Source organism: Spermophilus citellus, assembly GCF_964194105.1.
Source record: "Spermophilus citellus genome assembly, chromosome: 16".
Lineage (NCBI taxonomy): Eukaryota > Metazoa > Chordata > Mammalia > Rodentia > Sciuridae > Spermophilus > Spermophilus citellus.
In genome coordinates this window covers 80,840,110-81,396,985 of record NC_138196.1, presented here as the reverse complement: position 1 = coordinate 81,396,985, position 556,876 = coordinate 80,840,110, and the positions used below count along the sequence as shown (strand labels likewise).

The window sequence follows — 556,876 nt, the reverse complement described above, 5'->3', positions numbered from 1 at the left end:
CCAGAACCCTGGGGGACAAACCATAGCAGACTCAGACTGGAAGTGAAATCATTCACTCTCTTGGTCCTCAGGCCACAGGCCCACGATGAACTGAGCCACTGGTTCTCCCGAGTCTCCAGCTTGCACACCTTGGGACTTAAACTCCACAACTGGGTGAGCCAATTCGATATGATCTCTCATTCTCCAGAGAAGCCTGCCTAGTACAAATGTGCTTGACATCCATGGGAAACTCAGCTTGAGTTCCAAAATCCCTGGATGCTCAAGTGCCTTACATAAACCGGTAGTGTTTGCATACAACCTAGATATGCCCTTTAAATCTTCTCTAGATTACTTATGATACCTAGTGCAATGTAAATGTCATGCAAATAGTCATTGTACCACATTGTTTAGGAAATAATGACGGGGGGGAAATGTCTCTATTCATTGAGTAAAGACATTAATTTTTTTTCAAATATTTTCAATCCCTGGTTGGTAGAATCCACAGACATGGAAACCTCTGTTATGGAGAATTCAGAAGGATTTTGCTAGGGGTACCAGAACCAATCCCCCATGAACACTGAGGGATGACTATAATTAAGACGAAGTCATTAGGGTAGGACCTAATAGAGTAAGACTGAAGAATAGAAACATTTGGACACAGAAACACCCAGCGGCTCTTCCCACATGAAAACAGGGCAGAGTTCAGAACAATGCTTCTGCAAACTGAGGAGTACCAAAGATAGAGCCAGCAAGTCATCAGAAGCTGGACAAGAAGCATTGTCTTGAGTACTGTGGCTTCACTGTAAATCTTGAAGTTGAGTAGGTATAGTCCTGACTTAGTTCTTCATTATTATATTGGCTATAATGGATTTAACTTATTATAAATGTTAGAATGTTTATCAATATCCACAAAATAACTTGAGATTCTTTATTTTTTACCGTTGAGTCTGAATCAAGTTGGGAAAATCTGATATCTTACCAATATTCACTCTTCCTATCCAAGAACATAGACTATCTCCTCATTTATGTAGTTCCTTGATTTCTTTCAGGTTTTTTTAGTTTCCTTCATGAATATTTTGTACACATTTTGTTAGATTTATGCTAAAATATTTTATTTGGGGAGTTCTAATGTAAATGATATTGCTGTTAACTTTAAATTTCAATTGTTCATTGCTGGTATATTACCATTTTTTTGTGTATTAACCTTGTGTCCTTGTAACCCTGCTCTAATTGCTTAGTAGTTACAGTTGTTTATTCTTTCAGACTTTCTACAGAGGCAATCCAATAATCTGTGAACAAAAACAACTTTACTTCTTCCTTCCAATCTGTATACGTTTTACTTTCTGATCTTGATGCTGAAAGGAGTGACAAGAAAGGACAAGTTTGCCTTGTTCCTGATTAGTAGACAAGTTCCTAATTACCATTAAGTAGCATAGTTTTATGATATTGTTCATCATGTTGAGAAGTTCCACTCTAAGTTTACTGACAGTTTTTATCGTGAAGGGTTGTTGGACTTTATAGAATGTTTTCTTCACTCATTGATACAGTCATATGATTTTCCTTCCTAAGTCTGTTGATATGATGGATTACATTATTAATTTTCAAATATCAAACTTGTATATTGCATATTGAGGTATCTATTTGTTCCCACTCCACCACTCCCTATCTTTTGATTCAAAATTTCAGTCCATTTATATTTAAAGTAATTGCTGATGGTGAAGAACTTCCTTCTGCCATGTTGTTTTCTATACATTTGGTAACTTTCTCATCCTTCATTTTCTCTATTACTACTGTCTTGTTTTTAGTTGATTTTTTATACTGACAACTTTTCATTCCCTGCACAATTCCTTTTATTTTCTGATTACAATGAGCATTACATGTGTAACCTAAAGTTATAAGGATCTATTTTGAGTTGATACTTAAGTAGCACAGAAAAACTCTGTCCTCCACCTTTGCCATTAAATCCCCAAATGCACATTTGGATGCCCAATAATATATATTTTATGCTTTTGTCACTTAATATTTATAATAAAAAAATGGAGTTACAAACCAAAATTACAATAATTCTGATATTTATATTTGCCTTTGCATATACCTTAATTAAAGATTACCTTCATACAGGTTCAAGCATCCTTTCTTTATACCTACAGAACTCCCTTTAGCATTTCTATAGGGGAATATCTACTAGTAACAAGCTCCCTAAGTTTGTTTGTTTGTCTTTTAATCTAGGAATATTTAAATTTCTCCCTCATTTTTTAGAGGACAGTTTTGTAATTCACAGTTGACAGATTTTTTTTTCTTCTTCTAACATTTAAAATATATAATGCTATTGCCTTCTAGGTGCCATGAATTCCAATGAGAAATCAGCTGAAAATCTTATTGAGGATCCCTTAGTGATTAGTTGATTTTATTCTTGTCACTTTCACGATTCTTTCTTTGTGACTTTCAATAGTTTCAGTATAATGGGTCTTGGCATGGAGTCTATTTTGAGTTTATGCTATTGGAGGTCATGAAGCTCTTAGGATTTTTAGATTCATGTCTTTCATCAAATTTGGAAAGCTTTCAGTCCTTTCTTTAAACAATCTTTCTGCCCTCTTTCTGGGATTCCCATTATCTATATATTAGTGTACACTGATGGTGTCCCAAAGGACTTAGGTCTATGCACTTTTCATCATCCCTTTTCTTTCTATTCTTCAGATTGTTTGAATTTTCTCCAAGCTTACTGGTCCTTTCTTCTGCTTGATCAAATATTCTGTTGAACATTTCTAATGAGTTTTTCATCTCATTTGCTTTTCAGCTGCAAGATTTATTTGGGTCTTTTCTATAATTGTTTTTGTTGCTATTTTCATTTTGTTGAAACATTATTGAGTTTGTTTAGTTCTCTGTCCATGCTTTCCTTAACTATTCAAGCATATGCAAGAAAGCTTTTTGTCAAATAAGTTCAATGTCTGGGCTTCCTGAAGGATAGTTATTTTTTATTTTTGTACCTTTGAATGAGCCATACTTTCCTATTTTTTTGTGTGTGCATGCCTTATTTTTTGTTGAAAATTGGACATTTGACTATTACTATGGTAACTCTGGAAATTAGATTTTTCACCTTTTCCCGTGTTTGTCGGTTTTTTTTTTTAAGGTTGTGGTTTACTATGTTTACTTTCAAATAATAATTATTATTACTATTGAAGGCTGCAGTAGTCCATGTTTACTTTTCCAAACTATTTTTTTGCAAATACTGTATTCCATGTTATATGTGGTCACACAAATCTCTGTTCCTTCAGTTTATGTGCATGTTTCAGATTTCTTTGCATTCTAGGATCTTAAAACACACACACACACTCACACCTCTTCTAATCTTTGTAGCAGTTCTATAGTAGGGTCCTCCTTCAACACTTAACCAGGCTTGCACTATACTTAAAGATCACCCCTAAGCAAAAGCTTAAGGTCTTCTCAGTGCTTTTGTGAGCATGTATTTCCCTGGGTAATGTACATGGCCTTCTAAACTTCCCTGAATATATGAGTTGTTTTGAATGTCTTAATTTGCCAAGGAATTTCCCCTAGCTTTCTCTCTCAGGCCCAAGATAGTCTATTATGTGTCTTGACTATATTTGCCACAGGTCCACAGGTGTTTGCAGGATTTTTGGTTTTTTCCTTCCAATATTTTTGAGCAATACTGAAAATGCACCTTTCCAATCTGAGTTTTGAGTTAGGAGATTCAGAAATGAGCTATTTGTATCAGTCCTTCAGGTAGTCCTTAGACAAATTAACAGACATTAGCAATAATTTGTGAATAAAAAATATGCTCTGATCCCTTTGGAACCAGACACCAGGCTGCCACAATGGAAACACTGGCTGGTGCTGCTTCAAGACTATCACTGTGTTAAAGAGGGAGTGGAAGCAAGTACAAGGAAAATGCCAAGAAGCTTTCCTCTCAAGTAGTGTTTTTGATTAAGTATTTGCTTGTTGTTATAAACTTTTGACTATTTTCCAGAGTTCTGACAAACTGGGTTCTAACCATTTCTGCTTGTTTTTGTTTTCTGTTGAGACGAGAGGTTGGATCTGCTACTCTTCCATTTTGCTGATGTCACTCACCCCTTTTTTAAATGGGTCTAACATTCTTAAAATGTTTTACTTTTTTTTTCAGAACAGGAAAATAGATGAAAAATATTTTTAAGCTGAAAAGTAAAGTTATATTAAAATATGCAACATCTGGGCTGGGGATGTGGCTCAAGCGGTAGCGCGCTCGCCTGGCATGCGTGCGGCCCGGGTTCGATCCTCAGCACCACATACCAACAAAGATGTTGTGTCCGCCGAGAACTAAAAAATAAATATTAAAAAAAAATTCTCTCTCTCTCTCTCCTCTCTTTAAAAAAAATATGCAACATCTATTTTTAAATTTTGAAAATTAAAATCATGGTTAAAAAGCACAAAACATACCACCTTAACAATTTTTAAGTGTACTGTTCAGTATTGTTAGTAATATTCATATTATGGTGCAAAAGATTTCTAGAATGGTTACATCTTGCAAAACTGATGCTGCACATACTGAATAAATTATTCCCCCTCCCTAAAGCCCATGGCAACCACCATTTTGTTATGTCTCTGAGTCTGACTACTTTAGATACCTCATGTAAGTGGAATGAAACAGCATTTCCCTTTTGTGACTGGCCTGTTTGAGTATAATATTCTACAGCTTTATCCATGTGAGAGCACATGATAGAATTCCCTTCCTTTTAAAGACTGAGCAATATTCTATTGTGTGTACATGCCGTATTTTCTTTACCCACTGATGGCATTTGTGTTGTCTTTCATCTCTTGGCTATTATGAACAGTGCTACAATAAACATGGTGTGCAAATATTTCCTTAAGACTCTGCTTTCAAGTTTTTCAGATATAAACCTAGAAGCAGGATTGCTGAATCCTATGCTATTTTTTAAAATTTTTTAGGAACTACCATACTATTTTCCACAGCTGTTGTACTAGTTTACATTCCTACCACAGGATATGAGATTTCCAATTTCTCTACATTTTCATCAACAACTTGTTATCTTAATAGGTTTGTGGTGACATTTCATTGATTCTGACTTACATTGATTAGCGACTTACAATGATTAGTGATGGTATACTTTCACACTTGTTGATTCATATACATCATCCCTTCATCTCTAGAAACATGTCTTCTCAAGTCCCTTGCCCATTTTAAAATCAGGTTTTGTTGCTGTTGCTCAGTTGTAGAAGAAACATTCTTATAATCTCGATTATAACTCTTTAACAGATACAATTTGTAAACGTTTCCCTACATTTTAAACATTGCCTTCTCACTGCTGTTTCTTTGGATGTGCAGGAGTTTCAAATGGTTGACATAGTCATATTTTTGATTTTGCTTCTTGTCCTTTGGTGTCACATCCAAGACACGGTCAAATCCAATTGTAATCGGGTTATGCTTAGGGTTAGGATTTAGATTTTCCCATATCCTCTTCTTAGCTTCTCATTCATTTAGATCTTTACTCCATTCTGAGTCAATTTTCATATGTGGTATAAGGTAAGGCTCCAACTTCATTCTTTTGCATGTGGATAGCCAGTTTTCCCAACATTTGAAGAGACTATCATATTTTCCCATTGTGTGGTCTTGAAATCCTTGTCATAGATCATCTTTGACATCTCTCAACACTCTATTCTGTTCCATTAACCCACATATCTGTTTATGAGAGTACCACAGTTTTGATTACTGTAACTGTGTTGTATATTAAACTGATTGGTACACCATCCCTTTGTTCTAAAAATCTCTGTCACTTTCTCTCTTGCATATGACACAGAATTTGGTTTGGATTGATAAGCCAACCTGATGACTTTTTCTTTTTTGCTGTACTGAGGACTAAACCTTGTATTCTGCCATTGGGCTACCTCCCCAGCCCTGACAATCTTTAAATAGATGAATCAAACCCGTTCACATTTAAACTGCATAATATTGCTAACTCTGTAACTTTCATGAATACAAACAATAATGCTTGCATAGTCTTTAACCTTATTAGAGACATATATAATAAAGATTACTGGAGTAATTCTTTAGACCTCTTCTTCATCAGAGAGCAACACTGCACCCACTCCCAGGCGTTATCTTCAAAAATCTGTGTACATGAGTATTTTTCTAATTTCCCATCCTCCCTCACTGGAACCTGCTAGATTGGCCATGCTGTTCACCGCAGTTGGTGGCCTGAACAGATCCACAGGGTTACTATTTCTATCTCAGATGAGGAGATCCTCCTTTTTGGCATGTGCCCTGTTAGCCAAGAAAAAGCTTCAAAGCAAGGAGGTGTGGGGTGGGCATTCAGAGTTGGGTGTAAAACATGGCATTTACAGGATCCAAAGAGAAGGATCATCGTGTGTCTATCCTTATAGACTGCTTAAGAAAGGAGGTAGTACTGTTAGAAAAGCACGGTTGTTGTGGTTTTAAAACTTTATTACTGAAACAACTGTGAGCAATGCAGCCAAATTAGCAGGTTCCTGTGAGAGATGATGAGAGATTAGAAAAATAAAGACTCACATATGCAGATTTTGAGGATAACAGCTGGGATTGGGTGGAAAGCTGCTCTCTGATGGAGAAGCAGGTCTAAATTACGCCAGCAATCTTTGTTATATATCTCTCTAATCAGATTAAAGACTATGCAAGCATTATCCTTTATATTCATGAAAGAGAGTTAGCAACATTATGCAGTTTATTCCTCAATTACATACTACAGTTGCAATGTGCAATGTTAGGAGTTTTGTGTAGCTCTCAAGAAAATCCACTGTTTAAAGTTACTGTTATGTGGCACCAAGCATGCCACAGCCATGACGTCATCAGGGACCCAAATTTCAGACACTGCTCTCCTATTCACTGTCACCACTTTCCACACAAAACCTTTAGCTCATACCCTAGGGGCAGGCATTTCTCAAAAATGGTGATATCCTTATCATCTTACTTTGCATGCAACTGAGCACTCTAATGGTGATCTGATTTAAAGTCTTTCTTGGTCAAAGACCCTAAAGACTTTTTTCTTCCTCATACTTAAATCTAATGGTTTTACCAGAATATGTTTTTGGAACTGGCCAATGTAGATCCAATTTCAAATTTTTATGTCTGGGAATTCTGTTCAAATGTTATTCTTCATTGGGCACTCCAATTCTTCCTAAGTTAGCACTACTGTTTACTTCATCTTTCACTCTCCTGGCTTTCATGCTCTTCAGTTCCATTTAATAATTTTCAGTTGAAGCTGTTCTCCACTGGGCACTTTTCAATTTCATCTTCATCTTTAAGATGACTTTGTCTTTATCCGTCAACTCTTTGTTTTCCCTCTTCCTCCTCCTCCTTGGTTTATTTCTGTTCTGAATTTTGCAATTTTCATTTGAGAATTTTTTTCTTATTTGATGGTTTTGTTTAAAGGTATTTGGAATATGAGAGTTTTCTTCTGCTTGATGTTTCACTTGTTGGGGGAGATATTTATTAGCAGCTGAAATGTTTTGACTCTCATTTTGCTTTATTTTAAACACTTTGTATGATATCAGCCGGTATGTTCAGTTTGGGCTTTGATTAGAAACAATTTCAAACTTGTAAAAAGTTTATCAGTTTTCTTTTCTTCCATAAGCTTGACTTTTTTTTCTTTTTCAAGAATGCAGACCACACATTTTGTTCTTACATTTGCCTCTCATAGGTTGTGTTTTTTTCCCTCCAAAAATTATGCTGTGTTCTCAGTTGTTCAGAATTCAGATAATGTCGGTGTGTCTCACTACTGGTAATGTTAGCTTTTGCTTGGATAAGGTGCTCTCCTATTCTGTTCTCTACAAACTTGCAACTGCTAGTTTCCATTCATTGATGGTACTGCTTAAATCAATTATTACCATGATGATTACCAAACAGTGACTTTCTAATTTCATCACTATTTCTACATTTAATAATTGGCAGTTTATGTTAAGGAAAGGTTTCCATTTCCTCTAATTAATTTATTTATATTAATACACACTAAGTCAATACTATGTACGATATATACTACTAATTCTTGGGAAATACCTGTGAAGTATTTAGAAGGGTAAATAGTAGTAAAACACACACACAAAGAGTGTTGAAGAAATGTCAATATCAACCATTCAATCTAGGTGAACAGTATATGGGAGATCACTGTGTACTATTTTATAACTTTTTTGCAGATTTCAATTATTTCAAAACATGATCAAAAATAGTTATTTTAACTGAAACACTGTCAAGACCCTCACAAATATATCCAAAAATTAAAATCAGCCTACGAATTTAATTTATCAGCTTTTGAACATATACAGATTTTATTACTATTGTCTATAGAAATTTAACACCAGCATCTGCGCAACACTCCTCTCGGGCAGAGGGAGAACACCACAGACAAATATTACAGACTGAGAACAGTGCCACACTGACAAGACTGTTTCTTGATTCAGTAAACCAAGCCTGACAAACCAACCAACTCAAGGTGACTGATTCCAGTTCAAGGACATACTTGAACTTACTACTTGGTGAACATGACAAATAATATCAAAGTGTTACACAGACTTACAGAAGTTCAGGATTTTCCCCTCAGACTAGACAGAGACAGGTTCACAACATGAAACCTGTACGTTACAGCACTTTGAGGTTTTATCAAAGCAAACTTTATAAACACATTCGCCATACAGTGCAATTTTATTGTGTAAGACATGAATAATAGTGCACTTAAATCCAAGAGTCACATTCAAATATATCAAGAGTACAATCCAAATACCCGGCTATTGTTAGAAATACATTTTTTTTAATAAACTAAGTTGTGCAAGTACAATATTTTTAGTGTAGATGGTAATAGATCTATATGGGTTCTAAACCACGGGAATCGGGGTGTATCTGTGCAGAATTTACTTCTCTAAAAAGATGTGCACTTTCAGAGTGAAGCAAATGTCTTGGCCCGACAGACACAGGCAGTGTTGCAAAACTCAGTCTTATTACACATAAAATCCTTAGATTTGCAGATGGTTGAACAGAATGGCTCTAAAAGTCAGTCAGCTCTCATCAAGACAATGTAGTGTCTACAGTGAGCTATGTTCTCTTCCATTAAAGTAAGCTCAAACTACTGTTCTCAGTGTGGTTCATGAGTAAGGGCATTAGGTTTCTTAAAAGAGAATTTAGGTAAAGGTTCAGAAATTTTAAAACCTAGGGCTAGAATTTCGGAGGATCTCCTCCGGGACTATCAGTATCATGGAAGAAGATGCTGTGGAGAGTGGATTATAAAGCCTGAGCGTAGGTGGAAGTAGTCTTATTAAAAAAAATAAAAATTATAAATCAAATATAATAAATTTAGCATTTTATATCATCTAAGAATAAATATAAATGGAGAAATCAATCTTTCAATGTTTTTTGTTAAGATGGTGAAAAACATAAAAATACTACCTGGTAATAACTTACAATACCAGCTCTGGAGAGGCAGTTTGTCTTCTTGTTAAACAATGAGAAGTAACTGACTTATATCTTGAGGTGTGGCACAAACCTGTACCAATGTGGTAATGCCATCCTTCCCTGGTGACGGTCTAAGTTTCCAGAACAGGAGGGCAGCTATTCTAAAAATTACCCACTCCCTATCCAGGAAATACTTTTCTAACAAAGAATGTCCACAGTGTCCTTGTGTAGTTCTCATCCAGTAAATTGGAAGTGGACAAATGTTAAAACCTTTGCTTCAGATTAAGTCTGATGATAACTGAACCTGATGACCTTCTGAAGACTGACAAGTACAACAGCTATTCCTGAAGCCAGAAAACTACCAGAGTTCTGTCTTTAATCAGATCTTTCAAAGGCAGCAAAATGTTTTCACTTTAAGAAACTGTTAAATCTTTTCCATGATATTGACTTTATTTAACATAAGCCAATTACTGACTAAATCAAAGACTAAATAAAATCCCACTAAACTTCATCTTTAAAATGAAAGGCAATGAGATCCTACCTCTAATCAGGCCTCGGAGGTCAAAGAAAAGTTTTTAAATCCTCTATATAGAATTTTCAATGAATCTATCATTATCTTTGCAAGTTTGCTCAAAAATCATTTAAAATTCTACTTTGACAGCCTAATTTTTCTAAGAAATAAATATATTTATAAGTTGTTTAAAAGCTAATGGATTCTATTATTTTGCTTTTCTTTCCATTTAATGTTAAAACAAAAATTTTAATCAATCCAATTACTAAAAAGTTTCAGGTTTCTTATATAATCAAGTAAATATATTCTTCTGATTTTCAAAAAATCATTAGCTTACATCTCAGGATCCTTGGTGTTACTGAAGAAGGACTGTAGTCCTTTGTATTTCTGAAGATGATCTTTGGGGATCTACTCTATGAAACATTTCCCGCTGTCAACCAACCTCTCTACAGAAGAAGAGTGACAACTAACGTACGTGGACTGATCACCTCACACTTGATTATATCTGGCTCATACAGGGCATCTGCTTGCTTACTAATTCTGTCACCAATTCTTTTCATTCAAGTTTTTAAAGCCATATTCACCAAAGGCAACTCTCCAGACCTAATGCTTAACAAGAATTTTTTCATGAGCGTGTCCATTGTAATTTATCCTCCTCACCCAAGGGCGGTAACTTCATAGTATTGCTAGAAACCCTCTTCAAATTATAGTGATGATGCACTTGTTCTTGACAGGGTTCTTGAGTTTGGGGAAACTGTAATATTTACATTATTAAGTGACCTTTTTAAAAGTGCACTTATAGCAAAATGTATTTTTAAAACTTGCAAACAGATCTGAGGTTTGGTTAATCCCTATTTATGTTAACTTTAAAATACAAACTTATCCTGTCTCAACAGGAGAAAGAAAAAGAAACTGAAATACTAGGCTATTACTGTCTCTGGCTCACACATCAAGTGTTCATCAGGAAGACAGGTGTAAACTGATGGCTTAAGAGTTTCCCATGACCAAGCCCAACAACAATTCCCTTCCAAGTTGCTACCCATGGAAGCCCTGCAGCTGATCAGCATAAGCAGTGGAAGTTGCTTCTAAAAAAATCACTAAGGAAATCTCCAGATGGTTCTCCTTGTCAGTCCATTAGTTGAAAAGAAAAGGGCTCTTTTTTCATATGTGGCCTTGAGACAAAAATAAGAGAAGACAAAAAGATCAGCTGCACAAACCAACAAAAGGAATTTTGAGGATCCATAAAAAAGTGAGGCTGTTTCTTCTTTTTCGAAACTCAGACATTTCATAGAACACGGAGATATGGGCAGCAAGAACACCTCTAAAGCTCCTTCCCTTAGTCTTTTGTGACGGTGTCAATGCCCCAGGAATCATGACTACAGTCAAGAAAATAGGCCAAGAATAAAACTGAGCTTAGAGAAGAAGGCAGGCAAACTTACCTAGACCATTTGACTGTTGATTGTTATCCAGCCTTTTGTACAAGTCTGAGAAAGGCAAAAAAGAGGAAGTTTGGGAATTTGAAGACAGAAAGCATCTGCCATTTTCTAAGGCTCCTGAATGTGGCCATAAATTTTGCAAGAGTATATTTTTGAAAGTTGTATTCTTACCTCAATATCTAACTCTGCAGCAGGGTCCAATGCCATGTTACTACTGAAATCATATGCACAGATGGTGTGGAAACGGTATTACTCTCCAAATATTCTCTTAAAGGAAAACTAGAACGGATGGTATTGTTACCATGAGCAGTGCCATTAGTTAGAAACACATCTGGACAGTACTGAACCACAAACATTCAGAGCTGCGGTTATAACCAAGATGCAGAGCAGGAGCACAGCCACTGCTGTTCTGTAACACTGAGACGCTGCAGAACTGCTTCTGAGGTTTAAACAGAGCTGCATCGTATTAAAAAAAATCTCCTCCTTCAGTTAAATTATGTTTGCCTAACACATATTGGGAAAATTAGTGGAGTCAAGATAAACTTGCGAATGGCTCTAGCCAACAAGAAAGTTTTAACAACCATAGTCCCAGTAAATACTTAAAATACTTAAAAATAAAATAAACGCACACATACACATATAAAACAGTGCAATTAGAACTTCTGACAAGGGCAGTGCATCTCTGGTTTAAGGAAACCATATTTGTAGCTTAATCTTAACAAATTAACCTTATTCTAAATGATGATTTAATTTTATATCCAGTATTTTGATACACATTTTATATGCATGGTCAGAGACCTGAAAAACAAATTCAATAGTAACAGTTCTCTCTTAATAACAAATTCCTACTTGAATTCTGTATTGCACATACTTTTAGTGTCTGCTCTTCAAATAAATTTAATTCTTCTTAATGCAAAAATCAAATGACCATACCTGTTGCCCTTACAGAAAGAAGGTACCTTGAACAAGTATTCCAATTTTCCTTTCTTGACAATCCAGAATGAGAATGAATTCAAATTTTTTTAGTCTAAAATTGTAAGAGAATGGTCATTTTTATGTTGCAAAGATAATGGAAATGGCATAGTAAACAATTTTTTTTGTTTATTAACCACTTCAGTTTTAAAAAACATTTCTATACCAAGAGTGCTAAAAAGCTTGACTCTTATTAATCCACCAAATATCCCCTAAAGAGATTTCATCATACCCTCAACTGGTCTGGAGTACTGTTTGGAAACAGGACGAGGAGGAGAGTTTTGGTAAAATGATGTGTGACACAAATGCCATTAAACAGGTCACCGATCCCATGTAAAATGGGACCTCCTTCCTGTTTCCAAAGCAATGTGATCATAGTGGGTGTGGTTTCTACAGTGCTGAGAGAGCATGACATCAGAGGGGTCCCCTGTCCAAAGCCTTAAGTTGAAGGCTATCAAGTACAAGTGAACTGCAGAAAGAGAGGGGAAGAGGAGGACTCGGCCCTGAAGGTCCTTAGGATGGTGGGGGTCTTTCAGGGACTCTCCCTCAGTCCATCCTCTGTTTCCAGTTCTGCCAACTGCCTCCTCAGGATGTTGACCTTTGCTTGTAATTCCCTGTTGTACTCAATGATGTTCACCATTTCCTCATATGCTTCATCCACATACTTGGAGGATCGGTTCCAACGTAGGAAAATTCCTATTGAAAATTCCACATGAGTGGAAAAACAGAAGGGAAAAAAATAATGGATCAACACCATGTTAGTGGATAATAGATAATTCCCTGTATTATACTGCACATTTTTTCTTCAACACATATTGTTTTGTTTATTTTTTAACAAGATCTAATTTGGTTTTTGTTGTTGTTGTTGTGGTGGTGGTGGTGGTGGTAGATGAACAGAATACCTTTATTTTATTTTATTTATTTATATGTGGTGCTGAGGATTAAATCCAGTGGCTCACATGTGCTAGGCAAGCTCTGAGCTACAACCCCAGCACATGTTTATTATATTCTAAAACATACAGGCATCTTGAGGTACTGAAAGAATCCAATTAAATATAATAGCTAATAATTCACTATTTTTATGTACATGCTAATTCTTCCGAAAAATTTCACAAAATTCTCAAAGAGCAAAATAGTGTTCTGTGATATATTCAAGAAAAGAAGCTGATAACAATGCCACAAACTTCCCAGTTTCACGATGCAAATCATTTATTTTTACACTCACAGGGTTTACTCTGGCCCGATTTCCTACATGTGTGAAACCTCTTTCACTGGAAAAGTGACAGTGATGGCAAAAGCAGAGCCCACATGGGTTGCTGCCTCAACTTCAGCACAGTGTGTGCTCTTCTCCTCTCATTCCCCCAGTATTTGAGAGGCATAATTGCTTCCCTTCTCAAATAATAATTACCCTTTTACTACAGACTAAAAGGATTTATAGTCCTCAGTATCAGCAGGGTAACTGGTTCTAGACATCCTCTTCCCTTGGATACTAAAATCCTCGGATGCTCAAGTCCCTTATGTAAATGACATAATATGTGCACACCCTTCATATGTTTTAATCTTCTCTAGATTACCTATAATACCTAATACAATGTGAATGCTATGTAAATAGTTGTTATAGGGAATAACAACAAGGAAAAACTTTACATGTTCAGTACAGATGCAATTTTTTTCCAACTATTTTCAACCTATGGTTGGTTACCTCTGTGCATGTGCAACCATAGATAAAGAAAGCCAACGCTTAAAGATTAACTGACCTACACTGTTTCTTCTGTCACACAATTATTCTAAACCTATCATAAGATCTAACCTAATACAGCATTTATTTCTTCCAGCCCTGAGTTGAGGAAGCACTAAACACATACTGGGACTGTTCTTAATGGAGTAGCAGGAATTCATCCATGTAACAACAAAATTTTCCTTCTACCACTAAACTCTTAAATCCCAATGAGGCTTGGTTAAAACTAGTTAAAGAACACTTCAGGACATCCAACTCACAAAGTTGGCTTTTCTCCCCAAAAGCTAGCTTCTTCGGTGATTAAACATGACAGTGGCTTTTAGATAAATTGTCCTAAAGTCTTTAAACAGGAACTAAAGCTGTAATCTTTCACTTAAGGGATCACTTATTCTATTCCTGTGACTGTCCACAAAAAAATAGGCAAAGAAGTTCTTTTCCTAGCAGCCAAAAGGCCTTCCCAAAATCAGTGCCTGAAATCCTAGCCTCAGAGAGCTTGGAGACTACATGAAGCCATCTCCCCAACTCCCAGCCAGGGACGCCTGGACAGGAGGGATTAGAGGCACATGCTGAGATGGCTGACCCACAAGGAGAGGACACAGCGCTGACATTCAGAAGAGGTAGAAACTGACCAAGAAGGCAAACCATCTAAGACCTTCTGTATAAGGGCAAACAGCTCTCCACATGCAAAGTGCCCTCAAGATACAACACATTAGAATATGGTATAATCACTGACATTTATGGTAATTTAGTCTGATTCACCAAATAGCTGCTATTCTTGTATCTTAAGCTTTATCACTCTTAATATGTACATGAATAAAGATGTGCTTACTGTCTTCAAATGATTACAAAGAAATTAAATGGTATTTTATAGCCTTTGTTTCATGAACAGCTAATATATTTTAGATAGCTTTTGGTAATTTTTTCAGAATAAGCTTTGCTATTTAAGGGGATGAGCTTCAGTATCAGAAAAATTAGTATATGTAAATAACCTACTTTAGAATACATGTAAAAACTGAGCATGGATTATTGTTCTATATGAACAATGAGATGTCTGCAATTCTGCAATGATGGTATTGTGTCTATTTATAGGACATTACTGGAATGAATGAAAACTTAACCATTTGATAGCATTTACACAGGAACCTACCATAATAACAGCATAAAAAGGAAAACAGCTTATAATTTATTCATATCCAACTACCTACTTAACCTCTGTTATGCAAAAGCAATGCATTTTCCTATCTGGGGAAAACAGAACAAGAAATAAATACAGCAGTGTATCATCACTCTCAATTTCTCCAATGGGGACTAGAAAAAATGTGATAAGATGACTAATCAGAGACCACTTAGTAACAATGACAAACAGGCCTGAAGACCACATCCAGGCACAGCAGCACAAGCTCTTGGGCGCCAGGAGAGCATCTGGGAGTGGTTAGTCAGCAAAGGGAATGGTTTACCTTCCCACAGCTGGAGACTCTGTGGAGCAACCGAAGGCCAGATGACCAGGTTGTTGGCTTCGAAGAGAGGATTGGCAAACTTACTCAGCTCACTGGGCCGATTGACCCAGGACCACAGAGACATCGTTTTCTGCTGGAGCTTCAATTTACATCTGATCAAGAAAGAAAATCACGAAACAATCACTATGAAATGTTCCTCTTAATAGGACAATTTGTCTGCTCTGTACAATAGAAGGCAGAACACAAGTCCTTTAGTAGGAAATAAAATACTGTAAAATAAAAATATTTGTCATAAAATTCCATCAGCATTATAACTCTCAACAAAACAAAGTCTGTTTTACAGGCCTCCAAGAAACGGGCAAAAGACAAAACCAGAATCGGGTTATGTTGGGTTTGCCAATAAAGCTTAATCCAGAGTCCTTTATTATATCTGGGATTCACTGTATCTATGTATCTATGTATGTGTATGTATATATTCAAGTACTAGGAACTGAGCCCAGGAACACTTTACTACTGAGCTATACCCCCAGTCCTTTTTAATTTTTCATTTTGAGACTGAGCCTTGTTAAGTTGCTGAAGCTGGCATAAAACTTGTGATCCTGGGGGCTGGGGATGTGGCTCAAGCGGTAGCGCGCTCGCCTGGCATGCGTGCGGCCCGGGTTCGATCCTCAGCACCACATACCAACAAAGATGTTGTGTCCGCCGAGAACTAAAAAAAAAGAATAAATATTAAAAATTAAAAAAAAAAAAGAAAAACTTGTGATCCTTCTCCCTTAGTCTCCAAAGTCTCTGGAATTTACAAGCATGTGCCACTATGCCTGGCTCTGGAACTATATTTAAATTTAAAATAGCTAAATATAAAAAAAAAAAAAAAACTTCCTATTTTCTTTGTTTCTGAGAAGCCTAGTATATAAAGACACAAAAATTTATACATATTAAAAAGGAGGTTGAATCAAATCTCAAAATGTAAAAATTTTTTAGATAATTATTTAGCTTTTTGGAAAACTAACACATACATAAAACATAAATTGTCAAAGATTTAAAATGAACATGAATCTTGATGTAAAGCAGACTTAATCTACATCCATACCCAATGAACAATCTTTGTAATAATCCTCATATTAAACTCTTTGACACTATCATGGAATAAACTATTTGGAAGGAAAATGGACTGCTACATTTTAGGAAAATGTAAATTTAACAAAGATTGAAAGCCTGTGGTAAACTTGTATTAACCAAAAAGATAATACATTCAATTTTCACAGGACTCACTGCTCAAGCTGAAGTTTTATTATAAAGTCAGGTTTGCCCTGAAACCACTAGATTGTTTACAAAGCTGTAAACAAGTTAATTATGTGTGTTTTTTGTATGCAATACATGTTTTCCACCTAATCACAAAATCTGTATGGCACTGGACTTTAACTGTTAGTACAGTGTGTCCCACACTATGTTCCCAGGAACCAGGGATGGCAAGGACAAGACATCACTGCACCCAGGGGCCACAGCCCCATGCTTCCTGCCCATGGCTAGCCAATCCCTGAACTTTATTCAGCAGAGCCCAACAGAGCTTCAGAATCCTCCTCACTCAGCACTACCAGAACTCTACAACTGGGGAGCAGAACATGAATCTACCTGGGATTCCTTTGTCAGAGGTTAGTTCTGAGGGATATTAGGTGTAACACCAAACAGAAATTCGTAGTCACCAAACATATTTCCTTAAATGCTGAACTAGTCATATATGTCACTTTGCTGAAGGGTGTTTTAAAGCCTTTAATGATTGTTTATGACTCTGTAAGAAGTTATATGGCTAGAAAGATGCACAATGTAGATTTGAACATAAATTTGAACATAAATCTTCTAATTTCAAATCTTGAACTTTTTCAATTAAAGGATACTGGAAAGTATGTAAAGGAGGCGAAGACACTGCAGCACAAATGTACCCAATGTACTCCAAAGCAAAATTTAGAAGTATGCACAATTCTAAAGGCATGAGGCTTCTGAATTTCTTTTTTTTTTTTTTTTTTTTTTTTTTGGCAGTCCTGGGGATCAAACCCAGAGCCTTGTGCATGCTGGGCAAGTACTATACCAATGAACTGCATCCTCAACCCTGGTACCCTACTCTTTGAGAAACTCCAAATCTGCTCCTCCTCCCTCTGGTGGCTGTAATGCTCCTGGTTTTCAGTGATACTGCAAATTGGAGCAAAGGAGTTGTAGCTAGGCAAAGTTCAAGTGCCCAAACCCTGCTGTTCTTATCAAGGGTTAGCAGTTTTTCTTGAATGAATGCTTTTCAGATTGTTGCAAGCCTTTATTTAATTTCCAGAATTCTAAATAGTTGTTTTTTAAATATTTTTGCAAGTATTTTCATTGTTATTTGGAGGAGTCAATATTCAGAGGCCTTTCTTTTACTTTGTCATTCCAAAAGCCCTGTGCCTTGCCTAAGTGCACAATTCTAAATTTTGCTTTAAAATACATTAGTACATTCACGCTATAGTGTCTTTGCCTCCTTTCCATACTTTCCAGTATCCTTTAATTGAAAAAGTTAAGATGAGAAAACCATGATGACAGAGAACTTTCTACAGCACTCATATAGTCCTCATTTTTATTTCTTCTGAAGTCAAAAATCTATAAGAAACTCAAATGTTGAAACATTTGCCAATTCAGCTCTAAATAAAACATGCATTGCTTTGTTCTCCTCAGACTTTTATTTTGCTTTGGTACTGGGGATTGAACCCAGGGGTACTTAACCACTGAGCCACATCCCAAGCCCCTTTTTATTTTTATTTTGAGACAAGGCCTCACCAAGTTGCTGAGGCTGGCCTTGAACTTGTGATTTTCTTGTTTCAGCCTCCCAAGTCACTAGAATTTCAGGAAATTAGGAAAGATAGAACAATTCCATTCATTTGTTTACATTTACTATTCAACTACATGGTGTTGGCATCCAGCAACAAGGCAAATCCTGCCCCTAGCCAGAGGAAGCCTGGTGATTGTAACTAAAGGAAAGATTACCAGCTATGCACCTCTAAGAACGTTCTGATACAAATCTTCTAATAAACCGGTAAACCTAAAGTGCCCAGACTGTGAAGTGAGACTCAGTTGGGACTTGAGGCCAATTTCTAGGTATAACAGCTGGCCAGCTCTGTCAGCAGGAGCATAAGACCTATTTCTAGGCCAGACTTTTGGTGACTAGCCAGCTATGTGTCCCTAGACAAGTCACTTAACCTCTCTGAATCTTCTCTTAATCTATAAAGAAAGCCAAGGGACAGAGTAGGATCATATATCATATTAAGGCTTCTTCTAAATGTAAGATATCATAATCCTATATAAAGAAATTAACATTTAAAATGGTTGCCCAAAATGGCTCAAAGTTTTTACTTAATGTATGAACTTAGTTTAACCTGACAGAACAAAATCTAGGATATCCTCTCCTCCAGCACGTGATTAGCTCTTAGACTACACTTCATGTAACTTAACTGTAGTCTCTACCCTTTTCTGTATAACATTAACAGACCCCCAAACCTTGTCTCTTTTGGGAAGTGACCAAGCAACTAAAAATGAAATGTCCCTTGTGCACTGTACCCACCTTTCACTTTCATTGTTGCCCAGAAATGTTCCAAACTGTGAGGCATATGCATGCTCAAAGAGCATGATGAGGAAATGCTCATTAAACTCAAAAGAGCAAGGGAACTGACGGAGTATCTGCCAAACACAGTCCAAGAAGAGAAGAAATACAGGCGCCTCCCACTTCTGCTTGCTATTGCAATAAGCTGACTGTGCACAGCGCTGTTGGAACGGGTGACCAGCCTATGGGAAAAGGTGGAAATTTAACTGTCACACCTGATGAGATCACATTACAACACATTCTATCAACATTACTGCACATAATTCCAATGAATTTTATATTAATTAAAACATCATAAACCTAGGGTAGCTCCTGCTAGATAATGATTTCTTGGTTCAAAATGAATAATTTTAGCAACTAAGGAAAGGTAGAATTCTAAATCCTTAACAAGGCTGTGTAGTCAAGACATGACCTCAGCAATTGCTACTGTCCTTGGAATATCAAATGAAAAAATAATGAATTTAAGTAACGATAAATTTACAAAATAAACCTAAGTCTATAAAATGTGGAGCAAAGTCAAAGCACATAAGTTCTCAGGTACAAAGCAAGGACAATAATCGCCCTCTATCTGAAAACACTGTATGTTGTGCTGCAAGCTACATAAGCCTCACCACTAAATGGAGACAAACACCAGGACTCTGACAAACCATGTAAGTCTGTATCGGCTCTGATAGTAAGTCTTCAGTTGCATGTGGGCAAAGTTAATGTCTTGAAGAAATCTTAATGAATACTGTACATTGATATTAGAGACAAAGCTGTCTTTTTTTTTTTTAAGAGAGAGAGAGGAGAGAAAAAGAGAGAGAGAAATTTTAATATTTATTTTTTAGTTTTTTGGCAGACACATCTTTGTATGTGGTGCTGAGGATCGAACCCAGCCCGCACGCATTCCAGGCGAGCGCGCTACAGCTTGAGCCACATCCCCAGCCCCCAAAGCTGTCCTTAATAACCCTCTTCTCCTCCAAACACTCCAAGAGCCTGCCCAAAGTACCCTGAAGAATAATCGGCCCTCCTGCCCAGAATACAAGCATTGATTTCATTACAAATCACTCTACTATTTCAGAGTCCTGCTTTGTCTTTGGATCTGTGTACTACTGTATCTGACAGAGAGAATACCATGGAAACTTCCCATGGTTAATCCATCTGGGTACCCAAAAATGAAAGCATGTGAATTAACCAAGCACATTTATTGGTTTGTCTACTATGCAGCATGAGGGAGGTGGCTGAACTGATTTCACCAACCAGGGAAGGCAAATATAATATAGGGAAGGTCTGACTTAAAACAGAGAACAGGGCATACATCACAAGAGTAACACACAGTACATTTGCAGGCTGGGCATGTAGCTTAGTGGTAGAGCACTTGTCTAAGCAGGCATAAGGCCCTGGGTTCCATGCTCAAAACTGCAAAGAAATATACACATATACATGTAATGCATCTGCATTGTAACTGGAAAAGCCAGAAATTCTTTGCATCTAAGATATGTCCTCTTTCAACATATATCTGAGCAATTATTTTCAATCACAATTATTTATCAAATTACAAAGTTAAAATAGATTCTTAAATTAATCTCTGACTTGGAGGATTTCAGCTGATGCCATGAGAACTTTATTTTAATAGTCACTCGACATTATATGACAGCAGTGTACTATGTCCTAGGGATAAACAGATAAATAGGTCATGGTTTCCTGACCTCAAAGAAGTCACTTTTGGGGGATAGTTCAGAAAACAGGACATGAAGGGAAAGAACCAAATTTATCTGTAAATAAGGAGATAGGTCTCAAAGACTTCATGAAAGCAGTGACATTCAAAAGATGGATCTCAAAAGATGAAAAGGATTTCACCTGGTTAAGGAAGAGGGTACAAAGCCACAAGGCAAAAGCAGGAAGTGCTACAATAATGCCTTCCCTGTTTATCACTATCAATACTCAGCTTCTAGGAGACTAGGCTGTTTTACATTCTTTGTAATTCCACCATATATAACCAAGTACGGGCTGAGTATTCCTTATTAAAATGTGTGGGATTTCAAATTTTTTCATGTTTTGGAAAATGTGCATATATATAAGGAGATATCTTGGGATAGAACCCAAGCCTAAATACAAAATTCATTTATGTCTCATGTACACCTTTTACCTATGACCTGAAGGTAATTTAGTACCCTTTTTAATTATTGTTTTACATGACAGTAGAGTATGTTTTGAAATATTATACATACATGTGATTGTACATGATGTGGAATTACATTGGTCGTGTATTTATATGAGGATAGAAAGATATGTCCAATTCATTCCACTGTCTTTCCTATAACTACCCCCCCCTCCTTTCCCTTCATTCCCCTCGTCTTGTCCAATGAACTTCTAATCTTCTCCTCCCTTGTTGTGGGTTAGCATCCACATATTAGAAAGAACATCCTGCCTTTGGTTTTTTGAGTACCCCTATGTTTTGACATAAGTCAAGTGTTAGCACTCAAAAGTTTCAGATTTTGGATTAGTGATGCTCAACCAGCACAGCTAACAAGTCTTTTAAGTGGATGAAGTAATAAGTGAGCAATATAGTCAAAGAGACATCTAGAAATTGAGAGGGGTAAAGATCATAAACATTTACTAGGAGGAAGATAGATTAATAGACCCACAGAAAATTAAACACACAATTTAAAAATGTTAACCAATCAAAATTTCACACACGATGTCAGCTACCCCATTTCAGGATGGCAACACCTCATAGATGGCTATTCTCACCTGAAGCCACTCTCTTTCTATAAGGGCCTCGAAACCTCGGACGGTCCGGCTCCGTGGTTCCAAAATGATCTGAGCCAGGGAGGCAGCCTGCAGGGTGGAGTCAGTTCCTTCTGCTCCGTGAATCAGAACCGATGCTCCTTCCCTGGTGGAAAACCCAGACACACATGGGACACTCCCGACACTGCCAATGAACTGCTAACAATAAACACTGAGTCGATATTTTAAACTTATGCACTATTCTCTGTCCTACTCTCTCTTATTGGATAGACAAAGACATTATCCAGCTCCCTCATGCTAAATAAAGCACTGGATAGATAAAGGGTTTCTAGAGAGAAAAAGGACTAAGATGAGTCCCAAATTTCACATGGCCAGATTCCCATTAAATTATAACAAATTTCACGGCACTTTTCAGCTAAATTTTCTGTCCCTTTACAAAACTGAAAAGTGGTCCTTTTAGAAGGCTCTTACCTTTCTGCATTTTATAATTGAGTAAAGCCTTTTCTCATCACACCTATGAACATACATTAAAATTACTTTCTGACTATGATTTCCATCTGCTTCACACCACCAGCTAACTATAAGGGCACCTTCAAAAAATATAATGGATCAGGGAAATCACATTCTGAGAATCATGGAAATAGAAAAAAAAAAAAAAAAAAACATTAAAACTGCCAACCTAGAAAGTCGGTGGCAACGGTACCACTGTCCCATGAGACTTACGTGGTGATTGGGATCCCACCGTTCTCAAGAGAAGGGAAGGAAACAACAAAACCAAATTAACTACATCCCTCCTGCCTTTTTTCACCCGTTTTATTGACACAATAATGAAGAAAACTTTGGAGAAAGGAAATTTCAAGTTTGGTAACAACTGGCAATTTTTTTCCACGGACATATATACTTTACAGAGTAATAACAAAAGGCAATTTCCTATTATTTTCATTACAAGTCCTTCCCCCACGTTTCTCTGGCCTCTTTAGGACCTTTGTATTAATGGCTGTATAACATTCTATTATGTGATGAAGTATAACTTACTTAATCCTACAGTAAGGAGGTTGTTAATTTGAAAATAACAGACTGCCTGAAGTTCATGCATGGTAGGTCAAGAATCCCATTCTTAGAATAAAATCTAATGACAAGGCTAAAGAGTATGAGCAAACACTTTTAAGGCTTCTAAATATACTGAATATATATTGTAATTATGTGTGGTTTATTCTAAACAATTCAATTAACTTAAGGTCTATTTTTATATTTTGAGCAATTAATTATAAGAACAAATTTTTATGGAGGTGTAAATAGTAATTTAATAATTTGACAAAAGGGAACACAAACATGGCAAAAATCAACCTGACCCCTCATGAGAGTTTGGAGATCCCTGCTCATGGAAGGTGGCCAGCCCAAACTGAACACACTTGGACCTAAGGCTGCCTGGTCAGCATCATCTCATTATTGTGGCTGAAAAGGCAGACAATGTGGTAATAAATGTTCATTAAGATTTGTGTTTCAGGGGGCTGGGATTGTAGCTCACTGGTAGAGTGCTTGCCTAGCATGGTAAGGCACTGGATTCACCTCAGCACCACATATAAATAAATAAAAAATAAAGGTCCATCGACAACTAAAATATATAGTTAAGAAAAAAGATTTGTGTTTCACAAGAAAATAGAGGCTTCTGTACTCACACTATGAGGAGAAACCTGGTAAACTCAAGTTGAAAAGAAAGAAACCCTTTGATATTAACCTGGCTCATTCTGTATTACTGATTTCTCTACCACAGAATCTTGATCTTCAATTTATGTATTTTCCTGGCTAAAAGGGCTTCACCTAACCCCAAAAGAAAGAACAATGACAACCTGGCAATCCCAACTCTTAGGTGCTGCCACTAACTTACCACAAGATCTTAAGCAACCCACTCCATTATCAATTTTTTTAAATAATGAAAAATTATATACATATTTCCCTAATTTGGAAGCATTAATAAAACAATTAAAGTCTCAAAGAAAAGTGCCACCCAACTGTGTGGTGACAAAACATACCTACCCATGGTTTCAGTGGGAATCCCCTTCTTACAAAGGGCATTCTAAGCTTCTGCAACAATTATACCAATCCTTCTGCCTCTGTTCAATCTTCTGCCTTAAGTCTCAAGGGTTAGCAACCTTCAACTGAGTGAATAGACTATAATCACTTCACTATAACCAGGCTTTCCCAACTTGAGATCCAGATATAACCACACGCCAAGTGGTTTACAATAAGGTATCAGAGATTAGAAAGAATCATCTCACTGTATCACAGAATAACTCTCCTTTCATTGATATTGCAAAAGTAAAGAGGTAAATTTGGCCCCATGAGAAGAAATAAGAAAATTACTTCCATTTCTCTTTTATAGTGTAATAAAAATAAAATTGGGAAATTGAAAATTTAAGGATTTTATTTTTAAAAAAAAGGTTTAGTACTTAAACTATGTCACAGAAGACATGTGTATGTACATGGTTCATTCATTCAACAAATATTAATTATCTACTAAAAGCCACACTCTCTGCATATCCCTCCTTGATAACTGAATGTACTGACTCTCTTATACAACAATTTATAAAATCATCCAGATATAAGATATGGAATAGGCACAAACTTCCACAGACACTATGAACACATGTCTAGGTAAAAACAAGTCTAGTTCTCAGTGTGTGTCCCATTCAGGAAGAATAAAATGCAGTTTACCTGTCAATACACTGAGCTGCCAGGCAGGCAGTGGTCAGAATCTCTTTGACATGAGTCAGCCAGTTGGAGGCCTCCAACTTACTGAGCCATCGGTCCATGTTATGCGTTTGGTCATTACAAGCTTCCACAAGTTTGATTAAGCTGTCCTGAAGAATGTGATACCTTTTAAAAGTAAAAGAGTAAGAAAGAAAACATGAAATAGAATGATAAAGGAAGAAGCTAAACTAAAAACTCTGCCTCTGATATATCCTAGGGCAAAAATAATCAAATTATTATGTTGGTATACATTAATGTGAGGATGAAAGGTAAAATATAAATATTTAAACACAAAGACGCTTCAAATGTCTGTCATGGTAAACCGTCCTGCATCTGAACAGTGAACTCAGCTCACACAGCTGGGTTACCAGATTAGTAGAGAGGGCCAAAGTACTGCATTTGCAACCTACAATCACAATCCTATTCCCACTTAGCACTACACACTGGACACTCAAAATAGAATCATCAGTATGATCCAGCAGTTCCATTTCTGGGATTAACCAGAAGAAATAGAATCAGGATCTCAAAGAGATCTATATCCCCATAGGCTCTACACTATTGGCAACAGTTAAGATATGGAATCAACCTAATATCTATCAACAGATGAATGAGGATAAAGAATTTGTGGGACTATATACGCAATGGAATACTATTCAGCCTTAATGAAGGAGGAAATTCTGTCACTTACAACAACATGGATGAAACTGGAAGACAACATGCTAACCAAAATAAGACAGAAACAGACAAACACTGCATGGTCTCACAGGTAGAATCTAAAAAAGACAAACTCATAGAAGCAGTGTAGAATAGTAGATCTGAGTATGGGGGGAAAGCAAGGAGGTGGGGAAATGTTGGTCAAAGGATACAAAGTTTCAGTCAGACAACTGTATAGCATGACTGTACAGCATGATGATGATGGTTAATAATAATATACTGTATGCTTGTAAATTACTAAAAAAATAGACCTTAAATGTTTCACCACAGAAAAATAAATACATGAGGTGATGGATATGTAAAGTTTGATGTAATCACTTCATGATGTAGAAGTATATCAAAATAGCATATTGTTGCTGGGCATGGTGGCACACGTCTATAATCCCAGCAGCTCCAGAAACCGAGGCAGGAGGATCGAGAGTTCAAAGCCCGCCTCAGCAACTTAGCAAGGCCCTAAGCAACTTAATGAGACCCTGTCTCTAAATAAAATATTTAAAAAGGGCTGGGGATATGGCTCAGTGGTTCAGAGCTCCTGGGTTCAATCCCCTATACAAAAACAAAAACAAAAACTAAAACATACTGTATACCACAAATACATGCAATTTTACTTGTGAAACTTAGTCAATTGCTGACCTAAATTATTATGCAGGTTTAAAATTAATGCAGGTTTCATTTGAGCCCTTGTGATTTTTAAATAGCTAATGACTCATTTGCTCCAGTTAGCTTCCAATCAGAGTCCTCCCCATCTCCAGAACCTTTTACCTCTCAATGGACTTATGGATTCGCCTCCACTGGGGATAATGGGCTTCTTGTTCAAAGCCACCTCCTTTGGCTCTAGCTTGCTGAGCCACATTTAGACTTCGAGTGTCAATGATGTAGCCGCGCTTTCCTGCTCTGAGGGTAGCGTTTATCAGCTTCTCGTCTTCCTTGCACCTTCTCCCATTAGTGCCAGTGAGTGGCTGACCACTTCGCATAATTACCTAGAAGCACAATATGCTGACAATCAATAGGACAGCTTTTAAAGTTTCTGAAAACAGAAAGGAAATAGCTGGATTAAGAGTACTGTCTGGAAAACAATCACAAAGCATTTTGGAGATGATTTGATCAAAAAACAAAGAAATATTTCCATGTACAAACAATAGTAATGACATAAAACAAAGGCAAAACTTATACTTTAAAACAAAATTTTTCCTATTATCTCAAAATATTTTCACATACTAAATTGTATCATCTCCTCAAGATCAAATATTTCAATTCATTAAATCCATGAATTCAACAACTAACAGACCTGGCCCAGTAACAAAGACAATAATGGTCTTTGAGCCAATAAACCTTGAGTTTGGAGGGGAGTAAAATACCACAACTCCAAATTAACTGCAGACCTCTGTTAACACAGAAATGGCTCTGAAAAGCTGTCCTTCTGTAAAATGAAGTTGACGTCTGCCTACAGTGACAATCAGAAGCTTTTCTCTCTGATGTCCCCAGGCCTCTTTCTGCCTAGAAGGGATCTTTCCCCTGGAAGAAGAGATGGGGGTCTGAAACCTGGTGCAGACAAAGATGAGCACAGCAGTTATCAGTTAGACTGATCTCCCTAACAAGTCAGCCCTGGTTGACTTGGTACACAGCCTGGCTTGCTGTGTACACCTTCCCTAAGAAGCTGAGTCCCTCTCTCTGCTACATTCTACCAGGTTCAGCCACCTTACTGCTCTTTGAGCCTCATACTCCAAAGCTTAGGCACGTGACAAAATCTGTATGTTCTTTTTCCTTTCATCTGTCTATAGTGTGAACTGAAGTTTTCTAAAGAAGACACACCTACACTGAAAATCCTGCAGTGTCTGGCCGACTAGAACATCATGACTGCAGAGGTGAAATGCTGCAGACAGAGTGCCAGGATTATTTTGAACTATCTTTAGTCTCTCTTAATAGCCACTTACTTCCAACCTCTGTATCTTATTTAACATTTTACTGTAATCCCAGTGACTCAGGAGGCTGAGGCAGGAGGATGGCAAGTTCCAGGCCAGCCTCAGCAACTTAGTGAGATCCTGTCTCAAAGTAAATAATAAAGAGGAGTGGGGAGGTAGCTCAGAGGTAAAGCACATCTGGGTTCAATTTCTAGTACCACAATATAAATAAATAAACAATAGCAAATCTTAAAAATTCTGTTTACACTAAATATCCATTTTTAGACATTTGGCAGGGGGGGTGGAAAATAGCTATAATCATCTACTAATTTACTATTGGTTTCAAAGTGAGAAGCAGAGTTTATCAGCTGAGAGAAAAAAAGAAGTGAGAAAGTAATTTGTAAACTAATATTTGGAAAATATCCAGCAAGTTCTTGCCTATTAAATTCCTGATTTCCAGGGTTTCTTTTTTTTTTTTTTGGTACTGGGAAATAAGCCCAAAGGCACTTTACCACAAGCTACATCCCCAGTCCCTTTTTATTTTGCTAAGTTGCTGTGGGTCTCACTAAGTTGTTGAGGCTGGTCTCAAACTTACCATCCTCCTGCCTCAGCCTCTAGAGTTACAGAGGGATTACAGAGTGTGCCACAGCACCTAACCTGACTTCCATGTTTTACAAAGTATGAATAATTACGGATCACTCCTCTCTCTTCTGAAAACAAAAACATCTGTTCAAGTCACCTTCCACATGGAAATTTGGTGAGAATGTTGCTGCGAGCATCATATAAACACTAGTTTCCTTTACACTCTGTCCTGAAGACATGTCTATTTTGACTTTTCTAAGGGTGAAGCATGATGGAAAGAATTCAATCATAGCCTCATCAGAGAAGCAAACTGCTCCTGGTTTCCTAGAGTTTATGTGAAGGAAGTCCTAGTGAAAGCTACCTGGCCAGTTGCTTCCATGAACACAGAAAAATCAACCTCCCTAGGAAAAGATCCCCAGGCCAAGGCTTTCTGCAGATCAAGCAGCAGTTCTGTACCACTTACCATTCCATTTTTTTTATGATAATAGCTGAGTACTGGAAAGCGCCCTCCATGTCGAAATGTAGCTACCTTCCGAAGAGCTTCATCATCAATGGATTTGGGCACTATGACAATTGGTGGGTAAGAAGGACAGACGGCAAATTCCTTATTGACATAGCTTAGCCTCCATTCACTGGTCTGAAAAACACAAAACATTGCAAAGCTAAGCAAATATCTCAACATTACAAGAGAACATGAAAAAGTTTAAAGGACTTCAGAGGTCCATTTTCACTGATGAAGAAGCAATTTCTTGGGAATTTACTAGAAGGATACCTAGCCTACACTTAAAATACCTCCAGAGCAAAGGTGCTCCACTCATCAGGGCCAGCCTCCTGCACTGCTATGTATTACTAGTTCCTAGAAAGGTCTTGCTTACATTGAACAAAACCTGTTGCTCTATAACTTCCTCTACCGTTTTTACCATGATTTCAGACAACACAGCATAAGTTCTGTATTTCACATGATATCCTCTCAAATATTTACAGTCATTTCTCCCTTAGTCGCCTCTTCTCCAAGTTAAATGTATTAAATACATAATGATCATAAAGGCCAGTAGAACCCCATTCCTCCTTTCTGGGGACCATCCAGTTTACCAGTGGTCCTCTTAAAGCACAGCACCACTTAAGACTATAAAATTCCAGAACACTACCTAGCCAGAACTGATGGAACAAAACTACTACCTACATCAAAACCTTTGTTCCTTTCTGCTATTTAGAAAAGAAGAAAACAAAGATTGGTAACATCTTCCTTAAGAATGATAAAACTCACTCCTAGCCAGGCGCAATAGTGCAGGAGGCTGAAGCAGGAAGATCACAAGTTCAAGGACAGCCTTGGCAATCTAGTGAGGGCCTAACCAATTTAGTGAGACCCTGCCTTAAAATTAGAAAACTTTTTTTTAAAAAAAAAGGACTGAAGATGTAGCCCAGTGGTAAAGTACCTCTGGGTTCAATCCCTAATACTAAAACAAAAAAACTAGCTACTTGGACTAGACACTTAAAAGTCAATGAAATAATCTGACTCAGTAGACTAAGGACTCAAAACATACCACATAAAACTATCAAATACCTGTGTACAACCAGAGATATGAAAAATTGTGCTCTATATGTATAATATGAATTGTAATACATTCTGTTGTCATATGTAACAAATTAGAATAAAAATAATAATAATAAATCTATCAAATGCCTTATTTCAAACAGCAGAAATGAAAACTGCTTGAAGACAATAAAAGGCTTTTTATAGTAAAAAGAAATTCAAATTTCCCATAATCCAGGTTGGCCTAATATACTAACCATAAACTTCACTGGTAGGAAGATGAAGCTAAAAAGTGTGTTTGATGTACTGTAACATGCAGCTGGTTTTTTCATTTGTTTGTTTGTTTGTTTTGTTTTTTGCATTGCTAGGGAATTGAACCCAGGGTCTCAGGCAAAAACTGGTATATTAAAAACTTTCACAAAATTCAACATCAATTTTTAATTACTTTGTTTTTCTACTTTTCAAAGAAGGAGAAGGAGTAGTAGCAGTAGCAGTAGTAGTAGCAGTAGTAATTTCTAAAAGATTCATTACCAAAAAAAAAATAGTTACCCATTTCCTGGGCACCTGGGCACCCATCCCGATTCCATTTCTCCAAAGTCAATTATTTTCAAGATTATTTTCTATGTGAGTGTTTACCTCCAAATTTCTAAATAGAATGCTGAGGCTTTTATTCCTTGAGTTTCTACTATTACATAATTATTTTCTGACTTCCTACTCTAAAGAATGATATGGTCCTTCATTTGATTTGCAATGCCACTCTGATAATAAAAGTTTTTGAGAGTACAGGGCAGCTCTCTATTCTATGCCACTGGTCTATCTTAATAATGTCCATAGCTTTTAAAATAAGCTTGATGTCTAGTAGGCTGCATTTGCTCTTCCTTCCATTTTTATCTTTAATAGTAACATGGCTCCTCTTCGTCCTTTGCTCTTCCATGTAACTTTTATCAATTCCATGTACAAATCAATTGGAGTTTCAAAAAGGTGTACTGATTTTATATATCAGTTAAGAGAAATCTCCCTATGTAGGGCATACTATTCTGCTCAGTTAAGCTTTAATTTTTTCCATAAAGCTGTACAATTTTCTCAATAAAAGCCTTATGTAGAGCTGGGGTTCTGGCTCAGCAGTAGAACACTCGCCTCGCACATTCGAGGTCCTGGGTTCGATCCTCAGCACCACATAGATAAATAAAATAAAGATATTGTGTTCAACTACAACTAAAAAAAAAAAAAATAAAGCCTTATATATCTTTACTTAGATACATTCCTAGAGACATGACAAAGTATGTTGCATTTTAACTGCATCTTTGCTTACAATCTCCTGATCCGTTCATCTTCCTACGCAGACAAACATAATCAGCAAATAATAGCAATTTTGCTTTTTTCATTTTATTCCTTTTCCTTGTATTTTCCCCCTTATCTTATTGACCTGAGTAGGAACAGTAATGGTGGCACATTTGCCTCACTCTTGAACTCAGAGAATAGACAAAAAGTGCTTTTTGTATGCTTTTGGGAGTCACCATTAATCATTTTGGTAAGAAGCTTTGGGTTTCTGTTTGTTTTTGTAATGCTGGGGATCAAACTCAGAGCCTCACACATGCTAGGCAAGTGCTTTCCCACTGACACCTACCAGACACCTACCCCCATCTGTGTGTGTGTGGTGGGGCTGTCTCAGATTAAACCAAGGACCTTGCACATGCTAAGCACACACTCCACCAATGAATTAAACCCCCAGAACTGTTAAGAGGTTTTATCATGAATACATAGCTATCAAACTTTATTCTCTTCTATCTAATACCATGTAGGTAGCTTGTCTTCCTTCTTGCTAATTGTGTAATATTCGCTTTGCTTTACTGTTCAGGGACTGGACGACATGTCTCAGATTTCTTTTTGATCACCCTACGTGCTGTTTGCTGGGACACCTTAACCTCTTTAGGTTCAATTACTTTTACTGAGTCTAAAGAATTCTCAATTATTGTCTATTTAAATACTACCTTTCTTTCACTTTCTGTATTATCTGCTTCTGGAACTCTTATGTGATAAATAAATATTGGATCTTCTTCCTTTACTATGAATGCTCTAACCTCTTTTTTCCCTCAGCTTCCTTGTTTCTCTATTCTGTATTCTGGGTAATTATTTCAAACCTGTTCCAGATTTCTCTTTAGCTCTTTCTAACCAGCTATTTAATCTTTACATTAAATTATTTTCTCTACTTTTTAATCACCTTTAAGACAAAAGGTGAAAAGTAAGTTATACATCTTGACTGCATAATTTCATGGGTCTTGACAGCTGGCACACCTGGTAAATATCCAATGCTAAGAAATCACTAATCTATTTTCCATTGTTTTTGAAGTAACACCTAAATCTGTCTGGGAGTGCAGCTCAGTGGTAGAGTGCATGCAAGGCCCTGGGTTCAAGCCCTAGCGCACATACAACACACACACAAACCTTTTACAACCCAAGGTCATAAAGATTTTTTTCCTGTGCCTTCTTCCAGATGTTTTGGCTGTTTTAGATCTACAATATATTTAGGTCTACCACACATTTTGAGTTGTTTGTGAATGGTCTGAGGTACCCATCTAGATTTTCTCATATGGAGATCAAATTATTCCAAAGGTATTGGCAGAAAAAGTTGTCTTTTCCCTATGGAATCACCTTGCTACCTTTTGCCAAAAATCAACTGCCCATAAAGGGAAAGGTTTCTTTCTGGACCCTATATTCTGCTCATCTGTTTGTCATTATGCCAATATCATTCTTTCTTGATTACTGCCATTTTATATGAAGCTCTAAAATCCGAGCATTTTCAATACTTTATTTTTTTCAAAGGTGTTTTGGCTATTCTAGTCAATTTGCATTTCAATATAAATTTTAGACTCTCTTTCATTTCAACAAAATCACCTGTTGGAATACTGATAAGGGTTGCATTGAATTTATAGATCAATTTGGACAGAACTGCCACCATAGTGAGCCCAATCCAGCCTGTGCCTGTTTCTGTAAATAAAGTTTTATTGGAATCTGGTACACCTATTCATTAGTGTATTATCTATTGCTGTTTTCATGCTAAAACAACAGAGTAGTTACAACAGAGCACATGATCAGTGAAACCTAAAATATTCACTATCTTGTCCTTCCCCAAGTCAACTACTGATCTTAACTATGTTGTTTTGCAATTAATGAACACAGTATATCTCCTTTTATTTAAATTTCCTACAACTTCTGTCAGCAATGTTTTGCATCTTTCAGTATACAGATCCTGAACCAGGTTAAATTTATTCCTAAGTATTTTATTCATGTTAAGAGTGACTGTTGCCAATGCAACTGATCTTTTTATTTCCTTCTTTTTTGGGTACCAGGGATTGAACTCAGGGGCACTCAACCACTGAGCCACATCCCCAGCCCTATTTTGTATTTTAGAGACAGGGTCTCACTGAATTGCTAAGCACCTCGCTGTTGCTGAGGCTGACTTTGAACTCGAGATCCTCCAGGCCTCAGCCTCCCAAACCACTGGGATTATGGGGTGCACGTTCTTCTTTTTCTTTATGACATTGTCTTGAATTTCTCCAACTTCTGGACTCAAGTGATCCTTCCACCTCAGCCTCCCAGTGCTGTGATCATAAGTGCACACCCAACTTTGTATACTGATCTTATATCAAGCAATTTTTCTAAACTTGCTTATTAATTCTAATTATCTTATTGCTTTCTGCCTTTATTTTTACTCTCTCCCTCTTTCTGTTTTTGTCCTCCCTAGCTTCCTAAGTTGGTGTTTAGGTCCATGCTTTTAGACTCATTTTCTTTTCTCATGTGAGAATTATAAGTTGCACACTTATCTCCAAACTCTGCCTTACCTATACTCCACAGATCTTGAGAAATTGCATTCTCATTATTTTTTGTTCACAATATTTTCTAAGTGGTTTCGTATTTGAACCACAGATCATTTATAAATATTCTGTGTAATTTAGAAATATTAGGAGATAGATATTCCTAGATATCTTAGTGTTATTGATTTATAATATATTTGAGGTCAAAGATTATAGTCTATGTGATTTCAATCCTAGTAAATTTATTTAGATTTAGTTAACACCCCAGTTTATGGTCTCTCTTGGGAACATACCATGTGCCTCTTGAAGAGTGCATATTCAGGAGAAGTTAAAGCAGCATTCTATAAATATTAAGCAATGTTCTTCAGACCAGATCTTTTATGTCTCTACTTGTCTTGCTGTTGTTATTTTAGCCTAGTTCTATTAATTGACAAGAGGACCATTTTAATAATATCTTATCCTGACTGTAGAATTGCATATTTCTTCATTTCTATCAACGTGTGCTAATACATACATACATGTTAAATATAAAATGACCTTTTTTATTATTATAAATGTGCCTGTCTTAAAGTCTTTTTATTTTTTAATCTGGAATTAGCAGTTACTCGTGCCTTTTTATGCTTATTATTTGTTCAGTACATCTTTTTTCATCCATTTTCAAACTATCTGTTTCTATTCAAAACACTTCTCTTATACACAGAACACATCTGGATCTTCTATTTTTCTTTAATTCATTCTGACAATTTCTGCCTTTTAATTGGAGTGCCTGACTCACCAATATTAAAATATGTATTGTTATAGCTGGACCTTAGTCAAGCATTTAATTATTTTGTTTGTTCCCTGTTTTTATTGCTGTTTCTTCTTTCTTGCCTTCTTCTGGATTAAATATTTTTTAGAATTCCAGTTTAACTTTTTAAATATATTTCTTTGCATTTTATTAAAGCAATAGCTCCAGGTTACTGGTTTTCAAACAGGGGTGATTTTTGCCCTAAGGGAACATTTGTCCATGTCTGGAATCAACTAGGGAGTGGGAGGGAGAATGCTACTGGCAAATGGTAGTACCCGTGCCTGGGATGCTGCTAAACATACTCTGAGGCACAGGGAAGCTGCCTGCAACAAGAATTTAAGAGCCCAAACGTCAACACTGCCAAGGTTGACTAATCCTGTTCTCAGGATGACATTATACATCTTAAAGATATCTTAAATATCTTTAACATTTATCTTTAATTAAATATTATAATTTACATCTTTAATTTAAATATGATAACACTTCTATTTATTTATATTTACCTTATATATTTATACTTATAAATAAAATTACATTTACTTAAATATTGGCCTACATTATATAAAATGTAAAACACTTGCCAACTCTTTTTTTTTTTTTTAAAGAGAGAGTGAGAGACAGAATTTTTTAATCTTTATTTTTTAGTTCTCGGCGGGCACAACATCTTTGTTTGTATATGGTGCTGAGGATCGAACCCGGGCCGCAAGCATGCCAGGCGAGCGCGCTACCACTTGAGCCACATCCTCAGCCCCTACTTGCCAACTCTTTAGGTGTATGTATCCACTCAGCCATTCCAGACTAAATTCTGACGCTATTGCTTCCAGGTGTAGTCTATCTACACACATGAACAGTACAAAGGCAGTGTTTTAATTTTTGCTTTTGTCTTCTTTTTATTTTAAGCTTACTTTTTCTTACCTTAGTAGTTTCTACAGCTGTTTTAAAATCCTTGTGTAATAATTTGAACTTCTGAGTCATCCTGGGGTCAGTAATTATTGGTCATTTTTTCTCAGGGGGAGTGGGTGACATTATCCTGGTTCAACTTTGGATTGTATCCTAGACATCTGAGGTACACTGAGGAAACATACATGCTCCACATAGGCATCGTATGCGATGCCTTTGGAGAATGTTGAAGTTTTGTTTTAGCAGGCAAATAATTTGGTAAGACTTATCTGCAAACTCTAGCACTGTGATGCAAGGCAGCTCAGCTCTGTGGCCAAACTGCCCCCAAGTCAGCCAGAGACTGGAGGCAGTATGCAGGATCAAGGATCCCCTTCTATGGCCAATTCCTGTCCAGAATTCGGCACTCCTCTCCTGCATCTCTGGCTGCCCTAGGCTCCCTCCCCTGGCTTTTCCCACCAGAGAGAAAGAGGGCTTTCTACTAGAATGTTAGCTGCTTCACATCAATAATGCCACAACCATGCTACCCTCAGGACAAAGCCCGCCCACACATGCAAACACAGGAAACTCACTGTGCCATTCACTTCCTCTAAATATTGACTCCCTTTAAAATATGCTGGTTTTTGTTTACTAACCAGGTAGTTTTAGGTAGATGATTCCACTGTCATTGATATCTGAAGAAGGGCTTGTGAGATAGGAGCTACTCAACCAGAACCAGAAGCAAAACCTAATCATCGCCTTGTGCATACAAAATTTCTAAAGTGCTAGCAGAAGGAATACAGATAAGCTATATGTGTATTTCAGCAAAGAATCTGAAATAATCTTTCTGGATAATTCTTGAATAACAGCATGCTAGAAGTGGAAGAATTCTTGAGATCATTTTGCTCAACACTTTTTCATTCTGCCAACAAGGAAATAAGCTCCTAGCAAGTTAAGCCATCAATAATGTATCTGGGATACAACACAAAGTATCTTTACAGCTATGTTTTTATTCTTTCTTTTCAATACCACATCTTTGGGACTAATGGAACTTAAAAAAAAAAATCCCTGCATGAGAATATAAAATCCCTTTCCTTTCTCACTTGGCTGCTATAGATACCTTTGCTCTTTAAATTCCATGGTTCCTTATCCCTTTGTCTTGGGCCCCTCAATGCTCACTTATAGAGGGTATCATAAAAGTATGAGGAAGAAGAAAGAAGTAAACTAGCCAGAACAGGGGGAAAAAGAACCTAATTTTAGCTACCTGGTCTGACTAACCCATATTAATAAAAGTTAACCCACAGAAACAAATGTGCTAGATGGTTCTTTGGTACTATCTGAAGCACCCAGTGGATTCAATGGGTTCAATACAATTGTGACGATGGCTCAGAACCTTATTACTAGACATGAAGTTGTTTCTAAGGAGGCACGTCCAACAATTAACTCACAATATGCCAGGACTACTTTTATGCACATATTAATGTTTTATCAATGTCATTTTCAAAATTTAAAAAGTAATATTTAGAATACATTAATCTTCTGGAAGAAAAGGCTTTTCAGCTGCAGCAGTGAACAAATCATACAAATCTCTGAATGTCAGAGACTTCGATATGAACAACTAATAGAAACATCTTTTAGGCACAGGTAAGACAACTTCACTTGATCTCTCTTCAAAGGAAAGTGATCATTCTCACAAATGAGACAAAATGCTGCGTTGTTTCTAATTACCCATAATTACCAAACATTAACTCACAGCTGAAGAGTAGAGTTCAAACTCTTGCTCAGGAAGGAAGGAATGCCAGCCATCTTCTATCACCTCAAACATGGGCCGGTAGAAGAAAGGATACATCAGAGTGACAGAGTCCAAGGTAGACAATGCCTAGTGACAGAAAGAAAAAAGAAACATGCCATAACTTCAGCATATTCTAACTGAAGATATGGGAGCAAGCACATGCCTCGCCTAATTATAATACACACCCATTACAGCTCTCTAACTTTTTATTTATAGACATAGTGATAGTCTTACTGAGCCAATTTCCATGTTTCAAGCATCTAATAAAGCACCTGATATACAACATTCATCCAATACATATTATTGAATGAAAAAAAAAAAGAAAAACTTTGCACACAATGGCACAATTTTCTAGGAGAAAATGAAACTACTCTTCATACAATTTAATAAAGTTTAATAAAAAGGCCCAAGAACTTCTAGGGATCAGAGAACAAAGAGTTTTGAGTTATTCAGTGAGGTCTTGGCTAAAATCCAGTTACTTGCTATTTAAACATATGTAAATTATTTATTTGTTTGTTTTGTGTGTAAATTATTTATAATGAGTGCCTTATAGTAAGTGCAAACAAAAACGATAAAGCTCAGTGGCCAAAACTCGGTCAAGAGACAGACCACTGGATTCAGGTTCCAAATCTAGCTGTGCAGTAGCAGGTAAGAAGTGGGCAAGTCCATTTATCTTTACACCTCAATTGCTCAACTGTAACAAGGGAGAAATAACAATACCCAGGGGCCCTGTAAGGTTACCAGCAGCATTAAGAGAGATCACATATGCAACAAGCATACATGCAATGCTCCTGGCACATAAGGAAACAAAATGTAATTTTAGCTATCATATGTGCCTTGTGTGAGGAAATTCAATCAATATTCATTTCCTCCATCTTAGAACAAATATGCCAATTGGTGAGGTATTTTCATATCTTTATGCTACAGTGACCTGGTCTCAAGTTGGGGTAATAACTCTATGGTCCCCAAATGAGACTACATTCATCTGCAGTACTTGAATTTTGGGTAATAAACCAGGAAAACCTGAGCAGATGGAGGGACAGACAGATGGAACATCATTCCTCGCCTGGCAGATACATCTTTTTGACAGGGGGTTACAGAAAAAAGCAATACTATGGCTGGGAAAGAAGGGCACCTAATCAATTAGCATAGTTCAAAGGGCAGTAAACTCACTTGGGGGAGGTTATGACAAGTCTCAGAACCCCACAGCTCTCAGAAAGAAGTTACCTCCCTCTAGGTCACAGTAGGGTCTGGCTCACAAAAGGATATGCCCATGATTTCCAATACTACACTGGATATGTAGTTCAGCAGTTTAACAAAAACCATTCCTGTCCAAAGTTATTTATAAACTTTGTCCAAAGTTATTTGTCTTTGGATGCTAACTGCACCAATAGAAGCACAAAAGCACATGCCCACATCTGTCCTAGGTCAGAGCTGCTTTAGTCAGTTCAACTGTTTTTTTTTTCTTTTCAGTACTGAGGAAAAAATCCTGGGCCTTGCACATGGCAGCTGCTATTTTAAATGTAAATCAACAACCACTCTGTAGGCAATAAGCATTCACATTTCTACTTGTGATTATGTTTTATGTCACTAGAGATAAGTCTTCTCCTTTAAACAAATTAATGCTAAAAGAACTGAAAATATTTCAATTCTAAAAGGCAGCTGAAACTCGGCAGGAAAAAAGCTTCATCATGCTTCTTTCTACAATTTAGAAAACTGAGTACTTGCCAGTTATTCTTCCAATGGAAGTCTATCTGTGGCAGCAGAATATTTTGGGGTAAGCAGACTCTTCTTGATTGTAAAGAACAGGTAGAGGAAGCCTATGCTATTGAGGGAGTCACTTATTACCCCTAAATTAAGATGTATGCAGCATGGAGGATCGGGGTTGGATGCCAGGCAAAGGCTGGTGGCCAGGTCTACTACATGTATTTGCTATGCTATGAAAACATTCAATAGAGCACTCATTTTCAGAGGTCAAATTAGAAAGATAGCTTATTATTTATGACTTTTCAACCCTAAGAGTTTCTACACAATGAGTCAATTTCTAAAGAGTTCTGGGTAATATATACAACCATTTAGGCAACTGATTGGTGTCAGCTGCTATCAAAGCTAAGTGAATGCAATCAATAAGTGGGCAACAAGCTCTGCCCCTTTCTTCACCACTGGCAGCATCTCTAACACCCACCAGCTGGCCATCTCACAGCTCACTAGTCAGAGAGAGAAGAACAAACATGTGGATAGGTCAGTAAAAATCCAACCTCACATTTTCAAACACACCCCCCTCCCCCCACACACACATTCATATTCTCTCCCCTCCACCACCACCCCCCCTCCTTTCCCCACCTTCTCTCTCCCTCTCTCTCAACTGAAGAGAGCTGGTGGCATTCCTCTGCCCAAATAGTGGAACATTATTTCAACTTAATGCTCTGGAAGTTACAATGCTTTCTCACTCATGTTGAAGAATCTGACCAAATCAGTGTCATGTTACTTTCAAATGACAAATGTGTAATACAGTTCACTTCATCTTCTCATTTCCTTAAATAGTTAAAGTTTAGCAAATGCACAAAAAAGGTTACATGCCATTCACTCAGAATGGTTGCTTCTCTATTTCTCTAATCTTATATCAAAAACAAGCAATGTATCCTACTATTTATAGATTTTTAAGAATTTCTCCCTTTTCTTCCTCTATAATTATCAAGAAAACAATATAAACCCAGAGCTAATTAATAAAATTTAGTGGCAATGATTTAGCCTAAAGTAACTTAAAACTTGAGTGCATACCCAATTTGGTTAGGATGAGGTGAAAATAATATAAGCTCTTCAACTGAAATTTAAATTATTCAAGTAAAATTTCTATTACTTGTGATCTGAACCAATGTTCAATATTGTTTAAGTAAATACAAAGCAAACACATCCTGTTGTAAGCAAACACATCCTGTTGTAAGCAAACTGATGAAAATGAATGTAAACAGAAAAGTAAATGGAAATTCATTTACTAAAAAAACAAGACTACAACCACAGGTGATAGTGACTTGCTTTAGTCGTGAGGATCTGTTGCAGTGATGTGGACTTATTATACACAACTGAATGGTACCTGTAGACATGTTTAAGATAGTAAATATTATATGGATATTTTTCCCACAAATTCTTACCATTAAACTTCACTCAGTAAATGACAGAAGGCACTCAAATGGTAGCTATATTCACATATATTATACTAAGCACTCCACAAAAATCAACTAATAACATTCTTACAACCTTAAAAGATAGGAAATATTATTCTCCTTTTACAAAAAAGTAAAAAACTAGTTGTCAGAGAGATTAAAAACTTTGCCCATGGTCATAAGCTACCAAGCAATAAAGTCAAGAATCAAACTGTATTATAACAAGAATCATATTACATTATTAATATTTCTATCCAAAGGTATAGGGTTGCATCTATTACAAAAGATATACCAATATATTAAGAAAAAAATCTTTGTGTAGTTACTTTCCTGGAAGAGAAAAAAGGAAACACTCATTAATGGTTCTCAATGTTTGAGGAAGCCCTCAGAAGGCGAGGGAATGGTGTGAGTCAATGGGGGCTTCTACATCCCCCAATACATACTCACTGTAATGTGATCCAAATCAATTCTAGCTGTTATTTATTTTATTGGCTTAAAATTCCACATATGATGCTATTTGAAAAAAAAAAAACCCTTTGGAGCATCAAAAAAAAAGTTGATCAACTGTCTTTGATTCAGAGAAAAATATTAAGATTTAAATAATAAACATGAAATGTCAAACAAGACTGTAAAGTTTCTCCCAAGAACCCCTTTACTAAATTCTCTAAATTTTCCCCATTAACTACATACTCGTATATACTCAAGTAAAACAATATCTATTATTTGACCACTATGGAAATTCTATAAAGTCCCTGGAATGCAATTCCACAGAAATCTAAGCAGTTCATGGAATAAGGGTTACTCATATAAAATGATTAACATTAAAAACTGCTATATGTCAAAACAGTCCCATGACACTCAAGTAAACAATGAGTCAGGATAAGGCTTTTCCTGTCAGTTTTCAGTATCTGAATCACAAAACATGATAAAACAGCTGAATTCAGTCAGAATGTAACTTTTTTCTTTCTACCAGATTTTGCTTCCAAAATACTTACCTCAATGGAACTGGCTATATTTAAACATTCCTCCATTCCAGGAATATCCAACTGAATAATTCGAAAATCTTTACATTTTATGATGATAGTACCCAGAGATCCCACAAATCTGTAAGAAATTACAAATCATACTTAGGAATACATACATTCCTATTTTAAATATATGATTATTTCTTTGGAAAAAAATGCAGTTGCAATCAACAACTTTATCTAACTTCCCTCCCCACTTAGTCTAATTAAGAATCAAGTTTGCATCACTAAAATGTTAGCCATAAAGTATTTAAAACACATGTACCTAATTTTTTTTCAAATTTGTAAAATAATTCACATTAGGTTAAGTCATTTAATGAAGATTACTTGGAATCTTACTCCAAAGCATAAGAAAAAAGATCTGTAATTAACATCTGTAGTTAAGCATCTGTAGAGAAATGTTCTGCAGCATAGGAAAATTGTTATTTCAGATTGTATCTACTTCTAAGATTAGAGAAGCTCATTAAATATCTCTTTTCAATATTTAAAACTATGCACTTGTAAGAGAGAAGACCCAAATAAACAAAATTAGAGATGAAAAAGAAGATATCACTACAGACACTTCTGTAATCCAAAGGATCATTAAGAACTATTTTGAGGACAGGGGTTGTATGTAGCCCAGTGGCAGAGCGCTTGCCTAGCATGTTGTGAGGCACTAGTGGATCCTTAGCACCACATAAAAATAAACAAATAAATAAAAGCATTCTGTCCATCTACAACTACAAAAACATTTTTTAAAAATGTTTTGGGGGGCTGGGGTTATGGCTTAGCGGTAGAGTGCACGCCTAGCACAAGCAAGGCCCTGGGTTCAATCCTCAGCACCACATAAAAATAAATAAAATAAAGGTATTGCGTCCAACTACAACTAAAATATAAATATTTTTTAAAAGAACAATTTTGAAAATCTATACTCCAATAAACTGGAAAATCTAGAAGATACTGACAAACAATTAGATATATATGACCTGCACATATATTGAATCAGGGAGATATAGAAAACCTAAACAGGCCAATATCAAGTAATGAAATTGAAACAGCAATTAAAAGTCTTCCAACAAAGAAAAGTCTAGAAACATGGATTCTCAGCTGAGTTCTACCAGGTCTTTAAAGAAGAAAACCACACTTTCTCAAATTACTCCATGAAATTGAAAGGGAGAGAACACTTCCAAATATATTCTATGAAGCCAATATAACTCTGATGCCAAAACCAGTAAAAGACACATCAAGGAAAGAAAACCCAGATGAATCTATATTCCTGATGAACTCAGATACAGAAATCCTTAGCAAAATATTAGCCAACAGTATTCAGAAACACACCAAGAAGATAATACACCGTGAACAAGTGGGTTTCATCCCAGGGATGCAAGGTTGGTTCAACACACACAGATCAATAAATGTAATTCACCACCTAAATAGAATTGAGGACAATAATCATATGATCACCTCAACAGATACAGAAAAAGCCTTTGCTAAAATCCAGCACTCATTCATGTTAAAAATGCTAGACACACTAGGGTGAAATAGAACTTACTTCAACATTATAAAAGCTATGTATGACAAATCCAAAGTCAAAATCATACTGAATGGAGAAAAACTGAAAGAACTGCCTTGAAAATCAGGACCAAGACAACTACTATTCAACATAATTCTCAAAACTCTAACCAGAGCAATCAGACAAGAGAAAGAGATTAAAAGGTTACAAATGACATGATCCTTTATGGAAAAGACTCAAAAAAAAACTCCACTATAAGACATCTAGAGCTGATAAATGAATTCAGCAAAGTAGCAGGATATAAGATCAACACTCATAAATAAACAGGCTTCCTATATTCCAACAACAATTATGCAAAAAAAGAAATCAGGAAAGCCCTCCCTTTAAACCTCAAAAAAATAACAAAATAAAATACTTAGGAATTAATCTAATCAAGGAGGTAAAAGATCTATACAATGAAAATAATAGACACTAAAGAAAGAAATTTAAGAAGAACTTAAAAGATAAAAAGAACTCCCATGCTCTTGGATAGGCAGAATTAATATTGTCAAAATGGCCCATACTACCAAAAGCAATATATGGATTCAATGCAATCCTCATGAAACACCTCTGACATTCTTCACAGAACTAGAAAAAAAAAAAAAAAAGAAAGTCCTTAAATTCATTTAAAAGAATAAGAGACTCAAGAATAGCCAAAGCAATTCTAAGAGATAAGAGTAAGGCAGGAGACATGAAGACACCTGATCTCAAGTTATACTACAGAGCTATGGTAACAAAAACAGCCTGGTATTGGCATCCAAATAGACATGAAAACCAATGGAATGGAAGACAGAGACAAACCCACATACATGGCAGCCATCTGACACTTAACAAAGGAACCAAAAATACACACTGAAGAGCCTTTTTAACAAATGGTTTGGGAAAACTGGATAGTTATATGTGGAAAAATGAAATTAGACCCCATCTCTCACTAGCACAAAACTCAAATCAAAAGATCAAAAACTGAGGAATTAGATCAAGAAATTTGCAACTGCTGGAAGAAAACACAGAGTCAACACTTCATCATATAGATGAAGGCACCAGCTTCCTCAACAAGACCCCTAGAGCCCAAGATATAAAACCGTAAATCAATAAGTAGGATGTCATCATATTAAAAAGCTGTATTTGTATTATTTATAGAAATAAATTCTAAAAAGTAAAAAATAAAGATGCAATTCCTCAAAAGACACAAACTACCAAGGCACATTCAAGAAGAAATAGTCTGACTAGTTCTGAATCTATTAAAGAAATTGAAATTTCCTTAAAATCCTCCCCACAAAGAAAACTCCAGCCCCAGATGGCTTCACTGATGAATTCAACAAGACGTTTAATGGAAAAACACTACCAATTCAAGACAAACTCTTCCAGCAAATTGAAGAGAAGGGAATTACTTCTTAAGTTATTCCACAAGACCAGTACTATCCTAATACAAAAAACAGACAGACATTACAAGAAAAGAAAGCTACAAACCAATATCCATCATGAACATAAATGCAAAATTTCTAACCAAAACACTGGTAAATCAAATCCTACAACATACAAAAAGGACAAAAAATCATGACTAATTGGGGTTTATCCCAGGAATGCAATGTTAGTTGAACATTTGAAATCAAGTTATCCATCACACAGACAAACTAAAAAGAGAAAAACCTCATATCTTCTATCTCAACAGATACAGAGAAAGGTGTGACAAAATCTCACATCTGTTCTTGCTTAAAATCAAAACAAACAACAACAACAACAAAAACTTTCAACAAAATAGAAACAGAAGGTAGAAACAACTTTCTCAGCTTGTTAAGAGCAATTACATTAAAAAAAAAATCTAAGCCTAATAGCCCACTTAATGGTGAAACAATGATTTCTTTCTGCAGTAAGATCAGGAATAACACTGAAAGATTCACTCCAACTTCATCTATCCAACATTGCACTGAAAATTATAGCCAGTGCAGGAAGGCCAGAAGAACAAATAAAAGATACCCATGTTAAAAAAGAAGACAATTGTATTCACAGATGATATGACTGTGTATGTAGAAAATCAAATGGGGGCTGAGATTGTGGCTCAGAGGTAGAGTGCTTGGCTACCATGTATGAGGCACTGGGTTCAATTCTCAGCACCACATATAAATAAATAAAAAATAAAGTCCATTGACAACTAAAAATATATATTTTTAAAACAAATCCACATTTCTTGCAAAACATTAGTATTAAAAAAGAAAAGAAAATCCAATGGATTGAAGGTGGAGCTTAGTGGTAGAGCACTTGTGTAGCATGCACAAGTTTAATTCCCATCACCATAAAATGAACTTCACAGAAATCCTCTCATTGAAAAACATGTTCAATGAAAGTACAAAAAAATGGTTCACTACTCACAGTTCCCAAGAGGAGGGGGCACAACATGCCACACCACATAAGGCCACACAGTGTGCTCTAGGTCGGTCAGAAAGAAGGAACAAGGAGAAAGCATGGGGCCAGGGTCTTCACAGTGGTTTCCACAGGAAGGAATGTGTAAGGCAGTGGACAAGCTTAGCAAATTTAGGATTGGACAGTATGACTAATTTTGGTGGGCTCTAGGATATAGGGATGGGCCTTCCTCGTGTGGTATGCGGCCCTATCATTATTGACGCCAGGGGGATAGTGGTCCTGACTCACAGGGGAATGAATATACCTGGATGTGGTTGGTTTGCACATCAAAGGCATCGAGCAGGCAAGTTGTTTGCTATCTCTAGGAATAAGCTAATCCTGGGAGGGGCAGTCAATTCCCACATTTACAAGGCCCTAAGATGTTGAAGTATCATGAAATATACAAAATAAGAAGCATGACTAATGCAAATGAACAAATGGAAATCGAAATTAAAAAATAACAGCACTAGGGTCTGGGGCTATGGCTCAGTAGTAGAGTGCTTGCCTGGCACACGTGAGGCACTGGTTCGATCCTCAGCACCACATAAAAAAATAAAAGTATTGTGTCCACCTACAACTAAAAAAATACATAAAAGTTAATCAATTAAAAAAAATAACAGCACTAGAAGTAATATTAAAATATAAAATATACAGAAGAAAAGCTGACCAAAGAATTTAAAGACCTAAGTGAAAACCACAAACTTGGCTGAAAAAAATATTAAAAGATTTAAAAAAGTAAATGGAAAAATATATTTTGTTCATAGGTTGCCAGACTCAAGATTTTAAGAAGTCAATTCTACCCAAATTAATCTACTGATTTAACATATTCTAATGCAAATCATTGCAGGCCTTTATGTAGAAATTTAAAAGCTGATTCTAAAAACTAAATGAAAATGCAAATAACATCACACAGCCAACCAATTTTGAATAAGAACAAATGTGTAAAACTTTGAGCTGGTTGGTTAATACTACATAGTTTTAAGACTTAATAGAAACCGACAGTAGCTTATAGTGTGATAATGGCATGAAGAGAAACAAATGGATCAATGAAACAGAAAAGTGAGTCCAGAAATAAACCCAGTTTAAAATGGACAAAGATGCAAAGACAATTTACTGAAGAAAGAGCAGAGTTTCAACAAATTATGCTGGAATGATAAAATGTCCACTAAAACAAAAATGGATTCCATACCATGAACTATACACAAAAAGTAACACAAAATGGAATCTTACACCTAAATGTACTACCTAAAACTATAAAAGTGCTAGAAGAAAACATGGAAGAAAAACCTTAGTGACCTTGGGTTTAGCAAGACACAAAAATCTCAATCTATGCAAGAATAAACCCATAAACTAGACTTCTACAAAACCTGAAATGACTATTCTTTGAAAGACATGTTACATATTTACATAGTGTTCCCCCCCTCCCCCTCCCCCTCCCCCTCCCCCCCCCTCTCTCTCTCTCTCTCTCTCTCTCTCTGACTTAATAAGAAAGCAAACAAGCCAATTACAAATGGGTAAAACATCTGAGCAGACCCTTAGTGAAAAAGGCCCTGGATAGCAATAAATACATGAAAATCAGTTCCATGACATTAATCATAAGAAAGATGCAAACTTAAATCACACTCAGATTCACACTTATCAGAAGAGCTAAAATTTAAAAGACAAAAATATCAAGTGGTGGTGAGGATGTGAAGGACCAGAACTCCGATAATGGGCTGGAAGCACTTGGCAGTTTTTTAAAAAGTTAAACATACACCTCTGATCCAACCATTCCACTATGAAGTAAATCCCCCTCCATAATCAACTTTATGTTCATACAAAGACTTGCATAAAAATGTTCACTGTCCCTTTACTCAATAGTCCCAAAATAGAAACAACTCATCTCCATCAGTAGGTTAACAAATTGTGAACTACAACACAATAGAATACTAGTTAGCAACTACTGTTAGTAAAGAGTACTGTATGATTTATGACTAATACAAACTTCTATAAAAAGGAAATTAACCTGTGGATACCTGAGAAAGGGAGGAAAAAAGGATTACAAAATGACACCATTTGGTGATGGTTTCCAAAACATGGACACATAGCAAAACAACAAATTTTACAATTTAATTATGTAGGCTTTGTTGTATATCAACAATACATCAATAAAGCTGTTTTCAAAATCCCTCTCATTCTGCTTGCACTGGAAATAAAATACACACAATAATCAAATTCTGTTTAAAAAAATAGCACTTAAAAGAGACATACATGACTATCCTTTTGTAAATTTCCACATCATCTATTTTTATCAGACCAACTCCTTTTTAAAAATTACTGTTAGTCTGATTGTCTTCATCTAATGTTACAAAGTACAATGGATGGCTGCAGGAGTTAAAAATAATTGTTACTTTTGTAAACAAAAATGCTATGGAGCAGAGCCCCACTGGAGGCTGAAATGGGAAGATCACAAGTTCAAGGCCAGTTTCAGAAATTTAGGGAGGCCCTAAGCAACTTAGCAAGAACCTTTCTCAAAATAAGAAATAGAAAGGGCTACAGATGCAGCTCAATTGCAAACACCCCTGGGTTAAATCCCCAGGACCACAAAAAAAAAAAAAAAAAAAAGCTATGAACAATTATTCTTTAGTCATTCATCTAATGTTTCTACCAGTTACTGCTGAAGACTACTGCGTCAAGAAAATTTTTTTTAAAGTATAAGAGTTCCCCAAAATTCCCTCAATTCACATCAATTGTCAAATTCTATCCTATTTTATTATTTTCTCCTATTGTTCTATTCATGCCCTGTATATATGCCTATCATAGCATTTTAATTACTTCATTACACTTACTAGTTTATTCTTACCTTATAAGAATTAAACATATAAAATAATTCTTTAAGGTAAAAGTCATGTTTGAATAATTTTTCTATAGCCTCTGCCCCATTGCATTTTTGTTTACAAAAGTAACAATTATTTTTAACTCCTGTAGCCATCCATTGTACTTTGTAACATTAGATAAAGCCACTGGTAAAAAGTACGAAAAAGTTTGTGGTCTAGTTAACAATAAAACACCAGGGTCAATATCCTAGTTTTGATATTATACTACATTTATATAAGACGGCCCCATTGGGGGAAGCTGGGCCAAGAACTAACAGACCTGTGTACACTATTTTTGCAACTTCCCTGTGAGCCTGCACTTATTTTAAATAAAATTTTATCTGTCTTTTGTTTTGGTGCTGGGGATCAAATCTAGAACCTTATGCATGCTAAGCAAATGCTCTACCACAGTTATATCACCAGCCTAAAGTAAAGTTTCTTCAAATCCTATGAAAATGGCAAAATCTCAAAAAGTACATGGTCTATTAGATAGGTTCACACAGTTGCCAACCTTTTTAGAAAGAAGAGGAAGCTAAGCACAGTGTCTTACATCTGTAATTCCAGTTACTTGGGAGACAGAGGCAGAAGGATGACCCTAGTGCAGGAATTCCAGATCAATCTGAGCAATACAACAAGACCACAACTCAGAAGAAGAAAAGGAGGAAGGAATAGGAGGAGGAGGAGGAATAGGAGGAAGAGGAGGAGGAGAGAAAGGCGGAAGGAAAAAGAAGAGGAGCAACTAGCACTACTGGATTTTAAGTCATCATAAATCCATAGAAGTAAAAAGAGTATGGTAATGAAAAGATTAACAAGCCAACAGATTAGGGGAGAGCGAGCTCAGAAACAGACACACAATATAAGAACTTCATATATGACTGGTGTTAGAAGACAATGTTAAGAACACTGGCTTGCTTAATGGAGAAAAAGCGTTGAGTTCCTATCACATTTGAAATAAAGGCAGAATTCAAATGAAATACAGACCTACAAGAGATGGGTAAAACTAAGAGGCATTATAAAAAAAAATGTGAAGAACACCGTGGTAACTTTGAGACAGTGAAGGAGTTCTTAAGACTCATGAAGCACACACCATAAAATAAAAAAATTATGAATTTGCATTAAAATTAAGAACTTTGGTTCAACAAAGGACAGACCAGAAAAGTTAACAGTTGAGTGACAAACTAGGAACAGCTGTCTGCAATGACTAACTGGAGAATCAATACCCACAGAGCATACAAGGAACCCCTACAAACTGTCATTTTGAGAGCAAAGTAGCAATGAGATATGTACCCACTTTATGGTCAATTCCATACTAAGCACAATCTCAGAAAAACTCTTGCACGAGAAAAGGATGGGACATGATATTCATCAGGGTTGTGACATCAAGGAGCTGGAAGTTATGGAAAAGGTCTGAAAAGTAAAATGTCTCAGATACTTTGGAATTCAGTGTTAACATCAGAAATGGTGAAGTAGATATACATATAGCAGTATGAAGAGATCCTGAAAAAGGATTCTGAGTTAAAACATTAAGAAACAGAACAAGATCTCTGGTATAATGAGGATTAAGTAAACTACACACCCATGCACAACAGTGCTAGCTACCTTACAGAACACCTAATATGGCTGCCTACAGGAATTGTGCAGGATGGGAGAAATGGGGGTGAAAATAGGGAGGGAGAATAAAATAAAAAACAAAACCTTTACTGAGTCAATCATGAATATGATGAGTCATCAATCCAATAGGATTATCTCAATTTTCTGCATCAGAGGTCCATAAAAGGAAAAGGCCAGCAATGTACATCAAAGTATACTAGAGACTTACAAAGCATTATTCAAATGTAAGTTGCTACCTGATATCAGAGGGCTTATCTTCTTTTTAAGGGACAAAACTGAGGTTCAGAGAAGTGAAGTATCTTGCCCAAGGACACCTACCTAATATGAGGTAAAACCAAAGGAATCATTCTTAATGACTTTCTCTTTCTCACTCCATTTACAGTTCATCAGCAGGGCATGCAGTGCAACCTTCAAAACACCCCAAATCTACCTACCTATTCTAAGTCACCATCATCTTTTATCTCAACTACTCAGTCGTCCCCTAACTGGATCTGCTGCTTCCACCTTTGCTCCTCAATAATGCATTTTCTGAGTCAGGGCCTCACTAATTTGCCAAGATTGGCCTTGAACTTGCAATCCTCCTGCCTCAGATCCCACATTGCTGAGATGACAAGCTATTACAGGCACATGCCACCATGCCGGCTATTGATATATATAATATCTGTTGATTTATGTAATAGTCCATCTCCTCCACTAGAACATAAGCTCCTGTCAGTATCAGTCACCATGGCACCTGCAGAACCCAGATAATGCTCAGCATGTAAAAGATACACAAAAGTAAATATTTCTTGAGAATAACAATTAAACCCTGACCTGGCCATGATCATGCTCTTTCTACTACAGGGAAAGGATCAATATGTCTACAGTTTGTCATTTTCCCATAACAGATTAAAAAGTCCAGCTTTACATACTTCTTCTTTATCACCTGATAAAGCTCAATAAATGCTACTACGGGAAAATAAATGAGTGAAAAGTAACCATAAATAGAAGTCAATCAGAAAAGAGAGTTGATGATCTTGGAGACACTACTAATATGACCATTCAGTGGTCAATCTGACTTCTTATGTGCCTACAGGCCAAGCCATGGTTACAAGTTTTGAAGGAAATAATCAGATGTGAGCCCTGGCTTCAAAAAGCTAATATGTATCTAACTATCAAAATGCAAATATGAATATATGCCTATGAAAAAAGAGATAATTAAGAGACACTGGATTTCAAGGTGAGGGGAACTGCTTTCAATTATGGAATTAACAGAACCTGTGAAGGAGATGGCAGTCAAACTGGTTAAACTGAAACAGATGAAAGCCTATGAACTTCTGAAAGACAAGAACTACAATTCTATTCATCCTGGTGTCTTTAATACCTCACAAAACATTTGGAACCTAAAGGCATTTGATAAATGTCTAACAAATTGGGGAGGGGCAAAGTATTCTTCCAAAGGAAAAGGTAATAAAATACAGAGACAAGAGAATGCAGGATTTATATGAGCCACAAAAAGTCCTGAGGACTGGCTACAAAAAGGGGTCATGAAAGAAAATGCAAACAAGGTTCATGAAAAAGAATAGACAAAACAAAAAAAAAAGTGTAAGGAAAGTGGGGTAGGCCTAGAACATGAACTACAGAAAAAGTTGTTGTCATTCATGTATTCAGTGTAAATCGTGTGCCTTCCCCTCGCAGAATACACAGGAACATCAGGAAGATGGGAAATTTAAGTGTAGATGGAAGTATAACTTTGATTTTCAACAATGCTTTGCAAAGATAAAAAGTAGTGCAAAAGAGAGAGAGAGAGAGATTAATTAGTTCATACTTTTCCTTAATAGCCAACCTTGTTCTTTACAAAGACTGAACCACCGAGTAAATGCATAGGAGACATTATAATCTCCCATTATTAAAATCATGACCCAGAAGAAATAAAATATAAAATGAACATTTTAAGGGGGAAATAAAAGAGTTTGTGGCATGTAGTTACTCAATACTTCATATTCAGTTCTTTAAATTTTCCTCAAGAGTGGTGAAGACTGGGGCTGGGGTGGTGGCTCCGTGGCAGAGCGCCTGCCTAGCATGTGTGAGGCACTGGGTTCGATTCTCAGCACCACATATAAATAAATAAAATAAGGGTCCATTGGCAACTAAAAAATATTTTTTAAAAAAGTGAAGACTTTAATCTAAATCCTATCCAATCACAATTTCATGAACTGACAGTCGACAACGATCCAAGGAATGTGATGGGGCAAGGAGAAAGAAATTTAAAACACTGAAAATCCATCCAAATGATGTTATGTACCAAAAATGATCATCAGGATGACAGCAACCACGTGATCTCTGGAGACCTTCACCAGGTCCAACAGAAACCAGGTCTCACTGGATGGGGCTTTCGGAACCTAGGCCACTGAGGCTCGCTGGGCAGGCGGGCCGGCCGGTGCCAGGAAAGCCCCGCCGCGTTTCCTCGGGCGCCCACCGCAGGACCCCGGCTCCGCGGGGACGGGGCGCGAGGGCCACTCACCGCTTGTCGATGGCGTCGATGTTTGAATGGAGGAGCCACAGCTCCTCCGTGTTGTCCTGCCGCGAGGACAGGATGAGGTGGTGGCCCGTCAGACACAGGGTCCCCTCGACCGCCGGATAGAAGGGCCGGTGCAGCACCACGTTGTCCACCCGCGGAGTCTTAATCAGCTCCGCAAACTCCATGTTGCCCCAGCGGCCGGAGCCGGGCGCCCGCCGAGCCCAGGGCCTGGAGGCGGCTGCCCCGCCGCAGGGCTGGAGAGAAGGACCGGCGTAGGGCTGGCCGGCGGGGCGGGGTCCGGGGCGAGGAGGCCGCGCCCCGCCCCAGGAGCGGTGGGCGCGGCGAGGCCTGCGGGCTCCGCGCTGGCCGCGGAAAGCCCGGGCCGCAGCCAGGCCAGGCCCTCCCGCACTTCTCCGTCACCCAGGCGCGGGGCACGGCCACAGGAAGCGCTGCCGCCACGCAGCCACCCAACTTAGCCGCCGCCGGAGCTGAGGACAGAAAGAGAAGGCCGCTTTGGGACCAGCTTCCTAGCGAGTGCCGCTGGGGACTCCTGGCGGAAGCAGCTACTCGTAGCGGGAGCCTACGGCAACTCCGGGCGGAAGTAGCGGAGGTCAGAACTCGGAAGACTTAGGGGTGAGAACCGGAAAAATGGTCCCCACCTAGGTCCGGTAGAAACGCCTCCGGAAACACAGCCAGACCTGAAGATTTGCGTTCCTACGCGGGAAAAGGTTTTCTTTGCCTTCCTGCCATCCCGTCACGTTCCTCGTCCTCTGTGTGCGTTCCTTATGAGAAGAGGCCTGGGAAGATGGGCCTACGACTAGAAAGGTTCTGTCCCGCTTCCCTCCACGTGCATAGTACCCCCTCAAGGGCTCCTCGGAGCGTTGGGCTGCCGAAGACTGTGACGAAGCCCGTGCATTCGCCGTGAGGGTGTCTAGTGGACGGTCCGGCACCGCCGGGGCCGCGGAGAAGCAGCCGCCGCAGCCCCCGAGCTCCGCGCACGGTGGTGACCGCGAACAAGAAGAGGCATAGAGATAGCTGTGAGAGAGACCTAGGTGTGGGTGCAGACACTCCCTCGCACCCTAGGAGGAAGCTCGGGCCACTTGCCTGAGGCCACCTGGTCATTCTGCGCGGAGCCCCGACTCCCATCTAGAGCTACGAAATGCAAGGCATTGGTCACCACCCATGGCCTCTCCGCTAGGTGCAATCGAGCTGGACACCTAAATCATGCCAGCGAATTAAATTATATAATTTATCCTCGCTTGTTCCTCCCCCCTTTAAACCGACATTGTTATTCTAAAATGGAAAGTATATTTTGAGTCCTGGTCTGCTTTTACTCTATAGCCTTTGACGCCTCACCATGTAGTCCTAGGAACAGTGAGTTGGCCAAAGTCTCAAAGAGTATTCAAAGATAACATGACCTCATCTGCTTACCCAACACCTGTCCCTGCTCTAGTCCTTCCTAAAATGTTCTCAAAGCTAAGCACTGTATAACACAGTTATTCTTGAGTGTCCAATTTAAATTATTTCTCTAAGAAAGAAAAGAACCAACAGAGAAGGGGTGGTGAGGGAAATTATTTAGGAAGCTATTAAAACTTGAATTTTTTTATCGTCTTATTTGGTCCTTCATAACAATTACCAGTTGTGAAAGGGAGAATTTCTGTCAGAATAAAGAATCAGGGAGCCAGGATTGGTGATGCGAGCTGCTAGAGAGACTGAATCAGGAAGATTGCAAGTTTGAGGCCATTCTCAGCAACTTAGTGAGACCCTGTCTCAAAATAAAGAAGGGCTGGGAATGTGGCTCAGAGGTTAGGTGCCCCTGGGTTCAATCACCGATATAATAAATAAATAAATAATAAAAATCAGGGAAAGTTTTACAGAAAGAGTATCATTTGGAAATAAGAACTTGAAGGATGAGTAAAATTGACTCTTTTGAATATGGGCTTTTAGTTTTCCTGAACATAGCTTATGAAAATAGCATGATGCCTTTAAGTTAAAAAATGTTTCAATATTCTATAAAGCCGTAACTCTTTTGTCCATGAGAGAGAATTGTCAATATCTGCTGAGCTGTTACATTAAAATACCAGAAGCTATTAGAAAATCACACCTACCGTCAGTTGAAGCTCAAAGCATGGAAAGCCTTTGAGTGCTGAGGTTAATAGAGGATGAGCAGAGAATGGAGGGCACTTTACCATGTCAACAGCAGATGGCAGTGGACTCAACTGTAATGGAATAGGCCGCATTCTATCAAAATAACACAACCAAACTGTGGTCAAATACTTATCCAAGCTGCCTGGGCACGAGGGTCTTGGAAGATTCTGATAACCCAAAAAATAATATGTCACTTATATTTCACATAAAGAGCTTAATGCCTTATAATCATCACCATTCTGTGAGATATAATGGTATCGATATATAATCATCAAAAAGTAATTTTATCAAATAATCAACTAACATTTATTAAGTGCCCATTAGGGTTACTGCAGGGAATGGAAACAATAGATGTGACACGAACCTTGTCTTTGAGGAGTTACAGGTAATTTGGAAAGACTAAACTCCCAAGAGACAGGGAACAAAAGAAGTGCAAGCACTTCAAGTGCCAATTTACTCTCCTGGCTTTGTGTTTTCCTGCCAGGTCTTGCATAGTTTGTAGAAACTGAGGCCATTTGAAGGTAGTTTAAAGAAAGGTTGACAATTCCCAAGAGTCACAGAAGTCTGAGGTGGGGAAGACACTGCCTGGGTGTTCCATTGATGAGCAGCCATCTTCCGCCTGCTTTGCCGTGTATTGATGGGGGCAGTTGTAACAAACCTGACAAACTCAGGCCAGGTCTTTCTTGTACCCACTCCTACACCTCACAAGAAATTTGGTCACCAAGTGGTTGATTCTGTCTTCTAATATGTCTTGAATTCTTCCCATTCTCTCCAAGTCCAAGGCCACTAGCTTAGTTCAGGCCACCACCATTTCTCACCTCCAAAACCAAGCAGTGAGACAGAACACAAGGGCACTGCTTCTCTAGTCCAAGGCCCAGGCCCTTGCTGACCCACCCGTTTAAATTAGACTTAATTTGCACAGATTCTGCCTGTTAAGATCCTGAACTGTGGGTATTGGGAGAAGATAGCCTTTCTTAACTAAGCAACGCAGGGCTAAAGTGTCATTACCCTCAGCAAAAAGAGGAAAGTTGCAGGGACAAAGATAGGATCCGTGGGTCTGTGTTCAGATACTGCACTTTCACAGCTGCACTCCAATGTCTGGCTCTTGCATTTCAACCACTGAATCACTTCATTTTGTGACACTAAGCAAAAGAATGGTGTCCTGACACCTCAGAAGGAAGTGGCAAAGTGGAAGGAAGAGGAACTGTTGGCGCCACTACATAAAAACACCCCAAATGCAGTTGCTTAAAACAACATCCTAAACTGGCAGAGAGAACTGGAATGGGAGAGGATAGGAACTGGCCAGACATCTCTGTTTCTCCAGTCCCTCTCGCTCCTGTGGGCCTCTCCCTGTGCTCTCATTGGAAGCTGTTTGACATTCCTGCTGATGTGGCAGCCTCAGGACAGTTAGGATGTGTTCATGGCAGAAGAAGGTGTCAAAAGAGTATTCCCCAGAGCAAAGTGGAAGCTGTATTACCTTTCATGACCTAGACTGGGATGTCACATGATGTCCCTTCCACTGTCTTCCATTGATATAAACAGTCTTAAAACCTCACTCAATTTCAAGAGGACATCTCTCAGAGGAGCAGTGTCTAAGAAGTTGTACTGCAGGCCCATCCAGAGGGGAAACAAGCAGGTGAGAGTACAGCTTCCCTGCACACCCTGGGAAGAGGAGCAGGCAGAATGCCGGGAAGTCAGCACACTGTTTCAGCAAAGTGTTTTCTGCTCATGGCCATAATGAAGTAAGAACATGCAATTACATATAATTGGATATAATTAAAATAAAGAGACACGTCTAAAATAAAGGCCTAATTAAGAAGTAGGAAAATTAACTAGGTGGGAATGTCAACAATGCTAATTCAGTGATTACTGTTGGGGTTTATTGTTCTGCCATTGTACCTAAATCAGGATCATCGTCCAATGAAGAGGTAGAGCGACCCCAGTCTTCTCTCAGCTCTCAGTCACGCCTCCCTAGCTTCACACGTCTTCTTTCCCACACCATTTAAGTGAAGCTCTGATATAATTCTGAATGTGACATGTGCGTTTTCCCTCTCCCCTTAAGACTGCCATACCCCTTGCAACTAACCCTCCCTTACTTCCCCTTTGGCTTTTTTCCACTGTCCTTGACTCCCCCCACCCCTTTTCCTGACATGACCACTTTGAGAGGACGGATCTACAAGCACCACCCACAGGTGACTAAGTTATCACAGGAGACAAGACTAAGTTATCCCAGTGGAGGTACCTGGTGGCCTTCACTGCAGTCCAGCGCAGTGAAGCCTAGGCCTTCTGAGCTCCTGAAGTGACACAATGAGGGGGGCACTTCCCCTGGGCGGGGCTCAAGCCCAGACCCTGAACTCAGATCTGAGCACGAGGGCATCATACATACCCATAGAGCGGGGTACTCTCTAGCAGTGGCCTTGGACTCCACCAAGTGTTCAATGTCATGGACAACAAAAACGGCATTTAAAAAGGCAGGGAGCGCTGGGCATGTGGGGTACACCTGGAGTCCTAGCACTGGGAAGGTGAGAGAATCACTGGAGCCCAGGAGTTCGAGGCCAGCTCAGGCAACTTAAGGGGACGATATTTCAAAAAACAACACCCCCCCCCAAAAAAAAATGGCAAAAACAAGGCATGAAACCTGACAACACTTTTGATCTGAAAGAAATGCTACAGGAGACATTTGGGAGGAGTATGAACAGGGACTGCATACCAGGCGATTTCCTTGGGTCAGTGCTGATTTCCTTACACAGGGTAATGATAACATGATTATGTAGGAAAATGTCCTTTTTCTCCTGAGTTACCTGTTGAGATATTTGAAGAGGAACTGTCACCACACGGCTTACTTCTAATTGTTTCTGAAAAAATATGTATACCTGTATTTACTATGTACGTGTGTGAAGTATGTACATATGTGTACACACACATGCACTATATACTCGGTGAAAGAACAAAATAACCGATTATTGACAATTGATGATCCACATAAAGGGTTTAAAATGTTTATTGTACTATTCTTTCAACTTAGTACAACTATTTTTAAGTTAAAAATCTAGAAATCGAAAATCAAAAAAAACTCATACTAAATTTTGACACACTGCAATGTAATGAACATTAGTGAAAGCTCTTCCCATGGAGTTGTGGGTTAGCATCTCACATGGTCTGGAGTGACCAGGACCCGCAATTCCATTTTATAGGGTCCTGACAGGGAAACCACCTGCCCTTTTGAGGATGGTCAGATTCCGAGAAATCACCAAAAGACTTGGCAACAAATAACTCCTGCTATCAACTTTGTATTTTGTTCTTAAGGGGTTACCTGCAGAAGTTCAACTACAAATTGGTCAATCATACACTCATAATTTAAAATCTTGGTGATGTTACCTTGTACCCTGAGCTCTTCTGCATCTGAAGTGTTTAGATCCTAATAATTCTGACCACAAGTTCCCTCTCCTCACCCTCGTCCTCGCTGCCTCTGTCCTGCTCAGGGAAGCTTCAAGTCTCCACCCTCCTTATTCTACGCCCCCCTCCCCTGCCCAGGTCCCGTCCACTGGCCAGTCATCCCATTGCACTCTCTCTAGCGCTCTCCTCTCGTCACCTGTACAAGGATGAGGACAGGGCTGTCAAGTCAACTTGAGCTCGTTGACTGGCACTTAATAAGCATCTTATAAATACATCTGTGTGCAATTGAATTTTCCAATCTAAGTTTCAAAGATGTGAAATTACTTAGCTAAAATCACATGACTAGTTAGTGGCTGGTCAGGAAATAAAATCCGTTGTTGTTTTTTCTTTCACATCATTGCTTTTTCTACCTCTAATTCTTCTTCCCCCCGTTACTTATTCAATCTGGGTTTTTTTTTTTTTGTTGTTTGTTTTGGGATTGATGACGTAGATTCTTTGCTTAGCCAAATTTTAGCGTTTTTTATTTGTTTGTTTGTTTGTTTTGTTTTTGGTACCTTGGATTGAACCCAGGGGTGCTTAACCACTAAGCCACATCCCCAGCCCTGTTTTTTCATGATGATGATTATGATTATTTAGAGACAGGGTCTCCCTAAGTTGCTTAGGGCCTCACTAAGTTGCTGAGCCTAGCTTTGGTCTTGTGATCCTCCTGCTTCAGCCTCCCAAGCTGCTGGGATTACAGGGGTGCAGCACAACACCCAGCTTTGCTATTTCTTTTTTTTTTTTTAATGGTGCTGGGGACTGAACCCAGGGCCCTGCAGTGTTTGGCAAGTGCTCTACCGCTGAGCTACAAATTGTAGTCAGTCTTGGCCAAATCCTAGTCAGGCTCCTGAACCCTCTAGGAGGCCCATCAGTGCACTCCCTTGTAAAACCCCACTGTGGTAAAGAGCCCTCCTAAGTCAGCTCATCCAGAATCCCTCACCTGCTATCTATACCTGATCACTTTAAATACTCATCCTCATCCTCCATCATCTGCCAGGTGATGTCTGACAACCCTGGCCTGTCAATCAAGAATCTTGCCGGTGGGTTCAGGCAGAATCCTTACTGCACCTAAAGTTTCCTCTTAGTAATTTCTCATCAACTGACATCCCCTGTCCTCCTTGGCTGTAAATTCTTCCTGCCTGTGCTACATTTGGATAAACCCATCTCTTATCCCCTCTGCAAGGAGTCTCTTTACCTACCACAGTGGTCTTCATAATGTCTGCCTAACCATGCTTAGAATATTTTTTTCTTGTAAGAGTGGATGAGGAACAGGGAGCGAGTGAAGAATCAGCTTGACTATGAATACCAACTAATTGACTGACACATGTGCCCCAGGGGTTGGCCTCTGGTCTGCTTCCACAACTTCTCATCCCAGGGGAGAAGAGGTGTGCTCAATTAAACCTCAAGAAAAGAGTAGTTCTTGCTCTGCTTGGTTCCTGCTGCCTACAGCTAAAGTTGGTTCCTCCACAGGAAAGTCCTTTCACTTGATTCACTTTCATGCTTTCTCCTCAGTTTGGAAGTGACTTGGGGGGTGGGTGTGAGTGTGTACTCTTTAACAAGCAATGACAATCTGACTCTGATCACTTCAAATTAGAGTACCTCCTAGCCTAAGACTTAAGCAGACACTCTGTCTTCAACGGCAACCAAGATAAACTTGAATCTGTACAGAGGTGACAGCCATAGGAGAGCGGCTGGGGGGCTCAGGAGAGTAGGGAAGTGGACATGACAAGGGCCTGGTAGTGCCACACGATCAGTCCTCTCTGTCGGACAGCAGGGAATTGTCAAAGTTGGGCTCAACTCTTCCACAAGGTTGGGAAATCGTAGGCGAATCCTAGGATCTCATGTTGCCTTTGCCTCCATTTTGAACGTAGGTTGGACTTCCCCTGCATAAGCAGCTCAGTCACCTGTGACGCAGTTTCCAGTTCTATACCCATCTCCTGCCAGGGCCTCAGTGCGGTGGGTCCCAATGTCTGCCACAGACAGCTTCCTCCTGGTGACCACCTCCCTGAGGGAAGCTGCACCCAGCCTACTCAACGCACACCTGCATAGACTGCGCGATCTGCCTCAGTACCCCTCTAGGTCACATCACAGCCTCCTAGAACTCCTGCCTGCTTACTTGAAACCCACCAGCTACAATTCCCCACAGGAGCCCTGTTTGGACAACTTCCTAGACCCGATACGGGTGTTGGCCCCTGAGTCCCTCTTTCTCTTTCTCCACTTGTTCCCTGACCTTCATGGTCACATGCTTGCAAACCTGTGTGTGTGTGTGTGTGTGTGTGTGTGTGTGTGTGTGTGTTGTGTCCTCTTGGTATGCCTTACACCCTGAGCCAGGGGCCTATAAGGAATAAAATCTCTTTCTTGTGTCTCTCGTAATTATGGGAAGAGTGCTCTCCATCTCATAGATGTCAAGTTACAACAGACACAGGCCCTGTCCTTCCTCATGATCATATTTCTAAGGAATGGCTCTCAAGTCATGGAGAAAGACACTCTGAGTTATAGGACTACATATACATCCCATGGAGGCAGAGGAAGAATTCACTATAGCAAGTCCATTTAATAAATACACTAAGAAAAGGAGACCAGGAGCCCATGTCAGGCATTGGCTAGAACAGACAGACAGTAAGTTTATTTAGCAGCCTTCAACTATGTTAGTGTCTTTCAAATCTCCTAATGTGAGTGTGTCTGAAAGGCAGGGGGCTGGCCCTACAGATTGCTTTCAATGCCTGCTCACGAACTGCTTTTTCTTCCTAACTGTCTAATTCCCTTGGGGTTACTATGGCAGTGATAGCAGATTACCGTCTGTAGGCAATAGTTCCTGAACTGTAGGGTGTGAAACATTTGCATTAGAATTTCTTTTTTTTAAAATTTTTTTAAAGAGAGAGAGAGAGAGAATTTTAATATTTATTATTTTTTTTTAGCTTTCGATGGACACAACATCTTTGTTTGTATGTGGTGCTGAGCTTCGAACCTGGGCCGCATGCATGCCAGGCGAGCGCGCTACCGCTTAAGCCACATCCCCAACCCCTCATCAGAATTTCTTTTCTTTTTTTTTTTAAAGAAGAAATGGTCCTTTTGTTTTTTTTTTTTTAATATTTTTTATTTTTTAGTTCTCGGCGGACACAACATCTTTGTTGGTATGTGGTGCTGAGGATCGAACCCAGGCCGCACGCATGCCAGGCGAGCGCGCTACCGCTTGAGCCACATCCCCAGCCCTCATCAGAATTTCTTGAGGAAGCATGGGGACATTCAGATTCCCAGGCCCTGTCCCCAACCTGCTAAGTCAAGACCTCCAGGAACTAAACTTGTTCCATAGGTTCCCCAATTGACTCCGAAGCTTCAGGCGCCATCAGACCTTAACACAGTGAGTGCCTGACAGATAGTGCCTGGGGTGGCCTGTGCTAACAGTGCTGCAGACTTTACTGCGGGCCCAGGCTCCTGCCACACTGTAGAGTTTTCCTACGGCTCTTGTAACTACATATTACAAACTCCTAGCCTAAAATGAGATTCATTTATTCTCTACAATGAAACCAAAGAAAAGATGAATAAAAGTAAATAATTGAATAAAAATTTGACTAAAAATCCAACTCAGATATAACAGAGAAGACTCAAAATATTGAAATCAGAAATAAGAGGGATCATCACTACTGACTTTACAGAAATAAAAAGAACTATAAAAGAGTATTCTGAACAATTATGCCAATAAATAGATGAAAAGGACAGATTCCTAGAAGACATAAACTACTGAAAATGACTCAAGACCAAATATGTAATATGGTAGAATTACAACAAGAGATTAAATTGATAATTAAAAAAAAAAACTTCCCACAAAAGAAAAATTCAGGTCCAGATAAGATTCTCTTCAATTCTACCAAACATTTACAAAAGGAATCAATGCTAATTCTTCACAACTCTTACAAAAATTAGGAGAGAAGGAGGGCTGGGGATATAGCTCAGTTGGTACAGTGCTTGCCTGGCATGCACAAGGCCCTTGGTTTAATCTCCAGCACCACAAAAAAAAAAAAAAAAAAAAAAGATTTGGGGCTGGGGTTGTGGCTCAAGTGGTAGAGTGCTCACTTGGCACCTGTGAGGCACTGGGTTCAATCCTTAGCACCACATAAAAATAAAATAAAGATATTGAATCCACCTAAAACAAAAAAAATATTAAAAAAAAAACAGGAGAGAATGTTTCCCAACTCATTCTATACCAATATTACTCTAAGACCAAAGACAGTCAAAGATATTGCAAGAAAAGAAAACCACAGAGTGATATCTCTTGTGACCACAGACACAAAAATCCTCAAACAGACTGGGCATGGGAGCATGAGTTTATAATCCTAGTTACCTGGGAGGTGGAGGCAGGAGATTTGCAAGTTCAAGGCCGGCCTCAGCTACTTAGCAAGACCCTGTCTCAAAAAGGGCTGGGGCTGTAGCTCAATGGCAGAGCACTTGCCTAGCAGAGAGGCCCTGAGTTCAATCCCCAGCACCCCCCACCAACACACACACACATCCTGCACAAAATAATAGTAAGACAGATCTAGCAACATATGAAACAAATCACATGCTATAACAAAGTGTTAGGATTTATCCCAGGAGTGCAAGTTGGCTTAACGCCTGGAAATCAGTTATTGTAATAATCATATCAACAAAAATCAGAGCAGCATGATGATTTTAGTAGATTCAGATAAAGCACGAGACAAAACTAAACAAACTATAGAAGGGAACTTCCTCAACCTGATAGAAGGCATCTGTGAAAAACTCAAAGCTCATGTGCTTAATGATGAGGGACTGGACAGTTTCCTAAGAGCAGAAATGAGGTAAGAACCACTTGTCCAACAACAACCCCCCCCCCACACACACACAAACATAAACACAAATCAAAGAACACAACAACAAAAACAAAAGAATCACATGTCCACTCATATCACTTCTATTCAACGTTGGACTGGTTCCAGTAGAACAATTAGATGATAAAATAAAATGCAGTCAGATTAGAAAGTGTGAAATCATCTCTATTCACACAAAACACATCATTGTGTATAAAAAGTCCTAAGGAGGGCTGGGGATTTAGCTCAGTTGGTAGAGTGCTTGCCTTGCATGTACAAGGCCCTGGGTTCAATCCTCAGCACCACAAAAACAAACAAAAAAGTCCTAAGGAACTCACTAAAACTTGACTAAATAAACAAGCTCAAAATGTTATAAAATTTATACAGAATTTCAAGGAATGCAAAATATCAAAAACAATGTCAAAAAAGAACCGAGTTGGACAACTCACAATTTCCCAATTTGAAAACTTACGACAAAACAATAGTGATCCAGACAGCGAAGGTAGAAAAATAGATCAGCTGAGAATTGAGATCCCAGAAGCAAACTCTTGCATTAGTGGACAATTGGTTTTCAGCCCGAATGCCAAGACCATTCAGTGGAGAGGAACAGTCTTTCAACAAACAGTACCAGGCCAATTAGACAGCCAGAGTGAACTAATGAAGTTGGACCCCTTTCTCCAACTTCATTTGGAGTTAATTTACAAAAATTAACTCCAAATCAATCTAAGGCCAGAGATAAAGTATAAAATTATTAGGAGAAAACCTAGAGACAAATCTCCATGATCTTGAATTTACTGTTGATTCTTTGATATGACACCCAAATCAAGAGCAATAAACACAATAATAATTTAAACTAAAATTTAAAACTTTTGAGTTTCAAGGAACAGTGTCAAGAAAGTGAAAAGACAATCTACAGAATGGGAAAAAATATTTGCAAATTATGTATCTGATGAGGGACTTGTATCTACAATATATAAAGAATGTCTACTCTAAAATAAAAAGACAAATAACTCAATTTTTAAAATGTACAAAGAATCTGAATAAATATTTCTCCAAAGAAGATACTGATACAGTCAATGAGTACATGAAGACATTGTTTGTCACTAAGAAAATGTAGACAAACCCATAATTACTAGAATTGCTATAATCAGAAAGTCAGATAACAAAACTTGGTGAAAATGTGGAGAAATCAGAACCTTCATATAATTCTGGTGGGAATACAAAATGGTACGTTCACTTTGGGAAACAGGTTGTCCATTCCTCACACACAGAAGCACCATTTGGCAGGTACACCCACTTCTAGGCATAAACCCAAGAGAAATGAAAATGTGTCTGCACAGAAACTTGCACATAAACATTTATAGCAGCTTTATTTACAATAGACAAAAGATGGAAACCCGAAGGTCCACCAACTGATGAATGGACAAAAAAAAAAATGTGGTATATCCATTCACAGAAATTTAATTTGGCCACACGTTTAATTTGGAAAGACGTACTGATATGTGCTCCAACATGGATGAAGTTTGGAAACATCATGTTAAGCCAAAGAAGCCAGTGACAAAATACCATATATCATGTGATCCATTTATGTGAAAAGTTGAGAACAGGCAAATCTATGGGACAGAGGCGTTTGTGGTTGCTTACAGCTGGGTGTCTTGGGGTCAGGGGAGGATAGCTAAAGTTGACTGTGATGGTGGTTGCACCACTCTTTGAATGTACTTTAAAATACTGAGCTATGCACCTCAAGTCAATGAGTTGTATGGTATATGAACAACAGCTCAACAAAGCTATCACCAAGAGGAGGAGGAGGAGGAGGAGGAGGAGGAAGCAGCAGCAGCAACAGCAGCTACTAAGAGCAAACAGATTAACACAAGGCAACACGTAACCTGTGGGAAGCCACATTTAAGAGAATGTGACCTAAACCAGCTTTGCCATCAGTTAGGACTTTAGGGATGCCAATGTGACCTCCATCAGCCACAGTGGGCACTGGACACCTCTACTGTGTGCAGAGGGAATGAGGAACTGAACTTTCAAATCTGGTCACGTTACAGGTTGTTCTGGTTCCAAGAAACAAAATTTTCACCAAAGAAACTCCTGATTTTTATATATCTGTGCATTATGGGAAAGATTCTTGAAACTAACTAGAAAAATGGAAATAGTTAACTCAAACTTGCCGTGGCCTTCACAGGGATAACTTGAAGCGGTGAGTGATACATTTATTTTTGTATAGTTGTAGATGGACACATGCCTTTATTTTGTCTATTTATTTTTTTAATGCAGTGCTGAGGATCAAACCCAGTGCCTCACACATGTGAGGCAAGTGCTCTGCCACTGAGCTACAGCCCCCAACCCATTAGGTGATGCATTTTTAAGAGGCTCTTGAATCTAAGAATGTGAAAATGCCCAAGTCCAGTGGTGGCCCCAAGCCACACAGGGAGCTTCTGGTCCACTACAGCCACACCACAACCCCTACCATGCTGCCAGATGGAACTCCCTCAGCCCGGGTCAGTCACTGCAGACAATCATACTCTGGCCCATGAACTTTCTCCCACGGCTCTTGAGCAGGTGGGTCTCTGGAAACCTCCTTCCCCATGTCAAGTCCACCTTTGGTAAAAGAACACCTGCTACAAAAACTCTGGTTCAGAGCAGAGTAGAGTGCTGTTTTTAAACTAATTGAGAATCTTTCAACTTAAAAAAAAAAAAAAGTTTGTATTAATTTGAGAGACCTCTACCACCACCAGCCAACCCACACGATACCAGATGTGCGGACGATGATATCACTGGTTCCGCTAAAGGCACAGTGCAGGGATGCCAGCAAGAGCAGACAGGCATCCCGTGTCCTGAGGGAACTGGGGAACAGAGCTCAAGGTCTCTCAAGTTCAACACAGCTCCTATTCTGATGGCATTTAGAAGTTCAAAGAACGTTAATGAATAACACAAAGAATCTCAAAGATTCTCAAAACACAATGTTTTCAGTGTTTGTCCCTTTAGGAAGAAAACTTTCTGGTCAAGAGAAATAAAGTGTGAAGTTTGTTTGAATGCACCAAGCTGCAAATTATATACTGTGACCACCTGAATGCAAATTTTACTTTGCTATTTTGTAGTATTGGGGATTGAACCTGATTGATAATTTAAAATAGCAAGGAAATCAGTCTTCTGATGATTGAGACTTCCAAAAACTTCCTTCCTGGTGAAGAAGATTTTCAAATTAGAAGACTTTCAAAAGTTTTATTTAGTTATCAAAGCTCATCAAAAACCTTACACTTTTCAAAAAAATGTGAACGTACTTAACATCTATGACTGTAACCATCTAAGTAAGTAAGTAAAAAGGTACATAATACCTTAGCAAAGCAGAACATCAAGAAGAATCCAAACCGCGTATAAACAGCCAAGTTATTCATAGAAGAGTAACAAATACTGCTTTTTTTCTAATATGAAATTATTTCTCTCTAAAAAGTTTTTCAATCCGAGAAAAGAAAATGTAACTTTAATTACAGAAATTTCTGTTGAATTAGAAGCACCAAAGAATTCCAAAGAATCATCAGTGGATCAACAATTAGTCACATGATGGCTTTGCCAAAACATTTCTGTATCAAATGTTTAAGTAAAATATAAAGGGCTTTATAGTGAAAATAAGTACATGAGAATTATAAAAAAAATCCACATTTTAAGTTCATGTAATACTCCTAATGAATTCTTAATTTGGGTTAAAAAGGTAACAATATGTGGCTGGGGTTGTGGCTCAGGGGTAGAACATTTACCTAGCACATGAGAGGCCCTGGGTTTGATCCTCAGCACCACATAAAAATAAATAAAATAAAAATAAAGGTATTGTGTTCAACTACAACTAAAAATAAATAATAATAAAAAAGATAAATATATATCTGTCCCATTATTGTTGAGTTGTAGTTATTTCTGTATCCTGGATATAATTTACAAATATTTTCTCCCATTCTGTTGGTTGCCTTTTTGGGGGGGGGGGACCAGGGATTGAATTCAGGGGCACTCGGCCACTGAGCCACATCCCCATCCCTATTTTGTATTTCATTTAGAGACAGGGTCTCACTGAGTTGCTTAGTGCCTTGCAGTTGCTGAGGGTGGCTTTGAACTTGTGATCCTCCTGTCTCAGCCTATCTATCGGCTGGGATTACAGGTGTGCACCGCTGAGCCCAGCGTGTTGATTGCCTTTTTTTTTTTCTGTTGAGTGTGTACTTTGATACACGGAAGTTGTACAGTCTTCATTTGGTCCAGTTCTATTTGTTTCCTTTGTTGACTGGCGTTTGGTGGGATAATCAAGAAACGGTTGCCAACCAATGTTATGAAGACATCATTTTCCCCTGTGTGTTTCAAAGAGTTTTATAAGCTTAGGTCTTATGGTGAGGGCTTTGATCCATTCAGAGTCGACTTTTGTATAGTTATAAGAGTCCAACCTCATTCTTCCACTAGTGGACATCACGTTTTCCCACCACCATTTGCTGAAAGACTGCCCTTCCCCACGGAGTGGTCCTGACATGCCTGTCAACATCACCTGACCACACACTCGAGTGTTCGTTCCCGGGATCTGCCATCTATTCCATCAGTCTCCTTGTCTGTCTTTGTGCCAGATCCACACTGTTTTTCGATGCTGTGGCTTTGTAGTTAAGTTTTGAAATTAGGAAACATAAAGTCTCCAACTTTGTCTTCTTTTTCAAGATTGTTTTGACTATTTGGGGGCCTCTTGAGATTCCCTATAAAGTTCAGGATGGATTTTTCTATTTCTAAAAAAGGAGGAGAAGAAGAAGGAAACTTTGTTGAGATTTTCATAGAGATTCCATTGAATCTTCCAATTGCCCTGGGTAGCAGTCATACCTTAGCAACCCTAAGTCTTCTAGTTGTTGAAAAGAGGGTGTCTTTCTACTCGTTTGTATCTTCCTGAATTTCCTTCAGTGCGGTTTTATAGTCTTCAGTGCACACATCCTTACCTCCTTGCTAAGTTTACTCCTATGTTATTCTTCCCAATACTGTTATAAATGGGCCTTTTAAATTTCCTCATTTGATGTCTCATTGTTAGTGAACAGAAATGCAATTGATTGTGGGTGTTGATTTTGTATCCTGCAACTTAACTTTGCTGCATTTATTAGTTCCAACAGGTTTCTTTTTGTTATTGTTGAATCTTTAGGATTTTCTACATTTAAGATCACACAATCTGATCAGGTACCATGGCACATGCCTGTACATTCCAGCAACTTGGGAGGCTGAGACAGGAGGATCACAAGTTTGAAGCCAGTCTCAGCAATTTCCAAGACCCTGTCTCAAAACAAGAAAGAAAGGGGCTGGGGTGTATGAGCTGGGGTTGTGGAGAAGAGCCCTGAGGGGACAGGGCAGGGGGTGCCATGCTCGCCCAGGTGAGGGATAATGGGGTTTGGAGGAAGGTACTGGTCGTGAGCAGGGCAGTGGTGGGATTTATCTGGGTAAAACTCCCAGGAATGCAGAGGAGTCAATGCATTTCCAAGTTCTGTCTGTGCCCGACGGTTGGCAACCTGCAGGGATTGACTGGGAAAAGGCCTCTCGTTCAGTTCCCTCAGGGGAGCTGCTGCTGCCAGGTGCACACGGTAGCCCCAAGCTACAGAGGGCCCCAAGCTACATCTCCAGGGGGCCCAGCCTGCTGTCTCCCAGCCCAAGTTCAGAGACGACGTCCCTCATTGCAGGTGAGCTAGAACCCAGGGATGCACCCAGGGCTGAGGGGGAGGACCTGGAGGAGAGCAGAGGATGGGACCTGGGGGATGGGGTTATTGCTCTAGTCTAAGAGGCTGTGCAGGAAGCCAGGCTTATTCAGGGGTGAGAGGGGTCTGAATGCGGAACCCCCTCTGCCTTTACAAAGATGTAGCTGCAGAGTGCTTCACCTTCCCAGGCCTCGGTCCTTCAGGCCTGCAGACACCTCACAGTACCACTGCGGTCCCCAGCACAGGAGTGGTCAAGTGCGTGGCTCCTGGAGCCAGACCACCGGGCTCTGAACCACAGCCCTGCCTGCCACCAGCTGCAACCAAGCCTCACTGTCCTCATCTGCAGAAGGGGGTGCTGACAATAACAGAATCTGCCTTCCACTTAAGACTAGGGGAGGAGGGCAGGAAAGGTGATGGAATGAGATGGACACCATTACCTTAGGTACATGTATGATTGCACATATGGTGTGATGCTACATCGTGTACCAACACAGAAATGTAAAATTGTGCTGCAATTGTGTACCATGAATCAAAATGCATTCTGCTATCATATATACCTAGTTAAAATTAATTAATTAATTTTTTAAAGACTAGGGGCTGGGGGGTGCAGCTCAGTGGTGGAGTGCTTGCCTGGCATGCAAGGGCGGGGGTGGGGGGAGGAAGGAAGACTTGGAGAGAAGGGGAAGTAGTAAGTGGGGGGTATGGAGTTCTGGTTTTATGAGGGTAAAAAGAGTTCTGGAGATGGGTGTGATGGTCACAGGACAATGTGAGGATACTTAACCCCACAGAATTGTTCATTTAAAATGGTTAAGATGGTAGGTCTTGTGTGATCTTTGTGTCTTTTACCACAATTAAAACTATCTTTTTTGAAAACATTTCAAAATAGACAATTTAAAGGAAGATGTTTCAATATTAATACTACCTAAATCTAGTAGTGTCACCTGTGAATTAACTTTGCACTTTGCCTATAAAAGTATAATATCACATTTTTATAATATCATATTTTACTGTTTAAAATTTTAAGCACAAAAGCTTAGTTTTTTATCACATAGAATGACAAAAGCAAAATAAGGCTTTGGATTCACGTTCACTGGGTTCTCGGGGTTTATTTTGAATCCACCACTCAAACACAACAGGTGGAGTCAATTTGCTCCAGGTGCCAACTCCAAGCTCTGAGTTTACACTGGAATGAAAATGTACATGACACTCCACGTGATAGTAATTTTTGTACAACAAGTTTCCTGAATTAACTTTCAGGTAGAATACAATTTCTTATGTAACCAACTGAAGCTTACATATATCTTAAAATGCAATTGTTGGGGCTGGGGATGTGGCTCAAGTGATAGCGCGCTTACCTGGCATGCGTGGGGCACTGGGTTCAATGCTCAGCACCATATAAAGATAAAATAAAGATGTTGTGTCTGCTGAGAACTAAAAAAAAAAAAAAGAAAAAAGAAAATGCAATTGTAAAATGCAGAAATTACTCAGAACTGTGAACAACATGGCACTTTTTAAGGAGCAGTGTTTCACCACTGACATTATTCAGAATGGCTCACACTGGTGATATCCAACTGACTTTAGCCATTTGTATGATTGTGTTTAAATTCTCCACAAATCATGCATCTGGCTGCCTGCTCCAAGGAAGGCCGGCCCGCAGTTCCATCCTCTCCATGACTGTACATTTGAAGCAATGGGCAATTCCACAAAGATGGCTCTCTAAGCACTTGTAAGAATTGGTTTAATTTAAATGAACAGTCTTGAAGTTGAGCATTTTAATTTTAGCTACAGGACTTCTCAGGTATGAAGGGCCCAAAATTGGAAAGTCGGTTACTTCCTTTTTATTAGATATCAATGCTTATGATTTTGAGAGCATGTTTCATAAAGAGTGTTTGGGGCAGGGGGAGGTGTCCTAGTGTCAATGTCCCAGCGCATGAAGCCAGCAATACAGGGAGAAAGGAAAATACTGCAGCCAAGTTCCAGTCTGGTGTTTAGCGCCCTCTGGTGGAAAGTTTGAAAATATACAAATCAGTGGATAAGTCAGCAATAGCTTACACAGTTCCCTAAGTATGAATTCATCTAAGCCCTTCGTGTATGTGACCTCATCTTTACAACTGCCTATAAATTAGGCATATGAGTACAGATTTACTCATTACTAAAATTGTTTCAGATAGCTCAAGTGAATTAACCACAGCTACTCAGCTAGCAAGTGTCAGAGCCAGAATTCAAATTAAGTTTTGCCCAAGCTCCAAGCTCCAGAGCCCAAACTCTTGGAGAGCCCCAGGGCACTCTATCAACCCATCAGAGCCTGGGGGCTTAAGAGCCTGGGGACTTAACCGCCTCAAACTACCTTCCAGCACTGTAATGGTTTGCACAATGATGACAGTAAGGTCTAAAAACAGGGGTTCTTTTATGTTCACTTAAAAATTGTGATTTGCTCTCAAAAGAATTACCAGTGTGGCCTGGTTGGTCATATTTTCTTCTTGTGCTTATGTTTCTTTTGCACTTTAACTTTTTCTGGTATTCTGAGGATCATCCAGTGTAGTGGCCCATCAATGTGGGCATCCTGAAACTCTTAGGAGGGAGTTTGGGTTGTCATGGTGATAAGAGGGCACCCATGATGGTTAATGCAATGAGTACTGATGTTCTGCAGTGCCCAGGACAGGTCACACAAGAGGCAACTGACCTAGGACCCAAGAAACTTTATGGCATCCTGCCAGTCCCTATAACACAAACACATGCTATAACTTGGGTGGGATTTCAAGACCAGAGAGGTAGCTTCTGTGGTATGTCATTGCCTCCAGGTCCCATGTCATGACGGGGACTTGTTTTGAATACACTGATAAATAAGGCCTGGATTATTTACAAGAATATCTTACTGCCTTATTTTCCTCCACAGTCGATAATGTATGTTGGTATCTTATCCAGCCTCAAATTCAGGGATTTTCCTCCCTCTCCTACCTTATGCAAATCAGTCAGCTCTGTTAATAAACACTAAATAAATACTATTACCCCCAGTCCAGCTGTTCCTCTGCTTTCTTAATCTCTGTCCAGCTAGAGAATAGCTCCTGATTTTCTGTTGTTTTTTTTTTTTAAATCCAAGACTATTCATTAGAAGTAGTTCCAAGAAACCATTTCCTTACAGCCTGCAGTGAAGTTGTGTTTTAAAACATAGTTTATTACTAGAAAATTTGAGGTTGCAGTGAGGTCAGCAGATCAGGAGGTGGATGCCATTAAAAGGTATTTCATTCTCACAGTTCTCAGAGGACGGGGCACACCATGATGTGGGGGTCACACAAGGAGGCAATGGAGTTGGTGTGGAGCATCAGGAGAGGGGGGCTGTAGTCTATAGGAAGAAATGGGAACGTCAGGTGGGCAAGCTCAGGATCAGCTCTGGGGCATAGGAGTTCTCCCCAGTTGTCTGGTCCCTGGCCCTGGGGTGATTGGGGCAAGTGTCTAGTGACAGCAGTGGAAGAGCCCAATCACCAAGGGCTTGGGGTATGGCTGGTTTGCATTTGAAAAGCATGCTGGGCTCCTGGCCAAGCGTGTGTGCTATTTCCTGAACTGACTGACCCTGCAAAGGGCAGCCCCTGCAGGGTCAGGAGGCCCAGAGGTCAAAGCATCAGAATTCAGAAAAGACAAAGCGTAGATAATGGACTTCCTAAGTATTTACATATTGAATTGCATGTTATTTTATTACCATCTATTTTTACTTCAATTTCCCATTTAAGCTGTAGATAGGGCGTCAGAGGAGTCTTTTTTCTTTTACCTTTATTTGCATTATTTTATGCTGAAATTATTCCTGTGACCTAAGTTTTTGTTTCTTTAGTTTCTTCTGGGATATCTTTTTCTTCTGTGCAAACTTCTCTTCTGGTTTAGGAACAATTTGTTCCTTTTCAGTGAGGATCATCTCCATGTGGCAGGGGGAATCCTGGATGGGTTAATCCGACCACAATGAACACTTGTCAACCGGCCAGGTAGTACTTTGTTTTTAAATTCTGTAGTTTCCTTGGCTGGTGCACTGCGAGTACCTCCGGGTTAACTGAGAAGGGAGTGGGAAAGCGAATGTGGCACGTGGTTGGTTTTCCACAGCCTTCTGGAGTGAAGTGAAGGCTTGCTTTGTCTTGTTTTGTGCTGGGGATTCAGCCCAGGGCTTTGGGTGCCTGCTCAGCACATGCTGTACCACTGAGCCACACCTCCAGCCCCTTGATACTGTCTTTATTTCACATTGTATTAAGTATGACTTTTTATTCCAATGCTTTAACATCTGGGGCCATCCTGCCCTGCCCAGGGTTGGCCAATTCCTCCATCTAGCAAACCACTTTCTTCCCAGGCAAGCATGCTTTCCAAATGCAGACTAACTGACTCAGAGCCTATACTCCCACCACCCACTGCTCCCACCCCTGGGCCATAGCCACCTGCACTGAACCTGGGTAGGTACCTAGGGTCAGGTACTAACAACTAGGAACATCCTTATACCCGAGAGCCACTGGAGTTACACAACCAGCCAAGCCCACAGCTGCTCACCCAGCCCCACTAGATGTACTACCTGGGTGTCTGCATGGCAAACAGCCCCAGAACAGAGCAACGGTGTTTCCCTCCACAGCAAAGGGCGAGTGTGTCTGCTGTTTGATATGGTCAGGTGACATTTTCTTCAGGAGCAAAGTTCAGACAAATTTACTCCTTATTATAAAAGACTTGGCCCTCCAAATTCAAGCTTCCTCACCAGGAAATCTACCCACTGTGTCTGGCAGTACCTGGCCTTGTCTCATTGCCCTGCAAGACCTAAGACTAGGGAGAAAGCTCAAATTCTGATACTTGGCTATTTCTATAGTTGTAAGTAATGGAGCCGTTTGTCTCTGACCCTGGAGTCTTGTATCTTCAGCCAGCATCCATAAAAGTGTGTCAGCCTAACATGTTAGCTTGCCAGTAGGGTAAAATTCTGTCCCCTCTCCAACCCTTGACATTCCTAAACCACACCGGTCTCTGGGTCTGCAGGGAAAGGGGCCAGCTCCTGGCTTGCTCCTCCTCTGCCTCTGGTCAGTGAGGATAGACTCCCTGAGGTACTGCTGTGTGTGCACCTCTGGAGGGACAGGCATCAGGAGGAGTCAGAGCCCAGCCGCTGTGTAGAGGGAAAGCTGTTGACAGAGGAGCCACAGGGGCCCATCGTTAACACAGCCAGGGGAGAAAGGGAATTTCCTTTGGGAAAGCCCCTGCATCGGTCTGCTCAGGCCACCCTGACAAAATGCCATGGAGGGGTTTAAACCACAGAAGTTACTCTCCCACACTCTGGAGGTGGAATTCCAAGATCAAGGTGGCAGCAGATTCCGTTCCTTGTGAGGGCTGTCTCCCTGGCTTGCAGATAGCCACGTCCTTGCCTGGTCCTCATGTGGCCTTTCCCTTCCTTGTGCATGGTCAAGCTCTTGGGTCCCTTCTACCTCTCATAAGAACACCAGCCCTATCAGATTAGAGCATCACCCTGACTCAACCCTAACTACTCCCTAAGGATCCTGTGTCCAAATACAGTCACGTGGGGGCTAGGGTCTCAACACATGAATTTGGGGAGGGACATAATTCAGTCTCTGGCAGTCCCCAGGACACCATGAGGTGATTCAACTACATTCACACTCGTCTTACAAACATGATCCGATACCTTCTACCATCCCACCTGGGGGAGTAAAGCGAGAGTCAGGCCCCAGAAAGACAAATGGAGAGAAGCCCTGGAAAATATAGAAGCCCTTTGACTTCGGTGGGTTTCCTATGATTTTCTCTGTGTTTTGTTTTTTTGGTTTTTTTGGCTTGTGAAGTCACCATCTCATGTCACAGTGTCTTCCTACACATAGCTGCTGCTTACTGTGCCTTGGAGAGAGGGTGGGAAAGAACTGGTACACAAGCTCCACCTGCATCATGGTGTGGAGACACAGACCTGTGCTCATTTATTTCATGTCTTTAAATCTTTCTTTTCAGCCAATCTGGGAGAAGACTCAGAGCCCCCTGAGCTGATCCCTCACATCTGAGGTAGCACTGGGCCACAGCTCCTGAGCTTGCTCTAAGGACATCCTCTGTTTCTTCTGGGCTTTCTGGCCAGGTCTGCCCACTTGACCCACCCCCCAACTCCTGCCATTTCCTGCCCCTGTTCTCTCCTGCAAAACCCTCTGCCCCCTCACTTGGCTAATACCACCAAGACTTACCTGGAGCGCCAACTTTTCTAAACTTGAAACTCTGGTAAATTGAAAATAGGGAATTTGTCCCTGGCATGCTCAGTGATATCCTCTTTCTAGGGGTCTCTGCTTCCTAACAAGCCAGACCTGATGGTTTTCAAGGCACTTAATCATTCAAGTGAGGAACAAATCCCAGGATTCACAACCTCATTAGTTGGAATAGATCATGCTTCTCTTTGGTTCTGTAGCACCCGATGTTTACTTTGGGGTAGCATTACTTAGTGTTTGTTATGTGCCAAGGTGGGCTAAGAATTTAACATGGTCATTCTCATCATATCTCCATAAAGTCATTCTACTATTATAGACATGGAAACTGCGGTTTAGAGAGGTTGCAGAACCTGCTAGACACCCAGCTGGAGAGAGCATTGGGGTCTAATTGAGTCCCACTGACTCCAGCACCCTGTCTCTCCATCATGGGCCCTGCGTCTCATTCTGCAAAAATCCCCCGGGACCTTGTCAGCAGGACTGCAGGGCTAGGTAGAGATGGAGCCTGAGAGACACCAGGTAACTGACCAACACCTACGAGAGGGAGCCTGGAAAGAAGGGAATCCAGGATGCAGGATTACCACAAGGGACCACAGGGCTTGTGAAACAGAGAGTGCAAGAAGCCCCACCAGAATCCCTGGTGAGTGGGATCCTTCTTGTTCAGAGGTGACAAAGTCCCCACACCCTGAGAAAAGATGTCAGCAAAGCAAATGCATAAAGCTCTTGCTGCAAACCTGGGATCTTTTCTCCGTGATGGTAGAGGGCAACTGGTGCATACGTGCTTTCCCACATACAGGCAGGACTGTTGGTGCCTCAAAGGGACATCTGTTCAATGCTCTTAAGCACCTTCCAGACAGGAAGCTTTAGATGTGCTTCTTAGATAAGTAGATTTTCTCTCTCTCTCTCTCTCTCTCTCTTTGCAAATCACTGAGTGACACTAGCTCAGATGGTTCCTGGGCCTGCAGTCTCCTGGCGGCGTCACCCTGAAAGCTCCTTCCTAAGGGAAACAGTCTGCTGGGACCTTTTGGACAACACGGTTACATGGGCGCACTTATTCACGTTTTCAAATCTTTCTTTTCAGTTGGGAATGTGTCTTCATCTGAGATAGCGGGTGGACATGTGAGCTGCTCACGGTTCCTGGGTGACGCCAGCACCTGTGCGTGTTTCCTCCTGCTTCTTGTGCTCCTCACCCCCACCCCGCTCACTTTTTCACTTTTGCATCTTTTGCTGGTCCTCAGGAGGAAAATGTAAGAAGGAAACATGGCCTGCATAATCCATCTCTTGCTCACCGCCCCCCTCTCCGTGTTTCCACAGGAGATGGTGGGCAGTCCCGGCTCCCGTACTTCTACTTGCTTCTCTGCCAGTAGGAGCACCCCACTGCTGCCTGCACCCTCTCCCCTTCCCCACGGCTTGGCTGTCTGCCCTTAGCCTCTCCCAACAGGTCCACTGCAATTCCTTCACCTTCTCCAAGGGACCTGTGGCCTTCAGGTTGCTCTAGAATCCATTGTCCACACTGCCACCAGAGGTACCCCTCAACAGCTGCACACTGGGTTAGACCAGCCTCCCAACTCATCCTTCCATGACTCCCTCTTACCTGCCGGACACACCCACCCTCCATGCCATGGCGCTCATCTCTCACCCTTCAGCTCCTCTGCAGTACTCCACTTGGCCTCAAGTCTTTCCCCAGATGGACATGGCTCCTCTGTCTTCCCCAAACGCCTTTTCCTCTCTGTCTACCTGGCACACTGCTAGTCACTCCTCAGAACATGACTCTAGCATTACCTATTCTTGGAAATACCTCAGGCTGCCTGTCTGAGGCTGTTCACCAAAACTGCCGCATGCCCCTGGGTGTCTCTGAGGTTGGACACTCCTTGTTTGTTTGTTTTGTGGGGCTCGGATGGACCCAGGGCCTTGCACATGCACGGCAGGTGCTCTGCCACTGAGCCACACCACAGCCCGCTCCCTGCCTTCTGCCAGTGGAATTGTGTAGTGTGTGTTCATTTGTGTCAGGCTGCTTTTCACCCGACATTGTGCACGTGAGAGTTACCCTTGCTGTGCTGTGTGGCTGGACTCATCCACGCTTATTGTTATACAGTAGTCCTTAAAGTGAAACCACCATTTCTTTTTGTGCCAGTGTTTGACAGCTGTGAAGAGTGCAGTCACAGACTTCCTTACAAATGTCTTTGGGTGAAGATGTGTACATTTTAAGGGAAAGTGTGTGCCCAGGAATGGAAATGCTGGGCCATAGACCCTGCAAGTGCTCAGCTATGGAGACTGTGGAAGGGTTCTTCAAAGTGGTTGTAGCAATACACCAATCAACAGCGCACTGGAGTTCCCGGTCTTCTTGGTATTTTCTGTCTTTTCATTGTCACTGTTCTGGCTGATAGAGGTTGGTCTCATTCAGCGTTTACTTGCATTTCCCTGATGACACCGTTTCATATGCTTGTTGCCCATTTGACTGTCTTCTCCTGGAGGAGGCTGTACGTGTCTTTTGACCATCTTTCCGTTGCACACCTTTTCACATAAAAGGAGTTATATCTTCTGGAGAAAAGATTTTGTTAGTTATACATATCACAAATTGCTTCTCCCATTCTATGGGTCATCTTTGATTCCTTTAGTTCTTTTTTTGTTTGTTGGTTGGTTGGTATTGAAGATTTAACCTAGAGGCACTTAACCACTGAGCCACATCCCCTTCCCTTTTTATTTATTTTTTTTTATTTTGAGACAGAGTCTATTTAAGTTGCTTAGGGGCCTCACTGAGTTGCTGAGGCTGGTCTCCACTTCCAATCCACCTGTCTCAGCTGCCTGAGTTGCTGGTATCACAGACCTTCGCCACCACACCTAGCTGATTCTTTTAATCCTTAATTTTAACGTATTGTATCTAAAATACTTATATTTAGTATTTCCAAAATCGATCGTTTTCCCCTTTAAGCCTACTGCCTTTTATACACATCTTTTAAAACCTCTTTGTCTGCTTCAAGGTAGTGAAAATGTCCTGTCATTTTCTTCCTCTCTGATCTGTATTATTTGACTCTCCATGTTTAGATACACAATCTGTCTGAAGTGGTGGTTTAGTTTGGTGTGAAGTAGGATCATGGATTTTTCCCCATATGGAGATCAATTGCTCCAACACCATCCACTACAAGAACCCCCTGCCCCACAGCATTTCAGCACCCCCTTTACTGTATTGTGTTTGTTGACCATGTATGTGTGAGCCTGCTTCTGGAATCTGTTGGTCCCATTGGTCTGCTTGTCCGTGCACCAGTTCCACACTGACCTCACTGTTACAGATTTCAACAAGTCTTAATACTGGCAACGTAAATCCTCCAACTTGTCTTGAAACTCCCCCCCCCCCCACCAAATCAGGAACAAGGTGAGGCCACTCATGACCATCGCTTCCACTCATATTGTCCTGGTGGCCCCAGGCCACCTAGAAGGGAAGAAGGAAATGCATGAGGAGTGGAGAGAAAGAAAACAACCAGTGTTCACAATGCGATTGCATGATAAATATTTTTAGCAAGGCTGCCAGGCCGAGTCAATATATAAACATCCATTGCATTACTACATACCAACAATAGCAGAAAACAAAAATTTCTAAATGCTACCATTTACATTTAAAACCCTCAACATGCAAGCTTCGACCTGGAACACTACAAAATTTTTTCAAGAAATTATAGAAGACACCTAAAAATGGAAAATCACCCACATTAATGGGGAGAGATTCTATGTTCTTGGATAGAAAGATATAACTTTTACGGGCTGGGGTGTAGCTCAGTGGTAGACCACTTGCCTAGCATGCATGAGGCCCTGGGTTCCATCCCAGCACTGCATAAAAAGAGAAAAAAAAGAAAGAAAAGAAAAGAGAGATGTAACATTACTTGTAGTTCAATCTGAATCCCAACAAAGTGTGTGTGTGGGTGTGCGCGTCTGTGTGTACGTGCATGTGTGCATGCATCAGAACACATAAAGCTCTCCGAACAGTGGGTGAAAAATGAGAGCACATCCCTCCCCACAAAAGAAGAAAAAAATAACACAAAAGAGCTGCTTGCGAGAGCATTCTGTAAGAAGGAAAGACTCGGCACCACATCAGGAGGTAGAATGTGCAGGGGTTCTTCAGGAACTGAGTAACTTGAAGTAGCTGGAGCTTAGGTTGAGCGAGGGTGGTGGCTTGAGAGAGGAGGTAGGAAATGTAGATTGACAGCCCAAGGTCAAGGCTCTGAATGCCATGGAAAATGCAAATTCCAGTATGGGCTTTATTTCTAGTTCTTCAGGTGGCCCGTACAGTGTTTTAAAGCAAGGCAACAACATGGGTGCAGATGTTTTCATAATCCTCATGTTCAGGAGGAAGCAGTATTATTATTACCCCTATTTCACAGACAGGGAATCTTAGGCAAAGGGAGGTCAAGTAACTTGCCCAGCCCAAAGATAACTCCTTGAAGTGGAGACATTAAAATGAGACCTCAGCTAGCATGACTATAGAGTCTATGAATGCTTTTTGTTGCTAAGGTACACTGCATCTCAGCACTAAAGCTTCATTAGAGCCAGGTGTGGTGGCGTACATCTGTAATCCCAGCAGCTCAGGAGACTGAAGCATGAGGATAGCAAGTTTGAGTCCAGTGTCAGTATCTTAGAAAGACCCTCAGCAACTTAGCAAGATCCTGTCTCAAAACAAAAAAATTAAAAGGATGGGGGGTGTAGCTTGGTGGTAAAGGGTTCAATCCCCAGTACCCCCCTGCCAAAAAAAAAAACCCTCACTAGGAAGTTATCTTTGACACCATTGTGTGGGCTGGTCTGAGGCTATGATGGGAGAATGTGGACAGAGAGACTAGTCAGGAGGCAACTGGTGGCAGATTTCTGAAGTTCAATAATGGCAACAGGAGTGCAGAGACATGGACTCAACCAACATCACTGACCAAGATGGCGAACTTGGTCATCCACCAGCTGGACATGGCTGAGAGCGGAGGAGGGAGAATCAGTGGATAAGCCCTGAATAAAGGCTGTAGCTGTTTCCTCACACCGTCCTTTGCTGGGGACAGGACACTTACATAGCATCATGGGTGCAGAAGCCCTGGCTGAGGAGTGGAAAGACCCTGATTTCATGTTGCAAAGATGCAAACTCCTGGAGATCCAGGTGCACTGTTCCCTGAAGGTCTCCAAGTTGTTTCCAACCATGGCTGCAGCCTCTCTGTTCTCTGCTGTGCAGCCTCCATTTCTTCTCATTTTCTTTCTCCCTTATTCGTGCACAACTGTTCTGTGATTCTTGGTGGGGGGATGGGGCTAGGCAAGGCTAATCCACACCCTTAGGATTTCATTCTCTAGCACCAAGAGATTCATCCAAGGCGGTTCATCTCTAAGAGGAACACGGGTGCCAGGTGTGATATCTTCACATCTGTCGCTCCATCACAGATCTAAAGGTCTTTCCTGACGTCACATGTTCAGCTACAGAGGCTCCACTGTCCTGCGGAGCCTCCCTTTGACATCTTTAGCTGTGGTCTGCGGTATTCATGGGTTGACTCTATTTTGAAAACATTGATGTGGTGCTCTTAGTCATTTGCATGGGTGGACCATCCCTTGGGGAGCTAGTTGGGTCCTATGCTTCCCTCCTAAGAGTCCTTTCTGCTGGCTCTGGAGTGAGGCTGAGCTCTCTCCCTTTCGACACCTTTAAATGCTCAGCCCCTGTTGCAGATGGTTTGAAGAAGGTGGTTGTCACACCAGGCTGAGGCAGTGCTGGAGTGGGTGGTGGGAACGCTGTTCTAATCTCCACCTCCAGTGCAGCATGCCCATTTCCAGCCCCTGAGTCACCTGGCCCTGTTACACACCTGACCTGATGTGGTGGTTCGTTTTCCCAGGAGCCCTGGGAAACGGGTGCTGTCATTATCTCAGGCTCACAGGGGAGGACACTGGCTCAGGATGACTGGCTTCTCCAGCTTTCCCAACCAGCACCCAGCCTGTGGTTGACTCACTCCTGCCTTTATGCACCCCATCTGCTGGGCACTATTCTAGGTGCCAGGAGGCGGCAGAGCCAGGACGGGAGCTCAGAACTTTGAGCCCATGCTCAATGACATCATGTCTCCCTAAAACACTGTGGAGATGGGGCTCTGTGGGATGGGGCAGAGGATGTGGGAAGGGAGGGGGACCCATTCTGTGTGTTCAGGGCCACATCAAGACTTGCCGCCCTCCTGGAAGGAACTCTGGCTGTGCTCCGGAGAACCTAGCACACCTGCTCGGCGAGTGCTCAGTCGGCCACTGAGGCCCTTCTCCCTCCTGCCAGGATTACCTCTGCTGGTCTCCATGCCCACCTTGGGCTCCCACCCTGGCATCCATTCTTATTCTCCTCTGCTCTCCACTCACCCTGCTAAGAGCCACAGCCAAGTAATATGATGCATGGCATTTTTGGTTGAAATGTGACGCCAGCAAGCCATTGAGATGATATGATTATGTTAAGACCTGCATTCATATGGATATTAGACCCCTGCTGTCCACCTCAGCCTGCTACAGGACTCCTGGAGAGTTCCCATTGGTTGGGGAAGTGCGTTAGGAGGGAATTCCGGAGGAGGGACTTCCTGTTGGAGGATCCGGGAGAACGCCGCGTGTGTTGGTCGGCATATTCCCCGGAGCGTAAGGGGCATTGGTGGCATTTTCAAAAATAAAGTTTGTTCCTGCTTGAGTGGCTCGTGATTTTGTGCCCAGCCAGACTGTGGCACACCCAGCAGAGAAAACATCCCTCTCCCTGCTCAGCCAGCACCCACTGCACTCCTGCAGGCACCCGTCACCATTGACCTGCCATATCCTCTTTGCCATTGCTCCCCCAGTAGACTTTGAGCTCCCCAAGGACAGGGACGGGCTTGTTAGAGTCCAGAACAATCTTGCAGTGGCGATTCATACATGTGCCTGGATGCTCCCCTTTCTGCCTCATGACTCTCCCTGGCACCCTGGAAAATGCATGCTTGGGTTTGGAGGTTGCTTCGTGGCTCCAGGTGTTGATGACTCACATGGCCCTAACCACACTTCTGAAAAAGCAGCCTCCAGCCATTCTTGTCCCAGTCTCACCAAGACAGTCACCTCTGAGCACCTGCCTCAGTGTTCACTCCTGTCCATCCCAGGGGATGCCACAGCAGAGGTCCCAGAGTGTGTCCCTCAGCTTCTTAGACAGGTGGCAACATTTCCAAGAGCAAGTGTCTCAGCCTAGTGAGCCCTTTTCATCAGTCCAGGTGAACCTGTTATCCCTCTTGTCCTTTGAGAATGAAAATCTCAGCCAAAGGGGCAGGATAAGTGTGCGTGTGCGCGCACGTACATGCGTGCATATGTGCAAAGAAAGTGAGCACCATATATGTAAAGAAAGCCAACACTTTTTCCTGAGCATTTTAAGCAGCACAATAGCAGCAGGCACTATTTTAAACTCTTGGATAATTTGATCTTAATTATATGGTGTGCAGAGGCACTAATAAGTTTACAAATCTGCCAGCAATACTAAACACTTGTGTCTTAGAAAATGCTACCCTTTTCCCCGCTTATTGTAGGACTGGGAACTTGGGTAATTGTGAACAATTAAGAGGGAGTGACCCAACAGGGACTGAGGACGCCTCCAGAGACACCAGCAGAAGCAGCCAATCTGTTGGGTGGGCGAGGGGCCCCTGAAGGCTGGAGAGCCCCAAACTAGCAGCGTTGATCCATCATGGCTGGATGAGTCCAGAGACCCAAGAAGTTTCTCTTTCCTGCCTCAGCTGGCTGCTAGTGAAGGGTTCGAGGGTCTCAGGAGATAGCCACTGTGCAGCAGGCAGGAGCTTCTGCTGTCAATGCCGGGTACCATGGTGGAGTGGAACTGGCGTGGGCCTGGGATCCGACAGTTTGCACAGCTTGCAGCTTGGCTCTGCCACTCAACAGCTAAGTGCCATTGTGCAAGTTACCGTGGGTGTCCCTTGGCTCTTTGCTGCAGAATGTGGGAATCCCTGTCTCATGGGAGTTGTGTTAGCGTTGGTGAGTACACACGAAGCCTCCTCGGCGGGTGTCTCCAACACAGTAGGTCTAGAATTCATACCCATGACCTTCCCTGTCTCTTTTCTTTGCTTTTCAATTATTTCTAATAAAATCATTTGTGATTGGTATGTTTCCTGGCTTATAGGTGAGATTTGATTAATATCTGCTCAGGGAAGGAACAGAAAAACAAACGCTATTTCCTTGAGCACAGAGAGGCTAAATAACTTGGCTGAAGTACAGAGCAGGTAAGTGGGAGGCTGGCTTTCCCAATAGGAAGGCCGGGAAGTCTAAATGCAGCACACCGAAGTCAACCTGATAGAACTGATGACAGTGTGGGGCTGGGCTCTATCCTCTGATCTTTGTCCTGAAGTTGCAATAATTTGCCAGAACATTTGCTTTAAAGAGGATAAAAGAACACCCCAAAAGCTGAGGGAGTGTGAATGTCTGACTACAGGCTTCATTGGATAAAATAGGAGCTTTGCTTCTGTGATATGTGTGTTTAGGCAGATTAAATTCATGTTTGATTACAAACCCCAGGATAAAAGGAAAATAAATATGTTCATGCAGACTAGGGATTCCCAAAGGGAGGAGAAGAAAAAAAATCATCCGTTAATACCCTGGTGGTTGCTGTCCCTAGGAGAGTCCCACGTGGTCCCACCAGGGCATCCTGTGCCGAGACCCTCATGGGGGACTCCAGAACCCCCTGGGATATCCATCTATCCAGCCATGGCACCCAGCGCACTCCTGCTCTGCTGGAATTTTCTGGCCTCTTCAATCCTGCCTTCCCTCACCCAGCAGCCTGCCTGCCTATGCTCGGCTCCCCCTGGGCCTGGCTGCCCCAGGCCTCCCCCGCCCCTTCTTAACCTGCTGGGAAATACTAATCAATCCTCAAAGCCCAATTGAAACATGTAAATCCCCTCTAAGTCCCTTCCCAGCTCCTTGGCAGAAGATGATTGTTTCCCCTGCAGTCCCAAAGCCCTAGGTAGTTTTCTTCTTCCATTCACCAAAAACTGCCTTTTATTAAAATGACATTTATTTGTGAATGTGTCTGACTTCCCCTCTGCATCCCAAACACCCTCTGGGTCTCTCAGCTTCATCACTCTGAACACTAAGTAAGTGTTCAGAGAATGCTAATTATTGGAAACCCATTGAAATGTCCCAAATCAAGCTCCGATGAAGCAGGTCTGGTACAGTCCTGCAGTGGGGTCTCATGCGCTTTGGGGCCGCTCCCCTTTACATCTCCACTCCCCTGGCAAGGCCACTGCTGCTTGCTGGACATTCCACCTGCTCTCACGGATTTCCCTGTCCCTGTGCAATGAGTGACGGGGGCCACATGAGTGCCGTAGCCAGGGAACCTAAGCACCAGCCATTCTGCTGAGACAACGAAAGGGCCCTCACAAAGCTACACTTTCTTCTTTTGCTGTGATGACTGGGCTGACCAAGGGGTGCAGGTGGCGTGTCCACAGAGGGCTGCATCTCCGTCGATGGAGTGTTTGAATGACCGCATGCAGCAGAGGCATGACGGACACGTAGTCAAAGGGAGAACCAAACCCTCCTGTGTTAAGGCACTGGGGTTCTGGTGAGTGACACACGGGACAGGGATATTAGTACCCTTCATCTGCTGCTGCGACAATCCAGGAGGTACAGTGTATATGGCACTGCGTTACAGGGTGCAGGGTATGTGGCAGGTACTTGAGAAATGCTACTTCCTGTCTTCCTTTCTGTTGTCTCATAGCAAATCCAGGTGTGCAGCCATGGGGCAGTTGTGATTGAAAGTCCAGAAAAGGCCCACCACACGGGGTGTAGCTCTAAGTGGGGCCCAGATAGGTTGTTGTGGTGGACACTCTAGGAGGACTGATGCGGATGCAGAAATGGGGAGCCTAGGGCTGCCCCTAGTTTGATAACCTCACTTCCAGCTTGCTTGCCCTCTCTCACATAGTGGTAGCAATCAATCCCTGCCTTGGTGGAGCCAAGGCTGGGAGAGACAGAGAGGAATTTCTGGATGTCTGCCATGACACCAAGGCAAAGGTCTCAGGGGCTGTGTGCAAGGTCAAAAGTTTGTAAAAAGGGGTGAGGTTCAGGAGGCTGGGAAAAAGAAAAGTGTCACATTTAATCCCATTTGTCCTCTGTGAGTTTCCAAAACCAGACAAAGGAAATCGTATCTAACGCTGGGTCTCACACAGACTGTCCGGGGCAGTCTTTATGTTCCTTTTTTAACTCTGTGCACACTTGGCTGCACAGATTTTAAGAAGGACAAAAGTTGTTTTAATAGTGTTAATGGGGGGTGATGGGCGAATCATAATCTTATAACCAAAATGGTTCACTCATTCTTCTGAGCTGTTGAGAACCGAGGCTCTCTGGTAAGTAGAGAAGAAAAGGACTGGAAATTGCCTACCACCCACCTCCTCCACAGGAGCGCTATTTGCATTAATGAAGGAATGCCTTGGCGCTGTGAGCTCCCTGGAGAGGGGTTGCTTTGCCAGTCCCAAAGATTATTGCGACTTGTTAGGCAGAGCTGAAGGAACAATGGGGGTGGAAGGCTGGCTGCTGCCTGTGGTGTTTTTCTTTTGGGTTTCCCAAGCTGCCTCAGAAGCAGAGCTACTGGGAGAAAGACCCAAGGAGATCGGAGCCCTGTTCTGGATTCCCTCTCCTGAGAGTCTAGATATGGCACCTTGTTGTGGCTTCGAGGGTCTCAGTTGCTGACTTGTAAGCCTCTTTGAGGGAGGGCACATAAAGGACTTGCAAATAACGTAAAACCTGTTGGGAAAATAAAACTTAGTAAATACCATTGGAATAATAATATACTGAGGAAGAGCATAAAAATGTTGCATCATCTCTCTTGCAAAACAGCTCAAAATGTTCCCAGGCAAGCCTCTCCATGGTGTGGAGCTCGGCAGAGAACTGCTGGAATGAAGCTGGAGGGTAGAAAAGAATCTCAGTAAGAATAAGAATAGCTCAAATTTGCAAAGCAATTTCAGACCCACGAAGTCCCTTCCGTGAGCTTCTTCTCCTGTGACCCCGCTGCTGAACACAGGTGGGCATATGAACACCCTGCCTGACTCCACTTCATGGGGAACAATGAGGCTCGCTGCAGTGAAGGGACCCAGCTTCCACTTTCGAATCCACTTTTTATTGCACCAGACAAAAACTAGAAACATGCTAGAACAAAGAACAAAACGTGCCAAGAACAATAGCCAAGACATATATACTCAGTGATTTAAAAAAAATGACTTGGGTGTGTGGAGACTGTGCTTTAGGAGGGCTGAGCAGTGGTTTCTAAAGACAGGTTCAGTGTTTTGCTTGAGGACAGCAGAGTATGATTTGAGAGTTGAGGGAGGTTGGTATTTTGTTTTGTTTTTGTTGTTTTTCTTTTTTGCCGTGGAAGCATGGAACACAAGGGGCTCTAGAGATGGGCAGAGATTTAGTGTTTGGCTGAGCCAAAGACACTGTGGACCCTGGGAGGAAGCGAGGCCTTTTAAACCAGTGGAAAACTTCAAAGCCTGTGATTAGCTTTAATTTGACTCAGGAAGCAATTGGAAGTTTCTGAGAAGGGGTGTGGCAGGGGCAAACCACTTGAGAGCTGATGTGGATGCACCTCAAGCCTTGCAGAGGGGGAAATGTGTGGCAATTGGGGAACCCTGCAGAGGAAGAAGTGATGGACTTGGTGACAGGAGGGTCTCCGGGAAGACAGGGCAGCACACTTGCCTTTAGAGCTGCTGTGGTAGGTTAAAGGGTGGGTTCTGACACGGGAATCCATGGAGGATGAACACTAAGACCCTGAGCCAGGAGAGCTTGGCTCTGAACCCGGCTGGAATGTGCGGTGCTGTGGGATAAGGTGGAGGAATGCAGAGAAAGCTCTAGAAGCTCGGGGGAAAGGACTGCTTCATCCTGCACAGACCAGAGTAGACTCATAAAGACGTAGAGATGAGTCATTCTCGATCCTGGCTGTGCGGTCCAAACACCCAATTAAATCCAGCACCCAGGTGGGGTGGCGGCTGGGGAGTGACACTTATAAAAAGCTCCTCAGACAACTCTAATATAACTGGGGCTGAGAATAGCTGTCAGAGATGGAAGGTGACAGGTACCCTGGCCTCTGAAGAAGAAGTAGACATTTTCTAGGCAAAAAAGAGTAATGGAATTGAACAAAGGGCAGAGACGTTGCAGGTTTGGGGAAGGAAGAGCCTAGGGTGGGGACAGCCTTTAGCCACAGCGGGGAGACACCACAAAGAGCAGCAACAGTGATGGCCACGATGATGGTGACAGAAGGAGAGAGTGCAGATCAGCCTGAAGCACTGTGACACAGAAGAGCCAGGGGATAGACTTGTACTTTCTCACAGCTGTGGAGAGGGAGGGAGGAGACATAAAAAGAAACCCAAAGATCTGTAACCTTTGGCTGAACATCTCTGGGCTGCAGCTCCTTGTGCCCATCACACAGGCACGCACCACTGAGTAACACTTCAGTCAGAAACGGATGGTGGTCCCTCAAGAGCAACGTGAAACTGAAAAGTTCCTCTCACTTTCCCTGCACATTTGCTATGTTTAGCTATGTTTAGCTGCGCACTTACCATTCTGTTACAACTGCCTACCTCACTCAAGGAGCAAGCGCCCCCTACAGGTCTGTAGCCAGGTGCACCACACAGCCCAGGTGTGTAGCAGGCTACACTACCCAGATTAGTGTAAGCGTACCTGGTTACGTGTGGCCAGTTGCCCAATGGTGTACTTCTCAGAACATATCCCCGTTGTTAATCAACTGTCGCCATAGGTATCCGTGAGTTGATACGATTGATAGGAAAAGGGATGTTACTTCCCCAGGAGTTGTTTGTTTATTTTAAACAAAATGGAAATTTGTCCGGCCCCACCAAGGTATGGGATCGTGCCACCTCCCCCTGTTGAAGATCAGGAAAAAGAAATGATTTCAAGAATATTATCTAACCCAGCCCACTGGGTGGCACCCGCCTATAATCCCAGTGCACCCAGGTGCTGAGGTGGGAGGATCGCTCGAGCCCCTGTGCAAGACTTGGGCAATACAGCAAGACCCTATTTTGAAAAAAAAAATAATTTAAGAAGAGTATCTATCCAAATCAAGAACAAAACCCATCCCACCTCCTCTCTTTGTAAATGTTTCAAGCTATGTAACTACTTTAAGTGCCAAGGCAGGCATTGGAACAGCAGGTTTAGTACCAGGTAGAACTTTTCCCCTTGGGCTAAGGTGAAGTAGGCTCTTTCCTTCCTTTCCTTTGTCTAGTTCTTGACTTCCTTAAGTGGCCTGAATATTAAATTGAAGTTTATTTTCATTGTTTAGGGTGTTTACTAGATAATGGATGTTATTTCTGCTTTGAAACGAAAAAGTGGATGAATCAAAGTTCACCTTTACCTCTTTTTAAAAACTTTATGTCCGTGGTTTCTTCTTCTCTGTGAATACAAGATATTCACAGATACCTGTGAACACCAACCTAAATGCCTCTTCCAGATGGTGGTAACAGTAATGGCGGTAGGAACCCTGAGGACCTGAGGTTTACAGATGCTTGGCTTTATTTTTAGACTCCATGGGTGGATTTCCTTCCTCAATGTGCCCCTTGGGGCTTCACTGAGTACCCACTATAGACCAGGCCTGGGGCGCAGAGATGACTAAGGCAGTTTCTGAGCCGCTCCTACTCTGCCTGGTAACTTTAAGACAGGATTTTTTAGGGAACCAGGCTATTTTTTTCTATTTTTTATTATAATGAGACTGGGGCCTATAAAGGTTAAAGGATCAACAGGAGTGGATCCAAAAAGATCCTTCTGTCCTTGGAGCGGTGCTCAAATTCAAATCCCTACAGGACATGTTTCAATAACACCTGGGTCACCAAGGAGGCCATGGCCATGATAATTTACATTGCTATGACAAAAAAAAAAATTGACATTTCCATTATGTGCTATTGTTTTGAGCTTTGAAAGCATGGACTGAAAAAAGGTGATGAAACCTGGTGAAGCGGTTATTTAATGCAAGGAATCCAAGATTGCAGCCCGGGCTGCGTCCTGCTAAAAAGACCAAAACACTTTACTAAAATATTCTCATCAATGTTTTAAAAATGTTTCAGTAAAACATTTTCTTTTAAAATTCTCTTATAATTACAGATGTTTAAAAAGTATTCATTGACTGAGATTTATTAAATTCCACATGATTTGGACTTCTAGTTAAGATTTTTAAGTGTGAGTCCTTATAAAAGTGATGATGATTCTATGTTTTCATAACTATCCTAAACTTTGAAGTCCCTCAAAAATACTAAATAGGAAAGCACTAAAATCTTCGACTCTAAGGATTCCTTCTGATGAAGGCCACATTGATATTTTACACCTTAAAATGTGCTCATCACAACCTGCAGACTCACTCTCGAAGTGCATAGAAGAAAAAATAACAAAACTTCTGAGCTATTGAATGGACAGTGAGTAGGTATGTGTTCCCTTTTTATTCATAAATAAATAATTCATGTTATTTATTTCTACATCTATGAACTAAATATTCCTCTTCCAACAAATAGGAGCAATTTCCATAACTTCCTTAATCAAAGTTACTAAAGTGCAATTTCTTAACATACTATTTTATGTTTTTGAAGTTGAAATGTTAATCACAGTGGTACTAAGGATTCCATGCAATTTCCTACGCCAACAGTGACCGATTCTCTGTAATTGTTCTACCTTGACTGGGGGGTATAGCACCACCTTATATTAGGGTGAGCCTGAATTAAAATCCCATTTTCACCACTCTTTGGCTGTGTGACTTGTGAACTTCTCTGCATCCCAGCTTCTTCATGGGCAGAATAAGAATAGTTTCTTATGGTCAGGAGATTGGTCAAAACTGTATAATAGTGAGTGCTGGATTCTTAGCCCAATGCCTAGCACAGAGTGAGTTCTTTACAAGGAGATTGCTCCTTTCTCTGCAGGAGATAAGCAAATAAATAGACAAACAAAAATCTTAGCTGGGGCACAAATCACATTCAAAGTCTCTTCAAACCAAATCAGATACTTTGAAACGTACTTGCTCTGGGAGCTGGCTCATATCTCCATTTTCTAGAAAGAGTGCAACCATTTTAACTCCTCTCTCCTTTGGAAAATACCATCTAAGTCTTTTGGGAATTTGAAATAAACATTTCTCAAGTCAGTTTAGCTGCAATTTTAAGTATATTTAGTGAGTTAACAGTGTATTTTATTATGTTTTTTTATAACAGTTAATGAAAGATGCTCTTATCATCCTATGGGGATAAATGATAAATTTGTTCACTCTAGACTATTATGGGATTTTCTGGCCATCATCCCCCTTGTCTTGGGAACCCAAACTTCCAGGGACTTACCCCAAAATATTCTGACTTCACTCACCCTTCTTCTCAACCATAATTGACTGGCCCAAAAGGGGACACCTAGAAGCCAGACTAATGAGTTTTTTCCTCTAGAATTTTTGACCTCATAGCAAAATAGATCAATTAGCATTTCTCTGGCAGCACAAACAGTAAGATGTGAAGGTTGACACCAAGAGTGGGGATATTTCCCACACCTGGCAAAAGCAGTAGAAATTAATGATGGAGAGGGAATCTTGGAAGTACCAGGTGCCAGTTGCCACACCCTCCCACCTAGGGTCTGCTTTCCTTTTTTCCTAAGAGAAAGTATTTTGATTGTGGAAGTAGGAGAGGGAAAAAGGAGAGAAACTTCCCCTCTCTCCTTAGGAGAATCCTCTCTGGAGGTAGCTGTTTCGAAGTCACTTGATCTACCCATAACAGAACCTAGCAACACCACAGGTAAGTATCTAAAAGTTCACACAACTCGCAATCACCTATGCCCTGGGTCTGTCTTAATGATAATCCATGGCTCCTGCTCTTCAATTAATTGGCCCATGCCACTGATGGTTGGGCAAGGATCAGAACAGAGAGAGAGGAGAGAGTTTCAGAAGATATACACTGCACAGTGTTTCAAAATTAAGGTGAGACAAATAGCTAATACTTCTCATGTGCACTGTCTTTGCATTGTGCAAAGACTCTGGATATGCATTTAATTCTCATAACCTACATTTTTTTTTAAAGAGAGAGTGAGAGAGGAGAGAGAGAGAATTTTTTAATATTTATTTTTTAGTTCTCGGCGGACACAACATCTTTGTTGGTATGTGGTGCTGAGGATCGAACCCGGGCCACACGCATGCCAGGCGAGCACGCTACCGCTTGAGCCACATCCCCAGCCCATAACCTACATTTTGAGAGTTGTCATAGTTCTCATTTCATGCTTGAAGAAACTATAGCACAGAGAGGTTCAATAGCTTGTCCAAGGTCACTCAGGTAGTGTGGGAGTAGAATCAGGATTCAAATGCAGGCAGCCTGGCTCCAGAATCCTTGTTCTTACTGCCCACAGAACAGGGTTGGTCATTTGTTCGGCTGTTTTTTATGGCCAGATACAGAACATGACAATGCTTCTGAGCCCCATTCCATGGCCTCCTTGTGGGGAAAGAAGGTAGTTTTAGGTCTGCATCCATGTCTGCCCTGGTGGCTCAGAAACTAGGATTTGTAGGATCAGCATATTACAATTTGGATCTGAAGTGTCCTCCAAGGATTCCTACGTGAAAGGCTCAGTTCCCAGTGTTCAGAGGTGGGGATTTTAAAGTGATTGGGTCATAAGGGTTCTGACGTCATCAATGGACTAATCCACTGATGGATTTAAAATCTGATGGCATATTGGGAGTTGGTAGAAACTGTCGGAGGTGGGGCCTCATTGGAGGAAGTAGGTCATGAGGCATGTCCTCAAAGGGTCTATCTTACCCCTGGCCCCTTCCCCCCTGTGCACTCTCTCTCTGCTTCCAGGCTGCTTTGAGCTGAGCAGAGTTCCTCCATCACACTTTTCCACCATGATGTTCTACTTCACCTCAGGCCTAGAGCAGTGAAGCTAGCTGACCATGGACTGAAATCTCTGAAACCAGGAGTCAAAATAAATCTTTCTTCTTAAGTTGTTATTCTCAGGCATTCCGTCACAGTGGCAAAAAAAAAAAAAAAAAAAACAACTAATAAGCATCGTTAACTGGGACTCAATGGAACAACTTGGGCTGGGGCATTAGCCAACTCCATTGAAGACATTCTGCAGAATCTAGGGAGAATTTCCTTACACATAATCAACATCTGATACATAATTGATGAATAAACAAATGAGCAGCAAATGGTTATAAAGACTATCTAAATGCATAAATGGGATCTAAAACTTAATGGGCCATGTCTGGTAGTAAGGATATTGATAATTTTCATGTTATGTGTTTCAAGTTTTTAACCAAGAACAAGCATCTCTTTTCTTAAACCAGAAAAACAATTTTTTTTAAAGCAAGGACATTCAATGCAATAAAGATTTTGTGTTGTTTTTGTTTCACTTTTATTTTATATCCCAAGATAAAGATTTTTTTTTTCGCTTTGTATGTCTTTGGTGTAAAGATTAATGTAGCTATGCTATGAATACTTGCTGTTATGACATTTATTAATAATAAATTACATGTTTATAAGACCTATCATTCTTGGTTGAAAAAAAACAACCATACCATTACCAGATACTAAATGGGACTCTTAGAATATTGGAATTAGAAAAGGAGCAAGAATTCATGGTATAAGTTTTAATCACATGTAGCTGAAGAGTAGTCTGAACTCTTTTAAGTTTTTCTGCATTTTTTTGTTTCTTTTAATTTAATTCAAATGGGTGCTTCTTCACCCCAGGGAGGTTTGTTGCAGTCTGGAATCAGGAAGAGTCTATTTGGCCTCTGGGCCTTTCTTTTGAAGGGGCTGATTCATTAGGACTGAGGTAGTGAGGGTCTTCTCAAAACCCTGAAGACAAATGTCCCACTTGGATGACAAATGCAAAGATTGGGGCTGTCAGAATAGCAGAGGCCTCTATCCCTACCCTGGGGTACAGGGTGGTGGTGTGATTGGTGAATCCAATCTTGCAGCTTTAGGTACCTGGGACGTGGGACCATGAGCTAGAGGGTCCCAGCCTTGTGGATGCAGCCTGATACCCTGACACTTCTAGAGAGCAGCAGAGAGCAGAGGGCCTGAAGGAGCTGGGCAACCCAACGCCAGAGATGGGACTCTCATCTCTGTGTTGACGGCAGCCTGATGGTCAGAGGAGTCACCCTCAGCCAGGCTGCTGTGGGCTGTCTCTATTGAAGTCCAAGACCCCAGTGCCTCAGAACAGGATCATATTTGGAGACAGAGCCTTTAAAGAGGGATTAGGGTTAAGTAAGGTCAGCAGGGTGGACCCCAATCCAATACCACTAATGTCCTTGTAAGAAGAGATTAGAACAGGTACAGTGGCACACACTTTTAATCCCAGTGACTTGGGAGGCTGAAGTTGGAGTATCACAAGTTCAAGGCCAACCTCGGCAACTTAGGGAGGACCTAAGCAACTTATTGGGACCCTACCTCAAAATAAAAAATAAAAAGGGCTGGAGAGGGCTGGGGATGTGGCTCAAGTGGTAGCCAACTTGCCTGGCATGCGCGGCGCGCTGGGTTTGATCTCAACACCACATAAAAATAAAATAAACATATTGTGTCCACCTAAAACTAAAAAATAATATTAAAAAAGGGGGCTGGAGATGTATGTCAGTGGTAAAGTGCCCCTGGAGTCTACCAGCAGTACCAACCCCTCCCCCAAAAAAGGAGATTACATAATAGATACCTACAGAAGAAGACCATGAGAAGAAACAGGGAGAAGACAGCTCTCTATAACCAAGAAGAGAGACCTCATGAGAAACCAACCCTGCTGCTACCTGGATCTTGGACTTCCTGCCCTAGAACTGTTGGAAAATAAATCTCTGTTATTTGAATCACCCCGCCTGTGCTGTTGTTCTGGTAGTTCTCACAAACTGACGCACATACATTGACCCTGCTTGAAACCCCAGAGCTTTACCACTGAAGGGGCTGAAGGCTCACCAATCTTGCAGCATTAGGGCTTGGATTAGAAATTCAATTGTTTAATGGAAAATAAGACAGTGCTTTATGTCTTCCACACCTAAACTTGAACTTGAGGATTCAAACTTGTTCCTATGCTACTTTGTTTCATGTTCATTGTGCTGTATTATACTTTTAAGGATACATTTTCATTTCTACTATTTGCCTTTTTCTTCTCTTGTGTCTCTTAGGACTCATTATTTTAGGACCCACCCTGGGATGGTTCAAAATTAACTAATAAATTTCTGTAGGAATTCTTCATAAAGAAGTTCCACAACAGAGAGGAGACTTGGAGAAGGAATTGGAAACCAGATCACCTAGTTTGTAGCTGATTTAGCTGACAGGAGGCAGAACAAACCACCAGCAAACAGTGAAAGCAACGGAAAGGGATTTGAGACTTTTGTGATTTTATCAGCAGATGGCAAGTGTAATTTAATGTAGACAAACTAATAATTAATTGGGGAGCAAGAAGGCCAGTCCAGTGATGTGTCTAGGCAGAGAATAATCCTCTAGCACACAGATCAAGAAAAGGATTTAGGGATTATTCTTGAAAAAGCATTAAAACTATCAGTCTAGTACGTAGTTCTGGGAACAAAGGCAAACACGGTATTAGCAAAGAGAAAGCACTGAAAGCTAGAGGTAGCACCTGCTATTGTGAAAAGAACTTGTTTGATCTGGTCAGAAATGTTGTCATGTTGGCAACTGTTATGAAAATACTGATAGAAGATAAAACCTGAGAATCACATTTACCTATTTATACCAGGAGATGCAAACACCAATGGGCAAGCAGGGGGGTGAATGCATGAGTGTCCTGGTAAGACTTGGGGGTATGGTGGGAACTGTTCAGAACAGAGGATGCCTAAAGGTTCTCTCTCTCTCTCTCTCTCTCTCTCTCTCTCTCTCTCTCTCTCTCTCACACACACACACACACACACACACACACACCTCGTCACATCCACCTGCTCAATCCAGCTCTCTGGTCAGCAGCGTAGTCCACAGCTTAGACAGTGTTGGTTGGTGCCTCTCTTACTCAGTCTTGTGTCCCGCCTGCACTACTTCTAGCAGGTGACCTTGCCCAATCAGTTTTGGTTCACGATGGTGAAACGAAGAAGGAGCTCTGCGTTCCACACAGCAAAACATGTGACTGATGAGGGCTAGGCTTGCTGCTCGGTGGCCACCATGTCTAAAAGAGCTCATGCGTGGGCCCCCAGTGCTAGTCCATGCTGGACTCAGCCTTCCTGCCCCCACTTTGCACGTGGGGTGTGAATCACTGTGTCTCTGTTGTGTACTACTGTGGTTCCCATCGGCTCCTCCCACCACCCTTCCTTTCTCCCTCTCAGGTGTTTCTCCTCTTTGTTTAGCATCCTGGAAAGGAGCGTCTCCATGGGATTTTCCTGTTCTGCCCTGTCCTCTCATCCTGGTTTGTGTCCCTCTCTGCTCTCGACGTCCCATCACACCTGTACTATGAAAGAAAGGCAACAAGGCTGGGGTTGACGCTCAGTGGCAGAGCACTTGCCCAACATGTGTGAGGCACTGTGTTCGATCCTCAGCACCACGTACAAATAAATGAACAAAATAAAGGTCCATCAACATCAAAAAAAATTAAAAAAGAAAGAAAGAAAGAAAGAAAGAAAGGCAACAGCTGCTTCAGTGAGCAACAGCCTCAGGGAGTGGGATGTGCGGGTGGCAGAGCTTGTGTGTGACTGGCGTTCTGCTCCTTCTGTGGCAAAACCTGTTTTTGGTATCCTGATAGTCCTAGAGTAGATGAATAACTAAGAAGTACTTTAGGCTGAACTTAATGTTCACATATTAAATTCTATGCTATTAGATCTATGCAAAAGGATCCACAAAACATTTGTATATGCAAATGATAAAGCACAACATGTGAACCCACCTCCCTCTTAGGAACTAGAACACTAAATGCGCTGCTGTGACACCTGCGACTCAGTGCTCCTTGGAGGCCACCCCGTCTCAGGAGTACCATGAAGAGCATCATCAGGACTGCATAGCTCCACCATGCACCAGGTTTTGCCAGAACATGAAATAAGCCTCTGAGTCGTTTTGTGCATCTGTCACTCCTCCTCTTCCCAGATGCTACCATCATGGTACAGGCCTGAGGAGCTCCTCACAGCCACGACAGTGGCCCCCTCACTTGTTTCTGACTCCAATTTTACCCAAAGTTGAACAGGAGCTGGATGAAGGGGCTGGTCACAGGGCAGCTCTGGGAAGGAGGCAGGGGTTCAGCTCGTAGAGACAAGAAAACACCTGAATCAATTAGAGATGTGTGCCAGTTAGTTCGGTTTTCAAATAACCCCAAATACCCAGCAAGATTGTGAATCAATTCTATTTACATAGTACCCAGGTTTAGTATCCTTATCTGAAATGGTTGGGACTGGAAATGTTTGGGATTTGGAAGTTTTTTGGATTTTGAAATAATTTCAAAGACTTTACCTGTTGAATGTCCCTAATATGAAAATTAAAAATCTGAAATGCTCCAAAATCCAAAACTATTTGAGCAAGACAAAGAAATTTTCAGATTTTTGGAGCATTTCAGCTTTCGGATTTTTATAGTAGGGATGCTGAACCTATATTCATGTTCAGTTGCTCTGCAACAACAAATTACTACAAATTAAGCAACCTAAAACAAAACGCATTTACTATCCCAGAGTGTCTGTGGGGCAGGAGTGGAGGCAGAGCCTGTGTGGCCTCTGCACAGGAGGTCCAGCAGTCACACTGAAGGCTCCGCTGGGGAAGAAGCCACTTCTGAACTCATCATGTTGGCAGAATTCATGTCCATGTGGGTCATATGGCTGCGATTCCTGCTTTCTGCTGGCTATTGGCTGGAGCTGCTCCCTGGCCCTGGGGTTACCAGCAGTTTTCCTTCCTGCCTGGGCTTCTCCAACACGGCTGCTTGCTACGTCAAGCCCACAAGGAAAGCCTCCAGCTCAGTCTGCTAAGATGACATCTTATTGAATGCAACACAAACCACGAGAGTGACAACCCATCACTCCTGCCACATTTGGGGCACAGGTTCTATCCACACTCAAGGGGAGGGATGTTCACAGAGCTGTGAACCCCAGCAAGTGAGTCAGGGGTTCATCTTAGTAGTCGGGCTCTTATCTATGCCTTAGGTGGATAAATTTTGTTGGGGCTTCTTCCCAAAGATTGTGTGTGGATATATTAATGGGAAGTTGGCTTTCTGCTGACATTATAAAACCAAATGATGTGTAGTTCTATTTGGAAGGATGACTTATTTATTTAATTAGGTGCAGGAATTGAACCCAGAGGTATTTAACCACTGAGCCACATCCCCAGCCCTTTATATATGTAAATATATAATACATGTTATATATATATATATATATATATATATATATATATATATATATATATATATATATATATATTAGTTAGAGATAGGGTCTCACTGAGTTGCTTAGGGCCTTGCTAAATTGCTAAGGCTGGCTTTGAACTCACCATCTTCCTGCCTCAGTGTCCTGAGCTGCTGGGATTACAGGCACGTACCACCATGCTCAGCTAGGAGTGACTTATTATCTAAAATTTTAAACCCTAAAATATGCTCCTCTAATGTGTATTAGTTTATAAAATTATGCAATAGAAATTACAAGAGAAAAAGGACTATTAAAAAAGGAACAATTTTGCTAATATTTATTTACAGTTCTGGGGACTGAACCCAGGAGCACTCTACCACAGAGTTACATGCCCAGTCCCTTTTTTTATTTTGAGGCAGGATCTTGCTAAGTTTCTTAGGATAGACTGGAACTTGAGATTCTCCTGTCTCAGCTTCCCGAGTTGTTGGGGTTATTATAGGTACGTGCCACCATACCTGGTTATTTTGCTAATTTTTGAAATGACGATTCTGTTTGGACTAGGGAAAATTAATCCATTCGTGAATAGAATTTTTATGAAAAGAAAATAAGTTCCTCGCTGCCTCTACATTTATTAACGTTGAACCCCCAAATACTGATTATAGAGTCACAACTAATTAGTTGGTCCAGGTCTCACACAGGTTGTCGACTATCACTCCAACTTCTTTACTATCATCAAAGCTCTCTGCCTAAAGCACAATGTCGATTTTGTCACTCCTCTGATAAAAGTCATCTATAGGATCAACTTTAAAGTTTTTAACCTGAATATTCGAAAACTAGCACTGTCTCCCTCTCCTTTTATGTGTTCAGTGCTGCAGACACACTGCCATGCTACCAGCCCCACTGCTGTTTCTTGTCTCTGCCTCTGCATGTGGGGTGCCCTGGACTTGGTATGGCCACCCATCCTCTTTGGAGGTTCCAGACACTTTGCATATAGGCCTTGAGGAGAATGGTGAATACACTTGGTTGGCCATTAGATTTCTTGGGCACAAACCTGACACATTGTAAGTCATCAATAAATATTGCTTGAATACAAGTCTTAAGAGTCATCTTATTTAAGAAATCGGATGAAATGATGGTTCCTTATGGCTCTGACTTATATAAAACCATTACATGAATTAAGAGAATATGAACCAATTCAAATGGGTGGTAGAGATTTCATGTGCTTCAGTCCTTTCAGAGAGAGAAGGCGTCATTCTGTGCTGGAGTGGTCAAGGGGATTTTTGATGAAGGAAGCAGGATATAAAATAGGTGTTGAAAGATGAGAGGAAGTTTAAACCCTTGCTGGCATGACATCTTCTTCTTAGTAGGCCTTCATTAAAAGTTATTGATTTGAATTGAAATGGTAGAGAGGTGAAGAAATAATTCATAATGAATTAAAAATAAGTTCATAAGCTCCAGTGCAGGAAGGTGCCGTGTACATGTGGGCAAGGAGGGCATTTTTCTGATCAAGAGTGGAAACTAATATTGCCACACAGGATGGAATGAGATTATGGAAGCTGGGTTTGGTATGATAGATGATAGTGAGCCATTACATATTCTCACAAGAGGATGATGGTATTTTAGGTTTATTATTCTGATAAAGGTAAACTTCTTGGATGGGAAAAGAAGAGAACACAAGTTGGAGAGATTAGAGAGAGGCCTCAACTTGGATAAAAATAGTTCCTGATATTTTTACACCTTTTTTTTTTTTTCCTGCAGAAAGCACCCGATAAACCTATGAGAGAGGTTCTCACCACAAACCTTGTAGGAAAGTCAGATGAACATTCTAACTTTATACGAGAACTGAGAATACGAATTAATCTATGTTATAGAGCTGGCAAATGTTGGCACTGGAACATAAACCTATTTTTTTCTTGTTTTCTATGATGGTTAATTTTACATATGAACTTGACTGGACTCAAGATGCCCAGAAAGATGTCAAAACATTATTTCTGGTGTTTCTAGAAGAGATTAACATATCAATAGGTCGACTAAGCAAAGGAGATCTGCCCTCACCAAAGCAGGCAGCTACCATCCAATCTCTTGAGGGCGCAAACAGAACACAAGGACAGAAGGGCAAAATTTGCTGTCTTGGAGCTGGGATGTCCATCTTCCCTGCCCTTGGACATTGGTGCCCTTGGCTCTTCAGCCTTCGGATTCAGAGGAGGATTTACATACCACTAGCCCCCAGTTCTCATGACTCAGCTTCAACTAAACCACCAGCTTTCCTGGCTTTTAGAGAACAGATTGTGGAACTTCTTGGTGACCATAATTGTCTGAGTCAATTCCTATCATAAAGCTCTTCAGATATATCTTACGGGTTCTGCCTCTCTGGAGAATTCTGACTAGGACAATTTCTGAGCTCAGTGTTCTTGCCATGTGTACAATGAATCAAATGCATTCTGCTGCCATATATACTTAATTAAAATATATCAAAAAATTGAAAAAAAAAAAAAAGAAACAAAGGATGAGATTTCAGACACTGAAAAGGAATAATCTATGCAACTTCGTAAGGCATGTGAATTACAACGGTATGGAAAGAGTCCTATCCTGAATATCAGGAAATTTAAATTCTAGTCCTTGGGCTAAGGCAACTAGTGTGACCTTAAATAGATAATTGTCTTCTATGGTTAGCTCCTTCTTCTTCATTTGTAACAAGGGCATTGTATGTAAAATGTTAAGTTCATTTTTGTATGCTGCTCTTGGAATTTCTGTGTCATTAGATGACCCTGTGAGATGGGCATTGTGGTGGTAAAAAAGCATTGGAGAACAGAGTTGATTTTAGGGCAAAGGGTGATGAGTTCACATTTATATATCCGGAAAAGGTTAAAGGGAGTGGTAGTTAGAAATTGGCCACATCCTAGTCCCTGAAATCTGTGTCACCTTACGTGGTAAAAGAAATGCCGCAGATGTGACTGAGTTAAGGATTTTGAGTTGGGGAGTTTGTTTATTCAGGATGATCCAGGTGAGTGCTTGTAAAAGAAAGAGGGAAGGGGAGCTCAGAGTTGAAAAGGGAGACATATGACAGAAGCTGAGTGAAGTAACTGCTGGCCTTGAAGATGGAAGGGGACTTGGTGGGGGATTGTGGGAAGAATCGGGAATCCATCAAAGACAGGGAAATCGATTTCCACTCCCACTCCACCAAAGCCTCCAGAAGGGTAAGATAATAAACTTGTGTTGTTTTAAGCAACTAAGTTTGTGATAATTTGTGATAGCAGCCACAGTGGATAAACACAGGGAGTGACTAGGGAGGGAGGACCAGTACCTAGTTAACACCTGCTGTGTACTAGGCATTGATCTCACAAATAGCTTGTGAAGGCAAGGAAAATAAGCCTGAAATTCAAAATTATAAATCATGTGAGGTGAATTTTGTTCTTCCCATATTTATACTTGAGGAACAGAGATTTAAATAAGAAAGTACTTTGCCCAAGATACTATAGAAAGTTAATGGCAGAGTTGGCGATTTAAGTTCAAAAAATGCCTCCTGTGATTAAAAAACCAGACCAAACACTTCTTTAAAGAAAAAGGGGAAGAACTAGAGGAAGGCATAACTTAATCATCACCTAAAAAGGTAGGTTCTCCCAGGTCCCCCAATTTGTACTGGCTCCAAAATTGGTGTCTGACATGTATTAGGCACTTACTACCTGCTGATAATCAAAGATCCCAGATTGCACTCTTTAATCATTAATTGTTCTCTAAGTTTACCTTCACTTCATGACTTATTGATAATGCTAGCTGTAGGTGTCTATTTCCTGTCTTCAATTGGAACTGTGATTTACAATAATTATTTCACATTTCTTTGTCCCAGTGAAAGTTGAGTGTAGAGTGGGTTTTCAACAAACACTTGCTGAATTTAGTTAGACTTAGTGTCTGTCACGTGCTGAAATACTATAACCAGGAGATGTGTCTAAAAGCTGAAGAAGATACCACTGTGGGGGTTCACTTTACTTGGGGTACTCATGGTGATGGTCAGGATTTAAGGCAGCATTAAGCAGAAGAATATGTATGCTTCACATTTTCTTTGCACTGAAGACTCTATCATTTTGCCAAAAGACCAACTCTGCCAACATCAGATCAAATCTTGTATCCTAAATTGAGGACCAGAGAAAGCATGTGGCTTGAATTGGCATGTCATGTTGAAGGATGAACACAAAGATTTAATTCTGGAATCATACTTTTCCTGGTAGAACAATCATATGAGAAACTAAGGAACAGAGGTTTACTGTGGAAATGGCTGATTTCCATTTCCTAACTCACGTTCAACCTGGGGGCAAATGCTTCATGCTCATTTTCTGAAATGGCCTGTATGATTTGATCTGTTGTTACTTGCTCCTCCTTTTCTTTTGGTTGATGTTGAACAGGTGATTTCACATAAGTGTACATATGATTAAGTTACAATGTACTTTTGGGGGAGTGAACTCATAAAGCTCATTATTCTTACTTAGGAGACATAGTGGATAACAACATAAGGAAGCTCCAGAAAGGTTTAAGTCAATTCACAGATGTCAGAGTTAGAACCAATTTTATTTTGCTTGTTTATTTTTCAGTGCTGAGGATCAACCACAGGGCCTCATGCAAGCTAGACGAGCACTCTACCAACTCCAGTCTTAAAAATAGTTCTTAAGAGACAAACACCTTTACAAAATACTCCTCAATGGTGTTACTGCTAGAGAACACAAAGGAATAGCCCCTTAATTCCTACCTATCTCTACATCTCTGCAGGCACATTCATATTACCTGCCCCTCCTTGATACCCACCCCCCCAAATTATCTTTCTCCCATTTTGGTCCCAATTTCTCCACACCATTACCACCACCCTATAGGTAATCACTTTTTTCCTCCTTTGGGTAATTTTTCTAAGTCGCTTTATGCAAATACAAGCAAACAGGAATAGACTTTCTTTTCTCCTTTCTTACAGGCATTGCATGCTCTATTATATTCACCTTGCTCTTTTTTTTACAACAAAGCATCCTGAAAGTCATTACATATTATTAAAAAAGAAAACTATCTTTTTTTTCAGTATCACTACATCATATTCTGCTGTGTGGATACACCATAATTTATTTAACTAGTTCCCTTGGGGGTTGTCATTGAGGTCTTTTTTTCCTTCAATTTTTTCTTAGTATTATAACAAAGGCTACACAAATAATATTGTTACATGAACAGCCATGTATTTCCTGACGTGCACATATTTATTTGTAGGATAACTTCCCATAAGAAGGACTGTTGTTTCAGAGGGTAATTGCATTATAATTTCATTAAACAGTGCCTGGCTCCCCTCTGTAGAGATGGTACTGCTTTGCACCACCAGCAACAATGCATGAGAGTGCTTGCTATTACTTCGATTCTTATCATCAAACACAGACATGTACCTTCTAGGGATAATGGCTTCTATGAGCTTACTCTGCAGCACTCAAGGTAGTCCTATTTCTATAGAAGTCAGTAAGTACAGGGCATGGAATTGATGAGGATGACATCTGCCTACTGTTCAGAAGCTTTACCCAGGATCACAACTTCAGAAGGATGTATGAGGAAGCCCCTTCGACATGCTTTTGTTGAAGCCCACCCTCATATTGGAATTTAAACCTTCTGTCTACTAGATATGTATCAGCACTGATAGAGGCCCTCCTGTGACTAACACAGTAATGCTGGCTTCATTCAGAGATGGCACGACCTGCTTGGGACAGGGCAAGGTAGGTAAGTGGCATGGGCTTTGAAATGAAACCTGCCTTGATTCAATCCACAAACACCCTGCCTCCCTAGGGTGTGACTCAGGGTATGTCATTCAGCAGAACTGAGACCTTTAAAATTGGGAACTAACTCCCATGCCTTTTTGGACTATTGTAAGATTAAAAGGAATAATGTTTGAGGGAGCATTTAATACATAATAGCTTTCAAGACTTTTCCCTTTTGCCTTTCTGAAAAGAGCAAATATTTGGAAAGAAAAACCCTAAAGGCTCCTAAACAGCTAAAATTTGTCACAATTTCCATATGTGAAAGCTATCTTACTATACTAACAGAAGCTCAAAAATGTATTTAGTATTTTTTATATGTAATTGTAACAGGCTTTGTTATTTGGCTTCTTAGCCTATATAGGAGTAGAAGTACAATGGCCAAAGTTGTTAACTGACTCAACTATAGCAAGTAGAGATTTAAAAAAATGGTTAAGAAAAAACCTACCACCACCCACAAAGGTGGTGGGCTTCTAGATAGTCAGAACTCTTAGCATAGGGTGCCTCAAGATCAAGTGGTCAAGAAAAGGTTAACTGGGGATAGGGGTGTGGCTCAGTGGCAGAGTGCATGTACCCAAGATCCTGGGTTCAATCCCCAGAACCTAAATAAATAAAATGTTGACTATCTACCTTTGTGCAGAAAGCAGGCAGGGTGATGAATTTCCTTATATTACTCCCCACCCCTTTAGCTAATGTTTTGAAGTATCTATGTAATACATTAATGGGTTTATTAAGATTCATATCATAAAATATAAAATACATTTTTTGGCATTTGAAAGGTTAAATCTCTTATTCAAAAAATTAATCAGTTATCCAATTTTTATTGAGTGTCCACTATGTGTTCAACACTGTGCTAAGTGCTAGGCTTACTTGGAACACTTAATTGCCCCAAAACTCTAGGGGAAAAAATGTGATTCATAGCAGTCCAAATTTATGTTAACCTTTCCATGAGTCTTCATGATGGCTTTATTATCAATGTAACTGATGTTAATTCTAGAACTTTCTGAGTTTCACAATATGTCCTCTTTCCAAGGAAGATAAAATTGTTAAACACGTAAATATAATGTTGAAATCACTTGGTGGTCTGTGAATCTTATATATCTACTCAAAACTTCAATTGTGATAAACACTTTTGACTCATAATCTCATGTGTCAGCTTTATATAGTGAGTGTAATTTACTTAGCTAATTTCACTAGATTATGTTCTTTCAGAGCACAGAGAAATAGGAATCATAAATATGCCATTACTGGCTGCTTTTGTTTCTCATTTCATAGCCTCACAGCTTAAATAGAGGAAAATATATTTAAAAGCACAATTAGCTTCACCTATTTCCTAGAAGTATTTCAAAATGCTTTCTTTTATTAGAGATACCAAATCTACTAAGAAATTTAAGTAGATATATGTTGGCATTATGCAAGCATAATAATAATAACAAGAGCAATTAGTTTATTTAGTGCCTACTACCTATCAGGTATCATATCGAGAGCTATGAATGAATGGATTGCCACCCAGCAAAAAAAATTTTTTTTGAACCAGGGATTGATCAGGGGTACTTGTCCACTGAACCACATCCCAAGCCCTTACCCAGCAAATATTTAAAGAAAGTACTGATGTTCCCATGATAAAAAGGAGAAAACCAAGGTTTAATGAGGTTATCTTGATCACAGCATTCATTGTTATCATTTTAGTGGAACTGGAATCCAAACTTGATAATTTGTACACTACCACACTTATGCCATTTAAGGTGTTATTCTTCCAAACTCAGAAAAGAAATAGAATCCCATCTGTATGCAGAAATTCTCTTGACCTGTCAGTTCTTGGTTTTACAACCATAGAAATAAGGAAATTAAACCATAGCATGAAATAAGGATACAGTTATGTGATGTGATTCTCAAAGTAGCTTTTGGAATCACTCCCCCCAACCCTCAAAACCAGGGGGTAAAAAATCTCTAAGCATTTTCTCAAAGTCTTTATAGGTTTTATCTTGGCATATATACTCATGAAAAGTTGAGTCTAAAATGCCTTGACACTCTCAAAACTTAAGTAGATACGCTCATGTTAAATGTCATGTACATCAAAGTATCTATTAAAGTTATCAAAGGCAACTTTCCGTCTCCAAATCTCAATGCCATACAAATATGATATACTTGGTCCTCTTAACAGTCTAAAGAAAGTTATTAATACTATTAGATTTTACTGAAAGGAGAAATAGAATCAGAAAAATGTGTTAAAAAATCTTGGGAGATGGATAAAAAAATCCAGGCATTTTCTTTCTTTTTTATTTTTTAGTTTAACTTCAAATGCTCATTTCACCTACTTAGTAACAACCACAAATGTGTAGCTTGCCTGTCTAGCTGAAAATATAGTTTCACTGGAAGATCATTGTAATTCAAATCCATTCAGTGCTGCTTCACTTATGTAATTTGTTAGCTAAGTTCAAGTAGTGTACCTGCACCTATCTTAATGATATAGCACATTAATAACATTTTCACTCATTTAAAGCCATGTTTACTAACATAGCCTTAGCACCAAAAAAAAAAAAAAAAAAAAAAAAAATCCAAATGACAATATTCACACATTCAAGTAGTCTGAACAAGTAATTGATACATACAGGTTAAGTTCTGGCTAGTTTTGAATTTTCCAAATTAAGGTCAGAGAATTTTCAAGCCACACACTTAAAAAAAAAGTTGATAGAGAAATATATTTTGGTATTGCAGAAAATATACTCAAGGTCACAATATGCCCATTATGTCCTTACTCCAACATGCAAGACACAACCAGGCTGATTTCTACCTGGATTTTGCCTGGAGCTTTCTTAAGGGAATGGTGGAAACTTTATTACAAAAGATGGTGAAGTTGTCAGTGACAAGACAATCAGGGGGTCAACAGAGGTAAAAGGGGAGGAGAGATGTCTAAATAGAAGTGAGAATGAGTAAGTTTTTGTGGGAGTCAGTTAAACTGAGTTATGTACCTTTTAGAGCCCCTCAAAATAAGAAAGGAGTAAGTGTGCAATGTAAAAGAAAAAGGAAAACAGCCAGAGAGGTGAGACACAGCCATTTTGGTGTGGGGGGTGTCTAACTACACAATGAGGTCATCCTATCTCCCGGAAGTGACACGTAATCACCTGCTTTGCACTGGCTCCGCCCCTTCCCTCAGAGGCCCCGCCCCTTCGCCAGCAGCTGGGAGGGTGTTAGGGGGCGTTTCTCCAGGAGGAAAGCTGTGAGCTGCGACGCTGAGGAAGGGGACCCCAAAACGTCTGGCACTGCCCCCTCGAGGGATCACTTTGGACCGCCTCACTCGGCCCAGCGGGATTCTGAAACGCCGAGGGGTCAACCTGATGGGTTTCGGGGTCAACGGAAGAGGGGAAGGGGAGCCCTGGCGGGGAGAACCCCCCGGCCCCCCGCCCAGCAGCTGAGGCACTGAAGGGCGGCCATCTTGGCCGGGAGGGTAGGGCCGGGGAGCTGCGGGCACCGTGCGATTGGGGGGCTCGCCCGGAAGTGACGCCAACCACCCGGAAGCGGAGGGGGTTCCCTGGCCCACTCCCCCCTCGTTCGTTTGCTCCCCCGCTTCCTCCCCGCCCCCCTTCCTCTCCATTCGTTTCCCCCCTCCCCGGTCCCAGCCTTCTCCCCCCACCCGTCCCTCCCCCCCAACCTCCGGAGCTGGGAAGAGAGTCAAGATGGCGGCGAAATCCGATGGCGGTGGCGTGGGGGTGGGCTTCGCCCAGCTGCACAACCTGGACGAGGCGGTGGGCAGCGGCGGCGAGGAGGACGGGGAGCCCGGGGGAGGCGGCTGCGGCGGCGGCGGCGACGGCAGCGAGCCCGGCGAGAGCAGCTCGCTGCACATCTGCCACTGCTGCAACACCTCCTCGTGCTACTGGGGCTGCCGCTCCGCCTGCCTGCGCTCCCTCCTGGGCAAGAAGCCGCGCCGCAGCGCCGCCGCCGCCGACGGGGGGGACCAGCCGCTGCAGCCACCCGCGGCCGCCGGCGCCGACCGCCACCCCCCGACGCCCTCGGCCGCGCGTCCGCAGCCGCCGCAGGTGGAGCGGCCGTGGCTCGACTGCCTGTGGATCGTGCTGGCACTGCTGGTCTTCTTCGGGGACGTGGGCACCGACCTGTGGCTGGCCCTCGACTACTACCGCAAGGGGGACTACGGTTACTTCGGGCTGACCCTCTTCTTCGTGCTGGTGCCGTCGCTGCTGGTGCAGAGCCTGAGCTTCCGCTGGTTCGTGCAGGACTACACGGGCGGCGGGCTGGGCGCCGTGGAGGGGCTCAGCAGCCGGGGCCCCCCCATGATGGGGGCCGGCTACGGCCACGGCGCGGCCCGCGGCGGCCCGGGCGCGGGGGGCTCGGCCACGCCGGGGGCGCAGCGCCTGTGCCGCCTCTCCGTGTGGATCTGGCAGTCGGTCATCCACCTGCTGCAGATGGGGCAGGTGTGGAGGTAAGCTCTGCGGGCGTGGGGGCGGGGGCCGGCGGCGGGCTCTCGGACGGGCCGGGGCGGGAGGATGGGTGGCCGCGCACTCCCCGGGCGCCTCGGGACCGTGGTTCGATCCGGATCCTGGCCACGCCTTTTGGCCCAGGGATGCCCAGGTCCCTCTGTCTGCCTGTCTTCATCCCTGGTTCGCACTTGGCGGAGACCCTGCCTCAGCCCTCCCTCCCCTCCTCCTCTGCAGACCTCTGTCTCCTGGTTGTCCCTTTGCACTATATCCCAAGGTAATCAGCCACTGGCGCTCTCTGTCTGCACCCCAACTCGCGTCCTGGTGGTGGGGTCAGGTGGGACGTGGTTTTCCCCAGCCGATTTGCACTCGGTTTGCCCCTTGATGAGACATGTCTCCTCTTACCCCGTTTTCTCTCTGCAGTGGCCAGTGTGGGGCCCTGTGGAAAACCCTTGCTGCTTTTCCTTTTAGAACTCCATTCCACGCTCCCTTCTCCCGCAGTCCCAGCCCCTGTGAATGACTCCAAACCGCTGCCCTCCTTGAAGGAAAAATGACTTTTTTTTTTCTGGTTTAGACGTGCCCTTTTCTTAGTGACAGGTAAAAATTGGATGTATGTGATGGCAGCAAGCGTTTGCTATTAATTCTCACCTCTAGAAATTCAGCTACCCTAGACACATCTTCTGTTTTGGGTGGCCAAGCTAGTGTGTAAGTGATTACTGTTTACACAAGACTCAAGCTGGCTTTGCGGCCCTTGACTCTTAATCTGAATTCTCCATGTGCCAGGTGAATCCCTCAAAACCCACTTGCAGGTGCTCTTTCTCCCTGGAGCCTTATCTGATTACCTTAGTGGCTACACCGAGTAAAGAATCCCACTGAAACCTTAGTCTGTGCCCTCCAACTTCACATGAGCTCGTGTGTACATTCAGGAAACGAATTTTAGTTGAGAGTGTTTGCAAGAGGAAAAAAATCTTACAGAAGACAAATTACATAGGGAAAGGCCCTTCATGTATGTGCTTCTGTGAGAAGGCCTAGACTGCCCCAGCTCCTATATGCCCAGTAGATTGTAGGCCTCAGCATTTCAGGTACCGGAGGTATACTCAGTTTAACACTGAGAAGGTTCATTGTCTTTTGGCTGGTTTGTTCACATATCAGTTCTGAATCTTAAATAAAAATGTTTCAGAAAGCATGGGATTGAATTAAGTCAAAACATGAGAATGAATGCAAGAACTTTGTCTTACACATTTTATATGCAAATTCAGGATTGGGGAAATGAGGGTGGTTCTTGATATTCTTGGTCTTTTCACAGTTGTTTACTGGTGTTCTTGGTTGAACCAAGATCCATTTTTCTAACTGCATTTGTCTGCAGATAATTTGTTTCCTGTGAAGTTTATAAGAATAGGGGAATAAAATAGAAAAACATGATGATTAACTTTTAGCTGCTGTGAGCATAGCTTGAAGTTAAATGAAAATTTGCAATGTTTTGAATTTGACATTTACCCCCCCTCCCACTTTATTCTGAATCAAAGGTTGTGTATGCTATTGATACCTTTTTTCAGTTTCTTGGAGGCTGTTAAGATTCAAACAGTGAATGGGGAAAGAGACAAAAAGTATAGGAAAGGGAGAAACTTTCAAGTACTAGTTGAGTTGAACAACATATATTAATAACTAGGCTTCTATTCAGGTCACCATGGCTTAGACTTCTTATGAATATGAATGGACAATATGAATGTTGATGTTAGGTTAAAATTCCTGAGAGAATCATTTCTAATGTAATCCATTGCGTTTATTAGCAGTAAGCTTTTGGAACATAATGAAGTGGTATTTCCCCTCCCCTATTCAGCTGAATCTTAATTGTATTTTGGCAAAATAGAAGTCTAGATTTTTGGGACAAACAGAAAAGTATATTTTAGGTGTAAATTTAGCTTTTGAATTTGTTTAAATGGCGTGGTTTATTTTCTTATTTTTCTGATCTTCATGTAACTTTGAAGGTCTGCAATGAAATTTGAGTGTGTGTGTGGTGCCTGTGATTTTAGTATGTCTAATTTTTTAAAGATTCAAATATAGCTCTAAATATCCATAGGGTTAAGGTGTTGAAGGATATGCTAGTTCAGCCATGCTGTTTCATCCAGCATAGCTGTATTTCAAAAGAATTTTATTTTTTCAGTAGGCTGATTTTGTTGGAAATGCTCCAGGAACAAGGTCTGCTCCTTAATGCCTGTTAGGCATGTTGCTTGCACCAAAATCATTCATAGGTAAGAGGTTGTGAGAAAGGTTTTTATTCTTTTCTTGTTTTCATCTCTTGGCAAACAGTTGCTTGTCTTTGTGTGTAAACACACATCACCTCAGTTTTTACTGCAGATCTGCTGGGGTTGTAGGTTCCTTAATCATATTTGTGATTTAAATTGCTATTTCATAAGGTCACATGACATAAAGAAAGGTCCAGGAATTCTATCATTTGATTTGGGCTACATTGCTAAGAAAATATGTCAGTGAAGTTGTACATTGTCAAAACTGATTCTATTAAACCATGAATAAACTGTCTCTTCACATAATTTTTCTTTCCCTTTCTAAGCTCTAAAATTATTTGAGTTTTGTTTGGACAGAGCACATTGCCTATTTAAGAACATTTAGTCACTCCTGGTATTGAAGCATACACTTCTTTGTGTGTTGTCTTTCTTATAACGATGGTATATACTTGACATTTCTTTTGCCAAGTGATTTTACAGAATGTAAGAAAGTATTTTGATGGGGTGAGAATTGGAGCATGGAAGAATAGTTGTGTGTAATGATTTGATATCATGAGCCTGTTTCTGTGAGCACTGGTGTGTGGACAAGGTCTATATAATGCATGCTTCACTAGCACTAGTTACTAAACATGTAACTTACTGTGTGGTTTTGTGTGCTCTACTTTTCAGGTGATTTTCCTAGGGATAATGGGCATGTGAGTCACTCTGAACAGAAATCTGAGTCACTCCAGGCTGTACTTCAGTACAGTGTGTTGTCATTATTAGAAAGTGAGATCGTATTCGTGGAGGGTTTGAGGCTGGGAACAGTGATTGAGTTTGCGTCTTGCTTGTCATGTGTAAGTTACTCTTGGCTGTTATCCTTTCTGTGCCTTTGTGTCACCTTTGTGCTTAATGTAGTGGTTGTTCTCTCTGTTAGGGAGCAACAGTTCTTCACCAAATCATTAATCTTACTTAGAGTTTATTTATTTTTATGTGTGTGCTTGCATTCTTCTCCTTGATAGAGTAGAATAAAATGTACTTAATTCTTTATAGTGGTGCCTATTTTTAAAGTGAGGGTCAGCTGTTCTTTATCTTGGGAGATGGGGTGGGCTATAGGGTGGCTTTTAAGGAAGAAAAAAGAAAAAGGCATTTTACATTTTATTACGGCACCTGAACACTCTAAATCTTTGTTTTAGAGTATTTTTTTGTGTTGAGACTAGGTATAATCAGAACACAGCTCTTTAGTCAGTGCTGGATGTGACTGGGCTGCTGCAGATTTTTTTTTTTCCCTTAATTATTCTGTCCCTATCTCATCCCTGTAAGTAGGGAGCATCTAGTATATTTTGGGTCTTTGTTATATTGGATATTTTAGAATAGTGGTTCTCATCTCTGGCTGAGACTAGAACCTACTGCAGCTTTTAGAGAAATAGAAGTGCCTGGGCACTGGACCTTCCAGAGAAGATTCCCACCACAAAATGCAAACATCATAGCTTCCAAAATTCCAAAGCTGATCAGACAGGCAGCCAGGCTTGAGAAGCATATTGAATTGGGTTTCAAGCTTATTCCATTTGGGGATGGGTATTGGATTTGTGTTCTTAATAAAATATGGTGGAACAACTGGGAAAGGAGTGACTTGGTACTATGGAGTTTGGTCCCCAGACAGTGCCATAGCTAAATACCTTTACCTTGGAAACTGAGTGTCTGGAAGTTTCTTGGGGCTGTCTTAAGGGTTTGCACTTAGGTATTTCAGAGTTTCTGTTTAAGTCCAAATATGAATCTCATCCTAAAAAGATTCCTAAATTTGAAATGGTCTGCAAACAAATTGTAGGCCATTTCTTTGCCTGTTGTATAATACAAATAGTACTTTTATGATGCTATTGCATGTAAAAGGTATAATAATTCTGTTGAATTTTGAAATGATTCCTTTAATAGGTTTGAGGAAAACATAACTGGGATTACAAGCAGTGTTGGGATAAGTGATTAGTAATGTTCTTGTAGTTCTTAAGATTTTGTGATTAAAGAATGGAAATGCTACATTACAGATAAGGACATTTCATTTGTCTGGAGCCAGGGTACCAGTCATAGTTACATTAGAAGGTTTTTTGTGTGGGTGGGGGGTGGGTGTAGGAAGCTTTATATATCTGCTTATTACTGGGTAGGAATCTCAGTATTGTAAAATAGTATTTTTAAAATTTTATCTATAAACTTAATGGGATGTAGGGTTAAGAAGATATTGAGCTTTTTTTTTTTTTTTTTTTTTGTGGTGCTGGGGAGTGAACCCAGGGCCTTGTACATGCTAGGCATGTGCTCTACTTCTAATCTACACTTCTGCCCCCTCAGGGAGATTTGTTTGATAAACTTGAGAAAATTGATCTGAGAACTGTAAAAAAACAAGTAGTCCAAAAACAAAAACAAAACAAAAAAAAAGAGGAAATTGTCTTACCCTATCAGAAAGTAGATTTGTTCTATCAATAATTAGACCAATGTGCTGCTGGCAGGGAAATTAAATAGGTAGTGACAGAGAATAAAGAGTCCAGGAATAAATTGATAGCATTTGTGAGAATACAGTACATAGTAAAGGTGACATTTGCAATCAGTGTAGGGAAAAAGAATTATTTATCAATGTGGGCAAGAGAGTGCTTGCCCAGCGTATGTGAGTTCCTGGGTTCCATCCCCAGCACTGCAAAAAACAAACAAACAAATATTTGAAAATAATTAAAGATGAAATATTAAATGTTAAGCTGTAAAAACACTAGAAGAAAATTTAGGATGATACTTAATCTTTTCATGAATAAGACCCTTTTGATACCATCAAGGACAAAGAAACAGATTTAACCACATAAAGTTGCCTCATCTGATTTATTTCCTTTTTCTCCTCACTTGAAAAATCTAGAAATACATGCTTAGCTTCGAGGATACGAGAGTTAAATTTAGACAAAGGTACTTCTTCTGTCTAAAGAATGTATATTTTTGCAGTCATTATAAATTTTTATTCTTAAACTAAAACAATGAATTTATTTTTTAAAGCTGTGTATTTTAGAGGTTTTTTGTCTTTACCAAGATTAGTTTCTTTTTTGGGATAGAACCTCACAGTCAGCTATTGTAATGTATTCTTTCTATGTGTTAAGTGCTTTGGTAAATAATGCTGTTGAGTTTTTTTTTTCCCCCTAAGATTAAGGTGTATTTTCTTTATTGGCTTGAGTTGAATTTTTGGGAAAGATAGGATTTGCTTGGAGGATTCAGCTTTCTATGGTTGTGACAAAATACCTGAGGTAAAGAACTCAAAGGGAGGAAGTGTTTATTTTAGCTTATGGTTTTGTAACACAAGGTCCTGAGAGTGCTGAAGGGTTCTTGTCTCCTGCACTGGAAGATGACAGAGGGGAAAATTCAGTAGCAGATTTATTAGAAGAAAGCAAGGAAAGCTCCTACAGTGTGGGAGGGATTCCCAAAGAGGGTGCTTCCCATGGCTTAAGGGTTTTTATACTGTTTTGATGAAGAACTAACTTTTCATTGGTTATTTCTTATTTCCATTATGGGATGGTTTAATGTGTTTGTTAAGCTGAGTTGTGCTGTACTTGTTCTTAAAAGAATTGCTTGGGTTCAAGACGACAGTTTGGAGTTGACTAGTGTTGGGTGGGCAGTCAGGGAAGCTGGGCAGCAGCAGCAGGTGTCCAGGTGTGGGCGGGGCCTTCTGTTCAGGCAGTCTGAAGCAACAACTAAAACTTTAGCCTAGGGTTTTAACCGGAGGTGGTGGAATCCTCATTCTCTCAGGTCCCCGTTTTTATTTCCTGCCTCAGTTTCAGAGGTTTTGGTTTATGGGCACTTGACTTCTTTGTTTCTGGGCTGCAGTGAGGCTTCAGAACACCATGAAGAGTGTGTGGTGGAGTGAAGCTGCTCACCTCCTGTGGCCAGGAAGTAGAGAGGGAGAAAGGGGCTGGGGACACAATATACTTTTCAAGGGCATGCCCACAGTGGCCTGCTTCCTTCAATGAGGCCATTTCCAAAATGGGTTAATCCATTCATGAGGTCAGAGCCCTCATGGTATGGTCACCTCCCAAAGTACCCCTCCACACACTGCTGCACTGGAGATCAAGCCTTTGACCCATGAGCTTTTTTAGCCACACTTCAGATCCAAACCTTAATAATGAGGATTAGTATTTACTACTTTATCTTGAAACATCAAATAACTTTTTGTCTTAAGTGCAACATTGTTTTCTTTTTGCTTTTTAATGGGGGAAAGTGATTTCCTCGTTATCTTGGTCCTGGATTTACAGAGCATAGACTGCTCCTCACTCCTTTCTAGCACGAAAGTGGGGGATTCAGCTCATGGGATAGTGGACAAGAAAACCTGAGTTTTCCTCACTGCACTTCTGGAAGGGTGTGAAGTTGGTATTCTTGTTGCTATGACCACCTGCTCTTAAGAATCCTAAGTCATAGGTACTGGAGCTTGGATACTTTTTTCTGTCATCATTTTGGTCCCTCCACCCCCATTTTGTTTTAAACACATCGAACAAGAGAGAGGATAGCAAAGATGAAGACAACCCCAAGACTATAGCATGGGAAGCCTGCCAGTAAGAGAGTCTTCTGGGAAGTGCAGAACACAGGCAGGCAGGCCAGACTTTGTCTGTTAAGCTTTTTCTTCAAATGGGGCCCAGAAGCTTCTGTGTTTGGAAACCCCAAAGGGCACGCTGTCATGCAGATTCCCAGCCTTACCATAGACTGAAAGAATTAGAGCCCGGGGGAGTTGGTCTAAGGAAAGTCAGGAAATGGATATTTCCGTTGTCTTTATTATGCAAACATCTAAGCCTGGGGTGGGGGTAGGAGGGAGTGTGGGAAACACCTTCATTCCGAAATTCAGTAATTGTTGAAGAAGTAGCTTTTCTACAGTTTTTTTTTTTTTTTTTTGGTACCAGGTATTGAACTCAGGGGTACTCAATCACTGAGCCACATCCCCAGTACTATTCTGTGTTTTATTTGAAGATAGGGTCTCACTGAGTTGTTTGGCGCCTTGCCACTGCTAAGGCTGGTTTTGAACTCGTGATTCTCCTGCCTCGGCCTCCCCAGCCGCTGGGATGATATATGCTACATACAGAAAAGCCTATATATAATATATATCACACTTATGCACTTCTGAATTCTGCACCTCATATTGGAAATGTTTAGAATAAATCCTCATAGTTAGAATACCACTCATTATCTCACCTAAGGCAATTAACAGTAATTTCATAATTATTCTTTAATTCTATAAAGTCATCTAACAGCTCATATTCAAATTTTCAGTTGTACCCAACAGTGTCTTTTATATTTCCCCCCTCCCCACCAAACAAGAATTTGATCAAAATTTATGTGTCTTTAACTCTGGGATGGTTATCTTGCTTTTTTTTTTTTTTTTTCCTCATTGACTTTTGCAGAGCACAGGCTACACACGTGTGTGTGTGTGTGTGTGTGTGTGTGTGTGTATTTATATATATTTTACTGCTAACTTTTATCTTACTAAAAGTCATGACTGCTAGATTACTCCTTATAAAAATATACTTTCCTCTTTGCAATCAGGAAGTACATTTGTACCCCCACCGCACCTGAGGGTTTTACTTTCCTTGGATTCAGTTTTGTGGACTTCTATAATTCAAAAATATTAAATGGTGTATTCCAGATATTATGAATTTTAAATAACTTTTAATAAGTTTTAAGTATTAAGTAATTTTTAATACTATTTTATTTTTTAAAAATATTTTTTAAGTTGTTGATGGACTTTTATTTATTTATTTTTTATTTATTTGTATGTGGTGCTGAGGATCAAACTCAGTGCCTCACGCATGCTAAGCGAGCGCCCTACCACTGAGCCACTACTCCAGCCCCTCATACTATTTTATTATAGTTTTTTTTATTATTAATCTCTTTGTTGTGCCTAATTTATAAATTAAACTTGTTTGTATATGTATACACACACACACGCACATATAAACAGTGTATATACCTAGGGTTTGGTACTGGTGAAGATTTGAAGTACTCACTGGAGGTGTGGAATTGTGGGTGGAGGAACTACTGAAACTCATCGGGTCAGTCTCCCATTTCCTAAAAAATGATTTTACTTTGTGCTTTAACATCCATTGAGAATTCTTACTTGACTCAGTTAATAAATTGTTGGTAGGGAGGGAGATTTGTGTTTTAAACAAACTCCCCAGTAATTCTAATCTTCTTGAATGCTTGATAGCCACTTGCTGTACTGGAACAAGGCTCTGAGAGTTAAAAAAAAAAAAAAATCTGTTCTCAAGAAGTGAGTCTGAATGTAGGCAGTAGTGGGTTTGGGATGGGTTGTCAGTAAGCAGTTAATGAGTTTAAGCTTTCATGTTAGTCTTAGAGGAACAGGTAAATAAATGTTGCATGGCTCATAGTATCCCAGCTCCTAGTTAGGATTGGAGAGGACCTGTATGTGATACCTGCATTAAACTGAGGACATTAAACATAGGAGAAGATAGAATGTGTTAAGAATGTGTGATGGGATTTAAGAGAGGCTGGAGGGAGGAATAGAAGAGTTACTAAGGAGGACAGAAAATAGATAGAAAATTCTGTTTTTACACATACTGCCTCAAATACTTTTCACATGTTTTTTTGTATGCCTTTTACAGATGAAGAATTGGGCTCTGAATACTTAAGCAATTCATGTCATTGGTAACAGGTGGAAGCAAATTTTGAAGCCATATCGTACTGATGGCAAAAATAAGTCCAATTTTTCATACCAGGAGGTGCTCCATGAAAGTCCTGGACAGCTGAGCTGCAGGCAAACCCAGTTACTTTCCTTTATTTTTGGGACTTTGATGTTCTGGCTTGTTGAAAGTAGAGAGATGGTATCCTAAGGCCCTGAGGCCTTTTGGTGTTCAGTTGAGGTTCTTGGAGACCTCTGACTTTTAGTCTAATGTATTAAGGCCCACAGAGATCTGGGTAGTTGATGATAACTGTTTGTAGTTGATGATAACTGCTAATGTGACCCACTCAGTTGAGTAGTTTCACAGGGGCTGTGTCTTCAGCACATATTTTTAGCACTCTGCCCATGTTTTTTCTCATGGTAGGCACACTTTCCAACATGTTTTTTCCATGTTACAGAAGTGGGTATGTAGGGTTGATGTTACCCTTATGACCCCCCCCCACCCCTGCCCCGCCCCGCCCTGCAGCCTTATCTACACGTGGTACCCATGCTGGTTCTCTGTTGACCTGTTGGAAACACTGAGAGCAGCAGTTCTGTCCTCAAGGTTACAAGACACTCATTTCCAAACTGTGGCTGTGCATTGGAAACACCAGGGGAATCAGGTTTGGGACCACTATAAGAGGTAGAGTCCAGGAGTTCTGGGATGCGTTTTTAGGAAGTTTCTCAAGTAGTGCATAAACAGGGATGAGAACCACAATTCTCAAAGTTTGATTTCTACTAATGTTTACAGAAATAGTTCTCAAGGAGAAGGAGTGCACATTAGAATCACTTGGTATTATTTTTGTAAACAAACTACAGGCAGATTAGGTTTGGAGGGATGCATTGTATAAAAAGAGGCTCTGCAGATGAATTTAATAGAAATTATGTATTTAAATATTCTATAATTAGATCTTATATTTAACTGGAATGGATTGGTGGAAAGTGTGCATTAATCAAATAATTGCTATTGCCTTTTGCTTTGCCTAAAATTTAGAATCATGTAAAGACATTTATGACTTTTAATCATAGAATTGAATATTCCTTTGTTTCTCAACTTCGATGAAAGTTTGAAGTACTTTAAGTCATTATTATGAACATGAATGATCACCTTTGGTGCTTAGAAGTGCCTGATTAGAGATATTTTATTGTGCTGGGAAAATTGATGATTAATTCAGAGTGAATTTCATGTCTCATATTTTCAGAATTGTTATATTTTTAAAAATCTGTGCCAAGAATAGGATTTCTGAACAAGAAACTAGTGAATGCAGTGGGAGAAGTGACCTAATAGATATTAAGTGAGTTTCATCAGAGCTGGGAATGCAGGCGCAGAGAAGAATGTGCCTGGTAGATTCACAGGGAGGATGGCTAGAGGAGGGTGAGGGAGAGTTATACATGCTTGACTGATGGTAAGCTCTTAGTACTGTGGGTCACCAAGCATACCTAGAATCTACACACACCAAAATAGCATCCTCTGAGCTTCATCCAGAAATGTACTAGATGTGGCAGTGCTGAGAAAACCCATGAACCTTATAACCAGAAATCTTTGAGTCAGTGGCTGGCAGAGGTGGGAGCCAGGGTTAATGGGCAAGCACAAGCAGAGTGGGTTGTATGCTCTGCCAGTTTGTGATTCTGGATTGAAATATGTAAAACCCCAAAGTTGGCATTTTGTTTGGTCATAAGGAGTATACTTTCTGGATGGTCATCTAAATAGTTGTGAATAGCCTGGTGTATTTAAGATGTTGCCATTTGCCTTCTATAAAGCAGTTTTTCTCAAGGCTTACCCTGAAAGAAAAGACCATGCCTTCCACTTAAAAAATTTATATACTCAAAATTTAATCATCTCAGTGGTTTTGGTTAGACCTAGTGGGTCCTGGTGTGCCTTTGGAGTAGAAGAGAAACTACAAGGAGGATTCATACCTAGCTTTCAGATTAAACAAAAATTGTCAAAATGAAGCAGAATTTGAGCTAGGCACAGTGGCACACACCTGTAATCCCAGCAGCTCTGGAGGCTGAGGCAAGAGGAGGCAAGGCCAGCCTCAGCAACCTAGCAAGACCCTGCCTCAAAATAAATAAAAAGGACTGGGGGGTGCAGCTCAGTGGTAGAGTGCCCCTGGGTTCAGTCCCCAGTATGGGGAAAGGAAGGGGAGTTAAAAGCAATTACATGATGAAATTTGGAAAACTTGAGAATTAGATTATGTCTGTAGCATTTGTGGACTATATGGGGTTTTCAGTGCTAGAGACCCATAATCTTAGGTAGGTTTCAAGATCTAATGAGTTGATGTGTAACTTATGAGGCCTTTATGACTAAGTGAGATGATACTGTCAGGCATGTTAAGTGATTTTGAAGGGGCCCGGCAGACCAGAGTGTGTCATTTTGTTTATTGCTTGACATTTGTAGCTCACTGTCTCAATTTTATTTTTCATTTTGACAGTCTGGGGATTGAGCCTGTGCTCTTGCTAAGCAAGTACTCTACCATTAAACTACATCTCTGGCCCTTACTGTCTGAATGTTTTTTTTTTTTTTTTTGGACTGGGAACTGAACTCAGGGGTGCTTAATCACTGAGTCACATCCCCAGCCCGTTTTATATTTTATTTTGAGACAAGGTCTCACTCAGTTGCTTAGGGCCTTGCCACGTTGCTGAGGCTGGCCTCGAATTTGGGATCCTCCTGCCTCAGCCTCCCGAGTGCTGGGATTACAGGCGTACACCACCATGCCTGACTTTACTGTCCTGACTTTTGGTGCACTCATATCTGCTGTAAAGTGATACTTGTGTTCCTGAGAAACCTCCCATTCTGCAAAATCATGCACTACATATAACAGTGCTGTGCAGAAAAAGTAGGATTAAGGCCAGATTACTTAATAAACCATGTAATTCGAGCACCAGCAAAAACAATGACAATACACATAAAAATACTAGCAGGGTTAACTTTTCACTGCCATTTGTTCAGCATCATACCCAGATGATTCTAGGCCCTGTTTTATCGTGGGATAGGTAGTTTCTTGTGGGCAGTAGCTGCTTCTGTATACTAACTTCTCTAGATTTAGAGCTCTGCTCATGGGTATAACCCCCACGAGCACTGGCAGCAACACTGGGTAGTGGGAGCACAGCAGGTAATATGCTCCTCAGCCAGCCACCCACTTCTTATACAGAAGGAAGGGCCTCCCATGAGATTACCAGCATTATCATCATCATCATCATCATCATCATCATCATCATTTGTAGTTGTAGATGGACAGCATGCCTTTATTTTATTTGTTTATTTTTATGTGGTGCTAAGGATTGAACCCAGTGCCTCACGCATGCTAGGCAAGCGCTCTGCTTAATGGGTGTTTTTTGTTGTTGTTGTTATCATTATTTTTTTTATTTTTATTTTTTTTTGCTAAGTCTAGCTAAGCACAGTGGCACACACCTGTGAAAAATCTTGCCCTTGATGGCTGGGTGGAATTACCTGTGAACCAAGGCTATGTCCCCTAAATTTTGCTGTTGCCATACCCATTTTGTTGGTCATGTGAAGGAACCATGTAACAGAGCATGCATTGTAGCTTAACTGATGTGCTTTTGAATCAATGATGGTGTCAAGGAGCAGCTCTTGAAAATGTAGGTTCTGTTACTTTGGGAAATTCTAGTTTGAGATATATTCTAGTGTTTCAGGTTAAATGAAATTTGTTACTCTTCTCATGCTTTGTTGATCTTTAGATACAATTAAGAAGTGAACAGAGGCTATTTTAATTCACTTTAAAATTTCTACTTCTGTAACTAGTCATTGGATGGAATGTGATAACATCTTAGTGCCTCATCAGCACTTGAACACCCATGCATATAGCAGAAGTGATTTTAAATTTTGGTTCATTTGAAATGGTGGTTATATTGAGGTTTTAAATTAAAATTAATTTGAGCATACAGTAAACAAAAAAGAGCAACAGTAGCCAGTTGTCAAGGAAAAGACTGATGGGTAGAATAAACAGACGACTTTCTGTAATATAAACAATATAAACAATCTGTTTTTATAATTTTTTCTTTTTCTTTGAAAGATGATTGGGAGAACTTCCAAATCAAGTAGAAGTGAAAAGGGAAAGACAGCAGATCTACATGTTTGTTAGTGATTATTATAGTTTGTTTCCTTAATAACTGTTATAACAAAATGTCAGTGGCTTAACCTGTAGAAATGCCTGGTCTACCGTGGGTGGTCCTGGCGCCTGGTGGCTGTGACATCCCTCTGGAACATGCCCTCAGCATCCAGCCGGAGAGAGACCATAGAGAGAAGGGTAACTACTTCTTCAACCTTCTAGCTTGATGATACACTGTTTCCACTCACATGCCACGGTCAGCAGCTAGCCAAGGTTCAAGAGTGGCTGGCCGGTGCAGTTCCTGCCTGGGCAATAGCTTTACCCATGTAAGTGGGAGCATGCATTTGGTGGGCAGAGACCAAGAAAGAAAGAACTCTGTGCTTGGTACCAAGTACTCTCCAGGCTATGGGGGGCAAATATATTTATACATCCATGTATATATAATGTAAAATGTTGTTATATGTATCATATATAGTAAATAACATGTATGATGCATGATATACTGTGTATCATGTAACACATGTCATATGCTTCATGTATTGTGTATGTAAAAATGCTACTGGTTAAAGAGTATTAGAGGCAGTTGCCTTTTAACAGTTTTGTGTTCTGATTTCATTCAGTGGTCAGTAAATATTCTTGATAAAGAAATATTTTAGGATTTGGGGTAACATGAGACTTCTGTTTCATATTTCCTTTAAAAATGTAAAAATGGGGGCTGGGATTGTGGCTCAGTGGTAGAGCGCTCGCCTAGCATGGGCGGGACCCTGGTTCGATCCTCAGCACCACATAAAAATAAAGGCATTGTGTTGTGTCCATCTACACCTAAAAATAAGTATTAAAAAAAAGATTTAAAAAAATGTAAAAATAATTTTTAATTTGAGGATCATATGAGGACAACAAAGTGCCCCTGATTTCATGGGCCTGGCAAAAGATCATTATTCAAATAAGCTTTAAAACATAATAGCTAAGTTTAGTTATTTGAAGTGTGAGCCATTAAATTAAGATACAGTGATACAACTCTTCTAGAGTATTTTTTAAATTTTGTTTTATGTTTTTAGTGGTGCTGCTGTGGAACTCCTGAGCTTGTGCAGGCCAGGCAAGCAGTTTGAGCTACACTTATAGCCCTGCAAGTAGAGTTCTAAATAATTTTTAAAAAAATTTTTTTTTAGTTATACATGGGCAAAATATCTTTGTTTATTGTTATGTGGTGCTGAGGATCGAATCCAAAGTCTCACACGTGAGAGGCGAGTGCTTTACCGCTGAGCCACAACCCCAGCCCCTCTAAATAATTTTTTTTTAGATGAAATTTTATTGAGGGTGGGAATGGCCTTCTAGACTAAATAAAAAGTATCATGGCTCTGTCCCCAAGACTCATCAGTGTTTCTAGTCTTAAAGTGTAATCCATTTGGTGTAGGCAGTGTTGGGTTGTGACTTGTGACTATAGCTAATGTCATTTGATAAAACTGTGTCACATATATGGTGATGGTGTTGGGTATTTTCCCTCAAGTTCCCTCAAGTGTTTTCCACCTCCAAAAGTGACTGTTTCTCATCTCTTAATTGTATAGATTACACAAATGTGCAAAATTTACCTAAATTTGGAAATTTTCACTAAAACTTTATAACTGAAACATGCTGGATTTTTTTACATTGTTGTGCTAGTAGTCCTTGAGGGTGGATTAAAACCATCTAAAAATTCATAGGGCTGGGGTTGTGGCTCAGCGGTATAGCACTCACCTGGCATGTGCGGGGACCTGGGTTCGATCCTCAGCACCACAAATAGATAGATAGATAGATAGATAGATAGATAGATAAATGCATTGTGTCCAACTCCAAATAAAACATTTAAAAAATCTTCATAAAGGTGTTAAATGGTTAAATATGTCAAGCATAAAACAATTTAAAGTGTCTTCATCAAAACATGTTAATATGTTTTATAAGTTCTTATAGAAATCCAGAAATACTTAAAAATGCAGACCTACCATTCTTGTGTGGACTTCATGTGTTTTGTTGTGCTAGCATCAAACGCAGGCCCCCTTTTCCCCCATGCTAGGCAAGTGCTCACCACTCAGCTATATCCCCAGCCCCTAATATGGATGATTTTAACAGCTGCTTTGAACCCAGTGCCTCACATGTGCCAGGCAAGTACTCTACCACTGAGCCACAACTCCAGCATTAACAGCTGCTTTGAAATAACTGTTATATTAATTCCAAGTATTAGTTAGATTACATTTTCTGGCATTCTTGGCTTTTAAAAATTAGGTTACTACTACATGAAAATAGTAAGTATATGTATTTAGAGGCTATTTAATAATTAGCTGATTACATAGTCCTACCAGTTGAGAATGTGCTGGGGTCTAGGTGAGGATTTTGTTTCTTAAGAAGTCGAAATCTGGGGGCTGGGCTGTGGCTCAGTGGTAGAGTGCTCGCTTAGCAGGTGCGAGGGCCTGGGTTCGATCCTCAGCACCACATAAAAATAAATAAATAAAACAAAGATATTGTGTCCAACTACAACTAAAAAAAATAAATATTTAAAAAAAGAAGTCAAAAATCTTTGTCCTATGTGGCTAATAAATTAGACCTTCTTATACCATGGTACTTGAGAGATTTAACTGAAAATTATAATAAGAATAAAAACTATATGCCGAAACCTTTAGAACAGACTCTGCATGGTGGTACAGGTCAAATATATGCTATGTGTGAGGTAATTTGAGGTCTAGTTGACCTTTATTAATATAGTTTTAATACTTTCCTCTATACCAGCTTATGTGATGCTGGCTTAGTCTTTCCCTCATATCATTCCACCTGTGGTAGCTAGACCACAAACAAAATTGGTTATGAACACATTCCCATGGCCAACGATTTAGCTGAAGGCATGGTTCTTCTGTGTGTTAGTCTAGACTTCCCTGGTAACCATTGTGTTACCTAAAAATAGTTAAAGGTTGATCACTTCCACAACAGTGTGACCGTTGTCAGGTAAAATTAGTTGTAGTGATAGTGCCCCCAGTGATGCCCATAAAGGCAAGTTTACAAAAAAACAAGACCAGTTTCACTAACTCTGCCGACACCCCAGTGAAAAACGTGGTATTTTAGTCAGAAGAATGCTCTTCCAAATTCCCTCTTTATTTCCCACCCAGTAACTAAGGCTTAGGTCCCAGGGAACATGGTTTTCCCTCCTGGACCCCAGTCCCTATCCCAGGCCAGCCCACGTGGGTGAGTTATCTAACCTGGCTGCTCCTCATTCCTCAGTGTGCTCCTGTGTAAGATGACATTTACTTTACATATGATTAGGGATAGCTTTATATGGAAGAACATGCTACTGCCCCATGGGCTGTTTTGAGAACTAAGTTAAAACATGTAAAGCCTCAGAGTAGGCTTGATGCATCTAGTAAGTGCTCACTAATTTGTTAGACATCAGCTGTCTTCTCCATTTGGCCCATAGTATTGAAAATTGGACCCAGACTTCTAACCCTGTATTTCACTGTTTCATTTTAGCTCTGGCATTCATGATACTTTGGTATTACAGTGTTCCCTCAACAAAAGCCCTGTACTATCTTTTTCTATACTTTTGCAAATCTGATTTCATCACCTAGTTCTCAACCAGCAATGATTTTGCCTCTCCCTCACCCCCAGCATATATGGCAGTATTGAGAGACTTTGTGGTTGCCACAGCTGGAGGGGTGCAATTAGCATCCAGTGGGAACAGGCTTAGGATGCTACTAAACATCTGCAGTACCCAGGACAGCCCTGGACCACAAAGAGTTACCTGCTCCAAACACCCCTAGTGCCAAGGTTAGGAAATCCTGACCTAGACAGCACTTTTCATTGCTCTTTGTTTAAATTCCAATCATTCTTTTTTTTTTTTTTTAAAGAGAGAGAGAGAGAGAGAGAGAGAGAGAGAGAGAGAGAGAGAGAGAGAGAGAGAGAGAGAATTTTTTAAATATTTATTTTTTAGTTTTTGGTGGACACAACATCTTTGTTTGTATGTGGTGCTGAGGATCGAACCTGGGCCGCATGCATGCCAGGCGAGTGCGCTACCACTTGAGCCACATCCCCAGCCCTCCAATCATTCTTTATCTCCTCTTTTAACTATTTTTTTTCTATAAAATCTGGTCCTAGCTTTTTCCAGATAATCACTTTTTTTTTTTTTTTTTTTTTTTTATACCAGGGATTGTACCCAGGGGTGCTTAGCCACTGAGCCAAATGAGACAGGGTCTTGCTAAGTTGCTGAGGGTGGCTTTGAACTTGAAATCTTCCTGCCTTAGCCTCTTGAGCTGCTGGGATTATAGACGTGTACCACCATGCCCAGCCAGATAATCACTTTTGACTTAGAACTTCCCCAAGCAAAATACTTTTGATACTTGGTATTTTATTTATTTTTATCTTATTCATAATGTTTTTTCTCTTGCTGAACTCCCTTAAGGTTAGGCTCTATTTCTGATACATCTTTATTTCCTGCCAAGTTATTTGTATATAGTAGGGTTCATTATCTGTTGGAATGAATGAATGAACATATGTGGCATTTTAGCATCACATAGTGTTGGCATAGGGCAGCTAAGCCAGGGAATGGATAGATGATGAATGTGAGGAGTGAAGGGGAGGCCCTGGCAGAGGAAACCTGGGTTGACTTAGAGTGGAAGGTGGGAATTGAAAACCCCCAGGGTTTTGTGGAAGGAGAAAACAGCCATGTCCCGCAAATGGAAGTATAAGTACACATGTATGTGCACGTGCACATGCACACACACACACACACTGGGAAAGCTCTGGATCTGATGGTACCTTGAGAATGGGCTTAATTTATACCAAGTACTCTGAAGTAACACAGCCAGTCTGGGGGGTTTACTGGTGACCCTTTTCTCGGGTCTGTTTGGCTCAGATGGTGGTTTTAATCTCTTGCCATTGAAATTTAAGTGAACTGAATGTATGTAGAAGTTCATTTTAATCTGTTTTCTATGAATGTTGTTGAAGTCCAGTATTACTCAATAGAAAATAGTAAGTTAATCAGTTATTTCCATTTTATAAAGGGATATTTGTCAGTGTGAACACCATCTATCCATCTCAGAGTGGATTTTCTTGAGGGAGGTGCTTACACCTGCAGGACCTCAGTATTGAACTTTGTTGTCCTTGTCACTTCCTCTGTGTTTGTGTCCAAATTTCCTTTTTCTTATAAGGAAACTAGTCATATTGGATTAAGGGCCCAGTCTGTTTCATTATGACCTCATCTTAATTTACTATGTCTGCAATCCAAATGTGTCCCTAAGGTCCTGTTCTGAGGGATTGGGTTGGGGTGGTTAGGATTTCCACATGTCTTTTTGGGAGACACAATTCAGCCTGTAATACCCATGTTCTTTTCTTTAGCATCCCAGTTTGTGAAACTTATATAGTTGACTGAGGGTCAGTCCAACTAAAATACCAAGGCAGCTTGTTTTCTTGAAACTTTGGTGTAAATGAACCTTCAAATAAGGAAAATGTTTATGGACGTGTAGTGTATCCCTGGTTATGAAAGAGGCACATCAACCGCTTCTTGTGGGATAAGCGGGGAGGAGAGTCTGTGGCCTGATGGTGGTGTGTATGGTTACACAACTGCCACGCCTGGCTGTGTATTGTAAGGGTTGGAACATGTGGGGCTTCATTATGCATTGCTTTAACTCTGCAGATCATGTGCCTTCTGTTTCCTTAGTGCCATAGGTTTTGGAACAGGTTTTCCTATCTTTAGAATGGGACCTCTGCCTCCTTGGCAGGATTGTTGCAGTTTGGACAAAACAACAGGCCTCATGTGTGCATGGCATCTGTGTGTGTTGGCTCTGTGGGAGTTGCCTGCCTCCCCTGTCTCCTCTGCATTGGTCACACTGGAAGTGGCTGTCAGCAGACCAGCTGGACTCCACTGCTCTTCCAGCAGGAACATCTTGCTGCCAGGGGTGCCAGACTCTGCCCAGCACTCAACTACTTAAAAATAGTCACCAGGCAGAAGGCCAGAGGAGGTCTCTTGCTGGGATCTGCAGGCTGCATGGGGCTTTCTTTCAGAAAGGTCCTCCAGCTTTTCGAGGATGTCCTCATCACTGGGTCTTGCCAGCCCTGTGGTGTAGTGCTGGGCTCAGGGCAGGGGTGTGGCTGGCAGCCAACGTTTTGCCTTCCTGCCCACGGTGTTGAGAAGTCCTTAGATGTAGTAGTGGAGAGGCTGGGGGGCAGTATCTTAATATTTAGGAAAGTAATTTGATATAAAATCTGACTTAATATAATTTTTATAAAGCATATAAATTTCAAAAATAAAGGGATAGTTTAATTTAAAAAAAAAGTTTACCAGTATATTTGAAACCATTCTTTCTCCTTCCAAGTGTCATGGTTAAGTTTTCTCTTGGGAACTTTTATTCTTGACTTAGTTTAATACAACAGATCTTTATCATATATTTCATGAGACAGGCCACTGATTCTGCAACTTAGAAATGATAATACGCATTTTCCTAATCTTAAAATGACTTTAAGGATCAAAACGAAGTGTTTAGACATACATTAATCATTTGGGTTAGATAATGTTCTAGGTTTATTTCAATTGGGAGATACTTCAATTTTTTTGAAATTGGATAATTTTATAAATGTGCTTTAAAGATGCCAAGTGGAGGGCAATGATAATGGTGTCAGTTTTGGAACATTCAGTACAGAAATTGAGAACCTTGTAAAATAAATTTTACAAGGTCTTTTGTTGACATTCGTAGAATGTCAAACAGAATCTCCTTCTTAGGAGTCAGAGATTGATATTAATTTGTCAGGCTTTAAATGCAAATCAATTTCCCCCTCCTTTCTTTCTTTCTTTTTCTTTTTTTTCTTTTTTGAGAAGGACAAGGTGGCAAACCTATATTCTTGCCCTTGTACATTTACACTGTATTATTAAAAAAAGATAGCTCTTGGGAAGTGCTGTCTGCTTTTTTTTTTTTTTTTTTTTTTAAGAGAGAGTGAGAATTTTTAACATTTATTTTTTAGTTCGCGGCAGACACAACATCTTTGTTGGTATGTGGTGCTGAGGATCGAACCTGGGCCACACACATGCCAGGTGAGCGCGCTACCGCCTGAGCCACATCCCCAGCCCTGCTGTCTGCTTTTGGCAGACAGCTGGACCATGTGTTCTGGAAGGTTTGATGATCACTGGTCTGGTAGGAGAAGGAAGAGTAGTACATGGGAATGAAAAATGAGAGGAGAGAGAGAACCAAGTGTAGATAATGAGAAGTTTAAAAAATTTTAAGTGGTTACCATTGGAGGACTGGATGTTGTGAACAAATCTTTGTTATCTTTTTTCCTGTTGTTGAGGTAAGAGGAAGTTCTAAATAACTTTGGAACTTGGGTTAAATATTGTTATTTAGCCGGTGAACCTGGGACTTGAGGGAAGGTGAGCGTGTCCTTTTGCTGTCCTTTCTCCTTTGCTTCACTGGATAATGTGGAATGAGATCATGAGGAGACTCTCACTGTACTTGCTTGAGACTTCAGGTGAGAGCTGGCAGTGGAAGAGCCAGCCCTCAGGTCAGGGTCTCTGCCCTATAGAGCATGTGACCTCTGAGCAGATTAACAGGCAACCAGAGGAAGGCACTTTGTGTTCTTTGCAACAGTCACAGCCACTTTGTTCCTTGCCTCAAAGGAAAGAACAGAATGCTTAATTATAATAATCCTCTAATAATTACAATATTTTGCATTCATTTTCTTTTAAAAATTTATTTGAGTAACTACTAGCCTTCAAAAGATGTTGGAAAATAGTATTTAGGCAGCAGCTGGCAGCTCCCAGTGCTGAGCCTGGGTAGTGCTTCTCTCGTAGAAGATTTCATTAGTTGGACATACACTTTGATTTCCTTATTGCTGTGCAAGTCTACTCTCTGGAGCAGCTGCTTTGGAAAGGGATGTATGATAAACATTTTTATACTTGTTTTGAATATGTGGGTTTTGTTGGAGTGCCGCTTGCCATCTGGAGGAGACCGTAGTGAGCGCTTACTCCTAGAGAGGAAGTGTTGCAGTCTCCATGTGTATTCCTCATGCAGTTGAGGTCCCCTCTTCATTCTTCATTCACGGAAGGGCGTAATCAACAGCTGTAGACATTTTGCTTTGTCACAGCGTTAGCAAGCTATACGGAACATAGAATATAGAAGTCTGCTTTGAACTACTCCCAGTCAGTGGTAGTTTTTATTTTTAAAGTCAGCATTTTTCATAGTTTTTATTGAAACTTAGTATTTCTTAGACAAAGGAAATACATGGTGAAGTCAAATGAAAATACTGATATGTGTAGAATAAAATGTGAAAGTGCCCTCTTACTTGCACAGAGCACCTGAGGGTGACTGACATCAGCAGTATAGGGCCAGGTTCATTCTCTCTCTCTCTTTTTTTTTTTTGTCTTGTATCCCATCCAATAGCTTACTTGCTGATGATGTTGGAGTGAAATCCTTTGTTCTGGTGACTGTTGGTTGTGTACATAACATTCTCCTGAGGCAGCAGTGGTATTAAAGAACTAGTGGAGGTAGGTTGAGTAGAAGCACATTCTGCTTTCAGGAGACGGCTGTCCAGGAAGGCTGATTGGAATAACAGCAGCCAACTTGAGGATCTCCGGTATACGGATGTGACTTGTTGAATTTATGCAACTGGGAGGGTATTATTGCCCCCACTTCACAGGTTGGAAATCGAAGCACAGAAGTTAGCATCTTGCCCAACATTGTGCAGCTTAGTAAGAAATGCTAGTTGGGCTATAGAATTGTGTTCATACTTTATTTGCCAACACAACTCTGTTCTCTGAAATGTACATTTTACCTTTTGGTTCCCAAGTCAGGTAAATAGAAATTATTGATATGTTAATGACTTAAATAAAAGGTAAGAGACTTTATATGACCGATTAAGTACAAACGACTTGAAATGGCTCCAGTGTTGCCATACTGCTCGCAGGATTTGTCCCCCTTTGAGTTTTGCTTTGTTAAAGTAAATGTTTTCCTGTGAATTTTCTGTAGTGTTGTATTCTTGCTGTCTTTCTTGGGGGCCATCATACTTTCTGGTGTTTGTTCCTGTTAAGTGGGCAAACGCATATGGAGATAACCATGGAGCAAAAGGAGAAGAAAAACTTTTTTTTTTTTATTGGATGTTCACAACATTACAAAGCTCTTGACAAATCATATTTCATACATTAGAATCAAGTGGGTTATGAACTCCCATTTTTACCCCAAATACAGATTGCAGAATCACATCGGTTACACATCACATTTTTACATACTGCCATATTAGTGACTGTTGTATTCTGCTACCTTTCCTATCCTCTACTATCCCCCCTCCCCTCCCCTCCCATCTTCTCTCTCTACCCCATCTACTGTAATTCATTTCCCTCCATGTTTGTTAGAGAAGAAAAACTTTGGAATTTAAAATTGGTTTATGTAGAAGCTTTCTCAGTTGTTTGAAAAAGGAAAATATGTCGGGTGTGGAGCACATGCACCTGATTAAAGCACCAGCAAAACTCTTCATGGCAGTTTTTGTTGCACGGTATCTTCTGTGCAGATTGCTTGTGTGGTTGACCACACTGTAACAGATCCTTTATGAACCCTACCCTGTCCCCCTACCTGACCAGGTAGGTAGCGCTTATGAAAATTAGACTTCAGGAACTTGATAATAATGTGTTACAAATTATTTTCTCAATTTTTTTCATATTTCTTTTTTTAAATATTTATTTTTTAGTTGTAGGTGGACACAAAACCTTTATTTTTTAAATTTTTTTTTAAATTTTTTTTTTTAATATTTATTTATTTTTTTTAGTTCTCGGCGGACACAACATCTTTGTTTGTATGTGGTGCTGAGGATCGAACCCGGGCCGCACGCATGCCAGGCGAGCGTGCTACTGCTTGAGCCACATCCCCAGCCCCCAAAACCTTTATTTTTATGTGGTGCCGATGATCCAACCCAGTGCCTCATGCATGCTAGGTGAGCGCTGTACCACTGAGCCACAACCTCAGCCCCTCTTTTTCATACTTCTAAATTAGAAATTTCTAAACATACTTGGATTCAAGAATTCAGGATTGCTAATCTACATTCTTATGTTGAGTGATAGACTAGAGTATCATTTTTATTTATAGTAGCAAAGGTTAACATACAGTGTTACTATGTAAAAGATTTACGTCCAAGAATAAATTTAACCATGATTTAAATTTCAGACATTGTAAAGACTTAAAGAATACCCTTTGTTCCTTTCCCTACCCTTGGGAACCACTAATTTCTAGCCTGTCTTCTGTAGAGCTGCCTGTTGTGGACATTTATATAAACAAAACATATTTCTCTTAGTTTTGTTGGCTAGGCAAGCAAAGAACGAGTTGCTGGCAGGTTTGTGGCTGCTGAGGGCCTACTTTCTAGTGCATAGACAGGTACCTTATTATTCTGTTTTCACATGGGACAAGCTAGTTCCCTTGGGCCTCTTTTATAAGGGCACTAATCCCATTTGTGAGTGCTCTACCCACATAACCTAATGACATCCCCAAACCCATCTTGTAATACCATCATCACCTTGAGGATTAGGTTTCAGTTTAGGAATTTGGGCTTAAAACACATTCAGATTGTAGTAAGGGACTTTATGAATTTATTTTAATTTTAATTTTTTTTTTTTTTTTTTTTTGAGATGCTAGGGATTGAACCCAGGGCCTTCTACATGTTAGGTAAGCATTGTACTGCTGAGCTATATCCCCAGTCCAGTTTTATTTTAAGACAGGGTCTTACTAAGTTGCTCAGGCTGACCTTGAACTTGTGGTCCTTCTAATTCAGCCTCCGGAAGTTGCTGGGATTACAGGTGTGTGCCATTGTGCACTGCTTTTGATAACATCTTTGTGGTTTTGAAGTTTTCTTCCTTGTAAAAATACATTTCTGAACTGACCCATTACAGTAATAAATCTGGCTTGATTTATATACAACTTTATAGCTAGTTATTTACTGGCAAAAGAGAAGTACAGCTAAAAATTAGTGGATAGTACCTGTTTTAATTTGTTTGCAAATATGGAAAGTTAGAGTCATTTGGCAGAACCTTGAACAGTGACAACTGCACATAACTTTTTCAGAACTATTGCCCTCATACCATAAGATAGTATAAGACAGTATATTCAGGAGAAGACAAATTCTAGCTCTGCATGAGCTAGAAATGACCATGCTATGATTTCAATGTCCTCTCCAAAACTCAAATTGGAATTTAATTGCCACTGTGATGGTATTTCGAGGTAAGACCTTTAAGAGGTAACTAGATCATGGGGTTTTACTTCCTGAATGGATTAATGTCATTTCGAGTGGGCTCATTATAAATATGACTTCCTGTTATTCTTGTGGTTTCTGTCTTGCATGTGTGTTTTCTTGCTTCTGCCTTCCACCATGTCGTGTTGCCGCAAGAACGCCCTTTTCATATACTGGTGCCATGCTCTTGGACTTCCATCCTTCAGAACCGTGAGCCAAATAAACTTTGATTTTTTTTAACTCTCTTAGTATCAAGTATTCTGTTATAGCAACAAAAACTGGAGGAAGAGAGACTATCTGAATAAGAGTTTGAGGGCCTTAGTTCTGCGTGCCTTTTGTTGTTTCTTGGCTACTTTGTCCTTGATGGATCAGACAGGATTGAGATTGGCTGCTAATTTTTAGGAGTATAACCTAAGAGTTAGTGTATTCTGTTTATTCTGAAATCTGAGTTGGCAAAAAACCAAAAATACTTGATAGTAAACTATGATTTCTACTGATTGAAGCTCAGGATGCTGTTGCTCAAGAGTGCATTGCTGCCTTTCCAGCAACCTCATTGCCCCCAGTTTGTTTGTCTCTGTGTAAACCTGTAAACCAGAAACATAACTTTGGTCAAAATTCTCATAGAACCTTGGAAGTTAGTGGACCTGCACTCTTGCTTAAAGTAGTTACAGGCAAGGGAAAGGTTGGATTACTCAGTATTGACGTGTGGCTCCAGAGGATTTTCTTGGATTCAAGGAGTATCTGAACCTTGTTGGTACCTCCTGTTCTTTGGTGCACTCATGCATACATTATCTGCCTTGAGCTTCCTATTAGGGAGGTGAAGTGGGAAGGTAGGTGGCTTCTCCTATTAGTAAACAAAGCTTCAGTGCCTTGTTACTTAAGCAGGTGGTGGTGTTGGTCTAGGGAACAGGGCGCAGGTGTCCAAGGCTGGTGTTTCACGTCTTGACAAGTGAATACTGAGGAATAGTTATGTGTTTATTTACAGAAGAACAGTGTAGTGAGAAATTTGCAGATGGAAAAAGAAAAGTGGGATTCTAAGAATCAAGGCACCTCATCGTTATGACATCGATGTTTGTGTGTGTGTATTTAGGTCTGTAAGTGTATGTTCCTATGTATTTACTATATTTTGGCCATATGCCTTTTAAAACAGTTACTTAAAACAAGAACCTCATTTCATTTTTTCCCTTTTTCCCTTCATATCTTTCATTTTCCCCACAGGAATCCATCAAGGAGAAGACTGAGAATAGTGTGAATGTAGAGGCAGTTACATGGAGGGGAAAGGGCTAACGACAGCATGAAGTGAGTGCTGGGAAAGAGCCTGGACCCCAGGGGTGGAGAAAAAGAGAAGGTCTAGTGAGTACCCAGAGTAATTGACCTCATTCCTAGCATGGCTGCTGTGACACTCAGTTGCAGAGTTTGATACTGCAAAGGATCAGAGAGCTGTGGGCTCTGCTTGAGGCACTTTCAAACCTCACTGCTGCACCAGAATTGAAGCTGAAGCCTGTGGGATGATTTGACTTTCTGCTCCTGAATAGACAGACCCAGTAGGGAAGCAGATAGGAAGGAAGCAGTGCTGACCTGGCCTTGTTTGTCCTTCTTTACTGCAGACAGGGGGACTGTAGCCATGACATCAACTTATTTTCACCTTGTTATTCTGAATCCCATGCGTGTAATTTACCGAGATAGTGGGGCTGAGAATTGGTTGTCGTTTGATGTCTGTTTTTTTTTTTTTCTTTGGTACCAGGGATTCAACCTAGGGGTGCTTCACTACTAAGGCACACTCAGCCCTTTTTATTTTCTGTTTTGATACAGGGTCTTGTTAAGTTGTTTACAACGTCACTAAGTTGTTGAGGCTGCCTCCCAGGCTTCTGAGATTATAGGTGTGTGCCACCATGTCTGGCTTGATGTCTCTTTATGTACATTTTTGTCTTGCTTGCACTTTCAGCAAATGCTGGGGCAAGGGCTACAGAGATTTAGTACAAATTCCAGTTTAGCTGCCTCTAAGTGAAAGATAAAAAACAAACAAACAAAACCCAATAATAGAAAAATCAGGATTTTCCCCCTTCCATAGTTGATCATGACATTCATTGTACTTTAGATTGTGATATTGGTGAACCTAAGTCACCATTTGGGAAAGTAAGGCCACTCTGTGGGTACACTCTTAAGATGCCTCTTCTCTTTTCATTAATGTCATACAGCCTACACAGGTGAAGCAACTTTTCCTCCTTCCTAAACCATCTTATCTTCCTTTTCATCCAGTGCAGGAAGCATACCCTTAAGTTTCTGGAGTGTGTTGTTTCTGCTTGAATGTGTAGACCATTTTGAAGACAGCTCCTTACATTGGTATTAATTCCTACCTTAAATCTTCTTTTCATAGCTTTATCTGGAGCAACCAGAATCTAATTCTTTTGCAGTTGTCCAGCCTTTAATTATTTGAGGACTTCTAAGCCTTATTTTCTCAGTCTACACACATTTCAGGCTTCCCCATGTTATTCTCTCCCATGTTTCATGTACTCTGCATGAATATGAATGTGGACATTAGTGAATGTCCAAATTAAATAGAATGTCCTGTTAAAATATCATTTGTGGGGCTGAGGTTGTAGAGTGCTTGCCTAGTATGTGTGAGACACTGGGTTCGATCCTCTACACCACATTCAAATAAATACAGGCACATGTCCATCTGCAACTAAAGGAAAAAAAAATTTTAAAAATATCATGTGTGATGTTTTTAGCAGGAAAACCAGAGAAACTCTATTCAGCTAGCTTAAACAATAAGGTATTTACTTTTTTTTTTTTACTTTAGATATACATGTTTTTTTCATATTTGAACATTCCTGAAATTGAGACATGTGGTATGTTTAAGTGAATGGCACATCACTTAGATTGGCAGCATCTCTCCCCTTGATGATTCATAGAATAATGATGCATTTTACATTGATGAATCTTATATTTGATGAAGTGTGGTATTATCTCAAGTCTCGTGAGACTCTTAGGTGACGGAGGTCCATGATTACTTATTTTACTAGCTTGGTTAGGTGAGGACCTAGAATGGCAGATGTGCATTTGCCTTGTCCTTGTGGGGATATGAGATGGTTGCTGCAGTTCTTAGCATCAAATCACCAGTTCTCATCATTGGAAAGCCAGGATTAAGATTCCCTCTTTGTATTCACGTGTAAGAGTAAACAGAACATCCAAAGGTTGCACCTCCCTGCTTAGTGACTTCTAAACCAGTTGTTGATAAGCTGTGGAGTCCTCATTGCTAGTTCAGTTATTTTCTTTCTTTTTTTAAAATGTTTATTTTTTTTTAGTTTTTTAAAAATGTTTATTTAAAAAAATGTTTATTTTAGTTTTAGGTGGACATAATATCTTTATTTTATTTTTATGTGGTGCTGAGGATCGAACCCAGTGTCTCACGCATGCCAGGTGAGCACACTACCACTTGAGCCACATCCTGAGCCCCAGTTCAGTGGTTTTCTAACTTGTGTGTACCAGACTGACCTGGAGAAGTTGTTAAAGCTTGGGCTTTACCCCGTGTTTATGCACTAGGGGTTGAGGGTGTGCATTTTGCATAAGTTCTTGGAGGATACTAATGTGCTGGCTTCAAGGTATGGAGATGGGCCCTGGGTCCCTTAGAGCACATGGTCAACTGATAGGCAAGCAAAATTAGGGTGTGGTGGGCCATTGTCTATTTTATTGCAGTCTTTAGATCAATGTTCCTCCTAGATGTTTTATACATTGAAGGGTAGTTATTACCCATGGGTTGTATAGGATGTGTTATTAGCAGTAAACTAAGTTTTGAGAATGACTTACTTAAATCCTATGTAGTAGATGAAGTAGATTGAAGATAATGTTTACTATTCCAATGACATGCTTTCTTGAGGGGGAGAAAAAAACCGTGGTTAGTCTCTGAGGGCCCAGAGAATTGAGTACATGTGTGGTTTTACATAGTGCACATTAGTAATAACTGGCATGTATTAACTCATTTAAATGTCAGATCCTCGAGTCTGGTACTGTTAATATCCATACTTCATGAAGAGGGAAACCAAGGCCCAAAGAAGCTAACTAATTTGCTTGGCACTATGCAGCTAATAAGTTGTGTATGTGGGTTTCACAGTTGTGTAGTTTGGCCTCATGACCCATATTTTTTTAATCAAGTGCCCTGCTGGAAGGGGGAAGCCTAAAAAGGTTTGCTTTATTCTTTTGGCTGGTGTGCTGTAGGGTGGGATTAGTGTTCTGGAACGTATATCCTCCCTCCCTCATTCATCCGTACCTATGTTTGTGCAATTGGTATATATGAACCTAAGTGTAGAACTTACTGTTAGCTGTGTCTGTGTGCCTGTTTTCCCTGTCTTTGTACACATGCCAGGGACAAATAAAATTGTATAAATAGAATTCAGCACAGAGATCTATGCTTAAACATTAATTCTTTTTGTTGTTGAAGTTTATGGTGTGGAGGTGAATTTTCTTCAGGAGAGGTTGTGTTGGTCAGGGTCTTAATGGAAGTAGCAAGTTAAATATAGAAGTTTTTGGTTGCTCCAAAATTTGGGGGACATCAAAAGCAACTTAAGGTCAGGCTTTTAGACATGGCACCCAACTAGATTGTAAAGTTGGGCTGCCCATTTCTTGCATTTCTCTGCTTCATACTTCTAGCAGTAGCTGTCCTGAGTGCCTTGCTATGTTCTCTTACTCAGAGTCTTGTGCTGATCCCGTCTGCACATTTAGTCCTCCTATTTCCTAGGCTAATGCTTCTCATCTTACAGGCCTCATTCTAAACTTTACTTTTACAGTTTTACCAGTCTCTCCATGGTGACATTAGAGGCTCTTGCTCTCTGCCTCCATTGCACCCCGTTCTGTCATGGTACCAGCAGTTGGTCAACATGTGTTGTCTGTTCTTCCCCTCTTTTGTTTCCTGGTGCTTTGCGCATATGAGGTTGGATGGTTTAGATTTGAAAAGTCAAAAATTTCCTATTGAAGTCTTTGTTATCATGAAATAAATGCTAATCATTAACTTCTAAGTTTAATTATAATTTTTGTTACATAATGGAGTTTTGCTTTGGTTTGAGTATAATACCCTTTATAACATATTCATGTGACTTAGTACTACTGGTCTGTTTGCTAATAATTCTTTGAAGTTTGGAAACTGAAAATCTAAGAGTTTTTGTAACTAAATAAAGAGAGACTCTTAAATCTTTTATTTTTGAACAATTTTAGGTCTACAGAAAAGTCATAAAGAGGGCACAGAGTTTCTGTGTACACTTTGCCCAGTTTCTTCTTAACATCTTATGTTATCGTGATATGTTTGTTCAGTCTAAGAAACCAGCATTGCTGCATTACCATTAATTTCAAGACTTTGTCTCTTCTTGCTCCCAAATTAAGTATTTTGATTTACTACTGTGCAGTCACTTTGTAGTATGTTGATGACAGTTTAATAGACACTTAATGGGTGTCTACTGTGTGCCCTATAGTGTGTGTGATTGTGGGGCAGTGATTTGTAACTTGTTCTGGGCCATTTCCTTCTTTGGGGAACTAACTGCTGTAGACTTTTTTCCTCCAGCGGTATTGAGACATACACAATTTTGCACCCAGTTTCAGGGGCTTTCAGATCTTTTACATTTTTATAACTTAAATTAAAACAGTGTCTGTCCTCCATAAATTCAGCTCAAAGAGACAGGCAGGTAAGGAAATAGAATGTGATGGGTCGGATCCCCTCAGGGAACTGCGTAAAGTTCCAGGGGAGCCCAATGAAGAGAATAGTTAATTTTATTTCAGTTGTGAGGATAGGGACAGCAGCAGAGGGGAGATGTCACTGGAGTTTGGCCTTGAATGAAAGGTTATTAAATCAACAGAAGATTGGAGAACATTCTAAGTAGAGGGAACAAAACTAACAAAAACCTATGCAGAAATACACAGCGTAGTTTGTAATTGGTGGAGATTCTGAGCTCCTCACAGTAAAAAGTGAGGTGGGGGATGGGCTAGATAGAAAATTGGAGAGGAGGGAGAATGCTTGGAATGGAAGACTTGGACAAGTTTGTCATTTCATAAATTTTCAGATGTTTAAATAAATGACTAATAATTTTGTACATAAATCATTTCCATCTTTAGTTTTATGATTTGATAAATTCCTATTTGCATGAGTTGAGTAAGTGGTAAAGAAATGTAGTCTTCCATTGTGAAGAAGTTTGAGTATGAAGAGGTTTGGGGAGTAAGGGAGCTGGAAGCCATGGAGATCCTGAACTGTTGGAAGAGACTTGGGTGTCTCTTAATGAAAATAAGGCTGCCATGGGAGAAGGAAAGCTGGGTGATTAGGGGAAGGTAGAAGGGTTGATCTACCAGAGCAGGTAGGTCTTCCTCTGTGCATCAAGAGAGAGTGAGGGGGCTGGGGATGTGGCTCAAGCGGTAGCGCGCTCGCCTGGCATGCGTGCAGCCCGGGTTCGATCCTCAGCACCACATACCAACAAAGATGTTGTGTCTGCCAAAAAATAAAAAAAAAAAAAAAATAAAAGAGAGAGTGAGGAAGGAATGCAGTTTGCACCTGATTGTTGGTGTGTGTGGTTTGTGATGATCCCTCATACTTACATAAGCCCTGGAGGTTACCATATAGGAAGTTCTGCTGTGGCAGAAACTCCCTTTTTCACTATACTCACTTAATTCTTTCTATTGATATATATTAAGCACTTTGCTAAGTTCTGGTGGTAGAAGTAGTAGAAAGTCCATGATCTTGATGAAGGTAGTGAAGGATATAGAACAAATAAACAAAAGGATGAAAGATATTTGTAATGAAAAACCCTGCAGTTCTTTCCCATGCTTCGAGCAGCAGGCCTTGGCCAGAGCAGTCACCTCCATCTGCATGCTTCCCTCAGAATGCTGGGGACTTTGCTGCGCTCTGTGCAAGCCATCTTATCCTAAATAGTTTTCTTATTTAGAAATCAACTCAACTTTCTGTACTTCGTAACCCCTTACTTGACAGTTTTCTTAATTTTAACTGTGTCCTATTAAAAGGACTAATTTTTACATTGACCTCTTTTCTTTCAACTTAGACCATAGTGTTTACCACTAATTTGTAACCCGATAGGTACTATTTATAAAGGAATTGAACCTCTATGAGGAAAGTTTTTCCTACTTTAAAATTTAGCACATTCAAACATAGGTTTGACCCCTTGCTTAACAAAAGAAAGCTTTTGGTCTTGGTTGTAAAGCCCTTTGGGCATGATATTAATTGACTTTGAAAATTAATTTGAAATGAAACTTCATTGGGCAGCCATTATTTCTGCACTTAGATTCTTTCTTTGCTAAATCCTTAGTGAAGACATATTCTCTTACTCAAAATACTTTAACAAAACAACAAAAACTCCTATACACTAAAGTTGTATTGTTGAAAAACTGTCTAGTATTCGAATTATAAACAAACAACTCTCACTTTAAAGAAATATTTCCTTTTGTGTTCTTTTTTTTTTTGTAAAGCGGTATTAACAGAATTACATAATTGGTAGTAATAATAGACTTTGAAACCTTCAGAGTGAGTACATGTTATTTTTCTTGATTCATTCATTCAACACATCTGTGCAGAGCACTGTAATACAGCAGTAAGAAGAACAGCTGAACTGTTGGAAGAGACTTAAAAGTGCAGTGGCACAAGCCTGTAATCCCAGAGGCTTGGGAGGCTGAGGCAGGAGGATCACGAGTTCAAAGCTAGCATCAGCAAAAGCGAGGTGCTAAGCAACTCAGACCCTGTCTCTAAGTAAAATGCAAAATAGGGCTGAGGATGTGGCTCAGTGGTTGAGTGCCCCAGAGTTCAATTCCCAGTACCAAAAAACAAAACAAACAAAGAACACAGAGAGAGAGAAAGACACTCTCCTGTTCAAGTATCTAGCCTAGTGGAGAAGGTGCTAGGCAAGTGCTGAAAGGTTGATGTCAGAAGTGAAAGGGTGTGGGGGTGTCCTCCTTTGTGGGAACCATCAGCAAGAAACTCTCTGGTAAGGTGAGGTCTGTAACCTGAGGGATGAGTACAGTCTGGATAATAGAGAGGCCAAGGGGAGGCAGGGCAGGGAGTCTCAGAGGTTTGACAGAAGCCCTTCTTGATAAAAGATCAGAATTGCATTTTGAGTAAGATCACTCTGACTGTAGTGGTGTGGGGTGGAAAATAGGTAGGTGGGTCCCCAGTTTGAGCAACAGCAGGACGGTTGGTGAGTTTCTGCAGTAGTCCCTGCTTAGTGAGGATGCTGTTAAAAGTCCATCCCGAGAGACGGCTGCAGTGGCCCAGGGGAAACCGTGTCTATATGCAGTAGTCTATGCTCTTTTAAAGAGGTGTAGAACTTTATTTGTGTGTATCTAGTTCTTGACTCCCATTTAGGATATTCCATTAAGGTTCCTTATCTTAAAGATAATGCACAACTATCATGAAAGCTTCATTAAATTATTTTCTCTTGGGAGGGTGTCCTTTATTTTATAAAATTAGATTTTTAAGTATTCAGATTATAAAGTCTTTGGTCATACTGAATCAAGAACAGATTTTTCCTTTTGGTTTTAAACATATCAGATTATCACTTGAATACACAACTGTTAATTAACTAGTAAGGCAGAGAATTCAATCTGCCCAAATGTTAAATAGTGCCATTTAAAAATTGGAAGCCTGAAGCAAGACAGTAAGGCTATGGTGACTGTAACCAAGCCAAGTGGAATCTTTTTGAGTAATAAAATAAGCTGTAAAATGAGCACAGTTCCAGGGAGTAAATAGTGTCAAGACTGGTCAAAGCAGGTGCTAGTGGCTGGGGCTTCAGGATGAAATGTTGGTCCTGGCCATGTGATTGCTGCTTGTATTCAACCCTGATGCAGCTCAGCTAAACACAAGATGGGATTGCTAGAAAACCTTTTGTATTCCTTGGTGGTTCTTTCCTTTCCAGGAGCAGTAGAAACTTGATATAAGAGATTTAGAAGAGTATGATAGAATTTAGAATTCAGATAGGTCTTTAGATTGCTGAGAAGATTTGGAGAGAAGGATGGGGACTGCAAATGGAAAGCAAGGACAGGGAGGGTACTTTTGTCTTCTTTTAAGGAATGGGAGGGCAGACCTGATGTAAGGCAGAGAGATTACATGTGCTCTGGAAAACTTGTTAATTAATTTGAAAGAAAAATAGAAACACACTTGTCAATATCTTCCCAGAGTTAGCCAAGCTGTGATTTTTGAGGGTGTGGTCCCCAGGATTCCCCTCACTTTCACAGCAACTGCAGTTTGCCAGGTGGTGGGGGTTGCGGGGAAGGTCACGTCTCTAAATCTTCTTTGGGTCTGGTAATTTGCTGAAAGGACTCAGAACTTACTGAAAGTTGTTATACTCATGGTTATGGTTTATTAAAAGAAATTTTGTTGCTAAGGATGTAGCTTGGTGATAGAGTGCTTGTCTAGCAAGACTGAGGCCCTAGATTCCATCTCTTATATCATAAAAAGTGGAAAGATTTGATACAGATTAGTCAGCCACAGGAAGATTCATGGGGCAGAGACTAGGGAAGTTCCAATGTGAATCATCTTTTCTGTTCCATGGAGTGAAGCCATGTTGCCCTCCTGGTATTGATATGTGACCCTACACAAGGAATATTGCCAACCAGGAAAGCTCTCCTGAGTTTCAGCATCCAGTTTTCATTGGGGCTTTGTTACATAGTCTTGACTGATTGCCCACAGAGTTGAACTCAGTCTCCAGTTATACTGATGACCGTGACCCTAGGCCACCACCCCAATCATGGGATGGTCTTATGGCATGGCCACCCTCCACCTTAAGATTGATGTGACCAGCCCTCCCCAGAGATTTAGTGTGGCCAGCCTCCATTCTAAACAAGTATACTTTTATTAGATGCAGCACAGATTATCTCCCAGAAGTGAAGGGCAAAGGCCAGCTTCTTTACTGGAAGAACGGCTTTGAATTTCATATTGGGACTAATCTTGAAACTCAGGGATAAAGCAGGAGACCAGTTGGGAAGACTGTTTTGTAGCAGTCCTGAGGGAATGTTGGCCTCACCCCTGTGGTATAGTTGAAGGAGTAATAAGAAGTGCTATTTTGAAGGAAAGGGGAGCAGGATTTGTTGATGTGTGAGAGAAGGAGGAAGAGTCCAAGACACTTCTTGAGGCTTTGGCTTGATTACCTGGAAGGATGGAGATCCCATTACTGAGATATTAGAAATCCAGTCGTCCATAGTAAGAATTAGATGGTACTGCCTCTACTACCAGTGGAGGAGAAACCATAAAAACCAGTCCTGTGCTGTGATTAGATATTGCTTCTCATCAAAAGGAAGTCCTTCCTTGTGTTTTAGGTACTTGAAAAAAATTTATTGTACTTTATAGCTTCCATGTCAGGGCTCCAAGTGAACAAAATACTAAATATTAAGGATTCCTCTCTGGACTGGTCACATATTTCAGCACTTCTTGCTGTGATATGTGCTGCATGCATGTGTTATTGCATTTCTTCATTTCTAATGGGGGCCTTTGTTTCTTTGAGATCTTTATTGACCCAGAAAATTGATTTATTTGGGTTGGTTGAGAATAGTTATCTAAAGGACTGTAAACCTTGCGCTCAGTTGTTCATGGAGCTGTTCTCTATTGTACTTTGGTTATTTTTATACTGACTCAGTTTCTTATTGGCAGTTAGTTATAATTCTCTGGATAATATAGAACAATCTAACTGTATTCTGGTTGTCTTTAAAAAATTAGTAATTAAAATCTTTCAAATAGCAAAATTTTGTTAATATTACTCTGTTGATTCTATTATCATCGTCAGAAGAATACCAATCCATTGCATATCCATCCACGTCAGTGCACATCTTGTCATCTGTGAGAGATCTGTCAGCCTGAATTCAGTCATTTTCAAGCCCCAGTGACTCAGTAATATTTTTGCTTAGTTATAGGCAGTAAAAATGGTTTATTTAGAAAAGTTGTTGGGAATTTTGACTGAATGATTATGTGTGTTTATAAAGGGGTTTGAAAGGAGTACCTGGAAAAGACATTCTGTTCAAAAGCTAGTTGAAGGGCAAATTGTCATTTTTGGCTTTGTGTTACTAACTTAATTCTGTTCTTTTGCTAAACAAAAGCGAACAGATTAGTGAGATAAAGCAGTTAGATGTTATTGAAGGTAAAAGGGGAATGAGTATCTTTGTTCAGAATATATATTACGAAAAAAGTCTAGTAGAATTTCTTTAGTTGCAGGAAATTTCATCCTGGTAGGGACACAGTATTCTTTTTTTTAGGTGTAGATGGACACAATACCTTCTTTCTTATTTTTATGTGGTGCTGAGGATCAAACTCAGTGCATCACACGTTAGGCAAGCACTCTGCCACTGAGCCCTAACCCCAGCCCCATGGACACAGTATTCTTTTTTTAAAAAAACTCTTTTTTTTTGGGGGGGGGGTTGTCACTATTTATTTATTTTTATGTGGTGCTGAGGATTGACTCCAGGGCCTCACGCATGTGAAGCAAGTGCTCTACCACTGAACTACAGCCTCAAGTGTGGGGTGCATTTGCTTCTCCCTTGCTCTCTCGCCTCTGTCCTTCCCAGGATTTATAATGTGATCTAGATTCAAGTCTTAAACAAAAACCCACTAAACATAATATTGGCTTTAAAAATGTGTTCAACTTTGAATGATGTAGATTATCCTAATGGCCAGAAAACATTTCTGAAGATCTTATGTGAATTCTAGCTAGGTGTGGTGGTGCATGCCTGTAATACCAGCAGTTTGGGAGGCAGGAGGATTGCAAGTTCAAGGCTAGCTGGGCAACTTAGCGAGACCCTGTCTCAAAATAAAAAAAAATAAAAAGGACTGGGGCTGTAGCTCAGTGGTAGAGTACCCTTGAGTTTAATCCCCAGTACCAAACAAACAAACAAACAAACAAACAAAGGTCTTATATGAATTCAGTATACGTAAGCAAAACATTATATATGCCCAATGTAAATTGAGAAAAGAGACTTCTTTGTTTTTATAGTAATTTGTTAATAAGTTTGATTACCATTTTCTCCCCTTTTTCCAATGATCTTGATTCAAGTCACATCCAACCTTCAGTTTAGTGTCTCCTTTTGAACAGAGCATATTCATTCCTTCTCATAAAAGGATCCTGTTTGCTTCTTTATAGCCCAGATTGCAATATTAATACAGACTTATCGATCATAATTTCCTTGTCTGATAGGAAACACTAGGAACTTTTAAAGACTGACTTGGCGTTTTTAAAGTTGAGGAAAATGTGAAAAAATGTGAATGGATGTGTTGAGAAAGCTTGAGAAAAACAGAAATAAATACTTATTGGCTGAGAGATTATCAAAAGGATCTTTTAAATTTTTTTGTTTTAATTAGTTATACATGACAGTAAAATGTACTTTTGTAGATTATATATAATGGAGTATATAATTTCTCATTCTTCTGGTTGTACATGATGGAGAATCACAGCAAATGGATCTTAGGGCTTAATTTTGTGACAGGAAAACCTAGGTTGTCTTATCTGACTTCACTTTCACACTGCTCTCTTGTTGATTCTAACAGTGCTTCCTAGTTTACATGAGCTTTTTAGGGAAATGTCACATTGTATTTACCTGGGTAGAATTATATTAGATTCTTCTCACTGAGCATGCACCAAGGTTAAAATCTCCCATTCTCAACTGATGAAATAGTAAAAACTATAGTTTTCTGGGGTTGTGGCTCAGTGGTAGAGCGCTTGCCTAGCATGTGTGAGGCACTGGGTGTGATCCTCAGCACCACATATAAATAAATGAATAAAATAAAGGTCCATCAACATCTAAAAAAAAACTATAGTAAGTTATATTCAAGTTCATTGCTCTTATACAATTATTTGCAGTCTTTTAGCTACTTTTCCAAAATAAATGTGTAAATATTTTGAAATGTAATGACTTTTTTTTTTAAATATACATCTGCCTGTGAAAATGTGGCAATGTTGTGATTATATTTTTATTAGTATTCATCAACTTGGGTTAAAGTTTAGTAAACATTTAAAGTTGGGAAAGAATGGGCTTGGGTGTAACTTAGTGGTGGAGTTCTTGCCTAGTATGTGTAAGGCTTCCATCCCCAGCCCTGAAAAGAAAAAAAGGAGGGGAGGGAAAAAAATTAGGCAGTTACAAGGTTGCTTACTTTTACCAGTAGAGATTTTAGCTTTTGAGTACTGTGGAACAAAATTATTATTTTCCAAATATCCAATGAGTGTTTATATCATTAGAGGGAAAAAAGAGCAACTGGAAGAATATCCTGAAGAGGTTGGTGGCAGGGGCATATTTTATGGGATGCTCACAGAAGAGTCATATAGAAAGCAGTCGAGCTTGAGTTCCAGGAGGAATTCTAACATTGTGTTATAAGTTAAGGAAAGCTAACATAACACTTTGTCCATTGAGTACAGTGAAAAGTTGAAATATATATATATATATGTGTATATATATATATATATACATATATATATATATATATAATGATTGAAGGAGGAAGAAAGAAAAGGGAAGGGAACAAAAAGAAGGTTTCAAGGTTGGAAGGAATTTTAAGAGATCATTCTGCCTGGCTCCTTTTTTTCAGAGTCACTGTAAGTCAAAACCCCAGGTGGAGTGGGCTCTTGTGTAATCACATTTACTTTCTCTTTGTTTTCTACAGATGGTTTATACACATTTTCAAAAAAATTAAAAAACATGGACATTCTTAAAATATTTTCATCTCATTAATTTTAAAAATTTGTTCTAATTAGTTATACATGACAGTAGAATACATTTTGGGACATCACACATAAATGGAGTTTACTTCTCATTCTTCTGGTTGTCGTCTCATTATTTTTTTTTTTTCACCTTACAGAAATTGTGATACAGTATGATTTCAAATGTAGATGCATTCTTAACATGAAGCAAAGATTCCCCATAATTTTACCTGCACAGAAGTAACCACTGCTAAAAGTTTATTGATTATTCCCTTATATTTTTTGTAGGTACCTTTATAGAAATGGGATTCTGCAATATATGTATTACTTTGAAATTTGATTTCTGACTCAACAACTTGCATGTCTTTGTTTCCTCAAATACTTGTGCTAGTATTTAGTAGAATAAATAGTTCTGGACTCAGAATATATGAGATAAGAAATAATCTAAAATAGGTGCAAATCTGTTTCCTTCAAGGAAACATGGTCTTTTAATCTGATATCTAAAATGTGTATATTAATTTGTAGTACTTAATTGAATTTGAATGTCTTTTCTTTTTATGGCCACTTATTTTGATTTTTTTGTATATGTTTTATTCATGTCTTTTGCCCATATTCCATATCACAGAAGAAAACTTTTAGTTCATATGGTATATTTTTTTTTTCTCCCTAACTTTGTCTTATGACCTTTTGAGTGGCTGGGTAGTGGTTGATGTGTCTTTAGCCCTTAAATGAAATTTAAGTTATTGTTGTTTACTTTTATTATTTTCCGGGTTTGGTGTCATGTTTCAAAGATTTCCTTCACAGGTTGACAAAAGAAATTTCACCCATGTTCTTTCTTCTGATACTTTGCTTCATTTTCTGTATTCATTTCTTTGGCCCATATCTGGACTTCGTTTTCATTTTTTAAGAAGTAAAATGCAGAAATTCACTTACAGGGCTACAGAAATAGCTTAGCACTGTTTATTACCATGATTCGAATGCCTGTGCTATGGTTTAGATATAGGTGTCCCCTAGGTGCTTGTGTGTGAGACAAGGCAGAGGTGAATCGATTGGATTATGAAAGTTTTAACCTAATCAGTGCATTAATCCCCTGGTAGGGATTAACTGGGTGGTAACTGTAGGCAGGTAAGGTGTGAGTGTAGGAAGAATGGGCCATTGTGGGTGTACCTTTGGGGTATGTATTTTGTTCCTGGTAAGTGGAGTCTCTCTCTGCCTCCTAATTGTCATATCTTGAGGTGCTTTTCTTATGCACACCCTCCCACCATGATGTTCTGCCTTACCCCCAGGTCCAGAGCGGTGGAGTTGGCTATGTACTGAGACTTCTAAAATTGTGAGTTCCCATATAAATTTTCCTCCTCCAAAATTGTTCTAATCAGGTCTTCTACTCACAGTGATGGAAAAAGCTATCTAAAATACCATACATATAAGATATACACTTAAGTACTTCACTTTATTTGTACTTGTTTCTGAACTCTTACTCTGTTCTGTTTTTCCTGTCTGCTTGTTCTTAGGCCAGCTTCTTTTCATTAAAATGTTTAAAATAAAAATTTTGTATTGAAGTAGAACATAGATGTAGTAAAGTAGAACATATACATGTAAATACATCTCTTTAACCTGGTAAATTTTTAAATTTATTTTTTATTTTTATTTTTGTGACTCTGGGGATTAAACCCAGGGCCTCATTCATGCTAGGCAAGTGCTGTTTGACTGAGACACACCCCAGCCCTAGCCTGGTGTGTTTGGACAAAGTAATCACTCCCTGGTAACCAGCATCTAGATCAAGAGTCCAGAACCACAGAGTGACCCTTTAGGTACTGACATTAATCCTCCTGCCCAGCTAAGGGTGAACACTGTAGGAGAATTTTACCTGGCTGTGAATTTTGTATGAATGTGATCATACAGACTTTGGTATCTGACTTCTTGAGCTTAGTGTTGTTTATCCATCTTGTAGGCTTTTCTTTCTTGTGTGTGTGCTATTGTGTGAATATATAATTTACTTACCTGTTCTACAACGGAGAGGCATTTGGTTTGTCCTAGGTGTGCTGGTTTGTCTGGGTATTAGGAAAAACTCTGACTATACTTGGATTTATCGTTTGATGAACGTATATATGTACTTCTCTTGGGTCTGGTACTAGGAGTAAAATTACTGTTATGTCCTGCTTTAGTTTGATAACTCTTTCATTCACTTTAACAGTTTTATGTTGGTTTATTATTCTGTCCTGTTATTTTCTTTCGTATTTTCTGTTTGGCTTTCTTCTCTCTGCCCCTTATGCATATTGTTTTCTGATCAGCTTTAGTAGATTCCAGCAAACATTTTTTTTTTTTAAGTACTTGTGTCTATTTACACTAGGAGATTACTTCACATCCTTGCTCTCGTTTTTTCTGTTTCATTTTTTTCATTCTGTTGGGCGTATAGAATTCCGTGCTATATTAGCATACCCATATGTTTGATTTCATAGTTTTCTGATTTCAGAATTACCTGGTAAGTCCTGATGTTTATTCATCAAAAGGGGAACTTCTAAGATCGTATTGAAATTTACAAAATAAGTGTGTTGGGATTTTTATTTAGAATTTTGTTGAATTTAATACATTGGTGTGATCTGGTATCTTTGCAATATTGTGCCTTCTGATTGAAAACAAGACTTGCTCCCCTCCATCAGCCCAGTTAATTTAAGGTGCCTTTTGTGTCCCATAGTTATGTGGTTCCTTTATGTAGGTATATTTTTTACTAAGTGGATTTATTATTGTTTTATGCTTTTATAATGTGAATAGGATTCTTCCCTTATATCTTCTAATTGGAATGAAATCCTTGATAAAGTATATTCTTTCATGTGCTGCTACATTCTTTCTGTGGCATATTATTTGAGTATTCATCAGTTTTCATAAATGAGATTGATGTGTCTTTTTGTGTTTTTTGTTTTTCTTTTTCATGTGTTTACTATTCTTTGTAAAAAGGAATTGGCACGTTTTGTTTTTTATCTGCTGATAGGAGCATTTTAGATAGCTTTAGAATGATCTATTCCTTGGCAACATAGAAAGATCATTAGTGAAATCATGTGAACTTAATTTTGAGAAATGTAGTTTTGTGTTTTCTCAGCTCTTCAGTTTGTCAGTTCAGGGAATTAATTATCTTGAAAACTGTATAAATAAAGAATCAAACATTTATCCTGACTTTCCTAAGTATACTGAACAGCCACCTTTTCATATACAATTATCCTATTTAACAAATGAGAACAAAATGACAGACTTAAAATATCATGATCTTGCAACCTGTAATGAATCGTCAGTCTAGGCTTTGAGCATCAATATCTAACATTTTAAGAAGTTGAAAACTGGACCTTAATATGTCTTTTTGGTTAAAAAAGAGACACTACAATATATAACTTTGTAGAAGGGATAAAATAGAAATCTGATCAAATATTTGGATTCATCTGCCCATCTGCAAAAAATCCAAGAGGACAGAGGAAGGTGCTGAATTATAGCAACCGTACAGACTGAGAAAACACCTCCAGAGCAAGAGCCTTTAAAAAAAGAAGTAAAAAAAATTTTGGGTAAAACTAAATTATAGTGTTTAGAATTTCCATATACAGGAGTAATGAAACTATAAAGAAATGGAAAGAAGTAACTACTAGAAAAATCAGAATAATGATTATTTTTGGAGGGAGGAAAAGGTCAGTGATAGGGATGGAACACTGGACGTGTTTCTGATTGCTTGGTGTGGTCTGGCTGCTGGCTACAAGGGCACTTTATATAATTACCTAATTCACTAAGCCAAGGTATTAGTATGTCATGGCTAAAAAAAAAAAAATGCCACTGACTGAGTTTTAAAAACAGACATACTTTCTCACAGTTCTGGAAGCTGGAAGTTTCAAGATCAATAAGAAAGAAAATTACAGACTGTCTAGAATACTGTAGTTTCTTTTTGTTATGTGTCCTTTTTATTTATATCCTGATTTTCTATATAATCTTAATTTCTGAAATAATTTTTTTCCTTGCAAGTTTTTCTTGAATTAAAAAAATCTGACCTCTTTCATGCCTTTTATCATGCCAAGGTGTTTTGACTTACTTTGAAATTATGTATTTTTGGTAAGCATTTATTGTGGGAATATTTGCCATTCATCTAACAACTTTGAATGAGGTATGATCTCAGCACTTTTCTTTGCTGGCATTCAAACCCAGGGCCACGTGTGTGCTAGGCAGGCACTCTACCACTGAGCTATCGCTTGGCTCCTGATCTCAATACTTTTCTGTTGCTCATTTTTATGTGAAGTTAGTTATCATCAACTCTCAGGAGGAGGCTATGTTGTATAGTTTTTGTTTGACTCTTCTAGAACTCTTTCTCTCTTCTTTGGTTTTACTTAGGCAGCTTGCCATCTGAGATTTCCTGTTTCCCCTCTCCCATTTCTCTTTGCCTTTTCTGTTTTGTCTTTATTGTTAACTGTTTTACTCTAGTTTGATTTCCCTTGCAGCTCTTTTCTCCTCACTGTGGGGCCCTAGCCTGGAGAGGGAGCCCTAGAAGTTAGTTTCTAAAGTCTGTGGTCCACACCCTCTGTCCTGCATTTCCAAGATCTGAGAAGTGGGCAGACTCCTTCCCAGTGGCAGCTGCTATGCAGAAAATGGTCCACTGTGCTTTCCAGTGAGTACCTGAGGCTGTTCAGAAGCCATCAGACATCTGGTCCTGCCTCCTTCTGCAGGGTCACTAGCAGCACTGCAGTGGCTATTGGTAGTTTCTTTCTACCTTTTTGTATTTTGTAGTCCTGAGAATTTTTGTTATCAATTTATATCAGAAATGATGACTGCAGGGCTGAGGTTGTGGCTCAGTAGTAGAGTGCTAGTCTCGCATGCATGGGGCACTGGGTTTGATCCTCAGCGCCACATAAATAAAGATATTGTGTCCATCTACAACTAAAAATTAAAAAAAAAACGAATGATGACTTCAAGTGTTTTGATTTTGTTATCTGGTTGTTATATCTTACTTTGAGTAAATTATAATTTTCCATACAGAAAGATTTTGTCCCATTTCATGAGATAGAGTCTACTTTTATAAAATAATATCCCTGACATGGAGGCCAGGAGAGTAAAATTGCCTGTTTAAAGCTTCACAATTTGCATTTAATATTAAAGGTTAATAGTTCTATTGTGAAATTACCATAGAGTGTGTTAGAGAACTAATTACTAATTAAGTACTTTTTAAAAATCACTAACAAGTAACTGAAAATTGTTCAGAATGTACCAACTAGCTGAGTATGATATTAGTATGTTATTGAAAAATCTCATCTTGAGGTCAATTTTCATTACCCGTTAATGAAATGTTCCAGATCTGACAGCATGAAGAAAGGCCTTTGACTTTGGAACATTGGTTGTTATATTTTATATAAGTAAAATTAGCCATTTTGTGAAAATTCAGGAAACTGGGAATCTAGTCATCCTTCCTGCAGTGTCAGTCACCGTCTCCTCATTTTCATCAGCTTGACAACCTCCTGGATTCTAAGAGTATTCTGATTTTTAAAAAAATTTTGATTTGTTATATATGACAACAGAATGCATTACAATTCGTATTACACATACAGAACACAGTTTTTCATATCTCTGGTTGTATACAGAGTAGAGTCACAGGAGTGACTTACATGTACTTAGGGTAATGATGATCATCGCAGTCCACCATCATTGAACCCCCCTACGTCCCCTTCCTTTTCCTCTCTCCCCTTTTCCCCTTTGCCCCATCTAGAGTTCATTTAATCCTCCCATCCCCCATCCCACACAACATATTATGGATCAGCATCCTTAAATCAGAGAAATCATTTGGCATTTGGTTTTTTGGGACATTGGACATAGATTGGCTAATTTCACTTAGCATTATATTCTCCAGCTTCATCCATTTACCTGAAAATTCGGTGATTTTATTTTCTTTCAATGATGAATAATATTCCATTGTGTATATATACACCACATTATCTTTATCCATTCATCTACTGAAGGGCCTCTGGGTTGGTTCTACAGTTAATCGATTGTGGATTGTGCTGCTATAAACATGTGACTGTTTATAGTCCTTTGGGTATAGCCTGAGGAGTGGGATAGCTGGATCAAATGGTAGTTCCATTCCCAGTTTTCCAAGGATTCTCCATACTGCTTTCCATACTGGTTCATTTGGAACCAATGAACCAATATGGAAAAACTGGTTCCATTTTTTGCAATTTGCAGTCCTATCAGCAATGTTATGAGTGTGCCTTTTTCCCCACATCCATACTACCATTTATTGTTGTTTGTATTCTTGATAGCTGCCATTCTGACTGGAGTGAGATGAAATCCTAGAGTAGTTTTGATTTGCATTTCTCTAACTGCTAAAGATGTTGAATATTTTTTCATGTTAATTGGTGTTTTTTTTTTTTGTTTTTTTTTTTTTTTAATTGGCTGCCTCCTTCTTAATGGGACTTCTAAAACTCAGGAAAGAGTTAATAAATGGGATGGCATCAAATTTAAAAGCTTCTGTACATTAAAGAAAGCAACTAAGAATGTGAAGAAAGTCTTTGCTAGCAGCTTTTCTGACAGAGGATTAATATCCAGAATACATAAAGAACTCAAAGCAAACACCACCAAAAAACCTAATAACTCAATAAACGGACAAATGAATTAAAAGGAAACTTCTCCAATGAAGAAATACAAATGTCTAACAAATACATGAAAAAGTGTTCAACATTTTTAGCAATTAGGGAAATGCTAATCAAGACTACACTGAGATTTTTATATCACTTAGGTAAGAATGGCATCCTTCAAGAATGCAAACAACAGTAAATGCTGAAGAGAATATGAAGAAAAAAGGAGCACTTTAAAACTTTTGGTAAGATTGTAGTTTGCCACATGGAAATCAGTAGGGAAGGTTCCTCAGAAGACTAGGAAGGAATGGTGGTCCTGGGATTGTGACGCAGTGGTTGAGTGCTTGCTTAGCACATGTAAGGCCCTGGGTTTGATTCTCAGCACCACATAAAAATAAAAGTGTTGTGTCCATCTGCAACTATAAAATATTAAAAGAAAAAATAGGAATGAAACCACCATATAGTCATGCCACTGCTTAGTGTTTATCCTAAAGAATTAAAGTCAACATATTCTAGCAATACATGCATATCTGTGTTTGTAGCAGCATAATTAATTCACCCAGCTAAATTATGGAAGCAGCCTAGGTATCTGTCAGTGGATAGAAGGATAAAGGTGGTATTTATATATATGTGTGTGTGTGTGTGTGTGTGTGTGTGTGTGAGAGAGAGAGAGAGAGAGAGAGAGAGAGAGAGAGATCCATTCAGCTGTAAAGAAGAATGAAATTATGTCACTTGCAGGAAAATGGATGGAACTTGAGAATTTTAAGTGAAATAAGCCAGTCTCAGAAAGCAAAGGGTTATATGTTTTCTCTTATATGTGGAAGTTACAAAAAAGAGGAAAAACAGTGGTGGTGTTGGTGGTGGTGGGCAGCTCATGAAAATTGAAGGGAGATCAGTAGAGTCGGAGGGAAAGGGGTCAGTGAGAGGAGGAGAGGAGGGGAAAGGTGAAATAACTGGGGAATGATTTTGACCAAATTATATTGTTTTGTCGTGTGCATGTATGAATATGTGACAACAAATCCCACTGTTACACATAATTATTGCACCAAAGGATAAGAAATACCCCTTCAACACCCCCCCCCCCCCCCCCCCCCCCCGCCAGCTTCCACTGTCTAGGTCCCACCCAGTAGTGCATTCAGCCATGCATGGATTAATTCACTGATGAGGTCAGAGCCCTCCTGATTGAATCACTTTGGAAAAGCCCACCTCTGAACACATGAGACCTTGGGGAACATTACAGATCCAAACTATAATGCTTTTCTTCCATTTTAAAAGGAGGCAGGGCTTGCTGACTGCTTCAGGCAGGGCATTACAGAAGATAGGCTTACTGGGTTTACTGTGGGTCAAGGGAGAGTTGTAACAAGAAAAATAGGATTTTGGACTTAAGTCTTACTTTTTAATAAGTTTGTTAATATATCACTCTCTTCCCAGTTATTTCTTATTTGCCTTAATTAAAGATTCTAGAATTCTGGTGCAGTTCAGAATGACTGAAGTTTAAGGGAAGATGGAAAAGAGAAAAGAGACAAGGGGGATTCAGAGCTAACTTGCTTGCTTATTTCTTCATTTAACAGATCCTTAAGCAAAATCTCTGCTACTGGTGCTTCATACATACTTTGTTCACATTATGGGGTGGGGTATTTCCATTCAGTGTCTCCCTAGTTTATTTATTCTAAAAGAGCAGGTATTGGAGAGAATTTTTTCCTGTTCCCTTATTTTTCCAGTAAACTGAGGGTGGTAGAGATATTGTAGCAGTATACCCGACCCTCTCATGTGGTGATCTAGCAGAAACGTAGTTTCCGATAAGACTCTGTTCTTAGAGCCTTAAGACTGAGGAGGAATACCATCTATGTTTGAGAGATGAATTCCTCCTAATAACTCTTCTGGCCAGAATATGCAGATGAAGAAAGATTTCTGCTTTCCTTGGATCCTTTATACTTTAAAATTTTTTTTTCCTTTCTCATGCTTCTCATACTTCTTGTGTATGTACCATGGTTTCAGAAATACCAGAGAAGAAAGTGGGGACTGTCAAGAAAAGAAAGAGTCGTTTTTTTGGGGTGGGGGGTCTGGGGTTGTGGCTCAGCAGTAGAGCGCTTGACTTGCACATGCAGCACCCTGGGTTCGATCCTCAGTACCACATAAAATAAACAAACAAATAAATAAATAAAGGTATTGTGTCAACTACAACTAAAAAATATTAAAAAAAGAGAAAGAAATAGTTGTGTTTTTTTTTATTCTTAAACTTCACTCACATTTATGTCTGCTCTAATGTGGTTCTTTACCATGTTTTCCCTCTTCAGTGAGAACATTTTGTGCTATTCTATTTAAGTGTTAATTTTTTTCTTTTAAAAGAATCCATATGGTTGTTATAAATTTAGACTATTGCAAACATGTAAAAAGAAAGAAAATGATGAGAGCCCTGACCACACTGTGCAGAGGTGTCCCCTGTGGTTGTCTTTGCTGCTTTGGACTGCTATAACAAACACACCATAGGCTGGGTGGCTTAAGCAGCAGGAGTTTATTGTTTTTAGTTCTGAAGTCTGAGAAGTCTTAAGATTAAGGTGATGGCCACCTTGGTTCTTAGTGAAGGGCCCATTCCTGTTTGGCAGAGGGACACCCTCTTGCTGTCTTCCTGTGGTGGAGAGTGAGATTACTTCCTCATCTCTACCCAGGGCACTCAATTTCCAAGAGACTCTACCTTCATGACCACATTACCTCCCAAAGACCCCTTTTCCTGGTGGCATCACATTAGGATTTAAATGTATGAATTTTGGGGAGGGGGCTTAAGCATTCAGTCATAGGCTAAGAAATAATGCAGGAAATCAGCATTTAAGCCCCATACATAAATCTTTTTTTAAATACATATTTTTTAGTTGTCCATGTACACAGTACATTCATTTATTTTTTTAATGGTGCAGAGGATCAAACCCAGTGTCTCACATGTGCTAAGCAAGCGTTGTACCACTGAGCTACAACCCCAGCACAACTCATACATAAATATTTTAGTGATCATCTTCCTTTTAACAAAATGACCCTTTCAGTGGCTCTCAGATATGTTTTATGGTGGAAGATCAGGGTGCTCTGGGTTTTTTGTGATAAGAAAGAAGAAAATTTATAAGGTGCACATATCTAGTCTTGAAAATTGTATCAGTCATATTTCTATATAGTTTTTCTATTTGGGGTTTTAAAATGTACTTTTTTATGTTCATCTAATTAAATAGTTACTTTTTGTTGTTAAAAAGTCTAGTGCAAAATTTTTCTGTGCATATATTGACATGTAGCATCCATCCATCCATCTATCTGTCTATCTATTTGCTGGTACCAGGGATTGAACTCGGGGTCACTCGATCAGGTCCCCAGCCTTATTTTGTATTTTATTTAGAGACAGGGTCTCACTGAGTTGCTTAGTGCCACGCTGTTGCTGAGGCTGGCTTTGAACTCATGATTCTCTGCCCTCAGCCTCCCAAGCTGCTGGGACCACAGGCATGTACCACCATGCCTGGCTAGTTTTTATTTTTTTAAACAAACAAAAATAAAAGTTTGTGGCCAGCATTTTCACTTTAACAGTATAATCAAGGGACCTTTTTCTATTAGTAAATCTCTTTCTATATGATGTTTTCGTGGTTGCGTAGCCTTTTATTGTGGTTGGACAAGTTTAATTAGCTAATTTACTATTGGTCATTGAGAGAGAGTGTGTGCTGGTGGGGTGGGATATGACTTCAAATAGCCTTTGTAAAATGTGGCACAAATTTACATTCTCATAGTAAAAAGAACCATGCAATCCTCCATTTTATTTTATTGGGATTTTTGTTTTCAATCTTCCTTTAAAAAAAAAAAAAGTATAAAAATATTCCAGGAGCAGGTTTTCTATGTTTCAGTTTCCTAGAAATACAGCAAATGAAGCCAGCATTTTATTCCATGCATTCATACCACACTCCCTGTGCCTCGGGTACAGAAACCCATGTCAGTCAGAGGGCATAGAATTGTTTTCACTTGTAATAGTGACTGCCAGATTGTCCAGCAGTGTATGAGGCTACACATTTCTCTACAACTCACATTTCTCTACAGGTTTATTAGTCAGAGGTATTTTCATTCCTGCTAGTGTTGGTCAAAGATACGTAAAACAACAACCTTGTTACGCAGGCCCTTTAGGTATTGGATAGTGTGTGCAAAAGGGAGTGAGCCACACAGACCAGCAGTGCCACACAGGTTCACCAGTGCTGAGACAGCTGTGAGAAAGAAAGGTGCTGGGACAGAGAAGCGAGCCCTGGCGGTGGACCCGGAAGGCAGGGCCAAGAGGAAGGCTTGGCTCCTTTGATTGTTGCTTAGAGTTCTCTGGAAGGCCCGAAGCCAGGGCATGGTGATGGAGAACAGCGGCAGCCAGAGCTGAGGCACAGGGCCTGGGGCCTGACGGGTGCTTCAGAGGAAGGAGAAGCCTCAGAAGGGGAAAAGACCAGATTCTTGATGGCCTCATAGGCAAAGTCATGGGGTTGAACTTTGTGCCACAAGGAAGGGGATGTCATTGCTGGGTTTTAAAGTGGAAGGTCACATGACTGGATTAGGCCTGTGATAGAAAGGAGGGTATAGAATGTTAATTTACGTTTTGGGTTCAGGGTGTTTGTAAAAATGTCTTTGGGAATAACATTGGTCTTTTTTAGATCAGGCTGTTGGGGTACAGGAAGGGTTTTAGTCAGTGTGTTCCAGCTCTACCCTCTTTCCAAAAGAGGAGTTGGCCCTGCCAGCGTGCTTTTCCCAGTGAAAGTTGATCTATTCTTAGTTACCCAGTCTGTTGCCTGAGTCTTAGCCTGTGCTGTGTTAGCATGCATTCCTTTCTGAATCTCCCTGGAGAGGTGTGCTGAGAGAAGCAGCATCCTCTCAGCTCAGGGCCTACCTTGAGAAGTCCCACGCATTCAGGGGGAGGGATTGGATGGGGTCCTCACAACAGCAGGTACTGTTCACACACTTTGGGCCAAGGATCCTACCAGTTCGTTCTAGCATAAGGAGTAATGATTTATTGCCCCAGTGTGCCAAAAACCTGCCTCTCACAAAGGAGGTACCCTGTGGGAAGTGGCACAATATTTTTATTAATTTGTTGCAATGTGATTGTATCTGGTAATACGTAGCAATGACAGTACTTTGGTTCTGATGCCTAAAAGCAATTAAGCTTTTAATAAATGTGCATTTAAATTGCAATTCCTGGTACCCATTTGCACCCTCTCCATTGTGCATTTGTATTTAAAGCCAATTATATTAATATGTTTACTTTGCAGCATAACTCGCAGCCCAGTATTAATCCTCACCATGACATTAGATGTCACATGAATTTCTTTTCCTTATTTTTCTTAAAGAGGTTTTGATCTAAAAAATTTGTAAATTTACTTCCAACTATTTTTAACCCACATCTTTTTAAGTCTGATTCAGGGAATACCTTCTGCCCTTGGGGCATTTATTTCAGGCATTTTAATTGGAAGATTGTTTTTTCCTTTTGCACATCTCAAGAAATATTAAAGGTGAAGTGTTACTAATGAAAGTCTTTCAAGGAAAAAGGGTATAGGAAGGGACAAAACTAGTGTGAAGAGAGTAAAGATTGCAGATTTGGTGGTTACTAGGTGTGCTAGTAGTTCCAGTAAGACCATAGTAGTTTTGATTGAGGGAACTAATGCAGACTGCAAGCTACTCCCTGGTGACTGAAGGGCATTCAGTTTGACTTAGGAACATCCATGTCTATCATCAATTACTTGATTTTACCAAATCAGTGTTTTTCAAGGATGGTACTGGCACCAACAACATTCTCATGGCCCAAGAAAGAATGTGTTATAAATGCAGATTCTCTGGCACGGCTCTTCCTGTAGGATGAGAATCTCCAAGGCCTGGATGCAACAGTGCTGAAGTTTGAGATCCATTGTTTTAAAGCATAGAATGCAGAGAAAAGTGGCTCTTTGGGTCAGTAGCGGGGAAAGTATATATGGCAGATTCCCCACCCCCTTAGCCCTGGTTTGGATTTATGAAATTTCATTTAACCTACAGCCAGCAGTGGTCCAGAATCACTAAATGGAAAAATATAGAAATAAACAATTTGTAAGTTTTAAATTGTGTGTGCCATTCTGAGCAGCATGATGAAATCTTTTATAACATGTTAAATTATATTTTTTATTATTTTGTTGTACGTAACTTATAAATTATACTTTATCATGGGTGTGTGTGTGTGTGTGTGTGTATACACACACACATATATACACAGTATATGTAGGATGTAGGGTTCAGTACTGTCTGTGATTTTAGGCATTACTGGGGCCCTGGAATATACTCCATGGATAATGGAGTATCTAGGGGCTATCAGTTATAAAAGAGAATAGGAAAACTATATTGGCTCCTTCAGGGAGAGAGACATGGTGGTTAGTCGACAAGGATGAAAGGAAAACCTTTTACTGTGTACCTCTGTTTATCTTGGAAGTTTTATGTTATTAAATCATTAAAAAATTTTTTTTTGCCATGCTTAGATATTGAACCTGGGGCTCATGCATGCCAGGCAAGTGCCCTACCACTGAGCCACACCCCAGCCCCCAAAATAATGTTTAAAAATTGACTACATCATGAAATTTAACTATGCTTCTAAGGGATTTCCCCATTCAACATAATAAATTTAAAAGACAGACTCAAGAAAATGATTTCTATCATATCTTCTGTTTTAATTATCACTGTTTATGGTACGTCTCAATTCCAGAATTCATTCCTACTCTAATCCCCACTCCCACATAGAAATTTAAAGAGGCATAGTCCAGATTATAACCTAAAAGAAACAGGGGACAGTTGAATTGTCTGTGTGACAGACCAATGAAGAATAGACTCATTGAGTCAAACCTGAGCATATAAACACTAAATTCAATACAGTGTCAAGTTTTTGGAATTTTTTTTCATTGAGATTATTGCTCTGAGCAAAGATTACCACAGGAAGACAAAAAGTCCCCTTGAGACAGAGTGTCTAAAACAGAGCACTCAAGTATGTAACTACCTTTTGTATTAGATGTACTTTTACCTCTTGTGTGTGATGTCGTGATATCAGTTTCTGGTCTTCCGCTCAAGAGTTCAGGTAGTTGGACTGTAGACTCTCTTGTCACAGTGACTCTCTTGAGCACAGTATTAACATTGCTGCAGTCAAGTGGAATATGTGGAAGGACTGAGGTTCTGACGTGGCAGTGGTTTCAGGACATACTTACACATCTGTGTGGAGAGGCCTCTCCCCCTCTGACTTTGGGGTTGCTTCTCACTTGGTCTGGGCATCCCTTGGTTAGTGATGGAAGGCTCACGATCAGCACCTTAGTCTGAAGGAGGTAGATTTTGTGTTTTACATAGGGATCCCGGTGAGCAACTTTGAGGCAAAGTGCCTAGAGCAGAGTTTGGCTGGAGCAGCTCTGGGATGGCCTTTGATGTAGTCAGTGGTGGAAAATGACAACCAGCTCCAAAGTAGCCAGTAAGAGATTTTTTTTTCTTCTTTATGTATGGTAGAAGAAGCCAAATCTTATTAGCCTCAGTGGGTAAACCTTAACTCCTTAACCCAAGAAAGCCCAAGGAGATCATAGCACTTGGGGTCAGACTTTGAATGGATCTTCCTTTGTCATTTCAGTGCCCTTGCATGATCTCTCTGTATCACATATGTACTGGCTCTTGTCTCTGGTCCTCATGGATCCAAGGAGAGTGAATGGGTGCTAGGAGAAGAGAAGAAAGAAAACCTACATTTCACTTTATTTTTATTTTATTTTTTAAAAAAATATTTATTTTTTTAGGTGTAGGTGGACACAACACAATACCTTTATTTTTATGTGGTGCTGAGGCTTGAACTCAGGCCGCCCCGCCTGTGCTAGGCAAGTGCTGTACCCCTGAGCCACAATCCCAGCCTCTGCATTTCACTTTAAAACCCACAACCCCATTCCATTGCTCTAGTGTGCATCCTGTGAAAAATGCTTATGCTTTGGGAACTTCAAATCTCAAACTTAGATTTTGATTGCTAAGTTAGAAACTGAATTTCAGTTATTTGCTGAAAAGTATGTCACTTTGAAAGTATTAAAAAAAATTAAAATGTAAAGTGAGATCAGTCAAACAACCCAAACATATACAAATAAGTGAAGCCAGCAGCTAGCAGTTTTACTGTTTCTTAAATGCTCAATGCTGTTTCGTTCTAGAACTGAAAAAAGGTTCCTGTTTGTCTTACTAGGAGTGCATGTTTTGGGTATATAATAAGATTACTTTTTCTTGGGCTTTATAGACAATTAATTTTAGTACTTTATTGTAAGACCATTTATGTAAGAAATGTGGTAGTTTCCCATTCATTCTGTAACAGACTTCAGATCAGCACTTGAGCTCTGAACTTCATATATCCGTTTTCCTTCCTCCTGTTATTTATCAAGGAGATGAAGTGCCCCCTACTCCCAAGTATACTTTGAATTGTTTTCACACACTTACTGTGAACTGGCAAAAAACAGAAAGGATTATCCTTGAGAGACAGATAAGTTAGCTGGATAGAAAATACTTTTCTGCCCCATTTCCCTTTCCTTCCCATCTTTATTTAAATTATTAGGTGCAAATGCTAAATCCCCAAATCATAGATTCAGAATGAATAAAAATTTAGATAGAACCAAAGTATTATATCTTACCTGTGTGGCATTTGACACTAACTGTATGTCATCTTTTAAGAAGTGCTTTATCAGTGTGTGGTTCTTCAGATTGTTCATGTTCCATGAGTCTGTTCTTAGTGTTAGTTACTGACTTGAGGTTGGGGCTTGTAGTGATTCCCTGTGCAGGTGGAAAGCAGCTGCATTGTAGGATAGCATGCAGAGTCACAGTGAGCCGCTTACAAAGTGTTTGGGGATAAGATATTTTGAAAATTACCATCAGTAAAACAGTGACTATAGTGATACACCATGAGTATTTTTCCACAGAAATAGAGCCCCCCCCGGCCAACTCGGCATTCAGTGCAGGAGCATTCTACCACTGAGCTGCATCTCCAGCCCAAGTCTTTTGAGGTGAAATTCACATAACATAAAATGAACAACGCATGGCATATAGCACATTGAAAATGTTGAGAAACCGTCACCTCTGCTAGTTCCAAAATGTTTCATCACCCTGTAAACAAACTCCATATCTATTGAGCAAATGTTTCCATTTCCCTTTCTTCCCAGCCCCTGGCAACCACCAGTTTGTATTCTGTCCTACAGGTTTACCTGTTGTGAAAAGTTCATATAAATGTGACCTTTTGTGTTTGGCCTCTTTGACTTGTTTCCAAGGTTTGCCTATCTGGTAGCATGTGTGAGTGCTTCATTCTTTCACGTCCGAACAACAATCCAGTGTATGGCTATATTGCACTTTGCTCACCTAATCATCCATTGAACGTTTGGACCTCTTGCTCCTCTTGGCTACTAAGAATAATGCTGCTGTGGACAAGCAGCTACATTTACCTCCTGTCACACAACAGTTTTGTCCTTGGTATTGACTCAGTAGTACCAGATAGCCACAAAAGCAATGTTTCTAGCAGCTTTAGTCATAACAGATCTAATGACCCTGTGTTGTCTCAGTGCCCTTGCACTGCCTCTGTGTAACGCACACATTCTTGTTCTTTACCCTGATCCTGATGAGTCCAAGAAAGGTGAATTGGTACAGGAAAGGAAGCCTGAATTGCCCTTCACAAACCCACCACCCTACCCCATTGCTACTCCAAAGATAGAAGTGTTATATCTTGATGAGAGTCTTGGTTACATGGTGTCTGTACTCATTGAATTGAAACCCAAGATTTGTTTAATATCATTATTTGCAGATTTTATCACAGTTTAAAAGAGAGAGAAAATTGAGCAAAATGTTATCTTAGTGTTTAAAAAAAAATTCTGGCTGCCTGTTAGACAACTTGGGAGGACAAGGATAGAAGGAAACTAGTTACCAGTACCCAGGGAGTTGGTGAATGGTGGCTCGGCCCAGGTTGTAATGCTGGACATCACAAGAGGCCCTCAGACTCTGGGTGCATCTTGAAGGTGGTGCTGATGTGGTGTGCTGATGGATGTGATGGTTGGCTGATGGATTTGGAGCATGTGAGGGAAAAGGATGATGCTAAGGTTTTTAATGGGGTGGGGTTGTTGTCTAATGAGTTAAGAAAGACTGAGAAGCAAGGTTGTAAAGGGTAAGGAATTTGGTTTTGGATATGCAGAGAAACCTCTTTGACATCTACCGCATGAGAAGAGCCCAGCAAAGCTCAGCTGGCCAGTGAGAGAGAAGGAAGACCAGAATTAGTATAGTTTGCCTATTTCCTGTTTTTAATGATAGGAAGAGCTTAGTGAAACGTTTAGAAACTCTTACTAACTTTTACCTAGTTTCTTATTTGTTGAATTTGTTCTGTGTTAATTAGTAGAGCTTCAAGAATTTCAGTGATTACTTTATATTTTCTCCTCCATGAATAAAATACCATTTTATGTGAACACTGAAATAGAAAGCACAGCCTAATTTTACTGTGACCTATGCATGGAAATAGCCATGTCCTTAGTTAATAGCATTGAAGTTTTAGGATCAAATTAAAAATTTTCAACAAATATGTTTCAGTAAATATGTTACTCAGTGTTGCACAAGGGATTTCATAGATATGACTAAGGTTTTTGTGATATAATGATTATCTGGAGGGGGCCCAGTGTAGACACAAGGGGCCTTATAAGTGACAGATACCTTCTGACCTCCAGAACTGAAGATAATAGATTTGTGTTATCTTAAGCCACTAACATATTTTGTGCTAATTTGTTAACAGCAAAATACTGAACCTAATAACCAAAGTTTAGAAAAGATAAAACTTGTTGAAGTTCACATAATTAGAAAAGAATGTGGTAGAGTGGGGCCTTGAGCTCCACAGATGTGGCTCCAGGCCTGTCCGACAGGATAACTTTCAGGCCAGCTGAATTTGGCCAGGCCTGGTGGAATGCCTTAGGTCTCAGGAAGAAGTGGGGCTGTCAGCAAGGAAGTTGGTTAGTTGCCTCATGTAATTGAGGCAGTTTTTTAAGTGTTTGCCCAAGTGCCTGTTAGACCCTATTTAGTACTCTGTTGTATTTGGGGTCTAATCCTGTTGTAGAATACCTCGATGGCTGTTGAATATATTTTATTTTTTATTAATTTGTTTATTCATTTTTATTTTTATTTTTGGTACTGGTGATTGAACTCAGTTGGACTTACCACGAAGCCATATCCCCAGCCCTTTTTTATATTTTAATTTTGAGACAGGGTCTCACTGTGTTGCCTAGGCCCTCACTAAGTTGCTGAGGCTGGTTTTGAACTTGGGATTTTCCTGCCTCAGCCTCCAGAGCTGCTGTGATTACAGGCATGTGCCACTATGTTTGGCTGTTGAATGTATTTTAGAGAACTACTTGCTTGACTTCCAAGCCCACTAAAAGAACATTTGATTATAATATGGATTCCTTTTTTAGCATGCTTATGTGGAAAGGATGTCCTGAACAAATGACTCCATTCTCTGGTTCCCTGCAATTATATATCTCAATTTCCAACAGGGTTTGTCTGGGGGCTGGGAGGAGATGCTCGTTGGCTTGTGGACCTTGGTTTTTTTTTTTTTTTTTCCTCTGAGTCTCCTCAGCCATTAGAACTTTCATGGAACATTTGTTGAATCTACTTTCCTCTGGTTTTAGTCCATTGGAAGTACTTGAGCCCACAGGTGATTCTGCCCTTCATGGGTTTTGCTGACCCCTGTGAAGAGCAGTTTCTGGATCTTGGAAGCTCAACAAGCGACTGCAGTCTTAGAAGGCCTCCTGCAAGACAAGACGTGTTTTGTTTTTAGGAGACAGGGCCCTGTTCTGCAAAAGCTGAGAAATAAATCTGAATGAGCTTTTCTAAGTTTGAATTTCTATCACTGAAAACCAGGAGAATGGCGGAGACATTAGGTTTTAGAACTAAAGAATTTAAAAATTTTAAGACCTGGATATGTTCGCAAGCTAGGCCAAAATTTTGTAGTGAAGTACAACATAACTAAAAATGCAGAGTTGTGCACTTTTTCCATTAAAAAAAAAAAAGCCAAAATATAGCTTGTAAAAGGTCAGACTCAACAGATACTTTCAAAAAGGATAAATATATAGTTTCCAACAAGTTTATTGTGAGTCTCTAGAGGGATAGTACCATAGAAGCAACATAATGTTAGGTTGTATACTGGAAATATTAGTGTTGTACTTGATACTAAACATTTAAAAAGGTCCTGGACATTCTCTGTGGGTTGTTGGTAAGCCAAGTGAGCTCAGGGTGGTAAAACATGCAGATACAGAGATGTAGAACTACCGTACACAAAAAGACGATATGTGTGCATGTGTGTGTGATACTGGGGATTTAACCCAGGAGTACTCTACCATTGAGTTATATTTTCAGCCCTTTAAAAAATATTAAATTTGGGCTGGGGATATAACTCAGTGGTAGAGTTGCCTAGCATGTGGGAGGCACTGGGTTCAATCCTCAGCACCACATAAAAATAAATAAATAAAGGCATTGTGTCCATCTATGTAAGTAAATAAGTAAACCAGTGAACAAATAAATAAGAACTTTAAGTTTAAGACAGGGTATTGCTAAGTTGCTGAGCCTTGCCTTGAACCTACTATCCTCCTGCCTGAGTAGTTGGACTTGCAGGTCTGGAACTGTACCTGACAGTAAGAGGAATATTTAACAAGGAAAAAAATTAAAAAAAAATATTTAGAGGAAGGAACATGGTAGCTTCATGTACAGAATTTGTAGTACATCAGGGGAATAGGGATTTCTCATTAAATCTAAAGATCAGATCAAGTGTTGTCAGATGGTTGAAAGAAAGAAATTACTGCAAGAAGAGATTTTTATTTCATATACCTGTCACAAATGTTGATCACTTGCTTGTTTGTCCGTCTGCCCCATTCTTCCTCCTGATGGAACCTTGATTTTATCATGTGGCTTCCTAGTATAACTTTGTCTTTCAAGAAAGGCACAATCTTGGTAGTGGTAGGGGAGGTGGGAGAGCAAATTGTGATTGATGCCAACCAATCGGGATAGACCCATTTTCCTTACCCAGCTGTACCTCTGTTCAAGAAGACATTTTCTTAGTCCATTTTCTGTGGTTGCAACAAATTACCTGAGGCTGTATACATGAAAGAGAGAGTTGGAAGAGTTTACTTATTTACTTCCAACTCAGAGTTGGAAGAGCATAGTGCTAGCTTCTGTTAGGATTCTTTTAAGGGTGTCATGCTGCATTGTATTACGGTGGGAAAGCAGAAGGGAGGCGAGTGCAGATGGAAGAGTACATGCCAGAGAGGGGATGGAAGAGACTGACCTGTTTCGCAACCTGACATTCCAGCAAGAACTAATACAGTCTCAGGAAGAAGACATTACACCCTTTATGTGCATGTTGGCTCCACCTTCTTCTTAACAGTCCTACTGCTTCTCAACACCATTACAGTGGGGGCGAAGCCTCAGCATGAGTCTTTTTGGGAATAAGCTATATTCATATTATAGCAGACATGTATTAGAGGTCTTTTTTAAGTAAGTATTGACTTCAATAAAAAGTCTCAAGAAGAAATGATCTCTTTCACTGGACATTGTCATGTCTGAAATGATGGGAGCCATCTTGAAACTGTAAGGATTGCTAAACCACAAGCTGATGACAGAGTGAAACGATCAGCCCAGGCTCTGGGTGGTGATGTTGACTATATTGGTGATGCCTGACTTTGGTATTTCTTATCATTGAAAAGTAGAAAACAAATGAGTGGCCTTCTCATGAAGTCATTAGTGCATTGTGATACTGTTGATTTGTCCTAAATTACATAGTACCATTATGACTTCTAGCAGAGCTACTCTGAAATGGAAAAGATTGTCTTCCAAGGAAGCAATCTTTGTCCTTCAAGCTGTTAATCAAAATTTGGCAGGGCACGGTGGCACATGCCTGTGATCCCAGTGGCTCAGGAGGCTGAGGCAGGAGGATCATAAGTTCAAAGCCAGCTTCAGGAAAAGTGAGGCGCTAAGCAACTCAGACCTTGTTTCTAAATAAAATATAAAATGGGGCTGAGGATGTGGCTCAGTGGTCAAATTTCCTTGGGTTCAATTCCTGGTACCCCTCCCCCCCAATTTTTTTTTTTTTTCACTTAATGAGTTGGGATACCAACATTGGGGAAGTTCTGGAACAAATGACTTAGAGCCTTTGTCACTGGAAGAGTCAGGCTTTTACCATTTTAAAAGAACAATAATGAAGTGATCCATAGTTGAGACTTGAAAGGAGCTAGATGCACGCATCATTCCAGTTATAATCTTCTTTGCTCTCCAAGGACCTTGGCTTCCATTGAGGGGTGGAATTGGAGCTTGACTTCATCACCTGAAGGAGCCCATTTTCCTTTCTCTGGATATTCCATCTCTAGCTTTATCATTTCCAGAGAGGACGAGAGGGGAAATAATAGTTTTGTTATGAATGTTCTTTTCAGTTGTGACAGATGCATTGATTATGGAAAGAAGAAGGTGTCATTGATAGATGTCAGATCTGCCTTATTGCAGATACTTAAATAATCTTTTTGGTTTAGTTTTTCCTTTTGGAAAATGGAGCATTTATTATAGTCTTACTAATAGTGGATGTTTTAGGGACACAATGAAATGATAATATTTTGTAAAATAATAATAGCAGCAGGCATTTTTTACAATTGTTTTGTGCTATTTGATTTCCTGATTTGAGAGTACTTTATTATATTGACGTTAAAATAAGGAGTTTATTATTAAATTGATGTCTCTTTACCCTTTGAATTTCAGGATGAAAATGAGAAGGTAAACAGAGACTGAGTATCCCTTATCAAAATGTTTGGTATCAGAAATGTTTTCAGATTTGGGAGATTTTTTGGATTTTGGGATATTTGCTAGGCTTAACCAGTTGAGCCAGCTGGCTTGCCTCCTCCCATCTTCCCTCCCTCCCTCCCTCCCTCCCTTCCCTCCCTCCCTTCTTTCTTTTTTATTTTTTAGTTGTCACTGGGCCTTTAGTTGCTTAGGGCCTTGATAAGTTGTTGAGGGTTGCTTTGAACTTGCAATTCTCTTGTCTCTTTCCTTCTGAGCCATTGGAATTTCAGGTGTGCACCACTGTACCCGGCAAAAAAATGAGTATTTTTTATTTACTCTGAATTAGCAAAAACATCAAATTGTTTTTCAGGCCTGTGATTTTCATTTAATATCAACAAAAACATAGTACAGAAAGCCCAAAGGCCACCATATAGTGTGATACCTAAAATGTGCAAATATATTTTAAAATGCAGGTTACTGTAGCATTGCAAGGTAGAACTTTGTAGTAATTAAGGAATCTCTTTCATTCTAGCTAACTTAATAACCTTTTTCATATATAGCCAGTGCAGGTATACAAGGCACAACTAGTGATTATTTACTTGATTATTTACTTGAAGATACTAAAATAATGTCATGTTTATATTTTACGATTAAATAGGACGTCATTTCTAAAGCTTTCTTGAAGCATTATCTTGAAAATATATGTGGCCTGAAAAAAAAAAAAGAAAGAAAGAAATATATACGGCCTGGACAAACTGTTCCTTGAGACAGACACACAGACATACAGACACACACACACACCTACCTCCCTAGAAACACAGAGGAAACTTTCCATAATCCAAAGAGAAGCCATTTTCTTATTAGCAAAGTTTCACATTACAGTATGTGACACTTATTTTAAAAATGCATACTTACCACCTGTTTGGTCAGTCTTGCTTCAAAAAGACACTGAAATAGGCAGTTTTCTTCTTTAAGGTAAAGACAATGCCTAATTTAGAAAGTCTTTCTCTTGAGATCACACAGTGAAAGGTATCACTTTTAAATATAAAAGCTTGCTGCCCTTAAAGAAATTAGACCTCCCCAGAAAAAAAATCAGCCTATTACAAACCAATAAGACACTGGCTACAATACAATTCAGAATCTTTCTAAATTAACCACAGTACTCTTGTTGTTTTATTGACCATTCCTGAGAGTAAAGAGACTTATCATTTTAAATTTTTTTAGTACAATAAATAAATTTTACACTAAGGAGAATGTTTAAGATTTTTTTCCCCCAAATGGTAAAGCCTTATTTTGGTAGAAAGAAAATTATAAATGCTCCTTGCAAAAACTATCACTCAAAAATTTTGAAAATATTTGTACATCTATAAATGTTAAATATTCTTTACTGGGTAATTTGTTTTTATGTCAGTCACACATTGCTCATTTCCTTATAACCCATTATATTAAAAATTATTGTCAATTAGAGCATTTACTAGATAATGGAGGAAAATACATTATAAAACTTAAATAAGGGGCTGGGGCTATGGCTCAGCAGTAAGTGCACTCGCCTGGCATGCGTGAGGCTGGGTTTGATTCTCAGCATTGCATGTAAATAAATAAAATAAATAAAGGTCTATCAACAACTTAAAAATATATATATTAAAAAAAAACCTTAAAGGAACTCTGAAGTGAGATGTATAAAAATATTCATGGATGTCCATTCATGTCATTTCAGTGGCTCTGAGATCCAGGACAGTAGGGTTTTAGAGATCATCTGGGATGTTAGAATCAGCTCAGGTGGGTCCACAGGCCTTTTGGAAATGAGAAACTCCACTTCTCTAACTGGTGTACCTACACTGATACCATCATCATACCTCTGAAGTACCACTGGTTTTCTTCCCATGTTCTCAGGAGTCTGCTTCTGTTACGTTGTCCGGAGTGGTGTCTAAGTGCAGTTTAAACTTTGCTGCCCAGGCTGGGCACAGTGACAGAAGACTACCATCCCAGCAACTCCTGTAATCCTAATGACTTGGGAGGTTTAGGCAGCAGGCTCACAAGTTCAAGGCCAGTCTCAGCAATTGAGTGAGGGCCTGAGAAACTTAGACCCTGTCTCAAAGTAAATAAAATTACAGGGGTGGGTGCATACCTCGGTGGTGAAGTGCCTCTGGGTTCAGTCCCCAGTACCCCGCCCCCCAAATCCCCAGAAACGAAACAACAAACAAAAGTATTGCCGCATAGGCATGGTCTTCTAGCAAAGGAATATAAATTTGTTTCTCAAATGTTCAACCAATGGCATAATCTAGAACACAGTGTATATTTGTAGCTCCCAAAACCTATTTTTATCTTAGGTTTGAAGTAGAAATTCTATCTTAATTCTGTGTGCAGCTTCACTTTGACTGAACCACACAGAGGGTCCATTTCATCAGTGAAAATAGTGGAAGTCTTGTCTCTCTGGCAAGTTGGAGTAAGTACTTACAAGTTTTCACTTTCACATAGCCACATAGAAACAAGGTCAGGAGAAGATCTGAACAAAATGTTGAGTTGTTTGCTTCTGTTGCTACAGCTATGACCAAATAACATTTTTCTGTACTAGATGGCCCAAATAATAGGGATCCTTTCCATGGTGCCCATGTAATGATGAGATTTAATAGCAATTTCACAGCCTCTTTGAGTGCTTATTTGGCTCCTTCAAGAGGGCAGCATCACTCCATTTTCATTTGGTTACTTTATATCAGTAACATCTTAAAATGGATTCTGCAGTTTCTTTGTTTCAGGATCACCTGATTCTCCTTCCCCATTCCTGTGATTCATCATCAGCTGGACTTGGTTGTCCATGTTTCACTGTTTTCCTGGTTTTCTGTCTATCCTTCAGATGCTTCTTTAATTGTTCTGCTCTATCAAGAAATTCTGTGCACCCTGCCCTGATACTTTGGTTGGCTTTATACAGCTTTGTCTTCTTTTGCTGCTTTGCTTGCAAAATCTGTTGTTTTCTGGAGGCAGGTTCCAATGAACGCGGTGGTGGAAACCCAAGGAGGGTTCTTAGAGATAGAGGAAGGTTGAAGAAAGCCAATAGCAGTCATGTCTGATGGCACCCAGTTAAAGCCACAAACCTTAGGAGGTTGGTGTCTCTTTTGTACCAAGCAGTGACTTCTGTTTCAGAACTTATAAAATAGCAGTGCGTCACACCAGCTGGGAACCTCCTCCAGACAGACATCAGATTTAAGTCGTTCTTACCGGTAGTGTCTTAATGTTGTCTAGTTTTATGTTAGAAATAAGGCAAGGAAGGTTTAAGTTAAAGTTTCATTCCTAATGTGGCCCAGATGTGCACAGCATGGGAAGCAGGGAATGCTTTCAATGTAGTGTTGTGAAACTTGCTTGGAAACTTCCATATACGTTTTCTTTGTAATAAAGCTTCTTTGGCTTAAGCTCTCAGGAAAATAAATTTAATGTAGGTGATTAAAAACATGGCAGTCTTGGTTGAATATATCACAACATTTCAGAAGTTGGGAGATGAACTCAAAAGTAGACAGATGTGTCATCTGGAATGGTGACATAGCTGGGAATTTTGTAGGCTTCTTTTTTAACTTCCTAGTTTTAAACTTTAACTCTCCCAAGATTCATTCTGTTAGGAAACTTTCTGCTTTCTAACCCCAGACTCCATCTCTTTCCCTGATAATAACCCAGCCTCCCTCCTTCCCTTCTTTCCTTCCTTCTTTCTTTTTAAACAGTGACTAACCCTGAGCAGTTAGTGCATAGGGAAGAATCTGTCTTTGGCATCTCTCTCCTGTCTCTCTTTATGTCAGGCATTTCAGATCTGATGTATAGGGTTCTTGTCATCTTGCTCTCAGGGAGCCATATTGATCTTTCCTGGGTAGTGACAGACTCCAGAACATCTTCATTATGACCCTGCAACAAAACTTATCAATTCCATTTCCTGCCTTAAGTAAGTGCCCATCTGTTCTGGTAATTAATCTTGTACTCAACCACAGAAATGTGTTTTTAAGATCTTAATGCAGTTATCCTTTCCCCTCCCCTTGATTTTAAAGTATATCCTCCTCCAGCTCCCAGGCGAGTCTGAGGACATAGCTGGACATTGCTGGGCCTGGGTGTCCACAGCCTCTGTGAAGGTCTCCTCTACACTTGTGGATGGCTTGATTCTGCATTTCCATTCTTGCTGTGCACTCACACAAGGCCCATGCTGCGTTTAACAGGTTCTTGTTGCCATCTTGAGGTTCATAATCATTTTTAAAAGTGCCCTTCATTTTCATTATGCACTAGGCCCTGGAAATTATGTAGTAGCTATCCTTTCAATGAGCTTTTATTCATGGCCTGCTTTCTCTCTTCCTCTTGTGTTCAGCATCCCCTTGGTGGGCTTCCTGTGCTACCCACATATCCCTGTGTTTTTAGCTTTTTTTTTTTTCATTCATGTTCACCTCAGCCAACCCTAAAGTGTTGTTGCACTCAAAGAGTTTAGTTTTTACAATTGCTTGGTCAGTTGAACAGTCGGTGTAGTTTCTTGAGCTTTGATTTTTATTCTAATTGTGTTGAGGAGCCTCTGTAATAATTATCTTCAGCTTTTGCCTGTGACTCTGTACTTCAAGAAATGAGTGCTTGCTTATAGCCAGTTACATTCTGTGTTTGATTGAAGTATGGCTGTGTTCACACTGAGCTGGCCTTGAAGCTCTGAGTTATATGATCTTGAGAGTCCCTCTGAGATTAAGGGTAGAAACTTAGCTATAGCCAGGTCCTGGCTTACTGTTTAGCAGATGGAGGGTTCAGTTTCCATATTGGTAAAATGAATTCTTCATGTAGAATTGTATTGAAGTTTTTTTTCTCCCCCTTGAATGATACAGTTTTATATGTAAATGTCAAAAAATTAGAATCATTCTAGGAGGGAAGATAGAAAATAAATAAGTCAGAGTACAGTCTTTGGTAGTAAATTGTGCTAGAAAGAAAGCTCACACAGGATAAAGAAGGGGCTACAGATTGGTTGGGGTGGAATCAGTGAGCAGAGCTGTTTTTGTTGGGTGTGTCTGGATGGTCCTCCCTGAGGAAGGATCATCTGAGTAGATACTAAGGTGCTAAGCCATGGACAGCATGAGGGAAGAGGAGTCCCAGAAAAGAGAGGAGAGCATCAGTTCTGGTACTTGGTGGTGGAGACAACTGAAACATGAAGAACTGTCGCAGTGCATTTTTTTCCAGGTAGTATCTGCCAATCAACAAAAAGAAGAATAGGTTGTTGTTTTCTTTTTTCTTTTGGTCCTTTTTTTGGAGGGTAGCGGTGTTGGTGTTATGTTCTTCATGAGGATTCAACCTTTTAAAAAAGCCAAAGTACAGATATTAATATATATGTATGTGTGTGTGTGTGTATATATATATATATATATATATATATATATATATATATTTGTGTATTCAGGACCTTCAGTTCGGTTCTAGGCGATACCAAAATCCTCAAGTCCCTTGTATAAAATAGTGTAGTATATGCATAAAAATTACCCAATCTTCTGAGTGATTCTTTGAATTATTTATAGGTTACTTCAAATACCTAGTACAATGTAAATGTTATATAAATAGTTGTTATGTTGACTAGGAAATAATGACAAAATAAGTCTGTTTATGTTCAGTACAATTTTTCTTCAGTGATTTTTGCTCTGCCATTAGTTGAGTCCATGGTTACAGAACCCATGGATACAAAGGGCCCATTTTATAGCGATGTATCTTGATGAATTTTAGTCATCATATGTACCAGCTATGATTATGTCTCTTCTTGGATCTACTTTGAGTTTGGTGATGGTATTGTTGAGGAAACTAACAGGCTTCAGATTGTATGTAGAAGATGGTCCTAAAGGTACCGTCATCCAAGTTTAACTTTACAGTAAGAGCATAAGTCTGCAATGAGATGGTTGTTGGCAACTTAAACCAAGTTGTCAAGAAAAAATACATATATATTTATACTTATTTTAAATTTAATAAAGGAGAAAACTTGGACACTGATTATTACAAAAATATTGTAGTTGATATGGGTGCAAGGTAAATACATACATCAGTGTAGCAGAATTGAGGCTTCAAAAATAAACATTTATGGTTAATTGATAGCTTTTATGAACAGTTTTGTTATTGTGCAGGATATTGTGTCCTTCGAATTTGAAATACTTAAATTGTAACATAGAATTAATAAATTTTGTTTATTCCATTGTTAGATAATAGTTCCATACTGTTCCATTTTTGTTGCCTAGCTTTCAAAACCCCTGGGAACATAACAGTACCAGCACTACATACATAGTGTCAGACTTTAGAAGATGATGCCCATGGGTAGTTGTTTATTTGAGGGGGAACTGTAGAATGCTGACTTAAAACAGTGTTGTTCTAGGAGGTATAGGTGGATGATATTTTAAGAGTTTTCCTGAACTGGGGATGTGGCTCAGTGGTAGGCCTGGGTTGAAGCCCCAGCACTACAAACAAACCAACAAACAAACAAAATCTGTCCCAAAAGTTGTTATTTGACTTTTTAAAATTCTTACAGATAGTTTGTTAGGCCGTTTTTGTTATTTGGAACTAGTGTTTATTTTTATGCCCATGATAAGAACATCAACAAATCTGAGTTTGCTTACTTATGTAGCTGGTATGTGAAGGCTACTTGAATACTCATAGTTGTTTTAGGTTAGTTTTCCCTTGGGAGCCTCAGATAGCTTTCCATTATGTTTACATTTTTACTTTTTGTGTCTTTTAAAGTCCTGCATTATTAATATTTTTAGTGTTAAGCTAACTACATAGATAATGTGTATTGAGTACACTTCTTATACCCCAAATTGTTTTCAAGTGCTAGTTGCCTTAAAGATAAGATTATCATCCTGTGCACTGTTGATAGGAATGTAAACTGGCATTATTGTGGAAAACAATAATAGAATGGCCACATGACTCAGCAATTCCACTTCTGGGTATATACCCCCCAGAATTGAAAGCAAAGACCTAAAGAGAAATGTACAACCATGTTCATAACAGCACTATGCATAAGAGGCTAAGTTGGGAGCAGCCCAAGTGTCCATTGATGCATGAATGGAATATCACCACAGGGGTGAACTTTGAAGGTATCATGCTAAGTGAAATCAGCCAGTCAGAGATACACTGTATGATTCCATTTTTGAGGTCCTATGTTATTACAGAGACAGAAAGTAGAAAGGAGGTTAACAGAAGCTAAAGGGAAGAGGAATGCATCCAAATAGCAATATGAAAAAAGTTATAGAGATGGATATGGTGATGATATAACATGTTAATGTGCTTAATCCTATTGAACTGTTTGCTTAAAGATGGTTAAGATGATAAAAGCAACAATAACCACAAACCCATATTACTTAGTTGTAATTTTACTTCAGGTGGGAAAGGCAAATAATTGCTACTGAATTGTGGGGTGAGGAGTGAGTGGAGTTGTAGGTGACACAGAAATGACAGAATATTGATAATTGTTAAATAGGGTGAAAATCCATAGTCCTTCATTGTTCTGTTCTATTTGTATATACTTGAAGATTTCCCTAAGGCAAAAATTTAAAAACTACTAATTGTCAATTCAGTTTAGAAGAGTAAATTTGTCATTGTGGGTTTACTGTGGCCATTCACCTTTTCCATAACTGATGGATGTGTCCCTGGAGGAGAGATGTGGACTGGTGCAGAATGGAGCAAGGGTGAGCCTTGGGATGGGAGGATGTTGCTTTCCAGTGTGCAGGCAGGGAAGGAGTACAGCCTCAAGAGGGAAGGGAGCTTCTCTTAGAAAGTCCTCTCGGCTGCCCTCCTTTGTGTTGGGACAGTTACTGATGGAGCTAGGAAAATATGAATATGTTCAGTGATCATTCATGTTGTTAATTTCTTATGATAGGCCCAAATGGTCGTGCTTGTTACCATGTTGTTGGGAACTTCAAAAAAAAAGTCTCAGTTACTGACCATTGTGAGGTCAGTAATGTGAGAAACACTGTGGTGTCCACTTCCTGGAGCATAAGTTTATCATGGGTAAAGCTGTATTAAGACTGTGGGATTCTCATCTATGGCCTGGAGACAGGTACTTTTGTTTTCATCGTGGTTGGAATATGCCACCCACTTACAAGCTGTTCTAGTTGTTAGTCTAATAATTTATTTTAGAGAACGCAGTTCCTTTCGGTTAGCAGGACTGAGGCATCAAAGGCCTGTAAAACATCCTGATTTATTACCAAGAGAACCAGACATAGGAAGGTAGAAGTATTCTGATGTATAGACACTTTGAGCTTCAAATATACAGTCTGATCTTTGAGCCATTTTAAACAGAACATGAAAAGGATAAGAATTTTATATGTAGCATTTAAATTTTATAACATAGTAATAAAAAAAAAGATGATTTGGCAATTTAGTACAAGAATACGAGAGTACATTTTTATTTGCTTTGTGTAAAAATCCCTGTGTTTAACTGATGTTTTGGGCTAATTCAGCACCACTCAGATCATCCTGTGGCTACTGGGATGAAAAAGTCTGCCAAGAACTGAAATACCTACCCTTTGTTCTGTGTCCCCACACTTTTGATGATCCCTGTCAGCCTGCTGGCATTTCATTTTGGAGTGGGTTTCTTTTAGTTTTGAGTGGTTTTGAAAGTGTGTTCATTGAACTTATAGAGAACTTTTGGTAATATCGCCATTTTGATGATGTTAGTTCTGCCTATCCATGAACAGGGTATATTTTTCCATCTTCTAAGATCTTCTTCTATATCTCTCTTTAGGGTTCTGTAGTTTTCATTGTATAAGTCTTTCACCTCTTTCGTTAGGTTGATTCCCAAGTATTTTATTTTTTTTGAGGATATTGTGAATGGAGTAGTTGTCCTCATTTCCATTTCAGAGGATTTGTCGCTGATATACAGGAATGCCTTTGATTTATGTGTGTTGATTTTATATCCTGCCACTTTGCTGAATTCATTTATTAGCTCTAATAGTTCATTTATTAGCTCTAATAGTTTCTTTGTAGACCCTTTTGGGTCTGCTAGGTATAGAATCATGTCATCTGCAAATAGTGATAATTTAAGTTCTTCTTTTCCTATTTTTATGCCTTTAATTTCTTTCGTCTGTCTAATTGCTCTGGCCAGTGTTTCGAGGACTATGTTGAACAGAAGTGGTGAGAGAGGACATCCCTGTCTTGTTCCAGATTTTAGAGGGAATGCCTTCAATTTTTCTCCATTCAGAATGATGCTAGCGTGTGGCTTAGCATAGATTGCTTTTACAATGTTGAGGTATGATCCTGTTATCCCTAATTTTTCTAGAGTTTTGAAGGGATGCTGTACTTTGTTGAATGCTTTTTTCTGCATCTATCGAATTGATCATATGGTTCTTATTTTTAATGTAATGCCAATCAAAATCTCAACGGCATTTCTTGTAGAAATAGATAAAGCAATCATGAAATTCATATGGAAAAATAAAAGACCCAGAATAGCAAAAACAATGCTAAGCAGGAAGTGTGAATCAGGTGGTATAGCGATACCAGACTTCAAACTGTACTACAGAGCAATAGTAACAAAAACAGCATGGTACTGGTACCAAAACAGGCGGGTGGACCAATGGTATAGAATAGAGGACACACAAACCAATCCACGAAACTACAACTATCTTATATTTGATAAAGGGGCTAAAAGCATGCAATGGAGGAAGGATAGCATCTTCAACAAATGGTGCTGGGAAAACTGGAAATCCATTTGCATCAAAATGAAACTGAATCCCTTTCTCTCGCCATGCACAAAACTTAACTCAAAATGGATCAAGGAGCTTGATATCAAATCAGAGATTCGGCGTCTGATAGAAGAAAAAGTTGGCTATGATCTACATACTGTGGGGTCGGGCTCCAAATTCCTCAATAGGACACCCATAGCGCAAGAGTTAATAACTAGAATCAACAAATGGGACTTACTCAAACTAAAAAGTTTTTTTCTCAGCAAAAGAAACAATAAGAGAGGTAAATAGGGATCCTACATCCTGGGAACAAATCTTTACTCCTCACACTTCAGATAGAGCCCTAATATCCAGAATATACAAAGAACTCAAAAAATTAGACAATAAGATAACAAATAACCCAATCAACAAATGGGCCAAGGACCTGAACAGACACTTCTCAGAGGAGGACATACAATCAATCAACAAGTGCATGAAAAAATGCTCACCATCGCTAGCAGTCAGAGAAATGCAAATCAAAACCACCCTAAGATACCATCTCACTCCAGTAAGATTGGCAGCCACTATGAAGTCAAACAACAAGAAGTGCTGGCGAGGATGTGGGGAAAAGGGTACACTTGTTCATTGTTGATGGGACTGCAAATTGGTACAGCCAATTTGGAAAGCAGTATGGAGATTTCTTGGAAAGCTGGGAATGGAACCACCATTTGACCCAGCTATTCCCCTTCTCAGTCTATTCCCTAAAGACCTAATAAGAGCATCCTACAGGGACACTGCTACATCGATGTTCATAGCAGCACAATTCACGATAGCAAGATTGTGGAACCAACCTAGATGCCCTTCAATAGATGAATGGATAAAAAAAATGTGGCATTTATACACAATGGAGTATTACTCTGCATTAAAAAATGACAAAATCATAGAATTTGGAGAGAAATGGATGGCATTAGAGCAGATTATGCTAAGTGAAGCTAGCCAATCCCTAAAAAACAAATGCCAAATGTCTTCTTTGATATAAAGGGAGTAACCAAGGACAGAGTAGGGACAAAGAGCATGAGAAGAAGATTAACATTAAACAGGGATGAGAGGTGGGAGGGAAAGGGAGAGAGAAGGGAAATTGCATGGAAATGGAAGGTGATCCTCAGGGTTATACAAAATTACATACAAGAGGAAGTGAGGGGTAAGGGAAGAATAATACAAGGGGGAGAAATGAATTACAGTAGAGGGGATAGAGAGAGAAGAGGGGAGGGGAGGGGGGATGGTAGAGGATAGGATAGACAGCAGAATACAACAGACACTAGAATGGCAATGTGTAAAGCAATGGAAGTGTGAATGATGTGATTCAGCAATCTGTATATGGGGTAAAAATGGGAGTTCATAACCCACTTGAATCAAACTGTGAAATATGATATATCAAGAACTATGTAATGTTTTGAACGACCAACAATTAAAAAAAAAAGTGTGTTCATATAGTTACTGGTCATCTTTTTCCCCTTGGTGAATTATCTGTAGTTGTTGCACATATTTCATTGGTTGTTTGCCTTGTTTTGGCAAATTCTAAAAACTCTTGTCTTTATTAATATTGGCTACAAGTATTTTTCTCAGTTTGTTTTGTTTTTATGTATTTTTTGGTATGGTATTCTACCTTTAAAAAAAAACAATTATATCCTTTTTTGACTTCTAGGTTTAACATCATTGTTAAACTCCTTCCTTTGCTTCAAAAGGTATTTTTGAACATTTTACCCATGCTTTCTTCAAGTTTTATTTATTTATTTATTTATTTATTTATTTATTTATTTAACTTTAAATGTGCTGTGTTTGGAACATACTTTGGCTTAAGCAATAGGGTTGTCTTCCAAATGGCTAGCTGTTTGTTTCGATGCCAGTTTCTGAGCCCTCTGTCTTGCTCCCACAGAATCCTTAAATTTGAGGTTTTTCTGACTGGTGAATGTGTTGGGCTTAATGTCGTATACAGATGACAAGGTGAATGTTGAGTTAGTCTCCCACATAAGGTAAGAAAGCTGCTGACTTCTGCTTGGATGAGGAGCCAAGGGAGGACTGTGTCAGCTGCGGCATGGGGCAGGGGCTAGCTCTGCTCATTTTCTGGAGAATGTGGTTGACATTGTATTCAGTGTATGTTGAAATAAGGATTGTTTTTATAGACATTCCATTCTATTATTTGTCAAATTTAGAAGTAACTCATTAGAATTTCTTGATGTTGTCAGGTGGAAGACTTCATCACACCACTCCTTGTAAAACCCAGTGGAGGTTTTGCTTACTGTAACTGAAGGCTGTGGGTAGAGATGTGAGCCGAAGGGGGTCTTCCAGACAGCACTGCTTCACCACAGGCCCCTACCAGAGTGCAGCTGGGGAAAGCTCTGGAACTGAAACTTGTCTCCTGGAATTGCCACAGGATTTGTCATTGTGGACTGTGGCTCACTTTGAGCAAAACACAAAGTGGTTGGAACATAGTTTAGCTGTGACTGTAGCTGGGATAAGGCTGGTAGGTCTGAGGGGAGATGGGTGCTCTGGGAAGCACTTGGAGCCTCTAGTATGGTGTCAGTATGACCCAAGAAGAACTGTAGCTTAAACCGTAGGCTCTCTGTTGGTGAGGATATTGGGGTTTTGGAGTAAGCAAATGTTAAAGTAATGATGATGAACATTTATGGCAACTATTATGCCTACAAACAATAAGTGGTGCTGAAGATGTGGGGAAAAGGCACTCTTACATACTGCTGGTGGGACTGCAAACTGGTGCAGCCAATATGGAAAGCAGTATGGAGATTCCTTGGAAAATTGGGAAGGGACCCACCATCTGACCCAGCTATCCCTCTCCTTGGTCTGTACCCAAAGGACTTAAAAACAGCATACTATAGGGACACAGCCACATCAATGTTTATAGCAGCACAATTCACAATAGCTAATAGGAAAACTGTGGAACCAACCTAGATGCCATTTAGTAGATGAATGCATAAAAAAATGTGGCATATATGCACATTGGAATTATACTCAGCAATAAAAGAGAATAAAATCATGGCATTTGCAGGCAAATGGATGAAGTTAGAGAAGATAATGCGAAGTGAAGTTAGGCAATCCCCCAAAAACAAATGCCAAATGTTTTCTTTGATATAGGGGAGTTGATTCATAGTGGGATAGGGAGAGGGAGCATGGTAGGAGTAGACAAACTCTAGATAGGGCAGAGGGGTGGGAGGGGAAGGAAGAGGGCAGGGGATAATTAATGATGGTTGACTGTGATGATCATTATTATCCAAAGTACATGTATGAAGACACAAATTGGTATGACTATACTGTGTATACAACCAGAGATATGAAAAATTGAGCTTTATATATGTACTAAGAATTGTAATGCATTCCGATGTTATGTATAAATAAAAATAAATAAATAAAAAAGCTTAAAGTAGAAAAAGTCGTGTTAAGGCCTACAGAGGTAACACCCCTGCCCTTTTTACTTCATTACATTTTCTCAAAAATGTACTGCAGACAGAAAGGGCTCAGCGAGCACTTGGTGAAGGAAGAGGAATTGGATGTTTGCTTTAAATAAAACCAGCGTAGTTTCAAATTTTCCTTGCTTAAAATTTGAGTATATCGGAGTGTAAAACTTGTAGAATCTCCACAAGAATATCAGTAGGAAATGAACACCTCAAGCTCTGATTTGATTAAAACCATGAGATGATCAGAACCTAGATAGGATTCCTCACAGTTCTTCATCATTTTAGATACTTTAGCATAAATTACAGTATATTAATTTAAAGCACAGTTCCTGAGATTTATGACTTCAAAGTTGAAACATATGGCTTTGTAATATTTGTTTAGATACTGAAATTAGTTGGATTCCCTAAAAAAATTCTGGAAGAAAAACTAACTTACAAATGTGTTTATTTCATTGAAGATGGGACCAAATTGAATCAGGAGCATAAATTTGATGTTTTATAACAATGTGTTATATCCTGGCAAAATTAAAGAATTTCATTGGTATACATAAACTCAGCAGAGAAATGAATAATAATCAGTGTTTATGAATTATAATTAATGGATATATGTGAATGATATAAAAATCTATAAGATATTTGTCTTCATTTTACTCTACTTAGGGCCAGTTCTTCAAGTGTAACTTTGGTAGAAGAATCTTTGAGTTTAAATTAGATTTTTGTTTGAATGGAATACTGTAGTAGTAAGTGATTTTTGAAAGTTCTTGGCTGATTTAACCTTTCAAAATAGCCTGAGGCATTATGTTTGGGATCAAAACTACCAGCATTCTCCAAATAAGGAGTTAATGTTCAGGATTAATAATACCATTTGAAAACATAAGCTTGGCACCAAAGACGTCCATTATCGACAGCATAAAGGTTCAGGGTTCTCAGTGGACTTTACTTTCAGAGTCTACAGACTGTCCTGTTTAGGCTTACAAAGGTAACATGCCTGCCCTTTTGCCTTCCTACTTCTGGTGGAAACAGCTCACCTGGTAGCTGATACGTGAGGCACACAGTTGTATGCGGACACCAGGGCTGCAGTCTTGCAGGCCAGGTTGGAGTCCCCCATCTGTTGTGCTGCATTTGACTTGTAGCACTTGTTTCCTATTGGTGAATGAGTGAGTGTCTTTCTTTGGATTATTGCAGAAGCAGGTTAATTATCACACACTTTGGAGCATTGCTATTGGAACTGGAATTCTGAATACACAAAAACATGTTTCTTCAGATCATGTATTTGGTATGGCTCAATGTTGTACTTTCTTGACTTGGTTTGCATCTATAGGAGAAGAGTGAAATTGCTGTTTTAACTTCATTACCTTCATTAGTGATATTGTTATATTTGAGTATAAAAAATAAATAAATGTGCCATAATCCCAGGAAGTGAATAAAATACTGCTCTAGCTTTATGGACCCAACTTGAAATTAAATTATCATCATTATTCCTAACAGCCAGCAGGATAAAAGGGACATCTTTCCATTTAAAATAGGATTGTGACTGTGGAATTATGTATATTTTCATTTTTCTGGGATTAAAAAATGGCTTCCGATATTTTATAATTTAGTGCCATGTTAGAAATTTCATTTCATGATCATTTGTTCATTCACATGTATTTTTATTTTTAGCTCTAAGCGAAAGACATGAGGCCTCAGCCTGAAATGAGGTGTGGTTTTGAGGTCATCCGAAGTGTGCGGTCGCCTCGTCCTGAAACCACTCCACACAGAATGGTAATGGCAAAACCTGAAAGAGAGAGAGAGGGGCCTTCACTCTTCTATGTCTGTTCCCTGTCCCACTTCCTTCCTTTCTAAGACTTAACAATCTTTAAAGGTAGGGATAAAGGGCATTAAATAACATACTGACATATCCTAGCTAAACTGGTTCAAAATTTTAATAGTAAAATTAATATCATAAATCCCCATGCTAATCAAACCTTTTGGAGTTGTTTAAACATATTTTTAAGTGAGATTTTGAGCTACTTGAATAGCAGAAAAATATTTGCCACATGAAAATAATCTGAGTCAGTAGGAATTCATGGATTGAAAAGTTTTTTTCTTTGAAAACCAGTAGGGTTTACTCTTAAACAAAAGCTGATCTTGTCTCAATAAAATTTTCAGATTTGAAAATATGGATTCTTGCCATAATGCTCTTTTCCTTTGTAAGAATATTGATGTCTTAAGCATGTGTGTGTGTTTGTTTTTACTTTTCAAATCATAAAGTGATCATTGAGAATGTTAGTTATGTCAGTTAACTTTGCTTTAATTATTTTACATATATCCATAACTGTTTTAATTAATGCAGATTTAAAATGATACCCTTTATAGTTGAAGGTAGTAAACTTTTTTTTTGTTATGGTAAAACTTACTTGGGGCATGTCTTCTCTTAATTATTAAGTCTATTCTGAATGCCAGTGTTCTGTTAAGTACATTAAGGTAGCAGTGCTTACAAAACCAGCACTAGGTGTAACTTTTGTAGGAGTAGAATTTCAATAAGGTTCTTTGCTCAAATTCAGATTTTATACTGAGCCATTAGTACAGATGGGGGTTCTTTATTTTATTTCATTTCCTGTATTACATGTAACAGCATTGATAGCAAAATAGCATCACAAATTGACTTCTGTTTACTCTAAATTGTTCATTTGTTTAACTAGATGAGATGCTGAGAAAATTAAATTTTGTCCCTGTCTGAAGGGCTATACAAAAGGCAAATTCTAAATTCTGTTCAGACAGTATTTTTATTTCTTAAAAAGTCATGTTTATTTTCATGCTTTCTTCTTAGAGGTTGTCACTATAGTTCTGTACATTCCCTCATTACTCCACAGTATTTTCTTACCCCCCCCCCCCCAATCCTAGATGTTGAGTATGACTTAAAGTTTAGGAAATATGTCCTGTTTCTTCATGTATGTGACTTGCTATAATGATAGGGAGAATTGTTCACATGCACTGAGAAAAAAACTATTGGGTGCTCAACCACAGAAGCCTGGGTGCTGTTGGGTTACCTAGGAGTGCTCTCAGCTTGTGTTCATGGGCCAGCCTTGCCTTCTTCTAAAGAAGAAAGTTCTTTGTTTTATCATCACTCCTGGACATATGAACTCTGAACTCTTGGTTTTGTAGGGTGGAAGCTGATCTAAGTAGTTTTCTCTTTCTTTTCTTTTCTTTTTTTTTTTTTTTTTTTTTGGGTATTAGGGATTGAACCTAGGGGCTGTCTGCTACTGAGCTAATACCTGTTTTTATTTATTTTGAGACTCTGTAAGTTGCTCAAGCTGGCCTCCAACTTGCAGTCCTCCTGTTTCAGCTTCCTGAGTCACTGGGATTGTACAGTCAGGCCCATGGTCTTTAAGCCTACAGTAGAAGAGTTTTTCATATGATTTATTTTTCTGTATTAATAGTGTCTTAATAAGAAACAATTACTGCTGCCTTTTTGGAAATTCTGATTTTTTTCTATTTACCCAAAGTTTTTTCCTTTTTCATAAAAAGTCTTATAAGACTAGATTGGACCTTTTTGAGGCTAGAAGAATATTGAAGAACATCTTTCTTATTTCAGTACTAACCACTGTTATTGGCAAAAAAAAAAGTAGTTTCTAATGACTTGAATAAGAATGAAATCTATAATTTGATTTAAGTATCTGGATGTCTTTCACCATAATAGCTTTTAAAAGTAAAGATAGAACTAATGCCACTTTAAAGCCTGAAATTGTAAATGTGAAAAATCTTTAACCGAGTAAATACTAGATAAATAATTAGTGTGTATGCATATAGTTTAATATTTGCTGTACATAAATTTACTAATATTAGATTTAAAAGGTTTAAGTGTAAAATGAGAAAAAGCATTAACATTAAATGTTTCAAAAATTATAAAAGTAAGTACCTTTCTGAGAAAATCTTTTCCTTTGACACTGTTTAATTTTTTTCCCTTTTTTGTTTTTTAGGTTTGCAATTTTTTTTGGTGATGGCATGTTCAGAATCTTGGATCCTTAAGTTGACCATATTGGAAATACTTAGGAACCTTGGAATTTAATGTTGTTTTTGAATCTATAAATGACTTACTAGGTGAATTAGTAGATTTAATAAAAGTATATAAAAGAAGTTCGTTCCTGTAAGTCGGCCTGATGTCTCATACTCTGGAGATAGTGGTCTTTTCTGAGCCTGGGGCGTCATGGGCCTCCTGTTTTCCCAGGCAGTTTATGGCATTCATCACACAACTGTTGGGTTAGCTTGTTTTCTTTTGCATCTGTCTGCCTTGCAGCAGGAAGTTACTTAGATCAGAGATAATTACTGATAAAGGATAAAGAAGAGAAAAAAGAAGTGAAATGACTATCCTAAAAGTGGTAATCATAAAATTTAAACCTGAAATTGTCCCAGAATGGTCAAGAATACACAGATCTACCCAAGTTATTCACAGAGACATTTCTGGCAGATGCTGCCAATTTGCAGTATTAGCATCGTGTAACGAGGAGGGGAAAGAGCTATGGTTTTTCACCTCCTCCCTTTCACTTGTCAGGTGAATGAATTAGTAGAAAGCAAAGTGGCTGAAAGGTAGGCAATGTAAGTTCAAAGGAAAAAGAAAAACAACTGAATCTTCGGGGAGGATTAGTTCCTTTCAGGGACCCATGGAACACATTTCCTGTTTCTAGCTGTGGACCCAGGTGTGGACACGGGTATTCTTGGGGCAGATGGAGAACTGTTGCTGGGTGCCATTCTTGGTGGTTGTCTTTTTCCAACTTCTTTGGTTCCTGCTGGGATTAAAGGACTCTGGGAATGTTCTGGAACAGTAACTTTGACAGTCAGGTTTTCTTAAGATTTCTTTTAGAAGGCTTTTAGAAGCTAAAGGGCTTATCCATTACTCTTCCCCTCCCTGCCTTTGTTTTGCTTTGTTATAAGGAAAATTGACTGATGTATATTTAATAGAAGGAACATTGAGAACATTAGTTTTTTTAAAAAGCCACGTTACGTTTTAATATAAAACAACTGGCATTTTAAAATTAAAATCTCTCCATCTGTGATACTTTTGTCAATCGAGGTGTTTCCTCTTAGCCAATTCTAGCCACACTATTGACTGGGCTTCGGCATTTGATATACCCAGAAAGAATTAGCCAGGCTAGAAAATCATGGTCCCCACTGGAATGAATGTTTTAAAAACCTTCTTAAATTCTGAAAACTGTGACTACAGATGAAAGAGACCCAAGAGGGTGAAAAAATTAAGAGTCTGACAATAAAGAGTGTGGGTAGGGCCGGGGTAGATTTTGTGGAGGTGACCTAGAATGCACTGGAGGAGGAGGTCATGTGGCGAGGTGGGGCTGGGGTGGTGGGGGCAGGGGCCATCCTCTGTTCTTCAGGTAGCTCCACTAGTGTGCTGCAGTATTATAAGGATAGTGATATGGAAATAAACAGGTGCATTACCTAACAGTGAGTTTGATTTTGTTCTGGTGTGTTCCAAATGGTGATGTGACTCAAAAGATTAGCTTAACTTCAAGTAAATATCATAAATATTAAAATGTTTCTAGTTAAGTTCCTGTTGTACAACTTAATAAAATAGACAACTAAGCATAGAGGAGAATGAAGCCATGTAAATAGTTGTGGTTGATGGTTGCTTCCTAGAAACTTAATAAAACATTCAGTTTTATGATTCACATTTTAGTATTCAGATTTTAGGTTGACCTCATTGTGCTATGGGAGTAGTTTAGTTGTCCATGGAAGTCCACAGCCTGCACATTCCTTGGCAGTTCAGAGATCTGGCTCCGTTTGCCCAAGGAGAAACAAAACTCTACTATGTGCGTAGGAAGCTAGAGAAAGTGAGCAGAAGCAATGGCCCTGTGCATTGGAAGTGTTAGACCAGCTCCTCCTGGAAATCTGAAAGCATGGCTCCTGTTTTAGTCAGTCTTTTCTCCTCTGTGACCAAAAGACATGACAAAAACAATTCTAGAGAGGGAAGGATTTATTTGGTAATCACAGTTTCAGAGGTCTCAGTCCATAGATGGCCAGCTGTTAGCCAGAGGTGAGGCAGAACTTCAAGGTGGAAGGGCCTGGTGAGGAAAGCAGCTCAGGACATGATAATCAGGATGACTTACCAGGGACAAAGTATAAACCCCAAAGGCATGCCCCCTGTGACTCCCCTCGGCCAGCCACACCCTACCTGCCAACAGTTCCCACCCAGTGAATCCAGTCAGGTGGATCAGTGCCTGATCAGGGTAAGGCTCTCACAACCCAGTCATTCCACCTCTCCGTTTCCTGAACTCTGGGGGACACCTCGAATCCTAATCTTGGCTCTTTTCCCTGAGACTGCAGCACAGACATGGCATTTTGTGTGGTTCCTGTCCATGCAGGACATACCTTTGACTGCCTGTCAGGAAGCCCAGATCTGAAAGATTGTCCTCCCTTTACTTCTGCCCTTGCTTCAACTTTGCTCTCCCACTGTCAGTAGTTCTCCGTCACCTTGGAGTGGGATGTCCACCCTGGAAGGTTGTCGATTGCCTCTCCAAACAGCTCCTGCTCTGAGTTGAGAACTTCATAAAGAAATGGACCAGAACTCTCTGCAGAGGCTGCCCCCATTTAGGCATGTTCAAACTAGAGCCCAAGACTTATACATAGTGATGCCTCTTGCTGGAGAAGGTTTTGTTTCACAGTAAGTGAAATATTGTTTTTAAAATGAGCATGCTTTTTCCCTAAAAATTCTGGTTATTATGAATTCTTTCTCCCTAAGTGTGAATTTTTCTCATATCTTGGGTGTAAAATGTGTACTTGAAGCTGTAATAGTGGCTAGAAATTTGAGATTCATTGTTTTGTGACTTCTAAATTTGCAGCACATTTTCAGGAAAATAGTCAAGGTTTCCAGATTCCATTTTATTCCTTTCAGATTTTGTGAATGTCTGATTATCTCTGAATTTTATTAATTCATTTATAAGTTTAGGAAAGACTGTCTTCAGTTATAAAAGTATTTCAACACAAAGGTCCATTTGAACAGCTCCACAGTGAAATCGCAGACCATCTGCTTGTTATGTCATTCACGGGACTTTCCTGCAAAATTCAGCTTCACTCAGAAGGTCATCCTTGGAAAACGGAGAAGTCTGAAGAGTCTCTGCTCTTGGGACTAAGTGAACAGAAGGACGTGTGTCCTCAGGGTAACAGTGCAACCTATCCTGGAAACATCTTGGACGGCATCACTGTTGGTATGTGAGGCAAGACTTGACTTTCATTTACGAATTGGACCCACAAGGTGTAAGCTAATCTATATAACATAGATTTAATGTACACAAAATACAACCTTCACCCCAAAACATTTCTGTCAGTGCAGTCTGTTGTTAATAACCCACACTGGTAGAGGGGAGCCTGGATCAGACAACTTAACTGAAGTCAGTCAACATTCAGGATTTGAAGGTGTTTTTGTAGTTCATTTTAGCATACAGTGTTTGGGATTCTACACATGTGCCTTACAATTTTCTGTCCCCAGAGAGAGGGACCCGAGAGAGGAGCTCAAATTGATCCATGCTTCAGATACCCATTTTACTGGGAAGAAAACATCAAGAAAACATCAAGCACAAGATTCTAAAATTGGGTGGAGTCCTGTGACGTTTCTTCTGCTTACACTTTCCAAGTAAATTTATTACATTTACTTCTCGCTCTTCAGAATGATGCCCAGTTTTAGTCACTGCCTTAAGACCATCCAGGTCAGTCTTCCCTCCTGTGGTCAGGTGTTATTTTGCTGAAGATGAGAGCTTTTCAGCTGCTTCATTGTGAGAATTCGCCTATTGCCTTTTATTCTACCTCCCTTCCTATGGGGAGTAGACTTGTTCAAGTCATAGGTGTCTTTGGCCTCTAAGGTTTGCCTGTAATAATTCATGGATTCTAAATGTGGCCTTTTGGTTGTGCTGTTGAAGTGGTCTCCATGGGACAATTGCTCTTCTCTGGGCATGGCTGGGGGGGGGGGGGTCCAGCCTTTCCTTCCAACCACTGCATTCTCCTCAGGCTAGGAGGGGGTCTTAGCACGCCCCAGGGGTGGGAGAATGCAGAGCTACTCTGGAAGCTGGCTAGCTCCTCCGTCAGTTAAAGAGATAGCTGAAGAAAGCCACCCGTTTACCTCAGGTGCTTTAAAAACACATGGCAGGGAAGGCCAAGGTTTTAGGCCCACATGAACCCACATTGAATCTGCATTGTCTGTTCAGGTGTGTCTTACTTTAAAACAATTACAATAATAATAACCCTTTTAAAAAAATCGTCACATACCACTGATTAAGATACTGAATTTTTTCTTGTAGTTTTCAGAAATATTACAGATGTGTTTTGTGTAAGAGAATATATTGTATATAATAATTTTCTGACTCTTGTTCTAATAAAAATTAAGTTGTCTAATTATTCAAAATCTAATAGTTTTATTTTTGAGAAAATTTTAAAGCATGACTATTTTTACTTTTCATTCTCAGAAGTTTGTATGTGTGTTGTGCATGCATCACATAATCAGACTCCATCTCTTTTCTCCAGTGAGAGTCTCTGAACTGTTCTGAGCACTGTATGGTAGGGGGACCCCAAGGCATATCAGGGTTTTCCGTGTAAGTAGCAGAAACTTTGTTCTAATGAAGTAGCTTGTACTTGAGTTTTAATAAGGACCTTTTTTTGTTTAAAATATGCACACGAAGTAAAGGAAAGGAAATAGACAAAAACATCTACAAATAAGTCAATCTAAATCAGGGTCCGGAGCTAGTCTCCCTAAAGTTAACAGTGCTAGTGAGTCAGTAGGCATGGCAGGGACGAGGGTGGGGATGGGGGCTCCCTTCTGGAATCAGCAGCGGCGTGGGCAGTGTGTTCGCCGTGTGCTGTGTGTCTGAAGCCAACATCAGGAGACCTTGGTTACTGAAAGTTCACCCCATAGCTCTGGCATAATTGGTGGTGGTGGTGGAGGAGTGTCCCTTTGCAGTAAAACAGGGACAAGGTAGGGACTTCAGACATTATTTTTGATAGAAAAATTCCTTTGTACTTTATGCCCTTTTCTTAGCTATATGTCCTCATTTTGTAAAATTAAGTTTATAGTCCTGAGTTCTCTAAAGGTACTTTTAAATTATTTTATTGGTCTGTAAAGTCAAAAAGCTGAGCACAACTCTTTTCTTGGAACTATAAATATTAGCATGTTGAAGTCTTGGTTCTCTTCAAGGACCTATTAATTTTTGTTTACCCCATAACCCATACTCATAGGACACTAGTTAAGAGAGTCTGAGAACAGTTCGTCGAGACAATTACTTCAGCCCTGCTGTATATTGGGAGTCATGGTTTTAAAAATCTGACATGGTAGCCGTTAAAAGGACAACTAGCACTATTCTGTTTCTGTCAACTCTTGACCAGGGACTTCCTATAAATCTCTCAGATTACCAGTATTTATGCAAACATGCACTACAATACAGACTTCCAGGAAATCACTTATACTACCTTGCTGATAATTTTCTGACCTGCAAAATAGCCATCAACCTATAAAAAAGTTGTACAACAATCAATGACCAAAAATGATGCAGTGGTTATAATTTGTATCATTTTTATTTCTCCTCATCTATAATACCAAGTTTAAGACTAACTCTAGATATCATTGTCTTGTGTGACTAGACCACTTGTATCACTTAGCTTAAAGAACTGGGCAAAAAGCCTCTGAAGGGAGGAGATGTCAGGGATGAGTCTGTGATAGGTTCAAGTGATGTGGTCACCTTCATCTTCCCCATGGAAAGACATTTTCTAGAAATATTTAAATAATAACCAGTTTTCATATCTTGTCCACTTAGGGCAAGCCAGTGCTTATATGATTTGTCATTGTTCTTATATATGATTTGTCAAGGAGTGAAGACATTGGGGTTTTTTTCCTTGGGTTTCTCAAGAGTAGGGTTGGTGTCCTTCCTAAGTGCTTGTGGGCAGGACATTGAAAGGAAGTCTGTGGTCCTTAGTCTGGTGTACCTCCCTTTCCTCTGGGATGTTGCTCAGTAGGGACAGCTTGCCCTATTCTTTGTTGTTTCCTTAGAGACTTCTTAGGAGTCCCAACATTGGGTTATTAAACCCTGGACTCTGGGTAATTGGGCAGAAGCCTGCTTTCTGTGTTCACTGGGAGTTGAGAGCAAGAATGAAATTGCTAAATAAGATGAAATTGGCTGGAGGGTATTTGAGACTCCATGTGCAGGTGACTCCCCATCCTTTCTTATGGGTGGAGGAACATCTGTGGGGGCTTTTGAGTGTCACAATACTAGAAGGCAGAGTTTGCAGTTAAAATTGGATTTGGATGAAATATTTTGAAATTTCTCAATTTTGCAGCAGAGGAAGATGATAAATTGATACATATTGACATAGCCAGAAACGATGATCCTTGTGGAGTTTGGGAAGAGGTTCTGCTCGGTCTTGATGACACAGCTATAACCAGGCATCTCAGTCTTTTCTCCTTCCAGTATCTCTGTCTTGTTCCAAAGCAAATTGTATTTTTGGTTAAATGACCTCTGAGGTTTCCCCTAGAAATTGGGTTTTCCTTTAGCTCTTGATTGGTTCTCAGTGGCCTGGTAGGCACCGTGTCAGCTTAGAAATTCATGTCACAGAATGGATTATTATGCAATTTTAAGAGCCCCATTTGTGGAGTCTTCTGGAGCATATTAAAATATTGAAGACATTGTAGGATAGTTTTTCTGCTTTGAGAAATGAGAAAGTACTTAATGACTGGGCCCAGTGTAGGCTTAATGTGCAACTCTGGGCTTGCTTGGGCTGCATCCCCAGTTCCTGTTTGGCCTGATTCAACAGGTCTCTGACTGAGTGGCAAGACAGAATTTCTGAGCAGTTCAATTTCTTGATGATCTACAAAGTTTAAGGCAGGTATTGGAGCATTGCTTTATTTCCCATACATATATATATTTTTTTAAATAAAAACGTTTTTCCAGAATATTACTAAACATTTTCTGCCTTCGATCTCTCAATAACTGTTTTCCCAAAGTACAGATGAATTCTTTTTCTTGTAAAGGTGATCTGCTTTGTACAGTTTTCAAATGATGTGGAAAAATAAAAAGAACTAAGTTTACTGCCTCACTACTGTTACTACTCCATTCCTCACGATTGTACACTGCTTTGCTGTCAGTGGCTTGTGGTGCACATTGTCCAGGCTACCAGCACCCTTTCAATGGCTGTGCTGTGTGGATGGAACAACTCCCTTTTGCTGGAAATTAAGTGGTTTACAATTTCTGTTATTTGGGTTCTTTCCAGTTTTTGAGTCTTAAAAACTCAGTTTCAATGACTATCCTTCTGTATAATTTCTACACTCACCCAATTATCTCCTTGGTATAAATTATAGACTCTTCAAAAATTGGGATGTCTATATCTGAGATGCACAATACTGGAATTAGTTCTGTGAGGTGATGTCTTTGAGCATTTTGTGTGTGTGCTCAAATCACCCAAGCAGCAGCTTCTCCCTTCAGGTCTGCATGGTATGTTGCAGGATGGGTGTGGGGGTGGATGGCAGCCTTTCCTGCACCACTTGCCCCAGTGCTTGTTGCAGATAAAGGTCGTCTGCAGCCAGGTATTGGGTACTGACTCCAAGACTAACGACCAAGATTTAGAGTCTAAAATGATGAGTGCAAGTCATAGGAAACAGAAAACAGAACTTTCTGGCTTCCTCCCATGAAACTGCTTTGATTCCCAATTCTACTTGTCTAATTAGGCAGATCAAAGAGACACGTACTTTGGAGAAGTGGAAGTTCTGGTGCATTTCTCAGTCTAGCCTGTCTTAACAGAGGGCCAGATGTAAACGTCAGTTCATTCTCGTTGCATGAGGGAAGATACCTTCTGGAAGGTGTCTGATTGGATCTGCACACTTAGTTGCTTGGCATCTTCTACCCTTGTGTTTGCCCCAGCCAGTCTTGGGTCTTAAGATCTCTGGATGGTTTCTAGACTAAATCGCTGGCCACTGAAAGTGAGTAGAACCCAAAGCCTTGTAAGGACTCCATGTCCCACTGTGGAAGGCTTGGCTTCAGTTGAAGTCATTAATTCTATTCTCCATAAAAATGAGCTCCACTTGAAAACAAGCTATACCCATTCCTCCTCCACCCTGCCCCCTCCACCCTCCTCCTCCATCCCCCGCCCCGCCCCACCACTGCCTTTACATTTGTTACTCACAAGCCTTGCTCCCTGGTGTCCCTTATACCTCTGAAATGCTGAAACGTCCTCAGAGAAACATTCTCTGACCAACCCATGTGAAGTAGCACCTCTGGCACTATCTCTGTTTCCTGGTAGCTGTCACAACCTGGTCACAACCTGACATACATTTGTCCTCTGCACTAAAATATAAGCTCAGAGAAGGCAGGTTCTTTTTTTAGTTTGTGGCTATTTCCTCAAGACCTAGAGAAATCCCTGATGTTACTCATTAAGTCTCTGTTACTTGACTACGAATCAAGTCCAATGCCTCCAGCCGAAGAATTGTGAAGAAACTTGAGATTTTAGAGGATCTGGATTTGCAGGAGAGCAGCACCTACCTCTGGCTGAGGAGGGGCTGCCCTGTCCATCAGTGCCAGGCCTCCCTCTCTGTCCTCTGTCTGAAGCCAGGGCCTAAAATTCCCATTTGGATGTTGACATGTGATGGTGAGGAACATTGTGTAAGCATTTGTGGGGACTGGTCCAGTTGACATTTGTGGAGTAACAGCCACGGTGCTGGGCATTATGTGGGGAACCAGGGTCACAGAAGTTGCCTGGTCAGAGTTGCCAAGCTGATGCCTCCTTGAAGTGAGAATGTAGGGGACAGGATTGCCCAGCTGCAACCCCCAGGCCAGACACAGGAGCTCTGAGGGAGGGAAGCTGCGTTCATTGGGACAGAGTCATGTGGAGCCTGGCTGCTTGTGGGGAGGCATCAGCCTGGGTTGCGCCCCTGATCTTGGGTAGAGGAGGGCAGAGAAAGGAGAAGTGAACCCACCTAAGGGTGCTTGGGAGCTCCCAGAGCTCTGGAAGGAGGAGGGAACTCAGCCCCACTAGTAAGATCTCATGATTCCTCTTTCTACTGTAGACCTCTGTGGTCTCAATTCAGAACCTAATGTTTAAAAGTATATTTGTGGGGAATATTCCAGAAAGTTCCAAGACCCAGAAAGCCTATTGAAAACCAACTTTTAAAACAACAAAATTTTTCTTCTTTTTCCCTCCCTTTTGTAAGATGAGAGACAAAAGAAGAGACAGAATAGCTCCTGTTTCTCTAAGAATATGAATAGACTAAAAGGAAACAGGATTCCTAAGGGGATCTCACTTATGCAAGCAATACATTATTCAAAAATAAATTCTTCAAATACTCCAAAGAGGTCCCTTGAACTTTTCTGTAAGGAATGAATATTTAATTGAAAACAGAAGCGTAGTGCAAACATGCATGAGCATGCTATCCTAACCTATGGAGACAGCTTTCCGGCCTAGTTCTGATGAGATTTGATTTCTGTCCTAGCTGAAATTACCAAAATGTCGTGCTACAGTGTGCTGACACAGAAGGTTCTGAGCAAGAGGCACACACGACATTAGTAGCATCAGGAAAAACCCTGATGACAGTAGGACCTCACGGTTATGCTGTCCACTGGGTCCTATCGCCTATGCACCAGCTCTTAGAAATCATGCTACAGGGATTGACAGATTCCTCCTGCCCAGTCTTCACATTGTCACCTGGGAATTTAGTTCAGTTGCAGATTCTGATTTGGTCATTCCTCCTTTAACCCCCTTGAAGGGAAGCCCCACTGCTGCTCCACTGGCTGTGTGGCAGTGGTGGCAAGTCCCAGCTTGCCAAGGCCTTGGGCATGCGTAGATTTCATGGAAACTTTGAGACTGCCCTGGGAGTTGGGCAGTGCTGGTGTGACCTACTTTTACCCATTACGAAATCAGTGAGGCAGATGGCCAGAATGTGTGCTAGGATCCAGAGTTCGACTCGTGGAGTGCTTACGTTGAACCAGTTCTGACCTGGTTATTGCATCATGGGGCAGGGGTGAAACTAAAATGGTAGTTTTGGAAACACAAAGGGAAAATACAGAAATATTCTATTATTAGAATTGTGTCTTTTGAGGGTTTAGAAGTAAGAGCTAGTGGGCTAAGGACATGTAAAGTTTGCATGGGAGTTTTAGACTTGCCATTTTTAGGCAACAGGACAAAGCACAAGCTGAGCATCCTACTCGTGGCAAACTTCAAAGATGGTCTTCGGGGAAAGCTGGTTCCACTTGAGCATAGGCAGCCTTCCCCCTTCCAGATGGAAACAACCTGAGAGCTCCGTAGTGTTGGTGGATGGAGCGCCATGCTGTCAGATGACCCAGCGGACATGCAGATTACCTGCAGGTGGGCTCAGCCTCAGAATTGGCAGATCAGCAAGGTTTTAACGTGAAGTCTGGGTGATGTTCAGTGAGGTCTTGTGTGTATTCTTCAGATGGTATGTGCTGAGAAATAGCTTAATGTTACAAAACAAGGAACCACAAGGAACAAAGACTGGCTTGGACATGAAGGGTGGTGCTGTGGACTGGTCCCTGGTCCCTGCTGTCCCGACTTTCGGCTCTTGTGTAGATATTTTCCCTCATTTGTACCTTAGCTTTATCATAGTTTTTAGCATTCAGAAAATTTTGCAATTTTATTTAGACCAAAAATTTAAGCTTTTATTTTGTGCTTGTTTCTGCTTTTATGTCTAAAAATGTTTTCCCATTCCTGAAATAAAATGACTACTTAAATTTATTTTTAATTGTAGACTTAATTGGAAGACAGTGGAATTACTGGTTGGCAGCAAGTATTTTGAGAAAAAATACACCCCTTAATTAAATTTGGTAGAGTCTTAACCAGATGTGTATATCAGAATCACCTGTCTGTCTGAGCTTTGAAAAATTCCCAATGCCAGGGTCACATCACAGATCCACTGGATTGTTTTGTAAAAATACCTTACACAAGTCTACAGGCTTACAAAGGGTCCAGTTGTAGGTGATTTTTTTTTCTGTTATTGCTTGATTTACACATTAGTTTTTGTTAGTATAGTGGGTATGTTTGTCATGATCGTTACCATTTGTTAACAATGAGAATTAGAGCACTGTTCTCACTTCCATGTGGGAGAGATTCCAAAACTGTGTGCACCCAGGAATGGGGGTGCTCCCTGCAAAATTGTGCTGTTCTCCGAAAGTACCAGTCTCACAGATGGAATCCTTTGATGTGCCTGTGCTTATTTCTGAGTTCTATAGTTGAGTCTCATTTCTGCCTTATGTGCTACTACACTGTAGCATGAAGCTTAAAAAAAAAACCAAAATTTAGAATATACAGTGTATTTATTAATGCTTTATATTTGTATAATATTTTGTACCAAAAATCATTGCTCTTTCTTGCAAACAGTAGTGTCTCATGTGAATTGGCATATGGAACTAGTTGATTTTGGCAACTTGGGAAAAGAAAGATAAAAAGTTGTCATTTATATCTCTGTACAAATCCAACTGTGTTCATCAGTTAAGACTGAAAGCACATTTCTAGTTTTCTGGCCTGGGGTTTCAGATGTGCTCATTCAAGACTGTATAAGGCAGTTTGCCTGTGAACCAGCTGATTCATTTGAGTGTCTGCCTGGTAAGCAGCATTCTTTTCTGAAGGAGCAGCCAGTGGCCTATAACAGGCAAGAAGGAAGTACAGGCAGACCTTGACTTTGGGCATGTAACAGATATCCCTGAACCTCAGAAATGATGAAGTTGATGACAACAGTGACAACTGGCCTCCTCTTCAGGCTGTGGGGGAGTTTACATCTGGAGTGTTTTCCTTTTGTCTCCCACGCTGCCGGAGGCAGATGACTTGAGTGGGGTGTTTCAGTGTGAGGAAGGCGGACAGAGAGTTCCTAAAAGAGGTTCTTTTCTGTTTTCTAGGTCCTCTGATCAGTCTGGGAGAGTTGTTATATACACCCCAAACACAAATAATACAAAGATCCTGACTTACAAAGTGCTAAATTTTGTGTCACTAATGAGAAATTTATTACTTATATGAAAATGTAAAATGAGAGAGGCATTGCCTGAAATAGTTATTACAGTATTTTTATATCATTTTCATGTGAAAAATACTTAAACCCAGATTTGAGTGCATTTTTGATAATTTCAAAAAGAAGAAAAGGGCCATGTTGCCCAAAACATAAGTATGGTAGCTGAGTGACTGAGTCTGAGGAAGGGACTGAGCTCTGGCTATGCAAGACACAACCCGCTATAGACTTGGCCATGCAAGACACAACTCAGAGCAGTTTTCCTGGCCATCTTTGTTTGGAGGGCAGTATCCCAGGGTGTGACTTGAGCTGAGAGCTGGACTGGAATGCTGAATGGCAGGATATGCCGCGGGGTCCACTAACTCAGCATTCCAGGGCCAGCCAGGCTCCCCTCAACCCCAAGCCTGGGGCCGGTTGCTCAAGGTCTCCCTGCCCCTCATTGCCCCCTGCAGGTTGAAGCACTTGCTGGCTGGGTTGTGTGGTCTTTGACACCCCCTTCAGTTCTGGCATTCTATGATGAAAAGCCTATTTATTGATTATTGTGGACCAGAAAAATCCAGAGAGGTTGAAAGATAGCTGGTTCTGATGGCACACACTGATAATCCCACTGACTTGAGAGGCTGAGGCAGGAGGATGGGAAATTCAAGGTTAGCCTCAGCCACTTAGTGAGACCCTGTCTCAAAATCAAAAATAAAAAGTGCCAGGGAATGTAGCTTAGTAGTATAGTCCCCCTGGGTTCCATGCCCCGATCCCCTCCAGCGGCCAGGCGGTCGTGATAATGGCAGCGCCCTTCTCCGAAAAAAAGAAAAAAGAAAAAAAAACAGAGTCTGAGCTCCTTTCTGGCTGAGGTTCCTTTGGAAGCAAAGCAAAATAAGGTTCATGATCCACATTCTTGCTGTTCTTTGTAGGGCAGCACATGGCCAGCTCCCATCCGACTGGCTGGGTCATAGTTTCACCCAGTTTGCCCATTGCCCCACTTCAGTGACCCCACATCATGTCATGGCTCCAGCGGATCTGGCCTTTCCAGCCAGAGCCCTTATCTCCACCCCCCCCCAAAAAAAAACCCACAAAACCTAGAGGAGGGCATCTCAGGTCAGTGGGCTGTGATATCAGTTTAATGGCCACAAGACTTCTTAAAGTAAATGAAATAAAATATATCAAAATGCTTCATAGTTAATAAGGGTGATAATTATTTAACAAATAATTCACACGTGCTTGCACACTTATTGCAGTGAACAATGTTTCTCATTCTGAGTTGTAATCAGGAAAAAAAAAACATTGGTATGGACTCATAATTCCTTATCTTCAGTCCACATTGCAAAAGCTGAAGGAGTTATTTTAAGCTTGGTAGTCATTTGGCAGCAAAACACAACATATTGTGATTTAAGGTTATTTATAGTCTTTCTTTAGTGTATTTGTATGCTCAGCTGCAGAAAGGAGTGGTACCTTTGACCCCAGTGGGCAACTTGCACCTGATTATTTTTCTAGAGGCAAAGAAACTTACTGCAGGGGTTTTGCATAAGAGGTTGTGGATCTGCATGAGGAGTGTAACTGTTGTTTATTAGTTCAGCAAACATTTCATTGAACCTTGTGAGCTTGGCACTGTACTGGGTGTCAGATGTAGAAGGAAGAAAAGTTAGTGTGAGATGAACTCTTGGAGAACTCAATCTCAAGGGCAGGGTGAACTTGGGACCACCAGAGCTGGGCTTCCACTTCCTATTCTTCCTCTTGGTTAGCTTACCCAGACCCACAGCTGCAGGACTTTCTCTTCACTTGGATTCTGCATCTCCCCTTTCCAGCTCTCCTTCAGGGCTTCACACCAGACTTCAGCTCAGTGTTGAAAAACAAACTCCCAGCTGCCTCCTCCCATATTCCTGCGTCTAGTGTTCCCCTCACCTGGGCTCTGCCTTCTCCTGCCTGGCACTGTCATCCAGTCATTGGAAACTGTTGCTTTCCCCTGGCGGTAGCCTCCTGCCTCTCTCCTTCCCCCTCCCTCAGTGCTCTGTGCTGGTACAGGTGTTCATTATATTCTCCCACACAAAACAGATGGTCTAGAAGGGTGATCAGGGACACAGGAGTGTTGGGGTCATAAAGACCTGGGTTTGAGTTGTGTCTCTTCCCCGTTTTAGCTGAAGGATCTTAGTTTCCCTTCTTGGAAACAGGGTTGGTGATAATTAGTTTGTTATGAATTAATTTAGGAATAGAAATGTATCCAGGGCATATGAACACCATAAGCAATGTGAAAAAATAAGTCACATTCTGGGTGCAGATATTTACAGGACCCAGAACTAACAGATTAGTATTTCGAATCTATTAAAGAGCTTCTTTCAAACCAATTTTAAAAATACATTTTTTTAAATGGGCAAAAAATATGAACAGGCAATTTCTGAAGAGGAAATCAGAATATCAGTAAGTATGTAAAAAGATATCTGACTTCATTAGCAACTCGGAAAAATCAAATTAAAACAATGACATGCCCGGGGGGTGTAACTCTGTGGTACCATGCTGGCCAGTTTGACCCTCAGCATTTAAAAACAACAACAACAATAATTTACCTGTCATGGCACAAAGTGTAGCCAGTATGTCAAGCACAGATCATTTGCTTGGCATGTTGCTGGTGGGTGTGTAAACTGGCTCACACTCTGTTTTAAAGCAGTTGGGAATATCCAATAAAGCAGAAGCTGTGTATGCACCGGCCACCCAGCAATTCCATTGCCAGGAAAACCCTTCGTAGCATTGTTTTTAGTGGCAAAAGCATTAGAAATAAAAATGTCTCATAAAGGGAGACTGGGCTGATTGTAGATATTCATTTAATGAAATGCAATAGAGTTATTAAATAAATTAAAAGCTTTATTTGTATCATCATGTATAAATCTTGAAAAAAAGCAAACTACAAAAGTGGCTGCCCCAGGAAGGGGCATGGAGAAGCTTCAGTTGCATGTAAAACGATTTATATCTCAAGAAAAAATAAGCTATGAATACGAAATGTTAACATTGGACAGAGCTGGGTGGGTGGTTATGTAAGTGACCCTCATATCATTGCTTTTACCCTTCTATGTCTGAAATGCTTTATTTCTGGAAAGCAGTTGGTGGCGTACAGTAAGTACTACTTCTGCTCCATTCAGAAGGCTTCTACAATGTCCATTTTCCTGAATTGAGTTCCAGTCCGCCTGTCTGGTAGTCCAGTTCACATCAAATCTAAGCTTCTGGTAAGGAGCTCAGGACCCTCTACTCTCTGACTCCAGGCTCCGCTCCTAGCCTTGCCCTCCCATGCTTCCCTTGAGGAACCTTTATAGGGTGCCAAGTCATGCATGGCCTGTGGGGTTTCTGTGGCTAGAATCTCCTCCTTCCTTTCCTCTGACTATGCAAACATGACCCCCCCCCCTTTCAGAGCCTATTAAAAGGTTGCCCCATTCTCCTTTCTACCCACCCACCCATTACCTATGTACTCACTCACTCTTGTGTCCACCCATTCACCTATCCGTCCACCCACCTACCCTTCTTTCTGTCCATCTGTCCATCTATTTATTGAGCCTCTTCAAAGCTTAAGGCATATGTAACCTACCCTGATTGGCCCTGCCAGAAATAATCACAATTTCCACAAAAATCCTTGTATTGATGTAAGCCTCCAACATGGAATTGATCACGCTAGAGTTTGTTCATTTCCTCTTGCTAGACTAAGTACTGAAGGCAGGTACCATTCCATTCATTTTTAATGAACTGTTCTTTCAGGAGCTCATTAAATATTGGCTGAAGAAATAAATGAGTCTCAGATCGTGTGTCCAAAACATTGAAATCAATGTTAAGATTAGGGTTTAATCCTCATTTGAAATTGAATACTTGGTGTCTTTAGCTCCTTGATTTTCATAGGCGGGCCACACACTCCCTTTTGTCTCTGATACCTGAAGGATTCCTGATTCTGCCATTCTGCCACACGTTTGCTGAGAATCTAGATGCCCGAGCATCAGGCATGATTTTGTCTCTCTAGGGACTTTGCACCTGGTTGGAGAGCGAAAGGGTGTGCCACAGGAGAGTAGCAGCATAACAGAGCAGGTGAGGTCTGAGCCAGTGAGTGACCCTGGCCTCTGGACCTGAAGTCATCCTGGGGAGCAGCTTGGTACTTGCCTGAGTGTGTTAAGACTGGTTTTGAGAGATTCATTCTTGTTTGAGAGGATGTGGGTCAAAATTATCATTTTATGTCAGATGGGTTTCTGTAAAATCCTTTTCTCTTTTTGGCACAAGTAGATCCTTAACAGCATCTCTCTTATGTGTAAGCTGATACGCAGGTACAGATTTGAAGATGTCTTCTGATACGCAGTTTTATGAGGTCTGAGCCTGAAGTAGCTTTCTGACTTTGACACTGAAGGGGATTTTCTTTGTAGTCTTTCAAACAGGTGTGTGTCTGAGTTCTAGAGCTGCTGGCTTTCCCCGCATCTTTTCCCCTCCAGTACACCCCTGGAGCCATTTCCAGCGCCCAGTCATGGGTTGTCTGTTTTAACAGCTTTTCCTTGTTTGGGTCAGCTTTTTGGGTTGGAAGGGGTCTGTATAATATGATGCCACTCTTTCCAAGACAGAGGTACTTTACCTCTGCCTTTACCTCTCTCCTGGAGCATTTCTAGCCAGCGAGAGTCATTGGTGATGGCTTTTTTGTGTGAAATGGGATGTTCACAAACCTGTGAACATCTGAAGGCAGCAGGTGGGTTGGGCTACAGAAGGGATGCACATAGTGTTCCAGGAAGACCCCAAATCCCCTGGAAGTTTCAGTCTGCCGGCAGATCTCAGTCTTATGGAGCAGTGAGTTTATTCCAACTTCCTTTTGAGCTCTGGCACTGTTGGGGTATTGCCTTCGGGAATGTTGACCATATTCCTTTGGGATCATTGTGAGTGGCATCTCCTTAGTCTCCTGTGCAGCAAATAATAGCATCCAGTTCTGGCTGGCTGCATGTGGGGAAAGGGGTGGGAAGGATGAGCCCTGAAGGCATAGTGAGAATTTGGGGTCCCACGAACAGGTTGGACTGGAGATCAGGTGACTAGGAGGAGGCAGCAGGTAAAGGCCCTGTAATGAGTTGGTATACTGTGTCCCTGGACCCTCTAGATACCCCGAGACCTGGCCAGTGCCTCTTATTGGCCCAGTGGGAGCCTCATGTTGTCCCCTCTGGATAAGGGACAGAGCAGGAGGGTCTGGGGCTTTCCTCTTCCAGATGTACAGGAAGAGGAAGTGCCCTGCTGGGGCTGAGGGCCAGCGATGGGGAGCTGGTTACTGGACAGCCATAAAAGCAGCCGGGATCACAACCGGTGAGGAAATCCTGAAGTCACCATGTTGAATGTTAAGACTTGATCAAACGTAAGCTTCATGCCTGTTTTGGTGGCTGGGGAGGTAAATGTGAGTTAGTAATGGAACCAGCGTCAGCAGAGGTCCTGGCTCATAGGGCCCAGGGATCTCATGCCACAGTGAGGCCGGAGCTGGCTTGAAAGGGATGTTTCCAAGGAAAATCCAGTTCCTCCATGACCACAGGCTCCTCCTTTCTATGACACAGCCTCCTGTTCCTGAGCAATTGAGAAGCACAGCAAACATGGTTCAAATTTATGTCAGCATGAGCTTCACAATGCCAAGGGCAGGTGTGTCTACATTTGGGATATGTGGGTGTGACAGAACCTCGGAGCTGCATGCCACCCAGCCCCTCGGTTCTGCAGCAGGTACCTTGGCTATGGAGCCCCTCCCTCAGATGGGCATTTCCACTACACCCTCTTGTCACCCTGTTTCCTTCCTACCTGGGCTTCCCTCTCCACCCACCTTGCTCCTTCCTACCCTGGCCGTGTGTTCCTTCTCGGGATCTCCAGGTATTTGATTCAACAACAGAGAGGTCTTCAGGAGGGGAAGGACAGTGACTTGGGTTCTAGAAAGAATCCAGGTCCCCATTGACAGTTTATGGACCGTGAAGTGAATAGCAGGTGCACTTTTCACCAGGACTGTTATTTAAAGGCCACAATAGTAAAGACAACGGCTGAAAAGCTGCAAGTAACGGATCCACAGCCAGTGCAGAGCTGGGAGCGGGAGCCATTGCTGGATCACTGATGTCCACGGTGCCTGTGGATGAAGTGCCTCGCAGGCAGGCCCAACATGCCACTGCGGGAGGACCTGGGGCAGGGCCCCTGCTAACCAGAACGAGGTCCCCTTAGGTGGGACCAGGAGACCCAGGGGTCCCAGGGGTGGGGAGGCAGGCCACCCTGGCAGGGGGAGTGTACTTGGAGTTTACCAAGCAGCAGAGGTCATCAGCCTGCTTATCATACAAATACTGGCATCCGCGGTCTGTCTGTCCAGTGCTGCTTTGTCAGGGATCTAGTTTGTTTTGTTTTAAGTTTGGTTTGCTGATTCTGTTTGGATTATCTTGTCAGCCTCCACTAACTTAGGGACTTGCTCTCTTGGGCCAGCCTTAGCCTTCTAGCTACAGTTAAAAAGAATGAGAAAAGTAGGATCCAACCCACAGCCTCTCTGTAGAGTGGGCCTGATGGCACTTTTCCTCTAGGGACACTGTGAGGAATGCCGTCAGGTAACACACAGAGCATCTAGCATGGTACTCACTTAAGTTACATCCTGGAGAAGAAAAAAGATGGCCTTTCAGGAAGGACAAGCCTGGCTTTGAATCCCAGCCCTACCAGTTGTTATCTGTGTAATTCCATGAAAGTTGACTTCTCAGAATCTTGGTTTTTGCATCTTAAAAATGGAATTTCTAACAGGTGCAGTTATACATACCTGTAATTCCAGTAGTGTGGGAGGCTGAGGCAGGAGGATCACAGGTTTGAAGCCAGCCTCAGCAACTCAGCAAGGATCTAAACAACTTAGTGAGACCCTGTCTCTTAAGTAAAAAATAAAAAGGACTGGGGATGTGGCTCAGTGGTTAATGCCTTTGGGTTCAATCTCTGGCAACCCCCCCACCCCGACCCTGTGCCAAAAAAAAAAAAAAAAAAAAAAAGATGAGTGGAGGTTATGCTATCTGAAATTATCTAGCACAAAGCTCAGGGCACAGAAGGAGAGTGATAAATGGCAGTAATTATTTTCAAGTCTGTCTTTCCCTTAGGTATTATTGTGTGTGCTGGCATAGTGTGGGTGTTTTTTGAAGAGGCACTTGGGCTGGTGATTGGGGGATGGGTGACCATACCATTCTGATCTCACCCACCTCTCCCACTCACCCTCACCCCAGGGATTCTTCTCACCCTGGCAGTGTGGTGGTGCCAGGACTTGGGGCTCTAGATCAGGTGCCTGGATTTTCCTATTTTCCTAATTAAGGGTTTGACACAGGAGAATTCATCTCACGAAGGGACCACTGTAATATCAAAGTAAAAGAAAGAGCAGACGAACCTCATCTTCAAATAGCATTGCCTTTTAGAAAGCAGAGAGAGCGCTGAGGAGGGAGAGTGCTCTGGGCATGTTGAAGGATGAAATCATTAGGTGGCTTTTGTACCTTTGCATGCCAGGGAAGATGTTGATGTTGTCTGTATCTTGGTGTCCTTCGAGAGCATTGCACCAGTGAGAAGGGGAAGGAGCAATGGGGATGGAAGTCCGGGGTGGTGGACTGGGCTTGCCTTCTGCTGAGGAGCTGTGGCCTCTGTGTCCAGGTTAGGGCAATAAAAACACTTCACCAGCTGAGCCCTGAGCACTGTCCAGAAGCCATAGTCAGACCTGAGGAACCATTGACTCAAAGGCAAGAAACCCCTGGGGTGACCTCTAGGCCCCTGACCTTGGGCAATGGCTTATCTTGGTTGACCTTGGTCAGGCACATGTGTGGCTCTTGTATATTCCAAGTGCTGCCCTCTGACTTGTTGCATAACAGAGGTGCCACCATTGCTTGGCACGTTTGGACGGTATTGGATGCCCCTTGCCCATTGCCTGCTGCTCCCATTCCTCTTACAGGTAAGCATGACTAACTCCAGAGACCTGTCCTGACCCCACCAGCCAGGGCACCACCAGTTTTCCCACCTTGGATGGTGAGCAGCTTGAGGTCAGGAACTGTATCTTGCCCCCACTGTCGCTGCAGGGCCCAGGATCCAGCGAGCTCTGCGTCCATACAGCATCTATTGAATGGGCGTGGACAAGTCAAGACATTCCCATGGAGAATTTGGAGCCTCCACCCTTTCCTGATGGGCTGGGTAGTTCCCCTCTGTGTGGGCAGCATTGCAGCTGGACCCAGTCTTCTCAAGACTCCCCCTCTGCATCACCCCACTGCTCCCAGTGCTTTCCCGAGGTCTTGGCACCCCATGCTAAGTTCCCTAAGCCCCATCCTTCATGGGCATTCTGTGTTGTCACTCTGCCCTTCTCCAGGCCTTGGTTTTCACCACGGGAAGCATCCTGCAGCCCGCAGCCCTCAGACTGTGCCAGTGCAGAACAATCCATCAGAGGAGCCTCAGGCAAAGAGAACCCTGAGCAGGGAGAGGAAAGCAATGTGAGGGTCCAGATAAAGCTCCTGTCCTTTCTGGGAGAGGATCTTGGGATTGGAGCAGCTAGACCCTTCATTGTAGGGTTCCCAAAGAGTCTTGCAAATAGCCCTGCGAAGTCAGCGTAGTTTTTCTATACGAAGTGCTTGGACACTACCTGTTCTGCGGAAGGTGTGTGTAGACACTAGCAGTATATGGTATTGTCCCAGGTTGCAGATGAGGAAACAAAGGCTTGTGGGAGCATCAACAGGAACTTATATAGACTCATCCTGCTGTAAAGTGGGACTGATTGTCCATCAGTCCCTGTCCTCTCCTTGTGTGTTAACCCTCTGTATGTGGAGGTTTCTTTCTACCTTGAAATAAATGCCCCATCCCTCCAGCAGAGTGACTACCTCTTGGGCTGTTGAAGTTCCATTGAAAGCCCTCTTAGGAGACTGTAGCAGGCCAGACAGTCTTCTGAGCCTTCCTGCCACCAAGCAGGACCCATACTTTACTTTGTGGGGCAGGCCACACAGCCATGCCCCAGAGATACACTGTTGTTTCATTTCCCTCCATTGTCCTTCAGGGGCTCCAGAAAGCCCAGGGAGACCCTCTAGGTGGAACCACTGGATTGGCATCTTCTGCTCTTAAGCATGGACTTGCTGATATTCTCAGGACCAGGGTGCTATGCAATCTTAGATCCAGAGATATTTGTCACATTTTCCTGGATACCAATTGCTACCCAAACTCTCATCACCAAGAAGACCTTTAGACTGAAGTCCTAGTGTGATCTTAAGTATAGAAGGCAGGTCTAGACCCCTCCTCCTTCCCCCCTGCTTGTAGATGGTTAAATTGGCCGTACTCAATGGTGTTACTTGTCCCTGGCCGTGAGCAGTGTTGGTCACTATTCTACCTACTATTCCATCCTTTCCATGTGGCTTGTGAATGTAGCATTGATCATATATTTGTTATGTCTGTTATGTAGCCTTACCCAAGATATGATGGAGGATGCAAAGAAATACAAGCTATGGTCCTTCCCCCTAAGCCCTTACAACCTGGAAACAAAGATAAAGTGTGGATGTGTAAAATTATAGCTCAGAGCTGGGTTTGATAAATGGTCTGCATGTGATCCAGGTTCTAGATAGACTGGGAGTTCAGAAACAAAAGGAGTTGTTGGGCTGGAGAGGTCCAAGAGACTTCCTCCCAGAGGCAGTGGAGTTCCTGGAGGGCTCTGAAGTTCCCCTGCCCACTCCTCTCTGCAAACCTGAACCGCAGGTTCTGATTTGAGGGAGTTTGTAGTACGTGCTCTTAATTTAGAAAGTAAGTCAATTTCCATTCTCTTCTATTATCAGGAACTAAGGTGCAAGGTAGTTAAGAGTCAGTGCCCCCTCTAAAGAAGGATAGCATCTCTATATTCATCCACACAGCCTGTTTTGCATGCCTACTCCTAAATCCTCCTGCAGAGGCATTGAATATTTGTTGTGTTTCTTTTATTTATTTAGGAGCCATGGTTTGACCTCTAGACTATTTAAAAAATGATTTGTGTCAAGCAATACCACAGTGAAAGATGTGACCTTTCATTACTTCCCAGGTTCTTCTTGTCTCAGAGACCGTTGTGGCTTCTGCTCATGATCTTAAGTGGCACTACACGATCATCCTTACCCCAGAGCCATTAAATATCATGAAAAACCTTCCTATTTCCCATGTGGCCATTATTTTGGTTTAAATATAAAAGGCAAAGGAGTTCAATTTAAATCACATTCCAGAAAAATTTCTAATATGCTACAATTATGATAATGTGTAGCATGTTGATCTTATGTGTAGTTTGGAAATTGGTGCTGGTAATATTGTGTCTCATTAATTAAATGCTAAGACCATATTGAGAAGAAAGATTGCTAATAAGTTAGGAAGCTCTGGGCTCTAGATACAAAAAATGTACTTGGCTGGTGGTGTAGATAAGGAAAGAGTATTTCATTTGCTTAAGAAGTTGCTAGGTGATGTGGTTCTAGGATTTGTTAAATCCATAGTGAAAGGTGTCATCAGAGACCCAGGCTCCTTCCTTCTTTTTGCTCTGCCATCCTCAGAATGCCAGACTGCCTCCCTTTGTGGTGCATCATTACTAACATCATCTTGAGATCTGACAGCGTCTAGAAGGAGGATAGGGTCTCTTCTTTGTCTGTAAAAGGAGGAAACCTTTTCTCTCAACTCCCCACCTCCCACTATGCCTCATTAGCCAGACTGTGTCACATGACTAAGCTTAGAATGAATCTCTGGAAAGAGGTGGGTTGCTGAGATTGACATGGGCAGATTAAAACTTACCTTAGCTTGAGATCTGACACCTTCTCTTAGGGGAGGAGAACCAAGATCAGAGTTCTGTTGGAAAGAAAGAAGGGGAGGAATGGATGTGGTGGTTAACCAATGTGGCAGCCCAGAGTGCTCTTCATGAGACAGTGGGTCAGTACTCCTGAAAGGGTAGCAGGAGCTCAACCCTGAACTCCCATTCCAGTGTGTTACAGGATTGGGTAAGAAGAGAGGAGGTGAGCTCTCCAGAAAGATTAGAGTGTACAAGAGTTCAGATCCTGAAATGGAGTGGGGTGAGGGAGCCCAGGAGAGAGAGTGGAGAGGGGAGTTTGGGCCCAGCCCTAGAGTGAAGGAAGAGGTCTGTGAGAAGCCATCTCAGCTTTTGAGAAACTAGACACTGAGCCATTCCCGGGCAATCCCTAAAAAGGGCGGGACTGATCCCTGCAGGACAGCACTGGTCAGGTGGCCTCTGAGGCCTCTATTCAGTCTTTTCAGAGGATGCTGGTGGCAACCAGGCCACTGCCTCTATTAACAGCAGTCCAAGACTCTGTGCCTACTTTTTATTTGAAGTCTCCATTCACTGAAGAGGCAGCAGAATCTAGCAAAGAGACAGTGTCAGTGGGACGCTGGAAACCTGGATTACATTCCGGCCTCTGCTGGGGAGTGGCTTTGTAGCTGAAGTAAGTCACTTAACCTCACAGCGATTCTTTCTAGTTTGTCCAGCTTGACTTATTGTTATTGAAAGCTTTTTATTCCTGACACTTCAGACTTGTCTGGTGTTGCCTTCACGTGGGCTGGGCCCGGTAGAGTGTGTCCAGTAGGTTGTTTTCAATGACTACAATGGTAAACGACCAGAAGAGCACTTCAGTCTTAAAGCTCACCACTGCTGCAGGCTGCTGCTTATTATAAACAATGGTAATTGTCATTGCCTGAGCACCTACTATGTGCCGGGCACATCTGCAGCCAGGGCTTCAGACTGGGTCTCATTAATCCTTTGACTTCCAGGACATCTGCGGGTCAGCCAAGATTCATCTCTGTATTTCCCTGCAGTGTGATTTTCCTGTTTCAAATAACCGATTTATATATAAGTGACCCTTCATGTGCCGGTGGCCAGTGCATTCACAAGAGGCTGAATTAGGGATAGGAATTATTTTTAAAGAAATCTTTCTCTTCTAAAAATATCGGTTTCTGATTCTGTTCTTCACATGAGGACCTGTGGGCAACTGGGAGTGTCCCCTAGGGCACCCAGAGCACCTCCCTGGGAGAAGATGCTTATTCTTCAACTAAGAAGCTTTGAATTAGAGGTAGTGATTTTCAGACTCTGGGCGTAAGAATTGTGTGGGAGCCTTGTGAAAATGCAGACTCCTGGGCCCACTTTGAAACCTGCCCGTTTGGTTCCATGGCCACCCAGGCCTGGTCAGAAGAGAATGAATGAACTAGGAGCCCAGTCTTAGGCCAGGCACACTTTCTTGGGTCCCATAGTGGGTGATTTCCCTCCCTGGTGTTCTCCATCTTTAGCCATCCCCCATTCCCTGATCCTGTCCAACATTATTTATTCCTCAGGCTATTTGGTAATCCCATCTGTAAAGTGAGGAGAACTAGCTTTCCCAGATGGGTGAGATTGGCATGAGGATTAACACAACCGTTACACACATGCACACACCTTTTATGTCTGACCTCTGACAAACACCTGCTTAGCACTCTGCCAGGCTTCCATAGGGGCCTCTGGGGACTTTGAAAGCAGGACCCTGCTACCCAGCACCTGGCCCTCAGAGCAGACACACCCCAGGAATACCTGCTGAAGGAGAGAATGAACCTGACTTGTCGCCAGAGATCTGGAAACAACCCTGCTCTTGATGACCACCAGGCAGGGAGACCAGCCAAAGGTGAGAGGAGGCAGCTGATGCCAATGTCTTGCTTTGGAGTCTCAGAGGTTGAGCTTAGCCCAAGGATAGACAGACAGAAGAGAGCTTTCTGTGATGGCATTATTCAACAGATGCTCAGAGCTCTTTCCCAGGAGGAAGCTGGGTTTTCTTAGGAGCTGACCAGTTGCAAATGTGTAGGAAGACAAAAGATGTTCGAGTCCCCCATCCATTGTGTGCATAACCTGTCCCTTTGCTCCCAGCTGGCAGCAGTCCCAGACTGACACAGAAGAGAACCCAGAACCTTTTCTGAGTCTTGGGAAATAGCTGAAGTGTTCTGGCAAGTGCCTCTTTGTAGAAGGGAAAAAATAGATCCCACACGTTAACTCTGAAAGCTGGTGAAGCCTGGTAACTTACTTCAAACAGACTTGAACTGAATAAGGAACATGCCAGGCTAGTGGGTGGAGCTCTAAATTTACACCTTAATCTCATCATTAAGAGCGGATAAGATGTTTCATTAGCGTTAGGTGCTATGTAAATATGAAGCACTTTCTGAATAAATATTTTCCTTTTTTTCCCTTCCAAAATTAGGATAAAGTCTACAGAAAATAGTGCAATTCTTAGACACAGGAGAGCTTTATTTTGAGAGTTTATTTTAAAATGGCAGTATAAATCATATCTAAATTCTGGATCCAGCCTGGAAGCCACATACAATACAGTAGCTCCTACGTGTGCACAAGAAAGGCAAGCTCAATGGAAGCATCATGGCAATGGCCCTGTGCTTACTCAGAGTGTCCACAGCTGGTGCTCAGAACAGATCTCCAACTCCCTTGGTTTGGCAAATATTGATGGTCAAAGTCATAGTCTAATGAGGTCCCCAAGCACTGTTTGTGGATGAACAGCACCATGGGAAGTCAGATCTGGAAGGTACCAGGCAATCACCCTGGGCAACCTAGTGTGTATTTATGGAATCTGAAGCTTAGAGGGAAGATGGAACAGAGACAGGGCTAGAAGCAGGACCAAGGGACCCCATTGAGGATCCCTTTCTCCCTGGATTCCTTAATCATTTTTCTTTTGGTGGTGTTTATCAGAAAAATGGCATGAAGGGAATTAAAAAATGTAATCTCCCTATCTCCAGGGCTTTATTTATTTATTTATGCGTTCTCTTACAAAAATTTAAAATATATGTAGTTCTAATCATAGTGAGCATACTCTTCTGTGTTCTCCTTCTTGATTAATATAATCAAATCACTTCCTGCCACGGTTGGTTGCATGCTTTTCAGGATCACTGTTATGACAGCTCATCAGAGCTCTCCTTGCTAACAAGCACCGCCTTCTTGTGGACATTTAGGTCGCTTTCACATTTGATGCTTTTACATATAATGCTGGAACGAACACCTCAATGCACTTGGCTTTTTTCTCATTGAACTAGCAGCTTATCCTCTCTTCACCAAACCATTCCCAGGAGAAACCCCACCAACCCCGCCCAGCCCAGGTGGAGTTTGGCTTTCTGGCTGGCACGTGGATAGGGAAGCTTGCCACTGAGGCTAGGGATGAATAGCCCAATGGGCAGTGTAGAGAAAGTAATTAAAGCCTGATTCCAAATATAGGTGTCACGGCCTGTTACATCCCACAGAGGACATCGGCATGAGGGCGCAGTGATGACTTCTTGGGGCAGGTGGCTCCCTGCTAGCCTTTAGGCTCTGCCACCCCAGAGCCTTCAGGAGAGTGGAAGAATGGTCTGGCAGGCCAGCTCACAGGAGGCTAAGGGGACAGGGCACTCCCTCGATCCTGCACTCACAGTCCTCGAGCTACAAGTGGGCAGTGAGTGGCTGTGCTCATCCTCGGGCGCTGTGCTGGATGAAGACAACTGCACAGCTGCAGAGCACACAGGATACTGAGAAGGAGATCTTGAGAGGTATTATTCTGTAGACACAGTCCCCAAGTTCAGAGGAGTCTCAAAGGACCAGAGTCCCCACGGAAGGAGGGTTCTTAGAAGGTCAGGTCCTGCCCATTGCTGTAGAAATGGCTGGCAGAGGCAGCAGGACAGACACTCCCTCCGCCCAGGCTGGCTTGCTCGCATTGTAGAACGCTGCAAATGCTCACTTTGAGTATGGAAGTGTGGACACCGGAGGCCTCTGCTAGGACTCCATGTGCTGGCTCTTTAGCTCCTCTTCAGTCCTTGAACACAGGTGTCAGAGTGGCCACGGTGCACAGTCCCCTGTCCCCTACTCAAGAAGATGGTGAAAGGAAAGCCACAGGCTCCTTGTGTCCCAGGCCAGAGCAGCCAGGAAGCAGAGGGCTGGCTTTGGGACCCTTTTGGAACACAGAACCTGTCCTTTACCTTCTCTAGGAGGCAGACTGACACCTCCCAATTCCAGCTCAGATTTTAAGATTTACCAGCCATCCTACCCAAGCCCTTTCTGACCTTGACTGGTCCTTGCTCTTGCATCTGAAATGGGGTACAGAGTGATCACCTACTATCTTAGTGCCATGCAGACTTTGCAGAATATTCCAGGCCCCAGTTATTAACACGACCTTCTGGAGTGGAATTGGGCTTTGTAGATGCAGGACAGGTGGTTTGCCCACCATTTCTTGCCTCAGAGCTGAAGTCCTGGAATTTCCCATACACAGGTCCCTTATCCTGTTGGCAAAGCCTGAAGTGCTCCAGACTTGCTTCTGGTGCCCTCTGCCTGTGTTCCCTTCCAGGCCCAGCAGAGAGGCCAGGCGGAGGCAGCCCCCAGTGGGAACAGCACCGTGAACAGCCATCACCTCTGCCCACTTGGCACCCAGTTCCTCCCCAGGGGGCAAGAACGATTTGCTTTTGTTACCTTTGATAGATGACAGGGCAGCAGCCTAAGTGACCCTGGGGGAAGCAGTGGAATGTCCAGAGCTTCCTGATGACTATTGCAGAGTAAACCCCTCCTTATTGGTACACCCTGAACCTTCCCTCTCTCCACTGTGCCCACAGAGATGATTCTTGAGTATAACTCCTTTAATTGTAAGTTTCTCTAACAGCTTGATGGCCGGAACGTGGAGTGGGGAGAATCCTGGCTAAGGGACATTACCTCCAAGAACTTGTCTGAACCTGCCAGCGTGGGAATTTCCCGACAGGCAACAGCCCTAGGAGAGAAAGCAAGGCAGATGCATTTAAATTTCTCGATTAAAATGAATTAAATGGCCACATTTTGATGTGTGATCAAATCATATTTGAAATATACTAGGCCAAATATATTTGTGATGAACTGCTGTGCAGATAATGGAAATCATTTCAATAAAATTCTCATCCATGCTAACACCTTAATCAAGGGATAACCTATTTGACATTGGATCACAGATAACTGTGTAATTCTGCCCCTGCAGGAATAGATTTATTCCATTTGAGTGATTAATGCATTAGGAAGCCGAGGTCATGCTAAAGTTAAAATCTGTCTTCTGAATTTCTCTAACATCTTCCGGTTTTCAGTGAGAGCATGATTTTAATGCTATTCTTAATAATCTGTACTTTTCTCAAAATCTGGACTTACTTTTATCAGCACTGTGCTGTTTTGAGGCAGGAATCCCAGGAAGTGTGGAGGGGAGTGCGCTGCCTCTGCTGTTCCCTAGAAGAGCGACAGTTTGCTGTTGCCTGAAGTTTGTGGTTCTGACTTAGCTTTGTCCCAGACGATTACGTGCTGCTCACTTCTTCATGGTTCACTACTGTTTCTGTGTCCCATATGTTTTTTATTGTGTTTTTCTACCTACCTTATTCTGTGACCCTCAGTGTCCTTCTGTGTAAAGGGAAGTGATCATACCCATTTTCCTTTCCAGAGAAGTTGGTAGCTCAAATGGATAGACAGTACGAGGAGCAGCCTGTGTGAACTGCAGACTGTGACTCCAGACACAGTCACTCTGGTGTCATTGTGTTCCAACAAGCTTGTACCCTTTTTGTAGGCAGGGGCTGTCTGCTGCATACCCCGGATAATTTTGTGGCATGAGCCAGTGCTCAGCAGAGACTTCCTCGTCAACCCGCTGGACAGAGTGGGTTGTGGAGATGTATCTCAAGACCGGTTGGGGGAGGGGGGTGCCCAGCCTGTCACCATGATGAGCTGGACAGTCTCCAAGCAGTGGCAAGAGTTGACTTTACCTTTCCCAAGTCTTCATTATTACGTTTTGCTGTTTTGAGAAAAAGAAATAGGTAAGTAGTTAAATTGCTAAAATGAGCCTGATCATCACGTCACAGAATTGGAGAAGATAACCTCTTGATATGTAATCTCTTTTCTCTCCTTTCTCACTCTCCTAAAATCTGTCCATTCCTACTAAGAGACAAATCCCTCCTTGTCTGGGCTGTAGCTTGGACACATTGTATGAGACTGCTCTCTTGTTGGTTTGCTTGTAAGCTATCTGATGGTGAGTACTCCAATGACTGGAGAGGCTCGGGCAAAAAACAAGAAGTACACAATTAAAATATTCAATTAAAAAAAGCAAGTGGCTGGGCATGGTGGTGCACGCCTATAATCCCAGTGGCTTGGGAGGCTGAGGCAGGAGGATCACAAGTTCAAAGCCAGCCTCAGCAAGAGTGAGGTGCTAAGCAACTCAGTGAGACCCTGTCTCTAAATAAAATACAAAATAGGGCTGGGGATAGGGCTCAGTGGTTGTGTGCCCGAGTTCAATCCCTGGAACCCTCCCCCAACAAAAAAGCAAGTGGGCATTTTTTGCCTTTTGATGGTGGGCAGAGGTGGTCTCTGCAAACAGTTTAGGGTATTGCCCACTCGTGGAGGACGCTGGTGTCCAATAGACACTCTTGTCCAGGGATATTTGGGGGACCTTTTGTAATAATTCATTTTTCGCCTTTATTTATTTATTTACTACAATTATCTGGCCTTTGTAACAAAATTCCAAGAAATGGAAAAGTAAATCTATATTCTCTCCTTTCTTCCATGCCCCTGTTCCAGCAGCTCCGCTTTCCAGAAGTGAAAGCTACTAGCAATTGGTGTGGTCCAGACTTCTAAGCTATTTTATGTGGTCGCTTAATCAGTCTCACATACAGATACACAGATTTAGTGTGACCACAGTGTGATGGTAGGGGACAGCGTCCCCTTTCTCTCCACTGTTCTTGGCATGCCAGGACTTTGCTGTGGATTCTCAAGGCCACTTGTGAGGCCCTGGAGACCAGCCTTCCTGACCCTGGGGTCAGCCTCCGTGAAGAGCTCCAGAGTCCTGTGGCCCCAGGAAGGCAGTCAGGATGCCCCATCACACCCCGAAGAGCCTCAGTGCACTTTTTGCCACACATCTTCCCTTCCTCAGAACTTGAAGGTTCCATACCCCAAGGTTTCTGGCCCCAAGAAGCAGCCTTCCCTCCCCCAGGGCCAACAGCGGGTGGAATCCTGTGCAGGGACGGGCAGAGCCCGCCTGAATGTGGGTCTGCATCCTGGAGACAGTTTTCTGTGTCGCCTTGGCCCAGTGTCCGGCATTCTCTGGCCCTCATTTTCTCATCTGTAAAATAGTGATGCCATCCCTAGGCTCCCAGTGCTGACACGCTAACAACGCCAGTCAAGTCCCCAGCAGTGTGGTGGGAACTCCACAAGTGTCCACTCTCCTTTCCCTCTGGAACCCTCCTCTACTTTATCCTGCCAGATGAAATTTTAAAAATAGGTCTGTCTTCCCAGTTGACTCAATGAGACTCCATAAATCCTCGAATGAGGTACCAGGAGGGCTGGCAGTGGTTCCTGAGAGCGCACTCAGCACGCTGCCTGGGGCGTGCAGGCTGTCTTGGTACTACTGCACATCTGCCCACCCAGGCCAGTGCAGGGCCCGGCCAGGTGAACGCTGGAGGCAGCTTCCTGCCATAGCTCTCTCCCTGTCATCCCTGTTCTGAGGAGCACGTGAGGGGTCCCCCTCCTGCAGCAGCAGCGGCAGACTGCACTGGCGCTGACACAGATTGGAGCGGTTGCCATGGGGATGGAGACTGTACCCAGATGCATCCTTGGAGCTGTGAGGTAGAATGGGGCTCCTCCCCAGAGAGATGGGGGTTCTGTTTTATAGAGAGGCTCAGAGGAAAGAGCCACAGGCTCCTTCTGTGGCTGTTCCTTGACTCCCGAGGTGCCCTCCTGGAGATTCATGGTCTGTGCCTGTGGGTTCTGCCTGGTGCACCTAGAGCGCTGGGTCCTCACCCACCCCCAGAGCTGCCAATTTCCCCAGGCTGTCCCAGGCTACAGTGTGGATGGAGAGGGACTATTCATGCAGGTCCCCTGTCCCAACATTTGGAGTCATGCATAAGGGAGGTGGCCTTACTGGGATCTCCCGTGTGCTGGGCCTCCAAGCTTGGGGCCATGTCTGACCCTTGTGGCACGCCCAGGAGGAGCCATGAGTCCCGTACTTCCTGGGTGGTAAAGCACCTTGCCCAAGGCCACCAGGGGAGGAGACGCGCTGAGGCCAGCTGGTGCAGTGGTGCAGCTGGAGACAGCTCTGCGCACTCAGGACAGACTGTATTGTAAAGGCCTGGACCTGCCAGCCACCTCATGAGAGTTCCAGCAGGGCTGGGCAGCTTCCGCCTCCCTCTGCCCCCCACCAGCGGCCCCAGCTTCCAGGCATGGGGCCACGGGATGCTCCAGTGGCTCGAGCTTTGTCCAGGAGCAGCCCGTTGCCTCCTCATTGGACCTGGCGTGCAGCCTGCTGTCGGTCTCTCTGTGGGCACAGACCCTGAGCTCCATGGGCTCCCCCGCTTCAGAGCTCATCCCACATCGCATCTCTGCTGTCTCTCCTCCAGCCTGGGATCGGCATGGCTCTGCTGTGGATCACAGGGTCAGAGAATATTTGTTGATGGAGTGAAGATCTCCGCTGTTAGACATGCTCTTGAGGACAGGACCTGGGATTCAATAATCACCTCCGTTTCTTTCTCCATCCCCCACACCTGGCAGAGTGCCTGGTACATGGCCAGAGCCCAGGCGGTGATTGATTAGATAAATGGATAAATGAATGAATCATGAGCCTGAAGTCTCCATGAGCTCAGAGTAGGGCAGGGCAGTACTGCAGGGTACATCTTGCTGCCACATCATCATTGTCACCAAACTCAGCAGTTGCCACAGACTGGACAATGGGAGTAGGGTTTGGGGGTGGGGAGAGGGGACCCTGAGGTAGAGGGATAGGTTTGAGCATAGCTTCTGCTGCTCCATGTGTCCTAGCTCCCTAGTTCCCACTTTCCCAAGAACCACCCAAACCTGCTCCTTTTAAGAGTCTTACCTTGGCTGGGCACAGTGGTGCATGCCTGTAATCCCAGCAGCTTGGGAGGCTGAGGCAGGAGAATTGCAAATTTAAGGCCAGCCTCAGCAACCTAGCAAAATCTTGTCTCAAAATAAAAAATAAAAAGGGCTGGGGATGTGGCTCAATAATTCAATCTCCAGTGTCAAAAAAATAAAGACAAAATGTCTTACCTACCCGCTCAAATGTTTTCAGCAACTAACACTAACTAGCCATCCACCACATCACCCAAATCTGTGTTCCCACGGTTTCGTTTTTAGTTCTTGTCTTCACACCAGCTGCACAGACTACTGGGTGTTCTTTGTCTGGCTTTTTCCTTGGTGTATTCTAGAATTACTGCCTGGATTCCCATCCCAAAGAGGGGCAGTAGAGTCCTGGGCTCCGCGCCTGGACTGGACCGTCTGCCTCCAGGGCTGTGGCTGCATTCTGGACTTCTGTGCTCTATCCTGCTTCCTCTCAGTCTGCCAAAGGCCCCTGCACAGCTTCTTGGCAAAGTTTTCCACTCCTTAATCTATTTGCACAACCTGTGATTGAACTATGTGCAGTGCAGGTATCAGAATCCAGTGGCATCTTTTAATTTTGTATTATTGATGAAAATTTTTGGTCTGGAAAGAAAAAACTGGCCTCGGGATTGATTTTCATCATTTTAATTCATCTTTGATATTGATTGGTGCATATGTTACAGCTGAAGACAATTTGGGCTGTTTCAGTGAACAGGGAATGTTTACCAGAGTGTCTGAGTTCAGGGCACTGTCCTAGGACCCTGTCACCTCAGGGCACATCCCACTGAGCCTTTGACAGCAGTCCTTTAGGTATGATCCCACTCCCCACCCCCTGCTGACCCTCCAGCATTTGAGCGTGAATTCTTTGTGGACAAGATGTGTCTCTGAAATAACCTCTATAAATAACTGCACAGAGTGAGCACAGTGCTAGCACCTATGTGACTCTGAAGCACAACTCCAGGGCTCACCGCAGCCCTGAGTTATTGCTTGCTGGATGGGACTGTGCATGTGATCCTGAATCCCATAGTGCTAGGATTCTGAGGAAGATTCTGGATCTTGGTCACACGAGCTAACCAGCTATTACCCTTCCCAGGAAAATATGGATAGGAATCTAATTTTGGAATATGTTACCCTCAGGTTCCTTTGGATGTTGGGGCAGCTTTGGCAGGTAACCCCTAGTACAGTTCAGACAGGCTAATCACAGATGTCCAGCCCTCTGGCCACCTGGGCACACTTGTTGCCTGTTGAGGGTGGCCTGTGCTTTCTCCACCCAGTGTCCAGGAGCACCGTGGGGAACTGAGCTCGGGCCCATGGCTCCACCTGTGTAAGATACATGACCTTGAGCAAGTGCCAATTCTGTCTTAGCCTCTGGACTCCTGTTTGAAATGTGGCCATTGAAAGGAGCCCTGCTGCCTCTCCAGGGATTGGACTAGGTCACGGAAGGCAGGTGAGAGGGCAGTGCTGCCTGTGAAGGTTGTGTGCTACCTCCGAGTCAGCAGCTGACTGGGGCCAGAGTGTCAGCTAGGGACGCAGCCAGCAGAGCTCATTGCCACTGGGGAAGTGCATTCTGGGTTCAAATAATTAATATCAAACTGGCTTTGGACACATTGTATTTAAAACTTGTGTGTTTTCTCTGTGTCAGTTGTGACAATGTCTATCTTGTTGTACTAGATTTTAAGCTTTTTATTTAGAGGGTGAGAGGGAGCAGATGCTTGATCTGGTTGAATTCCATGGCCTCATGCATACATTCAGGGGACATGGTGTTGGTAAAGGAAACATGAGTGAAAGAGAGGACATGTGTGTGGATCGTTCCCCAGGGGAGATAGGGAGTGCTGGGCCACCTTACAGTTCTTTCCTGAGTCCCATCTTGACCCTGGGCCTCGTATTAGTGTGCTAGGGCTGCAAGTAGCCAGCACAGTAGCCTGGGTGGCTTCAATAACATGAATTTATCTTTTTCATAGTTCTGGAAGCTGGAGACCAAGATTAAGGCATGGACAGGCCTCTGCCATGATTTAGGTATGAGGTGTCTCCCAAAAGCTCATGTATGAGACAGTGCAAGAAGGTTTGGAGGTGCAGTGATTGAGTTATGATCGGTGCATTGATCTGCTGATACAGATTAGCTGGGTGCAACTGTAGGTAGGTGGGGTCTGGCTGGAGGAGCCGGGTGGGGGGGGGGCGGGGTGCCTTTGGGGTATGTATTTTGTCCCTGATGAGCAGAGCCCTCCCTCTGCTTCCCGATTGCTATGTCTTGAGCTGCTTTCCTTTGCCATGAAGTTCTGCCTCACTTCAGGCCCAGATGGAGTAGGCAGTCTATGGACTGGGACCTCTGAAACTGTGAACCCCAAATATACTTTTTCTCCCCTATATTGCTCTTGTTAGGTCTTTTGGTCATAGCAGCAAACAAACAAAAATCCCAACTAAAACAGCCTCTCTCCTTGCCTTACGGATGGCTGTCTCTTCACAGTGTCCCCACAAGGTCCTCCCTCTGAGTGTCTCTGTTCTAATCCCCTTTTCTTATACAGACATCAGTCAGCTTATATCAGGGGCCATTTAACCTCATGTTACCTAATTACCTTTTTAAGGGCTTGTCTCCAAATGCAGCCAGGTGCTGAGGCCTGGGGTTGAGACCAACCTGGGTCTTGGAGATCCACAGTTCCCCTGAAACCACGCTTGTTCTGTGTCTGTAATATTCCTCAGTGCCCCCAGGACACTGCAGATAGGGAGCACACATCTGTGGGAAGGTGGACCTCCCCTCTGAGGACCTATGTGCCTCTTGCAGCATCCTGCAACCAGGGCCCAGCTTTGAGAATGTGCCCGGGTATCCATGAACAAGCCTTCACTTTCCCATGATCCTGCTCCAGGAATGCAACCAACCTGCCAGGAAGAGGTGGCCACCCACGTGTGTCCCAAAGCCTTGCCCCGTGAGCTAGTGACTGGGGAGCCTGTGCTCCTATAGGACTCCTGGCCTCCTGCTGTCAGGAGCAGGGTGCTGTTCTGTGGAGTCTTTCCCAGGAGGAAGCGTTGGGGGCGGGGGCTATCTGCATGCAGAAGAGAAGCCACACTGCCCCTCGCCAAGTCCCCTTAAGTGCGTGGGCAAGAGGTCCCAGGCTGTACCACTCAGGGTTGCTGGAGGCTGCCAATCCCTGCTGAGGCTGCTGAAGAGGGAGGAAGAAGGCACTGTGAGGCAGGGAACAGGAGGACTTCAGCAGATGGCAGGGCACAGAGGGCAAGAACATGCGAGAAATGGCACGAGGAGGGTCAGCACCACGAGCGGCAATGCCAGGGCACTAGTGGAGGCTGGCAGGGTCGTTCCTCATGTGGGGACTGTTGTTGACTAAGGGGTATGAAGCTAGCCCAGCCCCCACCACCATGTGCCAGGAATGCCTCTCTCAGGCCTCAGGACGACCAGAGCCTCCCACGCATCTCCAGTGCCCAGGCTGCCTCTGGTGGAGGGGGGCCATGAGGCCTCTTCATCTGTGACAGTTCAGACCGGTAAAGCGGCAGAGCCCCTCCTGGCAGAGCCAACGACGGCCCTAGGGCATTCAGCCTGCCATGCTCTGAGGGCACAAAGAGCAGACGGCCTAGAAGAGGCTGTTCAGATGCAGCAGTTTTTCCAAATTGACAAACTGCCGTGGAGGCAGGCACTGAGGCAGGCACTGGAAACACAGCAGAAGGAGAACTTGACCCTGGAGCTCGGAGGCCAGGTGCTCAGAATCCATCAAGGAACAGACAAGCAGCAGACAGACGCATAGCCTTGCAGTACCGGGTCAGAAGTGCAGCCATGAGTGTATCACCTAGTGGAGGGCAGCTATGGTAACAAGGGCCCCATGGCTCAGTGGCGCAGGCCCATAGCACGTACTCACTTGGGTGGCTCCCCTCCCAGGCGTGCCTCATCTCTGCCATTGCCATGTGCAGCCAGCTGGCAGGTGGGGCATGAGAGAGGGGACAGGCCTGTCCATACACAGTAATCAGCTTTTTATTCTGGAAGAATTTTAGAACAATAGAGTTCACTTATTCCCTGTGTCTTCTTTCCTAACGATAGCACCCTGTGGTAACGTGGTGTGCTTGTTACCACTGCGAGAACAGCATTGGGCCACCGCTGTTAACTGAACTCTAAACCGTATTTGGACTCGGTGGTTTTCACAGTCATTAGTTCTGGGATCCAATCTGGGATCCATGTCTGCCTCTTCAACATCTTGTCTTGAATGTGGGACCGACGGCATGGACTCTGGTCCCACTCTCTGCACCCAGCCATGTGGCCACTTTCTGCTCTTTGGAAGCTCTGGGAAGCGGGGCCCAGGAAGAAAAGGAAACTGACCGCTGGCAAACTGCCAACCCTACCTCCATAAGCATGTACAAGAAGAGAAGCACAGGGCGAGCATGATGGGGACTGTCACACACCTTCAAAGAAACATCTGCCATCGCGTGGTCTGTAAGACAGTTCCGCTGTGTCTGATGTAGTTAAGAAGCCCAGCAGCCCATCTAGAATGGCAGAGTGTTACTACACACGAGGACCTCGGGGGTCATCCAGGTCCGTGCTCTTGATATTAGAAGAGGACCCTGATGCTCAGAGGGGAGGTGACTGGGTCATGGTCACCCACGGCACTCTGCCCATGGTGGCCGGCCCAGGTGTCTCAAGGGAACCCACAGAGGGAGGCAAGTGCAAGGCAGGTCTGTTCTAGAACCTCCAGCTGCCACCCTGGGCTCTTGCCCTTTCCCCTGCTGGGAGAGTCAGAGCCACCTCCTCCGCAGCCAGGATGACTCAGATGCCTGTGTCGTACATCCCGTCCCATGCAGACAGACGCCTGTCCCCTCCCCTGCCAACCTCTGACGTCTCTCCATGTCTCTCCACGCTGTCTGCACCCCAGGTCGCCACTCACGTGGCCTTCTGCTATCGCCACACAGCCCTCCCCTTGCCCTGGGCTTGGCCTGGGGTCTTATCCTCTCCTCACAGCACATTCTCTGCCGGAACTTCTGCACACACCTGTGGAGCCCCATCTCGGGAGGGGAGGTGGCCACTCCCATGTCCCTTGGTACACCATGTCCCTCCTGTCCAGGAGTGTGGGCTGTGGGACCCACAGCTTTCTGACACCTGCAGCTCTGGTGTGCTTCTCAAGCAGGAGAATCACAGGTTCAGACCAGCCTCAGCAACTTATCGAGGCTGTAAGCAACTTAGAACCTTTCTCAAAATACAATTGTTTTTAAAAATGGGGGTGGGGACTGGGGATGTGGCTCAGCAATTAAATGTCCTGGATTCGATCCTGGCACAAATAAAAAAAAAAAAAAGAAAAAGAAAAAGCAAGATGAAGCCACATTCCCAAAGTTACAGAAGCTCTAAGTTGGTGGAACCGGACTGGAATGGAGCACTGTGTCCCTGTGCAGTCTGGTACTCAGTGACTTATGCTCAAAAACGGGAACAGACAAAATGTTCCTACGAGGACGACAGCATCAGTTTATTCCTGAAGATGCACCAGAAATGGGAGGAAGTGGAGACTAAGGGTGTGTGGAACGAGCAGGTGGCAAGGCCGCTGGGGGAACAGTGATCAGCAACAGAGGCCGCCCACACCCTGGATGCTGGGAGGAGCCTGCCATGGTAGAAGCTGAGGAACAAAGAGGGTCTTTGAGAGACCAGAGCAGCTACCAGTGGCCAAGGAACCCTCCGGGGGTGGGCGAGTGCTTCATGGTGCAAAATGCAAGCAGCAGAGAAAGCCAGGTTGAGGCTGTGAGGGAGGCCACACAGATGTCACTGACCCCAAGGAACGTGGAAGTGAAACGCGGGAATTCAAGGCAGCATTCCCCTCATCACCTCACCCCTTTGCAGCAGAAACTTGAAGAGGTACTTGCCTGGCTCTCTTGGGTCCACATTCAAAGCTCAGTCGTGCTGCCATGTTTATGGGGCACCCACTAAAAACATCGATTTGAGGACAGCTGCTGTAATCATATGGTGGGAGCAACTTGAGTGCTCTGCGGCTGTTGACAGTCTGGGTTCAAGGTCGATTTGCCAGGAAAGGCTCCGAGGGGGAGATGGGACTGGAACTGGGCTTGGAGGGAGAGATGGAATCTGGGTGGAATGGAGGAAGGAGGAAGTCCTTCACAATCAGGAAGGGATGAAAATGTTGCCAAGGGCTATTAACGTATCAAGACTGGGATTTTGGAGGATAACAAATAATAGTTAAGTAAAAATACAAGTGGAATGAAAGGAAAACAGGTGGATGAGGCCATGGGCACCCAAATGCCAGCTGCCTCGGAAGATAGGGGAGGTGCAGCCTGCGGCAGAAGCTGGACAGCATGACGTTGCCATTGGATGGTGATCTTGAGGCTCACATGATTGAACCCTTGGCAAGTTCTTTCTGAAGAATGCAGAAGCTGACAAGACCCATGGGACAGCTTCCTGTCTGAGTTCATAGTAGGACAGCAGTCGTCTCTGTGATGAAAAGGTCAGTACTGTCATCTCTCATGTGACCCCTCTGCTGGTGCCAGGTGCTCCACAATGGCGGTCAGCCTTTGAAGAGAGGCTTGAAAATATTCCCCCTTCCACACACTCGTCCCCCTTGAGCATGGCTCTTGTCTTCATTTATATGATAATGATTCTTTCTTTACTTTATCCTAAAGACGGGATGTAAAAAAAAATTTTTTTTAAAGTATTTCAAAGACTTTACTACCAGAGTAGCAGAGCATTGTCGTGCACTGTGTGCCTTCTGCTGTTAACCACTGAGACCTTCCTTACTCTGTTTTGCTTTTCTCTTTGTCTTTGACTCTAGTTGCACTGAGACATGGGGCTTAATTTATGCTCAGTGACAATAAGTATGTATCCTTAACCTACGATATGTGTGTCCATGAATCTTGTCAGTTCCTTAATTGGTTCATACTCTTTCACGTTATAAGTTATTTTATTATTTATGTGCCTTCTATGGTGAGCTATCACAATTCTTTTTGGAAGTAGAACTATAAATACCTGGAGGAAAAAGGGAATAGCTAGGCAAGTCTTTGAAACCTACAAGGAACCTTGATGGAGGTTAACCCATATTTGTTAAGATGGCAGAAAATGGAATGTTTAAAGAGGTAAAAGATGAGAACCGACAATTCTTGCAGTGTACTTTTGACTAAGCACTTTCTTTCCCCATAAATTATGGAGCTTCTTTGCCATCCCTCGAGGGACAGGGCTGTTCCCTTGGCAGGAGGGAGATCTGGAGGTGCCAGGCGACTCCCCAGCAGGCTCCTCCTCCCCTTCGAGCTGGCTCCACGTAACTAGGCAGAGGTGGGCAGCAGGGGAGGGAGGCCTGAGCTCTCCTAGCTGAAAGATTAATGGGGCGGGAGCACGCCTCTGAGGATCAGTGGGGTTGTGGTTGGAGCTCTGGGAAGGAAGGAAACCATTTATTAGAAAAGAAATAGGAACCGGGGCAGAGCAGCAGGTGGCTGGAGAGCTTGAAGAGGCAACACCAGAAGTGAGGCATGGGGGGCGGGGGCGGACCAGAATAGAGCTTAAATGGAAGGACTGGTGGACAGTGCTGTAAAAGAGAGCCTGAGGAGCTGGCAGGAAACGGGGCAGGTGGCAGGGGACAGCAGGGCACACAGAAAGCTTTTGTCACATCCAGCGGCAAATTCAGAAGATTAAGGGAAATTAGTAGCTCAAGGAAAAAGTTTGAGGGGAAAGACGTGTTCACTCAATCGCTAATTGAAAAATCCTGGGGCCTTCAGTTAAATCGACATCTGGCAGAACAGCCCTCCCCTGTGGGGAGGAGTTGATGGACAGTGGTTTCAGGGTGTTGGAAGCCATGTCCAAGTTGACAGTGGGGAGGGGGCAAGGGAAAGGGAAGGAGAGTTCCAAAATTGTCACTGAGCCAAGTGTAGCAGGAACTCTCAGAATTCCTTGTCTTGGTAGATGTTTCCCACATCAGACCCTCCCGCTACCTTCAGAGTAACCGTGACCTGTACACACCCAGCCTGGCTAATGCTGGGTGCAATAAGAGATCAATGACACCATCTCCGAAGGGCTTACGTTTATCTCCTGTTCACACAGGGCATAAATGTGGGCCACCTTTCACGTGGAAATTCAAGAACCAGGTACTCCATCCTCCATTTTCAGAACACTGGAATTCACTTCTAGCCAGTTTGAGGGGGAAGAGAATGTACTCATGGGAGGATTTTAGGGCCAGGCCTGGGAGAGACGCTCACTTTCACTCACTTCCCACTGGCTGGAACTCAATCATATGGGCCCCCATTGCTGAGGAGGCTGGGAAATGCAGTCCTGCTGTGTGCCCCGGTAGACGGGGGAAGGGTTTTGAAGGTATATAGTGGTTTATATAAAAAAAAAATTTGTTTGATAAAATAAATGATCTCAAACTTTTAACAGCACATCATATGGGAGGGTAATAATGTGCATGATGGCAGGATTCTTTGATAAACTACCCCCCCATAGTGCATTTAATCAGCCAATCATCCCTTTTTTCTGGATTTTATGCTGTACCCAGTGTGGAGAGGAGAGATGGCATTGGGGACGTAGGTGCCTTCTGGCTGTGTGGAGCTGGAGGTACTGGGCCTGCACGTTTTATTTAGAAGGTCTCATGAGGCTGCTGAGAGGGGCTGGTAAGTGAAGCGACATACAGATGGAGGCCTCAGCTTAAGAGGAGGTCTGATTCCATTTACACACATTCAGCTTATAGATCACAGGGCACAGTTGCCCCCTGGCCCTCCTCAGAAGCCTGCAGCTCCACAGCCTTCACCGGTGCATGGACTTCCTGGGTATGTTGGAGTGTGTTGCTCCTGGTGACCAGCTTCCCCAGTGTGCGGCAGGACCGGGCCCTGGCACACAGCTTCTCCTCCCGCCCCGCCTTTGCTTCAGATTGCTCTTATTTGCTGTCTGCTGTCACGTCTGGTGCCTCTCAGCACCCTGGTTCCCCAGTCTGCTCCATGAAATTCCGTGTTTTCACATTATTTTGCCCTGGATGCACTAGCTGCCACTGTCCTGGTTTCACCCTGCTTGCTCTTCAGAGGGAGGAGCGTGGCCAAGGGACATGGCAGGAGCTGAGAGCAGCAGCAGCCACTCCTCCTGGCGTGTCCTGGCCTGACCCGAGCTCACAGACTCACTTGAAGGGCTCCGGATGCAGTCTCTGCCCCAGGGCCTGCAGCGCTCCTGCCTTCTCTCCCCATCTGCCCGCTTCCCTCCTCCTCTCCATCTTTGGGCCAAGTAGGCTTTAATGGGCTTGCTCAGGCGCAGCCCCTTGCTCCAGGAGGAGGGATTGGATTTTGAATTCCCATTCCTTTTCTGGGCATTGTCAGCACCCTGGACAGAGCCGTCCAGCCTTTTGTGTGGTGGGGGTGGTGTTTCCATCTCCCTGATTGGGATTTGGAGTCCTCTTGGGCAGGGCTGTCTTTCAGAGTGTGTGTTGAATGAATGGACAGTTTTGTACTGAGGGGGACTCCCCCAGACTCAGGGTGGCTTTGAGGGAGCTGTGCTTCTGCCAAGTGGGATAGTTGGGTGGTTGCTCCTAGTCAAAGTGTCTATTCCCATTTTAATGCTTCAGAATTTTAAAACAGTGGGCTCCTATTCTTCCTTAGCTCTAGCCAGAAATCCCCAGCATTCATGGGGCTATGAAATCACAGCACCCCAGCTTTGCCGATTCAGTCTGGACTAGGAAACGGGGCCATTTCCAACCCCTCGCCTTGGCAGACACTGCAGCCAGAACACAGGCTTTGAACCTGGCTCCCAGCCTTGCCTTGGAGATCTTGGGCAAGTTGTTCCTTCTTTCTGGGCTGTTGTCAGTTAAATGAGGATAATATTATCATTGTTCAGGGTAGTAAACAAAGCTGGTATTAGAATCAAAAGAGGTATTTCCCATATAACACCTGTGTTTATTGGAATTATTTTCAACGTCTTTCTTAGTCTAAAATACTTATTCTCTGCTTCTTCCTCAGAGCCCAGTGCAGTGGGTGTCGAACAAGTACTTATCAGGAGAACTGCCCCAGAAACCCCGAGTTTAGAGCTTGGCACACAGTAACTGGGTAGACTGGTAGTAGATCTTACTCATTGTCTTCCTTCCCAGAACAGCAGCTCCTTGGTAGGCAGAAAGTGTTAGCACTTTGCAACCTCTTCCGTTCTTTGTATCCAGGAAAATATCCCAACCAACCAATACTCAAGCCCCTGAGTACTGGAGAATCCAGATCAGGGGTTTCCATGACTGTGCTCTTATGGGTGTACCAGGAGCATGCCTCGGTTACTCCACTTACTGCCGATGGGCACCATCAGGCCACTTCCGGGTTGCAGAGGAAGCCGATGTGGATCCAGGTGTTGTATAAGAATCCGGGAGGTGCTGGAGGAGCCTGGAGGGAAAGCAGGGCCAAGGCTCTGCCCACTGCCAGGCTGGCTGTTTCAAGCCTGCTCTCAGTAGTCACTGCCCAGAGCCCTGCCGATCCTGAGAGTCCACTCTTTACTTGCAGGCAAAAGCCATCTCCCCCAGACTAGAAATTGGGGTTATTCTCCCTATCTCCACCTGTCACGCCCCCCCCCCCCCAGCTCTGACCCACCTGGGCTGGTGGCTGCAGGGGAAATGGCAGTAAAAAGGGCAACATCGGAAGTGCGCTGCCTCAGAATGCTTTTATTCTTCCTAAGTGGGTGGTTTTTCCTGCCTGAATTCAAATCTCCCCTCGCCCCCCGAGCTGGGGGCGAGGGAATTGGACTAGAGGACATTCAGTAAAACGCTTGACTCATTCCATACCGACAGTGAAACCCAGCAGCACCGTTTATTAGGTGCCACTGTATGCATTACCTCCGCCTTCACGTGTTCTCATCGTTTGGACGCTGTGGTTCCGGGGGCTCGGGTGAAGTGGGGTGGGGTGGGATAGAGCCGGAGTGCAGAGGGGCGCCTGGCCTGTCCGGGGCCGCGGCCCTCCTCCCGCCTGGCACCGGGGCGCCTGGAAGAGGAGCCGTGTTTCTCTCGCACGCAGAGCCCGGTTTGTAAACAAACTCTGGAGCGGGCCGCCGCCGCCCTCGCAGCAGATGGCTCCGCAGCTGCCCGCCGGGCGGTGCCTCCCTCGGAGCAGACGAGGGCTCCGCCACGACGTAGATCGCCACAGGCCAGGGGCCAGGACGCGCACAACGCGGCCTCGGGTGCCTCCCTCCTGCTCCCCCTGGGCTGGAGAGGGCGAGTGCCAGCCTTTGGCCTCTGGGAGGGGCCTCCTGCTTGTGTCCTTCGTTCATTCATCTTGGGAAGTGCGAAGACGAGCTGGGCCCTGCCTCCACGGGTCCTTGCAGCTCATCTGGGGGCTGCCGTGGCACAGCACCGTTGCGCTGGGAAGCCAACACCCGCTCCTTCTGTGTCCAGGAGCTCCCATAGGGTTACCCAGAGCTCCTGCCTCCAACATCTTACCGCCTGGGTAGGATGCCAGGCCCTGACGCCAGCTGGGCACACCTTAAGCTCGGATTTCAGGAAGCTGGGCGGGGCCTGCCCCTGCTGGGCTGGCTGATTTAGAGGTTCTAAGCCCTTTTACTTCAGTCCCACCCCGGCTAGTTTCCTCTCCTTAAGATGAGCATGGAGTGACTGGCAGGTCCAAGTTGGTGCAAAATGGTAGCAATGGTTGCTTTTAATAACCACTAGCCTTGTCCTCTGCTGAAGGCATCCCTTAGGACAGGCATGCTGTGCCAGGCCCAGAGTGGGTGGGGCAATCAAAATGCTGCACAGAGGAGAAACGGGTGCAGGGGGTGCTGGGGGTCAGGGAGGAACCCCTCAGGGTGGAGGGGGCAGCTGGTACCAGGGAGAAGTCTGGAAGCTTTGGGCCTTAATCTGTGAAGAACATGATCCTGGTGTCTTTTCACTCCAACTGTGCTAGTCTCTGGGTTCTCCCACTTGGCCACAGGGCTCTAGGCCTCTTCTGGGGAGGGTTGGCTGAGCTTCTTTGCCCTCCCCTGCAGAGGAGCTCACCTTACAGTTCGTTGGAGCTTGAGGCTGTTCTAGCCCAGGGTCCTGGCCTGAAGTTTTGAAAGACCAGTGTCCTTCTGGGTTTGAGGGTGCCCGTGCTTCCTTTCTTTTTTTTTTTTTTTTTAAAGATAGAGTGAGAGAGAGAGGGAGAGAGAGAGAATTTTAATATTTATTTATTTTTTTTAGTTTTTGGCGGACACAACATCTTTGTTTGTATGTGGTGCTGAGGATTGAACCCGGGCCGCACGCATGCCAGGCGAGCGCGCTACTGCTTGAGCCACATCTCCATGGAGGACAAGAGCTGGCTCTCCACCCACCCCCATTTTTCCATTTGAGTGAAAATTGGGAAGATGATGATAATGATTTTGTCCATAATGACAAGGACTACTCATATTGATAAAAAGACACGTTCATTTGAATAACTCAGGGTTGCTCTGTGGGAAGAGCCCAGGAGTCAGCGAGGATCCAGGCAGTTTCCTTACCTGGAAAATGATCTGACAGTTTCCTTACCTGGAAAATGAGGGTCTTGGGCTGGCTGCGGGTGCAGGGCCTCCCCCTGAGTCTGAGACTCCTAAAGGCACCCTGGACCGTGGCCAGCCAGCTTCTTGTCTTGCCATTCACTGCAGCCCAGGGCATAGTCCTTCACTTCTCTGAGCCCATCCCTTCCCAGAGTTGGGCTGAGGACTGCGGTCAGCTGGGTGGCTGAGCACACCTTGTCTCTGGGGAAGGCCCATGGGCACATCTCCTTGGAGGAGAATTGGCCACAGAGGTCTGGAAGCCCAGGTTTAACAGCCTACCCTTTGAGCCAGGGCACACCTCCTCCACAGAGGGGTGTATCCCCATGTCCTTCATCGTTCTATGCTGGTACTTTGACACCTGGGCTTCTTGTCCCTGGAGAGAGGGGCTGCTTCTCCCAGGGTCAGCCAGTTCCGTCACACTTTTCAAACACCAACCCACATCTCAACCACCTCCTTGGTGATGCTCTCACACTCTGGGGTGCTGGTCACCTGCAGGGCAGGTACCAGACAGTGAGCTGCAGCCCCCAGCCCCTGAGTGCACTGAAACCATTCCCACCAGCAGTTCTGGATGTGCAGCCAGTCTCACCTGTTCTTTCCTGCAAAGCCACAATCAAGGCTCCTGCCTACCCTTTCCTCCTCTCCCCCTCCTCCTGGCTTAGCCGGTTCTGCCCCACTTAGCCCTTTGGCTTGGCCCGGCACACCCCGCCCCTCCTTTTGGGAACTTGGAGTAACAAACTTTTCTCTGGAGACCTTCTCCTAGCCTGTTGGCCTCTTTGTTCCCTGCTCTCCATCATGAAACGTGGCCCCCTGCAGTGACTGGAGTGACATCCTGCCTCTTACAGTCAAGTCCTCAGGACCACTTGGTGTCTCCAGTGGCCATCCTAGGCCAGCCTGCTCAGAGGCGGCCTTGCCTGAAAGTCCCTTGGATACAGCGGGTCCATGGAAATGCACGGGCCAGGACAGGTGTACTTGTACCTGTGAGGGTGATGGGATTGAAGGAGCCTCCAGGTATGCTTTCTCCTGTATGACTTTCTGTGTTTCTAAACATCCCATGGTGAGCTTACATTTTTCTCAAAATCAGGAAAAACAGGGAATGTCTCTGTTCCCTACTGAAGGGCTCACCCTCCCCATCCCGTGTAGCCCATGCTGTGTGCTGTGGACGCAGCTTGAACTCGGAGAATGACCTCCTTGCTGTTAAGGAGCCTTCAGTCTTGGAATATTCTAGGATGGGTTAGGGGAATAAAACAAGTTAGGGACAAGGATGGTCATTTAGAATTAAGGGTAACACATGTGCCACAGCATGACGAGATATAAACAAAGGATCTTAAAGCCGGCTTCTCCTGCCTTTGACCAGCAAGTACTCCTTACGCACTTGTTATTTGTAAGTTGCGCCGTGAGCTCGGGGCAGACTCGGGTCTGTGCATTGCGTCCCCAGAGTTCCCATTTGGTAGTAGAAAGTAGATGTGAATGTCATAAAAAGTTTTAAAAGATGATTAAAAGCTCAAGGACCATCTTGTAGGAGTCAAGGAGAGTTTTGTGGAGGAGATGGCATTTCACAAGTGCACAAGGTGAAGACAGAGGACTGGCAGGGGTAGAGGGTCTGGAGATGGCTTTGGGGTGGGGTCTCAGAAGCAGTGGTGACACTGACAGCCTGGGGGTGGCAGTCAGTCAAGCCTGTGTTCTCATCTGAGTGAAATGAGGATCATAATAGCACCTCCCTTGTGGTGCCATCATGTGAAGAGGGGGATGCTGGGACACTGTGGAAATGTTATTCATTCATTCATGCAGCATGTGTTTTTTAGCCTTGACTATGTCCCAGGCCTGTTTCTCAGCCATGAACAAGACACGGAGGGCACATTGTAGTGAGAGACAGAGGATCTGAGAAGTGAATTTTTAGAAAGTGAGTTAGTAACAGGTGTGATAAAGACAAAGCAGGGCCCACGGGGGCTTATGCAGAGTAACCGACATTGTCATTGATTCTTACCTGGCTTGGATGGAGAGCAGGACACAGGAAGGGGAGAAAACCCCGGCAGGAAGGTGTTTAGGGGAACAGGTGGGAACAGGAGACAGGAGGAAAGGATTTCAAGCAGTGGTGTGACTTGAGCCGTGCTTAGGATGGAAAGGTGGCTGCTCCTCAAGTCAGGTTGGAGGGAGTGAAGCCAGGCAGTAGGGAGACCACGAAAGGAGAAAGGAGGGAAAGGAGGTTTTTGTTGGGGGGATCAGCAGGGGAGGACAAGGCCCAGATCTGGGCTGGCAGCACCCAGGTGGGGTAGAATCTACCTTGGCTGGAGTCGTGGCATAACCAGAGCTAACCTGGACAGGGAGACGTGAGGCAGTGCGTCAAGAGGATGCAGAGACTTTCCTCTTCCTGACGATCACCTGCCTGGGGCTAGGAAGGTGCCTCCCCAGGAAGACACCCAGGGGACTGGCAGACGGGGACAGGTTAATGACTTCCTTCCCATGGAAGGAGGGCCAAGGGTTTCAGAGAGAAGCCTGGTGGCCAGGTGTCACCCACATCACCAGAGTTGTCAGTTGTTGCACCTGTGTGACTGTTTCTATGGCCACTCAGACTCTGGAGCTCAGTGGACCAGGCCCCTGTCCTTCCTGTTACTGGGAAGCCGAGTCACATGGTCAGAGGCACATTGTGAGGATAATTCTCTCTGCCATTGCTGTGGGGCAGCGGTGTCTCTAAGTCATGTTTCAAGAGTGTTGGTGTAGAGAGGCTGGGGGCCTCTGGTGTAGAGAGGCTGTGCCCACTCTAGACATGTCCCTGGGAACTTGGAGAACATTTACCTGGTAGTCAGGAGAGCACGTGAGCCCTGGCATTTGGGAGCAACTGGGGAACTCAGTAGTTTAGCAACACAGAAAATGGAAAGGAGTTGGAAAGGAAGGAACTTGTGGGAAATGTAAATTACAGCAATGTAAATAAAGAGCTTCCCAGTAAACACATAAATGAAAAAACAGGCAGGGATCCCCTGGGAATCTTAATCAGGCTCAGCTTTCTGCCTTCCTGGGCGGATGAGAGTGGCAGGGTGCTTCCCAAGCCTGCCTCAGCCACCTGCCCCCAGGAGTGGCCTCCAGGTCTGTCCCCATCTACCTGCTCTAAGGAGTCACCTGCAGGTCTGTCCCCATCTACTTGCTCCAAGGAGTCACCCCCAGGTCAGTCTCCATCTACCTGCTCTAAAGAGTACCTCTAGGTCTGTGGCCATCCACCTGCCACAAGGAGTCACTTCCGGGACCCCCAGCACCCAGAGCACAACTCAGAGTAGGGGCTGGAGTCTCCTCTAGGTCTTCTGGTGGGGCATCCAGCAGGGGAGCTCAAGTGAGGGAGCAGGGCTCTGCAGCAAGCCTCTGCTGCCCTGTGTGGCTTTGCCTGCTGGAGCACAGAGCAGTGGAGGGGACATATGAAGGACCAGTAGGCTGTGCGATCAGAGCGTGATCCGTGGTTCAGCAGGGGGCTGTTTCTGCCCTGTGGCTTCACGTGCTCCCTGCGCAGTGGACTCCAGGACCTTCCATGCTGCCCCTTCCTGGGGAGGTCACTGTAAGGCTGTGCAGGTCTTTCTAGAAAGTGCCCCACTTCCCACCCGCCTCCAAGATGAGGCTTGTGTTCTCAGGGAAAGCCTTTGGTGAACCCAAGAGGCCCCCAGCCATGCAGATCAGTGCAAGCATGAGGACTGTGAGGCAGACCTGGCCTGGGAGGCAGAGGACCAGTCTGCAGAGGATTCTGTGGAAATCCCACCCTGATGTCTGATTGCATTCCACAGCCCTCAGGTGTCCTAGCATCCCCGCCTGCCTACAGCAAGCATCCTGTCCATCCAGCAAGAACCCCTCCTGTGGCATTTCCCCTGGTGGTTCTCATCTGCAGGCCCCACCTGCTCCTGGGCTGTGACTCCCCTGTTCTGGTTGGAGTTGGCCTTGAGCCCGCTCTCTGCCCCACTGCCGCCCTGGTGTGGAGGCCCCCTGCCCACATGGTCCCCTGGGTGAGGACCGTCTCAGTGCTGCACAGTGTCAAGCGCTCTCTCTTTGACCCCCTTCCCACAAACACCCACGCTTTGCCTCTGCTCTGCCATGGCCTCCCGGTGGCCTCCACAGGTGGTGCTTAGGGGCACCCTTCTGCAGGGCAGAGATTCGGAGATTCTGCCTTTGCATGACTTAGAAAAGAGTGCTTTCCTTGTATGAACTGGAGGCCTGCAGAGGCCAGCCCCTCCCCTGGGAGCTCCTGGGGCTCCAGGGGGCCACAACTGGCAGCCCTGCTTTTCCCCCACTCGCCTGCTGAATTGCCCCATGGCTCTGTGCCCTGCGTCCCGCCCACCTCCCAGATGAGGCCTCTGTTCCAGGTTGATCCCTCAGGGAGGGCAGGAATGGGGCTTCCTAAAGGGCAGGTCCTGCCCAGAGCATGGCTGGGGTAAGGGGCTGTGATACAGGAACGCCTACCTGCTGACAGTTTCACCAGGTGCATCTGTGCAGAAGGGCCCTCCTCCGGCTCTGAAGGGATAGCCAGGAAGCCTAGATCCTCTGTGCCTGCCCACTCGCTCAGGTAGGACGCTGCAGGTGTGCAACGTGAAAAACACCCTTTCTTAGCAATTGTATACTTGGACAGTGCACTACTTGAACTTTGGCACATGGATGAGTTTGTCTCCCAGGGCCTATAGCCCATGAGCTACCTTTACACTTGAGCCTCCTGGCTTCGGGGATCATCAGAGGAGAGTTAATAGTTAAGACTGACTCACCATGAACTCTGTCTGCACCTCTGATGCTCCACGTTCACTTCCCTGGGGCGGCTTCTCTTGAGCCAATAGGGAAGGCCATGTCCAGAGGAGGGAGATGGCTTCTCTCATATCCATCTCCTGAAGCTGCCCACTTCATTAATCACCAGGTACCAACTTTCAGCAACCAACCAGACTGGTTTTGGACTTGGACCCCTTGGTTCCCCACCCAACTTCCCACTTTATTTCTCATGAAATAGTGTTGTTGCATTGTTAGAAGGAATTTAAAGAAGAAGACTGCATCTTTGAAGCTTGGTGGTTCAGCGTCTCTCCATTTTCCTATGTTCCATCCCCACTCACCCTCACACATGTGTGCCTAGCTGAAAACCCAGTGGACACACACTTCCACACTCATTGGATTCTAGAGAGCAGAAGGACCTAGAGAATAGCTCCCGTCTGTCTTCTTGGGTGGGGCCAGGGACTGGCTCCTTGTCCCCTGGGTGAGGGGTGTTTGAGGAAATGAAAGGGAGAAAATGAAGTGTTGTGGACTGGAGGATATTGTTATTTTTATCCACAGGGCAGCGAAAGTGAATCTTGGTCCCCGTGGGAATTCTCAGGAACAGAAGGCTAGAATCAGATTTGATCAATGAAAGCTGTTCCCAGAGAGAACAAGCCATTGATAAATTCCAGCACTGCCTGGTCAGTCTAGGCGCATCTGTTTCCGGGAGCCAAGCTGGGAAGGAGGGGAAGGGAAGGAAGGGAACGGAGGGGAGGGGAGGGGAGGGGAAGGAAGGAGGACATCCCCAGCTGAGGTCTTCCCCTCTGCTGCCTGCCCCTCCTCTTGCACATGAATCATTTATTGCCTCCTGGTCTGGGAGGGAAGGAGGCGGCTCCCTCCCGTCCAGCTTTCTCCTGAGGATCCAGGAGTGATCTTGCCCATGATTGATGGGTTCACGCAGCTGGCAGGGAAGCAGGGATTGCGGCTGGAGATCTCAGGGCGTTTCTTCACACGGGGACTTCAGAGACTTTAGAAATAAAATAAGCCCTGCCCCTCCATTGTATAAATGGCCGTGGAGAGTGAAGTGTGGAAGAGGAAATGATGTGTTCAAGGTGACACGCAGCCTTAGAAGGGAGTCCCAAGTGCTGCTGTGCATGCAGTGCCTTGGAGGGGTCAGAGAAAGCTAGTGGGCAATGGTAGGGCCACCCTGCACGCGGGCCGTGCACCAGGAGGATGTGTGGATGTCAGCCCCTCGGTCCCAGGACCAGGCCTCCCTGCCACGAGGTCTGGATCTCAAGGAGTGGCCTGAAAGGTCCCCTGGAGGGGCTTATCATGGCCAGAGGGTTCTGTCCACAGAAGTGCCACCTTCTCCTTGAGTTCCCACTGGCAGGCTGCATAGGGTCTCTGAGACCACCCATGCTGCCCAGCCCCTCCTTTTACAAGGTAAGGACATGTGGAAAGACCCAGTGACTGGCTACAGCCAGAATGCAATGAGGACACATTGTTCAGATCAGCCAGTGGCTGGCCGTGAACTTGAACCCTGTTGTGCAGCACTGGCCCTTTCTCTGTGTGGCATGCTCTCTGCCACATGACCTGGCCCAGCAGAGCTGTCCCACACAGGGGTGCTCTACTGTCTCAGAACAGAAGGGGGCCCAGATCATGTGGCTGGCCACTACAGCAGCAGCACAGGAGTGGGGAGCAGCCCTGATGCTCCTTTGCTAATATTTGCTTTTTGCAAGTGAGGACTCCTGGGAACAGGATGTTGCTCAAGGTCGCAGAGCAGCTACCAGCCAAAATCCACGGTCTCCGCAGTGAAAGCAATATGATTTCCTGACCAGGAGCCCTGGGAAGGCAATGGATGCCGTAATGCCCCTTCTTCAGTGGTAAACTGAGGCCCAGAAAAGAAGAGTGTCTTTTCAGGCACTTTGTGTGGACCCCAGCCTTCTGTTGTGGCCTCATGTCTGCTCTGTTTGTCCCTTAGTGATTCTTGGGGGACTTTAACATACATAGAAAAAGGCAGTAGAAAACCTGCCTGGTGGATTTGGTGGACGGTTCCATTTTCTTGTTTTCACTGGTTGCTAGAATCTTACGGGTCCTCGGCTGCTGGTGTCCCCACTGCCAGCACCTGTGGGCATCTCTGGAGCCACTGAGCAGAGCTTACCCCCGGCCTGTAGCACTGCCCTGCAAAAGGGCTTTGCCTCTGGCTTTCCGGAGAGACTCCTGGTGGGGACGATAGAACTGGCCCCACAGGATTGAGGTCTCCGGAGGGTGCTGGCCCCGTAACCCCTGAAGGTAGGCACCCTGTCTGCCTTGGATAGTGGTCTGAGGTCTGGTTCCACTTCAGGGCATTGATTTCTGCACATAATGGACTAAAATCAAGCACCAGCCTGAAACAGCTCAGAATCCTTCTGCCTGGGGTACTTGGAGGAAAGGGGGGACCTATAGTGCTTGGGTTCCTCCCTAAATGAGAATAAGGAGAGGCCGCAGCAGCTGCCCAGAGGTTTAGGAAGCTGGCCATCTCTCTGGCTGGGAGAGCCCCAGGTGAGACTTTCCAAGAATGAGCGCTTCAGTTCTGGGAGGCCTCTGAGCTCCCGAAGCCAGGGCTGTGTTCTCACCCCAGAGACGTTTCTGCCACCAAGGCTGGCCACTTCTGCTGGGTGACCTCACAGGCCCACCAGGGTGGCAGCCACATGACCTTGTCCTGACTCATCCCTAGCAGACATCCTGTTGATCTTGTTAAGAAGTTTGCATCCACTGGCAGGTGGAGCAGGCTGGAGGCAAGATGGGATCAGGGCAGTGGGCACGGGCCAGCGAGGGAATGGGGCAGAGGCTCTAGGGCTGCTGACAGTGGCCAGGAGTTGGTCACCAGCAGGTCTTGGGCTCCACAGGACAAGGAGCCCAAACAAGGAAGACCAGCCCCGAGGCCTGCTAGAGCCCAGAGCAACCTGGACAGGCGTACTCTCCCGGGCTCCACCTAGGAACCCAGACACTTAGGAGTCGGTCCCAGGAATCTTTATTTTTAATGCATTCTTGGGGTCCTGCAGTCCAGGTCTGGCCCCTGGGGGTTACTGCAGCTGGCTCCACCTCCCTCCAGCAGTGGGGTCAGAGTCGCCTCAGAGGCCATGCAGCTCCACAGCTGCAGATGGCATTGTACCGTAGACCTGCAGATGGCTTCAGTGTGGACCCTGATCCTCATGTGGTGGTTGTAGTGGGCAAGTGCACATTCCACTCGGCACAGGACTCAGGACAGTGGGACTCCAGACCCCACGCGCTCTGTCACATGACCCGGTGTTATGAGGTGGCGGAGTTTGTTGTCATCTGAAACGACATCTCTTCCTCCCACCGAAGCTTCATTTCCTTGAGAACGGGACCCCTCACCATGCCTCTTGCTATCTGTCTGACCCCCAGAACTCAGCTGGCTTGTCTCAGGATTTTCCCTGCTTGTTTGTAGTCTCTCAGGAGAGCTCTCCAAATCGTCTTGGTTTTCAGGGACACTCCTGACATCCAGATTCTTTATCACTCCTCTAGCTGCATCTTTCTGGGGAGTAGAGCAGGAGGGGGTGCTAGGGAGGTTAGGCTGTCTCAGCCCCAGTTGAGCTAGGCTTCCTGGTAGGGCCTAGGCACTTATTGGGTTGGTTGTTTTAAACTGCATCTACCTGTACCAGCAGCTGTGGTGGCTCATACCTATAATTCCTGTGGCTCTGGAGGCTGAAGCAGGAGGACTGTGAGTTCAAGGCCAGACAGGGTAACTTAGCAAAGCCCCAGCAATTTAGTGAGACCCTATCTCAAAATAAAAAATATAAAGGGCTGGGGATGTAGCTTAGTGGTAAATTGCCCCTCGGTTAAATCCTCAGTAACCAACTAAAATAAAATGTATCCACCTGCAAAATGTCCTATGGGTCTTACTCAGGTCTAGGTTCAACAACATTCTGGAACACATCGAGGTTACTCAGGCCTACCCACAGTCCCACCTGCTGCAGGTTGGCACCTCTGAAACTCAGGGTGAAGTTTGTTGCTGTTGTTTGTGGCGGTGCTGGGAAGGGGGCTCTTTGAGAAGAGGTTAGGGTGTTGAGAGGGATCGGTGCCTTCCTCACCGGATTGGGTTAGTTCTCATGGGACTGGGTTAGTTCTGTGGGTTGTTACAAAAAGAGCTACCTCTGTGTTTTGTCCCTTTTGCACATGCCCCTTGCCCTTGCCTCTAACACCCTGAACTGAAGCTACAGAAGGCCTTTGGGCAGCACCCTGCTCTTAGACTTCCCAGCTTCCATAGCTGTGAGAGAAAATAAACCTCCATCCTATGTAAATTCCTCAGCCTCAGGTAGTCTGTTACAGCAACAGAAATGAACTAGATTCCGAGCTTCTAGTATTGAAGTACGTGCTAAGAGATCCCAACAAGGTCTCTGCAAGTCTGAAGCCATTTGATGGGAGGGACACAGGGATGCTGGCGGGTGGGGAGTGGGAGGAAGACTTCCATGAAGACGGTCATTTCCTTTATGTGCCAGGGATTCCTGAGTGATCTGCTCCAAACCTCCTGTTTTTACAGCATGATGAGCAAACAAGTTTGAAAATAAGGGCAAGATGCCACTTGCTAAGTTGTGATGTGACAGCCAAGAAACCAGCCCACTGAACACAGGGGTGCTGGAGAGCTACATGCTGGGTATCCCCAGCTCAACAGGTGACCACCACGGGGCCACTGCCTTGACTGAGCAGGGGTGTGAGAGAGGAGGGCACAAAGGCCCCACACTGGGTTGCAGAAGAGGTGGGAGGTGCGGGGGCCATCAGGATCCGTCTGACAGGCCTGTGTTCAGGAACCTTTTTTGGAAGGCAGTGAGCCCCACTAAGCTTCATGTCCCATCTGTAAAATAGGGACCTTCAACCTCCACCATAAGGCTGTGAAGAGTAAGTCCCTGGGACCACGCAGTAGGAATCGGCGATTCCACATTGACTGTGGTGACTAATCGTTTGGGTGGTGAGGTGGACGTGATATCAGTCTGTTGTTGAACAGTGTTGAAGCACCTGGTCGGGGGGCACTTAGCACATTCACGCTGTGTGCAGCCACCTCCACCGTCCACCTTGAACCTTTCCCTCCCACCCCAGTCCCCCGCAGCCCCTCTACCCACCTCTGTGAACTTGACCACTCCAGATACCTCAGAGAAGGGAAATCATGGGGTATATATTTTTGTGTATGTGACTGACCTTTTCTTAAATGGAAAATTGGCAAATTATATGTTTTTAATATAGCTTTGTATTTTCATTAAAGCAAAACAACAACAAAAGTACATCGTGGTGGAATCACCATCCTAATAAAACTCATGTATCCAGGATTAAAAATTGAAAAAAAAAAAAAAAGAAAGAAAGAAAAGGCCTTGCACCCGAGGTCCTTAGGAGATCTTTGGTGATCCTCATGAACTCGGCTTCCTCTCCCCGGCTCCACTGAGGTTTTAACACCGTGTTTTGATAGAGGTGTGTCCTGTGAAGTGATTGCCACGGTCAAGCTCATGAACACGGCCCTCCCTTGTGCCTAGCATTTTTCTCCTCTGGTGAGAAGAAATCCCTCAACGTATTTCAAGTGCACAGCGTGCCATGATGAGCTGGAGCCACCACGTCCCCACTAGATCTCCAGAACTTACTCCTCCCTCTGCGCGAACCCGCACACCTCGGCCATCCTCTCCCCTCCGCCTCCTCCAGCCCCTGGCGCTGTCCTGCTCCTCTCTGCTCCGTGAGTTGACTTCTCAGGGCTCTGTCAGTGAAATCCGCTGATGCTTGTCTGCTGGGCCTCTTCGCTTAGCATGATGTCTTCCAGCTTGTCCCAACTGACAGCTGTCCTTCTCTTTAGGATGAATGATGATTCATTACACATTTACCTCTCTCTACCGTGTGTACGTATTTTGTGAGGTTGTGTGGTGTATGACATTGTGCATGTGCACACATGTGAAACAGGCCTTCTGTATCCCTTCATCCACCTGTGGACACTTAGGTCCATTCTGTACTCGGCTACTGGGAAAAAGCAACTGGTCTATTTCACATCACATGTCCTCAAGTGCCACCTCTGTATGGCATGACTTCCTTTTATGACCGAATAGTATTCCATTTTATGCATAAACCACATTTTGTTTCTTCAACCATCCTTGCGTGGACCCTGTTTTCTTCCACACTTTGACTATCGTGAGTTACGCCGCTGTGAACTTGAGTGCAGTTATTTCTGTCCGTGTTCCGCATTCCTGGATTATGTGTCATCTGGGGTGCATTTTTGAGGGTCTGCCACACTGTGGCCCATGGTGGCTGCACCAGTTTACATTCCCACCAACAGCTCCCAAGGGCTCTGGTTTCCCATGTTCTTGTCAGCACTTGTTATTCTCTGCTTTTTTTTGGGGGGGGAGCTTTTTTTTTTTAATCTTATAGGAGTCATGGTAAATGTTTCTTCTCTTTTCTCTGAGGCATCCCCTAAGCCACACCAGTGTGCAGATGAGGACCCCGGCATGCAGTGAGGATGGGGTGGGGGCAGAGGAAGACGAGCAGGAACAAGGCCTGGTGTGGACTGGCTGCATGGGCTTTGGGGATGATGGCCAGGCCCCTTGAGCATTTGCTCGGTGCAGTCCAGAAGACTAAGCTGTCTACCCCAAACCTTCCCAGTACCCCAGGAGGTCAGGAGTAGGATTCTCTCCATTTTCAAGAAAACGGAGCTTCGGTAGCAGAGAGTTGACCCTGTTCATCCAGCCAGTCATCCTCTGTCATCTGTAAATGCAAAACACTGGCACTCCTGCTCCCGAGACAGGGCTGCAGGCGGGCTTAGAGCAAGCGGTTCCCACTCAGGGTCTCCTGGGCCCACCATGCTGAATTCCAGAGTCCTGTGAGGACTGCCATGTGTGGGTCTCTTCCGGGCCTACTTGTTAGGGACATCCAGGGCACCTGCCCCCTTTTGAAAAGGCAGGACCAGGAAAGGGCCTGCCAGGCCCCGAGTGTGAGCCAGGAACTGCCAGAGGGTGCTGTGAGGGGCAAGAGGCCCAGCAGTGCCCTGGGAGCCCGTCCCACAGGCCAAGCGGGGAGATCAGTCCCGCATTTACCTCTGTGGAATTAGAGTGCGATGCTCACCTTGGGGCCTGGAGTGTGGAAAGAGGACTTTGTACACACGTGTGTCCATGACACTTGTGTGTGTAGGTGTGTATACATGCGTCTGCACTCCTGTGTGTCTAGGAGATCTTTCACCCAGCTCAGCGGGTAACCATTTTGAATGTCTTAATTCTGTTAGCAGTGGGAGGCCCCAGGCCCTTCCTTCCCTGGGCCCGAGGGCAGAGGGCTTGCCCTCTGGGCCCCTCCAGTCCCCAGCCCTGGGCCCCCCTCAACACCTGAACCGACTCACAACCACAACAGTGTCCTGGCTCCTTCCCGTGCCGGTCAGCATCTGCACCGTGGACGTGGTTTTCCGCCTGGGTTCACATCATGCTCTCCTGCTTTTCTGTTTCCCCTTGGTATTCTGTACCAAGCAGTCCCCAGTTTCACCTCTCCTCAAAGATAACTTTCCTGGACTGTACCGTGGACACAGGAGGCTTGTGCACTGCTCCCTTGTGCCTGGACAGCATCAGCTCCCACTGGTGGGGTAGTGACCCAGAGTCTGGGAGGGCGGAGCTTCCTGTGGCCATCAAGGCTGTAGGTGGCCTGGGCTCCCAGCATGGTGGAGGTGCTCAAAGGACACCCACCTGCATCCAGGGGTCTCCTCAGAGACCTGGTTTTGCCTGTTATTCCTTTGAGAAAGAGACAGCTCTGAAGAGTGATTCTGATTTCACAGGAGGCCACTTGCTGGGGACTAATGTATGTCCCCCAAGTTAATGTGCTGAAATCCTAACCCCCAGGTGCTGGTAGTAGGAGGCAGGGCCCTTGGGGGTGACTGAGTCACGAGGGTGGAGCCCTCAGAATGGGGTTGGTGGCCCCAGAAGAGGCCTGAGGGAGGTGTTCCCAGTGAGAGGGCCTCTCTGGGCACTGGGAAGAAGGCCTGACCCTGGCTCCTCAGCCTTCGTGACTGTGAGAAAGCACTGTCCAGAAGCCATTGGCGGGAGGCGGCTTGTTACAGCAGCCTGAACACTGGGGCAGGCGAGAGCCCCGGCAGGAAGACTCCTGTTTGGGAAAAGGGAGAGGAACGTGGGTGCCCTGCCATCTGCTCCCATGCTAGGCCTGTCCTGTCTGAGGACTGCCTGGCCCCTGTCCTTCAGACTTCCTCGCCCCCCTAGTCTGGGGAGGTGGAGGGCCAGCCCACGGGAAAGGTGGGTGACGTCGAAAGGCGGAGGCCCCAGCAGTGGCGAGAATGATCCAGTGAGCGGCAGTGAGTGGGTCATGTGTTTAGGGAGTGGGTGGGGTGCTTGTTCTGCAAAGGCTGACACCCCGTTGCTCTTGGGAGCCCTGGCCTGGCCACCTGGGCCTGCTCATTGGGCAGGCTGTTCACGAGGAAGGGCCTGGACACTGCTGATCCATGCCACAGACGCCGGTCCAGGCCCTGCTCTCCAGCAGCTGCACTGTCGGGGTACGTGTGCATGTGAGAGCTGTCAGGAGTCCTTGTGGGCACAGGGTCGCCAGCTGGCCTGGCCAGTCACCAGGGTAGGACTGCTACTACTGGGCTTCCCTCACTCCCTGGGGTCTTACTGCCCCTGCTCACCTTGGATGTGTTGGTGTCCACTCTTAAGTGTCCTGCTGGCACCAGTGATGAGTCCGTCTGGGCCGACTGTGTTCACCTCTGAAGGAACAGAGGCCCATCCCTCCTAGTTCTCTTGGGGAGAATCCTTGAATGACACACACACAGGCGGGTGGTGAGGAGTAAGGGCTGGCCCCAGCCTGGCCACGCTGCTGTAGGGCCCCAGGCTGCAGAGCCCCTGCCAGGGCGCTCACTGGCAGTCACTGTCCCTCTTTGTAGCTGTCCCCGCCCTCAGTCCCTCTCCCATGCTGTGCCTCCTGCCTCTGGGGCTGCGCACCTGCCCTCTTCTCTCCTCAGACCCACAGTTGGTCCAAGGTGGAGTTTCGGGGGGGGGCATCTTGGCTCCTGTTGTCTCAGCTGTGTTTTGAGGCAGCTGAGTGTGGGGTGCTCCCTTTTGTAGCACCCTTGGCAGTCACGACCCTACAGGAGTCTCCCTGCCAGCGACCCTTCAGGTCCCACTGGTTCTGACTGGGCCTGGCCCTCCTGAGCCTGTCCTGTGGCCAGGAGCGCGAGCTCTGAGTGGCGGGTCCCAGAAACCCTCCCTCCCTGGTGGGAGACAAGTGAATGCTCCCAGGTACCAAGGTACAGAAGCCCCCAGGACCCCTGCCAGGCCAGCTGAGCCGGACCAGTCATTTCCCCAGTCCCTGACACAAGAGTGATGCTCACTTAAGGTTTTTAAATGACTAGAGTTATTTCTCTGAGTGTCCAAGGCATACTCTTCTCTCTGCCACCAGGTTATTAGGGACCCTCCAGAGGACAGATACTTCCCTCCTCTCTGGCTTAGCCATAGAACACCTCGGTGATTTGGGGCTGGTCACAACCTCATGGCTTGGGTATCTTATCTCTAAGATGACAGGGTTGGCCTAATAGTAATTGTCTACCAATTTTTTTCAAGGCAAATACTGTGCAAGGTCCCCAAAACAAATATATACAGGCAATGTGTTTCACACAGATGACTCCGCATGCTAAAACTTAGAATATTCACTTAAGTCGGCAAAGAAGAAAAGCGGGCCCATTTGACAACAGGCATTTGAAGTCACAGATTATAGTTGATTGTTTGTCTTGTACTTCAGTCTGGGCATCCAATCATTTCCTTTTTTGCATGGGTGGAATTCAGAATTAAGAAAATTCTGATCAATTCAAATAGTTGCTATCGTTGGCAAAGATCAACTTATAGGCCAACTGACAGTTGAACTCTTCCCTCTTGGGTCGAACAGATCCAGAAACTTGACAGAGGTGTCATCCATTCCTGATCCTAAGTGTGACCAGGGCTGTAGAACCTGAAGAAGGCTCTGCCGTTATCCAGTGGGGGTCACAGCCTGGGGGATGTGTGTCCACCAGAAGCAAGCCATGCCCACTGAGCTGAGCCCCCCTGGGGCCACAGCAGCATGATGGTGTGCAGGACAGGAGGACGGGCCCTGCTCCGTGCTCACAGAAGATCTTAGGCAGCCACGGTCATCTTCGGGGAGTCCAAGCTCTAGAGCTAGACTTACTCTGGTGGCTCAAGATGGCCCCCAAGGTGTCAAAATTATGTACATACCTTAGAGCCTAAGGGCTATTTCATAAGTGTGGTTAAAAAACTTGGTTATGTCAACCTAATGAAATTTGCCTTAAACTTCTATTGAACCCCCAGGAGAACTCCCTGAAATCTTAAGAGCAATGTTTCTCGAATTGTAACCTGCATCATGTCTAGCATTCTAAACTCTCAAAATTTGGCATGCAGTCCCTGGAGGGTTGTTCAGATGACGATTCCCCACTCCTAGAGGACCTCACTCAGCAGAGCTGGTGGGGCCTGAGAGGTATCATTCCCGACAAGCTCCCAGCACTGCTGGTATTGCAGGTAGTAGGATTCAAGTTCAGCAGTTTGGAGCCTCCTTGACCTGAGGTCTCTGTGTGGGTCCTTCTTACTTGAACATATATGCCCAGGACAGGCCCGATTCTTCTTCTGGGTCACACTCCTCTGGTCTGTGACATGAAGGGACAGGGCCAGAAACTTTGTGAGAATTTTCTAAGCTCAGAAATGCTCTTCTCTCTACCCAGTAGGAAGAGACTTGGACAGGTAACTTCTGCTTAGATTCCTCACCTGCATCCAGGCAGACACACATGGACGAGCGCTGGCCTTGGGCTGATCAGCCCTGCCTGCAGCCCTCCGTGAGCTGAGGCATTTCAGGGCAAGGCTCACCTCTGTCCTCAGTTTCCCCTCTGTGCCCTCAGTGTGTGCATTTCCCCCTGCTTGCCACGGGGATGACAGAGCTGACAGTGTTTGTAAATGACCCACCAATCTCTGTGACTGTGAGGAGCCGTTAGAGTCATTATCTGTGGGTAGAATATGACATTTCAGAAAGACCCTCAAGATGGGTTTTGGAAGTTTAGCTGCAGAGTGGAACCTGCTCTCTGGCCTCTGGCATCCCATCCCCAGGCCACCCTGGGCCTAGTCCCCACTTTGTGTGGATCTGCTGAGCTGCTGCTGTCTCACTCGGATCCTTGTCCCTTGGGGGTCAGATAAGCTTATCTGGGTGCAGATGTTTAACCTTCTCTCTCTCTCCTGGGGGTGCACTTTGCATTTTGATCTTCTGGCCCCTACACGGCAGATGAGGAGCCCGAGCTGCTGCAACGCAGGAAGACGGCTTAAAGCTGCTGCTGATGCTGGCGGTGATGCCGATGGTGCACGCTGGAAATGGCTTACTCCGTCATCGTTGTCATCATCATCATCATCATCAGAGCAGTCACCAGATAGTTTGCATCCATGCTGGCTGGGCATGGGGCTGGCTGTCATACTTTGTCTTTTGAACTCATGGCAGCCCCATAAGGTAAGTATCATCACTCCTATTTTACACATGAAGACTGAGATTCAGAGAAAGTCAGTAATGGGCCTGTATTAGTCAGCTTTTCCTTACTACAACAAATACCTGAGGCAGGCTACTGCTGAAGAAAAAAAGGTTTATTAGCTTACAGCATGGGAGGCTGAAAGTCCAAACAGCATCTTGCTGGTTCTGGCGAGGGCACCATGGTAAAAGACTGCAGGGTGTGTGTTAAGAAGTGATCACATTATCAAACAGGAAGCAAGAGAGCTGGGTGGAACCAGGCCAAAGCATTTATAATAATCCTCTTATGAGAATGAGCTGGGGTCCCCCAGGAAATATCCTAATCCCTTTCAAGGGCATCTCCCAGTTGACTTCAGGGCCTCTCACCAGGCCACTCCTCTTTAGTGTTTTGCAACAGCCCCCAGGAGTTGGCACAAGCCTCCAACACATGAACCTCTTGGGAACAAACGCCATCAGCTTGGCCCAAGGTCCTGCCATGACTATGGCTATGAAACCCGGAGTCTTTGGGGCACCAGCTGCTGGTTCCACTCCCTCACCCACCATCATGGCCACTCAGGGTCGGGCCAGCACCTTAGCTTCAGTCCCCAAAGGAGCCCATTTATTCACTGTTGTGGGGGACAGGAAGGTTGGCTGGATGTACACGGAGATGGGTGTGTCAGGCTGGGACACTGCCCAGAGCATCCTGTCCCAGTAAATGTCAAATGCTCCTTCCAGCCATGCCCTGTGGGGAGCAGGATGGAAGAACCGGGTGGGTGGGCCTTGGAAGTTTGCAGCTTGGAGTCCTGACTGTCACGTGTAGTATCTTTAAGGGCCCTGAGCTCAGGACAGGGTCATCTCCCGTTCCATCCACTCGTGGGCTCTTGCCCCGACCTACTAAGACACATCGTTCTCTTCCTGGAGAACCTCCCCAGCTCTCTGTGAGGCCCTTGGGGCCCACTTCACCCTCATCTCTAAACAAATGCAGCTCCCTCCTGTTCCCCAGAAGTGCTCAGAGCCTTCCACCTGGGCCTCCCACATGCGGCTCTCTCTGCCGTCAGGGTCCCCCCTTCCTTTGTCTATCCAAACTCTGCACATCCCTCAGAGCTCCAGCTGAGGTCCTGGCTCCTCCAGGAAGTCCTCCTGGATCTCTGACATCCTTCAGGCCTCCGTTTCCTACCGTGCGCCTTCCCACTCAGCCTGCGCCCCGTTCCCCTTGACCTGTGTCACCACTTGCTGCGCTTCCTTTCATCCCCACCCAGACAGGGCGCTCTGCCAGGGCAGCTCGTCTGATCTGTTTTTGATTCTGGACTGTGTCTGCAGACAGTCGTCACGTGACTCCTAACTGTTGAATGATGACATGCCCCCTAGAGTGACAAGGAACTGCTCTGGGCATTGGCATTGGACCTGGTTCCAGTCCCAGCTCTGTTCCCTGCCTGGCCAACCTGCCCCTCTCTGGGCCCATTTCCTCATTTGGACCCCCGTGTGGTTCTCCACCTCTAGTAGCGATAAGAGCCACCCAGGGCTCTTCCCACACAGACGTCTGCTGATGCAGTCTGTTCTCAACTGCCCTTCGAGCAGCTCAGGTCCAGGTAGACATAGGGGAGAGGGGCTGGGAAGTGGTGCCTGTAGTAAGTGTGGTGGGTATCATTGTCACCAGCATCACCATCGCTCCACATTGCCACCTTGACATCTTCATCATCATCATCACCACCACCACCATCTCACGATGATCTTAGTCACCATCAAAACCTCCAGCATTATTATCACCATCACATCATGATTGTCTTCTTCATCACATCTCCACCATCATCCCCATCCCATCTGTTGTCACCACTGCCACCCTCATCATCATGTCCACCACCTCCATTTCCACCATCATTGTCACAGCCACCATCAGCCTCTCCACCGTCACCTGCATCATCACGTCTACCATCACCATCTCCTCCACCAGCACCGTCACATACATCATCACTGTCACGTCCACCATCAGCCCCTCCATCATCACCATCACCATCATGTCTGTTGTCACCATTGCCTCCATCATCATGTCTACTACGCCTATCACCAACATCACCGTCGCCACTATCATTGTCACCATCACGTCCATCAGCACCGTCGCCACCATCACCGTCATGTTTGTCAACTAATATTTCTTCGTCATCACCATCACTATCATCATAATCATCTTCTCCATCATCATAGCCGTTACCATCGTTGCCATCCCCCATCATCATCGTCGTCGTCATCATCTTCCTCTTCTTGGTCACCATCACCGTCACCATCTCCATCACCATCCACCATCGGAGCCACTGCTGCTCAATGCTCATAAGGGCCACGACTTGTGCTGATGGCCTTCTGGCCATGACCTCCTTCAGTCTCTCACGAGTCTTGGGAATACGTCTTGAGAGGACAGGCGGCAGGACTTGGAGGGACACGGCTGTGCCTCAGGGCAGACCTGGACTCCAGTCTGTGATGGCTCCACTGCTGAGCCGCCTGCTTGTCAGAACGAGCCTGTGGCTTCTGGACAGGTGAACAGATGCTACCCCAGGACTCCTGGCCCCACGCAGTTCACCCTGCTCACCAGACCAGCCTTGAAGCCCATCTAGGCCAACATTTTTTTTCCATGTTCACAAAACAAGACTTTATTTTCCTTCTCCCCAACCCCTTCGTGCCCAATCTAAACTCCCGTGAAAATAGCGTGCGCAGCTGAGCCTCGGGCCAATGTGTGTCTTTGTGCTCAGCACACACGCTCTATCTTTCACACCACAAACGGCTTTGCTCAGGAAAAATATGTTTTCTCTCTGCAAATCTGCCGTTTTTGGGCAACACATAGAAGGCAAAAGAGACTATTTCACTTTTGCTTCCCCTGGAAAACCCCACCAAGATGTTGTTTTCCTTTGCTTTTTCTGGAGGGGAGATATTTTTTGACAGCTTCCATCGCTAATCTGGCTCTCAGCCCCGCATCCAGTGCCAACTTGTAAAGGAGGCAGAAGAAACGAGATGAGCAAAGGCAGGCTGCTCCCAGAGGGGCACACACCCCAAGGCTGGGCGCTGCCAGGTCCTGCCCCATCAGGAGGCCGCCTCCCGGAGCCCTAAGTGGGCTCAGAAATACAGGAGGCACGGGGGCTGCCCACTGAGGGGTCCCCAGGTGCCCTCCTACTACAAATATCCTTCGAGATTGTCTTATTACAGGCCAGACTGGGCGGCTGCTCTGGGGCTCAGACATAAAGCTCCCCAGCTGCGAGGGGATGAAGCTCTGCCTAGGCATTGCCGTGGCACGGAGGGGAGCGCGCAGCGTGCTAGCGGGGAGGGGGGGAAGCCCTGGTTTCCCCTGCGAGGTTCATTTTAGCCAAAGGAGGGAGGGGAAGTTGGGAGGATGAGGTGGCCCTTCTCTTGGTGCGCTGGGCTCAGGTGACACCCACTTGCCCTCTCTCCTCTCCTCCCCCACTCCAGGTACATCCCTTCCGTGGGTGGACAGTGCTCTTCAGGTGCTGGCAGGCAGCTGTTGGTGTCCCCAGCTCATTTCTGACACCTGGCAGTTCTGTTCTCGGGGCGGGAGGGCTTGGAGAGGATGGGTAGAGGCGTGTGGGGCTGTGGGGCAGCTTCTGTGAGAGGAAGGGTATTGCTCTCCCACTGGACTGGGAGGGTTGTGGAGGGCTCAGCCAACACCACTGGGGTTCTCCAGAGCAGGGGTGACATCCAGGTGAGTGAGACTGAGAAACGGCTCCCAGGGGGCAGGCCAGCCCAGGTGTCCCCCAGAGGGCTCAGGTCCTGCCTCTGCTACCCACCAGGAGTGTGACCTGGGACAAGCCACTGATGGTGTGTGAGGCTTGGTGTCCTCCGGGTCATGCCCTGGGTTGCTGTGAGGGTTAGTGAGGCAGCTCACAGGAAGACCTTGGCCTTCTTCCCAGCCCATATTAAGTGCTTGCTGATAGCTGTCACTGTAACCAAGGAGCACAGGCACATGCTCCTGTCTACTGCCGGCAGGATGTCCCCCGAGATCATGTCTGGACACAAGCATGGCACTCCTGAAAACAAATATAACACAGAGTGATGAGCTCCTCAAAAGTAGTGTCTCTGTGCATGGCTGGTAGGAACAAAACGGGATGGTCATTTTTCTTTAAACACGATAACTTAATTTTGTTTATTTACTTTTTTTGTGGTGCTGAGAATTGAACCCAGTGCCTCACACGTGTGAGGCCAGTGCTCTACCACTGAGCCACATCCCCAGCCCGGGATGGTTATTTTGAAAGATATTTGGCAGTTTGTTGTAAAATTAAACATACAATCACCACAGGATCGAGCAATCCCACTTTTAGATATTTACTCAAGGGAGTTGAACCTTATGTCCACACGAAAACCTGCACATGGTCATTGATAGTGGCTTCATTCATGATTGCCAAAACATGGACGTGACTGAGACGTCCTTCATTAGGTGAGTGGATCAACACACTGTGGCCGCTCCAGACCGTGGGATTACTCAGCCCTGAAAGGAAATGTGCTGTCAAGGCATGAAAAGACTCGGGAATCTTCAGTTCATACTCACTGAAAATGGCCCGTCGGAGAAGGTTCCGTATTATGTGACTCCAGCAGAGTGACATTTTGGACACAGCAGGACTGTGGGGACAGTGCTGAGAGGACCAGTGCTCCAGAGGTTGAGGAGAAAGAGGGATGAACAGGTGGCACACAGGGACTTTAGAGCAGTGAATCTACTCTGAATGACATAAGGGGACGCGGGTCATTGGATGTTTGTCCATACCCCTCAAGAGTGGACCCCAAGGCAAAGGCTGGACACTTGGGGGCAAGTGTGAGTGTAGGTTCATGGGTTATAACAGGCACCACCGTGGTGGGAGACATGGATAACGGGGGGCTGTGCTTGTGCAGAGGTGGAGGGCCTTCCCCTGTGGTTGGCTGGGAACTTAAAACTGCTTCAAAAACCAGAATCTATTATTAAAAAAACAAAACAAAGTAGCGTGGGTATGCAGAAGCCCAGTCCTCATTTCAGATAACGAGCCCACAAAGCACTCACTCGAGCGCCGACCGTGCCTGACGACAGTCGCACCAGGCATGGGGTGCAGCGGGACATGCTCTGCACCCAGGAGCCCCTAACCCTGTGCATGGTGACACCACTATCAGGCAGTCCAGCTCAGGGGTGGAGAGCAGCCAGGCAGCACCAGGAAGCAGGGAGCTCCCGGCCCAGCCTCTGAGGCTGAGACTGGGCTCTGAAGGTAGAAGGTACCAGGCAGACAGGATACTTTTAGACATATGATACGATGATGAGCATCCCTGCTTGCTGACTCCACAGAACTTACTCTCCTGTTCTCACCACACCACGTCAGGGTGATGTGAGCTCCATGTTATAGGTAAGGAGCACGCAAGAGAGCAAATAATGGGCCCAAGGCCACATGGCCATAAACCAGGCTCTCTAAGTCCTCATTTTGTCACAATACCCCGAGCCACTGACTTCTGATAGTCACTGACTCAGGTGAGTCACTGAAGCCTAATGTGGAGTGGCCTGGGACAGCTGACTGCTCCTCTCACGTCAGTTAACGTGTCTCTGAAAGGAGACCAATGTCTGCTCTGTAAGACTGTGATGAGAATTCAGTGATGAAAGGGATTCGAAAGTTCTAGATCTGCATCGGCCACTGAGAGTGGAATGTGGACCATAAAGGTGACCACATTTGGGGTTTTAGGTTTTCTAGGAACTATATTTTATAAAGTAAGAAGTAGGTGAAGTTGATTTTAATTATGTATCTTATATTTAGTAAAAAATGATTTTTTATTTAACGTATAAAAATTATCATTTAAACATGTAATCAATATAAAGTTTATTTGCAAGTTCTCTTAATCTTCTGTACTGATTCTTTGATATCTGGTGTGTATTTAACACTCAGCACAACTCAGCTTCAACCAGCCACATTTCAAGTGACCGCCATACTGGAAAGAACAACTGTGTATAGATAGAGGCAGTTTCTCCTCCTCCTTCTACAAGTGGGGATAGCAACACACCCCAAAGCATCACTCATTACTCACCCCGTCCACACTGTATCTGGTGTGCATTAGCATTATCATATCAAGAACTTTATTTCACACCCCATGATGTGTATTCATAAATTCACAAACTTGCAATCACAGGCCCACACCAACACAGGAATTAGTCTTTTGTTCCAAGCAATTTGTGTTTACCTCTCTCGGGTACTTACCAAGCCTGGCGTGCATTCCACTGAGGTGTGTCAATCTGTTTCCCCCCATGTGGCCCCCACTCTAAGCCTCTTGGAGAGAAAGATGTGTCGTCAGCATCTTTCTCTCTCCTGCCACCCCTCCCTGGACCCCAAGTGTCTCGCTCTCAGCCGGCCCTTGTGGATCTTCAATAGGTATTTTTGAATACACTCCATCAGCCAAAGGCACGGGCTCCTTTAGAAAGGAAGGGTATTATAAAGAACCGGCTCTGAAGTCAGATTATGTAAAAATGTGTTGAAAGGCAGAAGGGACATCAAAGGTAACCACTGAATTGAAGTTTTTATTCACGTAGACATGAATCTGGCGGAGGTGAGTACAGGTTTCCTGCAGATGGGTGTGATTGGGAGATGAGGCAGGAATGGAAGTGTCTGGAAATCTGTCACAGGCATTTGAACTTGTCATGAAATAAATTCTGCTCACCCCGGTGTGACACTCCAATCTGCTCAAAGGCCACATAGAAGGGGAGCACCCTGTCCTTCCCCTGCTCACTTCCGAACCCTCCTCCAGGACAGAAGTGACCAGAAGCCCCTCCTGCCCACTCTGGTTACTGGGAACCACAGGTTCCCAGGGGCAAGCCCTGTGGCGAGCAGACCTTGACTGGCCGTATAGAGACTGTTGGCTGGCTCAGCCTCAGCTGTACCCCAACCCAGACCATGCCATATCTCGGGGAGGGGGAGGGACGGTCCGGTTCTGGAGGTTCGCAGGTCCACTGCATCCAAGTTTTGCAACCGTCTTTGCAAACATCTGCTCACCTGCCCTGTGTCTTTAAAAGGGGTGGACCTGGGTTCTCCCCTGCAGCCCACCTGGACTGTCTCTTTTAGGCCTCAGGGCCAACAGAGAAGTCACCCTTTGGCAGGTGATGGGAAAATGAGGGGTGAGGAGTGTCAGGGAAGCCAGGGGACTTGTCAGCTTGGGAGTGCATGCAGTCCTCAAGTGACTAGGCATGGGGCAGAGGCCGAGGACAATTGGGTGCTGGGAGGTAGCCGTGTTTGAGTTTGTTCATAACACGGGTTGCAAACAAGCAACTGCTGCTCACCAAGAGCTTACGTGCTATGGAAGACGTCACTTTGCTGCACTTTAAGCGGGTGGCCTTATTTAAGCCACAACATGGGCACTGCCACCGCCCTTCTCACTGAGAATAGCCTGAGAGTTCAGGTAACTTGCTCCAGGTCACCCAGCAAGGCAGGACAGAGATCAGGGTTGCATGGGGGAGCAAGAGTTGACACCAGTCATGAAGTGATAAAGGAAGGTGGCACTTGGAGGCGCGCGCGCACACACACACACACACACACACCTCTTAAGAGGTATGTTGTCAGCAACAAGGCAAAAATCATTTATTAACATTCACTTAAAACTGGAGAATGGGGAAGCTGAGGATGTGGCTCAGCAGCCCCCCACCAAAAAAAAAAAAAAAAAAACTGGAGGGGGAGGGAATCCCTGAACCTATGGAGCAAAGGATGGAAGCTGGGAATTGGCTGTAGCTCCCAGGAAGTGTGGCCTGTCCTCTGTGCGTCTGAAGACAGACAGGGACTCCTGGGTCCATTTGCCCTATGGGTCCTCCCCACCCAATTCAAGAAACAACTTTTAAGTTCGGCTCCTGCAGAGGTTCCCACCTCCCGGGTTTTGGAGAATGCGCCCCACCTAGCTGGACAAAGTCAATGTGCCCAAGAGCAGAGCCACCCCGGGAGGGTCCAGTCTGAGCTGCATTGGGTGGCAGGGGACGTGCAGCCGGGGAGGCACCTTTGTGGGGGCGGGCCTTGGGAAACTCCCTGGAGAAATCTGCTCTCAGGTACCTGCGGGCGTCTTCGGAGGCGCCTTGGGGTGTGGGGTTCCTCCCATCCCACCGCCATCTGTTGGGGAAGAATTCCCCACCCGACTCCTGCCCAGCCTGTGGCCAGGGACCACCCGTGCCAGGTGCGCCCCAGCCACCCATGGCGGAGGGTGCGGGGCTCACTGTGAGGTCAGCCCTGGGAGAGGGCAGGCGGGGACGCCGGGAAGCTCTGCCAGCACGTGGGGACTGGGGACACCGGGAGGCCCGCCGGCCTCCCCGCCTGCGCGCTTCTCACCGCCGCCCCCGCGATTGAGAAGGCTCCTGTCTCCGGTTTGTGTTCAGCACATCAGAGGCTGAAGCTGAGCCTTTGGTCTGGAGTCTGAGCAAATTGGAGCTGAAATTGCCTCAGCGAGTAATGGGGCGCTTACTGCCAGCCCAGACCTGCGCGGAGGGGCGGGAAGCGGGGAGGTGGCACCTTCACGCCCCTGAGGACACAGCGGGGCCCAGCCTGCCCCTGCCCCTGCCCAGGACAAGGGTGTTCCAGAGGTCCCTGAGGAATTAAACGTGGATTACTTAACGACGGGTAATGAATGTAGAAGTGCAAACGGCCAGTCCGTTTTCGTAGGCTGCTGGTGTCTTGCAAAAGCTCAGGATTCGGGAATAGCTGCTTGACATCTGTGGGACCCTGAGGGGAGCCCCTCGGAGCCTGAATCGTGGGTCAGGAGGACTGAGAAGTAGTGGTGAAAGCACACCAGTCCTGGCTCCAGGGCCTGCCTTGCCCCCAGCTGACCATGGGCTGGGAATTTTGGCCACCTTTGTCACATGCAAGGGTCTGCAACCTGACTTCTGCCACTTACCAGATGTCCCCATGAGCTCTACCTCCTGGAGAGGACCCTGGACCCAGTGGGACCACCTGGCCACTTTTGCCCAGTAAAAGAGTTTTGGTTCACTGCAGACAGAGCTGCATATCCAGGTCCACGCTCAAATTGCTGCTGGGCCCAGCAGTGGCCATGGTAATTCAGGGCCTGGGCTGCGCACAACTCCCTTCGCCCCACGTTGGTGCACTTGGTCCCTGCTCTCTTACATGTGGTGCTCGCACAAGTGACGGGACTGCGCTTCTTTAAGAGAGGGTCTGTTTGGAAACTCTGAAGCTGTGGGGATCCTACATGACTTGGGGCTCCTGTGCACAGCTTTTTCCCCTTTCCCTTTGTGCCGAGGTGTTTTCCGCTTGGAAGGGGCAGAAGGCTAGAAGCCACTATGAATTGTGCTGGGCTCTAAAGAAAGAAAGAACTATCAATTTATGTTTGTGTTATGAATGATTCCATTACTTAAACAAGGCAGAGCCTCTGCCCGTGGGTCTCTGCTAAGAGCATCCTTCATCTGATGGAGCTTAATGGAAGCCGGCAGCATCCGGAAACTCTCAGCAACCCATCACTGTAGCTGCATCCGCGTTCCAGTCCTGGTGCCATAGAAACCCAGCCTCTCCTAAACCACCCAGCTGTAGGAAGACGGAAGTCACCCTTCCTTATAGCCCTCCCTCCCCCACAGCACCTGTCTTCTCTGGGTGACATATACCCTCTGGTCTGGGATCCTGGAAATCTCCATCCCAGGGAGGTAGATGTTTGGATGTGGGTCAGAGCCTGGGGAGTTAGGGTCTGATGCATCTTAAGCCAGGAGCATTTGTCTATTAGGCACTGAGACCCTTTGTAGAAAGGGTGGCCTCACCCTGATGCGGTGGTGCACATTGTGTGCGGCCACTGTGCCAGGTGGTCCATGACACCAACTCTGATCTTCACAGTGGCCATAAACGACATTTACAGTACAAAGTTGGCCTGGGAAGACAGCCCACAAATGCCAGTCAAGGGCTTGGGTGGGACTTCGAGGACAGTCCTTTGTTCCCCATGTGCCCTCTGAAGCATGGCTGAACCACCCTGTGGAACTCAGAGGTCTCAGGAGCTTAGCACAGGGCTGACCGCCAGCCGGGACTCCATTCTTATCTATCCACCGAGTTCCAGAATGATGACTAGTGGTGACTGGATGGGCGGATGAGTGTCTGCAGGGACAGGGACTGCAGATGGGGCTCCTGCTGCTGGGGTGGAGTGTGCGCTGGTGGCTGTGCCCTGCACTTAGATCACAGGAACTGGGGCCAAGCTCAGCTCCACCTAGAGCACACACCCAGCTCCCGGGCCCTTTATCTGAGGTCCTCTCCAGAAGCCCCCAGGGAGTCAGGGCAGTTGCAAGTCCTTCTGAGACAGAGAAGGGTCTCGGGTAGGGAGGAACAAGGCCCACCGCCTTGTGCCATCTGCTCCCAGGGGCCTGGACCTTCCTTGACAGGCACCTTGCCCTGCCCACCCTAGTTGGGGGCCACTTCCCTGCTCTCCTCTGGTTTCTTGGGGCTGCTGCTCTGGTGTTCATAACCCTCTGTCCCCGCTGCCAGGCATGCCCCAGCTGGGAAGTGAGTGCCGTGGCCACACCTAAGATTTCTCTCTCCTGGGTCCCAGCATATAGGGAAGTAACACATCGTGAGGTCACAGCTTCTGATCCTCACTAGGACCGGGTCCTGCTCCCACTCTCAGCAGGTCGGAGCCTGACTCAGCCTCTACCTCTGCAGACTGGCCTGCTGGCATGAAGCCAAAACCTCAGCTGGCCACACAGCTGCTTAGCTACCTCCAGGCAGGAATGGCCCGGGCTGGGCCCGGATGGGGCTGGAGCTCACCGCACATTCTAGCAGCCTGCGGAGTCTTGCCTCTTTGGATGATGCCAGGGAGCCCTATCTCCACCCCCAGGGGAGAAGGCCCAGCAGCCCTCTCCCTTTGCCCAGCCGCTACTCTGAAGAGCTGGAATGGACATATCTAATCAAGGGGTGGTCCCGAGTGCACAGTGCAAGATTTGGCCCGTCTCTTTCCCAGAGGAGAGAGGCCTCTGTGGGTGAGTGTGGGCTGACTGTCCATCCAGCACCTCCTCATTTATCTTCAGGGGAGTTCTTGGAAACGGAGAGGAGGGACGAACCCATCGGTTCTGGGTGATTCACGTTGTGTGAGCCCGGCGATAGGCCCTCTGACACCAGAAACGCAGGGGCACCTCTGGGGTCCCCCATGGATGACGGGCACACTTGAGTCGGCACAGTACATGGCAGACCCTGTCCTCCAACAGAAGTCCAGAGACGCAACAAAGAGGAAAGGAGGCAGGGGAGGGACAGGCGGCCAAGGGCTGGAGCTGAGCCTTGGGGTGAAAATGTCTCGAGGGTGTGGCTATGGAGTGAGGGTGGCCAGGTGGAGGCCAGCCCCAGGCCAGCACAGGGGCCAGAGAGACACTCCGTGAAGCAGAAAGTGGCCAGCTGAAGCGATGGTATAGCTAGTAGTTCTTGTAGGGGCCGCAAAGCAGGCTATTAGAGGTTTAAAAAGGAGGCAGAGGCAGGGGTGAGGAGTTTAGATCTTCTTTCTGGACAGTGGGGAGCTACTGATGGTTTGGGCTGGAGGGTAGTGGACCGTGCTTCAGGAAAAATATTCTGGTGGTTGTTATGGTCTGAACCTGAATGTCTCCAAAGGCCCAGGTGTTACAGGCTTGGTGCTACCGGATGGAAGGTGATGGAAATCCTGAAGAGGCAGGGCCAGGTTGTCTGTTCTGGGTCATTGGGAGCATGCCACTGGGACCCCAGAGTCTTCCTCATTCTCACTTTCACACAGCTGTGAGGTGAGTGGGGCTCCTCTGCCATGCACAGGCCCACGCAGCGGGCCAATTGGTCACACACCCAAACTGTGAGCCACCTTTACTTTTCTTTTTGGTACTGGGGTGCTTCACCACTGAGCCACATCCCCAGCCCTTTCTATTTTTTATTTTGAGAGAGGGTCTTGATAAGTTGCTTAGGTCTCACTGAGTTGTTGAGGCTGGCCTTGAACTTGAGACATCCTGCCCCAGCCTCCTGAGTCACTGGCATTGCAGGTGTGTGCGCTAGTCCTTCTTTGCTCTTTTCAAGTTGGTCATTTCAGGGTTTGTTGGAGTGATGGAAAGCCACTCCGTGGTGGTGGCGGGCGGGGTGTGTGAAGCTTTGAGAATGGTAGCATTTGACAAATTAGCGCCTGTCTTTCTCAAGTGTATTCTCAGAGGGGACACGTGTCGGGGCTCGGAACGGGGGACTCCTGGAGTGAATGGAGTTTCTCTCAGACACAGAGCTCCTGCCTTGGTGTCCCTGTCCCCACCTGCTCTAGGTTAGATCTGCACTCTCTCTCCAAGGCCCATGTGGTGCCTGGCCTGGTGCATGGCATAGTGGGGGGAGGTGGGCCCTTCAGGAGGCACGCCCTATAAGGGGACAGTGGGACCTTGCTCCTTCCTCTTCCCCTCCTTTAACGTCCCTACCAGGAGGTGAGAGGTTTGCTCTGCCATGAGCTTCCCTGGTAGTTTTCTGCCTCATCACGGGGAGGAGCCAGCCAATCATGAGCCTCCGAAGTGGCAAGCCAGAATACACCTTTTAAAGAGAAAAGGTGATGGTCTCAGGCGTTTGTTACAGTAACAGAAAGTAGGCTAACACACCTTCCTCCAGGGCCCTGAAACTTAGAACAGGACACACTGGAGTCCTAATGGTGGAGGCGCCTGTCCTCGGGCCTCCCCTCCCCACCACTGCCCCCTTCCCGAAGTTGGGCAGGGGGTGAAGGCCCTGAGGTGCTGCTGCTGAATGCCTCTGTGGGTGAGCACTGTGCTTGCCATTCATTCCAGGAGCAACCTAGACCTCTAGGTCTCACCAGAAAAGGTAGGGATGAACTGGCTCCTGGGGTCGCCATGGCAACCAGTTACAAGCCTTAGCTGGAGGCAGGAAGGGAGCTGTGAGCAGGGCTGAGTCTCCCTGAGGTGAGGCTGCTCCTGGGTGGCTGAGGGGTTCCGTTCAGAGGGCCTGCTAGCCACAGTGCAACCCTGCGACTTCTGAAGCAGTTTGTGTAGGAGGACTGAGTGGTTCTTGAATTGTCCATGGGGTTGAAAATGTGGCCCAGAGGACTGGGGATCCACCCTGTGTCACCTCATGTGCCTGGGGACAGAAGAGCACAAGAGACAGGAACAGGACTAGCCAACCCTCAAGGCTCCTCGAAACCTGACCTCAGGGACCCTCCACACCCTTCACCTCAGGTTCCTATAATCCAGCCCAGCAAACCACTCGCGAATTCCAGGAGAGATCAGGCCTCCACTTGTTTGGTCACATGCTGGTGCCTCTGCTTGACTTACCTTCTGGTGACCCCCCAGCCCGTCCTCAGGACCCAGGCAGATGGTCCCCTTTCCGTGTGTTCCATAATACTCCATTCTTCACCTCTCCCAGGGCACCTGTCCATGGATCAGTATCCTATTATGTGGGTGTCTCTGACGCCCCCAGAATGTCAGTCCCTAGCAAGCAGGCATGTGCCCACCTGGGCTCCAGGTGGCAGGACCCACCTGTGCTGGGCTGCAGCAGGCTCCACAGACGCTGGGTAGATGAGTGCATGAGCGGATCTGGTGAGCCTGGCAGGGAAGTCCCACAGAACTGGAACTGTGCTCAAGCCACCTGCAGTCGGCACTCGGGCTTAGTAGCCCAGCTGCTCCTGGGTAAGTTACAGAGGTGCTCAAAGCACTCTGCAGTCTGCACAGCTTAAATGTCTGGAACCCAGTGGCTTCCTTTCCTGGTACAGTCCTGGCTAGCCTGGGGTCCTGGGTTGTCCTTTTAGGAGGATATGTATGTATATGGGTACATATATCCATCTACTGTATATCTAACCATTATCTATCTGTGAGCTATCCATCATCTGTATCTGTTGTTTATGTCACCTGTCTCTATCACCTATCAAAATTCATTTTTAAAAACTCTCTGTATAATCTATTGTCTGTATCTTTCCAGCCATCATCTATATCATATCAATCTATGCATCCATCTATGATCTATCAATATGTGTACATATCTTTATCATTTATATTCAACTGTCACATCACTATCTGAAGGAAAAGTGACTTGCTCAGGATTTGGCGAGGGTCTGAGAGGCTGTGGAATCGAGGAAGGAACTGGGAAAGAGAGGAAGAGGAGGGGCTTGCAGGCTCTGGGGTCTGGTAGGCTTGGCCCTGGAAGAGATGAGGTATTAGGGAGGCAAACATGCGCTGGCTCAGTGCGGGGATGTGGGGACAGTGGGGACCCAGAGCCGAGCGGGGACGCACACCAGCAGCTCAGCTACCGGCTGCAGAGGGTTACTAAGGTGCGGGGCGGGGGCTCCGGGGGATGATGTCATTCATGGTGGTGACGGCGGGGGTACTGGGAACGCCCCCGCCGAGGGCCCAGTTGGTCGGCAGCCAGCCCGCGGGCGGCGCTCTCGGGGCGCGGATTGGGACGTCCCGGCGTCCACCCGAGCGACCTGGGTGGGAAGGCGCGGGCGAAGGCGTCAGACGCTGAGCGGAGCAGAGAGAAGGGTCTCGGGCTTCGGTGCGCAGGGGCCCCGCGCCCACGCGCACCGCTCCGCGCTGACGCCCTCCACTCCCCGCGCACACTCGCCCGGGGATCGCCAGCCCCCGCGCGTCACGTCACCTGCGCGCGGCGCTGACTCTTTACGTGAACCCGGACCCTCCTCGTCCCCGACGCGGGGTGGAGGGGGCGGAGGCCCATGATGTCCAGAGTCGCGGCAGAGCGAGGTTCGAGCCGGGGATCCCGGCTCTCGGCGGAGCTGGCCGCTCTAGCCCACCGCCGTGGCGCAATGCTGGCCGCGGGGTCCAAGGGGGCGCTCGGGGAGGCGAGGGGACCTGGGGTGCCAGTGCAGATCTGCGGGTCACAGACCTGTACTGGGCGGGTCTGGGTCACCGCCGCCCCGCAGCCTCATCCGAGGGAGCTGGGACGGAAGAGAAGCCTGGGTCTGAGTTGTCGCAGCACCGCCACCTGCGGTGTCTCTGGAACTACATACAGTTCCTGGAGCGACTCTCAGCGTCCTGCACCTGCGCAGGTGTGGGGCATTCCCCCAGGGCGGGGCTGTGTCTGCTCTAGGCAGAGCTGCACGTCCAGCTGACACTCAGTACCGACCAGGTCCCTTCCAGTTTCCATGTCCCACCCGCTCTCACTCTCTTGGGCCTCCACCCCCGCCCCACGCCAGCTCTTCTACCCTCGTGTCCCTTCTGTTATGAACTCAGTGGGTTGAGTCTGAATCAGCCAGTCCTGCAGCCATCCTCAGGCAGGAGAAGCCAGAGACACCTGACTTGGGGCCGCTTCCACCTTCAGACACTCAATCGGGAGACATCTGATTTGCCACACCTCCCTCCATGCCCAACTCTCCTCTCACTAGACACCCTCCCTAAGCCATGGGACTTCAGCAGGTGTGCAATTTCTGAGAGCAAAGAAGCCCCCAGTCCCTTTATAGAATGAACATTCCTCTCTCCTTTTACTTTCCTTAAAGTCTTCAAGAATCCGAACAGAGGAAAAGTAATCTCTTTCCAGATAGTTGGGCATCCCAGCTGTGCTTGGAGGAGTACTCCAGGAGGGGATTGCAAAATGATGCTAAGAAAGTTGAAACTGGAACTAAGGGAATTTGGGTTGTTTTAAAAAACAGGGTACAGCTCAGTGCATTTCTCCAGCGTGAGCGCAGTCAGGAAAACAGCAACCAGAAAGAGCTACTCCCAGCAACTTGGAAGTGTTCCCACATGGGTCCTCCCAACCCCAGGTAACCAGTCCTGACTCCTCTCCCAGGTTGGTCTTGCCTGTTCTAGAAGTTGTAGCAACAGAACCGTATAGTCTGTTCTTTCGAGTCTGGCTTCTTTGGCTCAGTTATGTTTGTGCAGGTGGCGCCTGTTTTGTGCGTGGTTGCAGAGGTTGGAATCTCACCTTCTGAATGAGACATGATTTCTCTTTGAGAGCAGAGGGAAGGCATGCCAGTCTGGGTGGTCTTGGGTCCATCTCACTGGAGTCCTCCTCACTGTGCCTGGGGGCTTTCCTCTGGGGGCTCTGCTGGGCGGAAGGTTACCCCAGGTCTGTGCTCATTGGTCCACAACCCAGAGACCTGAACTCCTTGCAGATTGCCCTTCCTTTCTCCCAGGAAAGACTGGGCTGAGGCTAAACCTGGAAAAGGCCTGCTGAGAAGGGTGTCCAGGGATCCTGCCCTGTTCCTCAGGCCCCCAGGAGGGACCTTGGAGGAGGGGTGGGGAGCGAGGGGGCAGCCTCCTGGAAGCTTTTTCAGGGCCACTTGTGTAATTAGTGTCCTCGGGGAACCCACAGGGGATTTTCTGGCCTTCCAGGAAAGAATATTTGCAGGCCTACACAGGTAACAGCTCCCCTCTAAATATTTTGCTTTTGTGGTTAGATCCCTGCCTGTTTTTGAAAATGTGGTCGTTTTTTAAAACAAGAATCAATTTTCCCAGAAGGGGAGCAAAGGTCTGCCATGCTCCTTTGGAGCTTTTCTCCCCTCATGCATAATAAAGATTGAGATTAGGTAGGTAGGACAAATGCTTAGGGGCTCTGGAAATATGGATTATGCAAATGAGCTATTTAAGGACCTTTAAAAATGCTGACCGGGCCCAGAGTATTTACTGGCTGTTAGGAAACGTGGATTGTCTAATGGGCATTTGGGGACCTTTAAACACTCCGATTAGGATGGATCTAGAGAGCCTACCAAATCCCTTCTGGCCTGTGAGGCCCGTCTGCCCTGTGAGGAAAGGTATGTGGGCAAAGCTGTCTACCCAGGGCCTGGGTGGATTGGGGTCTGTCCCATAGGCCTGGATGCTAGAGGAGCAGAGCAGATGTAGAGGACATGGTGGCCTCACAGGGACCCCTACAAGTCCCTGGGTACAAGTGGCTCGGGTATAGCTGGGCTGGAAGACAGGGCTGGGGACAGGTTGAGACTAGAGGCCAGTTGGTGTCACCAGGACTTCATGTAGCAAATGCCTGAGAGTTGGGGACCTGTTCTGAAGTCTTGTTTGGTTTTTGTTTGATTTGTTTTGTGAAGCATGGGTAGGAACTGAAGTAAATGTGAAGGCACCAGCTTCCATACTGATTCAGGAGAGGCCGTCCCTTCCTGCCAGTTCTAGGAGCACTGGCTTAAGGGATAGTGTGGTGCCCACCAGCAGTGCAGCATGGGACAGATCTGCACACTGCTATTCAGCAAAACGGGGTGCGCGCCCAGGCCCTCTCATAATGATCCTGTGGCAAAAGTCGCTGCCAGGGAGAAAGTCATTCTTGGCTGTCTGGAGCCTTCCTTTGCCAGGCTGACCCCGGCACCCCTCTTAGAGGCAGGTGGGGAACCCCAGGACAGGCAGAGACTGACACAGACAGATCCCTGCTTCCTATGTCCCTCTGGGGCCTTTGGAGCCATGGGCCTCGAGCATCTGGAGAGCAGCACTCTAAGGCAAGGCTCCAGACCTGCTGGACCCTCCTCTCCTCATCAATGGAGGCTGCTAGGAAAGCATGTGGTGCTTAAGGTCATTCCCCTCAACCTCTTCCCAGAGACCACTGACAAGTCCCCCAATTTCTCTGAGCCTTGGCACCCTTACTCTGTAAATAGAGGCTCTGATGGAGTCTGTGTCTCAGATTAACCAGGATTCCATACCTGTGTGTAGTAAGGGCTTCCCATTTGTTTGCTTGGGGTGGTGGGGGGTCCAACCTGCTATGTGGCCTTGGAAAATTCACTTGCCCTCTCTGGGACTCATTTCAACTTCAAGACAAGGGGTCAGGGTGGACTACAGATGAATCTGGGCTCTCGGGGCTCTGTTCTGCACCTCAGGAAGGTACCACCTCTTCCTTGTCCCCAAGATGTCAGCAAGACCTTGAATGAAAGATGTTCTGGAGTGTAGAGCGTTATTAGAGTGGAATTGCATTTATTCTAGTCATTGATCAGAAGCCGGTGACATGAGATACAGTGTACTAGTTTGTGTAGTTAACTAGCTGCTAATGTACCTATGGGTGAGCTGCTGGTGTCCCAAGATCAGTCCAGAAGACGGGTGGGGGACAGCAGAGGAGGGGCCCAGGGGTAGGCGGGGGGTGGGCAGGTGGAAGGCGCCTTTTCCCTCCTGGCCCTGAGCAGCGCTTCTTCCCCCTCCCCCCACCACTGGCAGCTCTCGGGAGAGCAAGGCTATGGCTTGGGGCTGCTGTCAGTGATGGTACGGCTGATGATAATAGTGATGGCAGCAATCACAGCCGCACTAATAACGAGAGGCACAGACGGTTATTGAAGGCCTGCTGCTTGCAGGGGGCCTGGGGGAGGCTGTGCATTTCCAAATCCTTGTAGTCGCCCTTCTGAGATAAGTTCTGTGATCATCCCTATTTACAAAGGAGACAGTGGACGGCCAGAAGATCGAGGCACTTGCAGGTGGGGTTCACCTGCACAGCCGTTCCCCAGCAGCTGAGCTCCAGAAGGGGCCTGGGAGTCCGTGACCTTCCCTCAGGTCCTCTAGTCAGAGCTCAGAGAGGGGGCCTGTGGGTCCTGGAGTGCCAGGAAGGTGGCTCCTGCAGCGCTGAAGTAGGGGACTCCTCCTGCTTGTGTTCTGGGGGGCTTCGAGGCCCTGCCTGTGCGGCCCAGATTCCCCTCATCTGGTCCTGGTGGGCCTGAGAAGGACTGAAGGCTCCTGTCACTGGCCTGCCTGACCGTCCTGCCGTCCCCAACACACACACACACACACACATGCACACTCACACACACACGCACACACACACACACTCACACACACACACTCACACACACACGCACACACACACACGCACACACACACATGCACACTCACACATACACACACACACACACACTCACACACACACACACACACGCACACTCACACACACACGCACACACACACACTCACACACACACACTCACACACACACGCACACACACTCACACATACACACACACGCACACACACACATGCACACTCACACACACACACACTCACACACACACGCACACACACACACACTCTCACACACACACTCACACACACGCACACACACTCACACATACACACACGCACACACAGTCACACATACACACACACTCACACACACACATGCACACTCACACACACACACACACTCACACACACACGCACACACACACACTCACACACACACGCACACACACTCACACATACACACACACTCACACACACACATGCACACTCACACACACACACACACTCACACACACACGCACACACACACACACACACATGCACACTCACACACACACACTCACACACACACGCACACACACACACACTCACACACACACTCACACACACACGCACACACACTCACACATACACACACGCACACACAGTCACATGCACACACACTCACATGCACACTCTCACACGCACACTCACACACACTCTCACATGCACACACACGCTGAAGCCTCTTGGCCTGCCTGCCTGCCCTGTCCTGCCCTGCTCAGTCCCCAGGCTGGTCTGCCCTGCAGCTCCGTTGACGGCTCCTCAAGCCCACACTTGGCCCCAGCAGGCCCAGGAGCAGTCCCAGCTCTTGGCCGGGCGCTTCCCTGCTTCCAGCCACCCCAGCCTCCTCGGTTCCTTTACCCCTTGCCCTGGCTGCCTCCTGCTCTGGAATGTTCTTCTCCTGCCTCTGCAGGCAGCTCCCGCCCTCCTCCCTATCTCTCCCCCTCTATCTCCACGGAGGCCTCCTGTGAGTTGGAACCTGCGGGTCCCTGGCCCCAGCCCCCAGCCCCACGCTGTTCTTCTCTAACACTTACTGCCACCTCTGTGGCTTCTTGGTATATTGTCTCTTTCCTTCTCAGACAAGATGCTTCCATAGGAGGGGGTCAGGCAGGCCAGGGACAGAGCCCTTGTCATTCTCAGGCCCACTGAGGACCAGATGAAGAGACTCTGGGATCCAGCAGGCAGGCCCCTGAAGCCCCCCAGAGCACAGGTAGGAGTCTGCCCACTTCAGGTCCTTGGCAGGGTCTGTCCCTGTGTTCTCGGCTCTATCCTGAGCATCTGGAACAGGTCTGGCCTGTAGAAGAAACTCTAAGTATTGAGTGAAGGGATGAGCGAGTAAAAGAATGCCTGGAGACTTCCAGGGCCACCAGCCTGATGCTCACCTCTCCTCCAGCCTCCCCCTGTTACCTGTGACTGCGGGCAGGACACCACCTGGCTCTTGTGGCCCCACCTGGGAGGCTTCCTGGTCTCCTGAGACTCCACCGTCCCTCCTCTGGGTTCCTGCTGGGTCTGCTGCTTGCTGCATAGTGGCCCTTGTGCTGCTGCATTGTGGAAAGGGCTCCTTTGAGGGCCACTCTCTCTCAGCCGGTGGGGGTCTCCTTAAGGCAGTGACAGTGGCCGGTGAGGAGGAGTTCAAATCCCAGCTCCCGATGACAGCTCCAGGGCCTGGCGCAAGGCACTAAACTGGCCCAAGCCTCCGTTTTCTCATTTGTGAAATGGGAATGCAGTTGTGCTTTGCCTGGGTCTCTGGGGTGTGGGGGCCGTGTGACATGCCTGGAGGGTGCTGGGGTGGAAGCCACGTGTAGCTGGAGCCGTGTGAATGGAACAGGCCGATGGCTGCGGACAGACTTCAGTCTCACTTGTGCCTTGCTGCCGTGGGAGCTTCTGTCCCTCGACTTCCTGCAACTGTCTGCCTTAACTTTGAATCAATGTCATGAAAAAAAAGGTGTTTTTTTTTTTTTTTTTTTTTGTTGTTGTTGTTGTTTCAAGACTAAATGGCAATAGAGAGGTCCAACAGCAGAATGGAATGCATGAAGCTTGATGTTGAGTCAAAAAATTTTTTTAAGTTACAAAGGACACTTTGAAGGAAACTTGGAAAATTTGATCATAGATGGTTATTTGTTACTATTTAATAAAGATACGTTTTCTTGGTTGGGATTAAAAGGGAATGTTTAGTGAATGTCGACTGTGTGCTGGGCATTGTGCCAGGAGGGCATTTCCTGTGCCACATCATCCCCTAGTCACATTACTCTCATGGGTAGCTGTGTCCTTCCCAGTTCACAAGAGAGAAATCGAGGCTTAAAGAAGGAAAATAACGTGCCCAAAGTCGTGCCACCAACAAGTGCCTGGCACCAGTTTTACTATTGTTAATGTCATATTGTTCGTCACTTTTTATTTGAGAGGTTTAGATTCACAGGACGACGGTGGAGGCATCAGGGCTCCTACACGCTCCACGCAGGTTCCCTGCTAGGAGCCCTCGTCTAGTGTGCAGCGTGGGCCGCTGTCAGTGAACCATGTGGACGGCTACATTATTAATTAAAGTCCAGACTTCATTCAGAATTCCCTTCTTCTCCCGGATGTCCTTTCTTCTGTCCCAAGATGATACATGTGCTCAGTTGGTATGTCCTCCCCAGGTTCCTCTAGACTGTGACCGTTTCTCACACTTTCCTGGTTTTCGATGACCTTGACCGTTTTGATGAACACTGGTTAGAATTTTGTTCCAGGCCTGGGACTAGTTTCAAACCCAAATTTGCCTTATTGCAAAGCTCATGCTATTTCCACCAAACTCTTTCTCATTGAGGGGACACACACACACACACACACACACACACACAGGGGTTGATTCATTTGCTCTGGAGTGATTTGCCAAAGGCCAAGGAGCTCTAGAATAAGACAAGCCACACTATTGACTTTCCAGGAGAGGTGCAGTTTGGGGCCTACCTATTGTCTGTGCTAAAAAGGAGAGGTGCAGACCCCACACAGGACTTTGGACAACAGCTCAGGAACATACTCTTCAGGTCCTGTTCTCTTCAAGTTCCTCATTCAGGTGAGCAGGGCTCCTGGGCCTGAGGAGGCAGGCCCTGGGCCCCCAGACTGTGTGGACGTGGGGCTCACTTTTGCTGGCCTGGGGCCCTACAGCCACATTACTTGGAACGGTGTGAGCAGCCTAGCCATGGTGCCCAGTAGCACCCAGCCCAGACGAACGTCTGCTGTGGACCAGAGCCAGGGAGCCCTGTGGCTGAGAAGGGTGGTTAGGTGGGGAGATGCATGAAGCCTGAAAGAGGAATTCAAAGAGAAGTTGGCCATGGTTGGTTCTTTGCATGGGCCGCCCACCTGCCCGTGTGCCTGGGCAGCCTTTGGCCCCTCACTACACCTTGGCATCAACTGGCCGCAGAGGCTGGGTGGCAGGGTGGTATTGTGGAAGGACAGGGCAGGGATTGGGCTTCAGCCTGCAGGCAGCTGAATGCATTGAGGGTGTTGGGGCAGGACAGGGCATCGTGAGAGTCGCAGGAAGGAGCGGTTGGCCACTGGGCAGCCCCTCCTCAGAAGTTCCGTGGTGCTGCCATCCACGCCGAGCTGGCAGCACCAGGCTGCCTTACCATGGTGCTCCTGAGCCCTGCACCTCTGCGCTTGAGCTCCATCTGCTGGTGGGCACACCACCCGAGCTGCGCCTCTTCCACCCCAGGGAAGGAGAAGGCTGGGAGGAGAGGGACCCGTTCCTGACGCACCGCTCCTGACGCACCGTGCCGGGGCTTTTCTGTTCCTCACATCTGTCTGTGAGGAACAGAAAAGCCAAAAAAGAGAGGCTGAATAGTGAAGGCATGGAACTGTTGTATGTGGGTGACTTGAAGAATGGCCTAGCTGCTCAGAAATAGTCGGCTGTTGGATCCCTGCTCGCTGACCCTCCTGGCCTGGCCCAGTGGCCACAAATTGGCTGCCATGGCTTCAAGCATCAGAGCAGCACCCAAGCTGGAAGCAGGGGCCAGGTGTGAACTGAGCCTAGTCTTTAGCAGCTCTTTCCTTCTTTTAAGGAGCAGGGCTCCTTTAGGGTTCCTGGCCAGGTCACTGCCCATTCTGCACTAATCACTAGAAAGGGAGACAGGATCCATGGTCCAGCTTAAACCAAGCATTTGTGCCCTTGGGTCAGGGAAGGAGTCTCCCCTGTGTGGCATCTAGAACAGGATGGAATTCTATAAACCAGGGAGGGAAGGGGATGGCTGGATGTCAGCCCCAGAGGTGGTGTGAAGAGCTCCATGTCCAGCTCATGGGAGCCTCCGAGCCTGCTCTGTGAGGTCCTCTTGGACAGAAGCCCTCAAGTTCTGCTTGTAGCATACAGCTGGGGTCTGTGGCCCTTGAGGCTTTGCTCCACTGCCCAGGCCAGGCCTGCTCTGCAAGGCAGCCCCCTGCCCCACCCAGGTGTCCCTGTGCGCTGCCCACCGTGTGCATCCACAGGCACCGTGGGCCGTTCCACTTGGAGGGCTGCTTTTCCATCTCCTGGCAAAGGAACATCCACTCTTGGAAGACAGAAAAGGTCTGTTGGTCATATTGTCACTGCCAGTGGCAGGCACATCATAGGCATCCAGCAGGTGATAAGGAGTGAACAATGAACACTGTGACCCTAGGGACAACACACTGTCCCCTCTGCCCCAGTGGTCCCCAAGCACGTGTCCTCTCCCGGCCACAGGTCACAGTTGACGGCAGCAGGGACAGAATGATGGAGTGGAGGCCTCTTCGGCTATCTCCTGCTCCCTCCCTCCCTGGTGTCTTAGGCTCCTCCAGGCTCCGTCTGGATGTTTCTTCCTCTATGGGAACAGCTTTTATTGTTTCCTCGTATGTCCACCAAAGGAACTTGAAAATCAGATATGAGAGAGACGAAAATAAAAAACAGTCCTGCCGCTCAGAAATAGCCACCATCGGCTCGGGAGTCACGCCTTCTTGTCTGCATGTTCAGGTGCGCATTTAACGATAGCCATAGAGGATGACAGCTGAATGTTTCCTTCATCTCACATCATGGCCTATGTCCACGGTCACATCACCATTTCTATTGTAGTGAAATAGAAATAACATCCACCATTTTGGCTTTTCTAGGTGCCCAGTGCATCAGGTACACCCACACTGTTGTGCAGCCCTCTCCGCCACCCATTGTCAAGTATTTTCATCTTCACAAGTGGAAACTCTGCACCCAGAACCTCCAGCCCCCTCCCCCACCCCAGCCTTTGCCCCATATGTATCTACCACATTCTGTCCTGCTTTCCCTCCAGGGATTCGGCTGCTCTTGGCACGTCATAAAGGGGAACCACATGGTATTGTCCTTTTGTGACTTGCTTATGGCACTCAGCACATCTTGAAGGTTCATCCAGGTTGCAGAGTTGTCAGGATTTTCTTCTTAAGACTAGGTCTCGTCCTCCGCTCTGCACAGCACAGGCTACTGATCCACCCAGCCGCCCTCAGACATGGGGGGTGCTCGTACATTTTGATTATTGCAGATAACACTGCTGTGAAGGTGGGTGGCCAAAGATCTGGCGAATCCCAGCTTCTGAGTCTTTGGGGGTGTGTACGCAGAAGAAAAATGGCTGGATCTCACATGTTGTTCTTCACCACCGCATGTTCCAGGGGGCAGATGTGCAGCAAGTTCATTCAGTCAGTTCCCAGAGCTGGCCTGTAGGAAGTTGGCACTTTTTATATATAAACATGGAATAAGTCTCCTTGTTAATGTATCTTTGCCTCACAGTGAGCTTTTGGCTGCCTTGGCCCAAGGCTCCTGGGGCTCCTCACAACCTGCAGACTTACCCCCCTCTCTGCAGCTGGTGGGTGAGGACCTCACTTTTGGTCCCTGCTGTTGCTCACTGCTCCCTCCCACCCTCCCTCTTGCTCTAGCCCAGGACCTGCTGCTCCCAGATGGCCCAGCATTTCTGCCCACTCCCTGTGTTTGCACCTGCTGCCTCCCCTCCCTGAGTACACGGCCATTGCTTTTTCCAGCAGAACTCAGTTCTGGAAGGTTCACCTTGACTGTTTTCTCCTCTGTGCACTTCTTGCTCAGCATCACAGGCAGAACCAACCACACCCTCTCTGTGCTCCTGAAGCTCCTTTCACGTGTCTGCTAGACTACTTCCTGCATGGCAGCAGAATCACTCCTGGATGGAGGCAGGTTTCATAGTCCAAAAGACCCTAGGCTACCAGGAGGACAAAGGCTGAGCCCAGGGAGGTGTAGGCACTGGGTAAAGGCCAGGAGGATACACTTTCTGGACTGTGTGTACGGAGAGGGTTCTTGGAATCACATCCAGTTCCCTTCCCAATCTGAGCATCTTACTTCCATTCCAAGTCTTCACATCCAATTAAAAACAGCCTTCTTCCTTGAGGAGATGAAATAGCAGAATCTCTAGGGTAGAATTCTGATGTTCAAAAACATGTAACATATGTATATCCAAGTACAATTTTATGCTTGGCCAGGAAGAAAGCGACATATTGTGAAATCTTGTTACTTGTTTTTCGCTTGGACATTTCAGCTTTGAGACGGTTTGGCTGCAGGGACATTATGTTATCACTAGAGGGCGCCAGTGAAGCTGCCCTTTGGCTCTGCTCCTACTGTCTTCTCCAAAGCTTCAGAAAAGCTCCTGGGCCCACCATCCATAATTCGTGGAAAGAGGAAGGGACCGGGAGTCAGGAGGGCTTGGATCTTACCCCAAGTGTGCTTTGAATAGTCTGGTGCCTCAGGGAGAGTCACTGCGTGCTGTGGGCGGGTCTCCATCTAGAACACGAGTCTGTGGAGTCCCGGGCTTTCCAGACTCTTCCACATGGAGTGTTGACGTCGTCCTAACAGGTGGCGCTCTCTGAACTAAGCCCGTGGCTTGAAAGGTCCTGTGGAGAGGGTGCAGTCTGGCACCTCCCTGCTCACGTTTCCCGGGGTTCTTTGTTGGCTCATGGAAAGCACAGCCTCCTGCCTGGTCTTAAGTCTTGGGGTTCTGGCCTGGAGCTGAGCACCCCGTTCTCTTGACCTGTCTGTGCCGACCGAGCTGATGTAGAACAGAGCTCACTGCCTTGTGCCTTGATTCACATCACTGTGTGGCCACATCTGGAGAGAAGCTGTTTTCACAAGTCCTAATCTGCTTTGATGACTAGCTGGAGATTTTTTTCCCTCTCTGTTGACCGAATTCTTTTCTCTTAAAACTGAAATCTGGTAACCTCTGATTTCTTTAAAAAAATTTTGTTCCAGAAATGAAGAGGTGCAAATAAAGAGGAAGCTCACACTTATTAATAAGCCCGCTACCTAGAAACCATCTGTCAACATTTTGCCTAATTTCATCTCAGCATTTTCATTCACATTGATGAGAACATATCGTAAATACAATTTGTACCCAGCCTTTGCTCTTAGCATCGTATTATGAGCATTTCCTCCGTCAATACAATTGGATTGGAGCACTCGGGCACCATTTTCCTGGAAGAGATGAATCGAGGCAGTCATTTCCTCAATATCGGACATTAAACTCACCGCCCATTTCTCAATGCCACAAATAACTCCATGATCGAATCCCTTCACAAACACAGTCGCTCCTCGTGACCGGGCCCTCCCTGGCTGAAATCAAAGCAAGCGTTAACAGGTGGGAAAGAGCAAGAGAGCCTGGCAGGGGGGAGAAGAATGCTCAGCATTTGTCCTCTCTACAATCCTGGGAAAGGGGTTCCGTGCGTGGGAAACTGAGCTTGGAGACATTCAGGAGTGTGATCGTCACTCGGGGAGTCGGCGACTGCACCAGGACTTGATCTTGGGCTTGTCCGTCTGCATGGTTGGCCGGTCCCCCACCACGGTGCTCCTGGACGCGGGAGGAGCAGAATCCATGGGGTCCATCAGGGCCCAGTGGTGAGGCTGCTTGTCTGCCTGCAGAGAGCCAAGGACCTGGAGCCACTGGGGCATGGAGGAAGGGAGCAGCCGTTTGGGAGACCTGGGCGATGACGCCTGAGCTCAGGCACAGTGTCCGCCCACGTTCACAGCCTGCGTTCCTGGAGGCAGAGCCTGGTTCTGACCACCTCGGCTCCTGCCCTTGCCCGCCACTGTGCTGGGCCTTCCTAATCAATCTGAATCAAAAAAATGTTGGCTTCATACTCATGAATTTGAAGTGGAGTCCTCACCAGGCCTGTCAGTGGGCGGGGAGGGAGGGTGAGGAGGAGAGGTGAGTTCTAGGAATCTGGGCTATTTTGAAACACACCCTCGTGATCCTAGAGCTTGCAGGTCACCAGTGCCAGAGGAGGTCTGCAGACGTGACAGCTGGTGCTAAAACAATTAGGCTCAAAATGACAAGGGCTGTGTGTGCGTGCGCATGGCCACTCTTCTCCGTTCTTCCCTTTATACTGTGGGGAGGCTTTCCTGGACACGTCTGCACAGGGCCCGCTGAGTCACTTGGAGGTGGTGGCCTTAGAAGTGGGCCCTGGACCTGTTTTGGGAGGGTGGAGGCCCCACGGCCCCTGCTGCACTCACAGGCCTTCCTTCAGGCCAGTGCCCCTCCCTGGCTCAGCCTTCCCTTTAAGAGATGGCCGGTGGGGAGGGCCCCAGCAGATCCCCTTCACCCGAGGAGGCATCCTGGGGCTGTGGGCTCCTCCTGCTGCCCAGGAGTCCCCCGCAGGCCCCATCCCGCCTGTCAACAGCACCCTGCTTGTCAACATGGAGTGCTCTGGGGGACACAGGACAGCTCCGTCCAGCCTCCCATCCCTCATCTCAATCGCTCTGTGGGACCTGGACCCAACCCACCCAGCTATTTCCGTGGCCCGGCACTTCCCACTTGTTGCTTCTCCCTGTCCCCAGAGGGGTTCCCTCTGTAGGCCATCGCCTGCGCTCTCCCTGCCCCTGGAGGGTCTCTGCCGTGACCTGCTCATCTCCCATGAGAACTCGGCAGGTGTGCGATTGTTTCCCGTGTGGCCACCTTTCCTGCCCCAAGGAGGAGGCAGGTGTTCCTGATGGCCAGCCAGGCCCCCAGGCCACTCTGAGTTCACCTCCTGCTCTCCTGCGACACGCACGCACACGCAGTGAGTGCACACACACAAGCACTCACCTCGGTTTACACCATCTCCAGGTACAGAAGACAGAAAGCTAAGGGGACAGGGGTAGAGTGTCACTTTCTTCTTCAAAGAGGAAAATGGCAAAGGAACCTGTAACTGAGGACATTAGCTTCTTGCTCTCAGTGGCACACAGATGGGGCCCTTCCTCTCACTTAACTTCTGCTGTGCGTGAAGAATGTCATAAACAAACAAATAAAAATACCAACAGAGAACACAGAAAAGTGACTCAAAGCCATTCCTCTGATTAGCTGAGCATAATGAGAAGATATTGGCAGTGGAGGACAGAAGTCACTGACTGTCAGGGCTGTGACGCCAGCTTGTGGGCAGCTGCCACCAGCCCGCTAGCCCTCACAGTGCCCCTTAGGAGAATGCAAAGGCTCATGGTGGGTCACACAGGGATATGTTACCCAATTTCTATGAAAATATTATTGACCTGGGAAACAAACGATTAGTAAAGAAAAGTGTTGATTGCCAGGCCTTGCTGCCTCTAAGACCAATCCTCCACCTGCGAGGATCTGCAATAGAGCTCCAGAACTCTAGTCCTGAAAAGAGAGTTACGGAGGGTCCAACTCAACCCCTGTCCTGTGGATAAAGAGACCGAGGCCCAAGGGAGGCGATGGCCGAGGACCCAGGCCAGCGTGGGCAGCAGCCTCCCTGACTCAGCTGCCTTCACTCAACCTCACCCAAACACCACAGTGACCACCAAGGTGAAGGGACGGCATCAGAGATTCCAAAACCCACTGCGTTAAGCAGCCTTTCATCACTGTGAACAAAACACCTGACAGAGCAACTTGGAGGAGGACAAGTTTAATTTGGGCTCGTGGTTTTCAGAGTCTGAGTCCAGGTCAGCTGACTCCATTGCCCTGGGCCTGAGCGAGGCAGAGAAGCGTGGTGGAAGGGACTGGAGGAAGAGAGTGCTCAGCTCCTGGCAGCCGGGGAGCAGAGAAGGGGAAGAACTAGGGACAAGAGATGATCCCCAGGGACCAGGGACCCCAGTGACCTACTTCCTCTAGCCACGCCCCACCTGCCAACAGTTACCACCCAGAAATCCATTCCAACTATTAATTCATCAAGTGGATTAATCCACTGACCAGTAACAGCTATCATAACCCAATCAGTTGGCCTCTGATTTTCCTGCATTGCTGAACACATAAGCATTTGGGGTGACACCTCATTTTCAGTATCTAGGAAGAAGTATGAGATTTACGGTCATTTGAAAGCTCTGCGTCATGAAGTGCCTCAGGCTGGGTTGCTTATGAACAACAGAAATTTCGTTTCACAGTTCTGGAGGCCGGAAGCTCAAGACCAAGGTGCCGACAGAGCTAGTGTCTGCTGAGGCCTGTGTCCTGGTGCCGTTTGTAAGGGCACGGATCCCACTCCAAGGTCTCCATCCTCATGACCAGTGACCAGAGTCCCACTTCCTCATACTGTCACTTGGGGATGAGGATTTCAGCACGCAGATGTTGGAGGGACACATTCAGAACTCCGTAGTGTGATGGGTATGGATGCACAACCTGTCAAGAGTCCATCGAACGTTGGAAGAATATACTAATTCTAGTCAGTGGGTCCCTGTCCCAGTGCACGTGTTCCCGCAGGGTCTCTCCAAAGGTGGGCAACTTCCTAAAGGGGCCAGAGTTGGGGGACACAGTATTTCAGGGACAGTAGGGAACAGCCCGTTCCCTAGACTGCAGGCGTGAGGCTCCACAGCCACGCCCGAGGGAGGCAGAGCCCCCCTAGGTTATGGGGACCTCAGGGCCTCACCTGTGGAGTGTGTGCAATGGAGAGACTGATCCTGCAACACCGGGGTGCCCCAAAGCCCCGTATTTGAAGGTGTCTCAGAGAGTGGCTGGAAGGCACCTTCTGGGGCCCCCTCACTGCTCCCTGGAGGAAGGACCCTCCCCAGGAGGCCCCCCTCTCCTCGTCCGCCTCTCCACGGAGAGGCTCCTCCTCCTCCACTTATTTTGCCCTTTGCCCTGTTGCAGCTGCCATATTGGCCGCGTTTCTGAGTCCAGTCAGCCTGCAGCGTAAGGCCCCAAATTTAACAGCTCACAGATGTCTCGTTCCTACCCCGCACCCCTTGCCAGTGTTCCCGGGGGCCACAGTGCTGTCTTGTCTGACCCTCTTGACCTCACAAATTGCCGATCCTCTTTGCTGGGCTGGCTCTGCCCATGTCTACGGTGGCACAGGTCTGTGGCCATGCTGCCTGCACCTTGGCAAAGGCAGAGAGTGACTCAGGGTTGAGCTCTTCTCTCAAGGTGGCCTTGGCTGCGGAGTGGCTTGTGGCACAGGGCGTGTGACTTCTGTGTGTGCCGCCATCTTCTCCCCACCCTGGGTTGCTGGTGCCTGCAGTTCCTTTTCTGGGCTGCAAGGGAGGAGGAGCTTTGGTGGTAAACAGGGTCTTGCACCCTCTCTATCACTGATCAGTTCTGCGAGCTGAGGCAGTTACCGAAGGCCCTGAATTGGCGTCTTCGTGTGTTAAGTGGGTGTGGTTGCCTGACCCCTGGTGTACCCACCGAGTGTGCAGCTCATATGGAAGTCACACAGAGGCCACTGCCAGCCCTGACCATGGACTCTGGTTCCCAAACTTGATTCTTCAGGCAGATGTGATGTGATGGTGGCTGCCCTGCAGATGAAGCGGTGACTGCACACCAGGGGGTCTGAAGGTGTGCGACAAGCACAGATGGACTCAGATGGGACTTGATTTCCCCAGGGTCGTGGTTCTTGGGAGCCCCCTGGCCAGGTGGCTGTGAGTGGCCACATGGCATTGTGGGGACTTTGCAGAAGGATCTCGGCTCCCAGCTAGGGTTTCCGGTGGGTTCTGGTGAAGGCGGGAAAGTGAGATATGCAACAGCTCCCGGCCCTGTGTGGCCCCCACGCTGAGAGTCTGCAGCTGCAGCTTGCGCTGGCCACGCCCTGGTCGCCAGGGCTGGGCAGACACTGCAGGCGGGAGGCTCCACAGCTATGCCCGCCCGAGGGAGGCAGAGCCCCAGCCCCCTTGGAAGAGCTGGGCTTTTCATGACTGAAACTCCCACGGAAGCAAGCGTTCCAGGGAGTGAAGAGGAGGAGCCTGGATGATACCATTTGGCTGGGAGTGAAGTGGGCAAGGGCCAGGGCTGCTGGGTGACAAGGGTGATCAGAGCTAAATCAGGGGGTGGGAGCAGAGCAGCGGGACACAGAGCACAGCCATGGCCTCTCTCCTACCATGTGCCCTGCCACGCACCTGTCTCCGCACCCCGCATCAGTAGCTGCAGGTCCAGGAACCCTGCCCCTGACCTGCCGAGCACTGCGGCGGGTCAGCTCTGACCTGCAGGCCCTGAGCTGGCCACCATTCAGCCAGCCACCTGCTTGAGGGAGTCCAGTGAGGGGGGAGGCGTCCAGAGGTGTGGGTGGCTGTTCTTGCCTCCACCCCCCACTAGCTCTTCCCACCCCGCGTCTCTCCCTCCTCCCTTCTCTGACGTCACCTCTCGCCACTGCCCTCACACCCCCATCCCCTGGCTTCCTGGCTGCAGGGCTCGGCTGCGGGTGGTAGGTGCTGATTAAGATGGATGGATTGGTAAGAGGCATTCGATGTGACTTGAATAAGAAGCAGGCAGCTTTGCCTGGACGCGAGGGCACGCAGCCAGCAAGTGGCGTCACTTGGGAGATGGCTTTACTACTGGAGCTTGTCCTCAAAATAGCAAGTGCCCCACTATGTTCCATTTCAGTTGCTATTTATATAAATGTAGATACACACATATGTACATTTAAAAAATAATCCTGCCTCTCTATCCCACCTCCCCACTTCTCTTTCTCCTTGCTGCTGCTAGCAGAGATCAGATGCCGGTTTTTTAAAGATCTGCAAAGGATCCTCAGGAAAGGTGGCACTCCCTGACCTTCTGACGTGGTGGCTGCCTCCAGGCAGCAGAGGGGTTATTTTGTGCCTCCTGGCACTTAGTGAGGTCTTGGAGATCCATTTGGGGTGTTCTCCCAGGGGTCGGGGTGTGCCTCAAGGGCCCCCCCCTCCCATCTCCTGTGTAAGAGTCACAGCATCAAGACCCCTTTTGGAGATGTTCTCTCCAGATGCAGAATCGGCAAGGCCTGCAGGCACTGCTTGGCTAACAGAATGGGGGAGGTCAGTGCATCTGTTCAAGGTCAACGCCAAGTAGAGGTTCCAGCTCCATATCCTTTCTCCCTCCATGACAGGAACCAGAGGGTATAGAGTTCCTTTCAACACGTTAGGCTCATTTGAAAGGTTCACAGGCTGCTACTCCTTTAAGGTTGAACCCCGAGTTTCTCACTATCCAAAGAAATAGAGACCTTGTTTAGAGATAGTCCAGTGAGTTGGGGACAGAAACACACCTGCCCTTATATATGGGCAGGGAATTGGGGACGAGTCAGACACAAGCATGCTGTGGCAGTCATAGGGTGGGCTTTCGGGAGAATTTGTTACTTTAATAAATAGACACTAAAATCTGTGTGTGTGTGTGTGTGTGTGTGTGTGAGAGAGAGAGAGAGAGAGAGAGAGAGAGAGAGAGAGAGAAGAGGAATTAGTGAATTTATGATTAAATGGTGCTATAGAATTTACCCCCCTCTATTAATTTTTTGTAACCTCTTTTAAAAATCATTGACAGCTGAACAGCAACAGGCTGGAAGGTGGTGACATCATCTCCTTGCTATTTATAGAGCTCCATCCCCCAAAGAGTGCAGATCTCAATTTCAGACTGTGGAGGCCTGTGGGTAGGATTCATGCCCAGTTCTGTGTTTCCCACTGTACCTGTCACATGGTTGTCTCATGACATCCATTGTTAACCACCTGTTTATAGGCAGGGAATTAAAATGTGGCCGCAGTGTCTAAGTGGAGAGGGGAATTATCTAGTTCTGTTTTCCCACCTTTATTATTTTTTCACTAGGATTTATTCATTTTGGGTTTCTGGAAGCAGACCCAGAGAACAGCATTTGAACCAATTCCAATCAAACACATGGTCAGGAGTAAAAAGAAAAATGGTGCACCGGATAGGAAAGGAAGTTGAGAGGGGACCAAGATTCATAGTGAAGACAAATTATGGAAAGCAGTAATTCTCCAACCCCACTCTAGTGAAATTTGTATTCAAAACCACGACTTAAGTCCCCAGGTTAGCTGCCCACTCGGGTGCATAGGGACCTTTGCCTGAACTTGGGCCATTCTTTGTGTGGAAGCTTTGCTGTATGCATTTATATTGATTTCAGCTTCTGTTTTGCCACAAATTAAGAACTATGGCAACCCTGAGGACCCAGGAAAGAGACTCATCTTGTTCTGATCTTATCCAAATTAATCTTGAATTAGAACCTGCTTCTTTGGATAGCCTCTGAATCATAATGATCCCCAGACCAGTCTGTTAGACAGAGGAGCAAGAAAGAACTGGCTAGAATTCAAAGGGGAAGAGAAAAGCAATTTCAGCCAGAGCAAAGCTTGGAACTCTGAGGTCTGAGCTGCAGTGGGTTGTGACCATGGACAGCTACCGTGAGACCCAGAGCGGGGTTTCAGCACCATGGCCAGCAGCTCGCTGACCAGTAGTGTGAGAATGCAGCAAAGCACTGTTGCTGAGCCACCTTGTCAAGTCTCCCAGCCATGGTGGGTTGCCACCATGGACAGCTACCGAATGACCAGAGCAGGGTTTCAGGACCATGGCCAGCGGCTGGCCAAGCCAGCATACAGTAAGGCCCTGCAGCAGCTCCACACTCCACAGTGACTACGGTGTCCTGGAGCACTTTGTTGTAGCCACTGCATTGGAGACCACTTGTGAGTCCAACCCTAACCCAACCTCATGTCTGGCTGCATGAAGTCTCTGCTTTAATATCACGTGTCTGCAGTTTTGCAACCTCCCATGAGGCGGGAAATATCGTGCCCTCCACATCTTGCAAGGAGTATGACGGTCTCCAAGAGAATGGCCATCTCCAGCAGAGCAGTGTGTGGCCTGAGTCCCAGTCTGAGGTTGGCCCTGCAGACCTCTGATCACTCAAACTCAGAAAGGTCAAGCCTGAGCCCTGACCCTTCATCTGATTCTCTTACAGGCAGCAGGCAGAGTTCCGCCAAAAGACACCAGGTGTGGGGACCTGGTTTGTCTGGGTCACTTCCTTGCGTGGTGTCTGCAAGTTGACTTCTCATTCATAAGGATGCACTTTTTGGGCAATAGTCTGTGACCCAAGCAGGATTTTTGCCTGTGAATTTAGCACGTTGTGTCTTCATGATAATTAAATACTACTTTTTTGGGGCACATGCTATGAATAGGTACTAGATAATTGCTTTCTATGTATTATTTCATTTAATTTTCTTTACTTCTGTTCTGTGAGGTGCATATGAATATTGACCCAATTTTATGGATAAGCCTGAAATTTGAGGCTTTAGAACTTAATGATACATATTCTGTAGGCGGTGGAGTTGGGAACTGAAGCTTTTGGAATGAGCTCTAATGCAGATGTTGGTGGTCCTGTGTTTCACATGGTTTGGGATCTGGCTGCCGGGCTGTAGTTAACTGTTCTGTCCTATTGAACATCTTTGTGCAGTGACCGTCTGGCTGTCTTGCTTTCTCACAGACAACTGAAGGAGTTATTAGGAGAGCACTAGCCAGACACAGGTCTGTCAGCTGCAGCGGTTCTCACAGTTCATTGCTGTTAGTCCAGGCTAATGAGCCTTGGACTAACCAAATCACCTGGACATTGGCCCCTGTGGGCATTACCTGATCCCTGCACAACCTCCAGGCAGCTCCCCTGCCTGGCCCACTGCCTGCTTCCTGGTCCAGCACAGGCAAGTGGTGGGCTAATACAGGGGTGCAGCTTCCACCCCCAGGGGTGGTTTGTGACCACAGGATTGAGTCTCACTGCTAGGATCAAGGAGTCCTTTATATGTCTGAAGTCCTCAGCCCTATGCTGTGACTTTGGGTCATCAGGAAACACTCCACCTGTTCCTGAATGCAAAGGTGAATCTGCACCTTCAGCCTGAAGAGGGCTCATGGCAGATTCCAGATGTAGAATTCATAGAATCACAGCTCACATTTTTAAAATGGTTTGTTCTGTACAAATAATTGGGAGCAGAAACTCTTTGTTCTTTACTTTTTTTTTTTTTTTGGTGTCCCAAGTTGGTGCCCATGATCATGACACATTTTATTCCCCGTGGCTCTGAGCTGCTGAGAAGTTCCAGAGCAGGCCTGGGGCGAGCCCCTCCATAAGCAGGATATCATGGAATCTACAGTCCTCTCCTGGCAACTCACTCTGTGTGCACCTTGAATGGGAAGGCAGAAAAGGGATGGGGGGAGTGTTCCCTCACTTTGATCTTTAGTTACACTTGCATGTCAAGGGGAGGTGTCTTAGCTCCCCTGGTGTCTCTGTGTCCTATATATAAGGTCTGTAAGGTCTGGCTGGGGATTTCCAAAGAACAAGAAGTACAGTTTGCATAGGAGATGAAGATTCACCAAACAAAATGACTGAATATCTGAAGGAGAATGACTGAGTTTGTTCTTCTACTTGTTCATTTAACAAAAATTCATTGGGCACCTACTTTGTGCCAGGCACTGGGGAGAGGATAGCAAATAATAATAATAATAATAATAATAATAATAATAATAATAATAATGATAATAATAATAATAATGTCAAGAATCTGTGCCTCCATGGAACTTCCATTCTAGAGTGTAGTCAGATACTGTGGCAGATAAATGAATAAGGAGACTGGTACACAGAGGAAAGGAACGGAAATCAGAGCAGGGGATGGGGATGTGAGGGCGGTGGGGGTGAGGGCAGGGGAAGGGGGTGTGAGGGTGGTGGGGGTGAGGGCAGAGCCTGAAGTTTGAAGGGACACGCAGGGAAAGCCCCACTTGGGAAGCTGATTTAAATAATGGAGCTTTCAATGGAAAAGAATTTAAACCTATCCAAAGTAGAGACTGTAGTGTCCACAACCCCGTGTGCCGAGATGCAGAGCAGGTGTCCTTGAGCAGGGGCCTGAGGGACGTGAAGGCTGAACCTTGCAGATGGTGGAGGCCCCAGGCAGCAGCCTCCCTGGGATGTTGGAGGACACCAAGGAGGCCACTCCCCAGGTGTGGGGAGATGGCAGGGATGGCAGCAGAGAGGATGTCAAAGAGAGAATTGGGGCTCGTAACCTGTGGGGTCCCGGGGCCACAGAAAACATGCTGGGTTTTGATCTGAGTGAAATTAGAGCCATTGCAGAGTTTTGAGCAGAAAAGGGGAAAGGTGTGACCTGGAGTTTAGCAGGATTCTCTGGCTGGAGGGAAGGGTAAGCCGTGGGGGCCTGGGTGAAGCAGAGACCGGTGGGTACTACCCCACACGAGGCTGTGACTCAGGGGGACATCAGGAACCTGGGGGTACGTAGCTGCAGAAAGGCTGGGGAGGTGCAGTGGAGGCCTGGACACCGACTGGAAGCCACAGTTAGTAGGAGGACATTGGACAGGAGGTGGGGGAGAGAGAAGTCAAGGCTGACTCTGGGTTTGGGAACTTAAGAGCAGGAAGGACCGGTTTCCCGTTGGTCTTAAATCAATGATAATGACACTTATTGAATCCCCTGTGGAGGGACTCTTGAGTGAACTGACTGACCACCTGAGAGTCCTGGGACAGGGGGCACCTCTGCAGGACACAGTGGGGTGGCGCGCCATGGCTGCAGCAATCACATGTGTGTCTCTAAATTATGCTGCATAGTTTCTTGAAGGTTAGAAGGTGCTGAAGCATTTCTTTTTAAATTCACATGTAATATTTTATAGATCGCTGTGTATCACGCACTCGGCTAAGCCGCCGCGTGCTTCATTGAACTCTTGCCACAAACCTACGAGAAAGATCTTAATATTTTACTTCATAGATGAGGACACTGGAGTTGGGTGAGGTGACGGGGATTTTGTCCAAGATCACTCAGCAGGCAGGTGGCACGTCAGCCGTCCAGAGCCAGGTGCGGTAACTCTACAGCTCTACCACAGCCTTGTCTCCCTCATCGAAGAGGTCCACCAACTTTCTTTTCAGAAAAAAAAAAAAATTCTTGTAAAACTTCTCCACAGGCTTAAAATCAGGAAACATGAAGATGACCGTGGCTCTTCTCCCTTCATGAGGGTCACCAATGTTTGTTGGTCTTGGATTTATGGTCCCTTTTGCCCCTCATGCAGAAATAATTTTTAAAAACATCACATTTGTGGACGCTTTTTTTTTCTTGGTGTGTTATTATAGTTAGAAAAGATGTCTGAATGATATAAAATATTCCCCTACTGGTTTTCTACTTATCTGCTAATTTCACACACTCTTTAGATATTCCATCCACCTGGGACTTCTTCTTGTCCTGTGAAAGAGGCACCTACTCTGCATTTTCCCGAGGCCTGGTGGTCTGTGCCACCGTCGCTCAGTGACTATTCCAGTTTCCCCCACTGTGTCTTTAGTGAACCCGTGTGCTTTTTGGTCCATCTCTGCTCTTTCTGATCCCGTCAGTAGATCTGCCTGTACCTGTGTGTCAGGACTGCACTGTTTTACTATTACGTAAGTTTGTAATAGTTTTTTTTTTCTACCATCCAGTATGGTCTCCTTTTATTGCTCTTATTTTTCCAGAAACTTCCTAAATATTCTTACCTGTTTATTTTTTCCATGTGAATTTGAGAACCAGCCTTCCTAGCTGAGCAAAAAATGCATCCGTTTTTAGTGGGATCACACTAAATTTATGGAAGAAGTCACGGAGAATTTACACCTTTACAGGATTGGGATTTCCCAAGAACATACCTTCCCATTGTTGAAAGCTGTTATTCTGGAGCAAAGTTTTAATGTTTTTTCCATACGCATTTCTGGCTAAATATATTCCTGTGTGTTTTGTCTTCTGATGATTTCTGCTTATTAATTCTGTACTTAACCTAGTTGCCTTCCTTTATTGTTCTGATCTCATTACCAGCTGATTCTCCGGAGTTTTCACCTGAAAACTATGATAATTTCACCTCCTTCTTTCCAATTTCTATACGTCTTCCTTTCTAGTTGAGTTGACTGATGCTTCAGAGCAGTGGTGAAGTTTTGCATTGGTAATGGACATCTTGGGATACTTCCAGAGTTTCTCAGACATGAGGTGGCCTTATGAGTTGAGGGGTGTGTGTATGTGATCGTGTGTCCATGTAAGAATCTTATTGTATTTTAAAATAAAAGCAAGAGTTTTAGTTTGATTGATAACGGATGTCAAATTTTATAAAATGCCTTTACAGTATCCATGGAGATGATTGTATGATTTTCTCTTTTGATCCATTAATATGAAACGTTATGGTAATAGATTTCCTAATAAACCCCTGCGCGTGTGGAATACGTGACTCACTCGTCTGAGATGTGTCTTTCTCTTCCTGCGCTGCTGGATTCTGTTTGCTGGTGTTCTATTTAAGAATTTTGCAATAATATTTCTAAGATCAGCCTATGGTTGCATTATGTTTTATCTTTGGGGGCTTTGCTGTCAATGTTATGCTAATTTTATAGAAAGGATCTGTAAGCGTTCCTCTTCCCTGGGTTCTAGAACAGTTTATTTTGTACTCATCTGTTTCTTAAGGATTGGGTTGAGTTTGTCTATAAAACCAACTGGGCTCATTTCCTTTGGGTGGATTCATCTCTGTGCCAGTTTTTCCCCTCTATGACGTTGTACTCTTTACCTTTTCTGTCTTTTCCAGAGGTTGCCTTGGGTAGTTTGTGTTTCTCCGTAAGACATTCCATTCCATCCAGGGTCTCCTGTGGTTCTTTAGTGTCGTCCGTGTCTACGCTTGGTCCCTCACCATTTCTTATTTTGTGCCCTTGGGCTCTCTTCCTTGGTGTCTGATTATAACTAACAATTCATTTTTCTCCAGACAAGGAGATCTTGAATTTATTCATCAATTCTACATTTTCAAATGGTTTGGTTAAATTTTTGTCATTGTTTTCTGTCCCTTTACCTTTGTTTTGTGGCATTGTTCTCTCTCGTCATTGCTCTTAGATCTGGCACTTGCAGAATGTTGTTGTTACTATTACTATGAAGTTTGGGGGATCAAACCCACGACCTTGTGCGTCCAGGCAAGCACCGCACTGAGCCATCCCCAGCCCAGGGGAACACGATATAAATTGCGAGACATTTTCCTCTGTATATTATTTCAGGTGACGCATTCAGCCTTGTAAGTTAGTTGGTCAGGACCCTTGTGTAACAGGTAAAGGCCACATGTCCAGGAAGAAGTGGAAGTGGGACCCCCTGGGGCCGGCAGACCCCCACCCCACCCCATGCCTGCCCAGCCCACCTTGCCTCAGGGACCCGAGTCCTGCCCCTTCTGAATGCCTCTGGTGCTTTTGCCAAACTTTATCCTGCTTGGGTCGCCCTTTGGGCACAGCTGTAGAGAGGTCAGCAGGAGCCCCGGAGACTCGCCAGGGGCTCTGATGCCACCACAGGTCAGCCTCCGAGTCTTTCCTAGACGTGCACCCCGGTCGCTTCCCTAGGTGATGAGTCAGCAGGCCTCCCCTGCTCGGTGGCCAGGGCCAGGGACCTCTCCCCACTTGCCCTCCTGTCCCACCAGCAGAGCCGCTAGGCTCAGAAGTGCCCTCAGAGGGAAGCACAGGGCCGCGCTTTCTGTCTTACAGAATTGGAGACTGAAGCCCTGAAAGTTAACGCGCCTGTCACTTTTGACTGCTTTGTAACATGACATGTGAGATGGAAAAATCAGGACACTCAGGAAGTCTCCCAGATTTCCTTCTTTCTTGTGAAACCCAACACTGCGTTTGCTTTCTTGGAATGCTTTCAGCTGGAGAAACGGAGGGAGAGTGAGGTTCTCACTAGATATTTTTACTCCGCCATCCCATATTAACTCTGCCACCTGCCATTCGCTTTTCTAGCGGAGCTGGTTGGAGAGGCATCAGGCATCATCGTACAAGAGTTAAGCTGACGTGTGCAGACTCCCGGAGCGGTTGTGGAGGGGTACTGACTGCACTTCCCGCCCCTTAGCCTGTGCTGGCAGAGCCTCACTTGGGAACAGCTTCAGCTTCCCTGGTGACCGCAGCCTCAGGGCACCAGGGTGTGTGGAGACCAGCATGAGCCCTGCTTTCTGTAAGCCACAGCTCTTAGAATGAGGAATCGCTTTCCTCCAAGACACCAGCTCTTTGTAAACAAGTAGCCCTTAGAATAGAAGTACCACTCAAGGGTTTGCCCATCCTGCTATCCGCTGCGTTTGGAGTTGGGATGAGGCTTCTCTGTATAATAGGAGGTGCTGTGGTTCGCCACACAACAGTGGCACTTCCAGTGGAGAAAGAAGGGTTGATCTAAGGAAGACTTTAACTATGGAGTGTGAAGAGTTCAACTTAGTTATCAGGAGGACATTGCTGGGGACAAGGTGGTCAACCACTGCACAGGTATGAAGAAAAGCTAGGTTGTCCCTGCCTGGACTCCTTCAGAAGAAATTCTGTTCTAGATTGTCACTTGGAAAGTGCAATTGATGTTGAATTCTCCAAAATTGAATGTCAGTCGCACTTTCCAAGTGATAACATCGTTTCTACATCTCTGGGTCTGTGATTCTCTCAATCTCTGGAAGGGCTTTTTGCTGTTAAACTCCTTCCCTCCAATCCCTCTGTGTGGTTCAGTGATCTGGGGACGCCCCTCCCCCTGCATCTGGCCCCTCCCAGGCCTTGCTGGTTCTACGGGATCATCCTTGTGTTCTGTGTTCTATGCCCACCAGCTCAGGCTGCATGGACGTGCCCTGGAATCCTGCCCCGGCTCTGAACTGCAGGGACTGTGGATAGAACCAGCCTTGCGTTCCAGGAAAGTCTCTACTCCTCCCACGTGCTGCAAGCCCCCAGCACAAGCACCAGTCGGTGGCAGGCACACTAGCCCTGTGCCTGTGCTCTGCGCCCACTCACCCTGCCCTGGGGCTGGCTGACAGTGGACAAGTTAGCAAGGGCTCTGGGGACAATGGGAGAGGATTTTAAGGTGAAATGTAGGTGCCTGGGGTTTTGCCCTTATGAACTCAGGAGAGAATACTATTGGGTTCTTTTTACCCCCTGCTGCCTGCGGAGTCCCAGTGGCACTTCACAGTGTCCTTGTCTCTAGTTTCTCCAGTCTAGAGGTCATCAGTCATAATTCAGATGACAGAGACAGGAACAAGGACAGAAATCATAGTCCACCCATCATAATCCATGTGACATGCATGTCAAGATGCACTGGTCATGACCCATGGATGGGTCATAGATATCCCCAGTCACATAACACGGATAGGTGCATGACAATGATCACAGCCCGCCAGTCATGATGCGAGTGACATAGATGTGCTCACCAGTCATCGTCCATCTGACACTCTATTGAGTGCTCTGTGCTGAGCAGTCTTGGTGCTGAGGGACAGCACGGAACACAGCAGGTGAGAGTCCACGTCCTTGTGGAGCTGATGGCTGACCACACCGAGCCCCTGGCTGACGTCCGTTGCTAGCTTCCTGTCACGGCCTGGGCTCCTGAGCGGCCCTCCTCCATCTGACACTGGGCCAGCCCATGTCTGCCCCTTCCCCTGCAGCCTGGGCAAGCTGCCCCCGGGCTCCTCACACTCCCATTCCTAGGGCCTCTCCCTGTGTCTGGAAGGGAGCTCTGGCCTCACCCTCCAGCACACAGCCAAGCACCCCCTCCTGCAGTGCTCCCGAGGCTGCTCCAGTGCCCCTGGCCTGCTCCCTGGGTGTGGTTGGGACTCAGGTGGGGAGTGCCCTGGGGCTGGTGTGAACTGGGGTGGGGCATGGCAGACCACAGCAGCAGGCGGGGCTGGGGTGGGTGAACCTCGACAAGCCTCCCACCAGGAGGGAAGCCTTCCACCAGGAGGGACCTCAGCACGCAAGTCCACTCCTGAGCTCACTGCCCTGCACCTTCTCTCCCAAGACACAGGGTCTGAGCTCAGCCCACGCACAAGGGGCCGAAGGGCCAGAGGCCAGGAGCTGCCAAGGGCTTGGTCAGTCCCAGGCAGTGAGTGCTGCCTCGTCCACAAGGCCCCTGCAAACATAGGACTTCCCATGGTCCCCATGAGAAGGAGAGAGGAGGCAGGTGTGCCCAGCCACCTTCCTGGCAAGGAAACGGCTCAGACAGCTGGGGTGACTTGCCCGCTGTCTTGGTTGCCAAGGTGGCCAGAGTATAGGGTGTTTTTAAAGGACCCGACTGGAGGGGAATTGGCTCTGATGGGTGGTCTTGCTGCCTTATTCCCTTGGGAGTTGGCCTGGGTTCCTTGAGGACCCAGGGACACGCTGGCCACCTGTAGACAAATTACAAAGGGCCACTGGGGCCCTGGACCTGCTGGTGCCACGCATCTGCCTTTTGTTTTCTGCCAAGGTGGACGATCACGAGTTGGCTTTTTCTTTTTTTTCTAATTCTTTCAACAAATGCATGTTCAGCCCCCCGGGTCCTGCAGGGTGGGAGGAGCAGAGAGGGGCAGCCTGGGATGTGACACGAGGCTCCCAGGAGCTCCCAGGGAGTGAGCCCAGCCTTTTCCAGCTGGAGGTCCAAGAGGGCTACAGAGAGGAGGTGATGTTGAAGATGGGTCCCTAACGTCAAGCAGGACTCTCGGGAACGTTGGACTATCGGGGAACTGGGTGACGAAGCCCTGGGGGGCGGCCATGGCAGCGGGACCATCTGTGCAGGGGGGGCCTTCTGTGTGGGATCCCGTGGCTCTGTGACTGAGAAGGGAGGGTTGCATTCAGGAGGCCTGGACTGGTAAGGAGGGTGGCCTTGCCCACAGGCTGTGGGAGCCTGCAGGGTTTCTGAGGCAGAAGAGTGACAGGGGACAGGGCCGTGCATCAGGCTCAGAGGAGGCTGGGACGGTGATGGGGGGCAGCTGCTGCGCTTGAGGGTGAGCACCTTCATCAAAGCCAAAAGAGTCGGCGGAGAGGAGAGGAGGGCCCAGGACAGCCAAAGTCACCAGCGTCACCACCGAGAGGCACTTGTCTGGGCGCCCTCTCTCTCTCTCTCTCTCTCTCTCTCTCTCTATCTATCTCTATCTCTCTGTCTCTGTCTCTCTCTCTCTCTCCTTAAGAGACTGTAATAAAAAAAAGTGATAAAATGTACCTATTTCTTATTAAATCAGCCTTCAAGAAGCTTTCTGCCCTCCCCATCCTATCCCATGTATAATTGAATTTGTTGGAGATGGAGTGTACTTCACAGGATATATAAATCCGTGGGAATTTATTAAGTCTTGACAAGAGTTATTGAATATTCTATTAAGTTTTCCAAATTGGCTAGTGTTAGATGGCTTAAAAATTATTCATTAATGCATAACATTAAATACCAATAAATTGCATGGTATATTTATGAACTATCTCTGAAAGTCATTAAATATGCATATCAGGCAATAAATCTATGCCCTCCCGTGAATCTGACTGAATCGTGGTGAGTTCGGGCCAGGTGTGGTGGACGGGGTGGGGCTAGCTGTCCGTGATGTGACTGGGACCTTGGGTGTGGAGGGCTTGGGCCAGTTCCTGTCCATTTCCATCATTCCTGCTCAGGAGTGAGAAGGGGCTCCACCCAGCCGTCCCGCTGATTGTCATGTGTCACTCCATGAAAACTCCAAAAGCTGCAGCAAGTGAAGGGGGGTTTCTATTCCAAACACCCGTGTCCTGCATGACCAGCACGGTCACCGGGGTCACCGCCTGTTGCAGGAGTGATGTCTGCTGTTGACTGAGGGTCTTCCGTGCGCCGTGGCTTTTCAAAAGTGAGTTCTTGTAATCCTTCGAGAACTTTCAAGGTCCACGTCACGACCTCCAGTCGTTGGGAAGTCACCTTCCCAAGTCACTGTCTCGTGCCAACATCGTCCTCTTCCTGTGACCCTCACCGTCTCCACCCCAGAGCCTGCATCCATTCCGGGCCCGTAGAGATGGAGGGGCCTTAGCCTCCATGTGTTCTCTGAGATGGTGACAATGGTGGCATTTAGTGGGGCATGTCCGGGCCCAGCTGTGGGGACGATGGAGACTGTCTTGCTGATTGGCTGGTGTGGGTGTCACACATTTTGAGTCATATCAAAGGTTGTAATTTAGTCTCATCCCAAAGTCCTCCAGTGACAGGCCTGGGCCACAGTTCTGTGTGCTGGCGTGAAGCCACCAGTTCCTCTCCTGTCCCCTGTTGCTGTTGGCATGACCGAGGCAGCTTTGTCCCAGGTCCTGTAGTCCAAGGGGCTTCGCAGCAGCAGGGACCAGGTTCCCGAGGAAGAAACTGAGGCTCAGACACACCAGCACGTGGCACGGCTGAGATCTGGACCCCACTGTTCTCTCCAAAAATTTGTAAGAATTTGGGACTGGGGCTGGGGCTCTCAGTAGAGCACTCGCCAGCACGGTGGGGCTCTGGGCTCCATCCTCAGCACTATATATATATATACACAAAATAAAGGTAAACAACTAAAGCATTTAAAAATATACCACAACTCAACTTGCAGTGAAACATAGACAACTTAAAGTTCACCTTTTAGCTGTTCGTGAGCGCAGGTTCTCTGGCATTAGTACAGTGGTGTTTGCATCTGTCCCTGTCCCCTGCAGTCCACCTTGGGCCCTCTGTCTGCCCCTGAGCTCCCCCATGGACCCAGCCTCAGCCTTGAGTCCCCTGCGCTCTCCGTGCCACTCGCCTTGGAAGGCCCCTTATTCTACGGAGGCAGCTCCAGGGAGAGAAACTGGGTTCCACGGGTGACATCTCTCAGCCAGTGGTGAGGGGCAGAGCAGGACCATGGGGAGGGCTTTCCAGGTGTCCTGGTGATCACAGAGCACCTGTCGCCTGTCCCTACCAAAGCCGGGCATGGGGAGGAGGTGAGGACCATTCTCCCTGCAGAAGCAGAGCCCTGCGGCTGAGCTGCCGGGGACCGGCAGGGTGGCAGGGGAGCACCCCACCTGGCCAAGCCGGGGCCTCTACTCTGGCCCCTGTCCTTTGAGAGGAAGCTCAGTAAGAGAGAGTGGCCCTGGGCTGACTGTGGCCGGGCAAGGCCTGGGCTCTCCTCTGCCCTCCACCTGTTCATGGCGTGAGGTCCTCCCAGAGGGCGGGGCTCATGGCGCTCACCTAAGGTGCCCCGCTTCATTCTTGTCCAGGCTTGTTTGTCAAAGCTGGACATACGCAGCACAGCGCTCTCTTAAGACCAGCAGGTCAGCATCCCCTAGCTTCTACCGAACCTCAGCTTCCTCCTGCCTCCTGTCCCACCTCCTCACAGAGCCACCTGGGACACAATGCATGAGAAACTGAATAGTTAGAAAACTGTTTGAATCTGGCTGAATCATGCACTTACTGTGTGTTCATAAGTAAGTGGCCCAGCCTCCCTGATCCTCAGTTTTGACTGAGGCATCCAAGAGCAAATGAACAGATAAAGAACATGTGGTGTACACATATGCAATGGAGTATTACTTGGCCATAAAAAGTGAGATCCTTGTTGGATGGGTGGACTGGAGGACATGTGATGACTAAACTAAGGCAGGGGCTTATGTTCTCAAATGCTGCATGTTCTCAGATGTGGAGGCTGAGTAAGTGAGTCTCAAAGAAGGGGGCAGAACTGTGGTGGCTAGTGGCTGGGAAGGCTAGCAGGAGGGGACAGCAGGTACCAGAGTCCAGTTAGATGGGAGGAGAGAGTCTAGCTCTTCACAGCACCATGGGATAATCGTAGTTCACAACGACCTACTGTGTGTTTTACACAGAGCTGGACGGGAGGGGTTTGGTGCCTCCAAACAGTGCAATGGAACACGTCCGAGGAGATGGAGATGCTTCCTTCTAGACTTGATCATCACACACTGCACACAGTGTGGCTGCACACGTGCCCCATGATTGTGATCATCATTGTGTCTCCATGAAAAGAAAACAGGACACCCTGGAAACTGAGACAGCCTTTGTGAAGCACCCAGGCACTATGCTGACCCAGTGGGCCACGGGAAGTACCGGTGGCCTTGTGCCTGGGTGTCCCCCTGCCTGGGTGTCCCCCTGAGGTGGGGATGAGCCAGGTTTCAGCAGGTGGCAGGGTGGAGGGAGGAACTGTGGGGGTCAGGCTGTGCTCACAGCGGCTGGGCTGGCGCCGAGTGCCCCTCCTTACTGGTTCTGGGCCGGGGAACCGTAACCCTAGGGGACCTGGCCAGTGGCACCTCCTCTCCTGCATGGCTGTTGGGTCACACCTGGTGACATTCGCCTAAGATCCTGGGACATGTATGGCAACTGGTCACAATTCCTTTAAGTTCTCAAGTTCTATGCTTAAACCTCAACTCCAAGGACATTCCCAAGAAGCTGAAGAGCAAAGCTCCTACTGAGCGCCCCAGTGCGTTCAGAGACCAGGGCCGTCCCTCCAGGGGATGAGTCCCTTGCCACCCTGAGCACGACTCTGGGAGGAGCTCTTTCGGAAAAGTCCCCTGTGGTCGCAGACGCTGGCCGCCTCCGAGGAGCGGCTTGCCTCCTTGGGCCCAGCTCTCCTCCCCCAGGGAACGGGGGTCTTCCGTTTTCACCCCCGGTGACTCCTGGAGTGTCTCTCCCACTCAATTCCAGAATGTCTTGAGCCTGCTCATGATTTCAAAACACACAGAAACAGGAAGCGTTAAAGAATACAGAATTTTAAAACTCAGAAGAGGTCAGAGAACAGCCGTGCGGGGTCCTCCACGTCTCAGTTGCGGGGAGTGGGAAGCGATGGCAGCCTGTGCTCAGGTGTCTCTGAGGGAGGAGTCTGAGGCACCCACCAGGGAATCTGGGAAACGCCCACAGTCCTCAGCCCAGCAGGGGTGAGGGGGACCTGGCCTCACAGCTCTCTGGACAAGGGGTGGCAGCTGTGCCCAGGGGGCAGGGTCCTCTCCCTACGCTGCTCCCCTGACCCTCGGCCTTTCATGGTGCCCACTTTCTAGCTCCCCTTCCTTTGGATGAGTCCACCTTCTCCTGGCCTCCTGACCAGGGGCACCTGTGTAGGGTGGGCTCCTCGCTCACCGTGCCCTGTGGGCTCAGGGGACAGCCTGCCGCTAGTCATTTCGAGGCTCGAATCCATCACCTTTAATACACAGATTCCAGAATGATCCACTGGAGACCACCAGAGACCAACCAGCCTCAGCCCCTCTGGGGAGACTGGAGGGGGTTTTAAAGAACCTCTCAGAGCAAACACTCTGGCAGAGATGAGTGAAGTGCTCCAAAGTGGGCTCCCCCGTGGGCTATAGGACCCCCCAGGACCCCCCGGGTGCTTGAAAAAACATGCTGATTTCTAGGCTCAGCTCTGACCTAGGAAACGAGACTTTCTAAGGAGAGTTTCGAGAATCAGGAATTGATCGGGAACCCCAAGTATGGGATTCTGGGGCGCTCAATTTGGAGACCCTCTGCTGGAATCTCCTAGGGAAGTTTCTAACAATCTCAGGCATTTTTGCCCATTTCATCTTCCAGGTGGAAAATCCAGAAACCAAACCCCCTTATTTGCTCATTGGTGCTGAGCTGGCTTGGTGTTTCCTTACTGCTGGGGGTGGGGTCGGTAGAGGGCCTGGCTCCAGCTCTGGGGCAGAGGCCCAGGCCGGCTGCTCCTGCTCCTGTCCTCTGCCCTGGTGCTGGCTGCCTGGGCTTGCTCCTGCAGCTGGCCCCGGGAGCCCCCTCCTGTGACTTGAAGGCAGCCCCAGCCTTTCCAGCTCCCACCTCCTGCCTGAGTTCCACAGAATGGCAGACCAAAGGGGTCAAGGGGGTGCAGCTCAGTTGGTAGAGAGCTTCCCTCGCATGCACAAGGCCCTGGGTTTAATCCCCAGCACCACCAAAAAAGGGGGTGGGGGGTGGGGGTGGGTCAAGGCAGTTAAAAGGGCTTGGGCCCCCTGGGAGGTCTGGGAATTCTCCAACAGCAGCTTGTGAAGCCCTCCCTACATGAGGTCTTGGGTGTCCTCTCGTGGAATCCCACAACCACCGTGGGAGGGGCACATTGTCCGAGTTTCCACAGTAAAACTGTTTTACAGATGGGCAAACTGAGCCTCAGACGCTCTGTTCAAGCCGGCACCACTGGTAGGAATGGGCAGGGGTATCTCTAGATCAACTGATCTCACACTTTATTGTGGTGTCGGTCACTCGGGGACGATGGTGTCGCACATACGGATTCAGTAGATATGCAGGCCCGAGAGTTTGCATTTCCCACAGCCCCTGGGTGGTGTTGCTGCTGGCGGTCCCAAGGCCACACTTGGAGTATCGAGGCTCCAGATCGGGAGTCTCATCATGGCTGCAAATAGCCCTCACCTGGGAGCCTTGGAAAGGGGGGGGCCGATCTCTCCCCAGAGACCAGAGCTGCCCTGGCCTTGGGAGCGTGCCGCAGGGCGGCTGAGACCCATGCTGCTTCTCACGCATCAGGGAGCTCCAGGGCTCCCCAAGGGCCTGTGCAAACCCCGATTTCCGGACCCCTGTCCCCGGAGGTTGTTCTGGAGGTCTGAGGGCAGGACCTGAGAGGTTTCGTCCTTAGTTAATTTCTGGGTGATGCATCCTCCGGCTCTACAGGGACCGTGCGTTGAGTGGAGAGCTACAGCAGTGGCCTAAGCCTGGTCCTCAGACCACAGCGTCTGCTTTGGGTGGGAGCTAGAATGCAAGCTCCTGAGACCCCCCAGGGAATTGGAAACCGGGGACAGGGCGCAGCAATCTCTCTGTCAACCCCCATCCTACCCAAGTAATTTGGGGGCACCTGAAGTTTGAGAACCATCCAGACCTTTTGGCATTTGCACCTGAAAAGCGTCCCAGCTCCGTCTCCCCAGCCTGGGCTGGGAGGTGAGCCCGGGGCCCTAGAGGACCCCAGGTGCTGGGGATGCTGAAGACCATACTTCAGTTCCTGGGGAACCAGGTGGCCCAGGGCTGGTGTGTGAGACGGGACAGTGTAGAAGTCGGAAGTGCCTTGTCTAGGCCAGATGCACCTCAAGCGTCTCCTCGGCATGGACATCTGTTCAGGTTTCTCGCGTTGGAGTTTGGTGTGGAGTAAGAGTTAACTCGCGGAATCCTGTCAGACAGCCGTCTGTTGCCTGGGTAACACCTGCAGCTGCTGGAGGAGGGGGTGCTTCCAGGCACAGGCCCTCCCCAGGCCTCAAATGAGAGGTTTGCTGTCTTGGTTTTCCTTCTGGAAACCGTAGCCTGGAACTGCTCCTGCAGGCCCCCTGTGCCTGGGGACGTCATCTTGAGTGACCGGGAGTGTGCGCAGCCGTCCCGGGTGTGCCAGGCCTGCGCTGGGTGCTGGGCTCAGAGCTCTGCCCTCAGAGCTCCTTCCTCTCCATGGAGAGCAGGTCGAGGCGTGTGCCTGGCCCGGAGCTGCCCCACAGGGCTGTGCCCTGGGCAGAATGAAAGATTGTGCTGCGGGGGGGGGGGGGGGGTGTTCTAGACCTGGAAAGAAAGGCTGAGAGAAGCCAGGTGTCCACAGGCCCAGGGGCCCCCCAACTAGGAGGTCAGAGCTTGCAGACTGTGTGTGTCCTGGGCCTTGGTGGTGTGGTGTCCTCCGTGGACAGATGAGAGTCCAGCAGGCAGGCGTGTGGCCCTGGGCCAGCTCCAGGCACTGGGTCCACACACAGCAAAGCCCTTCTCTCCTGGTGGCCGTCCTAGGTGGGCACACGGGTCCCAGGCTGAAATCCAAGGGCGCTGGCATCTGCTGCTGTGATGGTAGAAGACGGGGAAGCAGGCAGGGAGCAGGAGCTGCAGGCGGCTCCCTCCACAGGTGCCTGGGAAAGGCTGCAGGGACACAGGAAGAGCCCTGGGCCTCTGGGGACAGCATGCAGAATGCACAGGGCCCCCCTGTGGCCAGAGCCAAGTGGGAGGGGCCAGGCAGGGGGGGAGCATCTCTCTGTCTAGACTGTAGGGGCCCAGGGCAGGGGCAGGAGGACCAGGGAGGATGCTCAGGGTTGAAGGACGGTCACAGGGAGTTCTGACAGGGTCGGGACTGAGACCCGTGTGGTTTCAAAAGTGACTGAACCAGAGGATTGGCATAAGGTGGGGCCAGGGGGTGGGAGGCGGGTGGGAGAGGCGTTGAACTGAACCCGAATCCCGCTTCCAAATTCCCAAGGCAAAAAACATCAGAAATACACAAAAACGCGCCTGGCCTCTCCTCAAGGCAGCCCTCCCTGGGCCGGGCCTGGGGCAGCTCCCAGAGCCCAGAGCCCTCCTTCTGGACCACCGCCGTGCTCCCAGCACGGGAGGACGTCGCCCAGAGCTAGTTCTGGAACAACCTGCACCGAGAGCTGGTTGTGGAACAAATCGTACCGTGCGACTTAACCACCCGCTATTGTGGGGATATTGTGCGTCAGAAGAAAGCATTAAACCACTTAGGTTTGCATTTTCTTACTCCTTAGAAAAGGTTGAAAAGAAGTCCCCTGCGCGCTCTGAGGGGCGGCCTCCTCCGCACTCCTGCGCCTTCAGAGTCCTGCTTGGACCTGGCTGTCCCGTTGCACCTCGAGGACAGCGGGGACAACGCGCAGCAAGATCCCACCTCTGGGGAGGTGCTGACTGTCCGCCACCCGAAAGGTGGTGGGTGAGCCTCACGTTTCTTCTGGGTGAACCCTAAATGCCCCATTCTGCTGCCAGGGGAAGGGTGATTCCTGGGGCCTCCACGTGGTTAGAGGCCGCAGTCTCACACACCGGCCTCTTTCATGCTGCTGGTGTGGCCCTGGGAAGACGGGATCCCTGCTGCCCGGCACAAGGACAGGGAGCTGTGGTCACTGCAGTGACAGGGGCTCCATGTGGAGAGCCTCTTAATTGGTAAACTGGACCTTGCTGCTCGGCGGCCTCCCCTGCGTCCACGGGAAGGAAAGCCTCCTGTCTTCTGGTGCTGGGGTGGTCGGCTTCCACGGGCTCCAAACCGTGACTTCAGGGGGTGTCACTGGCTGGCCCCGCTCTCCCTGCGCCCGGCCTCTGCCTGGGTTCTTATCCCATCCCCTGAAGTCTCGGAGCCCAGCAGGCCAGCTCTACAGGACAGGCTGACCCAGAGTGAAGGTGCCCTGAGTGTGCATCCTCTTGCTCTCTGGTGGACGAGGCGTCATTCCGGGTGGAAGGCCAGGCCTCGGCTCTGACTTGAGCCACGGTGTCCTTCCCTCCTCTCCTGGAACTCACGCATCCTGCTCTCAGAAGCTGGGCAGCCCTTGGCCACGGGCAATGCCTGCAGTGGGCCTGGTGTTTGTGGATCAGTGGTTTTCAGGGTTCCCTGGACAACCCAGGACTGGACCTGAGCCTGTTTACCTGAGGCAGGCTGCGGGGGGAGGGTCTGTGGAGGATTCGAACACAGCCTGGCCTGGAGCAAGTCGGGACGGAGAGTCCCGGACAAGTGGCTGGCCAGGGCAGGCAGCAGGCAGGCACGGACCTTCCAGGGCGTGCGGGCTCAGGGTTGGCCCCACGGAGTGAGTGCCACCTTAGACCCTGCACCTCGGTGTCCTATGCTGCCCCTGCTTCCATCTCTGGTCACAGAGACATGTTTTGAGGGACCATGGAGAGTCATCTCCCACTTGCCGGGTTTCTGTTCTCTCGACTAAAAGGCTCAGGGGTCACTCCAGTTAAACTGGGCTAACTGGGCTGCACGAAATAACCACACAAGAGACACAAATACCTTTTTCTTTGGGGTTGCTGTGACGGCTCCTCTGACCTTAAGGGTCTGCAGAAAGAGAGAGAGCGAGAGCACGCGCTGACCCCTTTTATTGAGGAGAAGCTATTCAAATGAGGCCAGGGGTCAGGTTTCAGGGGGCTGAGTATCTTCATGATGTCCACTGTCAGCAGGTTGACTGACACCTGGGTAGGCCACACCCAAGGGCACAGTAAGAGGAGGGGACACACACAAGGCACTTCCATGGAAGATTCTATCCTAAACAGGGCAAGGGGTTAGATTACAAAGGAGCAGGTGAGCATAGCTTCACCCATGGGGCTGTAGCAAGACACACCCATTTCTGTGACTGAGTGCCTCAGCACCCAGCTGGGGAGTGTAACTCAGTCACCCATAAGGTTGGCCTCCCACACCCACTCACTCTTGGAGCCCTTCCGGAGCATTCCTGGCACAGGGACAAGAGGAGCAGGCCCAGGGAACCGTCCACTCCCTGTGTGGTTAGTCCTCCGTCCCTTCTCAACTACCAAATGCTATGGAATGGTTTGTGTCCCCAGATTCCTGTGTTGGTGGCATGAAGAGGTTGGGACTTTGGGAGGTGACTAGATCGTGACACAGAGGCCCCATGACGGGGCCAGGTCTTTCTAAGAAGGGCAGAGGTGCCAGAGAGCTTGCTCTCTCTGCTCATCATGTGAGGAGAAGGCACCATCTGCAAGTCGGAGGAGAGCCCTCAGGGCCACCGTGACCCCGGACACCAGGCTCCCCGGTGGAGAGCAAGCCCTCCATTATTTAAGCAGCTCTCACTGTGGTGCTTGGTGGAATAGCCCCGGCTGACTAGGGTGCTGGGCAAAGCCCGCCCTGGACGCCTGCCCTCCCCACACCTGGGGCCCTCTCTGTGCAGCAGGCGGAGGGGACCCAGGGCTCTCCCGTCCTGTGGTCTCTAGGCCAGGTCCAGCTGCAGAGGGGAGAGGAGAGGCAGGAAGGGGCCTGTGGCCAGGGGTGCAGGCAAAGCTGTCAGTGGTCATCATCTGTGAGCTTTTGTCCAGGGACCTGCAAAGCAAGCCAGTGCCCAAGGAAAGGTGGTCACAATCCACAGGGTGACCACAGGCGCCCTGAAGCCCGTCCCCCAGCGAGGCCTGTCCAGCTTAGTGTCTTGTCACTGAGATGCAGACATCGAATTTGCACAAAGAGGCGAGTCCTGGCCTTTGTCCCTTCCCAATGCCCCAGGTCAGTCTACTCTTGTCCCCTGAGCCCCTGGACCCCGCCCCTTCCTCACAGAGGGACAGCCATTCCTCCCCCGAGGGCAAGGGAGGGAGTGAATCATCTGGTCCAGAGATGAGAGGTGCAGGTGCTGACGGCACTGCCCACCACAGCTGGCCCTGGCCGAGACTGGGCCCTCGGCCTGCTTCTTCCTCTGGAGGGACCGCAGGCTTGGGGCATCCACATGTCCCCCCAGCTTCTGTGCCTTCGCCCCTGACAGATGCCACATGCCACTTCCCAGGTGAGGAAGGCCCCCTAACTGCCCGCCCCGATGAGACCGTCCAGACCTCTAGATGACCCGTGCCCTTACCACTCAGCCCAGGCCCTCGGAGCAGGGCGCCACCCACCAGCCAGCCCGCCAGCCCATGGTCACTTTTCATTTAACCAAACAAAGCAAGCGACAACCAAGAGGAGTGTCCAAATCGCATCATTACCCCCTGCCAGTGCCAGAGAGCAGCAGGGGCCCAGGCCCCGGGCTCTGTCCTCTGTTTCCCGGGCTCCTCACAGATGGCTCTCACAGAACATTCCTGTTCCAGATGGCTCGGCCACAGTCCAAACGGAACTGGAACCTCATGGAAGGCCTTGAAGAGCCCATGTGGAGACTATTTTGAGATTTAGGGATTAGGTAAACAGCAATATGGGCCATTTAGATTTACTAGTCTGACACAAAGAGGGAAATGGAGGGCCAGAGAGGGCAAGTGACTTACCCAAGGCCACGCAGCTCACAGCTGAGCTAACATACTTTCCAAATCACCCTAGGTTTCTTGTTTTTTCAGTTTTTTCTTGTTTTTTCAGTTCAGTAAATCTTAGCAAACATCAAAGATTAACTGTGAACTTAACTATAGTTGACTTTTTTTTTTTAACATTTTGGTTCAGTTTAAAAAGCGAGTAATATTGGGATCATTTTTAGATTCGGCATGCCTATTGGCTTCTAATTTAGTTCAAGCTCCTGATTCTGAACTGCGTGAATATCCCTGGTCTCTAACGTATCTTGTTCTGAGGTCAGAGAGAGAGACCCACCCTGGATGGGGTGATGAGCCCCACCCGTGCTGGGACAGAGCGGGGCCAGGTGGGATGGCAACAGACTATACCAAGAGCGCCTGTGCCTGCAGGCGGGGCTGGTGCCTTGAGGCAGGTGGACTCCGTCTGTCCTGCAGTCTCCCTCACTTCTTCTTCCCCGGAGACTGTGCCTGCAGGATCCCAGGGCTGGCCGTCTGTCTCATTGGCCTGGGTAAGAAGCTGGGACACTGTGTTCCTCAGCCACTGGGAACCTGTTGCTGCCAAGGGGCTGGGAGGGGAGGGGCAGACACTCAAGCTTGGCTCCTTGAGGCTCCCTCTGGCTCTGGGGACCCCAGGGAGTGGAATGATCTGCAGGAAGGGAAAGGTCCTTCTTTCCAGTGGGGATGCAGGTGAGAGAGGTCTCACCCCGTGCATGAAGCTGAAGGCACAGTGATCTCCGATTCTGGTCCAGTCCCCTCTCCTTAGGACAGTGCAGAGGTGGCTTCCCCGCCTCCCACTGAAAGCCACCAGCTCCATGTCCCCTGTCCTGGGCACGGCCTGAGCTTCTCTTGGAAAGGTGGGGATGCTCCCATCCTCTTGGGAAGCCCCAGGTGGCTACAGACCCCTGATTCCTGGAGCTGCCCGGGCGCCATGCCTGGCTCTCTGCTGCCCGAGGTGGGAAAAGGGGCCTCTCAGTGAGTCTGAGCACCGTGCGTGGAGTGTCCCTCTCCACGGGCCAAGCTGCCCCGTGGGTGGGTCCTCCACCCTCTCCAGCCTCGGGGGGGGGGCGGTGCTCAGCCTGCTGGGGAGCCCCTCCAAGAGCGCAGGCAGAGAGGGGCTCTGCGTGAGGTGGCTCCTGGCTTGCAGGCTGAACTCAGGATTTTCCCACTGCATGACGGTGTGAAAGTGTGGGAATTAGGTAGAAACTGTACTTTGAATGTTTGAGTCTTTTCCTGGGTCAGTGACACACAGTCTGGTCCTCTTTTCACCATGCTGGGCAGTGACAGGGAGCAGAAGCTCCCGGACAGCTTCATGGTCACCAGGAGAAACAGCCAACGCTGTGCTGCTGGGTGGGGAATTCCGGGGGGTGGGGGCTGGTGGAGCAGATGCGTTTTTGACTGAATGATATTTCCCACTTAAAATGGGTTTATTGGGACGTTGCAAGCACCTGCACTCACCTGGGAGGTCAGCCCAGCCCATGCCAGAGGAGCAAGTGCCCAGCTCTGCTTTCTGCCTCCTCCCAGGCAACACCTGGCCCCAGCAGAGGCCCACAGGGAAGCATGGAAAGTGCCGGTGGGGAGGCAGGAGGGCGGGGAGTCCCAGGGTCAGGTGCGCCCCTCTAGGTCCTCTGACTTCTCCCTCTAAGTAAAGAGGCCAGACCCCTGCCCGTTCTCTGTTATTCCGTGTGAAGCGAAGGGGAGTGGGCCACCTCGCTCATCTATGCCAAGGGAATGATGACAGTGGTCTGGTGGTGGGAATGGGGGCCCCCAGGGCCCTGAGGTCAGGAGCCCCTCTGCCACATGCCTCCTCCTGGCCAGGTGGCTGTCAGGCCCTGGCTGCACACGGTGACCATTTGCTGAGTGAATAATCGGACGCCTCCTTTCTCTGATCCTCCTAGGAACAGAGGCCACAGATGGGGCTGCTCAAACAACAGCAATGTAGTCCTCACAATTCTAGGGGCAGAAGTCCAAGGTCAAGGTGTGGGGTCAGCAGCATCAGCTCCCTTTGAGCCACTTCCTCAGCTCGCAGAAGGCCACCTCCTCACCGTGCCCTTGCTCTGTGTGTGCATGTGGAGAAGGGGACCTCTGGGCAGCTGCTTCTTAGCGTCGGGACACATCCTGTGGTCCGAGGCCCCCTTAGCGTTTCACTTGACCTTCATTAGCCCCTTGAGGGTCCATCTCCAGACAGCCATACTGCGGCTGTGGACAGCTTCCACAGAGGAAGGGGGGGTGGCAGAGACACGATTGGGTGCACAATGGTCATGTCCTTTGGTCTGTATGTGTCGGTCCTTTCTCCTCTTTTTATGAGGAAAGCAGTCCTGTCGGATGACAGTCAGTCCAACCATCACCTCCCTCAAGTCATGTCTCCGAGTAGTCTCTCTCTGAGGTCCTGTGAGGACTTCAGCGTGTGGTTTTGTGGAGGGTGAGGAACTGGACGCGTTCGGCCAGGACCGTGCTCGGCAGGCGTTTCTGGGCGTGAGGTCCCGTGTGCAGATGATCTGACGTCCAGGGAGACAGAGTGGGTGGAGCTGGGGACAGTGAACAGGGCCTGGGAACCAGGTCACTTGGCTGTGGGTGGTCTGGGAGCCTCCAAGACGCCACAGAAGTCTCTTTGGGTGACTGCAGTGAGACCTGACCCCGGGCCCCAGGGTCCTCACCTGTGGGATGGGCACGATGACCTTGACCTCAAGGAACAACAGCCTCACCACACGCAAACCAGCTCAAGATGGATCATAGACCTCGCTGGAAAAGCTCAAATTAGGAAGAAAACCTCAGAGTGGAACTTCAAGGCTCGGATTAGGCACAGCCTTCTTAGATAGCACTCCAAACGCACAAGGGACAAAGAGAAATAGACGAGTTAGACTTCATCAAAATCGAACACTTCTGTGTTTCAACAGCCACCATCAAGAGAATCCACAGAATGACTGGAGATATTTGCAAATTATGTGTTGAATTAGGCACTTATGTCCAGAATAGAGAACTCTTACTTGATAACAGACAAATCAATCAATCAGTCAACGGACAAAAGATTTGAAGAGACATTTCTCCAAATATACATTTCAATGAATACAGATATACATTTGTGCAAAATATACAAATGGTCAATCGGCACCTGGCGAGATGCTTAACGCCATCAGTCATTAGGGAAACGCAGATCAAAACCACAGCGAGACTCCACCCTGCACCAACAGAATGGCTTCAATAAGAAGACAGTCAACGGTGAGGGCGGGCGGGGACGTGGAGAACGGGAATGTAGTAATGTTGGTGGAGTGGAACGGCACAGCCACTGTGGGGAACCTGGCAGTCCCTCAAAAACTCAGACCGCTGAACCCGGCAGTTCCTCTATTAGGATAAATGAATGAGAAGTGAAAACAGGCTTCCCTGCACAAATTTGCATGTGAATGATCATAGCAGCGTTGTTGTGATGGACAAAAACTGGAAACAATTGTCTGTCAACCGGGAACGAATGGACAAAATGTGGTGTATACATATAATACAAAGTGATTCAGAAACAGGAAGGAAGGAGTCCTAAACGTGATCCGCCAGGGCTGAGCCGTGGAAACCCTCTGCTGAGCCAAAGCCACGTGGCCTGAGGTTCCATTTGTATGACCTGTCCAGAATGAGCTGACTCCTGGGGACAGGAAGTAGATGAGGGCTCACCAGGGGCCATGCTAACGGGCTCGGGAGTTCTTTTGGGCAAATGTTCTGGGATTGGATTGTGGTGACAGTGCACAACTCTGAGTGCTCCAAAAACTACGGGATGTGACACCTTCAGAGGGTGACTTAATAGAGCCGTTATACAAAGGAGGGGAGGGATAGATGCCAATCACTTGGGTTTGTTCCACACCCGTAAAATGAGATGAATAGTTACAAATGCACAGACTTATTGCTAGATCCAAATATAACAATGTAAGGGAATAACAGTTCAGAGTGTCGCAAACATGCAAAAACTATGAGCGCTCTGATTTATTGATTTGTAATTGTATCAGTGCCATGTGGAGCTCGTGGGCTGTGTGCGTGCGGAGCTCGTGTGTTCCGTGGAGGACCTGCAGGCCCCTTTCTGCCCCGCTGCCTGATCACTTCCAAGCAGAAGTGCCCGCGGGGAGTCCTGCGGGTGATCTCGCCTGCCTTCCTGGTGGCTTCTCTGAGGCAGCCCTGAGTGGGTGGCGCTGAGAACTGGGGTGGTAAGGGGCCTGGGAAAAACCTGGGGAATGGATCAGAGGAGGCCCCGCAGCAGACCCTGTGCAGTGCCCATGGGGAGGGACATCTTTATCACCGGTCCTTCTCTTCCCTAGTCTCAGAATTACCCTGTCACCTCCTAGCCACCTGGCCCCTCTGCAGGAGCCTCTTCCTGACATGAAGGTCCACAGACTGTTCCTTGCTCCTGTCCCCTCCTGGGCTCAGGCTCCCCTTATCCAGCTCAGGCCATCCCACCAAGGCCACCACGTGAGGACTGGGGTGGGTCCCCATCTCACACTTGCTGCGCTGTGGCCCACTGGGGAAAGTCACTGAAGTCCAGAGGGGACACTGAGCCGAGCAGCAGGAGACGCTTTCTCTGGTGGGGCTTGCCAGCACCAGGAGAGCAGACTCTGGTGCCAGCTGTCCTTCCGTCACCAGTGGGCACGGAACGGGATCAGGGTGGTTAGGTTGTCCCGAGCAGCCTTCTGTCTGGAGGTGAGGACATTGAGGCGCAGCGAAGGCCCAGGGAAGCCCCAGGACTTGCACAAGAGGGCCAGACCTGGGCAGAGAGGCTCAGAGGGGAACAAGCCTGTGTCATAACCCTGCTGTCACTTGAGGTCAAAGGCACGTTCCTGCAGCCGAGCCCTCTGTCTCCCCGCCGCCTGCCGTCTGCCTGTCCTTCTTGCTGTTCTTCCCCATGTCCTGGGCTGTCGGCCACTGAGCCTCTGCCTTGGTCAGCCCCTTGCTGCCTGGGGAGTGGGCCGCCCACGCCTCCCTCCCTCTCACTCCCAACATGACATTCCATAGTCATCTGCTCCTTTGTTCAGCGCCTGCCTCTGCCTGGACCCTGATTCCAACGGCTGGGACTGTGAACCCTAGCGGGGCTGCTGTGATCTCCAGACAGTCAAGGGACCGGCCCAGGTAGCGGCCCTGGGAGGCTGATGGGTGCTGACCCCACTGGAGAAGCAGAGCAGGTGGCTGGGCTCGGGGCTCACGGTCAGTCCTGATGTGAATCCCAGCACGCTGTCCTTGCTGTGTGACTGTCTCTGGTCCACAGTAAATTACCATCCCTGGACCTCAGCTCTCTTAAGTGTAGCTGCCCGAGGGGGCAGCTGCAAGGGCCACAGGATGGCATGTGAGAAGCTTCTAGCAAGCTGCCTGCCTCGGAAAACGTTCAACCGTCCCCGTGGGTGACCTTGTGAGGGGAGGTTCGGCCAGCAAGCTCGCGTCGGCGTGCCTGCCCACTCTGTCGTGGGCCCTTGCCATCTCGAATTCTTTTCAGAATGTGCTGAGGTATGAGTGGATGAATTATTAAGCACTCTCTGTCTGGGAAGAGACTGGGCTTCCTTCTGCTCTTGTTACGGGGTTTTTAGACTCAGACTGTGGTGGGGACAGGTGCTTCCTTCATGTGTACCCACAAGACAAAGGAATGTCTGACAGCCCCACTTTATGGATGAGGTGATGGAGGCCCAGTGGGTGTGATTCTGCCATCTCGGGCCTGTCCACAGGAATGACAAAGGACACCCAGATTCATGGTCCCTGTAGAGCCTCACCTTGGGTTGCTGGTGCCCCTTCCAGGAGGCCTGGGAGCCCTGGGGAGATGAGGCCCTGACCTTGGGCCGACAGGGAGGGTCCCCACCCGTGCCAGCTTCAGTGCCCTAGAGGAGGCTGGGGGCCGAGAGCACCAAGGAGCCCCTGTGCGACTGGCTGACCAGTCTGGACGGGCCTGCGTAGTGAGGGCTGCCGGATCCCACCCTCCCCTGCTCAGAGTTGGTCCTCCCTCCCAGCTTTCCCCACCCTGGTCCCAGCCACCCCCCCACCCCTCGTCCTTCCTGCCTCCATGTCTACATTCGTCCACTCCTGGGCACAAAGGGATGGGAGGCAGGGCACCAGGAAGCTCCCAGGGACAGCCTCTCAAGCCTCTCAGGAAGAGACAGGAGGGGCGTGTGGGAGCTGTGAGCTGGCCTGTGAGCCTGACAGCAGGCGGACTTGGCTGGGCCGGGGGCTGCGGCACGTGGAGTTGGCCCAGCTCCTGTGAGATGCTCCTGTCCCCATCACCTGGGTTAGGAGCTGGGGCCAGCTCTGGCACTTCAGCTTGCGCTCTGCGCAGCCCTGGGCACTGCCTCCTCCGTTGGCAGGAGAGCAAAGACCAGCTGAAGGTGGGACCCAAAAGGGTGGTGAGGAAAGTCCCCTGCAGGTGAGTCAGAGGGAGGTCAGAGGGCCAGGAGAGCACACGGACAGACAGAGGACGCTGTAAAGTGGGTGAGCCTCGGTCCCTACACTATTGTATATAAAGTGTATGATCTTAGGCTTCCTGCGCCAGGGGGAGTTGGGGAACTCAGTGCTGCTGCTGGAATCAGGACTGGCAGGGTGGCTCGGGAAGGTCCCCACCACCTGTACCCCTGTGCTTCTGTCTCCCTAGGAGCCTGGCAGGTGACTGAAGCCCAGATGCCACTTCCCTCTGCATCTTAGGTAGGGCCAGCCAGCGACATGCTGGGGCCAGGGTCCACCCCAGCCCACACTGAGGGTTGCCCCTCCTCTTGTAACCTGATCTGTGACACTGCTGTCACCCAAGAGGAGAAGGGGAGGAGCTGGGTCCCCAAGATTGCCCCCATCTCTGCAGGCCGTGGAGCAGTGAACCTAGAACCCAAGAACCCTACTTGGGAATCCAGCCCAGGGAAGGGACTTGGAAATGATTGCTCAGCTAGGTGGGGGGTGCACGCTATAACTCCAGCGACTCTAGAGACTGAGGCAGGGTTACAAGTTTGAGGCCGGCCTCAGGAATTTATCGAGGCCCTAAGCAGCTTAGTGAGACCCGGTTCCAACATAAAAAACAAGAAGGGCTGGGGTTGTAGCTCAGTGGTAAGGCACCCTGAAGGTGGGGTTGGGAGGGACCCTGTGTTTTAAAAAGAGCTAAGGATGTAGCTCAGTGGGAAAGTGCCTCTTGGTTCTACCCCCAGTACAAAAATGAAAGGAAGAAAGAGAGATGATTGATCATTCTGCTCAGCTCACAAATGATCACTTGGCTCTTTAAAAAAAACTCTTAATTAGAGCTTTATGGTTACACAGAGTAGCAGGGTTCATCCCAGCAAACTCACACAGTGTGGAAGTTGATTTCAGCTCATGATCTCCCCCTTCCCCTGCCCTTCCCCCCATCCTCCCTCCCCCCTCCCTTCCCTACTATACTTGACTTCCTTTATTTGATTGGTTCTTTTTATTATCCAATCCTTCCTGCCCCCTTTCCTTTATTGTACTTTGGCTTCTGCATATGAGAGAAAACATTCGACCTTTGAGTTTCTGAGTTTGACCTGTTTCTCTTAACAAGATATTATCCATTTCCATCCATTTACTGGTAAGGCCATAATTTTATTCCTTTATATGGTTGAGTAGCACTCCAGTGTGTGTGTGTGTGTGTGTGTGTGTGTGTGTGCGCGCGCGCGCATGTGTGTATCACAGTTTCTTAATCCAGTCATCTATTGATGGGCATGTGGGTTGATTCCATAATTTTGCTATTGTGAATCGTGCTGTTATAAACAATGAGGTGGCTGTCTCACTGTAGTAGGCTGATTTTACATCTTCTGAGGGAATACCAAGGAGTGGGAGAGCTGGGTCATATGGTGGTTCCATTCTTAGCGTTTTGAGGATCTCCATTCTGATTTCCAGGGAGGCTGTACTAGTCTGCAGTCCCGCCAACAATGTACAAGCATCCGTTCTCCCCACGACCTCCTCAGCATTTTATTTCTTGTTTTCTTGATTATTGCCATCCTGACTGGAATGAGAGGAAATCTTGCTGCAGTTTTGATTTGCATTTCCCTGATTACAGAGATGTTGAACATTTTTAAAAAATATATTTTTTGACTATTTGTGTTTCTTCCTTTGAAAAGTTTCTGTTTAGTTCTTTTGCCCGTTTATTGATTGGGTTATTTGTGTGAGTTTTTCGTTGTTAATTTGTTGTTTTGGTGTAAAGTGTTTTGAGTTCTTTATATGATGGAGTGTTGACCCTACGTTTTCTTCTATCAGTAGCAAAGTTTCTGGTCTAATTCCTAAGTCTTTGATCTATTTCAATTTGAGTTTTGGGCAGAGAGATGGGGGATCTGATTTTATTTTTCTAATATAACTGTCCAGTTTTCCCAGCACCATATGTTAAAACAGCTGTCTTTTCTCCAGGGTATACCTTTGGCACTTTGTCCAGTATCAGATGGCTATAGGTATGTGGATTGGTCTCTGTGTCTTCTGTTCTGTTTCACTGGTCTTCATGTCTAATTTGATGATGCCAATACCCTGTTTTGTTACTGCAGCTCTGTAGTATGATTTCAGATCAGGTATGTGATGCTCCCTGCTTCATGTTTCTTGCTTAGTATGGCTTTGGTTATGCTGGGTCACTTATCCTTCAAAATGAATTTAAGAATTGTTTTTTTCTAATCCTGCAAAGAATGTCACTGGTATTTTGTTGGGGATTGCATTGAATTTGTGTATTGCTTTTGATCGTATGGCCATTTTGACAATATTGATTCTGCCTATCCAAGAACATGGGAGCTCTTTCCATCTTCTAAGGTCTTCTTTACTGCCTTTCTTCAGTGTTCCATGATTTTAATTGTAGAGCTCTTTTACTTCCTCGATTAGTTTAGTTCTTGAATATTTAATTTTTTGAAGTTATTGTGAATGGGCTGGTTTTCCTGATTTTTTCATCAGCTGAATCACTGTGCGAGTTCAGGAAAGCTATTGCTATGAGTGTCGACCTGGTATCCTGCTACTTTGCTAAACTAATTTATAAGCTGCAGAAGTCTCTGGTGGAGGTTTTTTTTTTTGGGGGGGGGTTGTCTTCTACGTATAGGAACATATCATTGCCAAACAGTTTAACTTCTTTTCCTATTTGTATAACTTTGATTTCTTTTTCTGGCTTGATTGCTCTGGCTAATATTTTCAAGACTATATGCAATAGGAGTGGTGAGAGTGAACAGCCTTGTCTGTTCCTGATTCTAGAGAAAATGCTTTTAGTTTTTCTTCATTTGGTGAGATGTTGACTTTGGGTTTGTCATAATTGGCCTTTACGATATTTAATTAAGTTCTTCGGATCCCTAGCTTCTCTAGAATTTTCAACATCAATGGGTGTTGGATTTTATCAAAGGTTAGTTTTGTCAATGGTTTGTAATCTTATTTACCTTTTCAAAGAACCAACTCTTTACTGCACTGACCCTGTGTATTATTTTCTTATTCTCAATTTCATTGATTTTGCCTCTCATCTTAATTGTTTCCTGTCTTCTGCTGGTTTTGGGATTACTTTGTTCTTCTTTTTCTAAGTCCTTGAGGTGAAGAATAAGCTTATTTATTAGGATCTCTCTAATTTTTTAATGTAGACACTTAGTGTGATAAATTTTCCTCTTAGAACTGCTTTTATATTGTCCCAGAAATTTGATGTTATATCTCTGTTTTCATTTGTTTCTAAGAATTTCTTGGTTTCCATTCTCATTTCTTCTTTGTCAGTTTCCATTGTTTATGCGGTTTCTATTATTTTTCTTTCTGTTGATTTCTAGTTTCATTCCATTATGATAAGATGGGATTATACCGATTTTTTAAGATTTGCTTTGTGGTCTAAAATATGATTTATTTTAGAAAAGGTTCCATGCACAGCTGAGAAGAAGGTAAATTCAGTTGTTTTGGGGTGAAATATTCTGTCGATGTCCATTAGATTTACAGTGTTGTGTAGGTTTGAGATATCTCTGTTGATCTTATGTTTTTTTTTAAAGAGAGAGGAGAGAGAGAGAGAGAATTTTTAAATATTTATTATTTTTTAGTTCTCGGCGGACACAACATCTTTGTTGGTATGTGGTGCTGAGGATCGAACCCGGGCCGCATGCATGCCAGGCGAGCGCGCTACCGCTTGAGCCACATCCCCAGCCCTGATCTTATGTTTGGATGACCTGTCTATTGATGATAGGAGCACATTGAAACCACCCAGTACTATTGTATGGGATGTATGTAGGACTTAAAGTCATGTGGTATTTTTTCCTTGTAATTGGGTACATTGACATTTGGGGAATTAATGTTTGCTCTTATGGTATATTCTTGTGGGAGTGTTCCCTTTACTAGGATGTAGTGCCCTTCTTTGTCTCTTTTGATTAATTTTTCTTGAAGTCTGCTTTGCCACAGATGAGATAGCGATCCTGCTTGTTTTCTTGGACCATTTGCATGGAGTACCTTTTGCCATATTTATACCTTTAGCTTGTGGATGTCTTTGCCTATAAGATAAGTCTCTGGTAAACAGCATTTTGTGGATCTTGTTAAGATCCATCCTGCTAATCTGTATCTTTTAATTGAGGATTAGAGACCATTAAAATTCAATGTTAGTGTGGTTATGTGTTTGTGGATTCCTGCTATTTTTTTTTTTTTTGCTGTATTTTATCCTACTTTGTTTCTCACTTAATGGATTATTCTTCTATTGGACTTCCTCTCTATTTGGGAACTTTGAAAATTGTTTTTTAGTTCCTCTATGTTCTGTTTATCTTTGAGTATTCTTTGCAGTGTTGATTTGGTGCTCATGAATTCCTTTAGCTTATTCTTGTCACTGAAAGTTTTTATTTTCTCCTCTAATTCAATACTGAACTTGGCTAGGTATAGTAACCTTGGCTGGCAGTTGTTTGCCTTTGGAGCTTGGAATATCTCACTCTAGAACTTCATTGATTTTAGGGTCTGAGCTGAGAAATCAGAAGTAAGGCTTATTGGTTTGCCACTAGATGTGACCTGGTATTTTTCTCTTGTTGCTTTTAATATCCTTTCTTGATTTTCTATGTCAGACATTTTGATTATGATATGCCTTGTGTGCTTCTCATTTGAATAGGTCCTGTAAGCATCCTGTATTTGGATATGTATCTTATTTCCGATATGGAAAACGTTTTCTGTAAGTATCTCATTGAAAATGTTTTTTATGCCTTGAGTTTGTATCTTCATGTTCTCTTTTATCCCAATGATTCTCAGGTTTGGTCTTTTACATTTGTCCCAGAGTTCTTGTATGTTCTGGTCATGTTCTATATATTTTTTCCCTTTATTGCCTTCTGTGTACTCAAAATCATATAGCCTGTCTTCGAGGGCTGAGTTCTGTCTTCAAGGGCTGAGGTTATATTTGCTACACAATCTAATCTGCTAGTGATGCCTTCAATTGAGTTCTTAATTTGATTGATTGTGTCTTTCATTTCTAGGAGTTCTACTTGGTTTCTTTTCTCTATTTCTTTATTTAAGTGGTCTTTCATCTCCTGTAATTGCTCTCTTTATTTCTTCTTTAGATCTTCTTTTAGTTCATTGAACAAATTAATAATAATTTTTTATTATCTTTCTCTAGGTCTTTGTCCACCCTGCTTTTACTGGGATACTTTGTTGGGTGATCGTGGCTCTTGGCAGCAGATTTGTTTGCCTGTTTTTTCATGTTTTCAGAGGCCTTGGGTTTGTGCATCATTTGAGGTGGATTCCCCTCTTTTTTTAGCATGTTCATTTGAACATGTTACATACTTATTTGTTCTGGGGCATCTCTCTGTTGTTGATACATGTGCAGATGTCAAAGGGTGGGACTTGAGTTCCCCCTCTGATCATTCCTCCTTAGGTCGTTGTAGTTGGTTTGGGATTTTGTCTTTTTACTTCTTTGAGTTGGAATAATGTCGAGAAATGTTTGGTTCAGCAGCAGAGTCTCTTCCCTGTAAACTTTTAGTGTCCCTGTAGATTTCTAGAACTTTACAGAATGAGGGGTGAAATAAACAATGGTAACAACTATTGCAAACAACAGACCACACACAGTGTTAAAGTAGATTTTCACCAATTAGGAGGAATGGTGGGTTCAGCATTTGTAAACAGTGAGAACAATAATTATGAACTAGATATGGCTTTACAGCAAACAGTGTCAAGTATATCATCCACAGCAGTAATAATTGTATTAGCATCAATGGTGGCAGAAGGAGTTTTATAGGCCAATTAGTTCTGAGAATGATGAAAATACAAGTATTTAGGGGAAATGGAAATATGTTAGGAATTTAGAAAAGACTTTACAATTTCAAAAAGTGAACAGAGAATGCAGAAGAGATGTAGCAAATGGAGGTTATACAGAAGGAGAGGAAAAAATAGAAGAAGTGAAGTATTGAGAAAGAGGGAAGGAGAACAGTAAAATTTAGCCATTAGCAGGAGAAGATACAAGATAAGCAAGAGAAACCAAAGATATAAACAAAGGAAAATAATACAAAACCAAATCATAATATATGATCAAAAAAACCTGAACCCTCAAAAGACAATCCTAGTAAAAAATAATCACACTTCAAAATGCTAAAAATAAGAGAAAAAGAAACAATACAGTGTATGTATGTATGTTCCTGAACCAATCAGCACAGCCAGAATTCACATGCATACACACCCTCTCACACGCGTGTGCGTGCATGTGCAAACACAGAAAGAATTAAAAAATAAAATAAAAATTAAAAATAAATAAAAAGTTTTTTTAAATCCAAAATCTTAGTCAACAATAAATGACACTTCTCCACTGAGGTGCTCTATATTTGACTGGAATGGGTGGTCACTGCCGATGTCCAATAGTCTGTTTTCCCCATTTTTCTTGAGTTACGTACTGATAGTTATGTACAGGAACACTGTTCCTGTGTTGCTCTCTGAGCTGCCAGTTGGAGTGCCTTAAGATTCAAGCAATTTGATATAAGACAGTATCCCTTCTCACCCCATGAGTAGGATGGGGTAGGTGGCACCGTCAGTTGGTGTTTTGTCCTTTCGGACCAGTCCAGTGCACTCCCAGGGTGATGCTTCTGTTCGCTCTGTGAGGGGAGGTCCAGCAGGTGGTGCTGAGGTCTAAGCAGGTCTCGGGGCCTTTGCTGGGGGGACTGCTTTGAAGAGACTGGATTGACCTGCCCCTAGGGATAGATATAGCTGATCTCTCCTGCACGTCAAGTATATCATCCACCTGTCCAGTATACTCCTGGTTCTCAGGAGCCTCCTGAGAAATACAAATATGGGGCAGGGGTGCCAATCCTCCACCACAGCTGCCCAGCAGCACAGCCTTCCCAGGCGTAGTCCCTGAGGGTCTTCACCCCTTCCAGCTCAGACTCCCGCCCCCTGCAGCTGGTCAGGTGAGCTGCCTGATGCAATAGAAGCAGGTGGGCTCCCCTCACCCCTCCCAACCCTGGTCCCACTGGGTGGTCTACTCCACACCTGTTCCTACTCCTGGTCCATCAAGCCCAGCCTAGATCCCTCACTAAGCACCTGCCTGGAAATCGTAGCTGTATGTTTTGGGTCCTGCAGTCACGGTTGGGGTGCACTCGCCCCCAAACGGCTCCACCCCAGCTCTCTGTGGCCAGTTGAGCTACAGAGAGCACTTTTCAAGCACCAGTGCACAGTGCAGCATTGATCAGCTGTTTAGGCAGCATTTCATCTCAGGTTTCTCTGTACCAAGGCTGTGATCCCTTGGGCTGGGACTGGGGCTCAGCAGTAGAGCACTCGCCTAGCATGTGCAAGGTGCCGGGTTCGAGCCTCAGCACCAAATAAAAATAAATAAATAAGTAAAATAAAGCTATTGTGTCCAACTACACCTAAAAATATTTTTAAAAATAAAAATAAAAAAGACTGTGAGCCCCCTCCCTCTGCCTGTGGTGAGCCCGCACTGCCCCCCTGCCACTTGGGCTCCATTGTATTCTTTTTTGTTCATTGTACCCAAATTTCCAAGTCCCTAAGCCACTCTGCATGTCTGATATTAAAATTTAGTGAAGTCCTGTTTTCACCCACCTTGCTGAGAAGCCACACCCTGCCGTTTGGCTCCACCCGTGGTGCAGCTGGGATGCCGCTTCCTGCTCCACCATCTCGCCCTCTTCACCACTCGGCTCCTTGGTTGCACATAGAGGCTGGGGTTGAGTTTGGGGTGTGATTTATCCAGGCCCTAGAACCAGCCCCGTAGTCCCCGGGACTCGGTTTCCTGAGGTAGCCAAACGTGGCAGGAAAGTCTGAGGCCAGGTTCCATGGGTAGCCACGTGGATTCCTGAGCCCATTTCCCACTTGGGGAGGGTTTCCCGGGATTGCGTTCCCAGCGCAGTGCTAGGACTGCATTCCAGGATCCCACAGCGGTGGAGATGCTGGGGGAGAGCAGTGTGAGGCGTGCTCAGTGGAGACTGCAGCCCTGGCCACCTGTCCCCTGGACACTTTGGGGAGTTGTTTAGGGAGATCAGGCTGCCAGGGTGGGACCAGGACATGGTGAGCACCCAATGATGTTGGCTCTGGGATATGGAATATCACCGGCCACCCTGGCTCCGCTGTGCAACCTGGGGGCAGTGCCACCCTCTGTTCCTATGTCCCTCTTGTTTCCTACTGAGACTCCAGGAACAACACATGACAGTGTCTGGCCACCCAGAAGGGGTGGGGTGTTGAGGGAGGAGGCCTGGGTCCAGCTGAGCCCACTCCCAGGTGGCATCGGGCCCCTCGCAGGCAGGAAGGCAGCCTACGGGGTGGGGTGGCAAGTGGGGGCTGTTGGAGGGTCTGCCGAGCCCTGCGGGGTGGCTGGGAGCTCACCTGAGCTCTCTGCTCATGTCACTGAGAGGGAGACAAAGGATGAAGACCTTCCCCAGGGCCATACAGTCAGGACAGAGGTAGCCAAATGTGGCAGGAAAGTCTGAGGCCAGGTTCCAACCGCTCCCTGGGTAGCCATATGGATTCCTGAGCCCATTTCCCACTTGGGGAGGGTTTCCAGGGCTAAATCCTAAACACACCGTGTTGAAGCAGTGATCACATCTTCTACGAGGCAGACATAACTGAGGGACAAGGAGGCTGCAGGAGGCAGCAGAAGAAGGTAACAGGCCTCAGTGTGACTGCCCTGGGTCCAAATCCCAATGGTCTAATTCTCTTGCTGTGCAACTTTGGACAAGTTTCCAAGCCTCTCTGAACTTAGTTTCCCCATCCATAATGGGAAAGATGGCTTTCCTCAAGGGGTTATTGTGAGGAATGAGATGTTGGTGGTACTTGGCATTCAAATGGCAGCCACTGTAATATCCCAAGCTGTCTTCTCAGTGGGGAGGGTGGCCATGCTGCAGTCACCTCCTCTGCTAATCCCCCTGACACTCCAGACTTAGCTTTGAGGGGTATTACCCACCCACACCCAGGCGTGGCAGCCACCGTGACCTGGGGGGTCCCTGGGAAGTCCTGCCCTCTGCGCTGGGGCTCCTGCAGGTTCTCCCCACCCCAGAGGGAGGGCAGGGACTCTCCTGAGCCAAGGGAGCACCCACCACCCTGGCAGTGAACGGGGTGAGCAGACAGGATTTCTCGGCCTCAAAACCGAGGGCCGGGAGGAGATACAGGAACAACTCAGACCCTTGGGTGAGGGAAGGTGGTGTTTCCAGCACCACTGTCCCTCAGTGCCCTGGGGTGGGTTCCAGGTGCCCAGATCCCCGGATGCTCAGATCCTCTCTGTAAAATGGGGTTCTTTGTGCAGAACCTGAGCACCTCCCCCCTGTACTTTAAGTCATCTCCAAGTGACTCACAGTTCCTAACGCACCTGGTCGCCATGTAAATAGTTGTCAACTGTGTTGTTTAGGGAACAATGACAAGAAAAAGAGTCTGTATGTGTTCAGCACAGATGCGACTTAAAATGTAGGTTTGATACTCGGTCAGTGGAATCTGTGGACATGGAGCCCAGGGACCAGAACCGGTGGGTTTGGAGGGCTGGGCTTGGGCGAGAACCGTGAGGCCCCAGGTGGCCGCTCCGAGCTGTCTGTCTGTCTGTCTTCTTCTTCTTCGAGTCTTATTGGGCAGAGCTTCCTGTCCTCTCTCACCAGGATCATCCGAGGCCCCTCCGTCCCTCCCTTTCTGAAGCTGCTCTCCTCAGGCCAGTCCTGCCTGCCCCACTCCATGCTGTCTCCCTGGTGGCCCCACCATGCCTCCGACTCCCCCCGGCCTCTCCAGTCCCCATGTCCACCCTACGCTGTGTACACACCCACAAGGGCCTCCCTGCCGTTCCTGGGAACTCGTCCCCACTCTCCTCTCAGACTGCCCCTTCCTCCTGGGTCCATCTCGTTGGGGGCAGCCCTGCCCACTGGGACAAGAGCACCACCCTGGGTCCTGCCGTCGTTCCCTCCCGCTCCCTGGGGCCCGCGGCTTATTCTTCCCCAGCACCAGCCCTTGGCCCAGGCTCCTCACTTGCAGTCCCTGGGCCCGTGTCTCCTGGCTTCAGCTGCCTTCTGCCGCAGCAGGCTGGGATTGCTAGTGTGGACATCCGGCCCTCACCTCCCTGTCCTCCTGGACGGACCCTCCACAGGCCCTTCCTGTGCAGCCCCCCTCCTCTCCCTGCCCACACAAATCTGTCAGGCTCCTTCCCGTTCTGTGGCCATCTGCTCAGAACCCCGTCTCCTGTCGCTGCTGGGGAAACGCGCTCCTCCTTCAACACTCCACTTGATGCCCCTGTTACAAACACTCCTCGTACCTGGCCGTGGATGTGGGAGGCCCCATCTTCCACTCCGTGCCCAGCTCCACATGGGTCCTGCCTTCTTTGGTCTGAAGAGGGTGAGGGCAGGGATTTTTTCTGGGTCCCCTGAGCCTCTCACAGTGTGTGGCATGCAGTAGGCGCTCAGTCATGTCTGTTGGATGCCTGAATCTGATTGGGAGGGTCACTGCCAGTGGATGCGGAGGAGTGTCTGAAAGGGGCACATTTAAGGCAAATTGAAGCCACCCTGAGAAGCACCTTCAATGTCTCAGACAAGTTCATAAATGACAGATGTGTCATGGGATGGGAGAGGACACCTGCACCCGGGGCTAGAACAAAGGTAAAATCACATCCTCCTGCTGGTGCCCACAGTTCCTTGGGGCCTCCGTATTGGGTGGCTCTACCATGTGCTCATGTTTTGATGTTAGTTACATATTTGATGGCCCTGGCAATGTTCAGGGGACTTGACTTTGGCCCAGTGAGCCCCTCTTGAAGATGTGGGGTGCTCTGAACAGCTCACAGGCCCGGCTCCCCATCCGTGGGAGCAGCTGGACGGCTGTGGAGACCTCGCAGCAGGGTGCAGCAGGGGAGCACAGCAGGGGCTTCAGCCCTGGTTTAGGTCAAGGTGGAGCCTCCCTCCCCACAGTGCCACGGCAGGGTCACAGCTCCAGGCACAGGAGCACTCTCAATGGGCACGTCCTGTGGGTGGCAGAGCACATCTGGCTGGACAGGAAATCAGAGCAGCGCTGTTCCACCAGGGGGGGCTGGGCCAGAAGTCCCTGAGCGGAGGGCAAGGGCAAGAGGGGGCCGGGAGGAAGAGGAAAGCACCCCACGAGCTGCTCTGGGCCACCTCAGAGACTTGGGGATGCAGAGGTGTGGCAGAACCTGGAAAAGTGGGAGCTTCCTTATCCCAGCTCTGGGAACTTGGGGTGTGAATGTCTGAACTTTCCAAAGCCTAAGGATTTCACCAACAGGCTGCCCAACTTGTGTATTCACTTGTGCATACATCTAGTGCCTAAATTAGGTGCCAGGAGTGTGCCTCATACCGGATACACAAAGGTAAGTAGACCCCAAACCTGGTCTCTGTCCAAAGACGTTTCTCCAAAACATGAGTCTGCTGAGGCACCTGGGTGTTTCTCATCAAGTAGTTTTGCAGTGTCTTGGAGAAGGGGACAGTAGTGGGTCCTGCTGTGAGTGTTAGACTGCAGAGCAGGTGGGAAGTGAGTGGGGAAGGGGGCGGGTGGGCTGTGTTCGGGGACTGCTCTCCTGAGCCCTGGGTGTTAGGGAAGTCTGGTCCCGGCCAGGGCGCAGGCCACCCCACGGTGGAGACTGACATTCAGAAAGATCATGTGGCGCTGCCTGTTGGAATCACTGCCTAAAGCTGCAAGGCACCTTCCCCTGCCCCTTCTCCCGGCCCCTGGAAGAAATGCCATTTCAAGCCTGCTCTGTCATATGTGCCCTGAGCTGCCACCGTTGTTCAGCTGATGTCAGGACTCAGGAGAGAAGGGCTAAAAATAGCTCCGACCGCTGTGCTGCTCCCAGGGGTTGCGCGGCAGCCGGTCCCCTCCACCTTCCCTCCTGGCTGAAGCTGTGCACATTTGGGGTCATGTAAAGAGCTCTCCAGTGCCAGCCACGCTATGGAAGATTCCAGAATCCATTCTCATACTGGCAGAGAGCTTGGAACCCTTAGTCGGGGCTGCATTGGTGCACTATTCCTGGCTGTGTGGGCTTGGTGGGTCTCTTGAGCCACCCAGACTTTGCGTTTGGGGTGGTTTTGAGGGAGCTGGAAGGAGGGGCCTGTGCGTGGGTGCTGGCTCTGCCGTTCAGTGTGAGTGTTAGACTGCAGAGCCAAGAGGACCCTTGGAAGGCCTCCAGCTCTGGCCCTGCCCTCTGTGACCTGGAGTATGTAGCAGCCCCAGAGATTGGCTTCTATTTTTTCCAACTGTCTGGGATGGGCAGAAAATCTGTCTCCCCCTAGTGGGCTCTGAAGCGCCCTCTCCCGTTCCACACCAATCCTTCCTGCTTTGACTCAGCTCCTGCCTCAGCTGGCTGCCTACCTCTGGGGACCTGTGTGGCCTGCATTTGAAGCTGGGATTGCAAACAGCTGGTGGCCAAAGGAAACCAGCTTTTCACCAGAGCTGGGCCAGGTCACGGTAGCACACCTCAGCTGCACATCTACCAGTGGGACAGCCACCTGGGGCATGTGACCCCCATCCTGGGAGCCAAGTCTAGTGGGGGAGGCATCTGATTTTTAAGTGGCTTTGGCACTGGATAGAGGTACGGAGAGAGGGCAAAGAGAGCCCTGATCTCAGAGGGGAGAGGCCTCCAGGTGAAAAACAGGCGCATGGTCCAGTCGGAGGCTCACACCTGCTTTCTAGCGTGAACACACCACTTAGATCAGGGGCATCATCTTGGGGTCAGTTGGCCTGGGCGTGCATCCTGGTGGCTACTGCCCTGGGCAGTGACTTGCTTCAGTTTCTGCGTTGAAGCCGTTCTGAGGTGTGGGGAGGGTTACGTGAGGGAGTGTGGGTAGAGCACGTCACCTGCTGGGCCTGAGGAAGGAGCCAGTCCACGGGGACTACTATTATACCCAGTCTGAGCATCACAAGGGTGACAGCCCTGGGTAGTGGGTAAGGCCTGTGGAGGGGGCTCCACCTGCTCAGGAAGGGTCTCCAGGCAGAGACCAAGACACAGTGAGGGCGTACCCCGCAAGGTTGGGGGTGGAGAGCTGCCAGCATGGCCAGGGGACAGTGGGTGTGGGAGAGAGGTGAGGTGGCAGAGGCCCCGGGGGCCACTCAGTGACTAGAACTAGGCTTGCCTCAGTTTCCACATCTGTAAGATGGGAGTGGGAAGAGCACAGACAGGGAGGTCCCTACCCGAGCCACGTAGCCGGGGGCCTGGAACCTCCTGGACCTGTTGCCTCCCGCACATGGCCGCCTGCCCTTCCCACCCTGGGTGGTCCCACTGGGCAGAACATGGGCAGGCAGCTCTGCCACCCTGGTGGGAGGCAGCTGAGGGTGCATTCCTATAGCACCTCTGCTGCTACAGCAAGCCAGGGTCCCCAACCCAGCCTGGCACAGGAGAGCAGAGGTGGGACCCGGTGAGGAGGGCAGGGGCCGGGGCAGGACTTAGCAGGTGGAGTTCTGGGTGAGCCCTCAGGGGGGGCTTTTGTGGCTGCTAAGAGCTCTGTCCTCAGTAGCAAGGACAGTCCGTCATCACATCTGGGTCCTCTGGACCCTCACTTCCCATTTGGTAGTTAGGTGGCCCCTGCTCTTCTCTCTGAGGGGTCCACAGCCACCAAGGGTTCTGGTGGCTTGACAGGGGCTTGGCTTTCTTCTCTCTGTCTGCCTGCCCTCCCGGTGGACATAATGGTGGCAACAAATGGCCAGAAGCAGGGAATCCTGGGGGGACAGGGAAGGACAGACAAACCTCCCTCCCCTCAGCACTCCAGGTTGGCTGTGGATGCAGGGCCATGCTGTGACCACGTTTGCAGGTGTCTGTGCAGATGGAGATCCAAGACACGTATTTGTAGTGTGAGTGTGTGTGTGTGTGTGTGTGTGTGTGTGTGTGTGTGTGGCACAGCAGTGCAGGGTGTGAGCACATGGGTGGGTGTAGACAGTCCTTGTGTGCAGAGTGTGCGGTGCGCACAGGGTGTCTGGGTGTGGAGTGCGGGTGGCTGCCAGTGTCTGGGTGCCGGAGTGTGGGTGTGACAGAGGATGAGAGTTGACATGTCTGGGTGGACGTGGAGGCGTGGCTACTCGAATTCAAATGTGACAAAAGTAGAAGGCATTTTTGAAATAGCAAGGAGGCTACAGGTGGACAGCTGCTCTCGGCTTCAGAGAAAACCCTGTTCTGCCTGGGGTCAGCTTTCCATGTCCTTCTGGGAAGAGCCATGAAGAGGTCAGAGCTCAGCCCCTGGGCCTGGCTGTGGACGGCGGAGCAGCCTGGGGTGGGCGGTCAGGGCCTGCGGGGTGCTGTGGCCTTGGGCCTCGGTGGCCTCCCAGGTAAACCCTGGGCTTGCGGGGGATGCCAAGAAGGCTCTGCTGGCTGGGGTGGTCTCAGGCTGTCGGCCAAGATAGAGAGCCTCCCCACCCGCCCCCCACCCCCTGCTTGCAGGAAGTCCCCGCAGCTCATGGAGAAATGCAGCTGTGTGGCCCTGCAGGCTGACCTCTGAGGACAGAAGGCTGGGGCTGAGGCCAGCCGGCCCTGCCACCAAGGTCAGCAGCAGATGCCCTTTAGGGTCTTCCTATGTGTTGGACACTGTGGAGGCTGGGCACAGCCAGGCTAGGACCTGGCCCTGGGAGAGTAAGATCCTAACCAGGCTCACACAGATCCCTGTCAATGACTGAACTCATGGGTCCCAAAAGCCAGTAGGGTGACCTCTGCTGGTTTCCAACCCTCAGTGGCCCCATGTGCAGAGCGGGTAGGGATGCCTCAGAGGCCTGCCATGTGCTGTGTGCTCCTACCTGGTGACTGCTGGCCTCGGTTGTGACTGCATGGCCCTGGGTGTACACCATCTCCTCTTTCTGTCCCTGCACCAACCCACCAGGCCAGTTCTGCAGACGGGGACTTCTGGAGCATCCAGAGGCAGGGCTGGGGCTGTGGTGGGGGGTGGTGTGGGGATGGAGGGTTGCATAAAGGCAGGTCAGAAAGACCTGGGCACAGGTGGAATTCAGGGCCTGCCATGGTCTCTGCTCAGTTATCCCCACAGATTTCTAATGGCTTCGTGGGGCTGCATGACCCCCTGGCTGGCCCTGAGCTCTGGAGACTGGCAGGCACACCCTGGATGTCAGAAGGTGGGCCTGGGTCGGTCAGTAGCTTCCATCAGAGTCCAGCCTGGCCTTCCAGTTCCTGCCACCTGAAGCCCCTCTCCCCTGAGGTTCCTCCCTCCCTGCCGCTCTTTCTTTCTCCCTCCCCCTTTCCTTCCTTCATCCTGGGGTGAGCCAGTACCCCAGAGTCATTCCCCACCGACCCCAGGGAGTCATGTCCTCAGGGTGCAGTCCCCAGGGCCAGGCCCCAGGAGACTTTGGTCAGGAAGGGGAGAAGTAGGAAGGGCTGGGGGATGGGAAGCCACCCTTCTCGTGGGCTCTTTGCCCTGCCTTCTTGCCTGTCTGGCTGGGTGCTGTTCCCTGGGTGCAGGATGCTGAATCCTTGGCATCAGCTGGTTCTGAAAGGAGGTTCCTTTTGGGCCATTCCATCTGGGGTCTGAGGGCTTGTACCTGCAAGAGGTTTGCAGAGGGAGCTGGGGTTGTGGCTCAGCGGTAGAGTATTCGCATGTGAGGCCCTGGGTTCAATCCCCAGCACCACACGAAAATAAATAAATAGATAGATAAATAAAGAAGATGTATTAAAAAGAAAAAGAAGTCTGCAGAAACAGGTTCTGAGGTAAGGTGGGAGAAACAGGTCCTGAAGGTATTCAAAGACAGGTGGACTCGTGACCCTACTGAAACTTGAGCTTTGGGGCCCTGTACTTAATTCTGCACTTGTCCTTCCATATTCCTTTTCTTTTCAAATTGAGGCAGGGTCTCACCATGTTGTCCAGGCTGGCCTGAAACTACGGGGCTTGAGCCATCCTCCTGCCGCAGCCTCTCCAGCATCTTATGTGCACCCCTGTGTTCTCATACTCTTTAAAATATTTTTAAATTAGGTTTTTTGGTAAAATTTTAAAAAAGAACATTTATGTAAAGTAACCTTGACTTTTCTGTGTGTCTGGAAAGGTCTTGGAGTTTCAATGCACATATAGAATCACACAACCACCACCATAGTTGTCTTACTGATGGTTTCTTTGCCATAGAACACCCCTTTTTAAGTAAAGCACCCCCCAGCTCCAACCCATGCAGCTACTAATTCTCTCTCTCCACGTCTCCAGATGTCAGGCAGGTGAAGTTGCTCAGTACAGAACTGTTCATACAGCCTTCTCCTTCTGTGTGACGCCTTGTGACACATGCAGGTTGTTGTGTGCATTGCTGCTCTGTGCATTGTTATTCCTGAGTTGCAGCCCACAGTATAGATGTGCCACAGTTGGTTTATCCATTCCCTGTTGAGGAATAGTTGGCAATTATGAATGGAATTGCTAAAACATTTGTGTACACATTTTTGTGTAGACATAAGTTATTGTTTCTAGATAACATATGTTTCTAGATAATTTCTATTCAACCCAGAAATTGGGTTGCTGCATCATATAAGAGTATCTTTATAAGAGGCTATAAGAACTATTTATTTTACAGAGAGGTTGTACCATTTGCATTCCTACCTATAATATATGATCATTCCTGTATTCTCTCCAGCGCTGGACATTGTCGGTTTAAAAATATTTTAGATCAATGAGGTATGAAGGACTACCTTATTGTGTTTTTTAAATTGTGATTTTAATGTGTTTTGCTATTTTACAATGTTGAGTTTTTTTCCTTCTGTGCCTACTTACCATTCAACATCTTCTTTGGTGAAATGTCTATTCTAATCCTTGGCCCATTTCTAAAAATTGGGTTGATTGTTTCTTGCAGATGGATTTTGAGAGTTCTCTGTGTATTCTGGGTACAAGTTCTGTGTCATATGTGATTTGTGAATGTCTTCTCTTGGTTTACATCTTGTCTTTTCATTCTCTTAGCAATGTCATTCACAGAGCAGAAGTTTTTTATTTTGATGGTTTAGTTAATCTATTTTTCTTTTATGGGTCATGCTTTTGCTGCCATATATAAGAACTCTTCACCTCATACAAGGTCACCAAGATTTTCTCCTTGAAGTCCCACAGTTTTACATTGTAGTCTAGGCTGTATTTTAAGTTAACTGTTGCACATGGATGACTAATTCTTACCACACCAATGGGAAGCCTTTCTTCATTGAATTGTCTTTGCATCTTTGTAAAAAAATCAGTTGGCCATATTTGGACTCTGTTGTGTCCCACTGACCCATGCTTCTCTCTCTTTGCCAATACTGCACCATCAGAATTACTGCAGCTTTATAGTAAGTCTTAAAGTCAGATACAGTGAGTCCTTCAAATATATTCTTCTTTTTCATAATTGTTTTGTCAATCCTAGTTCCTTTGCCTTTCCATATAAATTTAAGCATCTGCTTGTATGTATCTGCAAAAAATCTGCTGGAATTTTTATTGGAATTACTTTGATCTATAGATCAATTTCAGAACAACTGTCATCTTAATAGTGTATCTTCCTATCCATGAACATGGTATGTCTCTACCATTTAGGTTTTCTTTAATTAGCATTTTGTAGCTTTAGCATAAATTTATTGCATGTTTTATTAGATTCATATCTAAGAATTTCATCTTTGGGAGAAAATTTAAATAGTATATTTTTAAAATCTAAATTTTCAATTGTGCAATCATAGTTTATAAAAATACAATTGATTTTTATTTGCTGAACTTGCATTATATGATACTGATAAATTCACTAATAAATTCTATGTGTTTTTTGTAGGTGCCTGAGGATTTTCAATCTAGGCAATCATTTACAAATAGGGACAGTTCTAATTTTTTCCTTTGCATTCTGTCTATACTTTCTGTCTATATTTCTTTTTCTTGATTTTTTTGCACTGGCTCGGTCTTCCAGTATGATGGTGAATACTAGTGGTAAAAGTTGATATCATAGCCGTGTTCCTGACCTTAAGACAAAAGCATTCACTCTTTTATTATTCAGTATATTATCTGTGGGTTTTGTAAATGTCCCATATCTACATCCGGCTAAGGAAATTTCCTGCAATATGTAGTTTGATGAGAGTTTTTCTTGTGTGTGGATGTTGAATTCTATCAACTGCTTTTTTTTTTCTGCATCAATTGGTGTGATCTGTAGTTTTTATCATTCATATCATAGATGACATTGATTGTTTTTTTTGAACATTGAGCCAGCATTTCATCACCGAGATTAATTGCATTGGCTCTGCTGTGGCATATTTCTATGTGTTATTGGATTTGATTTGCTAATATTTTATTGAAGATTTATACATTTTTGTTTTGGTATTGTTTCTAGTTTTTTTGTTTGTTTGTTTGTTTTTGGTTTTTTTTTTTTTTGGGGGGGGGGTACCAGGTTTGTCTGTCTTTCATATCTGAGTAATGCTGTGCTCATAAAATTTCCCTTTTTGTTTTCTAGGAAAGAGTGCATAGAGTAGTGCTGGTTGCACCCTAAGGTCTTGGTAGAGAGTACTATTTTTCTTCAAGTGGTTCTGTAAGCTTCAGGTCCAGCAAAACCTGGACTTGGCCCTGGTTGGGGGACTTTGAGGGTTTGTTGTTTTCCATAATCAGAGGTTTCAATATGACATGCTGAGCAGCCAGGGACTGTGGGTACAGATAGGTGAAACTCTTTAGCCTCCTGAGCCTGGTAGAAATCACTAATCTTCCATCCTGGTCAGTCTGCAGCAGACCCTAGCTAACTCCCAGTGGAGCAACACAGTCTAGGAAAGGCCTCTGATTTGCCTGAACCAGGACTGGCTGTGTGACCTTCAGGATATCACTCAGCTCTCTGAGCCTTAGATGAGCCATCAGAAAAAAGATAAGTGCTGATGTAAAAATGAAAATGTGCTTGGGGAATGAGAGAGTACCCCTCGAGGCAGGATTAAGGAGCTTCAAACAGGTCCACAGCTTATAAAGTTAGGGGAGGAAATGGGCAGAGTGGGAGGAGGAGGAGACAAGAGGAGAGCAGGGAGCAGGACATGCTGTCACCTGCACAGCGACCTCTGTCCCCGCCTGTCCCCCACAGGCATGTGGACCTCTGAGGGCTCAAGACGGCATGTGTCCAGTTGTCCAACATGTCCTGAGCCTGGTCTGGACGAGGTGTTTCACAGACGAGGAAAATTAGGGCTTGGTGATGTCTCCCAAGACGACAGCATGTGGCAGAACAGGAAGGGAGCCCCGTGTTTGGGGCAAACTCTGCTCCTCTGTCATGAGGGTTGTAGGTTGGACAAAGTTCAGAAGGCAAGAGCCAAACGGTCAACCTGAGGGGTGTGTGGGCTGGAGGCAGGGCCACTGGCCTTGAAGCCAGACGGCTGGGCATGAAGTGCTGGTTGGCCACTCGCATGGCTGGTAAATTGAGGAACACATCTCGCCTAGTGCTTCAGTTCACTGAGATGAGGTGAGCGTTGTACCTCCTCATGGAGCGTTGCAGGAATAGGGTCCGCACCATTAATTCATTCATATCGACTCATTCATGCAAAACTCTCAGAATAGTGCTCAGCTCAGGAGAGGTGTGCAAACACCAGGTGTTATTATTTGTGAAGGTGTGGACTGTATTTTGGGTTCTGGGGAGCCATCACTTGAAGGAGGAACCTGTGAGATGTTGGCAAAGCTTAGAGAGCCTCCAGCCTGCCCCAACCTCAGGAAGTGACTTGCTCAAGGTCACACAATCCTTCAGGCCACAGCCCCGTCCAGCCCATGGCCCATCTGCGTTTCCACCAGCACCTCATGATCCAGTGCTTCTGGGGGAGAGGTGGTGTGACAGGAGGGCACATAAGAGGTGGGGGCAAATGCAGGAGGAAGGCTGGATGTTGATCTCTCCTGAGCTTCCTACCTGGGGGAGGTGAGCATTTTGGAACATGCCAGGGAAGGGGACAACAGGGAGTTTGGAGGTGTGGCAGCCAGTGTTCCTCCTGCGGGCTCTGGGCTTTCCCCTGGGGACCCAGCACATCTGGGCCCACATGGGTGCTGCAGCCTCACCCATGGCCCCTGCACCCTGCTCTGTCGCAGAGGAGACGCGGGCCTTTAGGTATGAGGTCACCGGTGTGGAGCATCCTTTCTGCGATGCTTAGTGTCTGGCGCCACCGTGTGGCCACGGGCCAAATCCGTCTGCACAGGAGTTGGAGGCCCAGCAAGAGGCAGCAGGAGGGCAGCCTCAGGTCTCCCAGACTAGCACTGAGTTTACTGGTGGGAAATGGGATGGAGGGAGCAGAGAGGACAGGCACAGGGGCTCAGAGGAGAGGTGCAGTGTCCCCAGCTTCCAGGCTGCTTGTTTCCTGGAAGCTCTTTAGACCACAAGGGAAGCTGGCCTTTGGGAAGTTCAGAGGAGGAAGAATCCCAGCCCCTTTGAGGATGGCAGCTGCCAGGACACGAGGGGCGGGAGCTTCGCATGGGCTCTGCAGGGACCAGCAAGGCCAGGGAGTCAGAGACCCTTGGCTCTTCCCCATGGTCCTCAAGTGACTGAGACAGGGGCTGATACTCTCTGGCATGGGGGGCCCCACCTACAAAGTGGAGGTGGCACAGGGTTAGTGATCAGACCTAGTTCCAGAGAGTGTCCAGCACTCCCCGTTGTCTGCTGGGGACCAAGGACTGAAGGATAGAAGAGCAGAGTGCAGGGGAGGGGGTGCAGGCACCTGCCCTGGGGGTTCCTGAGCTGACTCCTACTTGGTGCTCCCCTGGGTGCAGGTTGCTGCACTGCAGGGGGTGGCACAGCCAAACTTGATTCCAGTGTGATTGTGGCGTCCTCTGTGCCTGGCATCTGTTTGTAACCAGCTCAGGGTGCAATTCTGGCTTTGCCCTCCCGCTGGCTTCTCCCACACCTGGGTGCTCTCATGGGGGAGAGCCCGGCTTCTCCTGGCAGGTCTTCCAGGCCAATCAGCACCTTCTGTTCACTGTGTTCCTTTCCCCCACCTTGTGGGGCAGCAGGGCGTGTGGCTAGGGAGAAGTTGAGGACGGAGGGCAGAGCCGTTCTCTGGTAAGGACAGATCCAGGGAACCTGAGTGCTGGCGTTATCGGGGCCCAGGTGGATGGGCTTGGTTCTGCCACATGATCATTCCTTCAGCAGCTGGGCCACTTGCAAAGGTAGGAGACAGAGTGTGTGGTCAGAGTGTACCCCAAGGTAGTGTGCACTTGTGGTCAGGCCCCTGATGTGAGTCTATGGCCATGGCACATGGGTACAGCTGAATTTTGGATCAGGGACCCGTTCTGATTGGTGACACCAATGGAGCACTAGGGCTCCATCGGACACTTGACCGTTCTGCACATGGCTGCGGAGCCTCTGGGTTTGAGGCCCCGTCTCAGTGCCGAGCCAGTGAATCCTTGTCCCCTGCTGCCCTGCCTTCCCAAGCTGCCACCACATCTGGCCACTCTGCCCTTCTTGTTTGGCTCTCCATCCCCTCCAAAGCTAATGACGATGATAGCTCCCCAGAGGGGCCTCCCAGCCCCCACTGTCCCCAGCATCTCCCCAGCAGGCCTGGCCTCAGGCCCAAACCTTCATCCCTGTCCTCTCTCCTTCCTCCTCCAAGTTCCTCTCCTCCTCTGTCTTTCTCATCTGTTTCTCTCTCTTTCTCTGTGTGTGTCTCTGACCCCTCCAGCCACCCCTTGGTGACCCTGCAGCTTTATAGATCGAGTGTCACAGACTCCCTCTCCTTCCTGGGCCTCCCCCATCTCCCTGATGGTATGAATTCACAGGCAGGGGTCCAGACAGAGGGACCACTCATGGGAAGTGCCACAGCCAGCAGGTGACAACACCTGGAACAGAACGAGGATTCTGTGTTGGCTTCCCCTCCAGCCTTAGTTTCCCACTTGTTAAGTGGCACCGAGCAGACCTGCCCCAAGAGGCATGCTGGGACTCCACAGGCTGGCACCCCTGTGTGCCTGGACCTTCCCCATGTCCCTCCTAATGGAGGGCACCGCAGTGCACCTTGCTTTAATGTTCAGTAGAACAGCATCCACTCACTCCAGGGGTGTAACCAGAGAGATGAGGTGTGGTTCTGGGTCCTCGGGTGGGTCTCTCCAGGATAGCCACCAGAATCTCCCCCAAAGGCCTCAGGGGTCCAGAGAGAATGCCACAGCACTGTCCCAGATGTTTTGGGGGAGGGGGGCTCACAGTGGCCAGCACAGTTTTGGGGGGTCACACCTCCGAGTCAGTGGGCACACGTCCTGGGGTATCCTTGAGGGAGGCTAAAGAAAGGTCAGAGGTGAAGCTGGAGAGGTGGCAGTGTCCCGGGCCACGAGGACAGCTCTGGATCACTCCAAGTACCAATGACCTGTGGAGGGTCAGCGGAAGAGGAGCGAGGGCCATATGTGGGCTCTTCAAGGAGCACTTTGGCTGCGGCGGGAAGAGGGGCGGTTATGGGCAGAAGAGGGCGGTGCAGACCAGCGTCAATGCAGACCAGGCCGGTGGTGATGGTGGGGACAGGGAGGGTCATCTTGCAGCCCCAAGTGGGCACTTGGAAATACTTGAGGACAGCTGGGCCATGTGCTCCAGGTCTGATACCGGCACGGCCCTCTGGGAGGCTCCGGAACGTGGGCAGAACGTCTCCCCGGGGCTGCCAGGTTCTCTCCCACTGGCTGTGGCACTATTCCTTGCTTAATCCTAACTGGGCCCACAAAGCTGAACTTCCTGATGCTTTTGGACAGGCCTCTGAGGCCTACACCCCTGACCCTGACCCTGCCTCAGAGGCCACTAGTGGGTTTTGATGGGACTTTAATTGTCCTCTTGCCTGACTGGGGCTGGCAGACACAGTTCCAGAAAGTTCAGGTAAAAGTGAGGCTTACCCAAGGTGGGTACCCACCTGCTCATCTCTGATGGGGCACACACTCTATGAGGCTCCCTCATTACAGAGGGTGAGTTAGGAGGGAGTTAGAAGACTGGTTCAAGGTCCCACAGCACGCAGGGCTGACCTGCAAGCACTCCACCTGGACCTGCTTCCTTTGCGCTTTGCTCCTCCCTGTGGAGCCTGGGTGTCATCCTGACGGAGGGGTCAGCGGATCTGCGACTGACCAGGGATGAAGGCTCCTTTGTGGGCTCCCTGATGTAGGGGGGACATATGGGCTGTGAGGGGTAACTTGCCATTCTTACTAGCCCTCCAGCTACGGGAGCATGAACTTTCAGGGCTCCAACTTTCCTATCTGCCATATCAACTCACCTCCTAGGTATGGCCAGTCAGTGAGTGGCACTTAGTGGAATGTCACAAAGGCGAATTCCCACCCTCTCTAGAGTGCAGCAGAGTGTCAACTCTATTGGCATGCTTCCCTTATGATCCCCAACCCGAGGAAGTCCACCTGCGTTCTGGGCTCACTAAGATGCTTAAGTGGTAGGCCCTGGAAGATCATCTGGCTCCACTCTCCCATTTTCCGGATGAGCTCACAGAGGCCAGGACGGGAAGGAGTCGCCTAGGGCTCCAGATGTCAGATTTTTCTGATCTGCCCCGAGCACCATGTCCTTGGACTGAGAGACCCTCAGAACCCCATCCAAGTCTCTGGGACCTTCTGCGCCCACGTGGGTGGGGGTGCGGCCGGCACAGGCAGGGCTGGCCGGGTCCTTCTGCAGCGCCCACCCCACCCACGCCTCTGTGTTCTGTCCTGTGTCTCCCGGCAGGTATATCCGCACCATGTACCTGGGGATTCAGAGCCAGCGGCAGAAGGAACACCAGCGACGCTTCTACTGGGCTATGATGTACGAATATGCAGACGTCAACATGCTGCGCCTCCTGGAGACCTTCCTGGAGAGCGCCCCCCAACTGGTGCTACAGCTCTGCATAATGATCCAGAAGAACAGCGCCGAGACGCTGCCCTGTGAGTGCCCACCCTGGCCACGCCCCGCCCAGGCCCCGCCCCGGAAACGCTAGGCCCCGCCCCCACCCCGGCTGGGTCACCTCCTGGGAGCTCTGGGAGGGCCTGGCACCTCCGAGAGCGCTGGGAGTCCCAGCTCTGGGTCCTCAGGACACTGAGCCCTGGGCAATGTTGACGTCGCCTACACTGCACAGAGGTTTCCCCTACCGTGTGCGGGCTCTGGGCCTCCCCAAGACACTGTTGAGTGAGCAGTGCAGACCTGGGTCTCCAGAGTGCCCCGGGGCAGGAGAAGCCAGTCAGGCCCCCAGCAGAGCCAAGAGCCCTAGGTCTCCCAGCCAGGCGGGGTGGCCCCTTCCCTCTGGCGCTGGCTTGAGCCCGGGTTGCTGTGGGATGCAGGAGCTCAGGCCTAGAGAGAGCACAGGACTAAGGCAGAGTGGAATGTCAGGGGTCACTCGTGGTTGCAGACGCTGTAATTAGTGGTGCTCTTGCTTCACGCTTATGTAGAGTCCCACTTGTCAATCAAGGCTAAAGCGGCTATGCTCCAATTAAAGCAGGTGGCAGAGCCACACACCTGCCTATGGCCCCGCCTGCCCAAACCCTCTGGCCCTTGGGGCCCCATGTTCTTCAAGGAGCCTCAGAAGCTCTGCAGCAGGCACCGTGGTTTCTGCAGCAGCAGGAAATTTCGAAGGCATCCTTGGCTGCCAGAGAAGCTTTTGCAAGGTCAGACTGCGGTGGTCAAGGCTCTGTAGTCACACCACAAAACCGATGGCCAGCCCAGCCTCCAAGTGCCACTGTCACACCTCAGAATGTATGCCAGGGGACAGTAGCTTCAGTAGAGAACAGGATCTAGATGAAAGGAGGCCAGAAATGATGGCTTGTTGGAGGAGGTGGGATATTTGGTCTGGGAAGACTTGGGTGACCTGAATTCCAACGTGGGAAGGGTTGCCGTGGGGAAGAGAGTCGTCCTAAAGGTCAGTGCAAGCAGGTGAGGGTCATTCCATCTAGCGATGGGAGGACTTTCTCAGGGAGTGGTCGGTTCTCTCGTGTTCAAGCAGCAGGTTGCTGAAGAGACTCAGCCTGGAGGTCCTGGCTCCAGAGGCTCATGTGAGCATGTGCATGCCGAGCTCAGCAAGGCAGCAGTGGGTGGGGGTCGCCCCCCTGGGCGGCTCTCTCTGGTCGATGGCCTGTTCTCCTGGGCTCTCAGCTTCAGCCCAGCAGGCCTCCTATAGTGTCTGGCTCCCTGTTGGTGGTGGTGGTGCTTTTGTTGTGGACGTACTTCCTGAGTGGACTGCAGCCTCTATTGGTGAGATCTCTGGTTGATGGTGGGCCTTATGGTGGCTGCTGACTTCTCGACACTGTTGGTGCTGTAGGTGTTTAGAAAGGTCAATGGTGCTACCAATGCCACTTTACTCTCCAAGTTCGCCATTGGTCTTGCCCCGTGCCAAGCTCCCCCACCATTTCCCTCTCTCCACCCTCTTGTCCTCACTGATGGCTGGGTTAATAGTACAATATTCAGCCTGCAAGATGGATTTGTATCCAGTTTCCCCACAAACGGAGACTCAAGTGAAATAATCATGATGATAATAACGATATTATGCTGGAGCTGTTTGGACATTTCTGGGCTGTCTTCCTTAAATCTAATACCTTACAAGTTTAAATAAAGATAAAATAGACTAAAGAGAGCATAGCATCTGACATCACATTTACACTGGTTTGGAAGGCAGGCTTGGAAGGCAGGCTTGGAAGTCAGCCTGGTGCGTGGGAAAGGCAGGCAGAGTGCCGGCATCGTGCAGCTCTACCGCGGGGCAAGTGCCTTCCTGACTGCTTCCTCATCTGTAAGTGGGGGGTAACAGCTACTTGGGGGGCTGTTGTGAAGATCAGATGAGCCCACACAAACCTGCACAGTGCATTGCTTGGCATGTTTTGGGTGCCTGATGCGGTCAGCCCTTTCACCAGGTATATTAAGCCAGGTGTCATATGAGCAGAGGAACCACAGAATGGGCAGGCATGGTACCCACCCTTGTGCATCTTCCATTTTCTCTGGGGAGACAAAAACAATTAGAGATTGTAGGGATCCAGAGTGTAGGGAGGTGAAACAATGGGCAGATGGGAGGTTTCTCTGGAGGGGGCACCAACAAGTTGTGGGAGTTCTGACTGGGCATGTTGGGTTGGAGGGGCCCTACAGGAGAGTGGTCTGGGGATGGACGGAGACTCAGTAGCTCCATCACCGTGCCTCAGGCCTAGGCTTTTCTGATGGGCTGCATGGACATTGGACGGTGGTTGGGATGGAGCTAGTCTGCCTTTTTGGTTAAGCCCACTCTGAGGAGCCATCCTACTTACTGGGCTCTGACGGCTACTTCCTCTGTCCCCAGTACCGCTGTGTGTCAGGTACCACCACGAGTCAGACATGCTGGGAATGCATTGCATAGACACCCGTGCCTTTAGGTCTTATTGACAGACGAGTACAGACGTGAGGGCAACTGTTTCTGGGGACAGCACAGAGAAGGTGACATTTGACCTGGATGGATGAGTAGGAGCTGGCTTGGAGGGGAAGGCTGAGCAGTGAAACTGAAAATGTCAAGGGAATTTAGTGGCTCTGAGAGCCTAGGGTGCTTCAGGGAGTATGGGAGACAGTGGTGGTGCTGGTGGTGCCAACTAAGCTAGTTAGTACTTTGGGGGAGCAAAACTGCATGCCAAAGACTAGCCTCAGAGGATTACGTAGGTTAACTAACCCATTAATATCCCATAGGTAGACATGCTTTATCATTCCCATTCTGTGGATGATGAAATGAAGGTCCAGAGAGGTTAGGTACCCTGCACATGGCTACAAGTTTGTCAGTGCAGACTGGGTTTTTACCAAGGAACCTCGGCTCCCAAGCCTGTGCCCACAAGCAAGAAAGCTGTGCTGAGTCTTGAAGAGTCAGACTTGTGTGGATTCTGAAGGAGCCCGTCACTGATAAAGGGAAGAAAAGACTGACCTGCATCACGGCCAAGCTGAGAACAGATGTGCACCCATTGGCACCAGTGTACACAGGTGTCAGGTGTGCGAGCCCCAGATGCCATCGCACTGGCTGGGCCAGAGGCTGCTGCCACCGCCTCTTACCCTGTGAGTCCCCGCCAAGGGTTGGCACTGTGAAAATGCCCTCTGTCTTTGAGAGCGTCCTGTTTGAGCCACCTCTTCCAGGTGCTCAGGGGAAGCTTTGCTGTAGAGCTGAGCTTGGCCTGACCAGGAAGTGAAGGAGTGGGCCTGAGAGTCAGCTCCCCAGGACCCCACCAATGACACAAGCCACATCCTTTGGCCTGGCCATTTCTTGAGGATCATTTCTACTGCCCCAGACAAAGACTGGTGGATAACCAACTCTGGAAAAATGTCAGAAAAGTGGTGATACTCATGCACTCACCATGAAGACGACCCAGGACTCTTGGGATATAATAGAAGTCCAGCCTCTTTGAAGGCTGCCTGTCCACCTGCCTCCCTACACATAAACTCAGACTGTTCATGCTGGGAGTGGGATTCCAGAAATTTATGTAGTCCAACACTTACTTTATAGAAAAGGAAGCGGAAGTCCGGAGAGTCCAAGGGTCTTAACTAAGGTGACTCACCAGCTAGTGGGTGGGTTGGTATTGAAATCCAGTGCCCCATGTTTCCAGTATAGCGCACATTCCTTGGGTCTTCTTAGAGTCCTCTGGCTCTGAGGGGCCAAGGCCCCTGAGAAGCCTCAGAGAAAACTCCAGAGTCCTCAGACCTCTGAGCCATATGTGCCCCTCAACCCTCTAATTGAGCTAGGTGGAAATCCTGGTAGTCCTTGGGTGGGATGAGGGCTTGGGCTGGGGCTGTGATTTGAAGACAGAGTGGCCTGGGACCCCTGGACAGGATCAACTGGTGCAGCGTAGATCAGCCCTGCTCAGGGGGCTGCATCAGGGACCTGCTTCCTCTCGGGGCAGGGGTTCTCAGAGGTGATCAACGCAGACTTCCACTTGCTCTCTCTCTTTTTTTTTTTTTTTTTAAGAGAGAGAGACAGAGAGAGAGGGAGAATTTTTTAATATTTATTTTTTAGTTCTCGGCGGACACAACATCTTTGTTGGTATGTGGTGCTGAGGATCGAACCCGGGCCGCACGCATGCCAGGCGAGCGCGCTACCGCTTGAGCCACATCCCCAGCCCCTCCACTTGCTCTCTTGAGTGACAGTCTGTCACATGACACTTCTGGGGCCCTGTGAGTGGTGGCGGAGAGCCGCCAGTGTAGAGCATGGATCCCACTCCTTTTGTTTGACAAATGGGAGGCTGAAGCTCACAGAGGGAAGGAAGTCACCCAGGGTCCCCGGCAAGGAGGGTGGACCTGGCTTCTTCTTCAGGCTCTTCTGCTTCTGGCCACCCGGGACCTGCATTTGAGGTAGCATGGCGGGTGCAGGCTATGGTCAAATGCCGCGCCTTGCCCAGGGAGCTCCCTGCCCCACACCTTCCTTCAGTAGCCACAGAGACCCAGGACCAAATTCCCATCAAAACCGTGTGTCTTTATGACGACAAAGAAGTATGAGGAAATGTCAAACCTTCCGTCTAAACCTTGACTTTCCTTCAGCAAATGTTGAGCCTGAAGAGACAATTAGGGGTCTTTCTTTCTGTCTCTTTGGTGTCAACCTCTCCGCTCCCTCCCTCTTTCTTAACTTCACATCAGGCTTCTTTTACATCAAAAGCCCTTCCAGTGACTTGTGCCTGAGTCACGTCTGCTTCTTTTGCAAGAGGCCGTGTGCATTCCCTTTTTTCTGCTCCCATTGAGCTAAAATGCCTGGGCCTTTCTCTTCAGCTGCCTGTGCGTCCTTCTTCCTCCAGGAAGATCAAGAGCTTCCCACAGGGAGCCTCAGCTTCCACTGCTCTGCTCCCTGCCCAGGCATCCCCGTGGCAGAAGGGCAAAGCTGCCCAGGGCTGCAGGTGGAGGGGGGCTAGGGGCCTGCTTGTGGCAGTGGGGTCCATGCAGCAGACCCCATCCTTCCTCTGCCCACAGGGGAGGACACTGGGTCTCTTCTCTTGGTTCTCCTTTTCTTCTTCTTACACGAGGAAAGCCGTTGTCTCTCTCCAGTCCTACTCATATGGACGTTGGCTGCCATTCTATCTTGGACACATTGTCTTAGTGCATTCTGATGCTGTAATGAAATACCCAAGACAGGGTAATTTATAAAGAATAGAAGTTTGTTTGGCTCACAGTTCTGGAATCTGAGAAGTCCAACAGCATGGTGCTGGCATGTGGAAGGGCCTTCTTGTGTCATCATGATGTGGTGGAAGGCTCTGGAAGGCAAGATGGGGCAAGTGTGCTAGCTCAGGTCTCTGCTCCTCTTCTGATAAAGCCACCCGTGCCATCGTAGGGCCCTATTCCATGACTTCACTTCACCCTAATTGCTGCCCAAAGGCTCATCTCCAAATATCATTAAATATAATTTTGAGGATTAATACACAAGCCTTTAGGGGGCCCATTCAAAGCATTTCACTTATCCCTCAGGATCTTGGTTAAAATGGGGAGAGACTACCCCCCAGAAAGCCATAGTGACTTGGTGGCGGGAGCTGAAGGTCCTGGGTCTGTGCCCCACACCAGAGCTTGACCTTCCCACTCTATTTCCTCTACACCAAGTTAGTTACTGAAGCAACCAACCTGCTGCTCAAACAGCTTTGGATAACGACGACCTTATCTAGAAATATAAGGAGTCTCTGGGCCCCTACCCACACCCCAGTGCCCAGCGCTGCCTCTTAGGACCCCACTTGAGGGGGGCATTGGTCTGGGATTCGCCTTGCACTCACCTGGGGTGGGCCAGTTCCAGGAAGTGCTCCGGGCTCTCAGGCTGCAGGGTACCCGGCTCTGCCCTCTTTTGACCTCAGCCCACTGCACTTCTCTGATGTGGCCACAGGGAGATAAATAAAGGAAAGGATGTCCAGTTCCCTATTGGCCCCTTCTCCTGGTGGGCCTGCAACGTCACCCGTCATAAAATGAAAGAGGCACAGGGAAGACACAGGTGTGGCGCTCTCGTCTCCCTGAGGACGACCTCCCACTCTACTGTTTCTCCTTTTGCGGTGGTACCAGGAGGAACCTGCTTGGCATCTATCCAGAGCCCCCTGGCCAGGCAACTCCAGTGCACAGCCCTTCCTATGTCCACATCTTCTGGTTCAAAGTCACACTTAAGACATTATGCTGTTAAATGGAATTTGCAGTGATTTTAAACACAGACCTGAGTCCTATCACTGCTTCACTTCAGCCTGAATCAGGCCCAGGTTGCCCTGACAACTGGGAAGAGGGAGGGTCTTCACACAGCAGAAAAAACACAAGGAAGGCCAACTAAATTGATCTCATTAGCATTAATATGGTTGAAATAGTGACTGGTCATTTGGAAGTGACTGTGCATGAGTCACTGGAACAGAGGGATATGGTGCAGGCGTCCTGAGCCAGCCCAGGTGACGGAGGTGGCTCCCTAGGGGATGGCTCAGAGGGCACAGGTTCAGAAGCCCGAGCAGTAACTGACCCATTATCCCTTTATTTAGGAACTACTTATCAGTCACCCGTTAAGTGCCTAGCATGGCAGTAGGAGCTGGGGACAGATACAGCAAGAAGCAAGACTGGCAAACCCCTGTCCCCTGGAGAGTAAGCTTCTTGGGGAAAAAAGTGACAAACAAAGCAAATATTTTGTTCTGTGTGTAGAGAAGGACCCCGCCCTAGGAGAGCAGTGAGGCCAGGGAGGAGAGGCCCAGGCAGTGCGCAGTCTGAATGGGTGGCCAGGGAGGCCTCAGGAGGTCACCTTGGAGCCAGGGTGTGCGGGAGGAGGGGAGCCACCACGGAAGAGAAGAGGGAACAGCTGAGGCCTTGGGCCAAGGGAACCCAGGGTTGGAGGTAGTGAGGAGTGGGCTAGCCGGCACCAGGGTCCTAGGGGGTAGGCAGAGCCCTCTTCTGCACAGCTCAGCCCTCGCCTGGCGGCACAGAGCTGCTCCCTGTGGGGTCTTCCCCTCCTCTCCTGCACAGGGGTGCCCCTGGCTAAGGAGCTCCCACCCTAAGTCCTCTGAGCTGAGCTGGCACGGCAGGCCGTCCTAGGCAGACTCTCGACTCTCATCTCCTCTGGGCCTCGGCAGCAGGAGCGAGGGCAGCAGGGACTCCCAGACCTCTCTCAGCCCTGGCCAGCCACGTCGCCAAGGGAGAGGAAGTGGGGAAGTCTCTGCAAGATGTGGGCAGTGGCTTTCCTTATCAGGCTGGAATCCACACCTCGGAGGAACTTCCAGCTCCAGGAAGGACAGCAGCCCTGAAGCTCCTATTTATACTCCGTGCACATTCTCCATATATTCACCATCTATATATGCATGCACATGTATAATATGTGTATATATAGAGTGTGTGTACCAGAGATGTGCCTACGTGTTCTATATTCAGAACGCGTTGCGTACTCAAAGTCTACATTTTTACCCGTGGTTAACAAACAGTAAACTGGGCGCAGCAGCCCCCTCACCCAAGACCACACAGCTAGACCCAAGGTCTCTTGGAGCAGAGTCCTTGTCCCTTGCAAGACACTTTGCTGCCCTGTTCCAATACTGTCACTTCTGGGAGCAATGGGGCATCGGCCTGGCTGGCTGTTGGCTCCTCCTGACACCAGAGTTAGCAGAACTCTCCAGGCTGGACAGACGGCCTCCCTCAGAGTGTGCTCCAGACCAACAGGAGCCAGGCTCCCGGGAGCCTTGTGCGGCACCAGCTGAGCGGCTGACATTTGTTCTAGAGTCTCTGAGGCTTGCCTCCATCCAGCTGGCTGTGAAGATGGTATTTTGATACCTCTGACAGCATCTTCAAGGAAGAAACGAGTGAAGCGGGGCCTGGAGTTAGCCTTCCCCTTGCTGCGTCCTTCACAGGCTGGTGTTTGACCTTGAAGCTCCTTGAGGGAAGGGTTGCTACCATACCGCATGGCCACAGGAGCTGTCCTGCACATTGCAGGTGGTTCTGAGCCTCCACCCCCAGGTGCCAACAGTACTGGCACCAAGTCATGAGAACCCAAGTCTCTACAAAGTCGTCTCTGTCAGGAACGACCACCCTGCTGTTCAGTGGGGGATGGTGGGGGCTGCTGGCTGTCCACCTGGAGCCCCGGGACCTATTCAGATCACTTTGTATGCCAAAGGGACTTTGCAGACAGGCTGAAGTGCAGGATTTGAAATGGGCAGACCATTCTGAAGGAGGCAGGAGTCAGAGGCACAGAAAGCAACGTGACAATGAAAACTGCACTGCTGGCTTTGCTGGAGGGGAAAGGGACCAGGAGCTGAGGAGCGCGGGTGGTGGCAGAGCTGGAGCAGCAGAGCAGGCTCTCCCAGGCCCCCAGGGGCACCTGGCCCTGCCCACCCACTTCAGACTCTGGCTGCCAGAACGGGGACGATGATACATTTGGTTGGTTTTGGCCAATTAACTTGTGATCATTTGTTACAGCACCTGTAGAAAAGGAACAGAGTGGGGAAGGCGGATTAAACTAAGCCACCGTCACAGCCACTGTGCCGCGCTGGCCTGAGGCGATCCCAGGACAGGCAGCAGAGATGGGTGCAGCTCCAGCTTCCTATGGCCAGGGCACCAATGGCTTCCCTGCCGGGTTTGCACTTGTGGTGTTGCTGGAAAGGGTATCTGGGAGGCATCAGCTCAAGAATTACTTGTTGAGTGACCTCAGGCACAGAGCTCACGGGAACGGATACGACAGCTTCTCTACCCTCAAGAATAAACGTTGGTTCTATCTAAAGGGAAGCCACACAGGAGGGAAGGAGACAGGCCACAGAAAGCATGGCTGTGGAGAAGCAGCCATCAAGGGCCCCCAGGAGGAGGCGATGGCTGGGCTGAGCCGGGGCAATGAGCAGGTAGAGGGACCAGCCTGGGCGGGGACAAGCGTGGTACACATGGCATCATTTACAGCCACGCAGGTGGGCACCATACTTTGCTCTGCGTCAGGTGCTGAGCCTGGCCCTGCATGGACATCTCCTCTCCAGTCCTTCCAGCAGCTTCATGAGGGTTTTCAGTTCTTGTCACCTCTTTCCAGGTGAGGGGCAGGCATAATCAGACTGTGTGGTGTGGCGGGAAGTTGGCAGCTGTGGCTGGCTCTGGAGCATGGTGCTCTCCTGTCTCTGGGAGCAGCTGGATCTCACTGGTCCTCAGCACGTATAAACCTGAATCTTCATTTCCCTGTTTTGTGAGTGAGGACAGGGAGATATAACTTTCTCTCTGATTAATGAAGAAATTTGGGTTTGGGATTCAGGCAGGTCTGCATTCAAAGCCTACTTCTGCAACTTTCTGACTACCTGATATGAAAACATTCCTCAGCCTGTGAGCCTCAATCTCTTCATCTTAAAATTGGCCTCAGATTGCAGGGAAGAATAATTGAGTTAATACATGTCAAGCATCTAGCTTGGAGTCTGGGCCAGAGCAGCTGTTCAGTAGAGGGAAGTATTAATGTTATTGAAAACCTATTGGAAATTAGCAGATGGTATGATATGCCATAGATGGAAAAGAGGTAGTTCGTAAAAACCATGGTAAGACTTCACGCCCTTTACCAGAACTGCCCTGTAGTGGCCGATTGGAATTCTGTCTGCCTCGGACCTTCTTTCCTATGTTAAAGAGCTTTTCCTTCAGCCAGGGAGTGTGTAGCCCCTCTGATTTCAGTTTTCCTGAGACACCCCAGTCCTCCCTCCTGGGCTGCTTTGCTTAGCCATGGTTTTCCCAGCCTCCCAGCCAAGCAGACACGTCGGTCCTGAGGGCCACAGTGGCAGGTGGTAGATGCCATCTTGTCCACTCTGGCCCTCCCTAAAGGCCAGTCCTGGAATATCTGGGGTGGACACCTCTCAGAGACCACACCCTCTCTGAATACAGAAATGGGGGGACAGGTCTGGGAGGCTTGTGCAGGGCTGCATCAGAGAACACTGCTGGGCCGGCCGCGGTGCTTACTGTCTGCCTGCTTCCTATTTACTGGGCTTGTACCTGAGGAGCATGGTTAGAAAGCAGACTGCTCACCTTGTTGCTTTCACAAGTGCCTCAAAGAGTATGACCTCTAGCCAGAGAGCCACCGACAGAGGCCTCACCAGTTTGCCTGCCCATGGGCTGTGGGAATGTGGAGCCTGGCACGTCCGATCTGCCTAGATACTCACCAAGCTTTCCAAGAAGGCTTGTTGATCTGGCCAGTGGTATGCTGGGAAATGTGGAACAACCAGCCCTGGGCAGGACTAGGTGACCCTGGTTAGTGTGTTTGCCAATTTCCATGGTGTAAATATTCCCACCAAGCTCCAGCGTGACATCCGCCAGCCTGTACAATCTCTGACATTTCAATCATGGCAGATCCTGACTCTGGACAGGAGCCACACCCCAGGCTCCAGGGTTAGCTCCCTTGTTTACCAGCTGTGGGACCTTGGCCATATGCTCAGCACCTCTGAGGCTGGCTCGGGAAGACCAGGATGCTTGTTCCCTGTAGAGGAAAGTGCCTTTAGAATCGTCCCGTGCCGAGCGCCTGGGAGGAGGCCAGGAAGGAGCCAGCCCTTGTGCTTGGGGAGGTGGTGGGCACAGTTGACACATCTTTTTCTGGGAACATTTCCAAGAGGACACCAGGCTCCTTAAAATTGTAGGAAGATCAAGGGATTTGATGGATGGAGAGGGACGATAGCCACCAAAAGGAACTCAGTGTAGAATACTGGGAGTATCGCAGGGAGCTGGCCGAGCAGACGGTGCAGCGCTCTCCAGTGTCACTAGCAGGGTGGCAGTGGGGTGAGTGGTGGAACGCAGATGGGCAAGTGGCCAGCTAAGCACGGGTCTCACTTTGGGGAATCTCTAGGGCTCCAATACCAGAGCTCGCTCGGGAGGGTAGGCCTCGCAGGACGGCCACTGCAGCATCTGAGTGGCTTCATTTCGGCTCTGTTTTCCCCATCTGTTAGCAGGGATAATAACCCAGCAGGAGAGAGCTTCCACCAAGAGCTCAGGCTGCAGTCAGAGTAGCAGGAAGAGAAGTGAGGGACCCCTAGTCGTGAGGAACAGAGGAGGATGGAGGGGACTCCAACCCCGAGTGTCACAGGAGTCCAGAAGAGAGACCCCAACCCGTCCTCCAGCCCTCCACAGGCCCCTCTCAGGGCTGGTCGACCACCTCCAGGAGAGCTCACAGCTGAGGTGGGAATCAGGAGTAATGGCGAGGCAGGGTGAAGAGAGGTAGGGCCTGCCTAGGAGGGTGGGAGCAGGACAGAGGGGCTGACGTCACAGAGGAGGCGGCCAAGGGTCCCGTGCTTCATGCTGATGGGAAGCAGTGGGGAGAAGGACTGGGGTGAGGGTCCTGGCTAGGCTGCTCTTCCCCGCAGCCCCTGTTCTGTGCTTGGCTGGTTCGGTTCCTTTAAACGTTTCTGCAACATGTGATTTGCGGTGGTGGTGGGCGCAGAGGGTGGAGTAGGGCAGCTAGCGACAAGCCTGACCTTGCACATCCGGCTCTGCCAACCCAGCCCCAGAGCTGCCCCTGGACTCCCTCAGAGCCAGCTCACTGGCCATCTTCAGTGCTCCAGTTGCCCGTGGCTCACAGAGTGTCCCTTCTACCAGATGCCAAGTTCTCACAGGGAGCTCTGGTCACCTCTTTCCTCCTGACCCTCCCTGGAGGAGCCTCAGGGCTCCCATTTGCTGATGGGTTGGGGCAGCTAGCTGGGCCACCCTAGACGGCAGTGGCCCTGTCCTGATCTTGCCAGATCTGCCTTCCAACCTGGCCCTGATGGCCTGGTACCCTGCCGCCCCTGACCCTCCTCTGCCTTGCACGTCCTGACCCTTCCTCCTCATCTGCTGCAGCTGGGTTTGCGTCCCATCTTCCCACCATCACGGGGCTTCTCCCGACTCCTCCAGGGGCAAAGGTGCAACTGCTAGGGACCTGTAAAGGTGGCATTGAGACCACCACATTGGACCTTCCTGATGACTGTCTCTTGCTCCACTTGGGGGGCCACAGGGTCACTACATTTATGGAACCTGAGGCCTGAGCCCTTCTCTCTAAGCCTTCCCAGGGTACTTGTCCCCCAGGAGGCGCCAGCTTAACAATTCGCCAGTTGACTTGTTGGACTTGGTCAGCTTGGTGAGCAAGCCGTAAGCCCTAGCTGCTGGTCTGCACCAGGGAGAGGGTCAGCTGTGATGGTCACTGTGCAGAGCTTGTCACATCCTAACTTGACACCTTGAACAGTTTTCTGTCTGGTCCTGGAAATGCACAAGTGGTGGCACTGTGAGTGGCGGGCCCCAGGCATTTCACCTGGACCTCCACGGCCGTCCTGGGGGACTGGGTGGTGTGGGGGAGAATGCAGGGACTTTTGGGTTGACCTTGGGCAAGACAGAAATCTTCTGGGTGAACCATTGCAGAGGAAGAAGCTGCCCTTCCTCCCGTGTAACGGAGCACACTGCGGGCCTGAGAGGACTCATCATTTAATGGCGGGAAAGTGATCACAACCGTTCAGTTAAGTTCCCTCTTTTTTGTGGTTTTCGTGTTACTCTACTGAGAAAGCCCTGGTAGAACTCAAATTTGGATTTTAGCTCAATAATCAAGAGCTCTCAACAGATTTCCCCGGCTGCTACTCTTCCTGGCCACTCCTGTGAGACTCAGATCCCTGGGGGCTTTCTTTCTCACCCTCACCTGGCCAGTCATGAAGCACTGGGGCCTGTTAATACAGTGGTCACTCTCAAGGCCACCAGAGTGGGACTGTAACTTTAAATCCTGCTTCTCTCTCTTGGTAGGTGTATGATTTTGAAATTTTTAAATTTAAGAATTTTAAATTCAGGAGCTTTTAAAATTTAAGAATTCTTTCTTAACTATCTCTATGTATAAAATGAAATTAAATAGAGAACTACTTCAGTTTCCTAGAGCCACCGCCAGAAAGTACCCCGACCTGGTGCTGGGCCCACAGACATCCGTTCTGGAGGCTGAAGACCAGGTCTGTGGGGATGGTTTCTCCTGAGGTTTTCCTCCCCCTGCCGGTATGGCCTTCGCTGTGTCCTCACGTGCCCTGCGCTTACGTGACCTTGGTGCCTCTGTGTGACCTCGTTTTACCTTAACTACTTTGTAAAGACCCCACCTCCATGTGCTGAGGTACTGGGGCTCTGCACCTCAGCACAGACATCTGGGGGCAATGCAGTTTGGCCCGTCACCCGTTCATCTTCTGCAGGGTGCTTCTAGACAAGACCCTGCTGTGACTACTCAGGGGGTCGGGCCTGTGCTCTCTGGGACAGCGGGGCACCCACGGGGGGGTTTCAGAGCACAGAGCCCACCTGCTGCCCCTCCATTCTCATCCAGCTCTGCCCCAATGAGTCCCCCAGGTGGCTGGCTACCCAGGCACCCTCCTGTGGTGGCCTCCAGGGAGGACTTGCTCTTGTGGTCCTGTTTGGGTGAAGCCACAGGTCTTGCCCTGGGAAAAGATGCAGAAGTGGCCAAGCCACAGATGTTTGGTCCAGCAACCAAATAGCACGTGATAAGTTCTTTGGGGTGGGCAGAAGACAGGGCAGTTTGACTCCCACATCCCTGCTTCTTGAGCCCCCAGAGGCAAAGCCACTCTCCGGTGAGCCTCCAATGAGTGAGAAACCTAATTTCTGAAGGGGACCTTGGGCGGCTCTGGTTTTCTGGTCTCCTGCCTGGGATGGACAGTTAGAATGGAAAGTTCTTTGGTGCGGTGGTGAATTAGGAAGTGGCTGGGGTGAGGGTTTGGGCCACCCGCAGCCAACCCCCTCCTTACATGATGCCTACTGCCGGCAGAGAGGGGCAGGCTCTGTGTGGGCATGAACCCCCTGGAGCCCCAACTGCTCACCCAAACCCCATACTCGGCTTCCTGTGGAGTGAGCAGGTGTGTGGCTTGGGAAGCTCCCTTGGGTACACTGTGGGGCGACTACTAATGTTACTAGGTCAGGAACAGGTGAGGCAGAGGCTGGGCAGGGGCTGGCCCCAGGGCTGTGCTTCCCTGTGCTGCTTCCTAAGCCCTCTCGTAATTTAGCAGTGGGGAATTACAACATTCAGGAACCGTTTGTGTCAGTACTCTGCAGAGGAGAACAGAAGCCTCTACCAGAAGCCAGCTGGGGTGGGAATGGGCTCGGTGACCCACACGTAAAGACCCAGAGCAGTCTTCAAGGCCATGGTGATGGAGCCAGCCTGGCAAGGGTGACCTGGAAGGCGGGAGGTGAAAAGAATCGTCTTTGGCTCTGCTACTGGTGATCCATGAACATTTGAGTTCCTATCTGTGTATGTTTGGCACAAATGGGGCTAATGTCAACACACAGGGAACAGCAAAGGCTGAGGGCTGCCCCCCTCTAGTACCCTACCCTATTGAAAAGCACGCTCAGAACTGGACCTCATTAGACCTGCTCTGGCATAGCTGGGTTTTCTTGTTTTATGAGTTCAGCACTCATGTTTCCCTGAGTGGAAAGCGATAATAGATTTTGCTTTATTTGAAGGAAGCCCAAATCATGCCTTCTTCTCGTTCCACTTCCGTGGGGTGGCAGCTCCTACCAGATGCATTACTATTAACATCAAAAAATTAGCTTGGCCTGACAGCGGTGGGGACACAGGACGTTTTAGAGGAACTTCCTGAGAGTTTTCCAGTAGGGGGACAAGGCTAGTGCAGGCTACCAAGATGTGATTGTGTGTGCCCTGCTCCAGAAACCCACAACCTAAATCGGGGGTGCCCAGGAGGACCTGTCCCGCTCTCTGTCCCAACCTGACAGCATGACCATAGCTGGGCTCCAAAAGCTCAGCCCAGGAGCCATGCATGGCCTCTGAGATGCAGCTGAAAGGCCCTGTGTGCACCATGAGCAAGGAGGGACATGTACGTGTCACATTCAGAACTTTCCAGAGAAGCAGGGGGAAGCACCATCACAGCTCCTAAGGTATATTCCAGATTGGTTTTTGTGGAAAAACTGGCATGATTTCTCATCTCTGCTGTTTGTTTGGAATCTTGGTTGTTATTACAAAAGCCACACATGCTCATTGTAACTGCCGACTGCCTGGGTGTTTGCCATGCCTGTGCCAACATGCTGGGTTGCACCACAGTGTTCTGCAAGCTCAGATCCTGAGCACCCATGTGAGATGAGGGAAGGAGGGGGCTTCTACGATGGGGCTGTTCAGTGGCAGGACTTTGATTCTTCTTTGAGTTTTGCAGTTTGGATCATTGAAGGGAAGTGGGCAGGGACCCAGGGAAAGAGCAGGATGAGGAGGATCTGCAGCAGCTTAATTGGCCTCTGGGTGTACAAGGCTCCTGGATTCGTTCTTTTGGCTTAAGAAAAAAAAATGTTCGGGTATCTTATTTGAGCCTGGAAGAACGTCACGGGGAGTCATGCTCTGGGGTGGGGTAGGGGTAGAAAATTTGGTAAGGAGATTGTTGCCAATGGGTGGACATTCAGGTCTCCGACTGCATTTTGTTCTGAAATTTTAGGCAAAAGGAGGTACTAGGTGGACTGAGTGGAGCTGGACAGGAGGAGTCAGGGGGTGACAGAATCTGGCTTGAGAGGAGATTATTTGATGACACTGTGCTAATGACCACTTGTTCACGGTGAATCTGAGAGTCCAGCAGCCGCGGCCAGTTTTCCATTTGACTTAGTTGCAAATATCAAGGAGGCAGAGTAAGAAGTAAAACTTTGCAGGCAGCCAGAGTACCCCTTGGAGTGAGGCACGTTCCACCTCTCTGAATCTTTGTCCCCTGGGAGAAGTGCAGGAAGCACAGAGACCTTGGGAACCTCCCCACCAGCGAGGGCAGAGGCTGCCCTGAAGTAGGAGGTGCAGCACAGTTGATGTGCAGAGGCCAAGACAGACCAGAAGGAAGGGCAGAGGGGGCTGCTGAGCGGCGTCCTTGACCTGGGTGGCCCTAGGTAGTAGATGGGGAGAAGCCAAGTGGACGGAGTTTCAGGAAGAGGCTTTGTGGAACCTGGAGTTGGGAGAGAAAAGGGCACAAGGGTGAGTTCACCTTTGCAGAGGAGAGCACTTGGGAGCTGGGGCCAGGGAGTTGGCCGTCGGTCTCCACAGTTGGCCCTCTCTTCTGTGGACCCCTCCAAGAGCACAGACTGCTGGGGACAGATTCACCAGTGCTGGCTGCATGTTCACACGCAACGGGGTCCCCTAAGATAGAACACAGGCAGGCAAGCCCGTCCATGGCAGGTGTGGCCAAGGGCTCCAGCCTCAGCTTCACAGCTGAGCAGCGGAGCTCCTGAAATTCCAAGCTGGGCTGTTGAGACTAAAGGTCGACCCCAGGCTGTCAGCGTAGGGAGCAGCGGGGGCTCCAAGTCCGGTTCCTGACTCTGTGTTTCTTTCTCCCTCCTCCTTTAGATCACGGTGTGTGTGGGCGTCTCCTCTGCCGGCAGCCCCGCTGTGCCCCACGGTTGATGTCGAGGTTTTGACTGTGTGGGTTTGTGTCTTTCCGGCAGGTGTCTCCTCTGTGACCTCCCTGATGTCCCTGGCTTGGGTGCTAGCCTCCTATCACAAGCTGCTGCGGGACTCCAGGGACGACAAGAAGAGCATGAGCTACAGAGGGGCCCTCGTCCACCTCTTCTGGCGCCTCTTCACCATCTCATCCCGAGTTATCTCTTTTGCCCTCTTTGCTTCCATCTTCCAGCTCTACTTCGGGATCTTCGTGGTGGTGCACTGGTGCGCCATGGCCTTCTGGATCATCCATGGCGGGACAGACTTCTGCATGTCCAAGTGGGAGGAGATCCTCTTCAACATGGTGGTAGGGATTGTGTACATTTTCTGCTGGTTTAACGTCAAGGAAGGGCGGACTCGATATCGAATGTTTGCATATTATACGATAGTCTTGACCGAGAATGCTGCCTTGACGTTCCTTTGGTATTTTTACAGAAACCCGGAGACCACTGACTCCTACGCGGTGCCAGCACTGTGTTGTGTCTTTGTGAGTTTTGTGGCTGGGATCGCACTGATGCTCTTATACTATGGCGTGCTGCATCCCATGGGGCCACGGGCTAAGGTCTTTGCCAGCTCCTGTTGTGCCGAGCTGCTCTGGGGCATCCCTTTGCCCCCCGATGTTGAGCCCATGGCACCTCAGACCCCTGGGTACCGGGGGACCCAGGTCACGCCCACCAGAGCCGTGACGGAACAACAGGAGGATCTCACGGCTGACACTTGCTTGCCCGTTTTCCAAGTGAGACCCATGGGGCCCGCTACCCCGTCGGGGCGTCCTTACCACCCAGAAGGGCCCCTCATTAAGATTGACATGCCAAGAAAGAGGTACCCAGCTTGGGATGCTCACTTTGTGGACAGGAGGCTGAGAAGGACTATTAACATCCTACAGTATGTCACACCCACGGCAGTAGGCATTCGCTATCGGGACGGGCCACTCCTCTATGAGTTGCTACAGTACGAGTCTTCACTCTAAGGGCACCTAGACCCAAGTTGAGAAGGGGACCTTAAGTTTGGTCTGCGGTCAATGCCGCCTGCAAGAAATATAACCTTCCCTTCCCCCAACACACAGAACCACCACACACCACCACCACCACCACCACCACCACCACCACCAGAGAATTAAGTCACGTCCCCTTCAGATAAGCTTTCTTTCCAGTTGCCGTATGTATACAAAGATATTCTCTATGTTTTGTAAGTAAAAACAAAAAGAAAACCTTTCTTTTGTTTTTTTACACATAAGAAACAGTATTGAAAAATCCCACACTATGATTCCTGGGGTGGAGGAGGAGGCGTGGCCTCTGCTCCAAAAGAAAAAAAAGTTTTATACCTTACACCAAGTGTAGATCATTTCCGGGATTGGTGCTGATTGAAAGAACAAAACAAAACAAAACAAAACAAAACACAAACAAACAAACAAATAAACAACCTTCAACTGCCTTATGCCCTTAGGTGCTGAGTTTCATTAAGTACTGTCACGTTTTCTCACGCAAAACTCTCTGGTGACTTTTGCACCAGGAGAGGAGAAATTCAACAATCAAATGAAACAAATCTACAAACGAAACAAACAAACAAACAAACAAATCCAACAATACAAAGCAATCATTCTTCCTATCTATCTGATTATTTGTATTGAGAAAAACAAATTTACCAAAAGCAAAGGCATAGAAACCCCTCCCTCCGTTCAGTTTCTCCCGCTACTCTCCCATCCCTGCCGCACTTCACTGAGCCTTCTAGGAGCCCAAGAGCCGTTTGGGTCTCAAATGGCTAGAAAAGCTGCTTGAAGGCTGACTATGTGCCATTTTAGCATTCACCTAGCAAGATGCATTTGTTTCCCGGTGAAAAGCAAAACAGAACAAAACAAAAAGCCACCCTACTAATGTAGTAAGGCCAAGAAATTCTAAAGCAAATCAGAGGAGACTTCCATATACGCCATCAAAAACAACCAGTAATAATAAAACTCAGCATAGTAGCAAAAAGAACGACATCAACTTAAAGGCACAATACTTAACCCGTGACTGGCAACACTGATCTCTTCCATCACTTTAAGGCTGAGAACGGTGCGCGTTCACCCCATGCGACAGTGTGTAAGGCCTCTTCTGTTTCCATTCAGTGGGAAGCCTTAAGCTGATCTGGAAAGAATTATTCATTTTTCATTTGTGCTTTTTTCTTTTTCTATTCTTTTTTTTAAACATAACACAAAGAGGAAAACTAGAACATATATATATATGTGTGTGTGTATATATATGCATATATATATATATATACATACATAAAAAATCAAATTGTAATAACTGACCCATTTCAAAGACTGTTTGGTGCTTCTGTCATTGTGGTTGGCTGAAAATCATTCAGCTCACCTGGTGCATCTGGGTTGCATGGGAAATTTGTGTGTTTTGTGTGTGTGTGTGTGTGTGTGCCCATAGCACGTGTGTGTGTGTATGTGTGTGTGTGTCCCTGTTGCAAGGTCTTGCCAGAAATACGCAAAGCTAATGTGAAGCAGATGCTGTTGTGACTTTGGAGGGCAGCTCCAGGGGCCAGGGCTGGGTGGCAGGAGGCTGCCTGTGTGGAGGCCCCTCCCTGGAGAGCGGCCTCCACTAGCTGCAAAGGCTGGTGTGCGAGGTCGTGTTATTTGGGTGAGAATTTAAATCAATTATTGATTTTCTCATTGTATTGAGTTGATTTCTGGAGGTGTTGCAAGTATGTTCAACCATTTGTACAATTTTTATTTTTGAACTGTTATTCCTTTAAGGACAATTTCTGTTCTGGGGCATCATTTCAAATACCATTGTATCGTATCTCTACTTGGGCACAAAAAAAAAAAAAAAGGAAAAGAAAAATATCTTCACAAAAAAGATATATATAAGTATATACATGTGTATGTGTATATATATTTGTGTGTATATACACACATACACACAATATTTTAAGTAAATACTGTTAGTCTTTGTTGTGTGTAATTGCATTTTTTTAAAAATCCAGATATAACTGGTTAGGGTGCAAGACCTCACATTGAACTATACTTAAGAGAAGTTCAAAACTGAGGGATTTTTTTTTGTTTGTGGAGTTGTCTTTTTAAAATTATGATTAAAAGAGGCTTCTCATTCTCACCCTCCGTGTTTATCTAAATTGTATGTACATATATATGCATAGACATATATATATGTGGATGGATTTATCAATTGTGAAACCAAATGCCCCTTCCTTGGTTGGCCCCGCCTCCGTCTCATGTATTATCGCTTAACTTTGCAGCGTGTCCTCACGCCTCCCTAACACAGTGTCCCCCGGGGTCCTCCCTGGTCCCCACTCTAGGAAGCAAGACAGACGGCACACTCAGGCTGTGGTGAAGACCGGCCGGGCCCTCGGCCACCTCTGCCTGGGTGCCTGGCCCTGGCAGAGGTGATGTCCTTCTGGGCTGTCCTTGTCATTCTGCTCACTGCTGAGGCCCACTGCGTACTCTGCTGAGGCTGGAAGGTGAGGCCATTGGCGAGGCTCATTCCCTTTGGCTGGCTGGGTCCCGGCTCTTGTCTGCCCCAGGTCTGGGGCTCTGTGCACCCTTGGAGCAGGTCCCTGGGGCTGTCCTCACACACCTCCTGGGACCTCTGCCACTTCAGCTTGTCTGTCTATTCTTAGATACATTTCCTCTTTATTTCCCCGTCATAGGTCTGATTTGCCACCTCTTCTGCCACTCTGCGTTTAGCACACTTGTGTGTATGTGTGTGTGTGTGTGTGTGTGCGTGTGCGTGTTTATGTTTACACGAAACTTAGAAAGGAAACTGGGGATGTCGCCCTGGAGCACCCAAAGTTGGGAGGACAGCTTCCAGCTCAGGGAAGCATTAGGCCCTGGGACCAAGGAGGAGGCCACAGACATTTCACATTTCCTTGATTTCAGCCTCTGTTGGACGGGGCTCTGTGAGTCTCCCTGCAATGGCATTCCCAGGCCCTCTCCGGAAACTTCCATCATGCCAATACTTCCCCCGTGATGCAATTAACAATGTGCATCTGTGGGCCACAGCGGGGAAGCCAGTTGTGCTGAGACAGGAAAAGGAGGAGAAGTGAGCCGAGAGTGGGGAACGGAGGGAGCGAGGGAAGCAGAGACCATGACCAGCGCGAGTTTTCCTCTGTCTCCACGTTATCTTCCCCAAGTCCCTGCCTTTCCAGTCCCAGGAAAACGGCTTCCTGCTTGATCCACGCATCGACTCCCCGGGATCTCCTCTTGCCCAGCACCCTTCCCCTTCAGAGGGCAGCTGGCTCTTGGCCCTGAGCCTCCTGCAGGAATGCATACCCATTCTGTGCTTTGAGCCCACCCAGAAGACAGTCTCCCTGCTGGGGTGACTTAGGTCCTGAAAGCCCAGATCCTTAAGAGAGCCCTGCACCCCATGAGATATGGTGGCCTTGTCCCCTAGAAATCTGCTTTTAGTTTGCCACTTGCCTGGGTCCGTGATGACCTCCTTTTTATGGGCTGACAAGGTCCAGCCCATTCTGCCCCAGCTGCCTCCCATTGGGTCCCCCACAGTGTTTTTAAGATGAAATCTCTGACCCATTTCTTTCCCAAGACCCCCTGATGACAAATAATCAACTCTTAACCTTAGCTCTGGTATGAAATAAGCCTGTTGGTACCAGGAACTATAAAAAAAAAATATGCTCTATCCTTTCTGTCCTTATTGCCCCCATTAAATATGCCCACAAACACCCATATTCGTCCCTTTAATTGGATAGAATATTTGGCCTTCTGTCCTAAGAAAGAAGGTCCTGTCACCCCATCATTCGTGCTAGCTCCGCCTCCCTGCCCAGCTGGGTCTGCCTCCTCCCGGGGCCTCTGCATGAAAGAAACCTCAACTTGCTTAGATAACTTTGGTGTGATATTCCCTGAGCTCATTGTCACAGCCTGTGACATCCCAAGCAGAAGCTTCGTGTCTTGCAATGAGAGTCTAAGTCCACTAGATCGGCCCAGCTGTCCTCACTTGCCCCAGAGTTTCTCTTCTCAGACATTCCTTTGCTCTGTCTCTCCAGAAGGTGTCTCCTTGCACTTCAGGTTCAGACTTGTCCCCAAAAGACAGGAACCAGGGAGCCTGTGGGGAACATGCACACCCTAAGCAGATGGGGATCCAGAACAGGACAGGTCCCACCTCTCTTGATTTATATATGTAACTGCTGGGACCTGGCCTCTGTCGGGGAAGACAGCATTTTCTGGTGGCCTGGAGATCCCGACACCCCAGCTCCCCATGCACAAAGTCACCCAGTTCTCAGTAATCCCTGTGGCCCCTCAACAGCCACCCAAGTCCCATGATGGCTAAAAACAGATCCTGTTTGACCATGAGGGTGATTCTACTGGCTGAGTGGCATCTCATGCCACAGGCACAAGCCTGATTCCTGAAGAGAAAAGTTTCAGGTTTTTAAAAACGTCAAATTTTATCATGTTCTCTATTCTTCCTCCAGTTTCACAACTCCCGTCACCGCGAGGTCATAGGAACCCAGGAAAAGGTGTCTGATGCCAACCTCCTCTGGAACAGCTCCAGACAGTTGAGGTTCTTCCTCACACACATCTACAGTCCCCTCACGTTGTGATGTGCTGATTGACAGTGCTTCCCCTCCCTATGCAACTCCTCTCACAGACGACTTAATGCTTCCAGACTTGAGCAAAGTGTTCTCTATCCATTGCCTGGGGACAGAGGACGTGAGTGTGCAGGCTCAGGGCCTCTAGCATGGAGGAAAGGGTGTCCAATGCTAAAAGAGCGAGGCTAGGGTGTATCCCGTGGCTTCTACACCCTCCTGTTCCTGGCTCTCTTTGATGGGAGAGTAAGTTAGCTCTCATATGAACCAGAGAGTGGCACTTTTTTTGTCTTTCTTTTTTTTTTTTTTTTTGGCCAAACTAGAGAAAAAAAAACATATATATATAACAGTACCAGATTTGCTTTGGGGGGATAGGGATATAAGTTTGGAGGGTGTCAAGGGAAGAGAGCCCATTGCTCTTTCACCGAGATCTGAATGACATTCCCCGTGTGGACAAGGAAACTTCCGGGGAGGTCTAGAGGTGCTCCAGGGAGCCTTGGAAAAGAACATGCACAGGTAAAGGGGGAGGAGATGGGGGGACCCCTGGAGAGCTGGGCCAGCTTCGCAGGGAGCCGTTCCACAGCCCTGGTTCTCTAGCATTTCCAGGTGAAGGACCCTGCAGCACAGGCCTCCTGTAGGGAGTAAGCATCCTCCCGGGTCAGACAAACTCCACGGGAGCTTCCTCTGGATCTAAGTCCGTGTTCTTTTCTCTTTGCCCCACACTGGCCACTGTCATAGAAGCAACATTCCACTCTCATCTAAGTTCAGTCTCCAGAGCACAGAAATAGCAATGGCCAGCCAATCACAGGTAATAATCCCCTAAGCTTGCAAGAGGAGGGTCCCTGATTATGCTAAATGAACGTGTGCCTGTCCCAACTTCAAAACAGTATAAATGACAAAAAGCAACTCTGCCCTCGCAGAGACTCTCCCTAGGCCCCTCCCTGGGAAAAGGAGATGTTTCCTTTCACTCTTGCAGTTGTACCGCACAGCCTCGCTCTCGCGCATCCTTAGCTGTCCTAAAGGCTTCATTTCTTGCTCAGAAAGCTGCATCTAGTGCTATTGGCCAAATACCAAAAGACACTGCCTTGGTCCAGTCACAGCTTCTCCCCTGCCCGCCTGGTTCTGTCTGCCTTACTTGACCCCCCCCCCCCCCCCCAGGCACCATCTGCTTCTTCTTGCTCCCTGTGCCTTTCCTGTGGTGGCTGGCAGCTCTGTTCTGGAGCCAAACATTGCGAGTGCTATTAATGGAAGCTCCTGAGGGCAGCAGACGGACCACAGTAGGAGTTCCCCCTTCTCCAGGCCAACACCTTGTGTCAAGGGCTAAGAATAGACCACAGCGGACACGAGCAGGCAGGACCCAGGGACACCTGCCCCGGGCCGCCCCATCACATGCAATGCGCAGACCCAAGTAGGAAACACTGCTTTTGCAAATCCTCAAGGGGGATCCCAAGACCCCACATGAAACTGAAGTCAGTCAGCAATTCAGTGCTCTGAAGAGTCATCCTCAAACCACCAGAGCAGTGGTATTTATCGTTTCCCTTTGGTATAGTTCCAACTGGGAACTGGGTGACCATCCGTCTATAAGCGACCTTTGGCCATCTGTCATGGTGGATGCAGACAGGCATTATGGGTGAACTCCAGTCCATCTGCAGCCCAGCTGTGGGGTCCTCAGGCTCAAGTGGGCCTGGAGACTTTAGCTCCACAGCTCCTAGGCGCTCTTCTTAGACCCAGAAGGATCAGGAAATGCCACAGGCTGATTCAGGGGCCCCACTGTGATCATGGACAACTCACTTCACCTCTCGGTGCCTTGGTTTCTCCATCTGCAAAGTGGAGGGAAAGCAGGCTGACCTCTGCTTTCTCTCCTGCTCAGGGATGCTGCGAGGATTCAATGTTGCCTGTAGCAAAGGTGCTGTATCAGGAAGAGTGGCCACCTCGATCCTCAGGAAGTGAGGGGGAGAGGGGTTTCCAGGTACACTGGCACCCAGAAGCCCACAGATGAGCGGGAAGGACGTGTGGACAGGGAGTCTCACATCCCTGTAGTCCTTAGAAACTTCACAGCACTGTGAACCTAGTACAGTGATGCCAGTCAGGTGACCCCTACTCGCCTGGCTCAAGCCGGCCACTTGTAATTCTTAAACCAAATCTCCTAATGTTAATTTTTCCTAAAGGACCAGATAATACATGGGAGTGTCAAGGTGAAAACTGATATTCCTTGAGCTTTGGGCAGACAAGAGAAGGGGTGAAGGGGTGCCTGGAGATTGTTTCTAAGATACCTGGAGGTATCTCTCACCTTTGCTCTAAACCTTGAGGCTCACCTCACCCAATGGATTCACCTTCTCTTCCCCTCTCTGCAGAGTACCGAAAACAAAACTTTGCTTTTAAACAATCATTCCATCCACCAAAAATGTGGGTCCCCGTGCGGTTCCTCATCACTCCCTGGTGTGCTGTTGAGTGCAGCCTTCGGGCGGAGGTCCAGAGTCAAGCGGGGCTGGGGAATATCACAAGTTTTTCTTTTGCAAATTCAGGGTATTTTTTCCCTCATAATTTTCAGTTGGATTTCATTTTCTTTCCTTTTTACTATGGTTTGACTGTTATCATTTCAACTGCCAAGATACACTTTGAGCAAAAAACAGACTCATCCTGAGAACCTCTGTGTTCTTCTGAGGATTAACAGAGTGAGGGCAGGTGGGAGCTACAGAGGACACTGGCACCCACAGGTGCCAGCAGTGACACTGATTTCCTATTGACACTGAAAACCTTGGAAAATGAAATTGTAGAAGCTTCAGTGGATCAGTCAACCTGGCCCTGGCCAGGTATATTCTGATCTAGAAATTCTCACCAAAAAGAAAAGTCACGTCCTCAAACTATCCCACAGGAATAGAGCACCACAGGGCAGGTCTCAGTTGTTGCTGCCAAATCCTCCTGCCCTGGCCTGGGGAGCCCTGGCCAGAACTCTTCTCCCACCTGCTCTGACCCTGATCCACAAGGTTAATGTCGTCGTGACCAGGTCCAGGGACCCGGGCATGGCTTGAAATTCAGTAATGACTTCCATTTGATTTTGTGTCTGATTGTTCCGTGGCTCGCCAAATCCTGCTGGGGTTGTTAATTTCCACAAGGTATTTCTGGTGGTCCACAAGACCTCAGACTCAGTTCTGCTCTCACCAGCACCCCCTTGTGACTGGTGAACGGACTGTACTGCATTTGTGATGGGCACTTTAACGATGGACATGTGGAGCCACGGGGACCTGTGCATGTGCCTCAGTAGATGGCAGGAAGAGTGACAAGGGACAGGAAGCTTCCATAGGAGGGAGCATGTGGAAGAAAACATTAGCCACCAGCTAGTCAGTCCTTCCTCACTCTCTGGGGCAGAGATAGCAAAAGCATATTCTTTTCAAACAGAGGAAATTGATTTTACAGAGTGACATACATAAGCATTTTTTAAAACAAAAATTTCAGAGGAAGCAGCTAAAGAAAGGAGGAGGCACAGTCTTATGAACAGATCATGTCTTTGAAAGTTAAAAAAAAAAAATCCAGGTCTACCCTGCTGCAGACCTGCCTAAGTCAAGTCACTCTGGGGCCAATTTCTCTTTCTGTGAAATGAGAAGAATATTGCTTACCTACCTCACAGGGGTGTTGTGAGGATAAAGTAATTAATATCTGGTAGAGTGTTTTGAGAGCAAAAGTGTTATGGTCATCAAATTTACTTCCTATTTAAAATTCTTTTGAACTTTAATTGAGCATCATGCTCGGTGCAGCGGAGGCACAGGAGTTAATCCCTCCACATTCTTTGAATTAAGGATACTTTAAAGAGATAACAAGAGGGCAGAATAGCAGAGTCGTCTCCGTGAAGCATGAAAGGTATTCTTTCTGTCCCAGAAAGACTACTCTCCTTTCCGTCCCAAGTATTGGGGCAAGAAGGAAGGGTTTTAAATCCTTTAACTTCCATCAGCGAATGCTCTTCTCAGAAGCAAATACTGCGGGACAGTGAAGGCAAATGGCAGAGAGCGCTTCCTGTCGTTATTCCTCCTGAGCTCCGCCGCAGCCTGGCCACAGCCTTCATCATCCCTCTCGGACCCCGAGAACGATTTGCTTCTGCCTCCTGCACAGCGGGTACTTTGCGGTTTGATGGTTTCCTTGGAAAGTCTGGTACACTGTTTGCTGGAAAGTCTTGGCTTCCAAAGACAAGGGTCTTTACTGGGAAACAAATCAAAACACACGACTGGTTTTTGTCTGTTTGTTTTTGGTGGGAGGAGTTTTCAATTTCTTAGCTGCCTCACATAAAACTCAGCCTTTTTAAATTTCTCATTTGTTTTTCCATACGCAGAAAGTTTTTTGCTTCCCAAACATTCAACAAAGCAAATCTGGATTCTAAAATATTTGAAAATATAGCACATCTCAGATTTGCTGGAGAGTGCTGTGCCTGGCATTCATTAGTTTCTGCAAAGAGCCAAACCATCCCCTGAGCTGAGGAGGTGGGGACTCCAGGCCCAAATCAAAGCTTCCTAAAGGTACTGCCCAAGCTTTGGGAACGCTCTTTCAGTGTCACAGGCTGTCCCTGGGTCCTCAGAAATCCTCCCCTCATGAAAGAACCTCCTCAGAATCCAGCATGGGCTTCCTTGGTGTAGCAGAACCAGAGTTAAACCACTTGTTATTTTGAAAATCATTTTACGGTGCCTGCCTTTAAGGACAGAAGAGAATTCTTTCAGAGGGAAGAAGGGACAAAGAGAAAGGGAAGGTTAATTGATTTTAAAAATAGGCCCTTTTGTTGCAAGAAGAGACAAGAGACTCAGAGGTCCAGCTTCCTCTGTCCTGCCCTAGGACTCGGGAGGTCCAGGGTGAGTTTCCTCAGGCCCTCAAGGTCGTGCTGAGACCTCCTGTCCTTTGCCTTTCAACCTCAGGCCCAAGGAAGGGGTGGCTTCTGCTCGGTGCTGCTGACTTACCCCAGACCTCATGAGTATCCCCGCGCTTCTCTGCCCTTCTCTAACCTGCAGTGACCACAGCTCCCAACCCTGTGTTGATTTGTTGGTTGTAAAAGGCCGTCCTCTGAGCAGCCATCCTCCTGTGCACAGGCTTCCTTCAGACCAGGCCTGTTTGCTCCACCACGACCCTGTAGCCTTCCGCTTGCCTTGATACCACTACTGCTGCATGCTTCTGCCAAATACATCATATCAAAATACATCATGTCACCTGAGGAGCCATTGCCATCGGCCCCGTCTGCCAAAGTCCAGCACAGGTGCTGTTTCTTCCTTTCTTTACATCTTTAACAGGCATGCCCCTGGGTCCTGGCAAAGATCTTTCAGAGAGGAAGGTAGGAAAGCAGGACAGATGGTGTGACTTACGTAGCCAGGTCACTCACCAATGACCCATGAAGCTCATGTGGACCACCAAGTGAAAACACAAAGTTTCATGACCCCTGGGCTATTTCCTCAAAGTAGCAACCACACATCCCCTCCTCCTCCCTGGCCTGTGGCATCTGCTTCTTGTTGATGGCTTCAGTTGAACTTATTTGAAATTATATTGGTTATGAAATGCCCGAGATGGGGAAGAGAGGAAAATGTGCATGCTGAGAACCTCGTAAGTTAGGAGGTGACCTAAGATGATGAAATTGGCACAAATGGTGCAGAATTGAGGAAGGCACGACCATATAACTTTATTCTAAGCTTATTAATCATGTCAAGGTACATAAACATGCTAATCCTGGACATATATATATGCATATGTGTGTACACATAAGTATATATATATATATGTGTGTGTGTGTGTGTGTGTGTGTGTGTGTGTGTGTATTTCTTCAAGGACTTTAAAAGCTTGATGAGAAAGAATGTTCTGATATTTAGGGCTCCTGCCGGACTTGGAATAGACCTGGCCTAGATGGATTATTTTTTTCTCCCAGACACAAGGTCATGAAGAAACCCCTGGGCTATTAAATGTCTTTATTTCCTCAGTCTGTGACAGAAAGCCAATGGCAGGGTTAACTGGCATTTAAGAGACTCTCTCCAGTTGCTCTAATATCCTCAGCAGGCTCACAGACCAACAAGGGAGCCCTAGGAAACAGCTTTCTAAACAACTCCCTGTTTTCTGGAATTCCCATCACCAAGGAGCCCTGGCCCTTAGCAGGGCAGCAATAGAGGAGATAAAGAGAAGGAGACACACACAGCATCAGGAGTTTGTTTTTATGGCTTCAGGCTGGACTGGTGTTAGATATTCTTTGGCTGCCAGAGTCTTGGGCTACTGACCTGTGTGTCCTACACAATTAGAATCTGCAGCTGAGACTGAAGCTAGCCCATGAAGCCCGATAAGAACTTGGGGACAGTGACTCCTTGCCTAAATGCAAAACCCCCTGGCAACTCTGATCAATGGGAGACATTTCTGAGCAATTGCTCCATGGGAGGCAGAAATGATTTTCATCAGGGCCACACATTTCCCCGTTGCAAGGGCAACAAATCTGAGGTTTCACAAGCACAGATACATGTGGCATGAATTAGCCCCTAGCGTCCCCTCCTGCCCTGGTGACAGAATCAGCATGATGGAGATGACGGGACATTTGGTTGGAAGAACTGTTCTTCAGGAAGGAACAGAATGTTCCAGTGACCAGAGGGAAAAGATGTTCATGCAGCAGAGTGTTTGGAGCCCTGAGTCTTTTCTTGAGCCAAATCGCATTGCAGGGCGGCCATGGCAGTGATGTGGTCCCTGTTGGAGGAGCACTGGATTTGGCTGATGCTTGCTAAGATTGCCACCCACCACCAAAGTCCTGGTGTTGGTATGAGAAGACCACGGGGTCTGTCCCACATCCCTAACAACCTTTCCAGCCTAGATTCCCAGGAGCAGTTTCTGGGGCCCTCCTCTAACCTGTCACTTGTGCAGTTCCTGTCTCCTGACACCTGCTGTGTGGCCATGCAGCCGGCCAGAACCAGCCATCACGCTCATTACTGTCTTCCCTGGCCTGGTCCCAGCTGTCCTGCAGTAGCCAAGCATCCCATGGACAGCAAAGTGACTCTCTGCTTTCACCATCCAAATACTTTCCAAGCTGGGGAACATTCTTAGGTCCCTTTTTTCCCAGCCCAACCCCAGACCCAACAGAATGGATAATGTTCCCATGGTTTTCTCTTGCATGGGCTCTTTGGTGGCGAAGACTGTTTTCAGGAAACCTACTTTCCTGTTGGGTTGCAGAAAAGTAGCTTCTTGGAGCACTTATGAGAAGAAAGAGGGTAGCCCTGGGGACAGAGAGCAGCCCCACCCTCCTGTACAGCTTTATTCTTTTACTATTAAAAAAAGATTTGTTACAGAGAGAGAGAGAGAGAGAAAGAGAGAGAGAGAGAGAGAGAGAGAGAGAGAGAGAGAGAGAGAGAGAGAGAGAAGGAATGGAAGAAGGAGGAGACAGGAGAGAGGATAAAAAGGAAATGAGCTTCCTGGGGTATCTCTGGGACCCCTGGTGCCCTCAGGGTGCCTCTGTGGTTTGCTCTTCAAAGCAAATGCATTTCCTTCCAGCGGCTGAGTTCCCCAGCATTTTCTAGTTCCCTTCTTCCTAGTCCTGGAGCCTCCCTGCTCCACCCTGCATCGTGTTCTGGCCTCCCTTGAGCCCACTGCTGTAGCTTCAGGGAACGCAGCCTGCGGGGCTCAGAAGAGAAGAGCCCCATCTCTGCTCAGAACCACGGTTGCTGGGGAGGGCGCCTTGACTACTCTCCCACCAGTCCTCCTTTTCCATTTTAACCTAATAAGGCTGCTGCTGTAGCTGACTCTTCAGAGCAAAACCAGTTGAACTTCTCAGGTAATGCAAAGCCTTGAATGCATATAATTTGTAATTTTCCCTAAAGGGCTGGCCCAGTTCTGCAGCTGCTCCTTCCCACTCTGAGCTTTGTCTGAGAAAAGGGGTTGTGGGTATGTTCCTGGGTTTCCAGGAAGTAGGGTCATGAGCACCATTAATTTTGAGATTCATGTATTTGCCGATACCACCCCCCACACACACACATTAGTAATCAAGCATAAATCCTTAAAGGCAAGGTTCTAGAACTTGGCCATACCAAACCAACAGCAGGTGTCCTGTCCCCACCTTTGGAATTTCCAAGAGGCAGGCAATTTTTTGAAGAACCAACTCACCCTGTGTCCAGTCAGGAATTTTCCTTCTTCTCTTTTCCTGCGTGTTTCTGTTGGTCATCGTTGCTTCTTACATCTCGAGAAGAGCTGTGTGGGTAGAATATAGCTTCCCAAGCTCAGACCAGGCCTTCCTTTACTCTTTGGTTTTCTGGTATTAAAAATTAACTTACAGCAGACTCCAGGCCAAGGACAGCGTCTATCAGCTGAGCCTCCCAAACATGCAGGTCCATGGCTGTTGCCCAGTCTGGAGAAGGTCTGTGGGGAAGCAGCTTAGTCCATGGTGCAGGGGAGACCTAGGCAGTAACTTTGCTCCTCGCCACACAGGAATGGCACAGGTGCTGCTGTGTGCCACCTTGAGGGGTCAAGGAGATCCCTAAGAAAGGTATGAGGAAGGTGAGATAGGCTACATGATAAATGCACCCCTTTGGAGGGAAAAAGAAACCCGGAGTCTTCTTACATAATTTAACGAAGTACCTATTATCTGACAAACATAGTCCTTGATCATGGACAAAGCAAAATGGGAAGAAAAAAAAAATCAAATGATGACTCCGCAGGTCTAAAGACTGAAAAGGAAATCCCCACATGTCTTAATGGCATAGTTTAAAGCCTCCCCATGGGAAATCATTAAATCTGAGCTCTATGATCTTGGGTCATTATCAATTTTCTTGTTTCCAAACGTCTCTTTCAGTTCTAAATACTCTGGGCATTGCAACTAAGATAGGAACGGAAAGTGCTCTAATGCAAGGGGGAGTGTGATGATCACACAGAGGCACAAGCAAATGCTGCGGGGCCCAGAGCAGACACTTGCCCTTGAAAATAAGGGGAGACGGGAGGAGGCAGCACTGAGCTCAGCTGTCCTTTTCTCCCATCTCCTGGGTGCCACGGACACCCTCCCCTGGCCTCCCTCAGGGCCCAGTACTGAGAGCGAAGGGAGCTCTGGTGACCAGAAGCAGCAGCAGCGGCAGCTCAGAGCTGTGCTTTCCCTTTGAGGCTCTACCTGCTGTGATCAGGAACACCTGGAACCCAGATCAGAGGAGAGGAAGGGGCTGGAGGCCAGCAGCACACGTCCTGCCAGGAGGAAGCTCTAGAAACTCCTGGAAGGAGGAAATGGGAGAGACAGTTTTGTAAAGCCACAGGCAGACAGAGCCCCTGGCACACCAGAACTGTTAGTGCAGGAGGCCCCTGGTAGTGAAGAGCATCAGAAGGGCCTGGAGAAAGGGATGAGGGGGTCTGGGGCTGGGGCTCAGCAGGAGAGCACTCGCCTAGCACGCGTGAGGCCCTGGTTGGATCCTCAGCACCACATAAAAATAAATAAATAAAAATAAAGGTACTGTGTCCAATTACAACTAAAAAATAAATATTAAAAAAAAAGGGTGAGGTTGAGGGACAGGTGGCTTTTCCTGTCTCATAAAGGTACGAGAGGAGGTAGGTCCCTTGCAACGGGAGGACTCTTCTGGCAGGAGCCTTATGTTTGTCCCTGCTGTCCCTGCCCTGGAATTAGGCTTGGATAAATATTTCAGAATGTTGGAAAGGGATAGGAATCATTCATTTTCCTTCCATTAACAGGAACATCACTTTTGGTATAGACAAGCATCTGCATGTGAAAACCATTAAAGCAAGAGCCTCAGCTCTAGGAGCCAGAAGGGAGAGCAAGAATTCCATTTAAATAAATGCACTGCAGAGTCTGTGGTGTCAAACTCCTGCTGTGCCCAGCTTCTGGGAAGAGATGTTCCTGTGCAGGGAGCCATCTTGATATTGGTCCCGGGCATGTCTTGTCTTGTCACCATGGGCTTGGACAGTGGAAAGCAAGTCCTAGGATCCTGTGGGTCACACCAGCAGGGCCGGTAGATTTCCTTTTCCTAACCCAAATGCAGATCCAGGCCAGGACAGTGACCGGAGAGAACTCTGCACTCCCCACCCACCCAGACCTTCCTGCAGCCACACAGGCTCCCATTGCCCTACGCAGTGCGGTTCCCTACCCAGAGCGAGAGACACAGGAAGGGATATTTCAAGTCCGGCAAGTATGCTCAGAATCATTAAAATTTAATCTACTCCACAATCCTGTCATGGTTTGCCAGCAGCACACACAATTCTTGGTGCTCCAGGGGCCCAATGACTGTCATTTTCTTGGCCAAATTCTGAGGATGGAGTAATGTTAGATAGTCCAAGTCAACATGCATGGTTCTCAGCTCTGTGGACAGACATGGACCTCTGTCCCTCCTCATTAATCTAGACCTGGTGCTATTTGTGGCAAATTGTGCCTATAGATGCAGTTTCCCTCATTCTCCCTGCCCCATGCATTACAACCAAGTAATTATGTTAGGAAAACAGATTTCCATGTAGGTCTTTTCCCAGTACAAGATTTTTGTTCTGTTTTTTAGAAGGGCTTGGTTTCTGGTGTCTAAGACCCTTGTTTCTTTTTAGAAACTGGAATATTTTTCCTTTTCTATCAGCCAAAAAGAAAATTGCATTAAAAGATCAACATCTGGCTCTTTCTTCCCTCTCTCCCTGTTGAGCTGGAATAGACAGATGTCCATGGGCTGAGAGCTTCTGAATCAATGGCTCCAGGGGCCTTGCCAAGGATGAAAGACTTCTGTCCCCCACCATGGCGAGGTCAGGGCGGTGATGCAGACAATTTCACATCTTGAAACCTTGTGGTGCCTTTTCCTGTGGTGCTTTTTGTCGTGTTGACTCCACCAGGGCAGCCACTTGCAGCAAACAGCAGTGCCAGTACTTCTCGGCGTCACGTGCCAGTGCGGTAAAAGACTTTAATGTATACACATATAAATAGATATAGATATATCACCATAGTTATATAATTATATAATTGAGGTTCTGATGCAGCTGTGATGGGAGAGGATCATTCCTCTGAAAATATGGAAAGCCACTCGACTGAACCAATGCCTCTCCTGAGGGTCCTGATGTCGGAGAAGGGCACTCCCAGATGAGATGGCTTATTTTCCTGTGACGAGTCGTCTTCTTCCCTGTGAAAGTTGCTGTCTCCATAACATGGAACGTTTGGTAAGGGAGCAAAGAGCAGCTTCTTTTGAACTTCCTTTGGTGCTGATATTTTTTTAAAATTTCTTTGTTCATTTTGCTTTCCCACCAGTGGCCAATAAGCTGCTTTTCCAAAATCTCAACTCACCATCCCAAGGTGGCAAGGGACAGTTTGGGAGTAAGAGACTGACTTTGTGACCTAACAGAGACAGATTTCTCTGTGACCTGTGTCATTCTCGCAGCCTCAGTTTCCCCATCAAAAATGGGTGTCATACTATTTCCTTACCTCATGAGGAAGGGTGACTTCAAAGGACTAATTGGTGGCACTGAATCATTAAATCATTAATTTGGAGACAGCAACTTGATTTGTTTTCAGATTTTGTTTGTATGTTGCTAAGATTTTAATCTTGGGGTTTAGCTTTGTTTCTCTCTCCTTCTCCATCTCTGTTCTATGTCCTCCCTTTGGGCAATACCTTTGAATATTGTTAATGGTCGAGATTCACATAGAGCATTGGGTAGTGCAAATTTCTCCCAAGGAAACAACATCGCTAATACTGTATAAGGTGCTAGAATCAAACCTCATTTTATATATTTTGGTTCTTAGAGAAAAACAAAACATGCAGAATTATTTCTGTGAAGCCTTACTATAGATTGTTATAGCCAATTGTTTATCCAAAAAGTGAGAGAGAATAGAATATAAAGATAAGATGCAGAGATTCTGTGTAAAATGTAACTAAAAGATCTTTGCTATTTCCTATATTAATGTAAACTACCACATATATACATATATATATTATATATATATGTGCTTAAGGCAGAAAGAATGGGAAAATGTACAGTGTGCTCATCTTTATTTTAATTTTCACTTGGTTCACAACTTTGAGTGTGTGTGCAAGAGAGCTTTATAGTGGGGATTGAATGAGGGATGCCCAGTGCAATAGAGGAAATTATTCATACTTCCGATTTATTCTACATGTTATGAGAAGTAGGCCAAACAAGAGGAAAGGGAAATAAATTAAAATGTAGATGTGCTTTTAAATGTTCTAAGCATTGATGTTACACTTTGGTGTTGTTTCTTTCTCGTTTGAAGGTTTCTCCACAGCACTGTCAAAATGCCGCTGCCTATAGGATGATAACAAATAATGATGACCTTGAGAAAGTTTAAAAAAAAAGTGTTGTTTTTTTCCTCCCATCTCTTAAAAACTAGTGGCCCTTCCCTACCAAAATTCGGAGCCTTTTCACAGAAGTTCAATAAGAAAATCGAACCATTTCTGGTGCTTTCTTTCATGCCCTCATCCCCCCACCCCCACCTTTAGTTGCTACTGAAAGCAAGAATCAGAGATGACTTTGGACAAGAAGTGGGGCAAGGATGCAGGAAACGTGTGTTGGTGAATCCAAACTTCGCTGGAACGAGCGGCAAGGGGTCCTCTCAAAGGATGGCTGTGCACTTCAGGTGTTTAGTGCTAGCACCTGTGTGTGTGTGTGTGTGTACTGTATATGTTTCAGTGTAGGAAATGTCTGGTGGACAGAGAACAAAATACCGCCAACAGAAATGAACAGAAAAAAATATATCAAATGCTATTTTATCAGATGATGCACTTGTTCACCTTGACGAGAAGCCACTGTTTCACAACTATGCAATCTTCCAGATTCTCTCCCCCCCCTTCACCTCAGATCTCCCCACTCTTTTCCACGTCGCTCACAGATTTTTCCTTTGTCCAAGAACCACAATACCCAATCCCTGGTTCAAGGTGAGCATGCTACAGCGATTCTTTTCCCAAATTTAAGAGCGAGCAACAACAAAAGTTTCCCTTTCTTTCATTTGAAACGATTCGATGTGACCCCGTTTGGTTCTGTAAGTGAACTAGTATGTATTGTATGTTTAGGTTACATGTTTACAACTTGTTTTCATTCCTCTGCTTGGTTTGAAATATTTATTTTCTTTATAGAGTCTACTTTTTCTAGTATATGTTTTGGGGATGTATTGACTTAAGGCAAGAAAAAAAAATTTGGCTTAAGTGGAACAATGAGCATGTGACCTCTGGGGTGGGGGTGGGATGATGAGCACCTGCATCCCGGCCCTGAATGAAAGCGTGGCAGGGAGCTGGTGTACTCTGGGAAGGACCTGACGTATTTGGTATTTTTCTTTACTTATTTGTGGTCATCTCTATGGAGTAACCTGTCCCCAGAGGGTCAGCTAGGATCTTCCGCCTTATCTTTCGGCCTACAGCACCCTTCCTTCCCAGCTACTCTCCTAGTCTAGGCACCACACCCAGTGCCAAGTCCCACTTTCCTGCCCTTGCTAATACCCTCCCCCACACCCCGCCAGCCAGCCATGGCACCTTGCCCTCATGGGGTGAGTTTCTCTGCTTGCATTCTGAGATGTAGGTAAAAGGGGAATCTTCCAGAGGCTGATGTGGAAAGTGCTCAGGAAGCCAGCCCTCAGACCACACCCATCGGGAGGCATATTGGGAACATGACCCTTAGCTGTGGGGAGTGCAGTGGATTCTAGCACATTCACAAACTACCACGAGGCCAATTCACCTGAATTGGCACGCCTTCTCCAGGTTTTAAAAAAGCAGTTTCAGGGAAGAAGAGAGGACTGGGGTTACACAAAGCACAACTAGGCAGGGGGAGCCCTGCATACAGAAGGCAGCTTCTTGACTTTTTTGGTTAAGTCTGCACAAGTCTGAGTTTTGCTCATGGTTTACAAATCTTGCACAAGGTGGCCAAGCCATCCAAGACAGTTTTTAAAAGATAAATTCAGACACTGCCTAACTGCTCTAGCACAACTCGCTCCCATGGCATGGCGGGCGGGGCTTTGAGGGAGTTCTTTTGGGATGAAGAAGGAGGCGCGTCCTCTGGTGAGCGCACACGGTCTCCTCCCCCTGTCGCCCATGGTTCTCTTAGCTACTCAGGGGATCTAAACAAAGTGCTGTTCATTTGCTTTGTCCTGCCCACACACCATACCCACCCCAGGAGTTTCTCACCCCTTCTTTTTTCTCCTGAAAAGGGGGTCCTCTTTATCTTGTGAGGTAGTTTTCTGGAGACTTCTAGGTCTATTGTGAGGTGCAGCCCTTACTTAAGCAGCCCCAGCTGTCTTTCCCAGAAGCCAATGCATCTTAGGCTGAGAAATTTCTGCAAGGATCAGTTCTAGGCCACATGAAATTTCCCAAGCCCTCATTGAGGGGTCTCACAGAATGGGCCAAGGTCCTGCCCTGTGACTCCCCTCATCTCTGGCCTCTGAGACACAAAGTCTCCAGGTCTTCCAAGAGGCAAAGGATTGGAGGCTAAACGTAGAAGGGCAAAAGTGCAATTTAGGGTTGGACTTTTCAGTTTAGGGTGGTGGCCACCTGCTGCTCTGGAAGGGATGTCTGCTCTGGCTGGGCAGAGTCAAGCAGTCACCCCGGATCTAGATCTGCCCGACAGCTCATTGGTAGCACAGACGGGCGGGCGTTGCTGAGGAAGCTTCCCATCTTGTGGCTGCGTCCTGTTGCACAACTGGGCTGACCCCCTAGGTGGGCTCTGGCCATCGCTCAGCAGCTGAGACCCTGCAGGGCCCCCAGGAGCACAGTTCTAAATGCCAGGGCCAGAAAAGTCAGGTGCCGTCCAGAGCCCCCCCCAGCTGGCTGCTCCTGGGGAAGAAATCTAGTCAGGAATGCTGTGCCTCCTCTTGGGGTGGCAGGGGACAGTTTCTGCACGGAGAGACGTATTCAGAATGACTGCAGGCCCAGGAATGTCAGGTGTCCAAATAAGCCAGGTGGGACCTGGGCAGTGACGTCAGCCAACTGCAGCTGTGCCCTTGTGGAAACAGGAGAGCTCAGATTCTGCTGACGCTGAGGGAGTGGCAGTGAAGCACGGGGTTCTGTGTCCTCACACAGATTACCCCCTGGATCCTGTGAGGCAAGAAAGCCCCACCCATCTTACAGTGAGGAAACTGAGGCTCAAGGAGTGCCCCTGACTTGCACCGGGTGAGTCAGAGACACAGCTGGAGGTCAGAACTGGAGACTCTGTTCCTTCCACCTCAGGGTCCTCTCCCTTCCAAGGTCTCTCCTCTTCACCCCTCTCCCAACGGCTCACCAAGACCAGGTGGCTCCTGATGATCCACATGGACTGCTTGAGACAGACACCAGAAAGCCTGAGTGTCCTGCCTATCAGGGTGGCTGCAGAAGCTACAAAGAGTAGGGAGACTTAGTAATAATTCATGAAATAGGGCATCCCTGGGAGAAGGGTGCCTGTCTTCCACCCAGAACTCTAAGCATGGCTTCCTCTGCACCCCTCCAAGGCACCCTCTGCTAGTCGGAGAACTTCCAGGCCTCCTTCTTGTTTTCCGTGATCTCAAGAGATGACTTGCAGATGAATGGACTGTTTTTCTAAGGATTCAGGACAAGAGAGATAGTTGGAATTCGAACAAATTAAGGAAGTTGAGCTTCTCTGGGCCAGTTTTAAGTGGGTTTTGAACATGGTGGCTGCTGCGTGGCCTCGGGAATGACCCAGCCAGAAGCTCCCTGTGCTGGGCTGAGGACATCCTGAGGTTGGGATGAGCACAGGGGGCTCGTGTCTGCTCTGCCCCCACACTCCTGGGCTAGTCCCTGGCCTTCCTGGAGTCTATTTCCCCATTTCTCAAAGGCAGGGGTGAGCCTGGTGACCTCTGGGATTGATCCAAACCAGAAAGGTGTAAAACAGTGAGATGAGCAAAAGCACTTATAAAAATCCTTGAGCGCTAACCTGATGTATTTGAACTTGGGGAGATAAACCACCGTCAGTTGCTAACCAGAGAAGGCAATGAGGGCATCAAAACAGGTGGCTTAAGAAAGGGATGCTCACAGCTCATGAACTGGTGATCACAGGAGGAGACAGTACAGATGAGGAGAGGAGAGTGCAGGAGGGGAGGGGAGGGAGATTGGCTGAGGGGATTGATGAGACCGACCTGTGCTTTCTCCACCATCGCCTCAGGCTTTACGAGTTTGTTACAGCAGTGATATCATTTTCTTGCCTACCGGGCACACACATGCCCACGCACACCCACAATCCTAATCCTGCCCTGGACAAGCTGTTATCCATGGGGGGAACCCCTCTGAGCTGGGCCTTTTCAGCGACAAAGCACACTGGATTGCAGGGTGCAGAGCAGGCTCACCTCATCCACAGGTCCTCCCCTTCTCACATGCAGCCTTGAAGTCAGGCATCTCCCTCAGTGCTGGCCACCCGCTGCCCACTGCAGTCCTGCTCGCTGCCCACTGCAGTCCTGGCTGAGTTCTTTTGCTTGGTGTCTCCCAGGGCTCAGAGACCCTAGGAAATGCCCTGGCCTTGCCTTGTCCAGCATCTCCTGAAGGCAACAGTAGGAGTCACTAACTCGCCCATCTTTCCTCCTAAAATTAATAGCTCTAGACAGACACACCCAACCTCCAATCTCCTGCCCAGCCAGTGGCCCAGCCTCACAGTGACATCAGCTGTTCCACAGACTCTGACTTTAGTTCCTTTCCCCTGGGGCTGGATATTTTATGTTCAAAGTTCAACTCCGAGTCTTCCCTTGGGATGGATCCAGGAAGGTGGAAAATGGCCCTGGGTGCTACTCGAGCAGGGACAGGTATTCATGGGGTACTCATGGGTGACCAAAGCCCTGAGAATGCCATGGATACCTTCCCTTCCACCCACACTGCTCCTCTTGTTGCATTCTCCAAACACAATAGATGATGCCCTCCTCTCCATGGGCCAGGTGCTGTACTCTAGCAGAGGGTCCCCCGGGGCGCTCACAGTCCTGCTGGAGGACCAAAGCACATGTGCATGGGCAACCCAGTCAGCACAGGCTTCCTGGAGAACAGGGTGATCCCACCCAGCAGAGACCAACTTCACACCTGGGGCGGGGGGCTCCCTGCTTGTGCCTGGTGGTTCTCAGCCAGGGATGAAGCCCTCTCCCATCTTCCCCTAACGATCCTGGCAATCCACTGGGACCCCTAGTGTCCCCCTGGTCAAAGGCTGACCTGGCCTGCAGCTGATCCCAGCGGATTCTAAGTAGAGCAAATCTCACCAAAAGCAGGGTGGTATCATGAGTGAAAATAGCTATTAAACCATCCAAGAAAACTTGATTCCATTTGAGTCCTGTAGATGGATCTGAGCCTTGCTCTCTGCATTTTTCTCTAGGGTCTCTAGAGCCTTCTAGCCACTTAGGACAAAGCCAGCAGCTACTCCTTGGCTATCTGGTTGGAGCCACAGATGTCCACTGACCTGAGCTGACCCTTCCTTGGTTGGCTGTTCCATGGCTCTGTTCTTCTAGCCGCTACCCCAGCCAGCCAAGGGTCCTCCTCTCCTGCTCCCTCTCCTCATCCCACCCTCTCATCTTCAGGACCCCAGGAATCTTCCTGTCATCCACGACACAGAGAATAGGGAGGGACCACCACCTGATGGTGGCATTAAACAGTGACAATGCACTTATAGTTAGAAATAAAGATGGAAGATGGCCTTCTTCATGGCCACCTGTTAAGCTCTTTTTGGAATGATTGTTAGTGGAGATAATAAGGGGGAAAGGACTGTCCCAGGGTTCCCAACTGGTAGGTGCCCCTTACTCTAACCATTCTGAGAGAAGCTGATCCCACAGAGGAAAAGCTCGCCAGAGACTTCACAGCCACGTGGATTTCTAGCCAGGTGTTCCCAGGCCCTGAGGCCAGTGGTCTTGGTCTCCGTAGCTTCTGTGGTGAGGGCTGCCATAGGGAAAAGGACAAAACCTTGGCTTTACCATCAGCACCTGGCTGCCGAGCCTGCCAGGTGCTCCGTCCCACCCCATGAGAACGCCTTGAACAGCCCTACGGGACCGGTTACTCCTGATTAGATAAGAGAAAATTCCTTTTTTTTTTTTTTTTATCATGGATACAAAAGCAAAATTATTTTTTTCTCATTTTCACCAGGGTTTTCAATTGAATACATCTGAAACCCTGACTTTAAAAGAAAAAAATTTTCACTTTGAAGCAGGTATTTTTGATGGGGTTTATTTTTGGGTTTGAGATCCCTGGGCTTCTTGCCCCATGAATTACCGCTTGCTGCTGTGTTGGAAATGCAGACATTGGTGACCACAGTATTAAGCCAAATTTAAAATCTTTAGTCTCCTCCATCTGTAAGTGTTATGTATCTACCTCATTATGATTTTTTTGGTTTCCTGTGCTTTCGTGTTGTGTACAATGTCAGAGGTGAAATGTAGATAAAAATATATATATATATATATATAAAAATATATATTTTTTGCTTTGCAATAAAGTTCAAAGCTATAACACAGAATATTAATGAAACGTCATAGCCTTTTATTGTGCTCTATTCTTAGTTGTGAACTGTCCTCGGGAGCCCTTCCGCCTATTCACTAGAGTCGATATTGTTACGTTTGTCATTTTTGATGAATTATCCTAATTATTTTAACTGTACTTTTTGGATACATGAATAAGACACTAGGATTCTTGAACAACTCTTGGTTTCAAAGGTGCTTTATTTCTGTGGACTCAAGTGATCAGAGGGAAGTGTCTCTACAGACTTGAATTTCCAGATAAAATGATCCATATCAATGTCGTTGCGCTTTGGGTACAGAAGGAAAGGTTTGTGCTTAGGGGGAAAAAGGAAACATTTGTTTGGCTTTAACTTTCTGCAGCTTTTGACATTTACTTATGTCCAACTTCAGTTCCTTGGCATGAAATCCGGGACTCATGGCCTTCCTAGTATTCTTGACTAATTTGGCTGTTTTCGACTTTTTGAATTTGCCATTTTCTCTAGGTTGATTTTGTGTATTGTGCTATTTGGTGGTGAACTATGCTGTGCCCAGCCCCCACCTCTTCTCTAAACCTTCTGGAACTCTCTTTCATACCATGCATTAAGAGGGACGGTGCTCTGGAAATATTTGTAGTCTACAAGCCAGCGATGCCATAAAGACTCAAGTTTTTCAGAAGAGTCCTGACCAATTACAGGACTGGCTCATGGGATCTTGCAGAGAAGGTGGATTGTCTACAGTTGATTCTCCTTATCTAGAAGTTTGGACAGAATTCCTTTCCTTTAGCTAAGCACACCTAGGTCGTGAGCCCTCCGTAATGTGTATGGTTCAATAATCCTTGTTTTCCTGTGTCTTTGGCCAAAAATATGTAAGGCTTTTCTCAACTTCACTTAATATGTTTTAAATGGGATAAAGAAAGGTCTGTAAGTGAGAGTAAAATATCCTTAAAAATGACCCTTCTGTAGAACTCTCTAGGTGTTTTATTATTTCTGAGCTCCAAGGAGTTATGGAAAATAGTAATTGAAAGGAGGAGAATCATTTCCACAAGTGGATCCTCTTCCCATAAGAGGAAGAAAGTGAGAACACGAGATTCAATTCATAACACGTTGTTTTTTCTTCTTTAAATCATACAGAATTGCTGATGTGCATTGATAATTGACATTTTAACTTGTAATTTGGAGGGTTTGCTCTGTTCTTTAACAATGCTGAACTGGCATTTAAAACAACTCTGGCTTGGTTCTACTTTTCCTGTTCTTCCTATTTCTCTCTTTTTATGGTAAAATGGTCTGTCGAAGAATTTAAATGCAGATAAAATGTGTACAGAAGGTGGAACACACTGGTGTTGATTGGGAGGGAAAATATGATGATAAATATATATTTATATGTCTGTATACATATGTGTAAGTAGGTGAGTGGGAATATATGATATATTCACACACACATGGCATACACACACACACGGGCATGATGACAATATGCTTCCAAAGCTGGTTTTTGATTCTAAGGGATTTGCTACCTCACTGAGCTTCCGAAGATTTCAAGATTTCCTTTGAAATCATTAAATATTTGAAAAATGTTTGCTATAGATTATTTTTTTCCACTTCCATTTTTTTTTTTAACTAGAAAGCACAATTCTTACTAGTCCCTTCTCTTTTGGTGACATAGCTATGGTGGATTTGGAGGAGCCTATTCTTAGGTGGTTTTTTTTGTTGTTGTTAGGTTCTTTCCTGTACCTCTCCTTCCATCCTGTGCAGTGTCAAGAGAAAGTCATTGGCAGACGCACCCGCACCTGCCCTTCTTGACTCCACCTCTCCATGCGTCTCCCGTGCCTACAGGCCTGTCCATCACTCACTCGTGGAAGACATTGTTCCCCCAGTTGCTCCTCAGGGAGGGCTTGCTGGCTGTTCTGAGTTTGAACACTGGGCCGCCTCCATTCTTGCAGCACCTTCCTGTGGCCACACCCATCATCTGTACCCAGGTCACAGATGATAGGAATGCCAGGCTTAGGGGCAGAGGATCTTTCTCCATCTGTGGCAGAGACCTTTAAAGCCACATACTGGTGACTCAAAGCATAAGAGGTAACCTATTTCTTTTAGAGGAGGGGTCCAAATGTTCACCTGAGGTGAATGCATGGACAGGACTTCTGACCCAGATGAGCCAGTTTCCATCCCTGCATTGACGTGTGCCCCTCGTGGGCAAAGCTCCCTGGATTGGAGGGAAGCCCTGCCTGGGAGAGCAGCCTGGGAGAGCGGGAAGGAAGGTGAGCTTTTTTCTCTCTAAGGAAGGATTGCCTTCTCCCCCTTCCTTTTCCATCAGACCCATCTCTGCAGGTCAGGTTGGCCCTTGGGCTTGACCCCTGTCGTTGGGTTGTTGAGCGAGTTTCCTGCACTGCTGAGAATGCTGAGTGTTTCTCTGTGTTGCTTGTCTGGGTGCCTCTTTGCCCCTAGATGGGGAGAAGGCACTGTCCTGGGAAGCTGTCCTTCTGGATGAAGATGCTTTGGGTGCTCTTTTAAGTTCCAGTTTGAAATTTACTTCTGATGCTCCAGCTGATTTTTGGGTGCACTGCTTTTGGACAAGAATAACTTCTAGGCCTGAGGAACTTGGATCACTGGAACAGAGGCAGCAGGTGTGTTTCAATGGCATGTGGCAACGGGTGCCAAGATTTCTTTTACCCTGAAATCAAAGTGTTGCACAACCAGGTAGAGACTTTTTGCACGTGGACTTCCCTGGCCACTGGGTCTGCCGGGCACTGACTTTCCTTGCACAAGGACAAGGTGACAGATAACAAATCAATTTTACCTTCTAGGAACTTCCCTGCCAGACAGTATCAGTCAATTGACTACCAAGTATTTATTGAACACTTGCTATGCCAAGCACAGGGCTGGGACCCTGGAGGGTCTAAAGGGGGAAACAAACTTCAAGGAATGTAATAGAAGAGATAAGAAATATGTTTAAGTAACCATAATACAATGAAAAATAGCACCCACAGAGTGGTAAGAGGTGCACTGGGCATTCCAAAACAAGAAGATACTTCCAAGCAGTGTACAAGAGAAGGCCTCAAAAATCCTGGCATCAGGTCAGGGTGGAAGGATTATGGGCTGCACAGAGGAGGATGCATAGGTCAGCCGTGCCCACAGGCCTGTTCATCACTCACTCATGGAAGACATTGTTCACTTTCTGATGAGAAAGCAAGACCGTTCCCAGCAGTGCATGTCCGTGCCATACTGTGTCTTTCACTGTCTGTTCATGTTCACTCGACCTTTGGAAAGAACACTCCTTTAGCTGCCGCTGTGTTGACTCTGGGTTGGAACATGATTCAGGAAATGGCTCCCCTTGTGGATAACCACATTCCCTCTTCAAAGGCTTCAAGGACGACCCCAAGAGCTGGGCTTGCAGGTGCTCATGTGTCCAGTGTGCATGCTGTGGTGCTCACATGTGTCCAGTGTGCATCCCATGGTGCTCATATATGCATGCCGTGGCTCAAAGTTCAGTACACTGTGGCCTTGGTGTGTCTGAAACCTATCCCTCTGGTCCTCCACGCTTGGTAGAGGCTAGGAGGAATGAGGCCCGAAGTGGGGTCTTGCTTGTGAGGGGACGTCAGAAGACTGGAAGGTTTGAATCGACCATTCTACATTTGCTTTATGGGACCACTGAGTTGCTAAGGTCAAAGGGAAGGCATCTGAACAGTCAATGAAATTCCTAATGCCCACGCCTCCCAGGAGACAGAGAAGAGCCAGCTTCTGTTTCCTAGTAAGGTTTCAGTTCAACCCTGGCCAGCCCAGCATTCCGGAACATTTGAGATCACTGCAGCCTGCCAGAACCAGTCCAGCCATGCAGACCATGATCAGCCCTGGGCCCCCACTGTAGCAGTCACAGCAGAGGTAACAGTGGTCACAGTATCTCCTAATAAGGGACTGGGTCCTTGCAATTTGGAGTAAGACCCATTTTTCCTATAATTTGTGCGATGGTTCTGGGCCTTTCCAGATACCACAAGAATCTAGAAGAGGGGGCTGAAAAAGATTTTTTTCTGACCCTTTCTTCAATGGCCCCCAATTTCCTCACCCCGACATATAGTTTCTCTTACAGTTTGTTCAACATGATTTCATGTTCTGAAGATTAGAAAAATGCAAAAACAAAGGATTCAGAAATCAGATGGGAGATGTGAAGGCACAAAGAATCAGGGCAGCAGGAAAACCTCCCATACAGACCTGTTCTCGGCATTGGTCTTTGCCATTCAATGTAACCTTGCCTCTGATTGGACCTCAGATCCCAGCACACTGAAGTGGAGATGCAGGGAATGGCAGTTCTGAACCTTAGCCCTTATTCTATTATTATTATTATTATTATTATTATTATTATTATTATTATTATTATTATTTTATTTAGAGACAGGGTCTCACTGAGCTGCTTAGTGCCTCCCTAGATTGCTGAGGCTGGCTGCGATCTTCCTGCCTCAGCCTCCCGAGCCACTGGGATTACAAGGCTTGCGCCACTGCACCTGGCTCTTGGACTTTAGCACTTATTAACAGAACAAACAGCCTCGGAATTCCCTGAGTTCTCTTAGTCTGGCTCCTTATAGTCATTCTCTCTTTAACCTTTAGAAAATAATATTATTGTCAACTACGGCCCAGGACCTTTCCAGCGAGAGTAGGATGGGGCCCATCTCTGGCCCTAGAGCGGATTGATCAACCCTGTCAGCCCAGCACCCGTTCTAAAAAGGTGGACTTCTACTTTGCACAAGTCATTTTTAACTCCAAGCTTCAAGAGTTTAAATTTTGATAATTCCCTGTACCACCTGCCAGCTGGGGCTCCGATGAGCCTGACTGCCCGTGTGCATCCACTGAGGGTGACACGCAGACTCTCGCTGGCCCCCATGTACCTTGCACACCTTATCTTCTGCCAAGCCTGTGTTGCAAACTGTCACTCATCTCATACTCAGCTCTTATTGACAGAGCCTCTGCTTCATGCTGATTTGTTAAGTGTTTTTCTATTTTCTTAGTTCACCTAAGTTATTCTCTGCAGCAACCCTATTCTCTGCAGGGATATAATGTACAGCTTTGTTTTACAGATGAGGAAAATGAGCCTTAGGTGACTGAATGGCCTTCCCATCTTCCCTCCATTAGTAAGAGACAAAGCCACTTGGTATGCCCCAGTGTCTAGACCAAGAGCCCTTGCCTCCTCCCCCACACCCCTGACCACACTCTCCCTGCTTCTTTGTGACAGCCTCTTACCTTTCTTTTCTTCCCATGATCGAGTTGAACTTGGAGGTTTGTTGTGGTACATCTTACCTGGGCTTGCAGCAGCTGAGGGTGGCTTTACCTATGAAGAAACAAGTCACCTTGAGATGGCTGAGAGTAGAGCATTAGCTGAGTCTGACATGTGGAAAAGAAAGCCTTTCCCTTATTTCCAAGAATCTTCTGTGAAAAATTGCCTAGCATAGATCTTTTGCAAACCTATATTTGAAGCCAATTGGTATTCTTCTGATTATCTCAGGAGGTTTCTTTGGCCTTTGGCAGGATTGCTCCATATGGTAGAGAAGTGGTGTATGGAGTGTGTGGCACCATTATCTTTTGAAGCCCAAGCTGCTAAAAAGAAATTGAGCAGTAAAGCTCTGGACTTAACCAGAGTTGCTGCTTCCAGATTGGCCGTTCTGAGGACCTGGGCTCTTACCGTGCTTCAGAAAGCTCACCAAGACCTTGGCTTTGTCTGATGCTAACATTGGCAGCCATCTCCCCTGAGGTTAATGGAAGAGCTTTCTTCTCTTGGGAGCCAAGGGTCCCTGAGCTCCTGCACAGCTGATTCTTTCCATTAAGCAGTCGTCTGACTTCCTTATTCACCTGCAGAGATCCCAGGCACCTGACTAGAACTTGCAGCCAAGTCGTGCCGAGTTTTGGGGAGCTCCTGTACTGAAGGGCGAGGCCAGAAGTGATGGGGTTTGAGGGAAAGGAAGAAAGACAGCTTCGCACCACTGGGCTCAAAGACAGAGGAGATGACATGGGATATGATGAAGGGCAACTGATGGTCCTCGTGTGGCCATCTGAAGTTAGGACATTAGGGACAGTTGATAAAGAAACAATGTCCACAAGGTATCCCCTCATCTTCCCCTCCTTTCCTTAAAAGTAGCCCCCATGGTGCAACAATATGTGGTCTCTATGGACCACCATTTATAGAGGATGCTTCTTGCAAGATCATCGAAAGCCCTTCTCCCAGCAGTGCTCTCTTGGGGAAAATGGCTTAGCCAGAGATAAGAGGCAAAGAGAAGGGAGGGTGAGATAAGATTCCTCTTTCCCCAAGACAGACTGCTCTAGAGAGTGGGATGTGTCCCCCACAATCTCGTTAGCCTCAACCTGGAGGCTGAAGAATCGGCCTCTTTACCATATCACCTCCAGGAGAAATGAAAGACCCAAAACCCAACGTGGCTACACCATCGCAGCTGTCAGTCTAGCCATTAAGTCCCGACCCCTGTGGATTTAGAGATCGAGTGCAGCAGTATGCGAAGAATAGGTTTATGGATTAAAGAGAACAAAGAAAAAGGATATTCTCTTAGGAACAGACAAGAGAGACACAATAACCCAATACAAGGTTCAACACAGGCCTGGTATCGGTCACCTTACCTTCAAAGGTTCCCTCTGAGATAAGCAGCCCTATGCCAGTCCCATGTTGCCCCTTTAGACCAATGAAATATTGTCATCAATTCCTCCTTAGAATTCCTCGACTCTCTACATACATCCAAGCACAGCAGCTGGTGATGGAATTCACCACTGGGCTAACATACAGCCCAGCAGTTTCCTCTTCTGAAGATGACAATGACGCTCCCTAAGGTCCCTTCTCACCCTAGAATTCATTCTCAACACACCCACTCATCCAGCAAATGAGAAAGGAATTTTTTTTTTTAAAGAGAGAGTGAGAGAGGGAGAGAAAGAAAGAGAGAGAGAGAATTTTAATATTTATTTTTTAGTTCTCGGCGGACACAACATCGTTGTTGGTATGTGGTGCTGAGAATCGAACCCGGGCCGCACGCATGCCAGGCGAGCGCGCTACCGCTTGAGCCACGTCCCCAGCCCCGAGAAAGGAATTTATTTCCTCCCAACCCATCCCAATGTGTCTGAGCATAGGAGCCCCGGCACAGCCTCCTTAAGTCAGTGGTAAGTGTCTCCTACATCAATCCAACTATACTTTTCTCTTGATTTGAAAAAAAAAAAAAAGTGAAGTCAACTGCTCACCGCCCTAATAAAAATACTCAAAACTGCTATCTTAAAGATTAAAAACACTTTGCTTCCTCCAGTCCCCAGTTTGTGGTCGACATCAAGCAGTTTAAAGTGTTGGGTGAAGTCCAGAGCATTAACTTGTCATAGGAGAGGAATTGGCCACATTGGATCTGCAAAGATTATTGACCAAACACAACCAAGCAAAAAATAATCCCATAAACCCCCCACCACGGTCCTTTACAAGTCCACCTAGAGCTGATGACTGATCACCATCTCACCAAGAACGTACTTTGGATACAGAAAATTACTGAGCCCCCTTCAGGGGAAGGTGCCGTGCTTTGAGTGAGTGAATGGGGCTCTCTGCTGGGCCTGTGGTGTGCTTTCCCGCCCCCCTGTCCTCCAACTGTGGATAAAGTAACGTCCTGTCCAACATGCAGATGAGGAATCTGAAGGTCAGAGAAGATGATCTGCCCAAGGTCACATACCACTGAGAAGCAAGAACCCCATGCCCCAGCCGGTGACGTGCAAAGCCCTTCTCTTGAGAGATGGAAAAGCATAGGCCACCTCCCCCTCACCACTGTGCAGACAGTGTCTCTTCTCCAAACCCTATTCCTGGGAGTCACTTTCAACTAAAGGAAGCTCCACAACTTGAAGAAAATGATACAAAATAATCCAACACACCTAGAGTGGGACGTCCCCGCCTTGTCCTGGGGAATCTTCCAGACTCAAAGCATTTCTTTAGCCATTAATTAAGCACTCCTTATCCTCCGAACCCTGATTTTGTTCTGTCCCTTTGTCTATGTAAATACATCTGTGATCACAAATCCTTAAATTTTGTTTCAACAGCAGACACCAGATAAGAAGTACACCTTTCAAAGGGATGGATCTAATGAGGCAGAACTCTAGGATTTGTCAGAAGAGTCCAGGTGGGCATATATAGAGGCTGTTCAGGCCAACCTGCTTGTGAAAATCCTCCATCCAAGGGGAGAACTGTGGTCAGCAGCCCCTGTAGATCTCCCCTGGCTTGGGCGGACCAAACATTTGGTAGCACTCAGAGCAATGATCAAAGGACCAGGTTGTGGGTAGGAGCTAAAGCAGCACAGACTATGTTTTCAGCTAAAATAGCCATCAGAGCATGCTGAACTCTGGGCAAGCTTAGCAAGAAAGGGGATTCAGGCGCCTAGGAAGGTAAGACCTCTTCTGGTCAGAGCAGAGTTCGTGAGAACTGCTCAGACAGCCAGGACGGCTCGCAGGTTCTGCCTGATCCTGTAACTCCTGGGACAAACTACAGTGCACATGATGTAGGAAGTATGGCTGTCCACCTCCACCTGGGGGTCTGGGACTCAGAGCAGTGGGGACACTGGTGGGCACTGAGCCTGCAGGGTCTCAGGGAGCTTTCTTTCCTTCTTGAGGAATGTAGCAAAGTTTTTAGAGGAAGCTCAAATTTCCTCCCATGACTAGGTCTTAAAAAATTATTGAGTGCTTCCTGAGCTCACAACGCCACTCCACGTTCTTTTTTAAAGGTCAATTCCTCCTTTGGTAGAGGAGATTGCATTTCTTTCCTTTCTCGGGTTGTAGGCTTCAGTAAAGCGTTTGCTCACCTGCACACACAGTACCCAGGTCACTGGTAGGGAGCAAGTCAAACCACCAGCCACCACTTCCCCGGGGACATGCCCAAGGGTGCAGCCCCCTCCCACATAGGACTGGCCAGTCCCCTACCCTAATTAACAGCCTCTTGCTGCTTTTAAAATGCAGCAAACCTGGGAAGAGCTCACCGGACACTGTTGGGGGGCTAGAAAGAGGCTGGTCAGATGGGTCAAGAGTGGTTTTTCTTGGGTGTGGGTCCAGGAGGAGGCCAGAGAAGGGTTGCATGAGGAGGCCAAGCACACCAGCTGGTTTCTGGGGCCTTTGGCCTGCTGTCTGTGCCCAAGGTACCGAGTGTCTGTCCCCTCCTCTTGGTCCCTGAGGCTCTGCAGCGCATCCCCACCCACTAGCCCATCCCAGACTAGCACTACAAATCCCTAGAAGTAGCTCTTCCGCAGCACCTGGATTCTCCTTTTGTCCCACCCATGAACTCAGAGACAGTCACCTGTTTTCATTTCCTGTAGCCACTTGTTCTCTTTCAGCCTCTCCCCAAGGCCCATTCTCAGATGCCCTTTGGGGCTCTACTTGTCTCCCCCTTTCTTCTTTTCAGAACACGAGACTCTGAGAGGCAAGACGCCTTGGCAAGGACCATCCACTGGCCAGCCAGGGGCTCCTCATCCCAGCTCTAATTTTGTTGTGTTTTCCTTTTGGGGGGGCGGTTCCTGACGGTGCAGTGGGCCTGACCCCATTATGTTTTTCTTCCATCCGCTGTGATGCCACTCTCTCCCCCAACAGCCTGGCAAGGGGAGCTGCAGGGCCAAGCAGCCTTGCCCTGGAGGCTTGTGCTAAAGCATTCTTAAAAAACAAAACGCAGTGAGGCAAGCTCAGTGAGGCGGGAACTCCCTTCAGATCCTCAGACCATCAGCCCGGTTTTCTAGTTATTTTCTTGTTGGAATTTTAATACCATCTATTTATTTTCTTTCTTCTTTTTTTTATGTGGGAGAGCCTCACGCTGGTGACTTGGGCAAACAACTCCCTTCTTTTGTTAGTGTTTGCAGGGGCAGAGGCCTGGTGAACTTCTCTGTTAAGCTGTCCATTACGGTGTGGGGTTGATTTCCGACTGGTGCATTCTCGTTTATCAGGGACCTCTGATTCTAGGAGAACAAAATCAGCGACTTACTCTAGTTACTGTAAGCAGACACATAACTTTTACTGTAATTTGAAAAACCTTGCACTGTAATGGTTTAAAAAAAAAAAAGCAAATCTTATTGAAACTGATTTTGTATTTTTGATTACATCTGAATTTTCACATTTTTGTATCTGACCGTGACCACGGTAGTGCTTCCACAGCTTGTGTTCAAGGTCTTGTTTTCTTTCCAGGTTGAACTCTTAAGATTGTGTTGACACCAGAAGTTTAAGGGGCAGGACTGGGCCCTGCTAGCAGGACTTGTCATGGGGGTGTTTCCCCGGCCAGGTCGCTGGCTGGCAACGGGAACGCTTGCCTAGAGGGAGCAAGGTGACCTCGCATTCCATTGCGTGACAGATCACATCTCCAACTAATTTAAGGCCAACGGTTTTGGCCAAACCTTTGCCAAGGACTCTCTCAACTGAGCTGCCCCCCGCCCCTGCATTGTCCAGCTTCCTAGGTAAGGGAGGACATTTGTGAAAACAAACTTGTGAAATTAATTTGTGATTATGATTTTTTCTTTTTTTGCGGAAACGTGCTGGGAAACTGACAGCATGATGTTATTGCTCTTTCTGCTTTTCCAAACCAATACACCTGTTGTGCTCCTTGGTTTCTTAGTGAAGAAAATTCTAGAAACAGACCGAAATATGAACTCTTTTCCTCCTGTATTTCTGATTAGCAGTTCTCCCTATGTACTCCTAACTGTTGAAGTGTTTTCCTTCTTAGCATTGCTCCTCATATTTTACTTTATTTTTTTACTGAACAACAACAAGAACAACAACAAACCCACAAAGGAACAAATAATCGCTTTCTCTTTTTCTCTCTTTCTCTCTTTGATGTGTAATGTTGTGTTGTCCAGATTCTGTATAAAAATATGTATATGATGTATCTGATATTTGGCAGCCAGTGGCTGTTACTTTAACCAATATAATTAACAAAAAAATGCATAATGTTGGTGTTTGATTTTTTTTAACAAAAAAAAAAACAACCTAGTTAAGATGTTTGTGTATTTTTGCATGGTTAAAATGTACTCAGTGCATTGAGAAATGTCGTGGAGGTACTCAGTGAAAAGGCCGGTTTACTTTTTGATTCTAATGGTGATTGGTTGTTGACCAGACTCTTCCCAATAACGTCTGTCTTCTTTGATTTAGCATAACTCTATTTATGACTGTTTCAGTACTCAAGATTCAACATAGCGTGTATCTCTCTATCTCTATTGTATTTACTGTTCCTTAAAACCAGGTTGTGTACGTTCGCTCCATCTGGCACAGGCGTCTCCATTGCTGATTTCTGTTGAACTGTCTCATCTGATTGCTGTACAGTCCAGATCTGAAGCACCTCCGCCCCACGGACAGGGCTGTCACCTCTCCTTCCCGAGGTGTAGTCCCTGAGCAGTACTGGGGCTTTTCCCTTGTCACGGAACAACCTTTTGTTGTTGTTGGTGGTCCCCGCCCCATCCTAGTTACATAAAGGAGAAGAAAAAGACAGGAAGGTAAGCAGGAATCTACAAATTATTTATATTTTATACGTATTAGTACACTTAATGTGTTATAGGCAGGCAGACAGACTTTAAATGTGAATTCAGGAGAAAGGTAATAGAAGATGTTCAAGGATTCAGGAAGTGGGATCCCGGACTTTTCTGCCAGGAGTGTCACCAGATCCATACAAGGACTGCATAAAAATCAGTGGTTTCTTTGTGCCTCAGTTTCATCGTGTATAAGATTAGGGAGGGCAGTGTCTGGAGACAGGCAGCTACATTTTCTTCAGTCTTCAGAGTGCTTTAAGTAAAGGCGATGTTAAGGACCAAGGGATGGAGCTGCTGTGTGCTGTGTGCTCAGAGGAGCCCCTGTCCTCCTCTGAATATCAGAACCTGCTCAGGGCAGAGACCTGTCCAAAGACACACGATGACCAGGGATGCACAGTCGCTTCTTCAGCTAGGTGGCGCCTAGTTGGTAGGCATTGTCTCCAGTCCATGTAGTCGAGTCCCTGCCCCTGCATCTGATCTTTTCTCTAGCTGAGGCGGAATCCATGTGCTTGCTTTCCCCCTGTGTACTGTCAGAGTTTGCAGTTCTATATTTTCCCATCCTGAACTCTGATAGATTGCCCCTCCCCTCCCCCCAGTGCTAGGAACCAACATGTACAGTTGGGATTAGAAGCAGCTAGGTAGACATTTCCAGGATCTGTGTTTCTCAGACACAGGGCTTCTGGCAGAACAGTGCACCTCCCAGCAAATGGGTCTTTCCCTCTTCAAGCTGGGGTTAAGCCAGTCCTCTGAGGTCCTTGGACTTCCTGGCTCTGCAGCATACGGTCCATCTGAGGGCCACCAGTGGAGACGAGTGCTTGGATGTCATTGCCTTTCTCCCTCTACAAGGTTAAGAGCCCAGAGCTCAAACACTTCACAAGAACCTTCTTTTGAGCATTCACTCCTGGTGACTTATGTGACTGAGCACTGATCACGTTTCTGCCTGGTGCTGGTGGACATCTTTCAAAACATGCTGAGATTTTCATGAGGTTTGACGGCACTTCCTACTTTCTTTAGAGTCAAGGTTGACTGAAAGGGACAGGGTTCCTTTCCTGTTGGCTCTTCCATGCTAAAATTCAGAGGGCACTGTGGGGATGCGCTGACATTGGTCAGGAGTCTCAGGGAACCTGTCAGGAAGTTTGATTGCCACTCCCCCTAAGCAGAATGAGCGCTCTTGGATGCAAGGCTGTCCTGTGTCCCTCATATTCTTCAACTTATGTACAAACAGGCAGGACAGATGAACACAAAACCTCGCTGCCTACACAAATATATAAACCCAAGGCCACTGGCTCCTGAGCTCTGATGGCTCCCCAGACAGTGTCTGTAAACCCAGCCAAGCCATCAAGCATATTTGCCATTGTTAAGTGTTGCTGAGACTCATTGGAGGAGGGGTAAAGATCACTGCCTGCTTTTCAGTATGGTAAGAGCAGAGCTGAAGAAGTCATGACACTGATTTAAGAATGTAAGTCCAACCACAAGATCCTGATCCCTGCAGAAAGACAACTGGTTCCTAACACCATCTCTACAGTGACTCCCTGGGTGACTCTGGACCCTATCTAGGATTAAGCTTGATACTCTCTAAGAGGGCTTGTTTAGTATTGTGGATAACTTAGAACATATATTTAAACACACAGTAGAGTAGAATTATACAAGGAAGTCCTATGGATCTATCAATTGACTCTAACAGTGACCACTAACTCATGGCCAATCTGGTTTTGTCACATCCCCATAGCCTGATTTTTATTACTGATTTATTATTATAGCTCTTAGAATCCTGGTTAAAATGTTGCCCATTTTTCTTAGGACCAAAATTAGATTACTTCCACCAGAGAAAGGCCAGGCAGGGAGCTGGTCCCCAGACAGGCTGGCCATCTCGACTGACATTTTTCCTTGCACACACCTTGTCCCTGTGAATGTCCCGCGAAGGTGGTCCTGAGTAGTCAGAGTGAAATGTCTCCATGCTGCTGCATCCACGGCCCTGGGCATCTCATGGAGAGATCCTTTCTGGCCTGCTGTCTCATGCTGGAGGACGGAGGGGGTTTCCATCTGGCTTACCAAAGTCTACAAAGTCACTTGTAGGAGTAGGTCATTGTACACTTTGGCAGCAATGGCCCAAGAGCCAGTTCTTCAACTGCAGTTAAATCATCCAGCCTCTTGCCAAAAGTTGGCTCAGAACAACAGACAGCTCTCGGATCTCCCTTTCCCACAGCATTCCAAAGTAACTGTCCATTGTCTTCACTGCAGAGCACGAGGAAGGGCCTAGTTCTTCTGTCGGTCCTGTGCTGTCTTTTGCCCATTTCCCTGTGAGTGATTCAGACCAAAGGCGCTCCTTTCCCTTCCTAGAGACCGCCCAGGACTTGCTTCCCCTGGTCCCTAGCTGTCCTTTCATCTGCTGGGGGGAGGCATTCCTGAATCCTGAAAGGCTTGTCCTCTTCTCCAGCTGAGCATGGGCCAGGCAAGCATCCAGCCTGGCTCTCTGGACAAAGGAGTTGAAGGCCACAGGGATGGGCCCCATGATGTCTAGCAAAGGTCTTGACCTAATTTCTGCATGACTCCTGGTGCTTCCATCTTCCAGTCCAGCCAGCTGAGGGCGACTGCAGGGAAGAGATTCTGGAGAGAGGAAACTCGGATTAAGTTGCTCCAAGTCAGGGTTGAGCCTTCTTTCCATGGAGCCTTCCAAAGGGCAAGCCCTCTGCTACCATGTACTGTAAACTCAGCGCTTCAGGAGCTGAGGCCTCCTGTGCTTGGGGAGGGGAGCCGAGGACAAAGGAACCCCATCTCCCCTGTTGTTTACCTTCCATCTGGCTGAACCTAGCTGCCCTTAACTTCTAGTTTGCTAATGTCCTTACTGCCTTAATGACCACCTAAAAAGCAGTCATAACCAGGAGAGAAGCCCCTCTGGCAGCATCCAGTGGGAGCCTGGCCGTCTCCCCAGGGCTGTGCAAGAAAAGGGTCCAAGCCCCGTCTCCAAAGCCCACAGCTTGCCTCTTGTTGACAGAGCAGTGTTCCCAGGCTGAGGAAAACCCCAGGGCTGCTCAGGTGGTGAGACCCTCGGGCCCATTGTGACCACGGACAACCAGACTCCATCCTTCCGTCTCCACTGCTTCAGATCTGGACTCCGCCCTCTCCTCCACCCCACCTCTCGCCCAGAGACCCTCCACCCCCATCATGCTCAGTGCTGTTCCTGAAGACCATCTAGACTTTTTTGTTCTCTGGAACATTCTGCTCACCTTCAGCTGCAGCATATCCTTCAGCCTCTCCACCAAGCTCTTTAAGTGAAAGGCAGTTGCTATCTTCCCTTGGACAATAATGAATGTATCTATTGTAAGTGCAGACCATGTAGAGAAGCGGCTGGGTTAAGAAAAAGAGGGTTTTTGTAAAGCCTGTTTATTTTTTTAGGTCAGTTTTGAGCATTTCTATTTTACCACCCTTCACATGGTTTTGGGGAACCCAAATTGTATCAAGGTCTCATGCCAAAACAAGCCAACGGTTGTTTTCTTTACCTTTTTCCTCCATGCACCATGATTTCAATGATTGTTTCGGTGTCATTTTAAATGTTTTCTTGTGACATGTGCTGACGATAAAAGTCATCTTGACAAAAAACAAAAAAAGATTTATACATGAATCAGAAAGTATTTATTTCAATTTTGTACCTTTCCATTTTAATACATTATAATGTATTGACTCAACTGAGATAATATAAACAGTTCATTTTAATAACATGTGTGTGTGTGTGCCTTTTCCTTTGTGCACAGTGGGGGGGAGGGGCAAATACACTGAGGGTGGAGAACTGGGTGCTAACTGGCATCAGGTGACCTCTGGCTGGACCCAAGGCTTCACTCACCTGGAAGTTGGTCACAGCTGGCCCTGGGAGAGGAGGAGATGATAAAGGGGAGTGAGGAGGTAAGTGGGTGGGTCTCTAGGCATCACCCTTCTTGCTACAGTGCATGTACACTGGGTCCCCACCCAGGAAGGACATACCATGCCAGCCAGGGAACTGCTTACTCACAAGACGCAACGCAGGCAGGCACTCAGAGGGGAGAGAGAGCTCCGGGAGGGGAAGCCAAAATGTCAAGAAGCTAGAGAGAAAGACTCAGCACTAAAAACGGGGGTCTGAGGGTCGGAGCAGAAAACCTCTGGGCAGTGTTTTCTGGATGTAACAGCTTTCCCCGCAGTGCCTTATGACAGAAAATCCTGCAAATGAATCCCTGGAGCGAGCTGCCTTCAGACCAAGCTCCAGGGACATCCAGCAAGAAAGGTCTTTATGTTCCTTAAGCTTGTTTCCTCTTGCCGTGTTAGGAGAAACGCAAAACTGAACACAGTCATACTCACTTGGACATCTGTCAGCGGTGGGTGGAAGGTGGGGGCAGGGTGGGCAGCTGGGAGGACGAAGGAGGTCATTCAGTCTGACCATTTTCAAAGTGCGCATGATAAACAGGCGAACTCGCCAGTCACGGATGTTGTTCTGAACTGTTTTCTGTACACTTGAACATGTCTCATTCTCCAACGGTGCCGTCCAGGAGAAAGGGGAAACTACTCGGAAGGAATTCACACTGGCATAAGCACATAGTCTTCTGTGAAAGGATACCTCAATATGGGACTCCTTTGGCAGCAGAGAACTTTTATTCGATGGAGGTGTCCAGGACTCTGGAAGAAGAAGTGGTACATCTGACCCATCTCCCTCAATGTCCATTCTCCCCATATGCTTCCCCCACAGAATTTTTGAATTATAACTTTTTGCACCTGCCCTGCTTCCCACACCCCTCTGGGGCAAGTTTGTCTGCACCAGGAGGAACACACAGCGCACCTGCCTTCACGTCCTGAGTCCCCTATCCATCTCCAGTCTCTTCTTTCAGGAACATGTGACCCTGTTAGGAGACTGATTACTAGCTCATTTTCAGTTCTGATCCAGTTCTTTAGGAATGAATCAATTGCCAGTTATATAAAATTAATGGCTCTTCAATCCTATGAAGGGGAAATTTTGGGGACATATCCCCAGGAAAGAAACAGAAAGCCCTCTTGGGTCTACTTTTTCCCCAAACTCTTTTTCCAAAACTCTTATTAAGCTGATGGGTGCAACAGCTCAGTCCTTTACAGAAGATGCAGGAGACTACTACTGATCACCCTAAACGAAAAATCCTTCCTGCAGTGGGTAAGCCCATTCACTAAATGTCTCCATCAAAGGCAGTTCTAGAAGGCCCTCCTCTGAACCTTGGCTCTTAGGGAGTAAGGGCCTAGAATTTCTGATTCTTGCCCTGAGCCAAGTGTCACTGGTCTTGGCCAGTCTGGATGCCTCCACAAAATACCCTTGACTGTGTTATAAACAGGAATTTATTTCTCACAGTTCTGGGGGCTTGGAGTCCAAGATCAAATTGCTGCCAGATGTGGGTTCTGGTGAGGGCTTCCTGGTTCAGGGACAGAGATGCTGCTGTGTCGTCCCATGGTGGAGCAGAGAGAGAAAGCAAGCTGCTTTCACAAGGGCTCCACTCTCATGCCTCCTCCCCTCCTCTCCCAAGGCCCCAACTCGTAATACCATCAACCTGGGTTTAGGATGTCAGTGCATAAATTTAGAAGGGGACATGAGCATTTGGCAGATGGCAGGCTTCTTGTCTCTGTGACACATAAAGTGCAGCTTGGACTTCCTTGTCCCCAACAGTTGGAGTTGGGGAGGGAGGACTGTGACGGATTCCTGGATGAACCGCTGTCATGTTTGACTTATTCTCTCTCTCTCTCTCTCTCTCTCTCTCTCTCTCTCTCTCACACACACACACACACACACACACACACACACACCACTCTCAGGAAGCCCCTAGCCCAGTCATCTAATCAAGCACGCCAGAGAAGGCCTGTTTGGACACCCTCTTCTGACGTCAAGAAAAGCAGAAGTTGAGCTTGTCCTTCCTCAGTGCTGCCTTCTCTCTCTTCCTGAATCATTTTGTTTTTGAGGTGCGACGGCTTTACTTCTTCTTTGCTATATGAACAGGCACCTTGACCCAGCAGCTCGGTGCCAACACGGCAGCAAGTCTTTCTCCCTGGGAGCAGCACCAAATGGCGTCCCCTGGCTCAGTCAAGTTCAGGCTGCACAGGGGGGTCTGGACCTTCAGCCAGCACTAAGAGTGACAGGCAGGTGGTGTAGTCCTCTTACCTGGGAATTGGTCAGGAGTTCTGCTGAGACCAGGAGTTGAGATTTTAACATCACAACATTTTCACATGACGTGAGCAGAAGTTCACACTGAGGCTCCTGGGGTCTTTGTTCTCTAACGAGCATCCAGGGAGGACTTGTGAGGCCACCTGGAAGCCCCTTTGTTCCCCTCACTGCCTGCACTTGTTTTAGCTCTGGACAGGCACAGCTGAGGACATGCTTGCCCAGGGCTTCCTGTGCTGAGGCTCAGCACTCCTCTGGGCTTTGGGATACAGACAAGGATGCTGGCCAGGGAAAAGGGATGATGGAAGAGATTTGGATTATAGCCAAAGTGCTCTGGTGGTGGCTCCCAGGCACACTGTTGCGCCTGCTCCCTCTTCTTTGACATTTACAGCTCACAGTCAAGCACACAGTTCTCTGGGCCAGGAGCCACCAGCCTCTCTGTCTTATAGGCCGGGAAGTGACATCTCATAGAGGCCAGTCCACCTCTTTGCCTGGTGAGTGGCACAGTGGAACCGCCTGGTTCCCAGGGCTATCGGGCCCAGACCTGTACTTGGTCCCCACTGCTGCGAGTCAACTCCATCAGACCCCTGGCTTCACCCTCCCAGCATGCCCCCTCCTAGAAGCCAAAAGGGACTCTCTGGCTACAGTGGGGTCTACACAGAACCCTGTTGGGTTCAGTTAAGGGTAGAGATGCCAGCCTTGGAACAGGATGCTAGGAAGAGCAGCCCTGAGGTCACAAGGGCCTGGGCAGTGCTGAGGCAGGCCCACAACCACAAAGGGTGGAGCAAGCTGAGGTCCAGAGGCAGAAGCCCTCCTGGGAGGCATATGGAGGCCAGGGTGGCTGAAATCATGACCCTGACAGGGCCCTGAGGAGAGCCGGTAAGAGCTTGGCCATGCCTAGAGGAGAAACCATAGAAAGGGAAAGCAGGGAGGACGCAGGAAAGGCAGACCATGCACGGAAGGTGCTGGGCAGACAAAGGCTGGTGAGGCAGGTGAGAGCACGCGACTGGGAACACCTTCCATGAGCCAGCAACGTGACATCTGCAGGCCATACAGAGAGTTAAGGCGGTCCTGCCCTTGGGAGCAAAACTGTATGTTTTTTTTTTGTCAGCTGGATGTCATTTCCCATGGGTCTGCATCTACATATTTTGAAAATGTTGACAAGCTGCTGTCACTGGAGTCTGAGACCGCTTTCCAGCATGCCTCAGATTGCGTGGCTAAGAGGGAGTTAACTTTCCAGGCAAGACACTGACATCTGTCCATCCCAGAGACAGATCACACTTTCCAAGGGAGCACACATTTTCACATATTAATAGGTAAAATAAATATATTTAAATTATTCTGACATAGTAAAGAAGCAGGTATTGTTATTAATTAAAAGTTCTGACAATATAGAAATACATGTTGTAAAAATTCCTTACTCTGCTGAAAAGACCAGTATTAACAGTCTAGAATGGTATCTCCACATGGTATCTTTTCCATACAAACTGGTATGCATATACTAACTCTGTTTGTATGTATGTGAAGATTATTATACATGCCTCCTTTTAAAAAAATGGGTACCTACAATTTTCCAAGTTTTATTTACTTAACAATATTTCTCATGATAAAGTTTTTTTAAAGGGGCTATAAATAAACTAACCCTATAAATCATAAATATCCTATGTTACTTATTGGGATTTTCGTAAAGTAGTCCCTAGTGCTCTGTAATTGTGCTCCAAAATCACAGACTCCTCCTTACCACCCTGTCAATCAACAAAATCCCCCAGCTAGTGACTTAACAGTGTTATGATTGTGAAGAGTTCTATCTACATCTAAATATAACCCTCGAGACTTTCTCTCATCTATTATTCTACTGAAATCAACAGTGGACAGATCAAGAGAGTGGCCCTGATGAACAGGTAAACAACACAGAACTGTGTGCACTCAGATAGCCATCCTCTGAGCCTTTCTCCATGCCAAGTACTGTCCTAAACATACATATCTCTTCATTCAGCCAGCAATGTGTGTGTCTTATCTTGGTCAGTGTTGCTATAACAAAATGCCATAGACTGGATGAACAGTCTTATAAACATCAGAAATGTATTACAGTGCTGGAGGTGGGGAAATCTAAGATCAAGGTGCTGGCTGATTCTGTGTCTGGCGAGGGCCCACTTCCTGGTTCACATAGCCAGCTTCTTGCTGCATCCTCACATGGCAGTAGCAGGGGGAGCTCTCTGAGGTTTCTTTTATAAGAGCACTAATTCCTCATGGAGGCACTACCTGATTACCTCCAAATGACCTCATATTGGGGGTTGGGTTTTAACTGACAAATTTGGGAAAAGTCACAAACATTCAATCTATAGCATGTATATAACTTTGAGGCAGGTACCATTTATCATGTGGATGAAAACAAGACAGAGGAAATTTAGTAATGTTCCTAGGATCGAGAGTTGGTAGGTAGCAGAGGAAGATGGATAATAGGAGTGGAGGGGATTAGGCCCCAAGCAGTGGCCATATGTACCATTAGAGTGCTCTAAAGGCATGGATGAGTTGTCTCTGGGAATCCTCACAGCAATGCCCTGGAACAGCAGACCAGAGGCGACACAACCATAGGTGTCACAGCAAGATCTGAACACTTAGCTTGGTAGCCCATGTGTCAATTACCACACTAAGGAAATCCACTGTGGGAGGACAGACCACAGCAGCAGAGCTCCACGGGCTGTGGACTGCTTACCCAGCAAGCAGCAGACGCAGGAGAGAAGGCTAACAGAGGGGCTCAGGGGAGTCCACAGTGAGGCCCGGGAACTTCCTCAGGTGACTCCAGTGTCCACTCCTCCCTGCCTGGTGGAGGCCCTGCCTGACATGATGCTTTCTCACTCAGGTCAGGGGTTCTGCCAGCAGCACAGGCCTTGAAACTTAAAGTGTGTAACTCAATCAGTTACCACCCATTTCTACTGTCCTCATTGCCCTTCACCTGCTTCTGCTCTTTTCCTTTGCAGCATCTCTGTCCCCATCCCCACCATCTTCCCCTCTCCCACCAGCTGCCCCTGAATATACCTTAGGATATAAGAAACTAAATTGCCACTATCCCATGAAAGGTTAAGGGAGGCTAAGTTAGGACAATAAACAAAAGCTTTAAGACAATAAGGGAACTGGATTTCTCTGTTGACATCATAATGTTAATATGGATCTCTGGGCATGAGTCATGATGGTTGAGTTTTGAGGATTTTCAGGGCCCTTTAGTGATGGCTTACAGCTTAATGTCATAAAATTTTGACAGGAACAGAGGAGGAACCTCAGGCAAGAATTGCTGCTAGGAAGCCAGAAGGCATCCCTGGACCAGAATGCACACAGAGCTTTCTCTTCACACTGGTCTTGGCTGGGGAGTGCCTTCCCACTCTGAGCTTCTGTAACATACTCTCTTTCTGTATGCACCCATCAACACGGGCCATGGCTCTGATTCATATGAGTCCTAATTTTTGTCTTTATCTTATATTCTTTTCTAGCCTGTGACTCTCCTTTGTATCATTTATTAAAGTTACAGTTCTATTCCCATGTATGTAGTTATTTGATTCACGTCCACCTTCCCTGCTCAAAAGCAAACTCAATGAGGATAGTGGCCAGGAATGTTTGTTTCTGTCTGTCTTTGTAACTCTAGCTCCTAGCATATGTCTGAAACAATAAATATTTGTTGAAATAATCACCCTAATTTCCATTTTACTTAATATTATACCTATCGGGTGCTTACTAGATGGGAGATGCCATTGCTAGCACTTGAGACGCAGCACTTCATGACTGCAGCAAGTGCACATGGTGGGCATTATTTTTCATATTTTACAGATGACGAATAGCAGCACAGAGGGGAGAAGTATTTTCCTATAATTAAAACGATCTCTTAATTATCCTAAGGCTTTCGTGATCCTGTCTTCCTAAGTCTCAATGCCTACTTGCACCTTGTCCTCCACCTCACAAGATAGCTGTCTCCTCACTTGGCTGTGAAAATCCATGCACCCTGTCTTCTCCCTCACTTCCTGGGTACTCAATGAAGCTGTAAATATTCTTTGGCATTTCTTCTAACATTTGTGAAGCTAGAGAAGTTTACTTTGAGTGTCTAGAATCCTAGTTAAAAGCTGAGTTTCATTTAGACAAGCTTCACACAGGGTCTCCTGGCACCTGGGGAAGGCTTCCTTCCACACTGTCCTAAAGTCCCCAGAAGAGTCACCTGTCCAAAACCACTTCCTGACTGTCCGCCCCAAGTTCTAATCGCTTACTCCTGGACACAGACACGAATCCACTTTTGTGACCATCCACGAAGCCCATATTCGAATTGTTCTGCTCGGCGCTGGTACGGATGCAGACGCGGATGGGACAAAGGCAAAGCTCCAAGGCGTGTGTTGTAGTGGAGAAAAGAGACTAAAACCTTGGCCCTGTTGAGGTGTCACTTTACGGGACACAAACGTTTTCCCGAGGTAGTAATCTGCTCAACTTGGGAGCCACGGGCAGACGGTGGAGACGCCCGCTCGCTCCCACCCGGCCCCCCCTCGTCTTCCCGGCTACCTCTCCCGGGGAGCACAGGTGGGACGTGGAGGGGCGGACTCTGCGGGGCCGCGTCTTCCCTCAACTCCTGGTGCTCAGCGTTCTCAGACCACGACCCTAAAGGCGGTGTTCGCAGAGCTCCCTCTCCCGAGACCGCGCCGCGTGCGCGCAGACAGCGGGTCCACGACTCCGCGCTCTCCAGCCTGCGGGCAGCCGCGCCTCTCGCCCCGCCCCGCCGCCCTGGCGCCCCTCCCTTCCGCGATGGCCCCGCCCCGTACTGGTGGCCCCGCCCCGTACTGGTGGCCCCGCCCCGTACTGGTGGCCCCGCCCCCGCCCCGCCGCCCTGGCTGGGGAGAGTCGCGCGCTGTTGACGTCACCAGCACGCACCCCGCCGCTGCCCTCTGCGGGCGTGCTGGTCCCGCGCTTCCAGCCTGGGGACTCGCGGCGGCCTGGTTCAGCAGTCGCCCAAGTCCGGAGGCCCTCGCGCTGCACCCAACATGTCGATGCTGGCGGAGCGTGAGTGTCAGACGTGGAGACCCGAGCCCGGCGCCAGGGGGAAAGTGCCGGCCGGCGCTCAGTGGGGCGGGGGCGACCGAGGTCGGGGTCCGGGCCGGGAAGCAGGGCTCAGCTCGCCCGGTCGGCCGCAGAGATGGTTCAGCCCTGGCTGTGCCGAAAGTTAGCGGCCGGACGGCTAGAGAGAGGCGGGTCCTCACCCTCGGACCTGGACGCACGCCGTGCGTTGGAGACGGAGGCAGGACGTCCCGGGACTCCGGCTGGTTCCTTCACTTCCCAGGCCCTCAGTTTCCCCAGGTTAAAGAGAGGAAGAGGGCCCCAGGGTCTCTTCAGGCTGTGAAATCCATCTGTCGAAGATGAACTGGACCCAGAAAAAGAAAAGCAAAGGGTTAGAACGTCAAACACGGGCAGTCAGCCTTGGGGTGGGGGTGCGAGGCTAAGGGGTGCGAGGTGTGTGTCCAAGAGCTTGTTAGTTGGAGTTACTCTTCTCTGGAGTCTTGGCCGCAGCGCCCTACCCTGCTTTAGACATTTACCTTCTGTGAAGTCCACTAATTCCTCTTTCCTGGAGAAACCGACTTCTGGATGGGACATGTAGCTAAGGTTGCTTGCCACCAGATGGCAGTCGTGCCACAGTCATGAACTGCCGGCCCTTAACTTGGAAGTTGTGTGCTGGCTGAGCAATGAGCAGAAAGAAGCAGCTTATTTACAGACCAACAGCAGCTTTACAGGGATTTTGCACAATTAATGCTGTCAACTTCCTATTATCTAAGAGACCATTGAAGGATTAGGATCACCAAAGGAAATGGGTCAGGCACCATCCCTGTTTTACAGGGATCTCACAATCCCTATTTGACATTCCTATTTTACACCGTCCCTGTTTTACAAATCTTCTGATTTGATGCGGTGATCTCTACATCTTTACATTTTTGCCAGTAAGAGCAGGAATTTTCCATTATTTTTAAATAGAAATTCATAGAAAGAAATTTCTTTCTTATGAGCCTGTAAAGATGACCTGGAAATTGGAACCTAGACTGCTAAGATCTTTTCTGGCTCTCAGTCTTTGATGAATGCTTAATTCAGCATGCACTCGGGAACACTGGCCCTGGTTCTGCTATTTGTTTATGCCTATTTCCTTGATTTGGTTCTGAGTCTTAAAAATTTCTTCTCACTATGTTGGCTTAAAAACTCATGAGATGGTTATCTGACAACAGTTTGGAGTGTTATGGTATATAGGTGTAAAGTGCTATCTGGAGGTATCAGTAATTCAAACTGCATGATTTCGAGAGAATGTTTTCAGTTCTCTTCCAGAATTACAAATTTTCAAATGTTTGTCATGATAATATATATAACATTTGTTATCTTTTTTCACAATTTGCTGAGTTAATATTTATGTCATTCCCTGTGGTCAGATACTTAGGATTAGAGTTTTCATTTTAGAAATTGGAAAGTAGAAGCATAGAAAAGTCCCAATCCCATAATTTGACTACCTAGTGATTTTTTTCCGATAGTTTATAAAAATGGGATCATCCTATAGGTTCAGTTTTGTATACTACTTTTTACCCCTACTTAACATAAGGTAGTGAATATTTTCACTTCAATAAAATGATGTTTCCTTTATTCTTGATGAATGGTCTATATTTAGGCTTTTTTCAACATTTCATTTATTCTGCTTTTTAAATTTACTAATGGTTTTCTTTTTATTTCTCAAAAACATTCTTCAGCTGGGTGCAGTGAGTGGCACATGCCTGTAATCCCAGTGGCTCAGGAGGCAGAGGCAGGAGGATTGTGAATCAAAGCCAGTCTTAGTGAGACCCTAAGCAACTGTCTCAAAATAATAATGGTAGTAATAATAATAAATAAAAGGGCTAGGGATGTGGTTAACTCCCTCTGGGTTCAATTCCTGGTACTCAATCCCCAGTACTGCCAAAAAAGAAAAAAATCTTCAGCCTGTGTTTAATTATCAGATACTATTCTGTTAGTCTTCCTCATGTTCTTAAGACAAATATTTTATTAGTCTCACTTCTCAGTCTTATATAGTTTGCAGTTTTAGGACCAGGTTTTTTTTTTTTTTTTCTTTTTTTAATCAAGATATTACTTTTTTCATGATGTTTCCTTTCCAAGACCTATTTATTTATTTATGTATTTATTTATGGTACCTGAGTTTGAACCCAGGAGTGCTTAACCACTAGCCACATCCCCAGCCCTTTTTTATATTTTAATTTGGGACAGGGTCTTGTTAAATTACATAGGACCCTGTTAAGTTGCTGAGACTAACTTCGAACTTAGGATCTTCCTCTCTTAGCCTCCCAAGCTGCTGGGTTTACATGCATGTGTCACTGTGCCTGGCTAAGACAAATTTTGACCTGTAGTCATTACATTTTATAATTATAATACTATAGTTAATGGCTTTTAATGTTCATTGCATTAAAATTTTATATGCAATTTTCTCAATCTTGAATATGTCTTATAACTTAAAAAATTTTTTTTAGTTGTAGATGGACAAAATACTTTTATATTTATTTATTTATTTTTATGTGGTGCTGAGGATTGAACCCAGTGGCTCACACATGCCAGGCAAGCACTCTACTTCTGAGCCATAACCTCAGCCCCTTGAATAACTTTTTAATAAAAATACATGGGCAGTGTATTTTGAGCTCTTGAATATCTTAAAGTGTTTTTTGAAAAATAGAAAAGGTAGAACTTCTGATCCTGGCTGTTGGGACTCAGTGCACTATTCACAGTAAGCTTGGTGCTGGCAGAGCTGTGTGCTATCAGGCATGAGTGACTGAAAGTGAAGTCCATTGCATTTCTTGTAGAGAGGGTTGTTTATTGGGGTGACCTGAAACATATCGTGGTGGAGCCATTTACAATTAGATCTCCAAATAGGAGGAGCCCCTGCTAGAGAATGATTGAACACATTATCCCAAATAATGATTTAGCAGATTCAGTCCACTCTACCTGAGGCCTAGTGCTATCCCTTATACTGCTGTTCTAGGTTGTCACAGGGTCCTCAGGCCCACCTAAGGATTAGTATTCACTGGAATTCAGGTAGATGACTCAGCACATAGTCACATGATTCAGGTTTATTAGAGCTAAAGGATACTAAACCAAGAAGGAAAGGGAAAAGACACATGGGGCAAAGTCCAAGAAAGGCTAGGCACAAGCTTTCACAAGCTTAATTCTTCAGACAAGGAAGTCTCTCAGAAGGAAAGTGGTGTTCAACGTGAGCCGCTTGTACAAGTTCTGACTGTTGGGAACCCTCCTGAAATCTAGGTTCCATCCAGAGGCTGACCTTGTTAGCAAGACTTTCAGAGGGTAGCATTCACCCTGCTCTTAGCTCTTTTTTGCACACAGTCTTAACAAGGCTGACATCTGAGCACAGAGCAGATGGGGTGAGTCAGTCAGATCTGGCCAGAGACAGCCCCCCACCCCACCGTTGCTATCTTTTGGTGGTGCTGGATGTAATCTAGGGTCTTGTGCACATACTGTGCACAGAGATAGTCTTCTTGATAGGATTTCTCAAACTTGAAAACTTGTACAACACTAGAATGAGGAAATGTTGCAGGGAAATAGGGAACATCATAAACAGGCAACGGGGACTAGAGGCATTTCTCTACAGAGAGTGGGCTAATCTTCTCAGAACTGACTCCTCGTCCAGGCCTCAGTCAAGACCCCTGGCAAGCACAGTGTAGAAATATGGACTCCAACACACCACTAACCAGCATGCATAACGGATACTGGTTAATAAGGCTTATCTCTGGTATGCTGTTCATTAGCAGAGACAGTGCTATGCTGAATATTTACCTAGGTAAGTCAAGTGGTAACTTAGCCACATGGAACATTTTTTGGGGTCATCTTTTTCTTGTAGAACACTATAAATTTGAGTCCAACGTATTTTGCTTTGTAAGTAAACTTTTTCTGCTTACATGCTTTAATGGGTTTCTTTTGCCAGGGTGCCCGTAGTTAAAGGTCTCAATTGATTTTTTTTGTGCAGCACAATGTGCCCCTTTGACTGGATGTTGTTTTAAATCATGTTATTAAACTGCTAAGGTCAGAGGTGGCTGTTGAGAGTCACTGTGTTGGATTGATGCAGGCGGTGAACAATTTCTGGTGGTTGGTTATTTATTTGCTTCTAAAAGAACACTTTAATGAGACTCAAAGCAGGTCCCTTGATTCAGTTATGTTACTTTTTCCTTTTTTTCCTTTTTCCTTTTCCTTCCTCCTTTTCTTTCTTTTTTATTTATTCATGCATTTATTTACATATTTATTGAGTGCCCAATATGGGCAAAGTGGTTTTTTTTCTATTTTTATTTCTTGCAATGAGATATAAGAAAGACAAGAAATGAATATCACTCTTAAGAAGGTTATGGTGCAATAAGAAACATAAAAGACTGATATAAATAACTATAATGCAGTAGAATATCAATGCAGTGCCAAAAGAGAAACATAATTTCTTTCAGATGTTCAGAATGAGAAGGAAGAGTATGGTAACTATCTTAAGGTCATGTATGTGAAGGTACAGTTGGCAGTCCCTAAGATCTTAACATCAATGGTAAATTGTGGATTAAGAAAAGCTTTGAAGTCAGTAGGATGTTAACGTTTTATAAGGGATTTGGTTTTTGCTTGGGGACATTAGGCAATTTCTTTCTCTCTGTCTTAGATTTTATCATCTGAATGGTACAGATGAGAATATCCCCCTTCACAGGATTACCATGAAAACAGGATCTAATACATTATAGCATTTGGCACATACTGAGTGGCAGTGAGAGCTGTGACGAGGGCCTCTGTTGTTGTGGTAATAATGCTGGCCTTGACAGGTGTTTTTAGTCGCTGCCCACAGGTAAATGTGAAGGCCCCACTGATGACACATCAAGTGTTGTTTGTAGTGTGTCACATTTAGAGGGAACAGCTTACTCTTAGAGGTCAATTTGTATGTTAATGCAGACGAGGGGAATTGAGCCAGTTGTTGGCATTCCACGGGGTGTTGGATCTACTCTGTATTCACTGAAGCCCATGCAGGTCCTGTGTGCAGGTGTGTGTATCCTTGTATCTCTGGTTTGAACCTTAAGTTGTTGATGAGACTTTTTAATTTATAGGTCGGCGGAAGCAGAAGTGGGCTGTGGATCCAAGAAACACTGCGTGGAGTAATGATGATTCCAAGTTTGGCCAGAGGATGCTAGAGAAGATGGGGTGGTCTAAAGGAAAGGTATTTTGGAGAAAAGCAAACCAAACAAAACCGTGAGCCATGCCAAAAGATTATGAATGAGGAGAAAACATCCTTCTACTAGGAGTCTGAGAGAAATTTATGTTTTGCATAGATAAGTGATTTTTGAGATAAATTGTGTTTCTAGATGTTGATAAAATTAGAACATAAATAGATTAGCTCTCTTTTTCAGACATCACCTTTTAATTAGTTACATTGGAATCATACTTAACCTTCACAGCTTCATGCTGTTGAGTCATTTTTAATTCCCCTCTGTAGCTAGAACACACACGTTTTCTCACATTCCATTTATTCCTGACTCCGGTAGGGCTCCTGTGTATCTCCACACTTATTGGATCTTGTCAAGATCTGTGGTGATCTTGTCAAATCCAGTGGGCTCCGTTTTGTCCTCATATTATGGAGCCCTGTAGCAGCAGTGGGCACAGCTGTTCCCTCCTTGAAACACTCGTATTTTGGTGTCCACAGTACAGCCCCCCTCCCCGCCTTTTTTTTTTTTTTTTTTTTTTTTTGCCTCACCAGCCACATCTAAATTTGTTGCTCTTTTTCTTCCTCTAGACTTGAACTTTGGAGCTTCTCTGGTCCAGCTCCAGGCCCTTTTTCTGTACTTCTCGGGTGATATCAGTCATGGACATGCCATACGTAAAGTCCACAACTAGTGCCTGTGCTGTTTCTAGTCCAGGGCTGTCCTCTGCTCTAGGTTTGCAAATTCATTTGTGTACTGGCTTTTCTGCTTGAGTGAGCACCTCAAGGGTGTTATTTTTATTGTAAACCTCTTGACCCCTCCACTCTGTCTTTTCCTTTCCAAGTTGTCTTGGTTTTTGAAAATGGTACCATCTCCCCTTGTACTTGAGCCTAAAACCTTCAATTCCCACGTCATCTGGAAATTTCTGTGTTTACAGCCCACCGCCCTGGTCCAGCCACTGTCATCGCCTATCCCGATCCCCTCAACACCCTTCCCATGCCTCCCCACCTCCCTTTTCCTCTTGGGATCCATTTTGACCTACAGCAGCCGGAGTGATCTTTTAAGATGTACACCTTAGAGCATGTTATTCCCTTGTTCGATATTTCAGTGGTTTCCAAGGGTTTTTAAAAATCAAATTTCTACTGTGACTTGGAAGATCCTGCAAGGTCTAGCCCCTTGCTGTCATTGCATTCTCTTGGCTTACTTGACTTGGGTGTTGTTCAGGTCCTCTAGAGCCAGGCCATGCCTACCTAAAGGTTTTTGCATTTGCTCTCCTCATCTGAATCTCACGAGCGTATTGATGCAGGACCTGGAGTATACCTCCCACTCCTTTCCTGGTGTCATTTTGCAATGCTATATGATAGAGCCATAGACTCCCAATGCCTCCTGTGTCTTCTATTTGTAGCAGCCCTCTGCTTTTGAGCAGCAGCAAGGGGAGTGTTACCCAGTGTCTGTGTGGGTTTTATATTTGGGCTCAGATAAAAGAATTGATATTCATTATTATGAGGGAATCCTTGGTGTGGCAGACATTGTCTCCTGAGAGTCCACTGGGCTGTGTTGTCTTTGAGGGCAAGGATAGTGTCTCACCCTAGAGTTGACACATTAATTGAACAATTGGTGCAGGAAGAAAGAGACAACCTCTCTACATTAAAAAAAAAAAAAAAAAAAAGTGCTAACTCTTGTGTTTAATCTCCACAGGGTTTGGGGGCTCAGGAGCAAGGAGCCACAGATCATATTAAAGTTAAAGTTAAAAATAACCACCTGGGACTTGGAGCTACCATCAATAATGAAGTGAGTAGGGGTGTGCCTTTGGGGTTCTCTTTGCATAATGGACTTTAGTTTTTTAAACATGAAACTTCTAATCCAGTCCAGTTGGTTGAACACTTCCAGCTGTTCGCGTGTAGTCTCTCTGTTTTGGGCAAGGGAAGGGCCCCTGTGTGGCCTGGCCTTCCATCCTGGGCCATGCCCTCCACCACCATGCTTCCTCCTCCTCGTGGGGTCATTTACTTGCTTATGCTAAGAGATCCAAATGAGTTGTATTGATCAACTTTGTAGAAAGTCTTCATTTTATAGAAATCTTCTTTTTAGGAGAGAGAGGATTTTCTGTCTGCCCTTGTGTTCTAATATTAGTTTATATTGTTAAAAGTTGGCATTCAGTTTAGGAAGTTGTGCTAGAAAGTCATGTTCTTTTTCTTTCTCAGTCTTCTGACTGCTGGTGCTCAGAAGCTAAGTGGACTCACATTTTTCCTACGTTGGCACTATGACGAAAACCAGCAGCTGCCATGCCTTTCACCTCAGTGTCTTTGTTTCCTTTAGAAAATATCTTAAGGAAACTTTCTTCCTAAATTCTTGTGGCCAACAGAATCTGGGAGAAAATTAGGAGAATGACTTTAATTAGGTAAACAATTATTTTGATTACTTCAGTAGCTCTGAGTAGTAGATTGGAACAGCTAAAATTTTCAGCCACTTAAGAGTGAGTCTGTGTAAGGTTGTGTTTTGTTTGTTTGTTTGTTTGTTTGTTTGTTTTTGGTAGGGGGAGAAGTACCAGGGATTGAACTCAGGGGCATTCCTGCACTGAGGCACATCCCCAGCCCTGTTTTGTATTTTATTTAGGACAGGGTCTCACTGAGTTGCTTAGGACTCATTGTTGCTCATAGCCCTCCTGTCTCAGCCTCCTAAGCTGCTGGGCTTATAGGCGTGCGCTACGCGCCTGGTTGTAAGGTTGATTCTGAATGTAGCTTTGAGAGACAGATAACATGGTCTACTTATTTTCTCAGGAGAAGCATTGCCCAGTAACCCCAGTCAATATGCCTTAACCTTAAGCATTCTTAAAAAGGAATGCTTAGGAAGGCATGGGAGGCAAATCCTACATTGGAACCCTGCTTCCCAGTGGCTTATATTCTTTTGGAGCTCTTCATTCTCTTATTACAAATGGGTACTCATTGATTCAGGGGACTTGAAGTCCTTCCTTTCTCTTTTCCCAGAGTTTTATAAAATCAAAGTCTGCATGTACAAGTAATCAGAATTGGGCAAAATATTATAGGCTCTGTTGGGTCAAGAGGAGGGCTTCTGTTTTCCTCACTGCTCTTGTCCTTTAAGCTACATAATTTCCCCTACTGGGGGAAAAATGGTAATTTTATTTTGCTTTATTTTAGTATTAAGTACACAGGTTGCCTATTAAGTATTTGATATAATTCAACTTGATAAATCATTCACATGGAAATCAGGACTTGAGTTTCCAGAAATTTCTTAATATTGATCTAGAAGAATAGCATTTCAAGTTTATATATTTCTTGAACCCATTGAAATTTGTCAAATGATATTTTGATGAAACATTTAAAATTTTGTATCAATTGCCAGATTCCCTTGCTTCTAAAATATTTCTTATTTGCCTCTCACACAACTTTTTGGTATTTTCAGGACAACTGGATTGCTCATCAGGATGATTTTAACCAGCTTCTGGCTGAACTGAACACTTGCCACGGGCAGGAAATAGCAGGTAGGGAACTTTAGGGTCGTTGACCTCCAGATTTATAGGAGGTGTCATCTCAGTGTGAAAGGTTCTTGTCAGTTCTTTAATGTAAGCATTATACATCTCAAAGTCAGTTGTGTGAAGCGATATAGATACTCGGTTCTGCTTATGTTGTTCTGGCGCTTTACCTGAATGATCCTGTAGCCATCCACAAACACTTTTTCCCCCTTCAGAGTGTGAGAACGGCAAGATTAATCCATTCATTTTACATCTCAAATAGTAAAGTCAGCTTTAAGAAGACACTTGAATACAAAGAAAAGATGTTTTTAAAATACAAGCAGAAAATATCAAATGAGACCATAAACAGCAGCCGACAGAGGCTTAATAGAAAAGCCTTTTCTATGTTGGTTCTGCCCTCGGTCATTTGTTTTACCTTGTAATTCACGTTAGAGGTTCGATTGCTCAGGTAAGTAACTTCTTCCACCAAATTCCTAGGCTCAAGCAGTCCCCTCACCTCAGTCTTTCGGGTAGCTGGGTCTGCAGGCATGCACTACCTGCCTGGCCGAGCTTGAGTCAGCATCAGGCATCTTCAGTAGCCAGTAAATACACCACAGGGCATGCTGCCACGATAGCCATTGGGAAAATGCACAGTAAAGCCACAGTATGATGTCATCGCATACTCACTGAAATTAGTAAGACAATGGCAAGTCGCTGAAAATGTGGAGTAGGGGGATTCCCATGGTGTGTAGGCGGCTGTGAGCATTCGAATCAGTTGGGAATTATTTACAAAAGTTGAAGATATGCATGACCTCTTCACAGCCTGCCTAGCAGATGCCTGTGCACTTGTCCTGGGAAACATGCACAAGAATTCTGATGACGTTATTTGAAGGATCCTGAAACTCGTAATAGCTCAAATGCTCACCAGTAGTAGAATGGATAAGTGCATTGCCACTTTTGTAAATTCAAAGAAATACATTAGAGTTATTAGAGTTTTATGCAAACATGTTGAACAGGGGTTGGCAAACATTTTCAGGGCCAGAGAAATTTTACAGACCACAAAAATTGCTCTGTCAAAACTACTCCACTAGGATATTGGAATGTGAAAGGCACAGTAGATAATATGTAAATGAAAGTGGCTTTCCCACAAAACTTTACTTACAGAAACAGGTGGCTGGCTGGGTTTGGCCCACAAGCTATAGTTTTGCCCTCTGGTGTTGAAGACTCATCCACTTAATGTTGACCAAAAGAAGATGAACAGAGGTTTATCCAGTGTGATTCTACTTCTATAACCACAAATAGCAGGCAAAACTCTGACATTAAGGTGCCATACTTGGTGGAAAAGTATTTTAAAAACCAGAATAAGTACTGCACTGTGGAGGTCATAATATGATGTCCCTGGGAAGGGGCTCCTGCGGCATTGCCTTCTGGAATAGGGTCAGTGTCTTGCTGCTTGACCTAGCTGGCAGTTACAGATACTTGGGAACATCACGCTCCTTTGGCAGCCCCTCTTAAAAAAGATGGTTAAAACAAAAATGGCAAAGGGGTAGGAGCAAGGATTAACACAAAAGAATGGGATAGTGATTACCCTTAGATGGTGCTTCTCACCTGGGAGCAATATAGCCACCCACAGGACATCTGGTGGGGTTTAGAGACTTTTTTTTTTTTTTTTTTTTTTGAGATGTAGTGTGAGGTCATTTATTTGTTGACTTTTTCTTTTAAGGAATGAACTCCATTCAATGAACTTTCCTTTTAGAACTGCTTTCATAGTGTCCCAGAGATTTCGATGTTTGTTGTATCTGTGTTCTCATAGACACATTTTTTAATATCCCAACCAACAAGATATTATTGGCATCTCCTAGAAAAAGGCTGTAGCTGTAGCTAAACATCTTACAGAGCATAAGACAGCTGTCCCTTCCTACCATAGACGGACAATTAATTCCTGTGCTCAGATGTCAGTAGTGCAGAAGTTGAAACTCTGAACCAGGAAAAAGCAGCAGAAAATGAGAAGGCACATGGGTGCTGGATGCTTCTGGATACTTTCTAGTGCTGAGTAGTTGCAAAAGGGTTTGCTTTATTTGACTATACAGGTAAGTATATCTACATTTTATTGTGTGTTATCTGGTTACCTTGAGACCCATGATAAAATTTCTGGATCTCTTTTTGGTAGACTTCAGGTGAGATGTAGCCTGTGTAGTTGATGTTACAAGGCTATAATGAGAGTTACCCAGAGTTAACAGGCCCAGCAGTTTAAATATCAGGGATCAACTTCTACCTTAATGAATATCCAGTTATGTATAAATGAGAGTCACTTTTCCTAAACAAGTTTGGTGTTATGACTTGGGTGTCAGACTTGAAGTGTCCTTGCCATCACCGTACCCACAGAAGTGAAGACCTCTGTGCCTGGGATTCTTTTCTCAGAGGCATTCACATGCTATCCTTCACAGGGAAAGAGTCACATTTGAACTTTAGTATTGTAACTTTTTTACTTAGTACTTGAGAATACTCTAACTTTTCAGGCCAAAGGAATCCAAGAAATTATCTCATCCAAGATCCCATAAAGAAAGGATCAATGAGGTTCAGTTTTATGGGGAGGGAGCAGAGAAAGCAGATTTTTCAGCAGTTTGCTTTTGAACTTTTATGGTGATAGCTGGTGAGTGAGTTTTTCTACTGTTGGTTTCAAGATTACTGCGTTCTCAGAGAGGGATGCCATTGAAGTAGTTCTGGGAACCCTGACTTAGGTTCCTTATCCTGCACTGATGGTTGGGGCTCAGCATGATGACTGTAGTGGCCCTTCCTGGCATGTCCCAGGAAGTGCAGATGGGGGGCTGTTTCAAGGGACCCACTGGAGCCCCTTATTATTGTCAGGAAGGCTGTGAGTGTCTCACAGATTTCAAGAGTGGTGCCTTGTCCTCTCACAGCCTCCTTCACAGGTTCATCTGTATAGGGTTTATTTTCCCTTTCTGTCTGAAACCTGAAAGTATTTGACATAATCTGAAAGCTGCTGAGTTATTAATCCGTAGGTAAGTTCCACTTCCAGACCACTAGAGGGGCTGTAGCCTTATGGCAGTGATCCTGCGGTTAGCAGAGGTGCTTCCATCTCTCTCTAGCTCAGTACAGTCCAGACCAGGCCTTCCTATTGACCATCCCTGGGCTGACAAGATCCTTTACAATATTCCTTTCAGAGAAGCCTGTCCCAAGGAGCTGACCTGGAAAACTGACATGTTATATTTTCCTGCCATGTTGTCTTCAGTAAATACAGTGTCTTCATCCCAGTGATTTTTCTGGTCACAGTCACATACTACATATATTAAAGTTATAAATGACAGTAATCTCATAATATGTTTTTCTGCAATAATAATATTTTTATTCCCTTAAGATCACCACAAATTCATACCATTTGCCTTTTTACTAAGCAGACATTTTGTTCTGTCCTCTTATTCTTTAAAGTTTCATTTCTAAAAATTCTTTCAGATTTTCTTCCTCCTCTAGATGGCATCTTACATTACTTTAGTGTTTTGCCACCAGAGAATTGACACTTGGTGTTACTGTTATCTAGACCACAGACCCTTTTCATTTCTTTCCGTGTTTTCAGGCTTCATCCATTTGCATGTGCAGTTTTATCCCAAGTGTAGACCCAGGCAGCCCCACCATGATTAAGATGCAGAATCATCTATTCTGCATCTGTATAGTTTTGCAATTTGAGAATGTTATGTAATACAGTAGGTACCCTTTTTAGATTGACCTTCCTCACTAAGCAAGTGCCCTGAGGTTCATCTAGATTGATGTGTGCATTGACAGCTCAGCCCTGTCTGTTGTAGAGTAACATTCCCCTGTGAGGATGTGCCAGAGTTGGCTCAGTTGTTTGTTAACCTGTTGAAGAACTTTTGGGTTATAGCCAGTGTTTATAAGGTTAATATGAACACTCATGTATAGATCTTTATGTGTTGATTTCTTATCCCCAGAACTTTGTACATTTCTGGAGTGTACCCTTGCCTGATCCATAGTGCACAGTTGAAAAAAATAATCCAGATCATTTGATTAGAGCTCAAAAATAAATGATGGGGCTCCTACTAATATTTAAACATGACCATTGATTATATGAGGATGGATTACACAGATTTTAATGTAATGTTTTTCTTATTTTTTAAAGACTCCTCAGAGAATAAGGAAAAGAAATCTTTTAATCTTGAGGAAAAGTCCAAAATCTCTAAAAACCGGGTCCATTACATGAAATTCACGAAAGGTAAGCTGCAGCCTTTCTTTATCTGTTGTAGTCTGTGCGGAAGCTGAGTTTCCGGAAGCATTCTCAGCGTTTCGCCAGCAGAGGTGACTTGCTACGTGTGCCAAGTGGGGAAGTCTGGATCCGTTAAAATGCAGACTCGGCTTGTGGAGCAAAAGGCCCAGTTGAGGCTCCACACTGGGCAGGTCCTGTGACAAAGCTGAAAACTGAAGTCAGCATGCTGCTTTGAGGAGAAAGGGGACATTATGTGGCTAGGTCAGAAAATAATGTTATCATTCAACATTTTTAACTACCATCTTAGTGTTTGCAGAGCTGAATGTTGGTGTTAACCGCTTCCTAACGAGCCTGTTCAGAGAATCCTGCTCCACATGGAGATTTCGACTAAGAAAATTTGCATGCCCACGTTGACCCTTTCAACACTCCAGTCTCTCCATCCCATGGAGTGTTGATATAGGCATCCCAGGACCTTCGTGGAGATGGTGTTGGAGAACAGGGCAGTGATTCCTACCTTGCCATCACCATATATCCACCCCTCGCAGCTCCTTGGGTGCAGTTGCACCATGTAGCCACCAGGTGGTGATCTTGTACTGGTGAGAAACCACTTACCTTGAGCTAATCAACTCCCCAGGTGTTACTCCTAGAACAGCCACAACACTTATTTTTATGTAATATACTTAAAATGTACCAAAAATGATGCAGATCGTGCCCTGATCCAGGCACCATTGGCTTGTTCTTCCCTGTGAGACTGGATGTATGTGTCTATCTTGATATGCCAGGAAAAGTGTTTCTTGCTTCAGACTTGGTGGCTGGACTGGGGAGGGTTTGCCCCCAGAACCCACCCTGAATAGCAGTGGGATATGGAATTCCCACTCCTCTAAACTGTTGATTGTGTTTCTTGTTTGGGATGAGGACCCCAAAGGATAGAACTGTGTTTGGTTTAACTGAGAGGCTATGGCAGAGCTGAGGGGATTTGGAGCTGAACAACTTCAGAGCTGTGAACAGGAGAAACTGAAACTTCCTCTCCCTCTCTCCCAGTAGGTCTATTTTGAGTTACTTTTGTGTCATCCCATTTTCCTCTCAGACAAAAACTTAGTTCTTAACTTGAGGTTGTGACTTCTGAGCAGGTTCTGTCCCCCCTTCAGCCTATTGCAGGCAGAAGATAGACTTTGGAGACAGTAATGGTCCTTTCACACCCAGCCCCTTAAATAGCCTTCTTTTTTTCATCAGATCCAATAGAAAAATATAGAGATGCAGCGGAATGGCTGTTGAGCACAAGCTGTTGCACAGCACGAGAATGACACGGAGAGCACCCCGCAGCTGCTCTGTGGCATGGCAGTCTTTTAAGCGTGCCACCCTGCAGGTGGAGTCTTCCTTTGTCCTCTGCTGCCTGGCCGCATGCCCGACTTCATCTGGAACAACTGCCCAGGAGAGGGTGTGCCTCTAGTCTGCTTTAATCTGCTCAGTGCCGGGAGTACCTGCCTTCTATTTGTAGCTAAGCTACTCCCATGCTGGTGATCCTGTCAAAGGGCTCGGTGCATCGTGCCTTCATTTTCTCTTTTAAAATGAGGCTTGCATATTCATTAGCCTTATTTGAGGAGAAGGGAGACATTAGTATGCAGAGAAGAAAAGAGTTCAAGAAATGTTAGAGAGGTAGAAGAAGAGATTGAGTTGAGAAATGGAGGTCATGCAATCTGAGAATAAATAGAAAAGATGAGAAGGAAGCAGAAATCCAGGTAGTGAAGAAAGTGATTATTTACCCTCCGTCTGCACCATCCACAGTGAAAGCTTATTTTAAAGGTCTTTGGGTCTCCCTCAGAGTCGTGTTGTCACTGGTGTGAGCGATAAGCTTCAGACCTCCTTTGTCCGTTACTCTCTCAGACACATCATTGACCGTTTTCCTTCTTTCAGACTCATTTTCTTCTTGTAAAGCAAGGAAACGTCCATAAGCACTTATGAGTCTCTCGCCTAGGTTGTGTTTTATGATTTGTGGGTGAGGACCTCTTTTATGGAACTTGTGCTCTTTACCTCGTGAGTAAGAGGGAGTAAAATACCCACAGCTGTGCTCATGATGAAAGTGACTGATTCACTGAGTTGGAGTGCTCACATCGTGATTCCATGTATGGACCAGGAAGATGACTTTTTTATTTTTTTTAAGAGTCTCAGGCCTTGAACTCAGCCTCTTACATAGCTGGGGTGACAGGCATTTTATATAGCTTGCTGAAAACTGGACGTAAATATTTTGCCATAGCAGGTGGTGTTGGAAATTTTGCTACTGCCTAAACATCAATGATATCATTTAAGTTCTTTTACATAATTCTTTTTCAAGCTCCAAATATATAATTTTGACTTGAAAAAAATTGTTGTATAATTTTAAGTTACTTTCATCCATATTTGTTTAAAACCCAATTCCAGTGAAAAATATTTAGTGAGGCCACATCTGCCAAAGGGAAAATATCAATTTATGTAAAACTATTTTGAAGGCTTTTTCTCTCTGTGGTGGGAAGCTGTCGGGAGAGCATTGCTCTCCCCCTCGGGTCAACACGGCGTGTGAGGGGCTGCATTAGCCGGAGAGGTGCACTCAGCACTACAACCTGGGCGACCTTCTCACCCGCTTTAGACACTTCTCTCTGTGGACACGCATTCCAGGTAGTTGGCAGATGCAAGCTGGCAGACTCTTGCTAAGGCGGATGCTGATAGTGAGGCCCCTGGTTCTCTCCTCTTACTCTTCAGAGTTTGAATACCGAGCAGCCCCACTTGGACCTTGTCAAGAAGGCGCTGTCTCCTGATGGCTTATTAGGGCTTGGTGTTCCACCCCACACTATTCTTTCAGACCCCTGGCTTCCTAACGTTTCCTTTGTGGAAGTTGCCCTTGTTTTTTGCCCTGGGCTGTCAGTCCTCTATGTTTCATCAGAAAGAAAATATAGTGTTAATGTATTCTTGGTTTCAGAATGCAAATGAGTTTTTAAATAATTTAAGCTACTACAGAAGCCTTAAATTTTTTTTTATTTAAAATAAATACATTTCTGAAACCTATGTTTGTTTGCCCTTGTGCCTTTTTACTCTGAACAAACTCTACTTTTCTAAACATTTTTTGAGCCTCGGTTTTAATTCACTTTTGTCCACAGCTACTGAGTTATTGCTTTTGCTCTTAAACTAAGTGGTTCCCAGTCATCATGACGCCTCCGTCCTGTTTTTTGTTGGAGCTGCCTTTGCTTCCCTCGGACATCTTGATAGGGCATCCGTGTTTGGCTAATTAGTAATGTCCCTCCTTCCATTCACGATCCTGCGTGTTTGGACAGCCTAATGACTATGATTATTAGGCAGACAGCTGAAGTGAGCCTAGGTGCAGTGCTCCTCTGTCGCGCTGACCATGCATGCATGGATGTTGTTACTCAGTTTATACATTCTTAAGAAACCTTTCTTCCCAGTTCGCAAAGTGCTATGGCCGGTTGAAGGCTAACCAATAGATGAACCAAACCCAGATGGACAGCATGTGTTTCCTAGTCTATTCAGTTTGTTTGTAGTTACTCTTTTCTCTAAGATCTAAGTTTGTCAACACTATTTGCTGTGACTTCACCATAGTTCAGAACTGAGGCTAATAAGCTTTCAAAATTCACTTTTAATGTGCATATTTTATTCACAAGTGATCATGATTTTATAATGCTTACAAAATATTCAACCAGGACCATTAATTAATAATGATCTCAATCACATCCATTTTCACCCACCTTAGGTTTCTTCCAGTCGTCTCTGACACTTGTTTCTTCTCTGTGTTCTCGATTTCCAGATCAGATTCAGAGCAAAGCCTGTAGTAGTCCTAGTCCTGGTTTCTGCGTTTACTTAAGTGAACTTTGCTAGAGGGTAGAAGGCTCTGAAGGGAGAACCGGTGACCAGAACTTTAGGAACACCTGCACCTGCCTTGGCACTGCCCACTGTCTTGGCAGTGTCCCTCTGAGGTTTAGATTTGTTTTCATTCTCTTTGTGTTCCTATCTTGACACCTTGTGTTAGGCTTATGCTTTCCCATGTGCCCTCCCTTCTTGGCTCCCTCCAGCTTTTCTTTGTAAAAGAGATCTTAATTTGCATTTCCTTTTAGGGTATCTCTTCCATTCAGGGAGAGAGGTTAGGATAGGGGGGCAATGTGTTTTGAACCAAGCGCAGGCTCCCTTTTCTGAAGTAGAAATTGCCACCCTGTGTGCTTTGCAGTGGAAAATGGGTCTTGCTGGTGACAGCTGAGGTAGATCTCTGCGCCTCCTCAGAGTTTGTCCACCTTGAGGCCCCACGGCCAGTTGTCTTCCCCACTTTGCTGGTTTGTTTCCTGAGTTCCTGCTGTGAGAGGTTTCATTCTGTTTTGGGTTGGGCTTTCCTTGGGGTCTTTTTAACTGTCAGGACCAGGAGTGCTAGTTAGCTCAGGTGGAGTGCTAGTTAGCTCAGGTGGGAGGAGAGCAGTGCTCAGAGCCTTGGCGGGGGGACGGGGGTCTCCTGACAAGAACAGATTGTACTGGCTGCATGCACCCTTTCGTCGGGTGCTGCTGTCTCTGAAAGTGGTTCTGGAAAGGAGTTTTGTTTGTTTCAGGGAGTCACTGAGTGACCATAGCCCCAGCCATGGTCAGTGAACCAGAACCTTCCAGGTCATGTCATTACTTTGCCAAATTGGTTTGCTACAGGAAGCCAAGAGATTAGTGCATCCCTGACAGCTGAACTTGGCTTCCCACTTGAAATGCAGACCTACGGCTGTCCTGAGCCACCCCCTCCCCACAGCCACCAGACTTGACAGTGTAGTGCGTTTTAAAGTGCACTTGCCATGAAGTTGACAAATGGGAACGGATTGGCCCGCTGCTCACAGGGTGTTATTGGTTAGGAGTGGAAATGCCAAAGTAGTGAGTTTTAAGTTAGTTGGCTTGTAGGTTTAAAATTAAGTTCAAGTTTAGTTTTGAAAATAAGAATCATACACTGCTGGTGGGACTGTATATTGGTGCAACCACTGTGGAAAAGCAGTATGGAGATTCCTCAGAAAATTGGGAATGGAACCACCATTTGACCCAGTTATCCCACTCCTTGGTTTATACCCAAAGACTTAAAATCGGCATACTATAGTGATAACAGCCACATCAATGTTTATAGCAGCTCAATTCACAATAGCTAGACAATGGAACCAATCTAGATGTCCCTCAATAGATGAATGGATAAAGAAAATGTGGTATATATATTCAATAGAATATTACTCAGCTTTAAAGAAGAGTGAAAGTATGGCATTTGCCAGTTAATGATTGGAGTTGGAAGTGAAATAAGTCAATCCCACAAAACCAAAGGCCAAATGTTTTCTCTAATATGTAGATATTAATTCACAATAAGGCGGGGCTCACTAGGGAAGAATATCGTTACCTTAGATTAGATAGAGGGAAGTGATGGGAGGGAGGGGAGGGGATGTGGGCATAGGAAAGACAGTAGAAGGAAACAGACATTATTACTGTATGTATATATGTGACTGCATGACCAATGTGATTCTGCAACATGTACCCTCAGAAAATGAGAAATTATATCCCATCTATGTATGATAGGTCAAAGTGCATAAATGCATTCTACTGTCATGCATAACTAATTGAAAAAATTAAAAAACAAATAAGAATCATAGATCTTTAGGGCACGATTTTTACCAGAGCCATTTAATTTCTGCTCTTGTTAAATAATCTTGTATTTAAAGATGATAATAACTATTATGGTTAAGAACATTTTTAAAAATTTGAATTTAATCTTTAAAATTTTCATTCATTCAGCTAATAGCTTGAGATCCTGTGTCAATTATTAACTGAACAGTGTAAATCTAAAATGTTTGTAGCTATATATGGAACAATATTTTAGTTATGCATTTCATAATCCTGTATAAGTAGCAGTGTCTTTGTAAAGTGACCCAGAAGTGGCACCTTGAAGGCATACAGATTGTGGGGCCAGCCTTAGAATTTGGGTGTCATGGCCGTGTGCTCCAGGTTGTTCCTGTAAGGGCCTGGTTCCAAGACGTTTACCTGGCTTTAAATTTAATTAATATTATTGAAGATTTGTGATCTGTGAAGTGGGACAGAATTTCATAGTTAACAAAATTGTGTGTTTTCCAAAAACTGTTTTCCTTTCAGGATTTGCATAATTTGTGCTTGTGCTCCTCATGTTAGAGTGAATGGCCTTACCAAATAGCCGCGTGTTATTTTCCTAGGGAAGGATCTGTCGTCGAGGAGCAGCACGGATCTTGACTGCATTTTTGGGAAAAGGCAAAGCAAGAAGACTGCTGAGGTACTGAGTAGCCCAGTGGAGATGGTGTGTTTCCATGCAGCTTGGTTTTCAAGTGGGTGTGGGGCTATTCTGTGTCTGTTACTAGTAGTACTTTTTAGACACAGTCCCCCTGCAAAAAAAAAACAAAAACAGGAACCACTTTTAGCAACTTCATACAAAAGTTCAGTGTGATCCTTTTAATGATAGTAGCTGATTGCTAAGTTTTGTAAGGAATCTCCTAAGAGGATATGTGCTCTCTGGTCTTTGCTTTTGTTTTTTATTCTGAGGGGTGAGGACTAGGTTAAAGTCGGGAAGAATGCCTATTGCTGATGTAGTCAAAGGGGAAGGTACCTCCTGCCACCAAGAGCAGGGAGGCGTGTGCTGAGAGGTTTGCCGCTCTGTCCAGACTGCACCTTGTATTTGGAGTTTGCCGTGGGGAAGAAGAGCGTCCCTCACGTGCTCTACTACTGCCTTTCCATCTGGAGAGCATGTGGACAGGGCATCATCTGGAGGATCCATGGGTGTGGCCTCCCTCGTACATTACTACTTGTTTCAAAACTGGAACGTGAGGATGGGTGACCTCACTACCCACATGGTCTGTTGTCCTAATGATGAAACTGGGCTGTATAGGCACACATTTGTTGCACCTCTTCCCAGTAGAAGAGCCAGCTCTGTATGTAGTTTTCAGTTCAAAATAAATTTTTGAACTATAGATTATTCTAGAGATACTGGGATAAAATAAATTTTTTTATTTTATATTTTTTTGTCTAAGAAAGCCTGGAATATTTGGTTGCTGCAGCTGTTGATCAGCTGATCTGTGTCCTGATTGGTTCCTGTAGGAAGAGAAAGAAGTCTTGTTTGATTTATTCCTGGCATTTTCCCAGACTCACAGATGTCTTTCCAAGGGTAATAGATTAGTTACTTAAGATTCTTAGAAACTCTTGGATTACCCATGACCAGCATTTTGTTAGGAAACTCCTTCTAGGGCTGGTATTGAATGCCTAGGTCTTTCAGCATCTTTTTGCACCCCCACCCCCTACCTTCAGCAGAGGGAGACCTGGCTCCTGGTGGCCTGCTGCAGCCGGGGCTGCAGGGTCTGTGCCAGGTTCAGGGAAGGCAGCTGCTCCTCAGGTACGAGGTGCTCTGACATCCAACCACACTGGATGTTCCCTCACAAGGACTGCTGGGAAGCGCAGTGGCCATCTTACAGGCTCATTGTCATATCTCTGCCTGTCTGTGGTTGTCGTGAGGCCTGGGTCAGGCTGCGCTCCCTCGTTCACTGAGGACTTTGCATCTGCCTTGCCTCACTTTCTCTGAGTCTCTCTGGCTGTCCTCAGCAGTGTCCGTATCCTTTGGAGAACCTGGCCCTGTGCTCTCTCTCCCTGTCACCTAACCCTCACCTTCTCCGGCAGCCTTTGCAGTCTCCAGCTTAGCTGATCAGGAAAGGACGTGTTGCTGTGGCATTGGTAGCCCACAGCTCATGTGCTAAGTGCAGAAGCTTCTCTGCAGGAGAGCAGAGCTCCCTCGTCCTCTGTCGGGCTCCAGTTGGAGGACTTGCTGGTATCAGGTGCCAGAAGGTTTGTCCACACTCCCTGGTGTTACTGGACTTAGTGGTGGTGGTCTTGTAGTCAGGACAAAGCAAGAAGTTCCCTTGGAGGTCTTCAGTGTTCTCTAGTGCTGGCCAGAGAAAAGTCACTTTTTTCCAATTGGTGAAATGTGGTCATCCTTGGTGTTTGGCTGTGTTTTGAGCAGGGTTTCTGTGCAGTGCTGTCCCTGGCACTCTGGGCTGTGTTCCCTGCTGATGTGTGTGTGGCTGCTGACTGCCTGGTCTTCTGTCCAGTGCAGCTGTTAGTGTGTTCCTGGTTCTCACAGGGAGCTTTGAACAAATGCTGGTGCCAGGCTCCCCCTCCAGACCAGTTAAGTCCAAGCCATGGGTTAGGGGCCAGGCATCTGTATTTTTAAAGGAAAGAATTTTAAAGTGTTCCCCGCTAATTCTGGTGAGGACCAGTGTGTGGTAGAGGAGAGGGTTGAGAATGCCAGCCTGAAGTGCAGGTGTACCGCCTCGGCCTCTGGTGTCACCAGTGTGGCTGCAGAGGGGCTTGCCAAGCGGAGGATCCTGGTTGCAGGTCTGGCTGGGGCCTGAGAGCCTGCCCTCTGGCGCCACAGGTGCTGCTGGCCTGTGCAGCGTGCCGAGGAGTTGGCACCTACCTGCATGGATACTGAAAACAGTCTAGTTGAATGTGATCACTTTTAAGGCAATAAGTAAAAAGTCCATAAAGGAGGGTCAGTTTAAGTTTATCTTTAAATACATGTGGGTTTTCATATGGTAAGTTTGCTTTTATTGAGGTACACTGTGTCTTTTTTTGGGTAAATTGTTGCTGGGAAACCCTACCATGTTAGTTACAGCAGCCCTGACAGAGAAGGGTTTAAGAAGCTTTTGATGAGATTTGTTTGAAAATACAGCCTCTTGGCTCCTGTTTGCTGTTGGAAGGAATACTGCTATTTTTCCTCCCTGACTCATTAGCTGGAATGTATATTTGGCATTGTGAAGGCCATGGTGCTGCCAGAGGTCAGACACCTCAATAGCCTGAGATCCTGTGGTCATGCGGAATGTGAAGGGTCAAGGCCCTCTGGGAAAGGGCCAGCCCTGATCTGTCTTTGACACCTAGACGTGCAAGACCTTGGCAGGAGCAGTTCCAGCCCGGGCACGTCACCTCTCACAGCTGGCCAGCCTACTGTTGTTAATTTCCACCCCCGAGTCTCATAGAAATTATAATTTTATTTAGCATCTGTGTGCAAACACTGTGCTAGACACCTTAATGCTATCTTGTTTAGTCTTCACAACAGTCTTATGAAGTAAGCATTTGCACCCTGTTTTTAGCAGTGAGGAAACTGGGACTCAGAAATGTCAAAATGCTCCAGAGTGACACAAGTGGGATTTTAATACTGGTCCCTCCAGCTCCACACTCAGTGTTCTCCTGTCACACTGCTGCCATTGTTAATGAAAATTTTTGCATTAGAAAAAAAAATTCACCTTTAACTTATTAAGATATGGTTTAGCAGTTTTCTTTAAGATTTTTATCAGAGAGGCCACTAGTTACTATATCATAACTTTGAGGGAAAATGGTTGGCTGTTCCCATTTTGTGAAAAACAATAGTTTAAATTTCAGAACTTTGCTGGCTTCGAAGTTCAGAAGCACGTGACTGAATGCCTGGCCTTGGAAGCTGGAGACTGAATGAGGAAAGAGCTGACTCGAGTTTCTGGAGCACACCTACTGGGTCACTGGTGTCTTTTCTGGTCTCTCAAATAGGTCGATGGATCTGGTTATATTTATATCCAAAAAAAGCAGCAAAAAAACCCACAAACAAACAAACAAAAACCTTGACTAGTGGTCATAAGGGGTTTGCTTTTTGATAATTTTCATTTTGAAGCGGTACCGCTTCACAGGACATTGCAAATCCAGTATAGAGGAGCCTTAGGCGCCCTTTCCCCATGTCCCTAGTTGCTGCACCTTGTATAATTTTATTAGGGTTCTCTAGAGGATCAGAATCTTCAGGAGGTATGATTATAAAAAGGGAACTTTTTAGGTTGGCTTACACAACCAAATGCTGGATAGTCCACAGTGGTCGTCTGCAGGCTGGAGAGCTGGAAGAACTAGTAGCTGTGCATCCAAGATGCTGATACCTCAGAACAAGAGGGAAATCAACAGTGCTATCCAAGTCTGAGACGGAAGGCTTCTGGAAACTTCTTGGAGAATCACTGGCAGAGTTCACTTTGGAAGAGTGAAGGAGCGAGAGTCTGATATCCTTAGGAGATCGCAGAAGCAATGATTCGCAGCAGCAATCAAGAGCCTGTTCAGGAAGAATCAGCTTGCTGCTTCCTTGTTCTTCCAACTTTTATTCCATACAAGCCAGCATCGTATTGGATGGGGCTGCCCACTTCAATTTGCTATCCCACATGCCAGTCATTTCTAGACACCCTCACTGACACACCCAGAAGCATCGACCTTCTGCATGTCTCCATCCAATCAACTTGACCATTCAAATTAACCATTAAAATAATGGTGGTAGGCTAGAACCAGGTAGCGGGCATTGGTGCAGCCTGGGTGTATAGCCCTCTGGAGACTGAGTGGGGACTGTATCTACTGTCTCAGCCAGGGTTCTGAACTGTCCTCACACCAAGATGTCTCCCTCTCACTACCTCTGATTGTAGTCATGCGCCCCTCCATCACCTACCCTAACCTCAGGTACCCACTGCTGCCAGCAGAATTGACTAATCAGAAATAGAGCCTCACTTGCATCAACCTCTGCTCTCACAGCTTGGACCTGAATATGCCCAGTTGGCTGTGGTTAGTGAAGGGGTCAAGAGTGATTGTGCTCTCAGTGACCTGCCTCCTCTGCCTGTCCATTCCTACATCTTCTTCTGCCTTCTGTCTTTTGGGTCTCTAGAGAACTTGTTGTAGAACTCAGATCATGTGACATTGTTCAAGTCTGGGCATGTCAATTAAGCTGTTTACTTTAATAAGTTCAGGAGCATTCCACACTATAAAGTGATGTGCATATCCAGGATGCACACTGGTCGTCTGCACTGTGTTGATGTGGGAGACTTCTCTGGGCTGTGTCTCAGGGTACCTTTATCACAGGGAGCAAGGAGACCTTTAAATGTCATGCAGGATTGGTTTGTTTGTGGGCAAACAAACAAGTTTGTATGGGTATATAGGGTTTGGAGCAAGTTTGTATGCTTATATAGGGTTTGGAGCTTTCACTGGGTTTTTAAAGGGATCCTTGATCCCAAATGAAGCTTCAAATCTAGGACTGCATAAAAATGTCACTTGTGCATTCCTGCACCTGAATAAAACCACTTCAAACATAAATTCTCTGCATGAGAATTTATAAACTAGGCCAGGCCAAGAATATGATCTTAATTATTTTGAATATAATATGTAGAAATAAAAGAAAATTACATCAAAACAACAGTTTAAGCTAAAACAGGATATGTAGGACAGGTTGGAGTTTAAATCACGCCTTCCATCCTGTTTCTGACTTTGTGCGTCTAATTGAGAAATGGACCCGCTGTGTTTTACATGTGGACTGTTCTTCAGTCATGTACGCTGGGCAGCACACAGCTTCAAGAGAGCCCTGGTGTGCTCCCAGTGCTGGATCCCAGGCATTGCTTGACCCAGTGTGTGGCAAATACAGGGACTCGGCAAATCAAAACCTTATTGTGCTTCTTTTTTTCAAAAAAAAATAAAAAAATGGACTTCATTGATTAGTATTTTAAAAATCATGGCTTATAGCTTCAGAGTTAGTATTCAAAATCTTTTCTTTTGAAAGGTTTTGATCAATATGCATAAACAGCTTTACTCCAAGAGCAGGAAACATTGGTCAGTCTACTTCCCACTCTAGATCACAGTGCCGACAGTAGGTTCTTTCTGGAGGATCCTGCATGTGGGCTCGTGCTGTTTTATGTTTTAAAGCACTAATCCAACTGGCCTGAAGTTGACTCCATGCGTTGTTTCTCAGGCCAGAATAGTCTTTCACAGATTACGTTTGTCGCTGCTATAGGAATGAAGGCCCTTGAACACACTCAGGGCTCTGCTCTGACTTTATTGGTGCTTAGAGCTTCCTGCAGCCATGAACTGTTGGGAGACACTGGTTCTTAGTGGAGCCTGGCTGTTCAGACTTCCTTGCTTAAAGAGCAGAGGGTCATTGCAAATTGGCACTTACTCAGGAAACTAATAAACGTGATGCGCATGTCTGTTTCCAAGTCCTTCCTTTCCCCACCATCTTTTTGCTGTGTTAATTGGAAGACAGTGCTTTGGAGTGGAGGGCCCATAAATTGGAGCTGTCTGCACTTTCTGTGAGAGAAAGACGTGATCCAATATATTGAATTGAAATTATTCAGACCCCCCAAGACCTGCAGCAGGTTCTTGTGCTAGCTAGTACCTTCCAGGAGTTGTGTATAGTGTGTGTGTGTGTGTGTGTGTGTGTGTGTGTGTATGTGTGTGTTTCTCACTTGGTTTACAAGTTGAAGTTAGAGACACAGAAAAACAAATTCCAGTAGATCCTATCTGGTTGAACTTCCTGATACTCCTATTTTTTTCCCTCTCTCATTTTTTCTCTCCCCCACCTTCCAGTTTCCTTCCTCTATCCACTTTGTTTCCTGATACGGTGTTATCACTAGAGAAAATACCCCTGCGCCACATCGAGGATTGAGGATGTGTTACCAACCATCTCACTTTGTTTCTCTGAACAGTGGGCCTCTGGCCTAGGCTGCTGGCAGAGTAATTGTCCACTTCTTCCCCTCTGTGACCCGGTGGAGGCAGGAACTTTGAGTGCTTCATATTCTCCTCCAGGGTGCCCAATTACTGATCACCTTCCGTGCATTCTTCTGGTGGTTGTTGCTTTTTTCACCAGAGCGTGGCTTCTTTGCAGTCTGTGTTCCTTTCTCATCTTTTATTCCGAGTCCCCTTTTCCTGTTTCTGACTGATTATTTGATCTGAAAACTACCTCCAAGCAGACCCTGATCTTCTGTTTGGTTGGATTCAGGGGTATTTTGGACCATTCTTCCTTTTGGTTGGATTCAATGTCATAAGTACCTCTTAGGGAAGGTCATTGTATAAAGAAGAGTCCCTTTTTAAAATTAATTTTTACCTGAATTGTCTTTGAATTGAAGGCTGTTTTTCCTGTTGTTCTGGATTTTCATGCTCATCGCCTACATCAGTGGGCTCAGTGAAGCTTCATAGGTGTTTTCCCTTCCTGCAGCTTGTCACTGCCCTTCTGTCCCCACTTCAGGGCTGGGCACCAGCATTCCAAGGACAGGTGGCTTTCCCAGCCCAGTCATTGTTCAAGGGACCTTCTTGTGAAGAGCCTTTTAGGTAGAGACCAATTTAAACTTAGCCTTAAGCATGCCACGTGGTGCACCTGAGTTCTAAAATATTTTTTTCCAGCAGTGTTGACTTCTGTAATTCTTGTCATCATTTGACCATTGAAGACAGAATCAAGATTTTTTTTTTTAAATATATTTTTCTAAGCTGGGACATTTGGCCAAAACTTGTGTATCTCTTTGAAGTGAAATTTTATGAAGTTGTGTGATGTTTTGTTTAATCCTGGAAATGTCTAATTTGGTACCTGTTAAATGAAGATTAAGTTGGGTGTAGGACTAGTAACCTGACCACAGATTTAACTGAAGCCAAAGCATGTAGTGTGGCACCTGCCTGAACACAGGCTGGGCCGCCCTGGACAGGTGGCGCCTACGTGAAAGCAGCACCTGTTCTGGGCTGGAACAGGGTTTGACCTGTTCTGTTCAGGCCCGGTCACCCTTTTTTAAAGGAGTGTGTTCAGAGACACGTTCAGGAACAAAGGTTTCTGGAAAGCATGTCATGCACTGGAACAGATAAAGGAGTTCAATGTGTCTAGCAGACGAGTGGTTAGGAAAAAGGAAGGCCGATACTGACAGATGAAACTCACAGAAGGATGTCCTCTCTGGAAAGAAAGCAGCCCGGGTTGGTCAAGCGGTCAGCTAGAGGGCCCACTCGTGGACGCCTGTGGACAGGTAGGCCTCTGAGCCCCTCTGGCGCTGCCTGTATGATTCCAGAGTAAGAGAAGGCCCTGGTGACGGCTGCTGGTGATCTGGCTCCACCTTGAAGAACCCTGTTTTCCCTGACTGCAGGGAGAGAACATTACTTGGATTCTTCTTGATTCTCCGCTCCAGGTCAATTTTGGCTTTTTCTACTTATGTTGTTTATCCAGGAAATGAGTGTGCAAGGTCTTTGGTGTGTTCAACCCGGTACTGAGTGATGCTGGGGTATAAGAGCGAGCCATCTGTCTTAGCAGGTTTAAGCCTCAAGTGAGTTATCGGAAGGTGGAGGGGAAGGTACCTCTTGGTGGTTCCTGTGTGATCTGTCAGCTCACTTTCCTTTCCTGTGCAGAGTGCTGAATTATGTGTTCTGGTAGCAGATTCTGTTCTCACAGATGGCCTTGGCGACACCTCCCACCCCCATGCCCCTCCTCTCTACCTGCTTGTACCTGCTAGAATCTGGCCATGGGGACACTGTGGGGCTTATGAGGCCTCAAGGTGGGTAGTCGAGCTGCCTGCACCCCCAGGCTGTGAGAAAGCTCAACACCCAGACTAACCTACAGGAGAGACCATAATTGTGTGGGGTATGCAGGTGCCCAGAGGCCCCATTGAGAGAGGGGTTCCAGGCCAGCCTCTCCTCTGTCAGCTGTGACCACCTTTAGACAAGACCTCCATGAGACCTGGATGGCCAAGCTTTCCTCAGAAATGGGGTAAGAAGGTGAAATCAGTGTGACCTTTTGAGTTTTGGGATGCTGTTTTGTTTCTGTTGTTGGGTTTTTTTTGTTTGTTTGTTTTGTTTTTTTGGTGCTCAGATTGAACCCAGGGGTGCTTTACCACTGAGCTACATACATCCTCAGTCCTTTTTATCTTTTATTTTGAGACAGGGTCTCCTAAGTTGCTGAGGCTGGCCTCCAACTTGTGATCCTTCTGCCTCGGCCTCCAACTTGTGATCCTTCTGCCTCAGCCTCCTGAGTGGCTGACCTCACAGGCATGTGTCACTGTGCCTGGCTCTTGGGGGGAGTTCTTACATAGACAGCTCTAATGGCTCTCCCAGGATTCATCATCCTGTGGTTTTGTGACTGTGCATTGATGGTGAGCCTTGCAGAACCATCTTAATGAGTACATTGAAGAAAGCATGTTCCCTAATGCGGTCTTCTCTTCTGTTCCATTCCGTGGACGGGGGATTGTGAGTAGCACTGCAGAGTCTTACATGGCTGCACTTGAGCCCTTGAGTGGTTTCAAGACTGATCTGGAGAAAGCGGTCAGCCTCTGAGCCTCGGCTTCTTGTTTATGGGGCAGTAAGTGGTGATGAGTGATGCGCCACAGGAAGCTCTCTGCAGGGGGCCCCACGCACTCAGTGCCCAGTGCGTCTTGGTCTCTGTCTTTGTAAGCTACTGCTCACACCCACATTCCAGGTGGTGGGTGGTGACTCCCACTGAAACACGGTTTAGAAATGAGACAACTAGTCCACGCTCGGGTGTGTGGTCGCATGCCGAGGAGCGAGGGAGCGCGCTCGTGGCTGGCAGGTCCTCCGTTCTTAGTCCCCTGGCAAACTGGCTTCTGGGTGCCACATGTCCATTATAGCAGGGAAGACTCATTCTTTGTTCCAGTTAACATTTAAGATAAGTAATGCCCAAGGCCAGCCTGCCTTCTAATATGATGTGCTCCTCAACTTGCGGCAGGATAGACATTCAGACTTACTGCTTTAAAAGTGAAAGAAAACTGAAGCAGAAATTCTTTGTCATCAGCAGCGTTTATTAAGTGTTGTGGAGCTTTTTAAAAATTTTCACTGAGTGTCCTAGAGGGGACAACATTGAGTGCAGTTTTCAAGGTGATCAGATGCCCCTCGCCCCCAACGAGGTACAATGTCTTAGTGTCCTTAGGGTTTGTTTGTGTAAAGTAGCAGGATCCCAAGGACAGTCTCCTGGAGTGTGTGCCCTGTACCAAGAAGTACTTCTGTCATCACGCTGGAAAGAAGTGTGTTGTCTGTCCGTTGACAATAGACAGAGAAAACACACCTTTAATGTACATTTCTGAGAGTAGGTTATATAAGATTATTCTCATTTATAGAGCGAGCCGACTTCAAATGACCCAGAGAGGTCACAGGAAATTTCCCTGTTTTCTGTTCATCTGAAGGCAGAGTGATTGAGTGCCCTGTGTGTGCCAGTTATAACTACTCTGAAGCAAAGACAGGGAGAGTCGGCCCCCGAGGGCCCCATGGGTCCTCTGCTAGAGGAGGCGGGTGCACAGACGTCTTCGCAGGGCGTCTCCACTGGAGTCTGACAGGATCTTCTTGTGCATGTTCCCACAGCAGCTTGAGTGATCTCTTGAGAATGTGATTGGGACGTGTCATTGCTTTCCCCAAACCCTCCTGAGTCTCCCTATCACACTCAGTAAAAGCCACCTCCTGAAATGGCTTAAAGCCCTAATGATGCCAGCCTCTTCCCAGCCCACAATTACTGCTCTGCCTCTGCGGCCCGCACTGTCACTGCCTTCTTGGTTCCACGTGGAATGGCTTCCTTTGCCTCCTTCACAGTTTTGATCAAATGTCGTCTCTGTCAGCCTTCCTTAGTTACCCTATTTGTAATTGAAAAACAGACATCATACCCCTGATGCTGGGGCACCCTGTCCTGGCTTGTTTTCTCCGTGGCAGCTGCAGCCCTCAGATGGGCTCATTTACTCCTCACTCTGCCCTGGTGGACTGCAGCTCCTCTGAGGGCAGGAGCTTTGTACTTGCCAGCTTCTGGGACCACGCCTGGCCTGGTTTTGCTAAATTGAGTCCAGGCCTTGGAATGTGCTTTAAACAGTGTGGGAGCACCGGCAAGGAGAAGCTGAGCTGGGCCTAGAGGGCGGGGGAGAGAAGCAACTTGAACAGGACGCATCCTGGTCTGCGACTCAGATGTCAGCAGGTCCCTGCGAGTAACTGTGAATGTGAGAGCCAGTGGGGAGAGGAGACAGTGGTGTCCTACCCGAAGGACACTTCCAGGACTCATGAAGTGACGTCAGTGATTGTGATGATGGTAGTAAGTACCCCTCAGGGCAGCAGAATGTGCCCGTGGTCTATTCTGACACCCTGCCTTATTCGGAGGTGAGTAAGCCAACTGGTTCAGTGGGGCCAGAACTGCACAGCGAAGTACAGCCAACCAGATCCATCTGTCGCATGTGCTAGGAGTGCCGTAAGCATCCTGGGCATGTCAGCGTCCACAGAGCCTCGGGAGCTTGACTAGAGTGATATGGTGTGTGGGGCGCGGGGAAGCAGGGTGCTCGCCGGCCTCATCCAGTTACCCATGTAGGCAAAGCCGCTCCCCTGAGTCACGGAGCTGGTTTCCTAGTGAAAAAAAGGAAGAAGGGCAAGATATTGACTTTCCAGGGCCTGTTCTATCAGTGCTCTGCTAATCAACAGGATAAATTATTGCTCTTCAGAAACAGGAGAGGACACCCTTTGACTTGAAGGCATTCTACCTTTCTTCTGTTTGCTCTTCCTCTTTTATCAGGAGAGATCTTTCCTCCAACCACTTGCTCCTTAGGGGTTTTGTTAAGTACTGAAGGGAAACTGAAGGGAGCTCTTTTGATTTATCTTCTATCCTTTCCTTTTGGTCACTCCACAGGGCTAAAATAGCCGAGTTGGCTTTAATATGTCGCCATTAGAGACCAAACATTAGCTGAAATAAACCATCATGCCTCACAATGAAAAATGTCCCCTGATTGGCTAATTAATCAGTCAAAGGGGAATGACATGGCTCTCGGCTTGAGGGACTCTGCTAGAGAGAAACAGGCTGTTGATAAATGGTTTTCCAACAAATTCATATATCAAGGAAACTTAGTCATTTTTTAACTACAGTTTGTGTGACTGCAATTTTTTTTCTAACTTTTTCTTTTCTGCTGCTCTTGCTGTTTAGGCTGCATTTTTGTGTTGTTGATAGTAAAATATAGGATTTTAGATATGAGAAAATAAATGCTTTCTACTTATTCATGTCTGTTAGACAGATTGGTTTTGACTGTCTGGGCTTATCAGTATGTGAAAATCAGGTCTTTCTCCAGAATAATTTATGAAATTCTCCTTTCCTGGATTCTGTCGGAGTTAAAGACCTCCTGGTTCTGGTCACGCTGGCTGAGTTGGAATGCCAGTTCCAGCAGCTGTGTCAGTGAGCTGCTGGGTGAGCGCTCAGCCTCTCTGTGCTTTCACTGCCTGGTCTTTAAACTAGGGGGAGGGACGATGAGATTGTCACCTGCCAGGATCGTGGGAGGAACCGGGGATCATCTGAAGTATTCAGCAGTGACTGCACACGGGGTAGGACCCCAAATGCTTGCTGTTCTTTTGTAATCAAAGAAATATATGCACAGATGTGAGAATGGTGCTGCATTAAGCTGCTGCCCTTCACTGCTTCACCTCCCAGGCTCCGGCAGTTTTTTTAAAATCATGATATTTTGTGATATTTGCCTTGATATTTTAATATAATATTTCACATTAACATTTGTTTTTTTAAAGGTGGGTACCAAGGATTGAACTCAGGGCATTTGACCACTGAGCCACCATCCCCAGCCCTATTTTGTATTTTATTTAGAGACAGGGTCTCACTGAGTTGCTTAGCATCTTCTTTTGCTGAGGCTGGCTTTGATCATGGATCCTCCTGTTTAGGGCTCCCAAGCCGCTGGGATTACAGGTGTGTGTCACTGCACCCAGCTTTACGTTAACATTTCTTGATGTGTTAATTGTTAACATCTGGACTTCTGTTTTCCTAGTTTAGGATTTTGGGTAAAGAGTACCAAACTATTGATGTACTTAATTATTTATTAATTTGTTACTTGGCACTTATATTTTTATAACTACAAAAATATTGTTCTCCGCTAAGCCTACTGGTGTGCTGTGAGTCTATTTCCTTTACATTTTTGGGTTGTTTTCTGGTAAGACGAAAAGGCTTCTAAGAACCCATGTCCCTTTTCACACACCTGCCAGTAGGTCCTTACTGTGACACCAGGCAGGGTGTCCACAGTATCAGTGTTGGGGTCTGGACCAGCTACCCTGGAAGACCTCCACCCTCCACCTCCCTTTCCTGCTCACTGTTCCTGGGGGCTGGCCACACCGGTCATGCTGGAACCGAGGCAGCACACAGCCATCAGCAAATGCAAACCAGTACATCACACTTTTGTCATTGGCTGTCTTATTTACCTAGAATGGATACTTGAGTATGATCTTTAGTTTTTGAATATGATCTTTTTTTTTCTTCTGACTGTTGTATCCAGTTGACTGCCAACCTCTGCCTTCTTCCATTCCTGCAGGTGAAACTATTCCTTACTTCTCATTGGCCTTTAATAACACATGGCTTACTGTTGCACCCAGGCAACACTGGGCTCATAGGTCCTTATGGGTCCTCACTGTAGGTGCTCACTAGGCGACCAGGTAACTGGGAGTTAGGTGGTAAAATTAAATTGACAGATTTAGTTTCTTTAATACTCATGGGAATGAAGTGTATTCATTACTCTGCTCTTTAATTGATAATTCTATAAAAGAGTTTTCTACTTACTACTAAAAGCCATATATATTGTCTATTATAGTGAGTTATTCAAAATTCACTTCCATAGTAAATCTGTTTTCATCAGAAAAAGAAGAAAGGATTCTTCAATACTAGAGAAGAACCTCCTGTCTTGCAGATCAGCTTTAGTGCCATGGAGCGCTCAGGCCTCGTGTGCAGTATAAATAAATTCATGAAGTGTTCTTGCCAGAAAGTTGAACCTAAATCCAATCAAATCTCTCAAAATGGTCTTCAGTCCCAGAAGACATGGTGTGGACTCAGAGCTTAACAAACGCACAAAGAAGCAAACAAGTCCAACATGTGGGGCATGGGGGGAGACTGCTGACCCCGTTTCTACAGGAAGTTAGTGGCGTGAAGGAGTAGTGGGGCAGAGGGAATGCTATGCTAGACCTATGTGATGTGAGCAGCCAGACACGTCGTGGGGCATTGTTTGGGACCTGTTTGAACCAGAGACTGCTGAAATCTGATGGCGTGTATCCGATGATACCAAGGAATTTTGTTAGCTATGCTAATGGCACTGTGATTAAGTAAGGACATTTCCATGCTTTTTAAAAAGTGACATATAGGGAAGGAGTGGGGATTAAGTCTGGCGTTGGTTTAAAATATTAAAGCATAGAACCAGGAAAGGACATAACACTGTGGCAGAACTTTAATAGTTGTTGTTAGGAATTTTGGAGTTCACAAATTTTTTTATTTTTCACAGTGAGTTTCTTTTAAAAGTATCTACTAATGAATGACATATTATTTAACATTTAACTCCACCAGAGGATGGTTTAATTATTTTGTGTGATAAGCTCAGAATGTCATGATCGTTCTTCAGGTGCAGAGTTACTAGTGCCCAGCGAGTTTTTGTCCTGGTTTACTCCGCAGTACGTCTTCTTGTCATGTGTGATGACATTAAGAGAACTTCAGGGTGGAAGCCAGCAGAGGGAGAGTAGGGGTGGCGGAGAGGGGGGAGAGGGGGCCATTTGGGTTCTTTGGTGGAGCATCGGGCCCTGGTTCCTTGAGCACCTCCCATCCTAGAGATGTGCACAGCCTGGCCATACCATCATCCCTGGGCCACATGGGACAGAGGTAGGTGTGGGAACTGGCCTTCCTGGCACCTGGTCCTGCTATCGTCTCTTTTCTCATGGCTACTCAGGAAGGTAAGGCTGGGGAGCATCAGCAGCTCGGAAGGCTCAGGACTGCAGGGTATCTAAGGGAGTTTTGTCATCATTGAGTTATGGCAGAGACAGAAGTCTCAATTGGGAACAAGTCTCAGGGGATGGAGGGGGTTGCCCTAGAGTCTTTAGTGTATGTGTCGCTCACAGAACTTGTCTGCTGGGCCTGTGTGACCCATGTATGGCCAGCCCCGTGAGTCTCATCCTGGACTCCTTGGCCTGCTCCCGAGGAGGGGGTTCCTGGAGATGTGTGCCGCAGGCCTTGACTGCTCCAGGGGGTCTCTTGGCACCTCTGTCCCCTGGTGCCTTTTTGTTAGTTCGTTTCTTTGAAGACTTGTGCTCTTTGCTTTTGGGTACATTTTTCAGTTTGTCCATAGGATGCAGTTGTGAGTCTACATGTCTTTTACTTCCCTTTCATGTCGAAGGAACAATACAATGCACTCAGTTTGTCACATCTTGGTGCTCTTGTGTCTGCGACTTTTTCTTTGTCACTCTCTGTGACCAGCATATCCATGGCCAGTGACAGAGGAGGTTTATCATTAGACAGACTTGTTCCTCCGGCAGTCAGGAATCTTGAGCTGTTAATCACAAGTTCAAAACTTCCAGGAGTCAAGTTACACTGACAACAGAATTTCTTTTTCACTGGAGGTGGTTTGGCCATTTCTGTGAGGACTGATTTTTCCAGGCACAGCAGTGTATGCCTTTAACCCGTGCGTGACTCAGGAGGATGGCAAGTTCTAGACCAGCCTTAGCAGCTTAGCAAGACCTTGTCTCAAGGTGAAAAAAATAAAAAGGGTAGGGGCTGTGGCTCAATGGTAAAGTGCCCCTGGGCCCAGAGAATCCCAGGCTAGCTTCTGGGTGAGGGTACTTACAAGGCACTTACCTTCTCTGAACTTCTTTTTCACTTGGGAAAAGAAGGATGAAGACCCAAGCTGAGGTCATAATTGCTGAAATTATGAAAGGACTTTGTGATACTTGAAGGCATAATGTCAAAGTAAAGAATCACTTTACCTTTGAGGAAGCCAGTGTAAGCACATACATGGGTCGTGTTCACAGCCTTCTCCTTTAGAAGATGAGGAATGGAGTTTGAGGTCTGACTGATGAAGCCCTCCCTGGAGACCGTCCTGTTCCTTGGCTTATTCCCACCTGACTGCCTTCTGCAGGGCAAGGCTTGACTCATCCACGATACTAGGAAGAAGTGGCCAAAGTGTGTGTTCTAGGATGCCATCGTCTAGCCACAGTGTATGCATAGAATATGTTCATCTCAGTCTTGCTGAGCTTGTGATGGTAAAACCTGGAGTGGGAGAGACCATGCCGGGGACTCTGCCAGGAGCCGCCATCTTACGCTGACCTCAGCTTGGGCCAGTTTCCCCCACACTTGATTCTGAGGGCCTTGCAGAGCTGAGCGCCTTGCTCCAGTGCCATGTCTTGAGGCTTCAGGAAAGGAAGGAGAAGAGTGTGGTGCTCTTTCTCTTGAGGCTGGCATGGCATGAGAACTTGTGCTTTAGTCTCAGATCATGTAGATTAATTCCTTTCTGATGTTTTAGTGAACCATGTTAACTCTCGGAATCATTATCACTGACATTGTATCAACCCTGTGGTGACTTCTGATCTCATCAGTGTGGTGTAGCAGCAGGGTGGCTCTTTTGTTGCAGTGTTTGCATTCACTAACACCTAGGAAGAGCACCAGACTCTGCACATCAGACCTTGCTAGGTACTGTGGAAGTGGCAGTGGAGGTAGAACAATACGATCTAAATCAGGTCTGAGAAGGGAAGAGGACTATAGACCAAAGTGACACGTACAGAAATGGTGCCTTGTAGTGGGAAAGCAGAGGCTCATGATCCAGACCTGGTTGTGTTTGGTTCTGCCCCTCCAATTGTATGACCTTCATCCTTTGAGTCTCAATCGTCAGATAGTGGCAGCTGGGCAGTGGCTGATCCAGAGCCAGCATCGAACCCCGCTCAGCTTATGGGAAGTTGTCCTGACTGGGAGACCTCCTTTGCCCAATGGCCTACCTAAGATATACATACTCCCCTCCCATGACTTCCTGCCAGCTGACTCCTGTCCAATAGATCTGGGTGTGCACCCTTAGATGCCACACGTGGGGGTCACGGTCTTATCTGCTGGATCCCAGTTGAGAGAGACTGTGGTGGGATCTGCCAGAGGTGGATTGTCATTTACTTGGGTTGATCTGAATGCTTTTTCCTGTCACACCTGTCAGAGCCAGCTAGGTATCGGGAAAGGTTGAGCCGTAGTCAGTTTGGCAGGTACAGAATGCAGAGTAAGGTGCAGAGCGCAACTGGGCGAGAAAAGGTGGTCATGGGAGCAGATATGTCTTCACCTTCCCTGCAACTGCCAGGCCTCTGGGCCTCCAGGGGACCTTGTCCTTGTACCATGAAAGTGACAGCACCAGAAATCTTCAGGTACAAACACCCGTGAAGTCTTGTCAGTCTTCAAGGACTCACACTGATGTCGCATTCTGTAGAGTGAATAGCATAAAACATAAGGGGGCCGTGAGAAAACATTTAACTGAGTCTACCTACCATTTTTGCAGTTATTTCTTCTAAAGATAGGAGAATATATTTCAAACTAAAAAAAAAAAGTAGGAAATTATTTCTCCAAGTGTTTTATTGAAATAAAATTTTAATAATCAGTTTTTAAGAAAGCAAAGAATCCTCATTTCTTTTCTGTAGAAGTGTATTCTAGCACAGACTTTCTTAGAATTCATGTGATGAGAGGCAACTTTCCTTACAGATAGCAGAAGAGTGTGTTGGCAAAATGGGTGACTTCAGCTCGTGAGTGATCCATGGCCATATAGGCAATAAAATGGGAAAGGATTTTCCTCCAGAGGACAGTGGATGGCCTTTCCTCTGACCATTTTCATGGATGATTTGGGTGATGATGGTAGATCATCAGATTGTTTCTTCTGAATACTATTTGGGGGAAAATGCTTCTGAATAGCTGGCACCAGGAGGTGCTACTGAGCAAGGGTGGAGCCTCTGCCTGCAGTTCCCAGTTGCTGAAGAATCAGCTGGTGGCCTTCCTCCTTCTGCTTCTATAGGCTCTGGCTGTAGACTCCAGAAGTTGGCTTCTTTAATTAACTCCCAAGTAACTGTGATGCTAATTTCAAAAACATGGATTAGACCATTAGACTCAAAAGAATTCACCTCTCCTGGATTTAGAAAAGGTGACTTCCCCTTTTAGAAAGTTTCAAGAGCAGTTGATGATGGGGAAGTGGAAGGATTTAGGTTCACCCAGGTCACTGCCAAGGGACTGCTCCCAGATACCTACCAGTGTGCTTTTGAGTTGCCTTGTAACTCTCTTTACTCAGGAGCCAAATTCTATTTTTTCTTTTTAATAATTTCCATTATAACATTGTATATGTAGTGAGTGAAAATATGCCTTCATATTGACTTTTTCTTTTTTAATGTGATGCTGGATTAAAACTGATAAAAATGACTTGTGCTCACAGTGCCTCATTCTGATTTGTTTCCAGTTATGCTTGGGGAAAATGGATTTGGCTGGGGTGGAAGTCTAGTGCACAAGCACGGACTCTCTCTCTCTCTCTCTCTCTCTCTCTCTCTCTCTCTCTCTCTCTCTCTCTGTCTCACTTCACTTGGCATTTAACAAACTTTATCCAGGTCAAATGTGCTCCAGGAGAAATTCAGTTATGTTTTCCCAAATTTTGACTGACCAGTTTACCCAAAGAAAGTCTACTTCTGTCATACACGCCCAGAAACACGTGTTGATAGGGCACAACTGGGGCAGCTCTGACTTGCCCTCTTCTCCTCGCTTCTAGAGTAGCTCTTAGTTCTAAAAAATCAGTTCCATACCTTATATTTTCTTTTTGTACCAGGGATTGAACTCAGGACACTTAATCACTGAGCTATATCACCAGCCTGTTTTTGTTTTTTTATTTTGAGACAGGGTCTTGCTAAGTTGCTAAGTCTGGCTTTGAACTTGCAATCATCCCATTTCAGCCTCTTGAGCCACTGGGATTACAGGTGTGTGCTAACATGCCCAGAAATACCTTATATTAAGAGTATTTGCTTTTAGTTTCTATTAAAGCAGTAGTTGTTACGCTCACCATTTTTTTTTAAAGAGAGAGAGAGAGAGAGAGACTTTTTTAATATTTATTTTTTAGTTTTCAGTGGACACAACATCTTTGTTGGTATGTGGTGCTGAGGATCGAACCCCGGCCGTACGCATGCCAGGCGAGCGCACTACTGCTTGAGCCACATTCCCAGCCTCACCATTTATAATTTAGCACTTGGCTGCCTTAGGGTGGCCTAGATTTTCTGACCTTGACGTTAGTACACATGTCTCTGTATCAGATGCAGAGAAGATATTGGTTCCTTTTGTATCAACCCCCATTAATAGATGTTGAAAGAAATAATAATTATATTTCTGTGACTGAAAATATGTTGTTAGCTTTCTTTGTCTTCAAGTTATTTGAAAATGTGCAAAGATGGTGTGGGGAGCTTTGGTCATAATTATTAAGCCCTGGAAGTGAAAGTAGATTGCCAGTGCTCCTGGTGATCTATGTTTAGGTTTCTTCTAAATCTGTAATTTGGGCTTTCTCTTTTTATTTTGAATAAAATAATAGTGTACTAATGCTCCTCAAATTGCAGTAATCTACATGACATAGACTGTCTTTAGAAAGTTGTTGTGTTGGCTAGTTGGTTGGTTTAACACTGAATTTGTTCAAACCTAAAACTGAGATCAGTTGAGAAGAGCATTGACTGACTCAGGCTCTGCCCAGCACAAGTGGAGAGTGGGCTACCTATCCTCATTAGTGAGTGTCTTAGTGGTAATGAGAAGTCTTGTAACTCATGGAGCTTTTTGTTTGGAGAATACAGTTCCAACATTGTCTCCTCCCAGGTCCATTAGACACTGCAACCCTAAAAGGTGGGATTAAATAGGAGGAAGCCAAAGTGGGTTAAAGTAACTTGATTAAAGACTCAAACCAGTAAGTGCCCAGAGCCGCGCTCGAACTCACTCCAGTCAGCAGCAGTGTCCTGCCACCACTTCACTAGTCTGCAGACTGCTCTGCTTTGGGTAGAGGAGACCTGGACCAGAGGAGCTTCAGTGCAAGCCATGGTTCTTTTCTTTTGGTTGGTTCTTTCTGTCAGCGTTGCTGTATCAGGGTTTCCCAAAGTGTGTTCTCTGGAACAATAGATGTTGCTAATAGATGGTCTGGGAGACTGACAGTTGTCATGTGACATGCTTAAATTTATCTGGGAAACACCATATTAAAAATGTAATTATTTAATAAGGTTTCTTTGTCTCCTTCTTAGAGCCTTTTTTATGGTATTGAGCATGTCACCTTTTCAAACTTCTGTTACTTGTTTGACTGTGGAACCCTCATTTTATGGTTCCTAGATATAAATTGGGGAAAGATGTTCTGGGTTATTAAGGGACTAAATCATTGATTAAAAATGTTGGCAAAATAATGGGTTTTCCTAAACCTGCCTATAGAGTGAACTAGTTCGTTTCCTAGGACTTGCATGTACTGCCCGTTTTTAAAAGGTAGGCAGAATAATGGGATTTCCTAACCTGTCTAGAGTGAACTAGTTGGTTTTCTAGGATTTGTGTGTCCTACCATTTCAGTAGCCTCCCAGATATGAGGACCTCCGGTGGATGCCTAAAACCAGGGGTAGTACCAAGACCTATATAGAATATACTGTTGTTTCCTAAGTGCCCTCCAGTGTTGTCAGTATTCTAGATTTAATCTGTCCATGTTTTGTGCCCTGGTTCCTCCTTTGCATCACTACTTGTGTGCTTTGGGGCCATTATTAAGTAAAATGAGGGCTACTTGAAAGTAAGCACTGCAGTTGATCTGGTAAAGGAGATAGCTACTAAGTGACTAGCAGGTAGGTGGCATATACAATGTGGATACTCTGGACAAAGGGATGATTCATGTTTCAGGCAGGATGGTGCAAAATCTCATTATACTACCCAGAACTGTGTGCAGTTTAAAACATGAATTGTTTAGCTCTGGAATTTTCCATCTGCTATTTTTGGACCATGGTTGACCCCAGAAACCATGGAAACTGAAGCCACAGAAAAGGGCACTATTGTAGATGTTTTAAGGAAAATGTGTTTTAGAACAGCTCAGAACAACTCCTGGAAGGCATGCCTACCTATTTAGGTCATTGTACAACAAAGAATTACTATCATTCCTTTTCTCATTCTGTTCTCTGGAAGGTGGACTGAGGACCAGGTGTATATTATAATAAAGCCTGGAATACGTGATAGAAAATACAGAACTCTCAGAAGATTTTTGCAGCTTATCTCCGCTCTGGTTAAAATTGACCAAATTAAAATTTCTTTACACATCATTTGGCCCAAAGGAATCTATGCCTCCTAAAGGTGTGTCTAAGGTCTTTGACTCCACCTTGAAGTTCTTCTCCCTGCGCTACTTCCATGCGTCCTGCAGCCAGGGATTGAGCTGCTCTGACCTCATTATCTGCCCCTTAGAAATCTTCTATCAATCTTACTTGAACCTGCTGGTTCTCCAAATCTCTACACTGTTACCCCTTGGCATCAGAGTCACACACCAGTCTCCTTATGGACACCTGTAATCTCCTCTGTGACTGTAATAGTTCTTCTTAAACTGTCTGCAGTTAAAATAGGTGCTTTTGTTTTGTTCATCTATACAAATCCTTTGTTTAGGTAAATGGGACAGAAACTTAGGCATAATGAAAAAAATTCAAGTGATATTTGTGAATAAGGACTTTTGCTTTTTGTTGTTTTGGTGGTTGTCCTATGGAATTCTCTAACAGAGTAGATTTCAACTTAAAAAGTGAGATTATTTTATTAATTCTACCTATTTAGGCAAGACAGTGTACTCTTAAAAGATTTTTTTTTTTTTAATAAGCAGTTGGGTATAAAAAGTAAGTCATGAAGTTACAAGTGAAAGACATGAGGTGGAGTTGGGGATTTTTGCTGGTTTCTTAGATTTTTTAAAAAATACTTTTTTAGTTGTAGATGAACATAATACCTTTATTTCATTTATTTATTTTTATATGGTGCTGAGAATTGAACCCAGTGCCTCACATATGCTGACAAGTGCTGTTACCACTGAGCCACAACCCCAGCCCTGGTTCCTTTTGCTGGATCCTTTCTGCTTCATTGATTATGGGAGCTAAGAAAGACAGCCTGGTGTGCCAGGCGCGGTGGCACACGCCTGTGATCCCAACAGCTTAGGAGGCTGAGGCAGGAGGATCACAAGTCCAAAGCTAGCCTCAGCAACTTAGTGAGGCCCTAAGCAACTCAGTAAGAACGTGTCTCTAAATAAAATACAAAATAAAAGGGCTGGGGATGTGGCTTAGTGGTTGAGCACCCCTGATTTCAATCCCCAGTACCAAAAAAAATCAAAGAAAAGAAAGACGGCCCAGGGATGAGCCAAGTTCTGTTTGTAGCCAGGTCAGAGAAATTTCTGTGAACTTATGAGCTGAGGTGAAGGTTTGATAGCCTTCAGCCCTTCAGACTTGATGAATTTTCTCGTTTTAACATTAGCATTTTCACCTGCCCAAGAAACTTTTTATATTGAGTGTATGAATCTTAGAATTTTGCATTTATAAAGTCAAAAAGCTTTTGAATTTATTTTTGGTTCTCCATTATCCACTTTCTAGGTGGCCATAATATATACCCTCTTAAGTATTTGGAAACACTGAATGTGCTCACTCCTAGCCTCTCCTTCCTTTACCACCATCTCTCTCCTTCAGTGATGCTCAAGTTTCCAATCTGACATGAACAGGAAACTTGTGCTGAATAAATACAGTAGATGAATGGTCTTTCTGTTCCTGGGAGGACTTCAGAGCACTTCAGCAAAATGTCATCTTGTAAATGTTCACATATTGTCATTGGTTTCAGATCTTAAAAGTCCACTCTGAAGGCGTCTTCCCATTTAGAACTAATGACAAGCAAAGGACCTGTTCCCTTTCTACCTTGAAATAAATACAGTGGTAGCCATAAGGCAGCACCTAACAAAGCTACTTTTTAAAAATGTTCTTTTAGTTGTAGATAAACACAATGCCTGTGTTTTATTTATTTATTTTTATGTGATGCTGGAGGTCAAACCCAGTTCCTCACATATTCTAGGCAAGTGCTCTACCACTGAGCTGCCACCCCAGCCCACAAAGCTACTTTTTGTAAATAGAAATTTTTTTGTCTAGGTTAAAGGAGATGTTTGTGGGAATATTTATAGGATCTATTTATTTTAAAATAAAGTTGTGATTAAAATTTTTAATTATGATAAATTATCAAGAATTGAGCATTTACACTTTGGTTGTTAGCAGCCCATTCCTAAAAATGTCTCTCATTGCCACTCTATAACCTTCTCTCTTTGGGGGGTTGAGTAGGAGGTGGGGGTACCCGGAATTGAACTCAGGACCACTTGACTGCTGAGCCACATTCCCAGCCCTGTTTGTATTTTATTTAGAGACAGGGTCTCACCAAGTTACTTAGGGCCTCCCAAGCTGCTTGGGATTACAGGTATATGCCACCATGCCTGGCTACCTTCTCATTTTTGAAGGTAAAAATTAGGGAAGAGTTACTACACCAATGATAGACAACTGCTAAGCAAAGCAAGTTTGTTTTAAAGTTTATGTTTGTTCAGGTTTAAACCCATTCTTAAATCTTTGGATGTAGCTATTCTCTACATCTGCAGCTGAATTCATTTGCCTCTTGTCTGGCTCTGTTAATAGATATTCATTGCACTAATATTTGTTTTAGGTTTATCTTAAGTTAAATCTGTACAGGTTTACCTTTCTTGCAGACACTGATGCACATGAAGTCACATGAGGCCAGCAGACCTGTGGGTATTTCAGTGGCAGCTGCAGAGGTAGAGATTAGGGCTCCCCAGACAGCAGTCACCTGCCGGGCCTTTTCAGAGAGCATAGTTAGGCTTCCTACTTTCACTGAAGCCTAAATTCTAACTGTAGCTTTGCAAGCACATTTCTCCAGTCTCCTGCATTTCCTGGGCCGAGTTTACCAGCTCGTGCATCATGAGAGGGTTGTAAGTGTGCTGGAAATTGACGCGCCCAGCCCTTGGGATGACTGGCTGGGCCTGAGAGCCTCTGATGCTCTTGGCTGGTCACCTCCCACCCCGACAGGGACCAGCTGCCTGTAGCTAGCTACCCTTGGAGGCTGCACATAGTATCTGCTTTGTGTGCTTTCACTGAGGAGGGCAGGCAGCCACTGCCAGCTTCTGCTCTTCAGGGGCATTTTGGTGATCAAGGAAAAGAAAGTCTTGACAAATTAGTTTTGACTTTTGGGGTGAGTGGTGCAAAATGAGCTTAGGCTCCAAAAGGGGGGTTTCTCCCAGAGAACCCCGTTAAACACACACCAGGAGTTCGACCTTGTTCTTTGCATGTAGTTGAGAGCTACAGAGGGGTTGAAGCACAGGAAGGGAGATTGTACATTTTAGGGAGATCATTTTGACTGCAGGAAATAGGAAAGTAAGAAAGAGAGTGAGAAGGTAAGACTAAGGTGGTCAGTCCAGTGAGGAAGCAGAGGACGGTTCCAGGGCAGGGGAGTCTGAGCCTGGGTTTGGTGCAGAGTAGAGAGGAGAGCAGACGGCCGTGTTGGTGCTGTGGTGTATGCTGGGTGGAGGCCCCACCGCCTGGTAGGCGGCCCTGGACCTGGGAGAGCCCGCAAAGCCAGGCAGGGGTGTGGCTGTGAGAGGCCCACCTGCAGCCACCCCTGGCCTCACTGCCTCCCTGTGCCTGTGCTGCTCTTCATCGCATCTTCTGTTACCTCGTTTTTCCCACAGTTCAGCTGATGCTGAGGTTCTTCCTTATGCTTTCTTGCATACCCACCCACAACGACCAAAGCCTGTCCCCCATCTTCCTGAGGAGCCTCCTCTCTCACTGGGCTGCTCTGCCCTGTGCTTGGCTGTGCTTGCTGGGAAGGCTCTTTGGCTCGACTTTGCCAGGCTCCTGCAGAAAAAGACTGTCTCAACCCAGGAGGAATATCAGGAGAGGCCTTGAGACCTTCTGGAACTGAAAGAGTTGAGGGGAGAGCGTGGTGTGACAGAAGGAGCTGCCACCTGTGGCCAGGCCAGGGACAGCCAGCACCTGCCAGTTGGGCAAGGCAGCAGGCTGACCTCCTAAATGGCTGCCCTAGGGGAGAGAATGCTCTACCCCGAGCTTGTAGGGGATTTTTTTTTTTTTTTGTCTATTTTAATTCAGTTAATTTTGTTATTATGAAAACATAAACAGTCTCTCTAGAAAAATCATGAGCTATGTGTATGTATGCATTAGGAAAAAGGAACAAACCCATCCTGGGCACAACTGGAGGTGCTTCCAAGGAGAAGCCTGGCCTGTGGAGGGGTGTGGATGAGGGGCAGTGGTGTCTTCCTGTCTGTCCAAGAGCAGGGTCAGAGCGGACAGGCCGTGTTGCACGCATTCTGTTTAAAGCTCTGCCACCGAGCCTGTGACGGGTGCTGCTTGTGTCACATGCTTTTGGAATACCCCTAAACGCTCCTCATTTGCCCAGTGCACCCTCTGCAGTGAAAGGAGCTTCCCTGTGGTCAGGGCATACAGACTTGTAGCAACCAGGCAAGTAACTGCTGGAGGCCTACTGTATAGCCTGTCCCTGTCGTTAGTAAAATGCATTATCTCAAAATTTGCTGAGAGTAGATGTTATGTGTCACCACGCCCACCTCCCTCCATAAGGTGGTGAGTGTACTAACTTGCTTCACAATGTATACATGTATCAAAAGATTTTTGTCACCTTAAATGTGCATGTTTTATCTGTCACATTCCTCATCAAAACAGGTTGGGGAGAAAGGAAGGGAGGTCACGCAGCAGGCCAGCCCCCTCGTTGGCCTGTTTCTGACCTCTCATGCCCAGGGCTTCCCCAGTTGCTCTGGTCTGTGGAGAGGGCGAGGTGGAGCAGGTTGGAGGGGGCTGAGAGGAAGTGGGTGCTGGGCTGGCCCCCAGTGCTCCCGAGTGGCTCTGCTTTTCCATCCCCACCTCCGCCTCCATCCTGCGGCACTTCTCTCCCCCATCCTGCTTTTCCCAGTCTCCTCAGTTCCCTGGTATTACATAATATTCCTGTTAGAATCAGTTCCTGTTTTGCCTGGGAGAGGAATTGTGACTCTTTCAGGGAAAAACCCTGTTCTAACATTAGAGTGGCGTGGTGGCCAGTGTGACCTCATAAGGGAAGCGCACTCTGCTGCCTCTCTGTTCCTGTCTGAGTCAGCGCTCAGATGGGTCACCTTTCTGCTGGGCTGGTTTTCCCCGGCCTGGTTTCTTCTGTGAGCTCACGGTTCTTGATTTCTCCATGATAAAGGAACCTTCCAGGCTTCGTGTAGGCCACTCAGTGAGTGACCACTTTCACTTGGGCTACCTGCTGCACTCCAGGAGAAACTGCCCTCGTGCTGTCCAGCAGATGGACGTTCACTTTGTGCCACTTCTTATTATGGGAAGCTTTCAGTGTGTGTAGAGTGGAGGAATAATGAGTCGTGTGCCTCCCCAGCTTCACAGTGGCAGCTAGCGGCTGGTCTTCTTCCAGCTCCTTGTCTCTCTCTCATTATGGAAACAGTTCCTAGACATCACATCCTTTGACCTGTATTTATTATACATCTCTAAAAGGTAAGGACTCTTAAGCACAACCACAGAGCCTAGAGCAGTAAATTTCTCAGTGTCATCAAATAACATTCCAGTTTGTTCAAGTAGTCAGGTTGGCCCAGCGGCCTCATAGTTTTTCAGTTTGTGTATGTAGAGAACCAGGATCCTAACACGGTCTGTGCACTGTAGTTATCTGAGCCTGTGTGTTTGTATTTCTTCTCTTTTCTTTGGAATGAATTGATAAAGATTCTTTGGGTTTGTTGTCCTACAGAGTTTCCCATATTCTGAATTTTACAGATTTTTCTCTTCATAGTATCCTTTAAAGAAACCCTACAATGAATCTTCCTCCTCTTCCTCCTGCTCGTCCCCTTTCCCTCTCCTTCCCCTTGCTCTTCCTCCCCCTCTCCCCCTCTTTTTCCTCCTCTCCTCCTCTTCCTCCTCCTCTCTTCCTCTTGCTCTTCCTCCTCCTCTCCCCCTCTTTTTCCTCCTCTCCTCCTCTTCCTCCTTCTCTCTTCCTCTTGCTCTTCCTCCTCCTCGCCATGGCTGTGCTGGAGCTCAGAGCCAGGGCCTTACACCTGTTGGGCAGCTCTCTCCTCTGACCGTACCCAGCCCGACACCAGATCCTTCAGTTACCATCTCTGTTGGATCTACTTTTATCACTGACTTCCCTCATGTGTCTCTTTACCAGGTAGATGGTTTCTGCTGTCTTATAATTTAGAACGTAATCTAAAGGTAATAGTTAATGTCTGAAGTAATATGGCATATAGAAGACATAAATGTAATATGTCAAATACAGATGTTTCTGTTACAACAGAATTTATATATTCATTAAAATGTTGTTTCTTCAAAGTTCCATATTAAAAATAACAGAGCTTGTGGGAAAAATTGGCTAAAATTGGCTTAAAATCTATGTGGCTTTATCATGTAAGTGCTCCCTCCTGAGATAATTCACTCAGATGAGGGAGATGACTTAGAGGGTCTTAAAAATCATCACAGACAGTAGAAAGGGGACACTGAGCTGTGGTTGCTGAGATAGTAGCAGAGATGTGGGGCATAGAGCCACACATCAGGGTTTGCCACTGCAGGGGGCACCGAGGTGCCACCCATGACTAATGAGAGCACCTTGTGGGGGCCCTGGGTCCAAGTGCTGTTGCAGCTGGTTCCCTGGAACTAGTGTGTAGGAAGCTTGCAGGAGGTGATGTTGGCACTGCTGGGCAGGGAGAGGAGACATGCAGTAGAGGGTCCTTATCGTCTCCAGGGAGCTCTTCAGAACTGCCCAGGTCTTTGGAAGGGCTGGTCCTTTGTGCCCCTGCAATGACCAGTCACTTGGTCCATGCCCCTAGTGCCCCCAGGAATGGGGACTGACCTCAGGTCAGGTAGCTGCTCCCAAAAAGATGTGCCATCTGAGAGATTCCACCTGGGGAGCAGGCCAGCAGGGCTTAGTCTGCTAAGGACAGGTTGGTGGAGGCTGCCTGGCCAGCAGCCACCACGCCTTCTGAGGGTTATCATTCTGCTCCTACTGGCCCAGGCCCACTTGCTAGGGAAGATCACATGGGAACTGCACAGCTCCCCACCTCTTATCGGCACCATTCCCTGTGTACCAAGAAGACTGAGCTGCGTAGTATTTTAGAAAGAATGTCAAAGAACCTCCCTATGGCGGGAGAGTCAGGAGCAGCGGCAAGGCCTCTCCCATCTCCATTGGCTTCAGACCATGTTCATGCTGTTTGTGGGTTTGGCCTTGAAACTCACTTATGAGGCTTAATTGTCCAAAAGTTTACCTCAAGGTTAAAGCTCCTCTTCTGGTGGCAAGTAATAAATTGTGTCTAATTTATTCATCCTCTCCCACCTGACTATGACAGACTTAAATGATTAGTTGCTACAAAAAGAAAAACCAAAATGGAAACTAATGCAATAAGTAAATTTCTCTGGCCATCAGAAAACTCAGCAGCTCTTTAAATATATTGACAAAGAAACAGGCAAATGATTTAGGATAGTTCTGCAGGGTTAAAGACATTTGGATCAATAAAAATGTGAAAAACTGACAGGACTGTGAGCCACAGGCACCAGTGGTGCCAATGCAGCCTGGTACCTTCAGCAGTGATGGACGCCTCTTCTCGCTGCTCATACACACGCCCTGGGTCTGCCCTGTCGCCTTGGGAAACCTCTCAGTCTGGGGACAATACACCCAGCCCAGAACCTTTTCAGTCCTGAAATAATTAATCTTTAATTTTATTTTGATGTCAACAGGCCTAAACCGTTACCTGCCTAAGGAGGAAAGAACTATTCTCAGAGGGTCACTGATGTTTGACTCCTTCCTCACACAGGGGAGGGTGTTGTGCACACACCTACACAGACACAAGCAACCACATTCACACATTGAGGACTTGAAATTGATCTTGCAACACTAGTTAGTTCACTGTTAGGAAAAGTATTTGTATTCAAGGTTTTCTTTCTTGTTTGGGTTTGGGGTTTAAAAACCTTTGTTCTAGAGGAAAAAACAGCTTCAACCCCAGCTCATTGTTTAACCTGTCCCAAAGGGATTGCTATTATAAGAACTGATTGTAATTAGTACAGCAAATGTTTGTACATAAGTGAGCCACTAGATTGCTTGACACTACCTGAAAACATTGCTTTTAAGTAATTCAAATAAACCTCTGTCTTAGGAGTTCTTTGGGATTCAAACTGTAATTAAGTCATTTGGATAATTTATCACCAGACACTATTGGATGGCATCTAAGAATCCAGTCTGTTACACACTTTGGTTCTCAAATAAAGTATTAAAATAAAGAGGATTCTGACTTGTTAATGTACTTCTGCAAAATATAATGCAAGAAGCAGCTTAAATTGAGCAATAAATTAGTAAGATCTTACTAATAGGTTTAAGTGTGAATTCATATTTTTTGATTCTCAGCAGTCTTTATAATTATGTGCTTCCATTGAAACTTATTTAAATAACAACCTTGAATCTCTGTTTAAAATTCAGTCTTTAGCCCAGGACTTTGGAGGAGTTTGAGGTTTGTTTCCCCCCCTCCTGCTTTGAGTTCTCAGCCCTTTCTGTTTACTAGGGCAGAGTGCTGGTGGGTTCTCCGTTTGGGGCGGCCCCCTCCTGCTTATCGAGGCAGCCTGAGCCTCCAGGAAGTTCACTCAGAGTCCTTGTTTCTTGGAGCAGCAGCCGTCTCTGCCACGGAGCCCCAGGCTGAAAAGGTCTGGGCTTCTTTGATTGGTCATCTGGTCTTCGCATTTTCATCTTTCCTGCATCCAACAGTCGTTCCAAGCAAAGCAGCAGCGGTGGTGGCATCCAGCCTGCTGGTGCCTCTTCCTGATGTGCACCCGGGCTCCTTTTGTCATTCTCATTCGGACTCTCAGCATCCTGGAGGTTCTGGGCTCTCCTGGACCAGCTTTGAAGCATTTTGTGAGCCTGAACTGGGATCCTGTATTCAGTGGAGTTGTTGTGGGTCTCTTTTTCCATAGGCAGAAGAGCTGCCCTGGGGTGGCCACCTTGCCTATTTAAATTGTTAGCACCCTTCTGAAAAGGCAACTTTCACAGGAAATTGTATTAACTATGGAAATCAATTAGTGTTATTTCTGTGCATCACTGAAACTTGTAGTCAGAGTATGAGCTTTAAAACAGCAATCAGATTCTTACTCCAGAATTTAATTTAAAGTTTCACCTTGGAACGTGTGTGCCTGCTTACTTTGTGATCTTTTTTAAAAAATTACATGTGCTTTATAAAGTAAAAGTCAGTCATTTAGTTTCAGATGAGCACCCTCACTCTGGTCCCACCCCACCCTCCCACACGACTGTCTCAGTCGGTGCAGAAGAGGTATTCAACAGTTTAACATCCTCAGAGTGAGGCTTCCTGTCGGTTTGTTTTTTTAGTGGATCTTGGTAACTTAGAATTGGATTATTCATGATGCAGGACACATTGTCATCATTGGCCACCCTTTATTCTAGACTCCATTTTAGCAATCCTTTAAAGGATCCATGACTGTCAGGCTGATACCTTGGGGGCACATTCTTAAAATTAATGAAGAAAATCAGCTGCCTGTGAGCTGAAATTTCAAGTGAGCCAGAACAGCTTGTTGTCTAATCAGTGTATTTTAGTAAAGTTGTCTAATTAGTGTGTTTTCAATTTTTGAGTTCTCCCTTCATATCTTTTTCATTTTTAGAATAAAATTTGGACTAGAAATTTTCCACATATCTACTATTAAATAATTTGGAGGTACTGTTCATACAGGAAAGACAGAATAAATATTTTATTCATTTTCTTAACAATTTTCAAAATGATGTGGAAGTTCTCTAGCATTCTCCAAAGGTGACCCAGGACTTCTTTTTTTGGCTCACTCATGGTTTGAAATACATCTGATTTGTTTCAGTGCATTGCAGTCATTATCAGTATTGATGATCAGTTTTCCATCTTTGGCCAATGCAAGCCTCTTCAGTCATTTCCTGAGTACTTTCTTTTGTTTCAAACACGTTTTATTCTGTGTGCTTACTGGGTGCAATGTGATGTTATAAGGTAGAGACAGTGAGGTGATTAACCACAGTGAAACAGCTGAGCATCTCTGTTGCCTCCCTTGGCAGCACATTCTCCCCATGGCAGGAGAGCTGTATTCTTATTTAGCAAAAACCCCGAATGTGATGCACTACTACCCCCAGGTTGTTCACCACACTTTGTGTCTTTTTTTTTTTTTTTTAGAGAATTTTTAATATTTATTTTTTTAGTTCTCGGCGGACACAACATCTTTGTTGGTATGTGGTGCTGAGGATCAAACCCAGGCCGCATGCATGCCAGGCGAGCGCGCTACCGCTTGAGCCACATCCCCAGCCCCCACTTTGTGTCTTTTGACCTACCTCTCCCCACGTCCTCTCCCTACCTTGCCCTGGGTAGCTAGTATTTTACTGTCTATTGGCTTTTTTAAAAAAAATTCACAAATAAGTGAGATGATACAATAGTTTTCTTTCTGTGTCTTATTTCATTTAGCATAATTTCCTCCAAGTTCATCCATGTGCCAAATAACGGGTTCTCTTCTTGGGTGAATAATATTGGTGTGTGTGTGTGTGTGTGTGTGTGTGTGTGTGTGTGTGTGTTTCTTTCTCCATTTATCTGTCAGTGGACACTCAGGCTGCTTCTATATACTGGCTGTCGTAAACACTGCTGCATGAAGAAGAGCAAGCAGATATCTTTATGTGGTGGTGATTTCGTCTCCTTTGCTCTGTACCCCACGGAGGGTTGCTGGGTCACATGGTAATTATTTTAAATTTTGTTGGAAACCTTCATATTGGTTTCCATACTGGCTGTGCCAGTCTGTGCTCTCATCATTGGGGATACAGATTTTTCTACGCCTTTGCTAGCCATTGTTATCTTTTTGTACTAGCTATCCTAACTGGTGAGAGGTGATCTCTGATAGCTATTACAAAAAGTGATCTTTGATTTGCATTTCCCTCATGATTAGTGATGTTAACCATCTTTATGCAAGTGTTGACTATTTGTGTCTTCTTTTAAGAGATCTCTGTTCACATCCTTTGCCCATTTTTAATCAGGTTATGTTTTCTTCTTATTGTATGCATTCTTTATGCATTTTTAATATTAATTTATAAGATGTATGGTTTGCAGGTATTATCTCCCAATCCACATGTTGCTGTTTTATTTTCTTCATTGTGTCCTTTTCTGTGCAGAAGCCTTCAGTTTGATATAATTGCATTTATTTACTTCTGCTTTTGTAGTCTTAGCTTTTGGTGTGATATCCAAGAAATCATTGCCAAGCCAAAATCAAGGAGCTTTCTCCCTGTGTTTTCTTCTAAGAATTTTATGGTTTCAGGTCTTCCATTATGAGTTAGTTTTTGTATATGGAGTAAAATAAGGGTTTAGTTTTATTATTTTGCATGCAGAAATCCAGTTTACCAGCTCCTTTGATTGAGCATATATACATCAACCAGATGATCCATGTGTCACGTGGACCTAGTGGAAACTAAGCCACACGACTGTCTCAGTGGGTGCAGAAGAGGCATTCAACAGTTTAACATCCTCTCGATAGGGTGTAGGTATCAAGCCAAGTTCCTCAACATAAAAAGGAGTGATACTAGTAAATACTAGTAAAGTACTGGTTACCCAGGGCAAGGTTGGGAGAGGTAGGTCAAAAGACACAAAGTGTGGTGAACAAGTTTAAAGATCTAATGTGCAACCTGGGGGTAGCGCATCATATTCAGGGTTTTTGCTAAATGACAATACAGCTCTCCTGCCATGGGGAGAATGTGCTGCCAAGGGAGGCAACAGAGATGCTCATCTGTTTCACTGTGGTTAATCGCCTCACTGTCTCTCACATTGCACACAGTGAATACACAGAATAAAAACATTTGTAGAAAACCCCACAGCTAACCAAACAGCTGGTTAGAGAGGCTGGAAGGCTTTCTTCTGAGACCTGGTTCAAGGCCAGGATGCCCTCTTTTGCCACTTCTGTTCCACATAGTACTGAAAGTTCTACCAAGAGCCTTCAGACCAGTAAAGAAAGAGAAGGCCTCCAAATTGGAAAGGAGAAGTAAAATTATTTCTTTTAGAAGATGACATAGTCCTATATGTAGAAAACTACAAAGATTTTACAAAAAAAAAATGGTTAGATTTATAAGTAAATTCAATAACATTCCAGGCTACAAAATCAATATACAAAACCTGGTGGTGTTTCTATATGAAAATAACAACCGGAATCCTGTTAGCATGACCCCAAGTGGTATTTGGTCACTTCCTTTCAGTCTGGTCTGTTTCCAGGCCTGCTCCATGTATTCGCTGCCCAGACCTAGAGTTACCCATTTCTCCCTGATTCCTCTTTTGTGGTGAATTATATTTGGAGACCACAATATAGGCATTAGGATTGTTCATTTGTTTCTAGTTATCCTTGTTCCTACACCTCGTTACATAGATGAAACTGGGGGGGGGGGGGGGTTATACTTACAATGCCAGTTCAAATTCAGAACCACACGGCCTTCACCTTATTCATCTTTTATCTTTTCCCACACTAAGAATGAGATACCACCCTGCACAAAACTCAGACTCACAGTGGGTCAGTGTCTGGGGCATTAGACCAGAGACCCTGTGCCTAATAGAAGAAAATGTAGACCCAGATCTTCATCTTGTCAGCCTATAAACCGACGTCCTCAGCAAGACTCCTGAAGCATAGGAAGTGAAATCAAGAATCAATAAATGGGATGATATCAAACTGAAAAGCTTCTTCACAGCAAAGGAAACCAAGAACATGGAGAGCCTACAGGATGGGAGAAAATCTTTGCCACCTGCACCTCAGAGCATTAACCTCCAGGTAATATAAAGAACTCAAAAATAAATAAATAGATAGATAGATAGATAACCCAATCAATTAATGGGCAAAGGAACTGAATAGTTACTTCACAGAAGAAATACAAATGGTCAACAAATATATGAAAAATGTTTACATCTCTAACAGGGAAATGCAAATTAAAACTACACTGAGATTTTCTCTCACTCCAGTCAGAATAGCAATTATCAAGAATACAAGGTAGCAATGTTGTCAAGGATGTGGGGGGAAAGGTACACTTATATTGCTGGTGGGACTGCAAATTGGTAAAACCACTATGGAAAGCAGTGTGGAGATTCCTCAGAAAACTTGGAATGGAACCACCATTTTGACCCAGTTATCTCACTCCTTGGTATATACCCAAAGCACTTAAAATCGGCACACTGTAGTGGTACAGCCACATCAATGTTTATAGCAGCTCAATTCCCAATATCCAAGCTATAAAATTAACCAAGGTGCCCTTCAACAGATGAATGGATAAAGAAAATGTGGTATATATACACAATGGAATATTACTCAGCCATAAAAAAGAATGACTTTCTGACTTGCAAGTAGATGGATGGATCTGGAGACTATCATGCTAAGTGAAATAAACTAATCCCAAAAAAACAAAGTCCAAATGTTCTCCCTGATATGGGGATGCTAACACAATAGGATGGAGTGAAGAATAGAAGTTAAGTGGATCAGACAAAGGGGAATGAATGAAGGGAAGTGAGGGAGATGGGAACAGGAGTAACAGAATGTTTGGACATAACTTTCCTATGTTCATATATGAATACACTGCGAATGAAACTCCACATCATGCACAACCACAGGAGTGGGATCCTAAATTAGAACAAGTCATACCCTATGTATGTATAACATGTCAAAATACACTCTACTACTATGTATATCTAAAAATAACAGATTTTGAGATATTATCACATTATTCATTTGTGTATTTCCCATTGTATATACACTAGTCTCAGAAATAATGCCAATAAATTGATTATACACAAAAGAAAGAAAATGGGTTGAGAAGATTGGGGTACAGCTCTTATTGTTTTTAAGGCATATCCTTTTGGATATGTAGAAATAACTGTTTTAAAACTGTGATTCCTTTGTGTGTGGCTCTTCAACCAGTTGGTTATAGAAACAAGTTAGTTTCATTTTCATTTTATTTTTAGGAATTGCTTTTTTTAAATTGATTTTATCATATACCTGTTGACTCCTGATTGTGTTCTCCATTTTAATCCTCTTGATTATATTTGTTATTTATTTGCTGCTCTTTAGCTTGAACTTGAGGCCGACTTCAAGTGGAACCCAACTCCCAGATTTTCCATCTTCACAGTAGTCATCCTCCTGCTGAGACAGAGCAGCCCTGCTGCTTGCACTGGTCCTAAAGATCGCTTAGGTTGTGGGGGGCCTTCGGACTTGGCGTGCTGTTTCTCTGCCACCTTCCATTCCTGAATAGAATGATATCAGCCTGGGAACAGATATTCCCGTTTTAATAATGAGACACCCGGGAAGTGTGGCCTCTCCTGAGTCCCCAGCAACTGTTGATAGTGGGCTGCTCACCCAGTCCTTCCCCACTCCACTTCTGCCATTTTTATATAAAATGTATGATACATCGATGTGCAAAAGCCTACCCTCTTAGACCAGAATAAATCTAAGATTTAGTGTCTCAGTTTGACCTCGAGAACTACTCAGTTTACCCAGATTTCCTGCTTAGTGTAGATCCTTCTACAGCAGCTGTGTCGGCCTCTCCTCCCTCCCCCCAGAGAGGCGTGGTTTCTAGAGGATGATGCTTGGCGCCAAGGGAGTGGGTAACCTGCTGTGCCCTGCAGCAGGTCGGCGTTTGCAGGAGTGGCACTTAGCCTCACTTGTTCCTTTGCAGTATGGGGCTGGAGTTGTCCCGGCATGCAAGCTTGTCCTGGCCCCAGAAAACACAGGTTGTCTGAATGGGGGCCCCATCCCGGTAGAAGGTTTGCCCTGCGCTGCTGGGCTTTATAGACACCTGCTGGAGGACCAAGCTGCAGACCACCTGCGCTGTGTGCTCAGGAGCGGGTAGCACAGGGCTTTGGGGCAGGGTTCAGAGCAAGCAACGTGGTAGCTCATTCCAGCCAGAACAGAAGACACAGAACCTCCATCCCTTTTGCAGCAGCTTTAACAACAGATGAACACTCCGTGCTTAGAAAAAGAAAATAGCAGTTCTTATTGGGCCACGCCATTTTAAGATGTGCAAAAATGCTTCTCTCTTCCCATCCTATACACTCCCTAACCTCGAGGCCCCCAGCCACTCCCAGCACGCTGAGTTTATTGCAGTCATGGCGCTGTCTGCTCTGGAAGGTTGCAGGAAGAGCTGATAAGGGGCTGAGGACAGAAATCTCAGGTCTTATCTCTCCCCAGCACACAGTGCCGAGAGTGCATCCTTTTCCTGTCCAGGACCAGAGACATAAACGAGCCACCTCCTGGCAGCAGGGACTTGAGACAGGGCTGGGCCCGCCTCACTTTCCAGAGGAGCCAGAACAGGAGAAAGTGGGTCACTGGTGTTTGGAAAGTTGGGTAGCACCACTGAAAGTGCACGTCGTCCTCTAGATGAGCTTCGCAAGGAGGCCCTGGTGAGGGAGAGGAGAGGACAGGACAGGCGGCGGGGGTCGGGGCCGAGGGAGGGCTGCCGGCCATCCGGGGCTGGGCAGGGCAGGCTGCTGTGTTTGCTTAGAGTTTTGCCAAGACACAGGTTTGGCCTGAAAGGATTAGATTTGGCTTTTTGTTTGTTGACAGATCAGGCAACTGGTTTTAAGAGCTTTTGTGATAATAAGGAATGGACACCTAGATGGCGTCATGCAGAAGTGAAATACTGGCTCATTTCCTTCTGTCCTTCCCTTCTGCCAGGAAAGTGGAAATAACATTCTCTCCCAGATTTTCAGCCCATGATGTCATGAAAATGGGGTAAAAGGAACCTTCCTTGGAGAGTGTGGAGAGTGGGCAGGGCTGGTGAAGGAGTCTTGCTTTTTGCCTGCATCAGAAGGAGGGGGGGGTGCTCAGGTAAAGCATCTGGGCACCGTTGTCCCCCACCATGGACCTGCATTGGGATTCTCCCCTGTCGGTCACTGGGCACCTCAGGAGGTCCTGGTTTGCAACTTCAGACTTACAGTATTGGGGAGCCTAGGGCTGATGTTTGTTGTCAGTTTGGGAAGAAATTCATAGACTGGAGAATTCTGACAGAAAATTGTCCAAAGTCCAAAAGTTAATGACAAGTTTAAGAACCACATGTATTTTACAATATTAAAGGCCCAGTTTACTCAAAAGGTTCTTAGTCTCTTGCCACTTAAAAAGTATAGCTGTTGTGCCAGGTGTGGTGGTGGGCTTCTGGAATCCCAGCAATTGGGAGGCTGCGGTAGGAGGACCACAAGTTCAAGGCCAGCCTTAGTGTCGTAGCAAGATCCTGTCTCAAGATTTCACTGAGATGTAGCTGAGTGTTGAGTTGCCCCTATGTCCAATCCCCAGCCCCCCCAAAATCAAACGAAAAAAAAAGTACAGCTGTATTGTGTTCCATCCAGTTCCAGGCCCCTCAGGAGCCTTCATGAGGGGACTCAGGGGAAGTCTGCGTGCTAGGACATGAGCTCTGGATCCCACCAGCCTGGCCACATCAGAGCTCCCAGTGCATTGTGCAGGTGGACTTCTGTGTAAGATTTCTTCTGAAGAAGGGCACATGGCACTCAATCTGCCTTTGACACAGTACGAGTAGCTGTGCATCCATGGCTGTGGCTAGTGGTTCTTTCTGAGGCCCAGGGAGACCGGGGACCTGTCCACGGTCACACGTTCTGTTAGCCGTGGTTGGGTCTTTTGTCGGCCAGGTGGACATGCGCACCTGCTTGCCTTCCTAGTGAGGAGCAGCACCCACGCAGAGCAGGTGTGTATAGACCAGTCCAGGACAGGGTGAGGGCAGAAGTTAAGAGTAAGCATTTAAGAGCTTTTGGAGGTGTCTGATAGTCGTTTTTATAAATTGGAATTTGTGTTTTGTGTTTGGAAAGGTTTATTTTCCCAATTGTTCTGATTTTTTTCCCCTTGTATTTTACAAAAGTCTTGGCCTATGGTAGATTGGAGATGTAAAAAGGCAGGTTTAAAAAAAAAAATCTATTAGCCCTGCACCCCTCATGGTTTGAGAGACTCTGATCAGGACACTGTATTCCACAAGGGCTGGCCCTTTAGGGAAGGCAGACACATGCATTCAAGAGACCACTCACGGCTTTAAGGAATCTTTTTGGATTCTGAGCAGGTGGGGGGATAGTATTTCCTGTTCTTTTTCAAGTTTTAATGTCTTCCCTGCTTATAAAAATTTAAAAATCATAGCTGTGTAAAATCAAGAGAAGCAGTAATTCCGGGATTGTATATTTAATAGCAGTAACTTTGTTTTTCTTGATCTCCTTTGAACTGTAATCTTGATTTAATGGATTAGGGTTTTTCTTTAATAGAAGTGTTTTATAGTTGGTTTTGTTGTTGTTTGTTTATTCTAAAACGAATTGTTCCAGTGTATTTTTGGTTGTGATGAGGACATTTAACATGAAATGGTATATTATTTTTGTACTATTTAAACATGACTCATTGAACTCAACTCACTGAATTCAGAATTAATTTACTCTTTCTAACTTTAATGCCTTTTAAGAATAAACTCCTCTACCAAAACTTCTAAAACTATTTTTTAAATATTTTTACTTGTTACATTGATTTCTTGTAAGTTACAGAGTCTGTAGAAATAATAGCCTCATGTAATATGTAAGAATTGAGAGAGGGGGAAAAAAGGGAAAATTTTTAAAAATGAGAGAGGGGACCTGTTTTTCTTGCCAACTATATTAGTCTAAATTAATTTGCCTTTTTCTTAATAATTTTGACAAATTATTCCATAAACATACATTTTTTTCCTGAAATCTAAATGATCTTGCTCTCTGAAGAATCCAGGATCTTTTAAGCTGCTGAGCCTTCTGTGGTGAGATGGAGGAGGGCCCTCCTGCAGCTGTTTGTCCGCCTCTGGAGAGCTGGTGGAGAGAACCAGCTGACCTAGAATCACAAAATACAGTCGATTTGGAGTATTTTTAGACTCCATCCTCGAGGTTGTGCCTGTGTGACATTGATCTTCCCTAGCTCTGGAGGACCTCATTTGTCTTCTGATGGCCAGGGCCTGGTGAGATGTCATCCAGTGAGTGGCGGCAGCTTTCCAGGCCTGGGCTCTCGGGGAGGCAGAGTTCTGAGGCTAGTGCCTTGAGAGGGGGTTGCCATGCAGAACGGTCCCTGTAAAACACGTCTGTGTTGGCTTTTCTTCATGAGTGGTCATCGGAGCAGCTGACTAGCAAATAGGGAAAGAAAAAGAATAAATGATCAGCTTTGTTAACATTGGCATTCCTGTGAGGAATTGGCATTGTTGATTTCTCTCCCAAAGGCCAGCAAGAAGCTTCCTAGTTCCCCATTCTCTTCCCTGAGATATGTCCAGTTTCTTTCTTGGAGTCTGAATTCCTAGCAGAGTTCTGATTCCAGTTTTTAAAAGGAGATCATTGATTGGGGTCAGATCACTTCATGTGTGACACTTTCCTTGACTCCTGTCCCTTGCTTCTTGAAAACCAGCACAGTCAGCAGCCTCTCTGCTGTTGAGAGGCTTAATTCAGCAAGGAGCGCAGATGGAGGATTTGGTCCAGGCCTGAAGCCCTTCTGTTCCCTGTGGCTCTGTAGCCCCCTCATCAGGGGCATGAATGTCTCAGGACCCCCAGGGGATGCCTGAACCCTTTCCTAACCTAAGTACTTATCGAATACTGTGTCTGTGCGGTTTCAGGTGCTGTAGTTAAACTAGCATGAATTTCTTTTTCCTTCTGCACAATTCATCAATACAAGATTTATTTTTACTATAGATCTTTGTAACCTCAGCATCTAATTTGTTTTCCTTCCTTATTAAGAACCTTTACCTTTTCACTTAAAGGAAGCACTTTACAGCTTCTTTTTGACGTATCTGAATTGCCAGCATCACTATTCAAAGCCAGCTGAACAATTCTCACAAAAGCAGATCATATTTTATAATAAACTTGCCTATTTCCCATTATATACAAGTAGTCACAGAAATATCATTAACTTGATTATGAAAAAATGGATTCAGTATATTAGGGAGCCGGTTCTTTTATACACATCCTTTTGGTTGTGTATAAATGACTGTGTTTTAAAATGATTTGGAATTTTTTTTCAGTGTGGTGGCTATTCAGCCAACTGGTTGTAGAACAAATTTGTTTCATTTTATAATACATGTATTTATTTAGCAAATATTTACTTAGTACCTGTTATGTGTACTTGTATTAGAAAACATATTTTCTCAAATTTTTTTACTGATGAAATTCAGAATTTTGTGGACCCTGGTAACTTGAAATTTATATTATTTTCACATGTCATGAAGTATTCTTTTGATCCCTCCCCAAACTATTTAGAAATGTAAAAATAACTCTGATTCTTAGCTCTTGGGGTATACAGAGAAAAGCCCATAGCCATAGTTGTCAGTCCATGTTCTAGGGAGAGCCTTCCTGACCTCCTGTGGAGTGGTCTTCGGCCTGTGCTGTGGTCCTGTACCTGTGCACACGTGGGGGCACACACAGTCCTCCCTGCATTTCCTAGTTCAGATGGGGCATAGTTCTCATTCTGTTGTTAGAGTTTGATTTTAATATGGCTTTAAGTCAAAACTGCTCTTCAGTGTTGGGGGTTTATTTATTTGTTTAGGCTCTGTGCACTTGCTAATGCTAAAAGTGATTATGTCTCCCAGGCAGATTCCCTGAGGTAGTTATTACCAAGACTTGGTATTTTTAACCTAATTCCAAATGTGAGTGATGGGTGTCTTGATAAGAGTTCATGCTTTCACACCTGGAGTACAAAAGGAGCTCTCTTTCAGTAAAACACTGTTTTCACTGATTTAGAAACCAGGAAGGAAATACATGTAACCAGGAAGGTGACACGGAGAGCAGGAAAAGAAGTGGTCGTGCAGGGCACAATCCCTGCTTTCCACCAACAGCTTTGACCTGTTGCCCGCCTGCCTTTCGGCGGCCGACCTTCTGTGATGACTCCCCATAGCCGGAGCTCATCTTGTCAGACCAAGACACAAAGTAGGTGCCCTTCGCAGATTGCTGTCTGGGCTTCCGTGGAGCTTCCTCCCCATTGTTGGCCGTCTCCGGGGGCGCTGCCACCTTCTGCGCCATCTGCTCGAGAGCTCTCTTGCTCTCCAGTCTGGCAAGAATGGCTGTACTCAGCCCGCCCCACAGGAGGGTGACAGTTCCCGTACCACCTTACTGTTTCCCGGTTAGCTTGTTCCCAGGAGGGTGACCATGGTATCTTGTGGGATAATAGACCAGAGGGAGACAGGGATATTTGGCCCAGTTCTTGTGTGTGGCTAAAGGGCCATAGGGAGTAAGCCGCAGACACACCAACTAGAAGGCGTGCATTCCTTGCAGAGTGAGAGAAGCATTTTGCATCCAATTAGAAGTAAATGGTTTTCTCTGATTCAGAAGACGGTACTACAAATTGCTGATTCCTCTTTGCTTCCTACCCTCCCCACCCCTTCCTGACATTGGCCCTGCCTAACGTGCAGACAGATCCCTGATGACAAATACAAAGCATATGGTTCAGTGGGTGGTGGCAGGAGCTCTTCCAGCCCTGATCCAGTCAGGTTTGATGTGTGGTGCTTTCCTTAAATCTCACCATAGAGAGTGAAATAGAATACAAATGAAATAGAAATGGTCCCTGCTCATGAAACTTATTTCCTTTGGAAGATGCTTGCAAAGCAAATTATGTGAAAACAGAAGATGGAAGCAACTAACTGCCAGTCATAGGAAGTAATGAGAGATGGTTCCACAAGGGCTCTGACTTGTTGAAGGAAATGGTCTTACACTTAACTTCAAGAATTCAAATGAGGAACCTAAAAGAACATTTAGGCCAGCACAGTGAGTGGTTAAGTCAGTACAGCTGCCCCATCAGTTAGAGAGTGTAGAGCACACACTGGGTGCTCAGTGGTCTCAGCATTACCTTCATCCTGGTGAGCCACAAGGTCACCTCATGCCTGGATTTGGATTTATCTGCCTGAAATGGATGGGTGCCATTTCTGCCTTCCAGATGTAATTTGTCAGAACTGTTCTGCTGGAAGATGTACGGAACATTTTTTCAGATTACTCCCTTGCCGAGCTTTCTTAACTTTTCACAGACTAATCCAGCACATGGTGATGACAGGCTGCAGTGGGAGCAGGCGTGTGCTCATCACAGGCAATAGCCAGCAGAGCTAATGACCCAGTTGCTAAACCCAGTACCCTTGAGCTCTGGGTGTCTACTCTTTTCTTTCAATGAGAAAAGTTCATTGAAAGGATGACTGTGCAGTGACCTCTGGGTCTCAATGTGCAAATCAGAAAGCTTGAATCATCGTGCCACTTCAGATCAGTAGTAACATCCGAGGAAGGCCCATGCGTTGAAAGGCTTTGCCTCTGAAATCCTGTCCCTGGACAGGTGTGTCTGTCGTGAACAGTCTGACTTTACACATGTGGTGCATCTGCTCCAAACACCTCACTGCAAATTGGTTCCTTTCCTTGCCCCAGAAGAGACTGACAGCATTTTTCTGAGAATAAGAAGAATCCCCTCTATTTGGACATTTATTGGTGATCCATCTCAGCATACCTGTCTGAATGTCACAAGAGCAGAGTTCTCCAATGCCCAGAAGAGCCTTTATGGACAACGCTTCTAGCTTCCATGCCTCCATATAGAGCACTTAAAAGAGGCAAAGAAGAAACTCATAATTCTGTAGATGTTGGAGAAAAGTTGGCATCCATGGTTTCGATATCCTCCGTGGACCTGAGAGGGTGTGACGTTAACTCTCAGTGGCCCCACTCTGCAGGGCATCTTTCCCTTGCTTCCGTCCACTCACTTTCATTTTGTCATTGTCAATCCCAGGTTGCCAGAGCCGGGCTCAGGCATTCTGATTCTTCTGCTCTCAACATGGCTCACACTATATACCCATGAACCACTTGAATCTGCCTATTTCCAACGAGGATACTGAGTCAGAGAGAGCTAGTATTGGAATGGACCGCAATAGCCAGCCCCCTGCATTGGGAGTTCCCAAATGGCAGTTGCTCAGTGTCTGCTCAAGAGAAATTCTTGCTGCAGGTAGAAGGCGGGACTTGGGTTTTACTTCCTGATTTAAAACAGACTTTTTCAGATACTGGCTTTGAACCCTCTGTCCTCCTGCTTTAGACTCCCGAGCTGCTATAACTACAGGCGTGCGCCACCGTGCCCAGCAAATTATGACACTCTTAATCCTGACTTGAGGATATTTTTTTTTTTTTTAAAGAGAATGAGAGAGGGAGAGAGAGAGAGAGAATTTTAATATTTATTTTTTAGTTCTCGGCCGACACAACATCTTTGTTGGTATGTGGTGCTGAGGATCGAACCTGGGCCGCACGCATGCCAGGCGAGCGCGCTACCGCTTGAGCCACATCCCCAGCCCTTGAGGATATTTTTTATTTTTATGAATTACAAACAGAGGTGTTTTTTGTTTTTTGTTTTTTGGTTTTTTTTTTGGTCTCCTTCAAAAGTGGTGTCTCTGTTGACTTTTTTCTTAGCCTCTGTCCCTCTCATCTGGGCGTGGACTCTGGTCCCTGGGTCATGTGTTTCAGTGTTGGGATGGCTTCTGAAGGGAGGAAAGATGACAATGTGGGCTAGAAGTCAGGGTAGGGTGGGGAAGGAGCAGGCACACTGCATATGGCAGCCTGGTGGCTAGTCCCCCTCCTGTCACTCCCTGGCCATGAGACCTGCAAATGATGTGCCTTGAATCCTGCTTCCTCCCCTGTAAGGTGAAGAGAGGGCCTCTCCCGGGTGCTGTGAGCTGTTCAAGAGCCACATGACTGAGTGCCTGGCTGCCTTCTTCAGTGCTCCTGGGGATAGTCACTTCAGTGCAGTTTCCTCACATGACTCAGCTTGAAGTCCCATGAGGGTCTTCTGGCTTTAAATGGTCAGGGGTCTGTGACTTGGGACTTAGGTTTAAAATAAATTCATATTTTAAGTGAAGCTTCTACTTCGCGTCAGTTCTTTCAAATGCATTCTTACATGGGATTTGGTACTGAGCAGCATCTGGCTCTCTGAGCTCTCGGGAACACTAGTACTGGGTGTGGTGTGTGGACCAGCACTCCCTTTCTGGTGGTGAACACATTTGTTCAGGTGTCAGTGCAGCCATCAGTTGTTCCTGCTCCTCTTCATGGCCTGAGGCCCAGGTGGGGTCTCTGTGACCGAGCCATCTCTGCTACCTGCCTGTGCTGCCTCTCCAGGCCTTCCCTGCCGTGCTCCACAAGATCGCCCAAGGGACCTCAGAAGTCACAAATTTAACCTTATTTTGAACCTTACTTGAAGGATTTGAGGCCCAGAGAGGTTATGGGATTTGTCTAAGGACTTTCATTAATTGACAGCAGGAATTGGGATTTTTAAAAAGATATTTCCTGGATCCCTCAGCTGAAGTCAATGTTTGGCAAGGTGATTGGTGAGATGCATCTCCCTTGGTGGTATTTTATATGGAACCAGAGGTTTTCAAGTTTTGTAAGTGTATTTTGCTAGTTTTTAGAACACCATTAGCAAACTGGAACATTCTTTGACAAAATTGTGAATGCATGTTAAAATAGTAGACTGTTTTTTGAGGATGTGTTGTGTGTTTACTGGACATTCGTGAAGCTGCCAATTGTCTATTTCAGAATACTCAAAAAGTAACTGATGCTTTTCTCAGTCCCCGTTCACTGTAGTGTATAAAGTCTAGTGAAATTGGGTTTCCTGCTCCAGGTGAGTAGTGTGAGTCCTGGGCATTGCTCCTGCAGGACCAGAGCTCTGCATTCTCCTCACTTGTGTCCATGGGTTTTTAAAGGCCACACCTGCTCCTGTGGAGGAGCAGGTGCAGCCCATCACTGACCAGCACTCCCCGGCAGATTGTTTGTCTACACATGGGGACAAGTAAGACTTGTGTGCTGGCACCTCGGTAGCTTGTCTTGTGACCTGCTGAGCTTGATGTGAGTGGCCTGGGGTTCCTGAGCTCTGTCACCAAAAGAGCTGGTTAGGAACAAACCTATCTTCTGGGATTACAAAGAGCCTCTAAATTCAGCAATTGACTCAAGAATGTTCTTGGTGTGATTGCTACCAACAGTTAGCTCCCCCAACTAAACTATTAAAAGCAGGGATTAAGGAGGCAGTGATGGCTAGGCAGGATGAGGAGACGAGGGTCTGATGTGGCAGAGCAACCATCCTGAGACCTCTGCTGCCTGGGTGGACCGCCCTCCCAGCACCCATGCTCCGGATGGTCATGAAGGGTGCACTTACATGGGCAGCGAGGTCCTTCTTGTCCATCAGCATGATGGGGCAGCACCTAGAGCCTGGAGAAGGTGCCCTATGCCACCACGCAGAACTTCAGCACCTAGTCAGCACTGCAGGGATGGAAAGGCCAGGTGGCCTCATTTTGTCTCCCGGAGCAGCTATTTTTTTATTCTCAAAATTACTTAGTGTGTTTCTAGGAAAAATTGAATGCTGATAGATCATTGACACTTCTTCCCAAAATTTTGATATTTATCCCACTGTTCTACATTTTTTTTTTAAATTTTAAAACTGAATACATGATTTTAATTTTTTAGCTCAGAGGCAATACAAATGAGGTTACTGTTGATTTGATACGTAGTGATGAGAATAAAGGTACCCCTTGGTAAGGACATTTTGGGGCAGTGGCCACTTGAGCCCCAGTTTCCCTTGACGTAATATTGATTCTGCTGGAGTGTCAAACAGGACAATTACTTTTGATTCCCCTGAGCTGGTTTTTGAGAGCCACTATTGTGGGGAGCCATTCTGACACGTGATTGGGTGACTCCCGTTAAGGGCCTGAGGCGCTTTGGCTGTGTCGAAGCTTTCCCGACCCTTTCCTGATGAGAGAGCCCATCCGTGTGGGGGTGTGCCTGACCACTGACCTCGGGGACCCAATCACTGACCCTGACCTTGGAGTGCAGCCCCCCCTCAACCTTCATTGGATGGAATTCTCCCCTGAATCTCTTGTTCCCCAAATAAAAGGCTACTCCCCGGCGTGTTCACTCTCTCTCTCTCTCCTGCTAGCCCTGAGTAATCCTCGCTGCCCTGCTGGGCGGCTAGAGGTGGGAACCAGAGAGGTGAGCCGTCTCGGACCTAGCAATATAAATAAGGTAACTGAGTTTGTGTGTTTTATTTCGATCTCTTCTAACTAACTTTATGCCTAGAACCTCGTTAATGAAACCACTGCGCAGGCCGCGTGGTAGACACTATGACAAGAAAATACAGGGTCTGTTTGTGTGCGTTGGTTTAGAATTAAGTCAGCTGCACAAGCAGAGCATTGCCAGCCAGTCAGAATAGTCAGTAGAGTCCTGACTTAGAAATTACTTCCTTTATTCAAAAACTCCTCCCCAGGCCCCAGCATGCAAGGGTAGCTCAGCAGCCCCTTTTGCTAAGACTAAATGAGTACGAAGGAAGGGGCCAGGTCAGTGGGAGAGCCTGACTTTAAGGTCATAGTTTAGTGGCTTGATTTTTTAAATTGTGTCTGTGGGCAGAATTTTTCTAGACGTTGGCTTTTCTTAAAGCATATTCCTTGAAGTCTTCAACTTGAAGAAAGTGACCTTTTTCACACATTCATGTCCACCACCAGCAGCCAGCCAGCCACAAGCCACATGGTGTGGAGTTCATTGTTTATCCCAAATTCTTGTGCTAGGCATTTTGACTCCTTTCTCAAGCTTTCCTGCTAAATGGATTTATTTAAAATTAAAAGGCAAACCTCACCTCATCTCAGCTGCTACTTACAAGTGAGTAGTTCCTCGAGTTTAAAAGCAAGGCGACCACAGCCATGAGTGGCAGAGAGGGACGGGGCGTCTCCCTTCTCCCCATCCCCACCAAGGGAAGGGGACCCCCAGACGACCTGCTCTTTCAGGGAGGAGGATGACACAAGAGCGTCAACACTGTGCCGTCTCCCCGGGAGCAGCTGCCACATGGCCATGCTCTATTTGTTGTTTTTTTTTTTTAAATTTTTTTTTAATTTTTATTATTTTTTCTTAGTTCTCGGCGGACACAACATCTTTGTTGGTATGTGGTGCTGAGGATCGAACCCGGGCCACACGCACGCCAGGCGAGCGCGCTACTGCTTGAGCCACATCCCCAGCCCCGGCCATGCTCTATTTGGCTGGAGAAAAAAGGTGTTCCCAACAAGCCAGGTCCAGGTTGAGATTGGCTCCTGTCCTCACAGGGGGGTTAATCTGCACATGGCACAGCTAGGTCGCTGCATCAGCATGCATGGATCTGTGTATTCCAGGATGGAGCCAAAATCCACACCAAACAAAGACCCAGAGCTCCAGCATTGCAGTTTCCCTAGTTTATGGGAGACTGGGGACTGAGTCACCATTTATGGCATGGTTGCTGGGGAAGTGTGTGCTCACAGGTTCTCCCAAGCAGCGTGCAGCTGGCTTCCTATGTTCGGGTGTCTGTTCTAGCTCCTGCCCTTAGTGTGGCCACCGTGCACTGTGCTCCACTGTCCAGCCGGGCAGCATGGGGACGGCAGCCTGCTCCGCCTCACCCCCAGGTGCAGGTGTGCTGGCTCCATGCAGGGGTTCTGGCTGCTGCACAGAGTGAACAGCTGAGCTTAACCACCTCTTAACTCTTCCCCAGCAGGACGGTCCCAGCCCCTCCACTGCAGACGGGAGCGAGCCCTCCACGACGACCACCAGCGCCTTCACCATCCAGGAGTACTTTGCCCTCCGGATGGCCCAGCTCCAGAGCAAGCCACGGCTCCCAGCTCCCCAGCCTGGCCTCTCGGAGACCCAGGTGGAACGGAAAAGCAGAAAGAAAAAACACAAAGAGGCGGCAGACAACCATGACGAAAATTACTCCCAGCCCAAGGCCAAGCGGTCTAAAAAGGACGAGAGCCAGGGCTGTGTGGCCAAGAAGAGAGGGCCAGCCGAGTGGCAGCCCAGAGGGCCCCGTGGGGATGAGCACTCAGAGGTCCCTGCTGAGGGCTGGGTGCAACCTCCTGGTGGCCAGGATTGTACCCTAAAGCCCAAAAAGAGGAGAGCAAAGGACAAGCCACAGAGGCCAGCAGAGGTGGCTGCAGATGCCACACTGGACAACGAAGGTCCCATGGTGAAAAAAAGGAAAAAGAAGAAGAAGAAAAAGAAGGAGGAGGAGGAGGAGGCGGCAGCTTCCAGGTGAGCTCCCGCCAGCCCGGGCCTTCCGACCACTCCGCTGTTGTGCTGCCGGGCAAACTCTTTGGCCTGGAGTCAGAGCTGTGAGCCCCATGAAGCTCGGGCATATCCTTCAACGTGCCTGTGGATTGCCGAGTCTCACCCTCTCGCCACATTTCCCCAAGTCATTGTCCCGGGAGAGCAGTTTTAGCATTCCAGATCATGGCTCTTTATATAAACAAATAAATGTCTTTTTAAACTCTGAGCCCTTCACATGAGTCTTTGTGTGTATTCATATGCACACACACAGTTGTGTATGAGTGCATGTGTGTGCACATCGATGTCCTGTCTGCATTTGCTCTGATTTCCTCCAGCAACCACGACAGTGCTCCTTCTGAAGGACCTGGTCTAATTAAGGGATTAAGAGCAGAGGTTTAGAGTCAGATAGCTCCTTCTGTTCTGTAGCCAGCCATACATTTCTGCCAAGGAGGAATTACATGACTGCATTCCCGAGCGAGAGGGCTTTTGTTGTGTTGTGCTCTGGTTCCTCTCTTGTGAGCAGTGGCAGCCGTGTGTGCTGCGGTCTTTCACCCACAGACCGACTCTGGAGACAGTTGATTTTCAGCTTTCATTAGAGGCCTCTGGCAGTTCGTACAGAGTCAGACGTGAGTCTGTCTCAGTGTCCTTGAGCACAAATCACCCATGGTAGGCTCTGCTCCATGTGTAGTGATCGGGAGGTCCTCATAAGATTCAGAGAACTGAGAAGCGAGGACCATGAAATTGATGTCCCTTCAGCATCTCCAGGCTGGGGCTGCCAAATGGAAGTTCTTCAGAGTGTAAACATTATGTACGTAATCAGACACCGTCAGCCCTGCTCAAACCAGGTGGTGATGCCCCGCCATGTCTGCACCTCCTCCTGCCACGGGCTGGCCTGCACTCCTGTGCCTGGCCCATCCCTGCCTATGTAGGCTCGCAGAACAAACGCAGGTGTGGGCTGTGTAGTGTAGCCCTGTCCCCCAAGCCAGGTCCTCCCCTGCTAGTCTCATCTCTTCCTCCTCATCCTCGTGAGCTCTTGTTTCTTGCTCTCTTGTTTTTGGTTCCAGGTTATCCTGGTCCCTTCCCATGCCCTGCTTCCTGTCCTGCTGGGGCAGTCTTGTGCCACTGGCCCTGCTTCTGATGGGGTGTGGCAGGGAGGTCTGGGCTCACTTTCTTCTCCACTTGATCTATAGATCACTGCTGGTGGCAGAACCAACACTCATGCTCTTCTGACCTTTTGCCCTTGACTTTAACTCTCAAGGTCAAATGTTACATAGGAAGCATGTCCCTGAAATAGACAAAATGCATGGAGAGTGTTTGGGTGTGGTCTCTAAGAACACCTTACAACGCCTACCGTTAAAAAGACACCCCCGCCCCACCACATGGAGCAGATTCCTAAGGACTCAGCATGAGGACTCATGTGTTTGATCGAGTCTCCCAGGCCAGCCAAGTCCCACTTTCCTTCACAAGTTACAAATTGCTTGTCCTTTGTCCCGTCTTGTACATGAAACTGTAGATCCAGGAGGGAGTGGAGGTATTGGGGACCCAAAGGCACTGTTCTGACAAATACACAGGAATGATTTATTTTGCCTTGTGTTAATTTCATCAGTACAAATGAGAATACAACCTGGGAATCGTGTGTGGGAGTGTGTAGGAGTGTGTAGGAGGCAGGTGGGGGGCACTTGGTCCACCTGTCAGCAGGGGCTGGGAGGAGCTGGAGCGCAGGCCCTGTTTTTTGGGGTCAGGAAGTCCATACAGTCAAGGTTACTTCCTTAAATGTGGCTCTGCAGAGGGGATGTAAACAGGTTGTTATTACCTTAACAGGTGCAGAAAGTACTCCTGGATGACTTAACAGTCGATGGTGTCCTGAGGATGAGCCCATGCTTAGCAAAGAGTGGACAGTGTGACCATTTGATGTGCAGAGACAGAGACTGTGTTCCCTAGAAATCCCCAGCTTTGTTTTTTCCATGTGTCTTTCAAGCCACTTAGTTTTCTGGATCTAAGTGGGAATTAGACCAATGAAATAAACACTCTGAGAATTGCATTTCTTAGTCCCAGTACTTTTTAAAAATTGTCAGCATATAAACCCTGTTTTTTACCTTGAAACATCTCTCTAGGTAAAAATTTCACCTATTTTTATATTCTTCAATGCTTTCCTTGGCATCCTTCACTTTTAAGAGGAAAAGTAGGTTCCCAGGAAAAAAGGTTCTTCCATGTTGTCTTGCAGCAAACTTCTTTCCTTTGCTATTTGTTTTAATAGATTATAATTATTAGATGAGGTCGTCCGTGCCTGGCCCTACTCCAGACACTTGAGTAAATCAACTCATTTAATCCAGACAACCCCGTGGGCAATCATTATTTTCATCCCCTTTACAGAAGCACCTCTTGCGATTTCTGTAACTAGATTTGTGCTGATCCTTAGACCCTAGACCCTAACCCTGTCCCCTCTGCTTGCAGTCACAGCCCCCACCTCTGTGCTCTTGGTCTTGCTCTTGCCGTGTCAGTTGCTCCCGCCTGGGCAAGTTTTCCTGTTGCTGTGTCCTTCATGTGTGTTACAGGTATTATTCACATGTGGTGGAAAATGTTTTTGGATGCTGTATACATTAGAAATTCTCAATGGATTCTCCTTCCTAAGGTGGTCAGGTGGTTGGTGGGAGATCAGGCAAGTCAGCATCTTAAAACCTGTTTGCGAGTCTGTGAAAGAAAGAACCTGTTCTGGTTTGTAGGAAGTATTGATGCCCTGGGAAGATAAGACCCAAGTGAGCGTTTGTTTCCTAGCACAGGACATTCCCCTATTTCTCCCCTCCTCCTCTGCTCCCTGAGTGGCAGAAGCAGGCTGAGACCTGTTTTTTTCTAAAGAAACAGCATCACAGAAGAGTTACAGCACAGTCTCTGAGTGATCTCAGCCCTTGGATCAGAATGTAGCGGCTGTATTTAGATTTGAGTAAGAACCTCCTCACTACCCGCCACCCTGTTATCTCATGGCTTCTGCAGCCACTGCAATTTGGAGCCTGTTGTGCTGGCGTGTGGAGCGGAGGTCAGATCGGGTGCTCTGGTGTGTGATTTTATGGTACTCAATTATTAATGAGCAAATTAGTACCAAGTCGTAATGAAGAGGGTGACTAAACCCCTTGCATAAACATACACATTCTGTTTAGGAAATACCTAGTAAACTCAAAGAACGCACACAAAGCCTCATGGAACCAGTGAGAGTGGGGAAAGCCAGAGAGAGAGAGGTACAGCATTTGTAGGTGGGTGGGTGGGGACAAAGATTCTAAGCCACTGCAGTGGTGTCGGCCAGTGCAGAGGGCTGGCAGCCGTTTCCTCCCTCAGTTGAATTTTTGTGTAAGCATTAGTAATGAACTTTCAGGAAGACTGAACTGAATTCTTTAGCTGAGGGAAGGATCTTGTAATTAAATCTGAAGTTTTCTGTATTTCCTATATTGGATTTCCTTTGAGAAAGCTACATGCATACTGAAACTGGTTGTTTCTTCTAAAAAAAAAAAAAAAAATTGAGCGTCAACTTTGGTTTATAGGCTAATCCAAGGTAGAGTGATTCACCCTTTGCAGAATTTAACCATATCCAAGTCCTATAATTCATGTCATTTAGAATGAACCACCCGAAATAGCCTCAGCATGACTTACCCAGGACCTCCCTCCTCTCCCTTGGCATCAATCTGTGCTGTGAGCTGGGAGAAATTCTTTGCTAACTCTTGATTTGACTTCAACCTGAGAAGCACTTTCCACTAAAATTCCCCATATCAGCAGCATCCCTGACTGGTACAAATGGGCAGAATGTGCCGTGTGCATTCCACCACACATACTGCAAGAGGAATGGCTTTTGCCTGAGTGGGAATCAGTCTGAGCGAGTGTTCCTCCCAGGCCTCCTGCCTAGCATCTGACAAGGGGTCTGGCGTGGAAGCAGTGGGGAAGTGGCCTTACTCCACCCCCTGCCAGGGATTCCCCCTTGAATCTAGGTGGGACAAAAACAGGTATTAAAACATTTGTTAAAAGGCCCACTCCAGCCACCAGATCTTGGAGGAGTGAGTTGTGAGCTATCTGGATGCTCTACAGCAGGGCGCTTTTGTGAGCACCTTCTACCTTCATCCAGACAGGTATTGTGGGTGCAGGCAGTATGCGGTGAATTTCTGTGCCTTCCTAGTTTTTGCTGTAAATCTAAAACTTGTCCAAGAGAAGTCTTTATAAGAAAGCAAAAAAAAAAAAAAAGTCCTGACATGAAGCTGAGAAACCAAACACAGGAGGCCTCCATCGTGCTCTCAGGTAAGGATGGCCTGGAGTGCCATCCTGGGTGCCGCAGAGCCATTGCCAGGGCTCCCAAGCCTCCTTCCATGTGCCAATGACTCTCAGGACTGACAAGCACAGGATGAACCACAGGAAGGTGTGGCCAGGTCACCCTGAAGGCAGCAGAGTCCCAGGAAGGTTTAGGGCTGGCCACGAGAGGTGGTAACCTGCGAGCAGGCCCTGGGGCAGGGCTGGGGCTTGCTTACTTTGACTCAGACTTCTCAGGTGACAGGCTTCAGGATCCTGCCCTTGCCTGGGACTCCTGGGCAGCCCCAAGTCAAGCAAGTTGTTGCAATTTAGCCTGGAGAGATTGCAAAACCCTGCTGTGCTGAGGCAGAGCACTTCTCCTCTGAGCTGAAGAAATGATGTCAATAGAGCCAGGAGAGAGCTGGAAGAGCCCAGATCCCTCAAATCCACCTTGAGGTGCGATCACCTCAATCCGGTAATATATTAAGTTCTCTCTTTTTTTTTTTTTTTGAGAGAGAGAGAGAGAGAAAGAAAGATAATTTTTTAATGTTTATTTTTTAGTTTTTGGCAGACACAACATCTTTGTTTGTATGTGGTGCTGAGGATTGAACCCAGGCCACACGCATGCCAAATGAGCGCGCTACCGCTTGAGCCACATCCCCAGCCCATAAAGTTCTCTTTTAAAGGCAAGTTCATGGACAGTGTAAAGGAGTGTTGTTTTAATTTTGGTTTGTAACTCCGCTTTTAATTTTCAGCAGAATTTAAAAGAGAAATTCATTAAAATAAATATAAATCTATGTTTATGGATATGCCGTACATACAGATGTGAGTTATGACACCAAAAACAATGTGGGCTGAAGGAATTGTTTTGTATGATTAAAGTCCAGTAGGTGACAATTTAAGATTGATTTTCTTGGCTTTAGGATGTTATATTTAATCTCCCTTGGATAACTACAAAGAAAATATCCGTAGGATACACAAAAGGAAGTGGGAAGATAATCAGTACATGTCCCTACAAAAAGTCAACTACACACAAAAGAAACCAGTAATGAAAAAATGAGGGGCATACAGAAAACAAATGACAAAATGGCAGAAGTAAGTGTTCTTTATCAGTAATGCTTATAAATGGAGTAAATTCAAAGACAAAATGGCAAAATGGATTTTTAAAAGAAAAAATCCAGTTCTATGCTATCTGCAAGAGACAGGGTTTAGATCTGGGCACACAAGTTGAAAGTCAAGGGCTAGAAAAAGATATCCCATGATGCAGATAGTAGAAAAAGAGTAGGGGGTGATAATAATATCCAATGTAATAGACCTATGTGAAAAACTTACAGGAGACAGAGAAGGACGGTATAGAATAACAAAAGGTCGGTTCACCAAGAAGACACAACAATAATATATGTACCAAATGTCAGAGCCCCCAAACACTGAATATTAGGAAGAAGCGGACAGCTCTGTAGACAGTAGATTTCTGTGCCTCAGTTTTAATAATGGATGAAACAACTAGATCAGAAGATTGATAAGGAAACAACTTGAACAACACTCTAGACAAAGTGCTCCTAACAGACATGTACAAATCATTCAACCAACAATAGCAGAGTGAGCATTGTTCTCAGATTCACATGGAACATTCTCCAAGAAAGACCACGTTTCAGGTCACATGATAATTATTAATAAATCTTAAATGATTAAAATCATGGCAAGAGCTCCCCTCGACCCAGAGAGAGGCCCACCCCAGTGGCCTGGTAACCTGGAGAGAGGCTCAGCCCCTGCCCACATGGAGAGGCAGCCCACGTAGGGGTTCCTTATTCACCAAAGCCTGGCTCCACAGACCAACATCAGGGTACATGCAGGCTGCCGCCACGAAACTGGGATATTGCGCTTCTATCAAGGGACAATAATAAGGACCTGGTAAATGTCACCAAGGTCCCTGTGGCCTGGCTGCCCCAGAAGTGTCTCTACTAGGGGTGCTAACAGTTGCCCTGTTGCTGAGGTGACAGGGAGTCTTGCATGAGGTGGCCTTGTTTCTCCTACTAACAGCCAGCTTCTTATGATCACCCTCTCACTAGTCATATAATCTAATGTCTCCATCCATATTCTCACATCCTACCTCATAAACATCTCAGCCAAGCCCCCCCAGTTCTCCCTTCCCCCATAAGCACCAGATAGAGGACTAATCTCTAGGATATATAAAGCACTCAAAAACCTTAACATCAAAAAAAACAAATAATCCAGTCAATAAATGGACCAAGAAACTGAACAAACACTTTTCAGAAGAGGATATACAATCAATCAACAAATATATGAAAAAATGTTCAACATCTTGAGCAGTTAGAGAAATGCAAATCAAAATACTCTAAGATTTCATCTCACTCCAGTCAGAATTGCAGCTGTCAAGAACACGAAGAGTTGGGCCAGGGTTGTGGCTCAGTGGTAGAGTGCTTGCCTAGCATGCATGAGGCACTGGGTTCAATCCCTGGCACCACATAAAAATAAACAAATGAAATAAAGGTATTGTGTCCATCTACAACTAAAATATATTAAAAAAAAAAAGGAATACGAAGTGTTGGCAAGGAAGTGGGGGAAAAGGCACACTCATACATGGCTGGTGGGACTGCAAATTGGTGCAGCCAATCTGGAAAGCAGTATGGAGATTCCTTGGAAAACTTGGAATAAAACCACCATCTGACCCAGCTATCCCACTTCTTGGTTTATACCCAAAGGACTTAAAAACAGCATACTACAGAGACACAACCACATCACTGTTTATAGCAGCACAATTCACAATAGCTAAATTGTGGAACCAACCTAGATGCCCTTCAGTAGATGAATGGATAGGGCAACTTTGGTAAATATACTCAATGAAATATTACTCAGCATTAAAAGAGAATAAACTCATGGCATTTGTAGGTAAATGGACGGAGTTGGAGAATATAATGCTAAGTGAACTAAGCCAATTCCAAAAACCCAAAGGCCAAATGTTTTCTTTAATATGAGGATGCTGACTCATAATGGCAATGCTGGGGGAGGGGGGACCATGGGAGGTATGGAGGAACTTTAGATAGGGCAGAGGGAGGGAGTGGAAGGGAAGGGGCTTGCAGGTAGGAAAGATGGTGGAATGAGTTAGACATCATTACCCTAAGTACATGAATAAGACACAAATAGTGTGAAAATACTTTGTGTACAACCAGAGACTTGGAAAAAAATACTATATGTATAATATGAAATGAATTGCATTCTGCCATCATTTATAACAAAATTGAATAAATAAATGATTTATAAAAAATGCCAAACTTTTTATTATCATAGAATGAATCAACAACAAAAGGAAGACTAGAAAATTCAGATATATATGAAAATTAGCACTTTCTTAAACAATTGGTAGATGAAAGAAGAAATCACAAGGGAAATTATAAGATCCTGAGACAAATGAAAATGAAAACATGCTGAAGCTTATCTAGTGTAGTAAAAACAGCTTTAAAATGAAAATTAATAGCTGTGAACAGTTACATTAAAAAAAGAAAAATCTCAAATCAGTAATCTAATTCTATATCTTAGGAACTTAGAAAAAGAACAAACTGAACCCAAAGAAAGCAGAGGGAAGGAAATAAAAGCCTCAGAACACAAATAAGGGAAAACAGTAGAAAAATAAAAACTAATTATTAGTTCTTAGAAAAGATCAACAACATTAATATGCCTTTTAGCTAGATTGACTAGGAAGAAAAACTCAGATGATTAGAAATGAAAGAGGGGATATCACTGCCAACTTTACAGAAATAAAAGAATATAAGACAGTACTGTGAATAATTGTATACCAAAAAATTGGATAACCTAGATGAACTGAAGAAATTCCTAGAAACACACACCCTACCAGGACTTAATCATGAAGAAATAGAAAATCTGAATGAAGCCATTACTAGTAAGAAAATTGAATTGCCAAACATTTAAAGAATTAACACCACCCCTCCTCAAACTCTTCTGAAAATTGAAAAGAGAAGGCTGGAGTTGTGGCTCAGTGGTAGAGCACTTGCCTAGTACAAGTGAGGCGCTGGGTTCGATCCTCAGCACCACCTAAAAATAAATATGGGCTGGGATATAGCTCAGTTGGTAGAGTGCTTGTTTTGTATGCACAGGCCCTGGGTTCGATCCCCAGCACCAAAAAAAGTAATCAATCAATAAATCAGTAAAAGATATTGTGTCCATCTATAACTAAAAATATATATATATATATATAATCAAAAAAATGGAAGAGAAATTTCCAACTCATCCTGTGAGTTTGACACTACCCCAATACCAAAGCAGACAAAGGAAACCATCTCTCATGAATACTGATGCCAGAATCCTCAACTACTGAATTTAAAACTGAATTTAATTGACCGTTAAAAGGATTAAATGCCAAGACCACATGGAATTTATTCCTGAAATACAAGGAAAGATCAGCATGTAAAAATCAATGTAATACATAAACACAATGAAGGGAGGAAAACATCATCTGAATTGATACAGAAAAGCATTTAAACTGGGGTTGTGGCTCAGTGGTAGAGCACTCACCTAGCACGTTTGATCCTCAGCACCACGTAAAAAAAAATAAATGAAGGTATTGTGTCCAACTACAACTAAAAACTAAATAAAAAAAGAAAAGCATTTGATAAAATTTAATATCCTGTTATGATAAAGCACTTGGTAAATAGTAACAGAAGAAGACTGCCTTCTGTAGGCATACTACTATAGGCCATATGTGAAAACCCCACAGCCAGCATCATATTAAATGGCAAAAGAATGAAAGGTTTCCCTCTAAGATGAGAAATAAGACAAGGCTATCACTTCACTATACTACTACTGCAAGTTTGCAGCCAAAGCAATTAAGTCAGAAAAAGAAAAGGCATCCACATAGGAAAGGAAGAAGAAAAGCTATCTCTGTCACAGGTGAATAATCGTATGTATGTAAGACTATAAAAATTTTATACATACAATAGGAAAACCACAATTAGCAAAGTTTCAGGATACAAAGTCACACAAAAATCAGTTGTGTTTCTGTTCACTAACAATGAACAATCCTAGAAGGAAATTAAGAAAATAATTCCATTTATAGTAGCATCAAAAGAAAAAGATACATAGGGATAGATTTAACCAAGAAGATGAAGGAATTATATCCTGAAAACTATAAAGCATTCCTAAAAAAAAAATTAAAGGCAAATAAATAGACATGTTCATGAATTGGAAGAAAATATTTTTAGCATGGCCATACTATCCAAAGTATGGATAAGTAAGTAAGTATAGATGCGGTGTAAGCCCTATTAAAATCCCAGTGACAGCCAAGTGCAGTGGTGCACATCTGTGATCCCAGCAACTGGAGAGGCTGAGGCAGGAGGATTGCGAATTCAAAGCCAGCCTCATTAACTTAGCGAGGCCCTAAGCAACTCAGCAAGACCCTGTCTTTAAATAAAATACAAAACAAAACAAAGGACTGGGGATGTGCTCAGTGTTGAGTGCCCCTAAGTTCAATCCAACAGTACCTCCTCCCCAAAAATCCCAATGACAGTATTTTTTTTTTCAGAAATAGAAAAATCCACCCTAAAATTTGTATGGAATTTCAAGGGTCCTTGAATAGCCAAAACAATCTTAAAAGAAGAACTAGGTTTGAGGTCTCACAATACCTCTTTTCAAAACTTACTGCAAAGCTATGGTGATCAAAATAATGTGCTACCAGTGGAATCAGACAGGGTCCACAAATAAAACCCTTCACACCTGTGGTTAAGTGAAGTTCAACAAGGTGCCTATACCACACTAGGAGAAAAGGACAGTCTTCTGGACAAATAGTGCTGGGAAGAAAAGGCTGACTTTGGCCTTAAACCATATTGAAAATTAAAATGGTTGAAATAGCTAAATGTAACCTCTAAAACTATATGGTTCTTAGATAAAAACAGGAAGATTCTTGACATTGGATTTGGGGCTGATTTCTTGGATAGGACACCAAAAGCACAGATGACAAAGGAAAAAATAAGTTGGACTCATCAAAATTAAAGCACCTTTGTGCATCAAAGAGCGTGATCACTGAACTGAAAAAACAACCATGGAATAGGAGAAAGTATTTATAAATCATCCACTGATAAAGGAATGATATCTAGAATATAAAGAACTTTTAAACAACAACCACTGAAAGCTGAAAATAGACAAATGCTTAAGAGACATTTCTCCAAAGAGTCTAAACAGATGGCCAGTAAGCACATGAAATGTGTTCAAATCAGTATTGGAGAAATGCAATCCACGCCAAGAAGTACCATCTCATACTCAGTAGGTTGGCTATTGCTTTTTTAAAAATTTTTTTCCCTGGTGTATTTTGGTGGGACAGTAATGTGGCAGAGCGACTGTGAAACTGAAAGAAAATTCCCTAATAAATTACATGGAATTACCATATGACCTACCAGTTCCACTCCTAAGTGTAAAGAGGGAGAAGAACCATGAGTGCAGCGACTTGAACAGGTTCCACAGGCCGTGTCTGCAGCCGCGCTGTTCACAGTGCCCGGGGGCAGCTCCGTGTGTGTGGGCAGGTGGGTATCCTCACGGTGGGTTCATCTCCACCATGTTCATCACTTCCTAATTGTTGCCTTTTTCTTTTTTGTTTTTATCTTCCACACTTTTTCTACCTCCTGTGGGTTTAGTTGAACACTTTTGTTTTTTCCTCCTTTCTTAGTATATGGATTCCTTCTTTTTTACCGAGTGCTTTCCCTAGAGATCGTGATATACGTTTCACAACTACTTCAAGTCCACTTCCACAGATCACAGTGCCTTCTCTGAAACACTGCCTTGGGCATTTCACATAATGCTGATATGCCCATGCACTCAGCTTCGAGGTTTCAAAGTCTGTCTGCCTCTCCCTCCTCTGTCCCTCTCGTGTCTCTGAGCTCCATTTTAAAGGGTCATTTCGCTGGTACTATGGTTCAGATAGGGTTTGTCCCCAAAGGTTCATGTGCGGGCAGCTCAGTCCCCAGGTGAAGGTATTGAGAGGGGGGTGGGACATTCAGGAGGTGATCAGATCATGGCACCCACGCTCCTAGGTGGGAATGGGTCAGTGCATGCAAGAATTAACTGGTGTGGATTTAGGTGCCAGGCGCTTGGCATCTTCTGTACCTGCTGCTCATGACTCTCACACACACCCCTACTGTGTGATGCTACCTGCCATGTTAGGACACAGCATGGGGTCCTCCCAGAGGTAGCTACCGGAACTCGGACTCATCAGCCTTCAAAACTATGAGCCAAAATAGACCTCTTTTCTTTTTTCTTTTTTTAGTTATACATGACAGTAGAGTGTATGTTGACATATTATGCATACATGGAGTACAGCTTCCCATTCTTCTGCTTGTACATGATGTGGAATTACATTGGTTGTGTATTCATAATGAACATAAGAAAGTGATGTCCAATTCATTCTACCGTCTTTCCTGTTCCCATTCCTGTTCCCTTCCCTTCATTCCCTTTTGTCTCAAGTACTTCTGTTCTTCCCTGTGCCCCTTATTGTGAGTTAGCATCCATGTATCAGTGGGAACATTCAGACTTTGGTTCTTTGGGATTAGCCTATTTCACTTAGTGTGCTAGTCTTCAGTTCCATCCATTTATCAGCAAATGCCATAATTTCTTTCTTCTTTGTGGCTATATTCCGTTGGTATATATGATAATATTCTGTTGGGTATATAGACACCAGATTTTCTTTATCCATTCATCTGTTGGAGGGCACCTAGGTTGGTTTCATAGCTTAGCTATTGTGAATTGAGCTGCTATGAACATTGGTGTGGATGCGTCACTGAGGTAAGCTGATTAAGTCCTTTGGCTGTATACTGAGGAGTGGGATAAGTGGGTCAAATGGTGCTTCCATTCCAGGTTTTCTAGGAATCTCCACATTGCTTTCCATAGTGGTTGTACCAATTTGCAGTCCCACCAGCAATGTATGAGTGCCTTTCCCCCCACATCCTCACCATTCTGACTGGAGTGAGATGAAATGTCAGTGTATATTTCTTCTGTGAAGAAATGCCTGTGTCCAGGAGACAGAGATACTGCAGGTGTAATTCTATGTTAAGAGGTTTTTTTGTTTTCCTTTTCAGGACTTAAAAAATCTTATTCCACTGGCGTCTGAATTGCATTGTTTCAAGCGCAAGTTCTACTATGACTCTCATCTCTGTTCCTTTGTGTTCGATGTTTCCTTCTCCTGGTTTCTTTTCAGGCACATTTGGTGATCGTGTGCCTAGTGTGGCTCCCTGGGTCCTTCTGGGTGACTCCTATTGGGAAGCCAGCTTAGGAAGGCTTAGGAACAGTTCCTCTACCTGCACTTAAAGCTCATAAATTCCAGCACTCAGCCTAGACCCTTAACTCATTCAGTGTTTCTCCCAGCACAGTGTTCAGACCCAGACTGTTATTTAAGTTGCTTTTTGGCTCTGAAGACATCTTGTGCCTTACATCCTCCATCTTAAAATGAACTCACTGTATCCTCTTTCCATTGTGTGTTTGGTTTTTGTTTTAGAAGAACTTTGAGAACCCTTTTAAAGGACATTTCTTTTAAGTGTGCGTGGAAGGAGAGCAAAGAAGGGCGACGTTCGTCTTTGTCTCGAACAGGTCTTGGGTGGGAAAGAGCACTTTGGGTTCCTGAGATGCTTTGCAGCAAATACCCCTGGTTTTCTCACTTCCACCATCTGACACACACACACACACACACAACACACACACAACACAGGGGGGGTTAAAACATGTCCACAGCTCCTGGACACTCCCTGTCTTAGAGTTGGGGTCTGTGTTCTCTCCCCTAAATCCAGCCACCTAGGGCTGCTTTGGCCCATGAAATGCTGGCCCTAGGTGCTGTTATGCACCTTCTGAGCCCTCATGAAAGGCCATGCAACTTTTGCCTTGTCTTTGGGGACATTCTTGGAGCCCCAAGGTGACATGTAAAAAGTCCATGTACTCTGAAGCCATAATGCTAAAAGAAAAGCCAGACCGCATGGGGAAGGCGGTGGACACTGCAGCCTGCAGTTCAGTTCAGCTCAGCTCAGCCTTGGAGTCACCCAGCCCTGGTGCAATATGTGTAGGTGAAGACGCCTCCAGATGATTCTAGTCATTCATGTCTTTCCAGCTGAGACTCTGATGTCAGGAAGCAGCCACGAGGCACCCTCAATGTGCACTATGCAAATTCCTGACCCATGGAGCCAATGGACATAATAGCTGATTGCAGCACTGGGATGCCCAGCGGTAGGTAACTGGGACATTCCTGTTCCCAAAGCACTGTCAGGTGCAGAAGGACTTTGAAGCACACAGCTCAAGGACCAAGTTAGGTAGGTGGTCTAGGTGGATGTGGGCATGAGAGGCATGTTTCTCAGTGTGGAGTCTGGGTGAAACTCCATCCATCAAAGACAGCAGAGATGGCTAACTTCCCTAATCCTGGAGCTGTGGGCAGTCTCTTCACACTAGCAGGTGGGGCTGCAGTAGGCCATTTATCTGGGCTGGGGTCATAGCAACTCCATCGTAGAGCAGTTACCTAGCATGCAGGAGGCCCTAGGTTTGACCCGCAGCACTGCAAAAGCAAAAGAAGCCATTTCTCTGACTCCTTAATTGGCCCTAGGCACCTCACCACAGCACATGTGGGAAGTGAGGCTATCCAAGGCCACCCTCCTGTTGCCCAACTGGCCACCCACGTAGCTTCCTTCTTTCCCCTTTCTCAGAGTGCCCTTGATGTGCTCGTCATTATCTTAGGTAAAAGATGAATGCGTATTTTGCTATTTTATGCATCCTGGTGCTTTGACCCCTGGGAACTTGCAGACCCTGGGAGACTGTCCCTCCAGAGTTGGCTAACTCCTAAAGATAAGAAAGAACTCACCTATGAGCATGCCTTTTTTCTGCAAACCAGCTGATCCCAAGTCCAACCTCAGCCACCTTCTATATTGGGCTCTCCCACTCCAGGTCACTGTGCCCCTGTCCTGACCATCTCAGGGCCAGGTGCCAGACCACCAAGGACATCCCCTGTGCCCCAGGGCCTGCTAAAGTCATTCTACAGAACATGACCATTCCTTCATTGCAAAGACCCCTGCCCATCACTGGCCTTCTCTTGTGGCGCCCTGCCTGAACCCAGTGCCTCCCCCTGACCCCTTGCTAGAGCATGCCTCCTTCCCAGCGAGGGACCAACTGTCTTTTCAGTGGCCATTGGCTTCCGATCCGTAGGCCTTACCATGACGCCAGTGTTCTAGTAGTACACATCAAAGCAATCTCATGAGCTACACAAACAGGAAGTGCCCTCGCCTTTCACAGGAGAATTGTTGACTGGAGACAGGATTCTGGAGATAAAACTCCAGCAGGGTGTCTCCTGGCCTGTCACCCACCTGACACTCCTCACCCACAGGTTGGATGGCTGCATGCCTGCAGAGGCAAAGCCTTCTTTTCCACTCGGATTATTATAGGTGCTTCCTGCTCGCTTGCTCTTCTTCCTCTAGGCACTGTGAAGGAAGCAGTAGGGTCAAGAAAAAGAAAAATTTCCTTTGAACCAGCCATTGTGTCTTCTTGTCATTTGTTGATGTTGCCACTGAATTTGAAAGTTTAGCTTCAGGCCAATTAAATAAAGATCATAGGTGTGCAGTAGTCTGGGCACATGCCCCCTTCGAGGAAACCTGATCATCATTCTAGGTGCAATGGAAGAAAATTAGGGTAGAAAAAATTTGTTCCTCACTTGGAACTCTCCTGCCCCTCAGTGCTAGGGAGAAGCAAACACTAGCCACACAACAAGCATTATCGGCTTGTCTGCCCTGGAGAGTGCACAGAACTGGCCACTCAGCTCACAGGGCCTCGGTGAGGCTCAGGTCCTGGGAATTAACCAGGTAAGTGACTTACTAGCGTTTGCACCAGTAGTGGCAGGTCAACCTGCAGTCATGGATTCTGGCTCCCAGTCAGGGTTCTTCCCACCAAGGAGTCTCCAGACACTCCCTGGGAGGCGTGATTTGTCTGGCAAAACTGACAGGCCTGTGGGGTGGGGGTGCTATAGGAACACAGATGTCTTGATTTGGGGAACCCCAAGAAAACATGGGTTTCTGTACTTGGTATTTTGCTACTATTAATCAACTCTTACAAAAGGATTTTGATGTCATAAGGAGTCTACACTACTAGCAATCAAGTATGGAAGCTCTCTTCCTTTCCCCTTTCCCCGATAGGTCCATATGGAAGAGCTATTGACCCCAAGAGCCTGAGAAACTCTGTCCGGGTTCTGCCTGCTTCTGTAGGTTTAGTTAAGCCTCAGGCGCACACCAAATCCCTGCTCTGTATTTTCACCCCAGAAGTCATTCTAAATTAGGAGCTTTGATGGATTCTCCTAAATGACTTAAGAGATGTCTGTAGGTTAAAATAAGGAACTCCAAGTGCAGTGACTTAAGGAAATTAGGGCTGCTGATTCTAGACTAACCACGGAGGAGACAAGAGAGAGGCCAGGTCTCCAGTTCTCCAGCTGCACCGCACCTGTGGCCAACTGGGTTAATACTTGCTTTTCACTTACTTTGTCCAGGACATGCCTCTAACTTGAGTTATGAGGACGAGAAAAGGTCTGCTAGAATTTCCAGAGGTCAGACTGGACAGGGCAAAGGGCAAAGGAATGCAGTGACTGGTGAGTGTCCCTTCCCTTCCCTTGGGCACACAGGGACCAGTTCCAAAGGCTGGAGGGTCAGAGATATGAGTTGAGGTCTCTGCTTCACCCGCTTCACAGATGGTTGTGTGGAGGCAGGAACTTGAAGACTGTCAATCCAGTCCAGACAAATCAGTGTGAACCAAGATGGTGATGAGCAGGATTTCTACCGCCAGCCTGGGTGGAGGGGCAAGAAACAACTTGCTCCAGCCCATCGTGGGGGCTGTGGCAGTCCTCCAAAGCAGACACTGTGGCCCTACCCTTGGCCTGGCCAGGGGTGCCCCAGCCACACCAGGGCCACACTGTATGCAAGCTGAAAGTGCCAAGTCTGTAGCCATCTGGAGTGGATGCCAGGGTTATCATCGGTCAGTGCAAGGAATGTACCACAGATTCCCCCTCCCCCTCCCTTTCTTCTTGCCCCGCTTCACTAAAAGACTGTTTGGAACAGAATAAGGGAAGCTCCTGGAGGGGCAAGTTTTGGAGGCCTGACCCTTTTAACTTTTAAAATTCACCCACACATAATTTTTATATTCCACCGTTTATTAACATTTGTGAGGAGTTTTCACAGATGGCTTATCAGTGACCCCGTATTATGCTCATTTTAGAGGTGAACCAAGAGAGGCTGAATTCTTACACTGCAAGTTGCAACCAACTTGGACCTGGGAGTTTCTGATTTCAGGTCCTGCATTCCTGTAAACCAGAGTTCAGAGAACTGCAGAGCTAGAAAAAAAACAAAGAAGGGTGGAGGGAGGAGGGAGGAGGGAGGGATGAGAGGAAGAAAAAGAAGAGGGAGTGAGGGACAAGGATGAAGGGAAGGGAAAGAAAAGAAAGCCATTTAAGAGACAAGTGCCATCAGGCTAATTTACTCGTAGGATCGCTGCGCGGTGGGACACTGGGCCCAGTGGGTTTCATCCCATCTCATCCCATCTCACCGCTATCCGATCCCCGATCCCCGCAGGACTCGGCGCTGCAGTCCCTGCGCCTTGACTTTTCTGCGTTTGGTTCCCCCTGATCCGCTCTTGAAGATTCCAGCACAACCTCGACTGGGGAACCACGGGCGTGAACAGACTGGAGAGTCTGACGTCCTGGGCCAGCGCCGACGAGAACATGCATCAGGTTGACTTGGCAGGCGCGAGGAGCTCAGATGCTCTAACTCTGCCCTTCGAGCCCTGGCTTTGCGAGGCTCTGTAAGGCTGATTGGAGAGGCGGCGGGGTTACCGCGACCCTGAGTCCCTCGGCGCCGCCCGCAGCAAGGTGCGCTTGGACACGGTTGCTCAGATGAATAAATGCATTGATGCAAAAGATGAAAGAATGGAGCGAGCGAGCCAACGGGGTTCGGGTGTGCAAGTAGCCGGTCCGCACGAGGGAGGGAGCGGCAAAAGCTAAGCTCCTGGACAGCCCGGGCTCAGGAGCGCTCTCCAGACTCAATGCAAAACCTTAAACAACCGGAAACTACATTCACAACACGTGGGGATTTTTCCTCGCCGGTTGTTTTCTTTATCTTTGCCATTAGTTTCTGGAGTCCAGCTTGAATGTCTGCGCTTCCTGGGCGCGCGTCTTCCTAACCTGGCGCCTGGGCGTGCGCGCTCGGCTCCGGGGCTGCTCCGGGAGGGCGGCAGGGACCAGGGCTTGAGTGAGGATGCCGGCGGCTGGAAAGGCAGCGCTGTTCCCTCGAATTCTCTGACTCTGCAGGACAGCATCCTAGCGTGGCAGTAGAGTCAGAGAGAGGTGCTCCGGTTCTCCTGTGGGACACGTAGTCCCGCTTCTCAAAGAACTAACTTGCTTGGCAGGGCGCAGCCCACGACCCTGGCCAGAAGCATTCTGGCCTAAAGTTGTTTTCTTGGAAGAATTTGCAGCCTGGGGGTCCATCGCTGATAAGGCCTAGGCTTCCTGGGATAGGGAAGTCGGCTTACATGGAAGATACCCCTGCAGACAGCCTTCCCGCTTGGCGCCGGGCTGACACGCTGCGGGGATTCAGGGTTTAAGATGCTCTCCCTGTTGGGGACAGCCCTTTCCAGGCCAATGCGACACGATGCCGCGCCTGGCCCCAAGTCCTTGTCTAGGCTGCCCAGGCCTTCGAGAGCAGAGGGTGGGGCATGAAAGCCTATGGCGCTGCCACTGGATCCTGGCTCAGGATAGGGGCAGCCCCAGGAATCTTTTTTATTTTATTTTATTAAATGCGTGCCAGGATCAGAATTATCTGGTGCTCTAGAAGTTAAAATTAGGACGGAAAAACGCTCCACCTCCTTGAGCGGTCTTAGATCCGGGACCGTTTCATGTTGCATGCAAGGCGTCTGTGAACTCGGTCACTGTACGCTGGGACTTAAGGACTTCAGTCCAGAGTTGTGTTGACATCACTTCTCATGCAGGGAGTGTGAGCTTTCATTGTATTTATCTCAGCGAATCCTCACCACTAGTCCCATGAGGTCAGTCTTATCATCCCCATTTCAATATTAGGAAAGGAGGCCTCGGAGATGCCTCACTGGCCCGGAATCAGGCATTCAGTAACCCACACACCAAGGCAGGTTCTGTCTCCGGACTCCACGACCCTCCCACCGTAATGCTGCCTCCTTCCAGGGTCACCTCTGCAGATTCAGCACAGGGGTGGTGCTCCGTAAACATTTGTGGGTTGAATTCCAGGATCTAGTTCAGCCTGCCCTGGTTTTTTATGCAGTAAGGTGTGTCTAAGCCATATTTGCTCACTCATTTATTCATTCGCTTATCCAGCAGTTCTTGAATGCCTACTGTGTGCCAGCGCTGGTGTAAGTGTGGGAATGGCCCTATCAAATCCAGCAGGGTGACATGAGATTAGTGGCCCTTTCCAGAGAGAGACCGCCATGGGCTCCAACGCGCAACCCTTCTACCCTGGGAGGAAAGGGATGTGGGGAACAGGGGAGCTCAGGGATTACACCGAAGGGTAGGGGACGCATCATGCGGGACCAACTGCACTCAGTCGGGAAAAATACAAGAACGGAATTCCGCGAAGGAAGAGGCGAGGGAGCTGGAGACTGGCACCCCGAGACCAGGTTGGGGTTGAGGTGGGGCATAAGAAGAGAAAAAATCAGATGGCAGAGAACCGGCTACAGATATGCCCGCCCGAGAGCTAGCGGGCATGGGCAGCGTGGGGAGGCTTCCGAGGTCACTGCACAAAGTGCGAGACCCGGTGCACCCACCAGCCCAGCCCAGGCCAGCGTCTGCGGCGGCCCAAGCTCACTGGCGAGAGGTGGCTGAAAGCCCGGTCATTTTAGAAAAGCTGAAGAACGGCTCACTGGCTGATCTGGGGGTCGGGGGGCTTCATGGTCAGCGTCTCCCGCGCCCGGACGATCCTAGTGAAAGCTGTTTGGGTTCGGTTTTCCGTTGCGGGCGGAGTTGGTGGAGTTCGGCCCTCTGAGGCCGCGGTCCGTTGGGATTGAGGGCTGGACCAGACCTCTCTCGGGAGCCCAGCTGCGGTGATCGCCTGCTGCGCCCGCCTGGCCGCTCCGCGGCACCTGCGGCCTGGAGTGGGAGGGGCGAGGATCCCCAGGCGGGCCTAGGAGGCCGAGGGGCGGGCCGGAGGCGGGCGCGGGAGAGGTCCTCCCTCCTCCACACCCGTCCCGGCAGGTCGGGGCCGGGACGCGGCGGCCGCCGGGGACGCAGGGAGGGGGCTACGCTGCCACCGAGGGAGGGGCCGCGCCGCCTTCGAGAGTCATTGGAGGACCCGGCCGTCCGAAGCTGATAAATAAGGGGCCGGGCCGAGGCTGCCGGCCAAGTTGGACGCCCCGACCCGATCGAGGGCCAGGTCAGCGCAGGCCCGGCAAGGCGAAGTCAAGCAACCCCGGTGCGGCCATGGCCTCTCTGCTGGGAGCCTACCCGTGGCCCGAGGGGCTCGAGTGTCCCGCCCTGGAAGCTGAGCTGTCTGATGGTCTGTCGCCGCCAGCAGCCCCCCGCCCCCCGGGGGACAAGGGCTCGGAAAGCCGTATCCGGCGACCCATGAACGCCTTCATGGTATGGGCCAAGGACGAAAGGAAACGACTGGCGGTGCAGAACCCGGACCTGCACAACGCCGAGCTCAGCAAGATGCTGGGTGAGTGATCCTGAGGCCCCGCGGCGGTCTGGGCACACCCGGAGGTCAGCGGGCCAGGGGCGCGGCGGACCTGAGTCTAGCCGGTGCGGGCTCGTGGAGGGTGGGTACCACCCGACGGGTGGGGACTCAGCGCTAGCTGTGAGGGCGAGGTTGGGCATCTGTGCGAGCGTGGGTGCGTGCAGTGCCGGGAATCAGAGCCTGGACATCTTGGCCAGCGAGGTCCAAAGCGAAACCATGCAACGAGCCCAGGTTTCCGGGGAAGCCCCTCCTCGGGACTGGAGCCTAGAGAGGGGCCCCATTGGGCGGGAGCGACACAGCAGTGGCCAAGCCCGGGCAATCTGACGACAGGGACCCGCGCACTTAGACAGAGAGAGCCAGAACGGAAACGTCGAGGCTGGGTGGAACCGGCCTTTGCTGGGAAGACTGAAGCGGGAAGATCCATCATTCCCTGCACTGTAGGACTGGGACAATCAGAAGGAGATCCTCACAGATAAAGCTAAAACGAATATACGTAAAGGAAGGCCTCGCGGGACGAATCTTTGCATTAACTTAATTATTAAATAGCAGGGAAAATAGTCTACCTAAATAGAATTGATTCATTACTCTTTCTGGCTTAGGAGTGTAGGTAACTTGATGCAGATGGTTAGGGCAGCTAGTAAGGGTCTGTTCTGGAGCCCTACATTTTCTTGCTGAGATGCTGCCACCGCAGAGGCTGGGGCCTGGGACGGACCAAGCCTGAGGCAGAGAGTGGGGATATCAGGACGTGAGGGTATCAAGAGGGAGTGAGCATTTCAGAACAAACCTGAGTTGGCGCTGGGGTTCATGTTCTCTCCTATGCCTAAAGCTGAACACTTTCCAACTCTGCCTTACTCAGATCTCTTTGCCCTTTGACTTGGTTTTTATTCATTTTAACCAATGAAAGTGTTTCAAAGTACATTGTGCTCACAGCGTGCGCCAGGCCCTGTGAGAAGGGACATGAGTGGTCACCCGACCCCACCCACCGGGAATGTAGCCCTTCCTTTTTCCGTATGAGCACAGGGCTCCTTCCTTTGGCAGAACCATGGATGAAGACTGACTCCCCGATTTATGCTGGCTAAAGCTGCAGGCCAGCAAAACTCAGCACTCCGCAAGTTAGAGACCCAGAGAAGCAGCTGGGGGAATGCTGGGTTCCAGGAGCCCCTCGCCCACCCGCTGGTCTTGTGGTATAGATGTGCCCACATTGTGTTGGTGGGCTGGTGCCTTCCCGTGCACTTTCCTCTGTACAAGATAGCAAAATGTATATTTTGTACTGTTAGCATAAATAAAAAATATGCTAATATATACAATAATATTTTTTCTTCCACCTAAAAGTTTATATTTTCTTCAGATTTTAAAATATTTTTAAATAAATGAAAGCATTTTTTTTCTCCTGTGGGTCCTATTGACCAAGCACAACAGGAAGCCTCTAGTTGTACCCAGGTTTCTGTTGCAGGTGCAGGCAGAGATGGAAGGAGAGGAAAGGCTAGGGAGACCTGCCCTACAAATTGAGACAGCCTGCTCCCTGGAAGGGTCAAGCAAAGGGACTCAGGAGGTGAAGTCCTCCTGTGAGCTGATCTCTGTCTAGATTGGCACCTAGACTCCAAGAGGTTACAGTTCATTTTGCAGGAAAGACACTAATTTCTTCCTGTTTAGCGTCACAGCCTGTGTAACTGGGTGAGGGAAACCCACACAGTGTTGCTTTCTAAAATAGGGACTTTGTGCACCTGTTAACCAGGGGCAGCAGGATGAGCTATTTCCACCCTATGGTCTTTCGCAGCCCTTCCTTTTCTGACCTGAATGTGAGTTTCAACTTTTTCCAATACAGGCCTTCCAAACTTCAAAATATCACCTGGTTACACTAGTATTTTCAGTGTATTATGAATGAGAAAGTGCATCAAGACAATTAGATACTTGGTAGCATTTAAAAACAAATCTGTATTTTGTTAATATCACAACATCCAAGTACATTTAGATACTAGAGTCACATTTTATATTCAGATCATACAGTGTACATTGTGTCTGGACCAATGGGCCTCTTGCAAGAGCTTTGTGGTCTTAGCTGCAGGCTGGAAACCAATGGGTAGATCTGAATCTTGAATTCATAACACTCTTCAAGTCACTTTTTAAAGTGATAGCTAATTATGGCAATTAACAATTCCCTGTAACAGTTATAAACTTTCACCCAAGGGGGAGAACCCCTTTAATAATTGCCCTCCTTGAACCCTTAGTCCCCAGCCTAAAATCTTTGAGGGCCTGGCCCATAGAGCCAGCCAATCTGGGCACTGGTGATTACCATTCACATGACTCTGCAGTTGACCCTGTGCTGACTGTGCCTGGTGAAAGATGAGGTCCCTTTCCTTACAGGGCTTAGCCAGAGGCCTTGACCTCTCAGCTAATGGGTCTCAAACTTTAGAATACATTAGAGTCGTGGGGGAACATGTTAAAGTTGTAGAATTCTGACCTAACCCTAGAGGAATGGATCCAAGGGGTCTAGAAGAGACCCTCAGAAAAGGTTGGAGCCAGAGGGGTGTACAATGTACATTGAGAAATGGAGAAGAGACGCAAAGTGACTTGCAAAACAACAGACAAGGAACAACAAATGGAACAAGTTCAGGCAGCATTTTAGCATAAGTGGGTTATGTGAGGGGGATGTTTCTTAAAGAGAGAGCTCTGTGTTGGGCAGTGCAGAGTGTTTGGGTACTACAGTTTTAAGTTGGGTACACATAGTATTTTTACTGTAGTGAGAGCCCTGGGGGAGTTAGGGGTGGCTGGGAGGCTGTCTTCTGTGTTCTGGGGTTGCCTACAGATGCTAGCATTCTGGCCATGCTCAGGTCTTCATACAGCAGAGTCCTGTTGGACCTTCAGAGGTAAAGAAGTGCCATGTGTTCACCTAAGTGAGACCTTGGACTTTATCTGCATCTGTGAAACTATTGACTGAGCCTGGGTTCCCTCACATATGGGCTGTGACATTTATGTCATAAGAGACCGGGAATTTTCATCAAAATGCAAAAAATATTAGAATCGACTCTTAAGGAGGAAAAATATCCCCCAATAAATGTCATAGTGGTTGTTAGATCTTTTTTTCCCCCTGTCGCGGACATCTGATCCCAGTTTCTAGTTGTCAGGTCATCTGTTTGATCTTGGAGGAGAGGCATGGTCTTTGTGCGCGTTCCCGTGACGTGGCTGTGCAGGGTTCAGGCAGGAGGGCTTCGTTGGGCTTCTCTATGCGGGATCTGGGCTAGGAAGAGGCTGTGAGGCCGAGAGAAGGAGGTGGCGTGAGGGAGGAGGGCGTGAGTGAGCGGGGTGCGTGTGCGGGGAGAAGGGAAGGCGCGAGCCGAGCAGGTGCACCCGCAGGCCAGTAGCGCAGTCGCTGAGCGTGGCCCTCTCTGGCTTGTGCGAGCAGGAAAGTCGTGGAAGGCACTGACGCTGTCGCAGAAGAGGCCCTACGTGGACGAGGCGGAGCGGCTGCGGCTGCAGCACATGCAGGACTACCCCAACTACAAGTACCGGCCCCGCAGGAAGAAGCAGGCCAAGCGCCTCTGCAAGCGCGTGGACCCCGGCTTCCTCCTGAGCTCGCTCTCGCGAGACCAGAACGCGCTGCCGGAGAAGAGCGGCGGCCTCGGGGCGCTGGGGGAGAAGGAGGGCAGGGGTGAGTACTCCCCGGGCGCTGCCCTGCCCGGCCTCCGGGGCTGCTACCACGAGGGCCCAGCTGGTGGCGGGGCCGCTGGCAGCGTGGACACGTATCCGTATGGGCTGCCCACGCCCCCGGAGATGTCTCCCCTGGACGTGCTGGAGCCGGAGCAGACCTTCTTCTCCTCCCCCTGCCAGGAGGAGCACGCCCACCCCCACCACCTGCCCCACCTGCCAGGGCCCCCTTACTCCCCGGAGTTGGCCCCCAGCCCCCTCCACTGCAGCCACCCCCTGGGATCTCTGACCCTTGGCCAGACCCCGGGGGTCTCTATGATGTCCACTGTATCTGGCTGCCCGCCATCTCCTGCCTATTACTCTCCTGCCACCTACCACCCTCTCCACTCCAACCTCCAGGCCCACCTGGGCCAGCTCTCCCCACCTCCCGAGCCCCCTGGCTTCGATGCTCTGGATCAACTGAGCCAGGTGGAACTTCTAGGGGACATGGATCGCAATGAGTTCGACCAGTATTTGAACACTCCTGGTCACCCAGACTCTGCTGCTGGGGCTGGCACCCTCAGTGGCCATGGCCCACTCTCCCAGGTGACCCCATCCGGCCCCACAGAGACCAGCCTCATCTCTGTCCTGGCTGATGCGACTGCCACTTACTACAACAGCTACAGTGTGTCCTAGAGTCAGAGGCAAGGAGTCTGGGCCAGCCCTGGCCACCCTGTCCTTCCCGTGCGCTGAGTGGAGCAGAGACCACGCAGTGCCGCTGGCTTTCCTCCTGGACCCTCGGCTGCCAGGAGGCAGGCTCTGCTGGTCCAGTGCCTCTTCTGTTCCTTCAAATGAGCGTCCTTGGCTACATCCCAGGAGCATGGCCTCCAGTTGCCAAGACTGTCTCCCAGTAGGATTTTCCCTGCCCTCTCTTCCTGTCCCCCCCTTTACAACCAGTGATGGGAATTCAGGCGGCACCAGACCCTCTTCTGTTTTGACACAGCCTGATCTCTGGATGCTCCAAATGAGGGTGAGAAGAGCCCTGGGTCTGGACCCTGGCCCTAAGGTCCTGTCTTGGTTCTGCTGCAAAGTGAAACCCAAGCCTGCCCCCCTTCTCTTCCCTCTGCTCTGCCCCCTGCAGAGTGAAGGATGGACGCAATAGCGAGTCCCTCTGAGTCAGGGCTTTCTCCAGGCTCACAAAAGGAAAGCAGGGAGCTTCTCATTGATGAGCCCATTAACGTGCAGCCTGGGGAGCGCTTCATGCGCCCAGCCTAAGGACACAGGCCTTCTGCTTTCTGTGCTCCCTTCCTCCCTCGCCCTAGAATTCCCAAAGGGTCTTCCAATTTGACAGACACTCATCCTGACTTGGGAAATTAACCAGGATGGTTAACTGCATCACTGGAAATGAGACTGAATTCAAACTTTTTAAAAAATATATGTTTTAGATAAATTCTTCTTTTTTATTACACACACTTCAAGAGCGGGTACAGTCTGAGAGGCTCACCCATGCATGCTCCTAGACACACACGTGCAGCCTCAATCCAACATTCTCAGCAATGGCAACTTCCGCCCACTGTTGGCTCTGAGTGACCCAGAGAGCCAGGGACCTAAAAGAGTGTTGTAACAAAGCAGTGCATCTGACGTGTTGATTTCTTGAGCAGGATTTCAGCACACTTTCCCCTCTGGACATGACTTCCCACTCTCTCGGCTCCCTCTCTCTCTTTCCTGGCTTTTCTTTCTCTCTTCCTGTTTCTTCCTGCACCCTGAATTGGTTCCTAACTCAAAGAGCCCTGACTTAAAAGCCCAGGTGTGATTCCTCTGGCCATGAGGGACTGGTTTGCTTCACACGCCAGTCAGGACCTCCTCAGCTGATTTCTGGAGCAGCTTCCTTGATGCACCTTCCTGAGGTTCACGTCCCAAACCAGAAACTCACTGTGACTGAAAGTGTTTCTGAGCCCTGGCCACCCCAATATCCCCACCCTCCCCAAACCTCCTTTGAAGGAACAAACCCAACAGTCAGCTGACAGACACGTGCTCTCTTCTGACAGCAGCATATTGCCTGTGTGAAGTGTGTTTTCTATATTCTTCTATTATTTCACCTTATATTTTGTATTGTTGACCTATGTTTCTCCTGAGACGTCTTCTTGTAAAATCACTTATAAAATAAGGTTAATCTTTACATTGTTACTGTATATGCCATTTGGTAATAAATAGTAAATCATTGGTGATATGATTGACTGGAGTCCAGTCGAGAATATGTATTGATAATCTTGTAAAATAGCACCACAGACATGAAGCTCAACTGTTCCACTTTTTATAAGAACCATGCATGCTTGCAACAGTTGGAATATTGATTTGTTGAAAATATTTAATTTAAATAAACATTTTTGTACCGTGACCCTTCTGTCATTTGAAATACAGGTTTGCAAAAAGATCAAGGTTTTGAGTGAGGCCTGGGTCTCAAAATGTTTTCTGCATCAACGTTTTATTTTTAAAATTGGTATCTTGTCAGAGTGGTTTATTTTATTTTATAAATCATACCAGAGGGAGAAATCCTAATTCACACACTGGTAACGGTGGCTCTATCAGTGACACTGACAGCAAATATCAATTCACAGCCCACAGGAAGGAGAGTTTTCTCCTTGTGAGGACTTTCCGCACTTTTTGGGCCACCTGAAGATAGAAAGTGAGTTTTCTCCAATTATGTGCTTACTTGAGACTCCCACACTATTTTCTTCTTTATGAAATAATCTTGAAGAACACCTCACTTGTCCTGGCCTCTGTGTTTGTGGGTGCTGCATAGCAACTCGCCCTGGGCTCTTGGAGACTCATGGCACGCTGTGGAGAGGCCGGGAGCTCGGCACATGGTGTGGCACTTAGTGAGGTTAGGGCTACACTTGCAGCCAAAAAGTACCTGGGAACACTGATGATTACTCAGCCCGTGCAGGTCACCTCTGCCTGGCCTCTCTCCATGGCAAAGCAGTTGAGACTTGTTTGAGTCAAGGGTAGCCTTGTGCTTTCCCAGGCCCCCTGGGCCAAGGAGTGGGTCTTGGGAGGGCCCAATGGGCCCCTGTTCATCCTTCGGTTTTGATCATAAGCTATAGTCATTACTTTAATAGCACTTTATAGGTGTACAGAGCTTTGCAGAAAGTTTTATAGGCTATTTCTCATCCACAGCCCCAGGTGGGGCTTGTCATCTACCCACCCCGTGGCACAGCCAGGGACACCGAGGCCCAGGGTGGGAGCTGGTGTGAGGCTCCCTGTGCTCCTCAGGTTTGCAGTGTCCATTGCATATGTTAGTTGGCAGCATTTTAACTAAAGAGCCTTCAAGCTGAAGGCTTGGTGCCTTTATTTGAGCACTTCACCAGGGCATGGGATGATATGCTATCCAGTCTCTACCTATCTCAGCCCAGAGAAAGAACTAAGAGGAAATTGGGGGCTAAGATGAAACTGAAGGCCCATCACTGCAGCTGGCTGACGGTGGCATTCTGTGGGTTGATTGGCTGCCTGGAGTGCTGGCTTGGCACTGCCAAATGACACATTGCATTCCAGGACACACCGTTGGGTGGGCGTCATCCCTGCCTCCTGAGAGGGCAGGAAGTGGGCAGACAGTGGGTGCTCAGAAGCCAGGGTCTCTGAGACTTTCAGCTGCCCCTGCTGCATACCCCAGGAGGGTGTGCCTCTGGTGACCAGAGCACTGTTTTGCTTTGGCTGATGAGATCTAATGGCAATGCACAGTGATGCTATTTTTCTAAAATGCAGATGGCACCGTGTCACTCCTTACCTTAAGACTCTCGGCAATTGCAGGTTCCCCACAGCACACGGTGCAGAGGTGGACTCTTCTCAAGGTGAAGAGGCTCCCCTCTGGAGACTCACCTGTGCAACTTGTTTTTATAAACTTTGCAAAAAGAAAGATACTTTTTTTGTTTTTTCTTTTAAGTCCTATACAGGCTTCAGGATGGTAATACCTGGTTTGGTCCCCATATGACTGGCTCCCATGGCTGACCCTCTTCTTTCCAGAAGTTTGGCATAGATCCCCCTAGTGCATCTCATCACAAGGAAGCCTGCTGGCCTCTGCAGATGCGCCTCTTTTCCTTACTTTAGCATCTGCTCCAATGCTGCTTCCTGACCCAGTGACCCTTATTCCCATTCTGTCTGATGACACCCTGCCTACTGCCCAAGTGAGTCTTAGACATCTCCCACCCTGCCTGGCAGTGGCCTGCCACTCTCTTCCCTGAGCTCCCACAGGACTTGGGTGCTCCTTGGTGACTGCAGTGACTGTCCAGCGTTGGGATCATCCAGCCTGTGCACCCTCCCAGCCAAGGAGCCCCAACAGCTGCTCCACAAGTCAGTGAACGAACCAATGAATGAGCCCCTGAGAGTCCCATGGGTGTTCTGGTTCCGCTTGCTGGTGAAGACCTGAACCTTTCTGGGCCCCCAATTCACCTCCCATCTCTCTGGGCCTTTGTCTGCGTCCTTCACAGGCTCTGGGCAGGGTCTGGGGTGGCTGAAGCTGTGCTCCTGGTTTCATTCCAGTGAAGAAGGGATGGAAGGAAGGAGGGAAGGAAGGAAGGAAGGAAGGAAGGAAGGAAGGAAGGAAGGAAGGAAGGAAGGGAGGGAGGGAGGGAGGGAGGGAGGGAGGAAAGGAGACATATCTATCAACCATCCTTCCATCCATCTATCCAACCATCTTCTTTCCTTCCTTTTCTTTCCCTCCTCCCTCCTTTTCTCTCTTTTTCTTTCTTCATCTGTCCATCCATCCATCCACTCATGTACCCCACATCCATCCATCCATCCATTCATCCATCCATCCATCCCCTATCTCTGTATCTATGTATCTGTATTTTAATTCTCAATATAGACATACTCTTTGGAGAAAGTTTAGGAAAAATAACATAAAACAAAGAATAAGTAATCTTTTGTCCACAACTTCAGAGATATTATTGGTAATTTTTGGACACACTGCTGTTCTTTTTTTTTTTTCTTTTTTCTTTTTGGTACTGGGGATTGAACTCAGTGGCACTCAAACACTGAGCCATATTTTATTTAGAGACGGGGTCTCACTGAATTGCTTAGGTCCTTGCTTTTGCTGGGGCTGGCTTTGAACTCGCCATCCTCCTCCCTCAGCCTCCTGAGCCGCACAGATTATAGGCATATGGCACCGTGCCCATCCTGACTTGACTTTTTGTTTGTTTTTGATGCTAGGGATCAGAACCAGGCAGTGTGCATGCTCAGCACATGCTCTACCACTGAGCTGCACCCCTAGTCTGTTGATCTAATTTTTTTGACTATCTATACATTTGCATGAGTCTTTTATGATAGATATTTTTATTCATTAATAATAAATTAACATTTTATTTGTCATTAAATTTTATTTTTCTGCAAAAATTATTTTCTTTCTACTTGAAAAAACAATGTGAATTTTTTTTTTGAAAAAGAAAAATTACCCACTCGTTTTTGTAATGCTGGGCTCGTGTCCCACATCCACACGCTCACAATCACAGCGCTGCAGCTGGAGTGTGGACATTAATGCCACATTTGATCCACTCCATGTCCTAGGATGAAAGTTTACCATGGCGATGTCTCTATTTATATTCTCCCTTTGTGGTGACCACAGGGTACTTTGGTGAATTGATGTAGCTTATTCAACTTGACCACTCTCTGGCTATTGGGTACCTGAATGGTTTTTTTTTTTCTTGCAATTATAAGTCACCGTGCAGTGGCCTTTTCCTGGTTTGTGTCCCTGGCTGGGTTCCAGATGGGGCAACCCTGGGCCCAAGCACATCAGCATGTTGACAACCTTTTCCCAGTGCACTCAGCTTTCCCAGGGGGTCTCAACTGGTGGCCAAGGCACAAAAGGACCATCCCGTCCCCAGGGTGAACTACCTCGCTCTTGCTGGGAAGGACTCGAGTTGCTGAAGGCCATTTGCTTCTGACTAAGCTGGACCAGGGCTGAAAGCCTCCCCTTCTCAGTGCCCTTTTCTGCTCCAGGACTCACCTGCTCTGTGTGCCTTTCCCTGGGCCATCAAGGGTGACCTTTTCCCAAATCCCACCGAGGAGGATGCACCTGCCTTGGTGCCTGGCCTGTGAGGGCCACTTGCAGCAGGACACCTGTGAAAGTGACTCTTACCTAGAGTCCTAGTACCAACTCCCCGTGTGGGAGGGATCACCCTGTCAATCAGCAGGACAGCCAGTGGCTTCTCCAGCCACTGCAGGCTCCGAGGAGCTCTCTGTCTGTCTTGGGGACAGCATCTGGAAGGGACAACATCAGGGTACAGGCCTTACCTATCACTGGAGTTTGGTGGGGGCTTGGATAGATCCCTGCATCTGATTTCTCCCCTGAGGAGGTAGTTAGTGATTCATGGGTCTTTCAAAAACTGCAAAGCTTCATGCACACGTGCAGAAGGGCTCTTGTCTATTGTGGATTTCTTCAGGCAACTTCAAGTTCTGCTAGGCCTGGGGCTGCACTAGAGCAGAGACCCTGGAGGCATTGTTCAGTGGCTCAGGATGGGCTGACTGTAGGGGAAAGGACCTTGTGGAGGGTCTGTGCTACTCTCCCTCTTCAGCAGTGAGCTGGGATTGGAAGAGACCATTGGGGTCGCTTTCTAGGCCATTCTCTTCCTCTGTGAAGGACAGCCTCTTCATTCTTGGCAGATGGGTTTTTGTTCAATTTCTGAATTCCCCAGGAGGAGGGATCTTTCTGTCTGCAAGCTGCTCTAACGGATTCCATCATCAGAAACTCCTTTCTTCTGCCTCATCTAAATCTTTCCCTTTTCAGTCTACTTAGAGCCAAGTGCCCCGTCTTAGCCGGTGGTCCCCTCCTCCCCCTTTGGGGACCATGTTGGGGGCTGGAAGGGGTCTCCTCCAGACTCAGGACGCTGTGTGGATACGGGGAGCAGGAGGGAGGGGACAAGGCAGGGCTTCCCCAGGGTGGGCTCTTCCATTCCAGAGTGGCATTGGGTGTATTCCTTTCTCCAGGTCCACAGTGTTGGGTCAGATTTAAGCTTTCCTCAGCCCTGCCTTCCCTAGGTCACTCGTCTCCACCCGTCCCCAGGGCACTGCGGCAACGGGGCTGAGATAAATGGAGGACCTTAACACCTGGAAAGATCGCTCCTAGAAGGAGCTGCTCCCTGAGCATGAATGGTCTTTGCAGCCTCCAGGGCCCTCGGGGAGCCTGGCCACTGGGTCCTCGAGGTGCCCATGAAGAGACTGTGATAAGACTGGGACATCCAAGGCTCAAGGCTGTGCTGAGGGCAAGTGGCCAAGGCGTCTGAGGGTTCCCGACTGCATCTCTTCACCCTGGAGAAGCCCAGAGCATCTTGAGGTTCCTCGTCCCAACCCCAGGGAGTTGGAGGACTTTCTTTTCCTTTCTTCCTTTCCCTACCAACCCCACACCTCCGAGCCTGGCAGGTTGGGGAATGTGTGCCCATCTCAAGACACTCAAGAGAGCAAGAGGGAGGTGCTTGCCCGCCACCTCCTCAGTCCAGCCAGAGGCGTCCTAATGTACACAGAGCACCGTCCCCTCGTGACATCCTGGGATGGTTGCTTCCAGGACCCCTGTGGCCCCAGATCCCTGGATGCTGAAGTCCCTTTTATAAAATGGCCCAGGATCTGCATAGAACCTATGTACATCCTCCATATATTTTAAATTGTGTCTAGATGACTTAAAATACCTAATACAACACAACTGCTATGTCAATAGTTGTTAAACTGTCACTGGAGGAATAATGACAAGACCACAGCCCATGCATGTTCAGTGCAGACTCCGGGCCTGGGCCTAACTCAGGATACCCTGGCAGCATTGTACCATTTTCCCACCAAATGTGGAAAATCCATCTGTGATTAGTTGAATCCTCAGGGAAGGAGGGCAGGCTATGGTCGGTCTCTCTCTCTCTCTCTCTCTCTCTCTCTCTCTCTGTCTTTGGTACCAGGGATTAAACTCAGGGGCACTCAACCACTGAGCCACATCCCCAGCCCTATTTTGTATTTTATTGAGAGACAGGGTCTCACTGAACTGCTTAGTGCCTCGCTTGCTGAGGCTAGCTTTGAACTCGCCATCCTCCTGTCTCAGCCTCCTGAGCTGCTGGGATTATGATGTGTGCTGGTCACATTTTTATTGAATAGAATGTGTGGCTTGGAACCAAGTGATTCTCCTCCCAGCTCTATAACTGTGAAAACAAAGAAGCCCTGACTGGCTGAGGTGGAAGGAATCACCCTGCCAACCTTCAGATTTGTTGAAAAAGGAAATGGAAGTTCAGAATGGCAAAAGGCTTTGCTGCTCAGAGCGAGCCGCCAGTCACTGTGCAGGGTTGTGGGTGGGGATGTTGGTGGGTGTGGGGCAGATCCCCTCAGGGCTGGGGCTGGGGTCAGCGCTGTGGAGAGAGGTGCCCATGGATGCCCTCTTTGCAAGCTCAGCTGCCTCAGGGGACTCGCCTGATGGCTGTGGGCAGAGTTGGGCTCAGGCACGGGGAGGGGGAGTGGAAAGAAGGAGCCTGGAGGTGCCGATGGAGGGAGACGGGACTCCAAGTCTTAGGTGCTTCCCAAGAAGTGTTTTCTTGAGCCTCTTGAAGTCCAGCTTGTGTGGGTGGCTCAGGACCAAGGTTGGGAGCAGCACTCCGAGCAGCACTCCAAGCAGCCGAGTCCCATTGGGTACCTCAGGCCCACCTTGGACGCAGGCCAGGGGAGCAGTGGTGTCTCCCAACCTTGACGCCCTGGCACCAGTGACCCTTGGTTGTATTTTTGCCATCCATGTGCCCCCCCCCCCCTTGCAGTAACCAGGAAGCAGGATTGGGAAAGGCACCCAGAAGCCAGGGCCCCCAGCGCAGGGCAGAGCTGGGCACAGGCCCTGCCCCGTGCCCCTACAGTGGGGGAGGGTGGAACGCAGGGCCAGCGCAGGAGGGGCCGGGAGGGCCAGGAGCCGTCTGCTGCTGAGCCTTTTCCTGCCCATGGGAGCTGCTGTGACCAGGAGCGGGAGGATGTGGCCGGAGCCCAGTGTTTCCTGCCTGATAAGCCGGCCCCTCCCTGCGGAGCCCTGGTGGGCCACCTTCACGCCTGCCACGGAGCCCTGCCCAGGGAAGGGCTGGCCGAGGAGGAAAATCACTTCTCCAGATTAGCTGCCCAGGCTGCGCCTTCCTCCCCGCCCGCCTGAGGCAGCCACAGGAAACGCGGCCTGCACGCCCAGAGGTCCCAGAGCACTCCAGGCCGGGGGCTCCGCCTGGCTCGGGCCCGCCTTCCAAGTCTCCGGGAGCAGAAGCCAGCCCCCGCCACCGTCCACCACCTTCAACGATGTACGGATGGCCACCCTTTGTGTTTGTCACAGCCCTGCGGCCATTCGGCCTGGGAAATGGTCACCTGTTCCCAGTTGGTCCATGGATCTGCCTCTTCCCACCGGCTCCCTGTGCTCTCCGGCCTCTCAGAGGGACATTCCGGGAGACGGGGTCGTGGGCTTTGGAGGCAGGTGGGCACCCACGGGCTCCCATCCCACCTCACCTCCTCTGACAGCTGTGGCGGGCGGAGCTGCTGCCCCTCTCTGAGCTTCATTCACATGGGAGCTGAGGGCCCCTCCCTCCCTCGAATCTGGAAGCTGGACTGGGTGCTGTCGGGGGCAGCAGGCTGGGGCTGTTCCCAGGGCGGCTCAGCTCCCTCCCTGCAGGTGGCTGGACGGACCCCCTCAGCCCCCCTCTCCGCTTCCCATGGGGAAAATTCTCCTTTGGTTTTGTGGCCTGCTGCTGTCCCCCGCCCCAAGGGTCCAGGCTGACCGCAGGACGGTGGCTGTGCACAGCTGCAGACGGAGGGGGCCGTGCTGCTCAGAGCCACTGACACCCTCCTCTTAATAAGGACAGGCCCCTAGAAGGCAGGGGCTGTTCACAGGCCAGTACCACCAGGACATGGGGCTTCCGGCTGGTTCCCTCCCGCAGGACCCTCTCCAGGGCCGGCTGGCTGGGGTGGCGCCTCCAACCCAGGGGTCCACTCCTCCCCCACTCAGAGCTGCCCCCACCCGCCCTCACGGGGCGCCAGCCTGGGTCATGAAAGGTTTGCCAGGAGCCATTTACTGATGCGCTCGGGCCGCGGGGTCACATTGGCTTCCCCATCGGCAGGTATCAGTGGGCACGTTGCGGGGGCCAGCCTCAGGGACGCCATCTGTCCTCAGTGAGAGCATCACCACGTCTGACGCTCCAGGTGCCCAGCAGGCCCCCTGGCCCAGGTGTGGCTGTGCCTTCCACAGGGCAAGGCTGACGCTGTGGCGGGTAGGAGGCCAGGAGAGGGCGCGGCACTGGCTGGGGGGACAGACAGCATCCCAGAGCGACCACAGGCTTGGTCGCTGGTCCTCACGGCCGGTCGGTGGGAGACCAGACCCACACACCCCGAGCAGACCACACGACCTGCCCCTCGCCCTGCACTGCAGGAGAGCTCCCTCCTGGGCTGCTCTGGGAATGGAGGTGGAGCCTCTGCTGACAGGGCTGAGCCGCAGGCCCTCAGCAGTCGGTGGGCGGCGAGAGGAAGGTGGGGAATTCCCACAGCAAGATGGGGCTAGTGGCACAGTGCCACCAAGCTGCCTGGGGCCCCCTGAGTGCGGAGAAGCCAGCAAAGGAAGGAAAACAGGGCCAGGCCTTCTCATCAAATGCTCTTCCAGCCGGCTCAGCCACTGGTACCCTGTGTGACCTGGGGCCAGTCACATCCCCTCTCTGGGCCTTGGTAAATGAGGAGACAGAATCCTGGTTCAGTGAGCCCTGAAAATGGAGTGAGGAGTTGTGGAGAGACCCCCTCCTCTCTGCCTCAGCGAGGGGGGTGGTCTCTAGGAGGTGGAGTCTGGGGGTACCAGGGCAGAGCCATGGCCAGGTGAGGCTTAGGAGCCGTGCACGGCTGGGCTGGAGCTGCGGCTGCATCCGTGCCCGCGCACCTCCCATGGTCGCACCCCTCCTGCCCCCACTGCCCTGGGCTGCCGCCCAACCTTCTGTCACCAGGCTGCACATGAGGCCCCCGGACACCTGGCCTGGCCCCATTCCCATGCGTCAGCAGCCCCAGCCCCACCCCCAGAGCTCTGCCCCACCTTGCCCACATCGCCTGATCCACCTCCCCACCCGGGAGTCGGGCTGCAGGATGGAGCAAGAGGCCTCTGTCATCTGAGCCCAGCCTGCGCATCCTCACATGACCCTGGCACCAGGAGCGCACTCCCTGCCAGGCAGGGCCTGCCGTGGCTGGAGCCTGGGTCCTGTGGGTAGGACCTCCGGGCCCTCCGGGTTCCTGGATGCCGTCCCCACCTCCCCCAGCCCTCCGGCCCTCACCCAGTCACTCCCGGCTACCCATCACCCGGGCCTCTCCACTGCCTCTCCAGCCAGAAAGTCAGGTCCACAGAGCAGAAAAGGCAGTTTTTGCTTACCCCATGGTGTCAACAAAATGAAACTCACACTCCTCAGAGACACTGTCGAGGCTCTTTAGATCCAATCCCAACTAACTTGGCCAAACTCTCCTCACGTAACTCGGTTTCCACAGCAAATCGGGCATTTCCCCATGACCCAGGGCCTTTGCACATCCTCACTGGGTGGATTCCTATGATGTCCCAGGACCCAGCTCATACATGCCCCCTCAAGCTCACCCTCTCACAGTCCCTGCCCCAGTCTGACTGGGACCCCATTTTCTGTGTAGTCCCACAGTATTCTCACAAGGCATTTATTAGTATGATGATGTAATCTCTCTGGGTTTAAGTCTCTCTCCTCCCACTAGTCTGGGAACGTGTTTATCTGAATAAGGCATCTTATTGATCTTGGTTCCATGGGGCCTGTCCTATGGCAGGCCATGGTAGGTGTCTGATCACCCTGCTGGAGGACTGGACGGCTGCTCTGGGCTCCAGCATGGACTCTGTGCACGCTGCTGCTCAGGACTAATCTTAGACCAGTGGCTTCCTTTCTCTGGGCCCAGTGCTGCTCCTCTGCCCTAGGCCAGAGGGTTCAGGTTATGGTCATAATCAGAAGCAGCAGGAATAGCTCGAGAGATGGTCAGCGGTGAGAATAAATTCCTAATATCATTGCCCCTCCATGATTCTGGAAAACTTTAATTCTGCCTGGGATCCCTGCCATTCCCCAGGCTATGTCTGTCCCCCATGCTGAGAATGAGTTGTAACACTGTCCTCGCCAGAGCGCGGTGAGGAAGAGAGTGTGGGCCTCGTTTGGCCCAGAAGCTTGCTGTCTGTTGACCCTGGGAACAGATCCTAGGGGGACACTAATGATCACTGTTAGGATCCACCACCCTACGGTGTTGGCAATAGGGTGCTAAGTTCTGAGTTCTCCCCCAGGCCCAATTACAAACTCTTTGTTTACTTTATTTTAAATGTATTATATAAGTACATGTGGAAAACCTGGACCTACAGAGACACGGCAAGAGAAAGAAAGCGAAAGGGAGGGAGAGGAGATCCTTGCAAGGACACCTCCTATTAATGTTTAATTGTGTGGCTTCTAGAACTTTCTCCATGATACATATGTATTGGGGGAAATAAATACACATAGATATTTACAACATTCATTTTAAATTTCTTTTAGAATATTGGGATTAAATTGTTTCATAAACTTATGTTTTAGAAGAGTGAGCATGTGGCTTGACTGTCCTTCTGTGTCACCGCGTGCCTTGTGGTGGTGGCCTGACTGTCCTTCTGTGTCACCGTGTGCCTTGTGGTGGTGGCTGGACCTCCCACTGTGGTCCTTCTGCAAGGCCCTTTTCAGCTTCCTATGTCACCAGATGTCAGTTTGCTGGAGAAACCCCAGGTGTCCAAAACGAGGACACCCTTCATCTACCACACAGTGATTCATGTGGTCCTGCCCGGGGTCCACTGTGATCCTGAGCTGTGTCCCTCTCCAGTGGCATAGCCACCCCAGGACACTGCTGTGACTTTCTGTCCCCTGGAGACTGTCAGTGGTGTGGACTGTGAAGTTAAGCAGGCAGTTCCCACTTTCTGAGTGCAACATTCTTTCACTGAGTATAATTTTCCAAATCACTTGTTCCCTGCTCCCCTGGCCCCCTCCCCTCTGTTACCACCAGCCAGTCAGCCCTGCTTGGAAAGGCCCTTCTGGTAGTCCAGCCCCAGATCTGGTGGCCAGGGACACAGGGATGCCCACTTTCAATTCCATGCCGGGTGCCAGGAGGGAAGTGAGTCGTCTGAGGGCTACAGGGTGAGTCAGCAGCTTGGCCCGGCTGCCCCACAGTGCTGGGAAGCAGCCTGGGCCTGGGGCTGCCAGGCCCGACGTGCGCCGTCTTGCTCAGGCGGAAGTCTCTCTTCCTGAGCAGGAGGGGCAGAGACCCTGGTGTCTGGCTAGAGATGCTGCCCCAGGGTCTTTGGGGGAACTGTCCTGTGTGTACCCTCTGTGCAGTAGGACTGTGACTAGGCAGGATGTGATGGTCAAGGGACAGGCTTGGTGCAGGACACATGGCACCTGAGGAAACAGCCACATCAGGAAACTCAAGGCTAGCAAGACAGACCCCCTCGGTCCCCTTTTGGAACCTGGAGTGCAGGAGTGCCCCCCAGGCCCTTCCACACAGCAATTCTGCCCCCACTAGATCCCACAGCCAGCCCCAGAGGACCACGCACCAACGACCAGCCACGTCTCCACCCGGGAGCCCTGGCTCAGCCTCTGGCTTGGCCGCCTCAGGGGGCCTCCCCACCCAGCCTCTCCTGGGCCTCCTGAGCCAAGGCCAGCCCTACTTGCCCTGCTGTGGTCCTGAGTCCTGCCTCTTCAGCCTCTGGGTGTCTGGGACTAGCTCCTTGCTGACGGAATGGAAGGTGCCGTGGCCTCACCTCTAGACCTCCTCTCCTGGAGGGGCAGTCCCTTCGTGCTTTAGGGAGAGGAGTGGATGATGGGCCTGTGTTTGGTCCCAGCAGGTGACACTTTGCTTGGGAACCAGAGCTGAATTGCCAGCTCCCCTGAACCACTTCCTGAGTACCATGAGGATGTGCTCTGAAGCGCCTGGCTTGGTGGGTACTCAATACGAGCTAGAGATTGGGCTTATCGTATTATTTCATATTTCCCTCTCTGCCTTGCACATTCTAGAGGTTTCTTGAGTGTTCATGAAGTGTGGAGGTAGCCTGCTGTCATTGTAGGGGTGGACCACGTGACCCTCAGGGCTGGGTGGCCATGAGTGGCAACTGGGTCACCTTTGGATCATGGAAGAGCAGGTCGGGCTGCATGGCGGGGGCTGGTGAGTCCCTGGTCTGAGCACCTTCCCTCACCGACACCCTTGGCTCACTCACAGGGTCCCCCTGAGCTCCTGAGAGTAGGGACAGCAGCCTTCCTAGGAGCAGAGATGGAAAGGCTCTGGGCCGGCAGGTCTCCACGGGTCACTCTCCTTCATCATCCCTGGGTGGAGGAGGCGGGCGGCAGGAGGGGAGCCGTGGGCTGGTGCCTACCCTGCCAACGGCCAGGATGGTGCCCTCAGACAGCCCCTTCCTGCCCTTCCTTGTCTCCAGCTGTACTATGAGGTGACTAAAGGGATTACTGCGCCTCTCGGGTCCCTTCAGCTTGAACATTTGAAGACTCTGAGATCAAAAAACCTTCTAGTCTCAAACAAATCATCCAAGTAATATCTTATTCCCAGAGTTCAGGCCTAGTGGCAGCAGCTGAATGGGGAGAGGGCTCCTGTGGGTTAATTAACAGCTGACTGTTCATTAATCGATTCATTCATTCAGTTAATCATGATGGATTAAAGATACTGAAGCGCGATGTCACTCCTGTGCCGAGAGCCACGCCTACTCTCCTGCCCCCTGGGTTCTGGGGCAGCCTGATGCTGCCTTTGTGAATGGAAAGCACTTGAAGTGAGGCCTGTAAAGGGACCCTTCCGTCTCCTGCTGGAACCCAGCTGCCATGCTGTGAGGAAGCCCAAGCAGCCACCTGCAGAGGCCCCTGGGGGAGAATCAAGGCCCTGGTCAGCAGACTCACTCTCTGCCACATAGAGCAGAGACAGACTACCCTCGTTTTCAGATGGTCTGCCTCAACTGCACAATAGGATGGTTGTTTGAAATGTCTCAATTTTAGGATAGTTTGTTATGTGGGTATGTGGGGAAACAAAGATGGAGCTATGTGTCTTTGGGAGGTGACCCCAGAGAGCAGGAGCGAGACCCAAAGGGAAAGCCACTCTGAGGTGTGGGACCAGGTTGTCCACCATTGTAGGTGACCAATGCTTGATCACCTGGGTCCTGCAGAGGATCTATGGAGCTCTGTCTCAGGATTGTTCCCCCCCAGACATAAATGGGAGAAGCAGTTGGCCACCGGCTCCTATCTCCCATTAGCTGGGTTACACACAGAGCATTCTGTGTTCATGTGTGGGTCCTGAAGACCCACTGTGTGACATCAGAGAACAGGACACTTGGCACAGGCTTAAGATGAGGTGCCTGCATACATGTGGCATGAACTGGAATCTTGTGGCATGGTTTTCTGTAGCCTTGACTGCAATCAGGGGAGAGGCTGAGAACTAGGAATGGCCCACAGTGGAATGACAGGGACACAGGAGGCGTTTGCAGGCCCAGGCCCCTGTGCAGAGATTACTCCATGAGCCTGCCAACTATAAATGCTGCATTCCTTCTGCATGTGCCCAGGGCCCCTGTTGTCCTGGGGACTGTGGCTGCTGCCTATGTTAGTGCAGAATCTTGGGTGGTGTTGCCCAGCTTTCACTGACAGCTCTGTCCTTTTGCTGCAAAAGTTCCAAAGCCTTTGTTGACCTGTCTAGCCTAAACCTATTTCAAGATAAACCCAGAGGTATATGAAGAAGAAAATGGGAAGGGTGGCTTACACAGAGGCTCTAGGCAGCTTCAGCCGTGTCTCTTCTTCTGCTTTGAGGGTCAGTGGAAGTGGCATTTCCAGATTTTACTGGAAATCTGAAGCCCACAGGAAGGAAAACCTCCTGGGAGACACTTCGGGAATGATGGGGCCTGCATAACATAGTTTCATCATATTGGAGGCCTGGGTCAGGCTTAGAAAACCCACGTCCCAGTTCTTGGTCTGGCCCAGGTGCCTGAGAACCATGGCTGCGAGCCACGCTCTTAGCATATGGGAGCAGGAAGTGGCCTTAGAACGCACACACAAAGGTTCCCTTGCTTCTCATTTCAAAAACGCGGGTGCTGCCAACCACCTCCACACCTCACCCTTTTGGTTACAGAATCTGACAGGATGGACAGGAAGCTGCTGGGTTCTCTGGAGGATATTTTACAGGTGATGGTGTGAGTGACTGTAAGGGTAAGGTGTTAGTGGTCCACGAATCGGGACTTATGCATTTGATGGTAGATGGCCGTTGAGTGACGGGGAGGTGGTGACGCTGCAGATGGAGTGGACATTTTCAGAGGAAGGAGAAATGATGATGGCATGTAATTTCGTTCCATTTTGCTCCAGTCCCGCACTGGACTTTGTGAGTGCAAGTTTCCAGAGGAGAGATTCTGCCCCTGGGCCCCGAGTGGTTCTCATCTGAGTAGACACCATGGTCTCCCTCAGAATCCAGACCGAAGGGTGGCTTTGGGGGACATGGCCCACCTGGGGACAGGAGCCATGCTCTCTGTGGCAGTGGATGGGTCAAGAGCGCTCATCTAGGTGGTTCAGAGGTTTGGTTGCTTCTGCTTGACTTCACCCTCAATTAGTTAAGTGCTCTTGAGCAATAGTTCCACCTGTCTGAGCCTCAGTTTCTTTATCTGTCATGGTTGAAGCATTCCTTGTCCTTCCTGTCTCACTGACCTCAGTCAAATAATGGGTGTGTGCAGGTTGGCTCAGATAACCAAACTTCTGATGACAGGGTGCGGTTGCCTCCAGGGTGGCTGGATTAAGGAGGCAATCTCTCCATCTCTCCTCTCCTCGGCTTCTCTGTGCCTGTCTTCCTTCTTAGACTAGAATCCCAGCGGCAGGCTCTTCTGCCTCCTGAAATCCTTGCGGCCTCACAACCAAAAAGAAGGGAATCCTGGAAACTTTAAGTAGGAAAATTCCAGAATCAGCTGTGACTGGGAGTGCAGTGGGTGGGATGAAGATGGGCCCAGTTTGGGTCATGTGCCCATACCTGGTCCAATCACTGAGGCCCATGACCATGAAGTAGATGACTGGTCCACAGAGACTGCGCTCACCCTTTGGCCAGGGAGAGAAGCACTGCGGCTGGGGACCCCCACAAGAACCCCAGGCTGTGCACTCTGGTGGGCTGATTGTGCCTCTTTTCTGACTTTGCATTTGAGTCCTATCCTAATACGCTATTGAGTGCCTGTTGTATGCCTCAAACATACAATATGCACTAAATAGCTTGGCAGTGCCATCACTGCCTCGCCAAGGTTGCCCGCGATCTGTGCCTGCCCCGTCTGTGAGGATCTTGTTTACTTAATCGCTGGCATTCTGCACGAGGATTCAAACTCCTCAGAAGTGGGGGACCTTGTCCGACTTGTTTACCATCAAGTCCTCAGAGCCTAACAGTGTCTGTTACAAATAATTGGTCAATTAATATTTGTGAAATGAAGGAAGGTCAACTGTCCCTGACGCACGGTGCTTCTTGGGAGGAGTCCCACTGTTATTTCAGGTTGCTCACTGCCTTCTCCGCCCTCTTACATCCTCGTTTCCACTTTCTGTCCCTCTGGGTGCAGCTATGACTTCTGTGTGCCCATCAGACAATGTAAAGTACATTTCTTCTCAGGACGCCTGTTCAGTTGCTTTAAAAAAAAAAAATCTAATGAGAGGGCCGGGGCTGTGGCTCAGTGTAGAGCACTCGCCTAGCATGTGTGAGGCACTGGGTTCGATCTCTGGCACCACATAACAATAAAAACAAATAAAACTGAAAAAAAAAGAATCTAATGAGAATGTCCCTCTGCCAAGGAGCTAAGATCTACCAGCATTTGTAGTGTATTATTAAAAAAGCAAGTACTTTTTTGGGGGGCGGGCAGGGATTGAGCTCAGGACACTCAACCACTGAGCCACACCCACAGCCATATTTTGTATTTTATTTAGAGACGAAGTTTCACCGAGTTGCTTAGCACCTCACTGTTGCTGAGGCTGGCTTAGCTGCTGGAATTACAGGCGTGTGCCGCCATGCCTGGCAAAAAGCAAATACTTTTATCGTTAATGTTGAACTTTTTCAGTGAATTTCTGACAGCATTTGCAATATTGAGAGGTATTCTGAACCCGGCAACAGAATGAATTTCCAAATGCCTCACTTGGCCTGGAACAGATGGAAACAGGAACCGCATTGTAACCCACTGCCATGCCCAATTCTGCCCAGAACTGGCATCTTTTAACCAGGGGTGCCATCCACAAGCAGCTGTCACTTATCTCCAGATCGTGTATCAGGAAACTTGGCCACGATGAGAACAGGACCGAGGGAAGTGCGGTGGGGTCATTTACCCTGGGGTCGTCCCGGGTTCAGGTAGCTGCTACGCTCCTGCTGGCCTCTGGCAGATGCTCTGGCCGCTTGGGCAGATTGCTTCCTCTCCTCCCGTGGTCAAGGGCATTGCTGTGGCTCGTGTGGCGTGGGAGGAGCACAGAGGTCCGTTCTGCGTACATTATGGCGTCATCATTAACATTTCTCAAAAAAGGGAAAGCTGAGATAAGTGTGGTTTCACGGTGCGTGCTCACTCTTGTTTTGTTAAACCCCTTGTTGCCAGAAGGGTTCATTGAAAAATGACAGCACAGAGCAGACATTACGATGACCAGCTGCAGGATCCCACCACCCACGTGCCCAAGTCCTGCCTCCCGGCTCCTGACGACAGAGGGGGCGCCTCCTAAGCGGGGCTTGCAGCTCCTGCTTTTCCCACTGGCTCTTGAACCTCGAAGGCACAAGAGGCTCAGGCCTGGGTGGCTGGCAGGAGCAGCAGCGCTGGACTCTTCTCCCAGCGCCACCTGCGTCGGGGAGGAGGCCCACCTCGGCTGCTCAGGTCTGCCTGCATTCCACGTCTGGCGGGGAGCTCGTGCTGTCCCCAGGAGGGTGCCACTGACCAGGGAAAGGGCTGGTGGAAAGGCAGTCCACGCATACAGCTCCAGTGTCTCCCCGTCCAGCCCCGGCACAGGTAAGGACTCACCACTGCATCCCGTGGGTGCTCACGTGCCTAGACATTCTCACCCCACCCAGTGCAGGTGTGGCGAGGCTGGATACCCGGGGAGCGCTCCCAGCCTGTCCCACCTCCTTTACGGCAGGTCTACATCAGCCTCCATTAAACTGTGGCAAGTCGAGAGGAACACTACGGCAGACTCAGCATGGGGACAACAGGTGTCACCCAGGACTGTTCCCAGTGAGCCAGGAGGAAGGTCATTGGTGTTGGGTCTTGTCTCAGTTTGTGGCCTCTGTGCTGCCTGGTGAAAGCGTTCAGGCCTGGCCTGTGTGTGTGTGCATGAGGCCTATGGCAGGTGGCCGTCCCACCGTGGTCATGGGGTCCACCCGGCCCTTCCACCACCATTCTCTGAAGCAGCAGTAGGTCCAGTTTTAGCTCCATGGTGCCCCTCCCATGGCACCTCCTCTCCCAGCCCGAGGGGCCTTGAACTACTCCCTGTGGCTTGCGCTCATCTCATGCCCACTGCCTTCATAGATGGAGCTCAGCTACAGTGAGATATGTATTTGAAAGTCCTATAGCCAAGCCTACAGGCTTGAGAGGGAGCTGGGATGCTGGCCTCCACGCCGGCTCAGAGCCCGGTTGGCTGGGATCGGGACTCCCACCAGCTAGTCAGTTTGCTTAGGGGCGTGGAAGGGCCTCAGGATGCAGCAGGCTCTCTTCCCCTCAGACCTCACCCCTCAGATGTCCTTGAGCAGAGGCCACCAAACAGTGGAGGAGGCCAGCCTGGTGTGCGTGAGATGTGAGGTCACAACCTGCTGGCACAGGGCTGTGCCTTGCAGAGGGGTCCAGGGGAGGGCAGGGCGGGCTGCTGGCCCTGTCTTCCCGGCACTGAGCTAGAGCCGCCAGCCTGTTAGAGCTGCCACAGGGGCCTGTGTACCTGAGCAGCTTGATGTGCTCCAGACACCCCTTGCATCAGAGGCAGGAGATTCGGTTTTCTCACGTGGCTGGTTCATTCTTCCCTCACTCCACAGGTGGAAGCCAGCGCAGACCCACCCTCCAGGAGGGGACAGTGCCCTGGAGGAGGGGAGAAGGGCCGCGGCTCAGGGCTGCAGAGCCACCTCTTCCCCTCTGATCCCTGCAGCACCTGCCCCCTTGGAGCGGCTGGGCTGGTGCCAAGAGGATGGATCCGCCAGGCTGGAAGTCCACGCATACAGCTGGATCCCCGTGGAGACCCAGGCATCCTGGAGAGGACAATGCCAGTAGCCACTATGCACAGCCTGGTCTAAGTGACCTGAGTCCAGAGGGCTCAGCCCTCTGGGGGCCTGAGGTTGGACGTGGGAACACTGAAGAGGGATATGGATGGAATGGGCGAGCCCCCCATGGGAGAGCCAGGTGAGAGGGGCTAGCAATCACTTCTACTGAAGGGACCACCCAGTGTTGGGCTGCTCCTTCCAGTGCCTCTGGACAGTGAGTAGTGCTGGGCCCGGGGACCCTGGGCACCAGGGGGCCTCACTCTCTGGCAGTGTGTGGTAAGGTCCTTCCTGCCTGACTTGGGGGCAGAGTCCCTGTCAGGCCAGCAGCGACAGCAGTCTTGCCATGGTTTGCCTGAGTGGCACGGTGCCCTGGGAAGAGCAGAGAAAGAGGAGGAGTCCTGAGGACTGGGGTCTCGCCCTGGCTCTTTGGCTCCCTCGATGGGTGACGTTGATACTAACCCCCTTGAACTGTGAAGTCCTTGACACACAGGAACAGCGACCTGGTCTTGCCTCTGTCCTAGGATGTTGTGAGAGGGACCTTGGCCACACCCACAAACCTCCCACCTGACAGCAGGGACCCAGGGACAGAAGGGACACAGGCAGAGTGACACATTAGACCAGCGGCAAAGCAGGGCTCATGCCAGGTCTCTGACCTCCTCCTGGGTGGCGCTTTCTGGAAGTGTGAGGTTCTGCAAGCTCCCCGCCCCCCATCCACCCCTCTGAGCTGATCCCGTGGTGAACATCTGGGTGGAAGATGCCCGTCAGCTAAGGGAAGCCCGGAGCTAGAGCCGGAGCCGGCTGGTGGCTGGTGTTGGGCTCCCCGATCCTTACTGCCCAAGCCCACTCGCTCAGATTCAGCCGCTGGGTGCCTGACTCCGGGCCAAGAGGACGCCCTGTGCCGTATTGGGCCGAGGCGGGCACCCTCTCCCGTCACCAGGGCACACAGCTGGGCTGGATTTCCGATGCTGAAGAAGGTTTCCAAGACAGACTCAGGATGCATTTTGCTTTTTTCTTTTAATCACTAGAAGCCTCTGCTCTGTTGGGTGCTGAGCACACCATATAACCCTTCCCTGGTCGCCTCTGGGCGCCTGGGCAGGGACTTCACTTCTTTGCTTTGGCTTTCTTTCCCTTGTTCCCTTTGTTGGGCTTCTGGTGAGTGTCCTCTCGCCCCGGATTGCCGGGGAGTGGGGGGAAGGGGAGCGGGGCGTTGAGACTCATGGTCTTCCTCTGAAGCCGCAGGTCCAGGATGTCAAACGTGACCTGGATCTCGTACTGCAGCAGCTCCTGCAGGCACTCGATCTGGATGTGGATGGCCTCGCTGACCAGGCGCTCCAGAACCTGGGGGCCAGAGGCTGGTGAGCCGGGCCCCCAGGAAGCCCTTCCCAGCCCTCCCTGAGCTGAACACCTCCACGGTCCTCTCCACCCACACCGCCCTGCAGGCCACAGGATCGGCTGTGTCAACTGGCCCCGCTCTCTCTATCGGGCTCCCCTCTCCCTGCCCATTGTCACATCTCCAAGTCCTTTTTGGACAGAAAGGGAAACTACTCCAGGAAGTGGGCGTGTCCTCCCGTCAGCTGTGGGAAGAGGGAAACTGAGCCACCAACTGCCATGTCACCAGGAAGCGGTCTCTGTCAACTCCTGGTGCCATAGCATCCTGGAGACAGGGACATGTAACCCTTTGCTCCAGTTCCTGCCTGAGTAGCCAGCCAACAAAGGAGAGGTTATGCCCATCCAGGGATGTGGGGGACGTTCTGGAATATTCCTTGATACATCTGAGGTCTGTATTTTAGCTTAAAAACCCATGCACACCCAGCGGCTTGGGGGCTGTGAGTTCAAAGCAGCCTCAGCAAAAGTGAGGTACTAAGCAGCTCAGTGAGACCCTGTCTCTAAATAAAATACAAAATAGGGCTGGGGATGTGGCTTAGTGGTCGAGTGCCCCTGAATTCATCCCCAGCACCCAAAACAAACAAACAAACAAACAAACAAACAAACAAACAAGCAAAACCCATGCAGAATTTTGCATTAGCCTCAAAATATCTGTCCCCGCCTCCTAAAATGAGAATACTGTTCCTCCTTGAGTCCTGGGGACATGGGCTACAAGCTGATGCCCCATGCTCTTTCTGTGGAGCTTAGGGCTGCCAGCTCAGGCCAACTGCCAGGGCACACGTGGAGGGGCCTCGGCTCATGAGCCAGACAGGGCAGGGAGAGTGGGCAGGAGGGGCTGTCGAGTGTGTAGAGAGAGCAGGAGTGGGGACCTCACATATTCTGCAGCGAGGTCCCCTGAAGAGGGCTGCAGACAGGCTGGTGCCTGGATTCTACTCAGTCCCCATTGGATGCCTGTGTGTGTGTGTGGGGGGGGGGTACTGGGGACTGTGCTACTCTGCATGGAGCTCTAGCCCCAGCCCTTATTCTTACTTTGAGACATGGTCTTCCTAAATTGCCCAGGCTGGCCTTGAACTGCCTCAGCCTCCTGGGTTGCTGGGATCACGGTGGCACCACTGTGCCTGGTCCCTGTGGGATACCTTAATGCACTGAGGTTACATGGCACCTGGATGTGCTGTGTTTCTGCAGACCTAGCCTTGGATGAGTACCATCCATTCTGTCGTTTTAATTTTTCTTTAGAGATTTTCCAAATATGTTTTTGAATTTCAAAGGAATTCTTTCCTCATCAGGTGACAATTCAGAAACCAAAACTAACTGACAAACTACGAAACTCCTTGGGGACACACAGCCCTTTCCCCTGCCCCCCCCCCCCGCCCAGTGCCCACAACACAGGCACACACCTACACACGTGCACACGCTCGTCTCTGTGTTCAAAGACCAGGTGACCAAGACAGTGCCAGTACCTGTGTAGAGCTAGAGCTGGCCTCAACTCCCTCAGGCTGGTCGCCATGATACGAGAGGTTGGGGAGGCGCTGGCCACGGGGGCCTGGGGTCTTTGTACCCATGGGCAGGGCAGCTGTGTCTCACATCCACCACCAGACCCTTCTGGTCCTGCCTGGCCTCACCCAAACCCCCTCCCTGAGCGGTCTCCATGCTCCTTCCTCCATGGTCCCTGGGCCTCCGTGGACCAGGGCATTAGGAAAATCTGCAGATCCACAATGACAGTGTGACAGAACATGGACTTAGGGTCGGCCAGACCCTAGGCCCACTGTAACCTCTACCCAGGTTAGCTTGGTGGCTTTGGGCAGAGTAAGTTCACTGAGCCTCATTTGTCTCACCATCAAAATGGGGACACAGTGTCTGTCCTGCAGGGAGGTGTCATGGCACCTGCAGGCACGGCCCGCGGGACACACCGGGTTCCTACGTGCTTCCGTGTGGAAGACGAGGCTGTGTCGGAGTCCAGCCTGTGTCCCCGCGGGAAGTGAGCGCCGGCAGCGGGAGCCTCACCTCTCTCCTCAGGGTCCGGTGCGGCTCTGCGGGCGCCCCTGCGGGCACCACCTGGCCCCCAAAGGCCTTCTGCAGCATGTGCGCCTGCTCCAGGCTCAGCGTCTCCTTCAGGAGCAGCATGTTGGTGCGCTTCTGCACCTCGGCCGTCCGCAGCTCGGCCAGCTGCTGCTCGTGATGCCACACCTCCCTGTCCGTGCCCTCGGCCAGCGGGAGGGGCTGGGGCGGCGCACACACCTCCAGGTGGGTGACCGTCAGGTTGACCTCCTGGTCCTGGCCCAGGACGTACTGGTAGAGTCGGTAGTGGCGGATGAAGGTGTTGTGGAAATAGTCGCAGAGGGCCAGCAGGTGGGCAGTGCTGAACTGCCTCTGGTAGTCCCTGAGCTTGTTCCCCAGAATCGTTACCGCCTCAGTGATGGAGCAGCCTGTGGGCACAGAGGGCCAGGGGCAGAGCGTGAGCTGGCAAAATCACCCTGGTGGCCCGCTGGCCTGGGCTCTGATTCTGTCTGCCACTCGTTGTCTCTGGAGCTGTGGAGCAGGCAGCTCTCCCTTTTACCCTAGCTTCCACACACACTCACACGCACAGACACACTCACACACACCCCCCCACACACTCACACACACTTACCCACACTCACACACATGCACACGCGCATACTCACACGCGCACACACACCCACACACACACACACCCACACCCACACACACACTCACACACACACACTTTTCTGTTTTGTTTTTGGTACTGGGGATTGAACCGGGGCGCCTAACCACTGAGCCCTATCTCCAGCCCTTTTAAAATTCTTATTCAGGGTCTTGCTGAGTTGCTCAGGGCCTCGCTAACTTGCCAAGGCTGGCTTTGACCTTGCGATCCTCTGCTTCTGCCCCGCGAGCTGCTGGGGTCTCAGGTGTGTGCCACCGCCTGGCCTGGCTTCCATGCTCGTCTTCCCCGCCTCCAGTGGCCGTCCGTCCTCACCTGTTTTGTCCAGGGGCCCTGCCTTAATAGCCGAGCTTCACAGAGTTTCCTCGTGGACTCTTGAGGAGGAGGCAGGGTGCTGGAGGGGTCTGGTCTGAGCGGGGCACGCAGGGATGGCGAAGGCCCAGACAACTGCTGCACTAGTGGCCAGGGCTCTCGGTGGGGCAAGGATCACTGACCCCTGAAAAGCCTCACCTCTGAGGGTAGTGCCTTGGCAAGCTCCGGAGAGGGAAGCACCCCTCCTGTCCCCTCCCGTTCCCTGCTGCTCACGGCCCTTTGGGAGTTTAAGGCAGAAGTCGGTTGTCTGCAGCCCGTGACTGGGGTTTGACAGGGTGTTGTCTAGAGCATGTGTGTGGCCTGGTGACACTCATAGAGCAGACGCAGGGGGCAGCTGAACAGGCTCCTGGGTGTGAGCAGACGTGGTTCTCACACAGATGCTGTCCCTGAAGCCCTCTGTGAACATGGCCACAGCTTTCCTGCTCCCCACTGTGTCCTCTGCAAGGCGGGAGCTGCAGCCAGGTGACCATCATGTCACTGTTTCAACGCCTTTGGCGCTCCAGGGCCATTAGAGGATGGCAGTCCAGCATGGGTGCTGGGGGCTTGCCTCCACCCTGGGGCTGGCTCGCCTGCACAGCCCTTCCCCGGCTCCCTCAGGGAGACCACAGCTGGGCAGGATCACTCCTGGCTCTGCAGGAGGGGTCACGGCCTCACACCCAGGTCTCCTGGAAAGTCCTCTGCCCATTCTTGTTCACACTTGGCTCCACCCCGAGGCCGCTGGGTGGGTGGGGCTATCCTGGGTGGGGCTATCCCTCTTCCTCCCCAGAGGCCTGGGGTAGGGTGCTGTCTTAGTGGACGGGCACTGCTCCACTGTGGGCCTCACTGGGATGTGCTGGGGGTGTCTTGGATACTCAGGCTGCATCTCCCACAATGGCCTAAGGAGGCCTCTGGACAGTGTTGTGATCCTGGTGCAGCGTTGAGGGTCCCTGGGCTGGGCCACCCTCCTCTCAGGACAAACCTGCAGGCTCAGAACGGCCCCCACTCCAGCTGAGCTCCGTCTCAGAACAGGGTCCTGGGTTTGGAGGATTGGGGCACTGTCCATTCTTGTGACATGGGGCCTTCGCCTGCTCACATGTGAAATGCAGGACAATCACATTCATGCTGCAGGCCGGTTGGAAGACCAGTTGGGGCCATGGACCAAGTGCTCCACCCGGAGCCTGCCAGAGTCAGCAGTCACCTCAGGAGAGTGTGCCTGCTCTGTGGCCCCGCCACCCACCCACCCAACCCTCCCTCCCTTCCATCCAAGGCTCATTTGCCAGATTTGCCGGACTGTTGCTGAGCCTATAAATGGCTGCAGCCTGTCTTGGCAATGCTCTGGTAAATAAGGCCCATCCCCTGCCCTCACGGTGCTCGCCCAAGAGACCAAAGCAGAAAATCACAAGGCCTGAGGCCCAGGTTGTGGCTCGGTGGTAGAGAGCTTGCCTACCCCATGCTAGGCCCTTGGTTCAATCCCAGGGCTTTCTGGGGAAAGCTTGGGCTTGGGACTGCCATGGAGGGACTATCACCAGGGCCAGCACTGGACCATGTGCCACAGGGGCCTGGTGGACATTGTGAGCCAGCGAAGCAACTCCACTGTGCGGAGTGCAGTGACAAGCTGTTCTTCACTCAGCTGACGCACACTGACTGGGGGCCTCTGTGCACAAGAGCTCTTCTTCCAGGCCCCAGGGAGTTCTAGGGAGAAGCCATACAGATAATCTAGCTCTGCACAGGGCCACGGGGGCTGGAAGGGCACAGTAGGAAAAGCAGGTATCTGGATAGTCAGGGAGGGGTCTCTGACACGGTGACAAAGGAGCCCAGATGGGCAACATAAGAGCTGTTTTCTGGGCAGAGGTGGGTAAAGGAGAGAGGGGCAATGGGGGCTGGCCCTGTCCACAGAGGCCCTGCTCTCCAGAGCACCTGGCGCTGCCTCACACTGCAGTTCACCGGTGTGTGTTGCCCTGCGCCAGAAGGTGAGTCCTGAGCACGTGGCAACTGGGTAAGGAGCTTGCCCGGCACCCGGCACCTCTCCTGGACTTAGAGACTGGTTGAATGAACCTGAGCTCACAGGTGGCCACCGCAGCGTTTGCAGGTGGCTGGAGGTATGGGGGAACATCATTCTAGAAGAATTACTCAGTGAGCCCCCCATGTGCTGGGTGTGGGGCACAAGTGGACTATGGATGTGGTCACCCCCTCGGAGGCTGCTGGGTGGGAGGGGCTCCCAGGTTCATGGGCAGCAGGGACAGTGGCTAAAGGCCAGCGGGGGCGGGCAGCGTGGCTGTGGGGGCACCCACATGGAGCTCCAGTTTCCCGGAGGCAGAGCTGATTCTGGGGCACTGGCTGGGGACAGAAAGGCTTGGGAGTGACAGTTCAGACAGAGAGCTTGGGAGGAGCCTCTAGGCCACACCAAAGAGCCGGACTTTCCCGCAGAAGCCTGGGACATCCAAGGATGAGCGTCAGGGCTGCCCGGAGCTCGGGAACCACCGCGTCAGGAATCTGCACGCAGCTTGCTCTGGGCTGAGCCCGCGAAGGTGGAGAAGTTCACCACGTGAGCAGCTCCACTCAGAAGCCTGGAGGCTAGAGGCAGAGGCCTGGCAGGGTCCAGCGGGAAGGTGGAGGCTCTATGGCAGGGTACAGGAATGGCCAACAGAGGGATCCCAGATGGGCACGAGGCCCTCGTTTCTGACCATCAAAGCTGGACCACACAGAAGTATAATAGAACTCCACCAGGCGGCTCACTGGACTTCTCCGGACTCCTTGGAGCTGAGCTTCCGGAAGCTGTCCTGCTTATGTTCCAGAATGGCCTGGCAGCGCATGGGTGGGGGTCACTGGTCCTCCAAGTGAGTGGCCGTGCCTGCCTTCTGTGCCAAGACCACCCCAGAGATCATGCACGGAGCCCAGCCTGGTCGAGAAGTCTGCAAGGCACATTGTGCTGCGTGCTGTAGCAGACGTGGCCAAGTGTTCCTTGTGGCTGGTCACCCTGGCAGGTGTCCGACAACCCCACTGTGGACCTTGTCCTGAGTCTACAAGCAGGCACAGTCCCTGGCTGGATTCTCACCGCAGCCCCAAGACGCTCTCTGGCCAGTGCTGCGTTTCCCCTCCGAAGCTGGCTCCTGAGACCAGCGCTCTGCACCCCAGTGACTCAGAGCAGAGGGATTAGGGCTCAGGGAGAAGCCTCTGGCTGAGCAGATCTGTGCCTGCACATTGTTCTTCAATAACAGGGAGTGGCCTTCATTTGCATTGGCTGCTGAGAACTTCCTGAAGTTGTCCCCAAGCCCCTGGAGGCCAGCACCTGTGAGGGAAGCTGCAGGAGTGGAGGAGGAGAGGAATGGGGAGGGGAGCGCGGAGGAGGCGCTGTGATGGCAATGCCAGCCGCTCCCACATGGGGCCAAAGAGGCACCAGGATGCACTGGGGGTCTCTGGGGCCTCCGAGGCTGCACAGCAGGGAGTGCAGGGGTGGGCCACCGGGCTAGCCAGAGGAGGGAATGGGGAGAGGGCCTGCCCCCTCTGGGTGGGCATGGGAGAGGAGCCAGGTGCCACCAGTGTCAGACGAGCCAGTCTGGTGGCCCCTGTCTTGGCTGCAAGGGGAAGAACCACAGACCCCTCTGGCTGGCTTAACTTTGCCCCAAAGCCAGAGCCCAGAGCTGGAGCAGGAGTATGCAAAGCAGAGGAAAGCACAAGCCTGCCACCTCTGTCCAGCCCTGTCCTCGTGCCCCTGACTGCTCTGGGTCCCTCCCCTGCTCTCACGCAGGGGCTGCTGAAGACCTTGACCAGGAGGCAGCACCACGATGGCAGGACACAGGCGTGGTCCTCTGGGTCAGGGGTCTCCTACGGCAACGTGGCCCGGCACGCCCCGGCCTCCCAGGCCCCCAGCCCCTCCCAGGGCAGCGAGGCCTGGGTAGGCATCATCGCTTCCATCTGTTCGAGAAATTGGCTCAAAAAGGCCGGGAGATTTGCCCAGGGGCATACAGCAGGTAAGTGGCAGAGCCCGAATTCAAACTCCGACCATGTGGCTCCAAGTGGCTTCTTTGTAGGAGGTGGATGTGAGAAGGGCCCCTAACTCAAGGGGACATTCTGCAATAGGTATTGCATCAAAATGCATGTTTCATGGCCAGAGTCTCCAAGAAACGGGATCCTGGGAAACCAAATGGAGTCTCAGTATGATAATGAGCTCAGCAGATCACCCAAAAGGGCTGAGCAAGCGCAGCGCTTCTCAGATCTACCCAGGACAAATGGTCTCTTGGGACCAGGGAGCACACTGGGGGAAATACTGAGCTGGTCCAGCTCCTTTGTTCAAAGATGGGGAAACTGAGGCCCAGAGATGGGCAGGACTTGCTCCAGCACAGGGGCCTGGACCGGCCAGCAGAGTCCTCCCTGATGCCTCTTCCAGCTTGGGGAAGGGACAGTTCTACTTCTTGTCAGTGCCCCCAGGTCCTGGGGCTCCTGGGTGGTGAGCAATGACTCAGAAAGTGGTGGGGAGTCTCCCTAGGGGGAAGGGGTCCAGTAGAGGGAGGAGAGCTGGATCTGGGTGGGGCTGCCCTGCGTGGACTTTGTGGTGCTCGGATGACCTCTGGCCTGGGGCCAGGCAGAAGTTCCAGGTGAGAGTCCAAGAGCTCTCCACCTTGGCTAAGACCACTCCCACAGCTCCTGCCTGCCCCAAGGTCTTCAGGTCCTGGGAGGTCCCCCACCTCCTGCTGCAGAACTAGCAGTCTCCTCAGGAGCCCCTGATTTCTGGGGCTGGTGCAAAGCTCCTGGTGGAGCCGCAGGGAGAGGGAGTGGGTCACCTGGTGCAGCCTGATATCCCTCTGGGGGAGGACCAGCAACGTCCCTCCTGACGTCTCCAGGCAGCCTGGTGGGTCAAGGAGTACCATGGTGACTGGCACAAACCTCACCAGCTGCCCTGGGACTGGGCATGCTGCTCTGGTCTGGTCACGCCCCGTGTGTGGGCAGGCAGCCGCACACTGTTCTCCGTCACCATTCACTGTCACACGAAGCACTGGTGATGGGCGGGGACTCAGAGCCTGGCCCTGAACAAGGCAGGACGGTGAGCCTGTGAGGGGCTGAGGCTGGGAATTCACAGGGTGCTGGTCTCCTCTGACCTTGGCCACCTGACCACCAGCATGGCTCTGCCCTCTGGGGAGGGCGTTCTGATCTGTCCAGTGGAAGCAGTGGACTACGTGCCTGGCGGAGCTGGGTGACAGCCTGTGCGTCCAGTGCTCTACAGTGCGCCACACACAGTAGGCCCGCAATACATAACCTTGTCCTTGTCCTCTCTTCCCTAGGCCTCCACTGGTGTCCCCCACCCTGGGAGGTAATCTGGAATCCACCAGGCTCTCAGGGGCAAGGCCTGACCTTGGGGCCGTGAGTCCTGGAGACGGGGTGGCCTCCATCTGGGTGGTCACCTGGTGGCTCTGTTGACCATATGGGAGGTGGAGTGTGGGCCAGTGTGGTGTCAGGGAAGCTCTTTGTTCCCTGGACACAGTGACATCAGGGGGAAGGATGGCAGGAGTTGCCTGGGCCCCCAGTCATGGGGCTGCAGGGGAGAGGAGGAGGTTGCCTTTCTGGTCAGCCTTTTTGTGGGAAGGGGGTGACTTCTAAGCAACTCAGTCTGGAATGACCGCTGCAGTGAGTGGTGGCAGGACAGGGCCATCAGGCAGAAGTCCAAAGAGACCAGCTTTGGTTCAATAATAGGAAGAATGTTTGAGAAGCGAGAACCACTCGTCTCCTGAGGAATGAGATCAGAGCTGGCAGCTGTGGGTCCCAGAGCTGGAGACAGAGTTCCTGAATGTGCACTTGGGTGGGGAACGAGGACTGTGGAACCTCTTGGTCTCTTCCACTCTAAGATGCAGGAATTTCCATGGGGCGGACAGTCCCCGAAGCCACCATGGAGGTGTGGTGGGTGCCTCCCAGCCACGCTCTGCCGCGGACTCCAGCTTGCTGAGGGGCTTCTTCACCCTCACAGTCTCCCCCGAGATGAGAAGCACCAGGTAACCTCACTGAAGCAGGCCCTGGCACGGAGAGAGCCAGCTGCTCCACACAATCCCCCATCCCCTCTGACGGGGGTCCCTGAGGCTGACCGTGTGTCCAGCAGGCCAAGGAAGGAATGAAAAGCAAGAGGTCACACCAGAGAGCCAGAGGTCCGGTCTTGAGGGTCCCTGCACATCTGCCCACCCACGGGGGCGTGTCTAGCACAGGGTGCAGCTCAGCGTCTCAGCTGGCCCGGACAGTCACCCATCAGGGCCTTCCTGTCAGGAGCCGGGACCCGTCCCGCCCCATTCTGTGGGAACTCCAGGTGACCGAGGCACCAACACCCAGGTGTCTGCCTGGTCCCTCTTTCTTCTACTCCTGGCACCTCATGCCTCTCACGCAGGGGCTCCTCCCGGGCTTCCTGCTTTTCAGGACTCATGGCCCCTTGACCAGGCCTCCATCAAGATGGACAGTTGCCAGCCAGGGGGTGTCCTCTGCTGTCAGACAGACGTAGGCACAGCCCGTGGGCACACCTCCTGGGCCTCAGTGTCTCCCCTTAAAAACATTTCCCATGATACCAGGCTGTGGTAAGTGGCCACACCACACTGGGCCACCCCAGGAGGGTGGATAGCCCCGCCAGGGGATGTCGGGGAAGGTTTCTATGGCATGGTCTTGATTTCTGGCCTCCTGATGACAGTGTCACCTGGTGAGCTGTGACCTCACTCTGTGAGTTGTGCGCCACTGAATTTATATGCTAAAGTCCCAACCCCAGGACCTCAGGGTGACTGCATTTGGAGATGGTGTCCGAAGAGAGGATTGAGGTTAAAACAGGTCATGTGGGTGGCCTTCATCCCATATCACTGGTGTCCTCATAAGAGGAGGAGATTAGGACACAGACACCCACAGAAGGAGGGCCAGGTGAGGGCTCGGGGAAGACACCATTCACAAGCCAAGCCGAGGGGTTCCGGAGGAGCCAGGCCTGCTGAGGCCCTCATCTTGGACTGCGCCTCCAGAGCCACGTGGACACAGATGTCCGATGTTGAATCACCTGGTCTGTGGGTTTCGTGGTGGTGGCCTGAGCAGACAAAGGGGCTCAGGGGGTATCGGAAATGATAGTTGTCATTTGTCCCAAGAAATGCTCTCTCTAAGACCCAGCCAGTGGCCTTTGTAGAGATTCCGACAAAGAAGTTGCCTCCAGAGACCCCTGAGGGCCTCTGGTGAGGTGCTCCTGCTCCTGCTGGAGGGAGGGTCTGTCGCCCCTGCTCCCGGCTCTGCTGCTCCTGATGCCAGGGGAGGGTGCTTGGGGGCTTGTAGTGTAGACCCGAGGTACAACCATCCATGTCCCAGGAGAAGAACCTCATGGGGAGTTGGGGGTCGTTCCTCCTCCAGACTCCAGCTGTTGGGGACAGGCAGGTGGCTACCTTCTCATCCACTGGTGGCCTGGGTGACATTTCCTGAAGAATCAGGAGTGGCTGTGGGTGGAACTGCAGATACCAGGGCCATGACACACTTGGCCATCCTCCCTGTACCTCCACCAACTGGTCCTCCTAGCCCCAGGATCTGCCCGCCAGGCCAGCAGGCAAGGGGCCTTCCTACTCCAGGTGTCTGGAGGGACCCGGAGAGGCCTGTGTCCAAAGTGGTGGAGGTGGTTGACCGGGCAAGGCCCTGCAGGTGAGCAGGTGGGCAGGGGCCACACCCCTCCACTGAGTGAGAACAGCTATTCCTTCGACCCCTGTCCTGGTGCAGGGCCTCCTGAGCACCCTCAATCTCCCTCCCCTGAACCTCCTAGGTCTCGGGAAGTGTGCAAACTCTGCCCTCTTCCTGGGGTTTCCTCCCCCAAGATGTCCCATGCTGGAAGAATTCTGCACCTCTGTGCCATGGCTGGTGACTTCACTCCCGGCCCCGAGGGACAGGTGGGTGTGATCTGTCCAGAGCTTCCCAGAGACTGGCAGAGAGGTGCCAAGTGTAGAAGTCTGTCTCTCTGGCCTGGAGTTGAGCCCTTTGCCAGGGTGGAATCAGCTTATGCTTTTGAATAAAGGGCCGCTCTCTCCCTCCCTCCGCTGGGGCCCGATCAGGCAGCACGATAAGCGGAACTGGCAGCTGTCCTGGCAGAGTCTGAATCATTGTTGTGCAAACATGACCCTCCTTAAATGCTGTCTGCCAACCTCCTTATCTGGTACGCAAACAGAGCTCAGCCATCCTTAGCCCCAGATGAGCCACAACAAAGTGGCCCTGGGGAAGCTGCCTGCCAAGAGGAGCCCAGCCAGTGTGGGTGACAGCCACAGCAGAATCGCCCTAGAGCAGGCCGGGGACCCCGGTGACTCGGCCTGCGTCCACACCGTGATAGGTGGATGTGCCTGGGAGAGCAGGGAGGGAGGGCGGACGGGAAGGCCTGATCTGCCACTGTGTGAGCAGCTCCTGCCCCTCAATGCCAGGTCCCCTAACGAGGGCCGTGGACACTTCCCTCCTCTCCTGCTGAGGGGCAGCAAGGCCTCCTTGTGTGTGTGCCCCTGTGTGGAGCAGCTGGATTAGAGCCAGCCCTGTGGTAGCCTGGGCCTCCATTCTGCTGGCCCCTACCCGACCCCATCTGCAGAGGGAGGGAAGACCAAGGAATGGCAGCACTGGTCAGCAGTGGTACTCCTTGTCCTGGACCACACACTCCCGTGGTCCATCCCACCTCTGGACCGGGGAGCAGCGGTAGCTAACAGTGAGTGAGCGCTTCCAGCGTGCCAGTCACCTGCTGCAGACTTCACATGTCCTGTCCTGTTTAATCCTGCCCACTAACCACTGCCCTCTGGGTTGGAGCTGTTACCATCTCACTTCACAGAGGAGGAGACAGGGGCACAGAGAGGTACCCAGCGTTCCCCGGGTTAGCAGGAGCAGGTGAGGAGGTGGGATTTGAACCCAGACCTTCTGGCTGCAGGTCTGGTGCCTCGTTGCTCTGCTGCCTCTAACTCCACTGAGCACACATCTCCCTGGAGCAACCTGTACAGGGCGGGCGCCCTGGCCTCCCCTTCCCCGGGCACCTCTGTCCCTGTGGGCATCGAGGTCCTCCCTTTCATTCCTTAGTTAACCCCCGTTTTCATTCAATGCCTAGTGGACGCCATGTGCCTTGTCTGGCTCTGAGGACAGAGGGGACAAAGACGAACAGGTGCAGCCCCTCCCCTGGGGGGATTAAAGTCTCTTGGGGTCCAGCCTTCCTTGAGGTCCAGGTGGAGGACTCTGAGGAGTTGAGTCTGAATTGAATGGGCAGGACGTGGGTGAACAGGCTCACGAGGGTGTGCGAGGCAGCGCAGGAGGGCCGACATGGACGCAAGCCGAGGGCGCCCTGAGCGCTGCGAGACATCCTGGGCGTGAGGAGGGTCCTGGGGGGGCTGGCCATGGCTGCGGGGAGCCGCTGAACCAGGAGGCTGAACCAAGAGGCACGATGAAGAGGGCCTGGGGTGGCTCTGGGTGCAGTCCTGAAAGTTGGAATCCCGAAGGCCCCAATCCCCAGCTGCAATTCCCATGCGGGAGGAAAATGAGGCTCTGTACCAGGGCGGGAAAACTGGAGGCCGGGAGGGGATCCATGTTCTGGGTTGCAGGCAGGGTAGTCGCTAAATTACTCAGTCATGTCCTGCTGCTGCTCCTCACGGGTAGCACCGAAAACTGGCCTTTGTCAGAGAAGGCAGACATCAAGGGTCTTGGTGACTTTCTAAAGCAAGCATGTGCGAGACAGCTCCTCCCCAGTGCTACAAAACGCATTAGAGGCCGGACTGTTCTCGCTTGGGAATTTGCTTATGGACAGAGACAGACTTCTATTTATTACTAACAGCCTAAAACAGACTTCGGGTGCAGGAGCATCCCTTGAGCCCAGCAGCTCAGGGCCCGCCTGGGCACCAGAGTGAGAACCTGTCTCAAGACAACAAAAACTAGCACGTTTGACTTTGGCAAATAGATGGCACTTTCAAAACCAATCTCATTTTTTAAAGTCAAATACACAATTCATGTTCCTGTTAGATCCCCGAATTCTAGACCTTATTTGCAGGGTCATGTATCACAACTGGGGAAAGCATAGCACTTTAAAAATGCTTATCTGGAGATTTGGTAGACTTGGCAGAAGAGAAGGATTTCAATGGAATCTCCACACCGTGACGACATCTGGAATTAGGTGTGATCAAGGCTTCTAAAGGCACATTTCAAGGTGTTACAATAAAGTCAGTTTTCCCATTCAGCCCAGAGCATCTGGCAGAAAATTCGGATGAGTGGATACAACAACAATAAGAGCTTGAGTTTACAAATGCGCCCTTTGTCTGCCTTGGCTTTCGTTCAGCTGATGGGACTCCGGGAGCTTTGAATGAACTAAAGCTGCGTTTGCCCGAAGCAGCCAGTGACGTTACTGACGCGTTTGAAAATAGTTATGTACGAGGAGGACGAGAGGACAGACACCAGCGTCCCTGTTTGGTCTTCAAAATGTTGGTGCCGTATTCCGGGTCTGCACGCGAATGCAAGAGGAGTGAGTTTCACACTCCCCAAGAACACCAGGCCACGGCCCAGACAGGGGGACGCTTTCACAGGGAGGCCCACGCGGGCGGATGTGGAGTCACAGGAGAATTTCACCAAGGGTGGCACCAAGTAGGAAGCAAATGTGAGCATATTCTTCAAAGGGAGCCATGTCCCCAAAGAAAAAAAAAACAACACTGTGGGTTCTGATGGGAGACTTTGAAATCTGGTCAATGATTGTGAACATCATCCTGCTCTTTGCCTTTCGTAGCTTTTGACCTTTAAAATCTGCATTCTTCTTTGAAACAGCTCTTTTCTCCACTGTTTTAGTTTGTTAGTGTTGGTGACTTTTACCGTTTTCTATGCTGTTCATTTCATCTTTGCATCATTTCCAATGCAGGTATAAGCGTGCAAAGGCTTTTTAGAGAGTCCTGATTCATCACAGGCAGGTGGCTTTTTTGTTTTGTTTTGTTTGCAAATTCGACTCCTTGAAAGTGTGTCATTCAACGTGGACTTTGTGTGTGCGTTGTGTCATGTGAAAATGTTGAAATGTCCTTAATAAAGATGTCTTTTTTTCCTTTTTGTGAGGTGTCATGTTTATATACTGGCTTCTGTGAAGGATGAAATGTCTCAGGGTCTCGGCTTTCCAGGAAACTGGACATGATGGGTGACCTGACGTGGTTCTTGAGTGATCCACCGTGGCGGTCTGCCTAGGTGCTTCACACGACCGCAGGTGTGTGCTGGTGCTCGCCATCACAGCGCATCTCCCGGCGTTTTACTTTGCACTGTTTCTCCATGGATTTGGTTCACTGGCTGGTAGCTGTTAGACCTGTGCTACTGTCACGTGTACGCCTGAGGGGTTATGCCTCGAAAACTTTGTCTATTTTCTTTTGTAAAGTAGTCTGTGAAGTGTTATGTCACTTTGTTCTGGTGGGGAGACAGAATCTTAAGTTGCTGAGGCTGGCCTCAAACCCTCAATCCTCCAGGCTCAGCCTTCTGTGCCTCTGGGGCCACAGGCGTGTGCCACAACACCCAGATCTTTCAGGTCTACATGTCTCTCCAACAAATTTCCTTGTTAAAGAAAAAAAAAAAAGGCTTTTGGATAAATATTTTAAAATTATTTTTTCCAGAATTTTTTCTTCAGAATTTTAGACTTTGAGGATTTTTATTTTTCAGAACTTCACCATTTGGGAGTGTGGCCCAAACCCTGCCCAACACTCCAGTCACTCTTCCAAGTGCTTTATAGAAACGAACACAACAACCCCACAGTCATCCTCATTTTATAGATGCGTGATCTGAAGCACAGAGAGGTTGAAGCAATTGTCAAGGTCACACAGCTAGGAAATGATAGAATTAGGACTCCAGAAACATTCAGAGCTCTTCCTGAGACTGGCATTGACTGTGGAGAAATCTCTGCCAGGGCCAAGAAGAGAATTTTCACAGGTGATGGAGGCAACAGCTGGAATCTATCCTCTGCCTCTGGGGGATCAGCTTGTTCGAGTTCTCTGAGAGTCTCTGTGCACATGCTGCTGAGGAGATTGCCACCCAGACAGCCTCCCCACCAGGAGCAGCAGGTGTCGGCCAGGAGACACTGCTCCAGAGGTGTGGGCTGGTGCAGCTCTGCACCTTGGGTGGAGAGGGACATGTGGTGAGCAGAGCAAGAGGCTGATCCTCGCCTGCCGGACGGGCAGTGGGAGCCCCGAGCAGCTTCCGAGAGGGACCTGGTGGGACCATGTGTCTGAAAATTCACCCTGCGGTTTGGTGAGTGGGCTGCAGAATTCAGACTTGACGCAGTGGCCACCAAGAGGCGGAGGAGGACGTGGTGCCTGGTGGGATGGTGAGAGGTGGTGAGCTCAGGGGAGGACACTGAGTCAGGCGCTGGGACCCGACAGTGAGCTCAGGCTGCATCCGGACGGGGCCGTGTGCATCCCACGCAGGGACAGAGTCACCATATGGGGAAGACAGGGAGAGGGGGCGTCATGTGGCCTGGGTCCGTGGCCGCTGCTGGTCATGCCCAGAAAGCCCAACGAGGACCTTCCAACGTCCCCTACATGGTCAAAATCCCATTTTATGTTTTTGGGAGATGATTCCAAGATAAAACAAATTAAACATAAAAAAGTTACAAAAAATACCAGAAAGACATTCTTTTCCCAGTCGACTTGGGATGTGTAGGCCGCACGCAGCCCACCCACCCCAGGGTCCCCACTCGAGGCCTCCTAAAGCAAGGACACACCCAACCTGACCATCAGGACAGAAGGGGAGCCCTAGCACAGCAGGGCCCCAGTCGCCTTGGGGCCCGGTCTCCTCAGCCGCTCTCAGGCCGGCCTCGGTGGCCTTGGGCTGTCAGAGGCTGACTGGGAAGACCTGGGGCCACATTCTGCATGTGGCTCCTCAGGGAGATGCAGGTGCTGGGCCCTTGCTGGCCACAACGCACGAGGAGGTGGCTTCTCACCGCTGTCCCACCGGGACGCCCGGCTCTTGTGTGGCCTCTCACTGACGTTGCTGAGTCCACTTCAGCAGGGAAGTGTCTTTTGGCCTTTTCTATCTGGTCACAGGTGAGGTTGTCAAGAGGGGGTTCTTAGAAATACCCCATTTCTCACTGCCTTCTCCCTCGAGTCGACCCTTCGGGATGATTCTTGGCCAAGTTAACTGCGGCGAAGGCAGCACAGAGGGCCATTCTGAACGTGGTATTTGCTCCATAAATGAGTCTGCCTTTCAGAGCCCAAGAGGTGGACGGGTGTGACCACGTGCTCTCGGGCTCCTTCCCCATGACAGCTGTGCCCAGGGCAGGGGTGGCCGAGACGCACCCCAGATGTACCTGACAGCTCTATGTCAGGCCAGCAAGCTCAGACCTGAAGGGGGCCCCCCACATTCCACCCAGCAAGCCTGACCCCAGGGGGCTCGCTGTCCTCCAGGGCACCACGGGAAGTCCACGAGGGGCTGCAAGCAGGGGTGACACGTGACCATTGAAGCAAAAGTGAAACGCCACAGACGCAAACCCCAGCTAGCGCGGGCCTGGCCCGAGGGCCCCGAGTTTCGCGGCTGGCAGACACCTAGGAGCCTCCAGCCCTGGGGGGGCCTGGGCAGCGTGAGAGGAGCCAGTTCTAGTGGGAGGAAGGGTCTGGCTTCCCCGGGGCTCCCGGGGCGGCGACCTGGGGCTCACGGGCGCCCCCAGCCCGTGTCCATACCTTTGGTTTCCTTGAGCAGCTCTTCAGTGAACTTGACCACCTGCACCACCTCCACCCATGGGAAGCCCTTGCCCACCGCGAAGATGACGCTGTCATAGATGGTGTCCAGCAGGATGCTCCTGCGCGCGTCCCTCAACTCGTCAAACGCTTCCCAGTTCAGGAGTCTCCGCAGGTGCTCCCGACCTTTAGGTTTCTGCAGGACATGGCGCAGGAGTGAGAGGCCCACCCCCAGGCCCTCCGACCCCGGGGACAGGGAGGGAGGGTCTCCCGGGAGAATTCCGCTTTCTTTCTCCTCCCTGGGGACTTGTTCTTTTGTTCGAACTCATTTCTCCGAGACTCCTGAGGCAGACACCGCAGGCCCAGAGGGGTCTCAAGCTCTCAGTCACAGCCTGATCCCTCTTCCCTAAAACAATTTGATTTCCCCCAAGACTGCTTTCCACGGGTTTCCCGTTGATGGGATCATGGAATTCGCACTAATGTGCGGATGACTGACAGACAAGGCGTCTGGCAGGCGTTGTTGCACGGAAGGAATGAAGCTCAGCCATGGGACTCGGGCACTCTGGCAGAGCGGGAGGGAAAGACTGATGCAGTGAGACCCCGCTGCTTGAGAGTTCTTTAGCCCTTCCAGAAGGTTCTTCTAAGTCACCAACACACGTAGGAGATGCAAATGCCACTTAAGGGGGCAGGGTAGAAAAAGGTGTGGGGTGATGGTCTCCTCCCCACTGAGGGGACCCTGCCTGGGGACACCCACCCTGCCAGGGGGTGTCAGTCTCCTGGGTCAAGGATGCTCTGGCTGGGAGGACCCTGGGGACCATGACTGCTCTGATGGCACAGGGAGCCCGATCCCTTTCCTCAGTCCCAGAACCTCTTCTCCATGGCCACTCTCCTCTACCTGACCCAGGCGGTCCACCTGCCCTTCTCCCTCAAGTCAGCACAGGCCCCTGCTCCGCACACTTGTGGGCACAACTGCAGAGAGCCCCCAGGGTTCCGGGGCTCCTGGGGAGGCAGGAGCATCCCCCTTCTCTCCAGCGGGCTCTGCCACACCAGGGGCTGTCCCTGCAGGACCCAACACTGGCCACCAGCAGGGGTAGGCGAGCCTGGAATGTGGCCGCACCCATCACAGGAGGTGTGAGAGACAGGTGGATGCCCAGGGTGTCCCCTGAAGACACACCACCCTGAGGAGACACCGCTCTGCAGTGACCCCTGGCACACGCCACATTTCTGGACCCGTGGGGCAAACTTTCTCTCAAAAGTCCCACTTTCTCTTTCTTCACCTGGAATTGGAAGACTTCTTTCACTCCCTGGGGTGTTAGGAGTGCCATGGCCCTGAATCCAGTTGCCAAGAGACAGGCCGGCACTGCCGAGTCTGGAACCTGGGGCGGGTGGGGTGCAGCTTTGTTGGGTCATGAGGCGCCCGGGCTCCTGGGTGGCTTCCTCTGGCTCCTCCTCTCTGCTGTGCTCTGGGTCCGCCTGTGCCTGAGCAGGGACCGCTGTCCCCTTCCCTCTTTCACCCCTCCCTCACAGGCTGTCTTCCATCGGAAGCGAGGTCGGGCATCACCCTCCCTCACACGCATGCAGGGTCCCCCTCATGCTAGTTCCAACAGGACCCAGGACTCCCCTTCCTCCCAGACCTTGAAACCCCATCCTCTGTCTTCAGGTCCCCCGGGGTCCTCCAACACCTCGTCCCCTCAGGACCTGCCGACCCCACTTCTTCCCAGCATCTGGCACCCCCGTGTTTCCAGCACCATGGTTTCACTTGGGCGTGCAGAGAACAGCTCTGCAGAGTGCCTCAAGTTCAGTACCTGAGCACTGCATGCCGGGACCTGGGGTGGGCTCCCCCTCCTGCCCGGCTTTGCCCTTTCTCCACCTGTAGGCCCCTGGCACCCCCGGGTCACCTGGGGGCAAGTCTGTCTCTCCCCCGCCTCACTGCCCATGTCCAGAGCCCCACTGAGGAGGCCAGGGGACACCGGCAGGGTGGGTCTTCCCTGAGACGCCCTTTCCTGCTCCCTCCCTAAAACGCACCCCAACCCTCACCTGCTGCCCCTGAGCCTGCATGGTGGCTCTTCTGGGTGTCCTCCCAGGTTCCTCTTCTCCTCCCTCAAGCCGAACCTCCAGCTCTTCTTGACTCACCCTCCCTCCTCCCCACACACCTCCAGGTCTGGCCGCCCTAACGGTCACTGAGTCCTTTCTCCTCTCTGCACCCCTGGCCCCCGCCTCTGTAGTGGGGCATAGGGATTTCTTACCAAGTCTCTGAACCTCCCCCTCCACACACAGACGCATTAAAGTGGACTGTCATCTTCGTGCTTCGCAGCCTTCCTGGACACTCAAGGGCAAGCCCAGAGCTCCCCCGTGGCCTGGAGGCCCCCCTGGCCAGGCCCTCCTTTCCCCTCCAGCCCAGCCTGGCCGCTTTGCCCACTCGCCTCCGGCTCCCTCTAGGACTTTGCCTGTGGACAGCTCTTCTGGACGGGTCTTCCCCTGCTCTGCCCGGGTGACTCTCCTGCTGCTTCACGGCTCACCTCTCCCTCAGCGACCCCTGAATCCCTGGTACACATACTCATAGCACTCAGTTGTCACCTTGTGATCGTCCCCACCTTGTGATGATTGTTTTGAGGCCAGGTTGTAAGGCTGGAGGAGGTCTGGTTTGGTTTATGGCTGTTCTATTCGCCATGTGCACACCCAGCATAGAGTAGGCGCCCTTGGCTCATCCAGTGGCTTGGCCATGGCTCTGGTGACATGGCTCTGGTGACGTGGCATCGGTGTGTCTGTGGAGGCTGCCTTCCCTCCAGCCTGCTCATCTTGCCAGGACGTGGACAACATCCTGCTCCCTCTGGAGCCCTGGTGCCTGCTGCAGGGACCCAGTGACTATTCTCATGGCCAACAAGGTGATGTTGACAGAGGTGACCAGTTACAGACGCAGCCGCCCTGCTCTTGCCTCATGTGGGCCGCACCCGTGTTCTTCTGCCAAACACAGGTGTTCTCAAATCTTACCTGAGACTCTGCAAAAGCCACGTGGTCCCCGTTGAGCTCAGGGGAATGGACAGAGCATCTCGGCTGACCTCTTTTGAGGCCTGTTTGGTCTTAAAAACGAAAACCTCCCAGAATCCCAACAACTGAAGGGCGTTTTAGTCAATGACGGTGGCCAGTTTCCAGGACTGGGGATGCCTGGCGCATAATCCTTGCGCTGCTTCTGTAAGATGCGCCTAATGACCCTCGTTCCCCTCCGTGCACGAGGGGGTCGCGCGCAGAGGTATTGAGTGTCCTGCAGGGTCACAGGGTCTGTGCTGGGACCCTGGTTTACCGCTGGCCACACTGACGGCTGCACGGGGGCATTTCTACTCGGGGTCTGGCCACTGAGGCACTGGACTGGTGAGAGCTAACGTTGCTGTTCCCTGACGGCTTCCTTCGGGCCACAGTGTGCCCTGAGCCTGTGGGTTTGACCATCCCTGGTCCAGGGAAGAGCCGGCCTTGGCTTTTTCTTCTCTCTCCTTTATCAGAATCCTCACCAACCTTGCTGTTACCGTCTCTCGCAGGGAGCCCCTCCTGAGGCATGAGCTTGTACTCATCTCGGGGGGACCCAGAGGTCCTCTCACCCAGGCCTTGTCTGTCCAGGCAGAGGGATGAGGCCCAGAGAAGAGAAGAGGCATTGCTGTTAGAGACCAGAGTCGGAACTTGAACTCAAGCCCCTGGCCCCATGTTAGTGCCATTTTCCTTACATCCTGTCACCTGCCTGATGGTCAGGTGTACGTCAATTTGACCAGGTCATGGTGTCTGTGGTATATAATAAAAGAGTAAAGTGGGTGCTTCTGTGAAGGTGCTTTGCAGATGTGGTTGATATCTACACCCAGTTCACTGTAAGAAAGACTGACTTTGTGGGTGAGCCTCAGCCAATCAGTTAAAGACCATAAGGGAAAATGGAAGTTTCCTGAAAAAGAAGAAATTGTGCCTCAAGACTGTAGTACTCACTTCTGCCCGAGTTTCTAGACTACTGACTTGCCCTGGATTTTTATCAGCCCAAATGATGGATGAACTTATGACTTAAAATTAATCTTATTTATATTTATCTATCCATCCATCCATCTATCCTTCTATTTATCTGCTTATCTTTTTATTATCTATCATTTATCAATCATCTATCTATTCATCCTATTGGTGCTGTATCTCTAGAGAACTCTAATTGATACATTGTTCTAAAGGAACTTATGTAGCCACATAATTTTTGTTTTCGTATACAGATGACATATGCAAATTTAGAGAAAATACATAAAGTAATAAGATTATCTAAAAAGAATTTCTCCCTACTAAGAATGGCCAAGCACAAAACCAAACACATCAGTTAGCAGATGGGCTGGGAGAGGCTGGCTCGGCTTTCTTCAGGGAGGCACTAAGGAGGCTGATGGCCCAGTGCTTGGCCCCTCTTCCTACTGATGGAACCGACGGTTTGCAGGGAGAGACATCAGTGTGCCCAGCCAACGGCTACCTTTCTCCCATCTGTTTCAGGCCTAATAAGAAACAAGCAGAAAGTTTTGCGGTGGAATATAAAGAAAGGAGTTAGCTGGAACATGCACACACATACACACACACACACACACACATGCGTACACACACACTTTGGCCTTTTTCCCTCCTCCTCTTGCTTCCTAGAACACAGGTACACAGGTCAAGGGCCTCAGCAAGCATCTTGGACTGTGGGAAAAGCCATGACCTTGACCTTGACATCCTGGGACACAGAACAAATGCCAGCAGTGACTCCTTCTGGTCTTACTAAATTCTTTCATGTTTAAGCCTCCGTCCCTGATGCTCAGAGCCCTAGCGGATCCTAACCTGTGCGGGCTGTGGCACGGGGTGGCCTGCCACAGGCAGTAGAAGCTGGTATTTAAAAGTGAGCAAATGAAGCAAGTGGCTAGAAAGATGCCATCTTGGTAGACATTGCAGACAAGTAGCTGGTGACCTTGCAGTGTATCAGCAAACGTTTGTTAGACGGTGTCACCTACTAACCCCTGCGGTGTGTTTCATATGCCAGCCGAGGCTGGAGCAACGGGGATATGGCCAGAAGAATCCAGACTGTTGGCAGCAAGGTTTGGGGTGGGAGACGAATTCCTCCTTCATCCAGGCTGCAAGTAGAGGTGCATGGAAACTGCTTTCCTGACTCATGTGCCTCCACGGTGGGTTGTAATTTTTGTGTGCACATGTTTATTCAAGATGATTTTTTTTAAAACATGGCAAAACCCACAGAACATAAAATGAATCATCAGGGATGGGCACACTGTGCAGACCTCACCCCCGTTCCTCTCTAGAACCTCTCATTCCCAGGGGGACTCCTGTGCCGGTTAGGCACTGGCTCCCCACATGCCCTCCCACCACCCTGGCACCCCATCTCTGTGGTTTTGCTCTAGGGACCTCATATAAGTGGGATCCTGCAACGGGTGCCCTTCTTCACTTGGTGGGCACCTTCCTGTTGTAGCACGTGTCAGAATGTCCTTCTTCTTCACAGCTGACTGGTTTCCTGTCATCCATGCTCGCCGTGTTCGGTTCATCCATTGGTTTGTAGGTGGACACGGGTTGCTTCCTCCTTTGGGCCACTGTGCAGAAGTGCCTACAAAGAGGGGTGTACAAATGGAGTCCTGCAGGATCACAACTGCCCAACTCCGCCTGTCCCTGGAGCTGAGTGGCTGTAAGTGGTGACTTCAAAGTGGCAGCCCCAGCAGGAGAAGTGAACCTTCTCACCAAGCAAAGGTGGTGATGTCCCAGCAGAGAGAGGACTGGCTTCCAGAGAGGCTTATTACCTTGGACATCACCTCACGTCAGAACCCATCTTTTAAGTGCTGGGGGCTGGGGACTGTGTGGCCGGTAAGTAAAACAAGCAACTCTGGCCCTGAGGACGTGTCTAGGTAAGGCCTTTGGCTCCACGCGCTACTTGCGTGGAATGGACTAGAAGCAATCAGCACCAGAGTGGGCCAGGTTCTGAGAGAACATGTAACCACAGAAGTGTGGACGATTCCCAGGCTTCCAGAAGCGAAGGAACAGGAGGTGGGCTCCGGAGCCCAGGACCGCCTAAGGAAGACCATCCCCCCAGTGGGCCTCTGAGATGCAGCAAGGGAGATGGACACGCCAAGACAGACCTTCCGGAGGGAGAGGGATGGAGCCAAGGATGAAGGGAGACTCCAGGGCGGGAAGCAGCACTGGCCACGGGATGCAGTCTGCTGCTGAGCCGGCGCCCTCACTATTTTTAGGTAACTATCAGGGGCCCTTGGCAGCGGGGTGGTCCCCATTATTCTCTTTTCCTTATGGGAGTTGTTTTTTTTTTTAAACAATGATCTTCCTTTTTTTTGTCATTGCATATGGGACTTGTTGGGGACAGACTCTTTGCCCTTTTGTTTTTAGAGCTTTGGTCACAAGGACCAACCATGTCTAGAACTGATATAGGAGACCATCTCCCAGAGGTCCTAGACACCCCAGTGGGAGGACCAAGTGCCAGTGAACGTGGAAGGGATTGTGTGTGTATAGCTCAGAGATAGACTGTGGTGGACACTCCTAATCCTTGCCAAAAGAACCCCAATTTTGTTGTCAGCGACAAGTACATGGCTAAAAAATCAAAACCAAAACAAAACTCCAACAGCTCATGTGGTGTAATCTCTGGATGGCATCCCACTTGCCTTCAGCCCTTTCTTCCAATCAGGAATGCAAAGATGATGGCTGGAGCACCGGCAGTCAGTCCTGGGGCAAGTACATGAGAATCCCATCCTGGCTCCTGACGACAGCCTCACTTGACTGCGTCAAGCCAGACTGACCTCTGGGCTTTCTGCAATGTGAGACAAGGAGGAAACACCCACCTGTGGGCTTCGTGGCTGAGGTTTGGTTTAGAGTTCCAGGTAGCTGCCTGCAATCCCTCGGTGCTGTCGGCTTGAATTTCTGAGGTCCCAGTCGGGTCACATGAGGCCGCGTGGTGGCCAGGCAGTGAGGAGGACTCCTGATCACAGAAGCAAAGTGATTTGCCAGAACCAGGAAGCGGGGGCGTCGAGGCCTCAGGATATCTCCCCTGGTCACCCCTGTGAGCTGCACGTCCCACTTCCTGTCGGGCCCTGAGAAAGTGACAGTCGGTCAGTCATCTTGGGAGACTTTTCCAGGGCTGGGGGAGGGGGGACAATGGGGAGGCTGGGCAGTCCGCTCACTAATGTAAGAGAAGCCCATCAAGGACAAACCATGCTGACTCGAGGCCCTGTCCCACGTCCTCGGGACGTAAACGCGGGCTTCCTGAGCTCCCGGCCTGTTGGGTGGGGAGCCGCAGTTTCCTGGGAAGGACCCGGCACAAGCAGCCCTTGCTCCAGGCTGCGATGGTGCAGCCAGGCCGGGAGTGGGCAGGGAGGTGCACGGGGAGGCCATCTGTCGGAGACTCGCCCACCATGTCCCTCCCCGTCCCCCAGTCCCTCAGAAATGCTACTGAGCACCAGAAGAGTGAGAGGCAGTGCTGGCCCTGAGACCTCGCAGGGTCCGTGACCTGTTGCCTGCTCTGTGCCTCACGGGTTCTGCTTTGCTTCATCCCTGGTGAGGGCTCCCGAGCCCTGGCCTCCTCGGCGTCTGTACCTTCCCTGGCTTCTGCCCGAGGCTCTCTGCCACGTGGCATCGTGGCTGGCTGTCCTTGGTCAGGCCATGAGGTCCCACTGCCCCTACCTCCGAGGCCACGGCTCTCAGGTCACAGGTCTCAGGTCACAGCTGCCACCTCCCGCTTGGTCCTCCCCCACAGCACCTGTGCCACCTGCACACAGTCCTTGCTGGGGCTGCGAGGGAGGAGACACCCCTGATCAAGACAGGGACATCCCCAGAAGGTGGCTCTGCACTGGGGACCCGGCAGGACCCTCTGGGGACTGGGGACTGGACAGAGAAGTGGGACCTGGTCAGGGAGCTGCGGGGCAGGGTGGGGCCCACTTCTGCTCCTAGGTCAGGGGGAGCAGGAGGATGAGGAGCTAAGAACCCTGCGGTGGGGCTGGAGGTCACAGCAAAGGCTGAGAAGAGCCACAGCAGGACCCGGCCTCGAAGCTGGAAAGGACAGGGGCGGTGAACACAGAGCTGGGCACTCCTCTGGGGACGGTCTATGGCCTTTCATTTTCCATGGTTTAATGGGCCTCCCTGGTTTTGGAAAGATGGCTGTGGAGGAACACAGGAAGGGGACAGGAACCTTGTGAAAAAAATGGCCCTGTGCCAGAGGTGGATAGCATGTTCAATATCTTAAAAAATGGGCTTCTCTGGGCAGGGGAGATGAAGGGGTCTTAGTTCATGTTGTGCTGCTATAACAAAATGCCACAGGATGGGGGATAATTTATAATGAAAATAAATTTATTGGCTCACCATTCCAGAGGCTGGACGTTCAAGACTGAGGAGCTGGAATCGGGTAGGGCCTTCCTGTTGCATCGTCCACGGAGGACAGGGAAAAGAGGGCAAGAGATTGGACTCCAGCCTCTAGGTCTCTTCCACTCGATGGCTGCACACCTGCCTAGACCCCGCCCACCAGCACTCTTGCACTGGGAGTTAAGTTTCCAACCCACACTCTCAGGGGACACATTCAAACCAGAGCAGGGCAGTGGCAGCCAGGTAGGTCACCTCGAGTGCCACAGTGACTTGGGTGGAGAATGATGTGGCAGGAAGGTGGAGATAGGAGAGGTGGGGACCCTGGAGCTCCAGAGAGGAGGGTGCATGGGAGAGGAGAGTGGGGGAACCCGGGGCCTGGGGTGGAAGGGGTCAGGGCCGAGGACTTGGTGTCCAGAGCTGTCACAGCCACCTTAAAATGTGCTCTCGCTGGGCTGTGCCGTGGCCCCAGCTGCCTCCCCTTACCCCACAAAGCCACAGAGTGCTTGTGCACACAGGTCTCAGCATGGAGAGGTCAGAATCGATTTGGGGCAGAGAGAGGCAGCAGCCCAAAAGCCAGTCTGAGAGCTGGGGAATTGGCAGATTCAGGGGGGACCTGTGAAGACATCAGCCCCCCAAGTACCTCTAGAGAAGGGAGGGGCTGCTGAGCATCCCAGGCAGGAGGGTGGGCTGGAGACCAGGAGTGGGGCCCTGGTCTGCTCTTCAGTTACAGCAGCAGGGCACAGATGCTGTCGTGGCTGAGCCAGGAGCAGAGTGGGTTTGCAGAGGTTTGGAAGAGCAGCTGCCAGGAACAGGCGATGGATACAGAGGTGGTCCTGCATTGCCCAAGCCCTTGTGGAAAACTGAATCAAAACTGTTACTGTACAGACGCTTCTTGATTTACCCTGGACATCTGATAAACCATCCTTAGTCAAAAATATTGTCAGTTTTGATGTATTTGAAACACCTAACCGGCCCAGCATCCTAGATTAGTAATAGCCTACTGAGGAGTGCGGGTGTCTCCCCGGGCATCGTGGGGCTAACTGGGAGCTGCGGCAGCTGCTGATGCCCAGGAGAAGATCAAAACCCTAAAGATGAGGACTATCCTGCATGCATATTGATCTTGACCACTGTAAAGTAAAAAATGGAAAGTTGAATCATCATAAGTCAGGGACCATGAATGTATCCCTGGGAAAGTTGGCTGCTGGGGTGAACGGGTTTCAGGGGTGAACGGGTTTCAGGGGTGAAAGTTTCTCAGATGGTCTCTCCTGGAGGGAAGGGTGTGGCAGGGAGGGAGGTCAGCGGCTGGGGAGGAGCATCAGGGCAGAGAGTGCTTGGGGTCTGAGAGGTGAAGGGGAGATTGGAGACCCCAGAATATCAGCTGGGAGAACACTGCTTGCTTTGCAGCTCCTACATCTAGAACATTTCACATGCACAACGGGGACTAGGTTAATATTCGTTGAATTTATGGAGGACAGAAGCCCCCTGGATGATACTAATCTTGCTGCCAATGACCCTGCTGATTTTCAGTTATTGCTGGTCGGACATGAGCCACAATCCCAACGTCCGGCCACTTCTGCTGCCCTGGTACAATGGAGGTGCTCAGCTGTTATCGAGTGTTGGGGGTAGGAAGGAGAAGACGCACCAACTGGAAAGACCAGGCCCCAACTGTGTGAGCTCATGGCCTATGGGCTGAGTCGAGTCTCCCAAATGCACATGTTGATGTCCTGACCCCTGGGACTAGAGAAAGTGACACAAGGTCTTTAAAGATGTTTAAGGTCAATGAGACCATTAGGATGGAACCTCATTCAATCTGACGGGGTCCCCACAGAAAGACTACGTGAGGACAGAGACACAGAAGGAAGGCCACGTGAGTACACAGGGCAAGATGCACCTACAAGCCTAGAAGGCAGCCCTCAGGAGGAACTGGCCCTGCGGACACCCTGATCTTGGACTTGCAGCCTCCAGAATGTGAGAAAATAAGTGTCCATTGTTCAAGTCTCGCAGTTGGTGGCCCTGTGTTATGGCCTCTTGATCAGACATTAAGGCTCACGGGTGGGATGGGGTGAGACACACAACCAAGGTAGGTCCCTCCCACCAAAGAAAGGGGAAGGACACTGGCCCCAGGGCAGAGCAGGGCCTCTTGAGAAGTTAGACCTTATTGTTTTTTAAAGTTTCCAGTTTGTCATAACTCAGTTCTTAAAAGAATACAGTAAATGTAACATGTTAGACGTGAAATATGGTCAGAGTGTCCTCACCCTTGGATATCAACTCAAGGTCAAATCACAGTGTCTAAATGCCTCCTCTCAATATCTGTTCTTGTCCCATCTTGTGCAGGTGACAGACAGAGAATGGATGTGGTGGGAGTTGGAAGTGAGTCCACTTCAGCTAGTGACACATTCTATAGCACTTGGTCACACATGTAGCTAGCTGTGTCCTGGGAGATCCAAGGGGCTGTCAATCACCCCCTCCAGTGACAGTGCCCTGAGATGTAGCTGCTGGTGGTCTGGCCCGTGCAGCTGAGAGGCCCTTCTCTGCATTAGCAGAAGGGATTTGAGAGGGGACGGGGAGGCGAATCCAGATGGAAGGAGAAGACAAACACCGCAGACCCTTAATCTGAGGCCGGGTAGGTGGCGGGTGTCCTGTGGGAGGCGGCAGAGCTCCACAGGGGCTCGCCACGTTGCTTACCATGGCGTTGAGTAAAGGCGACTGGAGGAAGCTAAACTGTAGCAGGATGCATGCAGCTTCGCTTCGGGAGAGTGGCTGTTCCTTGGTGGAGGAATCCTTGGGGCTGCAGATGGACTGCTCATGGCCCTGGGCAGAGGTCTGTGAGATGGACTTGGGGAGAGGACCACCGACGGGGAGGGGCTGGCACTGAAGGGGCTGGCAGAGGAGCAGCACTGAGTCCCCGTTCCTGCTGAGGCCCGGGGTCTGAAGTAACCCAAGCCCACAGGTGCCGCAGTCTGGCTGGGCACAAAATCACAAGCCACTCACAGCCTTGTAGATTCAAACAGCAATTCTTTATACCAGAACTCACACTGGCACTCTACACACGTTCTGGGGAAATCCACGTTCTCCACCAGGCTCTGAATTCCAAAATACTCTCTGAATCCCACGAAAACTCAACGGGAACTCAAGGCGCCTGAGGCAGCAGGATACGCCCTATTCCCAGCAGGGTACACCTTAAACCTGGAACCGCCCTAATCCAGTAGGATCCTCCCTAAACCCGGATCCACCCTGGTCCTTGAGCAGGGTCACCTTTCTCAAACATACATGCAATGTCACTGCAAATGTCCAAGGCAAGTCCATTTCCACGAGTCCTTCCTCTAAGCAACATGGGGTATGCTGGCAAGGAAATTGTCATACCTACTTGGCTAATGGCTCTCAGCATCTCCCCCCTTCTGATTAATTAAACAACAAGCAATGTGGCTTAAGGACCGTGCCTGGTAGGTTGTCCAATTCAACATATGGTTCTTACCCGTCATGGAAAAACTGACCTCTAGGCGTCAGCCTCCTGTCTTAGGTTGAATCCACTGCAATCAGATCAACCCGTCACTGACTACCGGTCCAGCATACAGCCATACTTGTGGATAGGCCTATGCACCAGTGGGGGGGGTGAGGTTCTTGCCTCACCTCTGTTGGCCCCCAAATTTTAGACCATTACTAGCAGAAGGGAGGAGGATACAGAAATGTCATGACACCAAGCCAGTTGACGGCTCCTTTGGAAAAATTGAAATCGAGTCCTTGATTGAGCATTACTTGGTGAGTTATATTCATTGATGTATCAGTTTATACAGTTTACTGTGATAGCTATCATAGAAGCTGTAGTTTGGTTTTATCTTAGTCTTCACCGGCACTGGGATGGAGATGGGAATTCTGGCAAAGATGCTAAAGAGACATTATCCTGAACAGAATTATTCAAAAAATAAAACTGATCAGAAAAACATTAACCTAGGTTTGTATGAGCTCAAAAAATAAAATAGAACTTTATGATGTGGGAAAAATGCAATAATAAAATAGATATTGAAAAAAGCACCCTGGTTAATCACTGTTGCAGATGTAAGAATAGCCAAGCTGGAGCTCTGGATATCAGCTGTTATGGATTTGAGTCAAATCATCTTCTTTTTGGTCTGTAGAAATTGCTTTAGTTAGTCTCTCCAGAATCCAAATCAGCTGCTGTTCTCCCTGTGAAAAAACACAAACAGAACCCCGACTCCAGACAATCACTGGGTCAGGACTTTTCCATTGTCCTGTTAGAATATCTTTCCAAAGTACCTTAGGCTTATGTACATTTTTTGGATACATATGTCTTTCCGCAGCACTAAGTCCTGATGAATCCAAATTTAAAAAGTTTAGAGTAAAAAGTGTTATTTTAAGTTTATCTTTGGGGGATATACATCCCTTTAAGATCCTTTTAAATTTAAGTCTTTCAAAAGCATTCTGCCTTAGTTTTTTAGAATTACTTTAGTCCTTTTAATTTTTTGATGTGGTTTTAAACTAATTTCCTTCTAGTTTAACGTTTTCTAAATTGGTTCTTGTCTATAAATTTTAACACCCTCATCTGAGACTTCTAATTTCTGCACCACCAGAAATTAAAGTTGATGGGCTTTTTGAAAAAATTACTAATAATCTCTTTGTTCTTCTATTTTATCCAATTTTTGACTTTAAACTTCTCTCTTCTACCTTTTTCTATCTTGAATGTCTGTATCTAATAGTTGTCTTAGCTTTTTGTATTTTTTATCTGAAATACCTTTATTTGACATTTTTAACCATTTTTTTATCTTGTTTCTATCTTCTAAGGTTTGTACATTCACCCTTAGTTGCTTTTTCTTTCTCTTAGTTTTTTTTTTTTTTGCTTCCTATTTTGTGAGGTAAAAATTCTTGTCTTCCTACATTTTTTTTTATCTTTCTACATCTTCGTTATCTTTTTTTTCTTTTTAACTTTCTATACTTCTGTCTTTAAAGTTTTTCACTTCAAAATTTTAATCTTTTTTATCTAAATATCTTTTATCCTATTATCTTCCCATTTTCATGGGTTATTTTTTTTCTCCATCATGAAGGCATCTTAACCACCTTCAATTTAACCTTTTAAAGCCTTTTGCAATGTACTTAGACATTTTACAACTTTTTACTTTATCACACAAAGATTATCTCATCTAAAAACATTTCTTTTTCTTATAACCTTCCATATTAAAATATATTTCCACATCTTGAATCTTTTTATATCACTTTTTTCTTTTTTCCACCATGAAGGTATCTCAACCACCTTCAATTTAACCTTTTAAATCCTTCCAGTTATCATCTATACTGTACTTTTAAATGTACTTTTTCACCACCTACAGCTTCACTCTTTTAAATGAGGCTTAGATTCTGTTTAAATCGCTTAAATGTTAGTTTACATGGCTACCCTTCAACCAAAGGCTTTTTTTTAACTCCATCAAGAAGCTTTGTCTCAATCTGCCATGTACAAATACCTTTTTCTTCTTTCTTCCTTTCTCAAGCTTTTAAAGTAAGTCTAGTTTCCTCAAAATCTTTTTAAATGGCATTTTACAACTTTTTACTTTACTACACTGAGATTATCTCATCTAGAAACATTTCTTTTTCTTTTAACCTTCCATATTAAAATATATTTCTACATCTTGAATCTTTTTATATCTCTTTTCTAGCCGTTAACCCTTTTTATAACAAATTCACATTCTGAAACAACTCTTATAAAATTTCTGATTTAGACAAATTACTCCACTTTAATAAGATGAAATACTTTCATGTTTTTTATGGTACTATAATACTATAATTGAAACCCAACTGAGACTTCTATACTCTTTGTATGTAAATTACACATGATAGAATCTTAACTCTTAGGAACCTTGTTTTAGCAAAGACACAGACCAAAGCAATATTAAACCTTTTTTCCATTTACCAATTTATGAAAACACACATAATGTTTAAATATATTACCTTATGGAACTTAATAAGTAAAAAGTACTTGCTTTTATATTTAGTGGTTGATATTTTAACACTTTAGCTTTGTAAATTAATCAGATGTCTGTAAAAACCAAGATCTTAGACAATTGTAGTAAACAGAATTAGCCATCTTTTTCTTGTTGAAGAAAAATCCTTCTACAGGATACCATGATGGTCCCATTGATATACTTAATAACTCGTCTTTAAAAAGCCATGGGCTACATTTTTGTATTTTATCAACATATGTCCTAACTGTTCTTAGTCTTACTGGGGTGCCTCCTTTCTCTAACAATTTCTCTTCCTTGGAGGTGAACAACTTCAAACCTTGAGTCAACCATTTTCCCCAGTTTGCCTGAGAAAGTTCTAGGAACAGGCAACTTGAAATAAAAACAAAATAAATCAAAACAATAACACATTGTTTTTTGAAATGGTCACCCATTTTTTCGCTCTTCCTCAGGGGTGAGCAATTTCACTTACCTCCAAGTTTCAGACGTTCCCCGTACAGGCCACTAAATGCCGCAGTCTGGCTGGGCACAAAATCACGAGCCACTCACAGCCTTGTAGATTCAAACAGCAATTCTTTATACCAGAACTCACACTGGCACTCTACACACGTTCTGGGGAAATCCACGTTCTCCACCAGGCTCTGAATTCCAAAATACTCTCTGAATCCCACGAAAACTCAACGGGAACTCAAGGCGCCTGAGGCAGCAGGATACGCCCTATTCCCAGCAGGGTACACCTTAAACCTGGAACCGCCCTAATCCAGTAGGATCCTCCCTAAACCCGGATCCACCCTGGTCCTTGAGCAGGGTCACCTTTCTCAAACATACATGCAATGTCACTGCAAATGTCCAAGGCAAGTCCATTTCCACGAGTCCTTCCTCTAAGCAACATGGGGTATGCTGGCAAGGAAATTGTCATACCTACTTGTCTAATGGCCCTCAGCACACAGGAGTGAGTGAATTCTCCAGAAGCTCCCAAACTGTGAAGTGGAAAGAGGATGGTGACTGGCTGGAGGTGTCCAGGGGGAACACGGCTGGGTGGAAAGCAAGGTTGACCCGGGAAGCAGGTGGCTGAGGGCAGAGAATGGACGTGGTGGGAGTTGGAAGCGAGTCAGAGGGACGGAGATCTTGGACTGAGTCTCTTAATCTGAACATGTCCAGGTGGCCAGACCTGGACGTGGACAGGTGAGTCACTGAGGTGGGGTAAGGTGAAGGGCATTGAGGAGCGGGGATTTGCAGCCAGGGTGTGGGCTGGGCATTACTCAGGTGTGGAGGTCTCAAGGCAAGTTGGCAGTTCTGAAGGGGACAGGGAGATTGATTGGCATTGCCAGGCGCCACACTCCACCCTGAAGGGGCAGAGTGCAGGAGACCAGGGGACCGCAGCAGCAGGGAACAGCAGGCGGCAGAGCCCAGTGGTGTGCTCTTCACAGGCAGGGGACCATGCCCAGGGGATTAAGGGGGGTCTGCCAGTGGCAGGTTACAGGGAGACAGCCCATGCTGGGAAGGCCTGGGGTGACGCAGAGACCCCCCAGGGCTGCAGAGAGCCAGGTCCGGCTGGGAAGCAGAGGGTCCTCTGTGGAAGGCTGGCGCTGAAGAGGAGCGCTCTGAAGACCAGACGGTCCCGGGGCTCCGCAGACATGGGGTGTAGGAAAGGAAGGTTAGCGGGGAGCGCACCCTTGATGGGAGGGGCTGCCTGGAGGGTCGCACTCCTTCTGTGCTGGGAAGGACAGGCAAGGGACAAGCCCAGGAGGAATGGCCTGCGGAGCTGTCCAGCTGTGGTCACAGGCAGTGATGAAGCCGGCTGTGGTGTTTGCCCTGACTGTACATGCTCTGTGGCTAGGAGCTAGCTGTGACCCCCCGACACACACACACACACACACACACACACACACACACACACACCGCCAGCCTCCAAGGACGTTGTCCCCTCTCCCCTGCAGCCTCCTATGGCTTCCAGACCAGTGGCCTGCAGCTGCCTCCCCGCCCCTTCTGCAGCTCTTCCGCGCTCTCTTGTCTTCTGGGACAGCTCTCCTGTGGCCTTCTGGGCTCCCTCCCTGTAACAGCCCAGCCTCTTCCTTTGTGGCGTTTCAGCCTCCTCGGGCTGGGTCCCTCTGCAGGCTTGTAGGTGCTGACACCTGCCTCCCCACTGCCCGCCCCCATTCCCTTTGGACACCTCAATCTCTTCCTCCTTTTATGACTTGGGTCTATGCTGCCAGCGAGATGGGAAGACATGGAGGTTACTGTCCACTGCCCATCTCCAAAGTATAGCTGCCATGTACCCGCCCAGCGACCTTGTGAAAACTAGTCACCTTTCCCACGACTCAGTTTCCCTGCATGCAGAGCGGATGGCAATGACACTGGCCTCCTGGGTTTGTGGCACTTACTATGCTAAGCTGCACACGGTGGCAGATCATGACTGCCAGATGACAGCAGAAAGCCACTCTCCTTTGGAACCCTCGTGGAACCCTCATGGAACCCTCATGGAACCCTCATGGAACCCACATGGAACCCTCGTGGAACCCTCCCTTGTGGAACCCTCGTGGAACCCTCGTGGAACCCTCCCTTGTGGAACCCTCGTGGAACCCTCCCTTGTGGAACCCTCGTGGAACCCTCGTGGAACCCTCCCTTGTGGAACCCTCATGGAACCCTCATGGAACCCTCGTGGAACCCTCATGGAACCCTCGTGGAACCCTCCCTTGTGGAACCCTCGTGGAACCCTCGTGGAACCCTCCCTTGTGGAACCCTCGTGGAACCCTCCCTTGTGGAACCCTCGTGGAACCCTCCCTTGTGGAACCCTCGTGGAACCCTCCCTTGTGGAACCCTCATGGAACCCTCATGGAACCCTCGTGGAACCCTCATGGAACCCTCATGGAACCCTCGTGGAACCCTCCCTTGTGGAACCCTCGTGGAACCCTCGTGCAACTCTTGTGGCACCCTCGTGGCCTGCTGTGGCTTCATTCTGAGAGTGCTTATGCTAAGTCCTCATTGGACCAGTCCAGGACATGTGTTCCAGCTGGCGTGAGTTCGCGGTCTAGCTGCTGGCTGTGTTGATGGCCTTTCTTTACGTCACATTTGTCATGTGCTCCTAAAGTTTGTGTGGGGGGAGTATTTTTGTTCATTTTGCCCCCCTTTCCCTGTGACCCTGCCTGTGTGGCGGCTTCCTGGTTGTCCGGTGTGATTCCCTAGGTTCTAATCCGACCCGAGTCTCTCAACGACAGGGCTGGAGTTCTTGTTCTGCAAAGATACTGGGGGTATCCCTGTCACAGCCACATAGCTGGGTCTCTGGCCTCTCCTGTCTCCACTAGTAGACCAATGGCGTCTTATTAATGGGGGCTTCTCAACCTCAGCATGATCGACCCTGGGGCAGGTGGTTCTTTGCCATGGAGGGCTGTCCTGGGCACTGGAGGGTGCACCCAAATGCCTCCAACCCTTGCCACACATTCCCTAGGGACAATCCCTGCCCCAGCTGCTGAGATCCATTGTCCCAAAGCCACACCCTCAACCAGGGGTGGCCACTGCCTTTCACAGCTCCTGTTTCTGAGAGACCATGACACCCAGGAGGCCCTCGGGTTTGGCTTTCCTGTTGGCCATTTGTCCTCTAGTCGATGGGGATGTCTCGCGGGGGGTGAGCTTGGCTCTGCCTTCTGGATTTTCTTCATTTGTTCCATCTCCTATGGTGATGGCCCGGAGCACATTCACACACCAACCTGCTGCTTTACTGGATGGCAATGTCCCTCCCTTCTGCCCTCCCAGAGCGGGCTCCTTCTTCCAGCTGTGACTGTCCTTTTAGCTTTAGCGCTTTTGCACCACCTTCCGTCAGTAACCCTGCCTTGGCGGGTTCTGTGGGCCGCTCGGTGGCTGGCTGGATGGGTATTTCACTGTGACTGGCTGTCTCCTGCCTGGGCTTTGATGTTAGCTCCTCGGGTTTCTTTGCATCCTGGGGGACAGCTGGAGTGAAGAGGTGTTTTGGAAACAGGAGTCCTGGTCTCTGTTGATTGATACCAAGACCCCCGAGTCTCAGGACAGTGCGTTCCCTGCCTTTTTAGAGCTTCAGGTAACTCCAGCAGGTTCTCTGTGGGACAAAGTCTCCTGAGCACACGGTCATCTTAGAAGTAGGGCAGCCCAGGGTGCTGACCATCTGGGATGGCCAGGTTTACTCCTGTTGTCCTGAGGTCCTTGACAGTGTCCCCATTCATTCTCCAAAGTGCCCTGCACTGACTGATAGAACGTGGTCACCCCACGTGGAGACGCCAAGCCCCTCCCCTTATTCATAGATGTGCAGGTTGAAATCACGTTTTCCTAGCATTTGCAAAATGTTTCTCCATATTCCCATGAAAAGACTCAGTGAAAGGCCTTGCTACCCTTGTGTGCTTACGGATACCTTCAGTGGAATGGGGACTTATTAAAGACCCGTAGTCTTTACATACTTTGCCGTGTTAATAGACGTGAAGCAACCACATACTGTCTGAAAGTTCTTTGTGCTGCTCCTATTCTGTGCTTTGCATGAGAAATCTGGACTTTACCCGTGAGATTTGATCATGTTTGTTTGTTGTAACTTATGAAAATCACCAGGGGCTGGGATGTACTTCAATGATGCAGCCCTTGACCTGTATGCACAAAGCCCTGGGTTCAATCCCAGTACCGCAAAATAAATAAATAAACAAAACTAAAAAGTTTTTTTTTTTAAATTAAACAAACCACTTGGGTGGGCAAGGCCAGTTTTCACAGTGAGTGAGCTCCACGCCCCTGGGCACTGGGACTGATCTGCTGTGTGCTGGCCGGAAGCAAGCCGCACAGATTCCATGGCGGAATCCATCAGCTTGGTGCTGGGCGCACACAGCCAGCTTTCTGCCTCTCGATGCAATGCACCCTCCATTGCAAGAGTGTCCACAGGTGGCTCTTTCATCTGATTAGTTCCCGTGAGGACACTGCCTGGCTGGAGGTCACAGTTCACCCTCCTCCTCCAGGCAAACTTGCACCTAAATCCGAATGTGAAAGAAAAAAAAAAAAAGGTGTTTACTGCCTTCAGAGGGAGTGGATTTGATCATTCCAGGCTTCCATAGTTCCCTAGAAAAACTAAAACCAAAATGATGGATTTAGTCTAATATGAGCTGGGAGAACCCTGCCAGGGAGCCGGTTATTCACCCCTGGAGAGGAAGGGTCCCTCGACTGCTTTCCGTCCACCATTCATTTCAGCCTCCAAGTACCTCAGACCAAGTACGTCTGATGCTGCAGCTTCCTGCTTTCTTCAGGGTGAAGGTAGTCAGGTCACTTTTCCTGGCGTCCCCCACTCAGGACTCAAGTTCCTGCCCAGCCTGCAGGTGCGATGGGTGCTGCTCCCCAGGGCAGGCTGGCGGTGACCCCCAGCTGGCTGGAACAGAGCCATGCTGTGCTGGATGGTCTTGATGCCTGTACCCTTGGGCAGAGCAGCAGAGCAATCTGTGTAACCCCACAAAGCCAATTACTCTCTCTGCAGATGGCCTCCCCACTAATCCTCTTGGGCTTGCCATAATCCAGCTCTCTTCTGGGGAGCTGCTGGGGTGGTGGTTCTTGATACAAGTAGCCATCTGCTTAGCAGAGGAGGTGGGTGCTGGGGCTCTGGGCCCTGGAGCCAAGCAGAGCCAACTTGAGACCTGTCTGGAGGAGGGCGGCCAGCCCTGCCGCCCAGGGGCTCACACCAGCTGCAGTGAGAGGCAGAGTCCTGCACGCCTGACCTTCCTCCACTGGATGTCTGCTGCACCATGTCCAGGTGCTCCCTGGAGGATGGTGAGTTGGCAGCTGCCATGACCGACAGGGTCAGCCACAGAGGGGCAGGGAGTTGTGCTCTGGGAAGTCCCAGAGCCAGGGAGGCGTTTCTTGTGCAGGATGCTGGCAATGGTGCCAGGTTGGGCCTCTTCCCCAGCCTGCCAGGCCCTGGGAGCAGAGCGTGTCTCAACACAGCCTGCAGAGCCTCGGGTCCCCGCTCGTTGATTTATGGGGTGTTAGCGTGGCAGCCTGTCTGCTCTCCCACCTGGACCTTCAGGGAGAACAATGCAGTCACCGGAGCCAGGGAGGGAGGAATCCCTCCTGAGGACCCTCCTGCGGTCACCAGAGTGGTGGGAACTGCCAGGCAAGGGTGGCTTCCAGGAAGGGAGCCTGGTTTGCTTCTCAGAGGACCCAGACATCAGGCAGAAGTCCCTGGAGAACAAGGGTGAATGAAGAGAGGGCACAAAAGCAGGGCTGGGGTCCCTGTGGGGACTCGTGAATTTTTCCACTGGCTCCAAGGTTCTCGTCTGTCTGTGCTCATCTCTGCAGAACAAACCGAGGCGCTGGGAGATTATGTAGCGGGAGGCTTGCAGCGGCGGGCAGGTCTGCTCCTTTGGTGGTTGTGATACTCCCAGGGGGCCCAGCTTCTCTGGTGGTCTGCAGACGGTCACTTGGCCATGTGGTTCCCCTGACCCTGTGCCTCTGCTCTGTACTGTCTCCAGGGGCCACACCCAATGCCACCTCACCCTCTGCTGGAGGATCCCTCTGCAGAGGAGGAAGTCCCCACCCTCCCTGGCTTCTGCACAGTGACAAGGAAGGGGTGAAGGCCACTGTGTCCTGGTGGTGCCACCTCAGAGGGAGGAGGCCCTGGGCGGGCATCAGTCTCTGCCTGCCCCGCCTTCCGGAAGGTGTGCGGCCTAGAAATGCCTCTCCCAGAGACAGCAGGAGCGTCCCTCAGGGGAGTGTGACTATTTACCCTCTTAGTTACAGAAACATTTTCTAGAAATCCTCTTAGGAGACTTGTGACCTCAGATGGGCCCCTTTTCTTCTTCTAGGGGGGAGGAGATGAGCTTGGTCCTTCAGTTTCTGTGTGTGTGTGTGTGTGTGCACGTGTGTGTGGATAAGTGTTTGTTAAGGTGGGCTGTGTGTGTGCTAGTGTGTGTTGGTGTGCTCGTGTGTGGTGCGGGTTGAAGGAGACCAGTGTGGGGGAGACCCGCAGCCAGTTGTTTGCACCAGGACCTTCATGCTGGCCGGCAGCGTGGCCCTCTGCTCTCCGGCCCTGGGCTCCCAGGTGGAGATGGATGGGCTGGACGGCAGGAGGCCTTGGTTCCCCAGCCCCACGGCCCATCGCGTGGGGTTCAACGGCCTTCTGAGCTCCAAGTTAGAGAGCCCAGTCCTTCCAGCCTCCCTGTAAGACACAGTTTCCAATCCTTTAATCATCTTGGTTGTTTTCCTCTGAACTCCCTCCAAGAGACCTGTGTCACTGGATAAGTATGTCATATAAATTAGCCCGTAAATCAGTCTGTCAACAGTAGCTCTTGAGCAAGCGCTCCGTGTCCTGCTGAGATACGGGAGTGACACCACGCAACCCCACAGACGAAAAGGGGGGTCTCAGCCTCCCTCAGACCTAGGGTTCATTTGTCCAGCAGTGGCTTCAGGCTCTGGGGACACCTGGGGGGTCTCAGCCTCCCTCAGACCTAGGGTCCATTTGTCCAGCAGTGGCTTCAGGCTCTGGGGACACCTGGGGGGTCTCAGCCTCCCTCAGACCTAGGGTCCATTTGTCCAGCAGTGGCTTCAGGCTCTGGGGACACCTGGGGGGTCTCAGCCTCCCTCAGACCTAGGGTTCATTTGTCCAGCAGTGGCTTCAGGCTCTGGGGACACCTGGGGGGTCTCAGCCTCCCTCAGACCTAGGGTCCATTTGTCCAGCAGTGGCTTCAGGCTCTGGGGACACCTGGGAGATCATTGTTCCTTTTTTTTTTTTTTTGGTACTGGGGATTGAACTCAGGGCACTTAACCCCTGAGCCACACCCCAGCCCTTTTTTGCATTTTATTTAGAGACAGGGTCTCACTGACTTGCTTAGGGCCTGGCTAAGTTGCTGAGGCCGGCAGTGTGACCCTCCTGAGCCGTCGTTGTTCCCAAAAGATCAAGCTCCCCAACATTCGCGTGTGAAAACCCTGCGTTAGGCCCCTACCCTGCCCAGGCTCTGCTAGGCACTGTGAGGGTGACGACAAGGAGCGCAAAGCAGTCCCTGGACAGCAGGTGAGGGGCAGGTACACAAGGAGGAGGCTAGGGGCAGGTGTGCAAGGAGGACAAAGGGTCCTGGCAGGAGCCGGCTGCAGAGGAGCGCTGGTGTTAGGATGACATTACTTTTCCTTACACAGTATGACCAACAATACAGTCAAGCAGCCTGAAGAACTGACAATGGGGAGAAAACCAGACCTTATTTGAAGAGTGATTTCACCCTCACTAGCTGCATGGACCCTGGGCGACTCGCCTGATCTGTCTGAGCACTGGAATCTCTATATCCCTAGGGGGACGGTGCCTTCCAGGGAGGAGTGCCTAGGCTGAGATGAGGTCCCGCACGCACGGTGTGTCTGTGCACAGCAGGTGTCCCATGGGTACCCTCCTGGAGACCCTCCGCGGACCAGTTTCTGAGCTGCCCAGCTCTCTGGGTGCCGTGTGCATTGGCTCCACCACGCAGGCTGGGTGTGAGACTCACACATCTGGCAGGTGACGTGTGCAACAGGACTGTCCCTGCCATGAACCCTCAAGTAATGTCCTTCACCTTGGAAGGACAGTGTGCCATGTATACTGTGTCCTGTGCTTCGTGACTCTGTCCTGGGCAGCAGGGTGGTCGAGCTTTATGGATGGCTGCACAGGACCCTTGAGCGCAGCACCAGTTTGCTGACTGGGAAGAGCACTGGATCCCTGGCCGAGACCTCTGGCTGGCCTGTGGCTGGCCTGTGGCTGACACAAGCCGAAAGGCAGTGAGGTTCGAAGCCCCACACTTGAACTTGAGCGGCCCCGAGCCCTGGAATCCAAGGAACAAGCAGATGCTCTGGGCTCCTCTCTCTCGGAGCTCCTGGTTCGGAGGGAATGGGCGGCTGATGGTTTGCCTTTCCGAGGAGCCCCCAGGGGACGCTGGGGCTGTGGGCCCAAGGTCCAGAGCCTGCTGAGAACCCGAGAGGAGGAGTGGCCCTGGAGTTTAGTGGAACTCAGCCCCGTGAGCCCACCTCCTGGGCCTGTTCTTTATTTATAAACCTTTACCTTAAAGACTAGACTATTATCTAAAGGTAACAATTAGATGAATTATTTTATAGCACTTTGTAAACTATAAAATACAATATAACTATTAATAGCTTAATGTTCCCCTTCAGCTTCAACGCTCCTATAAAGTGAGGATAATAATGGTAATTTATATAAAGATGAGGTGAGATGATCTACATAAAAGCACATTGTGAAATATAAAGAACTACAGAGACTTGTTCTTAGACCCTCCCCAGCCTCAAGGTCCTCGTCTACAATGTGAGGGGTGCTCAGTGGCCATCCTATGTGCCAACGTTGGTCACGGGACCACTTGCTGTCGTAGGTATGGATAATGCATGTTTGTGTGTCCTCTTGGCCTCTTTGGTCAAAGCTACATTTTGAGCTACTGTTACCAACTAGGCTGCTTCCAACTGCAAGAAAAAGACCACCTAGCTAAGAGTGCTTTAAGAATATGGGGTCTCTTGTCCCATCCAACAAGCCCAGAGGCAGGATAGTTTAGGGTTAATTCCCTGTACAAGTAAAGACTGAAATTCTCTTGACTTTCTCCTCATGATCACGTGGTAGCTACAGATGAGTCTGTAACTGTGTCCATTTTGTTGGATGAAAAAACTTTCTCAGACTCTTGTCATGGCCCAGGGTTGTATCACACACCCCACAGCAAAGGAAATAGAATTAGTTCATTGGCTTAGGCTGGTCCATTTCCAACCCCAGTGCCTGAGAGGCCCCAGAAGCACATGGCCTCCCAAGCAGACTCCTATCCACAAGTGAGGACTGGTGCACAATGGCTGGAGAGAGGTGACCATCAGGATCTGCCGTGCTCCACAACCTCTCCAGTGGGAACTGTGTCCCTGGTGCTTTGCCCACAAGCCACCAGCCCCACACACCAGAGGCCCTGCTGGCGCTGGAAGCGCAGCCAGAGAGGACCCAGCAAGACTTCCCCAGAGGCACCTGTAGCCCTCAAAGAGGATGCTGCGTTCCTGGGGGCCAGGGCCAAGAGTCCACAGCAAACCAACCTCCTACCTCTGGGATGGCCCAGAGGCCGTGGGTCAGGCGACATCCTGGCCTGCTGGACGTGGCTGGCCACAGGTTTCTCAGGCCAGCCCTGGACCCTGAGGATCCGCAGGGAGTGGCACTATGCTGCCCTGTTCTGGTTTCCTCCTGAGCCTAGCGCAGTCCTGGTACCTGCGGGAGGCTCCACGATGAGCCTGAGTACTGGCCCGACAGAGACTCAAGGGTCCTGAGCAGAGCAGCGGTCAGTGGAGAGCGGAGGAGCCCTTGGTGGGATGGACTTTGCTAGCATTTTGGGGAAGCCACGTGGGGGGTGTTTGGATGGCGTCCTTCCTCCTCCATGGGGGCTTGTGCGGCCAGCAGAGGGCTGAGTCCCAGCGTTTCCTAAGGAGAAGCTCCAGCGAGATTTTCCCTCCCGCCTGGGTTCAGGCATGGCCAGGCAGCCCTGAAAGGATGGAGGCTGGGCAAGGGGCCACAGCCCTCAGTGCCCTTGCCCTGCCTGCCTGGGGGTGCATGTCCCTGGACCTGAAGCCCCCGCCCCTGCCTGTGAAGTGGGGAGGGGGTGAGGTTGGGCCCTGGGTGTGTGCAGGACCGAGGCAGCTGTGCTCTGGGAAGGTAGAGCCCGTGTCTGCCTCCCCCCACCCAGGTGTGTGATGCCTGTCGGGGTCTAGCAAAAGCCCTTCTCCCAGCGAGTTCCCAGCTGGCCTCACGGTCAGCACAAGAGCCAGAGAACGGCAAAGCCGCGTGGATCTACTTGCTCTTCTGATTCGCTCCCATTTTACTGGCAAACATGTGGAAGCCACTTGAAAGGGGACAGGAAGCTAGGGCCTGGGGGGGCATGTTCCCTGACCAGGGCCTGGGGGGAGGGGAGTGTTCCCCGACCTGTCCTGTTGTTCTTGTGGTGTTTGCTAAAAAAGCTTGGAAACCCGTGCGGGAGAGGGTTGCTGGGGCTGCTGGGTTCAGAGATGTGGCTCTCAAGTCTGTATATGGGGGACCCGCCTGTAGCACAATGCGCTCCAGAGAGGGCTGGGAGTCTGCATTGAAAAACAACCGCGGTCATCAAAAACCAGAAAACAGGATCAAACAGTCATGCCCAAGCTGGGAGCACGCTTAGAATCACAGCCACTCAGGAAGCTGAGGCAGAAGGATTGCGAGTTCAAAGCCAGCCTCAGCAATTTAGCAAGGTTCTAAATAACTTAGCAAGACTGTCTTAAATTTAAAGTCTAGGGCTGTGGCACAGTACTTAAGTACCAAAGCAATGCTCAAACTGGTTTACAAAGTGAAAAGTTCTCAGGGAATAAAATATGCCCATATTTGCCCAGACTTCTTGTTTTTGATGATTAAAAAGTAAAGATTTAGCAAGCTTTAGCAATGTAGCTTGATTAATATTTATATTAATATAATATAATAATATAATATTAATATTTATATTAATATTTATATTACTGTGATCTAATATCATTTTAAAGAAGCTTCATGTTCTCTTCCATGAAGAATTTCTGAGGGCCAAAATAGCTTAAAGGAACACATAAACAGACTTCCACATTTTCTACTATTTTAGGTCAGTCAGCATTCTTTCCTTTTAATTCTAATTTGTTATATATGACGGCAGAATGCACTATGTTCATATCACACATATAGAGCACAATTTTTCATATCTCTGGTTGTATACAAAGTGTATTCACACCACACGTGTCTTCACACACGTATTTAGGGTAATGATATCCATCTCATTCCGCCGTCTTTCCTACCCCCATCCCCTGCCCTTCCCCTCCCATCCCTCTGCCCTATCTAGAGGTCATCTAATCCTCCTATGCTCCCCCTCCCAACCCCACTATGAATCAGCCTCCTTATATCAAAGAAAATATTCAGCATTAAGTGTTTTCTGATTGGCCAACTTTACTTAGCATTATATTCTCCAACGCCATCCATTTACCTGCAAATGCCATGATTTTATTCTCTTTTATTGCTGAGTAATACTCCATTGTGTATATATGCCCATTGCTGTGTTATCAGAAATAACTCAATCCTATTTCTACTACCAGTAATCAAAGTGTGATCCTTTGAAATTTGCATAATCTCTGATTATCACTTTGTGCATTTTGGAAAACAAGATTAATTCCTAACTTTCAGGTTATTAATAGAAAAGGAAGGCCTTGAAAAAGGTATATTTGTATCATTGTCTCTTTGTCTCAAATGAGTTATACAGTCTTTCTTTAAGGTATAAAGGAAATATAATTTGCAAATTGCCTAAAATAAAACAGCTATAGATCTTATATTTATTTTAATAGTGATTTGATTTTTAAATGATTTTTCATCACTAAAACTGAGACTCAGAACTGACTTCCTACATTGATTTACCTATGAATTGAAGATCTTAATTTGATTTCTTGTTACTTAAAAAGAGTTGGTAATGTGATAAGAGTTGTCACGAGAAAGGGAGGCTCACTATAAAGACTTACTAAGACAATACTCGTTTAATGTGACCTGTTGGCCCATCCTTCTATTTGGTGAAATCACCTGAAGTGTTCTTTCTCATAATCCATAGAAAAGGACAAGCACATTGAGAGGCAGCATAAGTGGCAGTATCAAAACCGTATTCCCATCAAAACTTTTTTATTTTCTCTTGAAACATACTGCAACTGAATGAATATGTTCAAAATGAAACCACCATATAAATTCTAATTTTAAAGTATTATTTGGCAATATTCTAAGTAATTAAAAAATGAAGGGGAAAAAAAAAGAAAACAGCAAATGTTCCCAAGGATGTGGAAAAATTGGAACCCTGTGCACTGCGGTTGGACGTGTGAAATGGCAGGGCCCTCAAAAAAAAGAAAAAGAAAGGAAGAAAGAAAGAGAGAGAGAGAGAGAGAGAGAAAGAAAAGAAAAGAAAGAAGGAAAGAAAGAGAGAAAGAACCCCAGAATCACCACGTGACCCAGCAAGTCCCTCTGGTGTGGAACTGGAACAGAACCGTGGGTAGACGTTTGCACTGCCGTGTCCACAGCAGCGCTATCCACATAGCTGAAGGCAGAAGCAGCCCAAGTGTCCGTTGGGGCTGAATGGACGGACACACAGCAGTGCATCATCCCCTGGAGCACCACTCAGCCTCGGGAAGGAGGAAACCCTGACCCGGAACCTTGGAGACAGAAACAAGCCAGCCACGAAGGACAGGTCCCTACGACCCCGTCACAGGGGGCTCCTAGAGCAGTCACTTTCACGGAGACAGAGGTAGAACAGGGCTGGGGTGGGGAGCGGGAGTGAGGGCTGAGTGGGGCAGAGCTGCAGCTGGGGAAGAAGCCCCGGAGGTGGCTCTGGGTTTGCCTCACGGTGACGCAGGCGCTAAGTGCCCCAGATCTGCACACTTTATAATGGCTCCAGTGGGGAATCTGTGAGGTGTGCACAGTGTAAAAACAGCGGGCAGTGACCATGGTCGGAGGAGCTCACGGGAAGCCACTCGAGGCCAGAGGGCCAAGGATTGCCAGGTGCTTGTCACCAAGGAGCAGGATGGCTCAGGGAGGACCCAGAATGCCATGGAGTCCCCATGAACACTTGGCCAATTTCACAGGGAACTGAGGAGGACAGTCTTCACTGCTGTCCCACTTGACTGGGGCCCCATGTGGACCTGCCCTTGGATGTGCATGGCCTCACAGGCTCCATGGCCGGGCTGGGGCTGTGTTCTACAGGAGCGGTCCCCAGGAGGCTGAGGGGTGTCACTTGAGCAGATGGGTGCAAGTGTTTAAGCGCAGGGCGCCCAGCAGGCCTTCCGTACTCGTCTTATTTAATGGTGACTGTACTGTCCCTAGCACCTGGAGGAAAGCAGGATTATGCTTGTTTTGTAGGGAGGTCACTTCCTGAAGTCACATGGCTAGCAGTGGCTGAGCCGGTTCAGGACCACCCTTCCTGTCTCTGAGTCTCTGTGCTGTCCATGCGGGCCACCTTAGGTTGGATCACCTTTGATGTGGGCAAGAGAGGCCCTGCCTGGGACCCTAGACTCTCACAGGGCTGGCTCTGGTACTGCGCTGTCTACACAGTTTCTTAGGGGACCAGGCGTGCAGAGGATTAAGGGAATGTGCCTTGCTGCCTATCTGGAGCTTACACGGGGGACTCAGAATTCCCTGGAAGTTTCTAGAGCTTGCTCCACTTCTTCTCTGGGAAATCCTCCAAGGGTTCTGGTAAGACAAGTAAAATCCATTAGCAGCTTTTAAATGAAAGGCAAGTTCTTTATAGCATAGGTGCCCAGGGATTCCCCAAACCAGCCCTGAGCCCCGGCTTTTCTGGGTTCGAATCCAGCTTCCCTCCTGCGCCTGAGGTAGCTCCAGGCAGTGCACACCCGAGCCTCCATTTCCTCCTCTTGACATGGGGAGGAGAACAGCGTGGCCCACGGGCTGTGAGGGGTCACTCCGCGGGGGCAGTCGTCCATAAACACAGGCCGAGCCTGCAGGACTCAGCCATCAGTACCCTGGGCAGCCACAGGGGCGGAAGCCGCCGGCTTTTTCCAGCACAGCCTGGTCCCTGAATACCTCCCGGCCTGGACTCCAGCCTCCAGGAGCAGACAGAAGCAGGGGGCTGGTGTAGAGCTGAGGCTCCCTCCCCCTCTGCTGAGGGAGGGTAAGGAGATGGGCAGGCTGCAACGTGGTGTCCACGGGATCAAGGCTTTCTGTGAGGGACAAGGACGAGCAGGACAAGGACAGCAAGGCCCTCCATGGCGTCACAGTGCCACCGGGGGCCATGCTTTGTCATGCTGTGGCACCTGGCGTGGGGTTCCCTGGTGGCCCACACATGAGCGTGCCTTCTGCCTGGCTGGTTGGCACTCAGGGGCTGGACTCCCTGGCACTTGTGCCGCTCTGCCATTTACAGGGGCCTCATTGCTCAGCTGGGTCCTGGAGCCCACCAAGGGTCCACTGGATGCTCATGTGCCTCCCAATCCCCTCGGAGGCCTTCCTTCCTGGCCAGCTGTGCCCAGCCTGCCTGAGCCTCGGAATCACTGGGGTCAATTGCTAACCGACGCCACCTTCAGAGTTTGATTTCCTTCTGCAAAGTGGTGTTGGGACTTCTGTGCTGCTGACGGACACCCCTGCGACTAGGACTTATTTCGTGTGAAGAAGCAGAGTTTGTGGGACACTGGACTCCTACAGAAATTAATTTGAGTTTTCACACTCTTTTCTACTGCCTTCTGTTCCTCGCTCACTCCCCAAAGAATTTAAAGCATTATAGAATCTAAGAGGGGACGAAGTCAGCGTAGGGGGTGACTCAAGTTGCGTCACGCCTCGTTCACGTGCACGGCCGTCAGGACAAGCTTCGTCTAACTGGTTGTTAGTGCTGCATAAACTGAATGGCTACTTGGTGGAATTTTCATCTTTGGGCATAGTGGCCCGGGGACTCAGGCAGGGTGGCACGGGCATGGTTCTCATCCCTAGGGGAGGTCTAGGGAGCATTGGAGGAGGCCTTTGTGGTGGACTCTGTGAGGGTGCGCTGGGCGGGTTCCGATGGTGGCCAGCTTGAGAACCACACCTGCTCTCGGAGCTCTCAAAGCTGGGAGGAGCAGAGGCTGTGGTGTGCTCTGGACCGAGTGTGACCCCAAAGCTTGGTTCCTGGGACGAGAGGTGATGGAGCTTGAAAATGGGCCTAGGGTGGGTGGTTGGGCCCTTGAGGACATCACCTGGGGAGGAATTAACGTAGTTCTTAGGGACCCCAGTTAGTTTTCAAAGGAGGACTGATGGCCCCGCACCGTGCTCTGGCTCCCTGTCACGCCGCGTGACTGCTCTCCCACCTGCTCCCACCTTTGTGCTGCCCTTGGCCTTCAGAGCCTCACCAGAGGCTAAACGGAATGGCTCATCCCAGCTTGGACGGTCAGCCTCCACAAGGCCCTAAGTAAACATCATTTTAAAACCCATTTCCCAGCCTCCGCTATGGAAAGTGGACAGGCAGAGCCAGGGAACGTGTCTTATTGGTGGGAAGGCCCAGAGAGGTGAGCAGACTGGCCAAAGCAGGACGGGGGAGGGCTGGCCCCTGGTCTCTGTCCACCATATGTGGCCTTAGCTCTGCTCACCACCCCCAGCGCCACAGTTCTCTGCCTGGTTAAGGGCAGGTGACTCGGCCTGGTGTGCGCCTTTGAAGAACAAGGTGGGGCCCCCGGGGTGGATGAGCAGCCAGAAGCTGAACCAAGGGTGGCCATGCTCTGGAAGCTGCAGAAGGCGGGGGTCTCCTGATGGCCATGGGCTGCTCGGAGACACCTGTCCAGCCTTCTCCCTGGAGATGTGGCCCAGGGAGCTTGGACCAAGCTGGGCAGAGGGCTAGGGAGCAGAGAGCAGGCTTCCCCAGGAGGTAGACCCTGGCCAGGTGCTCTCAGGACCCAGCATGGCCTTCCTCACACCCCAAAGCACTCTAGGAAGCAGGCCCTCTTCTCCAGTCTCCCCCATGCCCCTGGCTGGATCTGCAGCGTGCTACAGGCTGCACCCGGTTTTATTGCTCTCGTCTCGCAGGTCAGTTTCATGGCTTCCACTCTCTGAGTTTCCATGAGCTCTGGTCACCTTCCTGGGACTGGATGTCTTAGCGCCCACCACCACCAGCCAGGAGCAAGGAGCCAGCAGGGCCCGCACGGAAGGGCTGTTCTCCAGAGCCCACACCAGGCCTCTAGCTGCACCACCAGGGCCTTCTCCCTTTGGTGCAGGTTGGCTTTCATCCTGGAGGTAGGCAGCACCCCCTCCCAGCCTCTGCCAGCCTCCCCCTCCCCGTGGCAGACACCCGGGAAGACATGCCCCACTCCCTCTCCTCCTTTTCCTTCTCTTCCTCCTCCTCTCCCTCCTTCCTTTCCTCCTCTTCCTCCTGCATCTCCTCCCCACCCTCTCCATTTTTTCCAAGACACCATCATCTATGTGTTCTCCTTCTTCTGAGAGGCTGAGACTACATCTGTCATCACTGGCCCCAAGTATCCAGTGGCTCATGATGGATTGGCCACCCTGGGGCAGAAGGTGACCAGCTGAGGAGAAGACCCGGCGTCTAGCACCTGCAGGGTACCAGGCACCTTCCGATACAGACTCTCACTGTAGGACTCAACATCACTCTCTCTCAGACCAGGAGACTGAAATTCACCCCAAATTGCAAAACTAAGAAGAGGGTCAGAACTGAAATCTGTGCTGGCCCACGTGACTCCATGCTTCACTGTGCATTGTTTGAAGTGCTGCATTTAGAAAGGAGAGAAAGCCTCCCTGAGCTTCCTCGGAAGGGTACTCAGGGGCCCTTTAGGAGTCTGTCTTTCCGAGCACCGGCTGCATGTGGGTCGCGGGGTGGGGGGGCACAGCATGGTGCCTCTGCTCGCTGTGTGTCGGGGTTTGCTCCTTTCTCTGCTGGCTCATGCTGGATGGCACAGGCATGCCACTGCCTGGTTATCCTCCCACTGCTGAGGGACATCAGGTGTCTCCAGCCTTTGATGGAAAAGGTGCTAGGAACATCTGCGTGCAGGTTTTTGTGTGAACCGAAGCTTACATTTCTCTGGGATAAATGCCCAGGAATGCGATTGCTTGGTCCTAAGGTCTGTGGTGATACTGAAAATACGCCAAACAAGTTAAAGATTAATTTTTTTAACCTGTGGTTTTTCAAGTGTCTTCTCCTCATGTCTTTTTAGGATGAGCATCTTTGCTTTAGCTATTGTGTTTGTGTGTGGATGGGCTAGGTTATGCTGCAGTGATGAGTAGCTCCCAGAGCTTAGCCCACACAGGTTTATTTCCCATTGATACACAGTCACTGACCATTCAGGTGACTCTTGGGGTCTACAGTGGTGACTCAGAGGTCCAAGCTATTTTAGCATTCGAGTTTTGCTGGCCCAACTGCCTCAGTATAGCAGTGACAAATGTCATGTCTGTTCACGTCTCATTATCGAGAACTGGTCTTGCGGCTCTCTGACTGTGAAGGGTGGGAAAGTGGACCAAGGAGGGAAGACTTTGGCCTGCAGTGTGGTGAGCTGTAGCCCTGCCTCTGTGACATCTTGCATGAAAACTGTATTTTATTTTATGGGTTAATATTGTAGCACAGCCTTAGAATATTAAAATCACAAATCCCTTTCCCACTTCTTATAAATCCTCCAGAAGTTTAGAATGACTTCCACATAGAAAAACGTCTTGGTGTTTTATGAAGTAGAGCTTCTGTTACCTGTAACCTCACTTGTGTTGTGTGGCCCCTCCTCAGGCCACCCAGGCCTTGCTGTCAGGAGGGCATCGGGCTTTGAGGTCAAACGTGGAGCCTTTGGATCTCAGGGCTCTGCTTCCTGGACCAGCAGTCTCCTGCCAACCTCCCTCTAAGATCTTCCAGCCACTTTTCAAACTCTCTTTCCAAGGTAGACTTTTTTATTTTTTTGCCTTGTTTTGTTTTTAAGTAGAATAAGGTAGAATCAAAAGTCAAACAGAAAGAAAATGCCTTGGGGCCTTTGCACATGCCGTCCCTTCTGCTGGAAATGCTTGTGACCCTGCCTTGGCCAAGTTAGAGCCATTCACCTTTCAGAGTTTCTGAGTGGGGACCTTGATGCCAGGCAATCTAAGCACGGAAACTTAGATTGAGACTTTCCCTGGGATCATGGAAGAGAAAGGGTCTCAGTAAGTGCTCCGTCACACGGTTTATTAAACAAATGTTATAATCAGCAAGAAGCAAAGGGAAAGAGGTGGGACGACCACCCGGCACACCAGGGTAAGGTGGCATTACCAGCACCCGGGCTTTCCAGCACGTGCACAACCTGCTTCTCTCCTGCTCGCTGTCTCTCTCCCTCTCTGATGCACAACACTCTCACAGCGATGCGGTTGCGTGGGCCAGATCTGGGGGTGAGCAAGGGGCCTTGCAGGAGCAGCCTGCGCTCGCTCTGTAAAGGCACAGGGGCAGGACTGCCGGAGCCAGCAGCCCTCCTGTAGCTTCTGGATCAATCTGCTGAGCCGCTGATGGGTTTTATCCCTGTTCTTCTGCTGGGGCCCTGCCCACTCCCGCCCCCTTATTCTCAGCTTTGATCCCAACTCTTCCAACCCTCAAACCAAATTGTTCAGAATTCTAGATCTCATTTTCTGAGAAATAAAAACCAGGGGGATGAATTATTGCGCTCCTTCCTTTGTTTTCTCCATGTGAACCGGTTGGTCTCCAATTCCTGCTTCGGTCTTGTCCCCCCACCCACCGCCTGCGGGGGAGATTGCTGCCACAGCTTGTGTGTGGCTTCTGTCACCAAGGCGATGGAGCTGCTTCTCCCTTCGCTGCTCACTTAGCCTCGGTGGGGACCGCCAGCACCTGCGGGTGTGTGGGAACGGGCCTCATTTGCATGGGCCAGCTTAGCACCAGGGCTGTGTTGGCACGTGTCGTCTGCGTACCAGACGCACACACCATGGCCTGGCAGAGGGTGGACGGCCTGGCAGAGGGTGGACGAAGGCCTGGCGTTTCCCAGCTGCTCTTTCTTGCCGTGGACTTGGGGAGCACTTCCCCGAGGTGATGCTGGACCTGCTGAGCTGCTCAGCCTCCCAGGCCCCCGTTGCTTCTCAGGTGGCAGAGGGGACCCTGCCCTGGGGCTGCAGGCAGGAGGGGGAGGCCATCCCAAGAACCAGCTCCTTATCAGGAGGATACAGAGTCCTGAAAACCCCCACCCCCGGAGTTTGTGCTTCCTTTTGGATCTTGAGCACCTTTTGATCTTGAGACTAATCCATTTTTCCTCTCTCCCTTCCTCTTCCCCCATCTCTTCCCCATCCTCATCTCCACCAGCTTAGGGAAATGAGACAAGTCACCCAGAAGCAGCTGCATTAACTCTTTCTTGGCAGGACCGCTGGGCCGAGCTAAGGCTGATGAGAGTATCTGGCACGTTCCCTGTGTGTGGCTGGCTCTGCATGGGGACGCCTTTCAGCTATGCTTTTCTTGATATTTACCCTTCCATTTTATGCCATAGTAGCTTAGAGGCATTTTCGGGTCCCTAAGTAACGTTGCGCACACATAGGTGCTATCACCAAACTTTTGCCCAATTGACCTGATTTGGGGGCCTTGGGGAAATACAGGATCTCCTATGCTGGACTCTGGGGCTGAGGGAGTGGTCGCTGGCAGGATTTGTGGCTGAGCCTGGGGGAGGGGAGGGCAGGCCCTGCTGGAGGGAGGAAGCCTCGGGACCTGACCAGGAAGCCTCTCCTCGCGTCTTGCTGTCCTCATAGGCCTCTCCCTTCCTGGCCCCAAGTTCTCTGTACCCAGGGCTCTACCTGTCTCTCCACTTGTCTCTCTTGCTTACTGACAGGGTCAGCTGGGAGAGCAGGAGAGGGTGCCCTGTGAGCTGCAAAGAGCACCCCGAAAGGCCCTGTTGCCCTGGTCAGGGGTAGGCCAGGCCTGAAGGTGGGTCTGCGGCTGGTCCAGGCCCGAGCCTCTCAGGTAGCCTGGAGGACAGGCTGACCTTGTCCTGGTGGCTGCAGCTCTATCCAGGACCCTGGCGGCTTCCTGGACATCCAAGCCCAGCGGCCCCAGCAACGGCGGAGGGAGGGGCTCTGGCCTGGCCGAGTCACCTGACCCCGGTTGAGAGCACCTCTGATTGCTTGACCGCTGACCTGCAGCTGTATGAGGAGTGTGGCTTGGGGAATAGGCTTGTTTATAATGCGGGGACAAAGGGCGGAAGCTGGCGCAGTTGGAGCAGCGCTTCCTGTGGCCCAGGCCTTTCGTCCAGGAGGCCGTGAAGCAGGCTCCCCACACCAGGCAGCTGAGGGGCATCAGAGGGGCAGGGGAGGAGGAAGGCATTGCCGAGGAAGGGCTCAGCCAGGCCCCACTACAAGCCCTCAGGGCAAGTCCAACGTCCCCAGCTACAGAGCACTGTCCCCACCCAGGAGGGAAACCCACTTCCCCAAAGTGTCCGGGCTGCTGAAGGGCAGCACTGGGACCTCGAGGGCATCTGGCTGACCCCAACCTGCTCGTGTCCCCTTAGCCTCATGTGGACGTCTTCACATCTGGCCAAGCAGGGACCACTGCCCACAGAGCCCAGACACTGGGCATCCCAGGGCCCGGGGCCCAGTCACAGAGGGTGTGGGCAGTGGCAGCACCCAGAGTGTCCTTGAGGCACACACCTTGACAGATGAGGAGACTGAGGCCCAGGACACGCAGTAACTCGTCCACAGCCGAATGGCATGCGAGTGTCCTCCACGGGGCAGGCAGCCAACACAGAGCTTCTGGACACTCGAAGATGAGGGCAGGGCCAGGTACAGCCCAGTCCCGCCCCCTGGTCCCTGGGCCACCAAGCCCCTTCTGTGACTTTGTCCACAGGTCAACTCTGTGGCCTGACTGGGGGTCTCCCAGTGGTGGCTGACCCTGAGTCCCCACTAGTGCTGCTCCTAAACAATCGGTGAATTAAGACAACTCATGTTGGTCTTGAGCGAGCCCCCGACCTGCGGGGCAGAATGGTGCAGAGAACCCCAATCCTCCCACCCCCTCCCTTGGACACCAACAGCCGGGCAGGAGGGCGAGGAGAGGAGTGGAGAAGAAGGGGAGCCCCTCCTGTTGTTCAGACCAAGGTTTTCTGTCTCGGTTCCAGAAGGACGAGAGGAAGGTCCCTCCTGCCCCCTCTCCCCATGCCCAGGACTCTGGCTTTTCAGTAGGTGTCTGTGGACTGCAGGGACACACTGCTCTCCTAGGTCACATGTGTGTCATTGGCTACGTCCCTCTGGACACCCCAGAGAGAGTGGAAAGTACCTCATCACTGGGCCCCCGGGGGCTGGGCCAAGGGAGGGCCGAGCGGGTCGTGGACCAGGTGGGTAGTGCCGTGGCTTGGAGGGAGTGAGCGTGTCATCCAAGTAGAAACTGCTCCCCATCGTGAGGTTCTGGAGGATGGAGACAATCCAGCTCAGGTGTTTAGAGGGGGCCTTTGGGAAGTGATTAGGAGGAGAAAGTGTCATCAAGGTACAACTGCATGTTTGAATCCTGCTGGCTTCACAAGAAGACGGGGAGAGACCAGGGAGACACAGGTACTCCTGTCTCTCACCATGTGATGTCCTGTGCTGCCTTGGGACTCTGAAAGCAAGAACCATCACCAAATGAGGCTCTTCAATCTTGAGCTCTAGAATTGTGAGGCACAATAGACCTCTTTCCTTTATAAAGTGTCCCAGACTCAGGTATTTTGTTATAATAATAACAACACAAAAAAACTAATACGGCGTAATTTATTCTCAACTTGCTCCTGCAGATCTAGGCTTAGTTCTTTGACCTAGGAGTTTGATCTCCATGGATTCCCTTGCCCTCTGGCTTCTGATTGGCTCCACCAATGGGAGGTGCCAGTAGGAGAAGAGTGACAGTGGAGTCTACCTTTCCCCTCGCCTGCCAGGCCACATCCTAAGCCACCTCTTAGCCACCTCTGCGTCCTTTCTCAAGGCCTCCAGGCTCTGTGGCACTGGCTCCCCTTGGTCCAGCAAGGCTGATTCCTCACCCTGTCCCTTCAGCTTCCCACAGTGGCCATCCCCTAGCCACATTGCTGTCCCTTGTTGGACAGATGTCCTGTGCCTCTTTCCTAATCTCTCTTTGATTAATCGTCGATGCTGACCTCACTCTCAGAGTGACCCCGAGGCACCAAGGCTCCTCCAGCTGCATACTAGAGGAGCCAGGGTGGGGCTGGGTGGGCACGCCTTGCCTGCCCAGCCAAGCAGGGGCCAGTGGAAACCAGCGATTCTGACAGATGGGGTGACCAAATATGGTCAGAGCCACCCAGGGGTCTCAGGCTTGAAGCTCCTCACACTGACCCCATGGACCGCCCCTCGATTTAGCCTCAGATTGAAGAGCCAATGGGAGGGCGGGGCCACTGGGAGGGGCTGCAGCTCAGTGGCAGAGGGCTTGCCCAGCCTGAGGGAGGCTCTTCGCACCACATAAAAAACTAAACAAATAAAGGCATGCTGTCCATCTACAAATATAAAAAAAATAAAAAGAGCCAATGGGGTCGTGTCCAGTGAGCCTTCACGTCTACTCACAGTCACTCAACAAACATGTTCTGAGCCCCCACAGGGTGCTGTGCATTGGGGACCCCACAAGAGCCAAGGTGACCCCAGCCCTGACTGTCTCCTGGTCTAGTAGGAGGATAAGCCCTGCACAGGCGACAGCTGCCCAAGCTACATGTCCACGTGGGAACGAGAAGCCGAGGTGCAGGACTGTGGGAGAGGGGCGCAGGTGGCCACGGGCACCCCTCCCTGAAGTTCAGGTGGAAGAGACAAGAAATGGAGCAGCCGGTGGCTGACCACTCAGCAGTGAGTTAGGCTGAAGGAGAGAGTTCCTCATCTTGATGTCCTCGGTGTGAAAGGTGCTTCATAGCCCATCTCAGCTTCCTGGGAGACACTACTGTCCCCCTGCACCGGAAGGGAACTGAGCTTGGAGGTCAGACGGTGTCCAGCCAGCTCCAGGTTCCAAGTCTGCCTTTCTGTCTCTTCTGCACCACACCTGACCCAAGGACCGCAGTTTCCCTGAGAGAAAAGGCTGAAGTGGAATATTCTAGAATGCCTGTCTCCGTCCCAATGATGGGCTGTAGAGTACAGAAGCGCCCAGGTGTACCTCAAGCTAAGCAGGGAAATTGGGATTCCCCACTGTGTGTTCTGATGCCCCGTGGTCCGGCCAGGGCTCTGGGGTCATTTGGTAGATCAGAGATGGGCTGTGGGCATGGGACTCTCCCACCCCCACCTGAGCCTCCTCCTTGGCTGGGGTCTGCCCCATCTCCACCGCGTTTCTTCCTCAATGGACCTATCCTCTGGTGGCCTTTCAGGTGCCCTCTGCCACTACCGCCCACGTGAGACCCATGGTGACAAAATGACAAAAACATTCTCAGGAGAGGGCTCTGCTCTGCACACAGGCCTGTGGTGTCCAGGAGGGCAGGCCTCTGCAACCTCGAGCCCCAGACCGGCTTCTCTGGACCCAAACCTCATTGTCTCCACTGCTCGGTTCCCTGAGCTTCAGCAAGTATTTGCTGAGCACTTACACGGCGCCAGCTCGGGATGCCAGGTGAACCAGGTACCCCTGTTCTCGGGGGCTCAGAGGAGGTGGCACGCCCCGCTGGGCATTTGAAGCCCTGTGGGCACAGGACCCCAGCGGCCAGCCGGCTTCCTTGGCAGGGCAGAGTACTAACAGGTGGGGGGCAGGGCAGGAAGACCCTCTGACCCTGGTTTTCATTTCATTTTTGACCAGTTTCCAAGGATTCTACTCCCTGTGCCAGTATCAGGTTTCTCTGTCCCCCCCACCCCCAGGTCTTTTCCTGAGTTGTCATGAGGAGTCCTTCCTTTATCACCAGACGGGACAGGGACTGTCACTGGGGAGATTTCTCCGGTGGCCACAGCTGAACGGGAGAGCCTGTGTTCCCAGGCCACTTCCTCACACCCCAGGAGCCCTGGCCAGCCCAGAGCTCCGCGCCCTCCCCTCCTTTGCACCCCTCCTCTCTGACCAGGCAGGGTGTCTGAATCTGGGCCCTGCCACTCTCTGGGGACATCTGTGGGTGGCCTGAGAGGCTCAGTCCCTGAGATGTGTGCTGAGCCTCGTGCTCATAGGACCGGAAGGTCCCTTGTCCAGGGTTTTGCCGTAGTTTGAAGGGAAGCGGGGCGTTACCTGGAAAGTCTTAAGCACTGATGGGTGTGTTGACTCCTCAGGAGTCCTCCCAAGGCCAGGAGTGGCTTATGGCATAG

The 556,876-nt window shown here is 46.8% G+C and overlaps 5 protein-coding genes across 8 annotated transcripts; 3 read left to right on the top strand and 2 right to left on the bottom strand.

Annotated features, from left to right (window-relative positions):
• Positions 1 to 8,256: 8,256 nt before the first annotated feature.
• MTMR9 (myotubularin related protein 9) lies at positions 8,257 to 52,865 on the bottom strand. The gene is made up of 10 exons (XM_081269414.1): positions 51,711 to 52,865; positions 40,781 to 40,889; positions 36,583 to 36,708; positions 28,281 to 28,454; positions 26,097 to 26,314; positions 24,585 to 24,746; positions 21,873 to 22,014; positions 19,101 to 19,321; positions 15,521 to 15,672; positions 8,257 to 13,021 (listed from the first exon to the last, which is right to left on the bottom strand). Exons 1-10 carry the CDS (start codon positions 51,890 to 51,892, stop codon positions 12,858 to 12,860), a joined length of 1,650 nt encoding a protein of 549 aa, XP_081125540.1. The 5' UTR covers positions 51,893 to 52,865; the 3' UTR covers positions 8,257 to 12,857.
• A 52,343-nt stretch (positions 52,866 to 105,208) lies between these two features.
• Positions 105,209 to 343,921, top strand: XKR6 (XK related 6). The gene is made up of 3 exons (XM_081269444.1): positions 105,209 to 106,479; positions 326,297 to 326,493; positions 342,881 to 343,921. Exons 1-3 carry the CDS (start codon positions 105,719 to 105,721, stop codon positions 343,843 to 343,845), a joined length of 1,923 nt encoding a protein of 640 aa, XP_081125570.1. The 5' UTR covers positions 105,209 to 105,718; the 3' UTR covers positions 343,846 to 343,921.
• Positions 343,922 to 389,307: 45,386 nt separating this feature from the next.
• PINX1 (PIN2 (TERF1) interacting telomerase inhibitor 1) lies at positions 389,308 to 456,246 on the top strand. Of its 4 annotated transcripts, none has more exons than XM_081269731.1 (7): positions 389,308 to 389,438; positions 394,532 to 394,641; positions 396,320 to 396,412; positions 398,042 to 398,120; positions 402,244 to 402,336; positions 408,540 to 408,616; positions 455,473 to 456,246. In XM_081269731.1, the coding sequence occupies exons 1-7, from the start codon at positions 389,420 to 389,422 to the stop codon at positions 456,007 to 456,009; spliced, it is 1,008 nt and encodes a 335-aa protein (XP_081125857.1). In that variant the 5' UTR covers positions 389,308 to 389,419; the 3' UTR covers positions 456,010 to 456,246. The 4 variants fall into 4 exon arrangements, with proteins under 4 accessions (XP_081125857.1, XP_081125856.1, XP_081125859.1 ...); XM_081269730.1 differs by having other exon boundaries at positions 455,470 to 456,246; XM_081269733.1 differs by lacking the exon at positions 402,244 to 402,336.
• Positions 456,247 to 475,542: 19,296 nt separating this feature from the next.
• Positions 475,543 to 482,022, top strand: SOX7 (SRY-box transcription factor 7). Its single transcript, XM_081269908.1, has 2 exons — positions 475,543 to 475,993; positions 479,415 to 482,022. Exons 1-2 carry the CDS (start codon positions 475,756 to 475,758, stop codon positions 480,329 to 480,331), a joined length of 1,155 nt encoding a protein of 384 aa, XP_081126034.1. The 5' UTR covers positions 475,543 to 475,755; the 3' UTR covers positions 480,332 to 482,022.
• Positions 482,023 to 500,977: 18,955 nt separating this feature from the next.
• Positions 500,978 to 518,231, bottom strand: LOC308635044 (uncharacterized protein C8orf74 homolog; the record flags this gene model as incomplete). The annotated part of the gene is made up of 3 exons (XM_081269310.1): positions 500,978 to 501,214; positions 503,267 to 503,688; positions 517,910 to 518,231. Coding segments are annotated over 3 exons (981 nt in total), but the record flags the coding sequence as incomplete, so codon positions are not given.
• Positions 518,232 to 556,876: the final 38,645 nt, after the last annotated feature.

What these genes read in the sequence shown, in the direction of transcription:
- XKR6 (XM_081269444.1), top strand. Translation starts at nt 105,719, where the DNA reads ATGGCGGCGAAATCCGATGGCGGTGGCGTGGGGGTGGGCTTCGCCCAG. An exon ending in CAGATGGGGCAGGTGTGGAG is followed by an intron (nt 106,480 to 326,296) that starts GTAAGCTCTGCG and finishes GTCTCCCGGCAG; the next exon opens with GTATATCCGCACCATGTACC. An exon ending in CAGCGCCGAGACGCTGCCCT is followed by an intron (nt 326,494 to 342,880) that starts GTGAGTGCCCAC and finishes TCTTTCCGGCAG; the next exon opens with GTGTCTCCTCTGTGACCTCC.
- PINX1 (XM_081269730.1), top strand. An exon ending in CCACGGGCAGGAAATAGCAG is followed by an intron (nt 398,121 to 402,243) that starts GTAGGGAACTTT and finishes TATTTTTTAAAG; the next exon opens with ACTCCTCAGAGAATAAGGAA. An exon ending in AAAGCAAGAAGACTGCTGAG is followed by an intron (nt 408,617 to 455,469) that starts GTACTGAGTAGC and finishes ACTCTTCCCCAG; the next exon opens with CAGGACGGTCCCAGCCCCTC.
- SOX7 (XM_081269908.1), top strand. Translation starts at nt 475,756, where the DNA reads ATGGCCTCTCTGCTGGGAGCCTACCCGTGGCCCGAGGGGCTCGAGTGT. An exon ending in CGAGCTCAGCAAGATGCTGG is followed by an intron (nt 475,994 to 479,414) that starts GTGAGTGATCCT and finishes TTGTGCGAGCAG; the next exon opens with GAAAGTCGTGGAAGGCACTG.
- MTMR9 (XM_081269414.1), bottom strand. Translation starts at nt 51,892, where the DNA reads ATGGAGTTTGCGGAGCTGATTAAGACTCCGCGGGTGGACAACGTGGTG. An exon ending in ATATAGCCAGTTCCATTGAG is followed by an intron (nt 36,709 to 40,780) that starts GTAAGTATTTTG and finishes TTCTGTCACTAG; the next exon opens with GCATTGTCTACCTTGGACTC. An exon ending in GAGTCTCCAGCTGTGGGAAG is followed by an intron (nt 13,022 to 15,520) that starts GTAAACCATTCC and finishes AATTTTCAATAG; the next exon opens with GAATTTTCCTACGTTGGAAC.